The sequence below is a fragment of the Homarus americanus genome, unplaced genomic scaffold (assembly GCF_018991925.1).
Source record: "Homarus americanus isolate GMGI-L3 unplaced genomic scaffold, GMGI_Hamer_2.0 scaffold38393, whole genome shotgun sequence".
Lineage (NCBI taxonomy): Eukaryota > Metazoa > Arthropoda > Malacostraca > Decapoda > Nephropidae > Homarus > Homarus americanus.
Window position 1 is genome coordinate 1 of NW_024719307.1, and position 537,500 is coordinate 537,500.

General features: G+C 38.3%; 4 protein-coding genes and 1 long non-coding RNA gene across 35 annotated transcripts; 2 read left to right on the top strand and 3 right to left on the bottom strand.

Annotated features, from left to right (window-relative positions):
• Positions 1-3,056: 3,056 nt before the first annotated feature.
• On the bottom strand, positions 3,057-384,129 carry LOC121859966 (calcium-dependent secretion activator-like). Of its 24 annotated transcripts, none has more exons than XM_042356923.1 (45): positions 383,893-384,129; positions 290,977-291,205; positions 289,368-289,382; positions 282,860-282,886; positions 270,011-270,149; positions 258,451-258,618; positions 256,180-256,355; positions 255,024-255,103; positions 254,534-254,679; positions 253,613-253,693; positions 245,533-245,562; positions 244,062-244,231; positions 234,867-234,947; positions 181,283-181,379; positions 174,273-174,394; positions 171,061-171,205; positions 170,449-170,555; positions 168,057-168,232; positions 164,555-164,575; positions 161,159-161,347; positions 159,521-159,657; positions 157,726-157,913; positions 150,297-150,311; positions 141,183-141,212; positions 139,130-139,180; positions 136,515-136,616; positions 136,304-136,367; positions 130,971-131,094; positions 110,242-110,262; positions 106,741-106,853; positions 105,153-105,164; positions 103,977-103,982; positions 94,014-94,170; positions 88,670-88,811; positions 67,550-67,667; positions 61,223-61,414; positions 59,158-59,316; positions 57,587-57,712; positions 54,830-54,934; positions 53,951-54,076; positions 29,843-29,982; positions 25,846-25,854; positions 20,025-20,048; positions 13,634-13,742; positions 3,057-10,432 (listed from the first exon to the last, which is right to left on the bottom strand). In XM_042356923.1, exons 2-45 carry the CDS (start codon positions 291,153-291,155, stop codon positions 10,322-10,324), a joined length of 4,530 nt encoding a protein of 1,509 aa, XP_042212857.1. In that variant the 5' UTR covers positions 291,156-291,205; positions 383,893-384,129; the 3' UTR covers positions 3,057-10,321. The 24 variants fall into 24 exon arrangements, 23 of the variants coding, with proteins under 23 accessions (XP_042212857.1, XP_042212859.1, XP_042212856.1 ...); XM_042356925.1 differs by having other exon boundaries at positions 88,685-88,811; positions 282,848-282,886; XM_042356922.1 differs by having other exon boundaries at positions 57,587-57,703; positions 282,848-282,886.
• A 22,847-nt stretch (positions 384,130-406,976) lies between these two features.
• LOC121859970 lies at positions 406,977-411,194 on the top strand. Its single transcript, XR_006087794.1, has 2 exons — positions 406,977-407,471; positions 410,551-411,194. It is a non-coding gene; the product is annotated as an uncharacterized LOC121859970 (long non-coding RNA).
• Positions 411,195-414,154: 2,960 nt separating this feature from the next.
• On the bottom strand, positions 414,155-513,412 carry LOC121859968 (CCR4-NOT transcription complex subunit 3-like). 6 transcript variants are annotated; one of them, XM_042356944.1, is made up of 15 exons: positions 513,238-513,409; positions 504,349-504,732; positions 500,880-501,112; positions 485,116-485,271; positions 475,541-475,723; positions 468,751-468,888; positions 456,437-456,610; positions 454,235-454,430; positions 453,901-453,993; positions 452,832-453,142; positions 451,011-451,095; positions 447,674-447,996; positions 436,523-436,732; positions 429,034-429,114; positions 414,155-416,640 (listed from the first exon to the last, which is right to left on the bottom strand). In XM_042356944.1, the coding sequence occupies exons 2-15, from the start codon at positions 504,365-504,367 to the stop codon at positions 416,542-416,544; spliced, it is 2,301 nt and encodes a 766-aa protein (XP_042212878.1). In that variant the 5' UTR covers positions 504,368-504,732; positions 513,238-513,409; the 3' UTR covers positions 414,155-416,541. The 6 variants fall into 6 exon arrangements, with proteins under 6 accessions (XP_042212878.1, XP_042212877.1, XP_042212879.1 ...); XM_042356943.1 differs by lacking the exon at positions 504,349-504,732 and having other exon boundaries at positions 513,238-513,412; XM_042356945.1 differs by lacking the exon at positions 504,349-504,732 and having other exon boundaries at positions 468,760-468,888; positions 513,238-513,411.
• Positions 513,413-513,680: 268 nt separating this feature from the next.
• On the top strand, positions 513,681-533,711 carry LOC121859971 (N-acetylglucosamine-1-phosphotransferase subunit gamma-like). Of its 3 annotated transcripts, none has more exons than XM_042356952.1 (8): positions 513,681-513,730; positions 524,206-524,331; positions 526,897-526,980; positions 527,782-527,878; positions 530,937-530,998; positions 532,226-532,361; positions 533,151-533,234; positions 533,551-533,711. In XM_042356952.1, the coding sequence occupies exons 1-8, from the start codon at positions 513,696-513,698 to the stop codon at positions 533,680-533,682; spliced, it is 756 nt and encodes a 251-aa protein (XP_042212886.1). In that variant the 5' UTR covers positions 513,681-513,695; the 3' UTR covers positions 533,683-533,711. The 3 variants fall into 3 exon arrangements, with proteins under 3 accessions (XP_042212886.1, XP_042212884.1, XP_042212883.1); XM_042356950.1 differs by lacking the exon at positions 513,681-513,730 and adding an exon at positions 513,740-513,833; XM_042356949.1 differs by lacking the exon at positions 513,681-513,730 and adding an exon at positions 523,240-523,405.
• LOC121859972 (39S ribosomal protein L40, mitochondrial-like) lies at positions 517,888-522,980 on the bottom strand. Its single transcript, XM_042356953.1, has 5 exons — positions 522,858-522,980; positions 520,820-520,903; positions 519,807-519,977; positions 518,728-518,881; positions 517,888-518,191 (listed from the first exon to the last, which is right to left on the bottom strand). Exons 1-5 carry the CDS (start codon positions 522,893-522,895, stop codon positions 518,033-518,035), a joined length of 606 nt encoding a protein of 201 aa, XP_042212887.1. The 5' UTR covers positions 522,896-522,980; the 3' UTR covers positions 517,888-518,032.
• Positions 533,712-537,500: the final 3,789 nt, after the last annotated feature.

The following is a 537,500-nucleotide window of genomic DNA, read 5'->3' on the forward strand; positions in this document are numbered from 1 at the left end:
AAAGGCAAGTGCTCAGTCACACTGTATCCATTCATCATTATTTATTACTTTTACTGTACTGTATCCATTCCTCATTATTTATTTCATTGTAGATTTTCTATTTATTTTTTTTTTGTAAATTCTGAAAAAAAAATTTTTTAATTTTTATTTATTTATTTTATTTTTTATCTATGTCGGACTTACGACCATTCAGACTTACGACCTGGATTTGGGTCTCAGAGACCATCACCAACCCTCCAGCTGACAACAAATTCGCTGCCCTACAGGATGCTCTGAAGATGCGATACCAGCGGCCCCACACCAGTTTCCTGCAAGACCTAACCTGTCTCTCCCTCGGCAACTCAATGCCTGCACGCCTCTGGGACGAGATGCGTAGACTAAACTCCCGCCACACAGACAGGCTTCCTGACACTATCCTGCGCCAGCTTCACACTCAGAAGCTCCCTGCAGAAGTTCGTCTTGTCCTCTCAATATTGGACTATTCTACTACCTCGGCGACCTATGCAGCCACGGCAGACAAAGTATTCCACGAATACACTGCTGTGCGCCATGCTTCCGCGAACAATTCAGCGGCCACACTCTCACTTTCCTTCAGTCTCGTCAACCTGATCAGCGCTCCCCAGACAACCAACACCTCACAAGACATGAGGGACCTGCTACTGTCCCTACACCGAAGGTTGGACACCCTTGAGCAGCTCTGCTCCTCCAAGCCTGCAGCTGCTCCTGTTCCTGCCCCACGCACTACGTCCTACCGACCCCAACACACCCGTCCTGCCTCAGACCCAGCCCCCAGCACAGTGTATCTACCCCCTGTTGGTACCATCAATATTTTGGTGCTAATGCTAGACGCTGTGAGGTTCCCTGCAATCACACGACGAAGCGACATCGACGGAGACTGGTAGGCGTCATAACCTCCGACACTATCAAGCAGCACATCACACGCCTTGCTTCTGACCTTGACCACTTCACTCCTGCTGCCCGTCACAACCTACTACAAACACTACGACAGGCAGTAGTTACATTCAAGGCTACTGCCCCATGCCAGCCTCCCCATCGCCCTGAACACATTCATCCCACACCTCTGCCGCCAGTTTGCCCACCATTGCCACTTACAGCACAACCTCGCCCACAACATTTCTGGGTACCCTCTTTTCATCCTCAGGTACCTACTGCTCCTGCAGCCGGCCCTATGGACCCAGACACCCCACCCGGCGCCCCTGCGCACTGTGCACCTGCCGCGAGAAAAGCACCACATTCCTCGCCAGTACAAACTTCTCTTATCCACAACCCTCCTTCTCCCACAGATTGCGTGTCTCTAGACAGAGTTGTCTCCCGTAACGGCCGGCTCATCCACACATCTGCTTGTTATGTCTCACTTGTGGGATACAACCCTGCCGACAACAAGTCTCCTGCTGTGCCCGGAGGGGAGGGGGAGTATTGTAGCGGATACTCTTCTCTACAACTACAACTGCCATTTGTCGCTGACCAGCCGATCCCTTGTCAAGTTTCCCAGCCAAAGCCTCTTGGTCTTACAGAGCGGGATCGGGTACTAGCAACGTCTACCTCCTCCTATATAAAGTTCCCAGCCACGCCGTGACAACCCTTCTACCTGAGCCCCGCAACACCCTCTCGCTACTCCACGCTCCCGAACCAACAAGACCTCTCAACAGGCTCCTCACCAGCCAGCTCCCTCAGCAAGCTCCTAACCACGCAACAACTTCCCAGCACCAAACTGCACTGTACATTCAAAAGATTTATACACTGATCCCTCGGTTAACGAGTTACCTTCCATAAGATTCTTAACTTCGGTTAACGAGCAATCCCTCGATTAACGAGTTTTTTAAGAGCCAACCTCAACATGTTTTCGCTTGCATTTGGCGGTCCACCAGCTGTAGTATTAGTCCGCCATTACAGTAATCGGTTTTAGGGCTTAAATTCCTTACTATTTTAGTAAATATCAAGAAGTTTATACTAATCAATAATTTTAAAAGTTTTATATAAAATTTTTTTAGTCATTTTAACAATTATATATTGAACATAATTGAGGTAGAAAAAGCTAGTTTTTTGCGCGCCAATCAGCCTGTCGACACACCATACAGGCGTCAGTCTTTCTGTGTTTTCAGTAGAGGTAACATCTTGCTTCAGACTCTCTTCAACTAAATGCTTTTTTTCTGTGTTTCCAAGCAAATTATTGGTCGTTTGAAAATTATTTTACATGTTGACAATATATAATGCAGTGCGGTGTTGATTTAAAGAAAATAATCTTGAATTACACCAAGAGAACTAAAATTTTATGGGTGAAATGACACCATGGGGTGACTTTTCTTCCACCCCAATGCCTTCTCTTCTCCCTTCTCCTCCACCACCATTCTAATTCCCATCATCATCATCATCATCCAGGAGCCTTCTACATACACACCTCAAAGTAAGTGTACTTTACTACCTTTTTTGTTGATGTTAGGCAATTTTCGGTGAGCTGGAACCAATTACCCAAAAACCCATTGAAACAATGGTTTCGGTTAACGAGCAACCTTCTAGAACGAATTGTGCCCGTTAACCGAGGGACCACTGTATAAGAAAACCACCATAAAGAGTTTCCTTTCTCCAACCCATCCTGAGTGTGAGACAACATCATGAAACCCAACACACTCAGCATGTAAACTTTGTGATAAACCTTTAAAGCATACACTTGAACATTATATTATTGAATGTGGCACTGTCAAAGAATTCAGGCCACCTGGCTTATTGTATCATGAACTTTGTAATTACTACATTGAATCGGGGGTGCTTGAGGACCAACACTGGAGCAGGTTCAGGTACATTCAGGAGCCGATGCATGCCCAGTACTCAGTGCATAACAGAGACGTGACCGATCGCCCAAACGGCTAACAAGCCGATCATTTGGTGAAGAGGATAAAAGTAAAAAAAAATTATCCCAAATTTGCTGACACGACAACCCCCGTGTATTCTGCTTGTAGACTGCCATGGGTAGAAATGGCTAGAATGACCAGTCTGTTACATGAAGTTTAAAATTTAGATGTAAAGAAAGATAGCCATGGACTTGTTTTGTTTATTATTTCTATAGTCAACATTTAAAATAATTTCACAATAACACAAATACTAAAACAATGCTATCTCATAGTTATGTACTTATTGCAATAACAGGTTCAAAGAAGACTGTTGCAAGAGATCCTGGAAATTGTATATAATCACAGACTTTAAGGTTTTTGCTGTATCCCAACAAGGATCAGTTTTCATTTTGATACAGTGGTAAAATGAGCCTTGTTGAACTTAAAGTCTCTGATCAAGTTACAAGTACAACTGTGAACAGATATATTTCCTTTGTCACTTACTTAACAACAATGAAAGATTCTCAGCGCATGTTGAATGTTGAACATTATACTGTATATGAAAATGATGATTCACTTTCATTATGGTAATATGAACAGCCTTGAATTATCACTGAGGATAACATGTAGGATTTGTATAGTAAATAATGAAGAACTTTGCCAAGAGCTAGACAGAAATTTTTTTTAAGGCATCATACATATGTAAAATAGAGGAAGTAAAGGCTTTTTTCATTCATTATGCACTTTGCATTTGTCATGTGGCATAATCTTGTCAATTTTAATTAATATGGCACTAAGTAACTTCAGTACTTAGGTTAGTTTACAAAACAGACTTAATAATTATGCATTCCCTTGTATAAATTTTTTTTCTTCAAATTTTCAGTTTCTTTTTTAATTTACTGTAATTCAATATAAAAACTACTAAAGAACAATAAATGTGTTAAAAAATATGTTGATGTGTAACATGTTTGATCATCCTATGTTATTAACCATTACGGCATCTGTCAAAGTAACTGCACATACTGTAGTATCCTTAACCATTGCAGTATCTGTCAAAGTAACTGCATATACAGTAGTATCATTTAAATTTGACTCTTATATTCATAAATATAAGAGAAATGTAACTGAACACATATTGATCAAACTCCTAAAATGGGTTATTGACAAAACTTTAAGTTAGTAACAAACTTTAAGTTATTGAATCAGCTCTGGAATAATTGTAAAATGTCATAAAAAATATTTTCAGTTGCCTATATTGTCATTTTTAACAACAGAAGGACAAGAGCTTCCTTATACAGTAGTACAGGGAATTAAGTAATATTGTACTTATCATTACTTTAGTTATTAATTAGGAGTTATTTCACAGTATAGGTTATGATTTCTATCAAACTTAAAATTTGATACAGTATAGGAGAATATTATGAATGGAAAGTTGAAGAATTACTTCATAGTACAGTACACAGGTATTAGTTTTATTGTTAAAGTGTGTACAATACAAAACACACCACACAACTTAATTTTGCCATGAATATTTAGAAAATTATGATCTTTACATGCTTCAAAAATATTTTGTTCATCACTCACATAAATTTTACATCTAACCAATAAATTAAAATTTAAACTTTATATATTTTTATACCAAGAAACTTTTTTTTATCCAAATATTAAAGAAATTTTTTACCAAACTAGTTTACCAATATTTTTTTGAGTTTCTACACCTAATAATAATAGAACTCATCCCTCTGTCAGTGAAGCTAACCCAAACTCTTGTAGAGGACGCTCATAATAACAATTATTTTATTATTTGTCTTTCCACCTTTTACTTGACAAGGTCTGCCTGTAAGGATTTTGGAATACATGATGCTTTGCACTTAAAGATAATGGTTGAACAAGTGGGGGATAGCTTACCAATGTTTCATAGGATAAAAATGTCTTTATAAAATACAGTATCAGTATGAGCATATACATAAAATTTATATAAAACTCAGATTACTGTAGTACAAACCATGATAACTGATTATTGTACTGGAAGGACTTGATGTATATAACCATATGAGATATAAGCCAGCAGTTTCCAGTAATGGCTACCAATTTCACACATAGTAAAACTTCTTAGTTTTTTTCATTTATACCTTAAGTAAGAAAATAAAAAGGTATATTTACCAGAGGAATACATTTATCTACCTCCCTTCTCTTTGAGTTTTGTAGATTAAGGACAACAAATTAAGGTAAGACATGGAGTGAGAAGGCAATGGCTGTGGCATCAAGAAGTTTATGTTGTAACAATGTCCTAATAGAATATTAACTTCCCATAGTTTCACTCTGAGTAACTTACTACATACAGAATCGTATGCAGTACCATTTAATCCAAGTTAGCATATGTTTAGAAGTCAACAATTATTCCTTATGATTTAGTAGAAGAATTCTTAATACAGCACATTAAAGACAAAGTCTGAGAAATTGTTCTCTTAAATACCAATCTCTGACACACAAGATTCAGGTTGCATATAATGATGTCATTCCTTGGCACACCTCTCTATCATGATGTTAGACCTTGATACACCTCTCTATCATGATGTGTTTCAAGGTTAACTTCTGGGCAGCAGAAACTGGTGATTTGTGTTAGTGTGTTAGCAGGTAAGCACCAAGCAGCCAGCATTATGAAAGTTAAATTGTATTGAAAAACAGTAACATTGTTAAGGAACAGTACTATAGTGATATATGAAGTGTTCAGTAAATATAATTTTCACTTTGAGGGGGCATAAAAATCCAGTTGTTTCATGTAATAACTCCACTGTTTAGAAACTGTAAATAACAAGATGGAGAAGGTTCACATAATTAAAACATCTGATAATTTCATGCATTTTCTTGCTAGTCAAGCTTATAATCATATGCTTAAAGCAAAATTTAAAATGGAGTAAGCACAGAGTTTAATGTCAGGATGCTGAAGCTCTCCAGGAGGAAAACTATACTGTATATTGTGTTCAACTTAGAATCACACATTTCCTCCTGCCAGTTACTGTGTGTTTGTTTAAAAGTAAATTAAATTTGTTCATACTTGGTATACAGTATATCTAAATTTACTTCCTGATATATTATCAGCTTATTTTTGTTATTTTATGACTTTTGAAAAGCACCTGATGGATTATTATATTCTTGGAGAAAAACAATAAAAAAGACATTATCTTGTAAAAGTGAAGTAGAGGTAAAAATGTTCTCTAACAAAACTTTGTCTCAGTAGTATTAAGAGGATTACGTGATTTTGCACAAGATCATACAGTGATCTATACACATGAATGTCCTCCTCAGTTGCTTTAAGTATGATACAATGTGTTAGCTATTAGGTATTCAGCTTCCAAAATATTTGTCATTTTCCACACGCTTAGTTATATTGAAAGATATTTGTGTATGGTTTAGTGGTTACTTTAAGATATGAATTAGATATACAGTATAGATAATAAATAGATATACATAGATAATAAAAAATGCTTTATGCTAAGTAATAGGTTTCATATGATTTATAGCGGATGAAGAAGTGCATTAGAAGGATGAAGAGGACATCAACAGTAGGTGGGTGGACATTCCAGTGTCCAGCTGTGTTAATACTGATGACACTTTTCACTTTCACTCATGGCAAGTTTCACACATCATTGTAATTAGAATTTCAAATTTAGGAGCAGATGAGGTTATTTTGTCAAGTTGTAGCATAAGCCCTTGCAATCCAAATATCATTACAATTTATACATAGTCAATCTCAAAACAAAGTCACCCCAGCTAATAAATATAATAATATTTAAGAACCTTTCATTCATATGTCATAACAGAACAGTGTTTGTAAGTAAAATTATTTAACCTGACATTACACAGTTCAATGGTCCACATAGTAAGTTAAACTTTGCATTCATAAATACTTCTTTTTCCTTGAGAAATTATAAAATTGAGAGAATAATCCTGAAATCTTATAACCGAACCTGGACTCAGAGGCTTGTGTACAGTTTTAATAACCAAAGTCTATGGGTTGGAAACTTAGGTACCTTGGAATAATTAGTTATATATCTTCCAATACAACCATTGCTCTTAAAGATGGGGGTAATAAAAGTGACAACTTCCATTGAAGGATGGAAAGTATTACATCACACTAGCCAGGTACTTCATGATTCCAAATTGGCTTGGTTACAAATCACCATAATCAGGTAAATTCCTCAGTCCCAACCTACCTCACAGCCACCCTCCCTATGAGAGAAGTGAGGGTAACTTTTGCCATTCAATCTTGCAATTATAAAATGGAATACCAGGATCAATCCTTCATTTATAACCTAATGCATAGCTCAGCCAAGTACAGTAATGTATTTTGAAGCCAGCTAGATATGGGAAAGAAGAAGGTTAGTGCAACTACACAATCCAGAAGTGGGGTAACTCTAATGATAAAAGGAACTATCTTTCCCTAGTTCCCTGTATCACACAGCTGTTAACCAGGCAGTAACTAATATGAGACATCATCAATGCTTGGGTTCCCCTGAAGATAAATGAAAAAAGTAGTTCTATTTACTTCACACTCTGATCAATGGTTAAAAAAACATTGATTAATAAATCTGTAGATCCCAGGTCAAAATAACTAAACTTGAGACTGAGAATATGATGAAAGCCATTCCCAGTTTCCCAACCAAGGAAACAATCCTGTGAGCTCAATAAACTACAAGTACTTGTTATATGCAGAGACAAGAATCTGTTCTAAACTCATACTTGACACTTGAGAGAAGACTCGGGAGACAACACAATTGTCCTTTCATATATCATGAGACTGAGTTCTTCACACTGACCACATTGAACCTTACAAGAAGAAAAGTCTCCTGGGGTATTGAAACAGAATGTAGTGAGCCAACTTAAGTCTGAAAGCAAAACAACTTGCTTGTGGAAACTCATATGAGATTCATAGGAAATTGGCTCATGTATTCAACTAAAAGCTAGAAACAAACCAGAGAAAGGAGAAGTCTAGATGATGGGAGGAAAAAACTATCCTACCTAAAAGCGTAAAATATTCACCATTCTTGACACATTCTGCCGGAGTGAAACAAGTTTTAACTGACGGGGGTTACCATCAGGTGCTGCTGTGTAGAAAATAGAGATATCCATTTTGAGGATATTTAAATTAAAATAGACTACATCCAGGCAGTTGGCAAGCCTGAATCCAACTGTTCCAATGATATAGTGCAGGGTTGTGTTGGTCCCACAGACAAATATATCAGCTTATTTTCAACTGGAACAATATAAAATTTAAACACTCAGATGGCATTCAGTTGTCAAAAGCGATACAGACAAGCAAGGAGGATCCTATCATGCAGTTTGAAAAAAAAATTATACATGTTGATAATGATTTGTGACTAAGCCAAATGAGTCACAGAGTTGCCTTTCATACTACATTTCTAATGGCGATGGCTGTAACAAGAAGGGTTTTAATAAATTCTTATGTCAGTTACAACGATCAAAGTCACATGTTTTGAGTTTTCAACCAGTAAATTTTGGGAATATGAAGTAATTTGATAGAGCCAAGCATTGGTTATAGCATTTAATAATAAAAAATAACATACCACACAACCCTAATACTTGTAACTGAACTAAAACTAGTGGACCTCAATGAACTGTGTTAATTGTGACATGATACTGTAAAGTTACACTAAAAAAAATATAACTTGCAGCTCTTTATGAACACTGCTACAGTTGCCTTAACCGTGTGTATTTAACAATGTTTTTCCATCTTGATTCATAATAATATTACCTGGAGCTGTACTTATCATTGTCACTAACTCTGAACTTTCACAGCATGGAAAATAAACTTTATATATATTTTCAATCTCAATGTATATTTTTAAATCTACGTTACAAAAAAAAAATATCTGATTTATAACAACCAACTAAAAAATGTCAATGACTTCCATATTCCTCTCCATACCCACTCACATTTCTCACATATTTCGTTTTAGAATCAATCAAGTTTTAGACATTTTCTTTTGTAATAACAGTACTATAGATCTATTTTACATTACTATAAAACAGTTTTGAAAATTTAGCATCTGTTAATAAAGCTTTTAAACTTAAGAGGGTGGTATATAAACAATGACTACATATCTCAATTACTGTAAATACATTCTCACACCAGTTCCATATGAAAGAAATTCAGTGTAAATACAATATTTCTACTTACTTTTTTTTCCAATTAGAAATTCATGGACTATTTCTAGGAGAGATTGTGTGATTGCTGGAGGAAGAAAACAGAAATGAGAAGCCACATTAGCTGGCTCTTACTGAACTGTTTGTTGTGAATTTTTTTATATTTATTTCTTCCATTACTAATTGGCCAAAAATAAAATCATTTATTGGTGTAAAAAGAATAATATGAAATATTTAATACATTCAATGTATATTTTAAGTACTGTACCTACTATAAATTTTTAAAGCTTAAAATTGAGTGGTTATCTGAGTGCAAACAAAAGAACAATGCCATGTGCACCATAAAAAGTACCAATTTACATAACAATCATACTTTACAATCTTTATTGTCATATCTTTGTCAGCTGTCAATGTCTTTAATTCTTAACCTTGAATTACTAAGCATTGACAATATTTATTTGAACTAGCTCAATAGGATTAATTATCAATATGAAAAAATGACCTAGCACCTTGAAGCCTACACAAAAATTTGCCTTTTAGGACCATTAAAATGAATAAAATTCTCCTTGTAATAGCACAATAGCTGTAACTTTCGGTAGGACATCTTTAAACTTCGATCTAGCATACAGTACTGAAAGCCCAACGGTACCATGGCATTGTTACACTGTTTTATCAATGTGTCATGAACTGTAGGTTCATCAGATGAAAGTGTATTATCTAAGTACAGCTCACAGTTTATGGATGAGTATGCCATATAGTTCCTTCATATTAATTAATTGTTAATATTGTACACCCAGTTAAAAATTTCTTTATAAAGTACCCATTACAGTGTATAAATATTAATTTTTTTTACTTAAGTGAACAAAAATATCATAAGCTGAAGTGGCAACATATTGGCTTACAAGCACTTGTGTTATAATTGGTTTGTATTTTGATCTGTTTCAGATATGTTATTTTGGATGTATTATGCATCAAACTTTATACAGTATTTCTTCTCTATGAATTATTGTATCCACCCACACAACTTCCTTTCCAAAACCACTATTCAGAGAGTTTCCTCTATAACAATCACTATACAAGATAGAGAGTTTCCTTATGCTTATGAAATGCCATATCTGTATTTCATTTTTGTATTGTTTCTATGCAAGATTTTCTAAATAACCCCCAGGTAAAGCCTTTTGAAGAAAGAAGGAATCAGTCGAGAAAATCTTTCAATTTAAATTAGTATGCAGTGAATCACTTTAACATACAGAGTTTTCTTACTGAGTTCAAACAATCCATTGTAGAAGAAGTCATCAACATGTTTAAAAAAATCCTCCACCTCCAAATTTTCCAGTAATCCCTCCAATACCTTTACTAAGACCACCAAACACATTGCCCACCTTCCCTGCAACATTTCCAGCAACATTTGAAACCTGAAATGAGAAAAAATGGATATACAGTAGTTCAATTGTTACATTAATGTCAGAAATGAGGACATGAAATTCCATGAAAAAAAATCAGTGCTATCTGATATATGTTACTTAAATAATAGAGGTAAGTTGTACCTGTATTAAAAAAACAAAAACATTATTTGATGTTACCACCATCCATGCAAACTTATAGTGTGCATTATGGATTAAATTCATTAGGCCTTATGTCGGCAAGGGTATGATTTTAGCATGTATAATGCAACATATAAAGTAAAAGCATTATGATACTTGTTTTTATGAATCTTAATTGAAAAATAATATGAAATATCATATCAACATTCATAAACCGAGTCCAAACCCCCCTTGCATGATAAAACTGGACACTTGTGGTGGTGGTAAGGTGATGGTGGTAAGGTAGTGTTGAGATGGGTTGGAGTGTGGGAGGCATACTGGTGCTGGGGAAAAACGGGGAGGGGTTATGTCTAATGTCATGTATGGTTGCCCCCTGTAATTAGTAGTTTGTTTTAGATTGATACACATATTGTCACAAATGATTCATGTCAATCGCCATTCTTAGAGGAATATACCATAATTATATATTATGGATGTGCTAATTAAAAAAAATATTGCAAATGTACCTGCTATGTGCTAGCTGGCACATCAATGCACACATACCTGTACTACATTTTCGTAAATGCTACCAAACATTATATCAATCTGGCTGTAGGACATGTGACTGTAATATAGTTCTACTGTATCAATCTGTGAATAATATGTAGAGAAGCCCATAAATAACACATAGACATTGTGATATTGTGTTGGCAACAATATTCTATAGGAAGTTGCCAACAACCTATCCCTATATCTCACGTACAGTATAATAAGAGCTCAGTTTGTGTGAAATGTCGGTTCTTTTATTCTCATTAAATTACACATACAATGTCATCACAGCTCAAGTCATGTCTTCGCTTACTATCACCAAATATATTTGACCTGATGATTCCTAATCATGACGGCACAACAGTCATGCCCGACTTAGCTTTTACCCACACAGTTACCCAGCACTTGAAGACCATCTGTCTCTGTAGCATATTACTATTGCAGTGTCAAATTGCATCAGCTCTTACAATTACACTATTGTTTATACATTTAATATGACCAACCATATTGTGCTGACATAAAACACACACTTACTGTATAAAGAAAAGTTATCCCCATAAAAAGGCTCTCACTCCACCAAGTTTTAATGGAAATAGAGTGTGATGCCCTGCTGTATACTGTGTAGCTACAAAATCCGTAAGAACAAGGCTAGAATTATGACCTTAGTGACAAGTGTACAGTATATACTGATGCTAGTAACAAAAAATATACATCCATATGCTGTACTATTTACACATTTCAAATTTTTGTACCATTCTGAATAGAGTACAGGTTGTACCTCTCTAGTCCAGCAACCTCGGGACCTGACCGGTGCTGGACCATGGAAAATCACCCTTTTCCTGGATAGATAGTGACTTGTGCTTATGCTTGGAAGCACTAGCACCACTTTCTCTGCATCATGGTCTCTTTGAAGACATATTGAAGGGTTAAATGTCGTATAGTAGCTTCTCAAATTTCGCGAGTTTTTAATTCTTAACGTATTTTATTGGAACACAAAAAAATAAATAAATAAAAATTTTGACGGCGGAAACTTGTATTTCGACGGGTTTGAACGGCCCGCCAACGTGCAGACGACGTGCATAATCGTGTAAACAGCGTCATTTCTCTTATGTACAAAAGATTCATTATTGTTTATTACTGAATGTCTTTTTTATTGAATTAATGTTTATGTGTGCAAAATGAACAATACAATTTATTAATAATACGTAGAATATTAAAACACACGAGGAAATGACACAGCATTGTTTTCGTTGATTACAAAACCAGTGACTGACTGGTTTTACATATAAAACTGAGGAAAATAAGACCTTGGTTGTAGCTGTAGTAAAACTAATATGTTGTTTTAAGTAATGTTCTTTAATGTTAATAAATGGAACAATAGAAGTAGCTAACGATAATGGTAAAGAAAAAAAGAGAGATCGCGTATGTAAGTGAGCATGCGCACACGTGAAAACATATCGTCGTTACTTTACATAAGAATATGAAAGCAACACTTATTTACTGCTCATATATATTGAAGGGTTAAATGTTGTACTCTGTAGAGAGAGAGAGAGAGAGAGAGAGAGAGAGAGAGCAGCCGAACTGCCGGATGTAAACAAACCTTAATTTCCCGCGGCTTTGTTTTTTTTTTTTTAAGGGGATTAGCCCACCCGGGCATAGGTCACTGACCCACATTGGGGCCTGAGGAGCAAAAATTTAATACTCCTGTATTAATAATAATAATTCAGATAAGTTTAAAAAAAGAAAAAAGAAAAAAAAGCTGCCTATCTACCAATTGGACAAACTAAAATCGTTCCGGACCACGGGAGTTTCCAGACCACAGAATGCTGGACTAGAGAGGTACAACCTGTACTATCATTTTCCTGCTAAGTGTAATTTTTTTTTTTATTTTAGCCCATGAAAGTTTTGCAAAAATCAGGAATTAATACAACATTCAGTCTCTAGTGCAGCGATTTTCAACCAATGTGACGCGGCATATTAGTGTGCCGCGAAGCATCCGTAGGTGTGCCACGGGAGTTTAAATAGCATTTGGATAGCATTTAAAAAAATAGCATTTAGATACGTTTTGACATTACTGGTACTTTTATGGAGTGCATTAAACTCCTTTTTTTCAATGATGCAATAAATAAACATATGTGTTGTTCATTAAAAGCCCAAATGGCAGTTTCAAATTCTCTCATTAATTCCATAGTGTAGATCCGCCAATCAAATCTATCCTTAAATACTGATAGTGTGCCTCAGCCATTTTAGTGCCTGGCTCACTGTGCCGTGAGATGTAAAAGGTTGAAAATCACTGCTCTAGTGTATGTAGAACTCAGAGGTTACACTGTATGTTGACACATAAAGCAGCCAGTACAGTATGTGGTATTGCTAATGTATTTGTGTGAATTTATTTATGTTAGCTGCATACAGAGCAAAGTTATAATAACATCAAGTACTGTATATGTTCTATGATCAAAATATCATTACACAATATACATGAGTTGCACTACTTCAGAAATAAAATTAAGATAAATATGAATGTAAAGAAAATAAGCAAGTTACCTTGGTCACATAGTTGGCAGGATCATCACCCAAGGTCTGGCTAAGTTGAGCTGTAACCTTTGGCTTCTTCTCTGCCATATCATCTTCAATGCCTGTCTCTGGGTAGTCCCTAAAATTGTAGTTATGAATTAGTATTTAAAAACCAAAACTTAAGTAAACAATAAACTGTTATCTAAGAAATACATAAAAAAACAAAACATGTACAGTATAAGTAGAATAATAAGAAAAACAACAAAAATATATCAGAAATCATCAGTGAAGATCTTGGTTACTTCATATTTTTTTCTCTTTACATCGTAACAAAATGACATTCTGTCCGACAGACATGACTTTTATAGATGACTGTTACATAAATTCTTCACAATATTTTATCGTGACAACACAAATAGAGCCAATTTAAATGGGTAACTTACTGCATTGATCTTGAGGCTAACTGTTGCATATTACCTGCTGTGGTATACAATATTGTCATAAATTTATGTATTGTACACTTGCCACAAAAAGTTCTTGAACTGCTGGGCACAACAGATTTCAGAATAAGCACTATGGCTCGTATTATCTCAGAATGGTTGGTATACCTGGTTGCAAAGTGACTCTCAATAATTTGTAATAATATATGTGGCTCATCTTTATAGTACAGGTATTTACAGATGAAAAAAAGTAATTTAATTTCTAATAAAACTTCCTTGGAGCAAAGTTCTGATTTTTCGTTCATTTTGTCATATTGTATGATTCTTAGAGCGTTCGAGAACTTTTTGTGGCGAGTGTAAAACAAAAGACAGTGTTTTGGAAATCATGGAGCAAAAATAATTAAGTATTAACAACTTTTAACAACACTTATTTTCTGATAATATTCTATATAAAAAAGTTACAGTAGTGTGCTTATTATGATCATTATATATACTGTACTGTACTACTTAATAAATTATAAATACCATTTCTTCCATTTAACTTGGTTTTAGGGAACTTGACTCTAAAAATGCCATTTTTTTTTCTAAAAACCAGTTTTTGTGATAAAGGCCAGAATGTAATGTCTAGCTTTGTACCTGCATATGTATATACCCTGAAGAATCCTCAAAGCCAAGTTAAATGGAAGTGTTTACAACCTAGCAGCTCTCATGAGTCCCAAGACTTTGCAATATAGTAGAGTATTGTCTATATATACAAGGGTTCCCCAACTTACGAACACTCACCGATACAAATGGGGTAAAACTTTAAATTTACATTATTTTATTTACCTGATGACTTATTTTTTACTTTCATTTCTTCTTTTCTCTAAAATTAAGTGATTTTTGATGTACCCCTGTACAGTATATAAGGACTTAGGCCATGATATAATGGGATTTTAAACATTGCTCTTTAAGTACGGTTTGCACATACAGTGATCCCTCGATTAACGAAATTTCGGTTAACGAATTACCTTCCATAAGAATATTCAATTCGGTTAACGAAAAAAATTTGGTTAACGAATTCCTTACGAATTTTTCCCAACATGTTTTCGCCTGCTCACCAGCTGTAGTATTAGTCCGCCAATACAGTAATCGGTTATAGGGCTTAAATTCGTTACCATGTGAGTAAATATCAAGAAGGTTGTACTATTCAATAATTTTCCAAGTCTTATACTGTATTAAAATTTTTAGTAATTTTAACAATTATTTAACATAATTGAAGTACTACAGGGAACTAGTTTTTAGCGTGCCAAACAGCCACTTGACTTACCCAGAATGGCGTCAGTTTGTGTCTGCTCAGTGGAGGAAGCATCTTGCTTGAGACTCTCTTGAACATAAACTATTTTTACGTTTTTACAGTATAATTATGGGTCATTCTGAAATTTATTTTACATATTGACAATATATAATGCAGTGCAGTGTTGATTTAACGAACATAATTTTAAATTACACCAAGTGAACTTAAAATTTTATGGGTGAAATGGCGGCATGAAGCATGGGGTGACTTCTCTTCCATCCCACTGCCTTCTCTTCTCCCTTCTCCTCCACCCCCACTTCTAATTCCCATCATCATCATCATCATCAACCAGGAGCCTTCTACATGCACACCTCAAAGTAAGTGTACTTTACTGCATTTATTTTTAGTTTGTATGTAATTTTCGGTGAGCTGGAACCAATTACCCAAAATCCCATTGAAACAATGGTTTCGGTTAACAAAATTTTCAGTTAACGAACGACCTTCTGGAACGAATTGTGTACGTTAACTGAGGGACCACTGTAGCATGTGTTCCGACTTACGTACAATTCCAACTTAAGAATGTCCTCAGGAACAGTACCCGTTCGTAACCCGGGGACTATATATATATATATATATAGTATATATATATATATATATATATATATATATATATATATATATATATATATATATATATATATATATATATATATATATATATATATATATATATATATATATATCAGAAGGCAATATCAGATTCATCATAGTTTAAATAGATACAGTACAGTAAAGTACAGGTATAAAAATTTTAGTATTACACCAAAAAAATTATAAGGTATTTAATAAGAAAATCAAGTAAGTTTATTACAACTGCACAGCCCATGCATGGTCTCTTACCACCTGTACTACACAACTAATACTGTACAGTAAAAAAAAATCATGATCCTTATTAAACATACAGTAAAGTGTATAACAGGAGGAAGAATATAATATCTATACAATAATTCATAAAAAATCTCATGTATTTAAAAGGGCAAAGCTATTACAGGCTAGTGTATTAATTATCCGTATCTTTGTCTCTTAAATTTTAAAAATCTCCAAACTTTGGCTATTTTTAACTGAGTAGTTCAAATGCAACCCATTTGTTTTAAAGGAATGTGCCTGATTAGTTTGTGGACAGGTTGTGTTAGTGGGAACCCACAACAAACCAGTTTGTTAATAGCTGCCATTCTTCTCCAGCCTTCTACATTTAATATTCTTTTTCAGAAGTCAGTACAGTATCTTACTAGTATGATACAAGAATATACAGTATTACCTCTTTACACTGAACTTCTGTATACCGTACTGAAATTCGCTATACAGTAAACTGTACAGTATATGAAACCACTCCTCAGATTTCTGTATACTTTTCTATTCTGAACAAATTCACTATACAGTACCTGTACAGTATACCAAACTCTCTTCTGAACCTCTCCTCAAATATCTCAAATACTCATATATAATGCTGTAATACAGTACTGTACAATGCTCTAATGTGATTAAGAAACAAATAAAATATAATATAAAAGTATAAAATAAGAAAAATGAGGAGTGGAACATTAATTGCGTGTGAACCTTCACTGGTTATATGGAAAGCCTTTAAAGGTTGCCAGCAATTTCATATGGTTTATGGGATACAAATATCAGATTTTTTTTCCTGTATTTGTGAATGAGAAATTTTTATACCTGTATAACAATATATTTTAAATTTTTTTGTATAAATTATTTTTTCAAGTATCATTATTCATAGAATAAAGGTATGTACTGTACTATACATATCAATAGCATTAGTTAATAAATCTCGGTACAGTAATACTGTACACTGCTTTAACTGACTAATTACTGCATTGGTTGGCACAGAACACCATAAATTCTGGTACAGTATATTGAAATTTTACCACGGCAGTACATTATCCCCCTCTTACCCAAAAAATGATGGCGCTTTCATCAATGCCAGTTGGAGGGCTGGAAGTTCATTTATTATAACTCAGACTAATGGCATCGGACTAAAGAATGGTCTTAGACTTAATGACTAAGCATTTACTCCACAAGCAGACCTGTATATGTACAAACATACCCCTTAAAATGTGGTCTCATTATAAATGTTCATCCTTCTGGAGAAAATTTCTGATACAGTACCTGTATAAAACAATTGAACAGTTCTGCATCACACCACACAACAAATAACACTCTTATTTGAAGCACTCTGATGACTGCTCAGTACAGTATATCAATGCAGCAGCATGAACACTTCTCACAGATTTTTTTTTTTCCACAGTGGTACTAACTCTTTATTAACTTATTTTTACCCATAGTGTCAAGAAAAAGGCTTAGAAGTGATAATACTGGTAATGATGCCAAGCAGTAAAGGAAAAGTATCAGTATGGATGTAAAACTGCAGGTTATAAGGTATGTGGAGGCAAGTGAGTGTCAGGTTGATATTGGTATTTGCATTTTACTGAATATGAGGTAGAGTCTGTTGGGGATGCGGCTGAAGATCAGTGTGTGTTACGAGAGACAGCAGACAGTGGTCAATCTTACACATGACTCAACTGAATATGCTGGGAGTTGGTAAATTATTGCCTATTGCATCAAAAGCTTGACTTCTTTTTTCTTTTCCTTTTTTCATTACTCTACTGTCTTCTCTAACTTTGAAAAATGTCAATAAAGTACTCTTTCACCTCAAAACTTTTGTCTAAATCAAATATCATATAATACTATGTGCATTACAACCTTACTCTGAAATACAAGAAAAGCTATACGTAATGTAGTTTTCTTCTCAACAATATTTGTTTTTTGTTTTTTTTATCTTATGGCATTTCACTATAGTACCCTCCAAAAAAATGGTTCACAATCACAACAAAACTCTCATAAAAGATCTAATATCCATTCTACTGTAATCTTACAAAGATTTCAATATCAGAGAAAAAGACCATGAACAATCTACCAACACATTCACTGATGTGATGATGTGGCCCAACTATTGTAGTAACCAAGACATTTGTCTGGGCTATTACTGTTATAAAAGACAGACACAAGTGGGCAGACCTTAGTCAACAGATCAGTTGCTGCACAGAGCACACACAACTTGGCTACCCTCTTCACTTGCATTTCAAAAATTTTCTTAAGCCTGTGATCTTCCTCCTTTACAATGGGAAGATAGAAACCCTTGGCTTACACCTACCTAGCTGAAATATATTGCACTTGAGGCACACATTCCTCTACTAAGATTCTGAATCTGTTCTTGGTATGTGTATGTAAATGTCAGTAAGTATCTGTGCATGTATGTATGTGTGTGTGTGTGTGTGTGTGTGTGTGTGTGTGTGTGTGTGTGTGTGTATGTATGTATGTATGTACAGTAAGTATGTATGTATGTATGTATGTATGTATGTATGTATGTATGTATGTATGTATGTATGTATGCATGCATGCATGCATGTATGCATGGGGGATATGCTTAAGTATACATACTGTACAGTATATTGCATGCTAATGTAATGATTAACAAAATTGCAAGCCAGAGGCTTCAGATTCAATCCCAAGGCAGGGTGAAAATACAAGTACATTTTTTCACACCATTTGGGTTTCTATACCCAACAATAACTGGGAACTTGAAAGTAAATTGGCAATTGGTGAATTGTATGACCTTCCTATGTCATTCCTTAATTAGGACCAACTGTCCTTGAATCTAAGAGGCATTGTATATGAAGGGATTCTGTCTCATGGTAGCAAAGATGTTCAAATACTAAGTACCTGTATAGCACTGTACTGTACTAAGCTTCAGGATAGTTGATACCCCAAGTTTAATATTTGTTAGCCATAACACTAGCTCCTTTCATCTCATTACCAAAATAAGACAGTGGTAAAAAATGAAGCATGAAAGACTTGTATATGTAGAGAAGACATGCTTGTATAATCATTTAATACACTACCCTGTAATGTACGATGTTTCTGCACACCTTTTTGGTTTACAGTTAACATTACACACATTTTTTCTTTTAAAAATATTGAACTGTCTAGGCAAGACTAGTATGTTTTGTGTACTATATTTATAATACTATCTTAAATAAGATCTGATGATAAACATAGTTACCATTAAATATAAACAAACAGAAATCAATATCTCCACAAGTTTCATAAACCGGTGACATGCCAGTGCAACTCAGGAAATTGTGTGGCTTATGGAAACAATATTTCTTTAAAAAAGAATTTAAGTTTACTGAATGCAATAAAATATTTTAACATTTAAATTTAACTTTAAATGTCACTATAAAATTCCAGGAAAAAAGTAGAATTATTGAATCTTAACGGAGTGTATGTGACAACAGGTGGGTAGTCCACATGCACAACACTTCTAAAAGTTAAACAAATCCAAAGATTTTGAAACACTGAGTTAGAAACTCCACTGAAGACTTGTCTCCAATGTACTGTACCACATGTAATCATAATGCATGGCTTCATGTTACCTACACATCATCTCCCAAAGTTGCACTTTTGAAACTTCCAAAATTGTGCAACTTAGAGAGTAAGTTACTAATGGAGTAATTACTATGTTGGTAAGTAAATAAAAGCATTCTATATACAATACAACTATAATATAAGAGAAGAAATATGCCTTCATGCAAAGAAGCATTCAAGCATTCACCATATAAACATTACTTACTCTCCTTCGGCCCCCTCAGGAAGACTGGGGTGGTGAGTGGAAGGGAAAAAATAGGGTCAATGAGGACAAGAATAGGAATAATAATCAAGAGTGAAAAGGGTTTGTATAGAAGTTTTAAGGGAGAGATAGTTGTTTGTTCACAATCTAAAGAAAGGTGTTCAAGCTAAGGAGATTCTAATATTAATCTGTGGCCATCAGACTTTATTTACATTTGCATTTTTTTCAATCCTTTGTTTTTCTTTCAAAACAATACTACACTGAAGTGTGATGAAACATTGCTAATATTCTTTAAGTTTGCATTGTTAAGAAGGAATAATCGTGTTATTATAAGAGAATTTTGCATGCTTTAAATGTTTTAAGTATTCTAATGGAAAATTATGAGTTAATTTTCATTCTATAAATTAAATCTTAATTGTTTTGAAAAATCCTTTTACACCTAGAAACGAGAACATCAGGATGATATTTAACATTATTACTTCGAGTATCAGCTATTGGATTTGACATCATTTCTTAATTGAAATTATAATACCAATGCCAATTTTTTTGTGTTATTTTTGGCAATTTCCATAAAACTGATTGATACAAAAGTAGCTTAGTTATAGCACAAATAATGTTTTAAAAATAAAAGGCCAGAAAAATAACACCATGGACAAAAATAAATCAAGCTACTGTGTAGGCTTATTATTGTACTGTCACATATACATCCTCAGCATCTAAGCACAGTCCCCATTACTGTACTTCCCAAGTTCACAGTTCATACTCATGTAGGGGTGGTCAGATGCCTGATTTTCATAATTTATATCTGATAGAAAAAAAATTAATAGTTACTATGATATGTAAACAAAAATTCACATGTGATTACCTGGATTTGAACCAGGAGCACCGAGGTTTGCAATTGAACAACCATCCACTGGACCATCCATGATGGCTGTCTGACTGCAAACCTTGGTGGTCAGGGTTTGAATCCAGGTAATCACATGTAAAAAAATTTTACATTGATTTACTTGGTGTACATTTGAAGTTCTGATATATTTACTAAATATGTTAACACTAGTAAATAGTTCTTCATTTGGACAATTCTATTATGAATGGTTATAATGATTGGATCAACAAATCATAAAATAAACAAACATATTGTGGCATTCATATCTTTGCAGCATCTTCCCTGCTAATTCCTGATGTAACATGAAAGATATGTTGATGGAGTCAGATGCTTGATCCAGTTTCTGTTTTCCCATTAAATTTTGAAAAAGGGTTTGTATAATCCCTTTATTTAAAAAAAAAACTATGTCCAGGAGTCTGGGTGTCCTTTAAAGAGGTAATATTTCATTGCAGATGTCCCTTAGACATAATGAACATTTTTAGTGATATACGGTACTGCACTTAATAATTTATTTCTTGCCTTAAACACACTCTCCTGAAATATAAATTTTTCATTCTCCCAGAATCAAAGATGAGAAGTTCAGGCATAAATTTCCAGACTGTGAACTGTGTCTAAAAAGGGGCAAATTTCCTATAGAAAGAGAAATGATGGCAACAGACTTTATAAGTGTATATATTACTTTATGCAATCTACTTGTATATAAAATGTGTTAGTTAACAATGAACAACAAACTTAGGGTTATATACTACAGGATCTACATCTGTATACAGGGTATAGGGTGAGCAATCTAATACAATACATCGTAAATTTGACTCTTGCATAGTGGACCAACCTTATTTAAAAATTCAATTTAAGTACAATATTATAATGAACAAAATTATAAATTTATAATAAATACACAACCTATCAAGCATGCAGAATTTCATTTTTATTAACAATTAGAAGAAATTCACAATGTTCTGAGTTATCACCTGTAAGTAAAGAAAATATATGGTTATAAAAAGCTGTCTCATCTGAAATCTTTATGATGTTTTCTAATATACTGTACAGGTACTGTACTCCTTCCCCATTTCCATAAAACCAGATAGTACCCATGCTGTCAACTCAGATCTGTATAACTACAATATCTATCTCTCTATAGCAAATTCTCAAATGATGGCAGTGTTTATAGATTGTGTTTACATAGTGGTCCAGTAGGCAAGTTTTTATGTACAGTACTGTATTGTTTTTTTATGTAGTATGCCAATAAGCAAGTATTTACGTATTATGCATTGATATAGTGGTCCAGGAAGCAAGTACGTATTGTGTGTTTACATAGTGGTCCAGTAAGCAAATGTTTATGCAATTCTATACATGCAATAACTTATCCCAGAACTCATCCTTCACTTAGCCCAACTTGTGAGGTGTACAGTACAGTATACAGAAAAAAACCCATTCATCAGATCCTTTCTTACGAGCAGCTTCAGGACCATAATGTTTGCACTCACCCTTTTCACCTCAAAAAAAGATGATTTTAGACAGCAATCACCATTTACATGAGAAGTCAATTAATAAATCATCAAATTGAAAAAAATAAATCTGATTTCTGCAGGAAAGGTATGAAAATTTATACTGTATATGTAAAACAGAAGTTAAAACATAACATTGGAAGGACATGGAGTGTTGGTGGTACAGCAGTAATGCACATATTTTTCACTATTACGTTATGGGTTCGATTCCCAACCCAGGGCTGATGTGAAAAAGGTGCTGTTATCGAGCATGACCCTACCAAACTTCACAGGTTTTCTCTAAGTACTATATTTTGGTTTCCTCCTGTATTTCCACTAAAGAAAGAAGGACAAACTCGTGAAGGATGTTGGTGGTACAGCATATCTCTCACCAATATGTCAAGGGTTCGAATCCTGCTTGGCCCGGATACACATTAGAAGGGTGTTATCCAATGTGACCCAACCAAACATCACAGGTTTCCTTGATTCCGGTTTCCTCCTGTACTAACACTGGATAGACTAACCGCCCGAATGGCTAGTATGCTAATAAGTGGTGAATATGATAATAAATGAGGAACAATGGGGAGATTAATTAAGACCCTGGGGTTCTTTTCCCCATCAAAGCAATAAATTAAAAAAAAAAATACTGCCCTCCTCTTGGTAACACAAATAATGTGTCAACCACAGATTAGGCTCAACACCTAGAAACTCTACAGTAGTGTGGTTGGAACTAATCTTATGATCAGTCCATAACCCTGTCAAAAAGTGGGTCTTAAAATACCACACATCAAGTCCTCCCAAAATACAGAAAACATAAAGGCTTGCAAGTCAGGATGTTACACTGGCATATGACTCACCAAGGCCAAAGAGTCAGCCACATTAGATGAATTCTTGGATCATCTGCTCAGTTTCACCTATACCACCACCTGCACAGCTGTTACCTGCTTCACTCTGCTTCCTTGTGGAGCTAAATGCATTCTCCTTCACAGTGTTAGTACTGGGTTAAATGTTGCACAGCTCTTATTGTTAGCACTGGGTTAAATGTTGCACAGCTTATTGTTAGCACTGTGTTAGATGTTGCACAGCTCTTATTGTTAGCACAGTCCTTATTATTAGCAGAGTTTTGGAATTCAATTTTGTTCTTACAGATGCAGATCAACTTTCTCATCCAGTCTGTTTTTCCTTGGCCTTCTTCCTAAGTACAGTATGTACATACAATCCTTGCCTGGGGTGCAGGGCATCAATTAGACAGATTTACACAGTGCTTGGTGCAGCATATTGAGACAGTGTAGCATAATGGAGTAGTTTGCCTTGTCACCTTGCAGTACTGTGACACAGTAATACTTGGAGGACTCTTTGACCACCTCCTCTTATCTTCTTGCCTGCTTCAGATGCTTGAGTTACCACAGTTTGGTGACAGAGATCGTATAAGAATTTGTCCCAAACACAATATCAGAGAGACATAAACAAAATAAAAGTCACTCAATTTCCTCACCATGCTAAGATGTATAAATATCGTATATAAAATCCTCGTTGCACTTAGTATTTCAGCTATTACAACACAAATTCGCAGAGCCTTCTTTGTGTGTCTGATTCGCCAGGCAAGAAGATGAAGGTGGCAGTGCGTGTGATGGAGGGTGCGGGAGGGGGTTTTGAGAATTGCAATTAAATGCCAGGTAGCAACGTGTCCTCCTAATATTACTTATTTAGTAATTATTAGACGTTTTAATTGCCTGTATGTTGGCCTGGCGCAATGGCTAGAAATTAACATACCTAGGTAGCATTTGCTGACGTTGCATTCAGAGCTTGAACAAATATATATATATATATGCAAGTAAATCACTGTGGGTGCGCGTGATCCAGGTATATGCTGATAACCACAAGGAAAGAAGAAAACACTTAGTTCCCAAGTGCTTACATGTAATTCACATCTTCAGGGGTGAGTACAGACTAAGGAGAAGTACAAAACAAGGTATATATATATATATACAGAGGAGGGTGAGATTAAGTCCACAATGGTCAGGCATGAGGTAATGACCCTACTAATCTTTTTGAAGCGCTTGGAAAACTTCTTGTTTTCTTCTTTCCTTGTGGTTATCAGCATATATTGTACCTGGATCACACGCACCCACAGTGATTTACTTGTATATATATATATATATATATATATATATATATATATATATATATATATATATATATATATATATATATATATATATATATATATATATATATATATATATATATATATATATATATACAGTGAACCTCACTTTACGCGGTCAATTGAACCCACGGCGGCCCGCGTAAAGTGAGAAACGCGTAAAGTGAACAACATAACATATGGGATTAATTGAAATAGAGACCGGGCAGACCCCGAACTCCACTTTCAGACACAATACCTATGTTGTAGTAAAAATAACTTCTTAATTTTATGATGGTATGCACACACAATTAATAATTAAGAGAAATATCAATAATATTAGGTTTTTTAACACTTACATTAGTAGAAAAGATGGCTGGGCACACGGGGATGGGGGGTTGGTTCCGAGGCAGAGGGCAGATTATTGGCCCTCACCTGTATCACTTGTATCAATTGTATCACTATCCACCACAGAGGCTTGCAGGGCCTCTTTGTCAAACCCCTCAAAGTCCATATAAGTCCATATCCTCACTATCATTATCACTATCACTGACTTGGGCCGGCTGTGGTGGGTGGCGGGTGAAGAACTCGGTAATGTTTTGATGACTGGGCGACCTTGTGCGCACCCTGCTCGCGCCCTCTCCGCGTAAAAGGGTACACACACCGGAAAGTGAGCATTCCGTGTTCAGCAGGGTACCGCGTAAACGTGGAAACGTAAAGTGGGACCGCGTAAAGCGAGGGTTGACTGTGTGTATATATATATATATATATATATATATATATATATATATATATATATATATATATATATATATATATATATATATATATATATATATATATATATTACAGATGAATTACAGGTGAATTACAGATGAAAATTTTGTGTGCGTACTGAATTTGGGACTCGAATTGTCAGAATTTGTTTTTCATATTACTGATGTGTCACTATTTTTTTAAATTTCATTAACTGGGTATAACACAAAATAAGGTCACCCTGAAAGTCCAACAATGCAATATTTGGCTAAAGTTAATCATATTATTGTAAATCAAAGACCTTGGGGGGACCTTATGTCACGGCAACTTTGTTGGTGGGTATATAGTACTTACAGAGTACGTAAATAAAATGTCTACATTTACACTAACAGTTTGAGAACCTTTGGTTTTTAAGACTCATGTTCTTGTTGCACAAGAATAATCATTACAGATCTTACAAAAAGAATCTGTTTTACTACCAACACTACATTATCAACAGCATGCAATAATAATATAAAATGCAGTCAACAACTGTGGATGGATACATACGATTGATTACTGTGCATAGCATGCAAGGATGGGAAGAAAAGGGGGCCACATTAGCAAGTAATATTTTATCATCATGGTGTGAACTTAGAATTATTAAAATTACTTCTAAATAATACAGTTAAAGCTGAAGAAGCCAATACAGTACAAGATTAATGGCATATTTATAAATATAACAAACCTTATACATAAACAGTAATTTAGAAATCTTAATAATACACTTATACAGTAATACACATTTTACGTAAATAGCTGATAAAATTTGGATAAGTTTCTTGCATCCCAAAATTTTAAATTCATTAGTTTTGAGCTGCAGATGAATTTTCATAGAATTACTATAGTTACAGTATATAAAACCTTTAATGTAAACCTATTATAAAGAACAGCTTTATATTCATTATATATCAGCATTCAAATTGAATATAAAGTACATACTGTAAATTGTACTTAATTATACAATTACAGGTAGAAATTGATTTAGGGAAGGGTAACGTTCCTGAAAAAAGTGTGTAAATGAAGAAGGTTTTCCCATTGATTACCATTATAAAATGAGAGAAAAGTTGCCATGAAAAATTGTATACAGTTAACCCTCACTTTACGCGGTTAATGTAACCCGGAGGGTCCCGCGTAAAGTGAGAAACGCGTAAAGTGAATAACATAACATATGGGATTAATTGAAATGGAGTCCGGGCCGACCCCCAAACTCCACTTTTTGACGACACACAACTATGTTGTAGTAAAAATATTATCTTAACTTTATGATGGTATGCACACACAATTAATAATTAAGAGAAATATCAATAATATTAGGTTTTTTAACACTTACATTAGTAGAAAAAATGGCTGGGCACACGGGGATGGGCGGTTGGTTCCGAGGCAGAGGGCAGATTATTGGCCCTCACCTGTGTCACTTGTATCAATTGTATCACTATCCACCACAGAGGCTTGCAGGGCCTCTTTGTCAAACTCCCCAAAGTCCATATAAGTCCATATCCTCACCATAATTATCACTATCACTGACTTGGGCCGGCTGTGGTGGGTGGCGGGTGAAGAACTGGTAATGTTTTGATGACTGGGCGACCTTGTGCGCACCATGTTCGCGCCGCTTACACAACATGGCGGATGGCGGGAGGTTTGGATCCAAAAATGGCGCGGCTCGCCAGCCGCTCTCCGCGTAAAGGGGTACACGCACCGCGGAATGTGAGCATCCTGGGTTCCGGCAGGGCACCGCGTAAACGTGGAAACGCGGAATGTGGGACCGCGTAAAGTGAGGGTTAACTGTGTGTGTATATATATATATATATATATATATATATATATATATATATATATATATATATATATATATATATATATATATATATATATATATATATATATATATATATATATATATATATATATATATTTCTGACAAGTAATAAAATGATACTAAACATATTTTAAGAACTTTTTAAGGAAAACAATAATGTTAAACAATAATAATAATCACAACAGTACAGCACATGCAATATTAATGAGTTTAATCCAAATTATGTTTCTACTTACGAGAAACTGTGGTGGTTGGTGCTCAGGGTGGTTGTGGTGTAACAGTATGGTGGTATGGTGGTGCATGTGAAGTTATTGGGAAGGTGAAGGTTGGGCAGAAGGAAAAAATCATATTTACCCAATTACTGTACTCTCTTTATAGATACACTTGATCCTCCCTTTATGCAAGCATCACAAAAATTGTAACCAAGTCCCAGGTTGCTGATCTGACTTTCTGCCTCATTTACGCACAATTGCAGGGTCTCAATTGTTTCTCTCACTATTGACAACACAACATACATATACAGTACTTCATCGTTTCTCACTATTGATTTATTTTTTATTTTTTCTATTTATTTATGGTTATTATTATTATAATTTTATTTCTTTATTTATTTTTGTTAAATTTTATTATTTACAGTGTACTGTAGTCTCGTTTTAAGCGGTCAATTATACCCATGGAGGTCCGCGTATAACGTTAAACGCGTAAACGAAATAACAGAACATATGGGATTAAATGAAATAGAGACTGGGCCGTCTCCCAGACTACCCTTTTCCCGACACAATACGTACTTTGTAGTAAAAATAACATCTTAATTTTATGATGGTCTGCACACACAATTAATATATAAGAGAAATATCAATAATATTAAGTTTTTTAACACTTACATTAGTAGAAGAGATGGCTGGGCACACGGGGATGGGGGGTTGGTTCCGAGGCAGAGGGCAGATTATTGGCCCTCACCTGTATCACTATCCACCACAGAGGCTAGCAGGGCCTCCTTGTCAAACCCCTCAAAGTCCATATCCTCACTATCACTATCACAAAAAACAAAACAGGTTCCAGGGCACGTGGGAATATACGCAGAGACGGGAGACAATGGGATCGACGCAGTCAAGGTCATCGACTCATCGCCCCTGGTGGCAGGGCAAGCAAAGTTAAATAGACCAATCACAGCTCGAGGCGGAGGGGGTGAGTGGGTGGTAAGGATACGGGGCCCAATCACAGTCCGCGACGTCATCGGCACGAGTCTGACATCAGCGACCAGCAGCTTGCCCGCCACTTCCCGCGTAAATTCAGGAATGTACCGCGTAACTAATAATTGGCGCATCTGGACAGGTGCTGCGTAAATGACCAACCGCGTAAGGAAAATCTGCGTAAACCGAGACTATACTGTACTATTATTATTATATTTTCAACCCCCCAGGCCCTGATGTGGGTCAGTGAACGGTGCTCGGGTGGGCTAATCCCAGTAAAAAAAAAAGATAAAAAAAAGTGACTCGTGGCTCATGGCAACTGTTACTTTACCGTTAAGTTCCCCATTCTGAACAATAAGTTGATATTTTCACTCAATTTCAGCCTTAATGTGGCACTAATAAGAGTACTTTCTTCTCAAAGGTAACCTTGGTGACTATGTGAGTTCACTACCCAGTTCACAGAGTTTAGCATTTGGAATGTCTTGAATGTGATTTTTTTTTACGGAGCCAAGCAGCTGCACGTTGACACTTCTAACTGTATGTGCATCATATAGTGTTCAGGTAAGTCTACTTAAATCTGTTAATAATTATGGCTGATGTACAAATGCTTGCAACCTATCAACAAATGTTATGGTGTATATTGTATAACATGTACTGTAGGCAGCATCATGCCAAGTGATTCCAAGTCCACTCATTCCAGCTAGTGTTTACTATCCATGTACAAACTGCAACACAGTGTAAGTACACAGGTAAACTGTTCCATATGAAAGTACTTAATCTTCCAAGGTGAGTTTAATTTATCCCTATGAACTTCACCTGACTATGAGTCTGGGGAGTAGTGGCAGAGTTACTTGAAACAATATTCCGAGATATGCGAGGATAGGAGGGTATGGGAGGGACCACACTGCTGAGTGGATATAGAATGATTTATGAATTAATAAAAATAAACATGTGTCACTTTAGGTATTCTTATTCTGAAATTAAACCATCATAACTATTTTGAGAAAGTAAATTACATTTACATTAACTTATAAAATGGGAAATAAAATTACCTTTCTCTGTGATATTGGGATAATTCACAGTTTTTCGTAAACATACAGGGTGAAATTCAGCTAGAGAAGCTAAAGGAATCATAACAAAAGCATGCAATTATGCAGAGAATAATAAAAAAAGAAAATATTTTGATTGATGTTGGAGAAAATCACATACTGAAATGTTTTACAATTTCTGAAAACACAGACTAGCAAACAGGTTAAGTTAGTGTCATAAGATTTTCCTGGCATGAACATCAGCAATGAAACCCAAAGACACATTTAATGTTACTCACATGAAATAACATAAACAACTCATTTCACCAAATTCTTCAAAACTAATATAAATTTTGGTGAGATTTGAGATGTTTAACTCACTACTGTACAAGAGTTCTTCCCTCTAGCTGGAGCAGATGCTTCTTGGAAGTTTACATGCAACTAATATACTAGTAAGAAACACTCACTCATCATCAGCTTGTCTACTTCCTTCAAGGAGTGCACAGGCAGCTTCCTCAGTGGTCATTCGCTGACTGATTGTTTGATAAGTTTTGGTGTTTAGCTTTTCCTCCATTATTCCTTGTAGCTCGAAGTCCGTATAAATTTTCTGTTGTGGGGGAAATATTGAATATTATTGCAGATATTTCAAAGGTATATTGTATTTCATTAGTTATTCTGAAGACAGCTACTTCTGATAGTACACTAACTACAGTATACAGTATTAAAAAAAAAAAAAAATGGAAAAGATGCTTTCAATACTTGGGATATGAATAAGCAAGAAACTAGTGACACTCTTAGAGGATGACCGTTATCTATATATATATATATATATATATATATATATATATATATATATATATATATATATATATATATATATATATATATATATATATATATATATATATATATATATATATATATATATAAAACAGACCTTGTTAGGTTTATCTCAAAAGAGATATGATTCTACCAGATGAAGTGTTGTATAGTGGCCTGTATAGTGGACCACACTTATCTGCATTAATATCAAATTCACCCACTAGGTAGCAAACCCAGGGGGATTGTGGGGGGATCACCTGAATATATGTGCCCCCCATGACCATGGGACATATAAATAAATACTATTAACAGTATCTGAATGGCTCAGAGCCTGTTTTTAACTTTCTGAGTAATGAATATTTTTAAGGCAAGACATCCCTAAACCTATAGATTGCACCAAAAAGTATGACCATCATTAATTACTATGCAAATCACTGAACTCCATCAAGTAATTATTAGATGTTTTAATTGCCTTTATGTTGGCCTGGCGAGTTATTGCTAGGCATTAACATACCTAGGTTAAAGGCTAGGTGTCGCATTCTGAGGTTTGAACAAAAAAAAAATTTAAAAGTATTATTTAATAAGCCTGTTGAAAAACATTCATCAAAAACTTATTTTAATTCCAAAGAATGCAACACCTTTATTAAGTACACACACTTTTCTTTATAAACATTACAATTAAAAACATCCATGCTGATGGCTTAAATAAAACATCCATGCTGATGGCTTAAATAAAACACCCATGCTAATGTATTTAAATAAAACACCCATGAAAAGTCACATTGTAAATTAGTCATTTACATCAACATTAAAACACAGTACATCTTACAGACCAATCAGAATACACCTAAGGAATATAATTATATGATGCATATGTTAGCAATACTGTACAAGTAAAAACTAAAATGTATGAGTATTTTTCTAATGAACTGTGTATTTATACTGCAGCATGTTATCTAGAACCTTACTGCAATGTGTTATGTAAAACTTATACTGTGTTAAGCAGCAATTATACTGTACTTTGTCAGAATTTTTACTGACAAGTACTGTGTTATATAGAACTTACACTGTACTGTTTTATGATTCTGAACAGAACTGTGTTATGTGGAAGTTGTACTGCACTGTAATATGTATAGTGAAAGTTACGCTTTATTGTGTTATGTTCAAGTTTCCCCATAATGTATTATGTGGGAGATACTGTATACTGTATTATATTGTGTAATGTAGAAATACTAATGTACTGTTTTAACTGGAAATTGAACTTCATTGTATCATGATCAAGTTCTACTGTAATGTGTTCCGCACAACTTAACCTTCGTATTCTGTGTTATGTAGAAATTATACCACACTGTACTGCATTAGATGTAATAAAGAGAGCACAATACTGAGTCATGTGGTAGATAAGCTGTAGTGTGCTATGTTGTATTGGTCCACCACCAATTTTCTGGGAACGGATGGTCCGGCACCTCTTTCAATCCGGACAAAATTACAAAAGGGCACTTAACTTCCCTCCCCCCAGCCTGGGTGAAGGTAGTTTTAGGCATAAAGTTTTTATCTTATAAAGTGTAGCTGACTAAACTTAGCAGAATATAACTTGCATTGCTGGAATCATTGTAAGATAGTAATTAATTTGAGTATAAACATCACATAGTTTGCACAAGAGATAAAACTTTTAGTCTACTGTAGTACATTTGAGTACAAAATGTGTAGAGTAAAGTTGCTCAAAATTATGGCTTTTCACATTTAATTTACATTTATTATTTGTTTAATTTAAGTTTCTAGCAGTCCATGGTGCTTTAGAGACATAGGAGGTGTATAAATACATGTAGTGGGTCAGAGGTGTATTGTTGAATTATTATTACCTGACCTCGGTTGGTCTGGCAAAACGGATAATCTGGCAAGGCTTTAGAACCATGGGTGCCGGAAAATCGGTGGTGGACCTGTACTGCATTAAACTGAATTTAAACTATACAGTACGGTGTTATGCTGAAGTTACATTAGTGTTACATTTAAAGTTAATGCATTATGCAGAACTTGCCATGTACAGTACTAAGTTACATGTTAGTCATACCATCCAGTTATGCAGAATTTTTTTTACTATGCCATGTTATGTTGGAGTTATAATTTCCTGTGTTATGTTGAAGTTATAATGCAGTGTTATATAAATATTAAAATTTACAGTCAATTACAGTATTAAAGTTCATTCACCTCTCCAACTGAACCAAGAACCCGGAGATTCAGACCCGTGAACCCAAAGCAGTAGACAGATACATTATTCTGTCCATAAATAAGTCGGATTCAAGAGTCTGAATCTCGGGGTTCGTGGTCCAGGGGGGAGAGGTGAGCGGACTTTAGTAGTCGACTGTATTGAGTTATATTGAAGTTATAATGTTTTGTGTTATGTTGAGTTTATAATGTACAGTGTTACATATAAGTTATAATGTGTTATGTGGAAATTATAATGCACTGTGTGCTATGTAGAATCAGATTAGCAAATATTTATCTGCAAAAAAAGCTCTATCACCAACATAATGTTCCAGTTATTACATAATTATATATATTGTATATATATATAGGTATATATTGCATAAGCACCAAGAAATAAAAATCAATAACAAATTACCCAGTAGTTCATGCTCATTTTCAAGTTCAAGTCGAACCTTTGTAGGAAACTGTGGACTTCTCAACTTAGGAAGACTAGTTCTGATTTTGATACTTAAGAAAATTTCATTATCAGTGTATGTCTGAGTACTGTACTCTCCTCTTACTGAAAGATCATACTTCAACAAAAAAATTTATAAATCCCTTCATACACTGAACAATACCATACTGTATTTGCTACTTTCACACTAAAAATACAATAACCCAATTATTAAACACTTCTTGGAGCGCAGGTGAGAAACTGAGAAGAGACACAATGTAATATCCTAAACTTATAAACCTGTTTTGAGTTATTATCAGCATTTATCTATAATGGTAATAAATCTAGTTCAACATGACATACAAATTAAAAAAAAAAATTACAGGTAAAACTTAAAAATCAATTATAGTTAAAGATATTTTTAATTTGGTGTAGATACTATATGTACAGTAGCTAAAACAACTATCTGTGCAGGTGGGGGTCAATATACTCCGAAATTTTACGTGTGACTAGTGACAGCCCTCATATACCAATATTTATCGTCCATGGTCTCACATTGTTTCCCCACAAAGTATGCACAGATAGTTGTTTTAGCTACTGTGCATTATTTACAAAAGTTATATTCGCATACAGTACAGGTAATGTACTTATTTTTCTCTATACTGGATGAATTCCTTAAGAGCAGAAGTGCACTGATAAATACAGGTCAACAGTACTTCAGGTTCTTCAGGTTATAAACTGTCAAGAAGGAAAACCTCACAAGGAACAACAGAGAATTTAACAAGTCACAGGGTTCCTTTATCCATTACAGTATAGTAGTAAAGAAATATAACGAAAGCAATTCAAGAAACAAGGATATACTGCTATGATATACGGTTTCATCTATTAAAAAAAAATCATTTAATTTAATGCAATACCCAGAAATTTCAGTACGGTAGTTTATGTGGACAAATGAAAACTAATATCTAAATTTGTTGTAAATATAATATGTAATATACCCCATTGCCAATTCAACTTTTTTATATAAAAATATGACTGAACAGCATTTCGTATTATATATACTACACAGTATACAGTAATATCGATTTAGAATATCTATACAGGTAGCCCTCAACTTTTATTGATTTGACTTCCATGTTTCAACTTTTCAGTGATGTAAAATATGTACGGTGCCAATTTAACATTTGCGGAGGGGATTTCAACAGCTCAACCATGGCAAGGTGATTCCTAGGCAAAGACCTATAACTGCCATATAAAGACACAAAGCTTTAAATATTTTAATGTATGATAAACAGAACCTTGGAAACAAAACAACACCTAAAAATAAGAACAAAAGAAGTCACAACTTTTTACTTTTACTTTCATATTTTCTAGCTATCTTCAATGGTGACAAAGTCAGTGCTGGAGCTTTGAGGAAGCATCCATTATCTATGGATTATTCAAATTGTGGCAGGAAAAATCAGAGCCATGATTGTGGCTAGCAGCTATGTGCCAAAGCATGCCACAACTGTAGCTTAGAGCAATGGCAGGACTTATCAGCTGGCCATCCTGTGTCAAAGAATGCTTTCTGCCTCATACACGGGATATTTTTACAGTTAGCATAATTTTACTTAGATAAGCTTCAATACTTTAGGTTCCCTGTAGCATTTGGTATGATCTACTGACATAGCACTGTAGCTGAAATATTGAGTAAATTTTGACAGACTTTCTCCCAAATTTACCAGTATCTCATCACTGGTAAAATCAATGAGATATTTTTTTTTTTATATACAGTACAATACAGTACAGTATTTACACTAAATTTTCCTATAATGCATGTTTGGATAACACAATGAATGTACGGGTACACTACCGATTTTCCGGGAACTGATGGTCCGGCACCTCCTTTAGTCCAGACAAAATTATGAGAGGGCACTTAGCTTCCCTCCCAGCCTGGGTGAAGGTAGTTTTAGGCTTAAAGTTTTTATCTTATAAAATGTAGCCGACTAAACTTAGCAGAATATAAATTGCATTGCTGGAATCCTTGTAAGATGATGATTAAATTTTAGTATAAACATCAAATACTGTAGTTTGCACAAAAGATTAATTTTTTTAGTCTAGTGTAGTACATGGAGTACAAAGTGTGTACAGTATGTTGCTCAAAATTACGGCTTTTTCACGTTTAATTTACTGTACAATTAATATTTGCTTAATTTAAGTTTCTAGCAGTCCATGGTGCTTTAGCGACACAGGGGGTGTATAATTAGTGGGTTAGAGGTGTATTGTTGAATAATTATTACCTGACCTCGTTTGGTCCAGCAAAACGGATAATCCGGCAAGGCTTTGGAACCAAGGGTGCCAGAAAATAGGTGGTGGACATGTATGAGGGAACACATTTTTTACAATGCAGATGCGAAGTAGATATAACTCAATTGAGTAAACATACTGTGTCACTCAAGTAGGAATAAGAGGTTACGTGTAAAAACAAACAAGGCGGGATGTTGCCCACGCTGTCCACACACTGTCACTTCAGTCTTTGCTTAATTTCCATATGCATAACACATGTCATCACAGACTGTGCTTTACCTTAGTATCAATTTTATTGCTATTAATTATAATGAGTGGCAAGGGTGTGAAGCATTCAAGTAGTCAAGACAGTTGAAGTGAAGTGAAAAAACAAAAGATATTACTCTTGAACAAAAATACTGTCATCACATTGATTTCACCTCTTCCACCATTTGTCTCAAGCAGCCATCTTCTCTTCTTGTGGCGAGTGTTTAAGCATTTCTATAAATTTATTTATTTATTTATTTTATCATTTTCATTCTTCACCCTCCATGGTTATGTTTTCTATCACTTAGCAATGCAGTTAAACACACTGTAACACACTACCCACTAAGATTACCAAGTAAAATCTAGCTTATGTACAAATCTTGTTACATAACAATTCCAGGAAAGTCTGCATCTCTTTACTGTCTTTCATTTTATTCTGAATAATTAATTCTCAAATTTCCCTTACATCACCATTGGTAGTGTCCCTAATCCCATTTTTCCCATGAGGTTTAAATATTAATATTCATGGTTTTGACTCGTGATACTTTCAAGAAACATAACCACCATGAATGCTGAGGTCCACCTGTATAGAGTAATAGATTTTAAAGAGCATATACAGTATAAACACAATGTCAGCTGAATTGACTTGTTATAAATGTTTTACGAAGAGTGATTTTGAAGATTGTGGTACCAGAAGAATATTTATTATGGTAGTACGTATGTAATGAACCACATTACAGGTTGACCCCTCTTATCTGGCAACCTTGGGACCTGGGCTGTGCCAGATGATAAAATTCCTTGCTAAATAAAAGGCTGATGCATTAGCCTAATAAAGCAATGGATGTCTTTGTATACAAATTTAAAATTTCAAAGTGAATAAATTTAATAAAAAAACAAGTTATGTGAACACATTATTTACTACAGTGTACAGTACTGTATAATAAATGTGTAAGAAATTATATAATAAAATAATGAAGTCATTTTTTCTAAAAGCTTGCAGGCCCACAGGGTGGATATCCCAACACCTCCCAACCACCAAAATTGAGGTGAGAATGAGAAGACAATGGTGCACATTTTGAAATGTGAACCATGAAAATCAAGGGATAAATAGATACCTGTATATGGCGAGTTTTTTAAGTCGATGATGGTATTTTCGTTATCGGAATGCTAACAGGAATTTTTTTTATAAAATATTCGTTATCAGCCCGCCACAGTGTCAAGTACTGTAACAGTAATCCTTCTCAATCCTGTTTTGATTGCTCATGATGGCTTTGAGTAAATCTAAAAAGATGGTACCCACTGCTGCCACAAACACAACCCTTCACTCACACCACATTCCATGCTACAGGTCTACTTCTATCCTCATTTATATGTGATAAGGGTGCCATCCAGTGTGACCCTAAAAAATATGACAAGTTTTCTCTGGGTATTCCGGTTTCCATCTGTATAGTGCTAGTAGTGTAAAATAAGGTTCATAACAAAGAACAGACTGACTTTTGATCAGCTAGTGAGCTGATAAATGGTGGAAATAGATAAATTAGAAAATAAATGTCTACCGATCAACTGTGGTACAATACCACTGTCGTGTCTGGCAGCACCATGCTACAGCTGTAAGATGTCACCTATATGGGCATCTTTATGTAAATTTGAAGTGTGTTTTCATCCTTGTTTTGCTGAAAATACTGTACTGTACTCTGAATAATTATTTTATTTGGAGAGTATTATAAAAACAAGTCATTTGTATACAGTTCTGTACTGTATATGAGTTTAAACAACTCTTTTCAGCTTCAAGACCACATGTCTGCCAGTACAGTGTAAGAGCTTCTAATTCAGCTCAAATAGATGGAGTGCACCACTGAAATTCAGTATTCTATTTGATATTTTATTGTATTTTTATGATTATTATTTTGTTTTATGGAGTGATTAATGTTTGAATGCTGTGAAGTACTTTGTACTGATAGAAATGAGTCCATGGCCAACTGGACAACAACATGGTGGTTGAATATGCTGTGAATTTGGAGGTTTGTCAGATAATGTTTTTCTACAACAGTGTTGTTAATTGGGAGTTGTCAGCTGATTGAATGCCAGATAAGAGAGGGTAACCTGTACATTGGATGGCAGACACTATAACAAAACGAAATAAGAAATAGCTGATGTGTTTATAAAAAGCTAAAATGAAGCTAAAAAACTAGTGATATACTTCATGCAAAACCTATTTCATTACCATGCAATCTGATCATAGGAACTATACATCCTTAGCCAACAGATTTCTGCATTAACAAATAATCACTAAGAACAAATACATTATCAAAATTTTTTAATATGATTAATAAAATCATGCACGACATAAATGACTTAGCGTTTGAGGTCAATAACATAGGACGAATTATAGGAATTTTGTTTAGCAGAGGAATACAAAGGTTATTATATCAGTCATGGTGGAAAATGATCACTGGAAGAGGAGAAAAAATTACTAGACTGATTTCACTTACTTATTAAATTCACCTGCATATGTAAACAGGGCAAGTTTAAGTGTGTTCTTGAGATAACCGTATGGTTCTTTTAGGTCATTGGCTGCTCTGTCATATGGTCTTCTAAACTTGACACATCCTATTTTCAGTCATGTAGCAACTATAACTTATACGGTATATATATATATATATATATATATATATATATATATATATATATATATATATATATATATATATATATATATATATATATATATATATATATATATATATATATATATATATATATATATATATATATATATATATATATATATATATATATATATATATATATATATATATATATATATATATCTCATGTAGATCCACAATGAAAACATGGATAAGATAAATCTTGATAAAATCACACGGGAAAAGGGAAACAACGGAGCACCTTAGCTTTCGTCTTTATTCAAGACATCTTCAGAGGCAACTGGATTACATGGACAGAGAGAGGCTTAAATATAATACAGGGTGACCTTATAAAACATGAGGTCAGGTCATAATGATCTGACCTCATGTTTTATAAAACGAAATCTATATATATATATATATATATATATATATATATATATATATATATATATATATATATATATATATATATATATATATATATATATATATATACTGTATATATATATAAATAAATAAATAAAATAAATATATATATATATATATATATATATATATATATATATATATATATATATATATATATATATATATATATATATATATATATATATATATATATATATATATATACCCTGTATATAAGTAGTCATAAAAACAGATGAAATATTCCTTAAGCTTAAAACATGTAAGTGACAACTAAATACAATATTGCATTTAGATAAATTTCATGGTTTCAGTTTTGAAATGGGTACAGAGAATTTTGAGATCAAACAAACCTTTGACTTGCATCTATGTCATTTAATTGTTACCAGAAAACTTATAAAAAGATTGATATACTGTACTGTAGCTAGAGCTATAGGAGAGGGATTAAAATTTTATTTCCTGATAATATTTAGTACATACAGAAATCAAGGAAGTAACAATTGAAGAAAATAATGAAGAGCTTATGACATACATGTAACTATTTCTGGATTGTTAATTTACTAAAAATACAGGTTTTATCCTGATACAGTACTTCCATTTCTAGCTGACTCAAAGCTAGGCAGCTCTCATTTGTGCACTTGCCATTTGAAGGGTTTAGCAGCTGGGGGGCTAGATTATAAAACAACCTTTCCCTTCCTTTTGAAAATTACCTCCCTCAAAAAGCATGGAATAGTGATACCAGTTGCTTTCTTCTGACAGGTACTGTCCTGTATAATCAGTCATATCTGCCTAGTCAGCACACACACACAGTGTCACAACTATGACTCAATCTGACATTTTGGATCAGTTACCCCTAAATATCCATGAACCCAGGAGAGGAGGGAGGATATCCAAGCTGCTTGGTTAAGGAGTTAGCTATAAAGAGATTTCTATTAATCCTCCATTTTTAGCAAGAAGTCTTCCCCCCAGGCAGCTCTCATTAATAGAAGGCAGCAAAAAAGTAGAGAAAGGTGATACTATGAAGGATCCCATGACATGTAAGCATGCACCCCACACAAGAGTTACCTCACCTACATTAGGGAGGAGATTATACAAGGTACCAACATATACTGATTTTTTAACTTTCCTGTATCATACACTTCTTCAATGTTATCCTGGAACCTCAGGGCAAAGATTGAGTCATCAGTATAAAAAGCCTCGTAGAACAGTAGATGCTATGCATCCTCTTTGAGAGTCCAAATAAAATTATCTCTAAAAATATTTGAGCTCATATCATGTAGGGGAATGCACAAGAGAAAAATTTCTAAAACCTCTAAGTTGAGACCAAGTTGGGTGCCAGTCCCCTGTCAAAACTAGGGAAAACTCAAGGATTAACTCTGAGAACAAATCCAAGAGGACTCGCTATCCGCTATCTAGCATTCAGTTAGAAGGTACTGTACCACGATATTCTTGGACAATTCATCGTCTTTAACAATTAACCTCCCAACAATATGTAATACACTGACTGAACAGAACAGGAAAGGTTTGATGCAACATAGAACACGCCTTAAAAAAAACAAAAACAGAAAAGGTCTAAATAGACCCTGTTTGTTTCTTTTTTGACTGGTTACAGTAGATGTGTTTTTGATAAATAAAATATTTTTCCCCTAGAGATTTTCCCTGTCTAAGAAAGTAAAAGAATAAAACACCCATTCAAGGTTTGATGCACAAACTGCAGATGACAAACAACTTATGCACCATTTCAAGATTGAATAGAGTCTACCCAGGAAAAGCACAACTGTATTTCCACTACTGTATACTTGTATATGTTTTGTACATATACTTGTATTTGGACATGAACAGTGTTTATATTTACACCTGTACTTATACAATGAAACCCCTACTTAACGGACTACATGAAAAGGAAAATCTGCTATATTGAGGGTCCGTTAGATGTGAAACCTCCATCTAACGGATTATATGGAGAGACGAGTCTGTTATATGGAGGCATGTGTCTGTCTATGTGTGCCTGTACCAGTACCTGTATATGGCAGCTACTTGTCTTAGAACTGTGCCTGTACTCATATTTGTACCTGTACATTATTATTTTTTCTGCTTGTATCCATACTAGTGTTTGTACCTGTGCTCACATACAGTATGTACCTATAAATGTATTTGTACCTCTACTTGTATATGTACCTGAACTTGTATTTGTACTTGTACTATTACAGTGTTTGTATTTGTGCCTGTATCTGTACATATTGTATTTGTGCTAATACCTGTACTTAAATTTGTACCAAAGCTTGGGTCTTGTCCAACTAGACCTGACAATGGGAGTCAAAGGTGAACCCATGGGAGTGCCAGAACTCTCCACCAATCAAACTAAACAAAATCAAGACCTGACATATTTTAAGTACCACACTGCTCACACACAATGAAATACTTGATTATAATTAAAATGAAAAAAAAAATCCACCAGAGTTGTCCTTCACACCTTGAGGAATAATGACAAACTGTAACATTGTTATTGCAGTGACCAGGTCACATAATATAAAATCATAAGGTTAAACCAGCCAACCCATGCTTTTACTCCCTGAAAGCAGCCTTTAATACGGAGACATAAACTGCGTGTACTCAGAGGTATGTATGTAACAGAGTTACAAATTTGAATCTAAATTTCACATTGGAATCAATAGTTAATTCAATAATGGAGAATGTATCTCAGACTTGTAAGAAATACATGAGGAGATCATTGGACAACATTGTGGAAATTTCAGTCACTGAACCAACTCAACCTATCAAAACCAGCAATCATGCCCCTGAGTGGTCTGTTTATGATTCATTCTAAAAATCACAAACAAGCACACAAATTGTCCCAGGAAACAATGGGGCAGAGATTATTATATGCAATCCAGCAAATCTATTGATCTGCCTAAAATATAACCAATTTACACACAGTTTTCCTGAAACCACATGCCAGTTCACCCCGCAGTTAACGTGCATGGGAGCTAGGCACAACTGTGACTATTATGTATGTGAGAGTGTGGGCAGGGTACATATCTGCCACCAACCTGAAGGAATTTTCCTGAGCATGTTCTTGAACCAGCCTCAGAAAAGTGAGAAATGCATGTAAACAACACTTGTAAAATATTTAGAGTAGAGGTAAATTCTACTCTTACTTTATGTTAATATCTAACCACTACAATACTGTACAGTTGTCCCCTCCACCACTCAACTGGAGAAAGGTATTACTCTTAGTGGATCAATTTTAGGGGGTCACCCTGAAAAGATGATGATATAATATACCTGTAGTGTAAAGATTTTTAGTAGCTAGGTAAACACAATTTTAACTAAGCCTACATCTAAAGGGGAACCTTTGTTTCTAATCCATCCTTTTTAAGCCACATTATTATGAAGGGGAGGAATATGGTGAAGGGTATCTCGCCAAAAATCTATATACAGTATAGTGTGGATTTACGCGGTTTTTGTTTACGCGTTTGGTCATTTACGCGGTGCCTTGCCAGAATGAAATGTTTTAATTACGCGGTAAATTTCATCATTTACGCAGCGAGCGGCTGAAGAGGTCCAGACCGCCACGCTATTTTTTACTCACACGGTCCATTCTTGACCATACGTGGGAAGCGGCGCGGTGAGTGGTGCGCATTAGGCCACTTTTACGTTATCGCTGATGTCATATGACGTATTGGACTGTGATTGGGCCACGCATCCTTACCACCCACTCATTCCCTCCTCCACTAGCTGTGATTGGTCTAATGTAACATGACGTGCCCTGCCACCAGAGGGTAGAAGTCGCTGACCTAGCCGGGCCTGCCTCATTGTTCTCAGTCCACTTATACAGTTTTCTCTTGTGCCTGCTATTCCCCTCACAATGGCTTCCGCTGGACCCCCACCACCCGAATAAGACCTTGAATTACCTGGACCAAGCCATGATTGTGTGAAGGAAATCATCGAGTTGGGGGAGAAAATTAAGCTCATCCTTGACAACGACCCAGACAAGCATCGGTATGAGGTGTCTAATAACCTTCTGTCAAAAGTTATGGAGCTGTATATCCAGATCTATCTCAACAACATCAATGCTAGTCGTCAAAGTAGTATTGAGGACTACCTCGCCCGCAACCCACCACAACTACAGCCAGCCCAAGTCAGTGATAGTGACAGTGAGGATACGGACTTTGAGGGGTTTGTCTGGGAGGCCCTGCAAACCTCTGCGAGTAGTGAAAGTGATTCACTGGAGGGCAACTAATCTGCCCTCTGCCTCGGAACCAGCCGCCATCCACGTGAGCCGACCCAGCTTTTCTACTAACGTAAGTGTTAAAAAAACCTAATATTATTAAATGTCTCTTAATTATTAATTATGTGTGCATACCATCATAAAATTAATATGTTATTTTTACTACAACGTACGCATTGTGTCGGAAAAAGTGGAGTTTGGGGGTCGGCCCAGTCTCTATTTCAATTAATCCTACATGTTGTTATTTTGTTTACGCGTTTCTTGTTTTACGCAGACCTCCACAGGTTCAATTGACCGCTTAAATGCAGACTATACTGTATTATAAAATACTGGTAATAAAATAGGTAACAGCATATATGTTGATATAAAAAAATTACTTGCAAGCTTTTAATAATAATTTAAAAAAAATTTCACTTTTCATGATATGACATCCTGGGAATATAATATCCTGTATCCAGTACTGTAGTGCTGTATTGCAAGCTACTTATTTACACCATACTGTACTTCTAATTTCATACATTTAAGGTAAAGATGATGATGTACAGATTCATTTTAATATATACTTACTGTACACTCATAGCTTACTGAAAGCCTGTGAAAGTTAGGCTTGAAATTTTTTTCCAAAATCCGGACAGGGATAAAATAAAAACATGAAAATTACCGATAGCTCAAAACGTCAAATTGGCACTTATACCTCTGCTTTAGGCATATATATATATATATATATATATATATATATATATATATATATATATATATATATATATATATATATATATATATATATATATATATATATATATATATATATATATATATATATATATATATATATATATATATATATATATATATATAATTGAGTTTAACAAACAAATTTCAAAATATTTCCTAAAAATTATACATGGTAGTGAGAACTTATGTTAATGAAACGCATGCTGCCTTCTTACATTACGAAAATGAATAAATGAATTGTATGTACACAGGTGAGGCAATGAACACACTTATGGAAATATGAGATGATGATGATAAGCATCATCAGCTAAAGGAATGGTTATTTAAGATTAAACTGACAGACTGCTATATGAGGCAGCAGTGTGAAGATGACTTAAGCTAGATAAGGAATGACATTTTGTTGCTGGAATCTCTGGCAGTCAATTGCTTCCATGGGTGATGAAAACTAACCAATATGCTACATATATATTTTTTTTTGTATTATTACAGGTATTCATATTTGTATGAAATGTGTTTTACAATGTCAATACAGTATACTATATTTACATTTTCATTCAAATGTTTGCTTTATTATTTTCATATTTAATTATTGTCCTCCTTCCATTTTCTTGTTTTCTAATTTGGTGATGGAGATGCCAGTGATATAAATAATGAACGTTTACCATTTTAGGCTATATTTGGTGACTACAATATATGGATATTGGGAACCCTAATGATGATAATATATGCATAAAATATCAATAGTTCATAACAAAGAGAACACAAATAAGTAGAATTAAGCAAAACTAAATTACGAGAGAAAACTAAAAATTTTAAATAAAAAGATTTTTTAAATTTTCTTTAAGAACCAGCTGTCAGTGTTTATATCATGGATAAAATTTGAAGCTGGCAGTTATGTTAAATTTAATTGGCTGGGAATCAGGAGCTGGCAGATCAGTATCCCAAAATGACATAATTCATTCTAAAACATCTTAAAGGTTATACAGATGCTCCCGACTTACGACAGGGTTAGGGACCGACATCCAGGTCGTAAGTCGAAATGGTCGTGTCGGAAATGCTTAAATAATACATAGAAAATAAAAAATGGGGGTCTCTTTTTCTTCTCAGCACCACCAAACACTCACTTTTAAGCTTGCCAGCCATTTTAAAGTGAATTACAGATGAAAATTTTGTCTGTGTACTGACTTTGGGACTTGAAAATACGTAATTTGACCAAATTTTGGTACGGCTGAGGCAGGTTGTAAGTACGGGTGGACGTAAGTCGGGGAGGAGCTGTACTGTATGAGAAAGTTCCACCACCACATTCTCACATGTAAACACCTAAGAATAAGTTCCAGTGCTGACAATTTTTTTTTAAATTTTCCAAATTTACTTAAGTTCACTTTGGCAGTTGATATCAGGCCTCTATGTCCAGATATCTACCTGTTTATATAACACTAATCAGAAATAAAATAACTGAATTAGTGATTCTACAGCACATATTTAGTTATTTGTAATCATCTATGGCACCTGGATCAGCCCAAAACTTGTTAAGTCTTCTTAAAGTCAACAGTTCTACAGAACTGACCACTTGCTTAAACAAGCAATTCCCTGCATTCATATTAATCAATCACCTGTAAAGGGAGTTCCTCTTAGACCGAATTCTTCTGGAAATTTTTCTTTTATTTAAATCTAGGAAATCTTTATCTTTAGATAAAGATTTCCTAGATTTAAATAAAAGAAAAATTTCCAAAAGAACTTGCTCATTTCTAGCTCCTAGAAAACATCACAAAATTGCTTCCTTTATTACTCTCTTAAGCTTCATGGAAGCATCCTCCCACCATTTTATCTGTATATCAATAAGTGGCACAAGTGTACAAGCACAGCAGCAAACAGTCGGACCCATATATCATCTCAGACTATGCTAAAGTTTGTGATTGTTCACACATGCATGCATATACATACTCACATATACTACATTTTACTCATACATATATGGTGTGACATATAATATTTATACACATTTGCTAGCCATACTTTTGACTGGATTTGTCTTACTTTTGGCATGTGGCAAGCTAAATAGCTTGGGGCTCTCAATATTCTTGTTTATCTGTGCTTTTAGTTAGCTTTAATTCATCCTTTAATATATGTACAGTATAGTCTTAGAGGGACCAGCAAGTGGTGAAAATGATGGTAATACTAAGTAATCCTCAACAAGCTTAAAAAAAATATCAATATAAACCCTCAGTCATCTGGTTTAGTTGGGGGATGGGGGTGCCTGGATTAACCGAAAGTCCACAATATCCTAAATAAAGAAAAGAATGCTTGTCATATGTAATGAAGCATGACATATGACATCATTACAGTTTAGGTAAATGTCCAACTGAATAATGGATATAGTACAGTATTTGTCCTTCTGAAAAACAATGCATTTAAATATTTTAATTTAACAAAGGTATTAATTAGGACTACTGTATTCCTAAAGAAGTTTTTGATGAAGGTAATTAAGTTGTATTTTTTGTTTTTAGCTTTGACTACATTACTGCATGTGTATGTACAGTATGAAAAACGCACGCACGCACGCACGCACCTCCTGCTCCGCTTAAACAAATCTGTAGGTTCGTTCCTGCAATTCTTTGCTTGGACAACACTATCGACACCCCCGCTTGATAAAGCTCAATTGGAGATATTTTTTTTCCCTCTAATTATGGTAATCATATCAATAAATGAGTTAAATAAACAAACAAATCATATCAATAAATGAGTTAAATAAACAAACAAATCATATCAATAAATGAATTAAATAAACAAACAAATCATATCAATAAATGAGTTGAGTAAACAAACAACAAATCATTTTCAAATTATTAAACTGTATTCTAATGAGAAGTTAATGGTAAAAACTCTTGACAAACAAAGGGTGACTTAACAGAAGACTATGAGCACCTCAGGCCCCAGTCCCTCATATGGGCCATTGACCTGTGCCCAGGTGGGCTAATCCCGTAACAAAAAAAAAGGAACTAACGGATGCTTGCTCCACTAGAGGTCACAGCCTCAGGTTAAAAAAGCCACAAATTCAGAAAATTGTCAGGAAATTTGTTTTTTGGAGTTAAGAGTTGTGAACTCTTGGAACAATCTGCCAGAGAGTGTTGTGACAGCACTGAGGGTGAGCTCATTCAAGACCAAACTTGACCAACAATAGCACAGGTACAGATACATTATGGAGCCAGTAAATACCCAGTACTCGTCAATAGCGCATAACAAAGATATGATCAACCTCTCACCAAAGTGGCTAACAGGCTGATAACTGGCAAAGAGGATAGTGTAAATATATTGCTGGATGCAACAATAGAGACTTTTTAAAATTAATGAAACCTACAATAAGAAAAATGTCTTTATTCCGTGTCGGTTTCATCCCTTGGCTGCTGGAGGTTACCCTAAGTTAAATAAAATGGTAAGTGTGGGACTCGCTGAGAAACCCTCAATTTCCTCAGCCTAAAAGTTAATGATTTCAATATACACTACACTGTACAGTACAGTACTATGATGGACCAACTTAAACTAAAATTAAAAATTCCATGACACCATTCGCTATATGGCCAGTGCCCGCTAACATATGTACAATGTATGTACCGCTAACATATGTACAATGTATGTACATCTGCAGATAAGTACATTTGCACCTGTACACATCTGCAACTGGTGGTACTAAGAAGAAAAGTTACAGATTACTTTTGATGAAAACATTGAAATAATAGAGAAAGTTGAGAAGGGTGAGACTATGGTGACTACGAATAGGTCAATAATAAATACCATGGTGAAAGGGGCAAAGAACAAGCTCTGAAACATGTGAAGAGTGGCATAGGTAGTCAGCAAATTACTCTAACCCCTGCAGGTTGTGGTATAATGAAAGTGATAGAAAGGCTTCTGAAATTGTGGATGGATGATCAATTTCAGTATCATGTGCCTCTTAGCCTTTCCATAATTCAGGAAACATGAAGAGGCATATATGAAGATCTGAAAACTCATAAGGCAAAAGATGACAATTGTAGTGATTTTGACACTATAAAGCAAATTGAGGGCAGTTTTGCAGTATTAATATACAAGCTGGTTTGTAAAAATCACAAAAGTCAACAGCCACTAGACATCCAACCCTGTGAGCCACCCCTCTACCTTATACAGTACGGGTACCAATAATATACCTTCTCTCCTCCAATTACATCCCCTGAGAGCCAGAGCCACCCCTCTACCTGGAAGCAATAATTTATCCCTTGAAGTCTCTCTCAGGTTTCTTTTGTTGTTGCTTTTTAATGTTTTGGGACATATCTCATTTTAATACTGTACAGTACAGTACATGGGTTTCTATAGGAAAATGTATGGTGGGCATTGACTGGACCAAGGATGATGTAGGGCTACGAACAAAAAAAAAAAAATAGTGCAATATGTATCAGTAATTGTGTGTGTGTGTGTGTGTGTGTGTGTGTGTGTGTGTGTGTGTGTGTGTGTGTGTGTGTGTGTGTGTGTGTGTGTGTGTGCATGTGTGTGTGTGTGTGTGTGTGTGCGTGTGCATGTGTGTGCATGTGTGTGTGTGTGTATGTGTGTGTGTGTGTGTGTGTGTGTGTGTGTGTGAAAAGGTGCAAGGTGGATAATGTCTCCATCTTAAGAGGTGAAATTGTCAAGTTATCTAATGAAGCTGGATATGAAGAGGTAGACAATGTTGAATTTGTGGATGCACTTGGGTCACACCAAGAATTAACCAATGCAGAATTGATCCAGCCAGATGAAAAGACTGCTATTAAAGATGACATGCTGATTTACTTGTTTGCATGTTGACTTCCAAAAGAAAGTCAAAAGCATTAAGTGTTGCTGAGTACATGTATTGTACTAGCAATCTTCGATGAAGATTATCCTGATAGACTACGCAGCTTTTAGGCGTCAAGAGCTGTAATTGATACTTTCAGTTGTGATCATCAGTTTTATAAAGAAAAACTGTCCATCAAAACAACTGTTACACCACACTTTATTGAAAAAAATATGAAAACACTTCTACATGTGCTATTGCCCATGTGCAGGCCGTCAACCTCAAAAGAGGGTGTAAAATTCTCCAGCCACTGTCATCAACACCGCCAATTCCTCCTCAGTAAACAACACGCTCTATCCCCACCACCTACAATTCTCTGCCATGCTGACATCAACCACCACAAAGGTACTGTATTTTATGGCATATAAGATGCACAGGCACATAAGATGCACTCATATTTCAGCAGGAAATATTTAGGAAAAACTTTTGAGTGTATTTTTTTTTCCTGTAGCCATAGTTTTCTTAAAATGAGGGTAAAATTAAATTCAAAGTGTTAGTATTAAGCAGTCCAAAAACATGAAATGACAACTGAATACAAGTCTTTGGTGCACGCTGGTAGATGACATTACGCACTAGTGAGACACTACAAACGTGTGGTGATGGCTGTCGGCAATATCCACCGTTATCATAATTTTAAGTTCCTTTCAAAAGCGAAAGGCTGTTTCCTAATAAAAATAATAAGATAAATGTTGCAAGTATGGTCATTAATAGATAGTAATGCTTGTAAAGGTTCAGAAAAGATTATTGCTTAGCTCTGAAGAGATGGGTGCCATGCGGATGCTAATCATCTTGGGTAATCATCATCAGTAGTTTTTATATTTACAATAATACCTTTTCTAATGAATTAAAAGTATTAAAAATGTGTTTAAGTAAGCAAGAGCATATTCTTAATTTTAGAGTTGTAATAGGTAGAATTTAGCCTTCCGGATACAGCAACTGGAGGATTCATTACCCTATAGGAGACCGCAATTTCACATATAGGATGCCGGGTCATTTTTTTCACCCATTTAAAAAAAAGTGCGTCTTATATGCCATTAAATTGGGTAATTAAAACTTATTTGCATAAATACTATTTATGTATTATACTCGACTTATATTGTAGCAGTGCCGACCTGACTGTACTAAACGCAACACAGTTAACCTTGTTAATCATCAAGTTTCTGCTCTCTTGTACCTTCGCTTTTACCCTCCAACATGCATCTCTTACCATTTACATGGCTTTAAATGTTTTTTTAAAATTCATTTAGCATGAAATTATAAAGCACGATACTTTTTATAGATCCATCTCCCGTATTAAGTGTGGACTACCTGTACTGTACTAACATAATACTACAGTTCGAGTACATTATAGCTACCGGTACACAATAATATAAAACAAACTTTTGTGTCAGGTATTTCAAGTACTGTACTGTACTGTATAAGATGAAAAGAAAATGAAAAGTATATAATCAATTTCATAAATGAGAAAACAGTAAGTAAATCTAGTCCACTGTTGTCTAAAAAAGGAATGGAAAATGGTGGTGGATTCTAAAACTGCTAAAAATCAGCAAATAGATATTCTAGTACAGTACAAAGTAAATAAAAAATTTACAAATTTACAGGTACCCCATCGATTTTCCGGCACCCTTGGTTCCAAAGCCTTGCCAGATTATCCGTTTTGCCAGACCAACCGAGGTCGGGTAATAATAATTCATGAAAACACCTCTGACCCCCTAATTATACCTGTACGCCATGGACTGCTAGAAACTTAAATTAAAAATTCTTTAAATGTAAATTAAATGTGAAAAAGCCATAATTTTCAGCAACATATTACTGTACACACTTTGTATACTCAAATGTACTACAATAAAGAACTAAAAACTTAATTTCTTGTGCAAACTATATGATGTTTATACTCAAATTAATCACTATCTTACAAGAATTCCAGCAATGCAAGTTATATTCTGCTAAGTCTAGTCAGCAACATTTTAGAAGATAAAAACTTTAAGCCCAAGACTACCCTCATCATGGCTAGGAGAGAGGGGAGTTGTTGACACAGCAGGCGGTGAAGGTTGCCTAGTGTGTATTTATCAGTCATATAGAGGGAGTAGGTTTTTCACTTATAAAATGTCATGGAATTGACTTGGCAGAATATAACTTACATTGCTGGAATTCTTGTAGGATAGTAATTAATTTGAGTACAAGCATCCCATAGTTTGCACTAGACATAAAATTTCTAGTAATTTACTTAGTACATTTGAGTACAGGTTTGCCCTTAGGACAATTATTTCTTTTAATTTTGTTCACAATATGTATTTAGGATGGTGTGTGCATGTAAATGAGAAAACACAAATAAAGAAAATTATGTATATCCACCCAAAAAAACGAGTTGAAAGACTTGTACTCAAATGTATTACACTAAAGGACTAAAATTTTTATCTCTTGTGCAAACTGTGCTGTTTTTACTCTAATTAATCACTATTTTACAAGGATTCCCATCATACAAGTTATATTCTGCTAAGTTTAGTCTGTTACATTTTATAAGATAAAAACTTTAAGCCTAAAACTGCCTTCACCCTGGCTGGGAGGGAGGGAGGAAAGTTAAGTGCCCTCTCGTAATTTTGTCCGGACTAAAGGAGGTGCCGGACCATCAGTTCCCGGAAAATCGGTGGTGTATTGTACCTGTATACAGTAATATAATTTTTGTGGATATTTCCATACTGCTGACTAACAAGCCTACATATAGGTTAGTAAAAATAAATTACAAAATTACCCCCCCCTTACTTCAGGGGGTAGACTTCACCTCACTCAATTCATTGTTTTGCTTTGCTGGAACACTGTCGGATATATTGCAGGTTTCTTTGTGCTGAATTAAAATTTTACCCATGAAGTTTTGCCTTGTGTATGGGAAAAAATAAAATGGTAGTGATGACAACCCCAAACTATTATTTTCTGCATGGGTGTTACTAATTCTTTTTAGGATATATTAGTAATTCGTATTTTACTTCTAGGACAAATACTTTCCATAATTTGTGGTACAACTTCTTACATCTGAATTTCTATAACACAGTATTTTCCTGATTATTTGCGCATAGAATGACCACTGGAAACTATGACAACAGTTAAAAGTGAATGAAGAGGAACAGTTGTGAGTGATTACAGTGCTGTTTCAAGATTTCTGGCCAGTTTTATCTTTTATCAAAGTTTTCACTGGCTGTTCCATTAGGCTAAATATTCTCAATCATACTATTTCAGTTATAATAGTTTGTACAGTATTGTGCTACATGCTTTAAGAAAAAAGAAAAAAAAAGACAAAAAGCACAACATGAGGACCCAATAAATCATAGAATTAATTTATAAATTCTCATGACTTATAAGCACATTGCTATTGAGCGAGAATATCTTCCTTGTCTTCCTCAGCATTGTTTTTAACTGAGCAGAAGTCAGAACAGAAAACCAAATTTTCATACACTGTAAAATGAAAAGTAACGACCGAGAGAGAGCCTAAATTGAGGCAGTGTGTGGTGGTGGGACATTGTGTGCCTTAACTGGCTCAACCAGGTGAGGTAGCTTAGCCAAAATAGCTTACTGGTTTTCACACCAATGGTATATAAAATGTGCTGAGGAAAGGGATTCCCTCCTCCATCTCCAAAGACATCTTTATGCTTTCAGCTTGATGTAACAGCACACACAGAAAAATACATATACGTGAACATACAGTATAGCTACGGTAAACAACAAGTGTAAAAGCAACAGACTTTAACACTAAGCTGATGGCTATGTATGGCCAAAACATGGTCCCAAGATTCTGGCTGCAATGGCAGAATTTTTTGGTCAAATTTTCATTCTCACTCTGAAATACTGTACACATAATTTGCAAAAAAATATTTTAGCTTAAAATCTTTACTATAAAGGAACAAATAGGGTTTTTTTTATCAAAATTAATGGACTGTTGGATGACATAAAAGGCCCATTAGTTATTCAATATTAGCAGATTCTATATGTGTTAGAACTTTTTGGCACATAATCTCTGTGGAAATTTAGGGTCTACCATTTGTGTATGTGTGTGTGCATATGTGTGTGTGTGTGTGTGTGTGTGTGTGTGTATACAAGTTAAAAATTTATGTCCACATTTGCATCTTTCTTCAATAATATCCCCATCATTAGTTAATAAATATAATGTACTACACCACGTTCTGTATTGTAAATGGAAGCTTTAATCTGATTTCCTTCAAATTATTGCCCTTTACAAAAAGAAAGGAAGAACCTTGTATAAATAAATGAGGCCAAATTTTCATTTTTTATTAAACAGAAAGAGAAAATAAGGAAGGGTTAAGAACAGCCTGAAGGTTGTAGTGTGGAGCTATCAGAGGGTAGCTCTTCCTGGGAAGAGGGTTTTACAACTAAACTAAAAGTTGAAAAGAGAGAAATGAAAAACTTAAATTATAGATCAATAGATTAAACATTAACTAAGGAATAATATGTAAATGTAAAAATTTTCTTAATCTTGATAGTTATCCTAATCAGCAAGATTAACTCACTGGTACTTTGGAAGAACCTTGATGTGAACATCACATACTAAATGTTGTGTATCTTTCCATGTGGTGGTGTGGGCAATGTTGGAATACTGTACTGGTCTTTTTTGTAATTATTAGCAAGATAATTTAACCGCTGTCTCATTATATCATTTAACACACTGTGGGATGCTTAAGTAAGAACAGAGCACTATCAGGTTTTATAAAGAAGTATTAATAGAGCACAACAACCTCATCACGGGAAGTACGATAATAGGAATATCCTATACATGCCATTTTTTTGTCAAGAGAGAATGTGAAGTAAGGCATTGGTTGTGTTATAACCCCTTTTCTTCATGTCATAAAAATTGTGTAATGTGGCTGAATTTATATATTCTGAAGTTTTCAAAAAATAAATATAAAATTTTGTCTCAAGTTGAACATTGCCTTGCATGCTACAGAAATAGAGGCAGTTAATGAGCATTCATGAAATGATTGCTTATATGTTACTCAAGTTTGATAATTATCTTAATTTTGGATGTTTAAGGAGGATAAGTACGGTACATAAAAAAAAATGTCCTTTTTCTGATTTCCGATTCTCTAGCTGAGCTGCAATCTTGAGGGAAACAATATGCATTATAATAATGACCAAGTTCATATAAACTAATCTTGAGTTAAACTTCAAGATTGTAGCCCAAATTGGAGGACAGCGCAGCAAAATATAAACATCAAAACTGTGGTAGAGTTAAGCTTCTAGAAGATGTCATTACACATGTAAAGTAGGTCGTCAGCGGCCACCTTCTCCACAGTAGTTCGAGCGACTTCCAGGGGCCAAAGGGAAGTCATAGTCTGTGTTCAGGTAGAGTGTTTAAACTGCTGTTAATACTTGAACCTCTTCTATAACATTTTCTTTGCATCTTTTTATCAAATATCTGATGCTTTTACCAAGACTTCTTTATGAAGAAAATCTTAGATAAAGTTGAAGTTAATTTACTGGATTACATTTTTATGTATACTTTTGTCTTTCAGTCTAAAATATCACTTTTATCAATCTTTGAGGTAGAAGTCCATTTATTCTATATACATTATCAGTTTTTCTCAAAACTTAACAGATATTTAAACACTCATCCTGCCATAAAAAGAGCCAAAGCCTAAGACAACAACACGGGACACGTTTTTGACGGTGGGAAGGGATGACTTATTCCTTGAGTTTGCCGCCTCGTACGAGTCGCTGATGTTCTGCCTCCACTCGCTGACTCACCACTACGTAGGCCTGTACCCCAGTCTGTTCGTGACCTAGCCCATACGCTGTGAAATCTGAGAATATGAGCTGAAAAAAAGCAAATAAACGGGGCCTCAGGTTGAATGGTGGCTGGTGCAAGTGAGAGATGAAGACCAGACAGATAGAAGTAGACATCTGGTCAATGTGAAAACAAATGTTATTATACCTCAATCTATAAATCATAAGTGAAAAAAAAATTAAGCTATGTTTATGTCATTTAGTAGCACTGTCTAATGAAATGATGACCAGTCTAATTCCATCTTCTGGATAGGAAGCAGAGGGGTGGACAGAAGCAGCAAGGGGTTGGAGATGTATGACCACAGAGGAGAAGGATGGTAAGGCTAAAAGAAAAGAAACGATAAACTGCATTGCACTGTTTTCAAGGGAAAAATGAAGCACTGTCTTAAATTTTTTTCTTATTATTCATGCATTTATTTTATACATTCTGCAGTTTTTAAAATAATAAGAAATTTTTTTCCAAAACAGGTATTTTTCCCAAGAAAATAAAACTTGTTAACATGAGACATACTAAGAGGGTAACTTATGAACTAGCTAGTGCAAATCCATTTCCAAGTTAATTACAGTAAAAACTTTATATTACACCCTGCAACAATTTTTCTACTTAACAAAACATAATTAAAGTAACTAAATGAAACTCAAATTGTCTGTGCAATCAACCTCAGTCAACATAGCAATAGGAAGTGTCAAAAGATGCAAAATAAATACTAGGGAACACTTACAAAGAATAAAATATACTCACTGTTCCTGCAAGCCCATCCTCTGCCAGATCATCTAACTCACCTTAACAATATGGGCGAGACAAGTACATTGGTATGGATGGAGGTTATGATCTAGTCTTTCGCTCAGCCATGTACATAACATTGTCACCTGTGCGGCATACCACTGCTGCAGAGGCAAGAATTCAAGTTTCAATAATTCATTCTATTTAAATGAAATTGTTTTTATAATTTTTTATTATACACTGTATTTAAATAATACTCATATGATTGTATCCACTGGGAAAAGATGTTAAATGTTAATAATAATGCAGTAATAATCTAATCAACAACAATATCCTCATTATTTTACAACATTACAGCTTGATTCATGATAAAACAATGAGCCATGGCATTATCACTTCAAGTAATAACTTAACCACATTATGTGGTATATATGGTGGTGTTGGAATCAAAATTCATCTTTGCTGTATGGCTTTACTCATTCTACTTTTAATAAGAAAAAAGGAGATCATGGTGGAGTCCTGTCCAATAGTTATATGTGTCACAAGATACAGACAATTTCATAAACTGTCACTTATTGTCCAGTCAAAAGACTTGTCTATGTACCCACCCACAGTACACATAAGTTGCTTATTCCCTTTCTCACACAAAGCCTGTAGCCAGGTGGGTTCTTGTCATACAAGCTGCCAGTTGGGATGTTCACTTTCCTCGCACAAACCTCACCTTCTTGTCACATCCATTGGGACAAATTGTGGAAATTAGGTACAACAGTTTTTCTCTAAATAGGAGGACTTCTATTAAAGGTGTCTATCAAATCTGCACACTCTGAGTTAAAAGATAAGGATTCACTATCTTTCTTCAGGTCAATCTATAATCTTTGAATCATTTCCGAGACAACTACACCACAACACCCACGGAGGGAGGGCGTCCAAACTTATCAGCTGCATGCTCTGCCAGAAAGAGGGATTTCAGAATAAATCCTGTGTTTCAGTGTTATTCCCATCACTAAGCAATTTCTTATAATCCAAGGTCAGGTAAGAGGGAGGAATAGGAACCACAAAGAGCTCCAGGATCTGTAAAACTAAACCCCCTTGAAAAGTTTATCCTTTCTTTTTACTTGCCATCAATAAAGGCCAGGGAGGAATATTGACTCCCTAAATTCAACGTATACAGTAGTACTGCACTTGATGTTATCTTAGAACTTTACATCATAAAAAAATAGCTGAGATTTAGCTAATCGTGATGTATGAACTTATGTCTCTCTCTCTCTGTATGCATGTATCTATGTTATGGCGACCTGTGGTGTAATGGTCAGCATGTTCGCCTCGCAAGCGAGTGGTCCTATGTTCAATCCCCGGGCAGGGTGAAACTATGGGCAAGTTTCTTTACACCATTTGCTTCTGTCTACCCAGCAGTAACTGGGAACCTGGATGTTAATCGATTTGCGGATTGTGTTCCGGGGTAATGATTAGCCAGTGCTGTTGCCGAGTTGTCCGGTCTTCTCGGACTATTACTTGACACTGGGTCACACAACTTGTTAACTTAGGGTGTGGTTGTGTTGGTGACAGCTTCTACACCTTAAACAAATTCACTTCTAGGTAGCCCTTGGGCCGGCCATCCTCGTTACACGAGGGGCAACCATTATGAACACCTACACAGATGCGTATACACACTTCGGCCTTGAGGTGAATGTACGTAGGACTCAGATTCTCTTTCGCCTGCCCCTGGTTCAGCCACACCTCCACCATTCATCCAGTTTAATGGCACTACCCTCACTAATGTTACCCACTTTCGGTATCTCGGCTCCCACCTCTCCACCACCACGGACATCGATGAAGAGATTCGGCATCGGATCAGATGTGCATCTCAAGCCTTTGGCAGACTCCGAGACCGTGTCTTCAGCTGTAGGGAGCTGAAATTATCTACAAAGTTGCAAGTACTGTATATAGAGCAGTGGTCTTCCCCACCCTACTAAATGACAGCGGGATATGGGTCACATACAGGAGGCACATCAAGGCACTTGAAAACTTTCACCTCGTAGTCTACGTTCTATCCTCCGAGTTCACTGGGAAGACAAGAGAACAAATGCCAGTATTCTTGCTGACACCAACTGTAGAAGCATTGAGGCTACCATTATCCACGAACAATTACGCTGGACTGGCCATGTTACCCGCATGGACGACAGTAGACAGCCAAAGCAGCTACTTTACAGTCATCTAACGAATAATAAACGTAATGCTGGCGGGCAACTGAAGAGGTATAAGGATAGTCTTAAGACAAAGTCTTAAGACAAACCTGAAAAAGTGCCAATCAGCCCCCCTCACATGGACGACGATTACTCTACACCGTAGCGCTTGTAGGAGCACCACACGAGAAGGTGTCAATACTTTCGAGTTAGCCCAACTGCATAACGAGGCAGACAAGTGCCAAAGGCGGAAAGATGCTGCCATCGCCCCTCCCGCACTAGATGTAGCCCCCCACATATGCAACTTCTGTGATCGGCCCTGCCAGTCCTGTATCAGCCTCTTTCGTCACCTCAGAACTCACCAACCTAAGTGACATCCTTAATAACTCATATCATTATATCACAGCTGGATGATCGTCATACTCGATTCCGAGTGACAGCAAAGTAGTACCGGTATGTATGTATGTATGTGCTTTTTGGTATATTTATTTACACTACTGTATATAAAAGTATTTTTAATTACGATATTGAGACCAAAAATTCTTATCATTCTATGGTTTTGTTTTTAAGACAGTTGCACAAAATTTCCACGATTCTCACGTCAATAACATTTATGACAACTACTGTACTTACCTCAAATAAGTTGAGAATCCAGAGTTCATCATTAACCTTTTGCCTGATTTGGTCCATGGAGTTTCTGGCAAAGTTGATATATGCTTTTCCTAGCTCCTTTCCTGATCCACTCACATTCTGCTGATACTGCAAGATAGCACACGGACAGCCCAATAATACACACCAACAACACACACACACACAAAAATAATATTACTATATCATTTGAGGATAGTTTAATAAATCTTATGTATTGTACAAAGGAAGTAGCCAAAATAAGATTAAAGCCAGGCTGAGAAAATTTGCATAGCCTGGCAGCCCGGATATATCACCGGGCAAGTTGACAAGATTTTTTTTTAACCCTGCACTCATACAGTCACCACTGCTGTGAGGTGATAGGTATAGTGTATCTAAACTTGCCAAACTATCTATGATTCTTTTTCAATTTCATCAGATATTTATTAGCCTACCTCCTTAACAAATAAGTTGTAAAAATAGTAAAATTTTTGTTAAGTATGAGAGAAAATAAAATAAATAGTTTCCTAGTTTCATACACAAACAGTTGTCAAATGAGAGAGGGAGGAATAGTGGCATACGGTATACTGTACTGTACTTGTTTGTATGCGACCATTTCTACAGTAAAACCCTCTTAATCCAGACTAATTACTATACAGTACAAGGAAATACAGTCCATATTAAGCAAATTTCCCGATAAAGCAATTTCCAGAGGGGAATTATTTAATCAGGAAAAAGTCTGAATTAACCGAGAAAAATACGGTTGGCAATTTGGATTGCCGTCTGTGTGTAGATACACACACAAAACACATACAAATAAATGATAATGGGAAAATCCTCTCACAAATAATCAGAAACAAGTGTATTAAAAGTGTGAAGAGTCTACCCCCAAGAAACTTCCCACTTTTAATAAATTTGTTTCTGATTATTTGTGAGAGGATTTTCCCATTATCATTTATTTGTATGTGTTTTGTGTGTGTGATATAAACACACATATACAATACAGGCAAAAGAAATAATTGTCCTAAGGGGAAACACACAAAGGGAATATACATTTATTTGCACACGAGTAAAAATGTACTCCCCGGTCAGCAAATGTTATTCGCAGATTTGGTTATTTGTGGCCATTTTAAGAACCTAACCCCTGCGAATTTTAAGGGGATGCTGTACCTGGAGAAAACCTGTGACATTTGGTAGGTGAACACTGGATAACACCCTTCTCACTCACATCCATTTGACCAGGGGATCAAACCCAAGATGCAGTAGTGAGAGGCAAGTACCCTACCATTGCACCACTAATATTATTGGTACTTTTTCCTGTAGAGATTCTGAATAAGTAGGATGATGAAATAAAAAGTGTACATAATCCCCAATGCAACCTCCTTAGGACTGAGTATTGCTTCAATCCAGATGTTTTATTTAGTTTGATGTATGGTTTTATACAGTAAAGCCTGAGTTACGAAAGAGTGTTTTTGTCAATAAGTTGAATTGTTGTATCTTGGATCTCTATTATTCATTCACTTAAAGCAACAAAAAATATTAAAATTTTCTCCAAAAATACTAATAACTGCACCTACCGTGAATGAAAGAATTGACCCGATGAAGCTTCCCTCATCATATCTACTTAGTTTAGAGATGACAGACTCCAGTACTGATATTAGCTTAGCCACCATTCCTTGGGTCATAGAGCTACTCGTTCTCTCAATCAGGTCATCAATCTTGGTGTGGTACTGATGCTAGAAAATGTATGAAACAATTAATCATATACTCCAGCAAAAATTTAACAAATATACAGACACCTCCTGGGTTCTGTTCCTGGAGGCAATCTGTAAGCTAAATTTTCCATAAGCCATTATTGATCCTACCATTGGTAATCATTGAACACACATAGTACACATAATGTATATATAACTACTAGACAGGTATGGAACCATTAATTTGACATGCTTAAGACCTGGAATGCCAGGCCTAAAATGTAAAGTAAACTCTGCGACTGGCTATGAAGCTTCTGTTCTTTGGACTTTTGTTTTTGCCTTCACTATGATGATGTCCCATGCCCATAAACTTTTTCTATATGGTTACCGGAGAAATACAACCATCTGTTGACACCTGTGTTTGGGAAATAACAAACTGCAATGGAATACGTAGCCCTAACTTAGCCATTAATATCTAGAAATATTTATCTAAAGCAATTGTGACTTCCTTGTCACTGCTATCAAATTTGTACTGAATGAATAGAATTTAATACTCACCAGGAATGGCAGAGTAAATGTTTTTTACATGAAATTGTGTCAGGTGATATCTTGTAACAGAAACTAGTCTTTGCTTATTTCAACATTTTTCTGTTTTATTATGTTCACTTGACTGCTTTATTCTCATTCATATACTTATGACTATTATAATTCACAAATTGATAGCATAGAAAAATGCATAATCTACAAAACATAGAAAATAATATATATATACAGTGGTCCCTCAATTAACGAACACAAGTGGTTCCACAGAGTCGTTCGTTAACGGAAAATTTCGTTGACTGAATCTATTATTTCAATGGGATATTGGGTAATTGGTTCCAACTCACAGAAAAAGTATACATACCGGTAATAGAACTAACAAAATATTAAATTTAAACTAAATACAGTACTGTACTGTACAGTATACTGTAAAATAATAAATAAAAAACAATAGAATACTGTACTGTATTTTAACTTATTTTGAGGTGTGTGTATGTCGTATTCCCGGCAGCTTTGTTTACATATCAAACAGCTGATTGTAGAGGCAGTCGATGATGACATGCCATGTTCTTTACAGAATGCATTGGTTCTAATGCCTTCTTCGTGTTTCATAATAATTTCTGCACTGTATATTATCAATATGTTAACTAGATTTCAGAATGACCAATAATTTGAATGTAAAAATGCAAAAATATTCAAGACACCAACAAAATCGATGTTTACTCCACTGTAAACAAAGTTAAACTGAGAAGCGTTGGTGGGTGATTTAATCAGCTGATGGGGACACAAAAACTGTTCCCTGTACTATATATATAATCAATATATTAACTAAATTTTCGAATGACTAATAATTTTAAAATAAAAAATGCAAAAAATATTAAAGAGCACAACCTTTCTTGATATTTACTCCACTGGAAACGAATGTAAACATAGAACCGATTACTGTATTGGCGGACTAGCCGATCAGTTGATGCACACAACAAAATGTGTTTTCTTGTAAAGCTGTCGTTAATCAAAGTTTTGTTTGTTAATCGAACTGAAAATCCTTATGGGAGCTAATTTGTTAACCGAAATTTCGTTAATCGAGGGACCACTGTATAAAAATTTCAACAATAATAGAGTATACAGGACAGTATATTCATTTTAGATAAAAAATAATGCATGAAAATTAATTACAAAAAGACCTGCCAGTGTTTTACTAAAAACACCTTCATCAAGAAGCAGACCTATAAAATGTAAATTCATAAAATTTTCTAATTAAAACTTACAAATATTATTTCACTCATTACATACCAACTACGTGTACTACAACATCTAATATTAACAAATTAATGAAATAAAATAAATATCCATGCAAATTACCTGACTCGTCCAAAATGTTTATCAATTTGGGGGGTAAAATACTAACCACATCAACTCCATCTACTGCACAAAGTTTGAAAGACTGATTCTTGGCATCAAGAATAACATTGACCATTGCACACATCTCAGATGGCAGTACATAGTCTGTAGAAACAAAGCCAGTTCCTTTCTTTAGCCACTGTTGGAATGCTTGGTCTGTTCGGGTAATACATGACTCAATCATGTCACACGCCATCAACTGAGGAGTAAAAACAAAGACACTTACAATAATATCTAAATGCTGTTTTAACAAGGAAATATTTTAGCATTAAAAAATAATTTTCATTAAATTTCTAAGGTAAACATTTGTCTGCAAATAACAGATAATCATTTATATATTCATTAATGTTACTTGTCAAGGTCTCTCACTTGAAGATCTAAAGGGCAGGCTTTTTCTTCTTTTTATGCATCCACTACATAAACAAATAAGGGATGATGTGTGTGCCTTACGTGCAAGGAAAGAACTTACTTCAAATTACATGAACAATGTTTTAACTTACAAGTCTGATGCATAGATCAGCAAATCTGTTTCAAAATGTAAACAAACACAGGAGCCATCATGACAAAATATAGCCAGTATTCATAAGCCAATAAGCTATAACAAAGATATAACGGGAGCATTACTTATGTTCACTGTATTAATTCTCTCCTTTGTTAACACAAACTGTAGACTCGTACTATGATCCTTCAGGTCTGAGTAAGACATGATCGTAGTTTAACCATTTTTAACTTATTCTTATAACCCCTAAGAAAACTGTAGGCTTGATCTTACGAGCCCATTTTATAAAAGAGCATTGAAGAACAATTTAACCATGTCACTAAAGTCAGTTCTTCATAAGAATTAATCAGCACTCAAAACACTAAAAAGTTAAAAACCTGAGAATATAAAAGAAAAATACACACACACACACACACAAAAGTGACAGTTCTACATGTATCATTCATATACTCTTATGTTGTAACACTTCCTACACCCCGTATTTCTCCATCACTGTACCCTCTTCAGGATCTTAAGCTTTCAAGAAAAGAAAAGTCTTAAGTTGTTTCTTAAAGACCTCCACAGAAGTCAGCTGGTTCTTGGATGCAGGCAAACAATTGTACAATCTGGGTGCTGTATAGGAAAAGGATCAGGTAGTAAAAGAACATTCCCATACTGCTCTAGGCTCCTCAAGGCATGAAGGATCATCACTATGCACTATGCAAAATCATTTTCGAACATGTAGTCAATTAGGCAGAGTTTGAACTGCATTGTAGCTTTAATTGAAAGCCAATGCAATTCAATTAAGAATAGGGATAGTGAGAGTCCTTGATGAGAGCACAATTAAGCCTGGCAACCCTGTTCAACACTGTCTGAACTTTCTTTAGTAAATAATTAGGTAGGCAGACACATAAAGAGTTATAACAGTTAACCCGAGACAAAATACATGAACATAATAGTATCACAAGACACTCTATCCAAAATCTGATTCACAGCATATTGTATAGATTTCGAATATGAAAGTTGCAACTCTTAACTACTGGATTTATTTGCTCATTAAATTCAGTTTTGAGTCAAAGTACAATCCAAGATTATGAGCAGAATCGATGGGCTGAGTTGTACTTCCCCAAAGTTTAAAAGAGCCAAAATCATATGTGCCGTCTCCCCTACTATTTTCTTGGATGACGATAATCTCAGTTTTGCTGTCATTCAGGTCAAGTTTTCTCCTAGCTGTCCAAATCTTAATATCAGACATCAAGGATTTCATTATCTCCTCAACATCCTTGACATTTACTATTTTCACATAAAGCTGTGCATCATCAGCATAAAATAGTAGGCAACACCATGAGTACTCAGTAAAGGTGCAAGACTACTGTAAACAGAAGTGGTCCCAAAACTGATCCTTATGATACTCCAAGCTACAAAGAGAATCGGGTCTGAAATGGTTTCACCAATCATCATACTTTGAGATCGCTCTGACAATTAAGACTCAAGCAGTGAGTGAGCATCATCACAGACACCAGACAACCAAAGATCCTGAAGCAACAAATGATGATCCACTGTGTTAAAAGCTGCAGTGAGATCCAGCAAGACCAGGAGGGAGGACCTTCCAGTGCAAGTGTTTATTACCAAATGGTTCTGAATTTTACATAAGGCAGTTTCAGTTGAATGATGCTTCCTATAAGCTGATTGGACAAGAGGGATCACTCCATTTCTCTCTAACGAAAGAAATAACTGATTCAACATGAGAGATTGGAGACATATTTTCAGTAACAAGACACAATAAAGCCGTTTCTCAGATAGCAAAAAAATTACCCTCTGCAAAGCATTTATTTATGATCTTACAAATAAAGTCTGGAGCATGTTCATAAGCAAGTGGTACCTTAGATACAAGTATCCAACAACCTATGATCTCCCTATCTATGACATTCTGCTTTAACAATGGTGATGTATCAAGACCACCCTCCTATTTACTATGTAAACAATCTGCATGAACGATGGTCATCATCTGGCCAACACGGACACATCTCCCGGTTCACTTGCCAGCTATGGTCTACCTGAGCGCCACCACGCAGCCATCTGGTGCACTAGAGTACCAAGCTTTGTTCCATAAGGATCACACATGGTCGTGATCATGTAGGTCAACGATTATCGGTCAGTATCGGTGTTGTTAATTATCAAAAGTGGTTTTTTTACCTTATAATGAAGACATCACTATTGTTCACATTGTACTCTGTTTTGGTAACTGTGAAGTGATTTTTTTATGGGTTTTTTTTTGTAACTGTAAGTAATTTTTTTTTTGTTTTTTTTTGTGACTGTAAAGTGTTTTTTTTTTGTGACTCTAAAGTGAATTTGTCTCTGTACAGGGTATTTGTGTACATGATGTGAGCAATAACGTTATCATCGTTTGCTCTGTTTTTGTGACTGTGAAATGAATAGTGTAACTTTGAAATTGTCTGGGAAGGCCAAAGAACCTAAGGAAAACCATGTCTCTGGAGGTGAAGCTTGACATTGTGAAGCCTCTCCAGACTCACCAGAGGCTGTGCATGAGTCAAAGTGATGTCTCCACTCCATATTGAAGAATCCCAATTGCCTTAAAGGGGACATGTAGTGTGTGTTGCTTAATAGGATCACGACTACAAAAATAGTTTTCTTCAAATCTTTGATATAGTGCAGAATGTTGTTCACCTCTATAGGACCAAACAATGGAAGAGTGATGTCTTAGGCGTAATTCTGTTGAAATACGACAGAAAATTCCTCATTTAAAGAAACACCATCAAGATCATTTCTTATAAGTGATATCCTTATCATAAAAAAAAACAAGGAAAGATATGAGGCACGCTGAACATCTGAAGTGGAAGGCATACTAGTTCCAGGCCTCAGGTCAAACAGCCCATTCATAACTGCTTAAATTTTTCTGAGCACTGTACAAGAGACTATTTGACTTCTGTAGTATTCAACCTTGCATGCCCTCACTGAACATCCAACAGCCCTACAATCAGTCATATACTCTGATCTAGTATGGTCTGTTCACTGTCTGCACCACTCTAGTTCAGCAGTTTTATAATCCTTTGAAAAGAATTTATAGATGAGTCTACCATGGAGTCATCTCATACTGTAATTCTCTTCATGACCTCTGGACAATAATGGTCTGCAATGGACTGGAAGACATCATATGTAATTTAACCATCTCCTCAGAGTCAACCCAGTGAAAAGAATGACTTTCTAATCAATCAGGGTCTGGTCAATGTTTCTATAACTCCTGAAGGAAATTGTTTTACTGTAAGAAAGGGGTTTTAGGGCATTAAAACCAAAAGTGACCAAAGCATGGACAGAGACTGCTGGAACAATCAGGTCAACTGCAAAAATCAACAGGAGAAAAAACTAGGTCTAGAGTGTGCCCAGAAAGATGTGTTGGGCATGGCACATGATTAACAAAAATATTTAGACAGAGAATTTCCAAGAACTCAGATGAAAAAGGATTCAGAGATGAGTTGTCAACCCATTAATTCAAGTCACCACAGATCAACCATCGCCCATTCTTTCTCGAGAAAGTAACAAGAGACAAGCCAAATTCATCTATAAATGCCTATAATACTTCCATAAATTCAATTAAGGAAAAACCAGAGTCACTACTAATCAGTCTATTGAGCAGGGACACACAATAAATCAGTGCCACTCTGTTGCAGCAGGTCTGTGAACATGAACAAGAGAATGTGTCTTGGAAAGAGCATCAGGAATAATGTTGATGTCAGATTCGTAAAACCACATTTCAGTTACGCAGAGGATATCCAAGTTGAATTCCCTCACAAACTCATTAACGTGACACAGTTTGTTTCAGATTGCATACGCATTAAGCAGACCTCTAATTTTAATAGGTTCAAAGAGGGCAGTATGTATTTTTTGAACAAGTAAAGTCGGTGTTCTCAATTACTTTTTTATGTTGGGAAGTCATCATAGGACAATCTTTATTGGATTTAAAATGACTGACTGACTCAGGTGGTACTGCAAGAGTGGAAAAATTTACATAACAGGGTGAGGTCTTATTTGAGCATGTCCTAGACTCATGACTACCTGCACAGAAGACACAAACTGGAGAGCCAGGCTTCCTGTAACAGCCTGAAGCAAAGTGTCCAAAATTTTGGCAGTGAAAACATAGTGACCCATAACCTGTCATATGCTTTGCATCTATTCAGTCCAACATGAATGTATCCTTGAAATTTCTCTATGGAATTTCATACTTCAGTAGACATCTTCATGACTGCGAATATACTACAAGTACACTACCGATATTCCGGCACCCTTGGTTCCAAGGCCTTGCCAGATTATCCGTTTTGCCGGACCAACCGAGGTCAGGTAATAATAATTCAACAATACACCTCTGATCCACTAATTATACACCTCCCATGTCTCTAAAGCACCATGGACTGCTAGAAACTTAAATTAAACAAATGTTAAATGTAAATTAAATGTAAAAAAGCCATAATTTTGAGCAACATATTACTGTACACACTTTGTACTCAAATGTACTAGTACTGTACACTAAAGGACTAACATTTTTTATCTCTTGTGCAAACTATGTTGTGTTTACACTCAAATTAATCACTATCTTAAAAGGATTTCAGCAATGCAAGTTATATTCTGCTAAGTTTAGTCTGATACATTTTATAAGATAAAAACTTTAAGCCTAAAACTACCTTCACCCAGGCTGGGAGGGAGGGAAGTTAAGTGCCCTCTCGTAATTTTGTCCGGACTAAAGGAGGTGCCGGACCATCAGTTCCCGGAAAATCGGTGGTGTACCTGTATCTCCTTATATCTTTGTGACAACAGGGATAACTTGCAGCCTTTATTCAGCAGCTCTTGAATTTTGTTATTTTTCTCAGCAATGCCTGGGACTATTTTGAAATCAGGAAGTGTAGTAGGAGTACAGTAAAACCTCGATAAATTGGACATCAATATAAAGGAATTCCCTTTTTTTTTTTTTTATCTCTGAGGCGACTCTGGTCTGCCCCTCATTTTTCCAGAAATGTTAAAAAGAAGTCCGGAAAATTGTGCATCAGTCCAGATGGTTTGTGTGTAAACATCCTTATAAATGGGGATCAGTTATGTGGAATCAGAATATATAGTCTGTAATAACACACCTCCTGGTCTGCCTGTTTAGCTGATCTTGCACTATAAACTTATGATTAAAAATGCTTGATCACTCACCTTAGTGTGCCTTTACATCTCGGGTATCTAACTGAGATGCTTAGTGTGTATCAAAGCCCAGGACTGAAAACACTATAAAATAAATCTAATTCATACTATTCATTCTTCATTATATAATACTGACACCAGAAGCTGGAGAATGAGGGTGAGCTCTAAATCCAGCGGTTGGCAGGTAACTATAAACAAAGTGATCTATGAACTATTATTATAAAGACTTACGATAACCTTTAAGTGTGTGAGCCAATCAATTCAAGTCAACATTGCAGATTCAGTGGACCTAAAATTCTTACTTGACCACAAATCAACCACTGGTTTAAATGGAATATGACAACCTTGAATAATTTAGCAAAACAATATCTGGCCACAAAGTAGCTTAGATTGTGTACTAGCAATTAGATTATATATTGTATTCTGTAAGGACAGAGAGAGAGCATTTAGCAGACAATGATTTCTTATGGGTCATTCACATAAATCTACAGGTTATAAAAATGGGCTTCTATTTATATACAGTACTGTATTTATAGAAGAAATTCTAAAAAAAAAAAAAAAAAAAATCGAAGTTACACAAACTAATATACAATATTTCATAATTAATAAAATAAAACTAAAACAAAAAATAATTTAGAAAATATGAAGATTATCTCATACCTTTAATCTTTGCTCTAGATGTTTTGCAAAGTCATGGTCAGGCCAGTGAAGGTCCCGAATAAAAGACTGTAAGGCATCCAGTTTCCAGAAGAGATCTTCTGATGTTGCACAGCCATTTCTGTCAGGTAACAGTACAATAAGATACCTTATCAAATTATCATATTCATATATACCACAGAGAGTTCAGACTTAAACACCACAAGCAAACATTTGGGATTATAGTTACCAGTCAGCTGCAACAATTAACACATTTGGGTTGGCAAAGCTCTTACATTTTCCCTTTCCATTTATATCAGCCCAGTATAATAGTTCCACAAATTATGCAACATTATCATAAAATTTGAGACCTTAAAACACTTCTTTCATATAAGATCAAATTTCAAGTTGCACTTAAATCTACACAGTAACTGTTTCTTTAGTACATATAGAGAGATCTGTCTCATAATTCTTAATTGCTGAAGGACGAGTCTAATTCTTAACCTTGTTACATACTTAAAAACCTTAGCTGTTGAAGCGTAGTACAATAATACATTATAACGTCAACTTCAATTATTGAGTATTTAAGTACTGGGCTTCTATTAGTATGTTCTGTATCAGTCACTTCTGTTGAGAAAGAAGTTATGAAGTGAAGCTCTAAAAGTAGCTAGACAAAGTTTTCATATTCATTGTTTTAAATCACATAGGCACATTTCTCTTTTTTCCAAAATTATTTAAAATCGAAAATTAATAAAAATTTAAAGTATATTATAGCTCCAATTGATATTCAGTATAGGAAGGCTGGGAACCACCACACACATATAGGAGGGCCATTCATCTCTAACTGCCCTTTCAATTTCCAATTTATACAGAAAGTAAACCTCATTAAGTTTATGGTAATGGGAAACAAAGCCCTGTGAAAACGAGGAAGAGTTTATTCAATAATTCTTCCTTCTGTCTCAAAGATCCTCAGTATATTGGCAAAAAGAGTTCAACTTCGCAGAATTACTGAAAAATTATCAGGATTACTGACATACTCATGAGACCTATGAGCTAAAGCCTAAAAAGCAAAGTCTGTTTGCATATCATACAGAGCACTCCATCCTTGAGAGAAGGCCGACAAGATAAGAGAGGATGGCAACCCATAATTTATATGTTCTACTAGGGTTCTCACTTTCCAAAACATGCCCTAACACATCTATCAGGTTTATCTTTGTCATTGCACAGAATGTAGCATCATGTATCACTAATACCATATGTACTTTCCTAAATGCTACTTAACACCATGCTTTCTAGTATTCTTACATATCACTGCTTCCTAAATGTCCACTCCCCCACATCTCTGATGCATCCTTCACCCCTCTTTAATTTCCTTCTCAGTTTTCTGCTCTTTACCCTACCATCCACCTCTGATTTACTGTACAGTATCTCAAAAAGTATCTGCCAGGATGGGACCAATGACTTTCAAAATGCTACATGCAATCTGTGATGTCCCGGGAGGGTTTATATGCATGGCTCTGTGGTATACGGATCCTACTACATTTGGTAACCGAACATCATATCAATTACACTGAAATAAATACACATTGCATTACTCATGTTAAACTATAATTATGCCAAAGTAAATGCATATCCTAATATCTATCATACGTGGTCTCATAAGGTTTCACACAGTGTATGGACAGTTATCTTTTTGTGATAATGTACATAAATTGTTTTGTTTTTAACTGATTTTTCACTTCCTATTTTTTAACTGATTTTTCACTTCCCATTATCTCGATACTCATACCAATTTAGCAAACCCAGTCAGCTCACTGTCTAATTCTTCTTTCACTTCCACATATCCTTGATACAGGTCTGTCTCTCCATATACAGTATATATCTCTGTGCATCAATTACTTTCTCTCCACTTCTTGTAAAAATTGAACAATCAATTAATTTTGGGCTACAGGTACTATTTTCATACAGTTGTGAACCTTTGAACCAATTCTGCTGAAGAAAACAAATACCTCAATATTTAACTAAGTACCATAACGCTTAAGATACAACCCGACACATTTCAGCTAAGAAGAGCAGTACTGTAAGGAAATGTTCTTTTGCTGCCCGATCCTCTTCCTATACAACACCCAGAGTGAATAATCCGTTGCCTAAATCCATGAAGCAACCGACTTCTATGGATGCCTTTAAGAAACAACTTGAGCCATTTCTTTTTTTGAAAGCTTATGAGCCTGAACGGGGATGGAGAATTAAAGGATTTAGGAAGGATTAAAACTTAGGTTATATGAATGACAGAATACAAACTGTCTTTGACTCTGTAGTGTTTCGAGTGCCAGTGAATTCTTTAAAAGAACCGGTGCTTTTGAAAAACTAAAGACCAGCTATTATTATTATTACCCTATATAAAGAAACATATGTACAATAGTATATGAAAGATGGGATAATGTCAGTTACCCTGATAAATGCCATATTGACTTGCCAAATTTGATGGCCATACAAAAACTGGCAAGGCAGTTGGGACATGGGTTTACTGCTATTAATACATGTATGTTGGCTCCCATAATTTCTTATGCCATATTAAAAGGACGCCTGTATTTCATTTTCATTATATTCTTATCATAAAATGATATACCATGTGAGTCATTTGTAAAAAAAAAAAACAATAAAAAAAATAAAGGAGTTAAGCTTGAAGTCCCATTTTATAGCTAAGGATTGAGGTGAGTTAGTGAGTGCCTGCTGAGATACCAGCACTAATCATCCCAGAGTAGAGCCCATCAATTGCCATGGAGCAGAATAGTTAAACAGGACACATTATTCAAGTTAATGTTGTATTTGCTGCCTAAGAAGCACTCTGCCCGGACACAGCCTGACCCTTTTACGATATCTAAAAGTGGTTATCTACATGAGCAGTTATGATACTCAGTCACCAGTTAGACTTTCAATAATCCCTGTACCTTAAGATAAAAATTCAGGAAGGAGGGATCCCAATTACTCACATTGGTTCTAATACATAAAATGAAATGTCATGCTTCAATACTTAACTTATAGCTCGTGTTCCTTGGTGGGTGACCACCGAGACTAGAATCAGCTCAGATAATGAAGTTGGAGTTCATTTGTCAAGAAGATCATTGAATGCTACTCAATTGTAAAGTCTGTCAGAACCTGCTATGCCTTATAAAACTTTGAGGATTAACCCTAGTGGCACACATTCTGGATGGGTGATAATTTTCTGAAGGTATTTTGAGATACAGTTCTAACTGAGACCCATGTGCCTCTTTCCACAATGGACTTGAACATCCGTTGCAGAAGGTCACAGTAGAGATCAAACCTCATAAAAAACCTTGCTGTGCAGTTTGTTTGGCTGAGTGACTCTATTTAGTAATGAATTTAAAAATGTATATTTCAATTTATCATTTCACGTCATGTCAGCTTACTTAATACGACTGGGTTAGTCTGAAAATGGCCTAACTTAAAGAATGACCAAAGTTAATGAATTATGATACCATCTTTGAAGTTACTGCCAAGAGGATTACCCTTTTATGCAGATTAATTTTAAGATAGGACACTACAAAAGTGTCTATTAATGATAGAAGATTCAGAATGGGTTACAAGGAGCATGTGGGATACAGATTTTGTTACAGACTTAGGAAAAAACTTACCAGAGAGATCATTAAAGACTTGTGGAAAGTTTAACTAAAAATTTGTCTCTAAGTACAGTAGACTTGCTGAATGCATTTACAAAATCCTGAAGTGTTAACAGATACCCGGTAATTCTTTAAGCTGAAAGAACCAAAAGAAAATCCATCAACAGTAAAATTATAAATTGAATTTGTTTTTATGTAGATTTATACTACACTGACTAACTGAAGATTCACAGATTTACTAAAATAATGAACAGTTTCAGGATTTTATGAAGAAAAAAAATTAAATAAATAAATACTTCTAGAAAATAAACATTAATTTTGTAAAACTGTGAATGTTGACAAAATACTAGAAACATACCTATTGTCTGAAGTAAAACTGGAAAAAGAATCTGATCAGGAGTTGAAGGGCACTGAAGGAAGATGGAAAAACACTGTGAAGGGAAACTACCAGGATTGTAATTGTATCCCACAAAAGCAGTCAAGTTTCTAAAGCACTTGGTATTTGTGATGGTATGGAGAAAACAATGTACAGTATATTTGTTCCTATTTACTTTAATACACAAAAAAGCACCAACCTCAAATTACTCCTCTGAGGGTTTATATGTGAAATGGGGAAGCTTGTGATTGTCTTGCAATGCAGAAATAAAGGATTGATCCTGAAATCCCATTTTATGCTTGAGCCCATATCTAATTCGTTCATGTAATACAATCACTAAGCCATTGGTCTAAACCAGGGAGACCTGACATTTGTAGCCGAGTCTAGTCTTATAACCAGTCTTTCATCCCCGTCATCCCTATTACAGCTGTCACCCTAAAAAGGAGAGAAGAAGCAAATAATTCCTCCCTAGTAAGCTAGAGAGAGGAGGATCAATGAGGATGTGATGCCTTATCAGCAAGTGCATACCTTGCTCTTCTTCTTCTTGAACTCTACCACAATGTCTTCTAGACATCAACACCATTCATTCTTGGTAGACTTTCACAGGAAAGATTTCAGCAAGTAAAAAATTTGGGATAAAAGCAGATTTGAGATTCTGCTGAAAGGATGGATTTCCATGCTGAAAACCAGTCTGGAAAAGCTACCTCCCATTAAACCTGAGACCAAAACCCTTCCTAACCAACAAAGGCTGATACTTTAAGACAGCTAATCACCACTGAGAAAGAATCCGTCAGAAAAGGCATCATAAATTTCTGTCTCAAAAAGGAGGATGGGGGAACTAGACAAGCCTAAAAACCTGCCTAGTACCTGATGGACCAAATTTTTTTTCTGTAACTCCTTTACACAATGAATTAAAAGCATTTCCTAATTGTGATACATCTAGTCACTGTAGAAAGAAGCTGAGGTGATAGATTATATGAAATTTAGAAAACTCCACATCCTGATACCTCTCAGAATTCTTCCTTCCTCCACATCCTCTGAGAGAAGAAATTTGAACACCATTAATGCTTGGGGCTCCTGTAAGTTGAATCAATCTTACTTCACCCATCACAGGCACAGAAAGATGATCAGTAGTACCAAACATTTAAATAAGAGAAAGTACAGGAGATAGAACACTTGTACCTTCATCTCAAGCCACACAAAGCACCAGCATCTGAGCAATTAGCTCCAATATAGCCCCCAAAGACTGGGACACCTAAAGAGTTCCTCTGTCCTTCTAAACATCTCTTATCTGCTTCTGACACTCGAGTTATAACCTCAGAAGGAGCACCTCCCTCCTCCTCCTAGATAATCAGAGCAAAATAGAAATTCTATACAGTAGTACCCCGTTTTACGTGGTCAATTGAACCCACAGGGTACCGCGGAAAGTGAAAACCGCATAAAGTGAACAACAGAACATATGGGATTAATTCCAATAGAGACTGGCCCGACCCCCAAACTCTACTTTTTCCGACACAATACCTATGTTGTAGTAAAAATAACATCTAAATTTTATGATGGTATGCTCACACAATTAATATTTAAGAGAAATACAGTCGCCAGGTTAATGTCCATTCAAATAATGGACTCAAATCCCCCCCCCCCTCTTCCCAGCTCACTAGCTCCTACCTCTCTGATTAATGTTTGGGTGAAAACTCTAGATTTTAACGTTTAGTAATAAATAATACCTCAGACTAAAGTTAGGATAATATAATTGACATTTCTGGATTCCTTGCAGGTCAGGGAATATTTTGAATGTAAACTTCATATATTTTGCACAAAAGATAAAATATTTGCTTTGTGTAAACCAAATTATTACTTTAGATCTAAAATTTGTATGTCTAATGCAAAATCCATGATGTTTATATTCAAAATGATCATCATATTGTAAGAATTCCAGCAATGTAAATTACATTCTGGCCAGGTAATTTGTATGAATTTTATGAGCTAAATAAAAAAAAATTATACTTCACCGCGTATATGAGTAGATGCACCGCGGAAAGTGAAAGTCTGGTTCTGGCAAGGTACCGCGTAAATGAGAAATCGCAGAAAGTGAAACCGTGTAAAGCGGGGTAATACTGTATCCTCAAATAATTTTTAGAGCAAATACTGCAGACAACCTCTCCCTGCTGTTTATTTAGCTCCCAAATACTTGCACTCAAGAAATGAGACAGGCTTCTAATGATGATAAGGGCTGCAGTACATAGTCCCTTGTACTGTATAGCACTTTCAATTATTCTGTTGAGGAAAACATAGACAAGTTCACAAGTGTCTCTTTAGATCTGTCAACAAGAATTTTATCATCTCATAATTATTTGGTGATTTTGGGGGGAATCTAATCTAGACTTATCCCAGAATATCATGAAACCCATTTTGTAAGTTTAAATGAGCTCAAAATTAAATAATCATCAAAATAAACCAAGTTAAAAATAACTATTCATCTAGTTCTTCATCTGCTCCTCTGACATTATCAATGCCATAACAACATGTGTCAGAGCTTATACTTAAGGACTTTGGGAAGGCTTTCTATTTGCCACAATTTAATCCTTTCACCAAGGTGTTACCATATTTAATATTTCATTTGGTTAACACCAGACAATTTTATTCAGCAGGGAGGGGACCCTATACACAAGTGGTTAAGAAAGGATGACTCCAAGTACAGTATATTCCTTCCCTAAACAATGTTAAAATTTATCAATTTAACTTCCCTAGTGCCTAAGTCCCAGAGACCCAAGTGATTACACAACTGAAATTTGACAGATTTTAAAAAGGATTCCTCAACAGAAAGAAGCAGGCAATATTTGTGGGTACATTACCAGTTCACAGACCTGGGGTAATATGTACAGTAACTGAGTCATCACTTTCCTCCTCCTTAAAGAGGATCAGATTCCTGTACATGATCTAAACTGTTCATCCTGTCTACCATGACTTTTGAGTCAAATACATATACTGTATATCAAGCTCAGTCATGGAGAAGAAGAGAAATCATTTGCTGAAAGTAACTGATTAAGTATTTTATGAATGCTACAGAACAAAAATTCACACACACACTCATATATATACACAAATTAATAATAAAAAACAGCTCTATAAAACTCTTATGTCACTTTTACACCACTGGATATCTGGGTGACAAGCTGCTTTGGCAGCAAATACAGGTATCCCCCAATTTACAATCTCCCTATCTATGATATTCCGCAGGAACAATGGTCATTGTCTGGCCAAACCACTTTAGAGTCACAAAAGACATAGCAAAAATCACCTCACAGTCACCAAAACAGAGTACAATGTGAACATTAGTGATGTCCTCTCACTGTAAGGCAAAGAAAAAACACTGACGATAAGTAACAATGTCGATCGCAGCCATGTGGGTTCATCATAGAATATAGCTTGGTATTGTAGTGCACCAGGTGGCAAACCACATATTTGTTGTTACTATAAAGTTCTATCATTATTTTACTTTATCATCATTTTGCTCAGTTTTTGTGACAAGTGCTTTCGCTCTGTTTTTTGGGAATGTCAAGTTAGCAGTGTTCTTAATGATGTGGCGAGTATTGTTTAATTGTTTTATGTATATTATTAGTGTTGGACTGGCTGGGAACGTATCCCATTGAGCCCAACCTACGATATTTTACGTAGTGATGGGTTTTTCAGGAACCTAACCCCATCAAAAATAGGGTGATACCTGTATGTTAGCTATTGAATAACATGTCCTGCAGTTGCCAATAATAATTGGTGGTCTCTGCCATGAGGTATTTTATTGGCTGGATTCTTAGATCTCTGTACTCACTCACATGGGCCTTAATTTTTTTATCATTTTATATATATATATATATATATATATATATATATATATATATATATATATATATATATATATATATATATATATATATATATATATATATATATATATATATATATATATATATATATAACAATGAGGATATATTAATAGAATGATAAGCAGTTTGATCAGCTATATAATCCCATTCCTTGAAATAATTAGAGATTAAATATGTCTCAAGTGCTAAGACTTATTAAATACTGTACAATGTTCAATGAAGTTCAATTGTTGCTTGTTATTTAATTGTACTAAAATTTACAAATATATATATTATTAGTCTGAACAGTCTATGATAAATGAATTAAATTAGATAAGAAAATACTGTATATGAAATCTATACAACTTTTTCCTTATGACAATTACTTTTACATGAGAGTTTTTACAAAAAATTTGCTTGATTTGCAGATTCAAAGCTGAAAGAATAATTAAAATATTTATAATATAGAAATATATTAATCATTATAACTTAGCCTGCTGTGATGATATAGTAAGTATAGGATGTACAGACCTTTAAGAGAAACAGAGATAGAGGATAGCAAGATTGTAAAGGTTTAGAAACAGTAAGGATTTCCTATAACTCAAATCTTAAACAAAGTAGTACTGTACTTATTAATCTCTTTAACATTTTTGTACCTGATAAACTTTACATCAAAGAACTACGTACTGGAGGCCGTTTTCCTACATGTCCTGAGTATGCAATTCTATGTAAAACAAAAATGCTAAAATTTGCCATTCTATGTGCATTCTTATTTAAAATATACACTCTAATAGTGTATGCAACAAGCAACTAGAAGTAGACTTCTACCCATATCTAAAAAAAAAAAAAAGTAATAATAATAGCAAGCACATATTAAATGTCAACATGTGAAGGTGTAGGTTCACCAGTTCCTGACTTCAAACAAGTTGCATTTCTAGCAAGTTTTCCATAACCTGAGAGAACAGTTCTTGTTTAAAATCCTGAAACTGGTACATTACATTAAATATACCATATGGGATCACTGGAAATTCTTGGTGATCCTTGCTGCTCTAATGTAGGAAATGGTTAGTATCAGCTACCTTCCTAGAAAATATAAGGAGATAACATTCCAGTACCGTGCATCTAAGGAGGCCTGTCATCAATAGTATATGGCCTTTACTTGGTTTGCACTGAGTCACCTCAATTCAACTAGTCCAAATTTCCAATGGTTGTTAAAGATAAAAATAAGAATGGGATCTCTTTTTTCTTTGCATGCTTATTTTAATTCAATCAGTTTGATTATAGGTACTTATTCTTCATCTTTATTTATATACTGAAGTTCATATTTGTTTTAATTGATGATATTATTGAACATCTTAAATTTAATATGAAAAGTTTCATACTTTCTGAAGATTTATATTTTCTAGAAACCTTTCAATTACCAATGAGTAATTGTGTACAGCACTTGTAAGATTATTATTGTATTAAGTTACAAATGGAAATCTGTCCCATATAAAATGAGGCAATACAGTTTACTTTCTGAGGCTTGACTGTAAATTATATTGTCATAGATATGCTTTAAAGAAAGTGAAGTAACTGATTTCCACATTTAAAGCATATACATACTCTCAATAAAGTAGTTTAGAATTTACTTCTGATGTAATGGCCAATGTTGTTTTCTGCAAGACATAATTTGTGATAGGACAAAAATTTTCTGTATACAGTATATAAATATATACTGTATATATATATATATATATATATATATATATATATATATATATATATATATATATATATATATATATATATATATATATATATATATATATATATATATATATATATATATATATATATATATATATATATATATATATATATATATATATATACATATATATATATATATATATATATATATATATATATATATATATATATATATATATATATATATATATATATATATATATATATATATATATATATAATTATTGATATTCATACAGCCACTATATCTGAATTTGTAAATGCTAAAAATATTTGTCAAGCGACAGAAAGATGGAATCTATATATAGAGTCTGTGAGCAATTCCTTCTCAGATAAAGGATTGTTCTGATGAGGTCTCATAAATTTCCTTCTAGTTTCAGGCCATTCCTTCTGACAGGCTTCCGGAGGCTACCTGGCGAGGGCCACTGGATCCACTTTTTTGGGGGGTTCCGAGTCCGATGGAGATGGAGGTTTCCTTTAGGGAGATGGTAGAGAGATGCAGGTTTCATTTAAGAGGAAAGATATAGTATGAGGGGAGGTGCCCTTCAGGGATTAAAAATGTGGCTTTTCACCCTGAAGGTTCAGGTAACTACAGTACCTGACACTTTGATATTGACAGAGATGCCTTAACAACGTGTATACACAAGACTTGAACTTGAAGATGTGGATAACAAAATAAGACAAACTACATTCATGGTGAAGATAAAATTACTACAACAATAAAACTTGGTTAACCGAGAAACAAATAAATAAAGTTGCGTGTACCATAAGGAAAAACATAAAAAAATGGTGCATCAACTTGAGTAATAAAGAAGAAATATTATTACAAAGATATAACTACAGAAATATTATCAAATATTTAATCATGCATTGTGATAAATAAAAATATGCATTAACATAAACATTTTGTAGCTAAGTTCACTGCATCCTTTTATCATAGAGAAATTACACACTGATTTTAACAATTTGTAAATACTGTGATTAATTATATCTTGATCAGTTTTATCTGTAACTTTCTTGATATTTATTTATGTGATTTTGTAAGTACTGTACTAATAATACTGAAAAATAATTACAATTATCAGTGAGAAAATAATTACAGCATTTATTATGGAAGATAGTCTCTCCCTGTCACCATCTACAGTATAATCAAACCAAATTTGTCTTTTAGCTTACTCTTAACATTCATCATATAGTATTGATCATGCACACTAACAAAATACTCATTCTTACCATGAAATTATTCTGCATCTTTATTTTTTTCTACCTTATAGATGTCTGATTTATACTAAATTTCGATCAGTATTGTATTACATCTCCAACTGAATCACAGCAGCTTTCTCATTATTCCTGTACAACATCTCACTTGCATAAATACTGAAGTCACATCGAAGACAAATTTCTTTCATTACACAAATAATTTAAACTTGAAGAAGTTTCTTTGATGTTTCGAAAGCTTAAATGTAAAAGGTTAAAATTTTATTCACCATACATTAAATATCTCCAATAAAAGATCCATAAATGAACAGTAATAAAAACAATCCCTTAACCCCTTCACTACAGGGACGTCACTTTTAGTATTCCATTTGGCTAACGGCAGACAATTTATTCAGCACAGTGGCAACCCCATACACAAGGGTTAAGTAAACTATCTTCACAACCCCTTCACTAAGGGAACACCACTTATAATATTTTATTTGACATATGCCAGATGATTTATTCAGCACAGAGGTGACTCCATACACAAAGTGTTAATACACCTACGGTTAAATATATGTCCTTTATGATCAAGCCAAGACCATACAACTCCAGCTACAGTCTCAAAACTCAGAAGCAGAGGAGACACGCAGGAGGTCCACTTTACTGTGATATATCACCACCAACCTGCCTTCCAGCAACAAGGTCAGTCACTACAGTCCAGTCTCTCATTTTTAAGTAGAATAAAGTAATGTGTCATAGGTAAGGAATGATCACCATTCGGGTCTAGTTGTAATTTTGGGAAGACTGTTTATTTAATGCTGCTGCTCAGAAAAGACACTAACACATGTTCTGGTACAATTTAGAGATCATTGATACACAGTAATTGCCAACACTGTGTAACAACAATGTAACAGAGACATGACCTGTCACTCATACAGCTATCAGTCTGATTAGTGGTGAAGAGGATACGATATGATACAAATGTAATACCCAGAAATGTCTTATACATCAATATGAAGGAAACCCTATACCTTGCTGACTGGTACTGTATTCTCTTGTATGAATATTCATCATTTTCTTACTATAGTATGTGAAAGCTATTCGCGAGAGTCAGCTGGGGCAGTTAGGTAGTTTTTTTCTCAGGAACTGAACAATAAAAAACCTACCTAACTGCTTTTACAAATTTTCTATTCTTACAACTCTTTCTTATTATATGAATGCTATATTCGCTTAAACAAATTTGATTCATTAAGGTAATGTCCAAAATTTATATATTATTAAATTATAGTAGAAAGTTAAATTTGTTGTTGTTTGTGAACCTGTTGAATTTATTTAGATATGACACTGGAGTTTTCTTGGAGTTGGTTAATAAATTACAGTACTGTAGTTAGGTATTTTCTTAAAATCATTTCACCACTTATCAGCTCACTAGCCATTCAAGCTATCCAGTGTTAGTAAAGGAGAATCCAGAAGTTGGGAAACCTGTACAAGGGTCACACAGGATAACACCCTTCTCACATATGTCTGGGCCAAGCAGGACTCAAACCCTTGACATATTTTTAGTTATGATATTGGGGTTTTCTTGTAATTGGGGAACCAAACCTTATTTTTCCCATATGTTATGTTATTCGCGACACAATAATGAACCTAACATATGGTTTTCAAGGAACCTACCCCATTCATAAATTGAAGGATATCTGTACAGTAATACCTCGGTTATTGTAAAGGATGTGTTCCTAAGTCATTGAAAATACCGAATTTGCAAATATTGAGGCAATTTTCCCCATACGAATTAATGTTAATCGGGGTTGATGCTTTCCCAGCCGACAACTTTCACCACATATTTTTAGATATACCTTCCTCATTATCCACGGATATTAGGGACCAGGGTTGCATGTAGACTGTAGTAAAAATAAATGTGAGGAATTAATATAAAGTATAATAATAAATATAATAAGAGAAGAAACACTGCATTGTCAATAGTTACACTACACACGGGAGACCGGAGTGGCCGAGATCTCCAACACTACTCCCTCCTCCCACAATCCGTGCGCTAACTACGAACATGTAAGAAATGTTTATTCCCTATGTTTTTGACTAAATGATAATATTTTTTTATTTTTTTGCATATTCTGTATGAATGAGTATGTGTGCATGTAACAGAGTAAAAAATAAAAGAAAAAAATAACATGTATCTACCCAAACATGCAAGTTGAAAAATAACAATAATGAATCCCACACCACCCAACACCACACTCCCATCACCACCACTATCTCACACCACCACACTCCCATTACCACCACTGCCTCACACCACCATCCAGATGCTGCACCCCCTTTCCCCTCCCATAATCGCACACTAACTACCACAGATGGAAGAAATGTTTATTCTCTTTATGTTTATGACCTTATGATAATCATTCCTTTTATTTTATATTTTTGCACATTCTGTATGAATGATTGTGTGTGCATGTAACAAAGAAAAATAATCAATCAAATTACGTATATGTAGCCGGAAATATTAATTGAAATATAAAAATAACACGGCTTAGCCTGGCAGGGAGACATAGCTACATGGACAATCTAATTTGGCAACATGCTAAGTCCACACATACGTTCACTTCACACACAAATACACTCATGCTTCATTCATATTTCTTATTTAATAGCAACATATTTTTTATATACAGGTACACTCCATATACGGGGTGATGATATAAGTTAGCTACAATACAATAAAAACAAAATAAAGGCAATAAATATACTCTTTTCGTCTGTAATTACTCCTCTTAACTAGTATGCAAGTGGACACAATAACTCAAGGTAAAAAAACCAAGACTTTATCACATTATTATTACAGTACAGCAGAAATCATTATATCTGAAAATTCGCTTAACATGGACTGAATTTTCCCCAATTACTCCAGATTAAGAGACTTTTACTTATATATATATATATATATATATATATATATATATATATATATATATATATATATATATATATATATATATATATATATATATATATATATATATATATATATATATATATATATACACACATACACACACACACACACACACACAGGCATCCCCCGCGTTACGGAAGCCCGGGTTACGGAATTTCGCTCTTACGGAATTTGTAAATTATGACCAATAATTTCGCGTTACGGCCCGTAAATCCGCCCTTACGGAAATTGGGGTAAATTTTAACAAACACAAGGCCTCACACATCCCATTCAGACTGACAGACTTGGCAAGTTTTACCAACCATAAAGACAATTGAAGCTTTAAACATCACTCACAATGGATCTTGAATATTCCAACTGTAATCAGACATACCTAAGTTGCCTCAACAATTGCAACCCCAGTTGCAATATCAAATTCTGTGTCACTACTAAAAAATAATAGTCTCTGGTGCACTCTTAAGATTAAGAGAAAACGGACGACTGAGGAGTGCTAAAGTGAGAGAAAACTGACTCCTATGATGGGGCACTCAAATAAACATACACATAGCTGTAAAATGCAATATTATGCAATATTAACCCCTAAATTGGTGTTTTAAGAAGGTATATCATAAATTATTTTATGTAATGTATTGTATGTGTTTATAAATGTTTATTTTCATTAATAAAAGTGCTTGAATTACTTTTTAGGGGCCAAAAAAATTCCTTAGGAAGCATCTCCAGTTTTATAATGGAAGTCAATGGGAAAATAGGTTTCGCGTTATGGAATTTCGCGATACGGTCAATTTTCCGGGAATGGAACCCTTCCGTAACACGGGGGATGCCTTATATATATATATTTATATTTATATAGTCCATATTAAGCGAATTTTCAGATAAAACGATTTCAGCTGTACTGTAATAATAATGCGAAAAACTCTTGGTTTTTACCTTGAGTTATTGTGTCCACTTGCATACTGGTTAAAAGGAGTAATTGCAGATGAAAAGAGCATATTTTTGTTGAACCCAGAATGCAACGTCTAGCTTTATACCTATGTATGTAAATGCTTAGCATTAACTCGCCAGGCCAACATACAGGCAATTTTAAAGTGCTGTTCCTTTATTGATGGCAAGAGGACCTTCCCTCAACATGAAAAGAAAGATGTATACAACTGGCATGAGAAGTGTAATGTTGTATGGCAGTGAAACATGGGTAGGTAAAAAGGATGACATATATAGAGATGAACAAGCTGAAATGAGAATGATGAGCTGGATGTGTAATGTGACACTGAAAGACAAGAGGCCCTGTTCAGAAGTAAGAGGGCGGCTGGGTATTGAGAGTATTGGCAAAGTCCCCTGTAGAGACAGGCTGACATGGTTTGGGCATGTGGAGAAAATGGATGAGACTATTTATTGCATAATATTTTGTGGTGGCACCGTTGCTAGGGGTACGCAGAGGCAACATATCTGTACATATTTCTAAGGTGAGCGTCGAAGGCAAGCAGTCAATGTTCCCAAGACTGTGATGCAGTGTGTATACGGTTATTAATTTTTTCATTTTTTATGCTTTCATTATTGCTTTTTATGTCCCTACAATTTAAGTGTTGATATTACAGTTACAGCTACTTTTAGGGGTGAATCTAGTGAAATTTAAAAATAGGAGTTGGTAAATGGTAGGAACGCAGTTTCAGAAATGGCAACTCTTTATAGGGTCAACTGTGGTGGTGGTGATCAAGGTCAAGATGTGTTGGTGAGAATCTGGGCCGGTATACATAAAGCCTTGTAGAGATTAAAGTTACTTCTAATGTTGATGTTTTGTTTCTAACAGTTAAAACCTCACTAAAAGTTATTCATACTAGATTTTACATCTTAAAAGCACTTTTAAGATTCGAAGTGGTGAGAGAGGACAAGATGGCTGAACAACAACAATGTTGGTGGCAAACCTTACAAGAAAGAAGAGATGTTCTAAATGAGTATGGTGACTCTGAGTTAATCAAGATACAGCTTAGACCATGCAGGCATCCTGGCAGTAATTGATTTAATTAAGGGTACTTTGCAGTCAAACTTGACACTATTTACATCCAAGACCTCGGACAGTACTTGTATGCAGTTCACCACATGGTTAATACAGTATATATTCCCTCAAAGTTAATATTTTTCATCTACAGGCATTCAGACTTTTGTTAGTCATAATGTTGTAATATAAAGAGGGTCTACTTTACCCATTCAGAGTTGGTTGGACTCGCAGTACTCTGGGTGCAAACCAACAATCCTTAAAGGCAAGTTATTACTGTATAGATTCAGCCACTGCACCTCATGTACATATATACAGTACTGTAATATAGAGTTCTATGAATATCAGAAAAATTATGCATGCAAACATCATAAGTGTTAATTTAGCTGAATGTTATATATGATGTCTTCCTAATTAAATCGTGATGCAACGACATCAAAAAATATATATATACAGTATTATGAAAGTGAAATATTTACTTTAAACTTGAATACCTTTCTACATCATGATGTTAAAATTTCCCCTCGGCAAAACATTTTAAAAACTACTTTATGGGATGTTTTGGGTAATTTTCAGTATATCAGGATTTTGTACAATGGTAGAGGTAAGTAATGCAAGGATTAAACATATTTGTACTAAAGTTCAGCAGAATGTAAATTGCCAAAAATGTACATACTGTAGGTTGGCAAATCATGAATATGAAATTGGTGGATTAGGTGGTACAGTATTTACAGTACAGGTTGATTGAGCATATTAAAAGTGCACCAGATTGATTATGTTCTTATTGGTAGAATCAAAATAAGATCAAAAGTAATAAATTTTGAAGGAAATAAGTAAGAATTATCAGGTAAAAACAAAAAGATGTAAAAGGATACTTCAGCGCATTGCAATTAGAATGCTAAATGTTTCAGAAAACTATCACAATCATAGAGGATGTACAGTACATAAATCAGATGTATGTGAAGTAAGCAGAAGTATGTGGGAAAAGTAAAGTAACAGAAATATTCACCAGTAAATATATAGGGATCATCAATTATTTAGTGAAATGCAGTACTAAAGCTCTGGAAATTTTCGAGTTTCTCCCATTCTGTGATCAAAGGAAAACTTGCTAATATATTACCTATTTTGATGAGCATGTAAAATTATCTGTAATTACTTCTGAGATGGTTCATGTCATCAATGCACTACTTATATATTGATTGGCTGAACGATAAATTAATAGGTAAACATGCAATGTATCATCAGACAAAATAAAAGCTTTAACACCAATATCTTGTACTGGATATACTTGGGTAACATTCTGCCATAGATTATTTTTAATGTTTAGCTTATATGGCACAGTCAAGCCAAGAGCATCCAATACGAATGATGTGTGAAGCTGGCAATCAGTTACTTAGAACACATTATGAACAATATCAATATGATCACTGTGTATTAAGCTGTTGTTATTGAAAAAATACTGTAAAAACAAAATCCACGCTCAATATGTATACGATACAGATGACTGTAAGGTGTACAGAATACAGTACAGCAAAAAACCCATGGTAATTTGAAATAATAGTTGCTCTGGCCCTTACGAAATATGAGGGACACTTCTCAGGAGGGAAAAACAACAATGGTTCTTTTATGTCATGTGCCCAAATCAAAATTGAAACATTTCTAAGTACTACTGTAGAGTAACAAGATTTAGGTGCTTGGTCCAGGGCTTTCAGATATAATGGCTCAAACTCTGAGCAATGACGGAAAAACATGTGGGGGGGGGGGAGTTTGCAAGGTAGAACATTGATGTACACTCCAAGACTGACCAACGTAAAACTGACTGTGACCGACACGCAGGCAGGCGGTCGGTGGTCGAATCCCAATGTGACATGTGCATCATATACTGTATATTCAAAAAAGTCTCTCATATTTGAAAATTTTACCAAATATTACAAAAAAGTAATATACAGTACAGTACAGTATATCATAATATTTAGATATGCCTCTCATATTTTGAAGTTGTACCAAATACTAAAAAAAAATTAATATATATTTTGTAACAGCAAAACATTACGAATTGTGGGTGATTTTGAATTTAGACGGGTACAAATTATGTTTTTTTTACTGTATTGTATGCTGTTTCTCATAGTATTTAAAACAGGGTGGCACCTTCACCATCTTCTGCAAGCACTTTGATGGTGGTTTTTCCAAATGACTAGAATCAAAGAACACAACACAAATAACTACCAATATTTAATTCAACACACGGTCTGACTGTCTTCAAAATGAGGCAAGCTTTTATTGCTAGCACTATGAAAATCAGAATACTGTGTGTGGTGATAAAAAAAAATGTCAATACAAACTTATTATTTCATGAACTGTCTATACTAGATTGTTTAAGTAGGCATCCTATGGCCTTTTTTGTACTTGCCCCGGTTATCGCAAAGGATGCGTTCCTAAAAGTCACTGCGAATAATTAATTAGCGAATTAATGTAAATAAGTGGCGATTTATTCCAGCCGGCATCTTTCACCACATATTTTTTAATACACTCCTCATTATCCGAGGCTGTTAGGGACCAGGGTCACATGTACTGTACTGTAGTCACAGTAAATGCAAGGAATAAATAAAAATTATATTAATAAATAAAATAATAGAAAAAATAATGAAGTGCCAGTTGGCAATAGTTTTAACTACATGCTGGGAGACTGGAAAAGCTGAGGCTTTCCAACACTACACTAGCTCATAGCTTAGCTGGTAGTGGGAGGCCGAGATACCTGATGCTGCACACCCCTCCCACGATAACACACCAACTACCGTGGATGGAAGAAATGTTTGTTCTCTATGTTTTTGACCTTATGATAATAATTTATTTTATTTTTATTATTATTTTTTTGCACATTATGTATATCTACCCAAAAATACCAATTGAAAAATAAAAATAACAGAGCTTGGCCTAGTAGAGGGACAGTCCTTGGCAACATACCTAGTCCACACATATGTTTATTTTACACACATACACACCCATACTCTTTATATTTCTTATTTTATATTAACATATCTTTTTTATATACTGTACAGGTACACTTCATATGATGCAATAAAATAACTACTGTACAATACCATAAAAACAATGCAAAAAACACTGAGTGAGTAAGTGAGTAAACATATAAACTAGAATTTAACTTTGCCATATAAAAAATTCTCAAATGCTACATTTTATTTTCCACACTGTGGTTTGGAATTACATGTACGTATAGGCATAGGGCGAGTGTCCCTCACGTGTGAATTTTACCACACATGCTCCGTGTGAATGGTCCTTTTGAACTTTATTAATTTCTAAACCACGCAGGTCCTCACTCGGAAAAAAAAACACTCATAAGAAACGGGCCTTACAGCGGAATATGAGAGCTGTGGCTAGCCCGCGCAGTTTGAAATATTACTGTAGGGTTCCATACTTTCTCTTTGCAAATAAGCTGGGTATGCTTTCAAAATATCAGAGGGGTGTTAAAAGTAAATTGCAGATAAGTGAGGTTGCGAATAGTGAGATATTTCTGTACTAACCAGACTCAATGAAAATTTTGTATTTATTAAAGCAGTTTTGGAACAGTTTTTGCATATTTATTGGCCTCTGGAACCAAACTAATTACAGTATTTCCATTTAATTCAATTAAACTATATTTCACGATTTGATAATTTATGATATTTTGAGGTATCTAACTCACAAATTATCATGACTCCACTGTACAAACAAAGTATATCCTTCCCACTTAACTCATAAGTTAAATATGTCCATTCATCCTTTCAATAAACCAAGAGCACATGATATCGAGGATTTCATTTCTATGTGGCATGTCAATAGAATCAACTTTTATTTCTAAAGAACAAGGAGACTGATGTGTGAAATTAGGAAGCAGGAAAGGCACATCCTGTTCTTCATTTTGAGGAAATATTTCCTTTGGTGCACTTTCATTACTTCTAAATACAGAGTTCTTCTAGTTTAGAGTCATACATACCATTCATAATGGCCCAGAGATCATAAATTAAGGATTTTGAGAGTGGAAACTCATTTTTTGTCCAAGAAGAGGAACCAAGGACCTGGAAACCTTCTTACTTCTCTCTGTAGAGTTATAAATTGGCAGGAAGAGGTAAGTGTGAAATTCTTATATGAAAAAGTCGGTCTTGCAGGTCAGTCACTTCCTCAACTCATTCATAAAATTAAATCTATTACTTCAATCTTTCATTATAATTAACAAATGGCCCTCTGATATCAGAATGAAAAAAAAAAGAAAGAGAGGAGATATTAAGAGACTCTTGTGTTGGAAATACTCTGCACCATTTAACATTCTATGGTGACAACAGGAACAACATTTTTCCACAGTACCAAAGAATGGCAATCTTTCCCGCCTGAAGGGTGAATCATAGTGCACTCTTGTGGATGAAGCTTTAAACTTGGGAAAATATTAGACTAACTTCATACTTAAATGAATTCCTGCATCAAGCATCCTGCCTTAAATCTATAAAACAACTCTACAATATACAATTTAAGAAATAAAGTACTGCCATTGGGATTTTTATTTTTAATTCTTTTATAGATTATTTTCCTAAAATAGCGAATATGACGAATGTATAAATATCGGTAAGATCTTTTTTACTTATGCATATATGTAAATTTAGTAACATGAAAGACAAGTAAATTATTGATTAAAATATTTTAGAGGATAGTACTACATCAGTTTTAAATTTATTTACACCTAGTGACATTGATATTGCCATATTCTACACATTCAGAAAATGAAGTTCTACGGTCTGATTGCCAACTAATGACCAGAAATTCTGAAACAGCAATTGCATATACTTGCCAAATAAAATTCTAATGTGTAGAAACTTTCCCTGAACTTAGGAACCCACTGACCAAAAACTACTCATTTCCCAGAATGCCTTTTTTAAGTACACAGACAAACAATAATTACAAAACTCTTAATCTACATTGTCTTTAATGAATATTATTTACTTTGGAAACTAAATAATAATCATAAAGTAGTAAATCAAATTATATATTACTGTAATCAATAATTCCAAGTCTTAAATTCTTTCTACAATAATGAAACTCATTTGATTTTCATCTCTTGTTCATATTCATAAATTGTATTGTCTATGTACCTGAAAAACTATAATATTTTACATATGTACTTCATTCATTATATGTATCTGCCTTCAACAAATTTCTACTAAAATGCTGTTTCAGAATGAGTGATGCAAAACTGAGAGTGGTGCAAGAAAAAGCAACAGAGTTAGTGTCACAAGTGTGTTAGGCACTTGTCTTATTTCCTGGTTTTGTGTGTTTGGTCTACTAACGGCCTCCATACTAACCCCTTATTCTCCCACCGTTCCTTCTCGAAGCCCTTGTGAATGGACTGAGCTATCGAGGATTCCATCAGGTCCACGTATCGAACTACCATCGGTGCAAACGTCTCTCTGAGATGTTGGTGAAATCGTCCATTTTTTAGGTTGTCTGTATAAAGAAAAAATAATAAGAACTGAAGATTAATCGAGGCTACTGTATAGCCAACTACCTGAAACTCTATCAACACTTTTCACAAAAAAAAATCATTAAATTCCTATTCCTACCTGATGCTGCATCCATTTGATTTTTTTTATATGACTGACTCTAGGCAAAGAATATGAGGTGGTAAATGAGATTTGACAAAAAAGTTCTGAATGTGGTTTTGTGTGCTGTATAAGATAGAGAGTTGGAATGGAATGAAACAGCTTTGTGGAATAAGGATGTGGCAAAAAAATTTGACAAGAGTCAAACAAGTGCATTCAAGTTGATACGGTCCAATAAATTTGCATAATCTGTATTATCATCCACAAATATACCTGTACTGTACTGGCAGTAAAGGTTGCTCTGCCATCTTGAGGGATAAGCCTCATAGTAGACCAATATACAGTACAGTATATGGCAACAAATAATAGATTGACAAGTCGAACGCTTACCACAAATATTTCGATAAAGCATCTCGTGCAGGAATTTTAAACGAGAAACTGTATACAGGTACTGTATACCTCTGGCAACAAAGCCTCTGGAAATGAAGCATCTTTATTATGAGGTTCATTTCCCCCCTCCTATTTGCTTATAATTAAAAAAAAAAAAACTAATGGGAATTCAACAAAAATGCATCGCCACGGTTGTTTGTTTTGATTTCAGGCCAATCAGAACTAAGTGCACAACTTAAAACATAACACACATCGGCAGTCAGATTACTGGTAATGAACTTATAAAAGTTGTGTAAAAATTATTTTAATACCCCCTGTACTCTAATGTGACTTAGAAATAAAGATAATGTACTGTAATATGAAACAATAAAATGACAAAAAATTAGGAGTATGGGTGTGTATTGTGTGTGGGTGGTGAACGTATGTTTAGAGGTCGTGGGTGGTTTGTCAATAGTGCATCAGGTAACTCAAGCTGGTTAGGCCTATTTCAATCTAAACAAGTACAGCTCGCAATCATCTCTACTGTAAGTTTACTTTATCTTGTTCCCACTAATTGTCAAGTTAGATTTAGTTACATTTAAACTAAGCTTAAAATAATTATTTTCCCTTATAAAACCTGGGTCTAGATCACACACACACACACACACACACACAGAGTACTGTACAGTACAGTGCAGTGCAGTACAGCAATCACACACACTCTCAGCTTCATATCACCCAGAGGATAGAAGGAGCTATTTCTTGTACATAAAATGTATACTGTACTCTTGTATCTTATGATGTTCCTACTAATTTCATTGCCTGATTCACCTTCTTCTCACTTAAGTTCATTGTCGACATCCACACCCAGGTCCTTTACACATTCGGTTTCAATTAATGCAGTCTCTTCATCCTGTTGGGACCTGTGATTTGTCTCCTTACTGTTGGTGCAACCCAGGTGCATCCTTTTGCACTTCGTGACATTGAATCTTAGCAGCCATTTCTCTGACCATTCTTTAAGCTCATAGAGATCTTTCTGTAGCTCTTCACAGTCTGCTTGGTTGTCAATTTCCCTAAATAACTTGGCATCGTCCTCAAACATTTGTTTGGAGGAGTGTGTAGCTTCTGGCATATCATTTATGAAGCAAACAAACAACAACGAGCCCAATACACTGCCTTGTGGTACCCCGTTTGTCACGGGTACATATGATGATTTCGTACCATTTATCACCACACACCGTTTGGGGTCATGCAGAAAGTCTCCAATCCACACTAGGGCACTTCCCCAAATCTTGTACCCTTCCAGTTTAATTTTCAGCTTTTCATAGGGTATGCTGTCAAAGCCTTGGCAAAATCTAGGTATATATTGTCGATATTTCCGCCTTGTTCTAGAATTTGAGTCCAAACATCCAGTACCTTGAGTAATTGTGTTAAGCAGGATTGTCCTGGCATAAAACCGTGTTGGCAGTGCTTTACAATGTTGTTTCGTAGTATATGTACCATCATGGCATCTCTTACGATGCTCTCTAGTACTTTGCAGACTATGCTAGTCAGGGTCACTGGTCTATAATTATTCATGGAGGGACGATCACCCTTCCTGAATATATGACTCACATAAGCCATTTTCCAGTCATCGAGGACCTTTTGCTCATCCAGGCATTTGCAAAACATGATTTTAAGGGGGTCCGCAAGCTCATTACACAGTTCTCTCAACACTTTGGGGTGTACCCTATCAGGGCGAGGACTCTTGTGAATCTTTAGCTTTGACAGTTTGTTTCTTATAACCTCATCCGAAAACACAATGTGGGTCAGCACTGTGTCAAACCGTTTGGTTGACATTTTGTGGCAAAGTGAACATCCAAAAATGGATGTGACTAAGTTCTACCTATCACAATTCCAGAAAGATAAAACACAAAAAATATCTATGTGCTGTACACATACATACAGTATGTATCACCAACAAATGTGGAAAATTTTAAATCATTCAAGTGAATATGAAATTAGCTGATTATACAAAACTAGCGGCTTTGATGTGTGAAAGAAAAACAAGTAAAACTATATAAAGGTGACTAGTTACCACTAAGAACATAAACGTACAGAAGGGAAATGCAGAGAGGAAGAAGTCGTATAACTTATGGGTATTTATAGGCAGTGCAGCAAGTGTGTGCATACCAAGCATACTCATGTAGCTATTTATGAGCTTCTACAGACTTTGAATTTATTCAAGGGACTCTAGCGTGTGCAATGTACAGTACGGACCTCAGTGGTAAGGTACAGATGCAATAAATTTCCTGAAAGAAAACACAAACAATCTGCCCCTGCAGCACAACTGTGACCACATCATAATTGTTGGTGACTTGAACCTGCACCTCATTAAATGGGGTTTCAATAAGCTCCTCTAGTTTTAACCTAAAAGAATTTCACAGATTTCTTGCCCACATCTTCAGGTCTTCCTTTCACAATGTTGTGACTGAGGCTATTGTTAGATGTAAACCTCTTGGGTACAAGGGATCATCACACCAAAAGCTTATCCTTACAAACCTTGACATCTCAACAGGGCCAGTGGAGGAATTTATTTGTATTTTGTGGCTGTGGGATAGGATTGACTAACACTTACTTTGATCAAAGCTTACTGCCAGTAACTGGCATACTAACTCGATAGTGTTCAGTAATCAAGTGAGAGCCTTCACCAATTGCTTCCTGGATCTTCAGCTCGCAGATATTCTACATCAGCAGTATAGTATTTGATTAAACTACAATTTTAATCGACAAAGTAACTAACGTGAAACAATGACAATGGAGTGGAAATTACATGTAACTCTTGTTCATAATCTACATAAACGATCTAGATACTGGGATCAGCAGTGACATAAGCAAGTTTGCGAATGACACCAAAATAGGGCGGCAGATTGAATTAACGTTTATATATGGAAAATGAATAATACGTACAATTCATTAATGCCTGTACTATGTAGATTATTAAAACACACAAGAGGATAAGAGACGGCATTGTTGTCAGTGTTTACATCCATAATGTCAGTTATCCACCTGAAACTGAAGAAAATAAGACCCTGGTTGTTATTGTAATTAAATTAATGTAAAAAATATGTATGTTTTAATTAATGTTATTTAATGTACACTAGAAGTAATCACTGATATTAAAGAAAAAGTGAGACTGGTAGTGGAACGCCAATGTATACGTGCATACTCAAGGAAACATAGTCATTTATCTTAAGAATATGTACAAAAGATTCATTATTGTTTATTATTGAATATGTATTTGATTGAATTAATGTTTATATATGTGAAATAAACAATGCAATTCATCAATAATATGTAGAATATTAAAACACAACGAGGCGACAAGATGGCATTGTTTTCGTGAGTGACGATGGTTCTACATAAGAAACTGAAGAAAATAAGACCCTGGTTGTAGCTGCAGTGAACTTAATTTAAAAAACTGAATATCTGTATGTATGTTTTAAGTACAGTAATGTTATTTAATGTTAATAAATGGAACACTAGAAGTAACTAACCACTAATGGTAAAGAAATAAAGCGAGACGATTGGGAACGCCAACGTATGAACAGTAAGTGCGTACACGTGAAAACATCGTCATTTCTTAACATATGAATGTGAAAGCAACACTTATTTACTGTTCATATATGTTTTAAATAATATTTACGAAAGTAAAACTAAAATTCTATTCACCAATGGCGGTAAAGTCTAAAACATAAGGACAACCAATGAATATTGTGCGAGTTGTACTCAGATGAAATCATCCGGTTCAACTCTGGCTGAAGCTGTTACTGAACTTGAAGTTGATGTTGAGGCTGCTTATGATGCTGAATTTGATGGTGTAGCTGAAGTTGATGGTTTAGGCCTTCGAATAATAAAGCTATCGAAAGAACCTTGCACAGCTGCTTTCTTTTCTCATTACAGTATACATCTTTATATAGAGGTCATTTGCATTTATTTAAATTTTAATGCTTTGTTCTGTTAATGCATCCACTTCAGAAAATATGTTCATTGCTTGCTCCATATAATATCCACAGACCTCCCACTTTTTTCATATCGTTTTAACACATCTAGTTTCTCGGCTAAGCTTATACACTTTCTATTAGCTTTTGAAACAACACTATCATCACTTGCTCTCTTGCTCATTTTGAATAGGGATGCAAAAATGCTGTAAGAAACCTGAGAAAGTCTTTCTCCTGTTCCGTTTCCAGACACGTGAAAACAAAAGGCCCGCCAAGCTCCGATTGTTGTTTACAAGTCATTAGCAAGGCAGCTTCTTTGCGCAAGGCGCTCTTCATTTTTACATTAATTTTTTTTATAATACATATTGGGATTTAGCTATTATTTATATGAAAATGTAAATTTATTTTATTTTCATTATATTTTGGTCGTAAATACACACACACACACACACACACACACACACACATATATATATATATATATATATATATATATATATATATATATATATATATATATATATATATATATATATATATATATATATATATATATATATATATATATATATATATATATAAGTACATATATGTGTGTGTGTGTGTGTGTTTGCTTGTTTGTTTTGTTTTTGTATGTGTGCTTGTGTGTGCAAGTGAAATGGAAGTATTCTTCCATTCAAACATTCCTGTTTATGTCTCATCAGGTAGCAATATGAAGAAACATTAATAACTTCTAGGAGTCTATTAAATATACTTGCCATCTGTTCTTAGGTAGTCATTGAGTATCTGGAAGAGCGGGAAGGAGTCCCAGGTATCGGGTGGTTGTTCAGCCAAAACTTGATCCATATCTACAGCAAACAGGGACCAGAAGATCTCTGCATGTTCCACCAACAGGTCGCTGAACCATGCAAATGCCTGAAAACAATTTGCCCAGGCATTAAGTTTATGGGAGGTAGTTGAGAATAAAGATGTCAATAATTGGTGGTGAAACAGAGAAGTTGGTAAGACTAACAAGATTCATATCTGCAGATCAAAAAGTAAAAAAATATATAATAATTTTACATTTGTAGATATAACAATTTCAGATGTCAAGTTAAGAGAAAAGTTGTAATATATACAATCACTGACATGTTCAGATATGAATAAACGTAACATTACATTACAAAATGCAAAGGAGTGCTGCACAAAAGGGTAACAGTGATACAGCTATAACGTTTAAATGCTAACAAAAACCTTGTATAACAAATGCTTCTATAGTTTAAAGGTCAAACAAAACTCTTTTTCTCTGACCTAGTCTTAGTTAGTAGAGTAAAAGAAACACTAAATAAACCAGGGATCATAAATGTAAATGTGTACCAATAACAGTGATTTAAAACAAGGCATATCAAGATAGGTAACAATATACTGTGCCATATCACAGTACAGTATACTTGTGACTTCTGTTCAAGTAAATGATTACTATAAAGGAAGGAACACTGCCATGTAAATTCCTTTGGTGAAACTTGAAACAAACACCTCTCTCTCTTTCACTAATTGGTCTACTTTTCTTGTTCAACTATAATATCAATGACAAAATGAACGAATGAGGGTACAGTACAGTATATGGATAGAAGTGTTTCGACTTGTGAAGACCCATTTCTATACATACTGTATTTATAAACAATATTTTTAATTATTACTCATTTTCAATACCAACGGAAGGAACACGAAGCAATGTAAAATTTATTACCTGTATTTATATGTTGTGTCATACAAGTGGAAGTGCTAATACTGGTTACAATTTTACATAGTATTAAAAACCTGGGGTCATGATTCACAAGATTTCCATTTAGTACATATATCCACAAATGAAAGATTTTTCATATAGTGTAGTAGGAGTTCTTGAACTTTTATATAAACATTTGGCTTTCAAGAAAAAACAGTAAGTTTAGGAGCAAACTGATAAACTACCCTGTAGTCTTGTTATTGAGGAATCCAGTTGTGAAAATCTAGCAACTAAGACAAAGATGTAGTGCAGTACAGTATACAAGCACTCCTCAATTTAAGAAAGGGCTCTGTTCCTGAAAAAACATTTGTAAAACAATAATTTGTAAATAAAATGCGATTTTTCCATGAAGTTCCATCTATAATTGTAGATACAGTACCAGTATACAGTTTAAGAAAAAATCCACCCCAAAACTTACTTATGACAGCTAAGACCAATTTAAGGGAAACTAAAATTTGTATAGACATATCCCAATTTACAAGATGGTTATGTTCTTAAAAAAATTCCAGTAAATAAATTTTTCATTAAAAAAAATTTGATCCTCAACTGATCAGCTACTGCATCATCCTTTGTTTATATGACAAATGCTGCGGTCACAGATGCTTGAGGTATGACTGATGCCCCAGGGAGTCTTGGCTCCTGCCAGATGTGCTCAGTACTCTCTGTTTAATATTGATTTAATTTTGCTTCCACAGTTTCCTCAAAAAACACAAAAGGGATATAACTGAGTTAAACACTGGTAGAAGTTTATGAAAAGTGCTAAGCGTAGAGAAAGGGTGGGTGGGGGATTTTGCAAAAACATGGATCAAGGACAGTCTATGAACATAGTGCCTAGATAAAGTGCTATACAAATGGTTCAAGCAACGAAATGTGAGTAAATAGGCACATTTTGTTATGTATGTTAGTTAGCACTTGCACCAGTTAGCAAGCTAGGCTTCGGACTCATCTCAGCTGAGTGAGCTGACACTTCATTCCTTGTGCATTGCCAGCATTCTCCACACCTCCAAACATTTTTTCACCTCAAAACTCTCTTATAACTCTACTCCTTTAATATACAGTGATCCCTCGGTTAATGAGATGTCGGTTAACAATTTACCTTCCATAAGATTCTTAACTTCGGGTAACGAGCATTCCCCCGATTAACGAGCCGACTTCAACATGTTTTCGCTTGCATTTGGCGGTCCACCAGCTGTAGTATTAGTCCGCCAATACAGTAATCGGTTTTAGGGCTTAAATTCCTTACTATTTTAGGAAATATCAAGAAGTTTATACTATTCAATAATATTAAAAGTTTAATATTAACGTTTTTGGTCATTTTAACAATTATTGAACATAATTGAAGGTAAAGAAACTAGTTTCTGGCATGCCATCCAGCCTGTTAACACACCAGACAGGCGTTAGTCTCTCTCCGTTTTCAGTGGAGGTAACATCTTGCTTGAGACTCTCTTCAACTAAATGCTTTTTTTCTGTGTTTCCAAGCAAATTATTGGTCATTTTGAAATTTCTTTTACATATTGACAATATATAATGCAGTGCAGTGTTGATTTAAAGAAAATAATCTTGAATTACACCAAGAGAACTAAAATTTTATGGGTGAAATGGTGCCATGGGGTGACTTCTCTTCCACCCCAATGCCTTCTCTTCTCCCTTCTCCTCCACCCCCATTCTAATTCCCATCATCATCATCATCCAGGAGCCTTCTACATACACACCTCAAAATAAGTGTACTTTTCTACCTTTTTTGTTGAATTTAGGCAGTTTTCGGTGAGCTGGAACCAATTACCCAAAAACCCATTGAAACAATGGTTTCGGTTAACGAGTTTTTCGGTTAACGAGCAACCTGCTGGAACGGATTGTGCTCGTTAACCAAGAGACCACTGTATAGTAAATGACTTTACCTAAAATTAAAGAAAATGATAAGTGAAGGATGCTGTGATGACATATTCTCTCCAATCTGTCTAAAATTGTATTTATATAGCAGAGTATGGTTGTGTTTAGTAAAATATTAAAGGTTCTCTACAATCATAATATATTTCCTATTTCAAAATTTCTGCATTAAGATAAATAAATCAATTCATGTGCACTCAATTAGAACCTTCTAGATGTGTAGACACGCTTGTTGTTTACATACATTCCTGTATTTATGAAAATTATTTCTTTAAACATCACCCCAAATCATGAGTCATGTGTCTAAAAAAGACTTGCCAGCGCTTCATCATGCACACCCTTCATCAAGAAACGGCAAAAGAGTGTACATTAATTTTATGGTGAAATTAGAGAATATTAAATTACATGAGCATCAACTTCTTCTGTGAGGAGAATATGATGGATATACTTCTCAATAAATCATTCATTGCCACATCTTGTATACAGGTATTTCATTTATGCCATAAGGTTAGTAAATTTTAGTGTAAATATATGAATGTGCTGGCTAGCTGATGTGGGGTGGTAGAGGTGGGTAGTCAGGTGATGAACAGCCACGAGATTGAAGTTAAGCACACGCAGTAATGGTAATTCAATCGCTGCAAGCTGTTTAACACTCTTACGGTTTTCATACGCAGAATTGTGTAGATATAAATTATTGCTTTAGGGTTTTCAGATGCAAATTTGCTCATGAAGTTAAAAATTTAAATAAAATAATTTAACGTTTACATCTGAATACTAGACACGCAAGATGCACATTTGGCAATGTCAGCGTGATCTGGCAACTATGTAGACTACACTCCAAGGTCACCACACCAGTCACCCTTTTGTGTTTAAAGGACCCAGGATATAACGCTGACTTACATTTCTCTTGCATTTTCATAACAGTATTGTGAGAGTATTGAACCACGCCTCATGTTGCTGGCGAGGGTGCTGGTGTGGGAAGATGTAAAAAGTGCAAGGAGATTGCACCATATGGTGATAGTACAGTGCCTCTTGATGCCTCTCCTGAGTGAAATATTTATGTTTTCACAACTTTTCTTCTTCAACCATTTTATTCTAAATATGTACGCTTTATAACAAGATTAGGTTCACATTGCCAACACATGAAATATCGAAGGTATAAAGTGATGGAAAACATATTCATTAAGCTTAAACAGAATGTGTTCTACTCGCGTTTATGTAAAGAACTATGTCTTTTATCGTGATAACTTATATAAAAGTGTTTGTAGATAATTTATTTACAATGTTAATGCAACAAATCCCACCTTTTTATCTCAAATATCAAGCTTGCTATGAATCATTACGTAGAATTATCTCTCGTGAGGCGCAGAGTGGGCTAGATGAGGAAGAGGTCATGTTCAAGGATGAGATGGTGTATATAATCAGAGCTGGGTTAAAGGGGGATGTACACACTGAGGATTATGAAGAAATGCGTAGTGGAAAAGGAAGGGGAAAGAATACTTGAGCTTGGGGATAATGTGCACTGATTATGGTTGTATGCAACACACTGTTTAAGAAGAGGACAAGTAAGCTGATTACACTTGAGTCAGGTGGCAGAAAAATCCAGATTGACTACCTACACAGAGAGTTCCATCTCTCATAATTTTTAACTTTTTGTGGACTTGCATCATTAGTAACCTAGTTATGCACTAAAAGACCTAAGGTGTTGAAGTGCATTAATAAAATTATAATGTTGGACACTTGTTTGGAAATCAGATAGGAAGTTTGTTGGGGATGTGAAGGTTATAAGAATGTGCCTTATATAATACTGCTTGTGACATGTTACTTAAAAGGTTCTGGGAAATAAAGACAGTATGTGTTCCAAGAAGGAGAGTTTAGAAATTGAAGGAGTAATACATAAGAGAAGCCTTTTATGTTGACTTAAGAATATTGGAATCAGCCTGCAGCGTGAGGGGTAGTGTATTGAGAAGCTGGGCCAAAATAAAGGATGTTTTGCTAAGTGCAGCTGACAATATGTGTGGATGGACAAAAGGCCCAGCCAGGCAAGCAGTAATATGGTGGTGGAATGATGACGTGGACTGAAAGATAAAGGAGAAAAGGTTGTTTGAGGTCTGGAAGATGGGTGGTGACAAGGAGGAGTACCTGGAAGCCAAGTGCAGGGATAGAAGAGAGATTTACAGGGCTAAAAAGCATGAACAGGACACATTCATAGATACGCTGAACAGTACCTGTACAGATACAAGAGACAAGGTACTCAGAATAGCAGTGCAACTAATGGGTAGACACATGGGCATTGTTCGTAAAGAGTTCTTGTGAAATGACTATGGTAATATGGTTATTGATAATGAGGAAATCAAGGATGCCTGGAGAAAATACTAAAGTCGACGACTGAAAGAGGAGAACAAATGGAAAAGGGTCAGCCTAGGAGCAGTAAAGCCAGTGCAGGGACCATGACCAAGGATTGAAAGAGAATGGGTGAAGAAAGCAACTGACATAATTAATGAAAAGGCAGCTGGAAGCTCGGGAATAGTTGCAAAAATGCTGAAAGCCTCAGACAACATAGGTGTGTAAATAGTGAGCAAGTTGTTTAATCAGGGGCAGATCAAGGAAGTTTTTTAGAATGTTTAAAAACAAATTATTTTCTGCAATAGTACTTGAGTATCTACAACACTTTCTAAGTCCTTTATTTAAATTTTAATAATCAAAGTTAATTACACTTCATATACAAAAGTATTTCTAGTTATAGTTAAGAAATACTAGCATAAAACTATTAAGCTGCATAACATGCATCACGGTTACTTCTTAATAAATAATTTTACTGTACAGTATAACCATATCTGTGTTAAGTACCATAGTTAACAATCTACACAATGCACTGCCACATGAGTTTTAGCTCCGTATTAGTCTAGATGATTGACTAGTGAGGAGAATCGTTAGGAAAAACGAAAATTCTGAAAATTTGTTTCTTACCTCTCAAACATCAAAAAAGGTTCCAGGAATTACTATGTTCCTAATTTTGCTTTCCCATTTTTTTATTCCATCTTGAACATGAACCAAAGTCAATTGGCTATCTCCAGCTGCAAATATCAGTTGTTTACATAAGCGACTGTAAGGCGAATGTCTCACTGACATTAACACTTCTGTCTATATATAGGTTATATAGGTATCCTTCATTTGACATTCATTCACTTGGCGATATACAATTCTTAACACCTTTTTTGTTTAACAATTGGTCAAAATTTGGTTTAGCAATGTTCGACTTACAGTACTGGGAAAAATTTGTGAGAAAAGTCAGAAAAACTGGAGATTCTGTGCTTCAAGTGCATATCATTACAATACTCTAAGGTAGCTTAGAAATAAATAAAATATAATATAAAACTACAAAATATTAAAAATGAAGAGCATGGTGGTGTACATGTGGGAAGTGAATTTGTGTACAGTATTGAGGCAGTGAGATGTAACTGTAACCAGCCGCACTCTCCCTCCCCCTATATGATGTCACGGCATATAAGAAACAGCTACAAGTTTCTTCAGCTTGGTGACTGCCTGGCTTATCTGTATCACGTGTATACTGTACCAGTAAATGTGAGGAATAAATAAAATAATTATAAATCAAATAAAAGAAAAATTACTGTGATGGCATTTGGCAATTACTTCATGGGACATGAGACAGAGAACAGCCGAGAGATCCCTTATGCCTCTCTTCACTCCTCCCCTCTGTCTCTGTCACAAATGGCACACTTACCCCCATGGACATAATTTTTTTTTTACTATCTTTATGTTTTTGACCCTATGATAATCTTTTTTTTCTGCATATTCTGTATGAAAAATTGTGTATGCATGTAACATAGTAAAAGAAAATAAATAAAGATATATATATCAACTCAAAATTATGAGTTGAAAAATAAAAATGACAAAGCTCCCACCACCACCACCACCACTACTACCCCCCCACCACCACCCTGACGCTGCACCTCCCTCCCTCTCCACTCCTATGATTCCTGGGGACATAATTAATTTTCATTACCGGGATAGGCTGTTGTTAAATAACACTTTACCAGGGTTGTTATTGTTGTTAAGTAACACCTTGCCAGGGTTGTTGTTGTTAAATAACACTTGACCAGAATTGTTAAATAACACAAGTGTTTTGAAAAATAGGTGAACAGATCACCCAGTCAGTAAACACACATAGGGAGCAGTAAAGGAAGATTAATCCAGTCTGCTGTGAACGGCAAGTAAGAGGAGCAAATATACTGTATACGTATAGCTAAAAGAACTCTCCCAAGGGCATTGTACAAGCAAAGGCTCGAATGGAAATACCAGAAGCTAATTAACTCATACACTGGAACTCTACCCTGAAAATTTCAAACCTGCACAATATACAGTACCTGTAAATATAGCTCATTGCAAAAAAATTCTTCATAGAGTGAGATTCAGACCACAGGAAAGTAAGACCCTAGGGCATATAATCCTACCAAGATCCCCCTCCATATGTCAACTGAATGGCTGGAGGAGAGAGGATCTGATCATACCAGTGCCTGAATCTAACACTCTTTCCATGATACCCTGGAGTTTATCATGTATATAGTTTCAAAACAATCTTCCACAAAATGAGTAATTACTTCAAAGAGTTTCATAATGCCTCTCTTAGGGCAAATGAAGGTAAGAATGTTTCCGATCTCTTCAACATACTTCTACAACCTTATCCTAAGCACAACCTTCCCCACAGCAATATCTGCTGGAAGGAAACAGTCACAAGTGGCAAACCTCAGAACACCTTGGTTGGGAACTAGCTTAAAAAGTACCAACAGACAGGCTTGTCACCCCTCCAAATAGCAACACTCCATGGGCAGATGAAGACAAGTTATGGCATGCATTAAGGGCAAAGCAATTCAAACAACAACAAACTCAGATCCCTACCCTTGACACAGTAATGTGGAGAGCTGACTTATGCCCTGGGGTGACATAGGTCTTACCCAATTGAATTATATGAAAAATATGTAGTTTAGTCATAATCTTAACGATCAAATTCCACATCAGCAGAAATGTATATCCTGCTCAAGATGTCCACTCTTACTCATAATGTAGTGAATTATGCAATGTCACACAATCATGAGGGCGAAGAAATGGGTGGCATGGGTGGGGGGGTTGCACCCCCCCCCCAAGCTTCCCAAGGGAAGGCTTCCAAATATGTCCGCATTAATCTTCATATACACGATAAAAACTGTTGCAAACTATAAATGATAAAAATAATTTAATAAGTTTTGAGCTAGTTTCTGATATATAATTATATCCCTATATTGTCATGAAGTATCATAATCGTATTTTAGCATAAACGGGTTACTGAGTGAGGAGGACGTGGTCCAGATGCGAACTTTACTCCCCTCAAGGAAAAAGAAATGATTCCCCTGCAAAGAAAACAGGCAATATGACCCTAGTGATCCTAAGTGCATTATCTGTAATAGTGGTGCCTTAGAGTAAGCCTGCTGTGCATGAGAGTGGCACTGTAAATGAAGAACTATAACTCAGACTTAATAGGTAACAAGATAACAAGCCCAATGACTTTCACTGAATGACCCAATCCAGCATCAGTCAGCTGCCAGGCCCCCTGAAAAGTTCCTCTGTTTCTTCATATAAAACACTAAACAGTAAATGATTACCTCACAAAATAGAATATAAATGAAGTCTTGATTCCTACCAAGGCAGCCAGTGTACCAACATCCAAATGGAATATTATTTTTTTTATTTTGGACCACACCAGAGTACAGTATCCCCTGCTGGGCTTAGAAATGACAACCTCATATGAAATGATTAGGGCTGAGATACACACTGTTAAGTAGGAATATCCCTGGATTGGGTGACTTGGTGCTGGATTGTGTGGTCCTACATGCCAACATGCCAGCTCAACTCAAACTGAGTCACTAGACAATTGCAAAAACTCTTCTAACATGATAATACAGCATCTCTGGCTAATACTAATACTTAGGATTGTGTGACTACTATATCTAAATCTTGCACAAAGTGCTTAACCCTTAAAGGGCGGGTATATTTATGTGCTGTCAAGCCCAGCATGGGTTATATTTCACTACATAGAAAATGGAGCAAATCGCTTGAGATTATGTTGTTCAAATGCACGTACAATGTGCCCTAATTGAGATTTTTTTTTTGCATCATTTGAAAGTTCAATCTTTTTTATACAAATTCACATTTAGTCAATAAATACAAGAAACAATAATTTCTTGGGGAAATCGCAAGCTGAACTGGGAGTACATGTTTATCCAGCTCTGGAACGAGCCGCCAGTGTCGTCATAGTAACCAGACAACACCACAATCATGAGTGCACCCAAACAACGGCACAGAAAACCTAAACATCATATGATGTCTGCCGCCCTTTATGCGTTTTCCTCTCAAACAACATATGATGTCCGCCACCCTTTAAGGGTTAAAGGGATGAGGGGTTGCACTTAATTCTTAACCGAGATGAAAGTGATCAGGAAGACACTCGTTAGGTTTGCACAAGTACTGTACCTGGAACTGAGGGTTGACCTGATGAAATAGCAGTTTTTAACCAAGCCAATGTGGGTTGTGGGGCACACAAGTAGTGTGGCAGCAAGCATCATTACCCTTTAGACTTAAATGGCAGCTGACATCTTGATGACCCATTTTGTAAGGTTTAGGGTTGTGATGGGAAGGTTTGAACTAGTCAATTAGTTCCATCACCATTATCAAGAGATGGTAGTTTACAACCCATAGACTATGACTGGTAATACAGTACAACAGTTCCCTGAGCCAGGCTTTAGGTTATAAATTCATGTTTTTTGTTAGGTTATAATTTTTTTTTTTTCCACAGAACACTATACGTTGATAAGCCATGGTGTTTTTGATGATGCCAGCTGACTACCAGCATGCATCTGTCATCCAGGTGTTTGTCCGATATACTCGCTAGAATGGCATTTTATTCACATCTTTAGAAAATATCACAACGACAGAAAATAGTGCATTCCAGCTTAATCATGCAGTCCAAGAAAGCTACATAAAAAAACCAGACAGAAGCCAAACATTTACTTACTTTATCCTGTGAACACACAAAAGAGAGAGGAGAGAGACACATGTTAGAAGGCACGAAGAGGAAGCTAGAACTGAGGCACATAGATTTACTGATGCTCACCTCAAGACAATGCACGGAAGCCCAACACAAGACACTTGCTCTCACACTGATATTAATGAGATCAAATAATGATTCAAATTGTATCTTTGTTTAATATAATAAGTAAATTAATTCATTTACTAACTTTTGGTAAAAGGGAATTGTCTTATATACTGCATTATTTTCTACAATATATTCTACATTGGCAATCACATATACTGTAATAATATATCAAATCCTATAAGCATTATCAGTAATGCACAGAAATTAAAAGAATATGCAAAGTGCATCATAAATATGTACAAAATTTTGCTATATATAAAAAAAAATGTGTTGAAGCCTCCATAAGTTATCAATGACATTGCTTAAAAATTAAAAAGATCATTACTTAATTAACAGCTTCCTTGTTTGGGTAACTGAAAGTGATTTTAATGAGTACTGTGATATAATATTATCTTAGGATTTATTTTCTTCTAAATATTAGAGTACTTAAAATGATACTATATACTGAACAATAGTTGTCTACACACTATGAAAATTTACTCTATTGAGAGTGCATCTGTGCATCTTCCTGATTGATATTAAATCAGAAAGATTAAAAGATCTATTTAACATAAGCAACTATTTTAATAATTAATGTAGTAAACAAAATCTATGAAAACATTTCGTGCCAAAATTGCAAAAAATTGCAAGCAAATAAAAGGAATAATTTAAGTTTTTAAAGTATATTAGCTTAATTACATAACTGAGAATTAAAAGTTAACCCTTAAACCAGTCTACAAAAATAAGTGCAACACAGAAAGCATAGTGCTAGCTTTATTAGATAAAAATCTTTAAGCCTTAGAAAAAATGTAGTTTACTTCAGTGCTTTTAAGCAAGCAAATAAAAACAAAAAATAATATATAAATAAAGAAACCAAAAAATAAATAATATTTGCACTTGGGTGGTTCAACGAGTGTATATGAAATATATCAAAATCAATATCTGGATGAATTGAATGAAATGGCTTTTAAGTGCACAACAAAGACATTAAAGGAACCTTGAAGTGAATCCACCACTGTGCTAAATAATTAATACCACTGCCTACTAAACACTCACCGATCTGAAAGCCTACAAACCAGAGAGAGAGCAGAGGAGGAGTACATTGAAACATTAGTACACATGAATACACATAACATACATATGCACAGGTACATGGCTGTAAACGTTATCCAAAACTGAGCTCGACACAACTTCTAGATAACATTCAGGTCAACATACCTTCAGTCGAACTAGAGACATACGAATATAGCCAGAATAAAAATAATGTACTGTTAATTGAGAGACTTCTGAGAATATATGTGTGAGTGTTTTTGTCCAATAAGGACATACAGTTGCTGCTGAGCTGTCAATGTGACTACAGTACTCTAGAATAAAAGAAACAATCCTCAAAACTTAATAATGATTCCCTTGCATCGAAAAGATACTTCTTTTAAAACAGAAAAGAGCTCTCACATAAAGAACATCTTTTCTAGCCTGCATAAATGACATGATTAAAAAGAAGTGAGATTAAAATAAGGATAAGAATAATATGATAAGTGTCCTACACAAAACCCAATAAATCACTGGCAACAGTAGAAGAAGAAACTAATTATTATCAAGGACTATCTAGCTGTCAGTAGTCATTGAAAATTGTGGCTGGTTACAAATTTTTTTTTTTTTTTTTTTTAATTTCTGATACCTGTAGTACATAGGTTTTCAGTTTGTATCGCCCAATAGAGATCTACATCCCGAGATTTTAATATTCTATGCAGTTTTCATGCAGAATAAAATAGCAATCCTCAGGCAAAATTAATGCCCTACAGACCTTACAATCTTTGTAACTAATTGAGCAAATATACTCAACAAATAATGCTATGTGCATAACTCTGTCCACAGCCAGATGAGGAATTAATAGCTTACTTTTCTGTAAAAATGTCTGAAACATTTAACCACAGAAACAACATAACCTGGCATCAAAGTTAACTTTTTAGTGGAGACAAACTTGGGGTCTCAGCTTTTTTATAATTCTCATATAGATGGTTGCTGTGCATTCTACTAGTCATTAAGTGACAAGTTCCTAAATGAGATGAAATTCATCCTTAGATTTGTAAGAACCAAATAAAATTGAAATAAAGACTTAATATGCTAATAATAAGTCAAGTTAATCCAGGGCATTAAATTTTTATAATAACTTTATCAAATCAAAATTTGCACTAGGTTAAGAGCATACATTATCAGTTAAAATGAACAGGAATCAGACATCAATGGTTATCATATACTTGTGTCTGAAGAAGCAATGATTAATGATTTAATCTATAAACAGAAATTTATGTTAAAGACTGAGTTTATCATGCCTTAATTTATTTTTTCTTCAAAATATGTCTAATGCCAATAGTTTATAAAAGAATAATTACTTAACATTAATGATACTTTCATATTCATATCATTGGTATCGTAAACAAAAAATCTTAAAAATGGAAATATCCAAAAAAATAAAAAATGCTTTACACACTACACTTCATCATAAACATACTGAAGAATATAATTCATCTGTTTTAAACTTCAATCCTATTCTCACAGAAATTTAAACACCAAAAATGAGGCAACTCATATTTGTCATAGTGAATGAGTCATATGAGGTATGTATGGAGGGATCACAACCTACCTCTGCATGGTGTTCCTCATTCTGCTGCAAGAGGTCAACACACAACTCAGCCAGGTGAATGAGGTCATCCAACTTCCTGCCAGCAGACACTGCATTCTCACCACTAAGGTCCTCTGTAGCCATAACAAATACTTGATAATGATCCAGGTTGGATCAGCATGTAGCCTGACCTAACAATATTCTAAATTTCTTTATGAAGATAAATTATTACTGAAGGAGAATCAGCTCAACTTATAATGTCATTTATAAATTATTCAAGATTAATTTGAAATACAGACACCATGTACAAGTACTGTACTATATTTCTTTAAAATTTATTATTCAACAATCTCAATTTATTAACATTTTATGACAAAACATACATTAAAGGATAGCAAAACTTATCATTACGGTAAATACATTTCATGTTTTCTACTTCTGTATTACAAAGGACGTCTGTTTACCAAAACCATGAAAGGACTTTTTCAAAATGCAAAGGTACATAACAATAGCACTGTACGACAATTAGAATCCAAGGAAAAGATTAATTATAATGACTTGGGGTCGCACTGGATACACAACATCACTAGATGGGAGTGCACTGGAAAATACTTGGGAACTCGTGCTCTACGCACTTCAGTGTTAGTGGAAATGGTGGTCCTTCCACCCAACACTACCTTCATTTAACTGTACTGTACAGTAGTTCCCAATTAGTTTTACTCATACCCCAAAACAAATCTGACAGCAAAACTCATTACCCCGACTGAAAGTTTGTCAACTGTTTATTTCTATACTATTTTTGGTGTAGTGTTCAGCACATGAACCAGATGCGGTTCCGCGCGGGAGGAGTTAGGCAAGAGGTACCAACCCTGCTGTGTCCAGGACATGTCCGACACATGAATGACCAGTGGTTGTGTATGGAATTAACCCCAACATCCCGGTTGACATTCCGGAATGTCCATCTAGGGCACCCGGTTGACGTTCCGGAACGAGCTTTCAGCGCCATTGTTTGAATGCCCAGCGCGGGTTATAAGGTTCCAGCATGACTATTTGGTGGTCACGTCACATGCAGGGTAGCTGCGGTTAGTATGCATTAGCCCGTTGCTAGAGAGTTGTCTCTCAACCTCTCACGCTAAAAGTAGTGTACAGTAGTTGTGTTGTAGTGTAATATTACTGGAAAATAATGCTATAATTATGTTATAAATGTATTTATTTGTGGAATTATTATTCCGATAATTATTTATATGCATTACTTGCTCTCCCAAACACAAAGACAGCCTGACAGACTGCGTGTGTGTAGCCGAGCACTTTTTATGAATTATTTATATGAAATAAGTATTATGATCAGTAAATATACAGTATGCATTACTGGCCATCCCAAACACAAAGGCATGCAGAAAACGGCCGCTAAGTGCGTAGTGACCACGAGACTAATCTCCCTCAGCATTGCAGCCCCAGAGAAGTTTCTAGAGGGTCAATATATATATACAGTCGAGTCTGGATTTATGCGGTTTTGGTCACGTTTTGTCATTTACGCGGTGCCTTGCCAGAATTGCAATGGTTGATTTACGCCAAATTTGGTCATTTACGCGGGAAGCGGCGCGGGCAGGGTGCTACAAAGTCCACAAGTCATCAAAACATTACCGAGTTCTTCACCCACCACAGCCAGCCCAAGTCAGTGATAGTGATAGTGAGGATATGGACTTTGAGGGGTTTGACAAAGAGGCCCTGCAACCTCTGTGGTGGATAGTGATAAAATTGATACAAGTGATACAGGTGAGGGCCAATAATCTGCCCTCTGCCTCGGAACCAACCCCCCATCCCCGTGTGCCCAGCCATCTTTTCTACTAATGTAAGTGTTAAAAACCCTAATATTATTGATATTTCTCTTAATTATTAATTGTGTGCATACCATCATAAAATTAAGATGTTATTTTGACTACAAGGACGCTTTGTGTCGGAAAAAGTGGAGTTTTGGGAGTCGGCCCAGTCTCTATTTCAATTAATCCCATATGTTCTGTTATTTCAATTACGCTGCTTTCGTTTATGAAGTTCACGGGTTCAACTGACCGCATAAATGAAGACCCCAACTGTATATATATATTTTTTTATTGTTTTATCATTTAAAACGAATAAAAATCATTTTTGGAAAAGTTGATTTTTATTGATTTACCCCACGTGGGGGGTATTGCCAGCGGCACCCTAGTTAAGAAGCAGGAATAATCTGGCTATATCTCCTGGGCTATCGTTACCCTCAAAAATGTCAAATTACCACTTTGGGGATAATTTCACCCTAATTGGGAACCACTAATTTTTGTTCAATCCAGAAAGCGATGTCTAGCTTAATACCTAGGTATGTAAATGCCTAGTTACACTCGCCAGGCCAACATGCAAGCAATTATAACATCTAATAATTACTTAAATATGTAATATTAGGAGGACATGTCACTACCTGGCATTTAATTGCAATTCTCAAAACCCCCTCCCGCACCCTCCATCACACACATTGCTACCGTCATCTTCTTGCCTGGCGAATCAGCTGTAAATACGCGCAAGGAAAGCTCCGCTAATTTGTGTTGTAATAGCTGAAATATTATGTGCCACGAGGATTTTATTTTTGGTATTTATACATCTTAGCATAGTCAGGAAATCGATTGACTTTTATTTTGATTATGTCTCTCAGATACTGTATTGTGTTTGGGGCAATTTTTTTATACGGTCTGGTCAAGCATGTCGACCACAGCTCATCTTTTATCTCTAGGAAGACAGTCGATCTTTAGTGACTAATTTCCTCTGCTTTCAAGTCACTTTGTGAATGACGTTGTTTTATGCCCTTCTGGGCTCGTTTTCACTGAAAGAATGTATGTATAGATATGTATACTGTATAAAAAAAATTTCTTTGTCCAAATTATATGTGGCCATCCCTCTCCCTCTTCTCATTTTCTTTTGAAAAAACTTTTCGGGCTTCCACCCTGGGTTTTCTGATTACTCTCAGCATGCAGGCCAGAGTTAAGTCTTCATAGCTCTATTTTATTAATGTCCTCAGTAGCGGGTTTAGCCTATCCAGGCGAACTTTACCGAGCTGCTAGTCTTGGTGATCCTTCCGGACGCTGACCTTCCGGTCTTACTAGCAATCTAGAGTTATGTTGTACTCTTGGCATTCAGCACTAATATGCAGGAAATGGAACTGCTTGGAACCCAGCTCTATTAGAACATTATAATGAACGCTTAAAGCAGTTTTACACAACATTCTGTTATCATGGAATCCATATTCATAAACAAACATACAGAATGAGAAACAAATACAAACTTTTACAACATGCATAAAAGTATCCAAAGAAAAATATACACATAAAAATGCACAATTACGAAACTACCATAGTCTAAAACATTACAGCATTAAACAATATGGTCATAAAAGGCAGTACCCTGTACATCAATTTACTACATTAGTCAAATCTCAACTATCCATGCTTAATGGGTCACAAACATATCACTGTAACTAGACTACAATATGTTTACCTTGAAGGGTAGTTTCTCCACCTATGGATCAAAAACACGAAATTATTATTTTTTTCATTCAAAAGCTTTCATAAATTCTTATCATATACTAATTTCTTATGAGCATTAACAAAGATTGTGAATACAGTGATAGTGTACTAAGATTTATATTAAGCTCAGAAAATGACTCTCAAATTGACTTAATATCAAAACACCTTATTGTGATTTAATATGAGATGACGGGTAGTGCGTATGGTGGGGGGGTGAGGGAGGGTTCCAGAATTGCAATTAAATGCCAGGTAGCGACCTTCATGTAGCTTTCTCATGTATCACTTTCAAGAATCTTTACAAGTTAAAGGTTTGAAACAGACAAAATGATGACAATCTATATTCAATTTTGCAAGAGACAAAAATTTAATTTAATCCTAATCCAGTAAAAGTCCAAAAATCCGGATGCCAGAAATCCGGACTTTTCAAAAACGATTTTTTTTTAGCGCATTTGTGTGCATGTGCGCATGCGTGAGCGCCACAGCTGCACAGCGATTATCAAGCGACCACGTTGTCGCCACTTTAAAATGGGCAATCAAACTGTGACAACATACCGTATATACTCGCCTATAACCCTCCTCGTTATCAGTCGACCCTGATTTTTGACCAAGAAATCGTTAATTTGATATTCCTCGTTTATAGTTCCACCCACGTTTTGAGGGTAATGGAACAACAAAACCACTAAAAACACTCTACGCCCTATAAACTGAGGCTCGCTGCATGAAACACAAGTGCTGAAGGCAAATTGTTTACCATTTATTATTACAGACTCTTACACCTGAAACGCCGGTAGTTTCAACAAAAATATTGTATGTTTCCATTTAAGTATTTATTCAAGTCAATTAGAGGAATATTATTAATACAACAGTTTTAAACTAAACCATTCGAAGCTATTACGGTAACATCTTTTGAACGAAAAGAAAGCGAAAAGTCATTGTTTTCGCTCATGATTTTATCCCACTTTCCACTGTAATACATTATGTAATTTCAGGAAAAATATTACATTTCCGTGAATGTATTATATCAAGCACAGTATGAATAGAATATCATTGTAATATATCAGAATTTGAACTGAAAACTATTAAAAAACGAGTAACATCTCAAGAACATCGGAAGCTTAGGTAAAGTCTTTTGTTTTCGCTATGTATTTTATCCTATTTTACATTGAAATACGCCACGTTTCCACAAAACTACTATTTATCTCCGAGAATATATTCATTCAGGTGCAGTTTAGGTAAAATAGACGGAGTGATTAAAGCAGTTTTTAACTGAAAACGATTCGAAAAAACACACTGCCTCTAGCCCTGTTCAAAGAGATGGGAGAAGCTGTTTGGTGCTGCAGACGATGACAAGGAAAATGATTTTGATGGATTTTAATGAAAATATTCAGAAATATGGTATCGTAGTATTTATTCAAGTCAATAGGATAGAATATTATTGTAATACAACAGTTTTCGAACTGAAAACCATTCAAAAGCGACAGGTAACATCTTTTAACCAAAGAAAGCTAAAGTCATTGTTTTTACTATTTTATCCCACTTACTGTAATACGACGCTCAGCAAAAAATTACATTTCCGTGAATGCATTATATCAAGCACAGTATGAATAGAATACCATTGTAATATAACAATATTTTGAGTCCTACTCTTTCCATTTACAGAGTACTGCAAGCCCATAATAATGGCTCCTAAAGTAGATAAACTTCGCTTGTGAAGAGAAAGAAGAACACATTGAAATTGAGTGACAAACTTGAAATAATTAAGAACTAAGAACGTGGTGTGAATACTGTTCTAATGGAAACATACGACATTGTTAAGTCTACAATTTATGATATATAAAAGGCAAAGAATAAAATTTAGAATTCACAGCTTTTTCATTAAAACTGCTCGTTTTGATAAATGAAGCATGCTATATTTGCAAATGAATAAACTATCAAAATGTACCTGTTCATTTCTTCTTTATTCTTCATTAAATTTGAATTTTAAAAGTACTGCCTGAGAATCCGGAAAATCCGAAAATCCGGACCGACCCAATCCCCAAGCAGTCCGGATTTTTGGACTTCTACTGTATCATGATAATGAACTAATTCAGATGTGCAGTGCTAAAAGTCACAGTAAGCAACCATTCTCTAAATGGTTCGACAATTTTTCCTTTTCACTGAATAATTAGCAAACTGAATAGAAAATCTTATCAACATTACTGAATATCTGTAGATAACATAACTCTTCAGGTAGTGTATGACCTGTAGAGAACATAACTCTTCAGGCAGTGTATGACCTGTAGAGAACATAACTCTTCAGGTAGTGTATGACCTGTAGAGAACATAACTCTTCAGGTAGTGTATGACCTGTAGAGAACATAACTCTTCAGGTAGTGTATGACCTGTAGATAACATAACTCTTCTGGTAGTGTATTACCTGTAGATAACATAACTCTTCAGGTAGTGTATGACCTGTAGATAACATAACTCTTCAGGTAGTGTATGACCTGTAGATAACATAACTCTTCAGGTAGTGTATGACCTGTAGATAACATAACTCTTCAGGTAGTGTATGACCTGTAGATAACATAACTCTTCAGGTAGTGTATGACCTGTAGATAACAGAACTCTTCAGGTAGTGTATGACCTGTAGAGAACAGAACTCTTCAGGTAGTGTATGACCTGTAGATAACAGAACTCTTCAGGTAGTGTATTACCTGTAGATAACAGAACTCTTCAGGTAATGTATGACCTGTAGATAACATAACTCTTCAGGTAGTGTATGACCTGTAGATAACATAACTCTTCAGGTAGTGTATGACCTGTAGATAACATAACCTCCCCAAGTAGTGTGAGGGTGATTAATCATCAGTTTATGTACAGGAAAAAAATGCTAAAATTGCGATTGGTCTTGGTCTGGGCCTCAATCTCGTTTAACTTGTAAGTGTCTAAGTCCAGGATGATAGGTCCTGACCTCAGATAGTTGGTCTCAGTTTCAGTCTTGGTGGTCTAGGCTGTTACTGTTAGAAAGTTTGTGCACTAGCACTAACCAATCTAATTCTATGGAGAACCAAGAAAACCAAAATATCTGTTACATGTAGTGTTTATTGTTTTGGAAAAATTCATTACAATAAAATGTTTGAAATCTATAAAAAAATGTAAAAAGTTCCTCATAAGACCACAACATTCTTGCGTTTTCTCCAAGCTACAGGCTCAACGGATGAGAGTCTAGTACGAGGGTAAGACAAAAACCACCAAGGACAAAACCTCGACAAACTAAACCTAACCTAACCTAAGGGGATTTTGTCCGGACCCCGGTCTAGTACAGTACTGGATACAGATTACTGCTCAACCAATGTCTTCACATCTTTTCAGTTTAAAAAATTCTCTGCATATGTATGTGAGTACAGTACCTGCTGAGCAGTGTCACACATATGAAAGAATGTAATTATGGATTCCTCGAGGCCAAAATTGACATTTAATAATGTTGTATTTCATTCTGTTTCTGATTTTGGGACCCAAATATGGTAAAAAATAAGATTCAAATCATGCCACTCTTTCCTAAATATACAGTTATTCAAGATTATCATTGTACTCCTATGAAACAATAAGAAGCCTGTAGCTTCCACACCATCAGTGGTCAGGAAAATTGATTTAGTGTTTAATATGGTGTTTATAAATAGAAGCTTCCCAGTGACCATTCGATTGACAAGAACACCGCTAGCAATGGATACTTTACACGTACAGGTGTTGATTGTTGTATGATTGACTGATATATGATAGATCAGTTTTATGATAAGAAATTAACACCAAACACTGCTATCCGAAAACTAAGATCAGATTTATGACGGTCACTACCCGAATGCTTTTCCTGCATTGTCACTACTAAGAAGAAGTGACGTGCAATAACGCGCAATATTCTGAAATATGACGACACAAGTCCCTAACCCCATCATTTAATGGTCAACACCTGTATATAATTTATGAGGGAAGATGAACCAATGTAACCTTACTAACCTCAATTGATGTATTTTATTTTATTTAAATAGGTATGTTAGGTTTGTTCACCTTATGGCATATAACATTTGCTGGAAAGTGTTCGTGTGCATGAAATGGTTGCTGGAAGCATGTCTTTTTTATTTTTCATTTCACCATTTATCAGATTACTAGCCAATCAGGTGACTGGTTCTTTCTTTCTTCCTTTGTTATCAAAAAAAGCTGTCTTGTGTTAGTACATGAGGAAATTGGAAAATATGGAGGTAAAACCTGTGATGTTTGGTAGGATTACACTGGGTAATACCCTTCTCACACTTGCCCTGTGTATTGGGAGACATTTGCACTACCACTGTATTACCAACAAGCAAAATAGTAGCAGTAGGAAAATCGGAGTGGATATTGATTACAACTCTACCCCTCAAAGAAAAGGCAATAAGGTAGGGGCTTTAGGTGCACAAGCATTGGAAAGTATTACCAAACTAAATTATAATTATTGGGAGGAGAGGCATTATCTGAATCACTAACATTTGGGAATCAAAATTAGCAACAAAACTTAGATATAATACAATTAACCCTTAAATTGACCACATCCTCCCAGACCTCCCTACCTTGTATGCCTTCCCTGTGATGAGTGCATAGAAAATGTGGTAGCAAAAATCCTCAAACAGTGACCAACAGCCTTTCCTACCAATAAATCGCTATTCACTTGTTTCCAATGCTGCTGCATCAGACCCCAATACTTCTCCTCCATCTTCACTGCTCAAGATAATCTTTTGGTACATACTTGGGGCAAAAGCTAAAGACATTTCTGCTTCTTCCGAGGGCTCTGGAAGTAGGTGCTGGGTGGCATAGTGACCAGAGCGTAACTAAGCATGTGACATGAGTAAGTTCGTTAATCTTCCTGTGTTCAGATTCGACACCTATAGGTGGCCGGAGCAACCATATGTCATTCGCGGCCTTGAATGTCACGGAAAAGGCTCGTGGCAATTGATACCCAAAGCAGTCGTGATTAGAGGCACATCAATTTATGCATGGAGCAGTTCAAGGGTTGTTAAGTATCTATTTTGGCATTCTCTCTTCCGCCTCAGATCCGTGGATGAGCACTTTATCCCCTCACTTTTAGAATGGACTCGCCCATAATGCTCTACTGTGACTGGTTAGCTTTAAGTTCAACATATTCACCAACAAAAAATTGTAAGATTTTAGGTAAAACAATTCAAGCAATGAAGATGGTAATCCTCCCAGGAAGAAAGCAGAAGACGAGAGCGTATTGAATTGTCCAAATGTTTCTCTCTCATGCATGCACACGCGCGCACACACACACACACACACCTGCTGCAGTCCATCTCAGTCTTCATTATTTTGAAGTCAAATTACATACAGTATTTTATATATATATATATATATATATATATATATATATATATATATATATATATATATATATATATATATATATATATATATATATATATATATATACTGTATATATATATATATATATATATATATATATATATATATATATATATATATATATATATATATATATATATATATATATATATATATATACTGTATATATATATACTGTGTATATATATATACTGTGTATATATATATATATATATATATATATATATATATATATATATATATATATATATATATATATATATATATATATATATATATATATATATATATATATATATATATATATATATATATATATATATATATACTGATATATATTTTTTTCTATTACCAGTTTATAATATTTTATATTACTAATGATGAAACATACACCATAAGAGGCTGATCATACAAAAATATAATAACAAATAAAAAAAATCAAACTGGTGAACGAAGCGACAGCCAGTCCCCCCACCTCCAACACGTTCACACTTGTAGTGTCATCTCTCGTACCCATTACCTCTCGTTAGGCCAATATCAAATCTGATTAGACCACTGTACAGTATCCCCATTAAAGACATTACAGTAGTACCTGTACATACAGTACAGTATTTCAATAATAAATAAGGTAATACATCTTACAAAAAATATATTATATTTTAATGAATTGTACTTTTATATATTATAATGTATAAAGGAAAAACGTAAAAGAAAACACTCATGACATTTATTAAACATTAAAATGCAAGTTTAAGGGTCACCAGGGGCTAACGAGTAGCTGCTTAGTGTACAGAAGCCCACAGAACTCCCACCTGGTATAAGTCTGCACAATTGGTAAGTCCGGATCCCCTTTCCCCAAAAAATTTTCTGGACTTTCGATTCTTTACTGTACTGTACAGCACCATGGATGGTGCAGATTGTGAGGGGAAAATGGGTGAAGTCAGTGGAACACTCTCGGGTAGGGATGGTGACCCTATAGCTCGTATGTCTACGGCATTCTCAAGAAATTAGACTCACATCTTGGTAATCATGGTAATATATTTTTGGGTAGTTTTTACTTAATACCATTCATAAACACCCCAATGATAGGAAAAAACAATAACTCTTAAATCTGGATACATATTGTATACAGCAGAAACTTCCTTCATTTCAAAATTTATCAAAACTCATTGAAAAATAAAGGACTAACATATATAAAAGTATTATCTTAAGATAAAAAAATTTGGCTGATATGGGACACAAACTAAACCATCTGATCATTCCAATAATCACTCTTTACAGATAATTTGTGACTGACGAAAATTGTGTTAATATATTGCCATGACGTGGAAGTCTGCTATATTACTCCCAGAAAAATGAGCTTTAAAAACTCAATACAGTAATTTACGGCCGATTTGATAAAGTTACGAAATACAGTGGTTCCTCGGTTTACGAAATTGCAGTTAACGAATTAGCTCCCATAAGGATTTTCAGTCCGATTAACGAACAAAACTTTGATTAATGACAGCCTTACGAGAAACACATTTTGTTGTGCGCATCAGCTGATCAGCTAGTCTGCCAATACAGTAATTGGTTCTATGTTTACATTCATTTCCAGTTAAGTAAATATCAAGAAAGTTGTGCTCTTGAATATTTTTGCATTTTTACATTAAAATTATTGGTCATTCTGAAATTTAGTTAACATATTGATAATATACAGTGCAGAAATTATTATGAAACATGAAGAAGGCATTAGAACCAATACACTCTGTAAAGAATATGGCATGTCATCATCGACTGCCTCTACAATCAGCTGTTTATGTAAACAATGCTGCCGGGAATACGACATACATACCGCAAAGTAAGTTAAAATACAGTATTCTATTGTTTTTTATTTATTATTGTACAGTATACTGTACACTACAGTACTGTATTTAGTTTATATTAAATGTTTTGTTAATTCTATTACTGGTATACAGTACTTTGTATGTACTTTTTCTGTGAGTTGGAACCAATTACCCAATATCCCATTGTAATAAGATTCAGTTAACGAAATTTTCGGTTAATGAACGACTCTGTGGAATGAATTGTGTTCATTAACCGAGGGACTACAATATTACACTAAACTCATCTCTGTTTCATTTGACTACAATAATTATTCTTTTATGATTATTAACAATACAAAATAGACTACACACCAATATGAGGCCATACTTGGATAATTTACTATTTTTGTTGATTTTAACTTAATTATTCATATACTACAGGTACAGTATACAATTATAAATCATACTGTCTATGTATTAAAAAATACTTCATTAGTCATAAAACACACTAAAAAAAAATGAAAGTGGGTCCAATAGGCATGAGTCACTGACTGAAAGCAACAGATGCTAGCTTTCCTCACAGTGACTAATCCAATGGGTACAATGTATGCATAGCTTATATTAATGTACTGTGATCCAATCAGCATCTGTTTCCTTGTGTTTTGAATGCTGTCCAATGGCACTTCTTAATGTCACCTTAGACTCTCTTTCTTTCATATTTTCGTGTGTTTTGTGAGCAATTTATTCCCCACAATATCTGAAAAAACCCTGCATATATTAGTGCTGGATGTGGAAAATGTATCATCGATGTAGGTGTGAAAATGAGTGTTTCAAGGACGATCAAGGCTAGTAAGCATCAGGCAGATGTTGGCTGTGCATAAAGCTTGGCTCTGACAACCATTAAAATAGTTCTGAAGAATGCACAAGATGAAAGCCTCTGACCCGGACCACCGCTTTGTTAATTACACCAAAAGTTAACTCGTTCAAGGGAGAATTTGTTGAAGATAGAAATCCAGTTAAACATGTGGGTGGAAGATCAGACCCAGTGCCATAAGCCTTTAGGCCAATTAATTATCATGGAGAAGGCGAGGGGCATCTTTACCCACCTGCAAGAACAAGAAGGGGAGGGATCGACGACGGAGATGTTTTCGGCCGGTCGAGGATGGTTCAACAAGTTTATACACTGCAGTAACTTGCACGGCATTCGCATCAGTGGCGAAGCTTTGAGCGCAGACACCTAGGCAGCCCTTCAATTCCCAACACGCTCAAGTCTATCACTGAGATAGGGAACTAACCTCCCCAGCTTGTCTTCAGTGTAGACAAGACAGGCCTTTTTTGGAAGTGCAAGCCACCACGCACTTTCATCCCCTGAGAAGAGAGGCATGCATCAGGGCTCAAGACTGCCGTATGTTCCTGCTGGGTGGTAATGCATCAGGGCTCAAGACTGCCGTATGTTCCTGCTGGGTGGTAATGCATCAGGTGATTTAATGCTAAAACCTATGCTTGCCTACCAAGCAGAAACACCCCAAGAAATATTTTTCTTAAATTTATGCTTTTCTTTATGAGGTGTTGGTGGTGCAAAGGTAAAATGCGTATCTCTTACTGTATTCTGGGTTCAATCCCTGGCCCAGGACTGATGTGAGAAGGTGTTGTCTAATGTGACACTACCAAACATCGCAGGTTTTCTCTGGGTACTCCGGTTTCCTCCTGCACTAACGCTGAACAATAAAGATCATAACAGAGTGACAATGAACAAACCATCTGCTTAAATGGCTATTAAATTGATCAGTGGTGAATTGATTAAGAAAATATTACAAATAAATCAAATACTTATCACCTGCATTACTCATGTATCATTAATATATATAAAGAATAATGCTGTGGGATATGCATCTCTATATACCGTATATTGTTATAATGACCTTCATTAGCACTGATCCATTCAGTGTGAAACTTTCTTGGAGTGCATCCAGAGCACCAAGTGGGGTATGCCTGTACAGTGCACACTGCCTGTGACTGATTAGTAATAAAAGCCTAATAACTCACTGACCATGTATCCTCTATGAAGGTACATGGATCTAAAGTTCCTCACCGACTGGCTAAAAACAATTGTCGAGATGATCATCGGTAACAAACATGTCTAGGCTACAGCTTTGATTTACAAATTAAGGCTATTTTAGTGCATATTAGGTTATGTTGCAGGATTAAACATAATTAGCTTTTGAAAATAACACCTGTAGTGCATTCTTTGCCAGACCTATCATCAACTTGTGTGAAATGATAAATCAAATTAAAAATCATAACTAGTTTTTGATACAAAACAGTGAAAACGGCAAATTATATTTTGCAAATATGTATTGAGGAGTACATAAAGAAATCAATAGTGTACATTATGGCACTATAGTTCACCACCGACTGTACTCGACATATATTTGACCGGTATGCAGTGTCTCATACATTTTGTAAATGCACTAAAATCTTTATATTTCAGCATGCTAGAGGCTCTGGCCTTGGTGAAATACTGAATTTGCCAAATCTCCCTAAAGTATTGAATTTTCACATCCATTTTGGCATGATGCCAAAATTCCCCTCAATATGTTAGCATTATAGAGATAAGAGAAAGATATGAGGTGGCCAAGTACTGTATACAAAATAATAAAGTATAATAAATAAAAGGTATAAAAAGAATATTTAGACTCCTGAAGAATGAAGTGAAGAACATATACATATACGGATATATACCGGGTATTCATCATCATCATCATCATCATCAACAATGTTTTACAGCTATTTTGCACGCTTGCATGGGTTAGCTGCAATTATGTGATGGCAGCTCTCCATGCTGCAGGGTCTCTTGTAAGGTTATTAACACTTAATGTAATTTTTTACAACTTCTCCCCCTGTCATTCTTGGCCTGCCCCTGGCTCTCCTCTTTTCCACCCTTAGATTCATTCATCTCTTGACCCGGCTGGTCTCCTCTATTCTCCCCAGAAGCCCAAACCATCTCAGCCTACCTCTATGCAAAACTTTGCCAATACTCTCATTGCCCAGCTGTCCCCATCGCTCTGAACAGGGTTTCTTGTCATTCAGTGTCACATTACACATCCACCTCACCATTATCATTTCAGCTCACTCAAGCTTGCATATGTTATCCTCTTTAACTGCCCATGCTACACAGCCATACAACATCCCACTTCTTACGCCAGTTGTATACTTCTTTCCTTTCATGTGGAGGGAAAGTCCTCTTGCTATCAATAATGATAGCAGCTCCCTAAAATTCCTCCAACCACTTCTGACTCTTACAAGTGAGCAGACTTCAGCACCACCTCCAGCACTGATCATGTCACCCAGGTAACAGAACTAATCAACACATTCCAGGGACATATCCCCAATGTTGAGTTTCTTCAGTTACATGGTTACCTGTGTACAAAGAACACTTAAAGTCGGAAACATCCTGCAGTTTACTATCTACTTCACCGTACCTCTTGTGCATCCACCTAGCACACTTGCTGCACATTAATGAGTTGTTGACAACACCTTTCTTGCAGACAGCACATGGCCATTTTCCACTTTCCACCATGGGTCCCTCACCCAGGCCACTAACCAATAATTTTGTGTTTGCCGCATTCACTAACAGACCCCTCGACCCCTAACTTTTTCATTGTCCACTTTATTACTTCACATGTATCATGTTAAATGACTGCTCTAGGTCTTCAAATACAAAGTACAACTTTCTCCCTTTCCCTAGATATTTCTCTTGTGGCTGCCTGGTCATAAATATTCCCCATTTAGTTCCCTATTCGGCATGAACCCAAACTGCATTTCATATATAACTACTATTTGCCTTATAAATTTCGAAATTACTCTTTCCACAATTTTCATAACCTGATCTAGCAGCTTCAGTCTCCTGCAGTTCCCATATTAATATACTTTACCTCTACCCTTGTACAGTATGTATTCACAATCATACTACTGCCACTCTTCTAGAACAGTATATTCCTTTATGATTGCCTTAGTCAATTGGATCGCCATCAACACACCAATGTTGTCTGAAGCATTAGTATTTCTGAAACTAATGGAACTCTCAGCCACCTTTCCTTTCTTCGTTTTATCAACTGCTTTCTTCAATTTCTCTCTTTAAATCCTTGGCCATGGTCCCTGTACTGGTTCTGCTGCTCCTAAGCTGCCCCAATCCCATTTGTACTCCTCATTCAGTAGTTGCTTATAGTATTTTCTTCAGGCATCCTCGATTTCCTCATTATCAATAACCAAGTTACCATATTAATTTTTCAAGCACTGCTCACCAAAAAAAGGACCATTTTTACCCATTATTTGCCTGGTTATTCTGAATACGTACCTCTCTTCTTATATCTGCACTATATAAGATGTTCACAAATGTGCCCTTTTTGTGCTTCTTAGCATTGTAAACCTCATTTCTTGATCTGCATTTGGCTTGCAGGTACCCCTCCTTGTCACTACTCATCTTCCAGACCTTATAAATTCTTTCTTCTTTTCTCCTTTATCACTCTGTCCACTTCATTGTTCCACCACCATGTTACTGCATGGCTGGCTGGGCCATTTGTCCATCCACACATCTTGTCAGCTGCACTCAGAAGATCATCATCCTTTATTTGGGCCCAGCATCTCACAACACTACCCCCCTCACACTGTCACTAGGTGTTTCCAGTCTTCTCAACTCAGCATTAAATTTTTCTCTTTAATTTCCACACACTCCATACCTTTCAAGTATCATATCACACATAAGCAATCTGTGCTGCATTGTTCCCCTGCTATAACCTTTACATCCCAAATAAGCTTCATTGTCTGATTTCCTAACAAGAAAGTTGTCAATCTGATTTATATGACACTTAACTAGTACATAATCAGCCTACTCACCCTCTTCTCAAATAACATGTTGCATACAACCATTATCATTGTATCCCCCATACTCAAGTATTCTACCCCTTCCATGTTCCTTGTACCGTAGTCTTTTCCACCATGCACATCCTCCTAACAGGCACACCAACCTAACAAGACTGTTTGGGTCACTACCTCGTACAGTACTACAATTTCTCCCACACCCAGCTCCAACACTACACACATCAACTCATCCCTAAACACATACAGTACTTCACTTCCACACTTAACCCAATGGTTGGATGTATGCAGATAGGTTAGTTATCAGATCCTTGCCAACTAGTAACTTCAGAACTATAATTCTCGCATTCACCCTTTTCACCTCCAGCACTTACTCCACCATACACCACCTGTTCCAGATTCACTCGCCTTCCAGCGAGTGATCAGTCTTACTGAACCACCTTACCACCTAGTTGCTTGCTCACAGCAGAAATCATACTTTCTACAGCTCAATGTCTCCACAATCTCTTCCTCTCATCATATCTAGTTTCAAATTCAAAGCTCTGAACTAACTACCCCAGGTTCCTTCTCTTTGATCGTGGGCAGTTTCTTGCAACATTTATTCGTATGCAAGTGATTTTTGCGTGTCAGGTTTACATTTGTTCTTTGTAATATATGTCATGATTGGTAATATAGTTGGGTAACAACCAGAATGAGACGTTCCTCTTGCTCACCATATATTCCATGCACTGCTGTTACACACACAACCACATGGAGGGTGAATCAGTCCACAACCACACACACTTTAATGTATAGTAATAGATTACTTTATAAAGGTTGGCTTGGCAAATTAATATTAGTCACACACATCATTTTATCATCTATTAAGTTTTAAAATTTTTAATAGCACTATTTTATTGAGTTACTTGGTAGATATATTGTAACTTAAATAAAAATGTGGCAACTTTGCAATGAGTGGCTTTGCTTATATACATATATTTATGGTATTTTATGCAGCTTCTGATTTTTTATTTTAAGACATACAAGCATGAAACACTATATGTTTGTATTTATAATAAATGCTATATTTGTTAGCAAGGTAAATGGGCAGACACAACCCAACCACACAGCTCATGAACTTAGCCAGCCAAGACGTTAACACCCCCACTCCATACCTCTGACAGACAGACAGACATTTATTGAGTTACCTGTATATACCTGAAAGGTATTATAGTTAGACACTTAACAAGCAGGAATAGAATGATACTGGTGGTGATAAACAACCCTTGCATATAGTGGTGTTAGAAACTTTTATTAAAATTATTTTCTCCTGGGGGACCCCAACTGTGCTTATGGCTTAACCGTGCAAGTGAACCGCCCCTCAAGTACAGTAAAATGATTTCCTTCTGTATTCACTTAACAAATGGATTTGAAAGAACCTAACCCATTCATAGAGTGAGGGATACCTGTATAACTTGTTATACGACTTGAGAATAAAAGGATCAGTTGTAAGGGAAGCCATCACTCATGACCCTTCCATCCCCTACAAGACATTTCAAGCTAATAAACAATTTCAATAAGACAAAAATCATTTATTATGATGCAAAATAAAATAAAACAAGGTTTCAAGATAAAAATAATCAGTTTGTTAATAATTTTATATCTATATTACAATTATGGAGACTGCAACTTGATAGGGCTGGACTTACAAAAAATGTGGATTGAAGTCATGACAAGGCCGTCACTGCTTGTCACTGTCAAAATATTCTCGTATGATCAGCTTCTCAAGATGTATGTTTTATCATAAACAATATAACTTCTTCAATAATAGAAGAAAAAAAATTTACTTTGACCTAAGAATACAAGGATTAGTTGTATCAAAGGTGATGCATCACTTTTCCTCCCCCCGCCCCCCCGGGAAAATTTCAATAACACAGAAACCATTTATTGTGATGAAAATTAAAATAAAAAGATATCAAGATGAAAATAATTATTTATCTTTTTATTATTTTCATTTGATAATAATGGAAACTGAAACTTGATAGGGCTAGTCTTATGGGGAATTTGGATTTGAGTCGTGATAATGCCGTCGATACCTGTCCCAGTCCATGTACTTCCCAAACACAGGTATCCTCAGATAGTCGTATATCTTTCAGTAATCATAAAGAACAGGTTTATGGGCATGTGGCATCAACATGGTGAGGGCAAAAAACAAACTAAAGTTCATTTATAGTGGTGTTGGACCAACATTTTTCCATGATGATTTTGTGATACTTCAGTCTCTTGCCTATAAACATCCTGTGGATGTGTTGATGGTGCACACCTACCCAGTACACACGCAACACATGGGAAAGCACTTCTGCCTCACTTGCCTCGTCGCTTTCCTACTGGTTTCTAAGCACTTTTCCTACACTGATGATTACATAGTCTGCAAGTGAATCTACCAGCTTTTCAATCACTCTCCGATTCCCATAATATATAACTTATTTTTCTCGGGTGTCACTACTGCAGCAAGAGATCTTTCCGTGCAACCCATCACTGGAATTGTTAGATACTTCCTACATGATGACAAAAATTTTTACTGGTGAAGGGATGGATATGGGAAAGAACTAATATGGGGAAGGAAAAGTTACCACAAGGGCAGATCCAGGGGGGTCCTGGGGGTCCGAACCTCTCCCCGTTCATCAGAAAATGACAATACTTTTTCTTTAATGCAGTATTGTACGCAGGCATTTTTGTTTAGTAAAAAGTATTTACTATTGACTTCAGAATATCTCCTAATATCAAGTGTGCATGGCTTCAAAATGGCCTCAAAATGCCCATGATATTGGTCAAATTTCAAAAAAATTTCTGGGGAGGCTTGCAGCGCCCTCCTCAAAAATCCCCAGCTGGGTGGGCTTGCTGCACTCGCCATGTTCCCCCCCCCCTCCCCTCTTATGGTATTCCCAGATCTGCCCCTGCACCAAGAGTTGCAAAAAATCACCTGTGCAGAAATCAGGCATCAACCTTAAAAATTATAGCGAGGAAAAATATTGAGTATAAAGATAATCACTGTCGTTAGGCACAAACTGAGCTCATCAATCATCTATTATCACCATTTTTTTTAGGGTTCATGATGACATTTTGTTGGAATCAAACACATAGAACTAAATAACTAACATGACCTTGGGCTTTCTTTACATGTAAAAGCAATGTGAAATTGTATGATAACTTTGCTTAATACATATCTATCTAAATTAGTCCTCCTTTTTTTACACAAGTGTCATTTGAACCAGTTTGTTACCAGCACTGATGGCCCTGGGAAATCTTAACCCCTTCACTTCACAATGCAACAGTGTTATTCCAGATGTGTGGTCTAACCTTGGGCTTCCAGGAGGATACTGAGGCTCCCAGAGGAGAGAATCTGAGGCTCCCACAGGAGAGAATCTGGAGTCGAATTTTAGGAAATTTCCATCTTTGAGATGGATTCATTACACTGCCTGCAACTGTAGGGCAGGTAATTGTTTTTGAGAGTGTTTGTGTTCCCAAAATAACCCTATAATGGGTATGCATACATGCACCAAACTTGGTAGAAATGATCGTTATGGGAGAAGATCTAAATGAAAAACTTTTAGTGGAAATCCTACCTAAATTTACCAAGTGTTGCCCATGGTAATAGGTTTTTTTGGTAATAAAAAACCTGACGAGGTTATTTGGGGTTCAAGAAAATGATGGTGTGAGACAATCTTCAACAGTTACTAATGTATATTAATTAATATTAACAGAATTACTAATTTGATATTTACCCTTCCCTGTTAATGGTTTGTGGCCAAGGTTTGCATCCACTCGGATGAAGTTTTAATTTATCTATGATTTTATATGTATTAGTTATATCACCTTTAGGTTGATTAGATCTGCACATCATAATCTCGTGGCAGTGATTATTATGTGCTATTTATTTTCGGTTTGGGACATAGTGGAACCTCTCTGAGGATTACACAGTTAATTACTGTATATTGAACCAGTTCACTCAAAGGGCAAAAATAAACTAACACTAATATGATTCCTGTTAAGTCTGATTGTCCCATCATGATACAATGTCTTTAGTTTCATTGTGGGTTTACTACTACCCTGATGAGCACTTCAGAGAGGATTGTAAGGCTATATATTTCTCGCTTTCTGTAATTGCTCACATTTCACCTTAACCCTCTCACAGGCTGGGTATGCAGTGCAAATAATACCCCCTCAGAGGCCAATGACACAGTATGTGTCATGCAGATCTCAGCCCCTTCTAGGCAGATGAAACAATGTGTGTCAAGCATACTTCACCTCTTTGCTAGCTGATGACCTCAATTTGCATCACGCAAATTTTATTCCTCATAGCCCGATGACACAATATGCTTTACTTTACTTTATCCTCTTCACCATTGATCAGCTCATTAGGTGCTTGAGCAGTCGGTCATGTCTCTGTTCCACACTCTTAACAAGTACTGGCTTCAGAATCTATTGTATCTGTGCCAGTGTTGATCAAGTCTGGTCTTCAATGAGATTGCACTCAGTGCTGTCATAACACTCTCTGGAAGGTTATTCCAAGAGTTCACATCTCTCACTCCAAAAAAAGTTTGTCCTAGCACTTTTCTGAAATTGTGGCTTCTTCAGCTTTAAACTGTGACCCTTAGTGGGGTGGGTATCTACCAGCTCCAGGTATAAACACTCAACTGAGTAGCACCCTCTGAGATGTTTATAAACTTCTTTTAAGTCACTCTTTGCCTGCCTATTGCATAAGCCTGACAACTGCAGGCATTTTAATCACTCTGGGTACCTGAGGTGCTGTAGCACAAGTACCAGTCTGGTGGCCCTCCTTGAACACTTTTAATCAACTGATCTCACCTTTGAAGATCGTTATGAGGATCAGACCATCAAGGTATCCGATCACCCTTCTTATAAGACCCACTAGATTACTTGCTTGATTCACCTTCTTCTCACAATGGTCTGAGAACTTAGTTCATTGTCAACATAACACCCGGGTCCTTTTCACATTTGGTATCTGTTAATGTTGCTTCTTCATCCTGCTGGAACATGTGACATGCCTCCTTACTGTTGGTATGACCTAGGTGCAGCCTCTTGCATTTCATGACATGACATTGTAACTTAACAGCCATTCTTCTGACCAAACATGAACCTGACAGAGATCTTTCTTTAACTCTTCACAGTCTGTTTGGTTTTTAATTTTCCTGAATAACTTGGCATCGTCCATGAACATTTGTATGGAGGAGTGTATAACTTCTGCCATGTCATTTATGAAATAAACAAACTACAACAGGCTCAATACACTGCCCTGTGGTATCTCACTTGTCACAGATACAAATGACAATTTTGGGCAATTAATCATCACACACTGCTTGCTCGACTGCTGGTCAGTGACATTACCCATGGACTGTAATAAAATCGATCGTTGGCCCAACCAAAACATTTCTACCTGGCCACATTCAGCTGAATTTCCCCACGTTAGCCTGGCTCAACCCATGTTCGAGCATGTCATGCAATACTGGGTAGTAATAAAAAAACCACGCTCAAGTGAATCCACATTGAACAAATCCATGTTAAGTGAAAGGGGAGTTTACATACCCAAGACCAAACCTAATATGGCTCCAGGACACGTAAGTGACCATTGCATATGAAACATAACATACAGCAGTTGACAAAGTAAAAAAAATCTCAGAATTTCAAGAAATGGGTTGCAACAAATGATGAGCAGGACTGAATGTTCAGATACATTCTGGAACCAGTGCATGCCCAGTACAGTGACAACAGAGATGTGACTGGCCATTCAAGTGGCTAACAGATCGATCAATGGCAAAGAGGATAAAGTATTACATGCCTTTAATACACAATTATGACATATATGCAGGGGCATGCATATATTGTTTGGTAGTTATATTGTATTTATGTTAGTATTAAATAAAATAGTTCCAATGATATACATTTTCTTCCATCTGTAAGAAATACTTTGTTTCTAGTGGTCACTGAAGTGCAGCATACAGTCATATGTGATAATGTGCATATTAAAATAAGTTTTCATGGGGTGCCCGTTTTTATAGATCCCCCCTTATGCTTTAGCTGGATCTTCCACCGTCTATACCCTCTCCCGTTTTAATATTTTTGAATACATTATATGAAGTCTATAAATCAGAGAAAATATTCACTATGCCCTACATGTTTTTGTTGAAGTGCATTTTTTTCTGTCATGCCAATTTCAAAAGTAGTGCCGAAGCTGCTTTGGGCCACACCAAAACACTACAACCTGCGACACTCCACTAAATAGGGTTCAATGTGCAGGTACAGGTTGTACCTCTCTAGTCCGGCATTCTGTGGTCCGGAAACTCACATGGTCCGGAACGACTTTAGTTTGTCCAATAGGTAGATAGGCAGTTTTTTTTTTTTTTGAATTATTATTATTATTACAGGAGTATTAAATTTTTGCCCCTCAGGCCCCAATGTGGGTCAGTGACCTATGCCCGGGTGGGCTAATCCCCTTAAAAAAAAAAAAAAAAAAAGCCGCGGGAAATTAAGGTTTGTTTACATCCGGCAGTTCGGCTGCTCTCTCTCTCTCTGCTTGTCTATACAGAGTACAACATTTAACCCTTCAATATATATGAGCAGTAAATAAGTGTTGCTTTCATATTCTTATGTAGAGTAATGACGATATGTTTTCACATGTGCGCACTTACATACGCGCAGTCTCACTTTTTTTTTACCATTAATGGTTAGCTACTTATATTGTTCCATTTATTAACATTAAATAACATTACAGGTACTTCAAACAACCATATTAATTTTTTTACATTAATTTTACTACAGCTAAAATCAGGGTCTTATTTTCTTCAGTTTTATATGTAGAACCAATCAGTCACTGGTTTTGTAAGCTTTAACATAAACAATGCCGGCAGCCGTCTCGTCTCCTCTAATATTCCACGTATTATTAATAAATTGTATTGTTAATTTTGCACACACAAACATTAATTCAATAAAAACAAATTCAGAAACATTAATTAAAATATATATGAACAGTAAATAAGTGTTGCTTTCATATTCTTATGTAAAGTAATGACGATATGTTTTCACGTGTGCGCACATACATACGCGATCTCTCTTTTTTCTTTACCATTATCGTTAGCTACTTCTATTGTTCCATTTATTAACATTAAATAACATTACTTAAAACAACCATATTAATTTTACTACAGCTACAGCCAAGGTCTTATTTTCTTCAGTTTTATATGTAGAACCAGTCAGTCACTGGTTTTGTAATCAACGAAAACAATGCTGTGTCATTTCCTCGTGTGTTTTAATATTCTACGTATTATTAATGAATTGTATTGCTCATTTTGCACACATAAACATTAATTCAATAAAAAAGACATTCAGTAATAAACAATAATGAATCTTTTGTACATAAGAGAAATGACGCTGTTTACACGATTATGCACGTCGTCTGCACGTTGGCGGGCTGTTCAAACCCGTCGAAATTCAAGTTTCCGCCGTCAAAATTTTTATTTATTTATTTTTTTGTGTTCCAATAAAATACGTTAAGAATTAAAAACTCGCGAAATTTGAGAAGCTACTATACGACATTTAACCCTTCAATATGTCTTCAAAGAGACCATGATGCAGAGAAAGTGGTGCTAGTGCTTCCAAGCATAAGCACAAGTCACTATCTATCCAGGAAAAGGGTGAATTTCCATGGTCCGGCAATTTCCATGGTCCGGCACCGGTCAGGTCCCGAGGTTGCCGGACTAGAGAGGTACAACCTGTACTACTTTTTTTGTCAATCCAGGTCTTAAGGTCAGGGATCTGTCCTTCACATGGAGTGATTTCTGCTATTGGTAGGTTGCATAAATGAACATCTACTAACTTTTGTGTTGTGCAAGACTTCCACAGAATGCATCCCTTTCTTATAGCAAGGACTGTCTGTACTTTACAGATATAAAAAATTCTCTCAGCTATGACATTGACCTATACGAATTGAATATATCTTTAAATAATGGGTGAATTTATTATTCTTACCCTCATAAAAAAAAATGATAAGTCAGAATCTTCACAAGTTCAAAAACATGCTTGACTGGGTAACCATAGTGGCAATTATAGACAAAATCCCTAGGAATAAATGTATAAACTATTTGTCAGTGATCAGGTGTAGTGGAAAATGGTTTTCCTGGGAAAATAAACATGGTCTTGTAGTCTCTGCACTGGATATCAACATCTGTATCACTTGGAGACCATTTTATCTGTACTGTAGAGTTAATGGGACCAGCTATGTGTTGGCAAGATTGTTACATTGTAATACAGATGCAATGATCAGTACTGTACATGAAGAGCTGGTAATATCATGGATATGGCAAGCACACTTATAACGAGACTATCGTCACGATAATAGTCATAAACAAGTATTTATATTTTCTTTCTAATAATATATATTAGAGCAACCATCATGAATGATGAGGATGATGAACCATCAGTAAACAATCACAAATTCCAGAACACAAGTTGGGCATGACTTCCATGTTCAAGGGAATTTTAACTTTTTTACCTACAGGTGTCAATTAATGCAAATCTATATGATTTAGTTTCTAAATTTCAATTAATACAAAAGTATACATACACTTACCCTCAATTTTGGTTTCGGCAGAAAGACGAGTATAGTTGAGGAGAGCAGCATTTTCTAGGCACTTTTTGATCATGCCTCTCACCTCTTCGGGCGGCACGGGCGTCACTATATCCTTCATCAGCACCTATGACAAAATATTCAAATATTGATATTACAACAGTACGGAGTATAGAGGTCAGCACTTTCAACCACAGAAATGTCTGGACCAAAGGTCACCTGATGTCTGGTAAAAAAAATTTCTCTACTGTGCCGGCACTTGAAATACAAATACAGTACAGTATACTTGGGCAATTTTGCGACTTTATACTGTACTTTGATTTCTTTATTTCAAAATTAACTTAATTACTACCATTTTCCTAGATATCACAAGAAAAGCCAAGGTAGAAACATTTTAGGTAGAAACATTTTATATCAACCGCCCCACTAATAGAATTACAATACCTGTACAGTACCATACTCACTTTCCCTGTTACAGTCACAGTGTCATTCAGTCAAGGATACTTCCTCTTCCACAATTCCTCCTGAATTTATCACATGCACCACTTACCAACAGTTGCTTCTCATTTCAGTTCAAGTGAAAAATAGAAGAGGGCGATGTTTAATTTCGAACAGAAAGTTAAAATTTGGATGATCTTGGCCATGAAGTGCACCACTTCTGGTGTGATTTGTAGCCTGAAGACCATCAGATTATTTAGTCTTATTAAATGGAAACAAACATCAATAAAGCAGTAAAGAAAAAATTCTGTGAATACCAGTGCAGTAAAGGTATATGGTAATTATTCTGCATGATTATTAATAATTTCATTAGAAATTTTATTATTATTTACAAATTGAAAAACAAAACAAAACAATTTTTGCACATACAGTGATCACCAAATTTTTTCAAGGCCACAGTTTAAGGAGCAAAATATCAATGTTCCATAAAACATTATTTCTCTGAGTAGACAGAAAGAGTTTTCTTTCAGTAAAGAAAACAATGTAATAAAGATTTTATTCATCTTTAAATACCAGTAATAAACACTGTATTCATATTTACCATTAAGAAACAAAACATCAATGTTCCATGTACATTAAATGCAGGTACTCCTCGACTTAGACCGCCGCAGTCGTATAATATATTTTTCAAATTACGTATTTTGGAGTCCCGACGTTAGTGATCGCGCTGTGTACCGACAAAATTTTCGTTTGTAATTCCCTTCAAAATGGCTGGCAAGTGTAAGAGTTCTTGTGGTGCTGAGACAAAAAAGAGACACCCATTTTAGATTTTCTATGTACAGTACTATTTTCGAATTTTCGACTTACGACCTGGTCGTCGGTCCCTAACCCCGTCGTAAGTTGAGGACTGACTGTAAATGACAGTGAACCTGATTTTATCTCTGCAGGTAGGCAGTGTAAAAACCCGAGACTGTTTATACCACAACTACAAATAAATTACTTTTTACACTTACCGGATACTGTATTAATAAATCAACCTAACATTGTTTTTGGCCATTTACTTAACAGTGAATTTCCATCCAGGATTGGAACTAAAACCAAGAAAGGTACAGTACTGTAAATGCAAAATATTTGCTTTTACCTTCACCATCTGTTCATTGTTCTGTATACAGTTGGGTCTTCATTTACGCGGTCAATTGAACCCGCTGAGTACCGCGTAAAACGAGAAACGCGTAAATGAAATAACAGAACATATGGGATTACCGGGTAATTGAAATAGAGACTGGGCCAACCCCCAAACTCCACTTTTTCCGCCGACACAATACCTACGTTGTAGTAAAAATAACATCTTAATTTCATGATGGTATGCACACACAATTAATATTTAAGAGAAATACAGTCACTGGTTAATGTCCCTTCAAATAATGGGCCCAACTCCTCACGCTGGCTCCTCCCTCTCTGAGAAATGTTTGGGTGAAAACACTAGGCTTACATGTTTAGTAATAAATAATACCTCAGACTAAAGTTAGAATAATATAATTGACATTGCTGGATTCCTTGCAAGACCAGAAATATTTGGAATATAAACGTCATATATTTTGCACAAAAGATAAAATTTTGGCACTTTCTAATCAAAATTCTTACATTAAATCTAAAATTTGTATGTCTAATGCAAATTCCATGATGTTTATATTTAAAATAATCACAATCTTATAAGAATTCCAGCAATGTAAATTATATTCTGGCCGGGTAATTTGTATGAATTTTATGAACTAAAACAAATATCTTCAGTAAATAAACAAATTATACTTCACCCGCGTAAATGACCAAATTTACTGCGTAATTAAAGCATTTCATTCTAGCAAGGCACCGCGTAAATGACCAAACACGTAAACAAAAACCACGTAAGTCCAGACTCAACTGTACAGTACTGCATTCTTAAAGTGTCCTTTTCTTCACACATGGCTAATTTTTTAAGAGAGAACTACAGTACGTATAGGGAAACATGGCCTCCTTATATTGCACATATACCCTGTACAGGTATGTGGTTATAATTTAATTATTAGAATAAAAATATGTACAGAATTGTTGCACAGATGTATGAAATACTGTAGTATGAACCTACTTTGATAGGCTTAGCTCTTATGTTTACATTCTCTACCCATTAGTTTATTGTATCATGAAGAAAAAAAAGGGGAAATTAATTGATCACACACAGATATACGTATGAAAACGTTAAGGCATAAAAACTTCATGCACATTTGTGTTGTTAAGTGGAGTAGCAATTCCAAGGAAAGCATCAATGCCAGTGTCCAGAGGTACTGCTCCATAACACAGTTTTCCATAATTATTCCTAATACAGTACAGGCATCCTACGGAATTTGTAAATTATGACCAATAATTTCGCGTTACGGCCCGTAAATCCGCCCTTACGGAAATTGGGGTAAATTTTAACAAACACAAGGCCTCACACATGCCATTCAGACTGACATACTTGACAAATTTTACCAACCATAAAGACAGTTGAAGCTTTAAACATCACTCACAATGGATCTTGAATATTCCAACTGTAATCAGACATAACTAAGTTGACTCAACAATTGCAACCCCAGTTGCAATATCAAATTCTGTCACCACTTAAAAATAAAACAGTAGTCCCTGGTGCACTCTTAAGATTAAGAGAAACCGGACGGCTCAGGCGGCCTTGAAGTGAGAGAAAACGGACTCCTATGACGGGGCACTCAAATACAGTAGTACCCCGCTTAACGCGGTCAATTGAACCCACAGGGTACCGCGTTAAGTGAACAACAGAACATATGGGATTAATTCCAATAGAGACTGGCCCGACCCCCAAACTCCACTTTTTGACGACACACAACTATGTTGTAGTAAAAATTTTATCTTAACTTTATGATGGTATGCACACACAATTAATAATTAAGAGAAATATCAATAATATTAGGTTTTTTAACACTTGCATTAGTAGAAAAGATGGCTGGGCACACGGGGATGGGGGGTTGGTTCCGAGGCAGAGGGCAGATTATTGGCCCTCACCTGTATCACTTGTATCAATTGTATCACTATCCACCACAGAGGCTTGCAGGGCCTCTTTGTCAAACCCCTCAAAGGCCATATAAGTCCATATCCTCACAATAATTATCACTATCACTGACTTGGGCCGGCTGTGGTGGGTGGCGGGTGAAGAACTCGGTAATGTTTTGATGACTGGGCGACCTTGTGCGCATCGTGCCCGCGCCGCTTCCCGCGTATATGATGAAAAATTCCTCGTTAAGTGAAAGTTCAGCTCTCGCGAGGCACCGCGTATATGATAAAACGCGTTAAGTGAAACTGCGTTAGGCGGGGTAATACTGTATAGAGACATGGCTAGCACATGTTTTGTGGACTACCCACTATACAGTATCCTTTTCATCACTTTGTAATAATCCTCGTCATGCCTATGTGTGTTTCTGATAATTACCATAACATTATATATTTATATATTTAGCAGTTGTACAAACACAAGGTCTCACACATGCCATTCAGACTGACAAGTTTTACCCGCCATAAAGACAGTTGAAGCTTTAAACATCACTCACAATGGATCTTGAATATTCCAACTGTAATCAGACATAACTAAGTTGACTCAACAAATGCAACCCCAGTTGCAATATCAAATTCTGTCACCACTTAAAAATAAAACAGTAGTCCCTGGTGCACTCTTAAGATTAAGAGAAACTGGACGACTCAGGCGGCTTTGAAGTGAGAGATAACTGACTCCTATGACGGGGCACTCAAATAAACATACACATAGCTGTATAATGCAATATTATGCAATATTAACCCCTAAATTGGTGTTTTAAGAAGGTATATCATAAATTATTTAATGTATTGTATTGTATGTGTTTATAAATGTTTATTTTCATTAATAAAAGTGCTTGAATTACTTTTTGGGGGCCAAAAAAAAATCCTTAGGAATGCATCTCCAGTTTCATAATGGAAGTCAATGGGAAAATAGGTTTCGCGTTACGGAATTTCGCAATACGGTCAATTTTCCGGGAACGGAACCCTTCCGTAATGCGGGGGATGCCTGTACCTACTGTATAGCACAAACCCTTTAGGTATGCCTCTCAGGGGTTCACTTCCAAAGCCCATTATTTTCTATTAGACCCAGCCCTTGCTAACAATAGTTATGATATCCATGTTCACGGGAGAATTCCAGAATATATCATAAGAATGCTGCAGTTTACTTATGTAATGGAGAGAGAGACAGCGTACCTACACCACACAAGTAAAAATTGATACACACACAGTACTATATACAGAACAAAACAGATTGTGTCACCTGTGATTTATTAATTATCAATTCTTTTTAGAAGACTTCACATCCCCTCTCGCTAGAGGAGGGGAACTCCCCTCCCATATACTGTGCACCTTTCCTGTAACATTTCACACTTGAGGTGCATAGCAGTGTTTACTACCCTCCTTCCCCCACCCCCAAACCTTAATGTTGTATTCTTGGCCTTCCTGACTTACCTGGATTCTGATGATATTCCCCAAGTATTTAAAGAGTTTACTGACCAAGTTTTGAGACAGCTTAAGACATTTGATTAAATGAGAACAACTTCCATTGTAATCTTATTGGACACACAATCCCTCTCTCTTAACAAAGAAATTGTTACTGTCAGGATATATGACACGTTTTCTCTAATATTCCTCATTGAAGAATTGCCTACAGATTATATTTAAGGGTGCAGACAAATTCAACAACATATTTGACATCCTATAATTTATAATTAATAATAACATATAAATTCTCACCTCACCTTATCATTTTTATTCTCTCATTCTATATGATTAATTTTAAAAGCAAAAATACAGAATGTATATAGATATCTTACCCGCTCAAGTAAGGATAATGTGGCTTTAAGGGCACCTTCTGGTCGACCAAATGGGAAGCAATACCTGTTGATAAGGTAACATGTATGTATTAAAATAATACAAAATAAACACATAATGTCAACTTAAGAAGGAAATTAACAGTAAATGAAAGAGAAAAAAATTTGTCAGTAAAGATAGAGCAGCGAGGCTAGTTGTCATTATTCTACTTACATGAAATTTGTAATCTGGTGTTCTAGTAAGACTCTTAACCTCTCCTTAATAACCTGGAAGCGCTCCTTCTCTTCTGCCAGGACGGTACCCACGCCATCGGGTCTGTGTTAAAAGACTGTGTTATGGCATGTAAAGATGGGAGGGATTATCTGAGTGTTGTCGGCTGAGTTACTCTTTACAGTTTTGGATGATTATCAGTCAGTTTCTTTCAAATGTGAAGGTCATTTCATAAAATCCTTCAATATTAAAATGATGAAACCTTGTAAATATATTATAATTGGTTACAAATTGCACTACAGTATATATAAATATATATACTAAACAAGTCAAGATTATATCATAAATGGTACCAAAATATTCACTGGCTGACCCTGTGTAAATTTACAGCAGGGGATAAAAGCTCCCAAGCCTCCATATATCATTCTGATACCAGTCTTATAATTACAATGGAGTCAATAGAAGATTACTTCAAATTATAAACACAATGAGACTTATTTTCAAAAAGTATGTTAAAACAGCTCATATTTGATCAGCTCTTGTAAATCCTCTGAGTTTTATAAGTCAATAATGAATCATTTTGAGAACATATGTTAAACATGTAATATCATCTCTAAAGCAATCAACTACATACTGTAAACTCTACCATTATACAGTGCAGCTAATATACAGTACTGTACTGTTTGTGGACCAATCTATTTTTTCCTTCTTTTTAATACTTTGTAATTTATAACCTTAATCTAAGGTGTCATGAATATTAATGGTAAACAAAGATGCATCAAGCAAAAATTAATCAATGAAACAAAGTAGACATGATCGATGCACTTTTCATGAAACCTGCCATGCAGTTGTGATATTTTTGCCAAGCATCATTCTTGATGTTGATGAGTTTCTAATGCATCCAAGATGGTTTAAAATTACGTTGAAGCACATGGTCTGGTACAGGTTCCCAACCACATCAGCTGAATTAGTTACAAAAAGATATTCATCAGAGCATCATCTGCAAGCTAACATATCAACCCTGCCAGAGACCCTCAGTGTCCAAACTGTATAGTTATGAACTTTACTGAGCATCCCTGGTAGCAGTTATTTGCAAGATAATTATGGTATAGTGCCTCTGTGAGCGGGACTTAGTTTTTTTTTTCTTCTTCATAAGTTGTGGTTGTCCCCTGGGCATACCATCACTGCTTTATAGGTTAGGTGAGTGACCTTGTCTCTGAGGTGTTGACTCACCACCCATTATTGTTATGATAATCATAATCACAAGTGGCGCCGCCGCATAGTAGGGGCCACCCGAACCTCTGTCCACCGAGTCGGGGGAACGGCGACGCCAGGTCTAACAAGACCCGGCATGCCAGGGCCTGGGCTCACTCACGCACAAAAGAAATCATGGCACCTTGCATACATACACACACTCATGTAACATGGGTGACAAAAACCATCCAAACGCACAGGAATTATGCTAGTCTAATTGTGGCTCTGTGAAGATTTCTTTTGTGGTGTTGGAACATTGTGGTTCTGTTCATGCCTAGGAAAAGTAGGGGGGAAAGAAGGTTGGGGTGCACATATGTATGTGGCATAACTAAAGAACTAGTGACCCCAAAAAACTATATAAGTTTTGTTCTCCCCAATATGACACTTAGTGTACCTGGTCATATATTTAGGCATTTCTTTATAGAAGTTTCTTATCTTTAAGTTATACAACATTAAGTGGTTTAGTTAATAAAATTAAGTAAAACATACTGTAGTTTTCCTCACAAACAAAATGCAATAGTTATTACAATAAACACAACACAGTGTTCAGTCACTTATCAGACAAGTCATATTTTTATGTATATAAGGAAGGACAGTTAAGAACATAATTCAAGAAGACAAAAAGAAAAAAGTATCTCTAAACAAGTAAGAAAAGTGACATAATAGAGGTGTGAAAATAGTATGCACAAAAAATTGTCTCCACGTCTGTGAAACAACATTTGCAGAAGAAAAGGGTTGACTTTTTGTTTCAGTCTTAGTATGGAAATGAGAGAAACTGCAGATATAACATTGATCAAATCACTAGTTGTTTGGGGAGGATATAACACTACCATGCACACTCCCAAGATGCTTCACAGATGCCCAGTTGTTTTGAATTCAATAATAAGTAACTTGGAATGAAGACATTGTTTGCGACAACACAGTACGTACAGGTATTTCAAAACCACAAATCTGTAAGCTACAGCAATGTACTGTACTCTATAAACATTATAATACATATAATGCTATGTTAAAAAGTAAGGTATACAGAACACCTAAACTCACTCAAATAGTTTTCAAATATTTCTTCTTCTTTTTTTAATAAAAGACAATTGTGACATTTCAAGTTACTGGTGCACAATGCAAAAGTGACTAGTGAACAAGATGATTGAAAAATTGCAGTGAAATGCTTATCTGCAGTAAGCATGACAATTCCCATTGGTAATAAAAGAAATACCCAAAACACTGGCAGTCTAATTACCCATATGCCAATAAAAATATCCAAAATGTGTTGTGTATTTCTAGCATCTATATAAATGAGAAATTGTTCTAGATTAAGTTACCATAAAATTCAATGTTCTATACTACTTTATCATATAACAAACCTTGTTGGAAATGGTACGTTAGGGGCTATTTGGCCTTGAGTTTGTTCTTGGCTATGGATAGAAGATAGAATGATGTCAGATGAGAACTTATTGGTCACCATCATATGCTAACAACCTGTGACTTACGTTTATATTCTCATTTATTATACAGTCAATATTTAGTTTATTAACATTGAAAAAAATATGAAAATATTGTGCTGTTTTTCAACAGTCATTACAACAAGCTCCTTAGTCCTATTGGATTACAGAGGTAAGCGAAATGTAGCAGGTAGCAAATATAAAATTTTGGCAATTGTGGAAACATACATTCCACAAGTACAGCTCTCTCCAATAATTATTTAGCAAGCGTTACAGAATACAAATAAGCTTTTCAAACTATATTTATATAAGTAAACACTATCTATTGTCTTGAAAATTACATTCTCCTCATACCACGATAGAAAAATGAAGTGTAGCTTTTCATTATATATATATATATATATATATATATATATATATATATATATATATATATATATATATATATATATATATATATATATATATATATATATATATATATATATATATATATATATATATATGGCTACTCATATGACTGCATTCCTTAGGCATTTCATGGCTTAAATGCAGCTTTAATACGGTATGATGTAAGCTAAGTTCTGAAATTAAACCACTGACAACACCTATGAATAAGAACAACTGGACTTCTTACTTTGTCCACTCTCAGTTATAGTGCTACTGGCAATTAGTCTCATGATTCTATTGTACACTGAAATAAGTTTTCTACTCATTCAATAATATAATAGCAAGGTACATTTATTGCTGTTTTCTTAGGGCCTCTACCTGGTGGCACGTCCTGTTGGCCACGTATTGTACACATTATACAGTACTGTACAACACTGCATTACAGTCGTACATGACATAGTACACTTCCTGTCTACAGCCAATTAGTGTGCAAAATAGCAGGGATACACTAAGGATTATCACTGCAAATTGTTATCATCAGAGTGGTTTGTGACACAAAACATCTATTTGTGCATTTACTGTACTGTATTGTACTGTTGAAAGCATCAATCTAATGTCAAAGGACAGAGGTCAAATATCCAATATCTTATAAAATCTTAATTTGCATTAGTAATTCTGAGGATTAAGAAATCAATGCTTAAGGTGAAAAAAGCACATACATCTAAAATTCTTAATATAGATGATAAAATTGAGCCAATAATCAACACAGATTTTTCTCCAAATATTTAGGCAAATCTATCTGAGATTATCTTTAAATGAGAAAGATTAATTTTATTTTTCACCTTTTAACCTTTGACACAAAAAAAATACAAAACACCAAATATGAAGCACTACAGCTTAAACATATGAAATCACAAGATATTAGGTTTACCAAAACCACCGTGATAAAACAAAAAACCAACTTGAAACACGGGAGGCCAAAAGATAAGTACAGGTGACTTTCAATATTACACATCTATCATGCTTATCATTAGAAAATATGAGGACAAGTGAACACAACCAACTTTTGTTGAAAATGATCACAGAAAGTCTTAACACTCATATTATTAATACAATTTATTTCAGTAATTTTGAATGTCACTAGAATATAAAGTTAGGTCAGGTAAGGGAGGAATAGTGCAGGTCAGACAGCAAAGGAGTGAGAGTGGCTGCAACTTCCAAACAGCACAGAGTAGCCACTCCATCCAGGCTCCCACATGCATATTATCAGCCCCTCTATCAACTTTAATACTTTAAATAAAGTATTCAAAACTCTTAATAAGATAAATAATGTTAGAAGTACTGCACAAAGATGATTCTATGTTACCTAAGTGGCCCTGAGCCTTTCCAAATTTTACAGAATAATAATAAAAAAAAACTTCTTATTTAACCAAACTGATTAAATACAAATAGTTAATACACCTGTAGTTGGGTGACACAAATCTTAAATGGATGCTACATAGCAAATTGAACAAGAGGAGCTGTGATATGGTGATGGGTGAGGAGTGTGGATGGCAGGTGGGTGACGAGTGTGTGTGTAACTAACCCTACTGTCACCGTCCCATCTTCGGCGGGGCTGTGGGGGGCGACGCAGGGGAGGGGGGAGAATGGCTGTATTAGCAGTCACAACCCACAGATGTTATTCCTCAAAGTTATTTTGCAAATGTCACAAATGTATATTTTTGGAAAGGTACATGCAACACCAACACACCACTTCTTTTACTCAATGCCTCAAATTTGCATTCATCCAATCTATATCATCTACATCCTCTCACACTTTTTAACTCAAATTTTTTTTTTGCTTACTCTAGTACTTAACTACAGATTTTCTTTGTTTTCTTCTACACTACTAAATACTCTTTACAATTAATAATTATTAGTGTGTGGTTAGTGCTGTTCATTTTCTTAAATGTCTTTCATTCACATTTTTTTCCTTTACCCATTGTTTATACAGGTATTATCATTTCACTTTCTTACAATCTATTCTTAATATAATATATTTTCATATTTTACATACATACATACACACAACTACAGTATTATTTATATATATATATATATATATATATATAATATATATATATATATGCCACAGAAATCACTTTAGTGAGAACCTTTAAGTACAGTAATATATTTTTTCTCAGTAAGGTGAATTAAGTGCCACTCTGTATATGGTAAAACATTAGCAGTTTGGACATTAGTATCTTGGACTCCCCAAAATAGTTAGACCCTATCTGACCTCCTCAATAAATTTTCGTGCAAACTGGAAACTTTTAGGGTAATGTATTCCAACTTGTTTTTATGTTTAATTTCAATGTAATAATCACTTTGTTATAACCAAGTTGTTCATTAAGACCAGCTCATAGATAATCTAAGTGATTCGGCATAATTATCTGACAATCTGATGATTATACGTGTACCCACAGGCTCAGTGGCCATAAAGGAAACATCGAGTCAACTAAGAGGGTTGACATGTGGGTCATGTGATAGCATGGCACATCATTTGGGTAAATGAGAAATTGGGATGTGCTGTACTGATCTGCTGTGAAGGTAGGCATGTGCCCCAGCTTGAGTGAGTGAGCTCAAGATTAACAGTTTCTTCAAGGTGCCCCACCCCACCTTTAGTACGTCCATGCCAATGAATTCTAGCTAAAAAATTCTGAAGTTAAACATGCCAAGACATCTTTCAGTATTACTCAGAATAGCCATCCTAGCTCAAGGTTCACCCTGGCCATGGCAGAATACAGTACAGGTTCAGTCCACACAATAACAAAACAAGCTTAAATGATTACTGTCTTCATCACACATTTTCCCATATAATATTTTTTTTAGTTATTACTTTATTTGTGCAGTTTTACTGTAAAAAAAAAAAAAATAAAATAAATTATATACTGTGTGTATATATATATAATTTTTCTTATCATCTTGATTGCACATACCTGTACAGTATACTCTATTCAAGTCATAATGGTTAAGTGTACATCACAGTATTGTAACTACAGTACTGTATAATAAAAATCATCATACATCATATCTTTCGAACCTCTATATTTTCCCCAATGAGTCCGAATTATCAATGTTTTACTATATATATATATATATATATATATATATATATATATATATATATATATATATATATATATATATATATATATATATATATATATATATATATATATATATATATATATATATATATTCTTAATAAATACAGTAATTTCTTTTAATATTGTATATTTCAGTATACAGTATTAAAATTTTAATGGAAATTCAAACTACTATACTGTCCAGTATCTGTAGCAACAATCACAATTTATCTTGATCTTCACTTCCACTGATGATGCCAAACAAACAAGTTTAACACTTCTTATGTAAGCTAAATTAAGGCAATATTATATATAGTAGCCTTTACCATACAGTTTGTCACTGAAGTCATTATCATAAACTGTCAGCCGATGAGATTATCTAATTTTCACCAGAACTACATAAATTTTTCATACACTTATTACCAGTGAATTTGCAACTGTATAGGAGGAACTTATTCTCCAGTAACAGTTAAATTATTGTGAGTTTAGTTAATAAAGCATATCTCTAGTATGCTATCTTACATTTTATAAAGTAAACCTGATCTTACTTGGGTAAGGGAAAGCTAAAAGTTACTAGAGGCAACAATATTTTCAATGCACTAATTTCACTTAGGTTTCACATTATCAACAAAATACAGAAATCTTTCCTGGTAATATTTAGTGTTGATAAATGGAAGTATTTTCTTTTCTAAACAAATACGGCACAATGAAAAATCAACTTACATCTGCCGACACCCACGTCCTGTATTCAATTTATTCTCAAGTATAGTGTATAAGCTAGACGTCACATTCTGGATTGAACAAAAACGTTATGACAGGAGAAGAAGTTTTGTTCAGTTAGTACTGGTGCAATTAAAGTGTCAGGTGTATCAAGTTAACTATGTGATTGTTGCTCGCTGCTTCATACATAGTAGTTTAAAGGCTATTTTCATACAACTTACTAATATTCAATCTTATTTTAAGTAAGTAATCTGTTGAAAAATTAAAAGGGTGTGATAATTAGAGCATGAAAAAGGTGGATACCCAGACCTTTTACCCCTAACTTACACCTGTAAGGTCATGTGTCTATAGCAAAACACATATATTTATGCTTTCATATTAGAAAGCAGCCACTGGCTAAGGAAACTTTTTTTCTCTAATATGTTAAAGGAATTTGTTTTTTGTTTTTTAGTAAATAATAAACATTTCCTCACCTTCAGTTCTCATAAAACACTAACTTCATAGTACCTCATCATAATCACACAGTTTTTCTAATAACCATATTGACACACAGATGAGTAAGGGAATTAAAGATACTGTACTGGGATTTCATTGATTTCTGTACCAATTTTTATGTCGAGTTTAATTTTTCAACAGGATAGCTACCAAGGATAATAAAGAATAATAACAGAATTATACAAAGATAACCATCAAATTTCCATAAAAAGCTTTAATATGGCTTTTAATAATACCAAGGAAACTCATAATCTTATAAGTCTACAGGTTGTAACCAAAGTAGTTAACACATGACAATAATGGCTGGCACCAATGTAAACAATTAGTGTAACTCTGGATTTCTATCACTAGGCTGCAGTCCATCCAACTCCTCACTTCAAGGAGACAGATCACTAAACAACTCAACCTCTTAACATATCTTTGTTGTGCTTAAACACCAAGTTATCACTTTGGGATAGAGAGATCCATACCATACAACTCCTGCATTATTTGTACAGTAAGGTGAATTCTTGGATATATGTTTATTTTACATTGCAGCAGTTATTTCAATTATAGTGATGATCTGAACTTTGTTTTTTTGTTGTTGTTAACGATGGTTATTTGTGATGCCAACTTGGCCACTCACTCATGACTAAAGGTAGAACTTGGACTCGCAGTGGAAGTAACTTTGCCAATGCCTTAGGATACTATTTTGTCTAACAGTGTAGTGTCTCGTCCATGGGGTAACAATTCCTGGTTTAAAGCTAAATATGTTTTTTAGGAAGCCCTATCATGGATGCTCATGGTAAGGACGACTGGGATTCTTCTCATGGGGGAATGAGTCTGCACATAATATTTGTCATACAACAGATTTTGTGTATGTTTCTATACTTCATATGTGTTTGACTGGAGAGGACTGAATATTCTTAATAAAAACAATAAGGTTTTGACCGACTGCAGATAAAAGTGCTATTACCCATCCGACATCACTACTCAGTACCTGTAACATTTATGGAAGGACTAAAGTTCTCTATGTCAACCTAAACCAAAGGACTGAGTAATGTCATCCAACAAAAATGTTTTACCCGGCAGGTCTATAACACCTGGAGTTCACTGTAAGACCCTTTTATTAAGGGCATACCAGAGAAATCTTTTGAGTTAGAATACTCTAACACAAGCTGTTTTCAATTTAATACCTTTTTTTCATTAACCCTATTTTCTAATGGGATTTTTAAACCTATTATGAGATTTTAAATTAGGTCTAAATTGATTTTAGTATATTTTTCAGATAATTCCAAGGATTCAAGGAGTGTAGCATAGGAGCGTAATAGACTATAAGAAGGTCTGAAGAACCACTAGTGTATAATATGTCCAGCTCATGTTACAAGCAGTCGAGATATGGAAGCTTCATTATGGAATTTGCATTAACGGAATCTGAAAAGAAATGCCAGGTAGCGACGTGTCCTCCTAATACAGTCAGTTCTGCTATAACGCGATAGCTGTGTTCTTGTAAAACATCGTGCTATAGAAATTCGCGTAATAGAAATAACAGGGCTTATGGAGAAAATAGGGTTAGGTGCAGATTACTACTCGAAATCAAAAAAAATTTAGTAGTTAGCCTAACACAAAGGATAGCATAGTCTAAATAAATGTTACATTCATATCTAATAATGAAATCATACAGTAAATGTAACACTTTACCTTGAAAAAATATGAATATAACTTGATGGGGGAGAAGGGTGATTTTGAGGTAGATAACATCGAGCTTCTCTTCAAGGGCTATAGCCTTTCTTTTACGATCATCACCAGGAATGCGATCACCAGAAAGCTTCTTGGAGAAATTCTTCTTTACCATATTCACAGTTAATACCACAAAATTGGAGAAATAGTAAGCAAAAATCGCGTTACAGCAAACAAGCGTTCGCGTTATACAAATATCGTTCCTCTATTCATAAATCGCGTTAGAGCCAATTCGCGTTGTCAAAACACGTGTTATAGCAGAACTCACTGTATTACTTATTAAGTAATTATTAGATGTTTTAATTGCCTGTATGTTAGCCTGGCGAGTTATTGCTAGGCATTAACATACCTAGGTATAAGCTAGGCGTCGCATTCTGGATTGAACAAAAAAATTAATTCCAGAGTTAATAAAAATTTTTTTAACAAAATTGAAAACTATTGCTAGCCTCTGATATTTTACAAAACAAAAAAAATATAAAAAGACATTCAAACTACTGTACCTTTAAATTAAAAGGACATACAGTTTTAAAAGTATTATAGCCATCTTGGCTGACAGGCATGGTACATTACATCACCTGAAGTGCCATTCTGCACAGTTTCCAAAAGCAAACATCTTCAAAAATCTAATTGAGGTGATTAAACTTACACATCAGGCCTACAGGCCAGAAGCAAAATTTAATGATGGGGGATTTACAACTTTGTTAGCCTTTTAGAGAGGAACATTTTAGAAGTCAATTCTTCAAGAGTGCCAGTTCTTTGGAAACAACCTTTATTAGGCACCACCTGGCCAAGGAGATAAGGCAGGATGTTGTGAGGCAGTGGATAGTTTGCAAGGATAGTTTGATAATTCTGCACAATAACTTTCAATTGCTTCTAACATGAGGTGAAGATCCTCTGTAACACTGTAGTTAATTTTGCAGTCTCCTTCTTTTATCCAGCTGGCTGATGACTCAAGTCTCCTTGGCTCAATGTAAAACTTAGAAGTCAAAGATTAATTGTGAAAATCCTATTTTATGAATGTGTTGGACCAAGAAGTTTTGGAACCCTCTCTCCCCCAAGGTTTTGTTATGGTGATTAGCTGGACTGAGACCTGGTGCTGGAAATCCAAACTTTTGTAACACTAAAACACAATTAGCTTTCAAGCCTTAAGTGATAAACTTCTGCCTCGAGACTTCTCTTTCAAGGTAGGAATAGTTGTCCAAGTTATTGCAGCCAGTTACAGTCAGGGATTATCCTAAATTACAACCTGTAGACTGAAGAATAAGATCACAAGTCTCATGACATAAATGCAGCCATAAAATGGGATTTCCAATATCAATTATTCATATCTAAATTAATGTATCTAATCTAATATTTCACCTTTATAGCATCATAGACACACACACATACAATCATAATATTAATATATATATATATATATATATATATATATATATATATATATATATATATATATATATATATATATATATATATATATATATATATATATATATATATATATATATATATATATACTGTACACACAAATAGTCTAAAAAATTTAATTTTGCTCAAGAAACATACTCAGTAAGCAGTGAAGTACAAAGGACATTTCTCTTAATAAACTGCCATAAAAGAACAAATATAAATTACTGCATCCTATACCAACCATTTCTTTTGAAATCTGCACAATAAAGGAATGATTGACCTTGAAATCCTTTTTTCTTTTTTTTTATTGAACCCTGAACTAGGCAGTTCAAGTAAAAAGCACTCACTAAGCCATTGGTCTGCATCTAAGAGACTTATCATCACTGACAAAGAATAAACTAAAAAAATCAATTAAGAGTGGGTTCCATTTGTACCATTAGGAGCAGTGTAAATACAGCACACTGTATGCTAAGTATTCTTTACAAAAGGAGGCAGTATGGTCGGCATTATACTTGCCCACATTCACTTCCTTAACTGCAAAGTTGGTACCCATTTACAACTGAAAGAAGTGATGATGCCCTGGATGTGAATCACTGACCTTAAAACAGGAGATAAGAGCTGTATCCATTCTGTTGCTATAAACATTAAACAAATAGTAAACCTCCCCTGCAACAACTGCAGTACTGTATAGCCTCAAAAAAAATAATACAGTAAACAAAAACCGAGACTTTTTGCTCACTGACAGTAGGGGGATGAAGCTCAATAAGCACATGACATCACAGAGGCAAATATCCCTGAGAAAGTGCTCTTAAGTGCTACCAGGTTATAAAGTCTTAGAATCTTGATTATAGGAAATGCAGACTGTGTAACATCCATGTTTAGATTAATTATCAAGAAAACTTGTCTGTTCATTAGTCTATTCCATAATAATATCCATCATCCATTGGCTAAACCGAGAGTATAAATCCTTCAGTCTACACTCGAAGTCTCATTCATCAATGAGAAAATAAGACGTGGCCTGAGGCTTGCCCAACTGACAAGCAGGTCAGTGGTGAAGAGGATAAAAGTAAAAAGTAAATAAAAATTCGCTTCCACGAAAGATCATATTGTCTACAAGAAGAATTCCTGAGGAATTCTACCAGGAATATTTTAAAATCAAAACTGTAAAAAAAGTAAGTCTCCCATTGGTCTGACTGCCCATTAGGGACAGTGTGGGTACCACACAGTCATCATCATACTCTCAGTGCTGTAAAGCAGACACAAGACTTCTGAACTTTTAATCTTGTTTCCAAACACTCACTAATAAAAAATAAATAAATAAAAAATGGACATTGTAAGAGAAACAAGCTGCATGTTTTCAAGAAATAAAACAGTAAAAATAAATAAAAAATAAATAAATAAATAAAGCATGTACAGTATTAGGAACTGGTCATTTCTTATGATTGTCCATAATGTGGAACAAACTGTCACACACCAAGAATACACAGGGCATAAAATTTTAATTCATCTGAAAAAAAGAAAAACCTCAAGAGAGTTAAAATCAAATCTATATCTATGTAATATCATGTTACAAGTGTAACAAGACAACAATGTATTATAACATCAATAAAAGTAATTAAAATAATGAGGATTAATCAGCCTTATCATTTCATCCCTGGTATGAAAGACACGAGATCAAAGTGTTGAAACTACTTTTTCTATAGGAGTCCCACCCAGTGGAACCACATGTATGGAGGGGCAAATCCAGATTTGGGGAAAATGACAAATTCACACTGAATAATTCAACCCAATGAGAGATCTCCCAAGGTGGTTCCTTTAAGTTCCTGTATGGAACATGACACAGACCCCTATATCCTCTCAAACAGAAAATAGTACATACAGATCTGTTAAATCTTGAAGTGGAAAGCTTAGTGAAACTCCTAAACCACTTGTATAACAAATATTTCAATACTGCAATTTTATTTTGGCATAAGCAAGAAAATTCACTTCTGTTTGCAGGTTGGTCAATAAAAACAAACCTTCAAAAGAAAGACTGGATTTGCTCATTGTGAGATAAACTGGTAACTTGTCACATAATGGTGATGCCTGTTCAGAGTAGGATGAATAGTAGCACTGTACCTCAAAATGGATCTTCAACAAACTGTAAAACACATTTTTAACATGAAATAACTAAACTTTACCTAATACTGAGGTCTGTGTGGCTCTTCCAGAACAACTTATAAATGTAAGTTAGTCCCATTGGCCTAATAACCCATTGGGGATGATGTAAATCGAGCACATTGAAAAGCCTTGGTACACAAGGGGACAGTGTGGCCAGTATTTGAACTTAACCAAATTCACTCCTCTTAAACAAAGTCAGGTACCCATTCAAAACTAGTCAATTGGGGGTATCCTATGAATGAATCAGTGACTCTTAGGAAAGGAAGCAAGGGCCATTTCCTTTTGATCATTGCCCTATAAAAGAAAATAATCAGAGACAAAACACTTGTCTACAAAGTTGTGCGTAGAGTAAACAGGGCAGCCAACTTTTCAATAAGAAATATGTGAGAATGGTGTGATGTGTGACATCTCATGCTCATTTGACTTCCTCTCTATATTGCAATACTGTACTTACACTATAGGATGTTTACAAATTAATTAGATTAGTTCCAGTCACTAATGTCACATCTCCTAGATTCAGACCAAAGGCTTATAGTGAAGGGCAGCTGGCCAAATATGGTGCTGTGTTTGAAGTCTTTCGGCCATTTAATTTCTCTAACTAAATCTAAGAAGGCCTGATGGCACCTTATCTATTTACCCAAAAATCACTCCCATGCCAAAGACTAAAGATAAACATCATAAATATTTAAACATTATATTTACTGTATCTTTTATTTTTATTTTTGAGATACTAGAGAAAATTATCTTTAACTTGAAACCAATATATTTGGTTCACTAATCGAATAAACTACGGGTATTGAAATATTTAATATAAATTCAAATTTGCAGGCATTAAAGTGGTTAACTGGGACTGAGAATACCAGAAGTTTGCTGATGCTTTATATATATATATATATATATATATATATATATATATATATATATATATATATATATATATATATATATATATATATATATATATATATATATATATATATATATATATATATATATATATATATATATACTGTATATATATATACTGTATATATACTGTATATATAAAATTACTTCTTCAGACATACCTTACAGTTTGATGACTGCCATAGAGAAACACACAAATTTTCATCAGTTAGGGAATATGGAAAAATAAGACTATCGTACGCATAGTATACACTCCTTACAATTATTTGGTGAATATACAGTATTCATATATATGTACGTACACACACACACACACACACACATACAAAAACAGTGGTTAATTTGTATAAAAATAGTGGAAAGCACAAAACTATGTGAAATACAAAACTTATGATTTTGGTACATTGAAGTATTTGAAGTATTTCTCACAAATTAACCACTATATATATATATATATATATATATATATATATATATATATATATATATATATATATATATATATATATATATATATATATATATATATTTATTTATATATATACAGAGACAGACAGAGAGAGAGAGAGAGAGAAAGAGAGAGAGAGAGAGAGAGAGAGAGTTAATTAGTCACATATATATGAAGGTTTGATAAGAAGAAAATCTACTTAAATATAACATGTTGTTGGAAAGACTGTACTGTACCACATATGGTTGTAATTTACTAACAGAACAGTATCCATACACTGGTGAGAAAACACTACTGTATTCTGTCGAAATATACAGACAACAACAAAAAAATTCAAACACTAAATGGAGAAACATGACTTTTTTATATGGATAAGAAAGTTGTTAGTAACAGTACAGTGAGCTAGAACAGTGCTAGATCCCCCATGGCTGCCTATGAATCTTTATTCTTATTTTCCTAAGCCAATAATTATCTCCATACATGCAATTCTCTAAAAGACTCGGCAAAATTTTTTTAATATCTATGTTAGAATTTTTTATAAAATGAATAAAGAATTTCCTAAAATACCTCAGCATAAATTAATACATGAAAGTATAAATAAATACGAGAAATGTTTCCCCATAGTAAATACTTGACAAAATCTTGATTCTTGATGCAGTATGCCAACAGTTCTGACAGAGATCTAACCCAATCAGCTGTGAGAATTTAAAAATAATTAGTTTATAACTGTGGACACAGGCAACTTACACAACACAAGAGAATAATCAAGATTTGGCATATTCAAATACTTTGCGATGTAATACATAGAATAAAAAATAATAGAGAAAGAGTAAGAGTATGTAAGAAGAGGGGAAAAGAAGCATAAAAAAAACAAAATACAAAAACAAGAATAGATTATACAAAGAAGAGAAATTATACAAATTAACTGCACATGAGTGTAGACATGTTTCCCTCTTGCAGGGTCCTTCCTGCTACACTGCCATAATCCAAACAAAACATCATAACTTCACCTTCAATGTGCCACCAGATGAGCTCTCATACAATGTCCCCCCAAAAATATGATCCACATTATGTAATTAGAAGCATCTCTATGCTAAAAATAGAACCCAGTTACAGCCTGCTGAAATGAATTAGGCATGAAATTTGCCATCTGCCAACTCAATGGTGCCTCAGGCCTCATGTACAAGAATCCTGCATGGCCAATGTTTAGCTGTATCCTGGGTGGTTGCATCAGTTTTTGATGACAGAAAACAGGTAAACTTCAAGATACTAGCCCAATTTTTGCTTTCAGAACAGTGACCATGAGTCTCTCAGACCAGCGACCATGAGTCTCTTAAAACAGTGACCATGAGTCTCTCAGACCAGTGACCATGGGTTTTTAAAAACAGTGACCATGAGTCTCTAAGAACATGTCAGGTGAGGAACAGGCTGGCATCCTTGCCCTGCTGGATGAAAAAGCTCCTCTGAAGGAAATTCAGGATGAGGAATAGCACCAATTAAAACTGAAGTGCTATGCACACAATTTTCCTGTCGATTCTGTTCCACCTCAGAAATTGTCTCCTGTGAGGCCAAGTAAGGACTCCATGTTGAGTATTTTCAAGGGTTCAATATCCTCTCATCCCCTGTAACTGAATTAAGCCTCTTCTATGTACAGTACCTGTACAGTACTTTTATTACTAAACATGTTGGACTTGTGCTGTCAAAGTTTGCAGGCTCCAACCTGCACGAAGGGCAGAAATGGAGCAAATTGTCTATTTCTAGATAGTTCTCAATAAGTGTCACTCTAATGCAGCTAAGTTAGCATGTAAGTTAACATCCCTTTAGACAAAGCACAATAAAGCAGATCTCATTAAAACATTCACAATCCTAAAAGGGATGGAAAACGTGAACCCGGGACATTTATGTGTGGTGTCACGCACCACCAACATGAGAGAACATGACTACAAGCTCACCAAGTTATCATGCAGAAGAAAGGTAAGAAAATACTTTTTCACACAGAGGTCGGTGGACCTATGGAATGATCTGCCAGCCCAAGTTGTGGAATCAAAACCAGTACTGGGCTTCAAAATAGCCCTTGACAAACCTATCAAGAACAATGGAGGGATCCTACACAGGTCACTGGTCTCCTTCCCTCGGCATGGCCACCTCTACTGGGTGGCCATTAGGTAAAGTTAACTTTGTCTTGTTCAACAAATTCAGGATGAATTGAAAAATGAAGAGGAGATTAACATACACTCAATTTTATTACTAGCTCTTATTAATGATGAATCAAGATAATGAAAATGCTATCATAAGCTATGAAGCATGAGAAAATTTTGGGTCCTAAGGAACCAGCTATCACACATAATTGCCCCAGGGCAACTGAATACGTAGTAGTTAACCTTCTTCTTCCTCAATACAAGTGGAATTATCATCTAGTGCTGCCAAAAGTAAATACAAGAACAGGACTGGATTGAAAATGTAGCTGGGAAAATGAAGCTGTTTATCATACAAAGTACTGTATAGTACGGCAACATTCTGACCATTTCATAGGACACATATTTTTTCAATCACAGCAGAGTTAGATGTACAGTTTACAAGTTTTATCAACAGCACTCAGATGCCAGTTTTATTATTATAAAATAATATTTGATAGAATGAAGATTTATAAATAAAATATGGAATAAAAATGTTCAATAAATAAATGCCAATAAATCAGTAAACAAGTTTCTACAAGCATCAACAACTCATAACTTTAGTTGCTAATTAACAAATACTGTACATGTACACCAACATCTATCAACACCTCTCCCACTAAACTATACCAGCTACTAATACACACTTAAATAAAAAAGAAAGCAAACAGAATATAAAATAAATGGGCAAAAAAGTTTGGAAGTAAAGGTTAGTCCATGTTATAATATACCCAGTGACCTTAGCTTATATTATCAGCTGGCAGGTAATGGTACTACGAGAAAGATTATTATCTACACATCTACAACTTGGAGAGAACGGAAGGCACATACTATACTCACATAATACTAAATGGGAAGTATGTTTCTTTTAATTTATTTTCTTCATTCATTTTTACTTATCCTTATTGCCACTATCAGCTGACATACTTATGTTTTTAATACTTTCTAAATCATATACAGTATTACAAAACATCACCATTTTTTGCAATTGTGTGCTTGCCTACATTGTTTTTGTACATGTTAAACCAGATCCAGATTTCTGATTTGCCCCATGAGGGGGCTAGCTTATTGGGCACCCCCTTGCATCCTGCGCAAGGCGAAGCGCATAAGCATTTACAGCACCCAAAAGGAAAGCATGCGGAATTCATGCTTGCAAAATTGCATGATAAATTCTACTGATTCTACCTACTGTATTTATATCTCCCACCACAACCACCACTACTGTTGCTATGTTAATGTGCAAGTTGAGGGAGCTGCTCCAGAATCCAAACCTCCTGAGAATGAAAACAAACCATCGCTCAACGGTTCAGTTCTGCTAATATCAGAAATAGTTCAGTGATGGTTTGTTTTTATTTGCAGGAACCGTGGAACTGTAAATTGTAGAGTAGCTCCCTCAACATGCCACAGTGACACAGCAAAAGGTTGGGAAATATAGATAGATAAAGTATAATGGTGAGTTATGTTATGACGCAGGCCTTTTGCCTCAATCTTTTTGGTTCTATGGATTTAAATACATACACATATCTTTTTGACAGTGCTAGATTATTTCTGGGTATGATTACTGTAATCGTATTTGCCAAGATTTCTTAGATTGGGTTTAGATTGGAGATGAGTTACAGTAGAACTTAAAATTACCTGACAATTGCATGTCTGGAATGCTGTACTATCTGACTGGAAATACTTTGGTAACCACATTTCAATTAATGTAAATCATTAGCATAATAACAACAATGGAGCCTATATTCTGTAAGCTCAGTAATGAGACTGTTGTCACAGTGAGGCATGATGAGATACAGTGCAATGTTTCAGGATAACAAATGTTCAGTTGAGTGACAGTCAATTAAAATGATTCTCCAAAAAATTATACTGTATATATTAGTAGGTATTATTCAGGATCAACAAATCGACTTGCCAGATTAAAATAGAATCGATGTAAACTGTGAAAAAAGTGAGAATGGTCAAAACTACTTGGTTTGCCAATTTCATCTTATTTTTCGGCTAGGCCATTTTCCACAATATACTATTTTCATAGTTGATTTGTTGTTTAGAAATAATAATGAATAATATTTGCAATATCAGTATAGTACTAAAGTTCCATTTAACTGAAATTTACCAATACACTAAACATCTACCAATCTTGAATACACTGCGCTGATGAGTGTTTGCCTCACAGGCAGAGGCAGTCTGCCATACAGTTGCCTGTTTGGTGAAAGGTGGTTGACTTTTCAGTGTATCTACAACATTTGGTTTTCTTTTAACTTACTTGGTCCTTTAATCATATTTTTTTTTTTTTTACCTTTTTGTGATGTTTTACTCAAAACAATAACACATAGACAAATAACACAACTGCTCTATAGAAGCAGGTACACACTGCCATTTTTCCTAACAAACATATCTGATTTTTAGCCATTTTTCAGACAAAAAAGTGCATCTTATATGCCGTAAAATACAGTAACTGAGTTTGTGAATGGCCACTTCACAAAAGGTCAGTCTCAAGATAAAGAAGCTACCATACAGAAAGATGTGAAAGCTAACTTCTTTGGAGTAAGAGTTGCAAACTATTGGAATAACCTGCCAGGGAGTACGATGAGAACACTGAGTGTGAGCTACTTTTATGTCTAGGCTAGACAAACACTGGAGCTAGTTCAGGTGTATTTAAGAGCCCGTACATACCCAGTACTGTACTTTCTATCCATGCATAACAGAGAATTGACCGACCACCCAAGCAGCTTGTAAGTTGACACATGATGAAGAGGATAAAGTAAAGTCAATAACTAAGCCTATGGTTTTTCATCATTCACATCATCTTGTACCTTTCATGGCAGGACCTTAAGGTAAATGGTAAAAAGTAAGCAAAATTTTTTGGATTTTTGTACAGATAAATAGACTGAATTTCATAAGCCTGTACATTTATGTAGCTATTGTGGATTAACACAGTTGTAAATAGGAAATAATGTACATAGGGGCATTGTACTCTTACTTTGCTCTAGACTGGCCAACTGAAATCATACCCGATGTCTGTCTTGGTCATTGTCTAAGGATCAAATATTATAGAACAAGTTGAATAAGGACAACTTTAGAATCTGTGGTTCTCCTTATACTGTACCTTATATACAGTACAAGGAAACATTTAGCTACATTCCTGAATGATACATCTTAAAGGAGCTACAAGGTAATCAAAGAGTTTCAGGAAGCTATATAGGTTGAATTTTCTGGTCAGTCATTATGAAAAATCTAGAGGATACTTACCCAATTAGTTACATACAGTACAGGTAAGTTAAATTAAGTGATAACAATATATTACGACAAAAAATATATACTATCTTTCACGAGGTAATAAGTGATAATTTTTATTCCGAAACTCTATAGGACCCTTCATGTTTGATGTCTGTAAAATGAATAAATAATTCAAGGACCAAGTAATGCGAAGAAAAACGAATGTCACAAGTACATTAACAGGTTGACGCAATTACAAAATTCAGTTTAGTGTTGTGCAGATTTAAGAATTTTTTTTTTTATTCAAATCACAAGTGTACAGTATTTGTTGTTACTGCATTTAGAAAAATATTTACCTTACCAGAATAATAGAGAAAGAGTAAACACTTATAAAATAAAGTAGAAAAAGTGGAAACTTCTAAAACTAATGTGAATCAAACATAAGTGCAAGAATTCTATAAAGAAGTTAACTGAAAACCATTTATGATTAAAATAGAGCAACTAACAACCAAATCAAACCTATTTTAATTAAAGAGTGTAAGATCAATAAAACATATAATTTGGTTGGTTCATTTTGTCTGTTGTAATACAGTACATGGTAATGGTAGGGCAGGGGGTGTGGGGAAGGAAGCTGTTCTTTGCCACCCCACTGCTAGCTCCAAGCAGCAGAACACTCCACATTCTGAGATCACATTTTTAAAGACGTTTTTGCTATTCTACAACTTTGTGACATAACCTTTTTTTAATCCATTAGTAACCTTATCCAGTTTCTGTCTTGCAATAGGTAGTGTGTGTGTGTGTGTGTGTGTGTGTGTGTGTAAGCACACTACCACGGTGTGTCACCATCCTGGCATCGCACAGTCTTACATTTGCTTATCTACATATTACTGGAACTTTCCATACTGTAAGATATCATCCACTGCACATACACCAACTGGCTCCTTCCTAATATGTATAGTTGTGAGCAAAAGCTCACCCCTCTTGGTCAGATTGGGTCACAGAAACGAGTCTCCGAATTGACTTACCATGATTGTAGTCTGGTGCAGGTGTGCTGCTTTATCTCATTGGGGGTTGATACTGCTACAGTTTGGGAGGCCCAGGGAGGGGGCAAACTTTTGTTTGCAACTGTACATATCAAGTGGGGTCATGTGACCAACCCCACCCTCTAAGACCAAGGAGCCGGGAGAAGTGCAGATGTGTTTGTTTGTGTGTGTGTGTGTGTGTGTGTGTGTGTGTGTGTGTGTGTGTGTGTTTGTTTGTTTCAAATAAGTTCTCAAATATATAACTGTACATAGAGACCCAAATATCATCCTTTGTGAACATCATTTACAGTTAAAACATTAGCAAACAGACTCTTAACAATATATTTCTTAGCTATCTGTATCCGTAATGAATTCATCTTACTGAATGTGAACAAATCCCTGATAAACCAAATCTTAATACTGTAGTTAAATCCATTCACTTCAAGACAACCACATACTAAAACACAGCATCAATAAATAGGTTAATATGGGTAACATTAATTTCAGTTATTCAACCAACATTTTCAAATTTTCTTAGTCAAGTAATGGTACTGTAATTATATAATGAAATTCACCAGTATTTTTCATAAATTTCAAACATTGTCATTTATACCTATGAATAGAATTGATATAACTAGTTAAAAAATCACTCCCTAATAAAAACCTTGACCAACATTAATAGGTCATTAATTTTCATGCCATAAATTTACAACCAAAACAGATTACTTGCCTGTTTCCATGAACGTGGGAGGCACAGAAGGCAAAGGAGTAGTGGATGAGAGTTGGGTCAATCATCTGGCCCTTCTCTGCTCGGTCTAGGAGGTCTTCCAAATAACAAAGATGTCTATAACAGCCGCGTACACCATACCGAGCCTGGTACTCATCTAATACAAAAATTTGACCAGGACTGAACCATCCCTAAGGGTAGAAATAAGAAGCTTTAACCAGACACATATGTATATGTAAATAAACATTAAAATATATTACAAAAACATACAAAAGGTACTCATGCACTTAAACTTTTATCAGGATCTTAACATCCTCAAGAAGTTCACAGTATAAAGTCCACTTTATGAGAGAGAATATGTAATTTAGTGTGTAATAAGATACAGTACTAAGTTGCCTAAAAATATCTTGATATGAATAGCCATCTTACCCAGTTATTTCTTTATCTTGCTACACAAAGTGAAGAACCTCATCCACTGTGTATGCCACTTTAAATCTACAAACATCTGTTATAAATGAAGATTTACGAATAAATTCATTTTTGTTTGTGTCTATTAACATCGATGTTGGCAATGTTGCCAAGTTAGACTTACCACTGTAGACACATCTCCCTACCCCTCTGCTCAGCGTGCTAACTTGCATACTAAGAAATATATATTCCCTTTATATTTTGACCTTGTGTTAATTTTTTTTGCCTTTTGTATATGTAGGATTGTGTGTGCATATGACTTCGTAGGAAAAAAAAAGGAAAAAGTGAAGAAGGTTTGTATATCTACCTGAAATTATGAATTGAAAAATATCATAACAGCCTGGTAGGAAGAGGTCTAAGGGGATATGGTCACACTGATGAGTCTAACATGGTAAGAATGCCACCAGCAATGTTAACAGATGCCAGGCCAGAGAAATTCAATCTGTACTTGCAAGTGACATTCATTCACAAAATCATTCTCCTCTTCAAATTATCTGGGCATGATTAGTTTAATGGAAGGTTATCCTATTCTTCCCAAGAAGGCAAAGGGTCAGGGATCAACTCACTTGAAGGTGAGGGATCAGGGATCAACTCATTGGAAGGTGAGGGGTCAGGGATCAACTCATTGGAAGGTGAGGGGTCAGGGATCAACTCATTGGAAGGTGAGGGTCAGGGATCAACTCATTGGAAGGTGAGGGGTCAGGGATCAACTCATTGGAAGGTGAGGGGTCAGGGATCAACTCATTGGAAGGTGAGGGTCAGGGATCAACTCATTGGAAGGTGAGGGTCAGGGATCAACTCATTGGAAGGTGAGGGGTCAGGGATCAACTCATTGGAAGGTGAGGGGTCAGGAGTCAACTTGAGGACAAGGAAGAAAAAGTTTAAGAATGACTGGCTCAGAGCATGAAACTAATGGATAATTTGTCATTTGCTTTCTTGATGTTGTTTCTTGTTTGAAATTTTCAGCTGAATTCATGCATAGACACAGGAAACAGCTTTAGTCAAATGAAATAATGTGGCTACAGAAAAGATATACAGTACTGTATACAGTAAACTGGGGAAGGCAGAGTAATTTAAACTCATGGCTGTGTCTGTATGGACAACCAGAGCCAGATGGTCTACCTTTACAATTTATTAATTTGTAAAGCAGTCAAATTTATACTCTGCAAGATCACAGTTCAATAATTTCCATATTTGTACATAACTCTGTTATGGCCTGAGAAAAGTATACCTTACAGTCTATCATCCGAGGACCAATATAACGGAGAAATTAGGGAGAAAATGAGTCCATATTTTCCTTGGCCAATCTGTATAAATGCTTTGAACTTACCAGAGAACAGTAGGGATCAACAAGACGGTATTCAAGTGTTTGAGCTTGTAGTACTCTATAAAGGTTGTGGTGATCAAATCTAACGGGATCGGCACTAATATATTCATCCATACCATGTTTCTTCGCTTTGTCTGCGTCTGCAAAAAAATAAAATAAAAATAATATTGTAAAAGTCGTATCATTAAGAATATGGTTGTCAAGGGCTGTTGATCAGTACCTGGGAGCTGTACCATCTGTAGTTAACAGTACTCATGAAAAGACATTCAAACATTTTTAATTTTTTTTATTAACTTGGGATATTCTTATTAGATTTTTGTTTAATTTCATTCAACTGGTGACTATAATGTGTATCACTTAACAAAGAATAGCAGCAAAAACAGTATAATGAAATATACTGAGGTTTCTGCATCAGATCTCTTACATTGATAAATTACTACAATACAGACAGTCCCTAATTTATAAAAGGGTTTCATTCCTTAAATATATTTTGTAAATTCGATCTCATTTTCCCATAGACTCTCAAAATAAAAGCGGAGATCCATTACCATGAAAAAAATCCTCAAAATGTCTTATACTGCTACAAAACAAGTTTCAAATGGAATTTTTGGTAAATTATACATAACGATTATAAGCCAATAACAAACATATCAAGTGAAATGGATGTTGCGCAGTAATAATTTTATGCTTAAGAGCTTTCATAGTGCTTGAAAGTTACAGAGAAACTGTACCACTAATTGAGAGGCAGTGCAAAGCTGCGAGGCTTAACCAAGAAATATGATATTAAATTTGTAGTGACACACCAAGAGTAAGTCTACTGCACTATATGTACAGTACGGGTATATACCTTTTGAGATGTTTTGCATGAGTTTAAATATGGAGGGGAGAAAGGCCAGGGGAAGGCCAAGAATGACATGGGGAAAGCTGGAAAGAAATGACATTAGAATTAAGAACCTGACAAGATAGGGTGAAAAGAGACTGTGCAGCATGACGAGCTACCATCAAGTAACTCACACATGTGGAAAATGACCATAAAATATTGATGATGATGATATAAATTATGTATCCTTTATTTTTGTTCAATCCAGAATGTGACGTCTAGCTTTATACCTAGATATGTAAATGCCTAGCATTAACTCGCCAGGCCAACATACAGGCAATTAAAACATCAAATAATTACTGCTATCATTTAACATTTACAGTCTTACATCGACAAGAGTGTGTGGTCCCCGAAGCTTACCCGGTACCTAAGATGGTGATGTGACCCACCAGACAAAATAACTGCCCACCCCTGAAATAGACCATCTGTTTGTTTGAAGATAAAAAAATAGCTGAATAGGGATTGAATCCTGGAAAACCATCAAGGGTGACCTAAACAGGGCAGTGAAGTGTACATTGGTTAATGTGAAGTCATGTATGTACTCACTCAGGCCTCCTCCCCTTAATTTCCACAAAAGGAGACTTTGTTTATACTCTCACTTAGAGATATGGGATGATTGTAAGGTAAGCCCCAGCCACCTTTATCAAGTTTTATGGATTGAAAACAGACTTAATGTTGCATTTAAACTCATGTCACCTGGTGAAAGATTGCTGGCCTTACACTAACTTATACAATAACAGAAAACAATATCTTGCTCTTACCTCCCTGTATTTTGGATAACGTGGAATTTTTTCCTTGAGGCATTACTGGTGGAGTTGGTTTGTGAGCTTGACCTGTAGCCCGATAAAGTGCAGTCACCCATTGATGAGACTCATTCTCATCTTCAGTGGCATACAATATGGACTCACCCTCTCTTACGGCATTAAAGAAAAATCTTCCACCTTCCAGATCTGTTATAGAAAAGAAAATGAACATTATTACATGCACGCACATGCACAAAGCACGCACACACATGCACACATGTGCATGCACACACACACACACACAAAAACACTGTAGTGATAATTCTCTCAATTTCTAAAGTTATGGACAATTCAAACTGGTCTGTACATAGAATCATGTTTATAATCATATTGCCAATTAGATATAAGTAGCATTATTACTAAACAAACAAACAAGCTAACCAAATCAGCCCTGACCTTACCAAAATGATGCTCCTGTCCAGTCAATGGTCCTGCCATAGTAATTGTTTCCTTTGTGGCTCCCTTTCCACACTTAACTTTTAGTTTATTTTAGTATTGCTAGCCCTACATAATGTCTCTTAAACATGCAGCAAGTAACAGTGTAATGTCTAGAGTCAAGAAAATTAGGAAAACACATTACTTAGGGTGTAAAATTGACTCTCTTATTTCAATTCAATACTGGTGGAAAACTAGTGAAAATTTGTGTTGCTGTGTGGCTCACTCTGACTCCTGGGAGGACCATTTGTGGTAATTCTAAGAATATAATATTTAGTGCCATGTGTTACAATCATTATTCATGGGCATTAAACTGTTTGTTTCCACTTCTTATAAATGCCTAGATAAAGAGATTGAATTTTATCTGGTGAAAAAATTTCCCACAATTCCCCCAATATTTACATTTCTGTAATTCTTATGAGAGATTTTTTACTCATTTAACATTATTTAGCTCAAAGTCACATTTCCCAGGAACACTTTCCTGATGTTAAGCAGGGAGTACTGTACAGTATTATACAAAATAATCATAAAGTATATTCAGTAAACACTGACCAGTACTTTATTTTATTCAGGAAACTTTATCACATACGGCCTCCATGACAACAAAAACACTACTGGTGTGGGGAGGGATGGGGGACGGACCAATGAGGGGAAGGAAAAGTTGCTAAGAGACACAATAATGCACTCTAGCAGAAATCAGACACCAAACTTAAAAATTATGGTGCACAAAAATTCTGATTTTATATTTGATCCTTATTACTGTGACACAGAAAGCCCTCATCATCTATTTAAGATCACCGTTGTTTAAAGGTTAACCATATCAATGGTATGATTTTCTCTGTATTGAATTACTTAGGCTCTGTTAGGGGTGTTGGTGGTACAGCAGTAAAGCACATATTTCTCATCAATATGTCAAGGGTTCAAGTCCTGCCTAACCCGGACACATGTAAGAAGGGCGTTGTGACCCTACAAAACATCTAAGGTTTCTCCGACTCTGGTTTCCTCCTGCACTAACACTGAATAGACCAACCACCCGAACAGCTAGGAAGCTTTTAAGTGGTGAAAAAAGAAAGGAAAAAATGTGAGGTAGGTTGGAAGCCATGATAGAGGAAGGCTGTCTCCTCCCTCCATTAGTGTGCCTAACCTTACACATATACACTCAAGAAGGAAGAAATTGTAGTACAATATTTATTTTATCACTGTATCATAATGTCATAGAATAATATAAAGTACTTGTGGGGATGTACTGAACATAATAAAACTTTATTTATGTCATTGAAAGTAAAGAATGTAGAGCACAGTAACTTGACTGCCTCAGAGGACCACAACCTCATGTATGCAGAAACGATGAATTTTTAAATCTTAGTTCAATGGGAAAAAGGAGGGAAGGATAGATTCCTGGTATGACTGATTATAAGGACAAGATGGTAAATGTTGAGAATAATGACTACAATAAACACAGTACCGTACCTGTAAATAATAACAACAATTTACAGAAATTCATATGTTTTCCTTAAATGTGATGATGATACTGATGATTTCAGGTGTTTTGTGTGAGTGACAAGTGATAAAATTTACATTTCAAAAAGAGTGAGTCAGTTTTAAAATCAAACAGCCATCCATTATGATCTACAAAACATTATTATTATTTTCATCTTTTTCCACAATTCCAAACACGATTTGCTTGACACATTAGGCAGCAAATCACTTAAAAAAAAAAGCTCTTTAGGAATGTAAATAATGCATTGGAGAAGCATCACAACTATCACATATGTAACACAGACTGAGTGGGAACCAGCTTAATCTGGCTGTAAACTCATTGCTCACGCTGATCCAGATCCAAGCAATATTTTTTTTTTCTGTAATCAACATACATTTTCTACATTACAAGCTAAGATTCCATGCAGGCTGACATAGCACTAAGACTTTTTCTTAAATGTTGTATGCTAAGCCATTTTCATTATGTTACAGGATACTTCTCATATTCTACAAGCATGTTTTTACCTAGGATACAGTAACCATTTAATGATTTATTTCATTCAGTACTTTATATTCAAATTATTATTTGTTTTATATTCATACCGAACATGTGTTGACCATTATATGATAGGGTTAGTGGCTTCAAAAAGCCATTGTAAGGTGATCGATTGAATACTGTATCGACATTAATAACCTATGGGGAAAAAATAGGTACTCAAGAGAGGTTATTTTCAACTAAAAATTTTGGGTAAACAAATATTTTTTCTTTTTACTCTGTTACATGTACACATAATCTTTTGTACAAAATGTGCAAAAAAAAAAATAATAAGATAAAAAACCACACAGGAGTAAACTCGCCAGGCCAACATACAGGCAATTAAAACATCTAATAATTACTTAAATATGTAATATTAGGAGACGTCGCTACCTGGCATTTAATTGCAATTCTCAAAACCCCCTCCCGCACCCTCCATCACACACAATGCTACCGTCATCTTCTTGCCTGGCGAATCAGCTGTAAACACACACAAAGAAAGCTCCGCTAATTTGTGTTGTAATAGATGAAATAATAAGTGCCACGAGGATTTTATTTTTGGTATTTATACATCTTAGCATATATATATATATATATATATATATATATATATATATATATATATATATATATATATATATATATATATATATATATATATATATATATATATATATATATATATATATATATATATATATATATATATATATATATATATATATATATATATATATATATATATATATATATATATATATATATATATATATATATATATATATATACACAGTATATATAGGGCACAAATTTATCATCACTACAATTGCTTAATACTTATTGACCATGTCATTTACTATTACCTGTATGACTAACATGGTTTTAATAAAAAACACATTACTTACCCATTCCAACCATAAGCTGAGCTGTAAATGAGTTCATATATTAGCATTATCATGATATAATAAGGAAAAATAAATTTTGAGTTCTTTACAATAATGTTTGGAAAACATCACTCCAAAAAGGTAAAGTCCTAAAAATTTATAAGTTAAAATATTCATCTAAATATATAAGACAAGTGTCTGTATGCTTCTTTGTTTGTCTGTTTGCACATCGACTACAGTTTTAAAGATAAGAGTGCTGAAGTCTGGGTTGGAGGTGTACATTTTTCCCACAAGTGTTCTGAAGGTAGAGTATTTAGGTCGGCCCCCACTCCAAATTGTGGAACGTCCTCATAAAAGACACTTCTAAATTGGAAAGGGGGGGGGGGGATTAGCTGGATCCCCATGGACCAACTCCCCCACCCAAAATTGATAATGTAGTTGATGTAGTGTATATGTTAGTGTACAAGGGGACAATCACCACCTTAAAAGTCAGTCATAGTGTAATTGCAGTAGTATAGAGGATGTGTAGAGTATAAGAAAGATTAATGGATGTAGTGTAGTGAATTATGTAGATTGTGTAGTGATGTAGTGCAGCTGATCGTTATGGGCTGTCCCTTAAAAACAAACCTGGGCAATACTGTCTTCCCTATCTAGTACTAATAAACACAACTTTAGTACAAATTCATAATTCAAAATCCACCTAAACCCAACGCTAGAATAAAACATTAAACAACGGTCACAAATCTTTTATAAAAATTAATGTAAATCTAATGCATGGTCTCCTCAACAACATTTGTATTAAAGAGAAAATAAATATAAAATCAAAGGATTGAAAATTTAAATCAAATTTTATGGGAAGACACAAGTGACCCACAAGATCACCCGTCAATACACCCCTAGGCAGAACTTGAACTTGCCCAGCGGGTTATATGCATTATGAGGCTGGGTCAGTTTTTTATATATCTGAGTAAGCTGCTGCATAAATAGATGCTGCTTGTTTGGTCGAACCAGTGTTTATGAGTCAACACATACACTGACACAGACTTTGAACTAGTGTGATTTACTTGAATCCCTCAGTCATAAACCAGTATCATAAACATTTAGGTTAGGTTAGGTTAGGTTAGGTTAGGTTAGGTTAGGTTAGGTTAGGTTAGGTTAGGTTAGGTTAGACCAGTTAGTAAGTGTGTTACTAACAATAGAGCCTCCTGATGAATGCAAAAAAATTTCAGAATTCTAATATCTCTATCATTTGTCTACATTTGAAAGGCAAGATATCTATGTACCTGTTGAACATTTATTAAAAAAGACCAAGGAATTAGGCCTAAATGCTGAGGACACCCATAAACTAATCGACGACAATGTTTCACGAGATGAACGTACAGTACTGCTGAATATGAGTTGAAGAAATTGGAATTGTAAAGTAAAGGAGCCAAGAGACAACACAAACATGAACTTAATCATGCCTAAATCAAGTCACAATTCAGTAACAACACAATTAAACGATCACACTTGTCACTACCAAAGTTTGATAAGAGATCCCAAGCAATGAATGGGGTTCTAGGCTCAGTTCAGTTGTCAGGTGCATGATGACATGAGGTTATCTGACAAACAAAAATAACTTAGCCTGTACAGATTTTTGACAGGTGAATTGAGTAAACTAGCTGAAGATCCCACAATTGAATCACATGGTTACCAATCAACTATAAATCTTCAAAAAACATATGAAAGTAAATGCTGAAACAAGAATGCATATATAATAAGCCTGACTGATTTGATAACTCCTCGTCATGAAATGAAGGAATTCAAAGAATTCTATGCATTGTCTGAATGTACTGTAAAATCTCGGGAGATGTTAACTGTGACAAGAGATGAAATGATTGTGACAATCATGATGAACAAATTATGAAAAGTGGGATAAAGGATCAGGAATTGGATTTGAAAAAGTTCACTTAATTTTCCTGCCAGAAATGTTTGATTTAGAGGGAGCCAATTGTAAAACAGTAGGAACAACTGTTATACTTGGTGTAGCACAGAATCAGAAAGATCAAAAGGAGAAATACAACCTTAATTTATGTGGAAATGAAAACCAGACACAATGACCAGAAAATACAGAGTCAAACAGTTAAAACTTTGTATTGGATGTGTGTCTAAGGATCACAGTGGCAAAGGTTGTACCAACCAACACCTTTACAAATCAAACTACAAATATAAGAAGTGTAGTGATAAATTTTGGGGGTCATATGTCCAAAGGAAGCAAAGAGTGATGTAAAGATGAAACAATATAACACAACTCAGGCAATGCAGGTTTTGTTCAAATAAATCTAAGAAATGGGGCAAAGTATAAATACACTTGTGTTCTATCTGACCATTCCCAACCTATGTTTTGGTCGTCTCTACTATTTGCAACGGGAAGATAAATTCTACAGCTCCAATGGTTTACTGTTGTACAGGAATCCACGGAACATTGGATAGTATCACTTAGACAAATACTGTATAGAAACAGACATATATAGAAGTATCACTAATATTAAACCTATTGTATGGCATAAATGTGGATTAGCCTTTATCTGATATTGAAATACAAAGATGTTTATTCCATACATATCCACAATAATCCACTGAATATCCAAAAATTAGGAAAACGAGTTATAGTTCTCGATGTGGCTACTCTGTTTAATGCTGTGGTTATACATACTACAACTCCGACACTGTTTACAGTTCCTGAAACGATGCTGATAAAGTACGTCTCCACTTATTTCGGCAACAAATTCGATTTTTTTTTGCACTTAGTGATGAATATAACATTGTTAATACTGAGTATGCAACTCCATCATCCACGGTATTGTCTTACTTTCATCTTTGCCGTTTACTTTAAAAGGGGAGGCATGAAAGTATCAATGAAAATATGAAAGTAAATGCTTAAATTAGGTAAGGATGTTTGTAATGGTGCTGATATAGGTTGTCCATGATAAAGTCCTTTATAACTGCAAAGCCAGGAGTTCTAGGTTAATGTTTTTTTAAATGTAATGTGAAAGGAGAATAGCAGAGATGCCTGATCATGTTTGGTACACCCATGTACAGTATAGAGAGACAGGAGGTAATTAAACAAATGAATTGGAAGACAGAACAGGTCACTAAAATACCAAAAACATCCCCTGACCAGGCAGAGACTTCCATGGTTGTAATTCACAGGGTGGATCGGGCCTAAGTGCCTTAACGTAAGGGAAAAATTACTTGGGATACAAGTCACAGACTTGCAATCTGTTTCTTTTCAATCTCAAATTGTATTTACAATTTACTACTGTCTGTTCTTGAATACCGAACAAAAGTTAAATGAATCTAGAGACAAATTACTTAAAAGGTAAACATTGTTTAATAAACAGTATCATATGCGCTGTCTTGATAACTGTACAGTATTCTTTATTCATTATATTAAATAATTTTTTTAGGAGCATTTGAGTATTGTACTTCTTAAAAACAATAAGATGCTTTTTTTCATTACTTAATAAAATCATTGCATTACCTGACACAGGTTCAATATAGTCAACGGTGTAACCATCTAGCTGCATCATCTCCGTTGGTTCGCTTTTTTTCTCTCTGTAGCTACACATAGCAAATGTGTATTGTGATACTTGGACTAGACAGAAATACCGTTTTTTCCACTTCTTCCAACAGCTTTTTCCTAGAGCATACAGATAACTGTGAAAAAGAAATGGAGATAATCATTAATACCCTCCCCGTGGTTCAGAATGAAAGAGGAAAAATACTGTAGAAAATAACCGTGGTAAGAAAAGATATGGGGGAGAAATTTTTGAAAAACTGCTCAATGTAACAGATGAGAGAAAGGTAGAATTATTGGGTTGAAAACTTAATGGTATGAAACAAGTAAAAGAAAACATGAAAACTGTAAGGCAAGACCAGTTGTAAGTAACCTACAGAATGGTAAGATACAAGGAGTGAATGAAATTACCATTGAAATGTTAAGGATGAGAGGTAAAATAGAGAGAATGGATGACAAGATGGTAAAGTTTATGTATGATATAAAGAAAGATACCACAAAAATGACTTAGCGTGCGTGTAGAAGGAATATAAACCAATGATTTTGCCAACCCTGGAGTATAGAGAGAATCCCAGAGATGTGTTCAGAAGTCCTGCAACTTGAAAGCCTTGGTCTGCTATATCCTAACATTTTTCAACTCATGAAGAACCTATGCACCCTCCCAGTTACATCAGCATCAGCTGCCTGAGAAGGCTAAAAACCTACTTTAAATCAATAATGAACCAAGAAAGATTATCCGGTCTTACACTTGTGAATATCCACAAGAATAAAATGCCCAGAGAAGTACCACATGATGTTGTCATTATAATGTTATTACTGTGCTTCAACAACGAAGGTCTTTAAGCATGTAACAAGGTTAGTAATACACTGATCCAACAACAGTAAAAAATTATGAGAGACAGAACTCTCTGAGAAGCAGCAATCATTGCCGAGTTAGCTTCAAAACTGTGGGTCAGGAGAATGTGCAGCAACATCTAAACTGGCAGCCCAATCCAGTTTAGACAAATAAATATTTGATAAATGGTACTTATGATATATTTATAGGCTAATATTGTATTAGCCTGCAGTAAGATTTGGGTATTGAGGATTCAATTTGAGTATTGCTATTTGCTATTCAAAATTTATAATACCCCTGTATTGTGACGTGTACAATATATAAAAGTTTTACCTGATTGTTGATAACTCATTACAAAAAAGTTTAAGGTGAGGTGATACAGTTTAACTGTTCATTATGTTTTGGTTCAAAAATTGGGTTATTTGTTTTATTTCAGCTTTAAAATATTAACATATGAACAAATTAGCACAACTATTTTGACACAAATGTTATTAATTTAAGAAATATCAATAAAAGAGTCATAATTATGCGAGATATCTCTGGCATAAAATGAATAATGAACAGAAAAAACACCCTTTCTCATTTAAATATCATAAAATTTTGGTTCAGTGGTCTTCGACTCACTAGGAAAAATGCGCTACGTATTTAAGTAATTACGTATTAGATGTTTTAATTGCCTACCTTATTCATTAAAATATATACTGTATCATCTTTAATAGGGATACTGTACAGTGGTCTAATCAGATTTGATGTAGGACTAACGAGAGCTATTATGTACGAAAGATAACACTTGTGTAAATGTGCTGGAGGTGAGGTGGGGGGGGCTGGCCTTGGCTCGTATACTAGTTTTTAATTTATTCATTATTATATTCTCGTATGATCAGCCTCTTATGGTGTATGTTTCATCATTAATAATATAAAACATTAAATAATAGAAAATATGATTTATAATTTGTAATTTAACTTCAAAATAATGAAGACAGATGAACTGTGCCAGGTATATGTATATGTGTGCATTTGACATATGGACGATACAATACACGCTTGTCTTCTGCTCTTCCCGGGAGGATTATGTCACCGATGTTTGAAACATTTTACCTAAAATCTTACCACTTTTCTGTGGCTGAATGTGTATTGAACTTATAGCCCACCAATCACTGTGCAATATTATGGGTGAGTCCATTCTAAAGTGGTAGAATAAACAAACTGCTAAGGGATTGATTCTAGTGATCCTTAGAATTGCAAACATGTTGACACACCATCAGATCATGGCTGAGGTTTAGCCCTTATTAACCAGTGTTCCGACCATGGTGTAGCTGGTCATTTACTACAATGATTCCGCATTAGAAAACAGTCAGCACCCTGGTCAAGGTCTGTAAGGGAGATCACCCTGGTCAAGGTCTGTAGTGGAATTTAATACAGTCAGCACCCTGGCAAGGATCTGCAAGGGAGGTTCTGTCAAAGTGAATCTTGTAAATCATTTAAGAGATAACACAGAAGCCATAAAAGTGTTATACTCACCCACAGTGTTTAAGATTCTGTGGTTTATCCATTCTAACTGTAATCTTAATTCTAAGGTTATTTTCTGAAGAATTTTTTGGTACTTGCATCTTGTACCATTCAGGTATCTGTAAATGAAAAAAAACAAAAAAATAAATCTTATCTTCACATATAAATTAAATGGAACATTTACATAATCACATTACAGTATATAAACCCAATACCCATACCACTATAATATTCTTGAAAAAATCATCTTATGCTATTACTGTATCCTAGGGAAGCAATTTCCTCTTCTTATGACTGACAACAAATTTTTGCTCTACCAAATATTTTAAATTTTGCCTGCTTAAAGAAGGTTAACCTAACCTAACCTGCCATAACTTTAGCCTTTCTATCTCTAACACAGATCTGTCTAGTACAGAATAATGACTAAAAATGTTCTTCAAAATTTAATGGGCTCCATTTCTTACCTAAAAATGTCAAAACATGAGTTCAATTTTTTTATTAATTCCTTCTTGAGCATACAAGAGAATGGCAGCAAGCAGATACTGTATTTATGATTATAATTCATGAAACATGAGGCCTTCCATTTTTTAAGGAACAATGAGCACTTAGTAATGTGTCACTAACCTTAGGTGAAAGCGCTGTGGGATGTAAAACAACCTTGCCCAACTCCTTGTCATCAAGAGAGAGCACAGAGGCTGATTCTGTGTAGAGCTTAATTTTAACAGCAGGCAACGGGTGTGTTGTGGTGAAGTCACCTTGTGTGTCCCACCTGAAGCAACAGTGTTGAAGGTGAAGCTTTAAAATAATGTTAAGCATTTTACAATAATATTGGTAATATTTATAAATGGAAGATTGACTGAAATACAACTTTAGCCCACAATAAATAAGCTTTGTGGCCTAAATCTATACTGCTCTGAGGGAGGGAAATGATAAGTGTATTCAAACAAGTGAAGTGAATACATGGCAACCTCTAAATTAAAAAGACTGGGTATTCTTGTCAGCAGATTCATATAAAAGTCAAATCAACTGTTCAAGAATTTAATGCGACCAACTTTTGATTACAGAAGCTATGCGGTGCACATTCTATTTGTATCCCTGCACGTCTTCACTTATTGACCTCTGGAACTCATGGTAGAGATGGAAAACAGGGAGAGAAGCTGGTGGAGTGGTGCCTTACAAGCTCACAATATTACAAATATTGACATCGTACGGGTGTTGACCATTATACGATGGGGTTAGGGACAGTGAAAAGCCATCGAAAGGTGATCAATCGTATATTGATCTTATTAACTTATAGGTTCCATTTCTGAGACCCTGAATAGCCAGAGTTATTACTCAGAGCGGTTATTTTTTAACTTGTAATTTTTGGTAGACATATGTAATTTTCTTCTTCCTTTTTTATGCTATTACATGCACACACTATTTCATACAGAATGTGCAAAAAATAAAATTATTTATTATAAGGTTTAGATGCATAAATACCAAATATAAAATCCTCGTGGCACTTAGTGTTTCAGCTATTACAACACAAATTAGTGGAGCTTTCCTTGTGCGTATTTACAGCTGATTCGCCAGGCAAGATGATGACGGTAGCAATGCGTGTGATGGAGGGTGCGGGAGGGGGTTTTGAGAATTGCAATTAAATGCCAGGTAGCAACGTGTCCTCCTAATATTACATATTTAAGTAATTATTAGATGTTTTAATTGTATGGTCAATACCTGTACTCTATATGCTTATTACTGTATGTTGTATAACCAATTATTAATAGTCATATATGCAGGTGGTGTAAGAGCTTGGTGAAGATGCTAGTGCAAGAGTGCAGTCATGATTAGGAATCATCATATGAAACCTTTCTGGAGCTTGTATGCTAAGACACGGTATACTGTATATTTGCATTATGATAACATTTTATGAATAATTTTACGAGATAGATAAAACTGACATCTCTTACTTAGTGAGCACGAGCTCCCTACTATTATACACAAGTTGATGTGGGGCAGAATTTTAGCAACTGATAGAATATAATACTGCCAATTTGATATCACAATGTCTGTGTTCTATTTATTGGGTCGTTTACATATACTCGGTTGCATAGCATTTACAGATTGATACAGCAGGCCTTAATAGACCATAATAATTCAAAGGACTATCTTATTGTCACAAGCCATACAATCAGGTTGGTATCATGTTTGATAGCACTTAACGACAGAAAAGTTCAGCATATATAGTGATGTGCCACCTAGCACACAGCAGCCTAAGTTTCTTAATAATTAACACATCCATAATGCTTACAAAATAATCACAAATAAATATTAAAGGAAATGTAATAATTTGTGGTTACTGTACCTTTGTATCGTGCTAAAACAATCTTGTTATTGCACAGCGTAACCCTTATGACCCAGTGGACCTTCCCTTACCCTCTCCAGGTGCAAGTATTTATCTCCCATACTCCAAACCTTCTTCCCTACAGGTTCCTATCATATTCGTGCAAGATTGCTGCCCCATCCATATGGCCAGAACAGTCAGGGAGTGGTTCAAAGGTCAGGAGAACCTGCAGCTACTGGACTGGCTTAGCAAGGACTGTAAGTGTAATTCCATAGAAAATATTTGGGAAAATATGGTTAACACGTGGGAGACAGCCCGGGATGGCATAAGACCACACCTTGTGAAAATCGATGGACAGGCTCTAGGAGGTCAATGAATAAAACATGCATAGTCCATGCTATATTATCATCCTATAATCATGACCACCTATTGTGTGGGGCACGTCAGGAACATGGGCCCCTCAGTTTGCAAAGTGTGAAGAATATATCAACTGTCATCACCCAGTTTTATCTCTTACAGTATCAAATAATTATGGCATCTCTTCCTTCATTGATGTACAGTATGACAATATATAATATTTTTTTTTTTTTTTGTATTAGTATCAACCAGAACCAGCGGCAAATCTAGAAAAAATATCTGGGGTGGGGGGGGGGGCACTCTGATGTGTTTGCTGTGGGGTTGAGAGGGGTGCTGTAAGCCTCCCCTCCTGATAATTTTTTTTAAATCTGACCAATTTCAGGGATATTTTGAGGCCATATGACCAAGATACTATTATTATATTATTGTTCTTTAACCTTGAAGATTCATTGGCATTGACAAGGGAAGCAATGCCAAAATTCATTATCTTGAGTTTCAGAACATAAGGTGCAGTGAGTGTAACACCACCTCACCATACCTTCACATGTCAACTCACATTTTACTCGGCAAAAACACACCTATAATATACATCACTATACAGGGCCTACTGTTTGTAAATATTGAATATAAACTTACTTACTACATTTAACTAGCTATAGCTTATAAAAATTATATTCTGTTGTTTGATCATGATACAAGGGGCTGGCCTGCAGCTTACCTCACATTCAACATTCCCCGACAGTTAGTGGCTATGTATGTTGCCTGTACAGTACAGTCCATTAATGAAGGATTAGATTGTAATACAATAACAACCATAATGTTTGGTATATTAGGAGGTAACTATTGATGCATGAATGCCTCTCACTATGGGTCTGTTAAGTGAGTTTTTGGTGTGAAAATCTTGGTAGATGCTAAACAAAAAGATTCTTTATTAGTTAGCTACACTGTTATCAATTATATATCGTTACAATATGTGCATCAATGAAGGTTCCTTGTACCTTAATTTCTATATCTGAATGGAAAGACAAACAATTAAGAACCTTCTGGAGAGTTAACTATGCCACTATCATGGTCATGGCCTTCTGTGTACATAAGCAATATGTAACTTTCCATTTGTAATAAAAAATTTAAACTATTGCAGTACAGTACTTACATTGGTTTTGATGCCTCTGCTTGGTCTGTCTGCAACTTCTCACCTCCCTCCACCTCCATGGTACAATACACAATTCTGTTGGCCGGTAAGTGCTTGATTTCTCGAACCTCCATGACCAATACCTGCCCAAGACCATATCAAGTGGAAATTGCTAACAAAATAAACATACAGCAAGACATCCCAAAAAATATTTAGATTGGAATATTTAATTATAAAAATATAAATAAAAAGAATAAGTAAATAATTTTGATTTTCACTAACCAATGAACCCAGTCACTGTGAGTCTCAAATACTAGAGCCGACCAAGTTAAGTGGCCTTGGTCAGTTAATTAACACTCAAAAGCTACTGTTGCCATATATATATATATATATATATATATATATATATATATATATATATATATATATATATATATATATATATATATATATATATATATATATATATATATATATATATATATATATATACAGTATATATATATATATATATACAGTATATATATATATATATATACGGGTAATTTTATTTATTTGTTTATTTTTTAGAACGTCGATATAACACAAGATATGTTCCAAGAGAGGTCGCTTTAAACCGAATTCACACTAAATTGAAGTGTTGTTTAACTGAAATAATTTAGTTTGGTACTTGAGAGAAACACAAAATACTAAAAAGACTGAGATTCTACCCAGATGCACCTCAACCCATCTTCTAGAATAAACAAAACCTTGTTTTTTTTTGTAGTATTATGTTAAAACACACACTCATAAATCAACACAGTTAAAATTATGGGACGTGAAATGGTCTGTTTACTAGCGATCAGCTGATGGGAAGATGGGGGGGAAGGTGAGGTGATATGTTTGACAGTTGTTGCCAAGGTCTAGTGCTTATTTATTTATCTGTCCTTAAGAGTGACTAAGTTTTTCTCTTATAAAATGTCACTGAACTGACATGTTCTAATTAATTTTATTACAAATGGCTAAAATTTTTATCTCTTGAGCAAAATATATGACGTTTATATTCAAATTATTCTTTGTCTTGCAAGGATTCTAGCAATGCAAATTATATTCTCCTAACTTTAGTCTGTGATATTATATAAGATAAAAACTGTAAGCCTATGACCACCCAACCCTGGCTGGGAAGAGGGGGGGGGGTTGGAGGTGACAGTGACACGTTTTGGCAGTTGGCGTTGAAGGTCTAGTGAAGTATTTATTTGTTTATTCATGCCCTTTAGATTGAGTTTTTCTTTTTTGTTTATTTGTTTATAAAATGTCGCAGAAGTGACCAGGGAGAATATAATTTACATTGCTGGAATTCTTATAAGATAATAATTAATTTGAATATACAGCTCCTCCCTGACTTACGACGGGGTTTGGGACCCAAATCCAGATCGTAAATCGAAATGGTCATAAGTCGAAAATGCTTAAATAATACATAGAAAATCTAAAATGAGTGTCTATTTTTCTTCTCAGCACCACAAAAATCTCTCACCTTTAAGCTTGCCAGCCATTTTAAAGTGAATTACAAACGAAAATTTTGTCTGTACTGACGTTGGAACTCTAAAATACGTAATTTGACAAAATTTTGGTACGATTGAGGCAGGTCGTAAGTGCGGGTGGTCCTAAGTCGAGTAGGTCATAAGTCGGGGAGGAGCTGTAAACATGCTATAGTTTGCACTAGACAAAAATTTTAGTAATCATTTAGTATATTATTTTGAGTACTTGTACAGTACAGCTTTGCCCTTAGGACAGTGTAGCATAACCAGAGAAACAAAATTTTTAAATGTGACATATGACCAAAGATTGCACCAGCTAGGTATATTTCACTGTTTCTGACATGCAGTTCAGCAAGTTGCTGATTGATGTAAGTACCATTTACTGTACATTGCTTTTTCTTGGAACATATCCAACATAAACTGGCAACTTGCTGTATTGAACACCAGTAAAAGATAAAAAATTAATTTGTTGCTCTTAGTACACTTCACCCTCGTTAATTCGGATTTTAGCTTAATTCGTTATGTTTTTCCCAACATGAATTAAACAATATGAATTCGGAATGAGTCTGAAACAGTTGTGAAGTTCCCAAAAGTTTATTATTAATATAGGAATATCTTATGAAATAGATTAAGTTGAATGAATTAAGACAAAACTACATTTGGGTGCATAGCCAGTGAGTGGTGACGGGAGAGGGAGGGAGGACAACTCACCACCACCTGCTCGGCAGCCCGTGATCCCTTAATAATGACAGCCTGCACTTTCACCACAATTCCCATATTATTTAGGTTCATTTGGTGCCACATTAATAAAAAATTATAAAAAGTAATTAATTTTCCAAAAATATCCCACTCTCAATCCTAGAAGAGCTATTGTGCCATAGTATATTCCCAGGCCTTTGTTTACAGAGCATTAACAGCTGATTGGTTCCAGTCTCCCTAAAAATTTTGCCAGCACTCACCAACCCTCAAATACAGGATTTTTTGGTAATTCAAGTGACCCAGAACCCCTATTTTGTCGAATTAACAAGGGTATAGTGTATGTTGGTGTTTATGGGCCAAAAATTTCACTACATAAATAGCCAGTTAAAAGAAAATCAATAAGCATACATAAGGAGTCTACGAACTCAATTAAATACGAGTGAAAAGTGAAAGTGGGTCCTACAGGCATGACTGCCCATTAGGGACAGTGTGGATACAACACACTGTATACTAAGTCTTCAGTACACGTGGGGGCAGTATGGCTGGTACTGCACTTGACTGCATTCACTTCCCCAAATTGCAAACTTGGCTACCCATTTACAGCTGGGTGAAATGGAACGGGAGGCAAGCACTGCATGTACTCGGCCACCACACACACAAAATCAAAGAAACAACAATAAAATATCACACAAAGTTTTATAAAAATATTTACAAGGTCATGAAACTGAATGGAATTTTCCAACTGTACACACTTCAGGAAGTCTTTACTAATGGTATTTATATTTAACGAAGTTTACAAGATCTGGAAACTTTCAGATAAACAACTTATATTCACATCTATTAAGTTTGTTATTATGAACCAAGAGCAGTAATGACCTGAATCACGATGATCTAATATGCAATGACTCACATGCGAAGTGTTTCATGTGACAGTGATTAAAAGTGCCAAATTTAAGTTTTGAGAAAATGTGGATCAAAGTTTAAAAAAATGTCAAGACCACTGTTTGCAGAATATCTTCACTTATATGGTAAATCCAATATCACAGACTTTATTAAATCCACAGTGCATTTCCTTTTACCCAAATTCCAATTATCTGAATCTTCCGGTTATCAGAACGTTGTCCCCTTTGATCCTGTTCAGTAAAGATTCTAATTTAGTCCAACAATATGAACACAACTGAAGTCAGTCATTCACATGTCTGCCACCAGTAGTGCTATAGCCACTTTGGCCAAAAAAATTGCTATAATAAACAATACAATTGATACACAGCACATTAGAGTACAATACAGTGTTCCCTCGATTAACGGACGGTTCAATTAACAAAATTTTGGTTAACGAATTAGCTCCCTTTAGGATTTTCAGTTCCATTAATGAACAAAACTTTGATTAACGACAGCCTTACGAGAAACATGCTTAGCTGATCGGCTAGTCTGCCAATACAGTAATTGGTTCTATGTTTACATTCGTTTCCGGTGCAGTAAATATCAAGAAAGTTGTGCTCTTGAATATTTTTGCATTTTTTATATTAAAATTATTGGTCATTCTGAAATTTAGTTAACATATTGATAATATAGAAAGTACAGGGAACAGTTTTTGTGAACCCATCATCACCCACCAAAGCTTCTCAGTTTAACTTTGTTTACAGTGGAGTGAACATTGAATTTGTTGGTCTCTTGAATAATTTTTCATTTTTACATTAAAATTATTGGTCATTCTGAAATTTAGTTAGCATATTGATAATATACAGTGCAGAAATTATTATGAAACATAAAGAAGGCATTAGAACCAATGCACTCTGTAAAGAATATGGCATGTCATCATCGACTGCCTCTACAATCAGCTGTTTGATATGTAAACAAAGCTGCCGGGAATACGACATACACACCTCAAAATATTGTTTTCTATTTATTATTGTACAGTATACTGTACAGTACAGTACTGTATTTAATTTATATTTAATGTTTTGTTAATTCTATTACTGGTATACAGTACTTTGTATGTACTTTTTCTGTGAGTTGGAACCAATTACCCAATATCCCATTGTAATAATAGATTCAGTTTATGAAATTTTCAGTTAACAACCGATTCTGTGGAACCAATTGTGTTCGTTAATCGAGGGACCGCTGTACTGTAATTTTTACTCTTTAGCCATGTATTAAATAAAGCGATTTTACTCGGGTAGACTATAATATCCTAAGTGATGCAAGTTTTCTGCTTATTTACATATTCAGACATCAATTATATGTAGAGGAAACAATAATTTTTGTTAAAATTTATTAATTTGTATTACAAAAACTCACTCCATATAAGAATCAACACCATCTCTGAAACATTTATAAATTCTAACCCAAAATATTGTGACAAAAATTCTAATCTTGATAGCCATGGTACCATACCCTATTTTTTCCATAAGGTATTAAATTCAATACTTGCGAATTCACGATTCGCGACCATTCCAAGAACGAGATGCGAAAATTCACCTAACGATCTTTTTTGGGGCAGAGATGTTGAAACTGGAAGAGGAAAACACAATAGAATTTCCATTAAGAGTACATCAGATGGCATGAAGAAAAGGGAAACTACCAAATGTGTTGAAGGGAGGGATGCCATCAGCTATGGAAGAGTCAGTCTAACGAGTATACAATACATACCTGTGAAAGTGTTTACAAAGATGTTTACAGGGTGAAGAAAATAAGAGAAAATAAGACAAGAGAAGAACATGGAGGATTACGAGAATGTACGGTAGTTGTTGTATGAACCAAAGAGGTTTCAGAAAAAGTCTTGCAAAGTACATTAGAGAAAATAGGAAAGTATATTAAGCATTTACTGATCTGGAGAAGTAACCATAAGTGATGCTGTGGATGAAAGGGTGGTGTAACAGGCGAAGAAGATTTATGGAGTAAAGCAGCTTGGTGTAGTTATGTCATGCATGAGAGTAATTGGAACACTATAAGAGATCTGAAGTGGAACTAGGAATGAGCAGGGGATGTGTGATATGCTTAAGGTTGTTTAATATACAGTACTGAAATATTTTCATATCTAAACTTGAGAGAGAGAGAGAGAGTAAAATATATAGGCCAGATGCAGACGTACATCACACGTCTATGATGAAGAAAACACTGGTTATCAATATACTGTATACCTGTACGGGTTTGCGATTCGCGATTTCGACGATTCGCGGTAAGCAGATAGTGGCTATGGTGGCTAGCTTGCAAGCTTTTTCCTGCAGCACAACGAGTCACCCCACGCAGCATCTCGTGTTGTACTCTCAAAACTTAAGTGTTTGTGTGAAATGGCCCCGAAAAGACTGCCTAGTGTCAGTGCTAGTGATACTAGTGGAGTGAAATGTGAAAGGCAGAAGTCAGTGATGACCCTGACAAAGAAAGTTGAGCTATTAGACAAGTTAAAGGAGAGGATGAGTGCTGCCGCGTCTGGTTAGTTGTTTGGCATAGGTATACAGTAGCGCACTAAGGTAGTATAAGTTGCTATCCGCAGTTTTGCCTATTCGCGCTTATCCTTGGAACCTATCCCTTGCGAATAACAAGGTTTACTGTATAATAAAAAATGGTAATAGCTGGTGGGCTTGTATTGAAATTAGTAACTTGTGAAATAAATTACTAGTTTTTTATAAAATGTAATTGAAGGGAAGATTAGTGTGCACTGTACATAAGCCTGGTGCCATATTAGAAGGGTTCGGCCTGTATTTATAACAAACTATTCACAATGCCAAAATAATGTACTGTAGTATAACTGAGAATTGAAATTTAAGGTAAAACTACCATAACTAAAAGTTCTTCAGTACTGTAAACAAGATGAGCTTAAACAGTTTATAATGAAAAGACAACATAAAACCAGCCATACCATAGTAAATAATATTTGTAAGATCATTTTGACAAATAAGATTTAGGTTAGTTGATTCACTTTGTCTGCTGTATAAATGGGGTATACTCACCTTGTTTACACGACTATGACACTTTAAACTATGCCTATTTCACCTTCTTTTATAACCTTTCAATCCTTCTACTGTACACTGTTCTGACAAGATGAAGTTTCTCCAAGAAAAAAAAAAATTTTCAGCAAATTTTGTAAGGAGATGCTGATCAATAGTGCACTTCTAATCTGATCGTAAATTATCTCAAGAATTAAACAAGGAAATGCTTTATGGTTTGAAGGTGGAGCGCGTATTGCCAGAATGAGTTTTAGAAAAGCAGACCATTCACAAATCCAGCAGGCTCTCAACCCCATCAGTGCCACAATTCTGAGGTTTAACTACTGAGGGAATTTTTTTTATTGTAATGAAATGAATGTTGATATAATTTATACATAACAAATACTTTTGGTATGTTCTTAAAGAAACCTTCATCATGAATCTTTTTTTATTTAGAAAGGAATTTACTTGTTAACTTTAATATATGAATGATTTAAAAAAAAATTAGTTATATGTATAAATGAATGAAGTCCAATTACACAGTGTCCACTTTAATAAAAAAAAACACTTGCATGATTTGTAATGTTACTACAGTATATCTTTAATATAGAACTTGCTCTATGGCTTAATAAATGGCATAAACACTGAAATCTTCTCTTATCAGACAAATGTAACATATGACGTGAAAAATACTTTGTGAACAAAAATACTCTTACCTGGGCATGGTCATAAAACTCTGAAACACAAATACTTTATTTAGTTGATAAGCAAAAGCTATATCTAATACAGTGAGTAAACTTGTGCTTTACAGATCACAGGTGATCCATCACACATCCAAACTTCTTTGTCTTCTGGTGCAATACTGGGACTTTTGTATTAACCTTACCTCTAATACAAATGACAGGACAACATCCATCTTGGATAGCGTGACCTCGTTGTCCATACTGTCACTATCTCGACCACTTAACGAGCTCTGAGACCTGCTGTTCACAGGATCAGGAATAAGTATTAGCAACAAGTTTTCATAAATGTTAATAATTTGGGAGGGGGAAGGGAGTTGATCTGGGTATTGCATATTATTCTTGAAATCAATATTCATGAATTATATAAAAGTGAATGAAATGTGAATCATTATATATATATATATATATATATATATATATATATATATATATATATATATATATATATATATATATATATATATATATATATATATATATATATATATATATATATATATATATATATTGTAACAAGTTCATGTATTGTACATGTAAAGTAGTAGTATATGTATATAACTAAAGTGCATGTTTCTGGGTACTGGTGTGTGTGTGTGTAAGTATATACTGCATGTGTAAATTAAAGAATAATATGAACATAACAGAATCAGCAATAAATATGTATTATTTTTAAATACATCAGATTAAACATTTGATCATACATACTCTGACATACATACGCTTCATTAAAGAAATCATTAATATCTTTCCAGTTCATGAAATTAAAAAAAAATGGTGTTAAAATAATGAAAAACTGACAGAAGTCAATGACTTATTGTAAGAAAAACACCTTTAGAAATATATCTGACTAGAGTAGCTCAATCATATAGAAAATCCCCATCAAATATATCTCTAGGCTAGACTCCTCAATTAAAATAGCCAAAATTTCCTTGAAGACTAAATATGTTAAGAAAAGAGGAGGAAGAGAAGGGGAAAATGACAGGAACCTAAAGATGAAGATGAGGAGGGAGGTTAGAGAAAGAAGGAATTGAAGGAGAAACTGAAGAAAAGGATAATAAAAGATATGTTCAATGTGAAAAAGGAGGTAGAGTAGAAGATTTTTTTTAATGTTTGGAAGGCTGTTTAAAGAAATGGTTTATCTTTCCTAACCATGACAGTTATGTCTTGACAATACAGCATAAACATAATAAGTACAGTAATACAAAGGTGCAGTCTGAAGACAACACAGCTTACTCATTGATGTTACATTTCAAATACAAAAATTAACTGGTGTTAAGTTTATCGAAATATAACCAATTAAAAAACCTACATGTAAAGTATTAACCTCTGTTAACACTGAAAATGCCAACACCAAAAGCTAAGACAATAATGATGGAGTTACAGTACAGCATAAGCTCTTCTGCACTTGTACAGCCATGCTCATTAAAGCAAGTCACTTGATATAGAAATAAATGAGACAGTCATTAACCCTTTCAGTGCATCACCACCATCACAAGCAATCCCCACTGACCAAGTTTCCCCCAAATCCAAAGTGGCAGGATAAATAAAACTGTGAGAGCACTAAAAGGGTTTACTGCACTTTTGTAGAAGTTGTAACTAAAATATATTTTAATTTCTGAATTTAGCCATGCATTTTTTCACTCATAGGATTTAAATGTTTGGTTAAATACAATAAAAAGTTTTTCACACCTCTAAGTACTGTACAGTATCTTCCCGTACCCTCCCAAACCAAGAGGTGCAGCTACACCTTAAGTATCATGTCTTCTCATACCCTCAAGAGCCACCCATGTCATGTAAAACATTTTATGCAATAATCTTATTATATATATACAGGTATGGGACCATTTATACAGCGTCATGGTATCCGGAACTCTCCAAAATCCGGATATGTTCTGGAACAAATTATAGTAATGTACTGAAAATGAGCCCCAAGTAATTTCCAGGCTGAGCAGGAAATTCTCAATCATATCCCATCTGTGAGCTGTATTTTATGTAATGTATATTTTCTAACACGTAATTTGGGTAAATATATGTAATGTAATATTTTCTTTTAATAAACTGTACTTACAGGTATATTACTTTTGGTACATAAGTAATACACTGAAGTACAGGTAATTAAAAAATAATTACTTTTATAAAAGATATTACCACATTTATTATTAAAATATATACTGTGTCTTTAATGGGGATACTGTACAGTGGTCTAATCAGATTTGATATTGGCCTAAAGAGAGCTAATAGATACAAGAGATGACACCATGTGTAAACGTGCTGGAGGTGGGGGAGGGAGGAGACTGATTGTTGCAGCGTTCACCAGTTCGTTTTTATTTATTCTTTATTATGTTCTCATATGATCAGTCTATTATGGTGTACATTTCATCATAAATAGTATAACATACAGTATTAAATACAGTAATAGCAAAAATATGATATACCCCTGTATGTATACAGTACAGGGTAATAGAAAACAAATACGATATAGTATATGCATAGTAATTTGATTTTAAAATAAAAGGATAAACCAACAGAATGAGAAGGTAATCTCTTTCCTGATGACTGATCCCTCCCTCTGCAAAAGGGGGAGGGGGGGGGGACTGCCTGCTTTCTCACTCACCAGTTTTGTTTTTGTTTTTTAATTTATTCATTACAGTACTGATACATTATACAAATAAGTGCGCCAATCATAATACATATACAATGAGAAGAAAGTTATTGGAGCAACAGAGGATTCCACTTCAAAACACCACATGCTGTAGGAGATGGGAGACGAGAAGAGTGAATTTGAGGTAGTGGAAGGAAGCGTTAGTAGTTTGGTGGAACCAGAGCAGACCGAGGGAAGCATGACTCGGTAACAGGCGATGCAAGTTCTCAGTAAAGTTAAAAAACTCAAGTAAGCTTTAACGAGTGCTGAACCTAGCCTGCAACGCAGTGATAAACTTAGCGCACTGTCAGACAATTTGGTGGAACCCTACAGGTAACGTTACCAGGAGTTTATTAAACGCCACCGCCAATCTCTCATCACCGCCTATTTTCCACCTTAACAATGCGAGGAAGACCAAGTTGAATTAAGTGACAATGGCCCCCCTGCCCCTCTGGAGATTGGTGATGAAGCTAAAGTCACTTTACAAGTGTCTGCAGTTGATTTTGAAGGCTTTGAATTTGACGAGGCCTCAGACCCCATTGTCTCCCAGAGCTTTACTAACCTCCACTATTCAGTGAAGTATCGCATAATTAACTTCTTCGGCTTTCATAAAATATCTATTTAATAATGTAAATGCAGTTTATATGACATTGTGTCATTTTTGTTAAGTTAAGTTGGTTACCCAATGTAATTCAAGAGTAAAAGTCTGGCGAGTCCAGTACAATATAGCAATTTTAACATGTGTTAAAGGGCATCATGTGCGTGGATTTCTGATGTGTGGACACTTACCAGTATGATATACCCACACAAAATGAGACCCCACTGTACTATAGGTGGGCAAGGGATGACTTAATTGAAGTTTATAAACATCTTATAGGGGTCACAGCTCAAAATTGAAGAATCCACAAGTTCAGAAAATTCTAAGGGCATACTTTTTTGGAGTGAGGGTTGTGAACTCTTGGAAAAATCTGCCAGTGTGTGTTGTGACGCCACTGAGTGTGAGCTCATTGAAGACCAGACTTGACCAACACTGGTGCAGGTACAGATACATTCTGGAGCCCAGTACTTGGCAACAGTGCTTAACAGAGACCTGGCCGATCGCCCAAGTGGCTAAAGAGCTGATCAGTGGTGAAGAGGATAAAAGTGTAAAATAAAAAGAGAAAAGGGAAAACAATAAGACCTTAATCATAGGAGCCTATGAAGCTGCACTTGATGTGGACATAGTTAACAGCATAAAGGTCACCACAGAAGCCAGCTGCTTCATGGATTCAGACAACCGATTGTACAGGTTGTACCTCTCTAGTCCGGCATTCTGTGGTCCAGAAACTCCCGTGGTCCGGAAAGATTTTAGTTTGTCCAATAGGTAGATAGGCAGCTCTTTTTTTTTTTTTTTTTTTTTTTATCTGAATTATTATTATTATTATTACAGGATTATTAATTTTTTGCCTCTCAGGCCCCAATGTGGGTCAGTGACCAATGCCCGGGTGGGCTAATCCCCTAAAAAAAACAAAAAAAACAAAGCCGCAGGAAATTAAGGTTTGTTTACATCCGGCAGTTCGGCTCTCTCTCTCTCTGTTTGTCTATACAGAGTACAACATTTAACCCTTCAATATATATGAGCAGTAAGTAAGTGTTGCTTTCATATTCTTATGTAGAGTAATGATGATATGTTTTCACGTGCGCACTTATATACGCGCAGTCTCACTTTTTTTTTACCATTAATGGTTAGCTACTTATATTGTTCCATTTATTAACATTAAATAACATTACAGGTACTTCAAACAACCATATTAATTTTTTTACATTAATTTTACTACAGCTAAAATCAGGGTCTTATTTTCTTCAGTTTTATATGTAGAACCAATCAGTCACTGGTTTCGTAAGCTTTAACATAAACAATGCCGGCAGCCGTCTCGTCTCCTCTAATATTCCACGTATTATTAATAAATTGTATTGTTAATTTTGCACACACATACATTAATTCAATAAAAACAAATTCAGAAACATTAATTAAAATATATATGAACAGTAAATAAGTGTTGCTTTCATATTCTTATGTAAAGTAATGACGATATGTTTTCACGTGTGCGCATGCGCACTTACATACGCGATCTCTCTTTTTTCTTTACCATTATCGTTAGCTACTTCTATTGTTCCATTTATTAGCATTAAATAACATTACTTAAAACAACCATATTAATTTTACTACAGCTACAACCAAGGTCTTATTTTCTTCAGTTTTATATGTAGAACCAGTCAGTCACTGGTTTTGTAAACAACGAAAACAATGCTGTGTCATTTCCTCGTGTGTTTTAATATTCTACGTATTATTAATGAATTGTATTGCTCATTTTGCACACATAAACATTAATTCAATAAAAAAGACATTCAGTAATAAACAATAATGAATCTTTTGTACATAAGAGAAACGACGCAGTTTACACGATTATGCACGTCGTCTGCACGTTGGCGGGCCGTTCAAACCCATCGAAATTCAAGTTTCCGCCGTCAAAATTTGTATTTATTTATTTTTTTGTGTGTTCCAATAAAATACGTTAAGAATTAAAAACTCGCAAAATTTGATAAGCTACTATACGACATTTAACCCTTCAATATGTCTTCAAAGAAACCATGATGCAGAGAAAGTGGTGCTAGTGCTTCCAGGCATAAGCACTAGTCACTATCTATCCAGGAAAAGAGTGAATTTCCATGGTCCGGCACCGGTCAGGTCCCGAGGTTGCCGGACTAGAGAGGTACAACCTGTACAAGGAAAAGGATCAGGTAGCAAAGGATCATCCCATACTGCTCTAGGCTCCTCAAGGAGTGAAGGATCATATTACTATGCAAAATCATTTCATAATGTGTAGTCAGAGGAATTAGTAGGTTGGCCAAATACTTAGGCTCACCAAACATTAGTGTCTTAAGAGTTTGAACTTTATCCTAGCTTTAACTGGAAGCCAATGTGATTCAATCAAGAATAGGGTAGAGAGAGTTCTCGGTGGAAGAGCAAAAATACGCCTGGAAACCGTGTTCAACATTGTTTGAACTTTCTTCAGTAGATAATTAGGTAGGCAGACCCATAAAGAGTCACAATAGTCAACCAGAGACAAAATAAGGTAAGTGAATGTAATAGTGTCACAAGACCGTGTATATCCAAAAACTGTTTAACAGCATATAGATTTTTATATGAAAGTTGTAACTCTTAAATACTGTACTGGATTTATATGCTCTTTAAAATTCAATTTTAGTCAAAGTACATTCCAAAGTTTCGAACAGAATTGACAGGACAAAGGTGTACTTCCCCACTAGTTTGAAAAGACAAAATCACCTGCAGTATCTCCACTCCTCTGGATGATGATAACCTCGGTTTTGCCATCATTCAGCTAAAGTTTTCTCCTAGCCATCCAAATCATAATGTCAGGCATCAAGGATTTCATTATCTCATCATTATCCAAAATATTTATTATTTTCACATAAAGCTGTGTATCATCAGCATAGAAATGGTAGGCAACACCATGCATGAGCATCCAGCAGAGATGCAAGACTAATGGTATAAAATGTAAACTGAAGTGGCCCCAAAACTGATCCCTATGGGACTTCAAACTGCAAATGGACCAGCTCTGAAATGGTTCCACCGACCATCACATACTGAGATCACTCAGATAAATAAGACTCAAGCAGTGAGTGAGCATCATCACAGACACCAGACAACCAAAGATCCTGAAGCAACAAATGATGATCCACTGTGTTAAAAGCTGCAGTGAGATCCAGCAAGACCAGGAGGGAGGACCTTCCTGCGTAAGTGTTTATTACCATATCATTATGAATTTTACATAAGGCAGTTTCAGTTGAATGATGCTTCCTATAGGTTGAGTGGACCATTTCTCTCTAACAGACAAAGTTACTGATCCAGCATCGCATGCTCTATGATCTTTGATAAAAATGGGAGACCGGATGATAATTTGACATAATATGATAAGCTACTGTCAATACTCTCCCTTCACAATTAACCTTTTGGGTGCATTGGTTACATTAGTGCTACCTCAGCAACTTTACCCTTAAGTGTGTCAGTCACAGTAATGCCATGGCCATCAAAAAATGTTTCCCCTCACATTCAACCTACAATTTTCTATTAATAAAAAACTAGACAATATTATTGAATACATTATAATCTATGACAATATAGAATAAAAATACATTCTAAATTAGTTTTGTCTCATTAGAAACAGTATAGGTTGACGTATCTTAGCATTTTTTTAAATAACGTCTTTTTTAAATTTTCACAAGAAAATGTGATTTCCAACAAATTTTAATGCCAGATATGGAAATTTCATGCTATTTCAATATATACAGTAAGCCCTCGAAGATCTGGACCCGAGAAATCCGGATTTTGGAAGATCCGGACAAAAAATTTGGGGATTCTGGGCTAAGAAGCATTCCCAAACCACACCAAAAACATTTTAGGCCCATGGGCGCTGCTTGACCCGTCAGTTGCTTGGACACAGGTGCCCGAGGAGGTGGGAAACATAAACAGAGTTGACAATTGTTGTTTGTGGGAATAGTATTTCATTCACCCTAGTAATGATACAATGTTTCTTATTATGTTATAATAGCTAAGTGCATTGGTTTATATATGGTTATTTGTTTATCACTACTTTAATACTGTATTTTTGGTGTTTCTTATATCATTTATTATTCGCCGGAAAATCCAGACAATCGGCTTTTCCGGACAGGTGATCCCACTTTTAGTCCGGATCTTCGAGGGTTCACTGTACATGTCAAGTAAAAAAAATTCAAATTATTAAATTCATTTTTTCATTGCAACTTTAAAGAACGTTATGGAAATCTTATGATGCACTTTAAGACTTAACAATGATAAATTCAAAGGTTTTAAGAAACCAGAATGTCATATACAGCTGTGCATTGATTGTATGGATTAGAGTTTACTCTTTATATGAGTTAATGATTATTCTGAACAGTACACCACAATTCACTGGAGTCACAAAAGTTTGACAAAGTTTAGAAGCCTATTACTGTTTTATTGGAGATGAATTTACAGGTAATATGTAGGAAACACACATGGTATAGAAAACACACAGTAATTACAAGAATGTCATCATGTTTCAAGTAAAAATACAAGTTTTGTATTCTTGTTTTAACACTACAGTATACAGTTGGCCTGGTTAACAAATCTCATATCGAAATGATTTTATATATGATGATAACTTAAATTAGTTTTGTTACAATCATTCTACTTCTCACTTGATTTCAAAAGTCTAGCCTAATTCAGGTCAAGTTTTAATACGTATACTGTATTTATACAGTATTGTAGAATCACAACTTAAGGGAACATTTATCACAAGCATTCTCAAGCATTGCTGGAGGCAATATCATGGGACTTTAGATCTGGCCTGCCCTGGGAGTTGTTGTATGCTGATAGCAGTATTAAAGAGGCTGTGTAAGAATTTAAGAAATACAATAGAATTATGGAATAGAGTCTAAGGGCCTGAGAGTGAATATGGCAAAAAAGTATTGATTAGTGGTGCGGGTAAGGGACTTGTGGTGGAAAGTAAAAATTACCATGTGATATTTGTAAGAATGGTGTTGGTAGCAATTCAATAATATGCAATGAGTGCAGAAGGTGGATACACAAGAGGTGCAATGGAGTAGATGGCAGACTGAAGGATGTTACTGACTTTAAGTGTTATTGATGTACAGGTTACCATGTGCCCACAGCAAGGCTGGAGAAACTCAACATTGGGGATTATGTCTCTGGACTGTGCTGGTGAGTTCTGTTACCTGGGTGACATTATAAGTGCTGGTAGGGGTGCAGAAGCCTACAAATCTGCAAGAGTCAGAAGTGGCTGAAGAAGTTTAGAGAGATGTTGCCTCTTTTGACAGCAAGAGGACCTTCCCTCCATGTGAAAGGAAGAATGTATGCTGCCAGTATGTAAGGTGTGATGTTGTATGGCAGAGAAATTTGGACTGTTAATGAGGATGACATAAGCAGGCTTGAGTGGGCTAAAATGAAAATTGTGAGGTGGATGTGTAAAGTGACACAGAAAGACCAGAGGCCCTGTTCAGAGCTAAGAGGGTGGCTGGGTATTGAAAGTACTGAATTGGTGAAGTTCTACAGTGAGGCAGACAGATGATTTGGGAATATGAAGATAATGGATGAGACCAATTGGGTCAAAAGGTGCAGAAGTCTAAATATGGAAGGGAGAGGTTGTAAGAAATAACATTAGAGTTAAGAACCTGACAAGAGATATTGCAAGAAACAACATAGCAAGGAGAATTGCCATAAAACGTTGATGATGACGATTCCCAGTTAAAATCAAAGAAGTTTAGTTTAACATGTATGGTTCATAAAAGAGTAATCCCACATTATCTGCACAGTTATGTTTTTGGACAATGTTGTAGATAGGAAATCCAACGAAATAGAAAAATAATTCATAGAACAAATGTAATGTCCCCTGGGTAGCATACTGAAGTATAGCTGGACTCTTGACAACTTCTTAGGATTGCCATCAAAATTAATTAGGTGTTTACATGGTTCAATGAGCTATGACACCACTGATTCAATCACCAGGATGGGTGTGCTCTATACATACTTTGTTTAATACTGTACTGGTTTTCTTTTGCTTACACAATACAGTTCCCTCCAATATAAAAAAAAAATTATAGAACCGAGATTAACAGTGATAAAAGGAAACTACAGTTAGTGCAAAGTAAAAATAAAAATATTATAAAAAATTCGACCAAGGAAAGTCTACAAGGAAATGAAAATTCCACCACACTGTAATTTCACCAAGGGGTGACTTCAAATACAGTAGTACCGTATATTTAAAAAGTGGTGCCACTGGAGAAAAAAAATTCAGCAAACAAAAAGCTACAAGATGTTCATACACTACACCAGCTACCACCAACCAGCTTCTCAGCAAGCATTATTTTAGCATACTGTATTTTCATTATCACTTATGAAAAAATATGAAAATAACACTTGTCCCTATGAGTGGCAGTGACCAAGAAAGATGTGAACAAATCCTCTCCTGTTTACTTACATGTTGTTGCAGAGAAGCAGGAATAATTTAGTAAAACTTGGAGATGTAAGGTGACAAAAACAGCAGACAGGGAGAGAAAGGGAATTGCTAAAGATCTTTGCAGATGTCCTTGAGTTTGATACTCTGTAGATATCAGACTCAATAAGAAGACTAACAGAGGCAATCACTTGGTTGGCATATAAAAGTTGTGACCATTCTAGCTGAGGATACTGAAAAACTCATACCAGTGAGAAGTGATTATAGAATAGTGGCAACAATGGATGTCAGTTTCTTTTTCCAAGATGGATATGGAAATGAAACAAAAATTGAGGATGAAGGACCCGAGGCCAGAATTTACAGGACTGGTACGTGGCACAGTTAATAAGACAAAGGGGACAGAGATTAACCAATACCAGGGTGCTCATAAAAGATAATTGTAAATTTTGAAGTTCCATCTTTTGCTTGTGTGTCAGGTGCCAAAAGTCATATTATTTTTAAGGAAAATGCACCAGATTAAAGATGCTATACTAATGTATCTGAGAAGAAAACTCATGCTACTGTCTTGAAATCCTATTTCAGTTGCTGGTATACAAATGCTTATAAAAGAATAGATATTTCACATTCTCTATTCAAAGACCCTGACAGCTCTAATAGATAAAGGTAGTGTATCAATTAATTATCAGTGTCTCCAACTTTGGCAAACCCCAAATTCTGGCTATTTTTACAAGAGTAATTCAAACTTGTCCAGATTATTTGGGTGGAATGTGCATGATTAGTTCCTGGATGTTCAGATAGATGGTGCGAGTGGAAACCAGCAACTAGCGCCTTCTACAGGAAGAGGTACACTAACTTTGCACCAGCGACAATCTTATAGTGTACTGTACCTCACTCATACTGTAAACTAGCCTTCATATTTTAGGAGCTGCTTACTCAATCTCTTCCAGTGTATTGCCACCATGAAAAAGAAGACGTCATGTTTTAGTGAGAAAGCTTTATTTTCTAGGTCCTTGCTAAAGTATTGTTACCAGGTGCCATTTTATCAACCTCAAGTTCAAATTGAGTTGGTATAACTCTCCCAACAGAAGGTGGTGCCCACAACACACCAATGGCTGCTGCTGCTTCCCTTCAGCCCAATCACTCTAATTTTAATTTTCTCTTTTCAGAAACAAATGAATGTTTCTTAATAACATGATATAAGAATACACAGTAGTAAGATATGTTACAGGTAGGTAGCATAGTGGAGAGCATTATTTATAAAAGTCGGGAAATAGCTGAAGCCAAGCACTGAGTGGGTTGGGCTATGGTGATATCCATGCCTATGGGTTCAAATTACTGTAAGACTAGTAATGTTTTATAAATACAGCAAGTCGCCGATTTACATCATGGATGTGTTCCTCAAAACTACACGTTATCCTAACCTATGATAACCGGACACAATTTTCCCACAGATTCTAATATACTGTATTATAATAGGGGGATGCACTCCCAGGGCAAATATTTAGTTACTATAACCTAATTTAAACTTCATTTAACAACTAAGTAGAGGTAAAAATTAAACAATCAATACAGAACACTGGTTGAATACAAAAATGCTCAATTTAATCAACACATTTACAGGGGTACTCACCAAAATGTAGGGGCGAGATTGCTTGTCCAGGACGGGAGAGATGCGGGTGGGGAGTGGAGGGACTACAGGGGAGAGGCAGGACTGCTTGCCTAATAATATCCAATTTCATGTCCAAAGTGATGGCTTGACAGGATTTCTTGGCTAGAGCAGTTGTAGGAGAACTTACAATATGTTTTCCACTCATGGTTAAGGGTTTCTTGAAAGTTGGGTGTAAAAATACTGTACAGTAAATACATGAAAAAGCCCTCAACTTTGACCACAAGGCAAAGCAGGTGAGACTGGGATAAGTCTGAGAGACAGAACAATGCCATGCATCATTTTCAATGATCATGGGCAATGTTGTTGCTTCTACATTGGTAGGCAGGTGAGCAATGCTACATTGTCGGTTCTACACTGACAGATAGGTGAGCAAAGTTGGCACTACACTGGTGCACTCAGAGCATGATTTAAAACATCACATTAGTCTAAAGCGACTTGTATAAACAAGTGTTCCCTAAATAGAGACGTTCTATCAAAATGATGCACATAAACTCAATGTACTGTAAATTGGCGACTTGCTGAACAACTTTTATATAAACAAATATTTCGATGGTTTTCTTTAATTAACAATAAATAATCATACTTTTGGGGGAAAAATATCTTGTATATACAGCACTGTACTCCTCACCTACAATAAGGGTCATGTTCTAGAATTCTTCCATGGTTGGCAAAATGGCAAAACCAAGGCTAGCAACGGCTGGGTCTAATGGGAAGGCGGGGTCTGAGGAAGTGACCCCCCCAGAGACCTACCATACCTAATGTTCTATAATGAACAACTCAAAGTTAACAAAAAAAAAACAGAATGTATGCTGTACAGTACAGGTACTTACAAAATATGTATTTCTGTAAAATTGATAGAAATATTATACTACACTATGTACGTACAGTACAATGATATCCCCATTAGCCGGAACAATAGGTGCAGAGCACTTCCGGGAATGATAGATTTCCGGGTAACGAGACGACTCCCTCAATGCCGGAAAAAATCCCTCATCCCCGGAATTTTCCGGGTAACGGAAAAATGTTCTCGAAAGTTCCAGAAATTGACCATTACATTATCTCTCGAACCCGGAGAAATATCCCTCATCCCCGGAATTTTCCGGGTATCAGAAAAATTTTCTTGTATTTTTCCGGAAAATGTGCCCCTTGAAAAATCGTTCCCAAAGCCGGAGTTTTCCAGAAAATTCCAGCTTTGGGAATGATTTTCCAAGAAGATTTCAATTCCGACTATCGGAGAGTTCCGGATTTGAAGGATTCTGGCTAACGGATATATTACTGCATATTTTTCAATAAAAAACAGTGTAAAGGAGCAGTCCGAAACCACATGCCTGGCCTTGCTCTCCCCAGCAACACAATTATGTAAGTGAAGTTCTTATTCCCTAATAGGCTTTTGTGTGCAAATGTCTGTACTGTATTAAAAAAATAAAAGTCATGAGATCATACACATATGAGCAGAGATCAAACACATATGAGCTTGGCCTATCAGAGTAGGTTGAAATATGCTTCATACATCTGGCAGCAACATTTCTCAGCCATCCTAAAGCAGCACACATGACAGTGTAACATGTGTTTATGTCTCCCAGTTTTTGGGTTCTACTTTGTTGTATCAAACTGATTTATTTTCATACTTTTACAGTATTTATACTTATTTAAAATCTTCAATGTGTAGAATGCAATTTATCAAAATTATTCAAATAAATAATAATTTTACAAAACAATACAACATGCTCTAAATTAATTAAATCCACCAGTTTGGTTAAAAAACAAAAAGTTTCTCAATTATTTTGAATATATTTTATCAATAAGGTACTGTAATATGAAGGATGAAATAAACAAATTGATTTTAGGAGGTTAGAGAAAGAAGAGAACTTGGGCACTGTCAATGATAAATTGTCATTTGAGGAACATATATTTTATTTTACTTTGTTTTATTCTCTCTGCTACTGATTGGCCCGGTAGCCAAATCTCTCTGTTATGCACTGGCTACAGAACCTACACCAGTGTTGGTCAAGTCTATGCTGCCACAACACTCTCACAAAAGCGTGTCCTGATAACTTTCTGAACTTGTGGCTGTGAAAGTTTTGGATGCATGGACAGAGGTCACAAACAAATGGGAATTAGATATGACAATCCCTTCACTACAGGGATGCCTCTTTTAATATTTTATTTAGTTAATGCCAGATGATTTTATTCAGCCCAGAGTGGAGCCCATACACAAGGGGTTAAAATGGATGCATGAAGGCATTCAGTAAAGTTCGACTATATTATCTGCATAGTATGCTCAACAGTTTTGATATTATTGGAGAAAAACAATGGTTAATTTCATCCTTTGAATGTTATGAAGCAGAATCATAAAAACAAAGTCTGATTTGAGTAGGCTGTAGTGTTAAATGGGATCCCATTAGCGAGTGTGTTCTGGCTGACACCCTAAGTCATGTATATCAAAGAAATTCTTGACTGTGTGTGTCCTGTAAAATACACTTAATTTTTTATATGAAGAAATTTGGACATATTTGGTCTCAACAAGACCAGAAATAGCTCCAAAAGGACCAAGGCAACCTCCAGAAATGTTGGACACATGATTAATCGGATTTCATCATGATAAAGGAAGGGTGATGACCACAGAACTGATAAGACAATGGTAGGACAAGAGCAATAAAACTTAACACACACATAGCTAAAATGAGTGACAGAGGACAAAGAAAGCGAGGAACCTAGCAGTAGGTGACAATATATTGATGTCTGAATCTCATATATACAATAAACTTCAGTAAGGTGACCCACAAGATTGGTCTCATCCAAAAACCATTTTCCCATTTAGATGCAGAAAAATTATTGCCCTTGTGCAAGATATCTGTGCAATAAGAAAATTTAGAGACACGTGACAAAATGATAACCTAACTAAAATATAGACTTATGACTGAAGGCCCTATGAGGGACCTGGAGATCCTACCATTGCATACTATAGGATATATGGAGATATGACCGAGACCTTCAAAATAATGCAATGGTTAGATCATCAAGAGGTCATGATCTTAAACTGCTCAAGACGTTTACCCACCAAGATGTGAAAAAACGACTGCACACAGTGGATATATGGCACATGTTCCCAAAAGAAATGTGATCACATCTTTAAGTATAATGACCTTCAAGAAAAAACTGGCCAGTTTTAATTGATCTGAATACAGCTCCTCCCTGACTTACGACCTACTCGACTTACGACCTGCCTCAGTCGTACCAAAATTTTGTCAAAGTACGTATTTTCGAGTTCCCAAGTCAATACACAGACAAAATTTTCGTATGTAATTCACTTTAAAATGGCTGGCAAGCTTAAAAGTGAGAGTTTTGTGGTGCTGAGAAGAAAAAGGGACACCCATTTTAGATTTTCTATGTATTATTTATGCATTTTCGACTTACGACCATTTCAACTTACAACCTGGATTTGGGTCCCTAACCCTGTCGTAAGTCAGGGAGGAGCTGTACTATACTAGAGGCAAGCATCAGGCATGTGTACCCAGATCTTAATTTACAAGACTTTGTGATTATACAACCCCTTTAAGGATGTAACTAAAAAAAATTAAAGTTTAGTTTACCAAATTTCACAGAATTCCATTTCAATATAAGATATCACATATGTAGTATCAGTCATGCACCTGCACAGACAAAAAAAAGTGCTTGTATAGGTTAGCTGGAATTACCATATGGCAGCTCTCCTTGCTGCACAGTCTCGTGTAGCCTAACTCATCAGGATTTTAACTCTGATGTCACTTCTTACATCTCTCCCCATGTCATTCTTGGCCTGCCTCTACATTTAAGATTCATGGAGCTTTTAACCCGAGTGGTCTGATCCATTCTTTCCATATGCCCAAATCATCTCAGCCTAACTTTATGCAAAAATTTAACCAATAGCCAGCCACCCTATTATCTCTGGACAGTTTCCTATCTTCCAGTGTCACATTGCACACCCGCTTAACCATTCTCACTTCAGTTTACTCAAGCCTGTGTATGCCATCCTCTTTTATCATCCATGTTTCACTGCCATACTTTGAAGTGCTAGAATGTTGTTAAAAGTTACTTTATTAACTGTTGATACTTTGTTCCTGTCCACAACTACCTAAAAGGCAGTTCAGTACATGCTGGCCTATTTCTTATAGCACTCCTAGGCCAGACCCCAGGCCAGTCTGGAAACAATGAACCATTTTGTAAAACAGACTTGATTACTCGTCAACAAAATCTTATTTCTCTTTGACCCAGAGTAGGTCATGTCAGCCCCCCCCCCCACAAATAGACTGACTGGATCCTATTTAAGTTTAGAGCAAACTTATACAACTTTTGCAGCATGATGTAAACAAAGGCAAAAGCTTTAAACAAGCTCATAAACACTAAACATTGTGTGAATCAGCCTCGCCTTCAACAGTGCTCAGACAACACACATAAGACAGACCCAGCTACCAGGTAGCCAACTGGACAACATATAATCCAGACTGGGACAAACTCTTATGCCTGACAACCCATTAATGTTATGAAGGTTGAAGTGCTTGTCTACGGATGTGTTTTATGACTCATTGCTTCCTATTTTTAACAAGGAACTGCTGTTTCTACAGATTCCTTTTGGGCTTGATTGATAAGGGGAAATGCAATTAATTCATGAATTAGTTCCAATTTATGAAATCTGTGGATTAAACAGATTAACAATTCAGGACTCATCGCTGACATCCACAAGTTGAATAATAAAACACATCAGCCATACACTGAGACAATGGAAATACAATTGTTTAAGACTAACTGTATTAAAATAAACATCAAACCCATAATCCCTTCATGCACGTATGTCAGGAACCAACAATCTTCATACCTTGAAATTTCAGAAAAATTGAAAAGCCTGATTTTGAAAATCCAAACTTTGAAACCTTTTATGCCTCCCTCCTCATAAAAAAAGAAGAAAGTAAGTACAGTAGATTCAAAAGAGTATTTCCTTATATGTATGCATACTTTAGGTACCAGTGACCTTCAATCTTCACAACGCTTCCTCCTAATTATTACCATATTACAGAAGAATCCCAGTTATCTGGCACCTACGGGGATTGAGAGATGCAGAATACTGTAGTGTGTTTTTCTGGTTAGTTGAAATTCACTTTTAGGATCCCCCAATAAATCCTACAATGCACAGTGCTACAGGCTTACCTCACAAATTCGTGTCTCAGAAAAACTTATTTCTTTAACACTTATTCCACTCTACTATATAAATCATGTGGCTTAGAAATAAAAAAAATTATTATAAAACAATAAAATATGAAAAATGAAGGGCATGGGTGTGTATATGTGTGAGAAATGAATGCGTGTAGAGGTGGTAGGCTATAACCAAGGCCTTGGCTATAACTACGTCACTGACTAGCCAGCCCAGCCTCCTCATATATTGTTACATGTAATGTAAGTATAAAAGTTGTGGAAAAATTATTACCAGACTCTAATATAGTTTTGAAATAAAAAAATATAATACAAAACTATAAAATAAGAAAAATGAAGAGAATCGGGGCGTATAATGTGGGAAGTGAATGTGTGTTGAGGTAGTGGGTTACTGGGCTATAACTGCGTGGCTGCGCTCCCTCCCGACGTAACGTCACGGCACACACACACAGCCAGCGTGTCAGCCACACGTCTGCAAGTCAGCTGGTTGACTACCTGGCTGAACTGTGTCACATCACCCAGAGGATGGTTTGAGTGTGGGAGCTATTTTTTCTAAATAAAATATGTGCTATTGTATTTTATGATATGCTATGTATCGGTTTTAATGTTTTTCATAGCAATAAATATGGCAGCTCATCCCCATTGCATGTGGTATTTAATTTTACGATTCTAGCAAATTTTTAAGAAAATTTTTATTGTTATTATTAAAGTATTATTTCATTTTGGTGCTGGTTAGTTGAATCTTCTGGTTGCCCGGATAACTGAGATTCTACTGTATAAAGAGACCGATACAGTACTGTCTAATACTGTATACTAATATGATCTACCATTTTGTGTTATGAACAGTGAAGATTATATTTAAATATTGTTTGTGGCATTCCAAATGAATTACAGAAAACATTTAATGTGCTTTACTAGCGATTTATTATTATTTTTAATTATTTTAAAAAAAATTTCCTAAATATCAACTGTCATTACAAAGTTTAATTAGTCTTGAATTTTTCAATAATTCATAGAGTTTCTATTAACTTTTAGATCATTCTATTTCCATGTACAGTTCTTTACTCCTTTCATAAGTACTGTACAAATATATCCCTTTGTTCATCTCCTATCTTATTCTCATACATACAACTTATTTTATCCAATCACTTTCATTCACAATACTGTACAGTACTCATCTTATTATCCATATTTCATCTTGCTACAAATATGTGTTGACAGGCACAGCCATATAGACATGTAAGTTATAATCAGTGATAAAAGTATTAACATTACTGCATATCTAAAGACAAAAATAAAGAGCCAGTTATACCACACAACAGCTGCAGTACTTCAACAAAGATTTAAAGAGTGGATAATGTGTAGTGATGTACAAAGTGTAATTAAGTTGAGTTTATAAGTTACACTAATTTTGTGAGTCAGAATGTGGTTACAAATTCTTATAAGTTGTGACAATATAATTCAAAATTTTGCATAACTGTACTGTATTCTAATTACTGTATACATTAATATTTACAAACAAATGATACCTATCTACATACATGATGCTAAATAAGAATATGAGACGTCCCTAGAAATGCTGAAATTCTAAAAATCATTATCATTATAACTGCTAATCAAGCAACAGAAATTATCAATATAATATGACAACTGTCACAAAGAACATAAATAAAGAACCTCTGCTATTTGCTAATTCAAATAATACAGTTTATAATACTGTAAGAACATATTTGAGTTCACAAATGCAAAAGTAATTTGGCAGTATAGTCTCTAAATCCTACTGAGATTTCAATATGCAACAACAAACTTGGTCCAATAGCTGACGTGCTAATTACAGGGTTTCTCACATGGGAACTGATGACAAGTGAAGAAGGAAGGGTTTGTATAGGAAAAGGTCATGATTTTTTTATTTGCATAAATTATTAGATGCAATACACTTCTAAAATTAAAATGACTAATAAGCAAGAGTCTCCAGCTACTGCTGGTCCTTCCTATCCACTAATAACTGGTCGTGCGATGCAGACTAAACAACTGTAATCATAACTTCTATTTAATTTAATATAAAATACAAATGCTACAAAGATATCAACTGATACTACATAATGTTTAAATTCCTTTTACATATATAGTATATGTTTACATTAGCTAGGTTCAGCTAAAGTGACTACAAAATTTAACTACATAGAGAAGAAACTGCATTGATTAAAAACTATATTTCCCCTCAAGACATACACACACACTAATTTGTTAGGTTTTATTACTGGATAGATTTAGGGGTAAGTTAAAATGAAAAGTATTAAGCACTTATGTATTTCTTGTAGGGAAAACAAGACTAACTGTCCTTCTTCTCCATAAACTTGCATGTCGAGTGTGAGTGTCCTGTGACTCTGTGTGACGGAACCGAGACATTGCAGAGAAAATAGCAAACATTAAGGGAATTAAAACAGAATGCTTGAAGTTTACTATTAAAAATATGTTATAAGTCTGAGGGAATGAAATGTAGGACAGGTTGCTATGAAACTGCAAGATTTTCAAATATTCCACAGATAAAGTAATTGCAGAGTTTCAATGACCATATTTTCTCCTGTAAGTTGTATCATAACGATCATCAAGTACCTCAGATTTATTTTATACATAATTCAGCTTAGACTGATAACCACATGAATCACTACACTTGCAAGCCATCAGACAAATTATACAATTGTAGAGACAAGTAACATGCCTTCCTATTGACATGATTGACATTCTAACTCATGTTAACCATAACAACATCTAAAATAATGACTGTAGTAATTGGTTTTAGTCTTTTAAATTCAGGGTTTACTGCCATTTTAAAACTGTATGAGTATATAAGCCTAATTTCAACAGTACAGTAGTCCCTTATTTTCTGTGTTATTTATTTTCCTTTAGCTAAAACTTCTAACTAGTTGTTTAACCTATAATTTTTATCTAAACATTTTACTCCTTAAAGTGATACAGATTTACTCCAACAAACACAATGCTCAATCACACATGCCATGCATTGTGAACCCAGAAGAACTCCTGGGTATACTGAACTGTACATCAAATACACCAAACCAAATTTTGAGCCAGCCACTAGTAAGGCCATTTTACCTGCAAGATGAGTCAGCACCAAGACCACACATAATGGAGTAAGGAAAGACTCCACGGCATGCAGAAAATACAAGAGCATCGCACATGTAGATTTACAGTCCCCTTCTACGAATAAAGCAAACCCATTCTGATGTGAGTAGTGGCAGTACACTGCTTTATTCACACTTAAACAATCATTGGATCTCAAGTGATATTACAGTGTTGCTATAACGGTGCCAAGGAGGATAAATGTTCGAGACTGAAAAATACGCACCGAGTACGACACAGAGCTTGTGCATTCACCATTACTATAAGTAGGAGCTATCACCTTAGAATTGATAAATTAATTTAAACTAGAACAAAATATATATATTTATATTAGTAAAATGTATTCATAGTTTAATCTATGCAGGTACAAGTACACTTTATGTATTAAGTGTTGTTACACACATCAGTCTAAATATATAATTTCAGGGCAAAACTGTCCTTGTAAATTCCACTACAATGTCATATAAAATTACTCACTGAAAAAAAAAACAATATATATATATATATATATATATATATATATATATATATATATATATATATATATATATATATATATATATATATATATATATATATATATATATATATATATATATATATTATATATATATATATATATATATATATATATACTGAGTTTGTTAGTTGTTAGTTCAGGAAGACAGACGAATGTAACCCATGAGAGACTGTCCTCACTCTATGTCACCTGTATAGTCTAATACCATTATAACAATAAATCTTGCCATTCACAGTAATTGCAGCAACACTGGTTGACTGAAGGCATTGCATTTTACCAGCTACATTTTGAATATTGTGCACTGACAGAAACGCTTTGCAAATCCCATTTTATGTTGCAATACTGGTAACCTCCTAAGCTGTAGTCAATAAGTTACAAACTAAGTTTTTCAATCATATTCCTTCCGCTTACCAAAAATCTCAGGGAACTGATATCTACATATATTTTGGTAATTCTGTCACAATTCTTCTTCTGCCACACAGCAATTCTAAAATAGTCTTTACTCAAACAGTAAAGTCAGATGTAATAATTGTTTTAAAATAAAAAGTTCACAAAACTCCCACAGTTTCAGTGGCTAAGAACAATCTCAATACATACTGTTTATTTACCTAAATATCTGCACCAGAATTACTGAAGAGGGCTCCATAAAGTATTTACTGGTCACTTCTGAGGAGAGTCATGGCAACTTCTACTTGGATAGCCAATGAGCCACATGTTTGTGGCATTGTGGCATCAAATTATTGTGCTTCAACTAGAGAGGAATCTCCTATATATGAGTCACACAGGCATGTAGGACACTTAATACATTCACTGTTGTTCAAAATGTTCATACGCAACAGTTCAGCAGCACAGAGACTTACCAGAGACAAGTAGGATAAAGTAAGTAAAGTGTTTAAATATGTATTTTTTATTTGAAAACTTTGTGTACAAAGTTTTATGAATTTTTATAACAAGACTCCTCTGCTGTGTGCACTTGGAGAGACTGGGGGGGTTAAATAAATTAAGGTAGTCTAGAAAATGGTTTCATCCATTCTCTGCCATTAGAGAATATGGGACTTCACAAACTCAGTCCATCTTCAACTCTTCTGTTTTCACAGAAAACCAAGAGCTACTGTCACCACCATGTTGCTGTTATATATATATATATATATATATATATATATATATATATATATATATATATATATATATATATATATATATATATATATATATATATATATATATATATATATATATATATATATAGTATACTGTATATAATGTATATATATATGCAAAGCTTTAATGCCCAAATTTTCTGGGTAATGGAAAAATGTTTTCGGAAGTTCCAGAAATTGCACATTACTCCATCTCTCGAACCCAGAAAAATATTCCCCATCCCCAGAATTTTCTGGATACCAGAAAATTTTTCTCATAATTTTTGGAAAATGCACCTGATTTTCATCTCTCAAACCCAGAAAAACTCTCATCCCTAGAATTTTCCAGGTAACGCACTTGGAAAATTTTCAAAATTTTCCAGAAAATGTGCCCCTCAGAAAATCGTTCCCAAAGCCAGAATTTTTTCATTAAATTCCAGCTTAGGGGACGATTTTCTAAGAAAATTTCAAGTTCCGGCTATCAGAGAGTTCCGGTTAAGAGGGATTCCGGTTAATGGATATAGTGACTATCCTACTTTCTTTAGTAACATGTATTGTAGACAACTGAAGGAGTGGAGTGGACAAACAGGTCTGCTATGATCCAACAGGTAGGTTATCCATCATTGCATTGACACTATACTAGTATGAGGAATTTAAGCAAATTTATTTTTAGTGTATCATACCAACGATTGATATCATCCATCAATCATACCAATGACTTCATTTCAGCACAATTTATCAAGCAATAATTTTTCTGACAGCCGATAGAGTTATCAGAAAGTGATTTATGCATTAATATGCAGAAATTAGCGAGGCCTTTAAGGGTGAAGAGATAAGATTTGTCGTCTGGTCATACAGTAGCAGGTTGACAACCCTCATGTCTTACTGCTTACTGACTTTTACTGTATATCTATAATATTCTTCTCTCTATTAAAGTGAGAGATAATGCAAAGGTGCTGCTTTTAGAATAATATTGATTCACCAGATAATACCAAAAATAAGATTAGGAAAGAGATAACTAGTGAAATAATGAAACCAGCGACAAAATATAAGAGCAACAGATGGAAAACTTCACACAGCATGGCAGTGCCACTGCTGACTTGAGCAAGCGTAAATGGCGTCAGGCCAAGCAACCCTCAATGCTCGGTCAAAGTAAAAATGCATCTGGGATTAAATGAACTCAATCCATTTGTCCCAGGTTTATAGGTTAATCCAACCTTGTAATAAAAATACCCTTCATTTTATATTCTTTTTTTATGTAATAAAAAGATAATAAACCTTAAATACAGAAAAACTGGTTACTGGTAAATCACATGGAGTAATTATTAAATACAGTAGTCACTGCATTATCAGCCTTGAAAAAAGAAGAGATGATTGTATCGATATACAGGTAATAAATTGGTAAAACAGAATCAGCCAAATGATGTGTGCAGTGATCAGGAAAATTAATGGCATTATAACACTATAATACAGTACTTATGTTATATAAAATGTGGACTGCAAGCTTCAATACTATTCTACCTATTGATGCTCTTATTTCCATATAAGATATATTATAAAATATCTTTTGGTATATTCCAATATATCACACCATTGAAAGTGTGGAACCAACAGGCTTATGCATATTTTGTGAGTGGGCGAGTGAGTTTAGGACAGCAGAATACTTGGAAGGCACTGCTGCAGTAAAAGATGTAAACACTCATTAGCTGGGTTTATTTGAGGTAGTGTTTGTTCTATAGTTTTATTTACTTGTACTGTACAGTACTATGTAAAAATATCAAATAAGGTGGGAGGGGGTGGGGGATTAGTACTTGTACCTTTTTCTATAAAAAATCTATTATTAATAATTATATACTGTACATACATAGAAATGTGGATTATATGGTATAAAGTTAAAAGTATCCACAGGTTTCCACAGTAAATCCGTGTGGAGGTCAGAGGGTCAGCGGCGTGGATTATATTTATTAGGGACACTGCTGCATTGCTAAGGCAAGTGTCAGTAGAGACTACAATGCAGTGTATGCACGAATTTGTATAATTTTTGGTCTTTTCATGCAGTCATTATTGCTATTTATATGCTTTTGTTATTGTTGTTTAAATGCCTACAATTTTAAGTTTTAATGTTACAGCGTACAGTTATAGCTACTTTTAGGGGTGAATCTAGTAATCTGAACAAAGGCTTCGCAAACAGTTACAGAAGTTTTACTGTATAGTTTGTACATTTTAGGCCTGGCACTCCAAATTCCAGGAAAACCCCTATCAGGTGACTCCCAGGTCACAAACATGCCAGATAAATTGTCACATACTGGAAGTCACCCAAAAAAGTAAGACTAATTATTTTTTTCAAATAGATCTTAAGTCTTTTCAATGAGTATTGGCTTGGAGACTGGTACACTTTCAAACTGTTTAAATTTTTATAAAGTGCAGTCTCCAAGTGATCTATGCTTACAAATAGCTTTTCTTTCTTCAACACTTTTATCAGAATATAATTAATGGAAAAATTTATTATTTATTCTTTCTGAGTCTTTATATTATACTGTAGATAGTTAATGAACATAAATCATATTATGTCGTCAAAACATTTTGCTTTTCATCATTTTCCAATACAGTATCTTACAAATATCTGCTTCACTTTACTTCTTTGCTGATAGATATCTCCACTGTTTTTTCCCTTCACAGGTGAAACCATCATTGTAATGTAAGATATATTGTATAGAATTTGAATCTTATGAGTGCAATTTTTTCAGATGGAATTTCACAAATGCTGGAGAAAATCTACAGGTTCTGTTTACAAATAGAGTAAACATTCACACCAAGTTAGAGTGTTCTGTGACATGCTGGAAACAAGCATTCAGGTTACAGTTTTGACTAGTCAAGGACGCTGGCAACAAGTGTTACTGCCACATTAGCATGCACAATCTGTGACCCTCATTTGGTTTAGCTTAAAAATTAATACAGTACTGTACATAAAAAATCCCAGGGCAACTTGAAGTTTCACCCAACCTATGTTACCCATTAATAGAAAAGAACAAATGAGTTACCTGATCCAAGTTTGGTTACTAATTACGAATTCAGAATTAATCATTCATCTGTAACCTAATGCCTGGCTCTGGTGAGTCACTCACTGAAACTAGCCAGATATTGGGAAGATGAAGGTAATAATAAGCTCCAAACACTACTTCAACAATCACCTCATTAGAGAAACAATCAAATTAAAGGGAAAGTACAGTACTGCACTATTGCCCTGTGTCACAGTCTTACAGCAGAGTTAATTCATACAGGCAAAGACTAACATAGGACCAAGGTCCCTTGTTGTAAAACTGACTGCACAGACATTCCCCAATGGAAAGACAACAGAGGTATGATGCCCAAGACCATTGGCTCTAAGAATACAAATCTCGAGTAGATAGCTGTATCCCCAGCGTGATGGAAAAGTTGAAAAATGGAAGTTGTAAAAAAGATATTTGACCTTCCAAAGTTGTCAGATGACAATAACTGACAGAGGAGATTATACACAAAAAGGTTATGATCTGACATTGTCATGGTCAGGTGGGATTACCTGAAGCAGGGTAGGGGAGTAGTGGTATTCAGATAATCTGGCTTGAATGCACATCTGATCTCAACCATGACTGAGAAGGCACTGGCAAGCCTAGAAATAATTTGAGGATCGTGGCCACCTCCCTACATGCCAACTGATCAAATGGAATGAATATATCTGGCAATTAGCTTCAAAGTAAGGGCGAAATTTTTTTACAGCATATAGTGCGCTGATCCAACTGGTGCTGTTTACTGTATATGGTGAGATAATTTCACTAATACAAAGGTTTCAGATGTGTAGCTATTGACACTCAAATCTATACAGAGCTAAACAGGCATGGGGTTGCACTCTGCTTCTGACATGAGACAGACAAACAGGGAGGTGACTGTTCAATCAGCACAATTGGCTGGAGCAGAGGTTGACCATGGAATATGATAGTTTGTAACAGAACCAAATGAGTCGAAGAATACACAAGCTAATGTGCCAGTAAGACTTACTGCCTTCAACTGTGAGTAGTAACTGTTGTAGGCGAAGATTTTTTTTTCAGATACTGTGCCTGGATATGAAAGGAAATGATGAATTGATTGATCAGCAGTTGCAATCAACAATGTCAAGGGTTTCTAGGTTTCAACTTACAGACTTGTTTGGTAAAACTCCAACCCCGAGTGTAGGTTATAAAATTGAGGTACAGGTATCAATATGTCAATGTAAATGTATGCCTTTTGATCAAAAGACCGATTCCACTTGCTTATTCTCCATTAAATAGTACACCATAATGACATCCCAAGGGTGTAACATCATATAGGCCATAGATGTGGATATAGAAATCCATGAAGTTGGGGATCATATGAGAGAGAGTGTAGGAGGGATGACCCCTCTCACTAAGGTGGTGCTGTATAGGGATTCTCTCCCAGAAAAAATTGAAATCTAAGCTTCATAAGTGAAATCTGGTGCAATTGAAAACAAAAGTTCAATTGTCACAAATTTATTAATTAGATATAATTACACAATTATTTACTGATATAATTACACAAATTTATTTACTGAAAAATACAAATCTATTTCATATGAAAGCTTATAAATATCTTCTGAAACACAAGGTTAATATGCCATGTCCTATTCTGAACAACTGTTGAAGGGAAAATTACTGGGATCAAGTTGGGACAGAGGAGCAGTGTCATTGCAAACAATTATTTTACTGTACTTCCTAACATGAGATTTTGCAGCACTACTGTATATGTCAAGGCAAATATTAGGAATATGTTAATAACTTAGGAAATGCCTCACTTCAGATCCTTCTGCATGAAGAACAGTCACAGTATAGTAAGTCAGCTCTCCCCCATCCTGCTCCGGTAATTTTATATTACAAAATTTCAGTGTGGAATTTTCCCTCTCCACCGTGACACCAGACACAGCCATCAGCCTGGAGATGGTAACAACTTGCCATTGTCACCATCATATTGGCTAAAAGGGTTTGAGAAGTTGATGACTTTTCTGTCAATATTAGTCATGCTGTCTTCCATCTCTTGAGCTCACATAATGACATGTTACCACAATAGCACTCCTATAACTTCACCTCTGTTGCCTTAGTCATCCAGGCCAAGCTGTTAAGAATACACACAAGGCCTATGACAGTTGTCTAGCAGACTTGTGGACACCTGCCTGTTATTTTGCTTGCCATGTTGTCCATGAAACTGTCAAAAAATTACTTTTAGAAATAGACTTTTGCTATCCAGGTTGACACATGATGAGGTGTTAAGGTCTGTCTTCCATAAGTACAGGAGAGCCTCTCTTGTTCTCCAATCGAAAATTCAGGAAACAGCTTACTTCACATCAACTTCATTTACTATCCAATCCATGTAAGTTTTCCCCAAAAATACAATAGTCTGCATTTTGCAACAAAATTATATAAAAAATTTAAAAAAATACTTTATATATACAGTATATAAAGAAAAAACTTATTACATCAACTGTATAGGAAACATTCACGATGCTGCATGATGGCTTCCCTGAGAATGCTTTTGATACTGCGAATGGCATGGCACTCCATGCAGGCAGTGTTTTAATTTATCTAAGTCTAGATTAACGCACTATACGATACAGGGTGTATATTAAAAATTATCTTACAGGTAAAATTTCACAAGAAAAATTTATCATGCTCCTGTTCACATATAACAAAGAAGGCATTGTATCATTTGATGGCAATTTTTGGACTGTGTTTTTTAATGCTAATGTTAGTTCACTGTGTCAGGCAATGGTCCAGGGTGACATTCGCAATCATTACTAGGTTTATTAGAGGTGTATGAAAGTTAAGATATTAATGGGCATAATGTACAGTACATCACACACCGAGTCTTGTTTGACCATCTTGAAAAAGATTCTGGGTCACAAAGAAGATTAAGAGTTCGATGATGGTGTGACTAACAAGGAAAGGAATATTTTTCTCATGTGATGTTCCCAATATTCGGGAAGTTTATAAAGCATTTGTTCAGTGTGCTCAATGGACTGAAAACCATGACAGGGTTTCACAATGCAAACAGCTTCTTCTTTATCTGTGACTGACATGGTGACAAAATGCCAAATACAGGTTGTACCTCTCTAGTCCGGCAACCTCGGGACCTGACCGGTGCCGGACCATGGAAATTCACCCTTTTCCTGGATAGATAGTGACTTGTGCTTATGCCTGGAAGCACTAGCACCACTTTCTCTGCATCATGGAGTCTTTGAAGACATACTGAAGGGTTAAATGTCGTATAGTAGCGTCTCAAATTTCGCGAGTTTTTAATTCTTAACGTATTTTATTGGAACACACAAAAAAATAAATAAATAAAAATTTTGACGGCGGAAACTTGAATTTTGACGGGTTTGAACGGCCCGCCAACGTGCAGACGACGTGCATAATCGTGTAAACAGCGTCATTTCTCTTATGTACAAAAGATTCATTATTGTTTATTACTGAATGTCTTTTTTATTGAATTAATGTTTGTGTGTGCAAAATGAGCAATACAATTCATTAATAATACGTAGAATATTAAAACACACGAGGAAATGACACAGCATTGTATTCGTTGATTACAAAACCAGTGACTGACTGGTTCTACATATAAAACTGAAGAAAATAAGACCTTGGTTGTAGCTGTAGTAAAATTAATATGGTTGTTTTAAGTAATGTTATTTAATGTTAATAAATGGAACAATAGAAGTAGCTAACGATAATGGTAAAGAAAAAGAGAGATCGCATATGTAAGTGCGCATGCGCACACGTGAAAACATATCATCATTACTTTACATAAGAATATGAAAGCAACACTTATTTACTGTTCATATATATTTTAATTAATGTTTCTGAATTTGTTTTTATTGAATTAATGTACGTGTGTGCAAAATTAACAATACAATTTATTAATAATACGTGGAATATTAGAGGAGACGAGACGGCTGCCGGCATTGTTTATGTTAAAGCTTACGAAACCAGTGACTGATTGGTTCTACATATAAAACTGAAGAAAATAAGACCCTGAGTTTAGCTGTAGTAAAATTAATGTAAAAAATGAATATGGTTGCTTGAAGTACCTGTAATGTTATTTAATGTTAATAAATGGAACAATATAAGTAGCTAACCATTAATGGTAAAAAAAAAAGTGAGACTGCTCGTATGTAAGTGCGCACATGTGAAAATATATCGTCATTACTCTACATAAGAATATGAAAGCAACACTTATTTACTGCTCATATATATTGAAGGGTTAAATGTTGTACTCTGTATAGACAAGCAGAGAGAGAGAGAGAGAGCAGCCGAACTGCCGGATGTAAACAAACCTTAATTTCCTGCGGCTTTTTTTTTTTTTTTAAGGGGATTAGCCCACCCGGGAATAGGTCACTGACCCACATTAGGGCCTGAGGGGCAAAAATTTAATACTCCTGTAATAATAATAATAATTCAGATAAGTAAAAAAAAAAAAAAAAAAAAGTTGCCTATCTACCTATTGGACAAACTAAAATCGTTCCGGACCACGGGAGTTTCCGGACCACAGAATGCCGGACTACAGAGGTACAACCTGTAACAGGGAAAAATCAACCCCAATTCCCGCGAGACTGAATCTAACACAGATTGTTTACTCCTCATCTTTGTACTGTACTATAAACTCCCTAATCCCTTCAGCATCAAAACAATTTCCACCATATGTGTTCTCACCTGCCATCATCATCTTCCTTTTATGAATGATGAATTTAGACTGGGCAGAATTAGATTCAATGACTTATTCAATGACTTATATGAAGGGATTAAGAGTATGTGATTAAGTCAGTGTACATACTGTATATAACTAGAAAAAGTGGTATTATATGCTAAGTTTCACTCATGCCTCATAAATTGGCAAAAATGGAATTTAAATTAAGCCAACACTCTGCCATCTTTAAGTGAGGTGTATAAACATCTCAAAGGGCACTACTCAGTTGAGTGTCCATACCTGGAGCAGGCAGAAGCCCAACTCACAAAGGGTCACAGCTCTAAGGTTGAAGAAGCCACAAGTCCAGAAAACTATGAGGGAAAACTTTTTCGAAGTGAGAGTTGTGAACTCATGGAACAACTTGCCAGAGTGTGTTGTGACGGCACCGAGTGTAAGCTCTTTCAAGACCAGACTTGACCAACACTGGAAGAGGTTCAGATACAATTTTTTTTCCCCCACACCTTTCTGAGACTTCCGAGAGACTTTTGACATGATGTCTAAGCACAGTAGTTAGTTGACCGAGATGTAGACTGAGAGGTAGCAGTGAACAACACACACGGCGGCGGCAGGATACAAATCCCAAGCCCCAATCAGTGGGCGCAGAATTTAATGGAATCACGCTTGATTTAGCGAACTAAACCAAGAAATTTTAAAAAATTTTGCCATGTTAATTTTTTCAGTCCATTTAGAGAGAGAGAGAGAGAGAGAGAGACCAGTCAAAACAAGGCATCAGTATGGATGTAAAAATACATATTGTATGACATGTGGCAGGTGACCATCATGTTGATAGAAGTACGTAGTAGATTGGGCTTGTTTATACCAACCATTTGAACCATTCTAAGACCAGATAAGGGTTTCAGTCCACTCCAGTACTTTGTTAACAGCAACCATGAATAACTGTTCAAGGAGCATTTTAGGACAATATGGAAAGTCAGTTGGACTGTGTGCAGAATTTGGATGGTGGTAGTGGAGACAGCGGATGGTGGTCAATCATACACAAGCTCCGACAAAATACAATACATGAGTGAATACACAACTCAAATTTTTGGGGGGTATCCAATATCCTTAAAGAATATTATTTCTATTTATGAAATATTTAAATACATTCACTATGCAAACAAAACAGTGTGACTATTAGTGCTATCACCAATACCAAACGAGGCTCTCGTATATCACTAAGAAACAACGCTGCCACAAATGCATCTCTATTGGAACCTTGTTATAATAATCTACTATAAAGCTGTTTCTTATAGTGCTCCATTCTCCAGGAACACAACTAGAGAACTATAAGAGGTATGCCTGTGTGAAAACTTGATCCTAACAACATGATGGTACTGTATAGCAGTACTGTACCTCTCACTACTGTCCTGGGTTTAATCCTCAGACTGGGACAGGTGTTATCTAGTGTGGCCCTACCAAACACCACAGGTTTTCTCTGGGTGTTCCAGTTTCCTCCTGTACTAACACTAGACAATAAGGTCATAACAAAATAACAATGAACAGACTAATTGCATGAATGGATTGTTAGCTAATAAATGGTGAAATGATAAATAAATAAATATATACAACTACTGTACCTATTGAAATTTATGGAGTCTTATTATGTATGAGAAAAGAGGAAATGAAATATACCTTGTGTCCCAGGAGTTACAGTACATCAACCCAGTTAGCAAAAAATACGCAATGGAGGTTTTCACAGTGCTAGACTCGAGGTATCTTACATGGGCTATATTGAAGGTGGGAACTCTCATTCTCCAAGTAGTATGAGATAGCTTAGGAATTGAACTTAGGGTGCTACATACAGTAAAACCTCTCTCAGGAACAGCAACTAATAAGCAAGGCTTTACAAGAATGTGAGGTTTAGTTCTGAGAAGCCTATTTTTGCCCCATATACTGATTTACTCAATTAAAATAAGGTATAATTAATGTAGAGTATAAATAATGTATAGTTTAATTAATGCAAAATATTTTTAATGCTGATCTGGAACTATAAACTACAGTACTTGTACTTGGATTTCAAGCATAAGTATTACTTAACATTTAAATTAAAAAATGTAAAATAATATACAGTGTACTACTGTATAACCCTTATACTGTACTCACCAGAAGTTGTAGATCTGCAGGCAGTTGTAGGTGTATCAGGCACTCATTGTAGCAAGCAGTGCTACTTATAGCATGACACATGTGTTGCTTCTCCATGTGTCATGCAAGATAAGGCGAGGCTTGTCAAAATCTTCCTAAGCTTCTGGCCTTTCACCCAGAATATTTCTTAATATGCTTCAGTACGGTAAATGCGTACACCCAATAGTATCACACAACTATAGTACAGTACGTCGCTACAAGGCACAGTCTTATCACAGAAAATTCAGTGTTGTGCAGTTGTCAGCACATGTAATCACAGCACAGTCAGTGTAGCCTAGGCACAATGCAGTTAACAGTTACACTATGATTAGTTACAGTACAGTACACTACTAAAACAATTAAAGGTACAAAGATATAATAATGTCCATAGGTGCATAATACTTCCATATAGAGTATTAACAAAAGTTTGTGTTATCTAACAAATTTTCACAAGAAATGAGCAGACTGTTGCTCTGATGCAATCAGCAAGATAGTAAATGTGGTCAGGGTGGGAGTATTACCCAAGTGGAGCTGCAACCAAGCCACAAAATCTCACATGGCCACAACATGGGTCTCGTTCCTTTCTCAAAGCGACAACCTGAAAGAATTTGCACCTCATAGAAATGAGGAACTAATCCTGAAATCCCATTCAATAAACAAGCATGGGTCACACAACTACTGAGTCAACTTACAGTATTTGAGGGTTTGACCCCTGGGTTCCTTGGAACCCTCCACTTGTGTGACTGGGACCACAATCCAGAAATCAAGTTTAAAAAAAAAAAAAAAAAAAAATAGACAACTATAAAGAGTATCTTTCCTGACTTAAAACAGACCCTAAAAAGGGGGGGTAGCACTGACAAGTCAGTCACCAAGGCCATGAGCTAAGAGTCTGCTGTCATGTTACTGCAGATGCACTCGGTGATAAAGTAGACTAGAAAATAGCATGTTCACCTCAGCTCCAATCTCACTTCAGCATCCAAAAGTAAGAGGAAGGAATCTGAATTGCCTGATCCATGCGTGATTATAATACAGGTTTTTGGGATGGCTCTCTCCCTTTTAAAGGCTGCAGTGGATCAGGTAACTCCTATACCCTAAGCCAGATATATACTGTAAAGAGGAGGAAATGAGGAATGGAGTTTTACAGTACTGTGACTCACCCACAGGCTTCCGGAGCACTAAACACTCCAACAGTGTGACAGATTCATTCTGACATCTAATGTCCATACTCCAATTTGGAGGACTGACTTCTGTGAAAAACCCTGTGTGAAGGTAAAGAGGACAAAGTTCCCATTGATCACATGCTAAAGGGATACAACCCAGTTGAGTGAAATTAATGGCTTTTATATCCTAAGTCACATAATTTCCACACTGAAAAATAGATCTGTACAGGCATGACACAAGGAGTTTGCATGTTGACAAAACTTAAAAGTTAATTAGAGATTGACTCTTGACAATGAAAGATCAAGAGAAACAACTCCTTACCTTCCCACAAGGCAAGAACCTTTAAAACACTGCTGTACAAATAGATGCCAAAGATAATATAAAAAAATGCTCCCAAAAAAGCATGCTCTACATCCTGCTCAACAAAAGATCACATGTTGTTCATTAATCAGTTCTGGCTTGAGAAACTAATGTACCTTTCCCAAATAAAAGGAACATTAAAAAAGTAGAACCTAAGCAAGTAAAGAAATGCCTACTACAAAAGGTCCCATCAATAAGGCCTCCTGAAAGGACATTCGATTTTTTTTAAAATGATAAAGAATTAACAAAGATCCAGTGTTTTGAAGATTTCCAATTAAATATTCTTACAATAATAACTCAACCAAAACTGGATTTACCATTCTTAGATCAATGGAAATGTTTCCATATTACCCATATGTAATCACTTGAGTCCCCACTAGGCCAATTAATTGGCATTTCCCGAAAAGGTGAAGACCTCTGTTCCTTACCTAGAGGAGAGCCAAACCTTCACCTATAATGTGACACTCCAGAGAAAAAAAATCTTCAAATTTCCACTGGAATTAAAGGAGCTAACCACTCCTGCATAAAAAAGCAGTTTATCCTGTAATTAGCACCCTAAATTAAACAAACTGGTAAGAAGTAGGTAGGTGCCAAAACATGGGAGACAGTCAAACTACAATAAAAAAGCTGTAGGTGTCACTGAGAACTGAAAATTTGAACCAGTAACACAACAGCAAATTCTCAGCTCTTGGTCTCTGACAACTGCAACATAAGTGCTACCCACATTGGGTAAAACTAACTTAATTTAAACCTTCAATCCATCTTAATCCATTGCTTTGTATTGCTCATTAATAATGAGCAATACAAAGCAATGCACATGTTTCTAAAATGGCTAATGTAAATATAAGATCATTTGCAGTACAACTTTATGCATGAGCAGATTATGTAACCTCAAGACCCAGATGATACACACAATTGGATGCAAGTATGAGCATGTTGAATGGTTTAAAGGTCTCCAATTTATTTTATATTTGTTTAAGCCACTGCAACAGTAATTGACGAGCATTTCACACATTTCCAGTATTATTATCCTATATACAGTACAGTACGTGGTAAGGGTAAACTAACAACCGATTCTAACAAGATTGGACATAATGAACATGCGTCTTTAAAACGGATGCAATTTCTTGATTTTTTGCTATAATCTATATATGCATGACAGTATTTTTTATGTACGGTATCATTACATGGCTTTATGTACAGAATGAGGGTGTGAATTTTATTTTTTTTAGATTAAGAGAAATTTAGATTTTCTGAGTTTTAATTCTACAAACTTTCCAAATTGCACTGTAGCCCCGTATTTTCAGTACTATATTGAAGTCTAAGTTATAATTAACAATGAATTCCCCCCTCCCATGCCCCTTCTATTTCTTAATAATAATTATAAAACAAAAGTTAAGTTCAATACAAAGACTGTGACCATAATCTGGCTATAGTGGAATGGGGTCGGAATCCTCCACTGACACCATTAGTTTAACAATGAAGATTATCTCCATACATTTGATGAAAAGTTCTCCATATGTCTTTACAGGGCTTAATCACTCAATAATTGATCAACATTCACAGTATAGAAGAAAGATACACTCCATAAACATAGGCCATGAAAAAATTAATCCTATCCTATGTCTCTGGTCTCTGAAGAGGAAGTCAGATCAGTTTATCAGAGAAAGGTGTTAACTAGGCGCTGTAGGTCATGATGATGCGTCAGTGTCCACAATTAGTGCACGTAACATTACAGTATTAATACCTAAAAACCATTGGCAGTTTGGCATCCTGGTGCCACAGTTCCAATCTAGCCTTAGCAAATAAACTGCCATGGCAGTCGGAATTATCTCTCATATATATATATATATATATATATATATATATATATATATATATATATATATATATATATATATATATATATATATATATATATATATATATATATATATATATATATATATATATATATATATATATATATATATATATATATATATATATAGATCCTGCATGATTAAAAAAAAAAGTATTAATTAAAATAATACAGTACTGTATCTGATACCATTATTATGGCTAATGAGGTTGAAAGTCCAAACAGGAATTCACAAACTTACTTCCAATTGCCTGCTGAGAGGAATGAATCTTCATTGCTCTACTTTCAACCAGTGGATTATCTTAACCTGCATTTGTTTGACTAGCTTGGGATGTAAACATTCTCCATCACAATAAGTTGATGACTATACAGGTGACATAAGGACAATCTCTCATGGGTCAGATCTGGTGTTCCATACCAACTCAACCACACACATACAAATAAGTACATAAACATATATATATATATATATATATATATATATATATATATATATATATATATATATATATATATATATATATATATATATATATATATATATATATATATATATATATATATATATATATATATATATATATATATATATATATATATATATATATATATATATATATATATATATATATATATATATATATATATATATATATATATATATATATATATATATATATATATATATATATATATATATATATATATATATATATATATATATATATATATATATATATAAATATATATATATATATATATATATATATATATATATATATATATATATATATATATATATATATATATATATGTATATATATATATATATATATATATACACACACACTGTACGGTATACATAAAACCTGTTGTTGTTGTCTGGAAGGCGTTTATCATTCTTAAATCTACAGCTCTATAGGTGGTACAAAAGAATACAGTACAGTATTTTGGTATGATTTGAATGCCCCAATAATGTCTATCTATAAAACAAGACTAAAAACACATTAAATTTACTCATCATATGCACTAAATTTTTTCTTTTTTGTATCATCTTATTTTCAAACAATTTCAGTTCATTACCAGTGCAATAGCATCAATACTCATGAGAATGAGTGCACAAGCTGTGTGTCGGACCCTGCACGAATGTTCCCCTCCCGCACATTTACCTGAGAGAGCCATAAACTTGCAAATAGTGTGCCAAAAAGGGAGTCAGTCCGAGCGAGCGAGATACAACTGACATGCACTCAGCTACCTGCCTTAAGACTGAGCTGCGTCTCCGGCTTATTTGAGGGAAGAAGCCACACAAAGAGGGAGAGGAACTACGTTAGTCACGGACCTCGGCCGAACAGGCTAGTTTATAACAAGGTAGAGAAACTTTGCTTTTCTCTGTGTTCTCTACCACTTCTTAGTCTTTATAAGTTCTTCTTCTCTTACATTTACATGTCTGAGGTCATAGTTCATCATTGACAAGCAATAGTAAAGAAAAAACATGAATGGAATATCTGGTATAATAATCATGTGAAGGGAACTGGCTACTGTATTAATGAAAGAATGAATGACAAATAAATATGAAATATAAAAGAGAGAGCATACAGCAATGACAACTAAAGGGAGGATCAGAAAAATATAAAAGAAAAGAAAAGACAGGATTGTAATATAAAAAAAATAAGAAAAAAATATATACAAAATACAATACTGTACATTGAGAACTGAGATTGATTGAACAAATAAAGAATATAACAGGCAGACTATGTGAGGGAGGCTGAAAATTGGATCTATAAAATGGAGCACAGAAATGAAGGAATACTTAAGAAGAGAAGAAAAAAGACAGAGAACACAAGATTAAAAAAGGAAAATACCTGTACACCAAGTCCAGATATGGGAGTCAACTTTTACAAAAATCAAAGACTAAGAAGGTAGAGTGAGAAGCAGATGCAGGTTAAGAATAATGAATGATAATACAGCAGTACAGCATGGAGTAAAGATGGTTAAGAATAATGAATGATAATACAGCAGTACAGCATGGAGTAAAGATGGTTAAGAATAATGAATGATAATACAGCAGTACAGCATGGAGTAAAGATGGTTAAGAATAATGAATGATAATACAGCAGTACAGCATGGAGTAAAGATGGTTAAGAATAATGAATGATAATACAGCAGTACAGCATGGAGTATAGATGATTAAGAATAATGAAAGATAATACAGCAGTACAGCATGGAGTAAAGTTGGTTAAGAATAATGAATGATAATACAGCAGTACAGCATGGAGTATAGATGGTTAAGAATAATGAATGATAATACAGCAGTACAGCATGGAGTAAAGACAAGGGCTAGTACAAGCAGAATGACCAGGACATAGTAGAAGGTATCAGTTATAGGTACAGTACAAGGACTGAAAAGTTCCTGTCTATGAAAGGTGATGAGGGGATTAAAAGGGGATAATGAACGAGAATCATGAGACAAGGCAACATAATTCTGGTGTAAAGATAAAGAAGTAATTGCAAAGGGAACATAATAATGAAGAGAATGTAAAAGTTAAATACATTTATCATATTAAGACTAAATGAACTAGCCAATATGCACGTTCCTATTCTGAAAAGATACACACTTTCAACTGTGAAATATAGTACAGGATTAAACTTAAAATACTATTTGCTAATGCTGTTCAATATCAAAATATGAAATTGAATATTATGAAATAAATGAGATTCACATATGTATGTCACAAATCAAAAGGCCAAGGTTGCCTACTCAAATACTGTATAATAACAAAGATAATGTTGTGTCTCCCATCGATGATTCCTTACCACATTTGATCAGTATCATACATTATTATGTTCCATACTAACCTTCAAGCATTCTTGTTTCTCAATTTTTTATTTATATTTTGTCCTGACTTATCAAAATGTTCCCTTAACTTTTCTGCTTCTATTCTTTTACTTTCATCCTCATGTATAATTCTGAGCCAATTATTTTTCACAATCTTATTTCTCAGAACAAGAATTTGTTTTTTGAGAATATTTAGCTTTTAATATTTAAAAATGTGGAATCATTAATAGTTAAAGTACTGGAAGAAGACACTACCTGCTGCACCACACCTCATCTGAACATGGCAAGATGCAACATAATATGGAGATAAAACTATTCATACACTCAGGAGGACAAGAGGCGAACTGGTCAAGGATGATACTTATGAAGAACGGATAAAAAGAACTCTACACAAAAATACGAGACTATAAAGTGTTGTTGTTGAAATAAAAAGTATACATACAGGTAATTTATTGACGATTTTCTCCAAAACCAAGAACAGAAAATAATTAAATTTTAAAATGCAAGAAGAAGAATACATTTTCAAGACTAAGATAAAATAAAGAAGACAGAGATCCAGGTACAGTACAGGTCAAAAATTAAAAGGTCATTACTGATTGGCCTTGGTAACCCGTGGCAACAAGACTAGCAGAAGTAAAAATTCTATCCGATGAATGATGCAACTTTACAGGGCAAGATTATAACTATTTGACACATTCATACTTTAGCCTCCTTTAGCAGCTTCTCACACTTATTTAAAAACCATAATATTCAAAGGAAAAAATCAAATGTAGTTTCTCAATTCTTTCATTCATCTAATCTACCTGTATTCAACTGTGGTACACTGTAGGTCATCTCTATGTATTACTCCTGTAAATCCCACCTGATGTGTAGTGTCAAGGTACAACAGTCCACAGGGAGTGAGTGTAAATACTGTAGTGAAACCACCATGTAATCCGTTAGATGGGGGAAGGAGAGGGCTCACATCTAAATGACCCTTGATGTAACAGACTTTCATATCTGTACAGTTCGTTAGATGGAGGTTTCACATTTAACAGAACCTCGATATATTGACTTTCCTCTCCATATACTGTACTCCATTTATTAGAGGTTTCACTCTACAGGTATCCCAAATTTCAACTACTGTATAGGTAGAGTACACATCGTAGATGGGAAATAGAATGTTACCTGTGAGGTCCTAAAATAATGTAATACCCTCAACTCACTCAATGTCCTAAAGTTCATTATTCTTTCCATTTGATACCCTACGCGAGTCTATAAAAATATTCAATTAGAAAATATTGTAAAAAAATTCATACTCTATATACCCGTATAACCATATGGGTGTTATGCCATTAAGCATCCTCCCCAACCCCTTCTGAGCAATGTTGATCTCAGCCTTTCCTGGGTGAACTGGAGAGAAAGAGAGAGAAAGAAAAAGAGAGAGAGAGAGAGAGTTGAAAGATAAAATTAAAATGTTGAGTTAGCTTAAGTAGCTTATTTGTTCCTTTAAATTTTGTCTTTGTTCAACGTTATATAAAATAATTGAAACTTCACAATACTGAATGAGGAGTAATGGTAAACTTTTACAATTAAGGGAAGCTATGATCAGTATGGTACACACTAATAATGTACAGTACTGTATATATACCTGTTATGTGTGTGAGGGGTAGAGGTGTGGCTGAGGTGAATCACTGGTTACCCCCTACTAACAAATAAAATTTTTGAAATTTTTTATTCTCTTATTTTCTGTGTTGATTTATCAATTAGATAATGCACATTAACCCTTAAACTGCGACATCCTTCATATGACAACAGCTTTTTCTTTTTTTTTAAACTTGCATGCCAATTTTAACATTCCTTGAAGCACACCACAGAACAGAATAAACTTTGTTATGTGCACCAATATCAAGGTAATATACAAATGTGCACCATTGATACAAAAAAATAATAATAATAATCTTTACAGTAAGTAATAATTTATGTTGAAGTTACCATAGATGTGCAAGTAGAAAGAATATAAAAACTATTAATAATTAACAAGGTGAGCTGCTTAAAATGTTTACTTGGTAAGAAAATCACATCACCGTCGCTGATGATATTTGTGGCTGGAAAAATTAAATGCATGGCATTTAATTGACTGTTGCATAGTCATGCAGGCACACAGCTTAGGGGAACATTGAGACTCATGTGTCCCAGTAGACCTCCCCACACTACCTACACCTCAATAGGGTTCTCAGCTGCCAGTATCACTGTGGAAGGCATGCATGCACCACTGTCAGTTGCAGTCTGCCCCCTGCCACCACCAGCTCCTCCCTCCAAGTAGCTCAGCCCCACACATCACTTAAAACACTCCATCATGGCTCTAACAAGTGTAAAGAAAATATTTTTGTATTTTCATTTGTAAGAGGTTCTCTTCCATAGCCACAGTCTAAGGGTCAAGCACAGAAAATGTATGCTGTAGGGTAGATGATTCCCTATACAATGCATGCAAGGATGAGGAGTTTTACTGTTGGTGTTGTAACAATATACTGTACAGTACTTCATTTCAGTATGGTTTTATTTATTACAGTACATACCGTTATAATTTCCCCCGATAATATATTAGAAAATTGTTTTAATATTTCCCAATGTATCATACCATGGAAGATGCAGATCTGAGCAGATTATGCTTTGATAGTATACCACAGTTCAATGAGTCATATATATATATATATATATATATATATATATATATATATATATATATATATATATATATATATATATATATATATATATATATATATATATATATATATATACTGTATAACTCTTTTCAGTAATGTTTCATATGATGATGATATTAAGCAGTTGCTTCACAAGTACTGTAATAGCCAAATCAATGACCAGAATTTATTGCCAATGTTTCAAAAACTCCCTAAATTTTTAATTCATCAACATTTGCTGTGTGCATGTTAGCCAATGACTCAGGAGGAAACTGTAACTAAAATAGTCTTGTTACAATGGTCCAAAGATACTGAAATGTGTGACACTTAATGATGGATTGATCATGAATTCCTCTTTTATTGTTGAGCTTATAAGTAAAGGACTCATAGTAGTGAGGCTTGTGTTGCAGGCTTAACACTTACAGGTATATTTCATAGATTGGACCTAATTCATTAATTATTTAGGCTTCTCCACACCATAATAATCGCATCCTGAATTACTTATGCTTATCTATCATAACAACTCCAAAAAGGGATCATTACAAGAATGAGTTCACCATTTCAATTAGGGAGCAACAAGTCACGCACGCACGCACGCACGCACGCACGCACACTTAGATCATCATCATCAGGCTCATCCATAGTCATAATGTAAAGTTCATTCATTCGCAGGTTACTTTTCATTCAGCCAAATAGGAAGAAGAATTGTATTTGAGTCAAAGATACCCTTAGGAAATACAGTTTAGTAATTGCAGGGTTTGACAATGGAAGCAACATGAGCGGCTCCTACAAAGATGCTCAAGCTCATACTCGGAAAGACAACCCACTTGCCACATACTCGCCTTATGCTTGTCACAGCTTAAATCTAAGGGATGCTCATGCTGCTGAAAGTTGTCCAAAAATGATTACATTCTATAGATTTGTTCAGTACTCTATAACGTGTTCAGCTCTAGCCCACAAAGATGGGAAACGTTGTGGAATATGTTGACTGCACTCTGCACTGCACATCAGGCACACGTTGGTCTGCCCGGGTGGACATAGCTAAGACTTTTACAACTCATCTTCCAGGAATAAAAAGCTATTGAAATTGTACAGGATTTGAATCTAACAGGCAGAGACTAAATCAGGTCTAAATGGCATTCAGACGTACGTTAATTCATTAAAGTACTTTCTCGTGGCATCCACCTGGCTTAAAGTCCTTACAGCAATCAACTTCAGGAGCACAGTTCTGCAAGTCAGAGATGTGATGTTGGATGTAGAGGTTGAGATGAAAAGCCTGGCCGAGGTTCATAGACATGTGAGAGAGATTTGGGATGAAAGTTTTGGCTGAGAATAAGCTTGTTGCTGGGAACCTTGGTATGGCAACCTCAAGATGTTGCTCGAGTTGATGCAAAGGGAGGAAGAAGTCCACAGACAAGATCATTTAGTGAAGAGGTAAAAGACTCCAATTCAGAAGATTGTTTCAATTGTCAAGTTTTTTTATGTTCAACTGGACTGCATCCTCAGAAATATGGTGGGGCATTATGAGGCTGCAAGGGAGCTAGAGGTGACATTTGGCATCATGTCGAAATACCCAAACATAACCAAAAAGACGAGAGCAAACAAGCCAGATATTTTGTAAGAATTACAGTGTTGACGTACCTGAGATCACTTATTGGTGATATTTTCAGCCAATCTGAGACAAACCCCTTTATCATCACCACAACTGTTCAACAGTCCCAGGAGTTAAAACTCAATGGCTTATTGTGCTCTATTTTCCTATCTTATCCTCTCTATACCTTTGCTTTAAGAGGGTGGAATCCCAGTCCCAGTCACTTGCCTTGGCTTCAATCCTTCATTTAAGGCCAACATACCTTGAGGGAAAATCAAGCTCTACAACCAACAAAGAAATAAGAAGTGAAGGGCATTAGTTAACTCACAGGAATTTTAACTTTGCCTTAAGTAGTCAAGTTACAAATATTAGTGGTTCACAAACTAATGTAAAACCCTCATGTTAGTTTGTAACTAATATTAAGATACAATATAATAGTAAGAATTGGGTGAAGTGATAAATTCTGTACCTCTTTTTTTTTTGTATTGTGTTTTCTGCCCAAGTTGAAAAGTCAATGCATTTACGGTAGGTCCTAAATGATGAATCTTGTTTTCAATTAGGATTGTAACTTACAATCATAAAATGATCCAACCAAGAAAATGAAATCAACTCAAACTGTGGAGTCAATTTCCTAGGTCCTCCATAAAGTATAGGTCTCATTTTACAAAATCTAATGCATTCATTAAGTAACTCGTGAAACACAGCCCAGATCTAACCTTTATACATCAAATATTAAGACAATTTCATGAATTAGTTACACTTCTGCATTACAGCCAAGTCCCAGAGGGATTTCTAGAAGCAATAGTTCACCATTAAAAGTAGAAGTAATGCGTCAGGTCAGCTCTCTTTAGCATTTGCAACTGAACCTTCATATTCCTCAGCCACAGTCAAATTCTCATGTGTCAATCTCTTTACACCTTAGTCTAGATTTCATGTTATACTTGGAAGGCTGCCCAGTAGCCAAATTACTCTCCCCCTAATTGGGACACAGAGATAAGTAATTTTACCTTTACTTGAAGAACAAGTGAAGTCTTGGCTTATCAACATTTATGTCTCAATTTTCATTGGTTAATGTAAGGTCTTTGCCTTTGTTTACATCAAGTTGCAAGGGTTATATAATTTCCTAATGATCTAACTAGGACGTAAACAATGTGTCAGTTTAGGGGAACAACCATCATTCATGCTGGGTCGAGGAGAAACTGATTTTGCTGGTAAATAATTTAGTCCATTTTTTTTTAAATAGTTTATTATTTCTGGGCTGGTTGAGGGTGAGGGTTTTAAAAGGATTTCACAGGTGTGATGATAACAGTACAAGAAGTTGCCACTTCAGAGTAGGATGGGGTAGGCATTGTGTTTATTACCCCAGGTTAAACTATATTCCTGCAATATGTTTCCTTTTGAAGGATTATTGTGTATGTTCCATTGTTTTAAATTTGAACATGAGATTCCATCAGCAAGTCTCCTGACTGGCTGGGTCAGTTGCTGCATGCCAATTCAGCTGATCCACTAAGAGGTGTAGGGCTGCTAAGGTTGTCAAAGTTTCAGATAGATACAGTAATAAATACAAGGTGCAGGTCTAGTCACTTAGTTTCACCATGCTTAGGACACTGTTACTTTGGTTATTTGAATAAACTATGACAATTAAGAGAATTCAGGCATACCCTTAAGCTTAAAGAAAAGCTTGGCCCATAATGGAAGTACGGTACAGGAGACGTTTTTTTTTAACAGCTTTCCTTTTAAATGTGATACCAAAGCAGCTGAACTGTTATACTATTGTATCAGAGATTAATGCAATGTATGAATTTTATGCAAGAATATCATACCCAGGCAATAAGGAATTTGGCGATCCTGTAGAAATTTGGTTTTCAGAGCTTACAAAATGTGCATTTAGGGTACAGGTTGACCTTCTCTTATCTGGCATTCCATTGATGGCAACTCCCAAAGAATGTTCAACCACCATGTAGATGTCCAGTTGGCCACAGACCCAGTTCTACCAGTACTTCAAAACATTCAAACAATAATCACTCCATAAAACAAAAACAATATAATCATAAAATAAGAATACTGTACAATCAAACGAAATTTCAAATACATTACTGAAATTCAGTGGCAGCTCATCTATTTAGGCTGAAGCTCTCACACTGTACTGGCAGACATTAGATCCTGAAGCTGAAAATAGTTGCATCAATTCATATACCACATACAAGTTACAGCACAATACAGTATTTTCAATTAAAAAGATGAAAACATGTAAAGATGCCCATATAGGCGACACCTTACAGCTGCAGCACGTGTTGGCAGACAGAGCAACGATATCGTACCGCGGTTGACAGCTAAACATTTAGTTTCTAATTCATTATTTCCACGACTTATCATCTTACTAGCCACTCAGGTGGTCGGTTTATTCTTTGTTATAACTTTCAATGTCCAGTGTTCGTACAGGAGGAAACCAGAGTACCCAGAGAAAACCTGCCATGCTGATGTGAGAGCTTTCTTGATTCACTGTGAGGACAATGAATGTTAAGGCAGATGCTCTGAGGAACAAGGTAATACTAAGGGTGCTACATCTCCCATCAATCTCTTACAATGTAAGATAAGCAGCAGATTTGTATTTCTAATTTCACCTATTCCTCACGAAGGCCCAGTTGCAGCCGATGACTTTTCCTACTGTTCATCGAGTGTTAACGGCACTTTAAAAAAATATAAAAATTGGAATATAATTACTATTGTGGACCCTTTCTGGCATTACAGTACACTGCAGTATATATTTCCCCCTCCTTGTGGAGTTATGTTAATGTCTTCAATGATCTTGTGTTAATAAGTTGGGAGAATGAAGATAATGTGTCCTGTCCGTTAGTTTAATAAGACTAATATACAGCCTGGGAGCAGCATTTGGACTGCTTACAACCACCACTTCCTATTGTATACAGTAAACCCTTGCTATTCACGGGTTTGCGATTCGCAATTTCGACTACAGTGTATTTGCAGTAAGCAGATGGTGGCTAGCTTACGAGCCTCTCCCACAGCGCAACAAGTCACCCCCACTCACCCGCAGCGTCTCCTCTCCCATATCATCCTTTGTTTGCGCTAAATCATTGCCTGCAATGCAGCACCTCGTGTTGTATGCAAAACTTTATTATTTGTGTGAAATGGCCCCCAAAAGACTGCCTAGTGTCAGTGCTAGTGATGCTAGTGGGGTGAAACATTTAGAGACCTCAAAGCCAAGAGGAAACAACTACCAATCATATTGTTTTCAAGAAAGAACCAGCCACTTTCCAGCTCATTCGTCTTTCTCACCTACTCAGTCAGCTGCTGCCGCCGCTCCACCAACCACTACTGCATCACCCTCTTCCAACAGTAATGCTCATGATCTTCCCATACTTCAGTAACCAGATTTCATCCTTCTGTACAGTACACTTCATCAAGCTCCAAACTTCCACATACTGAGGAAAGTAGTATTGGTAACTTTAGTTTCTCATACACAGTATAGGTGTACAGTAGTGCACTAAGGTAGTATAAGTTGCTATTTGCAGTTTTGCCAATTTGTGCCATTCCTTGGAACTTAACCCCTGTGAAAAGCAAGGGTTTACTGTACTTGGACTGAGATTTCAGGAGTGGCCTAATCAAGGTTGTTGACCATAAAGGAGATAATTTTATGACCGAGCCTCAAACTATGCGACTCAAATGGAGTAGTGTGGGAGTCAACTAATACTGTAGAGCATGATGCTTGACATCCCTCAGCTGGATGGAAGTCAAGTTGCTTGTCTGATAATGTGGCTCTCCTGATTTACAAATATACTTGTAGTTCACACTCTCTCTAAACTATGGTGTTTCCTTTCTATAAATCCCAAATATATCCACCTGGCTTACCTCTCCCATATTGTACCAGAAAAGGGGCAATCATAATCTGTATTCATAATTGACTCAACTGTTCAAGTAATCAACTAAATTCTTTTATTTTTGCATTATAATCATAAAATTTATCATAATCATACCATTATGTATATCTAACATGAAAATGTCACACATTACAAGGGAGGATCCCATGGAGTACTCTTAGGGTGCCCATGAACACCCACACTACCACCACCAACTAAAAAGTAAGTGACCCCCATGTTAGGTATTTGAGTGGAAGTGACCTGAAGAGGTCAGAAAGGAAGGGTGAGGGAGGATGGAAGTCAGGTACCTGACCTCAGTCACCTCAGGTGGCTAACAGGAATAATACCAAGATTGTCAGTGTATCAGGATTAGGGACCTATGAGCCAGGAGGAGGTAATGAGTTATCTATCAGCCAGGAGGAGGTAATGAGTTATCTATCAGCCAGGAGGAGGTAATGAGTTATCTATCAGCCAGGAGGAGGTAATGAGTTATCTATCAGCCAGGAGGAGGTAATGAGTTATCTATCAGCCAGGAGGAGGTAATGAGTTATCTATGAGCCAGGAGGAGGTAATGAGTTATCTATCAGCCAGGAGGAGGTAATGAGTTATCTATCAGCCAGGAGGTAATGAGTTATCTATCAGCCAGGAGGAGGTAATGAGTTATCAGCCACTATCAGCCATCAGGAGGTAATGAGTTATCTATAGCCAGTTATCTATGAGCCAGGAGGAGGTAATGAGTTATCTATCAGGAGGAGGTAATGAGTTATCTATCAGCCAGGAGGAGGTAATGAGTTATCTATCAGCCAGGAGGAGGTAATGAGTTATCTATCAGCCAGGAGGAGGTAATGAGTCTATCAGCCAGGAGGAGGTAATGAGTTATCTATCAGCCAGGAGGAGGTAATGAGTTATCTATAATGGTATGAGTTATGAGTTATCAGCCAGGAGGAGGTAATGAGTTATCTATCAGCCAGGAGGAGGTAATGAGTTATCTATCAGCCAGGAGGAGGTAATGAGTTATCTATCAGCCAGGAGGAGGTAATGAGTTATCTATCAGCCAGGAGGAGGTAATGAGTTATCTATCAGCCAGGAGGAGGTAATGAGTTATCTATCAGCCAGGAGGAGGTAATGAGTTATCTATCAGCCAGGAGGAGGTAATGAGTTATCTATCAGCCAGGAGGAGGTAATGAGTTATCTATCAGCCAGGAGGAGGTAATGAGTTATCTATCAGCCAGGAGGAGGTAATGAGTTATCTATCAGCCAGGAGGAGGTAATGAGTTATCTATCAGCCAGGAGGAGGTAATGAGTTATCTATCAGCCAGAGGAGGTAATGAGAGGAGGAGGTAATGAGTTATCTATCAGCCAGGAGGAGGTAATGAGTTATCTATCAGCCAGGAGGAGGTATCTATCAGCCAGGAGGAGGTAATGAGTTATCTATCAGCCAGGAGGAGGTAATGAGTTATCTATCAGCCAGGAGGAGGTAATGAGTTATCTATCAGCCAGGAGGAGGTAATGAGTTATCTATCAGCCAGGAGGAGGTAATGAGTTATCTATCAGCCAGGAGGAGGTAATGAGTTATCTATCAGCCAGGAGGAGGTAATGAGTTATCTATCAGCCAGGAGGAGGTAATGAGTTATCTATCAGCCAGGAGGAGGTAATCTACCCTGGTTACTACATTAAGCTGGGACAATACTGAAAAAATACAAGTAAGCTCGTCTATCTACAGCAGCCAGCAGGACAAGAGCAAAAAGTTCTATCGCACTGATGAAGGAATTCTTAGTATTACAACCTTGGGGAAAATATTGTCACCACATCACACGTAAGGCATCACTCAAATTCCAAACTTACAATTGGCGAAGAGAATAAAAAGTATGTAATCGTCTTTGTTATTGATAAAACTAACAAATTTTTTTGTAATATTAATGATAATCAAAAGTGTGTTAGGTACGGTAATTATAACAAATTACAATAACCATGAACTGCATATATTGTACGTACATCCGAACATCACATACCGTACTAGCAGCGAGTCTAATCCCACGTAACACACAAAATCATGCCATCTGGAGTTCTCCCTCTCTCGGTCTCTTTTAACGTGCATCTCTGAACGATATACTGTGGTCATTTCACTACTCTTCCACCTTCCTTTCTCTCTGTACATCCCTACCACCAGAGCTTACCCTGGTCAGCCATCTGTCCAACACTCCTTTCATTTCTGTGAGTCCTTCCACAGCATCCTTGTTTCTTATCGTTTACATCCTACTCACTCCACATACAATAAAATCTCTCTCGAGACACAACAACTGATGTGCGGGGTATTATGGCTATGCGAGGTGTTACAGATACCTGTTTGTTATACAGGAGTGTTTTTTCCCAAAGGGGTTTATTTTTCCCCCATACACTGGTTTAGACCACATCTAATCAGCATCAATACTGTTAAGTTTTCTGTTGTTGAAGCTGTATTGATCTGAAAACATGGCCTTCAAATACGATCTATTCATCTATCAACATAAGCAAATAAAAATTATTTTGAAATAAACACATAAACAATGATTATACTGTACTCACCAGAAGTTGTAGATCTGTAGGAAGTTGTAGGTGTATCAGGCACTCATTGTAGCAAGCAGTGCTACTTATAGCATAACACATGTGTTGCTTCTCCATGTGTCATGCAAGATAAGGCGTGGCTTCTGGCCTTTGCACCCAGAATATTTCTTAATACTTTTGGGAACAGTGAACATGCCAAACATTACTCAGTACAATAACAGTACTGTAAGTAATTACAGTACTGTATTGTTACAAAAAATATTACTGTATATAACTACAGTATTGTTATAGAACATATATTACTGTAGCGCAACAACAGTACAGCATTCTTACAGAATACTGTACTCACATTACATTAGTCAAAGCATGTAATCACAACAAAGTTACTATGCGGCTACTCCAGCACAATGCAATTAACAAATTTCCACATACTGTACTGTAATGCAATAACAATTTAGTACTGATACAGCTACAATTGTGTAATTATTCCTAATTTGCTTAACCTTGCAAAAGAATTAAAGTTTATGTTCGTTGGCACAGTTATCATGAAACTAAGCATAATGACAGTTAAGTCACTATGCAGCTGCCCTAGAAGTTATAAACCATTTAATCAAGACATTCTATTAATAGTAACAATTGTATAACAATATCCTTTAGGCTCAATCACCATAAGAACCGAGAGCACTCGCCATTTCAATACAAGCCATGAACCACGAGATATTATACGTGGCAAGGGAGATTTAGGTGTGATACCCACAACACAAATTTGCAACACCTCATATAGCCACAACACCAGTAATGTTCCTTTCTCTAAGCCACACCTTATAGAAATTGTGCTTTTAAGAGATTGTGAGCTAGAGAGGTTCACCAGTATTACCCTCCAGCACATCAATTCTATCGTTTCCAATTTGCTTTCTCTTCTTACACCCATAGTCCATGCTTCACATCCAATTAACAGCGCAGGCTCAACTTTTTCTTTGTGTCACTCCTTCTGTGTTACCTTTATAAATGTCTCAATGCACATCTTTCCCACAGCTGCTCTTCATTTCTTTCCACCTTCCACTGAGCCTTTGTGTGATGTATCCACCCCCAAAAAATCTCATACACCCAACCTCCATTCAGTCACTTATGAAAAGTTATTTAATTTTCTCCCTTTCTTCCTTTTGTTCTCACTTACTTTCATCACTTTATTTATGTTCACAATCACTAGAAACTTCCCCCAATATTACAACTGTCTAAGCTTCTTTACTAATACTTGTAACTTCGGAGTTAATTTACACACTAGAGAGTGTTATCTGTAGAACATCCGAGTGACCTACCACTTTTGTACGCCACCTCTCTATCCAAATGATTAAACTATAGAACATCTATGTTTTCTTGTTTCTATGTGGTTGTCAGCATATACATGGATCACATGCACCTACAGTGATTTATTTGCACACACACACACACACATTTAATTCTCAGCAGAGAACAAATTCCAGTTTCATAGAATCTTGTTTGTGAGTGAAATGTTTCCTATCAAAATTAAAATAGTGTTGCATTTCTGGAGCCCCCCAAATCTTCCAAGTCTTTACATAGGTTTAAAACTCATTAATGATTATCTTATACTTTTACTGCCCACACAAGTAGGCAATATCCCTCCAACACCACTAAGAGGAACCTTTGTATAACATTCACTAAGCTTGTCATACAGTCGTCAATAACCTCAATTTGTAGCTCAAAAGTATAAATTAATACCTGTACTATTTTCAGTTCTTTCATTACCTTACAGCACTTATTCTTCAGTGGATGTCCCTTATTCTTCTGTGCATGTCCCTTATTCTTCAGTGTATGTCCCTTATTCTTCAGTGTATGTCCCTTATTCTTCAGTGCATGTCCCTTATTCTTCAGTGTATGTCCCTTATTCTTCAGTGTATGTCCCTTATTCTTCAGTGTATGTCCCTTATTCTTCAGTGTATGTCCCTTATTCTTCAGTGTATGTCCCATATTCTTCAGTGTATGTCCCTTATTCTTCAGTGTATGTCCCTTATTCTTCAGTGTATGTCCCTTATTCTTCAGTGTATGTCCCTTATTCTTCAGTATGTCCCTTATTCTTCAGTGTATGTCCCTTATTCTTCAGTGTATGTCCCTTATTCTTCTGTGCATGTCCCTTATTCTTCAGTGTATGTCCCTTATTCTTCAGTGTATGTCCCTTATTCTTCTGTGCATGTCCCTTATTCTTCAGTGTATGTCCCTTATTCTTCTGTGCATGTCCCTTATTCTTCAGTGTATGTCCCTTATTCTTCAGAGTGTATGTCCCTTATTCTTCAGTGTATGTCCCTTATTCTTCAGTGTATGTCCCTTATTCTTCAGAGTGTATGTCCCTTATTCTTCAGTGTATGTCCCTTATTCTTCTGTGTATGTCCCTTATTCTTCAGAGTGTATGTCCCTTATTCTTCAGTGTATGTCCCTTATTCTTCTGTGTGGGGCAGCGGATGTACCTTATCCTTCAGTGTATGTCCCTTATCCTTCAGTACATGTCCCTTATTCTTCAGTGTATATCTCTCTTTTCTGTATGTATGTATGTATGTATGTATGTATGTATGTATGTATGTATGTATGTATGTATGTATGTATGTATGTATGTATGTATGTATGCATGTATGTACATATGTATGCATGTGTGTGTAGTAGTCACAGCAGTACAGTACTAATGACTGCTTTATTCATATACAGTCAACCCTCACTTTAAGCGGTTAATTCAACCCACAGGGTACCGCGGAAAGTGAGAAAGGCGTAAAGTGAACAACATAACATATGGGATTAATTGAAATAGAGACCGGGCCGACCCCCAAACTCCACTTTTTCAGACACAATACCTACGTTGTAGTAAAAATAACTTCTAAATTTTATGATGGTATGCACACACAATTAATAATTAAGAGAAATATCAATAATATTAGGTTTTTTAACACTTACATTAGTAGAAAAGATGGCTGGGCACGGGGATGGGGGGTTGGTTCGAGGCAGAGGGCAGATTATTGGCCCTCACCTGTATCATTTGTATCAATTGTATCACTATCCACCACAGAGGCTTGCAGGGCCTCTTTGTCAAACCCCTCAAAGTCCATATAAGTCCATATCCTCACTATAATTATCACTGTCACTGACTTGGGCCGGCTGTGGTGGGTGGCGGGTGAAGAACTCGGTAATGTTTTGATGACTGGGCGACCTTGTGCGCACCCTGCTCGCGCCGCTTACACAACATGGCGGAAGGTTTGGATCCAAAAATGGCGCGGCTCGCCAGCTGCTCTCCGCGTAAAGGGGTACACGCACCTCGAAATGTGAGCATTCCGGTTTCGGCAGGGTACCGCGTAAACGTGGAAACGCGGAATGTGGGACCGCGTAAAGCGAGGGTTGACTGTACTGTATAGTAGTTTCTCCTGTGCCTCAAGGAATGCAAAGCCAAAGACAATTAATATTTAACAAAATTATACCTGTAGTAAAGATGCAACATAACCATAATATATCTCACTTTAAATACGAAAGAAAAACAAAATTATTGCACGCTGTCTAGAACAAAATAAACCTAAGATGAAGAGGTAGTCTAAAAAAAATGCTATGTTCCTTTAACCTCTCCTGATATTGTACCATCTACAAGTAAATTTTACACACTGGGAGAAATAATAAAGAAATTATCAGTTTAACACCGCAGTAAAAGGATAAAAATATGAGAGGAAGAGATAATTTGGTCACGTCAAATACTACAACTGCTAATTGTTTCACTGAAAATTCAAATATTCTGAAGGATATGTTTCACAAGTTTGTTCCATACCTTTAAATATTTCCATTTATACATGCATTAAACCATTCATTTTTGCATTAATGAGTTTTAAAAGACCTGGACACCTGTGAGAAAAATTTCCCAAGTCTTTTTCACTGAATTTTGTCTCTTAAAAGTATGTAAGATTTCATATAAATAAAATAACTTGTTATACAAAAGACAACTAAGTTTGGGCATTCTAAGTATTGTAAAAAATATTTTTCTTCTAAATAAAGGAATGTAATAAATCTATCCTTCTATGTTCAATCACCATCACAAAAACCTTTTTCATATTCAAACTAAAATGGTTGAATTTGAGCAACTGCCAAAAATATTATGGTTCTAAATATCTACAAACTTTTTGGTACTTAAAACTAAGTGGACTCTCAAAATATTTGCTGAGTTAGTGTATAAGCTGGTTCTGCTTTCACATAATGAACCATTTGCCACTTAATGTGTGTTGTCTTTCTCACATACTACTTCTTTACCTCTTGTTAAACATTCTATCACATACAGTACAATACTACACTTTAGTTTAAAAAGATCTAAAAAACAAAATCATTAACCATGCAGTCAGTTCAGAGTAAGCCCATTCCAAGCTGTCTATAAACCAACTCCAAATACAGGAGCCAGTTACTCACATTGTACATTACAGGGACGCAATACAGTAAATAATCTTTTGCACAAAAATACTAGCCATCTACAAGGCTCACACAAATGGCACCCCAAAAAGCAATAAGGGATGTTGATGCTGGTTCTCTCCTCCCAAGACACATAAAAAGCGGACTTAAAACTGTGGCGACTGTTACACCGGTTGCTGCTGATGACGAATCTACATTAAGAGGGAGCTGGCGTACTGGTCAAAATGGCTGATGGCACGCAGCAATGTAAGAACATAATCCTCATTACTGTTCAGTCACTGAGTATTCAACAATGGATAAAAAAAAATACTTCACATCGCAATTCTAAACAACTTCAAACTTGTATTGTCCATTCGCTTGAATTATTGTGGTACATGACCTGCAGACAGCTGATTGTGTAAAACAGTTTTATACAACTGTGCACACTTTATCATATAAGTCATACACTTCCATGTACATTTTTAATGAAAAATAATTGCAAGTCTGTAACTGCAAACACATTCCCGTAAAAATCTCCCTCAATTGCAGTTATCTTTCCATCCATCAATCTCTATTCTGCCCTAAAAACTGATGGCATTATCAGTGTCCATTAGTCAAGTCTTGGTAAAACAGTAGCTCATTTTCTGCCAGTATGCCAACAAGCATTACGGAAGGTGAGACAAGGGCAGCTACGCAGTGGGTTAAATTTGGGCAGCAATAGGCAACTATGCATATTACCCACCTGGGTGCACTGTAGGTGGAGGTACCTGTATGAATTGTTTGAATCAAACTGGTCTGTATAAATGCTTTCTCACAACTGTTTCTTCTAAAATTTATCAAAACCTACTGAAATATCTAATAAACTAAAATCATCTACAGTATTTGATCATAATGTACTACTGGGATCACTAGTATTTACCTTCTAATTAAATAACTCTTTAGGTTTCACAGTTATAATTATTTTATGTATATAAAACATGGACACTGTACTAAAACAAAAACTTAAATTTCATTATTTTAAGAGTACATTTCAAAATAAGAAATGAAAGCACAAAAAATACTATACAGTATACTGTAACTACAATCAAGAATCTGTTTCAAACAATTCAAGCTAGTTCTCCTCCTAACTGATTGCACCCTTCCTTAACCCTCTCAAACTCACCTTAGTTTTGGGGACAGGTACTCGAAAACTTTGTATCTTTTACGTCTACTAAGAGATAGATTTTCCATGCTCCCATCTGACCTGCGGAAAATTATCTGCTCATTGAAACAGAAGTTAGGTGGATTCCATAAGAAACTGGAAAACCTCTCGGTTATTATTCCAATACCTTTGGCCATTAAAAAAGTAGAAGAATTCACTCTCTTTAGTAAGACAAGAAGATGTAGATGAATAATAAAGAATAAATGCAACAAGTTGGACTGACTATCAGTTCCCATGCACAGTATTTGCAAACTGTCATTTATGTGAGGAAATTTACACTTTGGAGATGTAGGAATTACCATTGGGCTTAAATAGACTTCAGGAGGCAGGTTGAGAAATCAATAAATGGAATGAACAAAGAAAGTATAAAGATAAGTCCTTCAATTAATTTAAAAGATCATTTAATACACAAAATGAAATTATGGCAACAACTACTGCCAATGATGAAGATCTATAATATCTAGGATTGTTTTAAAATACAATATTTTCAAATACTTTTTACAGTCTACATGTCATCAATGAGTGACCACGATACCTTTCCTGGGGCACCTCCTGACCAGGATACATTGCCCAAAAGCATCAGCATAGGTGCTGTATTAAATTCTTATACAATACACCATATTAGAAGCAATGCTTCAAAACCGCAGAATGGTGGTTGCTCTATGAGCCAGTAACACTTCAAGATCACCAAGTCAAAGCCCTAAGATAGGTCCCTTCTTGCCTTGAACCATTCATTTATATGTTACATGCATAGTGTGGTAGAAAGATTTCCTTGCCCAGTCCTGTACAAACAAAAGGTTATCCAAAGATCAGTGAGGGAAGCAAGAGTGGTGAACCACCACGATGTAATTGGTAAGTGTGCTGCTTAGCAAGACAAAGGTCTTGAGGTAAAGTTCCAAGCAATTCAAACACCCTTTTGTTTCTTGCCTGGTTACATAGTTCCATCTCTTCACAGTTAATGTATCACTAAGAAACTGTCAAATCTTCTTATCATCTAGACAGAATTCTTGTTGATGCTGTCTGGAAAATTGAATGTTAATTTTCATTGAGGGTTATTGTCTCCCCATGCTATCATTTATTTATTCTATACAGAGTTCTGTATGGTTACTTCATAATTTTTGACATGATTAACTTTGCATGTCTGTGTTTGATTCTTGTGAATGCTTGATGATGAGCTAATGGGTTGGGCTAGCTAATTCTAGCTATTGTCCTTATTCAGTGTACTGTATCAACTTTATTAGTTCTTTAACTGACATCAAAGTTCTGTTCACCTTAAGTTAACAGGTACAGTAATGCCTCGCAAAAGCCATCCTTTGTAATATAGTATTTCCAGGTAAAGTTATTTCCTTTTTAACACCTAAATTTCACAAATATCATGGATGGTTCACACTTGATTGATTACTGCCCCCCCCCCAAAAAAAAAGAAAAAAAAGAGGAAACTGCATAGAATCAAGACGGTGCATTTGTGTGCATGCCATACTTCAGCTACAACACACTAGATATTACGGGCAAAATCAATGCTGAACCCGACAGAAGTGCCCACAATGGCACTCCAAAAGAATTAGACTGGCACATCTTATTAATATTGGCACATCTTAGTAATATTGATAGCAATGTCTCTTAAAGCAGTTTTGTTCACATAGCATTTTGAAACACCTCTAGTTATAGCAGGTAAAACTTCCAACTCTGGTAAGCATTGTACTGTAAATGACAGTACAGATTAAAATTCTCCAATGCAGCCACCTTGGGACCTGAGCTGACCTGGATTATAATTTTTTTTCATTTCATGGGAGTTTTTATTTCAGCTAAAGGGTACAAATTACTTTGACAACCATGACCCAGTATGTACCACTGTTTGTTACCATCTCAATACAGGTATTGCAATAGAGGAGTCACAGACTGAAAAATTAATACAATATTTCTAAAGAATTGTATGACGAGTCTCAAAAGAAGTGAACACAGTGCCATTGAGTGTTGCCACTGTGATACACCATTGTTTTATTATAACATCATAAAGGCAGGCAGTTTGGTATGAGGTGTTACATATTCTATTAAAATTTCATATTAGCTTTGAGATATTTTTCATCAAGTCTCTCTTATCCAAGGGAAAGGTGGTTTAAGCCCCACTGGTAATGGAAGTTTATTAACAGGTATGTGACCCTGCCTTGCCAGCTAAATGGGCACTTGGAAGTCCTACATATACGTACTGTAATATCCAGTTCCTGCTCTGTAAAAGTGGGTTTGTAATAGGATGGGCATCCAGCTGTAAATCTTGCTTCAAATTTGTCTAATGGCAACTGAGACACCATGCCATCAGGTATTCATGGCTAACCCATACAATCAAGAAAAATAACCATATAGCAGTGATAATGATAAAGTGTGCCAGTCAAATTTTTTATAATTTACAAAATTTTCAGAATGACTCATTTGCACAAAAAATTTCTAAAGCTACTACAGTACTGCATTCATGTAATGGCAACACATTCCAGAAGAAAAAGCGATGAACATAATACAGTACAGGTATATAACTTTTTTTCATAAGACCACAAACTGGAAGGATGGACCAACTTCTAACAGACAAGACAGCTCCACCAGTGAAGTGATTCTTGTGAACCACACAAACCTGAAAATGACTAATTTTAGTCAATTTATTTTATGGCTCGGTGAATACACATTCTTGAGCCATTTTACGAAGGGCAGCTGGCCAAAAATAATTTCTGTGCGCCTTGTCTATAAAAAGAAGCACTAATTTCTACTCCGCGTCTTTCAACTTTATCAAAGAACAAGGGTAATTTATCCAGCCAGGATGCTAGCTCAACACAGGCACAGTCTTACATAATGGGGTTAATTAAATAACTTCTCTTTGTTCTTAATAATTCACCATGATCTAGATAAGTGTCAAAAACTTGGGAGCTACTATGAGTTATTGCTGTCTCAATGAAAAACTAGCCATGACTGAATCAAGCTAACTAAAAAGGAATTGGCAGAGACCTCATTTCAAGAATCATGTACAACCAGTAGTAAAACCCATGTGTAACCATCAATGTCTGGGGACCTTTCTGTATTGGCAGGCAACCCAAATTTCCTTCACGAACCTTTTCTTTTAGAAACGTGGGGTCTAGATATGTAGTGGAGGGAAGGGATTAGTTATTTTTATGGTCTCAAACACTATGAGGTAGACACTGTGGGGCTAGTAAATATTACATTACAGGATCATTCTCCAAGGCTCTAATAAAATAAGTCGGTCACACTTATTAACCATCACAGGAATTCACTAGGGTTATACAAACAAATACAGTAAACAGTCTCTCTTCCTGCTAATCTTCACTGCATTAAAATTACATCCCTGTGACTAACTTGTTTCTTCCCTCAGGTGAAGCTTACAAATACATTAATAACCAGTAATTTCTGGGAGGTTAATATAATTATTATAAGTGATGGTTTAGCATTCCATATTATTCACTTTCTTTTCAAACTTGACTGGTTTCTCATAAGTCCAAAATTATTCCTGTACTCTACTGTACTGTATTTCACTTAGATTTATTATTGTCTTGTAATCATCATGTACACCTACCCAAAAAAATTAATAATAATTAAAAAAAATTTTTTAGCATTTTGTGGAATCTTAAGATGTTTTAGGGATTTTTTTCATGGGAATGTCTTTCAGTTTTTATAATCAGAGCCTATGGGAAAATGTGCTTTCATTTAAGAAACACTTATTTTTAAAGTTTTTTCAGGAACAGGCCCCTTTTGTAAATTAGAGCATGCCTATATATGAACACTTATCCTTCTTAAGAAAAATCAGTGTATCTTAGTTAGGCCAACTGGAGGGAACAGGCATGTTGTCTACCTGGAATCTGGCAGGAATATGAACTTCCTTTTATGGTTGACCAGGGTTTCAAAATAACAAAATTAATTAATAATCCTGAGTTAATTCTTTCAACTTAATGGGTGTATTTGTACTTTTTTCTACCTGTATTATGGTATTTACCATAAAATGACTTCATGGCATTCTCATGGGTCACTTTCAAATGATTCATAGGTAGCAAAAAATGATAAATTTAAACCTTTTCTGAGTCGTCAAAATTTATAAAAATACCATTCTACTTTTCAACCTTTCCCATTTCAAACCAAGCAGTTGGTCCTGTGGATCGTTTATATATTCATACAAACACACTCATGCTTGCAGTTACACATATACACACACATGGCACATATAGATCATATATGCATACATCAGTTACATGCCCTTCTTATTGGTAAAGCACACGTGACTAAACAGTAAAGGTCATCAAGTAATAAAGAACAGACCAACTGCCTGTGACAACCAAACTGATAAATGGCGAAATGTAAAAAAAAAAAACCAAGCCCTGAATTTCTGCCCCCAACCTCAATAAACTTATCAATAAAAAATAACTAACCAAAATTAGTCTGCATTTTGAGTTTCCATCCTAAATATAAAATACCGAGGAGCAGGAGCAAAGAAAAATGGGAAAAAACCCCGGTACCTTTGACAGAGCCAGACGAACCCACCACAGGTAAGAGCAAGTGTTATCTGAAGAGTCGGCCTTACTGTGCTTACATCATTCTCATCCACTGCAATTTTACACATACCTATACAGTAGTATATTCCCGAGTTCATGCTTTAACAACATTCTATTTTCATTCTTCTTAGTTTGTTCATATTCTTGGTCATTTTCTTATATTTTTATCAATTTTCTTTTTCATAGTCTACATATTTTCTCATATTTTAATGTTTGACTACATTAATAAAAAATAACTTCTAATGACACCACTGACATGTACCATATCAAGTGAGGTGAGAGGCATCAGGTCATGGTATTATCAATAGTCCTCACACTTTTACTCGGCTTGTTTCTTTTCCTTCTTCTTCCTAATTTCCTTCTAATCTGAGCTATTCCTAACTTAATGCTGAGTGGCCTGAATCACTACCCCACACACACACACACACACACACACACACACACACATTCTCCCTAATTATTTAGCGATAAATAATTTTTCTTTCTTCTTCTAAAATTCTCTTTGTTTTATTGGGAACAATTTTCAAAGGTTACATTATACAGGTACTCCTCGACTTACGACCTACTCGACTTACGACCACCCGGACATACGCCCGCCGCAGTCGTATAAATATTTTTCAAATTACGTATTTTCGAGTCCCGACGTTAGTGATCGCGCCGTATACTGAAATTTTTTTTTTTTTTGTAATTCCCTTTAAAATGGCTGGCAAGCGTAAAATTGAGAGTTCTCGTGGTACTGAGAAGAAAAAGAGATACCCATTTTAGATTTTCTATGTATTCTTTTCGCATTTTCGACTTACGACCTGGTCGTCGGTCCCTAACCCCGTCGTAGGTCAAGGACTGACTGTACTGTATATTTTGCGTTAAGTCCAAAAAATTCCCTTACAAATTCTTGCCCTCATTACAAATAAATTCAGTTGGAACCCAAAAATATACAAGGCATTCTAAGCAAGAAATGAAGGTAACTGCAATGCTCAGCAAGTGTTGTGGTGTACCTAAACCTAAGACCATTTGTATGTTGTCTGTCCAACAGTGACCAGTCATACGATACAGTATTGTGTCCTGGGTATTCCAGTCAGTTTTAATTTTCATTAACTCTTAAAGAATGGGGAATGTATACCCAGTATATGCACATGTGTACAAAGGTCCATGTGTTGAGTGAAGAAAACACAAGCAACTATTGTTATTACTGTGTTATGAGATAAAAAGGCTGTTAAGCTCAATTAGTTGAGTCACCATAAAATGATAAATGTTAGATACTGATTCTTTGGCATCTGTTTTCTTAATATTTCTTATTCATTTTCTCCAACAGATTTATAAGGTCTAATGTGTGTTACATTTTTTCTTTTAAAGTCGTGGCTATTTCAAATGCAAATAAAATTATCGGCACAGAGTTATATAATTTGCCCATATATACTGACATCATCCATGGTATGGCAAAGCAGGCAGTGCAGAAATGGAAATTATGGTCTAAATTGGTTCAACGTGGCATATCAAAATCACAGACTTGGAGACATAATAAATGGAGGGTTTGCTGTACAGTATTTAAGAACAGCGCCAGAATTATCAGAGACAACTTTTGTTTCCAGCATCAAAGACTTATGTTTTTTTATAGTTATTTTTTTATATTTCAAAGCTCAAATACTATATCCAGTAATAAACTCCCACCCTGATATAATCAAATGTGTTTCAACCATAAGATTAACAATATAGCACGAACAGGAGGCCTCAGCACGAGAAATATATCACAGCTCAAAAAATTAAATGCCCTATACAGTATGTAGTTGCAAATATTAGTGTTTTGACTTTTGATTCATTATCAGTTAGCCAATTTTATAACCCTGAGTCATGAAAACAAAAAATTTGTGTATTAATTTACCCAAGAAACAAACTCTAATAAATTTCCCAATGACTGAATTAGGACTCTCCTGCTCTGAAGATTATGTATAACTGCTCAACCCTGCCACATTTTACTGGGCCATGATATCACAAAACAAGTGAAAATGTCAACATACTATGCTTACTCTACTCTGGGAAGAAAATCAGCTAATAATGATTATGTTATACTAAGCTTTAGTTCTGTATAATTTAGTTTTACTGTGAACTATCTACCGAACAAATAAAATTGCATTTATTTATCAAGGAAATAGATTCTTGAATAAAGCCAAAATATTTTTTCATTATCAAATAATCAAGATACACAGAAGTCAAGCATTTCACACAACAAAAAAATTATACACATCAAAAGCAATCTATAATACTAATAACGGATTTCATAACTGTGAAATCACAGAACCTGCTTCTGACGATACTCAATAAAGAGCTTAACTCATGCACTTGGCAACTCATAATAAAGTTCTAGAGGAAAGGTTGCAAAGAAGTGAAAAATAATACAGTATACTGTATTGTGTTTGTCGTATAGTTATTGTTTAAAAAATCTAGAGTGCTGTCTGTGATAATACATGGAAAAATTTCTAAGTTAAAATAGACTGTGTAGATTTGCAAAAAGACCGAACCCATTTATGCATGACCAAAATTATCAACTTGAACATCCAAGTACAGTATAAATTAAAGCGAAAAATAGCCGGATATTAAAAATTTCCGAAAAGACGGCAACAATAAATCATAAAGAAATTAATTAACTATAAAAATACAAAGAACCTACTGATAATAATGGTATGTTATGTGTATTGGTTATCAAAGCAAATTGTAACTATAAAATTCAGGTGTAAACACTCTTGATATTAATATTTAATAAGGTCCTTAGACTGAGTCTTTTACTCTGGGTTAATTCATTCTTGACATATTTAGGGTTGAAACAAATTCAGCTAAAATAAGTCGATACAGTATGCACGTCAGACCCTACTGTGGAGGTAGCAACTCAAGCCTGGAATCCTTAAAGATAAAACTGACAAGAGAGATTATATGGTAAGGAAAGACAGACAAAACCCTGAAGAAATTACAAGGAAAACCTTGTACGTATAATCAATAAATCCATGCAAAAATATAAACGGCAAAATCCTGCATTAACAATATCAAATCTAAATTAATAACATCTATAGTACGTTAGGAAATGGGCAATCATAATAATGGTGATTATAATATTAATAATAACAATAATAAAAACAATAATACTTTAGTAATACTGTAATTATAATAAATAAAAAATAATAATGATAAATATAGATATAACAATAATAATACAATAATAAAATGACTAATAATAGTAGTAAATAATAATAATTATAAGAACTCCAGCCATACGGAAAACGACACAACTGGACTGAAAAGGGTATTAAAACATGGACTAGAAATTTTTTAAAATATACCAAAAGGCTGCTACGTTTGCAATAAGGGAGGGGCAGCCTATCGTGGCGAAGATCCCTACAAGAAACTCTAGCACGGGGGGCAGAATTTTGGGAGCCCATCTGAAAATGAAAAGTCGGAACAAAAGCAACCTGTTGACTCCCAAAAAGAATCGCCAAAAACATTATTTTTGGTGCATGATTTTTTCTCAAAAAATTTTGTTACAGTTGAAGGTAATCTATAAACACATTTATACTTAGAACATTGTATATTTTCTATATTACAGTACTTTAAAACTGTTCATATGGCACTACCAAGAGAAAGCATGTCTTGGCATATAACACCCAATTAAGTCAACCGACACTTCTATTTACGAAAACGACGAGGATGAGTAATTAAAAAAAAAAAAACTGAGAGCGGCTAAGATACTGTAGTTGCAAGCTAATAAATCTCTTTACCACTAAAAATCAACTGGTCGGATTTATGTTAAAAGATAAAAACAATCGCCCGGAGCCTTAAAAAAGTTTCTGCATGGAAAATATCTAAAAAAATAATTCATACTCTTCAGTTCATTTAAAAAATATATAACTTTATTGAAAACATTGTTTGACACAGATGATCAGAGCACTGTCATCCAGCCATTCATTGGAAGTAAAAACAAAATAAAGTAAAGTAACGATAAATGTGTAAATGCAAAAAATCTGAAACATGCAACTGTCAGCTACATAAAAATACTTCTGTAATATGAAGAAAAAAAATAGACAAAAGACTTACAAAAATTATATACACAGAGAATTAAGAGAAGGATACAGTATAGGGAGATGAAAGCTAAAAGACAAGACTAAAAAAAAATACAGAACAGTACACACACAAAAGTAAAGAAGATGTAAGTGAAGATACTGTAAATAAATGATAACAGCTAAACATTAAAATAGTCAAGAAAAAAAGAAGAGAAGGTGAAGAAGAAGAGGAAGAAGAAATAAAAACAAAGTACAATATAGTACAGTGTATATCTCTCTAAGCACAAAAAGAGGAAAATAAAGAAAATGCATGATTAAATAAAAATAACATGAAATGAATGATAGAGAAAGAGTAGACAGGTTAAGACATACTTTACTGTACAGACAAATGATGAGGTGGTGGGGGGAGAGGTACAGCATATCGGAGGCAGACGGAAATATAGGAGACAAATAAGTATAAGTAACAAGGCTCGAGTTATACACCAAAACTGCAATTAAGAAATCGCCCCTCCCTCCAAAAAAAAAAAAATCATTAAATTAAAGTTTGATATTGGTTAAAGACTTACCTGTGATTGTACTTTTTAAGCTTTTGTAAACCATATTTGCCCTCCTGTGAACCTTTCGACACAGGGAGACTTTCTAGATTGGCCATCAACAGGTTAATAGACGTCTTGAGTTCCTCTAAGTAAAGGGACTCCATCTCCTTCACCACAAACTTGGGCATCAGCTTACGGTTCTGGGGGGGGGGGTTATTCACTTTAGTTACGCTAATCTTCAAAGAGCATATTTATTATGTTAAAAAGAATTGATATATCATGTACATTATGTATATTTAAATCTATATTATTTTCCTTCATTCCTTAGTGATAATAAATCAAAGGAAAGACACTACTTTTATAATAATGAAAAAGAAGTTAAAAGTAGATACAGTGTCTTAAACTGCAATGGTACAAATGCACACACAGTTTTCAGCAAGTTTTTCAAGCTCACACAGTACAGTACATATGACAGATAAATGAAAAATCTTACTACTGTACAGTACTTCTGAACAGAGTGGTTTAAAGATGCAGTTAAGAAACATACAGTACATTAAATGAATTAAAATTTGTCAAAAAGAGAGGTTTTTATAATTAAGAGACTGTACTGTATACATTTTTCAGTGAAGAATTAAATGAATGCAAATATCTTTATTCAATTTTAGATTGTGAATGCATTAAATTTGAAAGTACAGTATTTCTGAGTCTTAGGTTGCATAACAATATCAAAATAATTAACTAGAGTTGCAAGTTTTAAATACAAGAACTAATAAATGTAAATGAAGCGAGACAAGCATCAGAAACCGTGCTGGGTAGCACGAGGTCAAATGCTTTCTTTCAATCTACTAGTCATACTTCTGCAGTTACACAGCACGGGAAGAATAAAGTATTCTAAGGAATGAACAATATTTGTAAAGATTGTAAAGGTATAATTTGAAATAACTAAATATTAAAGTGATAAAAGCATAAAAGAACCAATAATTAAAATCAAACAACAGGCCAAAATTCAACATTTACAGTATGGCCCACACTAAGAGCAAACTACAAAAATTTAAGGATTATATTAATGGTAGAATTTTTTACATGGTCATCATTCTCTCTCATGTCCATTTCAAGAACCTAAATGTAAATGCATTTCAATTTGCCCAACATTTTACTAGTGGGATTGTAGAAATTATAATTTGTGCAAAGAATCAGTAGTTTTGGCACATAATATAATAATGACATGTAAATATATATTCCATTCGGTTACCTTAAGTTGAGAACAGATCATCTGGCACAGAATTCACTACAGATTTTGACTATAATAAAAAAAGTGAAAAATCTGGGTAACACATAAGGAATACACTTCACATATCCATCATATATTACCCGAAATGTATGGCATACCCATAATGTACTCACAGCCTTTCATTCCTTATCTAACTGCTACATCTACAGAGATAAATGCATACCTATGGCTTACTGAGGCCTCTAGGAATATCTCCATAACAAAACTTACTTCCGGATCTCTCTTAAGACCTTCTAACTCCTTTTTTAAGACGTGGAAGTAAAAAAAAAAATAATAAGAGGATGTGGTGGTACTGTAGAAATGGCATAGATCAAAACAAAATAAAATAAGGAGGAATTCTCAAGGGGTAATAAGGTTATTTTGCTAGGAGAAAGAAGAGTCTCACAACAATTAATCTTATGGTCAAACCCACCCTCAGATTAATGTTATGTCTAAGAAGTGATCATTCTGCATTATATTCTGCATATCCTCCATATCTCTCTATGACCTAGAAGGAGTTTGAGATAATGGTTTGGAGGCAGGGACCCAAGTTCCAATACATAACATTCACACTGCAGATACTGTACAGTACATCTAGTCTTCAATGTGGGTATTGTCCAACACACACCTGCAGTGAGTCCTTATAAATTTAATAAGTCCTAGATAAGTGTGACAGAATATTATCTTGACTGACAAGATATTTAAAAAAAAAATTCTTTATAAGTAATCAACATCAAAAATTTTCAGATTCTGCTCAAACTGAACAAGACCTTCAAATCACGTGTCGGTAACCTGTACAGTACTGTACTAATATTTTTTAAAAATCGAGAGCAAAGTTCTCATTTACGTTACAGTATATGATTTAACATACCCTGTACCATAAATTTGCTTGCATGTTAGATATACTGTACTGTACTGTTCAAGCTTTTATGTACAGTATACGGTACACTGCTGGCACCAAGTATTACCCAAAAATATATTTGTAATAACGTACAGTACTTTATTTCTCTGTCAAAATTTGATCTGTGCAACACAAACTCCAAAATTATAAGGCTTAAACAGATCCACAATATTTACTGACAATCTGCTAATTGACCAAACTCAACAATGTCAATCACACCTTTCTATTACATTGCTTGTTAAGAAAAATTTGGTTGACACACGATGTAGACCTTGTAATGAAACTACGCAGTAAGTGTCCACTCCATAAATCAGTCAGGGCAAACAATTTCCTTGTGTGAATATACTGTATTAGTTTGGTCATCACAAACTTAGCTTGCATGGTAAGTTCTTAAATGATGTCAGTGTTTATGTGCAGTTTGTTTGCAGTGGGTTCAGTAGGCAAGGCTCTTTATATCAATGCATCATTACAAACTTCTAAAAAAAAATTGGTTTAAGGTGAAAAAAAATTGTGAAAGCATTCAAAAAATGAAAGGACAGACACAAACAGAAACGTTGTCTGGTAACATAGATGATTAGAAAAGATCTTAAGGTAAACTATACAAGGAAAACTATTCATTTCCCCAAAACACATAAGAGCAGGTTCAGAAAAAAAATCAACATCATTTAGCTGCATAAAAAACTATAAAATTTTCAGATGAAAAATAACTGAAAACATTGTAAAGGAAGAAAACAACCTGTAGTATTTGGAAGATGAAAAATAAAACCGATATCCTACAAAAATTATGTACTTTGCACCAGTGCTCATAAAAAAGATGAAATAACATACCAGTGCCAAGGAGACTAACAGTATAGCTCATCAAAATTACCCACGGATTGAAAATGAATTAGGAGACTTATCAATCATAAGAAATCATCAAGAAAAGATAACCAGCCTGAAGAGGTAGCTCATGAGGTATGCTTTTCTGAAATCCTGGTTAAGAGGAATGAGCCAAGACAGTGGAAATCAGTCAATGTCACCCAAATATACTGTACAAGAAAGCTATTACGAGGACAGCAGAAAACTGTAAGCTATTCAGCCTAACATTAAATATCTGCAAATCCTTTGAGAAAATTTTAATAAATACAGTAAGTACTACCATCCAGTACTAACAAAACACAATCCTATCAATGCATTATAGGAAGTAGAACCATGTTGGAAAAGCCGCTTCATGTCCGATCAGTGAAATTAAGTAACACTATGTCTGGTTACTACTTGGATGGGTGACCGCCTGGCCTTGAGAAAACCAGATGCTGCTGGCATAAGGACTCTACTGGAAACAAGCCTCTCATGGCTTTGTTAGCTGTCCTTGGTCAAACTAACTGAATATCAATTATTATCATGGGTTCACGATGAGGAAATCTTGTTTTATAAATCTACTCGAATTCCTGCAAATGATAAGACTATGGACACCAAGGTTTACCAGTGGATGTGTTGTATGTAGATTTCTTAAAGGCTTTTGACCAGTTTCCACATGCGTGGCTGTACAGTACTCAAAAAACCAGGTACAAGGCATTAGAGGCAAAATATTGAAGATTAAAGACAGGCTCAAACACATGTATCAACGATTGGTTAAAACGAGAGTAGATTCAGATTAGAAAGAAATTCACAGTGGAGTACAAGAAGGGTTCATTGTGTAGTATATGGAAATATGTGGAGCCACATAATCAAGTTTTCAGATGATTTAAATATGTATGAAAAGGTTGCATATCAGAAAGACATTGTTTCCAAGCAATATGAATTGCATCAACTTTTCAAATGGTTGCAAAATTTGAAATGCTTTTTTAGTGAAGCAAAGTACAAAGCCCTTCATGCAAGACATAATGACCCAAAACAAAGCTACTCTATGGATAATACATTCCTGGCACCATAAGATAAGGAAAACCACCAAGACATCAAGATACATCAATCACTGAAGGCAGTGCAGCCAATGGGAGCAATAGTGAAGAGATTTATGATGTGCACTTGAGTAAGAATGTTTGTTTATAGGAATTTGTGTGTAGTGCACTGTGTGTCCATACAGTACTGTGTATTTTTGAGCTGTAGAGTACTGTACTGTACAAGGTTTACTGTAGATTAGGGTGTAGCTAATATATGAGAGATGTTGACCACCAAGCAGCCTTGGGATGTGCCACACACTTCCCCACATCATCTTACGCCTGGCTACTTTAGTAGTGAATCACACCTATAGATGTCACACATAATTTTTACAATTATATAAGTTATATAGTTAATAAATACAGCACAGTATTAAGTATTATATTACTTCTATATGGTGTTTGACTATTTATAGCATAGTATAATAAAAATATCTTCTCATGTTCAAACATGATACAACAAACCAAATAATAACAAATCACATCAAACATCCTTCCTGCAAGTACCGACACCTAAAACCTCACACACAGGCCACTAATTCTCAATTTTACAGTCATACATAAACAGGTGTAGTAAACTGTATATGATTTAGTGTCAATTGGGTTTTAATTAAAAATGGGTTACACGAGCCCCACCCCCATGGGACCACTATGGAAGATTTTGACTCTTGAAAACTCATCTATGTGGAGAGATCCATATGTGGAGATGGGAAAATTCCTACACTACTTGTTTGTCACACTTAAGTCAATCATGTTACATCAAACTATAAAATAATGAGCGTTTACTGTGTGAGCAATTGTTTACAGTCGCTCACAGTAAACTACACAAACCTACATGAATCACTGGACTTATCTCTTTTTAACACTAACATTATGCAGGACTGTGGATACTGTATGATCATATTTTCATATAAACTCCTGTGGTGATAAGTAGAGGTAATGAAGAACAACTCAAAGTAAATAATAAGTTCAGCTAAAGTACCTGAACATAGTGTGGCTTTTTTCTACAACTTTTCAACCAAGTTTGTCTGTGATTAATGTGCATTACCTAATCAACAACTACTATAAGAAAAACTAAATAAATAAATTAATTAATTAATTAATAAATAAATAAAAAGCAAAGGTAAATATTTCATCTATGACTTGTCAAAGGGAACTAACCAACTGATTACCTCCATCGTCACTATAGCCCCTTTCCCCTTCCCTTCCATAGATTTAATGTATAGTTAATGCCAGTGGTTTCACTTGTAAATTTTCCCATTAATTTGTATCAAATTTTTGTAACAACTGATTGTTATTTTTTTTTAATGGAAAACCCTGAGACAGCAGTAGAAGAAAATCGAGAAAGTGAAGGAATAAGACCAGATGGATGAATCGCAAATCCAGGAAGGTAATAAAAATTAAATACCACCTTTGAAGTTAAAAAAGTAGGCAGAGTACAGACCAAAGTGATAAAGGAGACAGCAAATTAGATTTGCACTCCACTTGTGCATTTTCCTCCAACCTCTGTCCTCTAACCTCAGATCAGATTTGCTCTGTCTCCAAAAATGGACTATCACCCACACACCTCATGTACTGTATGTTTATTTCCAACCTCGAACTATAAGGACAAACATGGCGGAACTTTTATGGATAACAGGCTACTCAAGAGGGAATGCTGTAACAACAGTTTCATGAAAAAGTGCAAAATGGGAAAAATGTTGATGGAGGCCTCACTCTTGAAGATCATTACAAGGGACAGACCATCTAGATATCTCAACAACTTTCTTATAAGACCTACTAGTTTAGTTGCTTGATTCACCTTCTTCTCACATGTTATGTCATGTTCCATTAAAACAAGAGGAAACAACTTCAAAGATCATCAAGGTGTCATACAGAACGAAAAGAAGGAAATACTTCACACAATGGGTGGTAGGCCGAGGGAACAGTCTACCAGTACAAGCTGTGGAAGTGAGAACAGTATTGGGCTTTAAATAGCCATGGACAAGACTATCAAGAACAATGGAGGGATCCTACACAGGCCTCCTTCCCTTTGCATGGTCACCTCTAGTTAGTGGCCATTCACTAAATTAGGTAAACATATAAAGCAAAGCAGAAAGTTAACCCCTTCACTATGGGGATGCCACTTTTAATATTTTATTTGGCTAATGCACGCAATTTTATTCAGCAGGGATGGAAGCCCAGAACACAAGTGGTTAGCAGACTATCTCCCTTAACTCCTTCACTTTGGGGATGCCACTTTTAATACTCTATTTTGTTTGGCTAATGCCAAACACTTTTATTCAGCAGGGAGGGGACCCCATACACACATGGTTAAGGAACAAATAAATCAGCACTTACAACAATACACTTTACTAACTCTCCTCTCCTTCCCAAACTGAGAAGGACAACCTCATCCTCTTGCTCTCTTCTCTCCTTATACTCTGGGAGAAGGAAGCAAGGAAAAGAAGAAAGAGGAGAAAAGAATGGAAGAGAGGTAATGAAAGAAGAGATAGAGTCTGTCTGTATTTCTCTCTTCCCCTGGGAAAAGTGTAATGATGTTATGAGTAATACAGTACACAGATAAAAATGACAACTCAACTGATCAAACCACAGAAGGGTGGAGTCAGGGGGGCTTCTTGAAATGGTGGCAAGTAATAAAATGATAAGAAAGAGAGATATACAAAGAAATACAGGAGTCTAAATATGGAGGAGAGCTGGGGGTAGACCAAGAATTACATGGGGAGAAATTGTAAGACATGGCATTTGAGTTAAGAACCTGACAACAGAGACTGCAAGAGACTGTGCAGCATGGAGAGCTGCCATCAGATAATCCTGGTTATCCCACATAAGAGTGGAAAATGGCCATAAAATTTTGATGATGTGAATATTTACAATCATTAGACTGCCAGAAACTAACCCTGTGAATTATGAGAGAATTATTGTATCTCTTCTTACAGTCCTAACCTAAATAGCTGAGGTTGGGAGGCAGTGTACAGTAAATTCATTGTTTTGCAGAGAAATTAGAGAAAGTTCTTCAAGATCAGACAGTTTATAGACTGAACTAATGAAGGGCGAGTGTAGGACTCGGGGAATAATTTTTTTTTTACAATCAATTCACAAATTGAATCAAATCACGAGTTGACAGTACCGAGTGATATAAATTATAGGCTATATAGACCAAATTACATTTAAATCAAGAGAAAATTGCTAATTTATTTATGCCGAGTGCTTCTACACACAATTAGTAAGGAGTTAATATTTCTTTACAAAATACAAAGTAAATCTTCCTAATAAACAAAAGACAAAGTACCTGTATGTTGGCCTGGCGAGTTATTGCTAGGCATTAACATACCTAGGTTAAAGCTAGGCGTCGCATTCTGGGTTGAACAAAAATAATGGAACAAAATTATTCATAGAAGTAATACTCGAAGTTCCAATACATACAGTGGATAGAATTAAAAGTAATAATAAATAATTTAACACAATAGTAATGATCATTAAAGTTAATGTCAATGAGAAAAAAGCATAAAGAAACTCTTAGGAAAAATACAACATAATGTACTTGAAAACCAGGAAGAAGAGTTTCATGCTGTGAGATAAGACTGTGAGAAGTTATACTGGAAGTAATGTAGATGTAATACTGTAATACCAAATTGGAGTCTGAGCTGCCGTCAAATTGAGTTTTCAATCCCCATTCAAAATCAAACTGAATTGCAAAGCTCTGCAGGTCCCAGGGTGAGTGTGTGTTATGAGTGCCACCACCAAAAGCACACACGGTAGTTTTGTTGCCACACCCCCAAAATGGTCTGCGAGACATTGGCATGACCCTGTGTGTTTCTGCACTGTTGCTAATACTGTAAGGATGTATATCGGCCATACATGCCCCAAATTTGACCAAACATTATGGATAAACTAAATTAAGAATACAGGAAACACTAAACTTTAAGGGGGAGGTCAAGGTCAAATGCCATGGTCATTGAAAGTTTCAAAAATGCATTTTCCTGTAACTTTAAAAATAAATATTGTACAGTTCAAGGATGGCACTAGCACAAAATTGGTTGAAAAAAGGCACAACAAAAATGCTATGGATATTTCCCTCTACACCACCACCTTTCTCCAAAAAATGATATACGTAACAGACCAATATTTTTGAGAAAGGTACAGGGATGTCAAAAAACATGTTTACTTGAAAAACAAATCAATTCTGCTCTAAGAATTAAATGTGGAGACCCCTTGGTGTGCCACATAAAAAAACTGGCCTTGATAAATCAAAAGTCAAGGTCACAGACAAAAAAAAACAAAAAATTCTTATATCCAAATACTGTATCATAAACTTTCAGATAAAACCTCTCAAATGTTGTATGCAGACTCTTTGTAGGATCCTTCATTAGTTCCTAATATAAAGATGAAAGTGAACAAGGAAATTACAACGCAAGGAACATGGCTGGGGCGACGTATGCCATCTCTGACTGCCTTGTTTTACATTGTAAAGTCATATCAAGTGACTGAGCTTGTTTATCCAAGCCATTCACAGATTATTCCTGTTATTCCTTATTTATGATAATTCTATTTACAATACAATACAGTATTCCAATTTATGATAGAAACTACTGGTAATTAACAACTATACAGTAGTATTTGATTTTGTAATATGTTTTTTCAGTTCTACAAAAAAATTTAATTGGAGTACACCTGTATATTAATTTTTCCTGTAGTGAAATACAGTACATGCTATTATCCATTACAGAATACCTCATATGCCCCAGGCCGTTTGACTGGTTACAGCACGTAACAAAATTGTTTACAAGCCAACTGCATCTTTAAAATCTAGCTCCATACTTTGATAGATTTCTCCACCAACTTTTGCATTTTCCAAGAGATTTACTTCATTTACAGCAGCAATACCCCTAGTAGTAAGAAACCACTCAAAGCCATCACTCTAGATGCTAGTTGGAGGTAATATGGCTCACCCTAAAGGATGAAGTTTGTGAAGTCACAGCAGAGATCAAGTTAGATTAGTATCGGTACATGCCTGAGGCTGACTGCAGAAGTTCATGATAACCTGATGCATAGTGAATTTGACCATGCATTTTGATATGTGTATCATGGCAGTGAGTTGAGGAATTCCTTAGAACCTCAATACATGGGAACAAAATTGGAGGCCTTCAGATGCATCAAAACAGACCTAAAATTTCAAAAATTTTCAAGAGAACAAAAACTGACACCCTTTGAAAATGTCTTCTCCGCAGCAAAACATTATGTGCTTGGTCAGTAGAGCTCTATTTCAACTAGATGTCTGACCCATATTATACATTCATATCCACCCATTAGCCTAACACAGAAAAAAGTTTGAGAACCACTGTTGTATAAAATCATTCACATATTGCCTCAATCACTGAATCACCTTTAGCATGAATACAACATACACCAATTCACAAATTCTTTGACAACATAGCTGAAAATATGTGGCAGCCAAGTTGTCTCTCACTTCAACTGTCTGAAAAACACTTACCCGTTCTAATTCTGCAACCTTCTGCATACGACCATCCAGTTCTCTACGGATGGCAGCTGCTTGTTCATCCTGACTGTCCAGCTATTGAAAAATAAATAAAAATAAACACATCGGTCTATTTTACTCTTACAAGGAAGCTTACTAAATTTACCACTGTTCAGGCAATGTAATGACTTAGTTTTAACACCAATAAGATACAAGTACGGTGCTACATTAACAAAGGGATATGGTGAGTAAGAGGATAAAGATTTTGGAGGCCATTACAAATATACTGTACAAACATAGTCAGAAAATATTAAATAATTAAATGATCTACTTGAAGAGAAAATGCTGTGCTTACAATCAATTATGTCATGTTACAATTTGTGTTTAGGACACCAGACCCAAGTTCAACATGTTTGATAGATCACACAATGTTCATCTTTCTACTGTTTCAGTACAATAAATTAATTGTCAACAAAAAATTTACTTTATAAAAGATTTGACCATTTTAAATACTGTACTGTAAAACATCCATTTAACAGACAGCAATCTAACTGGTATTGTCCAAAATATAGAGGTTTCATATCAAATTGACCTCAATATAATGGACTATACTCTCCCATATACTGTTACCTGGAGGTTTCACATATAACGAACTTCGATATAATGGTCTACACTCTCCCACATAATCCGTTAAATAAAGGCTCTCACTGTATGAAATCTAAGACTGAAGAATAATATCCACATATGGTATAGTTACTGATAACTTACTCTACATCAAAACTTCTCCATTTTTTTTTCTAATACCAACACACGTTAATACAGGGGGTCCCCAACTTACAAACATTCAACTTATGAATGCCCGCTGATACGAATGGGGTTAAACTTTAAATTTACATGCAAAGTTTCCCACTAAGTATAAGCAGTACAGTACTGTACCTGTAATGCATTAAACAGAAGCTGATGCTCAAATTTCTTGATGCCAAGGATCTGCTGGAACATATCAAAGAGCTGTTCTTTAGGCATGATGAGTTCACTGTTGAGGGTCTGCTGCATCCTGCCAGGTCGTTTACTGTCCTCTTCACCTGCAGGGAGAAGAAATGTTGCATCAATATTACGCGTTGTCTAATGATTAAGGGCAGTCACCTAATTCTCAGGTGTAAAAAACTGAGGAACTTACACCATTATCATGATTACCTGACGACTGAGGAAGGTCATTATAAAGTGCAGTGGTGTTGTGGGGCAAAACAGCATTCCACTACCTTTTTAATATTTATCATATACTGTAGTTCAGATTCCAGATCCTGTATGAGCACTTATTACTACCAGTAAAACAACACAAAAGCAGACAAATGACCAATAACGTTTTGAACATCTGATGTACTGTAGACTAAGGTGTTCAAAGAGTGTTGTTAGGAGTGATGCTTACCTTTGATGATCATATCAAACTTGGCCATCCAGGATGTGAGAACGGTCTCTTTGCTCAGCCCATCTATTTCCGGTAAGGATCTGCCAGGGAGGACATGACGTTGTTACACCAAACTCTTCCACGTACATATTCAGTAACAGTTTTTATTTTTCATACACCTACACCTAGTACCACACACTCACAATATGTATGTGTGTGTGTGTGTGTGTGTGTGTGTGTGTGTGTGTGTGTGTGTGTGTGTGTGTGTGTGTGTGTGTGTGTGTGTGTGTGTGTAATAATAATAATAATAATAATTAACGGTTTATTGAAAGAGCTTGGCAGCCAGAAGGCTGAAAATATACAGTTACATATTTGGGGAATGGGTTTCAAATTACAAATAATATACAAGTAACATAAGTGATACAAATAAGATATATAATAACTAGATGGGGAAAAGCTCAAACTACAGTGCATTTCAACATAGTGACAGTAAGAAGAGAGAGAGTGTGTGTGTGTGTGTGTGTGTGTGTGTGTGTGTGTGTGTGTGTGTTGTGTGAGAGAGTGTGTGTGTGTGTGTGTGTCTGTGTGTGTGTCTGTGTGTGTGTGTGTGTGTGTGTGTGTGTGTTGTGTGTTGTGTGTTGTGTGTGTGTGTGTTGTGTGTGTGTGTGTGTGTGTGTGTGTGTGTGTGTGTGTGTGTGTGTGTGTGTGTGTGTGTGTGTGTGTGTGTGTGTGTGTGTGTGTGTGTGTGTGTGTGTGTGTGTGTGTGTGTGTGTGTGTCACTTGACTCATTCGTGATCAGCCTACTCATCCCATTCACAAACAGAAAACTATATATTCAGTGTACAGTATCCCCAAACTCAAGTATTCTTTCACCTTCAGTATTCCCCATTCCAAAGCTTTTTTCACCATGGCAGGACCAGGTACACAAAACATGCCTGCGTCTACAATGTGATCACTACAGTGTGGTAAAGCTATTGGGGAAATTCTATTAGATTGTACTGGTAGAGTCCCTACACCTTTACATAACCTTTATTAGCCTTGAACAGACAGTTGTCTATCACTTACTTTTCACTACATTTCCGAAACTGAATTTGTCTTGAATAAGTCCTCTCTGCACTAATAATAGTTCACTAATTTTGGAGTGAGTGCTATTCACACACAACACAGTGGCTCTTACCTGACTCTCTTCTCTACGTTATGCTTGAACACCTCCCGTAAGTCATGTTGGGAGCAGGCGCCCGACAACACCATGGATGCCAGCCGTTCATTTTTTAGGAAAACTTCATGGTAGCTCTGTACTGCGTTAGTGAAGGCCTCGTCTGCCGCAATTTGTAGCTCTCCCTTCAGAAAACTCTGTGGGGGGATAAGACATGATCATTAATTTTCTAAATTTTCACTAAATTTATCAGAGTACTGTATACAGTGATGAGAACAGCGAGCTGATACGGTGAATAATTAAAACAACAGTAAACGTTAAAATCTTTCGGGAAAACTAAGAATTTATAAAAATAAATAAATGAAATAAATAAATAAATAAAATAAAGGAAATACAGGGTTTAACTTTCATAAATCAAACAATTTCCACCAGACTCATTGAGGTGGTTCACATTAATCAAACATTTGCATATTGACTAATATGTTGTGTGCACTAGCAGCGCGAGTGTACGTCCTTAATTAATTTCATTGGAAGAAATAGTCTCCATGTATTTAATGTGAATTAATAAATGCCAATTCATTACTGTACTTTCATTGGTTTTATTGTTAAATTTTATCAGAATTTATATAAGCTAAATGTATATATTGGTTCCTCCCAGTATGAACCTTGGCAACTTATCTATATAAAAACACTTTATTTAAGGACACTGATGGAAAATAATTTACAGAGATTTTAGTAAATACGTGAATACAGTGTTTGTGGAAAATAAGTCGCTCCTATTTTAAATAAGAAATGAATCATTTACACTTTCTGGTAACATGATCCAGGAACATTGTCTAGTGCATCACAATTTTTCCCTTTTATCACAGTACAGTATATTAACACTGAAAGTTTTTACTGTACAGTACAGGTACACAAATACTGTTATTGCATTGACTGGTAATGAATTGGTACTAGGACCAGTTCTGTCAAAATAGACATATCTTATCTTATCCCAGCCAGACTACTGAGAAAGTTTTATCATTACTTCAAGTGTTCTGGATATTGAGGTGCAAGGAAGACCTGTGATTCACCTTCCTTCCTCCTCAAACAATCAGCAAGAGTAATATTGTTAGGCTTACATGATTCTCAAATGTCAAGTCACGTAACAATTTCATGTGAAACTCCTATCGAAGGAAATTGACTTGTTAGTGGTTTCTGATAGCGACTCCGGTAACATGTGTCCCAAGTCAATGAAGGTTGGGGTTGGCGACAAAGGCTGGCCGCCAGTCAACAAATATCTCCCACCCACCACCACCATCTTCCCCATCAGTACTTCTCAACTCTATGGAAGTCTTTATAAACAAGTTACTGAAATGCACGTTGATGTAACAGGAACCCCAAGTGAAGTCTACCCAAGCAAGATATGAATATGTGAAATTAATCATTGACCAATATGCAGTGGTGTAGTATTATGACCAGCTGGGCCCCGAGGCAACAAGGCTTCAAGGCCCCTCTCAGCCTTAAAGTAATAAAACAAACCCGTTTTTTTAGTATTATACTATTGTTGTTTTCTAGAGACCCCAGAAGGTGTTAGTCCACCACTCTATGCAACACATCACCTCACTGGAGCTAATTACTGGAACAAGGAAAGGATCGGTATGGGCAAAGCTTCACTTGTAAGATGATGATGTGTTTTTGTACCCAAGTTAACCATTGGACAGTGTGGCTATAGCATATGTTAATAATAATTATTATTATTATTAATATTATGTGTTACTATTATTATTAGATAATGGCAAAGTCTTTACGTAAACAATCATCCACATTAAAGTTCTCCATTAAAGTTCTCCAGAGGCTGTAAGGTTTTCATCTTGTAAGGTAAATATTCACTGTCGTGTGTCCCCATCTGAATAGGGGAAACAAGATTGGTTGATTTAAAAAACATAAAGCTTTTAAAGAAATTGGATGAGGATGAGGAGTTTTTGTTGTATGTATAAAACCTCAGAATCAAGGACCATCTGCATCCCCTTTAATAGTATCTAACCTTTTTCTTCTTCATTTCTTTATAGTTTAAAGCCTCAATTAATCCATTACAGGGACATGGTCTGCCCTACAGTCTGTCACATGCTACTTCATAGTTTAGGTTACAGAGTTCATATGCTTTCTATAACATCGTGTCACAATAAGATACAATACAACACATACTGTAAGATCGTGTTTTAACAAATATTGGAAACAAACCATACATAAAATCATACAGTATATCCTAACATGGTCTAGTCTTTCATAGAGGAACTAGCTAGGACGTACCTGGAAGCGGCCCTGAATGGTGTCTAGCTGGTGTTTGCTGACTTTAATCTGTCTCTTGGTCATGTCGGTGGGCTGCTTGGCGTTGAAAGGGTAAGAGATGCACCGCAGGATGAACACGTACAACTGTAGCCTCTTTTTACGCTCCTCCTCCTCCCGTTCTTGTTTCTCCTGCAACACAAACACATAAACACACATAAAACACAGTAGATACACATGTTTGGTTATGTAAACAAATGTGCAAAGTAGAATATTAATTTCCAAACTAGCAATACAGACCATAATCTACTTTGCCATAAAGATTTAAGTTCTAATCTGACCCAACATTTTTATAAGTGCTTTACAATAACAGATCATTAAGCAACTTTAAATACAAATGAATTATAGATACAATAATTAACATATTGTACTAGCTTTGCTTGCATAAATCCACAAATAAAAAAATACTTAACCCATAACACAATACAGGGTATTTTTATTCAGTGAATTTTGTTTGGAAATCAGACTCCGAGTGCCCTCCCATACAGTACAGCATAGTACATGGTGGTCCAACAAGACCTACAATATTTTGATGTCTAATGATTTTACAAATTCTTTTGCATGGTCTTTTATCTGAAGATATTAAATTTAGACAAATAAATTTTTATTAGCAATATACTGTAGTTCTTCCTGCCTGGTCAGCTCACACTGCAGCAGCAAGTGAAGATACAGTAGTAGAAGGACATTATGTATACCCATGAACTCTTTGGTACAGGTTCAATGCACTTTCAGGTGAGAATATCATGTTGCCAGAAGACCGATCAACACTATTATAAGGTAATAGACACATGGAACACAAGACCATAGTAGGCAACCAAGACTATCTAGCTTATACATCCCAGTCGAGTGTCCACACCTAGCGCTGGCGAACGCTTGCCCCACAAGGGGGTCACAACTCAAGATTGAAGAAGCTGCAAGTCCAGAAAAATGTGAGGGCAAACTTTTTTGGTGTGAGAATTGTGAACTCTTGGAACAACCTGCCAAAGAGTGTTGTGATGGCACCGAGTGTGAGCTCTTTCAAGACCAGACTTGACCAGCACTGGAGCAGGTTCAGATACATTCAGGAGCAGGTGCATGCCCAGTACGTGCCAACAGTGTGTAACAGAGACGTGACCGACTGCCCAAGCGGCTAATGGGAGGATAAAGGTAAAAGTATCAGAAGGAGAAATACATTGATGGGGTCAGACAAGTCTCAGACACTCTCCACAGAAACCAAGGAGCATTTATCAAGAGTGCTGGGAACCCACGTACAAGTGTAACAAGAATAATGCATCGACATGAAACTATTTACAGTTTATACAAGTGCAGATATTCTAGAAGTAAACCCAACAAAACAGAGATACGAAACTGAGATTTGGCAGAGAAATAACAATGAGGAAGTTAACTGATGGAACAATCCTGGATAATGCCGTGTTTAGTGATAAGGTCCATATTAGTGGACTTGTTAACGGACAAAACACAAAGTTTTAGGTCAGCGAAACACTCAAGTACCCACAGAGAAACTACTGGGTGCACAGACAATTACAGTGTGGTGAACTTTGGGCAAAAAAGGGCACCATACAACCCTTCTTGCACAAAGATGAACATGGAAACTCTCTCATGTCAATTCTGAACGCAGCCACAATCTCATCCGAGGTAAGTTCTTGTCAGCACCGAAGAGAAGCAGAAGGGAGCGAATGAGGCAGGCGGTGGTCCAGTAAGGAGCACCAGCCCTAACATCAAATGTTACACGAGAATATCTACAAGGTGTCTTCCTCGGTTGTCGTCTCATTCTAAACAGGACCCCAGCCGCTGCACTAGCCAGATATGAACCAATGTGACTACTTTCTCAGGGGTTATATCAAGGATCACGTGTACCAACCCAACACTGGAGACCACAAACATATCATTATCCAATATATCATCCAGATCCCACATGACATGTTAGAGCGTGGTGTTAATAACCTTAATCTCCGTGTACAGTCAGGACATAACTGGAGAGCAAGGATCCAACTTATCATTAAATAACTTAAGTATTTAGCCAATGTCTAGACAATATTATGTTGTCCACTTTTCAAAAGTTTCATCCTTACCAAACACATTCTGATAAAAGCATCAGTGTTTCATTTCAGTAAGGTTTATAACACAACGATTCCTGTGTTTAAAAGCGTGACCCTGAAACACTGTAACGAGCTTTAAGGCGGTGATAAATATTATATATTCTTCAAGCAACTTGAATATACAAATCTTCATGATTGTTTCAAGTAATACGAACAATCAATATTCGGATCAGAGAAAAGAATACAACATAATTTATTAATATTATTAGATTTAATACAAGTGTTCATAAAACAAGGGCAGCAGCTAGTGCAAGAATGTGACGAAACATGTACTGTACTGTACAATATACCTGTGTGTGTGTGTGTGTGTGTGTGTGTGTGTGTGTTAGGCAAATCAGATGACTTGCATATGAGACGGGAAACAAGAGAGATAAGTGAGGATTAAATCACAATATAAGATTGTAAAAAAACAAGTACCCCGGTACAGTAATGGAAAATGATAAAGGAGAAGGTAAGAGAGAGACAAAGAAGGGGGGAAACGAAAAGAAAAAGTCGAGGTGAGAAAACAGGGAATAATTATATATATGAAAGATGAAGACAAAGACGAGAGGTAGTCTTGATAAATGTGTATGAGACGTGAAAGTTGGGATTAATGTGGTGATGGTGGCTGGTCTGACCTGACCTTGTCCTCACGCACATTGTTAGCGACAACACACACAAACCAGGTACAATGCCATACACACAATAGCAACAGCACGTACGGTACCCTGCATTGCCTTACAATACATTACAATGAGTGTCCTTCCATTTTCAATTTTTCATATACCAGACGTTAAGACTCCACTATATGAGAGAGCTTTTGTAGGCGAGCAGCAGCAGTCTGTCGAGAGCTTTGACGAGTTCCATGGGACAATGGGATAGAGAGCGTCGCTGTCAGCACTCGTCAACAACTTCACCTTTCTACAGCTTTTACATTTACTTAACATAAAGACAGCTGGCGAGGAAGTACTCACAACTATTCTCTACTTACAAGACTCACTTTTAAGAGCTGGACCCTTCCTTCGGTCACTTATCTGGACCTCTGAGGTACTTCCATGATTTGCCTCGTCGAGTGATTTAAACCCAGTATAAATATCTACCCAAGACAAGTCAGACATGTTCTAATGACGTGTACACACACACACATGACGTGTACACTCGCTTGACACACACAATGCTCTACAGTACAGCAGTAGCAGTGGTAAGTACAGTGTCGTTCGGATATTAAGTATTCGCATTAATACAACATTAAGTCCACCTTACATGAGCTGAGACAAGAGAAGTTCTATGGACGTGTAAATGTGATGTTTAATTCCTTATTATTATCAACAAATCTATTTTGGCAATTATTTGCAACTTTCAGACAAACATATATCACTACAGTTGAATATGAACAAACACTGCGAGACATTCATATATTCATTACCAATTCCACTCTAATATTAAAAGGCATAAATCACAACAAAGACAAAGGAGGACTTGTGGCAGGTGTGGGGTGGGCGGTACTAATTTTAGACAGTTGTTTTGTCGGAAGAAGGGAGGCGGGGGGGCCTTTGAGTGTCCAACTCCATTGAAACATTGAGCAGGAAACCAGGAGAGTGGCGTCGAGTTGTTGTTTTTTGTGCGGTAACAAAGACGACCACTCTGACGGTCCATCAGTTTAATTGTCTGTGAGAATATTTGTTTCCTCCTCCGCTGTCCTACACAACGACACGCAGGAAACACCAAAACTCTCCTCCCTATTTCAAGGCTCCGGGGCAATTTTTATTGAAACCAAACTGGCGCGAATGTTGTTTGCTGAAAATGTATGTGACGGGATAAAGAATCTGGCCCTCGGACACCGCGAAAAATACGTTTACAGGTGAATCCATTATATTAGGACAGTGGTTCTCAACCTTTTTCACTCCATTCCCCCCTTGAGGAATTTTCAACATCCTCGTGGCCTCCTTCATTTTTATCCCAGAACAGACAAACAGACAAGTGATAAAGACTAAAGAATGATAAAGAAGGACAGGTAAATAGGACAAGAGTTAGAATGACAAACACATTCACATACATAACACGCCCATGCACTCACACATTAAGCATACATAGTCATACACAAACATGCACACAGGTAAACATTCAAGCTAGCAAGCTGAAGTGTACTTCCTGTAAGCAAGAACACGCCTCCTTTGACAAGCACTGCCCAACTTGGAAGAATGAGAAGAATAGTGAGTTATACCAATTTAGCACTAAAAATGGTAGGATTATATAAGTAAAGAATGAGTATGAACAACAATGGCACCAATAATTAAGGAAATAAGTAATAAAGGAAGTGTACAAATATTTCACCCACGTAACGCAGCGACCACATGAATTATGAAACAAAATATGTAACACCAATTACGGAGTATATTATGCTTGAGTCAAGCTCAAACACAATATATGGTTCAGAGACAATACACTCCACTGTTTTCGTGATGGTATCCCAGGCCAGACTAAGATCATTCGGTCCTATCACCACTTGCAAAGGGATGACACACGGACACGTACTGAACAAGGCAGTTCAGCAGCTAGGTCCAGCGCCTATCACAGACAGGGACTGGACCTGTGAAATCTTAAATAATCCGTAAAAATAAATAGCACCACAGTATGTAAATATTAAAATTGTATTGTCGTTATGATTAAACAAAATGACAAAAAATTAATGAAAATTCTCTTCTGCCAAGTCAAAATAAGTAATACACGTTTTGTTTAATTCAGATTCCCAACATTATTTGGAAACGTACAATTTATAACAGCTCGCCGTGGCTCCCCTAAATTCTTGCCGTCGCTCACTAGCAGGTGTGATTATTAACAGGTACATGCTGTGGTAAAGGAACCAGGTGAATGATGCTTGTTTATTAATTACACTCCCTTACAACCTGTGTAAGATGAAGTGTACAGTAAGAGCATCACAGCAGCTATCAGTCGTCCTGGGAGTTGTGTGCAGTATATCGTGGCACTAATAACTGTTGTTGCCACTAATAACTTATTGTCACTATCAATTGTTACTGACAATATTAATTTCTGCGGGTACAAAGTGTTGCTGGTACCAATACACATATTATTTTATCCTTGGCATTAATAACCACACTCACCCTGACAAGATAGCCGATATATTAAGACTGTGTCCACATTATGCACCAAGCAGCAGCTACCAAGAAGAAAGACAGACTCCACAGTATAGCCTCCACGCTCATCCTATGTCTGCCAATACCATCATCCTATCGCTCTTCTTCCTCGCCCTCACATCACCCTTATCTCCCATGCCTATCACCGTGCGACACTCACTCCCCTTCTCACCAAAAATTGATATATTCTCGCGGTTCTCTGTGTTATTTCTCCTTTAGCATCATATTTTTCTTCCATCGCTTCCTACATAACCTCAACAATCATCACATAACTCTCTCTCTCTCTCTCTCTCTCTCTCTCTCTCTTCTTGTTGTTTAATCCTTTCCGAGCTCACGGCAGTTTAGTATTTTTTCCGACTACTGCCAACACATCACCCTCCACCAACACATTCACCCTCCTCCACCAACACATCTACCCTCCACCAACACATTCACCTCCACCAACACATCACCCTCCACCACCAACACATCCACCTCCCTCCACCAACACACCACCCTCCACCAACACATCACCCTCCACCAACACATCTCCACCACCAACACATCCACCTCCACCAACACATCCACCCTCCACCAACACATTCCACCTCCACCAACACATTCACCTCCACCACCAACACATTCCACCTCCACCAACACATCCACCCTCCTCCACCAACACATTCACCCTCCTCCACCAACACATCTACCCTCCACCACCAACACATTCACCCTCCTCCACCAACACACATCACCCTCCTCCACCAACACATTCACCCTCCTCCACCAACACATTCACCCTCCTCCACCAACACATTCACCCTCCTCCACCAACACATCCACCCTCCCCCTATGTCATGTTCCTCTCACTCTGCCGTCAACTTACAACAGGAAAACATCACCCCAACATCACTGTAAACACTGAACCGAGACTCATAAGGGTAACGGGACACACACGGGGCTACACATCCAATGTCTCATAATATTGGAATTCCTGGCGGCAAGATATTATATAGAAATTCTTGTGTTTTTCCGAACTACATTTCATATTATTTAAATATAGTTGAGACTAATAGTGAGGAGTTGTTTTAGGTAACGAAAGAATTAACTAACGAAAATAAAGAGTTTGTTTAGAAGACTGACGTGTGTAATGACAGGGCGAGGTGTAGTTAATACTGTAAGTCCCGGCGTATCATCACGCACTACATGATGCTAATGTTGTAGTCTTGAGACAACATATTTACGGTAAAAGAAAATTCAGATATAAATTCCTTAGGTCAACTTTCAGGAGAGACAAATTTTAAGGTGTGTGTGAGTTGCTCGAGTACTAATACTGTACTACAAATTCTGTGACGTACAGCCATGATTAAGAAGACAGAACTGGTTGATTTTATAGTAAAAAAACTGGTTACACCTTACTAAGTCACTTTAAGACTAGACTGAGTATAATGATTATACCAGTATGGTGATATCTATCTCAGCCTGTTATTTCTTATACAGGGTGGTCCAAAAGTCACTGTCTACTGTGTTAGAAAAAACAGTCAGTCATTCATTCAGAAGAACAAGTAATGTCATATACCCTTGTACAATCATTATCGAGCTCAGGTCTAAGGTTCACCATCAGCGTCTCCGCAAATATTTATCGTTACAGAAGATGCAGTAACTGGGGTCAGTTTATCTTGATACGGTTCAGCTTGTTCCGAGAGCCTCCTCACCTTGGATCAGATAACATCCTTAACACTGTCGCCTTGCCACAAAATGGAGCTCCACGTCACTAGCTGTATAAACATCGTTCACACTTACCGTGATGAGCTCTGGCCAAATTGCTATATTGGACATGGTGGAGGGTCGCCCCGGGCTGCACCACCTACACGTTTCATACAAAAAAAAAAAATTCTTTCTGTGCAGGAGCAGTGTGTACAGTTTGAGGTTTACACAACAATGATCACAGACTTCAGAGAACTATAGACCCTTACTGTTACAATAGTTGCTAAAATAACCCCAGTGATGTCTGAGAATGGGTGTTGTAATAACAGGACACCCACCGATGATGCTTACGTCGAAATAGTATGTCCAAGGTCGATAATAAATATGTATTGATTATATAATTACATTCTTCATCCTGAATGAACTTTTTATCTCACCAAAGAAACAGGAACTTTTGGACGACCAGAACAGTATACTTCACAGGAGAGCATTTACGTGTTGTAATATTATTGGACGACAAGGAATAAGGGTCAATTAATCAATGCCTTCCTATACACCCTTGAGGACAACCCATCCACACTTCAGGAACAACAACACTGTATAAACCTAACAGGGTGTTGATACAGGGTGTTGATACAGGGTGTTGATACAGGGTGTTGATACAGGGTGTTGATACAGGGTGTTGATACAGGGTGTTGATACAGGGTGTTGATACAGGGCGTTGATACAGGGTGTTGATACAGGGTGTTGATACAGGGTGTTGATACAGGGTGTTGATACAGGGTGTTGATACAGGGTGTTGATACAGGGTGTTGATACAGGGTGTTGATACAGGGTGTTGATACAGGGTGTTGATACAGGGTGTTGATACAGGGTGTTGATACAGGGTGTTCTATTCAAGTGGAAATGTGAGGCAGAGAGCTGTCGTCATAAATGAAGATTCTTATCAAATTAGAGATAAATTATTGTCATCAACAGTTCACCAAAATTGGGTTAGAATAATAATGACAATACTATAGTTATCCCAAACGTAAAGAACTACAACTACACAATAAAATGACCACATATCTGGCCTCCGTGTGTGTCTCCCTCCCTCCCTGTGTGTGTGTGTGTGTGTGTGTGTGTGTCTGTGTGTGTGTCTGTGTGTGTGAGAGATGATCGATAGGCTCATTATATACAAGGCCGTTTCTTTCGTCTTCTTGAAAAGTTTTATATTGGTACCGTAATTAATAATGTCACACACACCTGAAAAATGTCGCCTCGCCTTTTATGCGATATTAATAGACGAGTTGCCAATAAGAAAGTTCACCTGTGAGGCTGTTCTGAGTCTGTTCTGAGAGTCTGTAAGGCTGTTCTGAGTCTATGAGGCTGTTCTGAGTCTGTGTGGCTGTTCTGAGTGTGTGAGGCTGTTCTGAGTGTCTGTGAGGCTGTTCTGAGGTTCAGAGTCTGTGAGGCTGCCTTGAGTGTCTGTGAGGCAGTTCCCTGAGTCTGTGAGGCTGTTCCAAGTGTGAGGTTGTTCTGAGAGTGTGTAAGGCTGTTCTGAGTCTGTGAGGCTGTTTTTGAGTCTGTGAGGCTGTTCTGAGTGTCTGTGAGGCTGCTCTGGAGTGTCTTTGAGTCTGTGAGGCTGTTCTGAGTCTGTGAGGCTGTTCTGAGAGTCTGCTCCAAGTCTGTGAGGCTGTTCTAAGTCTGTGAGGCCGCTCGAGTCTGTGAGGCTGTTCTGAGTCTGTGAGGCTGTTCTGAGAGTCTGTTCTAAGTCTGTGAGGTTGTTCTAAGTCTGTGATCTGGAGTCTGTGAGGCTGTTCTGAGTCTATGAGGCTGTTCTGAGTATCTATGAGGCTGTTCTGAGACTCTATGAAGCTGTTCTGAGTCTACGAGGCTCTCCAGATACATCCTGAGAGAGCCTTTCCTTTACAGAGTTATGCAACACCTTCATACACACACTCACCAAACACACACACACTCTCACACCAACACACTCACCAAACACACTCAAACCAGATACACTTTCATCAAACACACTTTAACTAAACACACTTTCACCAAACACTCTCAAAAACACTTTCACCAAACACACTCATCAAACTCCTAACACCAGAGAGAGAGAGAGAGAGAGTGAAGTGTCCCGGGATAGAACCAGCGAACCTTAGGACAAGAGGTAAGCACTGTATCCATTCAGCCACTACACCCCCAAGCATACAGTCTATTTACTACACCTCACTGCCATAACCCTGGAGACAAGAGGCAGGTGTACGGTAGGTCCTCTGGTCATTATCTCAAGACACCTAGACGACACGGGGGATGGACTGATACACAACCTAGTTACCAGCGAACGGACAGATGGACTGATACACAACCTAGTTACCAGCGAACGGACAGATGGACTGATACACAACCTAGTTACCAGCGAACGGACAGATGGACTGATACACAACCTAGTTACCCGCGAACGGACAGGCGGACGCATACGCAGATGTAGTCACCAACGAACACACGGACACATATCATATACAACACTGAAGTAGTTGTTGATATAATGTTATTAATGAGCTACAACAACAAAGGTCATTAAGCGAGTAACAAGGGAAAAGGTAATACGCTGATCCAACAACAATTAATGAGATAGAACTCAGTGTAGCGATGTGTAACGGGGAAGAGAACTCCACTATTACCGGGTCAACGGGGAAGAGAACTCCACTATTACCGGGTCAACAGGGAAGAGAACTCCACTATTCCCGGGTCAACGGGGAAGAGAACTCCACTATTACCGGGGAAGAGAACTCCACTATTACCGGGGAAGAGAACTCCACTATTACCGGGTCAACAGGGAAGAGAACTCCACTATTCCCGGGTCAACAGGGAAGAGAACGCCACTATTACCGGGGAAGAGAACCCCTATTACCGGGAAGAGAACTCCACTATTACCGGGGGAAGAGAACTCACTATTACCACCCACTATTAGGGAAGAGAACTCCACTATTACCGGGGAGAACTCAATATTACCGGGGGAAGAGAACGCCACTATTACCGCAGTCAACAGGGAAGAGAACGCCACTATTACCGGGGCAACACACTCAAAATTCTTTCCTCCGTGTAATTAGGAACTATTTGAGAGAGAGAGAGAGAGAGAGAGAGAGAGAGAGAGAGAGAGAGACAGAGACAGAGAGAGAGAGAGAGAGAGAGAGAGAGAGAGAGAGAGAGAGACCAACCTATATCTCACCAAAATTTTCAACACATACAGTAATAACACCGCAGCTTCCCTCACAGTCCACTGCACACCAACACCTCGCATAAATCCTAGTAAAGCGCATCCAACCGCTGCCCTCCGATACACCACCAGAATCTATACAAAACTTCTATATTTTGTTTCCTGCACATTGTAAACAACTTTCTCTTGTTAGTCTATTCTCACACCTGTTGTTACTTGTGAAACAGTAACATGGACATGAAACTATCAGACGTGAACGCTAAACTTGCCAGAAAATCAAGTATGAACGCAACAAGAGCTTATGAGGTTTTAATCATCCATTAAGACTTCAACAACTTTAAACACCTTATTATACTCTATTGTCAGTCTCTTGTTCCCTTCTTCTGTCAACAAGAGATTAATGAAAGAGTACGTCTCCCTGAGCTACCACACTGACAATAGCAGCATCCTCGCCCCACAACAGAGGAACGATAACAAGAGCAGATATGACACTACGATCAGGTGAAATATATCCCTATGTTACTGTAGTGGGATATAGTATATTTCTGGAGGGTTTTGATACTTGAGATTAAAACAGTAAACAAAAGTAATTCAAAACATACATATACTTCAAGACGACTGTGTGTTCTACCCTAATAGTTCTACTTATCTCTGACGCTGCCTGGACTTGGCATGCTACTTTTCACTTCAGTCACTTGATTCATGAGTACATTAGTTGCTATACACTTCCCAGTATAGCAGAAAAACAAAGATCACACGACAGTACTGCAAATCAGGTGAAACAGCCTGTACAGGACGACAAGGGGGCACCCCAGGTCACAGTTCCTGAGTGGATTCACCCGAGCTCGCTAGTGGGTCTTGCACTCCTACACTGGTCACCTCAACACTACACTGTAACTGCCTCCCACTGACAGCCCTACATTCCTTCCCCTTTAAAACACCAACACCCTAATTAAAACCTACTAGTAATTAAAACTGTGCACCAATATATATGGAAATAGATCACGCATAAAACCCTAATACCAGCGATATTAAACATTACTGTACCTCAATAGGATGAGGTAAACCTGATCACACCAGTCCATGTATTCAGGTCCGTCCAGCTGGACCCAACGTCGATGCCTCACTACACCACGTGGCCCCCTCCCGGAACTTCGCCTCGTACTCTGAACCTCTAATTCTCACGCCTGGGTACACAGGAGCCTGCTGCTAGCTCAACGTACAGACGGAATGACAATTATTGACGAATCTGTATGAAACTATTCGACCACAGCTACCGACGCACAACTGTGAACAACAACCGGCCGACCCAAGGAGGTTAATAAAACAGACGAGAGCCACTACAACAGACCTGGACCAGTAAAAGAACACAAGGAAGGCAACACACTTGAGGTACTTACCGCAGGGTCTTCCTGCGTCATTGTCTTGTCGCTCATCACGGAGGGCGAGGGAGAGGTCGGCCTTGGGAGTGAGTTGGCCCTCGATCCCCCGCCAACACTCAGCGTGTCCACACTGAGAGTACTTGATGGTGAATTACTTCTGAAGGGCGGAGGTGTGGAGTACGTGTGTGGGGCGGCAGGTGGTGGCGGCAGGTAGTCGTCATCAGGCATCAGAGAAGGAAGAAAGAAAAAACATGTTAGTCTCCTGAGGAGTAACAACACTTTCTCACTACACACTTTTTTTTTGTCTTATAGAACTTGTCAACAAACCCAAAACTTTGGAAAAGTCTACACGAGAACACAAATTAAATAGGTTTCAAATCTGTGTAATTATATATAATATATATATATATATATATATATATATATATATATATATATATATATATATATATATATATATATATATATATATATATATATATATATATATATATATTAAAGTGATTGAAAAATTTTCCGAAAATCTAAGGATGCAAGTAAAAAATAAAGAAAATCAATGGTGTACGCTGGTTACATTTAATAAAGTTCTGGTCACCAACTGGTAGGGGGCAGGGAGGAGCGGAGGCACTATAGGTCGTTAACACAGCAACAGTTCAGAACTAATTAACATGGCAACAGTTCAGAAAAACAAAATGTGTTCGACGTTTATTTTTGCTACATTTTGAGACCGAGAACATCAGACGGTGAACGGGTGAGGGAGTCGTTTACCCACAATCCCAGCGAAATCGGACAGAGGTGCAGACAAAGAATTATTAACACTTCATCCAACAGTTCAGAAAATTCAGCAGAGGAGATCCATACAATCCCCTTTCTTCCTCAGTTTCCCATTGGATTTTTTTCCTACGGTGTTACGAGAAGGAAAAAGTGCACCCAGGCTTACGACACTACAATACGTGAGTGAGGGGAGCAACACACCAGATACGAGACAAATAACGAGTAATAACGAGTTTGTGACACCTGAGGCCTTCTGGGACACTCAATCACCTCACTTATAAAAATTCTGAAAAAAAAATGAAAGTAAAAAATATGGTCTAACTTTGTATAATTATCTTGTAAACACTTTGATGATCGGCTGTGGTCAACCTTACAGAATGGTGGTGTCAGGTGTGGTGGAGGCTGGAGTGAACAGTGTCAGGTGTGGTGGAGGCTGGAGTGAACAGTGTCAGGTGTGGTGGAGGCTGGAGTGAACAGTGTCAGGTGTGGTGGAGGCTGGAGTGAACAGTGTCAGGTGTGGTGGAGGCTGGAGTGAACAGTGTCAGGTGTGGTGGAGGCTGGAGTGAACAGTGTCAGGTGTGGTGGAGGGTGGAGTGAACAGTGTCAGGTGTGGTGGAGGCTGGAGTGAACAGTGTCAGGTGTGATGAAGGACCCCGACAACAACACGGTCTTCAACCTCAACTTTGTACCACAGTGACACCTCTTGCCACAGTGCCGACACCACACGTCACAACTCACGATAAAACCAAGTGGGAATATTTATTAATAGTTATTATTATACGTCAGGCAGTTCGAACACAACAGTATTGGCTCTTAAACTGATAACATTGTACATTTCGTCAACCTTTGATGTCAACAGCTAAACGTTGTCAGTAATAAACTAAAAAACATGGATTTACTGCACCTGTTTACACGACTCTGCTGCTACTGTACATAACTTGTTTTTAATAACTGTGTAAGTTAATACAATGTTGACAAGATAACACCCACAATATATACTACAGTTAGACGTGGTCACCATAACAACACAACACGTACAGTAAGTCAGTAGTCTTAACACCAGTGTGGATTAAGGTGCTATTTAACATTACTAAGTGTGACCTCCACGACCGGACTACGTGGGCAGTGTCACGTGGATAATCATATAAGCAGTATTACGGGAACAATCCCTAGGAAGAATTCAGAGGAGAATGACAAGACTAATCCCGGGCATTAGGAACTTTGAGTACAGAGACAGGTTAAAGCATCTTAATCTGCACTCCCTCGAGAGACGATAGAGAGGCGATATAATCGAGGTGTATAAATGGAAGTCAGGGCAAAAATCGTAGCAATGGTTTTAAATTAGACAAATTTAGATTTAGGCGCGAGATAGGTAAACACTGGTTTGGAAATATAGTGAGTGAGTGGAACAAGTTACCAAACATCATCATTAACTGGAATACGCTGGATGGCTTCAAACATAGGTTGGGTGGATATATGAGCGATAGGGGTTGGGTGTAAATGGGACTGCCTAGTATGACCCGCTGCAGTTTCCTCCATCCTTATGTCTATACTTGTTGACACTGTACTGGGAGGACAGCAGCAGTGAACACAGTGAGGGTGTCCAGGTGCGGGGGTGTCAGGGCAGGGGGTGTCCATGTGCAGGGTGTCGGGGGCAGGGGTGTCAGGGGCAGAGGGTGTACAGGGCAGGGGTGTCCAGGTGCAGGGGGTGTCAGGTGCAGGGGTGTCCAGGTGCAGGGGTGTCCAGGTGGGGGTGTCCAGGTGCAGGGGTGTCCAGGTGCAGGGGTGTCCAGGTGCAGGGGTGTCCAGGTGCAGGGGTATCCAGGTGCAGGGGTGTCAGGTGGGGGTGTCAGGTGCCAGGGGGTGTCAGGTGCAGGGGTGTCCAGGTGCAGGGTGTCAGGTGCAGGGTGTCCAGGTGCAGGGGAGTGTCCAGGTGCAGGGGTGTCCAGGTGCAGGGGGTGTCCAGGTGCAGGGTGTCAGGGCAGGAGTGTCATCCCAGGGCAGGGGTGTCAGGGCAGGGGTGTCACATATATGTGAAGCGTCTTGTTAAATAACTACTTGAGGCAAATTTGCGTTCCTCACACAGGTTAACACCTCAATAAATTCCTGTGAAGGTAACGTGACCTTGTACCAATACTAGACACGCTCACCGGCGGACAGGCTGTCTCCAATAAGTCTGAACGTGTGCTCGACAGTGGCTCCTAGAGACAGTGGTGGTAAACATTGCTTTTATACATGAGTAACTGTGGTCGGTAGGATTGGGCGGTGGTGGTCAGGAGTGGGCGGTGGTGGGCGAGGAGGTGCGGGGGGGGAGAGCAGCCAGGTAGACGGACATAGTTGTAATAGGAAGTATCGAAGATGAGAAAAAAAAATAACACACCGCCACCAACACGCGCTGTGGTGGTGAGAACTGTTGTGTGGTGGACGAGCCACTTTGTGAATAATGTAGACCGATGGTGTGAGGCGCCGCTGTCTGCACCAACACCTGGAGATGATACAAGTAGCAACAACACCTTGTCGCCTCTCAGTGTAGGGAGGAAACTGGTGGAGGTAAGATGCGTCACAACTCTCCGCTCAATCTAAATTCTATGGCAGGGACCACTGTACACTATGGCAGGGACCACTGTACACTATGGCAGGGACCACTGTACACTATGGCAGGGACCACTGTACACTATGACAGGGACCACTGTACACTGACAGGGACCACTGTACACTATGGCAGGGACCACTGTACTATGGCAGGGACCACTGTACTGGCAGGGACCACTGTACACTATGACAGGGACCACTGTACACTATGGCAGGGACCACTGTACACTGGCAGGGACCACTGTACACTATGTGGGACCACTGCACACTGTACACTATACCACTGTACATGGCAGGGACCACTGTACTATGGCAGGGACCACTGTACACTATGGCAGGGACCACTGTACACTACAGGGACCACTGACACCACTGTGGACAGGGACCACTGCACATGACAGGGACCACTGTACACTATGTCAGGGACCACTGTACTGTACCACTATGGCAGGGACCACTGGGCAGGGACCACTGTACACTGGCAGGGACCACTGGCGGCAGGGACCACTGTACTATGGCAGGGGACCACTGTACTATGGCAGGGACCACTGTACACTGGGCAGGGACCACTGTACACTATGGCAGGGACCACTGTACTATGGCAGGGACCACTGTACACTATGGCAGGGACCACTGTACACTATGGCAGGGACCACTGTACACTATGGCAGGGTCCACTGTACACTATGGCAGGGTCCACTGTACACTATGGCAGGGTACAGGGTCCACTGTACACTATGGCAGGGACCACTGACAGTGACCACTGTACACTATGGCAGGGACCACTGTACAGCATGGCAGGGACCACTGTACACTATGGCAGGGACCACTGTACACTATGGCAGGGACCACTGTACACTGTGGACCACTGCGCAGGGACACTGTACTATGGCAGGGACCACTGTACACTATGGCAGGGACCACTGTACACTTGGCAGGGTCCACTGGCAGTACCTGGGCAGGGTCCACTGTACCACTGTACACTATGGCAGGTGCACTGTACACTCAGGGACCACTGTACACTGGCAGGGACCACTGTACACTGGCAGGGACCATACACTATGGCAGGGACCACTGTACACTATGGCAGGGACCACTGTACACTATGGCAGGGACCACAGTACACTGGCAGGGACCACTGTACACTGGCAGGGACCACTGTACACTATGGCAGGGACCACTGGCAGGGACCACTGTACACTATGGCAGGACCACTGTACACTATGGCAGGGACCACTGCACACTATGGCAGGGTCCACTGTACACTATGGCAGGGACCACTATACACTATGGCAGGGACCACTGTACACTATGGCAGGGACCACTGCGGCAGGACCACTGTACACTATGACAGGGACCACTGTACACACACTGGGCAGGGACCACTGTACACTATGGCAGGGACCACTGTACACTATGGGGACCACTGTACACTATGGCAGGGACCACTGTACACACTGGGCAGGGACCACTGTACACTATGGCAGGGACCACTGTACACTATGGCAGGGACCACTGCACCATGGCAGGGACCACTGCTGACAGGACCACTGTACACTATGGCAGGGACCACTGTACACTATGGCAGGGACCACTGTACACTATGGCAGGGGTCCACTGTACACTATGGGGGACCACTGTACACTATGGCAGGGACCACTGTACACTATGGCAGGGACCACTGTACACTATGGCAGGGACCACTGTACACTATGGCAGGACCACTGTACGGCAGGGACTATGTACACTATGACACCACTGTACACTGGGGACCACTGTACATATTATATGGGCAGGGGACCACTGTACACTATGGCAGGGACCACTGTACACTATGGCAGGGACCACTGTACACTATGGCAGGGACCACTGTACACTATGGCAGGGACCACTGTACACTATGGCAGGGACCACTGTACACCACCACATTGGTGTTTACAAAATATATTATTTATCAAAGCGATAAACATTAAAAAATAAGAGAACCATTTAATGCTCCTCTATTTATAACTAAGTTTTATTTTACGTTAGGAAAGGTTAGGTTAGGTGAGCACTACAGTATGCCGTCAGCAAGCGGGCCCTGCTAGTGTTAACTGAACCATTATTGTCAAATTATTTTGTAACCAGTATATGTTTTACAATTATTCGTATTATTAATTAAATATAAACTATATCAATAATGTTTTATACAATTAATAATAAGTATAGCAGCTGTGTCTTTAATTCTCACCTCCTCACTATTCTTCTCCCGCCAAGTTTACTTTATACCTGTACTGTATCTGCGCTGACCTGGCCGAGTACCCCGAGGTTAGGTTAGGTTATGTTGTTAATATTTCAGTATCGTATGAAAAGGTTACCGAGAAGCATGACGTTGCCTACCAAATGGGTCTTTAGTTATATAAAAACTTAAGAAAAAATATGAAGTGCAATTCCTCCACCTGATTTGGTTTATTCGTAAGATAAAAAATAAGTTTTCTTCCTTAGATATTTTTTTGTTAATATATAAAAATTAAATACAAAGAGATTGATAGAAATCTTCATTCAGTAAAATTGTCATGAGTCTCTCGGGAACCTGTACATAACCTTCCCCATTATCCGGCGGTTGGATCATCCCCAGGCTACACGACAAACCACATCTCGACCTAACACACACACAGAGGGACGCTACAAAACCAGTCTCTCGCAGTCAACGTTTGTTACTGTGGTTACTGGTGACTGAGCGAGGATCAAAAACATAAGAAAAACGTACACTCATGTTAGTAATTTCCGATTATTTACTCTACGGAATCTTTACCCAAGTTAGTTTACAACTATTCTAACAAAACCTTCAGATTTTTTTTTTAAGGGATTAACCCACCAGGGCATAAGTCAATGACTCCTATCAGGGCCTAGGGGTGAAAAAATGATAATAATAATAATAATAATAATAATAATAATAATAATAATAATAATAATAATAATAATAATAATAATAACCAAAAATAATAATAATAATTAATAAAAAATATAGAATAAATAAAAAATAAAAGATATATAATAATAATGATAATAATAATAATAATAATAATAATAATAATAATAATAATAATAATAATAATAATAATAATAATAATAACACCATAAATAAAAAAAAAATAAAAAAAGATCAATAGTGAGAAACAATATACATGTATGTATGTTGTGTTGTCAAAGTAAGAGAAACAATTGAAACACTGCGGTTGTGTGTAAATGAGGCAGAAAGATGAGCAACCTGGGACTTGGTCACGTTTTTTGTGATGCCATATGGAATATTTGGTGAAATATGCAAATTTCCTTGGCCTGAACGGTTTGAAATAATTCGACATTATTCTCATACACCAGGAAATGTGCCGAGGCTGTCAGCTTTCAAAATTCCAGAATGACGAACCAAAATTTATCTTATTCCCCAGGATGGAAGGTCTGCACCAGTTAATTGAATTGGAATTGACTACTTCCCAGCTGGGCAGACTGGAGACTAGGTAGCCGGGATGTTAAGTTAGGTTGGAAAAATTATGTATCCTGATAGGTGAGAGTCGTTAGGTTTGTCTCGGGTTCTTTTGGTTTATATTTTTGGGTTAAGTTAGGTTTGGTAAACATTAATTCCTCCACATTTTGGAGGATGTTTTAGAGAAAAGGAAGAAGTTTTCTTTTATTGAAAAATTTCTTAGTGTTGCTCATTATCCCGCGCACCTACACTCAAATATTATTTAGTATATTATCAGAGTCTTTAGTAATAGGTTAGGATAACAACAGGTTCTACTTATGTATTAAATAATTCTGAATCGATTTCCTCTGATATTTCCTGTGCAAACTGATATTAAGGGAGACTTAAGCATCCCAATAGTCGTAAACACCGTCCCTTCTCACACGTTGGTAGCCCTGGAACAAGGCGCACATTGTGAGAGATCTAAACTAAGCACAACACCGACAGTATAGGCCTTCTCTACAGCCGTGATTCACTATAGGGGCACCCTACCCTCCTAGATCTTGAATATAGTGAAAGCATAAGAACATGTAGTTCTTCAGTCTGTTAATGACACCAACACTTAACAAAACATCTTGTTTATCGTATGGCGACAGTTTCGGACCAGTCTATCTCCATCACCAGACAAACTACAAAACATAACTCAAAGATGCTGGATAGCTTCAAACATAATAGGTTAGATGGATATATGAGCAATAGGAGTTGGGTGTAAATGGGGCTACCCAGTATGGGCCAATAAGCCCGCTGCAGTTTCCTCCATTCTTATGAAGTAACAACTCACCTATACAGTAAACTTAACATTAAATAAACCACCAAGCGTAAGGACTAAACTGTGTGACCCAGTAAACAAGATATATGATAAAATACGAGATTCGGACATGACGAAAACTATGTGATATGATCTATCAGGACTAAAGGAACTTACTTTACACACACACACAAGAGTAACGTAATATCCTGAACGACCAACAGCATCAAACAATAATATGAGGTCAAGACGACGGCGTCATGTGCCAGGCGGTGGAACCATAAAATCAACAACTACAAATATATCAACCGAATCAACAACTCACTACTACACTGAAAAATATTAATGAAAATTACTTACATACATAGTTACATCCATACATATATATTTTTTAATATACAAATTATATACATCATCATAAACTACGCATATATTTACAAACTCATAACCACGAGTTTAGGAGAGGTGTTGTCCCCTTTAAATTCAGCCGAGGGTAATATTAGACACGTACAGCTTGAGTTGGAAGAGCTGCAAGAAGCAATTTCGGGTTAATATCGCGATTCTATTACTGGTGGATGAGTGTCGACGACTTTACAAACCCTCTCCAGATACGCCGTCGCCGTCGCTCTCTCTTTCTCTCGCTCTCTCTCTCTCTCTCTCTCTCTCTCTCTCTCTCTCTCTCTCTCTCTCTCTCTCTCTCTCTCTCTCTCTCTCTCTCTCTCTCTCTCTCTCTCTCTCTCTCTCTCTCCCTCCCTCTCCCTCTCTCTCTCCCTCTCTCTCTCTCTCTCTCTCTCTCTCAAAATCCCTCCTTTCCTCTCCCTCATCCTGCCTCCCTCCCACTTAAAACCGTCGGGAGCTACCAGGAGACAGGTGAGGGCGGGGGGAGGGTACAGTATATCCTCGAGGGGTATCGCCTGCCACCAGCTTCGACCTCTCGCAAACTGCCAATAATTTTTACCTCACTGTTTGTTGTACCTCACTGTGTTTGATGAGCTGTATCTCCAATTCGTTACGCGTGTGGCCGTCTACTGTAGTTTAATAAGTCACCTCCAAGACACACCCAAACACAGGAAATGTCAAGATATCGTTTTATTTACATCCAAGTTATGCACCAGCCTCACACCGGGTCCTCCCCACACCTTTACGGAAGACGTATTAACAGGGAAGACTTCAGTGACGATGACTAATACCATCTTGTGATATAGGCGAGGTAGCAAGAGATAAACTCGGTGTTCAAGAGGCCAAACTTCATACCTGGCCGTGGTGAAGTGAGGGTGATGACATGTAACTAGTAATCAGGCGTCTGTGTTTGATCACCACCTCAACCTCTCTATAATGCCAGCCTCGTCTAGACCCCGACATGTTACTCATCACTTCTCTACATTTCACTCGTCGCCTCCAACATGTCAACAGGGCCGAGGACACTTTACCCCGTTAGCGAGAATTTAACTACTGCTTTGGCGACCCGGTTTCACCTTTGCTGTAATATCAAGTTGCTCTCCTCGTACCCGGCGGGCTCGAGACGTCAGTAATATGGGACACAGGATATTATGACAGTGTTAATTTCAAGTTATATGGAAATAAGTTATTCTCATATTATCAAGGGTGAGTAAGCGAGTAATTTTAAGTTTAAGGTGAGTGAACGTCTCTCTCTCTCTCTCTCTGTCTCCTACTTTTAATGTTTACCACGCTGAGTTATGTGACAGGTGAGTAAGCGCCCCCGTGTTGCAGCCTGAGTCCCCCACACAGCTGCTTGTCTCCTTTAACTTCTCACACCTGTCATCAGCGGTCCGTGTGACAGTCCTATACTCCTGTACCAATATTCAGTTATATTAAAAAAAAAAATGCTAACCTCGACACATAACCCGTGCTCAGTAGGTGTGTGTTTATGAGCGATACAGCATAATGTAATCTGTACTTCAGCACACAGCCAGCGCCACAAACAAACACTTACCCAACTCCGTGTCATTCACCCATCTTCCTTCCCCCTCCTCTGCTTTGTTGTCCCTATCTCTACCTCCCTCTCTCCCCCTTCCCTCATCCTCACCTGGTTTCATCACCACCTCCAGGCGAGACACGTCGTGGGCGGGCGGAGCACTATCTTGGTAGCGCGTCACCATCTGCTGGGTGAGTGGCAGCGTGCCTTATCTGGCCGCCCGAAACCCGCCGCCCCCCTCACCACCACACCTCACCGTAATTGACAATAAATGTGAACAATTTTTGTTCTTTCGGTTATATAACTGCGAGAACAACAGCAGCGCTATGTGTTTGTCTAATACCACTGGCTGGGTGACGAGATACTATTATCACCCTTACCATAATAATATTACACTCCGTATTGTTATTTTAACCGTCAACACGTCACGTCAACACAAATTCATTAAATACAAACGTTGGCGAGTATATTTATTTATTTATTTTTATTTATTTATTTATTTACTGTATTTTCATAACACCTGAAGGTTCGCCCCCAGCCCAAGTAGGTTAAGGAAGATGTACCTTTCCGGGACCAGCACCACTACAGGCATTCCTACTGATACTAAAACTGGTGTTGGTGATGATGATCTGGCTGTCTGTCTGTCTGTCTGTCACATTATCTCTCACTTTTTTTACCACTGTGTTTTAACCGAGAGAAAAATAAATACAATAGGTGAGGTCAAGTATCTGTGTGTAAGGTCAAGTATCAGTTGATGGGGTCAAGTATCCGCGGGTGGGGTCAAGTATCCGCGGGTGGGGTCAAGTATTTGTGGGTGAGGTCAAGTATCTGCAGGTGGGGTCAAGTATCCGTTGATGGGGTCAAGTATCAGAAGGTGGGGTCAAGTATCCGCGGGTGGGGTCGAGTATCGGCGGGTGGAGTCGAGTATCCCCGAGTGGGGTAGAGTATCTGCGGGTGGGGTCAAGTTTCCGCAGGTGAGGTCAAGTATCCGCAGGTGAGGTCAGGTATCTATGGGTGACGTCAAGTATCCGCAGGTGAGGTCATGTTTCCGCGGGTGAGGTCAAGTATCCACAGGTGAGGTCAGGTATCCGCGGGTGGGGTCAAGTATCTGCGAGTGGGGTCAAGTTTCGCAGGTGGGGTAAAGTATCCGCAGATGAGGTCAAGTATCCGCGAGTGGGGTCAAGTATCCGCGAGTGGGGGTCAAGTATCTATGTGTGAGGTCAAGTATCCGCAGGTGAAGTCAAGTGTCCGTGAGGGAGGTGCTAAGAATCAGTGAGAGGGACTATGGAGGTAGTGAGAGGGACTATGGAGGTAAACAAAGGGAAACTACAGGAGGTAAATGGGGCGAGATGAACGGGGGAGAGAGAGAGAGAGTAATACGAAGAGAACACAAAGAGAGAGATAAAGAGAAAGAGAAATTAGTGGCATGTTAGAACAAGAGAAACCATACGTAAGTAAAATAATGGGAGAGGAGTAAATAAGAGGAAGGTGAGTAAAGTTAGGAGGAGCAGCAGCAACAATGGTGTGAGGGAGGAGATGGAAGACCCGCCAGAGCTTGTGAGTGCCAGAGCGAGAAACAAAAGAGGGAAGTGGTTGGCGAGACTCCCAGACAGGATGGCACTGAGGAGATGGCACTGTTTGTTATGGTAGGAGGGAGGGCCAAGAGGTATAACGAGAGGGGGTGGTTATGGCGATGGCGCTTTTAGGCACCCAAGACCGCAGTAACTAAGTGAGGGAAGGATGTGGTGAAGGAGGGAAGGATGTGGTGAAGGAGGGTAGGAGGTCTTGAAGGAGAGAAGGATGCAGAGACGCACTTAGTTTCTCCCGTCGCCGCCATGATAAATCCTTAACCCTGGAAACGATTACTTTACCCACAATGGACGTAGATGGGGGCTGTTTACACGCTAACACCACCTCGCTGCCCCTCAACACCGCCTCACCGCTCCTCAACACCGCCTCACTGCCCCTCAACACCGCCTCACCGCTCCTCATCGTCCCTCAACACAGCCTCACCGCCCCTCAACACCACCTCACTGTCCCTCAACACCGCTCCACACCACCGCCTCACTACCCCTCACCACCGCCTCAACACCCCTCAACACCGCCTCACCACCCCTCAACACCACCTCACCACCCCTCAACACCACCTCATTAATACCCCGGTAAACTCCGGTTGTAAAATGGCGTCACCGTCACCTCTCCCACAACAGCTTCCAGTCTCGGTCTTCCTCCATCCGCCATAACTATCCACCATGTGTGATTTGGTGAGGAAACTGGCTGGCATCCCTTCACCGCCAGCAGGAGTGAAGGAGGTCCTCACTATTCATTAGGGTTAAGTTATTCACTTACAACAGGTAAAATGTCTTCAAACACACACAGTGCAAAATAATGTTACTTACCTGCCGACGACACGAGAGTTATGGTATGGTGTGTGTGTGTGTGTGTGATCTTATATTTGTACAACTATAGTCTTTCCATCACCATAACTCACAATAAAAGTTTTAATGCTTTGTGCTGTCATATATGGTGCTGTAGCTGTACAATAATAAAGCAAAACACACATATAAACTTTGCCTAATATGTATAACTACTGTAGAGGCGGCAACACTTACAACAGGAAGGTCTTCATACTGACTAAGAGGAAAAACTACGTCACATTACTAAAACCTCCTTCAAGACTAAAAGATTCCTAAGAGGCGCCGGGAAGAGTAAAACAAAAGCAGGTTATTTACACACAGGATACACTACCACACGTCACTGAAGAGCGAGCGAGTGAGTGAGTGAAGGGAGGCATAGGACGGACAGTGTACACGTATATAGTGAAGATGTAGTGGCAGTAGAGGGTAGACACACTGAACTACAGCCTTCACACAACAGAGGCGCCACCCGCCACACCTCCCCACCACCAGTACTAACGAGAGCGCGAAAAATATAAAAATTAAAAAAACAAATCTTTACCAGATATTTATACAATTTATGAATTTCTTTATAAGTATTATTTATTATTCAAGACTTTATTAAGTGATTGCAATACTTTAACACAAAAGTATAATGAATGAAGAGAAAAGCTGTTATTTTAAGTTAATTTAATTAGAACTTTTTGGTCTATATTAAATATGTATAGTTCTAAATTTTCTCAAAGGATTTCTTGTATTTTAAAGCAAGATCACGTTTAATTATTAATATGGATTATTTTATTCATTTAATTATTGATGCCATTATCTACTGTAGGTGGTGGTGGTGCAGGAGGGAGGCAGATGGTCGCCCGGCACACCAGTATAAAAATAATGGAGTTGAACAAACCTAGTGTCATACCCTTGTCCCGCCCTTATGCTGGCTCGCCTGAGGAGGGAAACTTGTGTTACCATCTACAACACGACACACTCATCTACGGTACACTAACAAGGTCAATTACAGCTATGGTATCCAAAAACTGTCAAGAACTTCTAATTGCTACTTATATATCTAATCAAGGGGGAAATTTAATTATATCTTTGAAGAGAGATAATACTGTATCAGGCTAAAACTCTCTAGGAAGCTAAGTTAAAGCTAATTATCAATGGTAATTAGTGGTTTATAACACTACAATTATTTCTAAATAATTTACTGAAAATCTAAAATGCAATTTTTTTTAATTAATCATCTATGGGAGAGGTTATTAGGTGGGTCTGGTCAGTAGCACAAAATACAGGACTGTTGATTACCTGAAGAAAACAATATTAATTTACTAACTATACAGTATATATATATATATATATATATATATATATATATATATATATATATATATAATATATATATATATATATATATATATATATATATATATATATATATATATATATATATATTATTATTTTTTTTTTTTGAGTATGTGTCAGTAAACGAGAATAAGACGTTAGTGTGATGTTACACTACTTTTTACGAAGAAAAAAATTGGTCAAATTGTGTTTGATCATTTACAGTAAGTAGTTAACATTTAGTGAGAAACACGTGACACAGCAGTGACCCGGCCGAGGGCTGGGTGCAGTGTAACTAATTAGTGGTGTTTATGTTAATCATTTACATATTGTTTATGGTGGCATCACAGCTACTTATTGTGAGCCATTCAGTCAGGATTACTTTAGGGCAACAGTTTAATTCTCTCTTAATTCTTTCTCAAAAGTATTTAAATACTGTATTTTTATTGCTGTATTTCAGTAAATAATTATTTTCCTTGTAAATATTAATTGTTATATTGACTTTCCAAATATTACAGAGCCAATCAAACCATCTTAATGTTTGTTGTCTATTATTGTATAGCGTGACACACACACAGACACGCACGCACACGCGCGCATGCACACGCGCACACACACGCGCGCGCGCGCGCGCACAACACACACACACACACACACACGTGACCAGCAGGGGTCAAAGATGTTTTCATAGCAAGCATGTAGCTTGGTCAAACGCAGCTGGCCTAGTGACGTACGATGGTCTGGCAGCAGTGAGTCGACCAGAGATGTCTCAATATGATGATATCACATTTAAAGCTCATTACTTATATCACTAATGACTCTTACTTGATGACTAGATGCATCACTTAATAATTGTAACTCCCAATTATTTAGTGTAAATTATTAATTACCTTTGTTAGATATTTGCAACGTCAATTGAGGATGATTCATGGCTCAACGAGATCATTTTCCTGACAGCTATTTCAGTAACGCTGCTGACACTGATCTCAGGTGTTCATACCAAGGCGTCGACACATAGCAACCCTTCCTTCTGAGAGAAGCTTCTAGAAGCTTGAACCCATGCATCATACTTCATGACGTCATTGTTATTTAGCCCCAAGGTGGTCTCGCCCTGGAGAGCTAGGCAGTCTGTGGCTGGACTCCAAACATTACTGAACTATCACTGAGCAGTTGAGAGACCACTTCAGTCCTAGAAGATCCGAGTCTACCTCAGAACTAGAATCTCTAACACTGCTCTCGCCTCAGTATTAGATCAAGTGGCAATCCTCCTCTGTAGATACAAGTGTACTATATATATATATATATATATATATATATATATATATATATATATATATATATATATATATATATATATATATATATATATATATATATATATATATACATATATCGACTTGTATCCGCCCACCCATCTCAGTGAAGTGAACTAAGATAGACTTTTATAAACGATTTTGTATAACTTCCATACATAAGTGTGAGCCTTCAAGAGAAGTTTTCACGAACACACACACAGTAGGCAGTTTACACTTCATTATCTCATAAGGTCATATAAATGATTTTCATTTCACAATAGTTCCTGGCATAATCAAATTAACACACCCATTTATTCTATGCATTAACAAATAAATGGACTCGTAATTACTGATAATTACTAACAAATGGGTCCATTTACTGCTTCACGCTACCAGCTGTGTGTGTGTACTGTACCAGCAGCATCAACACGAGGACAACATCAACGGAGGCAACAGCAGAATCAACAGGGGCGGGAGCAGCAGGAGTAACGGGGGCAACAGGGGTAGAAGAAGCAACAGCGGTAACAATCACAGCAGCAGTAAGGACAACAGCAGTGACAGGAACAACAGCAGTAAGGACAACAGCAGTAAGGACAACAGCAGTAAGGACAGCAGCAGTAAGGACAGCAGCAATAAGGACAGCAGCAGTAAAGACAACAGCAGTAACAGGAACAGCAGCAGTAAGGACAACAGCAGTGACAGGAACAGCAGCAGTAAGGACAGCAGCAATAAGGACAGCAGCAGGGACAACAGCAGTAATAGCAACAGCAGCATGACAACAGCAGTAACAGGAACAGCAGCAGTAAGGACAACAGCAGGGAACAGCAGCAATAAGGACAGCAGCAGTAAGGACAACAGCAGTAACAGGAACAGCAGCAGTAAGGACAGCAGCAATAAGGACAGCAGCAGTAAGGACAACAGCAGTGACAGGAACAGCAGCAACAGTGACAGGAACAGCAGCAGCAGCAATAAGGACAGCAGTAAGGACAACAGCAGTAATAGCAACAGCAGCAGTAAGGACAACAGCAGTAACAGGAACAGCAGCAGTAAGGACAACAGCAGTAACAGGAACAGCAGCACAGCAGCAGTAAGGACAACAGCAGTAACAGGAACAGCAGCAGTACAGCAGCAATAAGGACAGCAGTAAGGACAACAGCAGTGACAGGAACAGCAGCAGTAAGGACAACAGCAGTAATAGCAACAGCAGCAGTAAGGACAGCAGCAGTAACAGCAGTAACAGGAACAGCAGCAGTAACAGGAACAGCAGCAAGGGACAGCAGCAGGGACAACAGCAGTAACAGGAACAGCAGCAGTAAGGACAGCAGCAATAAGGACAGCAGCAAGGACAACAGCAGTGACAGGAACAGCAGCAAGGGACAACAGCAGTAACAACAGCAGCAGTAACAGGAACAGCAGCAGTAAGGACAGCAAGTAACAGGAACAGCAGCAGTAACAGGAACAGCAGCAGTAACAGCAGAACAGGAACAGCTAAGTAGGACAGCAGCAAGGACAACAGCAATAAGGACAGCAGTAAGGACAGCAGCAGTAACAAGAACAGCAGCAGTAACAGGAACAGCAGCAGTAACAGAACAGCAGCAGTAACAAGAACAGCAGCAGTAACAGGAACAGCAGCAGTAACAGGAACAGCAGCAGTAAGGACAGCAGCAGTTACAAGCAGCAGCAGCAGCAGTAACAGGAACAGCAGCGGTAAGGACAGCAGCAGTAAGGACGGCAGCAGTAACAAGAACAGCAGCAAGGACAGCAGCAATAAGGACAGCAGCAGTAAGGACAACAGCAGCAGCCAGGATAGCAGCAGTAACAGGGACAGCAGCAGCAAGGATAGCAGCAGTAACCAGGGACAGCAGCAGGGACAGCAGCAGTAGCAGGGACAGCAGCAGCAACAGTAGGGGCAGCAACAGCAGGGGCGGCAACAGAGGCGTGGACCAACAGGTGGGATTAATGCGTTAATGGCGTCTAGATCCGCCGTGAAGCTCTACAATAACATTAACACAGCCCGGCTACCTCACTGATGGCTCCGAGGTCCTCTATAGTGCCCTCTCCTGTGTTAGTGTGTGCCCGCCTCACTCACTCACACACACACACACACACACACACACACATAAGTCTTCAGCCCTCATGGGACGAGGACGCAATTTGTACTCTGTGCCGGCCTGTCGCCTAACCTACCCCCCTCCCCCCCCGGCTAGGATTTATCAGCATCCTCCCACCAACAACACAATGCAAAGGCTGACGATCACTGATATACAAAAATAATTATTTAAACTCGAAAGGAATAGAAACAAGTGTTGTAGAGTGTGACAAGTCAATAGTGTTCCGCGGTCGGAGCATATCAGGACCAGGTGAAGGGTGTGGTTAACAGGTGCAGCTTGTATCAGCCGGAGGGAGTGTATGGTCATAACTATCCTCAGTGAAACCTTCTGTACCGTGGGAAGGATCTCGTTAGTGTCACTATCAACTCACAAGGCAGTTGACAAGAGCGGCTCCCTTATAGCCACTGAGAATATTACCAGATCTATTGCTAATTTATATATTCACTTCATGTTTCTTCTCTGTTTACTACTGAAAGCCTGTGTCAAGCAAGTGACCCGCTCTCCAAATTCACCATATGTAACTTTCATCGTCTTTATTATATATTATCAGCCTTTTGCCTCCATGCTCTTTCACCAAACATTACCTCACTCGTTTTCAACACTTGCTAAACCGGGATTTTTTTATTTTTTCTTAATATGACCAATCTCAGAGACATTGTGATGCCATATGCACGGGATATTAGGACAAATTCTAAGGTTGAAAATGCAATATTTCCACCATCATAAGTGCGATGATCTGGAGAGGCTTGTACCAAACTCTCCTGGTCCAAACATTAGGAGGAGTCTCAAAATCTCCAAGGGCCCATTATTTTATGTACTTAAAATATGGCTGACATTGTATCTACTATTTGTTAGGATTATAAAAGTTCTGGGGCGTGATTTTTTTTTTTAGGGTCTTAAATTTAAACGGGAACACAGCGGTTGTGCTCAGTGGGGTCATTTAGCTGAACCACCACTGCCTCACCGATCATTCCAAAGTACTTTAAACTCTGCTAGTGGGGGACACGTGACACGGGGATCCTCTGCGGTGACACACAGTACTGGGGCACTGGGGGGGGGGGGGACATCATGTGAAACGCATTACAAACTTATTTTACCTAGACTAGTTTACAGTTTGTACAAATTGGTACGAAATAAGTGAGTTGTTCTTGTGTCGTGTTTAGGCGTCTTCATAAATCAGAATGTGATATACATTTCAAAATACAGCTGTAGTGAAGCCGTACCCCCACACACCTTTATTATAAAATAGCCTCTTAATCACCAACGTATCTTTTGTTAAGCCTTAAATATATATACACTCATTAATGTTTTAAACTGTTGCATATAAAGCCCACGTTATCTTGAGTCTGCCAAGGGCTGTAGGGTAAACAATATTCCAAAAAATGTGATAAAATGAGTTATCCTTTTTTATGAGACGAAACAAAACATTTCTAAAATATTCAACAAAAGCGAAGAACAAAAAGCGTTGTAATTCTAATGCTGTTTGAGGGTGAGTGTTAGGCAATAAGACAACGGAAGAAAAATTTTGATAACCCTACCGAGACAACGGGAGTCACAGAGTTCATTAGGAAATTCATCGGACGCACCGTAAAGATACTTTTTTTTAATGTGTACTGTACATTACTGCTGTGTCCGACATTACCCAGGCTGATACAACGATTTTTTTTTGTGTGTGATAATTTAACAGGAAAAGATGTTAAAACCACAGAGGAGATGAACTTACCTTCTCCAGACAGTATTGTGTTGTGTTGGTGGTTATTACTGAGAAGTTTATAGGTCGTCATTCCGTATATTTTAAAACTTGCCATTTTACATGCAGAAACACCTGAACTAATCCTACTTCAAATGCACACAAGCCTTCTGCATTCATGGGCATATGTAGAGCAAGTTCTCATACAATACCCTCAAGTTACGTGCACGCTTGATCAACAATAACACGGTACTGGCGAGTACTTGTCCAGCCAAAACACAAGGTCTTTGGCTGTATAAATCCACATTACAATACAGTAAGTGAGGATGGAAAGCCTCACATTAAGAGGTCGTTTATACAACCTCTCCAAACAAACTTTTATGGGACTTTGAGTTTCAGTAGTGAGGCATTTACTCACTTCAATGTAAATTTGGCATCGGCCGTGTAGTAACTCCAAGCCAGAATAATAAACGAACAGAAAACGGTAACAAGATGCACTGCTCTATCACACACTGTTGACGCTGTTCAGGTCAGCTCTAGTAACAGGCTCTGTATATTGTGTCGAGTTCAAGATTCCTACAACCTCCATGCATATGCAATTAGGTCTGCCGAGAAGACCCTAAAAATAGGTTATGATCATGCAGAATACTGAACAATACTGAACAATACTGAGCAATACTGAACATACAGCCCGAACTTCTAGGTGAAAATCAGATCAAGACTTGGTAACTATTAAACCAAATTATTTCTTAATAATCCTTAAATCATATGATGTAATAATTATGTGTTGAGGATGTTGTGTAACATGGCAGCGTGCTGTTCCCCCACCAACTGGGGGCGGATGATGCGTGACAAACTGGCAGTCTGTCTGGAGAACTGCAGCAGCCAAGCCATGCACGAAATTGATGAAATGAAGTTGCAAGTTTGGACGAGGCTGTATGGGCTGCAACTGTGCAAGAGGCAATATGTCAATATACTGAACTTTACCTTTGTCCGTGTTTACTGTAAGTAAGTTAATAGTATGATTATTTTTGTCCAAATATTGTATTAATGAATTTTATTACAGCTATACATAAGATACATGTTCTTGTTACGGTACACTCAGCATTATAACAACACTGTACTGTAGTGTTGGTGAGCATCTACAACGCCATCGGTCTGCTGAACAGTTTAACAGCACAGCACAACACAAGTTCACAATTTACCACTTTGTAACCATCGTCATCGATGTGTAACACTGTCTCCTTGCACACGTTACTCTGTCATCCGGCACTCTGCCACACGTTACTCTGTCATCCGGCACTCTGCCACACGTTACTCTGCCATCCGGCAACTCTGCCATCCGGCACCGTGCCACCCGTTAACCTGCCATCCGACACTCTGCCACACGTAATTCTGCATCCGGCACTGTGCCACCCGTTAATCTGCCATCCGACACTGCCACAAGTTACTCTGCCATCCGGTACTGTGTCACCCGTTAATCTGCCATCCGACACTGCCACACGTTACTCTGCCATCCGGCACTGTGCCACCCGTCATCCGGCCACTCGTCACGTTGCCATCCATCACTGCCACCCGGCACTAGTCGGTATATTAACACCGTGGAGAAGTGTTCAGGTACTCTACAACATTGATTATTTTGGGAGTCAATAAGCCGGTCACCTCACTCAGTGTGTCATCACCACTTCTTCTCCGTCTCATATATAACAGTACTCGTCTTCTTTATAAAACTGTATTTTTGTTTCCAGCTCAGCTTACCAGCTAAAGAATGCCCATCACCTTTTGCTATGATGTAGTACATTACGTACAATAACCTTACAGGAGACGTGCCGGTGTACACTCCCACACGACAAGTGGCCGGTGTACACTCCCACACAACAGATGTTCAGTGTACACTGACACAAATGGCTGGTGTACAACACTAGGCCTACATGGCTAATATACACCATGACAGGTCTACATGGTTAGTACACACCGCAAGAGGCAAATGGCGTGTATACACAAGTTGATTATGGCTCGTGTACACCACAAGTTGTACTGTATATGGCTCGTGTACACCACAAGTTGTACTGTATATGGCTCGTGTACACCACAAGTTGTATACGGCTCGTGTACACCACAAGTTGTATATGGCTCGTGTACACCACAAGTTGTATATGGCTACCTTATGACTTCTCTTCACGCTCCGGATTATACTCGTAGTAGACTCGTATGTCTCATGATACGTGGAGTACTCCAGTGTCCCACCACACCCGGATACACTTAACAACACTTGTCATGTACGTGTATTGGTCACAACCTTTACGTTACAGCATCATAACTTTACTTCATGAGTGTTGAATGAGTACAGTACATCCTGGATAACAAGCTCATCCAGTATTTATCATCATTAGTGTTACTTGGCAGAAGAAATGTGCGAGGTATCAAACACCCCTTAATAAGTCTGTGTGGACCAGGTGTGTAGACCAGGTGTGTAGAGACAGGTGTGTAGAGACAGGTTACAAGTTAAGGATAGGTGTTACGGTGAGGTAAAAGAACATTATACCATATGGGCCAAGTTAGTGTAGGGGGTGGAGAGGGAGAGGGTAAGACTCACCTGGGGAGGGAGGTGGGTACTCCAGGAACCTGCAGGGAAGGAGCAGTGCTTGTCGCGCCATCGGGAACGTGTGTATCGTGACTGCTAGCACCATCGGAACGGGAAGAGTGGCCACGTCCGACGGGTTTCTCCTGCACCCCATCGTCAGATTCCTCCTCTGAACTGCTCGGTTCCAGCATAATGGTGACGGTGTGTGTCCCGGCACTACCTTCAGCAGTTGACCCGCGTCCTGCAAACAACACAACAGTAATATTAGTGATGATCTTCTCTCAGTGGTCAAGGTCCCCCCCCATAACACCTTACAGTTTATGGTCCTAAGGTAGTTAATGTTTAGTTTAGTTCACATCTTTTATAATACTCCTTAAGCTAAAAACCACTGAATTTCCTCAAAGTTAATGATGGATAATGTTAATACTGTAAGACGCGCCAGATGCCTCTCATTACCCTTAGTGGATAATGTGTTTAATGATCCGTCTATCAGGTTACAGTACACACACACACACACACACACACACACACACACGAAATAACGTAAATATCACGACATTCGGTTCAGTCTTGCAGGAGAACTTGATACCGGAGTTTAATTTATGAAAGACTACGAGATGTCCTCAGTGTGTCAACAACATCCTATACTATGTGGTGATGGTACGAGGTCTTGTCACCATACACTATGTGGTAATGGTACGAGGTCTTGTCACCATACACTATGTGGTGATGGTACGAGGTCTTGTCACCATACACTGTGGTAATGGTACGAGGTCTTGTCACCATACACTATGTGGTGATGGTACGAGGTCTTGTCACCATACACTATGTGGTGATGGTACGAGGTCTTGTCACCATACACTGTGGTAATGGTACGAGGTCTTGTCACCATACACTGTGGTAATGGTGCGAAGAGGTCTTGTCACCATACACTATGTGGTGATGGTACGAGGTCTTGTCACCATACACTATGTGTTGATGGTACGAGGTCTTGTCACCATACACTATGTGTTGATGGTACGAGGTCTTGTCACCATACACTATGTGGTGATGGTACAAGGTCTTGTTACCATACACTATGTGGTGATGGTACGAGGTCTTGTCACCATACACTATGTGGTGATGATACTAGGTCTTGTCACCATACACTATGTGGTGATGGTACAAGGTCTTGTTACCATACACTATGTGGTGATGGTACGAGGTCTTGTCACCATACACTATGTGGTGATGATACTAGGTCTTGTCACCATACACTATGTAGTAATGGTACAAGGTCTTGTCACCATACACTATGTGGTGATGGTACAAGGTCTTGTTACCATACACTATGTGGTGATGATACTAGGTCTTGTCACCATACACTATGTAGTGATGGTACGAGGTCTTGTCACCATACACTATGTGGTGATGGTACGAGGTCTTGTCACCATACACTATGTGGTGATGGTACGAGGTCTTGTCACCATACACTATGTGGTAATGGTACGAGTTCTTGTCACCATACACTATGTGGTGATGGTACGAGGTCTTGTCACCATACACTATGTGGTGATGGTACTAGGTCTTGTCACCATACACTATGTGGTGATGATACTAGGTCTTGTCACCATACACTATGTAGTAATGGTACAAGGTCTTGTCACCATACACTATGTGGTGATGGTACGAGGTCTTGTCACCATACACTATGTGGTGATGATACTAGGTCTTGTCACCATACACTATGTAGTGATGGTACTAGGACTTGTCACCATACACTATGTGGTGATGATACTAGGTCTTGTCACCATACACTATGTAGTGATGGTACTAGGTCTTGTCACCATACACTATGTAGTGATGGTACTAGGTCTTGTCACCATACACTATGTAGTGATGGTACTAGGTCTTGTCACCATACACTATGTAGTGATGGTACTAGGTCTTGTCACCATACACTATGTAGTGATGGTACTAGGTCTTGTCACCATACACTATGTAGTGATGGTACTAGGTCTTGTCACCATACACTATGTAGTGATGGTACTAGGACTTGTTACCATACAATATGTGGCTCGTGGTGTGGCCTTAACCTCTGAGACAGGGGTGTGACTTGTTATGACACCACACGTCACCACAACATATTATGCAAATTCGGAGATGATGGCCACGGGTAGGTAGTAAATATTGGCTTTATCAATATTATTCACCTTCACTAGAGAGCAGCCAGGTCGTACACAAGGCAGGTAACGAGGAAACTACATTTTGGAATTTAGGGCCACAAACACTGGTGTTATCCCTAAAACGCTTTTTTATACAGTGATTCAGGCTATGGATGGTCCCCAGGGGCTGGTACCCAGGGAGTAAATGCCTTTACTGTATAGAGTTTCCTTAAAATAAAATAAAAATATGCGGAAAAAAATATACATTTCCATCTAAAATTGCGTTTTTCTCAAAATAATAATTCATAGAATAGAAATTTGTGGCTCAGAATGCAAATGAAAGAGCGCGTCTGAAACTAGTGGAAATGAATGAGTAGAAAAGCTACTTTTTTATTTCTTGATACTAAAAAAATCAACAAAATTCATATATTTTCTCAAAAACCCTTGTCTAGTGATGACTACCTGGGGATCCTCGCATTGCCCGGGTTTGTTTTTGAAGGACAGCTCATAACCTACACTGCCCTTATGACCACACTATCATCTACACAATACACTTCCAACAAAATATCCAGTACATTATACTTGGCCAAAATGTGAAGAGACCTGCCGCGATACACCAGACACAAATCTTGCCGGAATACTGTAGGGACAAATAGGCCCGCTGCAGTTTCCTCCATTTTATGAGACGATCGCTGATTGGTTTAGACTCTTAGAGGATGTAAACATTAAAGATGGCGTGTTTGATTTTTTCCTGAATGAGATTATAATTACTACAACACAGTATTTATTAAATGAATATGTTTTTCATGTCCGCTCAAACGAAAATCCACTGGCCGAGGCTCCATTAAAAGTTACTGGTATTCACACACTACAGATGCCCTAGAAAGATGGAATTTATTTTCTCATAGTTAAGAGAAAAGCTAAACGTTATATATATATAGTGTGTTGACAGTGAACCAAGACAAAAGAGGGACGGGAGGCGGCTAATGGCTTCCCCCGTAATATTCTCTTGTTGACATTAGCGAGGACGTGCGGCACACACTGCTGCTCCCCCCGCCACGCCGCCATTTACTGAGTAATAACTTCACCTGCCATGACTTTCAGACTTGTCCACAACTGATATGGGCTCTCGCTGACGTCATCACGAATACAATAACAAATATGTTTTCCAATGATCAGATACCCACTTCCCTCTCACTTCACCACCTCACTCACCCTTCCCTCTCACTTCACCACCTCACTCACCCTTCCCTCTCACTTCACCACCTCACTCACCCTTCCCTCTCACTTCACCACCTCACTCACCCTTCCCTCTCACCTCACCCACCCTTCCCTCTCACTTTCACCACCTCACTCACCCTTCCCTCTCCACTTCACCACCTCACTCCACCCTTCCCTCTCACTTCCTACCTCACTCAACCTTCCCTCACTTCACCACCTCCTCACCCCTTCCCTCTCACTTCACCACCTCACTCACCCTTCCTCTCCTTCACCTCACTCACCCCTTCCCTCTCACTTCACCTCACTCACCTTCCCTCTCACCTCTCCACCTCACTCACCCTTCCCTCTCACTTCACCTCCTCACCCTTCCCTCTCCTTCACCCACCTCACTCACACCCCTTCCTCTCCTCACCACCTCACTCACCCTTCCCTCTCACCTCCTCACCTTCCTCTCACCTCACCACCTCACTCACCCTTCCTCTCCACCTCACCACCTCACTCACCCCTTCCCTCCTCACACCTCACTCACCTTCCTCTCACCTCACTCACCCTTCCCTCTCACTTCACCCACCTCACTCACCTTCCCTCTCCTTCCTCTCCTCACCCTTCCCCTCTCACTTCACCCTCACTCACCCTTCCTCTCACCCTCACCCTCACTCACCCCTCCTCACCACCTCTCACCTTCCCTCTCCACACACCACCTCACTCACCCTTCCCTCTCACCCACCTCCTCACCCCTTCCCTCTCACCTCACTCACCCTTCCCTCTCACCACCTCCTCACCCTTCCCTCTCACTTCACCACCTCACTCACCCTTCCTCTCACCACCTCACTTACCCTTCCCTCTCACTTCACCACCTCACTCACCGCTTCCCTCTCACCACCACCTCACTCACCTTCCTCTCACCACCTCCCTCACCTTCCCTCTCACCACCTCACTCACCCTTCCCTCTCACTTCACCACCTCACTCACCCTTCCCTCTCACCTCACCCACCCTTCCCTCTCACTTCACCACCTCACTCACCCTTCCCTCTCACTTCACCACCTCACTCACCCTTCCCTCTCACCACACCACCTCACTCACCCCTCCCTCTCACCTCACAGATTGCTCGGTGGTGATACGTCGTCTTGGTAACAAACTGGAAAAAAAATTCTGATTCCTATTTTAGATTTTTATTTTTTCCCCCAAAGATTTGTTATTTCACTTTCTCAATCTTCCTCTTCCTTATGTTTTTAATTCTTTAGATCATAACCGAGCCAATTTTACTTCGTTTCTGTCCACAATTTTCACAGGAAGCAACAAAAACAAATTATTATCGTGTAAAATATTTATTCGCCATTATAAGTGATTTTTTTATTCGCCATTATAAGTGACTATTTTGTATTCATTCGCCATTATAACTGTTTTTTTTATTGCCATTATAGCTGACATTTTTTTATTCGCCATTATAAGTGACTTTTTTATTCGCCATTATAAGTGACATTTTTTATTTATTCGCCATTATAACTGAATTTTTTATTATTCGCCATTATAATTGAATTTATTTTTTAATCTTTCTGCCCACTTATGATGAGCAATGTGGGATTATCTTCACTTTAATTTGATAACCAGCTTCATTAACGTCGCCACCTGTCTACTTTAATACACGAGGCAGACCATCTCTTTATCACTCCCCAGGGTCACATTGTGGAAGACCCAGTAGTTATTTCTCCCTTCTTGCTGCAGTCATCGAATCCTTTCACCACCTCTACTGCTTCCTTATGTACAGCTATAGTCCCCCCCTCTCCTGACCCCCCCGACACACCCGTTTCCAATATATATCTCACCCTCTCTACCCTCCCCCCTCTCTCCTTTTCAGCCTCTCTTTCTTCATCTACTTAGTAATTCTAGACACTGTTGAACCACCAGACAGAGCGTGAGGTGAGGCGGGTCTGTGGGGTGGGGCGGGTCTGTGGGGTGGGGAGGTCTGTGGGGGTGGGGCGAGATGGGATTGACCCTCTGCACGTCTTTCAACACCCCCACTACACCCCCTAGGGCCACTATTGTTGAAGGGTATTGTGATCACCCGAGCTGTAAGTGAGTGTGTGGGTGTTATCGTCTCCCTGGGTGTGAGAACGTCGACTTCCTCCCTCCCAACAGTCTTAAATCTTTATATTGCCTCAGTCTGACGATCACTGAACCTTATCGTCTTCTTGGAGGCCACAGGGTGAAAGGTCAAAGTCACATCCATACAAAATGGCTCAGAGGTCTTAAGAGTAAGAGGGGTGACCAGCGCTGTTGTGACCCAAACTTTTACAGTGCATCTTTTCGTGGTCACTCTGTGTGCTATATTCTATACGGTTCTTTAATGTGACAAATATTATTCTATCTTGATATTGTCATCATTGTGTGGTTACTTAACGCTATGTAACTTTCTTATCATCTTGGAGTTCCTCAGCGTTGGTCCTGTTATCGCTACTTGATACTAGAGGTCACCTATGAATCTTTGTGCTGCTTATTTCCATCACCAAGGCTAAGAATGTTAGGTTAATGTCAAAACTGTCAGGGAAGATAACCCGCTCGGCTCTGGTGACGGTAAACTGTCAACAACACTCCTTTGTTTAGTTTATAAATTTCTCCAAGCGACCACTCCCTTCCCTTCCCAGCAAACTTTACTGAAATTGATTTTGTGAAACGATCAAACTTTTACTTACCAGATCCTTCTATATTCTGCAGTGAAGGATACTGTATTGTGTAGTGGTTTATACAATGTAGTGGAGGACACTGTACAGTATTATATTTCACTTATGTGTGCCCCCCCCCCCCGCCAAATAGATCGTCGTAGGAGGCAGTTTTATGAGTCCGTGTGGGGATGACATAACCCCCGCAGCGGCGAGTTATATAACGGAGGCTCGTAACTCCCGTAACATCAGTGGAGCGAGGCGAGGCTTCCCCTGCACATGACACATTGCTCCCCCATATGAAACCAGCCGCACCAGGCACAATCATATTTAATTAATAACTGAAGGACAAATTTATTTTATAATATTATGATTATAGAAACACATACAGTACTGTACACACACGTCTTGACCACCATGGATTGAGGACGTGTCCTTAGCACTCTCGTAGCTGCCAGGGGTCGTCTGTTGACCCTGTCCCACCTTCCTCCCCTCAACTCTCCACCAGAAAACACCAATAAAATCTCACCAAGAAACCGGTACAAAGACCGATGATCAACCTATGACCGATGAAAATAGTGTTGTACAGTTTTAACACCTCCCAAGCCAGTGTTGAGTATTAACACCTGCCAAGCCAGTGTTGAGTATTAACACCTGCCAAACCAGTGTTGAGTCGTAACAGCTGAGGGTCGCGGCCAGTGTCGACCTTCACATCCACTACTGAGACCCCAGGACGCCACGTGGAAGACAACAACTCTACCAAACACCACATATGAGCCGAGAACTCCCACCATCACCCTGTTTAAACTGACTCTGGTCGACATTGTAGCACCACCTCTCACCTCCCTCTGTTCACCACCATCACACCTTCATCTGGGACAGCTGCTGCACCATCCTCGCTCACACCTCATCCTCGGGTTACTGTTCCATATCACAGCAGCATCAGGGCTACACCAACAGTCCCTCCCCAACCAATGTAAAGACCACCAGATTTATAGTTAACTTTTGCTGAAAATTTACTAATAACCTTTTTAAGAGCCACTTGTGCCTATTCCTCATGTCCACCGACTGTGGGAAATTTTAACCTTAACTGTTGAGCATCGTGAAGGAGGTAACTATACAACACCTAGCCTCCTGACACACACACACACACACACACACACACACTAAGGGAGAGTAAAGAATAAGCCGGTGAACTGTTAATTACGGCAATATACTGTGTGGAGAATATATCAAAGAGATGTTATAACGAGGAAGCCCGCATCTTGCACCCCAGCCGGCCCTTGATGATCCACCGAGGAGCAGCAGCTGGGTTTTAAGAGCCTCCTGGCAACTGCTTGTTACACCTCGTCGCTTAACTACTCGTAAACTTAACGACCCGTAAAATCTTGTCCGTCTAAAGCAAAAATTAATGACCGTGTTAAGGATGTAGGAGGGTGTGTGTCTGTGTGTGTGTGTGTGTAGTGAGACCTCCAATCTGCTCCCTCTCTGGCCCGTGTGGCATAATACATGTAAAATAATGTACCGGTAGTGTATGGACAGCAGTTGTCTCGGTATTTCTTAAAAGTTTTTCTTCTCGTCTCTTGTGTTTCTACTTCAGGTCATTGAGGAAGAAACGTAAAACCAGATATACGAACACCTGGTGAGCCGAGGCAAAGGGGGGGGGAGTTTGCTTCTATTCTCGAACATCAACGATAGATGTTAACGGTGACGTGACCACACACACACACTTCATATTTCGTCTTTAAAAAAATGCCCTAAGGAGCATCATCCCAGTCAAGTCAAAATATTATCACAATCAATCATTCAGACTTAACTATAAAAAACATGAAACTGTGACGTAGGGAAGAGAGAGAGAGAGAGAGAGAGAGAGAGAGAGAGAGAGAGAGAGAGAGAGAGAGAGAGAGAGAGAGAGAGGGTGTGTGTAAAAAAAAACCTTCCTTCCCTCGAGATATGCAGAAGAGGAAGGCCCCATGTTAGTATAAAACCCGCCCTTATATTTACATAATGACCGCCAGACTGGAAAAACAAAACATTAGGTATTCAAATGATAGAAATCAATCTAATTTAGCTGAACCTTACGCCACCGCCTCCTCCGCCACACCGCACCCACTTGCCCCGAGTCTCTTCACGCTCTAAATCCCTCACTACACACAAACCAATTTTTTTCCGCATCTTTAAATCCATATGATATAAGCAGGTCTGGTGTGTGTGTAAGGTGCCTTAAGATAATATTATAGGCCTATAGCACCTGTCACCTCACACCCAGACACAAGAACAAACTAATATTATAGGTGGGGCGGGGCGGGCTCTCTCTCTCTCTCTCTCTCTCAACAATATACAGAAGCGATGCAACAAATAAACCATTTCTTACCAACTCCCACATGACCCGTCGCCATCTTTTCTTGCCATGTTGGATCTAACCTTTACATGTACTATACTTGTGGACAACACGATTTGAAAGTGAAATAAACGAGCATGTTTCTACAACTTGAATCTGGACGGATATGAAAAAATGTTCTGGACGGATTTGAAAATGTATAAAATGCAAATTGTCCGCCTCTTGGAGTTGGTTCAGAGGGGCCCAGGTACACTACAATGGTGGTTTTTTTTTTTTAGTTTTTGTGTATACATTTCCGCGGCATTTAACGTTGTCTGGAGAATTTGTATCTCCTCGTTGGGATGAAAACTGTGAGCGAAGCAGGAGGGGGAGATCGGCCATGGTCCCTGATCCTGCCTCCACACACACTGTTACCTTGTTATGCTTCACCCAATTATTCTTCTAGGTTATTTTTTTTAGGCCCTGACGAGAGAGAGAGAGAGAGAGAGAGCCACCGCCACCTCCAACACGATACCTAATTATTTACAACCTATCCAGTGATGACGTCTGTTAATCCTCCGAGACTAACGCCAATGAGAGCTTCACCATCGATTACTGATGGTGATAATACCTCTCCCGTCTGCCACACTCTGCACTATTGTTGTCTTGTCAGGGACCTGTTTCTGGGTGTATGAGGAGAAGCAAGCACCACCTACCAATACCACCCCGACTCACTACATATACACGATACAACATCTATACACCGGTCCACACACACACACACACGTTGCTATGTTGTGTGTGTGTGTGTGTGTATGTATTCAAGAGGTGAAGCCATCGTACTCAAGGGGTTAAGGGACTTTCTTATACATTAAGTTAAGCAGTAGAGGACGACCACATACTACTGATGATGATGATGATGATGATGATGATGATACACAATGTGACGGGGAAGGTGAGGAAGGTGGAAGAAGAGCCGAGGTAAGATAGTCTGAGGAGAAAGCTAAAGAGGAGGAGGAGGAGGAAGTGGCAGAGTTGAGTAGACATACCTCTTGGTCAATGGAGAGTAATGAATGGGGGGTCATGCAGGTGGTGGTGGCAGTGAGGGGCAGTCCTGCAGGTGGTGGTGGCAGTGAGGGGCAGTCCTGCAGGTGGTGGTGGCAGTGAGGGGCAGTCCTGCAGGTGGTGGTGGCAGTGAGGGGCAGTCCTGCAGGTGTGGTGGCAGTGAGGGGCAGTCCTGCAGGTGGTGTGGCAGTGAGGGGCAGTCCGCAGGTGGTGGTGGCAGTGAAGGGCGGTCCTGCAGGTGGTGGTGGCAGTGAGGGGCAGTCATGCAGGTGGTGGTGGCAGGAGGGGCAGTCCTGGGTGGTGGTGGCAGTGAGGGGCGGCTCATGCAGGTGGTGGTGGCAGTGAGAGCAGTCCTGCAGGTGGTGGTGGCAGTGAGGCAGTCCTGCAGGTGGTGGTGGCAGTGAAGGGCGGTCCTGCAGGTGGTGGTGGCAGTGAGGGGCAGTCCTGCAGGTGGTGGTGGCAGTGAAGGGCGGTCCTGCAGGTGGTGGTGGCAGTGAGGGCAGTCCCGCAGGTGGTGGTGGCAGGAAGGGCGGTCCTGCAGGTGGTGGTGGCAGTGAGGGGCAACAAGCAGGTGGTGGTGGCAGTGAGGGGCAGTCCTGCAGGTGGTGGTGGCAGTGAGGGCGGTCATGCAGGTGGTGGTGGTGGCAGTGAGGAGCAGTCCTGCAGGTGGTGGTGGCAGGAGGGGCAGTCCTGCAGGTGGTGGTGGCAGTGAAGGGCATTCCTGCAGGTGGTGGTGGCAGTGAGGGGCAGTCATCATGCAGGTGGTGGTGGCAGTGAGGGGCAGTCCTGCAGGTGGTGGTGGCAGTGAGGGGCGGTCATGCAGGTGGTGGTGGCAGTGAGGGGCAGTCATGCAGGTGGTGGTGGCAGTGAGGGGCAGTCATGCAGGTGGTGGTGGCAGTGAGGGGCAGTCCTGCAGGTGGTGGTGGCAGTGAGGGGCAGTCAAGCAGGTGGTGGTGGCAGTGGCTGGGCAGTCCTGCAGGTGGTGGTGGTGGCAGTGAAGGGCAGTCCTGCAGGTGGTGGTGGCAATCATACAGGTGGTGGTGGCAGTCATACAGGTGGTGGTGGCAGTCATACAGGTGGTGGTGGTGGTAGTGGGCCACCATTGGGCTAGATGATGCTGGGGATTTTCCAGTCATTTTATATTTTTGCGTCGTGTGATGGAAGGCGACCCAGTTTTTTGCTTTTCTTTGTGTGAATAATTTTGTCTTCTTTTTTTTGGCTTAATAGTTTTGTCAGGAATAAACAAAATAAAAAAATATCTTCCACTTATAAACCAGAGCTGAACGAGTCATGTTAAATACCGACGGAGACGGGACTAACATGATAAACTGTGGGGGGGTAAAGGGAGAGGAAGGGGGTAAGGGAGAGGAAGGGGGTAAAGGGGAGAGGGGGTAAAGGGGAGAGGGGTATGGGGAGTGATGATGTGGGTCAAGAGGTGAGAACCATCACATGTGGGGAGGGCCGGATCTGTCGCACGAGGTCGATGCTGGCCGCCGGGATGCTGCCTGGCCACCTCCACTGCCACCTCCGTGCTATACTGCCCTGGCCACCTCTATACTATACTGCCCTGGCCACCTCTATACTATACTGCCCTGGCCACCTCTACACTGGCCTGGCCACCTCCACTGCCCTATTACCTCCGTACTATACTGCCTACCTCCACACTATACTGCCCTGGCCACCTCCACTGCCCTGGCCACCTCTATACTATACTGCCTGCCACCTCTACACTATACTGCCCTAGCCACCTCCACCCACCTCCTGCCCTAGCCCCTCCACATGCTGCCTGGCCACCTCCCACACCCCCACACTATACTGCCCCACCTTATGCCCTGCCTCCACCTTACACCTCCACACTATACTGCCTGCCTCCACCTCCACTATGCTGCCTGGCCACCTCCATACTATACTGCCCTGGCCACCTCCACTATACTGCCCTGGCCACCTCCACACTATACTGCCCTGGCCACCTCCACACTATGCTGCCCTGCCACCTCCACACTGCCCTGGCCACCTCCCACACTATACCTCCACACCTCCACACTATACTGCCCTGACCCACCTCCACACTATACTGCCCTGTATACCCCACCTGCCCTGCCACTCCCACACTATACTGCCCTGTACCTCCCACCTGCCACCTCCACACTATACTGCCCTGTACCTCCACACTATGCTGCCCTGCTGCCCTGCCACCACCCACCTATACCTATACCCCACCTGGCCACCTCCACACCACTATACTGCCACCTCCACACTCTGCCTGGCCACACACACTATACTGCCTGGCCACCTCCACACTATACTGCCCTGGCCACCTCCACACACTATACTACACTATACTGCCCTGGCACCTCCACACTATACTGCCCTGGCCACCTCCACTATACTGCCCCTGGCCACCTCCACACTATGCTGCCTGGCCCCCACACGCCTGTACCTCCACACTATACTGGCTCCACACCACACCATCCACACTACTGCCCTGCCTCCACACTATACTGCCACCACTACCTGCCCCGGCCACCTCCACACTATACTGCCTGTACCTCCACACTATACTGCCACACCTCCACACTATACTGCCCTGGCCACCTCCACACTATGCCCCATACCTCCCACACTATACTGCCTGGCCACCTCCACACTATACTGCCCTGGCCACCTCCACTATGCCCTGGCCACCTCCACACTATGCCCGGCCACCTCCACACTATACTGCCCTGGCCACCTCCACACTGCCCCCATACCTGCCCTGGCCACCTCCACACTATACTGCCCACCTCCACACTATACTGCCTGGCCTCCACCTCCACACTATACTGCCCTGCCCTGGCCACCTCCACACTATGCCCTGGCCACACTCTGCCCCACACCTCCACACTATACTGCCCACACTGCCACCTCCACACTATACTGCCCTGTGCCTCCACACTATACTGCCCTGGCCCCACACCTCCACACACTACTACTGCCCTGGCCACCTCCCACTATACCTGCCCTGGCCACCTCCACACTATACTGCCCCCAGTCTACACACCCCCCACAACCGCTGGACACTGTAGCAGTAAGATATCTCTCTCTCTCTCTCTCTCTCTCTCTCACACAAAATGGTCGACAGTCTTGCCTTTAAACCAATTAACAGATCGACAGTCTAACTACCCTGTCAACACACTCCGAGGACACAGTCTAGGCCTGTTAACAAGTTTCAACATCATTACAGACAATTATGTAAGGCTTTGTCTACACTCACACCAACCAATCATAGCCCATCAACAGTTGTAAGGCTTGGTTACCCACATCTTGTGATAAGTTACCACCATCACCAGTTGTAAGGCTTGGTTACCACACCATCACCAGTTGTAACCATCACCAGTTGTAAGGCTTGGTTACCACACCATCTCCAGTGTGTAAGGCTTGGTTACCACACCATCACCAGTTGTACGGCTTGGTTTACCACACCATCACCAGTTGTACCAGGCGGCTTGGTTACCACACCATCACCAGTTGTAGGCTTGGTACCACATCACCAGTTGTAAGGCTTGGTTACCACACCATCACCAGTTGTAGTAAATCACCAGTTGTAAGGCTTGGTTACCACGCCATCACCAGTTGTAAGGCTTGGTTACCACGCCATCACCAGTTGTAAGGCTTGGTTACCACGCCATCACCAGTTGTAAGGCTTGGTTACCACGCCATCACCAGTTGTAAGGCTTGGTTACCACGCCATCACCAGTTGTAAGGCTTGGTTACCACACCATCACCAGTTGTAAGGCTTGGTTCACAGTTGTAAGGCTTGGTTACCACCATCACCAGTTGTAAGGCTTGGTTACCACGCCATCACCAGTTGTAAGGCTTGGTTACCACACCATCACCAGTTGTAAGGCTTGGTTACCACACCATCACCAGTTGTAAGGCTAGGCTTGGTTACCACACCATCACCAGTTGTAAGGCTTGGTTACCACACCATCACCAGTTGTAAGGCTTGGTTACCACACCATCACCAGTTGTAGGGCTTGGTTACCACGCCATCACCAGTTGTAGGGCTTGGTTACCACACCATCACCAGTTGTAAGGCTTGGTTACCACACCATCACCAGTTGTAAGGCTTGGTTACCACACCATCACCAGTTGTAAGGCTTGGTTACCACACCATCCTCAGGTAGTCATAACGATCCACCTCAGCCAACACATCTCCAGGTGTTTTAACCAATCCACCCAATCACTGTATCCAACACCATATCCACACTGCCTTGACTTTTATTTTTATTTTATTATTAACCTAACCTAACCTAACCTAAACCAACCCAACTTACCGTAACCCACCCAACCCAACCTAACCTACAGCATTAACTATGAGCCAAAACACTTAAAACAATAAGTAATGAATCAACTGTAAACACAACTATTGAAAACTTACAATCCAGTTACCATTTTGTTTTGTTATTTGAAATTATTTGTGCAACTTAATAATTACACGAGACATTAATAGAACAACTCAATAAAGAAACAGAAATACGTTGAATAATACCCGCTGAGAGAGAGAGAGAGAGAGAGAGAGAGAGAGAGAGAGAGTTCTGAGCCGTCACACACCGTCACCTACCACGACCTCATCTGGTATTATTCTCTTCCTCCCTCGTGTCACCTCACGTCACCATCACTCACCTGTAAAGAAAGAAAGACAAAATAACTAAGTTACTCCTGGAAGATAAATAAGTTTCCGTCAGGGAATTACGGGTAGTTATTATTATGTATAGTGAAGATTAAAAAAAAGGGGAGAACTAATGTATACTTTTATTAAGACACGGGATACAATATTTTATTTTACGTCAGATCCCTACACGTAGCTAATACCGTGGGCTGCTCTCTCACACACACACACACACACACACACACACCGCTACCTCTCAGCCAAAGAATGAAATAAAATCTTCTTTGCCAATAACCTCTCAAGTTCCTCACCACACACACACACACACAGTCTAAACTCATTAAGTAAACAGAGAAATCCTACAAGCAATTAAGAGAGTCAACCCAATTCCCAATCACCAGGTCTATTGCAAAGCTAACTGGAGGGAGAGGACGATTGGCGTGACTAATTGTGAAGGGATTATGTTTGACAGGAGTTATATAAACACAAGACCAAATGTTTGTGTCATCTTGTGAGAACGTGTGTGTGTGTTATGGGCGTGGGTGGGCAGTTATGGGCGTGGAGTTGGCAATTATGGGCGTGGGTGGGCAGTTATGGGTGTGTAGGCAGCCCCTTATGTCAGATCACCGCTACTAACTACCACCACCATCACCGCCACTACCACCATCACCGCCACCACCACTACCCCATCACCACCAGCAGCAGTAGTAATAGTAGTAGTGGTGGTGCCCCCTCCCCAGACGTCTGCCAGGCGAGAAGTACACATCAGTTACCTCCATAATGGTGCCTGGATGTAAATTATTCGGCCAGGAGGAAGACCAGAGCCAGTAGAGACCTCTGTATGTGACGACCAGGTGGGAGGAAGGGGGGGGAGTGATTAGTGATGAGACGATATTTAACTAGTCTCTCTCTCTCTCTCTTTCTCTCTCTCCACTAAACAGTAATACAACTAAGTTTCCTTTAATTGAACGTATCCGAACCTAACCTAACCTCTCTCCAACCAGGAACGAACTCTTACCAATGGTTTTAAATTAGACAAATTTTGATTTAAGCGCGAGATAGGTAAACACTGGTTAGGAAATAGAATAGTGAATGAATGGAACAAGTTACCGAACATCATCATTAATTCGAATACGCTGGATAGCTTCAAACATAGGTTGGGTGGATATATGAGCGATAGGGGTTGGGTGCAAACGGAACTTACCCAGTATAACCCGCTGCAGTTTCCTCCATTCTTATGTAGACCTAACCAGACCTAACTAGACTACATAGACCTAACCAGACCTAACTAGACTACATAGACCTAACCAGACCTAACTAGACTACATAGACCTAACCAGACCTAACTAGACTACACAGACCTAAGCTATCATCACCCGACAACTATTCGCATGTAAAGCGTGGCAGCAGGCAAACTAACCCGCCCATCACACTCAGATGAAGGCAGCGGGGGAACTAGCCTTACTCGCCACGTCCTCCTTTAGGTAAAATAAAACAGGTATGCATAAAACATTAGCGAGACGTCAAGTAGATCCGCTGAGGAGGGGAGGAGGGGATAAGTGGTTGGGGAGGAGGAAAGGTGGGAGGGGTGAGGGGAATAAGAGGGGGAGGTGGAGGAGGAGGGAAGCAGAGCAATGTGTGCAAGGACAACAAGAACCTTAACAAGGGGATCAAGTTGCGACAAGAGGATTCTCAACAAGTCTGGAGCTCACGACATGTTGAAATACTTGCCGATATATATTTTTTTTCTTCTTTTCAATTGTATAACTCGTAGAGGATTTACAAGTTGTGTGTTACTGTGTGGAGCAGAGGAGGGTGGCGGGGAAGGCTATGTGGTTGTGTTGGTTAGGTTAGGTTAGGCTGGACGAGGCAGTAACACACACCTCACGTCACAAATGGTGTAGTACTGTCTCTCTCCCCAGGTTGTGAGGCGGCGGCTTCTCGTAAACACACACTCTCTCTCTCTCTCTCTCTCTCTCTCTCTCTCTCTCTCTCTCTCTCTCTCTCTCTCTCTCTCTCTCTCTCTCTCTCTCTCTCTCTCTAATCCCATCAAACATGAAAACATTCCTTACCCTCCACAACGTTTATACATGTACAACCTCACATACACTACATAACTTCACATACTGTACACATAACCTCACATACACTACACATAACTTCACATACAGTACACATAACCTCGCATACAGTACACATAACTTCACATACTGTACACATAACATCACATACAGTACACATAACTTCACATACTGTACACATAACTTCACATACTATACACATAACTTCACATACAATACACATAACCTCACATACAATACACATAACCTCACATACAGTACACATAACCTCACATACAGTACACATAACTTCACATACAATACACATAACTTCACATACAATACACATAACTTCACATACAGTACACATAACATCACATACTATACACATAACTTCACATACAATACACACAACTTCACATACAGTACACATAACTTCACATACAATACACACAACTTCACATACAATACACACAACTTCACATACAGTACACATAACTTCACATACAATACACACAACTTCACATACAATACACACAACTTCACATACAGTACACATAACATCACATACAATACACACAACTTCACATACTGTACACATAACTTCACATACAATACACATAACTTCTCAAAGACTCAGATATAAATGGTTATTATATTTCCTAAACTAATAACAAACTCTTTTGACTCCTCTATGATCCATCACTCAAGACATTAACCTGATACCTTCTGAACTGGACTAGTCACGTCAATCACTCACTCTCATTTCTAAACTAGTTCGGCCAGCGTTCCAACACCACAGATATCCACCTTCCGTAACACAAAAGGCAAAACACACATTGGAACACAAACACAAGAGTATGAATGAGTTATAATGCTCGTAATACCTGTAGTCATTATGAACCAAGCACAACTGGTGGGTTAGGTTAGGTTTAGTTAGGTTAGGTTAGTCCATAATTGAGTTTGGGTAGACAAGAGGTTCTCCAAGATGGAACGTCAACAAAAGCCACTGGCCCTCGCAGATACCTTCGTTGGGCCGACTGAAGAAGGTGCGTGGTGGTGACGCTAATGAGTGTAGCTCGTCACCACGTCTTCAACGGGCAAAGTGATGAGGTTGTCCTGGCAGTGTGTGTAAAGCTGGAGAGTTTTCTGGTAGAGGCAATACAGGTCTACTTCAGGTCACACTACAACAGGTCTACTTCAGGTCACACTACTACAGGTCTACTTCAGGTCACACTACTACAGGTCTACTTCAGGTCACACTGCAACAGGTCTACTTCAGGTCACACTACAACAGGTCTACTTCAGGTCACACTACTACAGGACTACTTCAGGTCACACTACAACAGGTCTACTTCAGGTCACACTACAACAGGTCTACTTCAGGTCACACTACCACAGGTCTACTTCAGGTCACACTACCACAGGACTACTTCAGGTCACACTACAACAGGACTACTTCAGGTCACACTACAACAGGTCTACTTCAGGTCACACACTAGCCAACACAGGTCTACTCAGGCCTGGCTGACCACAACAGGCTCTCATCAGGTCACACTACAACAGATCTTCTTCTTCAGGTCACACTCATACCAGATCTTCTTCAGGTCACACTACAACAGATCTTCTTCAGGTCACACTACAACAGACCTTCTTCAGGTCACACTCACAACAGATCTTCTAGGTCACACCACAACAGACTTTCTCTTCAGGTCACACTACAACAGATCTTCTTCAGGGTCACACTCACAAACAGATCTTCTTCTAGGTCACATCACAACAGATCTTCTTCAGGGTCACACTACAACAGAGATCTTCAGGTCACACTACAACAGGTCTTCTTCAGGTCACACTACAACAGGTCTTCTTCAGGTCACACTACAACAGGTCTACTTCAGGTCACACTACCACAGGTCTACTTCAGGTCACACTACAACAGGTCTTCTTCAGGTCACACTACAACAGGTCTACTTCAAGTCACACTAAATCAGGTCTTCATCAGGTCACACTACAACAGGTCTACTTCAGGTCACACTACAACAGATCTTCAGGTCACACTACAACAGATCTTCTTCAGGTCACACTACAACAGATCTTCTTCAGGTCACACCATTACACCAGCGTGAAAAAGACAGAGGCGACACTTGAAATGGGCAGCGCAAGACGACCTGAGAGAGAGAGCTGTTGAGACAAGTGGGTGTGTAATGTGTTCCCAGGGAGACTCCCCACCCACCCCCACCCACCCCACCTCTCTTTCTTCACCCCATCAACTCCTGTCTTCTTCACCCCCCCACCCCCCTCTCTCTCTCTCCCCCACCCCTCCACCACCCCCTCCTTCAAGACGCTTCTGGTCCTCTTTCCTAGTCTTGGCCTCGACTCTTCACAGGCGCCAACCTTATATCTTATCGACTCTTACTGTTTACATTCTGCTGCAGTTTTGTCATGTGTATTTGACAAGACACATTTACTTTCATCCACTGGTTTTATAATCATGATTCAGTGTGGCTTAAAATTACAGTATAATTAACGTAAAATACCAGTCTGGTAAAATTAGTGATTTAATTGATATTGATTTAGTTGATAGAAACACACTGAATCACCTTTACATAACCCTGATCATCATGAAAATTGTTTCCGCCTCAAATCAAAAAGTAAACCATACGGGAAGGGTCACGTGTGTTTTGTATTGTGTAAATTATTAAACTATACCGTATGATCTTTTCTGACGACAACATCCTACTTCTGACGACAACATCCTTCTTCTCGCGACAGCATCCTTCTTCTGGCGACAACATCCTTCTTCTCGCGACAACATCCTTCTTCTGACGACAATATCCTTCTTCTGACGACAACATCCTTCTTCTGACGACAACATCCTTCTTCTGGCGACAACATCCTTCTTCTGACGACAACATCCTTCTTCTGACGACAACATCCTACTTCTGGCGACAACCTCCTTTCTTCTGACGACAAATCCTTCTTCTGACGACAACCTCCTTCTTCTGACGACAACACCTCTTCTGACGACAACATCCTCTTCTGGCGAGACAACATCCTTCTTCTGACGACAACATCCTTCTTCTGACAACATCCTCTTCTGACGACAACATCCAACTTCTGGCGACAACATCCTTCTTCTGACGACAACATCCTTCTTCTGACGACAACATCCTTCTTCTCGCGACAACATCCTTCTTCTGACGACAACATCCTTCTTCTGACGACAACATCCTTCAGAGGTCTTTCCGTCGTCGCAGTGTGAAGACATGAACCGTTACTCCCTCCCTTAGGCGGTCTTCACTTGGTGCCCCTCAAGGCTCTCCTACTCGAGGTGCTTCACACATCCTTCCGGTCCACGCTCCAGCACCCACCAACAGAGGAGCCTCTCCCCACTGCTATCTTCCGCCCACACTCGCACCCTACCACCTCGCCCCCACACTCTTTACTGGGTCTATCCATTCGCTTGAGTGTCTAATCTAACATCTCACAGCCGGACACTCGGGTGATGTTTAGACATTTTTTCAACTGTACATAATCTTGTGGTTAACCTACATGATCACTGGTGCGCAAGAATAACGCCTCATATTGTATTATAAGTAAGGTAACTCTCCTTTACAACAAGCTGCTGTAAAACGCCTTTCAGTTAAGAGAACCATTCCACCCTCCCCCACTGGTGTTAAAGTCAAACAACTTCAAAAACGAGGTGAAGAAGTCTTGTTGTGTATGAGTAAACCAACACTATTTATAGCTCTATGTTGTCTACGTCTTGTTTACTCCTGTTAGCGAGAGGAGGTGTGGTGGACTGATGAACGGACAGCCACAAGTCAATAATTATTATCTTCCCTTAAATACAGTGACGATATAAACACTAGGTAGATATGTCGCCGTGGTAGGTGAAAACAAGAGCCTCTGGAGATCACTTTTTGTGTAAACTTTAACAAACAGCGTCAAAACAAAGGCTGGATAACAATTTAATACCAAGCTCCTCTTTTTTTTTTTACTTCCCCACACCACGGCCAGGTGAATCTTGACCCTCACACTGGCTCCAGGTAAGAGAAACTTAAACATTTACCCCCAGCCTCAGCACCACGCCCGAGAGCATCACCCGGGATATAAACAAACTCCGCAAGAATTCCCTCCGTGTTGGTGGTCAGACGTTACACCTGTCTCAGTATAAGTAAGAATTATGAATAGTCCATATGAGAGTTTTAAAGGTACTACCATCTCTTAATGTAAATAATTACACTAAAATTATCACCATTTTTTAGTGAGATTGACGCCATTAACACGGGTGGTATTTAATAAAGGTGGAAATTACCGTCTTCGAGAATTATCGCCAGAACACCAGCGTGAGGAGAGGAGGGTGAGGTGGAGTGTAACCTTTCATTACCGTATATACAGTTCCTTAACTCCTGTCTATGGTATAAACTTTGTCGTGGTGGTGGAGGCTATCACTGTCACTATCATCACTACCACAATCACCACCACCTGCACTACTACATTAACACCACCACCACCGGTTGGTTCACAGTGGTGACCCCGCCTGATAAATGGCTTAGCGACACCACAATTTTTTTTTTCTCTCTCTCTCTCTCTCTCTCTCTCTCTCTCTCTCTCTCTCCAGTAACACAATAGAGCGATACATTTATCAGATTTACAGTATAGGAGACTGTACTTGTGAAACGCTGTACACACAACACTGGCAGTATGCTGGAGACGTGACTCTTATGGCTGAAGCCATCAGCCACATTGCCATCAGGTACACTGCCACCATGGTGATGCCATCAGCCACATTGCCATCTTGGTGATGCCATCAGGCGCACTGCCATCATGGTAATGCTGGGCTCGACCAAAGCTGACATAAAACTCAAGTCACGCAGGAAAATAGAGATGGATTTTACCTCTCGGGCAGTACACATTTTTCCTCTATTTTTTCCGAGGATGATCACACCGAGGCGTCCCGTGCAGGTCTGTGGCTCATAGTGGTGGTGTTGTTATCATCACCAACCGGGGTTAAGAGACGAGCTTGTCATTGACCCTGTGATGACGAGCCCAGCAAAATAACTGTACTATAGTGTAGGACTGACGATGATGGAGGTACTGTACTGCAGGAGTCGAACCCATAACCCTTAGTATGACACAGGTCGAGTCCTCCTGTAGGTACCAACACCCAGCAAGAACCTCAAACCTACAGTACCAAAAGCAGCTACAGTACCAAAAGCAGCTACAAAACCAACAGTTCTACAAAAAAATGCCAACAAGATGGTCAGGGAGTCAGTGAGGGAAGTGGATTGAGGGAGGGAGGGAGGGAGGGGAGGGAGGTGGGTGAGGGAGGGAGTGAGTGAGGGAAGTGGAGTGAGGGAGGGAGTGAGGGAGGGAGGAGGGAGGAAGGAGTGAGGGAAGGATTGAGGGAGGGAGGAGGAGGGAAGGAGGAGGGAGGAAGGAGGGAGGGAGGGGGATTGAGGGAGGAGGAGGAGGAGGGAGGGAGGGAAGTGGATTGAGGAGGAGGAGGGAGGAAGGAGGAGGAGGAAGGAGGAAGTGGATGAGGGAGGGAGGGAGGAGGAAGTGAGGAGGAGGGGAAGTGAGGGAGGGAGGAGGAGGGAGGAAGTGGAGGGAGGGAGGAGGGTGAGGGAGGGAAGTGGAGTGAGGGAGCAGCACCATTAACAGGCAGATGGTGTAGTGGAGGTAAGTGGCATCAGCTGTCAGGGCATAATGGTGAGCCAACACGAGGCAGCAGTGTGTCCTCTCCTCACCCATTATGTCTCTCTGACCTTTTATCCTTTTTTCTATATTCTTTCTCAGTTTAATCCTTTCCTAACTCTCTTAAATTCTCTTATTTATTGTTTCCCTTTTACTTTTCTATTCTTAAATCCCAATTCTTTTTCTTCTTCTTTGCCTCTTCACATCTTCCTCTTCACATTCCCTTCCTCTTCACATTCCCTTCCCTCTTCACATTCCTCCCTTCCACATTCTCCCTCTTCACATTCCCTTCCTCTTCACATTCCCTCTCCCTCTTCACATTCCCTCCTCTTCACATTCCCTTCCTCTTCACATTCTCCCTCCTCTTCACATTCCCTCCCTCTTCACATTCCCTCCCCTCTTCACATTCCCTTCCTCTTCACATTCCCTTCCTCTTCACATTTCCTCCTCTTCACATTCCCTCCCTTCACATTCCCTTCCTCTTCACATTCCCTCCTCTTCACATTCCCTCCCTCTTCACATTCCCTCCCTCTTCACATTCTCTCCTCTTCCCCACTCCCTCTTCCTCCACCGTGTGTCGGGCTCCTCCAGGTCAGGATGTGATCAATGTACGTAGTGTTTACCAGAGAATTTTATGCGCCCGCTGGCCAATTAATCCTGGGACCCTGACTGCTACTGCCTCCCTGCTACTACTACTACTACTACTACTATTACTACTACCCAGTCTACAGCCCTACCTACCTACCACCACTACTACTACCTCCTTACACCACCACTACCTCCTTACACCACCACTACCTCCTTACACCACCACTACCTCCCTCCCTCCACACCTCAACACACACACAAAGGTCAAAAGATCCTCACCATAACACCAAAGTCAATAACACCGACCACTCGTATACTGTGGACTCTCCTATATAACGACCACCTCCATTATACTACATCACTCAAGAGTTAACGATCATTACACTCCAACGAGCGGGGAACATTCAAGCAATAGTTCAGTCAGTTCAGTAAGGTAGACGGGCGTGTTGTCTATATTAAGACCTTAAGATAATTGTTATATAAAAGCTGTACTATGATGGAGGAGCCGGAGGAAATAGTTTGCACTTTCATTATAAATTCTAATCTATGTAAGCTGTTGCCTTAATATAATGAGTTAGGTGGAGGGAGCCAGAGGGAGCCAGGGGGAGCCACAGGGAGCCAGGAGCCAGGGAGCCAGGGAGCCAGGGAGCCAAACATGAGCTTACAGATAATCCTACACTTGATGTACTGTATATATATTATAATTCTGGCAAGGCGGAGCGGAGAGTTGCCGCTTATGACAACAAGATGGTGGGTAGAAACATCGATTCTCAAGAGGTTATATAAATAAATCATGAATCCAATAATTTATCCCATCACCAAATTCACAATATCACCAAACCTATCGACCTTGTGCGATTCATACGAGTGTTAGTTAGTCCGGTGTGCCTTTCTTGGTCACATTTACTGCTGGTGTTGTGGGGGGTGGTGGTGGTGGTGTAGTGGGGGGTGGTGATGGTGGTGTTGTGGGGGGTGGTGGTGTAGTGGGGGTGGTGGTGTAGTGGGGGGTGGTGGTGGTGGTGTAGTGGGGGTGGTGGTGGTGGTGTAGGGGGTGTGGTGGTGGGGGGGTGGTGGTGGTGTGGGGGGTGGTGGTGTGTAGTGGGGGTGGTGTAAGGTGGGGGTGGTGGTGTAAGGGGTGGGGGTGGTGGTGTAAGGGGTAGGGTGATATATAGTGGTGGTGTAAAGGGTGATATAAGGATGGTGGTGTAGTGGGGGTGGTGGTGGTGGTGTAGTGGGGGTGGTGGTGGTGGTGTAGTGGGGGTGTGGTGGTGGTGTAGTGGGGGTGGTGGTGGGTGGGTGGTGGTGGTGTGGGTGGTGGTGGTGTAGTGGGGGTGGTGGTAAGGATGGTGGTGGTGTAAAGGGGTAGTGGTGATATAAGGAGGTAGTAGTGGTGGTGTAGACGGAAGTTAATAATAAGGGAATATATTTAACAATGATAAATCCTACACCCTCGAGAACTGCCAGTCGTCTCGCTCTTAACGGCCGGACAGTTTCACAAGCTATTATACTTGGGTCATATAATTAAAATACTCAGCGAGGAGAAAAACTTATATATGTCAGGAAATGGCCTGATAAATACACAACACATTAAACTTTACTGACACTCGTAAACTGTGAGCCACTATCAATCACACTTAGCAGGACACACACACACACACACACACACACACACACACACACACACACACACCATACCTATTGCACCTTACTCTTCACATAACTTAAAAAATAAACAAAATAATACAAGCAAAACAAAACAAATACATTTAGTATTAACAAACAAAGGTATTTTTTTTTTTGATAAGTGGAATAATTTGTCATATACACTAATAAGGAATCTATCGTCACTATTTGTTAATATACTGTATGGTTTTAACCCCCAGCATTAAAGTCTACGGATATTGTGATGAAGATTTCACTATGTCACTATCCAATACTTTAACCCTTGAGTACAATGATTTAACCCTTGAGAACAATGATTTAACTCTGAGTACATGACTTAAACCCTCGATTACAATGCCTTAACCCCTTGTGTACAATGATGTAACCCCTCGAGTACAATGACAATCCCCATGTATAATGAGAATAATAACTTGAGTACGATGTCATAAACCTTTGAATATGATGACCTGTTCCTCGAGCATGATGACATTATACTCGAGGGATTAAGACATTGTACTCAAGGGGTTATAATGTTACAATATTTTCCTCTAACGCACCATATAATTTTCTCCAATATACCACTACAGTATAACCTAACACACCATAACCTTCTCCAATACACCACTACAATATAACCTAACACACCATAACCTTCTCCAATACACCACTACAATATAACCTAACACACCATAACCTTCTCCAATACACCACTACAATATAACCTAACACACCATAACCTTTCTCCAATATACCACTACAATATAACCTAACACCATAATCTTCTCCAATACACCACTACAATATAACCTAACACCATAACCTTCTCCAATACACCACTACAATATAACCTAACACACCATAACCTTCTCCAATACACCACTACAATATAACCTAACACACCATAACCTTCTCCAATACACCACTACAATATAACCTAACACACCATAACCTTCTCCAATATACCACTACAATATAACCTAACACCATAATCTTCTCCAATACACCACTACAATATAACCTAACACACCATAACCTTCTCCAATATACCACTACTAACACTAACCAACACCATAACCTTCTCCAATATACCACTACAATATAACCTAACACACCATAATATATGTGTCATTGTCTAACATAGTTTTTGTAAAGATAGTTTTTAAGCGACTGTGGATAAACTAAAAAATATAAAAAATAACTCCTTTATTTTTCAAAACAATCATAAAATTCTTCAAACAACTGCCAGACTCAGCGGCCACCAGGCGGCAGCACCCTTGATGGAGGTCCTTCCAGCTGTCAATACTCCCGGGCTTTATCAATCAGTACCAGTTACGTTTCAGCCTCGTATAACCCCATGTTCCTAAATCAAATAAGAGAGTTGGACATAAATTCCCCCCCAAGATGGACGATGACAGAACGTGTTGATGAGACTACAGTACAGTACACCGTCAAACTTTATATGCAGGTCATAACAAACAAGCCATTACCGCCACATGATAATTACCGTCAAAACATGTACTTAGCAACTTTATGTTCGCCCGACGAATAATTACACTCGTAACTACGGCTCTCACAGCTCCGGCACCAGAGTTTAGGGCCATTTTTCAGGGCCTTCGTTCATCTTGGGCTGGAAAATGTAAGTGGGCGTCCAGGTCTAAGTGGGCGTCCAGGTCTAAGTGCTCGTTAAATTTAAGTGAGTTTATGGGAGTTTATACACTGTGGGGACGAGGGGCTCCATCACCAGTGGGAGAATCTCTGGCTAGGCTACCCGGCCAAGAACTGTTTGGCCTTTTTACTTCCCAAACTCAATCTCTCAAATAAAATGTTATGGCTGTTCCTTGTGTTGACGGCTGGCGAGGCCTGTGTACACCATCTGTGCCAGTACACATAAAATGGTCGTACTCCACACACACACACACAAACGGAAACTATAGTGTAGTGAGAGACGGTCGAAGCAAACTCACTTTTACAGATTAAAGGAACCAAGGCAAGAAAATGTGAGAAAATTACCAAGACGGATCCTTTGAAGACGTGACGTGTGGGACGCATCTCAGCCGGAAACGAGCAGAAATAATGGGGGGTCCAATTTTCCGTTTAAACATCATCTAATACCTTCAACAGTATCAAATTCTCTTCCTAACACAGAGAAAACATCACCCACACACACTCGTCCATCACAGCCGGTAAATTAAACCCACAAACCTTCCTCTTATATCTTAAAACAACCACAAGTAATAAAACAACTGACGATAGACACGCAAGTAAACTTATCTCCAGGAACCTCCAGGAGTGGGATGCAATACGACTCGAAACCCTTTATTAATGACGTTAATATTCATCCAATCTCAACCTAACAATAAGCTAGCGCATTTTAAACTCAAAGAGCTTTAGAGTTTCCAATCCTGTTTAACAACCGGACCTTTATTCTGGGGGGGGGTCTTATACGTCGGCCACACAGCCTTCCCTCCAGCCGCTGTTTCCGCCCGATTACAGAGTGGTGTGGCGGTCACCTTACCACACTAGACTTCACGACCACGAGATTACATTAGGCTTCACGGCCACCAGACTACACTAGGCTTCACGGTCAGGCCCACGACCACCAGACCACATTAGGCTTCACGACCACCAGACCACATTAGGCTTCACGACCACCCACCCCCTCCCACACTAGGCTTCACGACCATTTCCCCCCCACACTAGGCTTCAATACCACCCGACACAGTCTATATGTGGGAATTATAAACCGCTGTAGATGCTCACACTCTTGTAGCCATGACACAATACGGCTAAACTCAGCGTTATAATGATCGACTCTTCAGAATATCTCTCCAGCAAAGAAAAGCTCAGAACTTCTTATACTTTCTAGCCAAAACTTAAGGCTACAAATATCCTCTCATATCTTATTACGGTTATATATATAAAGTTTGTCTACTTACTGTAAAGATCGTCACTGTATCGGGCTGCTGAAGGTTTACACGCAACAACATTTAAGAAATAAATTACTTATCATAATGAAGAGAAAGAGCCATCAGGGCGAGGGAGAGAGTCATCGGGGCGAGGGAGAGAGCCATCAGGGCGAGGAAGAGAGCCATCAGGGCGAGGGAAAGACGGTGAGGAGTACAGTAGAGGCAGGCGGTGGCGAGGGTCTACAGTATTATGCCAGAGTGATGCCCGCGGCTGCACGAGATAAAATGTCCAGCAGGAAAATTTGGTAAACATTATATAGTAAACAACATCGAGGACGGTGTATATAATATTCTTTTACATTCTTTAACAGGTGGCTGGTGACAACAGGGTTAGCACCTGGGAGGATCAGGCGGTGAGGGTGGGTGTCTAGGTGTGGGTAATGAACCACAGGTGACCAATTTAACATTCCATCACAACACCCGCATATAGCAGTGATCTTACCTGGCGATGGTGTACAACATTCACAGTGTACAACAACTGTGATCAATATTCAGATCAAGGTACACTTTTACTGTTCTTGTGACTATTGTTAACAGGTGGAAACTAAACAAAACAGGTGTAAAATAAGTGTATTGTATATAAAAAGTACATCTGGTGTACAACATCAGGTGTACAGGCTGGCAGTAATCAGAACAAATCAGACGGTGTGAGTCAGCAGGAAGGGAGTGACCAAGACGTGGCGAGAATTAATGTATTGGCCCCCAGGAGTCTCTCTCTCTCTCTCTCTCTCTCTCTCTCTCTCTCTCTCTCTCTCTCTCTCTCTCTCTCAAATATACAGACCCAAAACAATTCTCTCACAAAACAATATCCCCTCAGCGTGTTTCCTCCTCGACCTACCGCTGAGCTCCCATCCTTCCAGCTCCACCACCTGCTGCTGTACTGTGTATAATGTGAGTAGGATATAGTGTGTGTGTAGTGTGTGTAGTGTGTAGTGTGTAGTGTGTCAGCCACCCAACCAGTAGCTAGGTTAGGTTAGGTTAGGTGACGGTCACAACGAAATTATAAACAATTCCTGAACATTTTAGACAAGACATGAAATACGTAGTTAACACAGATTCCCTATAACAAACACAAACAATAGCCGAGAGCATTTTCATAACACAAACAGCGAGAACATTTTCATAAACAAACAATAGCCGAGAACATTTTCATAAACAAACAATAGCCGAGAACATTTTCATAAACAATAGCCGAGAACATTTTCATAAACAAACAATAGCCGAGAACATTTTCATAAACAAACAATAGCCGAGAACATTTTCATAAACAAACAATAGCCGAGAACATTTTCATAAACAAACAATAGCCGAGAACATTCATAAACAAACAATAGCCGAGAACATTTTCATAACACAAACAATAGCCGAGAACATTTTCATAAACAAACAATAGCCGAGAACATTTGCCCTCCTCTACCTATGGCACAACACAAACACCAGACCAACACAAACAGTAAAAAAAAATATAAACACGATGATAAAATTTAATTGGAGGTATTTACAAGCGGCGCTAATTGGACGCAGATAAATATTACATATTATGGAACAACACACCACGCATTACTGCCTTACATGTGTACCAGCCTGAAACATGTGTGTGTGTGTGTACTGCCTTACATGTGTACCAACCTGAAACATGTGTATGTGTGTGTGTGTGTGTGTGTGTGTGTGTGTAAAGGAAAAAAATATATGGAAAATAACTCGTGTAGAAGAAACGACCTGAAAAACGACACGACGCTCAGGGAAAAAAAACACGAGTACAAAATTATGGAAGTGGAGATGGAAAAAAATAAATAAATTACATCTTAGGAAAAAAACACAATAAAAAGTCAGAGTGGAAAGAAAACGGAAAATGTAATAATAAAAAAGGTGGTACTGTGGAAACAATGGAAATATCTCAAGTTCTCTCTCTCTCTCTCTCTCTCTCTCTCTCTCTCTCTCTCTCTCTCTCAAGTTCTCTATCTCTCTCCAAGTTCTCTCTATCTCTCTCAAGTTCTCTCTCTATCTCTCTCAAGTTCTCTCTCTTTCAAGTTCTCTCTCTTTCAAGTTCTCTCTCTTTCAAGTTCTCTCTCTTTCAGTTCTCTCTCTCTCAAGTTCTCTCTCTTTCAAGTTCTCTCTCTCTCAAGGTCTCTCTCTCTCAAGTCTCTCTCTCTCTCAAGTTCTCCGTTTGTTCTGTTTGTGTCTGGCAAGTTGTCGCTAAGGATGAGAGAGTGGGGGGAGAGGAGGGAAAAAGGAGAGGAGGGAAAAAGGAAGAGGAAGGAGGGAAGAAGAGAGGGAGAGGGAAAAGGAGAGGGAGGGAAAAAGGGAGGTGAGGGAAGAAAGGGAGAGTGAGGGAGAGGAGAGGGAGGGAAGAAAGGGAGAGTGAGGGAAGAAAGGAGAGTGAGGGAAGAAAGGGAGAGGGAGGGAAGAAAGGGAGAGTGAGGGAAGAAAGGAGAGGAGGGGAAGAAAGGGAGAGTGAGGGGAAGAAAGGGAGAGGAGGGAAGAAAGGAGGGAGGGAAGAAAGAGGGAGGGGGAAGAAAGGGAGAGGAGGAAGAAAGGAGAGGAGGAAGAAAGGGAGAGGAGGAAGAAAGGGAGAGGGGGAAGAAAGGAGGGGAAAGGGAGGGAGGAAGAAGGGAGGAGGGAAGAAAGGAGGGAGGAAGGGAGAGGAGGAAGAAAGGGAGGGAGGAAAAAGGGAGAGGGAGGGAAAGAGAGAGTGAGGGAAGACAAGTCGCATCACCACCACCATGAAGGCCGCTCACCATCCCAGCGAGGCGCTCACCGATTGATTACTTTTCCCATCCCAACCCCGCCCGTCCATCCGCCCCGCCCGCCCATCACCAAACCGCCCTGCGCTCCACACACAAAACTGTATATCCAGACATTGTTTGTGTACCTGCCAGACATTGTTTGTGTACCTGCCAGACATTGTTTGTGTACCCGCCAGACAATGTTTGTGTTACCCGCCAGACATTGTTTGTGTACCCGCCAGACATTGTTTGTGTAACTGCAGACATTGTTTGTGTACCCGCCAGACATTGTTTGTGTACCCGCCAGACATTGTTTGTGTACCCGCCAGACATTGTTTGTGTACCCAGACAATGTTTTTGTACCCGCAGACATTGTTTGTGTACCCGCCAGACATTGTTTGTGTACCCGCCAGACATTGTTTGTGTACCCGCCAACTTTTTTGTGACCCGCCAGACTTGTGTACCTGCCAGACATTGTTTGTGTACCCGCCAGACATTGTTTGTGTACCTGCCAGACATTGTTTGTGTACCCGCCAGATATTGTTTGTGTACCTGCCAGACATTGTTTGTGTACCCGCAGACTTGTTTGTGCCCGTCAGACATTGGCTGTGCCCGCCAGACATCGACTGTGTACCCGCCAGACATCGGCTGTGTACCGCCAGACATCGGCTGTGTACCCGCCAGACATCGGCTGTGTACCCGCCAGACATCGGCTGTGTACCCGCCAGACATCGGCTGTGTACCGCCAGACATTGTACCCGCCAGACATCGGCTGTGTACCCGCCAGACATTGGCTGTGTACCCGCCAGACATTGGCTGTTACCCGCCAGACATCGGCTGTGTACCCGCCAGACATCGGCTATTCCGCCAGACATCGGCGTGTGCCGCAGACATCGGCTGTGTACGCCAGACATCGGCTGTGTACCCGCCAGACTTGGCTGTGTACCCGCCAGACATCGGCTGTGTACCCGCCAGACATCGGCTGTGTACCCGCAGACATTGGCTGTATCCGCCAGACATCGACTGTGTACCCGCCAGACATTGGCTGTGTACCCGCCAGACATTGGCTGTGTACCGCCAGACATTGGCTGTGTACCCGCCAGACATTGGCTGTGTACCCGCCAGACATCGACTGTGACCCGCCAGACATTGGCTGTGTCCCGCCAGACTTGGCTGTGTACCCGCCAGACATTGGCTGTGTACCCGCCAGACATCGACTGTGCGCCAGACATTGGCTGTGTACCCGCCAGACATCGGCTGTGTACCCGGACATCGGCTGTGTACCCGCCAGACATTGGCTGTGCCCGCCAGACATCGACTGTGTACCCGCCAGACATTGGCTCTGTACCCGCCAGACATCGACTGTGTACCCGCCAGACATTGGCTGTGTACCCGCCAGACATTGGCTGTGTACCCGCCAGACATTGGATGTGCCCGCCAGACATCGACTGTGTACCCGCCAGACATTGGCTGTGTACCCGCCAGACTTGGCTGTGTACCCGCCAGACATTGGATGTGTACCCGCCAGACATCGAAAAATTTAAACCCGATTACTTTAACAGAGGACCTGAGGTGTGGCACGACCCGGTATTGGCTGACACGGAGGCTACACCCAGTGACACGGGAGGTAATGAAGCACCTAGTGACACGGAGTAATAAGCAGTGAGAGTGATGAAGCACCGAGCGCCACTATAAAGACGTGTTAAAGGCAGTGGGTCACACAACAGACCAAATTACACTTGGACCATCACTGAGATGTCCTCCTCAAGGGTCAAACTTCACAGGCGAGATAAGAAGTCAAAGCGTAGAAAAAGAGATGGTAGGGAGAAGTCAAAGTGTAGAGGAGAGATGGTAGGGAGAAGTCAGAGCGTAAAGGAGAGATGGTAGGGGAGTCAAAGCGTAGAGGAGAGATGGTAAGGAGAGTCAAAGCGTGAGGGAGATGGTAGGAGAAGTCAAAGCGTAGAGGAGAGATGGTAGGGAGAAGTCAAGCGGTAGAGGAGAGATGGTAGGAAGTCAAAGCGTGAGGAGAGATGGTAGGGAGAAGTCAAGCGTGAGGAAGATGGTAGAGAGGAGAAGTCAAAGCGTAGAGGAGAGATGGTAGGGAGTCAAAGAAAGCGTGAGGAGAGATGGTGGGAAGTCAAAGCGTAGAGGAGAGATGGTGAGGAGAAGTCAAAGGTAGAGGAGAGATGGTAGGGAGAAGTCAAAGCGTAGAGGAGAGATGGTAGGGAGAAGTCAAAGCGTAGAGGAGAGATGGTAGGGAGAAGTCAAAGCGTAGAGGAGAGATGGTGAAGTCAAAGCGTAGAGGAGAGATGGTGGGGAGAGTCAAAGCGTAGAGGAGAGATGGTAGGGAGAAGTCAAAGCGTAGAGGAGATGGTGAGGAGAAGTCAAAGCGTAGGAGAGATGGTGGGAAGTCAAAGCGTAGAGGAGAGATGGTAGGGAGAAGTCAAAGCGTAGAGGAGAGATGGTAGGGAAGTCAGCGTAGAGGAGAGATGGTAGGGAGAAGTCAAAGCGTAGAGGAGATGGTAGGGAAGTCAAAGCGTAGAGGAGATGGTAGGGAAGTCAGAGCAGAGATCATGGTCTCGTCAAAGCCTCAGGCAGACGAGCGGATACCTCTCCCTCCGGCCAGCACAGCAACAGTGAGCTGGGTCCTGGGGAAGTACTGTGAGGCGGGAGGAAAATCAAAGAGGATCAAACCAGAGTGAGGGCTTTGATGTCTTATGTCAGGTCCAACGGCGAGAGGTGGTGGTGACGGCGCTGTCTCCCGCTGTGAATGGTAAGGTCACGTTTCACGGTGTCCCCCTGTGTGTCTGTGACGGTCCCTGTCTCTGGTCCAGGAGCAGTGAGCAAGATTTATTCAGGATTTATAGGCTCGCTGACACAGGAATAGTTAATATTGTTTCTTTGGGTTGCTGGCCGTCAACTTTGGTCATTACGGCTGGTTGGGATAGATTAGGAAACTCTGAAAATGTTTAACATATGAAGGCAATATCAAAAACACTCCCTTAGCAGCCATCACAAGACATCCAGCGCACCCTAGCAACGGGTTAAACTTGTCATGACCGGCACCACACAACAGCCCTGACTGTTACAACACCAATTATATGATGACACCTTGCCCTTGACAACACTATGACCTCTCATGACCTAAGTCAATATAATAAATTGTAAACAATGACAGTTCTTAAAACAGTGAAAACCATTTTTTTAAGGTTGCTATATATGGGTACCTGTATCATCTGTACCACACATAAAGACGGCAGTAGCATCCATGTCTAGGGTTACTACAGCGAGAACAGCCTTGAGGGTCACGCCAGAGAAAAATTGTGTTACTGGGTCCAAGTTGATGGAAGGCCAGTCATCTCCCACAACCACTAAGAGGCCGCGGCGGCAGTTCCTTTGGGCAGGTGCCAATACTTGCTACCACGGCTCAACAGTCAACTAATGTGGGAACCATGTAAGGAGCCCCACCACCACACACAGTCCAGGCGTCATCTGAGACACTATGAATCTCTACCGACGTCAGCACGAGGAAGCTGACAACAGGATGATGCCATAGATGTAGCGACACCAAGATCCTTAATCACGCTATTTATACACTCGTGATTGTACCGGCGGAAACAACTACCCAGAACTAGGAACATCAGAGGTATGGGTTGTGTGTCCCTTATGTTATCTTGGCCAGGTTACCATCAGGACTGCCAGTGTTTCACGCCTTTACACACTACGACACTTTCTTACTTTACTCAAGGTGGCAAGATGCGAGGCCTGTTGGTGGACGACATATTTACACCATTAGAACAGCCTAAAGCCCCTCACCACACTCACGAATCACACCACATAATATATACACACCTCTCTTTTTAGCCTCAAGAAAACCCGTAAATTACTCTCCACACACAAGGGGAGTCAAATGAGAACCATTCCTCCCTTAACGGTTGCCTTAACATAACACACGAGGCAACCAGCACCACCAGGAGGCCAGAATAGAGTCAGCACTCACCTTCAGGAGGCCAAGATTTGTTCCAGAAAAACGACGGGTGTTGTGTTAGCGATGGGGTGTGCGCCATCGCCACAACACCCTGTAAGTGTATACCTACGCTCACACAACACCCTGTAAGTGTATGCCTGCGCTCACACAACACCCTGAAGTGCCTCGCTCACACAACACCCTGTAAGTGTATACCTACATCACACAACACCTGAAGTGTATACGCTCACACAACACCCTGTAAGTGTATACCTACGGTCACACACCCTGTAAGTGTATACCTACGGTCACACAACACCCTGTAAGTGTATACCTACGCTCACACAACACCCTGTAAGTGTATACCTACGCTCACAACACCCTGTAAGTGTATACCTACATCACACCACCCTGTAAGTGTATACCTACGCTCACACTACCTGTAAGTGTATACCTACGCTCACACAACACCCTGTAAAGTGTATACCACGGTCACACAACACCCTGTAAGTGTATACCTACGCTCACACAACACCCTGTAAGTGTATACCTACGCTCACACAACACCCTGTAGTGTATACCTACGCTCACACAACACCCTGTAAGTGTATACCTACACGCTCACAACACCCCTGTAAGTGTATACCTACGCTCACACAACACCTGTAAGTGTATACCTACCTCACACAACACCCTGTAAGTGTATACCTCGCTCACACAACACCCTGTAAGTGTATACCCCTACGCTCACACAACACCCTGTAAGTGTATACCTACGCTCACAACACCCTGTAAGTGTATACCTACGCTCACACAACACCCCACCAAGTGTATACCACCCACACACACCCACAAAGTGTACCTACGCTCACACAACACCCTGTAAGTGTATACCCTACACTCACACAACACCCTGTAAGTGTATACCTACGCTCACACAACACCCCTGTAAGTGTATACCTACGCTCACACACACCCTGTAAGTGTATACCTACACGCTCACACAACACCACAGTGTATACCTACGCTCACACAACACCTGTAAGTGCATACCTGCGCTCACACAACACCCTGTAAGTGTATACCTACGCTCACAACACCCTGTAAGTGTATACCTACGCTCACACAACACCCCTGTAAAGTGTATACCTACGCTCACACAACACCCTGTAAGTGTATGCCTACGCTCACACAACAACCCTGTAAGTGTATACCTGCGCTCACACAACACCCTGTAAGTGTATACTACGCTCACACAACACCCTGTAAGTGTATACCTACGCTCACACAACACCCTGTAAGTGTATACCTACGCTCACACAACACCCTGTAAGTGTATACCTACGCTCACACAACACCCTGTAAGTGTATACCTACGCTCACACAACACCCTGTAAGTGTATACCTACGCTCACACAACACCCTGTAAGTGTATACCTACGCTCACACAACACCCTGTAAGTGTACTTGGGTTTATTAATACAGTAATCAACACACACATCGTCAGTTTCCTCAAGTCATGATTTAAAACCTTCATGTTCCTGTTAAGTTAGAATATAAAGTTAATCACCTAACCTACTCTAACCTAACCTAACCAAACCTGTAGTGGCTGTAGTGGTAGAAGCTGTGGTGAAGAGGTGAGGGCAACAGACACATCCTCACCACCATAATCCCAACACATGGACGACGGGAGATGTGGATTACGTCACTTTCAGGTGATGTGCTGCCACCTTCCTCAACACCTCCCTATACACCTGGGGCTAAATATGTATATGTATGCATCTTTATCAAAACACATTCCTGTTTTTCCCTTTTAACTCTCATATATACATGAGCTTATGTGCAGTATACATATATTCATACATCTATACATACAGGACTAAATTAGCATTAATATATTGATAGTAATTCAGTATATATACAAGTGTCAGTAACATCATCCACACATGCATGTCACTATCACCATCACCACACACCCACCAGTCACCACCATCACCACCACCGGTCGCCGCCGTCACCACTTGCTCACAGTCCTGCCACCACCACCAGTCTCCTGCATCCCCCACCCACAGTCACCACCATCCACCACACACTCCTGCAGTCACCACCATCACCACCAGTCACCCACCCACACCAGTCACCACCATCCACCCACCAGTCACCATCCACCAGTCACCACACTCTGCAATCACCACCATCCTGCCACCATCACCCACACCCACCACCATCACCCACACACACTCACCAGTCACACCTCACCTACACACTCCTGATCCACCACATCACCACACCTCACCAGTCACCACCATCCTGCCACACTCTTGATCACCCACCACCATCACCACACCCACCAGTCACCACCATCACCACCACACACTCACCACCATCACCACCACACACCCACCAGTCACCACCACCACCATCACCACACACCCACCAGTCACCACCACCATCACCACACACCCACCAGTTACAGTCAGCAGTTGTTTTCTCCAGAGTTTCCTTTAATATGTTTCCGTTAAGTTAATGTGGCTGTTATGGATAGGTCATTTATTATGATGCACACACACACACACACACACACACAGTTATTCAGGGTGTGTGTGTGTGTGTGTGTGTGTGTGTCAGCCTTGCCTTTCTTTACCTACCGACAATGGCCACCACAACACACCACTTATTCATACAGTATCTCTCTTATACATGTGTGTTATATACTATTGTTTGATATACTTGTTTACGCCGTTGTTTATCTTGTTTGTGCTTTGGTGTTTTGTTTATGTGGTGATGCGTGAGAGGAGATGGTGTTGTCCTGGTGTCTATATACTAACATTAAAGCTCACTATATATCATTAACTGGTATACCCACATGACGCATATATTAAAAACATCGCTTATATACACACATTAACTAAAATAACATCATTAACATTAAATTATACTTCAACAAATATATAATTATTATATATCTTCATTTCTCATAGCTATCGCATCCCACTCAAGTTAATAATTATTGAACTTTTACGAGAATCTCCCCACCAAGGAAAAACCAGCCACGATACGGAGCTGCAACGACTCATATACTACTTCACAAAATATACTGCGAAAAATTGTCTACGTAAAATTTCACGTCCGCCCCGATATCATAATTTCCTATAAATGTCGCGTGGTCGTATCTGTGAGAGGTGGCGGGCAACTGCGTATCAAATAACTGGTTAATGGATATTTGTATTCTGTCTCGTCTCGTCTTGTGCTGTTGCCTCCAATTCTGGCCTGGGAAATAGTCTTCTTGCGCCGCTGCCTCCAACTTTGGCCTGGGAAATACTCGTCTTGTCCTGCCTACAACTTTGGCCTGGGAAATACAAGTTATATTACCAGCCACCTCGTAAACCTTTTATGTTAAGGTATAAACAAGTATAAGGATGAGCACCAACACCCACAGCCCGCGCCTCACACCCGGCTTAATCCTCTTGTTTTCACATGCCGGGGAACATAACTCCTGAAGGTGTTACATCACCCTCTTCGCCTCTCACAGCAGTAAACACATTAAACTACGGTTGTGTTTCTTCCCTTAGTAACTCAAGGTGAAGCCATACGAGGGCTGTTCTCTCTCTCGCGCACACACACACACACATACATACATACATATAGTTGAGTGTGTGTCTGTGAGTGGTTATGTTCTCATCGCCCAGTACTGACTAAAGTATTATTTGTAAGTGCTAAATAAACTCCACTGGAAGTATGTTACAAGTCCACAATAATTGGTTAACTGAGTAATGTTCTGTATAATATAAATGAAAAAAAAATATAACCTCATCCATTTTACAGTTTTACAAAAAAGGTTAACTGATCCAACACCAAGAGAGACAAGTCCCCGAGATCACCTGAGAGAGAGAGAGAGCGAGGAGCCTTCACCCCCTGCAGACCACTTGTTGGACCTGCTGCCTACACCACCTTCACCCATCACCTGGCGCTATGGATGGTGACCCGTGTATATATACAAGGGTTCAAGACACACTATATACACACCAGACCTTGTAAGGGAGAGGTAGGCCAGGGTATTCTCACTCATAGGGACACCAAGGGTTCCATATCATCTTTATACAGTATGAAGTCTCAATATAATACAGATAAAGCCTTGCAGATAGAAGGCTATATATTATCATTCTCAAAGCCTTTACTCTACACAAAGGGTATTTAAACAGCTTCCAAACCCTTAATGTCAGCTGTTTCATGACCTTAATTTAAAGTCCTCGTGAAGCAGAAGGGTACTATATCAAGGTAGAGGAGAAGCACTAGGAAAATAACTCGGCACTGACCTCATTTTAGCGTTTGTACACCGTTTATCTACTCCGCCTATTATAACTCAAAGGGGGTACTGGACAACCATCATCACCACACATCACTATAATCACCACACATCTATTTCATTATAGTCATCATCACCACACGTCCAATTCACCAACCATCACACATCCACTTCACCATCCATCACCACACATATCCACTTCACCATCCATCCATCACCACACGTCCAATTCACCAACCATCACACATCCACTTCACCATCCATCACCACACATATCCACTTCACCATCCATCCACCACACATATCCACTTCACCATCCACCACACATATCCACCTCACCCTACTCATCACAGGTACAATATATAGTTAACACAATATAGCAACACAAATGGTGCACATATTGGAAGGAAAACGCTGCAATATACCGTTCTCTTTTTACCGGTTCACTATAGGGGAAAAAAAACCCGGTAACATTGGAAGACCTTTACCAGTAAGAGCGTTGGTGGGTGGCAATAAACTCTCCCGGTATTAATAGTACTTTAATGTGGGAGACTTTTTGTTGGTGAAGAAAGTATTTACCACCTATACCACCACAATCACCACCATCACCACCGCTAGCCACCACAATATACTGTAGTTCTCACCACCACTAGCCACCACACTATAGTTCCCTCTTCCACCACCACACTATAGTTCCCTCTTCTACCACCACACTATAGTTCCCTCTTCCACCACCACACTATAGTTCCCTCTTCCACCACCACACTATAGTTCCCTCTTCCACCACCACACTATAGTTCCCTCTTCCACCACCACACTATAGTTCCCTCTTCCCACCACCACACTATAGTTCTCTCTTCCCACCACCACACTACTAGTTCTCTCTTCCCACCACCACACCATAGTTCTCTCTTCCACCCACCACACATAGTTCTCTCTTCCACACACACTATAGTTCTCTCTTCCCACCCACCACACTATAGTTCCCTCTTCCACCACCACACTATAGTTCTCTCTTCCACCACCACACTATAATTCTCCCTACCACCACACTATAGTTCCCTCTTCCACCACCACACTATAATTCTCCCTACCACCACATTAAGTCTCTCTCACCACCAGTATATATCTCATTATATTGTGTGGTAGTTTAGTCACGAGTCAGGGTAGTGTGGGGTGGTTCATGAGGGCATTGGTGCCGCCCATCCCTTGTGTGGGCGGCTTAACTGCATAGAAAGGGTGGCCAGGTGGCACGACTCAATTATTTCAACTATGGCCTTCACAACTACATCTATTATTATTATTATTATTATTATTATTATTATTATTATTATTATTATTATCAGTATTATTTTATTATCATTTATTATTATTATTATTATTATTATTACCAATCGTTTTATGTACCGATAAATGCGTTAAATATCACCCAATATTTACAAAAATAATTTAAACCTTAGCATGAACACATAACACTCAATCCCCCCCACAACCTCACTGCCTATTGTCAGCACCACTATTTATTACACACAACAACAGTGTGTGTCAAGAAATTATGAGACACTGAGTGATATACAACCCCCTCTACCATTAACACACGCACTAAAAACTTCCAATATGTTAAATTTGACAAGATTCATTACCACCGTCGCCGCCGCCTTTATTAATATACATACTAATGGCCCTCGGTATAAAGTGATGCAGTGTCAGGGAAATACACTTTTTTCTCGTGTGATGATGATGATGATAATGATAAATGATGATGATGATGATGATGATGATAAAATAATAATAATAATAATAATGTATCTACACACAACAAATCCTTCAGGTTAGGATGAAGTCAACTCACACCACTCATTCGATATAATCCTCTTCTGATACCAAGATCCACCACAACTAATTGATGGACACACACACACACACACACGCACACACACACACACACACACACACCTTAACGTTATGTGAGGGCGAACAGCACATCTGGGTCCATTAAGGTAAGTGGCTTCTATGGAACTTAGAGCCAACGATTAAAACCCACGTCCACCTGGATAACTCATGTGGCGGCCCCAAGGTTGTACAGCCCACCAGAGTTTGTACAGCCCACCAGAGGTTTTACAGCCCACCAGAGGTCACAAGGTTGTACAGCCCACCAGAGGTTGTACAACCCACCAGAGGTTGAACAGCCCAATAGTGGTTGTACAGCCCACCAGAGGTCACAAGGTTGTATAGCCCACCAGAGGTTGAACAGCCCACCAGAGGTCACAAGGTTGTACAGCCCACCAGAGGTCACAAGGTTGTACAGCCCACCAGAGGTTGTACAACCCACCAGAGGTTGAACAGCCCAATAGAGGTTGTACAGCCCACCAGAGGTCACAAGGTTGTACAGCCCACCAGAGGTTGTACAAACCCACCAGAGGTTGAACAGCCCATAGAGGTTGTACAGCCCACCAGAGGTCACAAGGTTGTATAGCCCACCAGAGGTTGAACAGCCCCAGAGGTTGTACAACCCACCAGAGGTTGAACAGCCCAATAGAGGTTGTACAGCCCACCAGAGGTCTACAAGGTTGTATAGCCCACCAGAGGTTGTACAACCCACCAGAGGTTGAACAGCCCAATAGAGGTTGTACAGCCCACCAGAGACCTCCAAGGTTGTGTACAGCCCACCAAAGGTCACAACAAGGGTCTATCTATCTATACAGTCATATCAAAACAAGAGTTAAAGTCAAAATCCTCAAGAGAAAATAAATCTAATTGGTTACATCTGCCCCCTTCCCCTTACATCACCTAGAACCATGCTAACACAGGTTATGACAGCACTTAAGTAATGTTCTATTTAAACAAGATTCAACCCTATTAAGAGGTGTGTACACAAGTGGGCGCTGTAGAGTTAGTGTCGGGGAGGAGGGAGGGAGGGGGGGGAGGGAGGGGGGGGAGGAAGGGGGGGGGTTGTTTACGAATATCATACAATAATTACATGAACCTGATACCTATAATGATAATACTGAAGAAGACAACAAATATGTGTATCAAACGTCACACACAAAGCTCTACACTGTGTACTACGATGACCACTACAACACCTTAACCAAAACAATGATCTACAGGAATTAATAGTTACACACACAAGTAAGGACAACAATTCTTACTCAATGATACCTGCACAACACACCTGGACCACTGCAGGGACAATACATACCTGGCGGGTCGTGAGGGTGTGGGTAGATACAGCCCACCGCATAGTAAGTCTTTGGTATTGAGGGCCACCCTTCCCCACTCGACCTCCCTCTCCCCACTCGGCCTCCCTCTCCCCACTCGGCCGCCCCTTCCCCCCTTAACCCCACAAGAGGATGGCCGGGACAAGAGCGTCAGTACGTCACGAGGAGGCCATCGCTGACGTAAATATACTGAAGAGTGAGGAGGCGCGACCTTCAGGAGTTGAGTCAGGCCAACACAGGTCCTCCCTGACCCGCCATCTTCACCCAACAGTGACCAATGACAGTGTACCTCTATAGTGGCGTACCTAAGTAAACCATCACCACACTATAAACACTGTACGACAAGGTTACACCCGCAATAATAATAATAATAATAATAATAATAATAATAATAATAATAATAATCAAAGAATAACAAAAACAACAATAAAAACAATGATGATAATAATAATAATAATAATAATAATAATAATAATAATAATAATAATAATAATAATAATAATAATAATAAAAACAACAATAATAATAATAATAATAATAAAAGAATAATAAAAACAACAATAAAAACAATACTACTACTAATAATAATAACAATAATAATAATAATATTTCCTCAATCTAACCAAACAGAGCCAATAAAGCCATACGAGTCTTATTTCCAGGCGGTCACCACACCAGTACTAACCCGAACCCATTGTAGCTTAAGAGAGGAGCGGTGTTTGGGTCGTGGTGGCTACACACAGGTGATACACAAGAGGTAATCACATACATCTACCACAAACGACTCCCCGCCTTACCCTACCCTGCACACAATGGCTGCCACGCCCTCATACAGCTATTTTCTACGTGATATGTTTTCCCTTGTGGCGATGCTGGTGGTGTGGTAGGGCCGGTGGTGGTGTGGTAGGGCCGGTGGTGGTATGGTGTTGGTGGTGTTGGTACGGCTAGTGGTGCTGATAGTGTGGGTCAGTACAGCCCCCTCCCCCCCCCAGCAGGGTGTGGTGGTTTATGGATGGCGTCATAAGAGATATTAAGGCTGGCTCCACTGTTTTTAATTTCCTCGCTCGTGTGTGTGTGTGTGTGTGTGTGTGTGTTATTCTGACTCACTTTGTTGATATGCAGTGTGGGAGTGGTAGTATAGTTACCACCATCAGACTAGCGCTAGTGTGGTGGTGGTGGTAGTGTGGTGGTGGTAGTGTGGTGGTAGTAGTGTGGTGGTAGTCACCATCAGTGTCACCCTACACTAGTCTCTCCTGGACCCTGGCCGTACAGGTCCAGGCGGGGCCAAGGCTTGATTAAACTTATTTTTGTGAGGGCCAAATGCCTTCGTTCATTATGGAGAACTTTATTATCACTCTGGGAGCTTCCCCTTATTGCCATTTCGCACATGACCATTTTTTAGTGGCAAGTGCGGGCTGGCGGGCTGGACGGCTGGCAGATTTTAGAAAATATTAGCCAATCTTTTTTTGTACAGTATTTATTTGTTTTGTTTAACAATTTACCCGAGCAGCAGCAGCAGGACCATCACCAGGTCACCGAGGGAAGGACCACACAATAGGGTAGCGACCACAGTCTTAGGATGTGCTTCATTGATCCCAGGGCAACCTCACGCCTTTAAAGGACAATAACATTAGTTAAGGCGCGCCTGGTCCTGGTGGTGGACGAGAGCACCAACAACATCCACCACTAATTGTAACTGATACTGGCCGCCTTAAGTGGAGCATCAATACCTTGAGCAGTTCCGAGTATCTTGAAGGTCACCAGTAACTGTGGTGAGGGAGGGTCACCAGTAACTGTGGTGAGGGAGGGTCACCAGTAACTGTGGTGAGGGAGGGTCACCAGTAACTGTGGTGAGGGAGGGTCACCAGTAACTGTGGTGAGGGAGGGTCACCAGTAACTGTGGTGAGGGAAAAACAATAACACCAGCTATAATGTCTCACCAAATTTGGGGAACAGCAACACCAGATGGTCCATAAAGATCACATCACCAACTGAACAACTCGGCGACTTAACAGATGATACACCAGCTGGAGCATTTCTAGAGCTTGGGCAGGACAACACCACCAGCTGAGACACTCCTCTGGCCTCCGGGACACACAGCTGCTGCCTTGATCTCCATATATCAATACAGCAGTTGGTGACCGGAAGCTGGTGACAAAAAAATATCTGGAGAAACATTATTACAGAAATATGACTTTTGAAAGGATAGGATGTCATTTATTGTTTACCAGTCGGTGTAGCCACGGGAAGACCCTCGGGCCTCACGTTGGTAAATACTGTTGTGGCTCATTATGAGACACGATGGTTAAATAACTGTCCCTTGGGCCTCAAACGCCTATTCAATTCTCACTATATAGACGACACCTTCCTTAGTAGATCTCAAGTGCACAATAATAAATTCTTAAATTACCTAAATCCCAAACATCCTAACCTATTATTCACGTCTGAGCAGAAGACTAATGGTAAACTGCCCAGCCTTCATACATCACTTTGTCTCCTTCACTGCCCCAACTACCAAGTTTTCTTCATTTATCTCACACAGTTATAAGGGAAATCTTGATACAACTTCAATCACCAGAGACAATGAAATATGTTAGGTTAAGTTAGGTTAGGTTAGGTTAGGTTAGGTTAGGTTAGATCAGATCATGAGAAGAAAGGAGATTTAGTTTGTAAGTAACAGCATTAAGAAAATCCCGTGATAAACCAGGTATTACAGAGGGTATAAACACATTAACACTATGAGGTGTAATGGTGGTGTAGGTGTAGACGTAATCCTATTTAGTGTGTGTGTGTGTGTGTGTGTGTGTGTGGCCGACCTTGACCTTTAAGTGAGAGAACCTTCAGCTCCCTCACTGTATATACACATAAAGGGGATATATATATGTATATATATATATATATATATATATATATATATATATATATATATATATATATATATATATATATATACCTGCAGGAGTGCTAGGCTACAGCGTTCTTACCACCCGGGGTGACGACACACTAGGGGTGACTCGGTACAGTGGGTGACCCCTCAACACCTCTACAGGGGGAGGTGAGAAGTGGGGTGAGGTGAGAAGTGGGGTGAGGTGAGAAGTGAGGTGAGGTGAGGTGAGAAGTGGGGTGAGGTGAGAAGTGGGGTGAGGTGAGAAGTGAGGTGAGAAGTGAGGTGATGGGGAACAGTGGGAGACAATGTGAGAACAGATACATCAGGACACACTTCCCCGTCAGTACCACCATCTCCCAATCGTCACTTCCCCGCCAGTACTCTCTCTCTCCCACCAGCGTGTCACTTTCATAAATTAAGAAGCATTACCCAGGGACTGTCTTTATCGTCAAGGCGGTGAGTAGCTTTTAGGTGCGCGCGCGCTCTCTGGCTCAAACACTCTCTGGCTCAAACTCTGTGGCTCTCTCTGGCTCATAAAAGAACAAGAGGTGTAGCAGTGTTCCCAGGCCAGCACATAACATAAAATACACTTTGTGCTGACACATGAAATATTGGAAGCTGCAAAGTGGCGGAAAGTTTGCCAATAACATTACGGGTGGTGCCGCCGCTGCTGCTGCCTTAGTCACACTGTTTCTCTCTCTCTCTCTCTCTCTCTCTCTCTCTCATCATCTCATCAATGGCGTCTACCCTTGATATTATAAGTGGCGCCCCGTAGTGAAGGAGTTTTATATTATACTTTACGACTCTTTTATTATAGCCTGAGATCACCTGAAGATTATTACCTCCAGTTTATATCACCTCAAGATGAAACTCCCTAATGCTATGCTAACCTAACCCAGCATAACCTAACCTAACCCAACCTAACCCATCCTAACCTAACCTAACCTAACCTCACCTAGCATAACCTAACCTACAGCCACGAGTTCCTTATAGTGAGGACCTCATGTTACGCTCCCCCTCACACTGGCACCACTCTTCACTATCCCCACACTATATATATAAGCGAGCCTTCACCATCATTACACCATAACCCTATATACAGGTAAAGAAGTGGTTACTAAACATACAGTATCGGACAATTACAGCTTATAAATACAGTTTGTTTCAGGTGTATCGACAGGTCAGTTCACACACACACACACACACACACACACACACACACACACACTTAATATTAAACTGTCGGATGTATGTGTGTGTGTGTGTGTGTGTGTGTGTGTGTGTGTGTGTGTGTGTGTGTGTGTGTGTGTGCGCGAGAGAGAGAGAGATAGATCGACAATAAACCAAACCACTTTAAATGAATGTTGTATAATAAAGCACTAAATAAATCGTGGGTGATTCACATGCCACCATAACGCTGGTCCGTGTGTTGATGGTCTCACTGTATCACCCAAATAAATTTATCACCTCTTTCATACAACTCAGAAACATGGCGGCTTAAGTCCCCCCACAGACATGTCAACACAGACACTGGGGCGTCCTGGTGTCTCAAAGGTGATGTACAGTCATAAAAGTTTTCGCCCAGTTCGTCTAAATGTTAAGTCAATGGTGGATGACGACACTGGTAACAACACGACACACACACACACACACACACACACACACACACACACACACACACACACACACACACACACACACACACACACACACACCCCTCACCTGAGCACCGACATTGGTAGGAGTGTCTGCAACTCTGCCTGTGGTGCTCAACATACCTGTAAGCAACAAACACAAACTATTAGTAAACATTCACTAAACATATTGTATTAAAACACAAACAACAACAATACAAAACGTGACATAATATTGTAAATACAAAGACTAACAACTTAGTCTTAGCTAAATAATCTTAACACACTCCTACATCAGTCATTAGTGGTCTCGTGTGAGGGAAGTAGACCAACGGCTAATGAGGCTCAGTGAGTGTCATCACCCTGGGAGGACACAGCGTGACGTCAACAATCACAGAGACAGTGTAATGGATGACACCAAATAAAGAAACCGTTTTACTCTTTGTTTCCGGCAACCTTTATTATAGCGGGAGAGGACTGACTGACTGACTGACTGATTGTGGGTAATAACATCCCTCCCTGGCGACTCACCTAGCGGGAGAGGACGAGCAAGACTGACTCCACATATGAAGTTCAGTACAATATTACTAGTAGGTGGCTCCCCCGGCGACAATCCCACCAAGGCCAATATGCACCCCCAAAAAATTTACGTGACAAATAAATAGCAAGAGAGAAATATTAGGCTGTTGTCGCCGTCCTCAGACATTGGCTGGGAGACTCACGAGGCTCACCTGAGAAATTTATGCGTCACAATTCTATGAAAATGTCTGAATGGCCTGCAGGTGAAATGGTGGTGGTGTTACTGTGGCGGTGGTGGTGTAGCCGGTGTGTTACTGCGACGGTGTAGCCTGTGTGTTACTGTGGCGGTGGTGGTGGTGTAGCCTGTGTGTTACTGCGACGGTGTAGCCTGTGTGTTACTGTGGCGGTGGTGGTGTAGCGGTGCTAGCCTGTGTGTTACTGTGGCGGTGGTGTGTGCTACTGTGGCGGTGGTGGTGGTACGGTGTGTTACTGCGACGGTGTAGCCTGTGTGTTAGTGGCGGTGTAGCCTGTGTGCTACCGCGACGGTGTAGCCTGTGTTACTGCGACGGTGTAGCCTGTGTGTTACTGTGGCGGTAGCCTGTGTGCTACTGCGACGGTGTAGCCTGTGTGTTACTGCGACGGTGTAGCCTGTGTGTTACTGTGGCGGTGTAGCCTGTGTACTGTGGCGGTGTAGCCTGTGTGTTACTGCGACGGTGTAGCCTGTGTTACTGTGGCGGTGTAGCCTGTGTGCTACTGCGACGGTGTAGCCTGTGTGTTACTGTGGCGGTGTAGCCTGTGTGCTACTGCGACGGTGTAGCCCGTGTGTTACTGTAACGGTGTAGCCTGTGTGTTACTGTAACGGTGTAGCCTGTGTGTTACTGCGACGGTGTAGCCTTCCATATATCTCATGTTGTAAAGACTCACACGTACATTTGCTGTGGGTGACAACAACACGAGGTGCCAACTGTGGGTGATGACAACACGAAGTGCCAACTGTGGGTGATGACAACATCAAGTGCCAACTGTGGGTGATGACAACATCAAGTGCCAACTGTGGGTGATGACAACATCAAGTGCCAACTGTGGGTGATGACAACATCAAGTGCCAACTGTGGGTGACAATAACACAAAATGCCAACTGTGGGTGACAACAACACGAGGTGCCAACTGTGGGTGATGACAACACGAAGTGCCAACTGTGGGTGATGACAACATCAAGTGCCAACTGTGGGTGATGACAACATCAAGTGCCAACTGTGGGTGACAATAACACAAAATGCCAACTGTGGGTGACAACAACATCAAGTGCCAACTGTGGGTGACAACAACATCAAGTGGCAGCTGTGGGTGATTACAACATCAAGTGGCAGCTCTTAACAGCACCGTCTCGAGGAACACTCCGCCGCCGGCCAGCTCTCCCCGCCCTGGTGACTGCAACTCCGGGCTGGTGGGTGGGTGGGGTCTATTGATCTTAAACCAGAGGAGGACTGAGGGGTGGGGAGGCTCAGATACAAGAGCCGAGCATCTGGTGGAGGAGGAACTTGCTTGGCCTCCACGATCGAAAAACAATGACACAAGAGAGAAGCCAGATGATTGAACTTGGTCTCCTAGGGTCACGGAGGACGAGACTTTTGTGAACATGAAACATTGGGAAGTGAAGCTTGAGCCAAAGAGGATTAACCCAGGCGCTGTGGCACCAGACAGCAGCTGTGGCACCAGACACCAGCTGTGGCACCAGACACCAGCTGTGGCACCAGACACCCATCAGCGGTGGCACTGGTGATCAATAGGAACACGAGAAGCCTCATTAGTTTTAATTACTCGACCATCTTCACCTCGTTACGTAATTCTACCGTAGCTCAGAGGCTTAATTAACCCTGGGAGTAACATCAGCTGGTAACTTCCTGGTAACAGATGGTCTGTACACACACACACGACGAGAGAGAGAGAGAGAGAGAGAGAGAGAGACTTTCCTAAACACGGGTTAACAGCGCCATCAAGAGTCGTAATATTTCAGATGGTCGCTGGTGCAGAAGTTCTTGATAAACTCAGAACTTTGACGTATTAAATTTTTTTTTTTATTAATTTTGTGAAAGAGTTAATGGGGCTGAGATTGATGGCTGTGACGCGGGTGCTGAACCAAACTTCTCTCCGGGTGGTGGAAGAGGAGGGAGGAGGGGGGGCTGATAAGGGAGGGGGGAGGTAGGGGAAGTGAAGGAGGAGGTGGTGAAGGAGGGGAGGAGTAGGAGGAGGTGCTGAAGGGGGGCGCGGATGAGGAGGTGAAAGGGGAAGAAGTGAAGAAGTCGAAAGAGGAAGGAGAAGAGGCAGGTATTCAAGTGAGAATATGATGAACCACTACGAGGTAACCAACACGCGTCAATAACCAGCCACTATAAAAACAACACCATCATTGAAGGAGACCAAACCGTCACACCAACACACTGTAAAACTTATGGTGAACAAAAAATATTAATTACTAAATCATTAAGTCATGCGAGTTTAGGAATGGTGTTCATACTGTACACTGACCAGGAGCCATCACTACTGACACACTCTACACTGACACACTCTACACTGACACACACGCTACACTGAAACACACGCTACACTGACACAAACGCTACACTGACACTCTACACGGAGCCATGAGCACTGACACATTCTACACTGACACACACACTCTACACTGACACACACACTCTACACTGACACACACACTCTACACTGACACACACACTCTACACTGACACACACACTCTACACTGACACACACATTCTACACTGACACACACACACTTCACACTGACACACACACTCTACACTGACACTCTACACTGACACACACACACTCTACACTGACACACACACCCCACACTGACACACACACTCTACACACTGACACACACACTCTACACTGGACACGACACACTCTACACTGACACACTCTACACTGACACACACACACTGAAACACACGCTACACTGACACAAACGCTACACTGACACTCTACACGGAGCCATGAGCACTGACACATTCTACACTGACACACACACTCTACACTGACACACACACTCTACACTGACACACACACTCTACACTGACACACACACTCTACACTGACACACACACTCTACACTGACACACACTACAGCTTTACAGCCTCTTGGGGGATGTTGTAATAATGAAGGTTACCGCGAGGACTACCACTAAGATAATTTAGGCCTAACAACACTAGCCGACCACACGCCACACCACCACACGCCACCATTACACACCACACGCCACTACACACCACCACAACACACCACCATCACACACCACAACACCAGCCACCACACCATCACACAACACGCCACCATACAATCGACCTCAACAGTCAGTAGATCGTTGGAATATTATCATCTTACCCTTTGACCCAGTGCCCCTTTGACCCAGTGACCCTTTGACCCAATGCCCCTTTGACCCAGTGCCCCATTAACCCAGTGACCCAATGCCCAGTTGACCCAATGCCCCAATGACTTAGTGCCCCAGTGGCCTAGTGCCCCCCACCCAATGCCCCCAGTGACCTAGTGTCCCATGACCCCGTGCCTCCTAGATCAAAACAACCTTACCTGAGCAGTATAGAAGGTCATCATGGGTCAGGTATAGAAAGAATGACCTTAGTGACGCTTTTGCTCATAGATAATACGAAAAAAACATTACCATAACTCAACAATCACCTAACCTAACCTAACCTAATCTAATCTAATCTAACCTAACCTAACCTAACCTAACCTAACCTAACCTCACCTCACCTCACCTCACCGCACCTAACCTAACCTAACTCATTTAATACAGTATGACGTCACAACATTAAATAAATGGTGACGTTATTAAAATGTTATAAATGATGAGCGAGTCTCCTAGGCACTTATCTCCCATGGTGAGACAGTTAACACAGTCTCCAGGCCACTTAACAATCCCCAAGCCACTTATCTCCTACGGTGGCACACTTTACACAATTTCCATGCCACTTAAGACTTCCATGACAAAGTTTGGCTCTTCACCGGATACACGAAGTAAGTTTATTCTTGTTTATTTACATAATTCATTCATTATTTATTCACCGAGTCTCTGGGTTAACCTTATTCGGTATGTAACCTGAACTGTCTCTCTAAAACAACCATCTTGTACGTGGTTACTTTACACAGGGATGAAAGTAGTGATACAATTATTAGGTGGGAGGGTTAGTGACACACACACACACACACACACACACACACTACACTGATGGCTCTCTTAACACTGTCTGTGGAAGGGCTGGCATTGTGATTCAGCCTAATGGTAATGTAATAAAGGAACCAGAATTACTGAATGGGCATCCACTCTACACACTAAACTATTTGCCATACTCACAGCCCTGAAACTTGTTGAAGACATTGCCACTGACAGTCTCATCATCACTGACTCCTATCCTCACTACTTCCTCTTGTACTACTCTCAACTCAGATTGTTACCCGCTTGTCTCTGAAGCCAAACACAAGCATATGTGTCTTGATGACGGGGGTATCAGGATCAAGCTGTTATGGACCCCCTCTCACTTAAGCATTAGTAAGCATGATAAGAGTTGATACCTTAGTAAACCCGCGTTCAACAATCTAGAACTGTCAAAAAAAAAAACCTTAAAAACTGTAAACAGGAAAGAGTTTGCTGATGAATTTGAAGAAAACAAACAAACAAGTGCAAACAATCACTGATCAATCCATTGTTTACCATGATGAGATGTATCGAGACAGAGTAACGTATCAGTCTACTGCTTCGGGTTCATGAGTCTGAATCTCGGGGGTTCGTGGTCCAGGGGGAGAAGTTAGGTTAGTAGTCGACTCTTTATAATCATCAAACGGAGCCAGATATACTCAACCAAGAGCCACCGGATATACTCACAAGCAAGAGCCAGATTTACTCACAAACAAGACCCACCGGATATACTCACAAACAAGAGCCGTATATACTCACAACCAAGAGCCGGATATACTCACAACCAAGAGCCGGATATACTCACAACCAAGAGCCGGATATGCTCACAACCAAGAGCCGGATATACTCACAACCAAGAGCCGGATATACTCAAAACCAAGAGCCGGATACACCAAAAAGGTTACCAAACTTATATTAAAATCCCAACTTTTGTCTATGATGGCTGTGACACCTCCCTCCCTCCACACATTCTTGCATACTTCTCACTCCATGCTTCTCGTGACACACACACACACACACACACACACACACCAAGCGGCTAGCACTGGCAGCCTGGAGTAGCCAGTAATCAATATCACACGTCACTTCCACAGTTCCGCCGGCACCCGCTGCTGCTGCTGTGGCACTCCCTGGCACTCCCAAGACTCACTGGCACTGTTACTATGAGTCACCTGGCACCAACAAACCCTGGCACTGTAACTTTGAGTCACCCGGGCACTGTTACTATGAGTTGCCTGGCACTGTTACTATGAGTCACCCTGGTACTCCTACTGGGTCACCCTGGTACTCCTACTGGGTCACCCTGGTACTCCTACTGGGTCACCCTGGTACTCCTACTGGGTCACCCTGGTACTACTACTGAGTTTCCCTGGTACTCCTACTGAGTCACCCTGGTGCTTCAGCATTCTTCAGAAGGCCACTTCCTACTGGAGTCACCTGAGCTCTACTGGGTCACCCTGGTACTTCTTTGAGTCACCCTGGTACTTCTACTGAAATTCTCCCTGGTACTTCAACTGGTGCCCTGGTACTCTACTGGAGTCACCCTGGTACTCCTACTGAGTCACCTGAGCCACTACTACTGGGTCACCCTGGTGCTTCTACTGTTTGGTACCTGGTACTACTACTGAGTCACCCTGGTACTTCTACTGAGTCACCCTGGTACTACTACTGAGTCACCCTGGTACTACTACTGAGTCACCCTGGTACTTCTACTGAGTCACCCTGGTCTTATTATTAGGATTCAGACTGGCACTATGAGTCACCTTGACATTTAACTATGAATACACCGAACTTTGGCACCGTACCCTGGTCAACCCCGGCACTGTACTCTCATCAGCCGCAGCAAAAATCCTTTGAAATAAAAGTTTGAGAGAAATAAGAAAGAAGAATAGAAACACCCCCCCTCCCTCAGACACTCGGCAGCACAGATATCCTGAAGAATATTGGTTGAAGAGGTTGTTAAAGGTGGACAACCTTATTTTCTGCTTAGGTGGTAATGCTTCTTTTGTTCTCTGAGGGCTAAGTTAGAGATGCTCAAGCAGCGCACGACCCCTCCACTATTACCTCCATTTCGACACCCCCCCTCCTCCCCTAAAGCCCACCCTTCCCCTCCCCCCAGGCCGAGATGCTCAAATAACGCCCCCCCCTCTCACCCCTAAATAAATAATTAAAACAAGGTGTGTTTTCCGCCCCTGCCTGATGGGATTTGGAGTTTGCACCAAGTACAGTGTGACGTCCGTGATGCTGAGGTCTCTTGTTTGTTTTACTGCTTCCTGGTTAAATTGGAAATGGTTACGCAACGTCCGTAAATCTGTGGAAGGGTTGTGTAACGTCCGTAAATCTGTGGAAGGGTTGTGTAACGTCCGTAAATCTGTGGAAGGGTTGTGTAAGGTCCGTAAATCTGTGGAAGGGTTGTGTAACGTCCGTAAATCTGTGGAAGGGTTGTGTGACGTCCGTAAATCTGAGGAATATTGTGTAACGTCCGTAAATCTGAGGAGGTGTTGTGGAACTTTTTTTTTTCATCTGTTTTCCCTCCCTGAGCCACCGGTCTTTTTTTTTTGGCCTCAATCACTAACTCGCTCACTGACGGAGAAAAAAAACCCCAGATGATTTATATGACGGGACAGAGTACGAGAACCTGCCTGGTCTCTTCTCCTGCGTGGGGAAGGTTAGGTTAGGGTGAAGTTGGGGAAGGTTAGGTTAGGGTGAAGTTGGGGAAGGTTAGGTTAGGGTGAAGTTAGGTTAGGTTAGGGTGAAGTTAGGTTAGGTTAGGTTAGGCAAGTTAAGTTGGGTCAATCTAGAACTCATTTATTTTCTCTATATTCCACAATTACAAGCATTATTAACACCTAAGTGGTTATCTAAAATGATATCAAAACCCGGGAACGTACAAATTCACGAGTGGAACGTACTGATAACGTAGATATCTTAAAGTGAAGAAGAAAATGCAAAAAAAAACGATCATCGGCGTTGGCTCTTGTTTTCACCATCAGCACTGAGCATTATTCCCCCCAGCGCGGCGTGACCAATCGGGGCCTTACCTCTGATTTGGCCCAGTTGCAAGCTTTGGCGTGAAGAGTGTGTTAGCATTGTACCACTTCGATATTCATGACCAGCGTAAAAAGTAAGTTAAAGGCGACAGTGAGTAGCTAAACTGACTAATACTGCCACCACTACAGTACCTGGTAAACGCTGCCACCACTACAGTACCTGGTAAACGCTGCCACCACTACAGTACCTGGTAAACGCATCAGCCACAGGTTAAAACAATCTATGATCAAGGTCACACCTCCTGGTCACAGTCACTTGTCACGCCCCCTGGTCACAGTCACTTGTCACACGCCTCCTGGTCACAGTCACTTGTCACGCCCCTGGTCACAGTCCTTGTCACGCCCCTGGTCACAGTCCTTGTCACGCCCCTGGTCACAGTCACTTGTCACGCCCCTGGTCCACAGTCCTTGTCACGCCCCTGGTCTGATCCGCCTGTCCACTTGCCCCTGGTCTGATCACTTGTCACACCCCTGGTGATCCTTGTCACACCCCCTGGTCACAGTCACTTGTCACCCCTGGTCACAGTCACTTGTCGCCTCCTGGTCACAGTCACTTGTCACGCCCCTGGTCACAGTCACTTGTCACGCCTCCTGGTCACAGTCACTTGTCACGCCCCCTGGTCACAGTCACTTGTCACGCCTCCTGGTCACAGTCACTTGTCACGCCCCCTGGTCACAGTCACTTGTCACGCCTCCTGGTCACGGTGGATGAAGACAGGTGGTGGTGGGTTGAGTGATGAATGTGAAGAAATTATCCAACATATGAAGATAATTAAAAGTGTTGTCTTCAGTGGAGTTGTGGTGAGCTAACCAGCCTCCTCAACCAAGGTAATTAAGTTTCTGGCCCCAATATAATCCAGCCATCACGTTAGGGTACTGCTTTAACCTGGATGGCCCACGAACTAACCACCTTCAAAACACCGGGATTAACTCCACTACCGCTACCACTAATACCACCACCACTACCAGCACTAGCCCACCACCGCTACAACCACCACTGCAACCACCACTAATACCACATCGCTTCTAACTTCTACCACTATAACTACCTCTACCACCGCTACAACCACCACTGCAACCACCACTAATACCATCGCTACAACTTCTACCACTATAACTACCTCTACCACCTCCACCACTAATACCACCGCTACAACCACCACTAATACCATCGCTACAACTTCTACCACTATAACTACCGCTACCACCTCCACCACTACAACCACCACTAATACCATCGCTACAACTTCTACCACTATAACTACCGCTACCACCTCCACCACTAATACCACCATCACTATATATGTCCCAGAGCCTCACAGGTAACTTAGGTGTTTCATCAAGTTGGATAAAGTTTGGAAAAAAGGACAAAGTTTAAATTACAATTGTTGTGAAGAAGTTTAAAATACTGGCAAAAATGGATCAGTTTAAGACGTGTCCTTGATGTTTAATACAGTGTAAGACGTCGTCCTTGATGTTTAATACAGTGTAAGACGTCGTCCTTGATGTTTAATACAGTGTAAGACGTCGTCCTTGATGTTTAATACAGTGTAAGACGTCGTCCTTGATGTTTAATACAGTGTAAGACGTCGTCCTTGATGTTTAATAGTGTAAGACGTCGTCCTTGATGTTTAATAGTGTAAGACGTCGTCCTTTGATGTTAACAGTGTAAGACGTCGTCCTTGATGTTTAATGCAATGTAAAGACGTCGTCCTTGATGTTTAATGCAGTGTAAGACGTCGTCATGATGTTTAATAGTGTAAGACGTCGTCCTTGATGTTTAATAGTGTAAGACGTCGTCCTTGATGTTTAACAGTGTAGACGTCGTCGCCAGTATTTAATGCAATGTAAAGACGTCGTCGCCGATGTTTAATAATTGTAAGACGTACGTCCTTGATGTTTAATGCAATAAAGACGTCGTCCTTGATGTTTAATGCAATGTAAGACGTCGTCCTTGATGTTAATAGTGTAAGACGTCGTCCTTGATGTTTAATACAGTGTAAGACACGTCGTCCTTGATGTTTAATGCGATATAGACGTCGTCCTTGATGTTTAATGCAATATAGGAACGTCGTCGCCAGTGTTTAATAGTGTAAGACGTCGTCCTTGATGTTTAAGTACAGAAATGCGCCATAGACGTCGTCCTTGATGTTTAATGCAATGTAAGACGTCGTCCTTGATGTTTAATAGTGTAAGACGTCGTCCTTGATGTTTAATGCAATGTAAGACGTCGTCCTTGATGTTTAATGCAATGTAAGACGTCGTCCTTGATGTTTAATAGTGTAAGACGTCGTCCTTGATGTTTAATGCAATGTAAGACGTCGTCCTTGATGTTTAATGCAATGTAAGACGTCGTCCTTGATGTTTAATAGTGTAAGACGTCGTCCTTGATGTTTAATGCAATGTAAGACGTCGTCCTTGATGTTTAATGCAATGTAAGACGTCGTCCTTGATGTTTAATAGTGTAAGACGTCGTCCTTGATGTTTAATGCAATGTAAGACGTCGTCCTTGATGTTTAATGCAATGTAAGACGTCGTCGCTTGATGTTGTGAGTGTAAGACGTCGTCGCCCGATGTTTAATGAGCAGACGTCGTCGCCCGATGTTTAATGGTGTAAGACGTCGTCCTTGATGTTTAATACAGTGTAAGACGTCGTCCTTGATGTTTAATGCAATGTAAGACGTTGTCCTTGATGTTTAATGCAATGTAAGACGTCGTCCTTGATGTTTAATAGTGTAAGACATCGTCCTTGATGTTTAATAGTGTAAGACGTCGTCCTTGATGTTTAATGCAATGTAAGACGTCGTCCTTGATGTTTAATAGTGTAAGACGTCGTCCTTGATGTTTAATACAGTGTAAGACGTCGTCCTTGATGTTTAATACAGTGTAAGACGTCGTCCTTGATGTTTAATGCAATGTAAGACGTCGTCCTTGATGTTTAATAGTGTAAGACGTCGTCCTTGATGTTTAATAAAGACGTCGTCCTTGATGTTTAATGCAATGTAAGACGTCGTCCTTGATGTTTACATGACGTCGTCCTGATGTTTAATACATGTAAGACGTCGTCCTTGATGTTTAATACAATGTAAGACGTCGTCCTTGATGTTTAATAGTGTAAGACGTCGTCCTTGATGTTTAATAGTGTAAGACGTCGTCCTTGATGTTTAATACAGTGTACAATATAGCCCACACCTTCACCTGCACGTACAATATAGCCCACACCTGCGCCCCATACTCAAGCTGAAAAGAATATCTAAAAGTTTTCATTTCAGGAATAAAATAGACATACGGAGGCTGGCTCTTGCACGCTCTCACGCCACCGAGAAATCTCTAGCTCAGCAAACAATTGGAAAAAGCCACTGTCTTCACCACATTCTGCTCAACCACAGCCCCACCCCACCCCGCCCCGCCCCACCCTCTTTCACCGTCCCATAGCCGCTAGGCCTAAGGTGACAACAGAAGCCGAGCAAATTCTACACCTACACCCTCCTCCTCCACCTACCTGGGCTCTACACCTACACCCTCCTCCTCCTCCACCTACCTGGCCAGCTCTACCTACACCCTCCTCCTCCCACCTACCTGGCCAGCTCTACACCTACCTCCTCTCCTCCTCCACCTACCTGGCAGCTCCCCACACCTACCCCTCCTCCTCCTCCACCTACCTGGCCAGCTCTACACCTACACCTCCTCCTCCACCTACCTGGCCAGCTCTACACCTCCTCCCTCCCACCTACCTGGCCAGCTCTACACCTACCTCCTCCTCCCACCTACCTGGCCAGCTCTACACCCCACCCCTCCTCCTCCCACCTACCTGGCCAGCTCTACACCTACACCCCTCCCTCCTCCCACCTACCTGGCCAGCTCTCCACCTACACCCTCCTCCTCCACCCTACCTGGCCAGCTCTACCTCCTCCCTCCCACCTACCTGGCCAGCTCTACACCCACCCTCCCTCCTCCCTACCTGGACTCTACCTACCCCTCCTCCTCCACCTACCTGGCCAGCTCTACACCTACACCCTCCTCCTCCACCTACCTGGCTCCCTACACCCCTACACCCCTCCTCCCTCCACCTACCTGGCCAGCTCTACACTCCCTCACCTCCTCCTCCTCCACCTACCTGGCCAGCTCTACACCTACACCCTCCTCCTCCACCTACCTGGCCAGCTCTACACCTACACCTCCTCCACCTACCACCGGCCAGCTCTACCCCTACAACCCCCCACCTCCATCTGCTCTACAACAAAGAACAGGAAACAATTTTTTGGCTACCTAGGAGAAAAACACTTTTAATTTACAGATGGAAACTAAGTTTGGCACTGTATTGCCCCGACGAGCCACTGTACTGCTCAGAAGGATCCGCATAAAAGGGGTTAGTTGTCAAAATCGGTGCGTCATAGTAAAAACAAAAAAATAATCGGCGCGTTATGGTAAACAAATCGGCGCGTCATAGCCAAAAACGGCGCGTCATAGCCAAAATCGGCGTCATAGAAAAAATCCGTCGTAAAAAAGGTCGTCTAGTAAAAAATAATCGGCGTTATGTAAACAAATCGGCGCGTCATAGCCTCGCGTCATAGCCAAAATCGGTGCGTCATAGTAAAAAAATCGGTGCGTCATAGTAAAAAAAATCGGTCAAGTCATGAACGGTGAGTCAGGAATCAAATCAGTGCGGAATAAAATGCACGAGTAAAAAAAGTGCAGCATATATAAAATAGCATGATAAAAACACTTATTTTTCGCATTGATAAGAATAAATAAATTATTACTTCAAACATAACAAGTCTACTAACGCTATACCACAGTGCAGTACCCTGAACACTTGCTCATGTTCCGCGCCATTTTCCCCTCATTACCTAACTCCAGCTCCTACGTCCACTGCCAAACCCGCCACTTGGTTAAGTCTAATCAAGTGTTTCCTATCAGCACGCACGCACGCACAGTGTTTATGGGTGACGTCAGCTGTAACTGTGATCATGATATGCTCATTTAAAAGCAAGTGTGAATGTGTGGTGATGTAGTGTGTGGTGAATGTGGAATGTGTAGTCAAGCCTGTGACGCACCACTGCTGATGTGTCCTTGACCCAGTGTACAGCTGTGACGCACCACTGCTGATGTGTCCTTGACCCAGTGTAGCTGTGACGCACCACTGCTGATGTGTCCTGACCCAGTGTCAGCGTGACGCACCACTGCTGATGTGTCCTGACCCAGTGTACAGCTGTGACGCTCCACTGCTGATGTGTCCTGACCCAGTGTACAGCTGTGACGCACCACTGCTGATGTGTCCTGACCCAGTGTACAGCTGTGACGCATCACTGCTGATGTCCTGACCCAGTGTACAGCTGTGACGCACCACTGCTGATGTGTCTGACCCAGATACAGCTGTGACGCTCCTGCTGATGCGTCCTGACCCAGTGTACGCTGTGACGCACCACTGCTGATGTGTCCCAGTGTACAGCTGGCGCACCACTGCTGATGTGTCCTTGACCCAGTGTACAGCTGTGACGCACCACTGGTGTCCCGACCCAGTGTACAGCTGTGACGCACCACTGCTGATGTGTCCTTGACCCAGTGTACAGCTGTGACGCACCACTGCTGATGTGTCCTTGACCCAGTGTACAGCTGTGACGCACCACTGGTGGTGTCCCGACCCAGTGTACAGCTGTGACGCACCACTGCTGATGTGTCCCGACCCAGTGTACAGCTGTGACGCACCACTGCTGATGTCCTTGACCCAGTGTACAGCTGTGACGCACCACTGGTGGTGTCCTTGACCCAGTGTACAGCTGTGACGCATCACTGGTGATGTGTCACCCAGTGACAGCTGTGACGCACCACTGGTGGTGTCCTTGACCCAGTGTACAGCTGTGACGCACCACTGGTGGTGTCCGACCCAGTGTACAGCTGTGACGCATCACTGGTGGTGTCCTGACCCAGTGTACAGCTGTGACGCACCACTGCTGATGTGTCCTGACCCAGTGTACAGCGTGACGCACCACTGTGATGTGTCCTGACAGTGTACAGCTGTGACGCACCACTGCTGATGTGTCCTTGACCCAGTGTACAGCTGTGACGCACCACTGGTGGTGTCCTTGACCCAGTGTACAGCTGTGACGCACCACTGGTGGTGTCCTTGACCCAGTGTACAGCTGTGACGCACCACTCTCCGTTACATGAATAAATTATAATAGTCCTCACAAACTCTAGTTCAGGCGGTGAAGTCTAACGTCAGAAATGCGGGTTTTATCCTCAAGTTAATTTTCATTGATTCCGTCAACCCAACTCTGCGAGGTAGCGTGACGGTCACTAATATGAGTTGTAAATGTCAGTAATAACCTTTCAGCCAGATATATTTTTAGCTTATTAATTTATAATAACACCAGGAAGGGGGGGGGTGCACCAGAGAAGACAAGTGAGCCTCACTCCGCCTGTACGGTAAACACACCCCGCACCACCACATAAGTTAACTCCTCCAGCCTAAAGACGGACACACGCTACATGAACCATCTTCTACAACACATGTACTAACTCTCGTGAAATACCTATGAAAACTAACGGGTGAGTTTCTTGTTCAAAATAATGGTAATTGGTAAACAAACTGTACATACAACAATATTCCTCCAACAACAACAACAACAACGTACCTGAAAATAACAAAAAATACGTTAATAAACAACAATGGTGGGCCATCACTCCCACAAGGACACACATGGCACCAATTTATAGTTTTAAGTGAGACGGACCACACACACACACACACACACACACACACACACACACACACACACACACACACACACATATATATATATATATATATATCAAGAAGCTTCTTTTGCCCAGCCAGCTGAACTCACACACAGGTGTGTACCAGTAATGTGTACTGTACCACAGTGATGTGCATCATAATGAGGTCTGTATTACATCTCTACAGGTACTTGTATCTGTGTAAAACGGTGCTTAGTAAGAGACACACTTGTACTGCAGTGCCAGGGTAGTGAGCGTTGGTACAGCATATATTGGCACTCTCAAGAATGTTTACATCAATACGTGCTGGAAATAGTGAGGCCAGAGGTCACGCCTATGTGCCGCACTTGCCAATCATAGATCATAAGGTGGGCTGCCTCGTGGTCTGGTGCAGGAAGGCGCACACACACTTACACTTCTGGGAAATTCACTTTCTTGTACCGTTATCATAGTGATTCACACAGGGGAGTGATTCATACAGTGTAATGAATCATACACAGTGGAGTGAATCATACACAGTGATGATTTATATACACTGCAGTGTATAACATAGTACAATAAATTATACAGTAGTGTATGAATCATACACAATGTAGTGAATCATACAGTAGAATGAATTATACAGAAGTGTAGTGAATCACACATAGTTTAAATCAAGCGGGCCCCATACACACAACAGATATCACTGGAGCAACATGGTCTTGGCTGGCCTCCTGCACCACCTCACCACCAAAGCTTCACCACAGGTCACCAAACTGGATACATTTAAGGTGGTTTAATCCCCCGTGACATAAACGTTTTAATATTTTATTTCAGGTCAAACTTTAAAGCTACACTTATGGTTGAATGTTTTAGGACTGATAAGAGCCATAAAGCCAGATGTTTGAGTGAATGTTTAGCAAGAGGGAAGTTTTATACAGTCTAAACTATATCTATACTTGGGGTGGTCGATGGATGACAGAATGAACACTGCGACTCCTGTTGTCTCGGTAGGGTTGTCAAAATCCTTCGTCCTTTGTGTCATATTTTCTCAACTTAATTTGGTATAGTTTTTTGAGTGACTGTACATTATTTTAACCGGGTAATGATAAGAGGAAATGAGTAACCTTAATTCATAATTGGGTAAACATAGTGCAAGGAAACTATCTCTCACCTCTTTGAAGGTCATGTCGTTAGAAGGTCAATTGGTACTGTTATCTAACCGTTTGTGTTAACCAGCAGTATAGGTCACCTGGGCCAGTTAACAGTTATGTCTAGCATGACCTATAAGTGCTCTCTCCTTCACCAGTCAGTACTTAAGCCTCTCTTACACAACTATACCCGTTTAATTAAGCATTGGAAGTTGATTTTTTTTATTTACTCTCCTCTGAATAATACCAGGTACCACGACACTTATTAACACCAGGTACCACGACACTTATTAACACCAGGTACCACGACACTTATTAACACCAGGTACCACGACACTTATTAACACCAGGTACCACGACACTTATTAACACCAGGTACCACGACATTTATTAACACAGGTACCCGACACTTATTAACACCAGGTACCGACACTTATTAACACCAGGTACCACGACACTTATTAACACCAGGTACCACGACCTTATTAACACAGGTACCAAGACACTTAATCAGGTCAGGTAAGGTAGGTAGGCAGGTTGGTAGGGAAGGTATAGATAAGCAGGTATAAAAACAAACACTATATAAACATTAATAATACCTAGAGTGAAATAATTTAGTACAATGAAAAACAAAAGGTGTGTCCAGAAACCACCCCGATAGCTTGAAACTCCCATATTGACACAGCACTCTAGCCTCGACGCTCCTGGCTACACTGTGGGTTCAGGCTGATTAAACACTTTCCTCCACACAACACGACTACTCACGTGTACACCAGACAAATGTGGCCGAGCATGTTATTAATACGGTCAATTTAGGTGTGTGTGTGTGTGTGTGTGTGGGAGGAGGAGGAAGAACAGGGGAGGAGGGGAGGAGAGGGGAAAGCGAGAAAGGAGGAGGAAAGCAGAGTAGGAGGAGAAGAGGGGAAGAGAAGGGGAAAGGGGGGAGGGGAAAGAGGAGGGGAGAGAGGAATGAGGAGGGGGGGAGGGAAGGGAAGGAGGGAGGGTCAAGCCACACACACACACACCTAAGGCCACCCTTGATAACCTACCGAGATACACCAACAAGACTCGACAAGATACAACACAAACATACAATTGCAGTCTGTAATGTCAACACACCCTGACAGGTATGCTCCAGTCCCAGGTGAGGTCCTGAGTCAGTCCCAGGTGAGGTCCTGAGTCAGTTCCCAGGTGAGGTCCTGAGTCAGTCCCCAGGTGAGGTCCTGAGTCAGTCCCCAGGTGAGGTCTTGAGTCAGTCCCAGGTGAGTCCTGAGTCAGTCCCCAGGTGAGGTCCTGAGTCAGTCCCCAGGTGAGGTCTGGAGTCAGTCCCAGGTGAGGTCCTGAGTCAGTCCCAGGTGAGGTCCTGAGTCAGTCCCCAGGTGAGGTCCTGAGTCAGTCCCAGGTGAGGTCTGAGTCAGTCTGGTGAGTCTGGAGTCAGTCCCAGGTGAGGTCCTGATTGATCCCAGGTGAGGTCATGAGTCCCCAGGTGAGGTCCTGAGTCAGTCCCCAGGTGAGGTCCTGAGTCAGTCCCCAGGTGAGGTCCTGGGTCAGTCCCCAGGTGAGGTCCTGAGTCATTCCCCAGGTGAGGTCCTGGAGTCAGTCCCCAGGTGAGGTTCTGAGTCAGTCCCAAGGTGAGGTCCTGGAGTCAGTCCCCAGGTGAGGTCCTGGGGTGGGAGTCCCAGGTGGTCTGGAAGTCAGTCCCCAGGTGAGGTCCTGGAGTCCAGTCCCCAGGTGAGTCCTGGAGTCAGTCCCCAGGTGAGGTCTGGAGTCAGTCCCCAGGTGAGGTCTGGAGTCAGTCCCCAGGTGAGTCTGGAGTCAGTCCCCAGGTGAGGTACTGAGTCAGTCCCCAGGTGAGGTCCTGAGTCAGTCCCCAGGTGAGGTCCTGAGTCAGTCCCCAGGTGAGGTCCTGAGTCAGTCCCCAGGTGAGGTCCTGAGTCAGTCCCCAGGTGAGGTCCTGAGTCAGTCCCCAGGTGAGGTCCTCAGTCACCGTCACGCCATCTATCACGTTTTGGTTTCCGTCACATTACGGTTTAGTTATGTCAGGTGATGCAGTTTGATGTGAGTTAACACAAGGCTTTAGAGGAAACAGTTCACTTATGCTCGAATAAACGTGGGTGGAGGAGCAGTTAAGGTTAGGTTAGGTTAGGTTAGGGTGAGATGGTGTAATGTGGGAGTGGAATAGTATAGGATGTTTGGTTTGGGTCAGGGTGGTTAGGACCTAATCTAGCCTAACACAAGTGTATAATCTAACCGAATCGAAAACAATTTAACCTAGCCTAACCTAACACATCTTAACCTAACACAACCTAACCTAACACAACCTAACCCAACCTAACCTAACCTAACACAACCTAACCTAACACAACCTAACAACAACCTAACCCAACCTATCACTATAGAAGGGTCAGGAGGAGGTCACGGAGAGTATATGAACCAATCAGCAACCAGCCCCTCCCTACCATGCCCACAACAACGTGCATTCTGCTGCTATAGGACCCATCGGCTTGCACAGTGGCGAGAGGGAACGAGGATAAAGGGAGAGGGGTGAGAGGGAACAAGGATAGAGATAAAGGGAGAGGGATGAGAGATAAGGGAGAGGGAGGAGGTAAGAAAGGAGAGAAGTGAGAAGGCAAGAAGGAAGGGAGAGCAACGGAAGAGACGAAGGAGAAACTATGAAAGGATGAAGAGAGAAGAGGATAAAGGAAGAGAGACGAGGAATGAGAGAGACAGAAGTAGAGGATAAAGATGGGAATAAGAGACACTCGTTAAAACTGGATAAAAACTGTTGATGTTTGTGATGATGATATGAGGCGTATAACAAGGACATTACGTCAACAACAGGCAATAACAACTCCAAACAACAATAATAACAGACAATAACAACTCCAGACAACAATAATAACAGGCAATAACAACTCCAGACAACAATAATAACAGACAATAACAACTCCAGACAACAATAATAACAGACAATAACAACTCCAGACAACAATAATAACAGACAATAACAACTCCAGACAACAATAATAACAGACAATAACAACTTCAGACAACATTAATAACGAAATAATAACAACTCCAGACAACAATAATAACAGGCAATAACAACTCAGACAGCAATAACAGACAACAACTTCAGACAACAATAATAACAGACAATAACAACTCCAGACAACAATAATAACAGGTAATAACAACTCCAGACAACAATAATAACAGACAATAACAACTCCAGACAACAATAATAACAGACAATAACAACTCCAGACGAACCGTAATAACAGACAATAACAACTCCAAACAACAATAATAACAGGCAATAACAACTCCAAACAACAATAATAACAGACAATAACAACTCCAGACAACAATAATAACAGGCAATAACAACTCCAGACAACAATAATAACAGACAATAACAACTCCAGACAACAATAATAACAGACAATAACAACTCCAGACAACAATAATAACAGACAATAACAACTCCAGACAACAATAATAACAGACAATAACAACTTCAGACAACATTAATAACAACAACAGACAATTACAACAAATAATAACCCACAATAACACGTGTTCTTCCAGAGTATAACATTAATAATACGTACATCAGTGAATACCAACAACAACTTGACCAACACTAATAAATTAAGACTCGGACAACACTGCCAACACTTTTATATAATATTAACAACACTCAGACGACAGTGGCAACAATTTCCAACGTCACAACATCGCTGAGAGTGGAATATTAATTATTTATCCTCCTTCAACAATGACATTACCAGAGTTAAATTGGCTGGCTGGGGTAAAACTGGCCATTAGTCGAGCCTAACCTAGTTTGAGTAACAACACATCGCCTGGGACACACACACACACACACACATTGCTCTATGCAGCAGTTCAACAGCGTTTATTTTAACACAGCGGAACACAGTGAGCCTGAACTGCGGGACGGACCATTAGTTACAATTCCATTCCTGAGCACCGTTTTCCGTGTAGTGTTGTGTGGTGGTCAATACAGTGTGGTGGTCAATACAGTGTGGTGGTCAATACAGTGTGGTGGTCAATACAGTGTGGTGGTCAATACAGTGAGATGATCAATACAGTGTGATGGTCAATACAGTGTGATGGTCAATACAGTGTGGTAGTCAATACAGTGTGATGGTCAATACAGTGTGATGGTCAATACAGTGTGATGGTCAACACTGTGTGATGGTCAATACAGTGTGGTGGTCAATACAGTGTGATGGTCAATACAGTGTGATGGTCAATACAGTGTGATGGTCAATACAGTGTGATGGTCAATACAGTGTGATGGTCAATACAGTGTGATGGTCAATACAGTGTGATGGTCAACATTGTGTGATGGTCAACACTGTGTGATGGTCAATACAGTGTGATGGTCAATACAGTGTGATGGTCAACACAGTGTGATTGTCAATATTCTTTTACAGTACAGTACAGTAGTAGTATGTGAGCCTCCGACAAATACAGTGGTGTAGTATAATTTGTTGCCAGGGTTCATTAATCTAGTTTTGTTGGCCGCCGAGTCTATTAATCAAAGGCAGTTGGCTGGGGCCGTCGTGATGCCCGGCTCAGCTCGTCCTAGGAGGCCATTACTCAAGCCTGTTTCCTCCAGCCGGGCGGTTCACGAGATTTAGTCAGCCAGGTTACACCAGCTCCTGGATAACTGAGGCTCCTGCTGGCGGTACTGAAGCAAGGTAGTGAATCGTGTGTGTTGACAGTCATAAACTCTTACAGAACTCCTAACACCTCGGCCTAATGCTGTACAGTACATGGTATCAATGTTTACAAAAATACACTGGTAGACACATTTAAATTTCCGACAAGAAGAACACCGACGTACTTGTATGTGTGTGTCATACTGAGTGTTGTGGTGTACGAAGGTGATCATTACGGAACACTGCTACTAAGAAGTGTGTGAGGAGGGTACTAAGAACAAGTAGTGGGACGTTCAAGGTACAGTAGATGGCCCGCACTTCAGGAAGGAGAGAGAGAGAGAGAGAGAGAGAGTCAAAATTCAGCTTCTTGGCTCAAACAGTGCCCGAGATGCCACCAGTACAACCAATCAAAACGTGATGACAAACACACGCATCAACCACTGAGTACCCTGGAGGCTCTTGTGGCTCCTGCAGGCGGGATGGAGGAGGGTGTGTCTCATCACTGAACATAGTGTGTCTCATCAGTGGCGTCGGTCATGAGAGAGAGACACTTGCAGTAACTAGCATACAGTGTTGAGCTGGCAGGTACATTCTACTGTACATTAACTTGTACACAAAGATAAAGTGGAATGGCTTTCATTATTTTGAGACTTTCCCATACGATGTTGTACATGTAGTTAACAGCGCCACTAGACATACATGGAGACCAAACTACCATACTTACTATAAATACAACATACATCACCAATACATCAATGGTGGATATATATAATAATGGTTGCCCCTGGTGTAACGAGGATGGCCGGCCCTAGGGCCACCTAGGTGTGAATTTGTTTAAGATGAAGAAGCTGTCGCCAACACAACAACCACACCCTGAGTTAACGAAATTGCATGACCCAGTGTCAAGGAATAGTCCGAGAAGATCGGACAACTCGCCAACTGCACTGGCTAACCATTACCCCGGAACACGATCCGCAAATCGATTAACATTCAGGTTCCCAATTACTGCTGGGTAGACAGACACACACACACACACACACACACACACACACTATCATATAGAGTATGTTGTTGTAGTGGTGGTGGTTGTAGTAGTAGTAGTGGTGGTGGTGGTGGTTGTTGTCGAGGTAGTGGTTATGGTGGTGGTGTCAAGGAAAACACATACACGTAACAGAGATAAGGCGGGGATGGTGGTGGCCAGGCCAGACATAAGGTGCCAAAACGTATTTATCCATTTATTTGATATTATATTAACTTCCCAGTCCTACAAATTTATTATGCATTACTTACTTTATTAACACGGTGACGATAGTGATGGTGTATGCACGTTATGACAGCTATCGACACAGTACAGGTTTATGCCTCCTTTATTAGTTTATCATCTCACCACGTATCAGCTTACTGGACGTTCGGGCGGTTGTTCTTGTTCGTTGTTGTTTTGTTATGACCTTCGCTGTCCAGTGTTAGTACAGGAGGCTACAGAAGTGCCCGGAGAAAACCCGCCATGTTTGGTTACGGGTCACACTGAATAACACCCTTGTACAATAGAGGACAAAAGTTCGCTCCCTGTTGTGAAACGGAGTCACGGGAATGAGTCTCCGAACTGACATACCCTGACTGTTTCAACTCATTTCGGGTCGATGCTGCTTCATTTTGGGCGGGAGCGAACTTTTGACCTCGACTGTACGTGTGTCTCGGGCCAGGACTTAACCCAGGACAGTGGTTTATGTCATCAAGTTATTGGAAGCTCCAACAACTCCCTGAATACGAATTCACATCTTTCGACTTACAACAGGTACCTACTTTACTGCTAGGTGAACAGGGACTAATGGGGGCTAGGAAGAGTGTCCAAACAACTTCCACCGGCCCGGGAATCGAACCCGTGACATCTCGCTTGCGAGGCAAGAACGGTACCGCTTCTACCACCGGTCCCTACACCCTTGACTCTTCAGGCTTCTACGCCCTTAACTCGTGAGACATAAAGGCAAGCATGAACTTAGCATGCTTCCCTGTTGGGCGCTGTAAACGCTTCTGCGCTTCACCTTACACAAGGATGTAGGAGAGTGCCCAATAAAAAAAACAATAAAAAAAAGGACACAATGGTGAGATATAGAGCGCTAGTTACCGCCGTTACCACTTCTCGTCTCATCACCTGGGAATTGGTCGACACTCACCCACACTGTCAGCTGCTGAAGTCAAGTGAAATGTATGATTACTTAAAGAGTTATTATTGATACATTCAGGACGAAGATGAGTGTGGCCTCAGCTTCAACTGTTCCTGAGAAGGGTGTCCAGTGTTAGGACACGGGGACACCCAAGTACCCACATCAAACGTGTCATATGTGGCGGGGTCAATGGGACAACACCCTTCTCTCATCCCACCCAAGTGAGAACAGAGCCGGGACGCAGTGGTGAGTGGCACGCGCTCTAACACTGTCCTCACTGTTTTTTGAAGATAATAATGATGCGAATGTTGTGAGGCTGCGGTAGTGTTCCTCACCACACACGCCATTACCTCGTGTTGAGAGATACATAACTTCACTCTTTTATTATTTGTCTCATCATATTATTCTATTGATAATCTTATGTAAACTGGTGCTATTGTTGTAAAATGGGGGCTGAAACACACACACACACACACACACACACACACACACACACACACACACACACACACACACACACACACACACACACACCATAATGAGCCTACGCGCCGCTTATCAAACAGCATAATAATAAGTAAATTTTGTGGGGACGACAAACATTTCAGGTGAGGTGATGTTCTGTAGGTGTTGACGGAGAGGGTAACGACGCCCTTACCCTCTCCTGCAGTGTCAAAAACTCCGGCGTCCATACCAGGTAAAATGTTATAGATGAGTGACCCAGGACAATGGCGGTCCATCCTTCGTACATAAGGTGAATAATGCCATACAATAACAAGTAGGTGTGGTGGTGCAGTGGGAAGGTGTGGTGTTAAGGGAGGTGTGGTGTTACAGCAGGGAGGTGTGGTGTTACAGCAGGGAGGTGTGGTGTTACAGCAGGAAGGTGTGATGTTACAGCAGGGAGGTGTGGTGTTACAGCAGGGATGTGTACAGCAGGGATGTGTGTGTGTTACAGCAGGGAGGTGTGGTGTTACAGCAGGGGAGGTGTGGTGTTACAGCAGGGAGGTGTGGTGTTACAGCAGGGAGGTGTGGTGTTACAGCAGGGAGGTGTGGTGTTACAGCAGGGAGGTGTGGTGTTACAGCAGGGAGGTGTGGTGTTACAGCAGGGAGTGTGTGAGTGTTACAGCAGGAGGTGTGGTGTTACAGCAGGAGGTGTGGTGTTACAGCAGGGAGGTGTGGTGTTACAGCAGGAGGTGTAGTGTTACAGCAGGGAGGTGTGGTGTACAGCAGCAGGGAGGTGTGGTGTTACAGCAGGGAGGTGTGGTGTTACAGCAGGGAGGTGTGGTGTTACAGCAGGGGAGGTGTGGTGTTACAGCAGGGAGGTGTGGTGTTACAGCAGGGAGGTGTGGTGTTACAGCAGCAGGGAGGTGTGGTGTTACAGCAGGGGAGGTGTGGTGTTACAGCAGGAGGTGTGGTGGTACAGCAGTGTGGTGTTACAGCAGGAAGGTGTGGTGTTACAGCAGGAAGGTGTGGTGTTACAGCAGGAAGGTGTGGTGTTACAGCAGGGAGGTGTGGTGTTACAGCAAGAATCTACCACCGTCTTATCCTAATCATTATCAATCCCAAACATCAGTAATTCCAAGAGGTAAACATGTACACAACCATCCCGTGTATCAGTCGTAAATACTCCTATGTTAACTAAGACTCAGGCATTCTCAGGCCAAACACCCGCCCTCGTTACTGCGACCACTTAACTAAAACAGCCGCACCTGCCCACACGTGTAGAGCCATGGCAGTATGTCGTGTAGGCCGAGGTCAAGGTGAATCATCAATAACCATTTACCTCCCTGGGCGAGTTACGGACCAACACTGGCTGTCTCTCGCCACATTTTATGGATTTCCAGGAAGGCAGCGGGCGTACACACACACACACACACACACACACACTATTCTCCTAATTTTCGTTCTGTTTTTCCCTGTTTATGTCGACACCTGCGTAATGTCGTTACTTTAGGCTGCGATAAAAAAAAATAACCATTAATTTAACGACAAGGGAAAGGAAGGGAAGGAACCTGTGAATTAGTCAGCCCAAGATAGACGTTATGAAGGCGGAGGAAGCATTGTGGTGTGGTGTGAAGGCAGGGTGTAGTGGCAGGGTGTGGAGGCAGGGTGTGGAGGCAGGGTGTGGTTTATTACAACAGGGTGCTAGGGGGACAACACTGAACAAGATCTTCCCTCTGACAACATCACACGGTCCTCTGGGGAAAAGTAACCCGCGGGAGTAAGTCATCAGGTGTTAATTTAATATAAACCTCATTAGCCGGGTATACAAGTAGGACTCGAGTGGAGGTCCAGAGGTGTATGATACAACCCCCTCCCCCCACCACCACCACGAGGCACTACACCCCCTCCCCCACCACGAGGCACTATACCCCCTCCACAATGCTCCAGCACCTGAGATATACGAACAATGGCCTTTATAAACTACAATAACTGGTCCTTCCCCCAGCGTTAACCTCCTCCCCCACCACCACTATCAGGGTGGCACAACACCCCTACCACCACCAGCACGAAACAACACCCCTACCACCAGCACGAAACAACACCCCTGCCACCCACCAACACGAAACAACACCCCTGCCACCCACCTACCACCACCAGCACCATGAAGGGTGGTAAACTATTTTTTCTTCACGGTAAACTTGAAGAATGTTCATTAAAGTGGTTATTAATTTCTGGATGTTTCTTCGGTGTTTGAGGAGCTCTTGGTCGTCTTGTTCGCCTCTTTATCATTTTTCAAAGTCAAACAAAATTGTTTTTGTATTTTTCTCTGTTCCTACAATTATTAGTACGTTCTCTTTATTCTGCTTTCAAGAAACTATTATTTTCATGCGCACACACACACACACACATACACATACACACACACACGATCAATACAGTGATGGTGAGAGCTGCGGTGAGGCAGGAAGGAGACTTGGCTTTCTCCTTTATCGTCCGTACACAAGTGGCTTCCGGGAGGCTCACCCACACCACCACGCTTCATAAATTCCTCACCGCGAAATTTCTGGCCGTGCGAGTCCAGCCCAATGTTCACCTTGCTGACCTAACTGATAGATAACTACGATATTTCTACTGGCTGTGTGAGGGATAACTTGCCCCATAGTGTCCTTGGTTCGGTCATAAAACTCATGACTCTCCCAGGCAGCCCAAAGAGAATTTTCCCCAGACCTGAGGTAGTTTTTGTGTAAGGTGGCACCTCTCAATGGAGTCTGGGTCCACCCTGCCGTGCCTCGGAGTATCTGTGACGGCACTGTGAGAGAGGGGAAAAACTGGTTCCATTTTTAACTCCGGGTTTTTTCCCGGTTGAGCTATCTGCTTGCTATTTCCCTTACATGATGACAATGTTTCCTGGTCCCTAAATTTTTACACATTCATTTTATGTCTGGACGGAACCCAGGCGAGAAGAGTTCAAGCAGATAATTTGCAGAGATAGTAAAGAATCCGTCACGAATCAGTGGAGTGTATACTCTACAATGGTTTATCAAGGAATCATAATGACACCACTCACAGACAGACACACAAACAATAACAAACACACTAATAATGATAAACACCTGAGAGTTGTTATTGTTTATGTGACAAATACAATGATTGAGAAACAAGAAGTGTGTGCTTCCGCATTTAATAACTCTCGATAACTAAAATCAACAACAACAAACTTTCTATCATTATCAATAACCGGAGATATTTGTGTTGGGTAAAAATACAGTCCCTTTGTTAGCTATTTACTCTCAGGACGCTATTATCATGTTCAGCATATTGTGAAGCGTAACACTGACCTCACTCACTCGTAATGTTTACCACTTGATGCACCTCCTCGAGTCTTGCCGTGGAGGACAGACTGGGTGATGAATGAAACAAAGATGTGTAGACAAGAGTGAGAAAAACTAAATGAATTTGTGGAGAGAGAGAGAGAGAGAGAGAGAGAGAGAGAGAGAGAGAGAGAGAGACCCACACTCTCCCTCAACCTATGGAAAACTGACCAGCCAGACAAGAGTACCTCAACACTCGCTAAAGGTCATCATATTTGACAACTATCATCAACACGGTGACCTGAGATGACACAAGGACCACTACACTCAGTAAAGGGTAAAAGGAGAGTGGTGGTCTGGTAGCGGCCACAACTGTGTATCATCCCTCCACCACTACGGTTACCAGCCTTAACTAACTACGAGGCGATATAACCCACACCAGGGGAGGAGGATGACCCGACACATCAAACTTGTGTTACTCACTAATAAAACACTCACAAGAATGTTGCATCATAAAGGAATAAAAGCGTAAAGGGACGCTCCAGCACCTGACGTACTGTAGTGTACCTTCAGGGAAAGAAGACACAGTCAGGTACTCATTTACATCCTAGTGACTTGTGGTGCTCTGGGTTTGAACCGGCGGCCCTTTGGGTAGGAAGCGAGAACTGTATCCACTCAGCCGCTACAGCTATGAAGCCCCTTAACCACATTTATTACCGACCAGTACAGTACAGTAACAGAGGTCATGCTTACAGCAGTGACCATAAACCAAGAGCGTGTGTGTGACGCTGCCAAGTTGTTAATATTTGATGATGTTAACACGTGATGTCATTAACAACATCAAGTATTAACACCGGATGTTACTTCACTTTACTGTGGGGGCCAGGTGGTGTGTGTGAGAGACACTACACTAAGAAGGTAAAGTCTGGTCAAGTCTTTTGTTGGATGATTTTTCCTTTTAGCAAAATTCATCGTTAGAGCAGACACTTGGCAGCACCTTAGAGAAACAGTGAACGTGCAGTCAGCTCCTCCCTCCACTCACATGACTGCTGATTTAAGAGACTGTCTCAATGAACACACTTGTACAAATATATAAATATATATAAAATATTTTCATTAAGAAGCCTCAGCAATATCCATGCCTCACTAACTATCACTGAGCCATATATAAACATACCAAAGTTTACCTACTGGCCACCCCAACTAGAGACGGGTGGCCAGCGTAGGATCTCACCAATGTTCTCAACAGTCTGGTCCAGGACTAATTTGAAGCTTAATAACTTTGTATTTTCACCACTCAATGTCCTGGACTGAACTATTTATATCACCTAAAACACACAATCACCTCAACATTAAAACAGTCATAACACACACACATCCAACCATTTCAAAACAGAATTCACAGGAGATTAGCACAGGTCCGCTACAATACACAGGATAAACCAATGCTTATTTTGCAATTAAACTTATCAATAGCAACAGAGACACAGCCCGGTGCACACAGTATGGGTTATCTGGCGACACACACAGTTCACTACCACCAACAACCTACAGTCAGGCAGGTTGGTCAAGGGGGCACTGTGAGGTGGTGAGCAGCCGTGACTGTGAGGTGGTGAGCAGCCGTGACTGAGGTGGTGAGCAGCCGTGACTGTGAGGTGGTGAGCAGCCGTGACTGTGAGGTGGTGAGCAGCCGTGACTGTGAGGTGGTGAGCAGCCGTGACTGTGAGGTGGTGAGCAGCCGTGACTGTGAGGTGGTGAGCAGCCGTGACTGTGAGGTGGTGAGCAGCCGTGAGTGTGTTCGTCAACAACTTCAACTACTAAATATATAATGTACTCAGCCACTTTTATTTCCCCCAGTAATTGTGTGTACTGTTGTGTCGTGTAAACTGTGTTGTGTGTTCTCTAAATAACTGACTGACGCCATAACACAAAAGTTATCACCAGCAAGGCATGGATCACAAGGCTATTTGAGGCATTCTATTATAGTGTGTAATAATGAACTAACATTTCATAAAATATTTCCCGACAGTACTACAGACAACAGCAGTAGACCGGTACTACAGACCACAACAGTAGACCGCTACTACAGACCACAACAGTAGACCGGTACTACAGACCGCAACAGTAGACCGGTACTACAGACCACAACAGTAGACCGGTACTACAGACCACAACAGTAGACCGGTACTACAGACCACAACAGTAGACCGGTATGTGTACATCATGTTTATAGCCTGATTAATTCTCCTGAAACAGTTGCCTGCGTGTTGGATAGTGTAGTGAGTTCACAGAGTGTTAGTGTAACACAGCCTTATGGACCCACTGCAGGTGTGTTGCAGTAGTGTATTGACTACACCAAGCGGTAGTGTAACACACCCAGAGCCTCAAAGACACTGCAGTCCCAACCATCTGGGCGGGTAATATGCACACTGACAACCCTGCAGAAGGTCTCTCGTTAAGTATTCATTTACCAGTATCATCATTTACCCCGGGGTGTTGGTTCACGGCCCTCACGCCATCGATAACCACTTAATATTTTATTGCCACTACCCGCCTAGTAAAACACGCCCACATCTTGCACCACTACCCGACCTAGTAAAACACGCCCACATCTTGCACCACTACCCGCCTAGTAAAACACGCCCACATCTTGCACCACTACCCGCCTAGTAAAACACGCCCACATCTTGCACACCCACATCTTGCACCACACCCGCCTAGTAAAACACGCCCACATCTTGCACCACTACCCGCCTGGTAAAACACACCCACATCTTGCACCACTACCCGCCTAGTAAAACACGCCCACATCTTGCACCACTACCCGCCTAGTAAAACACGCCCATCCTTGCACCACTACCCGCCGGTAAAACACGCCCACATCTTGCACCACTACCCGCCTAGTAAAACACGCCCACATCTTGCACCACTACCCGCCTAGTAAAACACGCCCACATCTTGCACCACTACCCGCCTAGTAAAACACGCCCACGTCTTGCACCACTACCCGCCTAGTAAACACGCCCACGTCTTGCACCACTACCCGCCTAGTAAAACACGCCCACATCTTACCACTACCCGCCTTGTAAACACGCCCACATCTTGCCACTACCCGCCTAGTAAACACGCCCATCTTGCACCACTACCCGCCTAGTAAAACACGCCCACATCTTGCACCACTACCCGCCTTGTAAAACACGCCCACATCTTGCACCACTACCCGCCGTAAAACACGCCCACATCTTGCACCACTAAAACACATCCACATCTTGGTCCGCACTGTGTCACTATATCCTCCTTCCCGTGTCACATCCTCCTCCCGTGTCACTATATCCTCCTTCCGTGTCACTACATCCTCCTCTCCCGTGTCATCCTTCCGTGTCACTATATCCTCCTTCCCGTGTCACTATCACTCCTCCCTCACTATATCCTCCTCCCGTGACACTATATCCTCCTATATCCTTCCCGTGTCACTACATCCTCCTCCCGTGTCACTATATCCTCCTCCCCGTGACACTATATCCTGTCACTATATCCTCCTTCCCGTGTCACTATATCCTCCTTCCCGTGTCACTACATCCTCCTCCCGTGTCACTACATCCTCCTCCCCGTGTCACTATATCCTCCTTCCCGTGTCACTATATCCTCCTCCTCGTGTCACTATATCCCCCTTCCTCACTATTCCTCCCGTGTCACTATCCTCCTTCCCGTGTCACTATATCCTCCTTCCCGTGTCACACACTATATCCTCCTCCCGTGTCACTATATCCTCCTCCCCGTGTCACTATATCCTCCTCCCCGTGTCACTAATCCTCCTCCCCGTGTCCTCCCCGTGTCACTATATCCTCCTCCCCGTGTCACTATACGTGTCACTATATCTCCTCCCGTGTCACTATATCCTCCCCGTGTCACTATATCCTTGTCACTATATCCTCCTCCCGTGTCACTATATCCTCCCCCGTGTCACTATATCCTCCTCCCCGTGTCACTATATCCTCCTCCCCGTGTCATATCCTCCTCCCCGTGTCACTATATCCTCCTCCCCGTGTCACTATATCCTCCTCCCCGTGTCACTATATCCTCCTCCCCGTGTCACTATATCCTCCTCCCGTGTCACTATCCTCCTTCCGTGTCACTCATATCCTCCTCCCCGTGTCACTACATCCTCCTCCCTCCCTCTCCCGTGTCACTACATCCTCCTCCCCGTGTCACTATATCCTCCTCCCGTGTCACTATATCCTCCTTCCCGTGTCACTATATCCTCCTCCCGTGTCACTACATCCTCCTCCCGTGTCACTACATCCTCCCCCCGTGTCACTACATCCTCCTCCCCGCGTCACTATATCCTGCTTCCCCTTGTGTCACCATCGTCCTCCCTGTGTTACCTATATATGTCACTAAACAACATTACAAGATACGCTATTTATAACTCCTTCATTAGCTGTGTCTGGAGTCGCCTGAGTTACCTTGGTGTCTACAGTAATTACAGGTGTTGCAGATAATAACATAGAGCAAGAAATGGCTCACACTTATTAGACCATAATTTACATTCTTTACCAAATAAAAATTTTATAGAGTTTGATTATAATTTTAATGTATCGTGGGGAAATTCACTTACAAAATAGGATTGACACAATAGGCCATTTTGTTATGATTATAATAATATTAATGGTTGCCCCTCGTGTAACGAGGATGGCCGACCCTAGGATAACCTGGTGTAGAAGCTGTCGCCAACACAACACCCACACCCTGAGTTAACGAGTTGCATGACCCAGTGTCAAGGAATAGTCCGAGAAGACCGGACAACTCGCTAACTGCACTGGCTAACCATTACCCCGGAATACGATCCACAAATCGATTAACATCCAGGTTCCCAATTACTGCTGGGTAGACAGAGGCAAATGGCGTAAAGAAACTTGCCCATAGTTTCACCCTGCTCGGGGATCGAACCCGGGTCCGCTCGCTTAAGAGGCGAGAATGCTGACCATTACACTACAGGTATCCAGGTAACACAAAGTGGTCTAAACTTGGATTGGCTAGGTTGGATTAGGTTAGGAGGTCTAGAGTTGGTTATTAATCTCAGGATAATTTCTACAGAGTAGTCCATTGTAAGATGATACACACAAGGTACTACAGTCACCCATTCATTCTCCTGGTCGCCTCTCCTCCTGAACCACGAACCCCGGAGATTCAAGACTCGTGAACCCAAAGCAGTAGACACTAATGCTTCAGATTCAAGAGTCTGATGAATCTCGGGGGTTCGGTGGTTCAGGAGCGACGACAAGACTTTTGTGGGTAATTGTATTGCATTTTCTACCATTACATATCATTTAGTAAAGAATCAAGCAGACCATCACAATCAACTCACTCCAGTGTTGTAGAATCTGAAATGCATCCCTTGAGTACGGAGACAGAGTACTATTAGTCGTATTTAATGCATCCGATGCTGTATTTAATTTTATTTGCTATACTGAGGTTTTTAATATCGAGGCTGTTATGTGTTTTAGGTCTGATGATGACGGGGGATGACAGTGTGTGTGTGTGTGTGTGTGTGTGTGTAAGTGTGTGTGTGTGTGTGTGTGTGAGTGTCAACCATCATTTCCACCAAACCACAACACAACACACGGTGGTCACGAAGCTTTACCTGACGACCATTTTCAAGGCAATTAATTTTAATCCTATGATCATCTTTACACAGTGGACCAAACAACCATTAATATAACGATACCATTATTGTCTTGTCTCAGTCATCAACAAGGTGAAGGTTTAGCACGAGTTTCTACTGGTGTCTTTTAACTCTCCACAGTGACCATGTGTCTATTAGCGTCTTCCTGTGTTCAGTTCACTAGTTACCACAAACTACCATTAACTAACTAAACAATTTACCCTCACCCGACTCCCCTCCTCCTTACACAGCACCAACAACAACAACAACAACAACAACAACAAATAAGTAGAATAACAACACAAGCAGCATTCGTAACAAGTACAGTAGCAGAAACAACAACACAACAATAACATGACAACCAGTGAGTCAACCAGTGAGAGGAACAAAGAAACGGGTAGGAACAAACAAGAAATAAACAGGGACTAAAAAGAAGGCAAGTTTGTCACGCAAGGAGAACAACACGACGCACTGAAACACCGCACCAGTACCCACCCTCACTCCCTCCCTCCCTCGCCAGTTTCATACACTAACATGATGATAAAGTCTTAAGAGTACTCAGGGACAACACAACACAACACAACACTCGCCTCTCTCTCTCTCTTTCCTAACACTCACCTCTCTCTCTCTCTCTCTCTCTTTCCTAATACTCACCTCTCTCTCCTACTTCAAACTATGGAGGACGACTTGAGCCTATGGAGCGTGACCCTTGAGGAGGAGGATGAGGAGCAGACAGCTGGGGAGTCTTATAAACAACCTGATCCTCTAAACGACCTGATCCTCACACTCTAATGACCGTCTATATTATTTCCTCCTCACTTGAGTTCGTTCTCCTCAACCCGTCCTCGATAGCGGTGTGTTCCTAAGACGGTCAGATTGTCTTGTGTAAAGTTTTTATTTCAGCTGACGTGCAACCAAGTAACACACCTTCTACTGAGTGTACAGTCAAGTAACACACCTGCTACTGAGTGTACAGTCAAGTAACACACCTGCTACTGAGTGCAGAGAGAGAAAGAGTTAAATGCATGGCAAGAATTGAGCGCAGGTGGCTGGCAGGGCGTCCACTCCCTAAGGCTCTCCCTCCCTCCCGCTATCGATCCCCAGAGTCATGGCTACGAGTGCATGGCGTGAGGCTTGTCTTACACTGATCTGCCCTGCTGCTGCTGCCCCTACTGCTGTTAATCCTACAACCGAGTTTCTTAAATATACAGTTGCTGTTCCCGACGTAGCTGCTGTTACGCTGTGGCTGCTGTTATACGTGCTGGGTTACCTGAACTCTGGAAGCACATAAGATCTATGAGGGTCGCCCACGCGAGCCTCTCCTACCTCGACCCTCCCCCCCCTAAAACATTCAGCAGGGGGAGAGGAGCCCCCGGGGGGGTCTTGAAGGTGTAGGCTACGTCTGATGGAGATGTATAGATAAAAAAGAATATCCAGAATTATAGATAAAGTGTGGCAGACCAACAGAGGCGCCACTTAAGAGAACAGCACACCTCCTCCTGCCAAGATGCGAGTCAAACTGAGTTAACTGACGATCCACAGTTAACATAGTGTGCACTCGTCAACCCTGAGAGAGAGAGAGAGAGAGAGAGAGAGAGAGAGAGAGAGTACACGTTCTTCCATCATCAACTACCGCACATCGATATCCAATGACAACACATCACCAGATAATCAGCTCACCTTCACGACAACCCGTGGCTATCATCCTCTTAACCCCTCGAGTACGATGATTTAACCACTCGAGTACGATGATTTAACCCCTTGAGTACGATGATTTAAGCACTCGAGTACGATGATTTAACCCCTTGAGTACGATGATTTAACCACTCGAGTACGATGATTTAACCCCTTGAGTAAGAAATAACATACAAAACCAAGCGAGAAAAAAACGAGAAAAAACAAAACCATGTAAGAAAAACAAAACCAAGTAAGACAAAATAAAAACAAAACAATATAAGAAAAACAAACAAAATCAAGTAAGAAAAACAAAACCAAGTAAGACAAAACAAAAACAAAACTGAGTAAAAACAAAAAAACAACATTGAGAAAACCAAAAGAAAAACGAGAAAAAAATAATGAAAAACATACAAAAATCTAATGAAAAACAATATAAATGTCAGAATGTGGAAATTGAAAAAGCCTATAAGAGGTTTTCACGCGGGAGCCAGAACAGGTGGGAGGAAATGGAAGGAGAATGAGATTGTCCCAAGTTTAATTAAAGTTATTATACCCGACAGTTGCCTACTACACCAATGTCCTCTCCCCCAACACCGTCCTTCCTCCAACACCGTCCTCCCCAACACCGTCCTCTCCCCAACACCGTCCTTCTCCCCCAACACCGTCCTTCCCAACACCGTCCTCTCTCCCCAACACCGTCCTCTCCCCCAACACTGTCCTCTCCTCCAACACCGTCCTCCTCCAACACCGTCCTTCAACACCGTCCTCTCCCAACACCGTCCTCTCCTCCAACACCGTCCTCTCCCCCAACATCGTCCTCTCTCAACACCGTCCCTCTCCCCCAACACCGTCCTCTCCCCAACACCGTCCTCTCCTCCAACACCGTCCTCTCCCCAACACCGTCCTTCTCACTGTTTCGTCCTTCCTCCAACACCGTCCTCTCCCCAACACCGTCCTTCCCCCAACACCGTCCTCCCCAACACCGTCCTCTCCCCAACACCGTCCTTCCCCAACACCGTCCTCCAACACCGTCCTCTCCAACACCGTCCTCTCCCCAACACCGTCCCTTCCAACACCGTCCTCTCCCCCAACACCGTCCTTCTCAACATCGTCCTTCCCCAACACCGTCCTTTCCCTGTCAGGCTGTCCTTCCCCAACACGTCCTTCCCCAACACGTCCTCTCCCCCCACGTCCTCTCCCCCAACACCGTCCTCTCTCCCCAACACCGTCCTCTCCCCCCCAACACCGTCCCTTCCCCAACACCGTCCTCTCCCCCCAACACAGTCCTTCCAACATTCCACTAGTCGAAAACATTTCATTGGACACTCTCCCTTCCGTCCCCATCACCTCCACTCCTCCTCTCACATCACCCCCCACCCCTTCCTCAGATCACCCCCACCCTTCTCAGAGACACCCCACCCTTCCCAGATCATTCCCCACCTCCTCAGATCACCCCCACCCTCCTGACGCTCCACCTCCTCTGTTCTCCTCCCTCTCCACCCCCCACCCTCTTCCACCCCCTCCTCCTCTAGTATCTTCAAGTGTCGCGCGAATCTCAAGGCTTTACCACTGTTTTTATTTTGTTTTTTGTCCTGTAATATTAAGGGGTGCTCTGGGCAGAAAATGTTGTGTGTTCATACATGTCGGGGGGTGGGGGGGAAGTGTCTGGGGAGGGAGGATGTACTGGGGAGGGAGGAGGATGTGCTGGGGGTGGAGGAAGGAAGGGGAGGGAGGGATGTACTGGGGGGAGGGAGGGAGGGATGTGCTGGAGGGGGAGGGGGGAGTTATGGGCACTACACACATCTTCACGCGTTATTAAGCTCTAACCTGATTCTTCACAACGCAGGTAGGTGAGGTACAAAGTGTATAGCGGCCGTCAGTGTGTTTGTCAGTATAAAGGTGTGAGTGAGGCTGAGGCTTCTTTTATGAAGTGAATGAGGCTTCCTTTATAAAGTGAATGAGGCTTCCTTTATAAAGTGAATGAGGCTTCCTTTATTAAATGAATGAGGCTTCCTTTATAAAATGAATGAGGCTTCCTTTATAAAGTGAATGAGGCTTCCTTTATAAATTTAATGAGGCTTCCTTTATAAAATGAATGAGGCTTCCTTTATAAAATGAATGAGGCTTCCTTTATAAGTGAATGAGGCTTCCTTTATAAAGTGAATGAGGCTTCCTTTATAAAGTGAATGAGGCTTCCTTTATCAAATGAATGAGGCTTCCTTTATTAAATGAATGAGGCTTCCTTTATTAAATGAATGAGGCTTCCTTTATAAAATGAATGAGGCTTCCTTTATAAAGTGAATGAGGCTTCCTTTATCAAATGAATGAGGCTTCCTTTATAAAGTGAATGAGGCTTCCTTTATAAAGTGAATGAGGCTTCCTTTATATATTGAATGAGGCTTCCTTTGTCAAATGAATGAGGCTTCCTTTATAAAGTGAATGAGGCCTTTATAAAGTGAATGAGGCTTCTTTATCAATGAATGAGGCTTTATAAAGAGAGAATGAGGCTTTTTATAAATGAATGAGGCTTCTCAAAGTGAATGGGGAGGTTTTTATAAAGTGAACGAGGCTTCCTTTTATAAAGTGAATGAGGCTTCTTTATAAAAGTGAATGAGGCTTCTTTATCAAACAATGGGGCTTCTCCATTATAAAGTGAATGAGGCTTTTTATAAAAATGAATTAGAGGCTTCCTTTATAAAAAAATGAATGAGGCTTCTTTTTTTAGTAGTGAATGAGGCTTCTTATAAATGAATGAGGCTTCCTTTTATAAAGTGAATGAGGCTTCCTTTATAGAACAATGAGGCTTTTATAGTAATGAGGCTTCCTTTATAAAATGAATGAGGCTTCTTTATAAAGTGAATGAGGCTTCTCCCTTTATAAAGTGAATGAGGCTTCCTTTATAGAACGAGGCTTCTTTTATGAAGTGAATGAGGCTTCCTTTATAAAGTGAATGAGGCTTCCTTTATAAAGTGAATGAGGCTTCCTTTATTAAATGAATGAGGCTTCCTTTATAAAATGAATGAGGCTTCCTTTATAAAGTGAATGAGGCTTCCTTTATAAATTTAATGAGGCTTCCTTTATAAAATGAATGAGGCTTCCTTTATAAAATGAATGAGGCTTCCTTTATAAGTGAATGAGGCTTCCTTTATAAAGTGAATGAGGCTTCCTTTATAAAATGAATGAGGCTTCCTTTATAAAGTGAATGAGGCTTCCTTTATAAAATGAATGAGGCTTCCTTTATAAAGTGAATGAGGCTTCCTTTATAAAGTGAATGAGGCTTCCTTTATAAAGTGAATGAGGCTTCCTTTATCAAATGAATGAGGCTTCTTGTATAAAGTGAACGAGTCTTCCCTTAAGGAGATTGGTGCCCCCCCCCCCAACTTCTCAAAGAGTGATCCTTGGCCGGAGTAATACCCGACCAGGTCAAACTTGTTTAACAACTCAGCCAGGCAGCACAAGTTTACCCTCAGCCCCTCTACTTAAAACCACAGACTTCCTTACAACCACCAGTCTGTTACGAGTCTTTAGCTGTCAGTCTAATAGTCTCATATATATATATATATATATATATATATATATATATATATATATATATATATATATATATATATATATATATATATATATATATATATATATATATATATATATATATATATATACACAGTCTCCTATAAATCTATAGAAACAGTAGTCTCCTATACATACAGTCTTCCCAATAATATTTTATACTCTTGTATACACAGTCTCCCTGACACACACACACACGACAACAGTGAAAAAATAATAATTACCATAATAATGAACTAAAATACTTACACCGAGACTTGAAGGTTATTACAGAAAAGCTAAACAAACTTTTACGGGTACAGTATTTTTTGAACATTTTATGAAGAGAAGACTACAGCACACACACACACACACACACACACACACACACACACACACAATAAGTTTATACAAGAATAGAGGTGGAGGAGGAGGAGGGGAGGAGGAGGAGAGGGAAGGAGAAGAGGGAGAAGGGGAGGGGAGGAAGGGAGGGGCGGAAGGGGAGGGGCGGAAGGGGGAGGGGGGAGGGGAAGGGGGAGGAAGGGAGGGGAGGAAGTGGGAGGGGGGGAGGAAGGGGAGGGGGAGGAAGGAGGGGAGGAAGGGGAGGGGAGGAAGGGGAGGGGTGAAGGGGAGGAGGGGAGGGGAGGAGGGGGGGGAGGAAGGGGAGGGGAGGAAGGGGAGGAGAGAAGGGGAGGGAAGTTGAGGAAGGGGGAGGGGGAGAGGAAGGGGAACGAGAAGGGAGGAAGGAGGGAAGGAGAAAGAAGAAAAAAGAGGAAGAAAAAAAGAGGAAGAAGAAGAAGAAAAAAGAGGAAGAAGAAGTAGAAGAAAAAGAGGAAGAAGAGGAAGAAGAAAAAAGAGGAAGAAAAAAAAAAGAGGAAGAAAAAAAAAAAAGGAAGAAAAAAGAGGAAGAAAAAAGAGGAAGAAGAAGAAAAAGAAGAAAGAAGAAAGAGGAAGAAGAAAGAAGAAAGAGGAAGAAGAAAGAAGAAAGAGGAAGAAGAAAGAAGAGGAAGAAGAAGAACGAAGAGGAAGAAGAGGAAGAAAGAGAAGAAGAGCACCACCTCAGGACATCTTCAAATGACACTCGAGGTTATAATGTGTACAAACAAGACGACACACACACAATCATGAAGTTTTATACCACTTATATAACACATACTATGGACACTGTTGCCTTCGTCTGGCTGATGAGGACTCCACGATACAGAAGCAGGTATAATAATGGTTGCCCCTCGTGTAACGAGGATGGCCGGCCCTAGGGCCACCTAGGTGTGAATTTGTTTAAGATGTAGAAGCTGTCGCCAACACAACAACCACACCCTAAGTTAACGAGTTGCATGACCCAGTGTCAAGGAATAGTCAGAGAAGACCGGACAACTCGCCAACTGCACTGGCTAACCATTACCCCGGAACACGATCCGCAAATCGATTAACATCCAAGTTCCCAATTTCTGCTGGGTAGACAGAGGCAAATGGCGTAAAGAAACTTGCCCATATTTTCACCCTGCCAGTGATTGAACTCGGGTCCATTCGCTTGCGAGGCGAGCATGCTGACCATTACATCACAGGTCGCCATATATACAGTATGTATGTATGTATGTATGTATGTATGTATGTATGTATGCACACTCTTGTAAGAAGGGGAAGTGTGTGTGTGTGTGTCCCCTTCAGAGCCAAATTACGACAGTGGAAGGAATGCCAAGAGTGGACTGGGACATTTAAACCAGAGACGGGGCAAGAAAATTACAAGGTGGACGGCAGGCTGTAAGTCCTCTGTCCGGGCCAGGTGTGGGAGCCAATTACCTCGCTGTAGAGTGACAGCGGGCCACGGCCACCTAGTGTGTGTTATCATGGGGGGGGCGTCATTAACACCAGTGAGAGAGAGAGAGAGAGAGAGAGAGAGAGATATTAACAAACAAGGTACTAGGTTAATGGTGTGTATAAATACTCGCTATATGCTAAGGAATACACTCTTGTTAACACAGTCTGGAGGAGGGAAGGAGGGAAGGAAGGAAGGAAGGAAGGAAGGAAGGAAGGAAGGAAGGAAGGAAGGAAGGAAGGAAGGAAGGAAGGAAGGAAGGAAGGAAGGAAGGAAGGAAGGAAGGAAGGAAGGAAGGAAAAGGTATAGAGAGAGGGAGTGAAGGTTGGAGGGGATGGGAGAGGGAGGGGAGGAAGGGAGGGAAGGAGGGGAAGGGAGGGTGAAGGGAGGGGAAGGGAGGGAGTGAAGGGAAGGACAACACGCACTAATACACCCCCCCCCCTTGAGAGGAAAGTTAAGTCGAGTGGTACAAGTGTATGCAAATAGGGCGGTGTATGTAAATGAGGCGCTGTGTGTGTGTGTGTGTGCGTGTGGAACTGATAGTGGCACTCTGGCAGCCATCACCCGCACACTACTGCTCCACTAACTGCTCACTGCCTCCGCTCCACCATTACCGCCAACATGTTCTTTCTGCCTCCTCCTATGCACATTAATTCTCTCTCTCTCTCTCTCTCTGGCTTCGTTCATTACTTGGAATTTTTTCTTATCAAGTTTTAATTGATAAGAGGTCAGCTATCCATCTCTTCCTGCTCCCCTCACCATCACCCCCATCCCCCCCTGCCCCATCACCCTCACCCCCCCCTCACCATCAGATTCCTGGCCACAGACACAGAGAAAAAGTTCCCCCTCTGTCAATAACGTCACCTCCCTTGATGTCCAATAAAGCGCATTTTATCTCACTTCTCCTCCAGGGCTCTTCTCTTGATGCCAGATACATGAAACTCACTCACTCACTATCTTTTTCTCACTTTCTCTGTCTTATCTCACTCTCTTTTATTTACCTCACTCTCTCTCTCACTCACTCACTCAGCATCTGTCTCTCACTCAGCATCTCTCTCTCAGCATCTCTCTCTCAGCATCTCTCTCACTCAGCATCTCTCTCTCTCAGCATCTCTCTCACTCAGCATCTCTCTCAGCATCTCTTACTCAGCCTTTCTCTCACTCAGCATCTCTCTCTCATCTTTCCCTCACTCTCTCTCTAAAGCACACACACACACACACACACACACACACACACACACACACTATAATATAGTCCCCTCGCGTCACACAACAAACAATGCCCTCTGGAGCCGACGTTCACCACAGTCTCCTAAGTAATATATTAAAATTCCAGTAAAACCAGTTTATTAAAGGGTGTCTGGGTTCATCTTGTGACAGTGGATAACAAAAACACAATATTGTTCCAGTGTTGCCCTCGAACCTAACCTAACCTAACCCTCTAACCTAACCAAACCCTCTAACCTAACCTAACCTAACCTAACCAAACCCTCTAACCTAAACTTCTAACCTTACCTCTTATATAACCTAACCCCTTAACCTAACCTAAATTGTGTAGAAGCCGTGGCCGAGTGGATAGAATGCCCATTCCTCATAACCCTGTCTTAAGGATCAATAATTCGTGTTCAGGTCAACCCCCAAGTCGACCCAGCTGAGAAAAGTTACGTCACTAGATCGGAATTGTAATGGTAGTCAAGAGTTGTGCCAGTCAATCTGCCACCAAGTCTTCCCGCACCATCACACCTGGTTCACTATATCAAGTCTTCCCGCACCGCCACGCCTGGTCCAGTACACTAAGTCTCCCCGCACCGTCACATCTTGTCCACCATACTATGTCTCCCCGCACCGTTACATCTGTCCAGTACACCAAGTCTTCCCGCACCGTCACACCTGGTTCACTACAAGTCTTCCCGCACCGTCACACACCTGATCCAGTAACACAATAACAGGTTAAGGCACAGTCAACGTAGCGACGAACTTGTCAACAACACCAGAGTTGTATTAGGACCAGACAGGTCCCCCGCAGGCGTCCTGTGCTGCCTTTCATTGTGTGAATTTAAGTGAAATTGGGTACTACAGGCATGATGGATACAACACACTGTATACGAAGTCTCCACTACACAAAGAGGCAGCGTGGCCGACACTGCACACAAATGTCTTCACTCTCCCAACAGTGAAGTTAGGCACCCATTCACAGTTGACTAGACTGGGCTGGTTGACGGCTCACCAGCTGCAACCCACCAAATACTATATATTATTTCTGGAGGTGATAAGTATTACCACATGAACATTCACTGTATTATTGTTACAGGATCCTGGTGGTGTCTTCAGCAAGATACATCAACCAATACCCAAAATTGACCGAAATATTTAATATGACCAATTTCCAAAAGGCAGTTGACAGTTACCTGGTGTGACGAGAAGAAACTGTGTGTTTAAATGATAACGTCCATAAGATTAGTAACTTTTCATCCTCTTCTGCATTCTTTCTAGGGAATCGATATCCGTTCTATATAGTACGGCGACCATAACTGAACCGCATAATCCAAGTGTGGTCCCACGTATGTAGAGGACACGGTATAGCTTCCGTTTCCTAGCCTTGGAAATTTACATTATTCCACATTAAATTGCATCCGCCATTTTCTTCGGCCAACCACTTAGAAGTGATTAAGTCTTCCCGTAATTTCTCGGAGTCCTCATCAGATTTAATTGTAATTGTATGCCCTATTTTTTGTGTCGTCAGCAAATTTAATTATGTTGATGTCAACCCCTAAGTCGTTGGTATATATAATAAATAGTAATGGTCCAACTATACCGAGCCTTGGGGTACACCACTCGTCACATCACCAGTCAGACTGTACCATTAATGCCCACGGTTTCCTGGCCGTTAACCACGACCTAATCCAATTTAGAATTTCCTCTCCAATGCCACGAGCCTCCACTCTCCACACAAATCTTTCGCGCGGGATCCTAACAAAGTGTTTGCTAAAGAATCAAGGATCGGCGGTAGCAACCATCCCCACTCCGAGACCTGGAGAGATGCCTACTCCTCAGGCCCCCTACACTACCATACTCGACCAGCAAGTGTTTAACAGTCAGGTGGACCAGACCAGGCTGGGGTTCTCGGGCCATCTAGTGACCATGTTATCAGCCTATAGAGTGGGCCAATGCGAAGCCTGGCCATGGTAGTCTCCCACCTTCTTGGCATTCGGGAATAACACACTTTAATACTGTCATATAGTTCAAGGAATATGGTGCCGGGGTGGTCATGAGGTCTTCTACACTTTATGTGGGACGCTGAACACCTAATTTGTTCCCTCTAAGAAGTATTTCAGTCAGACCAGAATCACTATCTTCTGAGGCTGTGGAGAGATCAAGAGGGAGTGAACCCACCACACCAGACATTGGGAGAAGCTTCACTCACAGTAATTCACCAACAGAGCGACACAATACTGAATTCCCAAGATAAAAATCGAGGTTATATGGAAAATTCTTAAAACTCAAGTTGATGGAGGTAAAAAGATGAAAGGGCAATGCTTGTGTAGAGGAATCGGTCAACGCAAGATGGGATGGTGCCAGTGGCTGCTGATATGACGTGAACAGGTCTAGTACGTCGTTTTGTGTTGGCGTCTGCACTGTGATGACTGCGGCCGACTCTCCATTGTACAGAGGACAAGAGAAGCACGGCATGGAATACTACTCTGGGGAATTAGCCGCCAAAGAGTGAAACGTGTGGGCCAGGTCGTCGGAATAACACGTGTGGTCCAGGTCGCCGGGAGTGACCTGACCTGACCTGACCTGACCTGACCTAACCAAACCTTCATGGTGAGGGGCTCAATAATACCCAGCCTCAGATTTTATGGTGCTGGTGTACAATTTATTCTCTACTGGTGATGTGACAACGAACCAACACGGCACCACCATGGCCCTGAGACCATACCCAGATGATGGCCAACACGGTACCAACATGGCCCTGAAACCATACCCTGATGATGGCCAACACGGCACCACCATGGCCCTGAAGTTCGTCTCATTACATATATTCTGTATTTTGAATATGTGGGGCAGGGGTAGAGGTGGGTGGGGGGAGGAAGAGTGTGAGGAAGGTAGGGGTGATGGAGGGAAGGTAGGGGTGATGGAGGTGGGGTGATGGAGGTAGGGAGTGATGGAGGTAGGTGGAGGTAGGGGTGATGGAGGCAAGGTAGGGGTGATGGAGAAACGTAGGGATGATGGAGGTGGGGTGATGGAGGAAGGTGGGGTGATGGAGGTGGGGTGATGGAGGTGGGAGGTGGAGAGTGAAGTGGAGGTAGGGGAGGTGTGGAGGGAAGGTAGGGGGGTGATGGAGGTGAAAAATTGATGGAGGAAGGTGGGGTGATGGAGGAAGGGTAGGGGTGATGGAGGGCAGTAGGGATGGAGGAAGGTAGGGGTGATGGAGGTGAGGTGATGGAGGGGTGATGGAAGGTAGGGGTGATGGAGGTGGGGGTGATGGAGGTGAGGGGTGATGGAGGTGGGGGTGATGGAGGGAAGGTGAGAGTGGAGGAAGGTGAGGGGTGATGGAGGAAGGTGGGGGGGTGCAGTGGAGGAAGGTAGGGGTGATGGAGGTGAGGTGTTGATGGAGGAAGGTGAGGTGATGGAGGTAGGGGTGATGGAGGTGGGGGTGATGGAGGTGGGGTGATGGAGAGGTAGGGGGTGGAGGGGGGGAAGGTGGGGTGATGGAGGGAAGGTGGGGTGATGGAGGTAGGGAGGAACGTAGGGGTGATGGAGGGAAGAAAGGCTGGGGATAGAGGGTAATTGAGAGAAGTTGGTAGGGAGAAGACTAGGTGTAAGGGGAGATGAGGGGACCAACTGACCACCGCCACCAGACAACAACATAACTAACAACAATGAACGATATAAGACCTCAGCCAGACAGACATGGCAGCCATATTGTTACAGAAACATGAACATTGTGTGTGTGTGTGTTCACTTAAAAGCTTCATTACGACATATTCAATATAGTTATAAGCCAATAATTCAATACTAATTAAATAGTTGGTGATAATATAAGGCAACTGACCACACCTCCATGTTGCAGAAATTTTTGATGTGAAAGTGTAAAGAATATGGAGGAAAATACAGGTGTGTCTGTGTGTGTGTGTGTTTGTGTGTGTGTTACTAATAATACCCACAACACCAAACACATTTCCAACATACAACACACTTCACCTATGACGTTGCACCACACTTAACCACGCATTCATCTTCCACACCTTATATATATATATATATATATATATATATATATATATATATATATATATATATATATATATATATATATATACCAGAGTTCATTTATTAATAACATGACATATAGAGGGCGCGACGTACGTTATATATATATATATTGGGCTATCTCGCCTTCCTTATCAGCGAGGTGTGAAGGGTGTTTACCTTTGAAGTGATAAGGGTGAAGGGTTAGTCTGATAGATAGATAGATGTATGTTCCTCCATGTTTGGCCACATTTTAGGACCACCGTGTTTCTTCTCCCCCCCCCTTTTTTTTAAGGTTAAGGTGGGGAAAGGATGGAAGGCATGCTGGGGCTCAAGGCACAGCCAGACATGAGGGATGGAGAAGTCACAACATATAGTCGTGGGGGGAAAGGTTGGAAAAGAAGTTTAATGAGTTAAACAGAGGGGGACGACACCCCTTGTTTTACATATTACAGAGTTTGTTGGCTAACTAAGCTAACCTAGGATTTAGAATGAGGTTGCACAATGGTTACTTTGATAGACAATGACTAGATTGATTTTACAATTATAAGTTTATTAAAAATCTTATACTGTATTACGTTATGGACTCTAGATTGTGACTTGTGTGAACTTATATCATCTAAGTTTTAATGTAAGGTGGATCACTGTGGCGGACATAGATGGGTCGCTGGTTGGGTTGTTGTAGTGCGGGCAGACTCCGGGGCCACCAGGCGTGGGGTCTCCCTCCGTTGATGTCTTCCCCGCGTAGGTGGTCTGGGCTGTGAGGGTCGTCCAGGAGCTTGTCCCAAACCTTCTTCCCTAGGCGATGGAACCTGACGTTGAGTGCCTCTGTTTTATTTCTTAGGTGGATGGTTTACACTGTCTCCTGGTAGGGTGACGCTTGGCCACTGGCTGACCTCAAACACTTGTTTTGGAAACTCTGTAGTTGTTATAGTCCTCCCTCCCTCACCACCCTCTTCCTCCCTCCCTCCTCCATCTGACTGACATACATTTCCCTAATACTTTTATCTTCAATTTTTACAACCCAGCCCCCCCTCCTCCAAATCACTGCCTCTCCCTCCAAATCCCAACCCCCTTTCCTCCTCCCTCCAAATCCCCGCCCCCTTTCCTCTTCCTCCTCCAAATCCCCGCCTCTCCTTCCTCCAAAACCCCGCCCCCTCCAAATCACCGACTCTCCTCAAATCCCGCCCTTTCTCCTCCTCCAAAACACCCCTGGCTCTCCTGCACTCACTCCCAATCCACTTCCCCCCTCCTCAAATCCTGCCTCCCTCCTCCTCCAAGCTTCCTTCCCCCTCCTCCTCAACACAGCTCTCCCCTACTCCTCCCAAATCCCCGCCCTTCTCTTCCTCCAAAATCCCTCCTTGACCCTCTACCCGGAACCTCGCCGAGATGTGACAACCTTTTAACACGCACTTGGCGATTGTCAGTTCGATAAAGACAGACAAGAGACAGACAGACAGACAGACAGGTATTACTTAGGCTACCTACCTCAATAATAGCTTCCTAGTCAAGGCTCCTCGGTGTTTGCGGTATAATACTTCCTCCCTCCCTTCTTCCTTCCTCACTGTCTTCTTCCCTCCTTCTTTCCTCACTGTCTTCCTCCCTCCTTCCTTCCTCCCTCTTCCCCCATCCTCGCTGTCTTCCTCCCCCCCCCCCCCTCACTATCAGGAAATAAATGTGTTGCCGGGTGTACACAACAACATGCATTAATATTCGCGTTACTTGTATTGATTCATAGACATAATTTTACCGTTACAAGTACCGTCGTTGGACGATGTAATCACTGTAATGTGTTAATAAGGCACCTCCAAAAAACAAGTTTATAATCAATAAAAACAAGAAATGTGTTTAACCACAAGATGCACAAGTCTTCCGTACACTCTGAACTGAAGTGAAATACAACTGTTATATTAACTCAACATCACAACAAAACTTAATAACTGAACAATTGTGTGTGGCAATTACTGTCGCTAGTTTCCTTTTTTCCATCGACACACTCTTAACACTGAAATATCTTTAACATGAGGAATAACTACATACAACTCTATATATATATATATATATATATATATATATATATATATATATATATATATATATATATATATATATCAAAAGGAGAGAAAATGTGGAAGACGTGGAAGCGAGACGCACCTGGTGTTGGTAGAGGCAGACCCAAGGGCCCCAAAATGCCTTATTATGATCAATAAACAAGTAGGCTGGTGACTACCACAGCCCTGGTCCGGCACCAACGTCCTCCAAAATGATCTTTATACGTTAACAATACTGCACCGCATAACACAGGGATACCACTTTGTTTACCGGATGTGTTTACCTTTAATCTTGACGCGTACTGTAATGTTCCTCAGTTCAGTAAAGAGAGAACTTTACTTCAGCCTGAGAGGACAACTAGGTGTTGCGTGGTGCCTGGCAGCCACCACACCAGTGATTCACGCTGTACAAACGTAATAATGTATATTAAGAGTTGAGAAAACAATGTTTGTGTTATAGGGGTACACAGGGCGAGGCGGAGTGTGGTGGTGCGGATGTTAAGTTATCACAGGAAGTTCGCACAATAGTAACTGATACTGATGTCCACACACACACACACTACCACAGCCTCTTCACGCCGCACCCTGCTTAATGAACCTCTTCTCGTTTACGTCGACCTGTAAGACTCTATCGCCTACACTGGGTCATTCAAGATGTGCGAAGCGCCTACTAACCCACTCACTCTACCTACCTCTTTAATAAATGTCCTTTACGCTGGCTGGTGTTGATATAAATCCCCCAGAGAACACTAATGAATCAAGATAAGACATCCCAGCAAATAAGGTGCCGCTGATAAAGTGGTATCCCGTGGAGCAGACATGAACCCAAGTGTCAAAATGTCACTTCTTACCTTATTTTTCCGCGTAGTTTGCAGTTAGCAGACGACCAACTTTTTCTTCGAATTACACATCCAATTCACACTCTCAGGGGCTTGTGTACACCGTTCTCAGCCAACACAGGGAAAGAATACACTCGACACAGCGGAATACCGACACCGCTGACAACCGCTCACTACCGCACACTCTGAAGTAATGCACAGATATTCACTCGCACCACAATATGGCGGGAGCTCCAGTTTGCTATCGATTTAGTCCGTTCCGCTGGACCCGTTTTCTATAGTTAATGTCGCTTCTAGAAAATTATTCTGACTATTCTTTTCAGTTCTTCTCACATTTATTTGGTCCATTCACTTCTATGAGTAATTAATTTACTGTGTCTCATTTATCCAATTATTAGTGTCTAAGGCTTTTTTGTATTCTCTTGAGAGATTAATTCATAATATAGCTAGCTAGCTATGGCAACTTTCTGCCAGTTCATTCCAGATTTCACTGTTCAGTCTTTACTTGCCGCTTTTCGTGCAAGTTACTCCACTATCCTTAGTCACGTGACAATAAATACGAAAGATTCTAATTCTTCTATGTCTCTATTGATTTAGATGAAAGAACTTTGATACAGTCTCCTCTCTTACTGCACCTTCAGGTAAGAGGTGACCTTACTACGTGTTATGACCTGGCCTGAGGTACAGTACACCAGCGGGTACTTGAGTTTCAGGATGATATTCAGTTTCAGGAATTAATATTTCTCAACAACTCGATCAAAAATTTTAATTTAACTGAAATTATCAAGATATGATTACTGATTTTAATAACTTAGATATAACTTAAAATATTTAATACGTTTGTACATTATTTCAGTCCTGTTTTCCCACTGAAATGGTTGGCGACCAAGTAAGAGGCTGCAGTGAGCAGCTCCCCCGCGCTGCTGCACTGCTACAGTCGTCCACAGGTGCCACCAGCCCCGCTTTCCGCAAGTGTTCAAAACAGCTGTGAACCTCCGCCGACTAACACCTCTATCAGGTTTGTATGTATTTATATATAAATTATATAAGATTGTATTTTTTGTGATTCACTCTAACAACACCCTCTCAGCTAGCGCAGGGTGGCAGGTCATTATTCACACGAATTTTTCCGCTGTCGTTCGCTGTCTGCCTCACCAGTCATGTTCTGCTCAAGTGATCCCGGTCACTGTGATCTAATTTCCTCCTCTGTACACACACAAGCACCACGTCTATCCCAGCACCACATCTACCACAGCACCACATCTACCACAGCACCACATCTACCACAACACCACATCTACCACAACACCACATCTACCACAGCACCACATCTACCACATCTACCACATCTACCACATCTACCACAACACCACATCTACCACAACACCACATCTACCACAACACCACATCTACCACAGCACCACATCTACCACAGCACCACATCTACCACAGCACCACATCTACCACAACACACATCTACCACAGCACCACATCTACCACAGCACCACATCTACCACAACACCACATCTACCACAGCACCACATCTACCACAACACATCTACCACAACACCACATCTACCACAGCACCACACCGCAACACCACACCCACCACATCTACCACATCTACCACAACACCACATCTACCACAGCACCACATCTACCGCAACACCACATCTACCACAGCACCACATCTACCGCAACACCACATCTACCACATCTACCACAACACCACATCTACCGCAACACCACATCTACCACATCTACCACAACACCACATCTACCACAGCACCACATATACCGCAACACCACATCTACCACAGCACCACATCTACCGCAACACCACATCTACCACATCTACCACAACACCACATCTACCACAACGCCACCCTACCACAACGCCACCTCTACCACAACGCCACCTCTACCACAACACCACACCTACCACAACACCACATCTACCACAACACCACATCTACCACAACACCACACCTACCACAACACCACTCCACACCATGCGCCCTATAGTTAGTCATTCACCTGTACCCAATGTCGTCTTCTCTCCACCTCCCTCTCATCATCTCACCTGTGTGGTCTGTCCCTGCCTCCTCTACACCCTCTACCTGTGAACCATACACCCCCTACACCCTCTACCAGAACCATACACCCCCTACACCCTCTACCTGTGAACCATACACCCCTACACCCTCTACCTGTAACCATACACCCCAACACCTCCCTGGAACCATACACCCCTACCTTACTGAACCATACACCCCCTACACCCTCTACACTACCCTTTATACTCCTATTCTCAGCGTAAACTTCCTTGTATAATACCAAAACAAAACACATCATAGGTGACAACAATACTGGCTAAGGGTCAATCTGTAAGAGTCCTCGTGATTGGCTGTCCTGGCTGGATCTTGTCCACTTGCAGAGAGAGAGAGAGAGAAAGAGAAAGAGAGAGAGAGAGAGAGAGAGAGAGAGAGAGAGATGTGATAGACTCAAACATTATTACCAATCAAAATTAATTTTACAGTCGAATTTATACCTAACTCTTGGATGCGTTAAAACCCATTTCGATATAATTTGATAAACTATGTCAATGTATTATGATTTATTGTTTATTATTATTTATGGGTCATAGTGACTAGTGAGGCAGGGGGGGTGAGGCGTATACATGGCAAATAACTACGGAAGTGAACAGCAGCCAGGGGAGGGGTGTGTAAACTAGGTCCCGCGCTCCAATACAATACTACATAGCATTTAACACACACACACACACACATACATACGCTACTGAACACGGTTATACCACCACTAGTGAACACCTCTAGACCACCACTATTGAACACCGCTCTACCACCACTATTGAACACCTCTATACCATCACTATTGAACATCGCTCTACCACCACTATTGAACATCGCTCTACCACCACTATTGAACACCTCTATACCACCACTATTGAACATCGCTCTACCACCACTATTGAACACCGCTATACCACCACTATTGAACATCGCTTACCACCACTATTGAACACCGCTCTACCACCACTATTGAACATCGCTCTACCACCACTATTGAACATCGCTCTACCACCACTATTGAACACCGCTCTACCACCACTATTGAACATCTGTCTACCAACACACAACACTAATGTTTATAACACAAACACCAAGGGACTCTATAAACACAAACACCAAGGGACTCTATAAACACAAACACCAAGGGACTCTATAAACACAAACACCAACGACTCTATAAACACAAACACCAAGGGACTCTATAAACACAAACACCAACGACTCTATAAACACAAACACCAAGGGACTCTATAAACACAAACACCAAGGGAACTCTATAAACACAAACACCAACGAACTCTATAAACACAAACACCAACGAACTCTATAAACACAAACACCAAGGGACTCTATAAACACAAACACCAACGGACTCTATAAACACAAACACCAAGGGACTCTATAAACACTCTATAAACACAAACACAAGGGACTCTATACAAACAAACACAAGGGACTCTATAAACACAAACACGGACTCTATAAACACAAACACCAAGGGACTCTATAACACAAACACCAAGGGACTCTATAAACACAAACACCAAGGGACTCTATAAACACAAACACCAAGGGACTCTATAAACACAAACACCAAGGGACTCTATAAACACAAACACCAAGGGACTCTATAAACACACACACCAAGGGACTCTATAAACACACACACCAAGGGACTCTATAAACACACACACCAAGGGACTCTATAAACACACACACCAAGGGACTCTATAAACACAAACACCAAGGGACTCTACAAACACAAACACCAAGGGACTCTATAAACACAAACACTAAGGGACTCTATAAACACAAACACCAAGGGACTCTGTAAACACAAACACCAAGGGACTCTATAAACACAAACACCAAGGGACTCTATAAACACAAACACCAGGGGACTCTATAAACATCGTGAGGAACTTAACATACAGTGCTCAGACCTGCAACAATTACCGTAGTGCACACTCGCTTTCCCTGATTTACTGACGATGGTAGAACACATTACGAGGCTTCTAACTTGTGTGTGTGTCTGTGTGAGAAAGGTTTGTTTGTGTGGAAGAGACAGAGAGATGGTGTTTTTTGTGTGTATGTGTGAAAGAGAGAAAATTTGTTTGTGTGAGATAGAGAGAGAGAGAGAGAGAGAGAGAGAGAGAGAGAGAGAGAAATTGTGTGTTTATGTGAAAGTGAGAAAGAGAGAAGGTATTTTTGTATATCTGAGAGTGAAAGTGCTCGTTTGTTTGTGTGTGTGTGTGTGTGTGTGTGTGTGTGTGTGTGTGTGCACTTAAAACTACCCGCGACTTACGATTCACCACTTTCACAATACAGCATTCATAGATCAGTAAATATAATAAGTCTTCTCGTGTTGCATCTCCATCAACTGTGTGTGCGTGTGTGTGTGTGTGTATGAGTGTGTATGAGTGTGTGTGTGAGTCTGTGTGTGTGTGTGAGTCTGTGTGTGTGTGTGTGTGTCTTTAAACTGTTCGACTCCTATTACTGGAGTTATTGGACAGCCGGGAGTCAAAGGTTCGCTCCCTCCCGCAGTGAAGCAGCTTCGAACCCTAACGATATGAAACAGTTAGGGTAAGTAAGTAAGTAGGTAAGTAATTAAGTAGGTAGGTAGGTAAGTAAGTCAGTGGGTAAGTAAATAGGTAAGTAAGAAAGTAGGTCTGAAAGTAAGTAGGTAAGCAAGTACACAGACCAAGTAATACCTTCCACACTGAGTTATGTTCACTGTGTATTCATGCCTTGTTGGTCCATATCCTTAATCCTCACTAAGTTTGTCGTAAGGTAACCTGGACATCAAGCTTTCAATATTTATAAAACACACACACACACACACTTGGTATTTAATCATCTTTATCTAACTGGTTGGAAAGTTACTCAGATCATTTTCCCCAAAAATATTTCACCTACCACCCTCTCTCTCTCTCTCTGTCTCTCTCTCTCTCTCTCTTCCACACTTCTTATCTCTTCTTTTTCATTTCCCGTCATCTTTCCCCTGCCTCTACCTTCCCCCTCCCTGCTTCTCTCATCCTCGCCACCTCCTCCTTCTTTCCTTTCGTTATCTCTTCTGTTGATGATTGTTCTTTAAAATATTAATACATGTATAAAAAGAATAACAAAAACAAGTACCATAAAACAGGCCTGTCAATCAGTTCCTCAGCCACACACCCCCCCCCTCCCCCATATCATGACAAACAAAATATGTAAAATGCGCACATATATTTTTTTTTTAAGATATTTTCATTAAGTTCAGCTTCGTAGGTCAAAATTCGCCTGAGTTATATCCCCCGGAAAAATAAAAAGCAGCAGCCACAGAGAGCCCCATTACGCCCTTGACGCGGGACCTGGAGAGCGGGGCGGTGTAGAATAATATGAATAATAAATTACAGTAACTAATTTATCACTTTCAGAGGAGTGAAGCTTCATAGAAATACAACTGGTGGCAGAGTGGCACCAGTGTCCAGTAACTTGGTATTAACTGTATAGCTTAACAGTATTGTGGTAGTGACAACAGTGACCACAAGACAGCAGTGTTGAGGTAGTTACTGAGTAGTGGCCAGTCATCATAAACTACGATACTATTCTTTAAGTTTAAAAGTTTCCATTTACACATAAAACGATCCTATAAGCGTCTTGTTCTGTATTGTAAAATTACAAAATAAAAATTGTGATAGAGTGTTTGTACCGACGCGATATAACACCTCCTGTTTTTTAGGTACAGTATTGGCAACATACTGTATATGACTCCAAAAATCTCGTCGGTATAACCAGTTTTCTGAACCTTCTCTTATAGAGTGTTTCTTTTACGGTGTGACGACACTCGACTATTCCTGACACGGTGCACCACCACCCAGCGGGGCTGCAAATGTCAAGTGGTGACGGGTGCCAGGTGGTGGCCTCTTGAGGGTGTGTGACCCGCGGGGGCTGGCACCTGTACCATACAGGGTGTAACCATCTCATCTGCAATAATCAGCTGCTCTTTACACGGACACACTGAACATATTGTGACGTCACAACTAAGCTGATCACTGACTTTTTTGTTGAACACAATGACCTGAGCTGCTAAGAAAGCCCTAAAGCTGCAGTGACTCGGTGGGACTGTTCTATTACGTATGGCCTGACAGGCTGACCCATGACGCTAAAATAAACATCATTATTGTGTCAGCCCGTGTGACCAAAAGAGGTTGACGCCAACGTCACTAGCTGTCACATCTCAGAGGAGGAGATTGATGATAACCCGAGTTGACAAGTGTTGCTGACACGCAAGAAGGCTGACTTTAGCTGACCTCACTATTAGGATTAAAACTAACATTGAACATTGACCTAAAACTCTCTCTCACTCAGAATGATTCTTAAACTGCAAAACAGAAAATTATAAAAATGAGCAAATTCTTCATAATTTGGGAAGTTTTCATTTTCTTAAAAATTACGTGTAATACAAGGGGGGTGTATCTCCCCCATGTAAGGTACTGTATATAAGTGAAGGTGTTCAAAAGTTTCGTGTAGCCTTGAAAAGCGTTGGCTTCGAGTTCAGCTTCATGACTTTTTAAAAGACTGGCTTCTGTTTTGTGTTCTTCCAGTAGCTTCAGCTTCAAGTCTGGTCAGAGGATAGAATGTTGTTGCGAGGCAGCAGAGTTGTGTGCTGGGTGAGGGTACACCACCACGTATCACCTATACTGAGCGTAACACACATAACACACCTAGGCAGATCTTGTGTTAAACTTATCATGTTAACAATCAGTTGACGGCACAACTCGCCCCAGCTGGAACAGGCACAACCCCTGCACGCTTGTGACGTCATTTCACTGTTCCCTCGGGTATATATTTTATGAACCGATGAAGCTCCTACAAAAAGTCTCCATCACACATTTGAAGAGTTTCCATCCAGCACTTTCCGAGATATGATGGTGTAAATAAAAACAATAATTTATCTACACTGTGACCTTAACTTTTGACATATCAGGGTATCTATCTATCTATTTTTGCGGCACCTCAAGGGGTTTCCATAATTATCTCGACATTGCTGTAATTTGTGCCGAGAAATTTTCATCTTCGGCGCCATTTTCTGGAGCCACATGACGTCATAGACACGTTAAATGTGCCTTAGGTCGAGGAACTAATGCATCAAGTCACGTTCTTTTACGACGCTTCTTTACACCAGTTATCGTGAAGTGATTTTTGAACTTTCAATGACCATGACCTTCACATCTGACCCTAACCTGTCAAAAAGTTCCGTGATTATTGTATACACAACATAGGTTTGATGCGCACACACACACACACATGGCCATTCCAATACGTAATTTTAACAAGTCCCTTCGAGGGTAAGGTAAGGTAAGGTAAGGTAAGGTAAGGTAAGGTAAGGTAAGATTAGCCAAGCCAAGGTAAGGTAAGGTAAGGTTTGCTAAGGTAAGGTAAGGTAAGGTTTGCCAGTCTAACTCAACATAAGTAACATGAACCAAATTATTACAGTACAGAATATATTGTTATATTAAAGTTGATAGTATGAAGATGTTCTCAAAGTGTGGTAGTGTGTGTTTACCCCCCACATAGTCTAGTGCTGTCATAGTGTGGTAGAGAGCGTTCACCCCCACATACTCTGTTGTTCATAGTGTGGCAGACAGCATCACACAGTATGGCGCGAACCTGCCGCCCTCACTGGGGGTAAAATGCTCATAGCCCTCTAACTTTTGTTCAATAAATCAGTAGTGTTTTTTTTTCAATCAGTGTTTACGTGTATTTCGCCTCGTGTGTTTCTGAAAGTTAGCTCACTACACACCCTCTTTTTCACACCCACTGAGGTAAGGTAAGGTCAGGTCAGGTCATGTTATATAAACGATGTCATGAGGTGAGATTAGTAAGAGTATTAAAAGTTTTTTTTTTAATTTTCACTCACAACTCACCCACCCACCTGTCCAGTCACCCACCCACCTCACAACCCACCCACCCACCCACAGTACCTCACAACCCACCCACCCACCTGTCCAGTACCTCACAACCCACCCACCCACCTGTCCAGTACCTCACAACCCACCCACCCACCTGTCCAGTACCTCACAACCCACCCACCCACCCACCTGTCCCACCCTCACAACCCACCCACCCCACCCCACCTGTCTAGTGCATCATAACCCACCCATACTCTCCATCATGAAACACAACACCAACACAACACCAACAACACCAACATAAACACAAACACCACACCAACACAACACCACAACACAAACATAACACAACACCAACACAACACCACAACACAAACACCACACCAACACAACACAACACAACACCAACACAAACACCACACCACACCAACACAACACGAACACAATCACAACATCAACACAACACCAACATAACACAACACCAACACAAACACAACACAAACACAACACAAACACAACACCACCTCCTACAAGCGTTAAAAAAAAAGAGTCCAACTGGGGAAAAAACTTCTATTAACAAAGTAGCGATCCTGTGAAACTAACATTTAGCTATATATTTTTTTTGTAAACAAGTTAACAACATTAATTTAACTTCTCCCCCTCTCTCCCTTTCGCATAGGTACAGTAAGTTACAGTGGGGTGTTCTCTTTCACTAGAACCTCCCCTTCCCCTACCACCACACTGTAATCTCCTCCTCCTCCAACGCTGTAATCTTGTAACACAGGTGAGGGCGAGTGAGAGCGTGGGTGTCGTGTTTTACCTGGTCTGGTGGGTCTCTGTATCCCACTTGTCTATTTTTTTTATCATTTGGCGACCATAAGAGGAGAGGGAGGGAGGGGAGAAAGGGAGGGGATTTGGAACCTCCCCTTCCCCTACCACCACACTGTAATCTCCTCCTCCTCCAACGCTGTAATCTTGTAACACAGGTGAGGGCGAGTGAGAGCGTGGGTGTCGTGTTTTACCTGGTCTGGTGGGTCTCTGTATCCCACTTGTCTATTTTTTTTATCATTTGGCGACCATAAGAGGAGAGGGAGGGAGGGGAGAAAGGGAGGGGAAAGGGGGGGAAGGGGGGGAGGGAGGGAGAGTTTTTTTATCATTTGGCGCCCACAACAGAGAGAGAGAGAGAGAGAGAGGAGACCTTTCAAGTGCCTCAATTTCATTTGTCAGTGCACAGACTCCTGCAGTCATCGCTTGGCTGTCTGCTGCCGGGGATTTACCAGCCTGAATAAATAAATTGACAGCGAAGATTTCTTTTTTCCTGTAGACTGCCGGCATAGAGGTGTGTCTGTGTGTGTGTGTGTGTGTGTGTGTGTAGTAGAGGTGATGGCAGCAGGTAGAGGTGGTGGCAGCAGGTGAAGGTGATGGCAGCAGGTGAAGGTGATGGCAGCAGGTGGAGGTGGTGACAGCAGGTGGAGGTGGTGACAGCAGGTGGAGGTTGACAGGGCCCGGTCGAGTCAATTAAGGTTTCTAGACCTTGATAGAGGGACAGAGAAGAGATGAGAGGCGAGAGATAGGAGGCTACAGGACCGAACACGTGTTGCTGCCACAGTCTAGCTGGTCGTCGACACTGGAGGTCGTTGTGTACGTTATGTGAGGACGACCAGCTGAGAGGGCTGACTCCTGGCCCACCTCCAGCTGAGAGGGCTGACTCCTGACCCACCTCTAGTTGAGAGGGCTGACTCCTGGCCCACCTCTAGTTGAGAGGGCTGACTCTTGACCCACCTCTAGTTGAGAGGGCTGACTCCTGGCCCACCTCTAGTTGAGAGGGCTGACTCCTGGCCCACCTCTAGTTGAGAGGGCTGACTCCTGGTCCACCTCTAGTTGAGAGGGCTGACTCCTGGCCCACCTCCAGCTGGTGGTGACCCATATGAAAAATCTAACAGCTGGAATAACTGAGAGAGGTGGAAGTGGTTAAAGAGTTATACGGGTCAGGTGTGTGGAGCAGTTGTATAAGAGACAGGTGTGTGGTGAGGAATTATAGAGTTCAGGTGTGTAGTGGAGGATTATACGAACCTGGTGAGACGAATGATACAAGTCAGGTATTTAGTGATGTGTATAACGGGTCAGGTGTGAGGTGAAGTAGGAGCTGTGCGAGGAGTTTCATATGTTATGTAGTAATGTGTAAACCTGTCAACCGCAAACAATGTACAGAACTGCCTTACACAACCTCCTGATGGCGTCTTACACAACCTCCTGATGGCGTCTTACACAACCTCCTGATGGCGTCTTACACAACTTGCTGCCGCCGATGAATTTAGATATTATTCATCTGAGTGTCTGTGTGAATGTTAATTGTGTATGACTGTCATGAAGATGCTAATATATAATATGCAAGAACTCGTGTCCTGACACAGACTAAAGTTACTTCTGCTCTGGTTGTTGCCAGAGGAAGAAGAATTAGATAGAGGAAGAAGCGGGAGCTTTACGTCGCAATGCAGTAGAATGGTCACACGTCCGGGGCTCCAGACAATCTCTCTCTCTCACTCTCCCTCCGTCAGAGTAGGTGCAAAATATCAACAAATATTAAGGAAAATGTCATGTGACGCGGTAAGGATTCGAACCCACAGTATTGGAGGTGAGAATCCACACAACCACAGAGAGTTGGGCGGGTGTGACGCAGTGCTCTTAACTTAAGCGGGGTTTTGTTTGTTGCCACGACTGAACCCTCAAGTTAGTGGCTCCACAACTTATGTATGACGTCACACCCAACACTCACTGATGTTACAGAATTGTTTATTTATTCTAGACATACTGTATATGCAGATTAAGTAATAACGTCACTACACACACACATGCTGTAGTTATTTTATTACGGAGATGCAGGAAGTCGTTCCCTGGATTCAGACTGGTGAAACAAGACAATTACACACACAACAACTCAAACATTTTAGTGCAACAATTACTCTGCCATGATATTGTACTCCCAATGGTTACCGTTGTGTGGTTACTGTTATGACACTGTTGAATGGTTACTATTGTGAAAGTTAAATGGTTACCGTTGTGTGGTTACTGTTATGACACTGTTGAAAGGTTACTGTTATGACACTTGAATGGTTACTGTTATGACACTGTTGAAAGGTTACTGTTATGACACTGTTGAAAGGTTACTGTTATGACACTTGAATGGTTACTGTTATGACACTGTTGAATGGTTACTGTTATGACACTGTTGAAAGGTTACTGTTATGACACTTGAATGGTTACTGTTATGACACTGTTGAAAGGTTACTGTTATGACACTTGAATGGTTACTGTTATGACACTGTTGAAAGGTTACTGTTATGACACTGTTGAAAGGTTACTGTTATGACACTGTTGAAAGGTTACTGTTATGACACTGTTGAAAGGTTACTGTTATGACACTTGAATGGTTACTGTTATGACACTGTTGAAAGGTTACTGTTATGACACTGTTGAAAGGTTACTGTTATGACACTTGAATGGTTACTGTTATGACACTGTTGAAAGGTTACTGTTATGACACTGTTGAAAGGTTACTGTTATGACACTTGAATGGTTACTGTTATGACACTGTTGAAAGGTTACTGTTTGTGTAATGAGACGGTCGTGTAAACAAACCCGGGGCAGCAGATCCTCCACACATTGCTGGTGAGGAATGAACAACAGGTCGTATCGTGGCTTCTTCACTAATGTTAAACCCTCACACACACACACACGGTCAAGATTTAAACACTAATAACATTACGGTGGTCGTGTTAACATTTCTGGTAACATAAATTACACCGAGTCAGTAAAGTATAGTGTAGTGTAGGACCGTCCACAACACACCTCACGTTACTGGTTCATGTTTTATCATTAAATTATCGCAGGAGAAGATTTTAGGTCAGTATAATGTTCTTGAAAAATATCAGGTAAGAACTAGTCCCGTTTGACCTTTACCTCCAACACTGCCGCTTTAGATGCAGTGGTGGTGGAGGAAGAGGGGGGACAGGTGGTGGTGGTGGTGGAGGACAGGTGCTGGTGGAGGACAGGTGCTGGTGGAGGATAAGTGGTGAAGGACAAACTGTGGAGAAATACGGGTTATGGAAAAGAACAGGTGATCGAGGAGAACAGGTAATAATATAGTACAGGTAATGATGGACAACAGGTGAGGGTGTTTGAGACTCCCCCTCCCTGTAATCAAGGTTCAGTTCAGGTGCTGGATGATGGTGGTGTTTAAAAGGCTGCTGCACATTTTAAGTTTTTGAAAGTGCTCCTAAAAGTGTCCACGAAAATCCCTGTACACTACTAACACTTGGTATCATAGGATCAAGGAAGGATGCCATACAATGAAGGTGATTAGGGGAGGGAGGGGGGCGGTAGAGGAGGCCAAAGAAGCTCTCGGTCACAGGTATCTACTACACCTGAACCATTTACCAAAACACACACTATACGTCTAACACCACTTACCTCACTCGTGGTTCTCAGTTGTGATGGTTCTCTCCCTGGTTGACACTGTACGTCATTATACTGCACTATACTTGTCTGTCACTATACTTCACACTCAAGAGCCCAAAAAAGAAGACATCAACATAGCGTAATTAACTAAAGATGAATATTCTTAAAAAAATTCGGCTTCTTCACACTTCGCTGTACAAGTTTTATGATGAGAGCGTCGTCACCAGGCCGGCAGGCCGGGCCAACTCCCCCAGAAGAGTTGGGTAATAACTTCCTTGTTCAGCAGTCTGGACAAGTTTTTATACAGAAAGTTTGATTTGGAAAATTCAATAATAACTTGATCGTGATCTCTTGCGTGTTTGTGATAAGTTGAGTGTCTGTCTGAGTGTGTGTGGCTCAGCTGAACGAGTGGAGTATGACGACAGTTGTGAAGGCTCCAGGAAGGGTTAGTCTCCATTACTTATAAAGGGAACACATCACGTCAGGTTTGGTCCACACTATAATAATATTAAGTTAACCATCCAACACAAAATTTATTATACAAGAAGTCTACTTTGAAGTTCCGTGTAAACACATATGATGATGATCTTATTCAATTATACATCAAATGACAAAGTGGGTTAACAGTTTATTAACCCCTTGTGTACGGGGTCTATCTCTGCTGATAAAATCGTCTGGCTTTAACCAAATAAAATATTATAATCGGCGTCCAGTAGTTAAGGGATTAGTTTCATTAGTATGAGAGCCTGGTCACGTTGGCAACACTACCAAGTGTACTACAAGTCACAACACACTGTGACCCCTGACAGGCTCAGACCCTTTATATACGACCCACGGTTCGTTACTCTGCCTCGCTCTTTAAAAGATAAATAGGGACACGTTGGACACAGGCACCTAACAGTGTACATATATAGCTGAACAAATTACCCCAGAAGGGATGTACAGCCCCCACAAGGCTCCAGCATTTCTTACACTTGGGCACGACACGCAGCGTTTGGTTCTCATACAGCGGTTAAGGATTTCTCATGTAAGAGTACAAGTCTGTAATAATACTGTATAAGGTAACATTCACACTTAATTTTAAAATGTATATGAATAATATCTAAATCAGAAAAGCCCATTCAATACATTCTCTAAATGGCTACCTTCAAAATACCTTAGTTTCCCTATACTGTATATAGAAACTTGGTGATTTTTTATTTCGTTATGTTCGAGGAATTTGGCGGCTCCTTTACAACAAAACATCAGCGTGGGTGGTCCCGGGTTATTGCGTCAGGGGCAAGTGTCAATATTATTGATGCTCTCAGGCTGACAAGAAGGATATCGAACACCCCCGTGTTGGTGCCCGCGTGGCTGGCAGCAGTGGGCGTGCACGCTCACTGCTGCCCCTAACAGTGACAGTAAGCTAAGCTGCCTTGGTAGGATTATTAGTTCCTGGGGCCTAAGGTGCCTGACCCAGACTCTTAACCAACACATGGATGAAAGTTTTATTAATTCTTCCTATGTGACACAGCTGAAGTTTCTCTTTATGAATCTCAACATGTTCATTGTTTTGCTTGTGGCTCTCGTACACCAACACCCGATACAGAATATACCCAAAATAAGGTCGGTGTTGTATAAATAGTGCGAGGCGGTAAAGAAAAAAGTGGGTCACGATATTTGATTGGGTAAAACAAGTCGGCTGTCTCCTCAACCCTAAAGTGCTTATTTGGCCCAGAATAAATAATAAACGCTAAAATCAAATTCTTAAAACACATCTCTCAGAAGAAAGGGGGATACAGTGGCGGTCGTCTCCTGTCCTAAGAGTCGCTAGTTCACTCTCAGAGTGCCTCATATCCAGCCAGCAATAAAACGGTATCTATCTTTACTCTTGAGAAAGTGGAGATGATCAAGTGCAGTACCAGACACACAGCCCCCTCGTGTACTGAAAGTTTAGTTGTCAGTATCCAAGCCGAGTGACCAAAGAAATAGTCTTAGTGGCAGTTAAACCACGAAAAAAATGGTGTTTTAATTCCAATTTTTAGTCATTAGGAGTAGCATTTTTGACGGTCTTAGTCTTCTTTAATCTCTGAAATCTGGCAAACTTGACCGAGTGTTTGTTGGAGGCAGATAAAAACATCCCGGCAGCAGTTCCTTAAGTGCTGACGGAGGCAACTTGTCTGACGAGGAGCTAATTACCTAAACTTGTGATATCATTAAGACAGTTAATACGATGACATGCATTTATATTATACTGTACTGTACTCTAAATGTTCTATAAGGCGCACACACACACCTTATCAAATTTATGAAACACTGAGCAGAATGTTCCTCCGCAGGCAGGACAACACCCGCCGTCACTAGAGTATGCTAAGACAACTCACAAGATGAAGAGCTTAAGGAAAATAACAAATTGCAACAGAGCGAAGGCGTTCAGTGATGAGTATTTAGGCTAAGAATCTTCCCAGTAAACTGCGTGAGACTCCCCCTGTTGGTAACTCCGTCCTAGAGAAGGGTGTGTACGTGACTTGACGTCACATATCATCTAACGATTTACATTAACAAACATATCTACATTATTATCATTGTTAGACAAAGTATTGGTAAAAGTAATTACTGAAAAAATAATAATAATATGGTAATTTTAGGTTATTGTGAGAACGTTTAGAGTGGAGGACTGTGGTCGCCAGCCCACATATATATGGACGGTACTGATTCACTGATTGATGCCTGGAAATTACCATGGAAACGCGGTGTATATACTGTAGTCTATTTCATCGTGTTTCAGACGAATTTGACTTTATTTCCGGCGGAAATGAGTAGTTATGGAGACATGACCACCAACTTACCAACAATGTTGGTTGCACAAAGTGGGCAGGGCTTTGAAGTAAGAGAGAAATTGTAGGGTAAAAACACATAAAATTGACGAAACGAAAATTTCTAACCGGAGAGCCAGAAGGACCTGACCTAACCTCTTAGCCAGGGGGGGGGGGGGTGTAAAAAGCTTACCTCCCTCATTCCATGCTGTGAAAATGTATGAAGTTACGGTATTACTTAAGCTTCCTATAAAACTACCTGTTCTAAGTTGACCACAACTGCTACTTATCGCAAGCCATCTGACACGGAAGGCTCGAGTGTTCCGCGATACATGCAGCCAAAACTAGGAAGATAGTTGTCACTCACTGTACAGTGCCTAACAAGCTAATAATTATTATCCCCGTTACAATATCTCACAATGTTATGTAACTGCTAAGTGTTGTTGTAACATATTTGTGAGAAAAGTGTGACGCAGCTCCGTGGCTCCCGTGAAGGACCTGCCCTCTCCGCCGCCTCCCATGTAAACGTCACATTTGTTGTCACCCACAAAAGCTGAGCCTTCGAACAACACCCGCCTGTCCGCCCTCTGGCTACGAGTCTTTAAACTAAAACCTCACAGGCAGGAACAAAGCCTGGCATGACCACACACACAACAATAATGGTATGAATTAGAAGATAACAATTACATAAACATTTAAGCAGTGAGCGACCTACAAATACAGGTAAAGGACTTGTCACCCATATTGCTGCTGCTGTCAGCCTGGTACTTCCTCCTGCCGCCCCCCCCCCCTTCACCACCTCCTCCTCTTCCTCCCTTCCACTTGACCGTTTCTTCCAACTTACAAACTTTCCATGATATTTATTTATATTACAGGAATAAAGTCAAGGATGAGTTTACTCACCACTTCAGAGTAAACTGCCACCAGCGTAGATCAGGGCAGCACAGGCTCAGCACCAACACACACAGTAGATCAAGTCTCAGCACCAACACACACACACATAGATCAAGTCTCAGCACCAACACACACAGTAGACTCAAGTCTCAGCACCACACACATCAGTCTACACACACACAAGTCAGGTAGATCAAGTCTCTCAGCACCAACACACACACACAGTAGATCAACACACAACACACACACACAGTAGATCAAGTCTCAGCACCAACACACACACACAGTAGATCAAGTCTCAGCACTCAACCAACACACACACACACACACAGTAGATCAAGTCTCAGCACCAAACACACACACACAGTAGATCAAGTCTCAGCACCAACACACACACACACACACAGTAGATCAAGTCTCAGCACCAACACACACAGTAGATCAAGTCTCAGCACCAACACACACAGTAGATCAAGTCTCAGCACCAACACACACAGTAGATCAAGTCTCAGCACCAACACACACAGTAGATCAAGTCTCAGCACCAACACACACACACACACAGTAGATCAACAGCTCAACAACAGACACAGAGAGGAAAGATAAAGGACTCATAACTAACGTCCATATTCTGGTGATGTAGTGTGTGAGCTGAACCATAGATGGCGGTATGACACTGGTCGACCCAGTGACGTATACAGTAGAGTGGGTAACGCTAAACATTAATACTTTGTCTGGTTACCTTGTGTATGTAACGTATATTATTAACAGTATATCATAGAAACTTAATGTTATATACTACATCTTTCTAATTATCATATTTACCCTTCAATAAGTTTCAATGACGTCACCAGAATGTCGTGACGTCAGAGAAAGCAATAGTTTACACTGTTAAAACAAAATACGTTGAGTCATGTTGAACATAAACAATGGCTACTGAGTTATTATAATGTTTATGTTAAGGTAAGAACAACGCAGCTGCCTTGCCTTATATCTCACCATATAGCCTAACACATCTTTTTCCCCCCGTGTCATATAACCCAACACAGCTTCTTCCCTTATACCTTATATCTCAGTGTCAGGTCTCAGTGTTCACAGGTTCTGAGCACAAGTGTCAAGGACTGCCGGTAGTAAAGTTACCAGACAAAGCCAAAGGAACGACGTGTATGGGTACAAGAAGCCGCCTGACATATGCATGCACTCTGTTGTAAAGCTACCTGATAGGAAAGCCAACTAGTGTATCCCAGTAAGGCTACACGGTGTGGCTTTTTAGGGTGACTCTTACAAGGTGGGTTTATTACAGGTGTGTTCCTTAGACCTGCTGCACACAGGTAACATACGGACGTTCAAGTGTTAATTCCGATCACCTGAAGACTCTCCACCCCAGCTTATTTCACCTTTACAAATTAACCACCCTAACACTAATCTAACCTAACATAACCTAACCAGCTTATTTCACCTTTACAGATTAATTATCCTAACCTAATCTAGCCTCATCCCCCATAATACCGTTAAGGTGGTTAATGTTCAGGTGAAATAAGCTTACGGTGGAAATTCTTCAGGTGATCCATAAATTCTTTCCAGGTGTTGAGTAAACACTAGATCTCGTTAACACTAGGAAGACAAGACATATCTTTGGTAGGTGAGTCAAGGTGTGTCCGCCACGAGATTACATTTGTTCTACCATCTCATCTGGAATATTTTTTACAGGTTTGAGTATTAACTAATTGAAGATATGTAAGTAGCAAGACCTTACACCAAGAAGGAGGGAGTGTGTCGCAATATAGTTAGTGTACAGGAATAGTTTACTTCTCAACGTAGAATAATACAAACACGACCACAAAAAAACAATCATTTGCTCTTGCCAATTTTACAAGCTGTCGAAAGTCAGTCAGGCTTATTATACAGTACACAGCTCATCGCCCACTTGAACATCGGTCAAATTTTCGAGGATTCTGGCGTTTATGCTACGGTAATAGATCCACATTGTTCACATTATACACTCATGATTTTTTAAATGATAATTATTAAAAATACACAAATATATCACGAGAGGAAACGCATAGTAAGAACCCAAATCTCCGGCGGATCAGAAATCCATGAGTCGTGGACAGTGACCCGCCACCAGTCCGCCACGAACACTGTCCTCCACTCTCAGATCAATAAACGAGTCGGGAACCTTGATGCCCTCCTCCCACCCTCACCAGATGGAGTACCCAACCCTGAAGGCCATGAGAGAGCCGGGAACGATGATCACCACGAGGCAGACGTACGAGAGAGTGAAGGAAAAAGTGGAGGAGGGGGGGGGGTGGAAATAAAGAGAATAGGAAATGGAAAGAAAAAGGTGGAGGAGAAACAGAGATGAGGGAAGTGTGCGTGTGTGTAGGTTGTAATTTATATAATTGAATCATAGGTCAGTTATCGTTAAGGTTACCGCTGAATTAGTTTATATTTTAGTAGAGTAACACGATAATCCATGTTTTTGTTTATAGAGCCACAGTAAATAAACACCTTATACCACACATACTAAACACTGAATAAAACCCAACTTGTGTTCATAGGTATAGATGAGACAAGAAATTTAATGGTAATAACTTAACTTTATATTATAGCAGCCACATTGGATAGAAAAGGACGGCCATCTTGAAACTTGTCTTAATTTAAGTTTCTAAGGTGGATTTTATTGGCTACACATCTACACTACAGAGGGGGTGAATGAGTTTGATGGTCAGTCTATAATTTCTTAATACAGTACAGCAGTTCTTGGTCAGACTCCCCATTACTCGAGTAATGAGCCAAGGGCACTGAAGCACCCTCCCTCCCCCCTCCCTCACCCGATACTCCACATGGCCAGGAATAGGACGGTAGCCTTTGATCTATATTCCGGGAACCATCTACGATATTGGTGATACATACATTACATTATAATTGGTAACTGTGAACTGGTATTGACTAAGCTGTATTACAATAAGTGTTTTAAATAGTGAACTATCGTGGTTTAATAAAGATAAGACCATTGGTCTGGTTTTCCCTGAGCTGAATAAAATCATCTCGTGCTTGCCGGAGTAAAATCCTTAAGTGTGAAGAGCGCTGATGCCACTGAACGGGTTAAAGGTGCCACCTGGCGGAAATTATCACTACAGTACCAGTATTAAATTGCGGAATATATCGTCACAAAACATAAATTACAATAATATAGTTAAGGTATTATATTTATCTTATCCATGTTTTCATTGTGGATCTACATGAAATATATAAATATATATATATATATATATATATATATATATATATATATATATATATATATATATATATATATATATATATATATATATATATATATATATATATATATATATATATATATATATATATATATATATTTCATGTAGATCCACAATGAAAACATGGATAAGATAAATCTTGATGAAATCACACGGGGATAAGGGAAACAATGGAGCACCTTAGCTTTTGTCTTTTTTCAAGACATCTTCAGAGGCAACTGAAATACATGGACAGATAGAGGCTTAAGTACACAGGGTGACCTTACTAAACATGAGGTCAGGTCATAAACATGACATCCAATAATCCGCACACCAACACCACCACACACGCAGAGGAGCTTAAGAGAAAGGGCGACGTGACTAGTCAAGTTAAATCTGGTTAAAAATATAGGACCCACGAATCAGCTATCCTACATCTAACTCCAATGCTTTAAAAGCATTTTTAACCTTGGGCCACTGAAAATAAATTTGCGTAGCATATTATCAGTTTTGTACAGACCATCACTAAGGTTTATAGTAGTCTACTTAAAAACACCATTAATATTTAATAATTTAAGGGACTGAACTAACAGGATAAATTCATTGCGATAAGGCAGAGTAAAAATATTATTAAGTGTAGGAATTTGCCTGGTTCGACTAGAATGAAAGGATTTATTAGCCCTTTTAAAACAATGATCAACAAACAATGAAGCGTACCCAAGTTTTTGTGCAATGGACTGAATGTGTTTCGGTTCTTCATCAATAAATTCAGCGTCACAAATACGCAAGCATCTCAAAAACAGAGCAGAAAAAAAGATATTTTTTATACGGGGATTACCCCACCCGGGCACAGGTAATGACCCACATCAGGGCCTGGGGGGCGAAAATATAATAATAATAATAATAATAATAATAATAATAATAATAATAATAATAATAATAATAATAATAATAATAATAATAATAATAATAATAATAATATCTATTATTATTATTATTACAACAATTAATAAAATTAATAGCAAATTAATAACAATAAAATAATAAAAATAAAAATAACCATAAATAAATACAAAATCGAAAAAATAAATCAAGACCGAGAACTTACAGTATATACATTATATATGTTGTGTTGTCCAAGTAAGAGAAACAATTGAGACCCTGCAATTGTGTGTAAATGAGGCAGAAAGACAGATCAGTAACCTGGGACTTGGTCACAATTTTCGTGATGCCATATGGCAGCAGAGTCTCCCATTAGACAACACATTATGCTTCCAATATCTTCCCAGGCAGTAGTACCTTCCTGTTTGGTAGCTGCCTATCTACCTACTACCTGTAGATTCCAGGTGACTCGATAAAAATGTCTGAAACTGTCTACCTGTGTAGGCTTTCTGTACACCTTAAATTTATAGTTATGACCATTTCTAATGCTAAGCTTATCAAGAAATGGAAGGGATCCATTTATTCTATAAATGTCATATCTCCCAGAAACAAGTGTAGCAGCTTTGACATAATATTCTTTACCGTATTACTAAAATATTTTAGTTGAATAATCATTTAAAGAAAGATAGTGCGCCTTTGCTCTCACACCAGCTATTGTATATACTGTAATTACAGTGTTGAAGCTGCAATACACAGACAGATTAAAGGTCCACTTCAAGGTGAGAGGCTCAACTTGCAGTGTGTCGTCACTCACTGATGTTCAGTTTAAACATTCTTTGTTTCTTCAACTGAATATAAGATATTTTATAACTGACTCATCACATGTTATTAAAACTCAGCTTATATCCTGTTGCCTATAAGCGAATGGGTTAAAAGTCTTCCATTGACAGTAATTTGTCAGCTGTAACATTACATATTATTTAATATATACGAGTCAAATGATCTGATACTTGCTGTTTCTCAATATTGACCTTTTCTGTAATATAAGGAATTCAATATTGTCTTTTAGGATTAAAGAGCTTTTGAGAGCGGCTGTTTTGATGAAAAATGTTTCACGATCAACTTATCATTATTGAATTATATAATTAACTTTTGAGCACTATTTCTGAAACATTAGTATATTTTAATGAAATATGATTTGTTTAGTAAATTACCGATTCTGCTGATACAAGACAATCTCGACAAATTAATAAGATAAAACTACAGGAACTGTTGATTGTAGCGTTTGTCTACTTCTTCCTCATTAAGATGCAGACCCCAAGAACGAAATCCACTGACTATATTATTAAGTGTTGAACGAAAGAATGGGACAGCTTGAGGAGGGTGGGTGTCCCAGACGGTTATGGCGTCATAGCAGGTCTCGCCGCCTTGTAACGAGACTGCGTGGGAGACCTCGAATGCAACAGTATCTTCGCTAAAAGAGCATATCATGTTTTGCAGTAAGGTCGAGTGTAAGTTGGGCTTGAACTAGATTTTCCACCAAGTTACAGACCAACAGCGGGAGCGGTGTGAGCGAAAAAAAGACTATACGGTAAACAAAGGTTGTTAGAGGACGTGTGATGCTCTCCCAGTAATATCCTGTTACTTTTTATTTAAGAAAATATTCTAGGAACATTTACGGCGCAAGTAGCTCCCAAGATGGTTTTCATAATCAGATAATGTTCACAATATAATCTTCAATTTTATTTCATTAAGCAAATTTTTTTCATGTAGATTATTAGATTATTCACATCATAAACCCTTTGGACATGACGTCACGCATCTTTATGATCAGCTCTTGAGGAACATAACATAACATAACCCGGTAAAACTAGTTTTGTTAATGATAGGGTTTTGAGGTTTTAAGTTCCTCTAATTGTTAAGAAAAAACAGTATTACTCTTTACCGCACACCTGCTGTTATTACTTACTGTGACGAAAAGATTTTGAGCCAGAAATTACGAGAAAAGTGATTGGCCAAAATTAGAAAAGCAGACCTTAAACCAGCTGTCATCCTATTACTTTGATATATCAGTGGAGAGTGAATTCTGCTTTAAGTCAGGGGTGAGTTTGCTCTTATTTTCCCTAAAAATCAAGTAACGTATTCAGTTCTGTTTTAGTTTAGTTTCATTCATTTAACATTCAATTCTACATACAATCTAAAAACATTTGAACAAACAAACTCAACTATATTTAAGTAAACCTCAATATTTTGACTTTGATTAAACCCTAAACAACTTAACTTTACTAAATAAGCAAAGAATATGCTTTCATCAGTATTAACATAAGTTAAGGAAAGTAGTTTTTAGCTATGACCTAAAATGGTGACATTCAAGGATACAAACAGACACGAATTTGTTGTTAGCCATGCCTTTTGTTTGATCATAATCTCCATACGAAGTTACATTGAACTTACTAAAATGAAAACAATTTAAGAACAAAATGTTCACCATAAATCATTGCTCGAGATATTGATCTTGATTCTTGAGACAAAGTATTCCAGTCTCCTTTTCTAACAGCAGTGATCCAAGTAACGCGTCACTTTTCAATCGGAGATTTACCTTTTGGCATCCGATAAAATGGCAATGGTTTGTGTTGTCCAATTTTTCTATTCGTGCAGCCTAACGGCTCAGCAACTGTGAGGCTTCTAGCATATTTAATTTTAAATCGTCAAAAACTACAATAACTTGCATATAAACTTTGGCGGAAGCATTTATCAACTTAATATTGAAAACAAAAGTTTCCTTAAAAATTCTTTGTTATTTGCTTTTCTCTGCAATTTGTTCGATCATGTGTAACCAACCAGTACCTACCTCATTATCGAATTAATGGATATTTTTACACCCAAGAGGCGTAGGGAATGTTATGTCCACACATGTAGTACATATATTTTTTATAAACATGTGCATGTTGGTGGAGGATGGCGTGAGAATGACATCATTTTAACCACTCCCATACCTTTTAATCTACACTAGCCAGTCTCAGCCTAGCAGACGACACCCTCCACTTGTTTTCTCGAAGACTGGGGAGTGGGATGCAGTAGTATACAATATCCGTTTAAACATCACCAGTTAGATATACAGTACAGTGAGTACGTCCTACGCTCTCGTCTGCACATACACCGTTTTTAACAGTTCCAGCAACAACAATGACTACCAACAACAATAATAGTACCAACAATAACAGTACCAACAGTAATAATAGTACCAAGAATAACAGTACCCGCAACAACAATAGCAGTACCAAGAATAACAGTAACAGTATCAGCAAGGTAAAGAACAGCAGTAGCAATAAGAAAAGCAGCTTCAGGTATTGTGAGGTGATAAACGCGTTGGTGTGTTATTTAAGACAGGATGATCCCAGGAGCCAATACACTGCTCCAATCATAGTTGCCAGGCCGTATTGGGGGGGGGGGGGAGGTATTATTGCATTTTCACACCCCACATTCCTACCCCTAATCTATTATCATATTCGAATAATACTTTTAATTATAAGATAATTTTCTTCTATTACATCACCGTTGCAAATGTATAATAACGGAGATAGCGTATCCCAAATTTTCTCTATTTCTTCCATTAGTCTTCCGCCATTGTCGCCTACCTCACCTCCCACAATGCGTGTCTCCATCATAAATGATCACGCGCATTCGTTCCCGTACAAGTCATGCGGCCAATCAAAAGCGATTTTTGGGGGGCAACCAATTAAAATGATTTGAAATCGATTTTTAGTTTGGGTCTCATATTTCCAAATTCAATTTCATTTCTGACCATGGAAGTCTGCGATGGGTATCACTTCAATTACAGTATATGGAGCTGATTGCGAGTTTTTGGGAAGAAACGAAGAAACTATGGTAAATTTGCATAAGCGCACCCCACTTTGTTAGAAAGTAAAAAATATATTTTTCTAGTGTATTTGTGTGTGTTTAGACCGAATACGACCTTCATTTCTGTCGGAAATTGGCGTTTTTTTTATTGATTTTTTTTGTGGGACGTTTTCCGAAAAAATAATGGCTAAGCGAATACAAAATACACCAAAAAACACTAGAAAAACATAAACCAAACCTAACCTAACCTAACTGACTCTCACCATATGATGGAATCACCTATTTCTTACCTTGTTGGTCTGGTTCTTGTTCGTCGTTGGATTCTGAGATTCTTACAGGTTACTAACGCTGATTCTCGCTTAACGGGGGTATAGGTGGGCAGCTATAGTTTCTTTGTTTTTTTCCCAAAAACTCTCAATCAGCTTCATATAATTTAAGTAACACCCATCACAGACTTCCATGGTCGGAAATGAATATGAATTTGGAAATATGAGACCCAAACTAAAAATCGAATTTGATTGGGCCAAAAATACCGCAAATTAAACCAAAAATCATTTTTAGTTTTGTGAGTGCTGAGTTATGAAGGAGACACGCAGTGTGGGAGGTGAGGTAGGCGATAATGGCGGAAGATTAATCAAAGAAAATATTGTTGCAAGAGTTCACAACTCTCTCTCCGAAAATGTTTGCCCGGAGTTTTGAAACTTGTGGCTTCTTAAACCTTAAGCTATGACCCGTAGTGAGTTGGGCATCCACCAGCTCTAGGTATGAACACTCAACTGAGTAGTGCTCTCCAAGATGTTTATCAACTTCAATTAAGTCACCTCTTGCCCACCTATAGTATAAGCTAGGCAACAGCAGACATTTGGAGGAGTGTATTGCTTTTGATATATCATTTATAAAACAAACAAACAACAATGGGCCCAGTACACTACCCTGTGTTACCCAGCTTGCCATGAGTACACATGATGATTTTGTGCCATTACAGAATAATTAATACACACCACTTGTCATGAAGAAAACCTCCAATACCCACTTGGATGCTCCCAAGAATTCTGTACCCTTCCAGTTTACTGTACATACACTGGTCCCCTATGTTACGTTATGGATGTGTTCTTGAAAAAGTGGCCATATTGTGACTTTCCTTAACACGAACCATTTTTTCTTATATACGAGGTGCAATCAAAAAGTTCTCGAACTGTACCGACAAAATAATGTAGCAGTTCTAATCGTTGCTGTCCCCTTCAAAGTAGTCCCCTTGGGAGTTAATGCAGTGGGCCCACCGTCTTTCACACAGCTGAAAGCACCTCTGGAACTCTATTTTGGGGATGTTATTCAGCACCTCCTGCCTGAATCTCCATGATGTCGTCAAATTGTCGCCCCCTCAGCCAGATCTTCATCTTTGAGAGCAGCAAGAAGTCACAGTGGGCTAGGTCAGAGGACCATTGCCATATTGTTTTGGGCCAAAAACTGCTGCGCAGATAGAGAGGTGTGGGCTGGCACATTGTCAGGATGCAGCTGCCATTTCTGTGTTCGCCACTTATCTGGAGGTTTCCTTCTCACATCCTCCCTAAAACGCCTCAGGACCTCAATGTAAAAGTGGTGATTTATTGTCGAGCCTACAGGAACGAACTCTTCATGAACATTTCCCTCCATGTCGAAGAAATATATCAGGAAGCTCTTGACCTGCCTTGCTTTCTTCGGTCGTGGTGAATTAGGAATTTTCCTCTGGGATGACTGTTGCTTGGTTTCTGGGTCGTAGACATAAACCCAGCTTTCATCACCAGTAATGACCTTGAAAAGGAAGTTTCGATCGTTTCTAACATGTTCCTGGAGGACCATGCACACAGTGAGTGGGTGTTGCCTCTGGTCCTGGGTCAGCAAGCAGAGCATGAATTTGGCAGCAATCCGCCTCATGTTGAGTTCCTCCATGAGAATGCGTTGGCATGAACCAAATGATAGGCCAATGATGCTGCAGATGTTGTTAATCTTTTGCCGATGGTCCTCGTGGATGCCCTGATACACTTTTTCAACATTTTGGTTGGTTCTGCTGTTTGAGGGCCGACAAGAACATTTGGGATCCTTAACCAACGTTTAGGGTGGCCATTTCCAAATTTTCAAAAGGGAGGAAATTTTTTTTTAATTTTTATGACACTTATTTTTAACCTAAATGAAACATGTTTAATGATGAGTTGAAATATAAAAAGTTGTATAAAATATACAAAAATACTTAGAAGTGTTGATTTGTCAAATATCACTATAATGTAATGAAGGCTATTTTGTGGTTTTTCTAAAATTTCAATTTTTTTAAATGCACTGTATATGTTACATACATGATACATGCATTCATACAGTAATAATAAAGAACTGAAAGAAATGAATATTCATTTTTACCCCTGCTGGAACAACATACTGTATGCTAACCAAATTAACTTACTTCACAAACTAAAGGAAGTAGCCTACTTACCAATGTGGCCTTCAGTTCCCACTGTTTTAGTATACGTAAGGTGATTTATATAATTCTTTTTAGACAGGCCCAAAAGAGAAGGACAAATTAATGTCCTGCTTGAGGTGGCGCAGGACGGAGGACAGAGTGCTCAAAAGCAGGACGTCTGGCCAGCCTACCGACGTTTGCCTATGTTTGAACTGTGAGAACCACTCAAAAGTCTGGCTTCTGCCCATGGTGTCATCACCGAATGTTTGTTTAAGCATTTCGTGAGTCTCCGAAGCGGTTTTGCCGAGTTTGAAGCAAAAATTGATGCACACGCGTTGCTCCTTTAAGTCTGCCAATTTGTCTTCTCACAAAAATCGCTGAACACCTCTAAGACTAACGCACAAAAACGCTTGTGAAAAAAAGCGTGCATGTATCACCGTGTCACTCGGCACACTGCTTCACGATAAAACTGTTGTGTGATGTCTGCTAGGTCTTCGTATGTGAGTGTGTGTGTATAAATATTGTTCCAGTATAGTGCTGCCCTCTTATGGTCTGTATGTGAATGAGTTGTGAATGAGAAAGTCTCATGCTTCATTGTACTATAGTGAATGAGACAGTTTCCATTCCTTATATATATTGTAGTACTGTAGTTGACTTGTTTGTTAAATAATATACAGTAGTCATTCTGAATCCTGCCGTCACCTGTACAAGTTCCTCAACAAAGCAATTCTTCAAGTACCCGTACCGTGTTTACTTACCCCACCATGAGCAAAGAGAAACCAAACAGGTCTGGACTACAACCTGTTAGCACTCCATGCGGCCAGTCCAGGAACTTTTGGATCACACTTCATACTCCCATGTTAAAAGTTGAAGATGCGTTCACACGGAAATTTTTTCAGTCAACACAAGTAATATAAATAACCTGTAAATGGAGACAGAATACATTTATAACACATTAATTATACAGTTCAGATATTTTATATTTTTATTTACCACAAGGCAGTCTTCTACTTAGGAACACAATTGGCTCTGGAGGTCTATTCGTAAGTCCAAAGTCACCTCTATTGCTTGCAAACAATGTGTTAAATATGAAATATACCTTATGAACAGCACAGTACTCATAATTTACTGTATGACTTACCTGAGATATACAGCCACAAACATAAAAGTTTTTCCATCTCATTGTGCAGTTTTCCTCTTTTCTTACTTATGATAGTTGATTGCATAGGCAAAGAACGTTTTACATGTTCCATATTTCTTTCTTTGAAATCAAGGTTGATCATAAGGGAGCGCAGCTCCAAGAAGGTTAAGAACTGTTGTATATTATTTTCCATATAAATTTTCAGAATATATAAAAAGTTAACGCTACTGAAAAAATTAAAACCGATGAAATACATATAATCATCACACAGTTGAAGTTCCAATGCTTACATGAACAGACAAAGCAAGTGTATCATACTGTCCATTTTTCAATCGTCTATGTCAGAATAAATACAAATTTAATAAATAATTTTTTTTTTATAACTTTAATAAGTATGAACTGTATTCTCCATCTTATTATAAATATACTGCCATTTGTAGTGGCACTCACATCCCACACAAGTGACGATCGCAGGCCACTTGATGTCAAAGTAAAAAGTGATCAATTTTATTAAATGTCTATACATGGGTTCCTGGAGTAGATATGTCAACTTTCCAAAAGTATCTAAACTTCTGATAGTCAATGTAATTAGTCTATTTTTCAGATTTTTTTTAAAGACCTTCCAGTACCACTTGTTCATGGTTTTCCTACATCTTATTTAATTTCTAATATATTTAGTTGATAAAACTCTATAAAAATTAATTGTCAGCACAAATGAAGTAATACAGTACTTTGGACCGAAGGAATATGTAAAAGATATGAAGCTAACTGCTTAATAAGAGACTCCTTTCCTTCTATTTTAGGGATTTTTGTAAAAACTTGTGGATGCTGATCATAATAAGACTTAACAGTGCTTACAAAAGAATATTTCCCATTTTATGACAATCTCTTCACGCTAAACCAAATTAATAACATCAAAATTATACTAAGACTTACTTACTCTTAAATTGGTGTGCTGCTCTCTATCTGGGGTGACTCTTCTGTCCAACTGTTAGATAGTGTGGAATCAAAGTCATTTCATTTTATTAACTCTCCTTCTTAAGTTGATAATCTCTCTTCCCTTTCTCTTCGCCGCAATGTTGCTTCACTCTCTCTCTTTTACAGATACTTTAACGGCAATGTTCGGTGGATTTGGCATCCTGTGTACCGCTGGCAAGGCTGTGGGCTTGTCACACTCGTATTGCCTGCGGTTCCCACCTTTTCTGTGTGGATGTCAGTTACATTAAAGTAACCCATTTTATACATCCTTCTTTCCTCGCACAGCCAAACTGTGGAATGCTCTGCCTTCTTCTGTGTTTTCATACTCATACAATGTCTCATTTCAAAAAGCTGGTTTTCCGGCATCTTCGTGGTGTAAATTAAGTCTATTTTTAATTTCTTTTTGCTATTATTTTTTTCGGCCCCCAGGCTCCGTTGTGGGTTGATGACCTGTGCCCGGGTGGGCTATTCCCCCCAAAAAATATTAAGTAAATTCACTTACCACCAGTTAAGAGACAATTACCTAAATTTGCCTACAGGCACAGGTACTGTATTACTTTGTGTCAAAAGTGTCAAGAATTTTTCAATCATGGAATGTAACCCAGAGTTTACATAGGATTAAGGTCTGTGAGTGACTCCGTTGGCTATATTGCTGCAGCTATCAGAACACATTACAGTGATGTAATTTAAATGGGGTTACAAGTACAATACATGTATTTGTACAGATTTGTAAGGCATTCACTCCTCAGATTGATAGCATAATGGTAGTTTCCAGCCAAGCCAATGTATATGGTGGGGTTTGAGTTCCAACTGTAATATGTAGTTCCAAAATTTGCATTGTATACAGCAGAGGTTGTGTATTTCAAATTCTTGGCCAAAAGTATGATGTGTTACAGAGAATTCACAGAAATTAAAATTGCATAAATAAAAAGAATTCAATGTATTATGCTGAATCTACCTTTAACTTTGCCTCTAAGAAGCTAATTTGTCTTATGTTTCTAAGAGCTCAAGTGGCAACAATCAATAAGAATATTCAATATAAACAGAAGTTAATGCTTTTCAATTTATGACGATGTCCTTGCCAGAGACAACCAATATTTGGTTGGTGACAACAATTCTCTGTAATCTTTGAAAACGGATAAAATATTGTATAAATGCTAAGGGAGACACCGAGATTTGTCATTTAGTTCATAAGGTCCACCACATGTCACGGGTATACAAAAGCATTGGCATTAATATCTTACCTGATATTATTTCAACAAAATTAAGAATGCAAGATTTCTCTAAAGCACTGCAGCATACAGTATTGGATTCTTCCTAACTGAAAAAAAGATTTACCCAGCTACTTAATCTTCGAACTTGCACACTTGAAAATTTTGTCAGTCAATTAAACGACTTGCAGAAACAGTGTTAATGAGAACATTGGCACCGCAAATGTCAAAACTATGAATATGAAACACTTCAAATCCCCAGTTAACCCCTCAAGAATTTTAGAAAGGGCCAACACAAGTTAAAAAAAAAGCCTGTAGACTCCAGGTGGTGTTTTCTTCAAGGGATACAAAGGAGAGAGAAACTTTACCATTCCACAGGAAATAGAGTGTATTTTATATCACTTTTATATAAACACCTTTGTCCTCTACTCTTAAACCAATGTGTTGTTTGTCCCATTATCTCATGACACCACAACCACTGCTCAAATGCCATGATTAACAGACTGTATCAATAAAAGAAAAGACTGCTCAATGTGAAAATAAATCTGCAAAACCTAAAAGGATTTATGAAAAGTATTTTGAAAGTGATAATGGATTTAAAAACTTAAGTTGTCTTTGCCAGAAGCCAACCTGGACAAATAATTATGCAAATTTTGTAGGCAAAAAAATCAATGAATACTGCCCTCTCACAGCTTTCAATGAGGCACAATTTCTCAAGTAGTTTGTGTATGAAAATTAGGCTTTCTGAAACTGATACAGTGGCACATTATCCATTGATATTATTGCATACACTTGTTAAAACTGCTGAATACTTCAGCAGCAAACCTGCTAGTCCTTAAATCCAACATGATGTTCCAAATCAACCAAGAAAAGTGGTCAGTTTCCAGCTACACTGCATACCTCTGTAGGGATGTCAAGGACAGTATAAAAATATCATTTACACTGTATAAAAAGTCTACAACGACTGTACACTATCTACATGATCCTACTCCTTTAGCTGGACACCTAGATGTCTGAGGGCTTCCATAAGTCTGTCAGTTGCATCTTTGCCTTGAGCAAACGACCGACTTTCTGTACACAAAAATTCCCTATTTCAATGCTGGACTTACACAGGAAACCAAAACTAAGTTCAAGCAAAATATATTTAAGGAATGAATTTCACGTATACTATCTTCTTATAAAAAGAATTTCATATTATATCAGTTTGAATGGCAGTCTCTGTTCTAATAATGTTCAAATATAATTTTCAATTATAATTTTTACTATTACAGTTAACTGTGTCTACTTGGACTTGCAGTATAAATTTTTAAAATATTATTTTTTTCTAAACTGATAAAAATTTTCTATAAAACTAATATACAATCTAGACAGGATCATCAGAGTCAATCAGATACTATCAACAAGTATGAATGGAAGCTAATAAAAACAAACCAAAAATAGTATTGCACGGGCATTCTTAATACCAACATAATAAATATGGATTCAACAGATTCAGTACTTTACCACCCATGTATAACCAAGAAAAAAAAAATACAAGTCACAGCTTGTGATCAGAAGTATTAAACCTTTAAGATGTTAATTTATTAAAATTTTGTTCCAAAGTGAGTCTTGATACACATGGTGAAACTCTAGGGTGGTGTCTGAACCTTCCAACCTGAGTGATAATGAACTGAAGAAGACCAACTAACAACTTATGCATTCAGGCCACCAGACTTCCTCACCATTTTCATTTTGGTAGCAGTGCTTCACATAACACATACCTCAACACCAGTGAACCATAACTTATCTATGGAAACTTGTATGTTAAAGTAAACTATAAAAAAAAAAGTAGTTTTTGAATTGGAAAATTTGAATTAAACCCCCACTTTAGTTTTTGACTACATAAACAAATTAAAAGAAAGTATACTGTATGCACCATTACCACTGTAAGGAATAAAGTATAAAGCCAGGTCTGTATTAATGATCCCCAGGTGTGATTCGGTACTGCCATCAGTCCATCATTTCTGGTTGTAATGGAACATCCCTTTATTAGGCAAGTTCAGCTCAGCTGTGACAAAAGAATGGCTGGCAGGCAACAGCATCACAGATCTTTGGCATTCCACATTTGTGTAATCTCCTTCAAAACCAGTCCTAAACATTAATACTGGTTCGCAGCAAAATATTATCTGCACAAAATGCTGCATCCAGAAATTTGAGCAATAATGCATAATGCACTAAACTTACAAATCTAAACTCTTGCCTCTTTCAAGGACGAGATCAAAAAGTGGTGTTCAGGCAATAGTACTCTTAGACTGGAGTACAACATACAAACTCAACCATACAGACCTCATGGACAACTTTTGTGAACACAAGTCTGGGGCATGTGCAAAAGAGGAAACTATCCTCTAAAAATAGACATTCTATTTTTTGAAAAAAAAAAAAAGGAAAAAAAGAAGAAAAAAGGAAAATAAAGAGGAATAGATACAACACTATCACATATCATGGTGTGACAGTGGTTGTGGCAGTCATGACACTGACTTGACTGGGAAGCATTGAACAACAACAAAGATAGTGGCTGGGCTGGGCCGAGGTCTGGTCTGAAACAGGAAAAATGTTCTCCCATCCAACCTTCCTTGGTCCCCCCCATTTCCCCTCCACCACCTTCCTCTCCTTTTGCTTGCCATATGGATAATTATCACTCAAGTGTAGCACAACCACCCTCAGTGTGGAAAATGTGCCGAGGGAAGTGTGTGCGAGATCTGGATATTTGCGGACGTCTTAGTTCAGATCCCGGTCTTCCAAGAACCGGTACTCAAAGGTGAAATTTTCCTTCTTCCGCTGGCCCCAGTTCTCATAGTCGAAGTAGATGTATGTGCCCTGTAAATAAACAGAAAATGAAAATGAATGAACACAATAAAACATTAATACTGTAATAGTAACATCCACTTTAACATTGGTTACCAAGGAAGTACAGGTAGTTTCCTTTCCTATGATATATCCGTACGATCTCCTCCAGAGCAGCAGCTCTGGAACCTCATCACTCATAAATTAACCTTTTCTTTCAATACATTAGGAACTGTCACTCTTCATTTTTCATGTATATATTTACCCCCATCATCTTATCAAAACTGTATGTAATGAATGAGAAACACTAAGCAAGTGACAATATGCCTTTGGTAAGAATAAAACAAGGAAAAGTGTTAATCTAGATTCTAGAGGTTAAATCAGATGTTTTAAGGCGCTATGATGTTGGTGACTGAGCTGTTGACATCACCAGTACAGTACTCTTTTTAACCAGTGACATTAATTGCTACAAGAGGTTGTACAAAGAGAAGAAGAAAGCTGTCCAACCGGCTTCTATACATACTATAGTTTCCCCAACCAGAAGATACCTCAATTTAGCAGAGATTTCAACCCCCTTGAAAATTCACAAATACTACTATGTCATGAATTTTTAAGTTTTAGCACTAAATATTCAGGTTTCTTTAAGTAATTAGTAAAAATGGTTTTACTTAGAAAAAATGCACCAAGTAATGTAAAGTGTTAAATATGCCTCTGAACATAATAATGAAAAGTATTGTTTCATAAAATATAAGATTTTTTTTTTTTCAGAATTAGCCTGATTGTTTCTAACCATAGGATCTCTACTCTGAAGTCTTCCAATGAAGTAAATCCACAAGTTCACAGTATGATATGACGCCAAAAACTGAAGCGACTTACTGGGACTGGCCTATTACATATGACCTGACAGGCTGCTCCATGATATCAACAACAATATCATGTCAGCAATTGTTACCAGAAGCAGGTTAACCCTAATCACATTGTCAGGGGATGTTGGCATGACTGTGTAGGTCTCTTATTATGACCTAAATGACAAGTGTCCTTAATACACACAATCCTAGAAGTTAACCTAACCTAAAATAATTTTTACGTTGGAAATTTTGGCAACAATGTACTCAAAGCTGAAGTACAATATTTTCTCTTAACATGTACAGTACTGTACTTAGTTTGAGTAAAAGTGTTCCAAATAAATGTAATTTCTAGAAAGTCGATCCTGATAAATGTTACTTTAGTCCAGAAACTTAAGTACAGTATAGTTACTCCACAACTGCATAACTCTGTATATTGTATATATGTTGGGCTCAGAAATCGAAAAGCAACCACAACGCGTTGTGGTTGTTTTCAAAATAACCAGAAAGCGAAATTTTGCATTTGGATTTTACCCTAACCTAACCTAACCTATAGCAAAATCTCGCTTCTAGTTATTTTCCAAACAACCACAACGCTTTGTGGCCTCTTTTCGGTTTCTAAGCCCAACATATACACAAAACTATCAGTATTAGTGTTTCTTCAGATCAAGAAGGTTATCGTCCACCAGTGTGCACAATTTGAATTTAAATTTCTTACATATTTCAAAATATGAAAAACATGTACTGTAACCTGTACAGTATATTTTTCTGGGTGACCTTCAATAATTTAAATCAAAACAAACTATTTCTCATCAAAGGTCAATAATCATTAAACTAATTATCATTTACAAGTGAAGTGAAATTTTCCACTCCCAAATAAACTATCTGTGGATGGCTGATACACTTTGACAATAATTGTACACAAGTTTCTGAACATTTTGATTATCTTCAGTAATCATTTTGAGAAGTACACAATGTCTATTGTGAACTCTCTCATCTTTTGTGTTTCTCAAAGGCAGTCATAAGATAGCAGACCCTACATACCCCCATCAACTTAACTACCTCACAAAAATAGTCTTTACAGTCCATCTTGTGATGAAACATAATTAGTAACAGGTTAAATGGGATTGCCTTGAGAATGAAGATTGAAGTTTCCAACTCCTATATGAAACTCAAATGTTTTATCCACAAAATTATTTTGAGAGGCTAACCTGAGGTAATTTGAGAGAGTGGAGAATGACGCAAGTAGAAGGTGAAAGGCTGGCTCATAACACCTGGCAACAACATATCGTCCTGACCTTGACACTGGCTTCGATGCATGTTCTCTATAAGAAACATGTGCCAAGTTATTCAAATCCTGTTTGGATTTGAACCACAGAACACTTTGTCTTAAATGATTTACTTAGCTGTTTTCATCATTGACTACCGGTAGTTTATTTGTTTCCCGAATTAATGTAAATTTCAAATGAATCACTTGTTTGTGTTCATGATGTAATTCTCGTCTGGTGAAACAATTGAAGCTTTTCTACTATTGTCAACATAGAGGATGTAATGAAGTTTAGATTCTGATACATTAAATTAATTATCATGAGTCCTCCATTAACTGAACTGCTATTAACCAGAAATTTACAGTAACCAGATGTTCTTTCATTTACATTTATTTGTGAAAGGATTTAGTTACCCATGCTGTGCCTACTGCCATCCAGATAGCTTACACTTACTGGTGGACCCTAATTTATGAACCTTCAGTTTGCAAAAATTAAAAGTTACAATTTATTTAGCCCCATGCTTTGGTGTACAAACAAAATCCCAGTACAGGTGCTCCTCTACTTAAGAATGTTCAACTTACAAACTTTCAGAGATACAAACATCATCACTGAGGGGGGGGGGGGTTACCTGCCAGAAGAGTTGTTTAATGTGGATGAGACTGGATTATTTTGAAGAAAATTCCAGATAGAACAAACATTACCTAAGAGAAGAATGAGCCAAGTTTTGAGGCTGTATGAAAGGGTATAGCTGTACTAAATATCCATAATCTTTTCATTTTTTACAATATGTTTGGTATCTACAAGAGTAAAGTTGGACTTACAAACAAGCCTCAGGAACGTAACTCGTTCGTAAGTAGAGGAGCACCTGTAGTTATGATTTTTTTCTAACGATAAAAATCAAGTCTTACTAATGATGAAAACATTGAGGATGATAATGAAAATTAAACTGCCAGTGAATGGATGATAGGACCGACTCAAGACAGTTCATGAATAAAACTTAATGTTGGTCACTCTGAACATATTGATAGTGACTGTAATGCTGATAAGGGTTAAGATCTTCAAGTACTGTACTGTGTGTAACCATTGGAGACTTAACCAGGTAGTGCCTTGGCAAGACTAAACACAAGTGGAAGTACTTATAAATATAGAAACACAACAATAAAACTAAACAGGTAAGACTTGAGTTTACCCTCCTTTAAATGGTGATACAACACTTTCTTTATGTGCTTATCTAAACCATTTTCTCTGGTTTCTCATAAGTATAAAATTGCTACAGTACTGTACTGTATAGCATGTACACTAGAACCCCACTAATTTGTATATTTTTCTCTTGGGTAAAATATCCTAAAACCTATAAAAAAAACTTTCAGTCAATTTTAAGAATTATTCAAACTTTGCATGAAATCTACCCACGAGATCCATGTGGTCAGCAGGTTGGAACAGGCAGTTCCCTTTTGTGTGGGTCTACTAGGGTATCAGTTGATATATTTTGATCTTAAGTCTTTCTCTTTGTTAATGTTAACTCCACCCCATGACTCCATGTCTAGAGGTTTCATTACAGTATTGTTAAAAAGGATTGCAATTTTAACAAATATAACTTGCCAATTATTAGTGGTGGCACAGCACATTACTGTACCATACATTTCCATGATACATCCAACATAGCAACAAGATGGTAACACACCTGAACATACTGTACACTATATAAATATTATTAGTGTTAACATAACTTCACATACACCAGTTGTATATGATACAATTAATGTTTCATTAGGGCTTACAAAGCAAAGTCTTTCCTTTTCCAACATGTCATGAGCTAACAAAGTGACATGACAAAATCTAGTTCAATATATAAATACTGTAGTATTATAGTGTTAGCATCACTTTACATGTATTAATTGTATGTTATGTTAAGATTTTAATAAAGTCTCATTAATACTGACTGTAATGGCTATTTGACCTAATGTTAGCTCATAAATTATGCAAGACACAAAGAGGGTAACTGGCTGCCCCCAGCAATCATTAATGATACAAAAATATAAATGTTACAGTGAATATAATCCACAATTAATCCACACTATACTACATATTTTGGTACCTCCCAATAAAACTTGTACTATACAGTATTCCAGAAAAACAAGAAACCTTATGACAATTCCATTATAAAATATTATTATGGAGTGTAAATATTTACCCTCTATTAACTACTTAAAAGTTTGCCACCTACAAAACCCGGAGGCATGGTGTTCAAAACCCAAAGTCCCACTGAGAGTGTTGCCAGGTGAACAAATTTCCCCCCAAATTTTGTATTTGGCAAAAAAAAAAAAAAACGAGACTAATTATGTAATATTAGTTTAATATGGCACCTGACTTGGTAGGTTTTAGATCATAGGTAAAAGACTTGTATAGTTTTCTGAAGGGGAGATGAACAGTATTACTCTACTTTTATTGTGTGTTAAATATATGACCCCCTGGTTTCAAAGTTTGCACAGTAGTATATCGGTATGTTAAGGCCAGTGTTATAGTACCTCAAGGTTTTCATTTACAAGTACAGGTAATCCTCGACATATGACCGCCGCAGTCGTATAAAATATTTTTCAAATTACGTATTTTCGAGTCCCGACGTAAGTGATCGCGCTGTGTACTGACCAAATTTTCGTTTGTAATTCCATTTAAAATGGCTGGCAAACATAAAAATGAGAGTTCTCGTGGTGCTGAGAAGAAAAAGAGACACCCATTTTAGATTTTCTATGTATTATTTTCGCCTATTTGACTTACGACCTGGTCGTCGGTCCGGAACCCCGTTGTAAGTCGAGGAGAGACTGAAGTGTTTAATTTAGAGTATTGTGATCTTACACATCTTCTAACAAGTGTCTGTCCTTAACCTTGATTATGGGGATTTATACCGTACTGGGAGGGTGTGAGGCAGTGCACCGCTGGGACTAGAGTTTTTTTCTATAGGAATTCCGAGTGTTCCGGACTGGCCTATGCTTCAATTACTCCCATAAGGCGAGTACTATTGTAGATCATGTTACAAGACGATTTACGGCTGTATTCAGAGTCCTTCGCATCTGTCATCACCACGATGTAAATACTACAGTATCATCGCAATGGTATAAAACAATTGTAAGGGTGGTATTCATAGTCAGCCATCAAATGGGTATGACTCTCTTAAGTATTTTTTAGTTTTATAAAAGGAATAATTTGTTTCATGGTTGTAGTAGGGTTTGTTACATTCAGCATTTTTCTTTTCTATTTCAGTTATAATGTTGTTGGGGCCTGTAATCAGGTTGACACACTTGTGAAGTATATTTTCCTCTATAATAAAAAACATTCTCAGGATTCAAGCATAAAGTGATAAAATAAGTACTGAAGAAAAAACAGAATTGCATATTTTAATTTTTATACTGTATTTCATAAATTTCTAGTGGTTGTAGATTTAAGCATAATTTTGTCTGTTGTAAGAATATTCTCAGGTCTCAAGCATAGTTGTATTCCAGGGTATCTACTGGCCAGACAAAACAAAATTCCCTGGCTTTTCCAGGTATAAACTTGAAAAATTCCAGGTACATTAATTCGGTATTTATTACGACAGAATAACAAAACTAAACTTTTCAATAAAATGGGAAATTCAAAGATGATATAAATGATATTAATTAACCCTTAAGCCCTGGACGTTCCACAATGTCCGCTAATTCCCGCCCATTATTTTTATTTATTATTATTATTATTATTATTATTATTTATTTATTTATTTTTTTTTTTTTTTTAAAGTTTATTTTTTCACGACCCACCCCAAGCCTAGTGATGAACATCGGCAAAGACCTTGACACCCCTCCCTCCATATTTTTCTCCTCGGATTTGTGATTCATGTGGGTCGACCTGGATGTTCCAAAAAAGCTGTAAATCCGGCAAAAATAAAAAAGAATCACACTCCTGATCCACCTATAAGACTCTTGATTAATATATGGAATAATCCGCTGAAATAAAGTCACTTAATTAAAATAACAATTCATCTCTGACAATACTCAAGGTAGAATTAGTAGGTATAACCTGTAATAATCGGTTATTTGATCGCTAACATGAAATATGGCAGGTACGGTACACAAACATTTCAGATATTTGAGTGGACTATTTACCGGAATTTGTTCCTAGAAATTTAATTATATACAGTACCTATTTTATAGTACATTATTAATTTAGGGTATGATTGCTGTAAAAAAAACAACAACAATATTTTGAAGTTGAACCAAATTCACACAAAATTCCTGGTTTATTTGTAAAATTCCCTGGCTTTTCCAGGTTTTCCAGGCCAAAATAAAATTACATGCCTTTTGCAGGTTTTCCAGTCCAGTAGACACCCTGTATTCATAGAGAATTGTATAATAGAGCCAGAGAAAATCCCCCACCCCCAGAATTTTCAGTAATTTTCTGGGAATGGAAAATTGTTCTCGGAAGTTCCAGAAATTGCCTGTTACATTATCTCTAAAACCCGGAAAAATGTCTCCCATCCCCAGAATTTTCTGTAATTTTCCGGGTACCAGAATTTGTTTTTCTCGGAATTTCTGTAATCATATCTCAAACCCAGAAGAGAGAGAGAAAAAAAAAAACCCAGGTATCTGGAAAATTTTCTGGAAATTATCCTTCTTCAAAAATCGTTCCCAAAGCTGTAATTTTCTAGAAAATTCCAGCTTCGGGAACGATTTTCTGAGAAAATTTAAATTCCGGCTATCGGAGAGTTCCGGGTTTGAGGGATTCTGGCTAACAGAGATATTACTTCTGTTTGCCAAATACATAAAGATCGTAGACATATGGTTTATCGTTTTCATTCACAACTTTTATGAGAATTATTGATTTACTCTAGATAAAGTAAGTAAACTTACAATTGAGGTATATTACTGGTAACTCATGGATGATTCAACTCACTCCCTCATGGAAGAAAACATCTAAGACAAATCTAACATGTATTTACAATAAAACACATAAACAGGCAATTCCCGATTTAAAACATACATACATACATACAGTAAAGCCTCGGATAACAACGATTCGCCCAACAACTTTTTGTATTTGAAACCCTAGATAATTTAGGACCCAATTCATTTTACATTCTTATTTCATTCGTATTTATGACCAAAATATAATAAAAATAAAATAAAATTACATTTTCATATAAATAATAACTAAATCCTGATATGTATTACATATAAAAAAAATACTGTAAAAAAGATGAAGAGCGCCTTGCACAAAGAAGCTGCCTTGCTAATGAGTGGTAAACAACACTCTGAGCATGGCGGGCCTTTTGTTTTCATGCATCTGGAACAGGAACAGGAGAAAAACTTTCTCAGGTTTCTTACAGCATTTTTGCATCCCTATTCAACATGAGCAAGAGACCAAGTGATTGTAGTGTTGTTTCAAAAGCTAATAGAAAGTGTCTAAGCTTAGCCGAGAAACTAGATGTGTTAAAACAATATGAAAAAGGTGAGAGGTCTGTGGATATTACATGGAGCAAGCAATGAAAATATTTTCTGAAGTGGATGCATTAACAGAACAACGCCTTAAAATTTAAATAAACGCAAATGATCTCTACATATAGATGTACTGTATAATGAGAAAAGAAAGCAGCTGTGCAAGGTTTTTTCGAGAGATTTATTATTCGAAGGCCTAAACCATCAACTTCAGCTACACCATCAAATTCAGCATCATAAGCAGCTTCAACATCAACTTCAGGTTCAGTAAATTTCAGCAACAGCTTCAGCCAGAGTTGAACCTGATGATTTTGTCATCTGAGTAAAACTTGCACAATATTCATTGGTTGTCCTTATTTTTTAGACTTTACCGCCATTGGTGAATAGAATTTTAGTTTTACATTCGTAAATATTATTTAAAACATATATGAACAGTAAATAAATGTTGCTTTCACATTCATATGTTGAGAAATGACGATGTTTTCACATGAACGCACTTACTGTTCATACTTTTGCGTTCCCAATCGTCTCGCCTTATTTCTTTACCATTAGTGGTTAGCTACTTCTAGTGTTCCATTTATTAACATTAAATAGCATTACTTAAAACACACATACAGGTATTAAATTTTTTAAAATTAAGTTCACTACAGCTACAACCAGGGTCTTATGTAGAGCCATCGTCACTCATGAAAACTATGCCGTCTTGTCTCGGTGTGTGTTTTAATATTCCATGTATTATTAATGAATTGCATTGTTCATTTCACATATATAAAACATTAATTCAATCAAATACATATTCAGTAATAAACAACAATGAATCTTTTGTACATATTCTTAAGATAAATGACTATGTTTCCTTGAGTGCACACGTATACATTGGGTGTAAACACTGACAACAATGTCATCTCTTATCCTCTTGTGTGTTTTAATGATCTACGTATTAATTAATTATATTGTTCATTTCGCATACACTGTAGTACAGTTAACCCTCACTTTACGCGGTTAATGTAACCCGGAGGGTCCCGCGTAAAGTGAGAAACGCGTAAAGTGAATAACATAACATATGGGATTAATTGAAATGGAGTCCGGGCTGATCCCCAAACTCCACTTTTTGACGACACACAACTATGTTGTAGTAAAAATATTATCTTAACTTTATGATGGTATGCACACACAATTAATAATTAAGAGAAATATCAATAATATTAGGTTTTTTAACACTTACATTAGTAGAAAAAATGGCTGGGCACACGGGGATGGGCGGTTGGTTCCGAGGCAGAGGGCAGATTATTGGCCCTCACCTGTGTCACTTGTATCAATTGTATCACTATCCACCACAGAGGCTTGCAGGGCCTCTTTGTCAAACTCCCCAAAGTCCATATAAGTCCATATCCTCACCATAATTATCACTATCACTGACTTGGGCCGGCTGTGGTGGGTGGCGGGTGAAGAACTGGTAATGTTTTGATGACTGGGCGACCTCGTGCGCACCATGTTCGCGCAGCTTACACAACATGGCGGATGGCAGGAGGTTTGGATCCAAAAATGGCGCGGCTCGCCAGCCGCTCTCCGCGTAAAGGGGTACACGCACCGCGGAATGTGAGCATCCTGGGTTCCGGCAGGGCACCGCGTAAACGTGGAAACGCGGAATGCGGGACCGTGTAAAGTGAGGGTTAACTGTATAAAGATTAATTCAATCAAATACATATTCAGTCATAAACAATAATGAATCGTTTGTACATACTGTATTCTTAAGATAAATGATGCGGTATCCTTAAATGCGCACGTATATGTTGGCGTTCTCAATCCATCTCTTTTTTTTTTTTTGCCATTAGTGGTTAGCTACTTCTATTGTTCCATTTATTAACACTGAACAATGTTACTTAAAATATATATATATATATATATATATATATATATATATATATATATATATATATATATATATATATATATATATATATATATATATATATATATATATATATATATATATATATATATATATATATATATATATATATATATATATATATATATATATATATATATATTAATTTTTTTACATTAAATTTACTAAAGCTACAACCAGGGTCTTATCTTCTCCATTTTCTCGTGTAGAACTATTGTCCCGGACTCCCGGCTGTAAACACAAAAGAAAACAATGGCGTCCCATATCCTCTTGTGACCATATTATTATTATTCATTTATATTGTATAAGGTGCATTCAGAAACATTATTTAAAGAATATAGTTTGCACTTTTCATTAATTGTATTGTTTTGGGGGGGAAAAGAGGGTAAAAAGCCACACAAAAGATATGAAAAGGTCACACTTGGGAACACATCTCATTATTATTGCTTTATTTTAATGGTAAGTAATGAGTCGCGATACAATGATTCACCTTACACTGCAATATTGGAGGACACATTACCGTCGTTATTCGAAGCTTTATATATATATATATATATATATATATATATATATATATATATATATATATATATATATATATATATATATATATATATATATATATATATATATATATATATATATATATATATATATAATTTCTCCTTTTTTCTTCTTTACTCAACTAGATGTGTACACAATCCTACACACATATTGTGCAAAAATAAAATAAAATAAATTTAAAATAAAAAATAATATTCATAAGGTCAAACACAAAGTGTAAGGAATAATAATATCTTTGCGCAAGAGAGTGGGGGAGAGAGAGGAAGGAGCAGTGTGGGGGAGGCAGTTGCTAGGGAGTTGGCAGAGGCAGCTGGGCTGCATTTGCTCAGCAAGTGTTGAGGCCAAGCAGCAGCATCTACGCAAATGGCAATTGTGTTAAACTTTCATTGAGCTTTTCTTTAATGGTTTTAGCTCTATTTTTTCTTCAAGGTTATATACAAATGTTGTTTGAAGTAGTACAATTATTCAAAAACATAAGAAAGGTATGTAGTATGGTTTATGAATGCTGGGAAAGGAGGTACAGGAAGTTGTGAGTTTGCTTCTGTCTTTTGACCTGCCATGTAGGCCATTACTTTACATGTGTGAAAATATTTTATATTTTTTTTATATATTTGCATTTTTCAGTATTTAATATTAGTTTTGTTTTTGTAATGGTAACACAAGACTTGTCACTAGTCACATCCCCCTAGCCCTCTCCCTACCACTCCAGGGCAAGCTGTCAGTTTTGATTATTTTTCAACTCATAATTTCGTGGAAGGTATACAAAACTTTTTATTATCTTAGGGTCAAAAACATAAGTGACCAAACTTTCTTTGTGTATTAAGAGTTCACACCGAATGGGGGCGGGGGACTGAAGGATCGTAGCTGTTCCGATCTGCCTCCTGAGTGTCGTGAAACAATCAACATATATCATCGTCCAACAGCCAAATGACAATACTGTACAGCATTTTTTTTCTATTTTATTTATTGGTATTTTTATTTATTCCTCACATGATGAAAATTTACTGGTATATTATATTATTTTATCTTATTCTCATAGGAGTTGGTAACTGGCAAGAATTCAATTTCAGAGTTGGTAACACTATTCATAGCGTCAGCTGTTGTGGTGGTCTCGGCCCGGACGCATTGGTGTGAATCTGGTGTCTTACTACAAATTATGTCTAGGATTATACCTAGTATTTCTCAAAAGCTAGGGTCTAATTATACAAGAGATATATAAAAACTGAAGCTTTTTTACCCAAATAACATGGGTCAAGCTATATATGAGTACAGTATATACGGTATGTTAAACAATATAGTGATGTAAAAAATGGGATTTTAGTTACAACCCTTCCCATATAAAACAACAAACTCCCATACCTAACATGTACAGTAAGTCCTCACTTAAAGTTGTTTCATTTTTATAAAGATACTATTTCTATACCAAGACTCCACATAACGTTGTGTAAAATCGTTATTATGTTGTCGGTCAGATGGTACTACTTTACTCCCCACGACACATTCCCTCACCCACCTAGTGATGCTATATTATGTCACCAATGACCATCAGCCTCAGTTACTCCTCTGCCGAGTATGGATGCTGTTGTGAGTTCTGTGTTTTATTTTGTTTTGCTCTACTTTGCCTATTGCTATGGCTTCAAAATGACCAGCAAGTGATTCAGCCAGTACTGCTAGCTGCACGAAGCAATGGAGAAGCATCAGTCTTGCAGTGAAGATGGATGTTTTATGTCGCTTTGAAGCTAAGGAACGTGCTGTGAATATAAGGGTAGCATTGGGTTTATTCACTACCACGGTGCATACTATTCGTGCTAGTGCTGAGAAAATTAAGACCAGTGTTGGAAGTGCTTTGTCTTTGAAGGTTACTAAGACAAGTAACACTCATAGTGGAGTGATGAGGGCAGTGGGAGAAAGAAGAGGACCCTCTGGGTCTCAGTGACCCCCACCACCCTCCCATCTTTCGCTCACTTCACCTTAGACCATCAGTGAGTACATTAAACATAATTATACTTAAAATCTATATGTATTTACAGTGCAAATATACAAACATTTACAATCGTGTTTATATTGTATTCATTGTGATGCATGTTATGGGGGTGAAGGGAGGTTGGCAATATAACCTACTTATTTCTTTAAGTTTCAGATGATGTTGCAGTTTACAAGAGTGTAAACATGACACTAACTGAGCACTTACTGCACAGGTAAAGTAAGTAGAGTGATATTAAACAATATTAAGTAGTGTAAAAATTGAATTTTAGTTATAACACTGCCCATACAATACAACAATAATATCCCACACATAACAAATAAAGTAAATACTATAAAGTGATGTTAAACAATATAAGTAATGTAAAAAATGGGATTTTAGTTACAGATTTTTGCGATGAATATATTGGGATCCCATTCGTAAGTGTGGGTGTTCGTAAGTCGGGTGTTCGTAACTCGGGGACTGCCTGTAGCCACGTTTTGATGACAATATAATAAAAAAGTAACATTACTTGACAGTTTTCAAACTAAAATTAAATATATCATGTAGAAGAACAAGAACAAAAATTGTAACTGTACAATAAATTGGTTTATAGTGATATTAAGCATGATATTATAAAGAATAAGGGTGAAACTTCACAACACGAATTATACTGACATTGGGCCAATGGTGTCAGTAGATAAGGTGGCTGAGTTAAGTTAGATTGGGTAAAGTTTGGGAGAATTAACAATATACCGATATATATACATATTTTTGAGAATTGCAATTAAATGCCAGGTAGCGACGTATCCTACTAATATTATGTATTTAAGTAATTATTAGATGTTATAATTGACTGTAAGTTGGCCTGGCGAGTTAATGCTAGGCATTAACATACGCAGGTATACAGCTAGACGCCACATTCTGGACTCTATGTACTGCAACCAAATATGCCCCATGGCAAAATAGCACCTACGAGGATTGAGGGGTGCCGCATAGAGAGATTTTCCAGTTAGTTGAATCTCACTCTTAAGATTCCCCAATACATCCTACGATGCACAGTGCTACAGGCTGACCTCGCAAATTTGTCTCAGAAAAACGGACTTCTTTAACACTTATTCCACTCTATATAAATGATGTGGCTTAGAAATAAAGAATATGTAATATAAAACTATAAAATACAATAAGAGAAATTAAGTGAATGGGTGTGGAGGCAGTGCGCTATAGCTGTGTTGCCAACTCGCCAGGCAAGGCGTCTCGTATATTGTTACAAGTAATGAAACTATATTATGTTGTGAAAAAATAATTACAATACTCTAATGTGACTTAAAAATAAAGAGAATACAATATAAAACTATAAAATAAGAAAAGCCTGGGTGTGTATGTGTGGCCACACATCTTCCTGATGTGACGTCATAGCATACACAGAGCACAGTGCAGCAGCCACACTGTGACACTTAGAAGTGCCATTAAAGAGGTGTAGGCTTCTTTATCCTGAGCACCTTCAAAACCTAGCAGACAGTGTTCCTTGAAGGCTTAAGAACTACCTGAAGTGTAAGGGAATGCAACAAAATACTAATTGATGGCGTAAGAGCTACCGGGGTATTTTCCTTCATTTATATAACCAAACCATAAAAAATGCTTTTTTTCTTTCAGTTCATTGGCCCCCTCATGTCTCAACTTTCCACACAGACTGTACAGTGGTGGGGACTTTATGCTTTCACCCTGACTGGAAAATGACACATATCTCCAAGTACGTACCTCGATTTTTCAGGAGCTACAACTGCACTGAAAATATATACCAACTGCTTGGAACTTTTCCAGTTACAAGTGACAGACGTCCTGGGAACCATGGGCCAGTATATGCAAAACTTTTCTGCTAATGACAAAATAGTTCTGTTAACTAGCAGTAAAATGTAAAAGTGTATACACAAAGCTTAACTCGCAAATTTTTACCGCACAAATAGTTGTTTGTTAAGTACCGCTAAACAGCGCGAAGGGTAGCAGGAGTTCATCATATAAAATGATCTTATGGCTGAATAACCTCAATAAGATTATGAAGATTAATTTCAATATTTATATTTATATACATTTTGATCATTAAAATAAAAAGAAAATCTAATCTATGCAGTTTGACGGAAGATATATTAACCAAGGATAGTGATCGGTGGCTTGGCCTTACTGTGCTGTTTGTAAACAAACCCTCACACACGCGTTATTGAGGAGCGGACAAGATGAACATCACGGAAATGGAAGCTTCAACCCCAAAAAAGAAAAGGAAGCCCAACTGGACAGCATACCAGACTTTATTATTGGTAGTTGCCATTGAAGAGAAAAAGTTAATATTGAATGGCAGCTTGAAGGCTTTCCTGAATAATAAAGACAAGAAGAGGGTATGGCTGGAAATCAACAAGAGAGTCAATGTTGCTTTCTTTGAATTTCTCTCTGGGTGAGTGAGAACTTTACAAACTGACAAAAAATGTTTGGTTAAGTTAGTGCATTCAGTGTCCGAGTTATAGTACGGCTGAACGGTTCTTAAATCATCACTGCTACACAGTTGCATTCTTCCAGTCGCTAAATAATGCAAGGTTATGATCACTTTCATCTCTGGGGTTAGAGCCCTATTCCTCCCAATTCTACTTTGTAGTGTTTCCCTCACTAAATCAGTCACTGCCATGATACCTGCACGGTCCAGTCGGTATCGCACGATGGGTTCAGAAACACTGTATTCATTAATACACCTCTCCTTTTCTGATAAATGCGTTGCCGCCGCTGATGATGTTGGTTCGTCTTGGTATCAACAAACAGACAACTATTACGGGACTTAAAAGTGCTCCCGAGGTCTTTTACCTTCACAGAACTATGAATGCCCTAAAAGTTTTGTATATGTACTATTAGTGTTTAAAAGGAAAATGTCAGCCTTAACAACTGTTTGTTAGCACTTAAAAGTTTTGTGTATACCGGCCCTGGTTACCAAACTACTGTACTATGGTAACTTAACTACTTTGCATAAGTTACACAAATCACCAAAGATGAAAAAACACACAAAGTAGAAAGCTCTAACATGAGAGTTGTCAAGACAACTACAGGGGTGGATAGCTGGACACTGAATGATTAAACTACACAACTCATATTTACTAGTAGATTTGCAAAATTATAAGCCACCCACCCAAGGGAGGGAGGGGGGCAAGTTGAGATGTAGCTTAATATAGATTACCAAGCTTGGGTTGGTGGTGTTGAAGTTTAGGGTCAGAAGAATCAACCCTCCCCATTTACTGGTACTGAAATTAATTCGCTGTAAATATTATTCTTTCAAAATGGTATTAAGATTAAAGAAGCAAACAGTTATAGGCTTTTACCATCAGTCTAATAATTTTATGTAACTGGAGAATAATCCATACCATATTTGGTGAATATACAGGACTACTTTAATATTCACTCTTGTTATATACTGTACGAAACAAATATCAATACGGTAGAAAAGGAAATATATTCCTGTGAATGCCAGAGCAGTACAGTATATATGGCAATCATCAGTAATAAATATTCACAACTGACATTAGAAAACAAAACATCAACATTCCAATATATATATAAATGTTTCTTTGAGTATACAATAAATGTTTTCTCCGGCCAGTATAAAAAACAAAACGTACAGTACCATAAAGGTTTTACTCTTCTTTAAATTAGCCGTAATAAATATTCACAATTACAGTTATGAAAAAACATCAATGTTCCACATAAATATAAAGGACAGTAAAACTGATCTTATCAGCATGAGTCAGGATGCCTTCACCAGACAACTACAGATAATTTACTTTTTGAGGTTATTATTAAATTTATTTATGGATTATTAATAGTACTGGATAATGATATGATAATTGACCAATAAAATTAAAAGGATAAATATTACACCAAAATATGAATGCAAAACAAATAATGGACAGTAAGCTTGTGGCAAGAAGTAAAAGGCTAAAACTAGCATTTATGGCTCACAGGTGAGTGGCCACAAGTAACACTACAGATGACCGAGTCTTTCTTACTTGTCTCGGAGAGTCCTCACTGACCAATATGTTCTTATTCACTGGCTTTATCCACCACAATACAATTATTATATTTTTACAAAGTAAAAAATTCTCTTATTAACACTGTAGATATACCCAAATTTTATAGGTGACCATGAAATATTTCTTTGGTACAATAAGAGTTAAAAGTCTTGACCTCCAGTTCATGGTGGCATGGCCGGGAAATTAGGGAAAAAAAATAAATTTCTCTTCATTTTGCTGTGGTCAAGTGTTGAAGTGAGTGTCTTTAGATAGCCCAGTCAAGGGCCGATGATTGTAAGAGGGAGCACTGGCAACATATTCTGCATTATCTTGAAAAGTTTTTATTTACTGTACTGTACTTGTATTTTTTTGTGTCTACAGTGGTAAAATAATTTTTCCAAAGCCTTGGCCAAAGGGTTAAAGTGATGGTTGGAATCGAAAACTCACCCTGTGGATTAGAACTGAGGGCAGCTTATAACTGTGCACATACAGGGTATAGTACAAATAGTATCACTGAGGAGCTTGGTATAAGAAGGAATGCATCTCAAGGTATTGACCTGGTGATCATGAAACCTTACTGGTTCTTGTAGCAACCACTGTACTAGGGAGACTCAAACATTGCTCTGACACTAGTTTACTGGTTGAGGCACTATTTACAGCACTGACAGATACAATGGACAGCATAACCTGGCTTGTGAAAATATTCTAGCAGAAGTGTCAAATCTCACAAGTTGATAACCCTTAACTATGTGGTACATGCTGTGCAGCATAGTGGTTTTTGCTCTGAAAATTGTCTTATCAAAATGGATCACAGTGTAAAATATTCTGATGAGCAATCAACAGTAAAATTTTTTTAAACATCATCTAGCTTCTTGGGTCCTGGTTATCCATGTTAACCCAGAAATATCAGTTGACTACATTAAGTTATGTTTACACACACTGTGTATGTCACACAAACAAACTCACTAGAATGTTTGTTTTACTTCTTAAATAACAAAATTATCAAAATATTATTGAATACATATTATAAATAAACTAGAATATTAAATATAGTCTACTTAAAAGTTGACAGTTCCCTAAAGCTAGGTACATGAGTCTGTTGAAGTTCCAGAAGCTTCTATTAAGTTGCCACATTTGCCAGAAGTGGAGAGTTCATAAGCATTTATTGTCTAATTTAATAAACAGCCCAATATGTACCTTGATTATATTTATATTTATTTGTACAGTACTAATAATACATTGTTATTGTTCTTTCCACATAGTTTATGAAATTAATATTGAACAAGTTAAACCAAAGATTTGAGGTAACTTATGCCTGATGTTGCCAGTTCTCTCAAGGCCCATATCTCTGTATCTTTACCTTTGTTTGTGTATCTTTATATCTATCTTTACTGTACATCATTTACACACACACACATTCAGTCATCAAACTGTGGACTCTCTTTACTCTCACATGTCTCAACAGAATCCAGCCTCATTATTCACACAGTCTTTGTTATTCACTCACAGACACAGGACTAACTCACACCAATCAATAAGAGGAGAACATCTCAACCAATCAAGGTGTCATGTGTGAGTGCTGGTGGCTCTGGTCCCCCCCCACCCAAAACATATTTTCTAGGTTGTCTCTACCAGTCATCCCAGATTTTGTATCTCCTGGGATAAACTTTCTAAATTTGTTAGTGTGCATTGTTGGAGAATGTCAAGAAAGCAAGGAATAATGAATGTTAGCTTGAATGTATACAGAATGGAGAAAATGAAAGTGGATGTGTCATGCAAATACAACAATGAGTGATGAACTGAACAATGGAGGGACAGAGGAAAAGAAAGTACAGGTCCACAATCCCTTATCCGAAACCCTTGAGTCCAGATGTGCTTCGGTATTCAGAATGGTAGTACGGTACATATACCGTAAACAGGCTGTATTATGGTAGCACCCTAGCAGGGTCTATTGCAGTACCCCGCAAACAAACACATTAATATTTCTGCAACGAACCTTATGAATATTCACACGGTGGGATAAATAAAGACTATAAATAGTACAGTATTACAGGTTATTTGTACAGTACAGTAAAGTCACTAATGGCAAAGAAAAAAAGCAAAATGGATTGGGAATGCCAAAGTATATGTGTGCACTCAAGGAAACAGTGTCATTTATTTTATTAAGAATATGTACAAAAGATTCATTATTGTTTATTACTGAATATGTATTGTATTTGATTTAATTAATCTTTATATATACGAAATGAACAATACAATTCATCAATACTACGCAGAATATTAAAACATACAAGAGGAGACGAGACGGCATTGTTTTTGTTAGTGTTTACACCCGCGACGATGGTTCTACATAAGAAACAGAAGAAAATAAGACCCTGGTTGTAGCTGTAGTAAAATTAATGTAAAAAATTAATATATATGTTTTAAGTAATGTTATTTAATATTAATAAATGGAACAATAGAAGTAGCTAACCACTACAGGTAATGGTAAAGAAAAAAAAAAAGCGAGACGGATTGGGAACGCCAACGTATGTAATTGCGTACATGTGAAAACATAGTCATTTCTCTACATAAGAAAACGAAAGCAACACTTTTTACTGCTCATAAATGTTTTAAATAATACTTACGAATGTAAAACAAAAATTCTACTCACCAATGGTGGTAAAGTATAAAACGTAAGGACAGCCAATGAATGTTGTGAGAGTTTTTACTCAGATGACGAAGTCATCAAGTTCAACTCTGGCTGAAGCTGTAGGTTCAACTCTGGCTGAAGCTGTAGCAATGTTTTCCTATTTTTCATTAGTTTATGGTCATCACTGTCAGTGTAAAACTTCAACAACTTGTCTTTCTGTTTCTTTAAGTCATATACAGTGGTAGTTCCCACACCATAACTTTAGTAAAATGCCGCACAGGCACACCATGATCAAGCTTCTGTGATATCTCCACTTTCTGTGCTATCGATAATGAGAGATGTTTCCTTTTCTTCTCACTGTTACCTGTAGGGGTATCTGAAGCTCTTTTGGGCATTTTTGCAGTGAAATTAAACAAAATTGCAAAAAAATATCAGAGAGCAGCAGGTGCAGGTGTGACTAGTAGCAGCACTGAGACACAACTGATGCCTCACACTCGCCGTCTGGCGTGGGTCAAGTGCCGGTAGCATCAGGTCATGTTCGGCGTCACTCGGGGTATGTCGTGCGCACGAGTGATGCTCCATGAAAAAACTTTCGGTGTTCAGAGGTTTTCGGTTTTCGGAATTGTGGATAACAGATTGTCAACCTGTATTGTAATAGGCACTCTGATAAAAGGAATTAAATTAATGGATATAAAGGGCATTTGTGGAGTTGATACTATAATATAGATGTACTTTACTGTAATGTATCTGGAGAGAAGAGGAAGAAACAAATTAAAAAGGTCATAAATGGTACACACACCAGTCACCCTGCATTATAGAAGGAAATGCACTACAGAGAAGAAAACCTCAGGATCTTTAGCCTATCAACAAAAGCAAGGAATAAGTTCAAATGTCCACAAATACAAACTGGTACACACATCCTTTCTATTTTGTTTATTTTTATGCTCTCAGTCATATTCTCTTGAAATATGATATTTATTCTGGGAAAAATAATCAGACAGTTTTGCAGTCACACAATAGATGTAGTAATTATGTAGTATACTGTACAATGGTTATATTTACTCAAAATCACATCAAACCCCTTTTTTTTACCCCCCCCCCCTCCAGAAAACACATTATTATAGTTTTAACAGACATCACCAACACTGTACAAGTATAAAGTGTATTAGAAACTTCTAAGATCTATATTGTGAATGAGAAAAAACAAATAAACTGACCTGCTCATATTCATCTGTGATTGCCTTTGGCTCTTCATGCCGCTGGAACCACATCATGTATTTTGTATGGAATCTCCAAGACTGTTTCTTTAGAGCTTTAGCAGCCAGGTACTGGGCTTTGGTGCCTTCCATATAATAGAAGATAAAGAAGAGAGTTTCTGTTGACAGTCGCTGGAAGAAATCAACTGTATCTGACATTGGAGGTGAGACCTGTGGAAAGAGATGAAGAACATAAGTCTCCTTGCATTATCCAAATGTCTCTTGTTCAGATTAGTAGAGTAATAATTCTTTAAATTACATTCAATACTTATTTAATATACAATACCGTAATACCATAAATTATAATAAATTTCATCCCTTCAGTATTCTATATTTTGGAGAATAAGACAACTCATCTTACTTCGTTTCTGACTAATTAATGAACTAGTGGATTGATCCTATAATCCCAATTTGTAAGCCACCTTGGGTCAGATGACAATGCCCATTGGTACTAACCCAAGGACCAGTGAAACTTCACTGTTGATCCCATTACCCTGTAAAGGCCTCTTTGAATGGAAAGGTCACCATTAAAAGTAGTAGGTTAGAGTTGTGACACCACAATAACAGAGTGTCTTCTCTGTCTACTGGAGGTTCAGTCTCAGTAACCAGCAATACTAGGCTAAAATACTGTAAATTGACTACCAGGAGAAGGGGATATTGTCGAGTCATCTGATTCAGTCATGTTCATGAAACAGGATTTCTACATTAGTCCTTTATTTATGATCTAATGCTTGGCTCAGACAACTTGTGCAACTAAAACCAAACGAAAAAAAAAAGGAAAAGTGAAAAAGAGCTCCAACTGCTAGAGTGGTTCAGTATGCCACTACTACAGGCAGGGCCAAAGGATCTAGTTCCCAAGCCTTGCAAACTCCATGAGTTCCAAACAGCCCCCAGGAGATAGTGTAGGCAACAGGAGTAACCAATCAAAAAAAATGCTTAGTTCCTCTTGAACCACGATGATATCATTAATCTCATGGTAAATTTATGCAGATCAAGCTTAAATGCAGTACGCATCCTTTCCGCACCTTACAGAAACAAAGTTTAAATGTCCAGAGCCAAAACAACATACAGTACTGCACCAAAATATAACAAACCTACACTAAGTATAACCCAGTACATCTGTCATTATTCTCACTATAACTTTCATGGAATTTACAATAAAAAAAATATCAAGTGTGGTGAGTAGCCTTCTCTCCACAGGTCATAATGTGTTGGGGAGAAAGAGACTATGTTGTACAGTAGCAAGTGTCCTAGTTTGTCTCATAATAATACTGTAGTTCTTGCACGAGTCCCTCCAAATGTGTGTAATTCTCCCATATATTTACCTCCCCATATTGTATCGCCAAGTTTCACCAATGTTTAGTAATGTAGTCAATACTTTATGCTAAACGTGGAGAGCCTAAAACGTCTTACATATCGACCTCTTCTCCCCACCATGTCCCCCCCACCTGGCTAACCTCCCCGTCTCCTGCTATCAGCCATTCTCCCAATTTCCCTAACTTCTCCTAGCCCGGGGTCTTCCCTCAGTCACACGGTCAGCGTAGAGGATGACCTATGTCTCTCCACCCTCACACTCTACCAGCCTCCCTTTAGCATTAACTCTCTCTCTATCCCTCCACCAAATTCTTCATCCCTAAAGACCAAGTTAAGATCTGTTACTGTGTCATGGTAAATATAGTGACATTAAATTTAAAGTAAAACTCACGAGTGAAGCTGGAATTACGTTTAGGAAATAAATAATAGAGAAAGTATATATACACGTCCAAGTTAATGAAAAGAAACAAAGAATTAAGAGGTTGGCTAATTAATAAAGAATCTATATGAAACACTGAGAATATAAAGAAACAGAAATAAAAGAAGCTGGTAGAATACTGACTTGAGACCCGACACTCACAAAATAAACATATACAAAAATCGAGAAGAAATAAATTCCTGTACTGTATATAAAGAGCTGAGAAATGAAGACTTGGGAAGACTATAAAATGGAGTTGCGATAATTAGTGAAATACAAATTCAAGTTCTTATATTCGCGAGTACCTCTATTACTACACTTTTGTTTCTTTAGCTTTACAGTCAGATATTCATAATTTGCAGCTCAATGTTTATTTACATAAGAAACCACAAAAGTTGTAGAAATATCATTTCAATGCTCTAATGTGACAAAAATAAAGAAAATATAATATTGTAAAAAACTAAAAATAAGAAAAATTTAGAGGAGGAAGTGAACTGTGTGAGTTAGAGATGGGAGGTAGGGCAGTTGAAGTGTCTGGACTTGGCAGAAATTCCCCTTTTCACTGCTGAAGGCTCGGTCACTCCAGCGGCCCCGTTAAAATTACAGTACAGTACAGTACCCTGTATTCAATTTCACCACACTTCCTATATTATTTTGGTTCATTTGATACCGGGTTAAATAAACAGTATAATAAAACAATCAATATTTTGTTGTCCAGCAGCCAAATGGCATTACTATACAGTATTTCTGTCTTTTATTTTATTTATTGATATTATTAATATTTATTCCTCATATACTGGTATGTAATATTTATCTTATTCTTAAAACATTTTTATTAGATCTGCCATAATGTAAATCATTAGACTACAGGATGTACCAGTAATAAAAATATTAACAATTTTGTGATTTTATTAAAATTTATTAATACAATAATAATATCCTTTGAAATTAACAGCATCCCAGCTGCCACTCTGTCTCCCTTAGCAATGGTTGTTGCTATGGCGATCGTCGAGCATGGGGTTAGCGTCCCTGAGACTGGGACACAGTGTGTACACTAACTGTGAATCTTTTTTATTTTATTTTTTATACTTTCATTATTGCTATTTATATGATTTCGTTATTACTGTTTATATGCCTACAATTTGAAGTTTTGATGTTACAGTGTGCCATTAAAGCTATTTTTAGGGGTGAATCTAGTGAAATTTATAAATAGGAGTTGGTAACTGGTGGAAATTCAGTTTCAGGTGTTGGTAACACTGTTCATCATGTCAGCTGTTGTGGTGGTGATCAAGGTTCTAAGCACATTGGTGTGAATCTTGTCTAGGTACAAAATATGTCTAGGATTATACCCAGTACTGCATTTCTTAAAAGCTAGTGTCAAATTATACAAGTGGTATATGAAAAACTTAGACTTTTTTTGCCAAAAAGTCAGGGGTCGAACTATACACAAGAATGGCTTATACTGTACAGTACATGATTATTTGCAGTATACAGTAATAGTGAAAATATGCTGAAAAAGTTTTTCTTTATTTTTTACTGTCAATATTCTTACTTATTCCATTAACTTATTTCATTATTCTTTTAACACCCACAAAATTATTGAGTCTACAAATAAGCTGTGTCATTATTCTCTTACAGACACCATATAACTTCTTCCTCAAACTCACTGAGGACAAGTAGATGTGTCTCAACCAACAGCAGTCACTCAACCAGTTGCCTGAATGTTCAGTTTCTCCTCATGTGGTCTCATGTACTGCAGTATGTAGAAATTAATTAAAACAAAATTATTCTGTATTATTAAATACTCTATACTAATTACATAAGAACCTCTATACACCGGAATTCACTTTTTTCAGACTCTCTGAGGTGCTACGGATCACCCCACAATTCACCAGAAATATTGTCAAAAGTTCATAAAATTCAACAACAGTCCAGACAGTGGGTGTTTTCATATGGCAGTTGGACATTTGTACATGGGTGTCGCGTGGCACATGCCTCAGTCTGCGTCCCAGGCATGGGGACAAAGTCAAGTCCTCTGGCTTCAAAGCCAAAGCCATTGGATGTCACAAAGCTGAAGCAAAAGCCAGACATTAAAAAGTCATGAAGCCAAAGCTGAAGCCAGTGCTGTGCACTGTTAACATAGTGAGCGAGGGCTAGGACGATCAGCTGTTCACGCTACGTAGACAAAAGACCAGGAAATGAATACAATGCAATAACTCATCTGGGGTTGAGTGGGATTCTTTTTTCAGAAAGTTTATTTTATGATAATGTCTCATTAACCTAGCACCAAATGAACCTTAAAACAATCAGGAAATTACGGTGAAATTGTATAAAGACGTGTTAAAGGGGTCCTGGTGTATCAAGGTACTGTACTACATGTATTGTATGTACAATAAAGGGGTAGAGCTTTAGAGTGTGTGGAATCTGTAAATTAAGAATAGTTTGGGAGCGTGGATATTGTCAGCAATGCTTGAGAGAGTGCAAGTGTAGTGTCAACTGATTGATGACATTATAAAATGGAAAGCATGTATTATACAATTACCCTCCCAATAAAGGACTAATTCATGCAAGCCTTGTCTGTAATTGGAAGGATTCTGTTAATGTGAGGGGCTCCCCCCCCCCAAACCCGACCATCAAAACACACATCTTGTATGGTAATGAATACTGTACAGTACGTATATATAAATTATACTTACCTGGGTTATTTCCTCTAAGCACATTTCATTAATAAAAATATTACAGGGAAATACATATTTCATAAATCACTATTTTCAATTGTGTCATTTCAAATTACTGTCGTTTTTTAATAACCCCAAATTTGTACACCGCCGTCACTATTTTCAGAAGCCTCTATAAAAAATTTTCTCCACCATATCAGGAGTGAGTTAAATTCTGTTTTCTTGGTATACAGTACATATTACCAAGCATAAATAAGACTTTGTTCAACTTGCTTTGTTATTTAATAGAAAAATAATGCAGTAAATAAGACTTCTCCATGGGTCTGTCTACAAGGTTGCTGTGACCACCTGCTTAACTGGTTAGTTTTTTGTATTTTCTTGACATAATGTTGTCAGCCTTTGTTTCCTTTGATAAATGTGTAACAATTCAACAATGTTTACAGAAATGTTTAGATTCCTCATTAACAGTACTGTATATAAGATGCACCATTGTGGAAGATGCGCCGCCAAGCATAGCAGGGAATATCTTGAGGGGATATAAGCAGCTTCAGCTTCCATGTCAGTACTATTGAATCTTACTCAGCCTTATATCTTAAATTATCTTATAGTAACAGTTCCTTTACGGTTTTTCTTCCCTGGGGAATAATTATCACCGGAGTGGACATTTTCATCTAGTTCGGTTGGGGTTTCATGAAGTTACACAGTAGATGTAAAACTCTCAAATTATAAGACACAATGACAACATGTAAACTTTGTTTATGCAGTACATATCAATGACAACTGATTTGTACTTGTTCAAGCAGTACGGCTGCAACTACAGCATTAAAACATCAAGCTTCAAAATGTGGAACACATTATTCATCACATTTGTTCAAATATAAATACAATATTCATTTCACAAAATATATAACATTCTAGGTTACCAGTAAATTTACACAATTACCATTACTGTACAAAACAATGTTCCATAGTCTGGGTGTACAGCTGAAACACAGTTTAAATCTCTCATTTCTAATTAAGTAACAAAACAAGTTCAATAAAGCCATAATATTTGAACATATAAACCATTATCGTTTGTTTTTCCATTTAATTGTTATTAAAGCAGATAATATCTTTGGTGTAATACTTTGTACAGGAACCCTCACTATCACTATCTTATAAGGTGGCTGAGGCAGAACTGTAGCTGGGATGTATCAATACTTTGTCCAAAACACATCCACAGCACATTGGTCTATTGATCGCATTGAACAAGAAAGAGTTGTATTTTGTATAAATTGGCCTTAATACAGTAGGCATTTAGATATTCTAGGGCATTTTGCAGTACAGTACACCATATACTGTACATGCAAGGCAATATTTTTTTTCCCTTAATATTCTTATGCTATTTTCAGAATAGTTATATGATACAAGCACATCACAACCATAACTAGTTCTGACACATCAAGGGTTTAGAATGTACTGGCAGGGAAATAGCAAAAATCCTTAGTAAACAAATATTTGAGTTTCATTATACTGTACGGTACTGTATTTAGGTTACATCTACTGTACCGTCCACCAAACATAAGTTGCATAACACGAGAAAAGAACTGTCGCAACATCAAAGAAAATTGTTACAAATAGACAGTTAAGCATACTGTACTTTGTCCTAAAAGATCTGGCAGCACTGTGGTTAAGGACCAGAGTTGCCAGTCACCTGGCTCTGTGTCAGCCTTCTGGGATCATCCTTGCCAGCACATTTTAGCTTACAGGTAGTTTATACTAAATATACAGTATTATGTGTTTTATTTTGTGAATAGTGTAATATTGGAGGGTGTTATGATATATAGTTTATCCCCATTTTGTTAACTCCAGAATTTTTTTTTTTTTGTATCTCAAAATCAATTACATATTTTTTTATTCCATTAGTGCAAATTTCTGGAACTCGAGCTTTGGTAACTTGAGGAATACCTGTTACACAGAATAAAACCTGCTTAGAGTGGGAAGAATGTAGTACAAAGGCTTGGTGCTGAAAATCCACTATGGCCAATGATGACTAAGGAAAGTTGCTTTCACAACAAGACTTATTCAGCTCTCAGTCTTAACTGGTAAACTTCTGCCTCCCTGACGGTTTGGGGTTACAATGGGAGAGAGATACTAAATTATTCAATTTGTACCAGTCTTCAATGGTGAGGGTTATCCTCAGTTTCAACCCAAAATCCTAACAGGTAAATAAGTGAGTCTCCTTGTATCCTGCCAGGCTATAAAATACTATTCTTACACATCTGCAAAACACTTATCTTACTTGCTTGTAAGTTTCTGTACATTGCATAACTACAACAAACCTCATTATACCGGTCTTGCTGAGGACTTGAAAAATATGCCTACCTTTTACATCTCTTCTATTAACTCTCATTTTGACTTACTTACTGAACAATATATAATAAGTGAAAGTGGGTCCCATTGGGATGATGTATTGTTAAGGGCAATGTTACAGCACACTTTATTCTACACCTTAGTACCATCACTCCCCTAACAGAAGGTCAGGTACTCACTCCAAACTGGGTAAATCAGGTAACCTTAAGACTTGCTACAATACATTATATTTATCCATTAAGATTAAGTCTCCTGCTGCAGGCATTTTAATCTGCACAGGCAATGGCAGGCTTTATCTGTGAGGCAATTAGCAGTGGGACATCTAGGAGTTTCCTTAGCCCATAAACAAATGCAGGACACAAGATAAACAAAGTAAAACTTTTTATATTTGGGTTAAACTTTTACCCCTGAAAATTAGCATAAAGATAAAATGGAGAGTGAATTAACAGAAGAGTAATAAAAGCCTGGCATATTTATTGAATTCTTAGCCAGACATATATAATGAGGTTTCCTGTAGTGATGTGTAAGAATTATGAATTGTACGTGTGTAAAAATGGAGTTTTATGGGTGTGTGTGAAAGTGTATTAACAAAGTTTATAATGCAATGTAAAGTAGTTCAGATAATTTTGATTAGAAAATAATATATATAAGACTGAAATGTCAGATCAGAGGAAATTAAATTACATGGTGTTACAAAAGAAATGATATACGGTACTGAGATGAAAGATGCAATAAAAAGTTGGGCTACAAAGAAAAAATTAACAGTTATATAGAGTATGGGAGGTATGTCAGTCAAAGTGGAAGATTGGATTATGTATATGTGGAGAACTGAGTGATATATACTTTTTTGTAAGTGGAACAGAATCATCATCACAATTTTACAGTGATTTTCATCTATCGCGTAGTTTGTCGTGTTCACCTGATGCCAGAGAGAGAGAGAGTGTACAAGTGAAAGAACTGAGAGACCTATACTGTATGTACAAGTGAAAGAATAAAAGGGGATATGTTTTAGAAATCTTCAGTGGTTGGCAAGGGCTGGGGGAAAGTGACCCCTGAGAGCCACACTGTACCTAAAGTCCTATAATGTACAATTCAAGGTTAAATGTACAGGGTGTTGGCTATAACATAAAAAACGTTTACCAAAGAGAAATATCTCAAGTTACAGAAGCCCGAATTTTGAACATCTGGATATATGAATGATCTCCTTATGGTTTAATATTTTATTGTTCCCAATTAATAAATGTTCAGCCCACAACTACAAACCAAATATCAATCTCAGGAATTGGTTTGTGCGGTGAGGCCACCCCCCCCCCACTCTCTCACTTTTTATTCTTCTCTATTCCTTTGATTTCATTAGTGTACTATAGTTCATGAGTTCATGCAACAATATACAGTAGTGGCTTGTGAGTGAAAAGGAGTGCAACAGGACTTATTCATATCCACTTATATGGACAGGTATGGGACAAGGTTTACTGTACTCTTTTATTATAGATTTTTGTCTGACCTTTGCAATTATTTTTTAAGAACTTTGAGAGGAAATAAATTTAAATTTTTTTCAGGAGGCTAAATAAATCCTATAAAGGTAAAAGAAAAAAAGAAAAAGAAAAAAAAAACCAGTGTAATGGAGTAGTCCCCCTTGATGCCCAGTGTCTGGCCTTTATACCTCTCTTGCAATGCTGCTTCGTGTTGATGCTGACTCACCCACAGTTTTCACACTGTACCAGTTAACCCCCCCCCCCAACCTCTGATGGCTTGGAAGCTGGTAGGACTTCACAAATTACAGTCGTCGAAATAAATAATGTCACTATTTCCAGACAGTTTCAATCAAAAAGTAGCATCTGGCAACTACCAGACTCGCTTTATTTTTGCTTTTATTTTTTTTGAAGTGGAACACAATTCTGTGAAATAGTAACATAAATTCATTAATAAATGCAAAAGCAGTTTTTCCCAAGAATTTTGTAAGAACAAATCATGTTGTTAAAATTTCATTATAGTTTGAAACAAAATAATATGACATATGAGATTATCGCTCACGGACGTTCAGGAATAACTTGTGGAGTTCTAATTAAACGTTAAAATGAAAACGTATATATTAACTGTGTTAAGTTTAAATGAATAGCGAATAAAAAATATGAATTGAAATACCCGTAATGCTCATAGTTTATGCCATGTCTTTAATGAATATGTAAACAAATATACTTTGTATTCACCACCTAGATGGACGAGGACATAAAGCAGGAAACATTCTCAAAACAGTTTTGAGCTTTATACAAACTACAGTATGTTTAAAGAAACATTTCTTGAGGACATTTCCTCAAGCAATTATAAGAAACGTAATTGTCATCTATACTCTGAAGGTAATGCATTATTTAACGCCCAAGAATAAAATATAAAACTTTAAAGTTTTCCGTTCGATGGTCACTCGTTACTGATGAAAAAAGTAAAACTTGGTTAAATTATTAACTTCTATGAAACTTTATTAAACTAATAATAATTTTATTGTAACAAATGCCTTTCATATTGTTCTAAAAATAAAACAACTTCTACAGTAGACAAGGAAATAAGCCAGATGCAGAATATTCTACACTAGAAGTGTTTACAGGCTTGTGTTGCTGTATCATCTCGGACTGGCTGTCCTTTTTTTTCCTGCACACATTTTCTTCATCTTTTAAGCAGGTGATTGGGATATAGTTCTTTTACCAGCAAAAATATGAGGGAATGCCAGAAAAGGTTAGGTAGCAAAAAAATTTGGCTCAGGAGTTTAGGGTATATACCATCTTACAATGACAATGTCCAGCCCACTGGTCAGTGGTCAGTCTTTCCCTTGGCTCCCGCCAAGTTGCCAGATACCGTTGTTTGAAGTAATTATACTGTAAACCGTGATGTCATCTCGTTGGACGACTGTACCGGCTATACTGCTCAATGTATCCATAAGACGGCTATGAATATGCCTCATTTTCTCTCAGATCATGTTGCTACTCGGTCGCTTTTCCTCATATCTTTGATCCACAGAGAGTGCTTTCTCTTCTTTATTTAAGAAATGATCACGGAGCATATAAGTGACTCAAGTGCTCTCTGGTGCCCTTCCCACCAACATTAGCCTTAATGCCACCTTCACTAATCTTTGTAATTCTTATAGTCGACTCATTAAACATGAAAATGCCTCCTGACACACACTACAGTTTCACCACGTACAGACGATTATGCACTTTCACTTTCTGTTCTAATGATATTTCATTCCTCACCCTCTTTGGAGTAGCACCACTCACATCACCAGAGTTACACTTCAAGGCCAGAAACAATATTTTTTTTCTGATATTATGAGTTTGTGGTAACTGCAGATACTTAAATTGGATAAAGTGGTTGGTAAATCAGACTATAATATATAAAACCCTTCCCACACTTAATTAGAGAAAAAAAAAAAAAAAATCATATTAAATTCTGGAAAACTGTTGTTCTAAGGTTCATGCACCTGGAAGAGATTACTGAAATAACAAGCCAAAGGGATCAAAGGTCATCTGGTTGGGTTGATAGATAAACCTATTGCTATAAGAGTGAGATTTGATTGAGGTTTCAAATAGAGATTTATCCCTGGATAAGTTAGATCCCTCAAGGCTTCTTGTGTTAGGTCATGATCAGTCAAAGGTTAAGGTCAGAGGGTCAGATGTCATTCAGGGGATGTCTGTTCCCTGTTATTTAATGCAACTCTGATAAATTATGCATTACTGCAACTTCTTGTGTTTACAACTGTACTGTAATGGTTTCACAGTTCATGTGGTCATCAACCTTACAATATACAGAACTCAAAACTGTGGATAGTAAACCCCTGGTTGGAGAGGGATTAATATATGTGTAGGATTGCATAGACTGATTGAGGTACATGTGTAGAATTGGAAGAAATATATATGTGCATAAAAGAAAGATTTGGGTGACATGTAAGTGTGAGTGAAAAATATGTAATGTAAAAGAGCCGAGTCAAATGTAGGTGTAGAAGTGAGAGAACTAAGTGAAATATATGTGTGTGTGTGTGTGTGTGTGTGTAAAAGGTCATTAGTATTAAGATCAGAAGTTGTGTATCTATCATATAGTTTCCTATAAGCTCTGCAGCAACCATCTATTGTTCACAAAGAAGTGTTGTGAGGAATATGACACTTAGGATACACACACACAATCATTCTTGTACTGAAGACAACAAACAGCCTCACAAAAATATACAGTAAGTCATCCAACTGTTACTTTCTTACTATCTGATACATAATGTTCTTGATCTTATGCTAAGTATGATAATTAACTGTCATATTAACTATTAAACTTTCTGAGACAACAAAATAAAATCTCATTTATGCGTACCGGTAGGTCCAAGCCGCTCACCTGTGGATAGTATAGCGGCGTCTGGCACGGTTGGCGGGGCAAGTGTATTCTCAATCTCTCCGAATCGGACGGGTGAGGCATATGGAAAAAGGCCGCCTGTAGCATTTTAAACTGTAGCTCATGCTCAACTGTTAACTGGGCTGGGCCTAGAGGAGCTACTCCTAATAGTGGAGGAATGTGGGCTTCACAAGTCCCCGTGCTTTTCCCCGAACTATTAGTGCAGGTTGAGTTATTGTTACTATTTGTATTAGTGCTGGTAGTCGTACTGCTACTGCTTACAACACAACTGCTGCCATCCAACACTGTAAGTATCAGAATATTAAAAAATGAATGATGTAAATTTTATATTATAGTAAAATGAATGTTAAAGATTACAATTAAATGCAAAAGAGAATCTAATCTAACAATAAAGAATATTTTGAGAACTCGGGAAGTGTATGGAAAAACAATACTAAAAAAAAGGGGGGGGTTTAATTTTAAAATCCCTTTTTTACAATTGAGATGAAGGACCATGTGACCTGTTAACCCTTAAGCCATGGGTTAGGGTGCTGCTGGCAATACCCCCCGCGCGGGGTTAAATCGAGAAAATAAATCAACATTTCTAAAAATAATAAAAAAAATAAAAAAAATTAAAATAATAAAAATAAATGGCGGGAAAATAGGCGGACGTTTTGGAACGTCACCCGGGGCCTAAGGGTTAAGACACTTTGTCAGGATTCAACCTGGCAAAGCCTGCCCTGGCCACTGGTCTGTCTGTTGTGTTCTGTGAAAAGGAACAGTGTCCTATAAAGACCAATTAATGGTTGTTTGATAACACAGCCACTTGCCAAGTAACCCAATAATACACAAGGGTGACAGGTTAACCACTATCCAGCTTTTGCTTTGAAAAATCAAGCTAGTCGAACAGTTACCATAGGAATACAGTACTTTGCTATATCACATAACTTGAACCACTTAAGTTATAAAATGGGTCACTGACATACTTCCCTTTAAATAATGTGTCAATAAGATACAGTAACTCACTAAAGTTGGAGAGAAAGAGAACCTCCAGCCAACCCAGCAGTAAATGTACCTAAATTAACAGCTGGGTATAAAGGCAGTTGAGTGTGATGTGCCTCTTGTGTACTGAAAGCTTAGCTATTAATATTCACCTTCACTTACTATAGCCTACGAGTCATTTATCAAGTGCATGCATAGGTTCCAAACTGGAGTGACATTGCATAAAATATTGTATCACCTCTCTAGCTCAAACTTTCTACACAAGTGAACTTCTATTGGTCAGTGTGAAGAAATTTTAACTGAAGTTCTGAAGTAATATATACTTTGGACATAATCTAAGCATAAATGACTTTGGTAAACAGTGCAGGACCAGCCATAACCTGAGCTGTATTCCAGTTCCTTTCAGCAGTATAGTACCACTGTCAACACTGGAGCCCATCCTAAGGTGACACTTGTTGTAGTAATGCGCATTTTGAGAAGCCACATGTCTGAATGTAGTCATAACTAGATGTAATTAAACTCTCTCAGTTGCTCATTCCTTCTCTCTCTTGTTTATTATCTCTCGCTCACTCACTTGCTTTTTCTTTTTTTGCTAGATACACTCATCATCAAATACGAGGTTTGAAAGTTTCCTTCTATTCAACTTGAAAGTCAAAGTTGGAGAGAGGGAAGAAGCTAACACACAAAACTGGGACAAAACTACACTAATTTGATCCATATGTCCAATTGGTCATAGAGAATAATATGGAGGAAACACACTAACACACAAAACAGAGAGGGGAGGGGAGGGAAGTTCCCCACACTACTGCCGCATTTCTCTCTTCTATAAAACCAGGTACCCAGAGAGATGAGGCAACTATGTGTGACCTGGGTATGATATAGCCACCCTTGTGACAGGATATGAATACAGTACTAATAAGCCCCATCACCTAATTGTTTTAAGATGAGCAACAAGAGAAGCACCCGTATGTGCACCATTACAAAATAATAACCTGCAATTACTGTTTCTGCCAATAAATGCTGTAGCCATCTAGTCATCACAAAATGATATCGACACAGGTTGTTGTATTATCATCAGCTAGAACCAAAAGGAACCCTCAGCGATAGATCCAAAAACATGACTCATCAGCACCCCATTTATGGTGTCACACCTCATCCCTTTAACACACCTGCTGCAAAGTGCTTGGTCAGTAATGCATAAATTTAAACAGCAGTTGGTACTTAAGAGAAAGGGATTGAAATAATCCCTGTTAAAAACATGTGATGCCCAGCACATGGGCATAAGCTTTATATCTAAGAAATAACATAATTTACCAAAGAAGAATGAGCAAAACACTGTCTGAAGGTTGATAAAAGATATACTGAAAGGTTGCGAGTGAACCACAACAGAAGACTACCCCTAGTTCAAACCTCTGACAAGGTAACACCTAAATATTCCCAACTCTTTAAGAACTTTGGCCACTAAAAACAAGTTCAAAAGGGACTAGACATCCTGAAGGACAAAATCAAGAGCCACACAATAACTATTAATCACATTTGTACAAGCAGGAAGTCCTCACTATACACACTCCTACTACATGTACATGAAACTTATAAATTAGTGAACACTTTTCATTATCCACAATGTATTTTTACTGACAGAGGTTGTATATTGATTATCCAGCAAACTTAAGACAAGAAACAAATCAGATTTGTGAGTTTTCCATCATTTTGGGAAAAAGGGCCTAGAATATACACAAAATACATGACAAAATTTAGAGAATATAGCCCTGCTTACTGGAATTTCTTAGTATTGTACAGATTACACATGCTGAAAATTGCCACACCGATTTCCTTTATGGGCGAAGGAGGCTCCACATACTATACATGACTGAGTTTTTAATTCTTGACCTAACGTCTCACTGGTCTTCAACTCAGCCAGCCACCTGATCAACAGTCCAAAACCTTAATTTGATAAGTATGAAGAGCTGCTTGTAATACTGCCTAAACATCCTTCATGTGGATAGTGTTTTCTGCCACTAAACAATATGAGCCTACTGACAGAGGTAGGCTCTACCAAATGCTGATGGCTTAAGGGTCTACTGAGGACCCATAAGCCATAAGAAAGGAAAAAGTAATAATACCAATAAGGTAGGTGATCAAGATAGAAGTGTAAATAAAGACGAGTTGGGAAAAATGTGCCAATCTGTGAGGGGGTGAATGTAATAAGCTACATAAAGTGACAAGAAACAAGCTAGAAAAGATATAAATGCAATGCAAATGTTGAAATACTGTATTAGATATCTGTTACAGTATTACAGAACTGTATCACACTAACCTGAGGGTGGTATCGATGTGGAATTAACCTCATTAACTTTCTTCTGAGCTATCGCTTTTAACGATACCGCTGTATCAGCAGCATTCTGAAATAGTTGTGACATTTGTTTATTTGCTTTTACAGTACAGTATATAACACAATTCACTGCACAAACACAAAAAAATTTAAGTATAAGCACCATATATTTGTGTTACTATAAGAAACAGTGCACATAATCCTTGAAGAGAGCTCTTTGATGTACAGTAACATAAAGTACTACAGTATAAGCAACAGTTGGAGGTCACCTTACAGCTGTTCATCTCTCCACTCCTTCACTCTATCACCTCCATCCTTATTTCCTCTTGTCACCTTAATTACTATCAAACATTTCACTCCAAGACAATATTCATATTTTTCAGTTCAATGATTTTCAAGCAACAATTTATTTTGAGAAGCTATTTGCTGGTTTAGTTAACAAAAAAATTATTTTAAGGTTTTCAGTTCCTCAAGCATTTAATGCATTTTCAAGAAGATGAAGTGTACTGATGATTGGTATTAAATTCTTTGTTGTTTGGGTCATATTGAACAAAATATCAACCATGAATTAAGGTTTCCAAAACCAGGTTTTAAAAGACTGATATTTCTTTTACATATACAAATTTGCCTGATGGCAACTGGGACACCATGCCATCAGGTAATCACAGCTAATCCGTGCAAGTGTGGAAAATGGTCATTAACCCCTTCACTTTTGAAATTTCATTTGGCTAACACCAGACAATTTCATTCAACAGAGACGAGTCCCATATACAAGTGGTTAAACACTAATTATGATGATTATACCCACTAAACCTTACTTAACTATGAACGACACAAAGTCCCATTTTCCAAGTGAGGAGACAAATAATGGAAGTACAGCTTAAAAAAAATAAATAAATAAAAAAACACCTAGTGCCAGGGGCCAGAGCTTCTAACACTGCCCAAGAACTGTGCATTGCTCTACAGTCAGCCATACAAGCCATTTGGACAATACCTGGCAATGTTTTGGTACTATACAAGCAAGATACCTGCAGCCTAGTGCATCTGAAATTAACCCCTTCACTACAGGGATTCCACTTTAAATATTTAATTTAGCTAATATGCCATACGATTTAATTCAGCACAAAGAGACCCTTGTACACAAGGGATTAAATCCACATTCAAATAGCATTGAATACCAAAGAGAAACCGCATTTTCAGAATCTTAAGTCTGCTACACAAGCTTAAACTTTTGCTAAGACTTTTCTGCACAAACAAAATTAAATGTGCACAGGGAAGGATTGTGGAGTGCAAAAACTGTTTGTGGTTTGTACACTATAAAGCACAGCCAGAAGAGATGTCTGCACAAACAAAATAAAGTGTGTGTAGGCTAGTTCATACCAGTTGCTCAGTTTTCAGCAGTAGCATCAACATTGTTTGACAATGTTTCACAATCATTCCAAATGATTCATGATAAAGTTAATCAAGATCTACCACAAAGTGAGAGAGTGGAGGGAAAATTTTCTGCTGAGTCCAGCCACCCCATCTCTCCCAAACCAAATTTCTCTCTCACTCCTCATTTTTCTTATTTTATAGTTTTGTATTTATTTTCATTATTTCTAAGTCGCATTAGAACATTGAAATTATATTAGGCCAGGAAATTTGAAAAAAAAAAAATATATATATAGTTGTAATAGAGGAAGGAATCCACAAATTTAGGAATCTGAAATTGTATTTCATGAATTATCGTGACTTCACTGTACTACAGTATAACAAACAAAAGACTGAGACAGGTGAGAATTGGTGATGATACGAAAGATTACATACCATAGTTGGCGTGTGCACTTGATGTGTTGATGGGGTTGATGGCGTTGGTAATGCTGGAGTAGTGGTGGCACTACCAGCTAGACTGCCCTGTGGAGAAGTAACGCTCACACTGCTGCTCACTCCACTGCTGAGACCATTACTGCTGCTGCTGCTACTGCTGCTGCTACTCCCACTACTGTTTGATACGGAGTTCCCACTGCTGCTACTGCTGTTGCTGCAACTGCTACTACTGCTGCTGCTGCTGCCACTCCCACTATTACTATTCACGATACCACTGTTTATCAGTCCACTTGGTTCTGGTGAATGTCTTCCTGTAACATAAGAAATTCAACAAATACTTTTTAAAAAAAATTTTCACAACAAAATAAGAACAGATCTTCATAACCCAAATCTATGGATGAACCTGGAACTGGGCAACTTGTGAATTACAGTCATAAGATAAGGATGGAAGACCCAGATTAATCCATTAAGCATGAAAGATGTAAACTAATTTGCTATTATTTACAGTTCCCCATCAAAACCTAGCTTCAAAAGGTAGTAGGTAGTAGGCAGCTATCAAACAGGGAGGTACTACCACCTGGGAAGATATTGGAAGCATAATGTGTTGTCTAATGGTAGACCCTGCTGCCATATGGCATCACAAAAATTGTGACCAAGTCCCAGGTTGTTAATCTGACTTTCTGCCTCATTTACACAAAATTGCAGGGTTTCAAATGTTTCTCTTACTTTGACAACACAACATAGATATAATTTCTCAAAACTGATCTATTTTTTATTTTTATTTATGGTCCTTTATTGTGTCCTTCCCCCCCAAATTTCTAGTAATGCACATTTGCAGGACTACAAGTGGGTAAATTTTACAACTTTGGTGTAATTCATACATTTGGATCTCTGTCAAAAAATTGCTGAGAAATTTGACATCTACAAAAATGTCCAAAACGTTGTGAAATCCGAATTAGAGGGATTAAAGTGTAATCGAGTGTATGGGCCTATGGATACTTGTCAAGAACCCAATCCGCATGAAAGTCTCTTATGCTTCATTCTTCAAAACTATTAATCTATGACTTACCTGTACTGTTGTGTTGTGAGGCTGAGGTGATAAGGTGGTTGGAAGTTCCCGAACTTGTGCTGCTGTTGTTTGGAGTAGTTTGAGAAGTTGAACCTGTTAAAAGTGGAGAAATGAAATGTGACATCCTGTCCAAGAAGGAATGAGAAATCTGTGAGGCCACCCAACTTGCAGCAAAGCCTGACACTGCCCAGATGATATGCAATGTTTTAGAACAAAATATAACACATACTGTACATCAAGAGTTTGAGACAATTCAATGCAGCTTTGTTACAGACATATACAGCCATCATGAAGACCTTGTACATATTCTCATTAACATATTGAGAAGACTAACCTGATACAGGCTTTGTGGGGGTGGATGGAGGTGGTGTGGCCTTGGATGATGAATTAGAGTTGACCACAACAATGGAGGCAGTGGACACAGAGCTGCTGTTATTGGTATTACTGCTACTATTACTACTCAGGTTACTGTTGCTTGTGATGCTGTTGGTCGTTGGTCTTACTACCAATGGTTTTACTGGCTGGCTTGTCTGTCAATGATTATCCATATTATTCCTTACATTCCAAATTCAATATTCAATGTTAACTTTTCAAATATTGCTTACAACATGAAAGAAGTTTGATGTAACAATTCAAACAATACTCATACCCTGTGTCCTTCCATAGAAAATTGTAGCATTTGTTACTTCAATTTGGAGAGGGACTGTATGGATGGACACATGAGATGGGCAACACTATGAGCCCCCATGTGTGAAGGCATAAAAAAAAAAGACCCTAGAGGCTTTGTGTACCAACTTTATTTGAACAACTATAAACCCTAACCCTAACAATGCCTTTTACTTAGTTTCACTGAATATGGCCCTGTGGTCATTGAAATTGGTTGTTTTAAGAAAAAGTTGAAGCACAATGGGTGAATTGACAGACAGACAGATACCCCTCAGGCCTAGCAAGATAAAAAAAAAATTGCAGCTCACAATATATGAACACCTAGGAGCTATTACTCACTCATTTTCACAATGAATTACTTGGGGCAAATATATAAATGAAATTCCATAAAAATTAAGTAATAAATTTCATTGATCTTAATAAGTTTTGTGCCAATCACCACAGGTTATAAGGCTCAGCAAGCTGGGTGAACACAGGTGCATTAGTAGATGTGGGGAGTACTAAAGCTTCTCTATACAGTTCTGTACAACACAGTCTTACCATTCCATGTTTCTGTGGGTTTCAATCATTATCTTGTATCTTATTTTGTTTTATTTTATAAAAAAAATTCTGAACTGTATATTCTGTTACGTTTGATTTTGGTGCATTTTTTTTTGCACACGTGTTTCTTTATAGACAATAACTCCTTTATATAAATGATGTAAAACAAATATAAAATGAACTTTAATGTAATCGCACAAAAGTTATGTTTTGTCTTCAACTTATGATTTTGTGAAGAAATTGCTATTGAGTTTTCATATACAGTATAGTATAGTGAAAACAATATTGAGATAAATGTTTAAAGATTTTTTTGTTGTGAGGGGAGTGAAAAAATGGTACAGTAGTCCTAACTGAATTAGAATGTAGTAATCTCTGGCTAAAAGTAAAAATAAATTTTACAGATCACTAAGCACGCTCAGACCCTCAGTGTCAGACCAGTAATTGGTGGGTGGCTGATGGCTGGTTGGCTGGAGAATAATGCATCAATATGGATAACAAAAACAAATAATTGAAGACATTTTTAGTACAGTATACAGTGAAACTTCTGTATAACGGACTCCTCCCTCCATATACAGGTACTGTAATCCGTTAGATGGGGTTTTCACATCAAACAGACCCTCAATATAACTAACTTTTCATCTTTATATACAGTACTAGTTCCTTAGATGGAGGTTTCACATATAATGGACTCTCAATATAATGGAATTTCCTCTCCATATAGGTTGTTAAATAGAGGTTTCACTGTACTGTAGTTACACACTTTGGAAGCAAAACAAGGAACCTGTCCAGATCAAACCTTGATTCTCTCTACTGAACCACAAAGAAAGCATGGGAAATTGGAAAAGTTGGTTCTATTTAAGGAATGAAACTTTGATGAACAAGCTTAAGCACCACTTAATCTGATCCACCAACTTTTGCAAGAGAACTATTTACAATGCTTATAAATCACACAAAATTTATAACACTGCTGGAATCACAAATGTTAGGACATCTGCCCCAAAATATATTTGTTCCTCAAAGCCAAGGCTGATATTAAAGCAAAGGGAACTTCCTGAGTGATCATATCTTCTGTCTATAATGGATACAAGTTACCTGGGCCAGAGACTTTTTTGCTGGGGCTCAACTATAACAAGAGCTGGAGGATACTAATGTTTTAAAGGCATTCCTAATTCACCTTGTATGTAATGTAGGGAATGTCTACCCAACAGTGTAAGGGTTATTGAGAAAACCTCAGGAATGGAAGGAGAGCAGATTAATAGAGATATCAACTTGGTACCATTATGTCATGAGAGAAAAAAAAAAATCCTGAGCCAACAATGGTTATACTTACTGAACTGACTGATCTGGACTCTTCATTTTTACTACTTCTCTTCTTATCGTGAGGTGTGGTGGGTGCGTCATGGTCGTTGGAATGGTTGGTGGCAGGTGACGGGGCAGGTGAAGACCCACACACCGATGATGGTGTTGACCCGTCTGTGCTGTCATGACTCCCGCCCAGCACATGCTTATATGGGATGAGACGGAGAACACAATATTAATGACAATTTGTTAAGAACTGCTAAATGAACCTTATGTCCCTTTTATGCCATGATGTACACTCTCACCAAAAACTTCTCCAACGCTTTAAGCACTATGCAATCTGTAAATGAACAAAGAATCTGAAGCCATTCCAAGATGTTGCGCCTCATTCTGCTCATTCTCAAATCCATTGTGTCCAGGGGTTCAAGACATTTTTGTGGAGTGTGTACATCCCATACATGGGCTGCAACATTCCTGACATAGGTAAAAGTGGCATGTAAAGGTCCAAGTCAAAACAGAATAAAAATGTAGTACATGTACAATATTCATCTTGTCCATTGCATATATGACCTTTGGTTCAAGGTCACTGGTTACTGGTGATCAGCTTAAAAAAAAGTGATTCCCCTCCAGCATGACACAGGCATCTCCATAACAATATCCCCTGATACTGTACTGATTGGGATATACAAATTACTGAGGGATAACAATAGTAAAGAATAGTATTCATTGTTATTAATTCACTATGGGAAGCTGATACTGAATTCCCATTTTATGGCCAAGATAGAGATAACCAATTCACACAATACACTATACCAGGACAGTACAGTACTGTATCTCAAGTACTGTATCCCCTAAAAGTATCTGTACATGCTCTGTGTGAACCAGTATGAGACCACGGATAATGGTTTTTGGGATATGCGTGTCCCTGCTTCACGATGCAATGTGTATTTATTTTGGCGTAATAAATGTGATGTTTGGTTATACTACAGAGCCATGCATACCAACCCTCCGAAGACATTAAGAGTCGCATGTAACATTTTGGAAGTCATCGGACCCATCCTGGCAGATAATCTTTTGAGATACTTTACATTAAAGTCTACACAATAAAAAAAAAAAAATAAAATTCAGCTTTCAATTAACATCCAATAAACTAATAATAAAATATGAGGCTTATGTAATCTGAAGTTCTTCACCCAGGTAAAGGTACTGTTCACGTAGGACTACGGTCCACAGTAATCACTAGCCAATTGGATTAGTCAACCAAGATGTTCAACTTGCCCTCAGAAACTTCTATTAGCCTAAGGCTAGCAGGCGACCATTAATTTTAACCCCGGTATTACTGATATTTATATCCTTTCATTATTGCTGTTTATATGCCTACAAATTTATGTTCTTATGTTATAGTGTGCAGTCAAAGCTAATTTTAGGGGTGAATCTAACAAAATTTATAAATGGGGGTTGGTAACTATGGTGGGACTTCAGTTTCAGAATTGGTAACACTGTTTGTAGCATCAGCTGTTGTAGTGATGATCAAGGTCAAGACAGGTTGGTGAGAATCTGGTGTCTTGTTATAAAATATGTCTAGGATTATACCTAGGATTTCTTACACACATGACGGTGCTCCCGATTGGCCAGGTGGTTTAATGACTGTGAATACAGCCAATAGTCAATGAAATTAGCAGTGAAAACATAACTTCCACTCCACCATAGGTGGTGTAGATTGTGAGTGTCTTGCAGGACAATCACTTCCTGCCTCATTCGCCTCGTCACCTCAATACTCAACTGCCTCATGATAAGTGAATAATTAATAAGTAACATGTGCTTCTATTTTTAATCAATAGGTATGCTGTATTACACTGTAGTGCAGTAATAATGTATTCCATATGAAACTCTCTTCTATTTTGTACGATTCTCTTATCACTTTCCCATTATATTAGGCCGCGGTCCCGAGCGAAACTATTTACAGCGAGCAAAAAAGTGTATAAACTTTTATCCATGGCATCTGTTGTAATGTGTAGGAAAGAGGAATTTGGTACTGTAATGGTCCTGAATAAATTCTCTACAAGACTGTTTCAATAAAAGATCCTCAAACAAAATATTATGACTTGATATAATAATGGAAATTCATTTCCTTTATCCAAAAACAGTAGCTGATTTTTTGCATCTCAAATTGAAAAATTTAAGGGAAAAATAGAGTTCAGTTCTCCAATGACAAAAATACTGTACCCCAATATCATACAGTACTATACCCCCAAAACATAAAATCAGTTCACAAACAAGAACAAAACCTACCAAACTACCGTAATGATAAAATAGTACACAACTACTTTACTGTACTCCAAAACACATGAAAAAAAATAATAATATACTGTTTAACTTTGGCACATTACCTTATACCTTATAGGAGGGAGTAACACATGTGATCTGTGTGGGATGCGTAGGAGGGTCTGCCAGTCCCCGGTGATTGCCAGGCTAAGCACTTGAACGTGTCATGTCGCCCATAGGATGGTTTGCATGTGGAAGAACTTACTCTTTGTACATAAAATAATATATACTGTACCAGTAAATGTGAGGAATAAATAAAAATAAATAGAAAAAAAAAAACTGAGTTGCCAAGTGGCAATCTTGTCACTAGCACCTGACAGTAGAGATGTGAGAGAACACCACTTCCTCCCTCAGTCTCTTGTGCTTGGTCCCCAACACCCAAAAATACAAGTTGAAAAATAACAATAACGTTGCTCACAGCTTGGTTGAGATCCCGATGTCTTACCCTCCACTCACTCCAACAATCCACACTAGCTCCGGGATGTAAAATTTTTTATTCTCTTTATGTTTCTGACCTTATTGTATTGTAATCATTTCTTTAATTTTGGGGGACACATTCTGCATGAAAGATTAAGTGTGCATTATAACAGTAAAAAGAAAAAATACTGAATATTTCATGTCTACCCTGCTGTGATAAGTCCTGCACACTTAAGATATGTTTACTCTCGTTATGTTCTTGACCTTATGATAATTATTATTATTTTGTATTTCTTTTTGCACATTCTGTATGTAGGATTGTGTGTGCATGTAACTGAATGAAAAGAACAAATTGAAGGCAATTATGTTTATCTACCTGAAATTATGAGTTGAAAAATAATGATAAAATAACTCCAACCTCAGCCTGGTACGGAGAACATTAGGGGGATGCGACTGCCCTAGCCAACTCTCGGGGGAGAGGGTTTGAATTTTTGCCAGTGTACTCAAATTTGTATGAGTTGGTGAGTTACTGGACCACTTGACTTGAGACAAAGATTACATGCAAGTTGAGTTGCCAAGTAAATAAAGAATCCATACAAAGTATTTTATCCTGCCTGGACATTCAAAATATACTAAGAACGTAGAGGAACGTCACCCAAGCTTTAGGGTTAATACTGCCTGTACTGTACAGTACCGTATATCATTAAATAAGTTTCTAAAGGTTCAACAAATAAATACCAAATGAAGACAGTTGATCAGCTATTGAAAACTAATGAAAAAGTAGTTTTCCCCACCCCGAGCAGATAACAGCATACACAGGCACCACATCTGCCAGCATATATTTCAAAATCCTGTACAGTATTAACCCTTTGAGCACTTAACTCGACAAAAGTCGCATCTAAAGGTATCTGGTAGGGGAACTTAAATTGACTTTTGTCCACATCCATATAAAAAATTTTCACTGTTAAGAATTAATTTGACTATCATTGAAGAGTTTTGAACTGCACGTTCAGCTTCATGTAATTTGTTGGTGGGAGCTCAGAAACCCAAAAAAATTTTGACATCAATTTGGCTTGTGTCAGCTGATACTCACCAACACTATCAGTTCTCAGTTTATATGCCTTGACAACATTACTACTGAACCCTGAACAGACGGACAATACTGCAGAATGACATATAAAGAAATTAATTATTTTAATATAAAATAAGAGAAATGATCATGTGTTTATGCACCACAGTTTGTTGATGCCTGGACAGCTCATCAGTTGATTACTACTAACCACATATTTCAGCTAATCTGTATACAATACTGAAAATAGGTTGGGATGATTCATGAGTGGATTTATGACAGTCATGTAATGGTCAGCATGCTCGCCTCGCAAGCGAATAGACCCGGGTTCGATCCCCGGCCAGGGTGAAACTATGGGCAAGTTTCTTTACACCATTTGCCTCTGTATACCCAGCAGTAATTGGGGACCTGGATGTTAATCGATTTGCGGATCGTGTTCCGGAGTAATGGTTAGCCAGTGCAGTTGGCGAGTTGTCCGGTCTTCTCGGACTATTCCTTGACACTGGGTCATGCAATTCACTAACTTAGGGTGTGGTTGTAGTGTTGGCGAAAGCTTCTACACTGTAAACAAATTCACGCCTAAGTGGCCCTAGGGCTGGCCATCATCATTACATGAGGAGCAACCATTATTATTATAATCTATTATAAGAAACATTAGGTTAATAGTGCATACAGTATTTATCAGTAGTGATCAGTAAACAACATGCAGTCGTCTGCCAAAGCTCAGTAGGCCTACCAGTACGGTACACAGGAGCATCAACTGTAATGGGTGACAGCAGAGTTATTTATAGTGGAATCTCAGTATTATTAACAATCTTAGTTATTACAGGAGCTCCTCAGGTTATGTATGTATGACTTACGGACATCTGCCGATATGAAAGGAGTCTCCATAAAGTATATTATTTTAAGAATCCGACATAAGTACAACCATTCATAGTAATGTTTGAGAACTAGTTTGCATGGCGGAATGGCAGGTGAGGAGTGGAGAGTCAATACACCTTACGCTCATCTCAGTAACATGTCCCAAGTGCAAAGTTTTTTTTTAACACTATTTTTCTGCCCTCAACATGGCTCGCAGATGCAAATTGAATGCAAATGATAGTATTGCATCCAAGAAAAGGAAAACAATTACAATGGAAGTGAAAGTTGATGTAATTAAACGTTCTGAAAGAGGTGAAACACCGTCAGTCCTTGGTAGAGCATTGGGTTTCAGTCGGTCAACGATCAGAACAATTCTGAAAGACAAAGACATAATTCTTGAACCTGTAAAAGGATCTACACCAATGCTGTCAATTGTGAAAACAAAACAAAGAGGTGCATATGGATGGAAGATCAAAATCAGCGGCGTATGCCTGTAAGCCTAGCCTTGATTCAGGAAAAAGCGAGAAGCCAGTCCCAGGTTCCAATGTAAGTGTTAAACTTTAAATTTACAGTATTCTATTTACCAGATGACTTAATTTTTACTTTCATTTACTGTATTTTGTCATTCTATTTCTTCTTTTATCTTAAATTAAACGATTCTAGATGTATATAAGGACTTAGGCTATGATATAGTGGGATTTTAAACAATGATCTGTAAGTACAATATGCACATAGGGTATGTGGTTCAACCTAAGTACAATTTCGATTCAAGAACGTCCATAGGAACAGAACTCATATGTAACACGGGGACTGCCTGTACTTTAGTATATTTAGTCAGTATGTTTATTTTTATTATGCTTCCCAGTTCCAAGAACGTGAAAGTGATATACACTACAGGTGTACCCCGAAAATTTACGTCCCATTAAACGCCGCTTCGCATAACCGACGAGTAGATAAGAACATAAGAATGAAGGAGACTGCAGCAGGCCTATTGGCCCATACTAGGCAGTCCCGTTTACACCCAACCCCTATCGTTCATGTAACCGTCCAACCTATATTTGAAGGTACTCAGTGTGTTCGAGTTAATAATGATGTTTGGCAACTTGTTCCACTCATCCACTCCACTACTCTTTTTCCAAACCAGTGCTTACCTATCTTGCACCTAAATCTAAATTTGTCTAATTTAAAACCATTGCTTGTTTGTTCCTGGTCGGATATTTTAAGTACCTTTGTTATATCATCTGTTCTACCCGATTTCCATTTATACACCTCAATCATATCGCCCCTCACACTACGTCTCTCAAGGGACTGCAAATTCAGAATGTTTATCTGTCCCTATACTTAAGGTTCCTAATGCCAGGGATTAGTCTAGTCATCTGCCAGAGATCCAACGACTGGGAGAGGAGCGGCAGAGCTGTTCTGAATTTGGCGGGCGGTGGCGTGGTATGAACACTTGCCAAGAGAGGGCTCTGAGCACTGCCCTGACTCATTCCCGTCATCTTTGCTCTTGTTTTCACTTACTGTGTGCCTCTGACTTCGTGTTTTTCGTTATTTCCGACTTATGAGTGTTTCTCAATCATGCCTAAACACCCCACTGATAGTTCCTCTTGTGCGGGGCAACTGATGTGATGTATTAAGGCCTAATAAGAGTGGTGATGGACCAGCAAAGAGTGGTAGAGACTTGAACTTGCCACCCGAGACCATCTTAATCATCCTCAACGCAGGTAAATAAGTCTCAATTTATGCTTTACATTCCCAATTTAAGGGTTATTATGCTTGCTTTATGTCTGCTTCATTTGTTGCCAGAGAGTGTGCATGACAGATATATCAAGGATAGATGGGAGTTTTTGGAGGGTGGCCGGTTCCTAACCCCCTGAATTTGTTTTGTTCTTATGAGATTAATTGCTTTGATAACTGTTGACTCGCTAACCAATGACTTTTCCTGGTCCCTATATGCATCAGTTATTGGGGTACACCTGTATTACCTTTTTATACCCAACTCCTATACAAGTACAGTACTGTAATACAGTAGAATCCCAGTTATTTGGAGTCTGGGTAACCGGCAGACTCAACTCACCGGCATCAAAATTAAATAATAATATTAATAACAATTCCTCCAAAATCAGCTATAATCGTAAGTTTGAATACCACGCACAACAGGGATGAGCTGCCATATTTGTTGCTATGATAAACAATAAAATTGATACATAACATTTTATCAAAAAATACAATAGCACATATTAAAAAAATCATAATAAATAAATAAATAAATATAAAAACAAAAAAACAAAAACACCAGAGTTCCTTCCACACTCCAACCATCCTTTGGGAGACTTGACACAGTTCAGCCAGGAAGTCAACCAGCTGACTCACAGACGAGTGGGTGGCGCCGCGCTGGTTGTGTGTATGCCATGAGGCCCATGAGGCCACATGAGGAAGGCATGTGGCCAACGCAGTTATAGCCCATCGCCTCTACACACATTCACTTCCCAATCATACACACCCATGGTTTTCATTTTTCTTATTTATAGTTTTATATTATACTGTACTGTACTGTTCTTTATTTTTTGCCCATATTAAAGTATTGTAATGATTTTTCCTCACCAAGGTCATAGACACCATGGATGTAGGGGACTTATGTGAACGCCAGCCACAACAGTATGCTTGGAGTGACTGCACTAATTTTACACCCGAAATACCAGTTTTTTATCGAAGTATGCCCGCGTACTGGGTCTAGTGAGACTTACATTGCCCGGGGCATAAGGGTTAATGTAAAATATATCATTATTAGGAATGTATTTTGAATTTATAGAATAGTGAGTAATAAAATCTCTCATACTTCAAAATCTCTGGTATTTTGAGCCCCCTTTCCCTCTTTAGTTTGAAATAATGAGGCTCTACAGTAATGTTGTTTTGAATCTCGCATGCGCCAATGTCGCCAGGCGTGGCAGTATCACTGTGTGTAGAGGTAGAGATGTAGTGTCACCCGCCCACCTCATTCACATATTTCCAATTTCCTGCCAAAATTCAGTCTCACACGTTCTGCCTTACTGATGACAACTAGTGCTGCTCCATGGATTATTTTTGAGCCCAACATTCAAGAAACCCATCACCATATCTGGAAAATGTCCTGTAAGAAATCCTGCTGGTATTCCAGCCAACAAACAAGTACCTGATAGAGCTTCAGCAGCAGTGAGCACTTGAGTGTAAAGAAGCTGAAAAAGTACCACCTCCAATAAAGCTGAACTTATGTAAATTCATAGATGGTAAAGCTGCCACTAAGGTGAGTGAGTGCTAAATTGGGCAGTAGTGACCCTAAAAAGACCTTTGGGACAACTCCTGTATCATATCCCCTCATTTGAGGCCAACTGCACAGGAGATAAGGAAGGGTGTTTAGTTTATCTGAAAGGATTAACAGATTAACCCAGGCTGATGTTGGGTGTCCACTTCCAATGAACTTGAGGAGCTCTTAGTAATTCACTATGCATGACCAGATTGATCCTAGAAATCCCATTTTACATCAGTTGGGACAAGGAGATCTGTGGCATGGTTAAGGGAAGACTTGCGACACAGTTTATGAATGATAAACTTGATGAACATTTTAAAAAATAATGGCGAGGAAGATGATAACTTATTTACTATTCATTATATTACCCTTTACTCAACACAGCTTCTCCTTCACTTATTAGGATACACATTTTTTCAGAGGCTAAGAGGCAAAGTTTTATTATATATACTGTACCAGTCAGCATCCAAAGCTGGAATAGATGAAGTGCCATAAGTAGTGCTTACCCTGTGTCTCATAAGCTCAATGTCAAGACTTGCAATTAAACTAATTTTACAGAAGTATGTAACTTACCCTTGTGGCTTGAATTTACAGTCATGCCAACCCAGATAGTACCTTTTCTTAATTAATCTATGAACTCCTGAAGGACTTCTCGATGCTCTACTATGAAACATACAAAAGCACATAATGCTAACAGAGTAGCAAATATTACATGCAGGCAACTCTCCCAAAAATAAGAAGCTTTTAATAAAGATGGCAGGAATGAAGTTGGTATTGAAAATCCCAGGTAACTGAAGAAAGACCAGAAAAAGTACATGCACATGTGATTGTAATAGCAAATCCCACTTACCTTTGAGTCTTCCAGGGTAACTTTTGCTTTTAATTCCCTATTTTAAGAGTGAAGGTTGTTCTACACACTGTATATTTATGTCAGCAGTCAGTGGTGAAGTTTGAATCCAAGGTTGAAAATTAACAGCCATGGACTTGATAACACACTATACACAGGTCTCCTTGGACTGACACCAAGATACAATTTTTGGGGGGCAAAATGACATTTCACACCAAAATATATAAGAAAATAAAATCAACTATACTACAGTATTCTGTCTACTAATTGTCTACTATATATGTATATTTATATAATGACTGAATCTTTTATATAATAAATTTGTTAGTATTATTAGTGCTATATCAAACTACAACATAAAGAAAAGAGGAATGGCTCAAAATTTCAACAAAGTTTAAGATTAACTCAAATAACTTGTTGCTTATACTGCCATCCACACAGTGCACGCTCATGTGTATCTTCTCTCGTTCATCAGTTGAAGATGAAGCACTTATGAAATCTTATTTTGTAGCTGAGTTTGAGTCAGGTGGCCCTCATAATACAGGCTGGATCAAGTTCTCCTTAATATTCCCATAATGTAAACCAGTCTTCTTTTAGCTATTGATTTTCTTATTACAAGGAACCACTTGGTAACAATCCCTAGAACAAGACATGAAAATAATGGCAAAAATACTTTTAAATGTTTCACATCTCTCCCTATCATGTCTAACCAATCAGCAAATATGTCATCAAGACTACTATTCACCACATAAAATTTCAAGGTCAATCAACCATCTTGAAATTCAGTTTCAGCTGACTAAACCAAGAACCTAAATGAGATGGGAAGGTATCTGAGCCACCTGAATATGAACTCTGATAGAAATGATGGAATTGAAATTGTTCACCTCCACTACTGAACAGAAGTCAGCAAGCCTAGAGGGTTAAATACCCAGCCCCAAACCCCAATTCTTGGCTGGAATACAAAAACTGAGTAAATGAGTAAATTAAAAAAAAAAATAAATAAATATGTCTTCAACCTTTATAATGAAACAGGGTCCCACATGGCTAATGGCCCACTAGGCTCAGTGCAAACACAGCACAATGTACACTAGGCCTGTTTTTTTTCCTTTTAAACAAAGCAGCAGTGTGGCAAGCACTGCACTCAAATACCCTCACTCACCCAATTGAAAAGTTAATTTTTGCTGCCTACCATAAACAGGCACTCCCTTAGTTGCAAACATCCAGTTTACAATCGTTTTTTTTTTGGGGGGGGGATGCTGAGGTGCTGACACAAACATCTCACTGTTTGTGGAAATGGTCTTCCTTCCACCCAACACAACCTTCACCCTTTAGCTGATGAACCAGGGCACCATAGCTATCATTAAAGCTTATTACCTGAGCCCCACATTCAAGCACCTGGTGGACTTTATGGACAGCCAAAATCAGTCAATCGGGGATTGTTGGAAGTCCTACAACATAATGAAGGCAATTAAAAACATCAGTGCTTTGTGGAAAAAAGTCACCAGCAGCTGCATGAGCAGTGTGTGGTGCAGGGTTTGGCCAGATGCTGGTCATGACTCCTGTGGGTTTGAGGATGTTGCACCTGCCATTACAAGTGACATTGTTCAGCTGGCCAACCAAATTGGACTTGATGAAGTTGACACAGATTCACAGACAATGTGAAGAAGCTGCTGTATTCTCATGGAGAGACCCTAACTAATGAAGAGCTAGAGTAACTATAAAAAAATGCTATGGAAGAGAAGGATGATGATGCTGAGGAAGTCCCATTAAGGAACTTGATACCATCCCTGTTGTCAGAGGCCATCGCCAATATCGATGAAGACCTTCAAATGTTTTCAAACAATGATCATGAAACGGCATGAAGCAGTGCTGCGAGGAGAAGTGTTCTGGCAGAGTGACAAGTATCTCTTACTACAAGGAACTGCTCTGAGAGAAGTAACGGCAGGCAAGGCAGTCTACCTTATATGCCTACTTCAAGAAGCCACAACCAAGCTCATCTTCCCAGCAGTAGCTCCACCCATTTTGTTTCCCACTGGTGCCATGTAGAGGTGGGAGTGACAGCAGATGGCGGTAAATACATACAAACTCCAACCAAATGCACTTGCTCAAGAGACCAATGTACAGTCAAAGTAAAACATTGTTACATCCCCCTAAGTGATGATGAAGAATTTGGATAAAATGACAGCAAAGCTTCGAGGTTTGAGTTTGAACGGGGAATTTTGCTAATGTTCTTCGTCATGGGTTTCAGACCATAAGGCACGGTAGGTGTAATGTGACTTTTTTCTTTGAATGTACCTCCATACTCCGAGACGTTTAAGAAAAAATTACTGAAAATTTTTATAAATGCATTTGAGGTAAAGTCAAAAGCAAATGCCTCTCAAAAAAGACAGGCATATGTAAATTAATTAAACACTTAAGTGCTAGCAGTAAGACCCTGGTTTTTGAAATTCCACATAAAACAAAAATGATTCATCAATTACTGCAAAGGTGAACTTTGATTTAACCAGTAAATGAACCCACTTCTGTAGACTTGTATTACTCTACTGGAAAACTTGCCTCACCCATATTTCAAGAACATTCTGAGGGAAAAAACACTTCTATTCTCCATTACTAGATCTGAAGAAGCTGTACTACTACCCCGTGGCTCATCATCTTCATTATCATGTCTGCCCCCCTTGGGAGCTATAAAACCTCTCAGATTTGCTAATCAAATTGGTTTGGTACAACACAATTAATTACACATTGCATGTTTTCATCACCCCCCCCAAGATGAACAAGCAATATACTGTACTGTGTACCAAAACATCTTCATCAGTCTGAAGACTTCTTTCACTTGCACATTCCAGTTGTTGCACCAAGTTATGATACCATTCATAAATATTTCAGAGAATAAAATGGCTGTCAAGATGGTAATTGCAATTGGTTTGTAACGAATATGATACAGAGCTCTCAGGGGGATCCTTTTCCCAGAAAAAGTTATAAGAAAATCCATATACCCCTTTTAGAGTTGCCATATCTATTGATTAGACACAGATGTGCAGAGGCATGTATAACTCAGCATTATTTTATCCATTTGTTTGGGATATAATTAAGTACATCATGTAATATGTACACCTAAACCATGAGCAATTGTGTAAGAGCCATTCCCCTTTAACATTCAGGGGCTCCACTACTGTAAGAAAATGAGAGGAGAGAGAGAGAGAGAAAGAAAACCAAATATACAAGAAGTTTTAAACCAAGCAATAACAAAATTTACATTTCCCTGCAAACATATGCAACTAAAATGAAAGACCTACAGAAGCATCGGGGGTTTCTTCTTAGAGTATTTTCAAAGGAATTTAACCCTTTATCATTACTGTAACATTTTTCAACATACACCCAAAGTAAAAACAATGGGATGAGCTTCAAGTAGTGACTCCCCCCACATTCCTAAGAAGTAACCCCCTCTTCCTACCTTTGATGGAACCCCTGACCATGCATCTAATTTGTCTGATGAGATCAAAGGCAGGAAGTGTTAGTATGGTTACGTACTTCACTTACTTTGCCTACAGTTATTTCAGGAGTTGGATAATCCAGGTCATCCATGTCAATGTCGTCGTAAAGCCCAACATTTTCACTGAAGTCGGGGTCTTGCGAGGACTCGATGTAGTATTCGACATCTTCTTTGATCATTTTAATCTGTAAAAATAAAACAAAATGAAATGTATTACAGTACTTCAAAGTACCACATAATTTTCATCAATAACCTTTACAATTTGGGTGCACATTTCACTATACAGAAATAGATTAAACAAATAACACACAGAAAGGAGATGGTCAATGAAGTTATCAATTTTATGGATATTATGTGAAATCCGTTGTTTGTCATTCATTCACCTTGGACAGTTGCTTACAGCTTCCTCATACAACTGACTACCCAGTACATGAACACATCCAGCTGCACATGACATGACTGCCACGTGTGCAGTTCTTGGCGATGAGTTCTTTTAATACCTGTATAGCATTACTCATATACTGTGTGTGTCTACCAACATCATCTCAGGGCCAATAAAAACATCCAGATCCATTTGACCCACACATAACCTCACCTCCAGACCCATATATAACCTTACCTCCAGACCCACACACAACCTCACCTCCAGACCCAGATATAACCTTAACTCCAGACCCACACATAACCTCACCTCCAGACCCACATATAACCTTAACTCCAGACCCACACATAACCTCACCTCCAGACCCACATATAACCTTAACTCCAGACCCACATATAACCTCACCTCCAGACCCACATATAACCTTACCTCCAGACCCACATACAGTATAACTTCACAAAACAGAAGACATATTACATGACTATCTCCATGCAATAAACTTCCAACTACCCAACCCACATTTAAGCTGGAGCACACTGGATAATTTAAAACCATTTGGATAATACTGTAATGCTATTAAAGTGAACTTGACTCACTCCACATAAAAAACTATGACACTTTTAATAACTATCATGAGTAGCTTCAATGCTGCAGTAAATTCAAAGCATTTATACAAATTTCCTATACTTTTATATGTACAGTACAGTCATCCCTTGTTTAACACGGTAGATGCATTCCAGAAAAGCACCAATACTCCAACAGAATGCCTGTACATACTTTGCAGCACAGAGAACTAGAAATGATAAATAGGCTCCTCCCACTTTATAAGAATTTTTTTATGAAAAATCAGTTAAAAAATTTTTTGGTCCCATGTTTTGATTTATAAACAAAAACACAAAATTTTTATTTAAAGAATAATAATTTGTAATAACATAAATATGCAAATAATATATTTTTAACTGTCAATACGCTTACTTATTCCAATAACTTATTTCTTTATTTTCTAACACCCACAATGTTATTAGTCTACAAACAAGCTGTGTCATTATTCTCCTACAGACACCATGTACTGTAACTTGCTCTTCAAACTCATGTGAAGACAAGTGGCTGCTCACTCACACAGTCACTAACCCAGTTTTAAGACAAAGTGTGGAATTTGGAAGTGAAGAAATGTTTGGAGGTGTGGAAATTGTCAGCAACATATAAGGCAAGTTGAGCTGAGTTTCTCCAATGACTTTTAAGTCACTCCTTTTATAACATTTGAATTCAGCCCACGATAAAATTGGTGCTGTGCAATTTTCAGCTCCTAACAGACTGTCCTTAATACAGTATTTTGTGGAATTTCCACTTTATTTTTCCTTACACGGCATTTAATGTGTCCTTTTAGAACTGCCAAGCACAGTTCTATTTGGTGTTTGTTTCAGGATAGTGTGAAAGCAAAATAAAATCAATAGTAAGTTTTCTATTTTTTTTGGGGTGAATTTAAGGGGGCTGCAATCCCTAACTCTTTATTTTGTATTGAATGACACCTTTTTTTTTATTGCGATTTTCCACTTCATTAACGTAATCATCTTTAAGGGGTTAATCCCTTTGAAAAATAATTACCTTCCCTTCCCCTTTTAGACTGTCATCCTCAAACGTGGGAGACATGACTGAAGGTCTACTTACGGCTGGACCATCTACGGTCTCCATCGAGTCCAACTCTGTTTGAACAAATGTAGGCAAACCCGGGTGTAGTCGAATGGCCATGTTTTAGTTGACTTGTCACAATGCCATGGAGAGAAAAATTCAAATCACCTCACTGAGAGTTCTTCTAGGGGGAAAAAAAATCTGAATCAATCTTCCATTTCCTGCTGCCACACTTAGCCAGAATTGTCCCATGGTTGGCGAGGTCAGGGTCTAATGGTAAATAAGGGAAGTGACCCCAAAGAGACACACCGTAATCCCTATAAAATACGTCTCACACACAAAAGGTATCAGGTTAAGATCTGTGATGGCTGGTTGGCTGGCTGTATAAGCACATATACTGAAGGTAACCTCGGCCATCAGAAACATGTTTAGTCCTTTAGGCCTTAGTCTACCATGGAAAGATTTTATGGTTACCTACATAATTCAGGTTTATTTAGTTGTATGAAAACCTCTAATTTGTCTTTATAATATAAAATATATTCATATTACAATGGATTAAACAAACGAATAAGAATATATTGGCCTACAGCACATGTTCTCTCTGAGAGAGTCAGGAAGTGCCTGTATCTCCAGCCATAGATACTACAGTACATAGTTTTAGCCTCTCACTTCTAGCCACAAGCTCACTGACTACTATTTATGTTTTATATTCATAATTTGGTATAATAACTATCCTTTTAATCTTGTGACTCAATTACTGTATCTTACTATTCTTACCCATTAGCATCAATTGATTAATAATTCATAATATACTGTATATAAATGAGTACACGCACACACAAGCTGAACTCCTGATGAGTTATTGTGACTTTCTAAATTCCAACTTTGTTACATGGCACAAATGCTGTTGTCACACACACACACCTGGAGCTGTGACCAACACTGGTTCAAGCATCATAACCAGTTTGCTCTGTACCATTTAATACTTGTAATCTATTTTTCATAAATCGCATCACAACTTCCCCCAAACAACATAAAATGACAAGAAAAACATGTCTTTAATGACAATTTTTAATGTACAGAATGATTATAAGCCAATAGTAAACATGCAGTATTGTAGAGTAATAATTTTATACCTGTACTTATGAGACACCAGGGCAAGGTTTGAAACAATGTGAACAGTATGGAATAATAAGCCAACTAATAAATATAATACTGAAGTAATACACTGATTTCCATTGCATGAAAATTGAAAGTGGGTCCCATAGGCATGATTGCCTGTAAGGGATAGTGTGGCTACAACACACTGTATACGAAGCCTTCGGTACACAAGGAGGCAGCATGGCTGGTACTGCTCCCAACTGCATTCACTTCCCCAAGTTGAAAATTTAGGTACCCATTTACAGCTGGGTGAACTGGGAGTGCTCGGGGATCAAACCACCGACCCACGGAACAGGAGGCGAGCGCTGTATCCACTCGACTGCTGCACTCTTTTCATTCTATAATTGGAGATAAATTCTCTTGAAAAAAAAAAGAAAAGAAAACTAAGCTTCACCCCTGATGAGTTATTTTATCCTACATCCCCGGTGTTTTTTTTTTTTAATGACACGAACGCTGCCATCAGTCAGCTGACACTACACTAACTCTCTCTCGGGTGTTGCCTACAATTTCCACATCTCATTTGTCCACTTCCAAATTCCACATTTTCTCTTATAACTTTACACCTTTCTTGTACATAATTAACATGAAATTTAATAATAGAGAATAATTTTCTTTTAATTTTTCACATATTACATTAGATTAAATGAGGAGAAATTGTCTAATGAGGCAACTGTCTGAGCGACTGTGCTGGTGGTGGAGACAAGTTTACTTGTCCCCTGTGGGCTTAAGCAGTAAGTTATATGGTGTCTGTAGGAGAATGATGACACACTGAAAGCTTATTTGTAAACTTAATAACATTGTGGGTGTTAGAGAATAATGGAATAGGTAAGCATATTGGTAATAATAATAAAAATATTTTAGCATATTTTTATTATTACCGTACCTTAGAAAAAAATAAAAAATGGTGAAATATGTTTTTGTAACCAGATATTTTCTTTGTAAACTGATTTATGGAACAATTTTTCTTTTTGTTGCACTGGAATTTCATACACTGAACTTAATGTATTGGGAGGCTGCCTGTATTCTCACTATTTCATTTTCTTTTTCTCCTACATTAAGGGTTTCACTCGTAAATCAAAGCATGAGACAAGATAAATCAAACCCCAGTAAATCAGGTTTGCCTGTATTATTATTATTATTATTATTATTATTATTATTATTATTATATTATTATTATAATAATAATAATAATAATAATAATAATAATAATAATAATAATAAAATAATTGTGGCATAAAAAAAATGTAGTCTGTTCACTTGAAGCTTGCAACTGAGGCAGCTAATTGGCTGGCAGATGGACACCTGAAGAGTCACTACAAATCAATATTTAATCTATCACATTTATATTGTAATATTTTAAGGGATAATAAACCTTCCTACGTTGACCTCTGAATATTACCACATTTGGGGAAGCAAGAATTAGCATGTGAATTGCATAGTGACAGCAACTGAAAGTAGCTCAGAGTCTTGGGCAGAAAGACTGTGACATTATGTTGGAGCCATTCAATTTGAGAGATATTAAGGTCTTCTATGTAAATAGAAGAGGATTTTTAACAAAACTTAAAATGGCTGCCATTTCAGGATGTAAACAATCAAAATATCATCATCAATGTCTGGATTCTGGTCCATGATAAAGATGCAATATATAAAATGTTTGCCACAAGCCTTAACTACAACCACTTTGTAACTGCCACATTCATACTTTGGATGGGGATAAACTGTTATAAAAACAGATAGTGCCTGATCCATTGAAATGGCCCTGCAATGAAGGTTTCTTGAAGCAGAGGATCAACAGCTTGAGACTCACCACAAATGAGATACAAGGATCTTCTAACACACAATTTCATCAAAGACACACGAGGCAACAATTAATTCACTAAATCTCCATAAGGTCCAAATTTGGGTATCAATTCCTATAAAAAAAAGGGAAGAGGCAGATATTTTCTGTGAGGTCCAGGAGGATAATTCAGGTGTAATACAATGTATAGTACTGTACTGCCGAGAGGTATAAACGATTGGAGTGGGGGAGTTTCCAAGAAAATAACTTTTTGTCTTTTATATGCTATGAGTTTCAAGCACCTGTAACATAAAGAGAGTATAAGGTTATTAATATTATGAAGGCAAATAAATTTAGAAGAATACGGGAAAAGAATATGTGACATTAACTTGTAATTTTATCTTATTTAGTTAAATTTACAACAGGGAATTAGAGACTTTAGCTTAACACTGAATGAGAATGTCTTCATGAATATGCAGACAATGGCCTCAGGGAAATCACTGTTTAACTACAATCCACATACTGTACTGTTTTGTACATTATAAGATACAAGACGAAAAACAAAAACACTCCATTTGCCAAACCTCGCCAGTGAAAAACAATAACCAAATGGTGTCCTATAACTTGCCTAAGACTATGCAATGAGTAACTACTGACTGGGCTATGAACTCCTCTGCAGCATTTGCCCAGCAAGGCGCTCTAGGTGCACGTGGCAAACCACCAGATTATTAAGTCTTGTGTGTTTCATAAACATCTCTCTCTCTTTACCAATGTAAACAAGACTGTTTATACCAAGGAGATACTGCTATTGATTCTATATAGAGGTTATAATAACACAGTTACTGCTCAATGGATACCATCATTTGTTAACATTAGTTCACTTAAATGTAACCTTATTGTTCAGCTTTATTCCATCTCTGATGAAAATGCAATGATGTATTTTGCAAATGGAACTGAAAAGAGAGGAGATGAGAGATTGGTTTTCCTTCATACTAAGAATATAAAATAGGAGGAAGAAAAAATATGCAAGACTGATTATAAGGCATAAATGGAAGGTATGGAAGAAAGGTGGGACTGATTGACTGATATGGCATACAGCTCAAGAGTATATGTTGTTTAACAGTGAAATGTGGGATTGTGGAGTGTCATCCCACACATGAGAGTAATATTCCAAATGATGACACATTGCTGCTGATAAGAATAAGAAGCTGAGCAAAAATAAAGCATGAGTGAGCTTTGAAAAGAAATCTTAGTTTGATGTACAGTAGGCCATTTCTCAGGCACAAGGAGACAACAACAACTCTCTCTACACACGATTAGGACGGAGAACGATCTGCTCGACTCTTTTACCACTGTATGACAACGACACAGAGTAATACTGTAGTGTGTTAAAATCACTTGCCTACCATAGTTCAATCTTAAGGCATTTAAAACTCTTGGGAGTGTTCTTGGGTGATTCCTCATATGACTGGGATGCGAGTTTCTTGACCTCAGTGGCAGGCACATCAACAGGTTCTAAAAATTCTTTAAATTATTTGTTTTTTGACAACAAATAAAATTCTCTTCCCAAAACATGCATTAATTTAGTCCCTAATAAGCTTTTTAACCTTTCACTGTTTCACGTTCCCATTTTCTAATTTCTACCACATCTAATCTGATAATTTTTTCCTTATCCTAAAATGTTCTCAAACTTGTCACACCATCAATTGTTACACCTTCACTTTCTTGGTACTTCCTTCTATCATGCCAGCAGCCATTTCCCACTTCAGAAAATTTTTAAATATTCACCTTCATAAGACCATCACCATTACAATCATCAATAGCATTCAACACACACAAAATAAAAACACTAAAACCTCCAGAAATTATAAAAGTAAATTATATTGACCTGATCACAGTCTATAGATTGGTTGTCAAGCATTCTCATTAGGATCTCCAACTTCTTAATGTGGTACTGATGTCTGTCTATATACTCCTTCAGGTCCTCTATCCGGTCAGACTTATCTTTATCCATCTTCTTCTTCTTTTGCGTTGCCAATAAAGACTCAATTTCAGATTCAAATTGGTCCATCTGTAAATGAATAAAATATATATATGAATAAATCAATATTTCAATAACCATAAGCCATACATAAGAAAACTGCACACAATAACACACCCATTATAACTCACTGATTATATGTTTAAATCTCTTATAACTTCCATACTCGCTTTTACTCTTTTTTTCTCCTTTACTTTCTTTATGCTTTCCCCCATTATTTCCCTACTCCACTGCATTTATATTTCCACCAGCACAAGCCACAGGTTACAACTTCAATTCAGTAACACCAAACCATAAAATTAACTAAAACCTGTATGTAAAAACTGAACGTGAAATCTGTCCCGACCTACACAAAGAACCACCTCACGGACGAGCGTACACACACACTCAGAGCTGATGGATGTGTGACAATAAGATCTTCACTCTCACACACACACTCAGATTGTTCAAGATGGAATTACTCAAAAGAGGTGCATAAACTGCAAGACAATTGGCACTCTCGCTGCCCTCCACAACATCTAGACCCTCAACCCAGGCAGGGGTTTCAAGAAGCACTAATGTTAAGAGAGAGCTCCCTAGGGACAACCCCTGGCCCTGGTCCATCCTCCCCACCATAGCTCAAAGACCATCACCAGCAGTCAATGGCAGATCAACATGGAGCAACATAGATGCACTGATATAACAAGAAGTTACCAACACACCCAGTGAACACATGAAAATGAAGAGATCACAGACATGAAAAATGAAATAAAACAACTCAAAACTCAGCATAAAGTTCAACATATGTTTAAAAGCCTCTGCAATACAATACAGAAATTGAACACCAACATAAAGCAATAATGGAAAAAGTGCAAACAAATAGAAGAAATTCAAATAACAGTACCGTACTAGATGTGGAAAATCAACAATCATCAGGAGCTCATGTCCAAACAGATGAAAATAATGATGCTGGGAGCAGTGTTCTTGTGTGCAAAGACAGTGAGGATGAATAAATAAAACATAAAATGGTGATGATGCATATCATGACAAAAGTGCATTCATGTATTCCACTGAAGTACAACCGTTATCTAATACATCCTCCGGAAATGTTTCTAGACACCTAGGGAGCCTCCTGTCTGCCAAATGGACAGGAAGCAAAGAAAAAGGTAATATTCTTAAAGAGTCTTCAACTTCTTCTTAGTGTAGTAAATAATAGCCAGTGTGAATACCAGACAGACATATAAAGAGGTGAAGGTGATGAGATAGAACATCTCATCCCTCAAAAAATGAAACCCAGACCTCTACCACATAGTGACCAAGGACATTGATACTGTGTATCTGTAGGGGTGTCTCACACCTACTGGTAAGTCTCTGCCAGGACTGCCCAACTACAGTATGTCTATTATGATCCTAATTCTATTCACACATGTCTGTGTATAAAAAAAAAATCACGACCACATGTACCTTTCATACTCAAAATGACTACCAACTTTCAATATCATGGATTCACAATAAACCTGAGTTCCTCAATACTCAATGTGCTAAATGCCTATGCTCCCTCAGATCAATTTCACTTTATAGATCTTCCACATACTGAATCCACCATCCTGATTGGTGACCTGAACAATGGACACAAGAAACTGAGTGATCCCATCACTAACACCAATGCCAGGAGACTAATCTTACTACTAAGTACATAATTATGATGATAAAATCACTGGTAATACTGAACCAACACACATCTATGGTGGGGTTCTATACAAGAGTGTTGGATTCAATTTATCAAACACAACTCATAGCTCTGATGTAGTCACCAACCTTATGTTTAATCACACACCAATCCAATCTAGCATACATGAAGCCAATATATTTCCCCTGGTGGTAAACTTAACAGATGTAGACTCACAATCAAGCAAGGACAGGAAAGCCAGTTCATTGACTTCATCTCTGACTGGTAGCTGCAAGGATTACAAGCCTGACAATTACCAATGTCTCCCTGACAATCTTAAAAGCCATAACTTATGCTTTCTTCACTAACAACACCTCTGCTAGAAAAGAGAATGAAGCATGCTCAGCATAATAGAAACAAACAACAGCAGTGTTATGATGAGCCCAAACTGAAAAAAAAAAACTTAAGGCTATAGATGGAAGGGAAGGTAAGGGTTACAAACAAGTTAGAACACCTGAAATGCTAAAAATAAATAAAATAAAATAAAAAATAAAAAAATTCTCCCTTGCTGTTGTCCAGGAAAGCACAGATGAACATTAACAAAATGCATGGAAAACATGTCATCAGCCTGAATGAACATACTCCCCTTAGCAAAACCTGGAAAGACAAACACAGTCAGAAGTAAAAACAATAGGCATGTCTCCCATCCAGACCCACTGCAAAAAGCAAACAAGTTAATAACAAAGTGGGGTCATATCTCTTAGCTATATGTTACCAAGTAGGAACTGAGAATGCTTTGATGAGAAATTTCTTGAAAAAGTAACCTCTTTTACTTCATGCTGGGCAAACAAAATAAGAGTGATGTTCCACACACAATGTACTGAGTAGGAATTGGACACTGCCCTCTTCAGGGATAGATCCTGGTGAGGATGGAATCACCTACAGTATTGTCAGACTACTAGGGCGTGTGCCAGATAATCCATTATTGGCATTAAACAATATGAGTCATGCTATAGGCTAACTATCCACATCATGGATTAACAGTATTATTATACCAATACCAAAGCTGGGACCAGCCTGACGCCTTTCCTCTCGTAACAATGACTAGCTGCCTGTGTAAAACCCTTGAGAGGATGGTTCTAGATAAACTCTTATATAGAATCAGAGAACACATATCCCAGAATGTAAATGGTTTCACTCATAGTAAAAGTGTACATAATTGCATCAATGCAATCTTGAATATGCATGGGGATGAGAGGCACAGACATACAACATTTCTTGACCTAGCTGCATTTGATATTGTTAATTGGTAACTTATATTGTATGAACTCGCCAAAATGGATAAGTAGGTTGTCTGATACATTGGATAAGTGGCTACCTTACTGTTTCAGAGTTACACAAATAAAATCAAAGATATGCAACTTGGCACCCCCAAGGTGGAGTGCTTTGCCCCACTCTGTTCAATGTACCCATGCATGTATTATTAAAGTCAACTCCAGAGAGCCCCAACAATATCACTATCAGTTATGCAGATGACATTCTCCCACATATAAAACTCAATGTGAAATGCAAACTACCTTAAACCAAGTACAGGCAGTCTGTGAGAACCTTGGTTTCACCACCTCCACTGAGAAAACTAAAGTATTCACTTGACAAGCTGATAACCAAAAGTTTAAGATAGATAACAATACCACTGACTATGTCTCCTACTTTTAAATATCTTGGTGTCTCTAACCCATGTAAAGAAGTGTAGCAGCTTGGAACCCAAACTATGATGCTAATAGTAGAATTCTTAAAATAATGTACCAAGGCTCTATACTGTAAGATCTCAGATATTATCACGCACCATCCCTGGTCCTTCGTTTTGGGAAAGGCATTAACAAAGATAAAATGCAAAATAAAGCCCTTAGAATTATCTTAGGCTGTCCTATGAGCACTGAAGTACTCTATACGTGGAAGGAACTCGGAATAGCCAGTGTCAAAGATAGAATAATAGAACTCAACCTCATGATAGCCCTGAAGCTTTTGCATGGAGGTCCAGATATATTGTGTCCATAAAACGGCTAGAATATATGAGTCATGGAGCTGGTGAATCTAAATGGATCCAAATTACAGCTACACATATATGGACTAGACCCCCTGTAAAAAGTTGAGACACAAGAGCACTGACCATCTACTATACTGATGGCTCTCTCAACACTGCCTGCTAGAGGACTGGAAGTGCTGTCATTGTGACTCAACCTAACAGTAATACAATAGAGAAAGGTGTTAGAATCAATAACTAAGCATCCACTCTATAAACTGAACTATGTGCCATACTCACAGCCATAAAACTTGTTGAAGTCACTATCACAGACAGTCTCATCGTCAATGACTCCCTATCCACACTACTTGTGCTTAACACCCTCAATTTAAGGAGTCACGTACAGTATTTGTGTTTCAACCAGACACAAATATGTGTGCTTTGTTGATACAGGTGTTATATAAAATGGCTATGGATCCCTTTTCACATAGGCCTCAGTGAATGACTGAGTTGATGCCTTTACCAAACTCATGTAAAAAAGGAACCCTAAAACTGTAATCAGAAAAGAGCTTGCTGATGAATTTCAAGCAAGCAGACATATGAAAACAGGCTCTCGTCAATCCGTTGTCTACAATTATAAGATGTATCAAGTAAAAATATATATTGGGCAGGTAACAAGATAAGTAGATCACTAGATGATGTAACCATTAGACTAAAGTTAGGATATAAGTGCCTCTGGCAGTCTGCCCCTCAAGCAGATGTGAACAAAACTAAATGTAAAGTGTGTGACCAGACATGTGGTCACACACACACACATACACGATGAACTAGACTACAAGAAAATAGAACCTTTTAGGGGCAGGTCCATGTACACTGTGTGTAAAATGGCACTGCACTCTACCTGTGACAGGAAGAGAGCTGTTATAATAAGATTGTATTCACTTTTTGCACCTAGTAGCCAAATCAATTCCTTTGTCCAGAACTAAAAACAGAATGAAGCTACTTGAATGCCTCTCCTACACCCGTGAATAACGTTAAATGTACAGTGTGCCACCAAACATATGGCCTCACACTAGCAGTATGCCCCTCTACCGGGTGTCAATAAGTCAACTCCCATGTATAGAAAAAAATATATATATTCTGAAGCATTTAATACCACAATACCCTGACCACTAGAATCTGTTCTGTGACATCTACTCTGTAAACATCTTTGCACTACTGTTCATAAGATGAGTATGGAATGCACAATAAACTCGCCGGACTGCAGCAAAACTACCCCCCCCCACACACACACACACGAGCAACATGCTTTCTGGTCATTTAAGCACACTGTTTACTGGATGTCCAGCCTTCCCCCTCACATCATCATCTTGGTCATCTTTTTCTCTCTCCAACCATCAACCTCTGAATTTTACTGTACTGTACTGTACTGTACACTCTTTTTACCAACTTTTCATTTCCAATTACAGTACTGTATCTCAACACTGCATATCAATACCACCGAAGCAGACCCTGATCTTTCTGGTCAACACTTCTACACATCCTTATAATACAGTACTACTACTACTACTACTACTAATAATAATAATAATAATAAAATACTGTACAGGTATTAGAAATAATATTAATAAAAATAAACCTCTGGCTCTACAGTTCTGGAGATCCAACACATCAAAAATATAAAACAAAATCTGCCAAAATTTGATTTCAGCAAATATTTCCTTCAAATACATTCGAGTACTTCAGCTAAAAAGGTCTTCATTCCTCCCAGCTTCTGAAACTTGGCCAAATGACAAAAAATATTTCCCCAAAATTAAATAAAGTCACCACTTCTTTACTTACGGGTACAATCGCACATAAGAAGCTATGGTTTATGAAAAATTATAAGAAAAAAAAAAGAAAAAAGTCCCACGCTTTGGTTTACGAAGAAATTCCCCAAAGTTACGAGAAAAAAATAATTATTCGAGTAAATAAAAACAGTTCTACTTATGGCAAAAACGTTGGGGAAGATGATGAGGATTAATGAGACAATGAATGATGGGTGACAGGAACCACCCAGAACACCCCACTACTAGAGCCTAATGTTGGTCCACAAGAACACAGTGAAAGTGTCTGGAGCAGTGATTTTCTTCAGTACTGTAAGAAAGGACATTAAAGTCAGGGAGCTAACAAGAGAGACTACAAGAGACCGTGCTGCATGAAGAGCTTCCATCAGGTTACCGTGGCTAACATACGCAAGCGTGGAAAATGGCCGTAAAACGGTGATGATGATGATGATGACTTGTGTAACCGGGGGAGATCCATCCAGGTAGTGCCTCAAGAAAAGTCTCAAAGACTAAACACAAGTGGAAGTAAAACATAAATACGATACAAGCACAACAAAAGGACCATAAAGGGAAGAGTTTAGGGTGCTACTATACTATGCAGTCTACGAAGATATCTTTAACCTAACCTTACATAACTTAACCTTACCTTATGTAACCTTACCTTAGGTAGCCTAACCTTACCTTACGTAATATACCTAACCTAACCTTACATAACTTAACCTTACCTTAGGAAGCCTAACCTTACCTTGCATAATATACCTAACCTAACCTTACCTTACTTTACCTAACCTAACCTAAATATATTGTAGACCACATGCTATAGTAGCACAGAGTTGAGTTTACCCTGCTGTGAATGGCAGTTAACATTTTCTTTAAGTGCCAGTCTGAACCATTTTCTTTTGGTGTTTGGTATGTACAGGTATCATACACATACACAGTATTTTATACTTTGTTTGCATGTTCTAGGACTATGTATTTTTCTAATCATTATATATTACTTGGGTAATATAATTATTACAAAAGTTGCCTTAGCCATTCATACTGTTCACTTTGTTTTCAGTATCGTCCAGTTTCTCATAAGTACCTTGTATAAAATCAATACTGTACAGTATTGAACTGCATGTATTTCACTAATTGTTTATAATTGGCTTATAATCATTGCATACAGTACAAAAAAATTTTAATTAAAAATGTTTTGTAACACTTCATTTTAATGTTTATTTTTCCTCCATAAGAATATCTCCCCCCAGCTTTTATAATGGGAGACTATGGGAAAATGTACCACCCTGTATAGCACTTCAATTTACAAAATATCAATGAACAGAACCCATTCATAAACCAGGATATGCCTGTATACACTTGTCAGGAAATCAGACAAGAAGCTTGTGCATATAAAGTTGATAACAGGGGAAGAAAGTACCTTGGAGCACAGACAGCTAGTGTAGAGATTTTGCTTCAAGTTTAATATATATAAAAAAAACGACAATAGATCAGCTGATGAAAAAGTAAAGTTCTCGCACCATCTACTAGCTCTGACCAACCACTAGACACTTCACTCATGAAATCCCAGATAAACAAAACAAAATCCATCTTTAGTACTATTGGTTCATCAATCACACCTAAGTCACCTGCAGTCCAAGAAGTTGCTGTTTGTACTCAAGGTAAATCATATGAAAGAATTTTTTTGAAATGATGATATAAGTGTTGAGATGAGAAAAGGTGGTGTCTTAAAGGAGCTGTTCACAGTATTTTATCCTCTTTGCCTCTGGTTGGCTCCCTAACAAGTCAGGCTTTTTATGTAAATACTGTATATTTAATGTTTAATGTCTTAGAGAATAATTCAATATTTTCAATACAGTATAGCATATGTACGGTGTATTTCATTAATACTGTATGGTCTTAACCCTCGAAGGGAGTGGACATCATAAATTATGGTGTCTGAGAGGAAAACATGTAAATGACAGTGGACATCACAGTCATGATGTTTAGGTTTTGGCGCCATTGTTTGGCTGTGTTGTTGTCTGATTACTATGATGATGCTGCGGCTCTCTTAAGAGATGCAAAAACATGTACTCCCAGTTCAACTTGTGATTTGTCCAAGAAATTATTATTTCTTGTATTTGTTGACTAAATGTGAATTACCGGGGGTAGTAGAAAAAAAGATTCAGCTTTCTAATGGTACAAAAATAATTTAAATATGTTAATGTTAATTAGGGTGCATTCTACATGCATTTGAATAAGATTATCTTCGGCGACTTGCTCAGTTTTCTATGTAGCGAAATATACCCCTACCCTTGGAGGACAGCGTAAGTAAATATACCAGCCCTATAAGAGTTAAAAGTTGAATATTAAACTAAGACAAATGATTCACTGATGAATACTGTACCTGACTGGCTACTATACAGCAGATCACACATGGTTCACAACAGCCAGAGTACTATTCTTCCATTAGTTACTTTTAGTCTGAACAATTACAGTCCAGGAGGCAGTTGTTCAGACACAAAGCAAGTTATAGTGTTACTTTGTTAAAATTGTTTCAATATATTGTAATAGAATTACAGTAGTGTAGAAGTGAGAAAACTGGTCTTTTAAGAGTTTTGTGGTGTATGTTTGAGTTTGTGACTCCCTACCCTGTATTTCCCACTGGAATACAGTACATTAAGTGATTTAACATGGTTCAATTTTAAAAATAATTTCTTGGTCCCACTCTCGTGATAAATTGGAGATCTACTGTAATTTCATTTGATTACTTTCCTGGTGTTCCAGATACAAGTACAAGCAGTCCCTGATTTACAGATTTGCTTTATAAATTCTGAAATTACAGTATACAGTAGTATAAAAAAAAAATGCCATTTGGATTTACAGAAGAGTATAGTACTTGCAAAAATTCCTGTTATTTTATTTTGTAATTTTTTTCACAGCACAAAAAGATGCAGCGGTGCACGGGCATCTCCAGGCTTCCCAGTTTATAAAGAAATTAAACAAAAATAAGCACACAGTACTGTACAGTACTATATTGGGTGATTAACTGAGTAAAAAATAAAATCATGTAGTGATTCGGTTTACAGAAACATTATGTGAAGCAGTGGATTCAAGATATTTCCACTGTGGGACCGCTGATGTGTTTAATATTCCAGAGTTTAATCTGAAGTCAATAGATATTAAATGGATAAGTTTAGTATTTCTTCCTCACATAAAACCTCACTGAAAGTAAAATCCAGTGAAAGCAAAACATCTCAAATATGTACAATACTGTACAGTCCAGTGCTGTACTGTACTGTATATGTCAAGAGCAATAGACTTAGTGTTGGTACTGTATGTCACTGCAAAATAAAAGTTCTATTTCTTGGCTAGACCTCACAGTCTCACACTGCATCAAAACCAGAGGTATATACAGTACAGTACTACAGTTTCTCATTAATTTCCGTGTCCTCCACTGTATTTCACTTATGTTTATCATTGGCTTATAATCATTGCGTACACCAAAATTGTTCATTAAAACATATTTTGTAGCATTTCATTATATTTTGGTGATTTTTCTTTTCAAAGCAATGTACAATATCTCGGCTTTTATGATGGTATTTTTTGGGGAACGTGCGATCCATTTTTATTTAAAAGAAAAATCCTTTGAAAGAATTAAAAGAATTATCAGGTCCTGATCCATACCACCTGATAGGGGAGGACACACGCACAACTTATCCAAAAAATTTAACAACTGATCTTTATGGTATACTTGTGCCCATTACTGTCCATCATTACCAGTTGTCCCTTAATAACGTACAATACTGTACAGCACTATACAGTACTTTACTGTATACAGTACACTATTAATATTCATAGTAAGAGAAAATTTTGTGAATTTGTCAGGGCTTCCAGATAATAAAAAAAAAAAAAATCAAAATTTTAAATGCAGTAACGAACTCACCTGTATATTTAAGGTATCTATCGAGGAACTAAGCCAATTGTTGACTTCTTCTCTTTCCCGTTGCGCTGGGTCCTTGTTTTGTGCTGCCCCTAGCCCCTCCTTACTGTATGCTTTGGTCTTCGTTTCTCTTTCTACCACCTTAAATCTCTCCATTTGCTGTGGAAAAAGGGAGAGGAGTTAATGTAGATTATTCCTACAACAATACATTCTGATCTAGATATGTTAAAAAAAATAAACGAGTCAAATCACCTGAACTACAGTTATGTAATTTATAAAAATTCATGGTGACAGTAGCTAACTCTTCCTCCAGTGTATGCCTTAATATATGACTAATTTATTAAAATGAACTAAATTATATGGTTAAGGATCACAAGAAATAGCGTAATGTATTAAGGACTGTATAGGGGGTCCCCTCCATACATCATCATGCTATACGTCATTTCGGATTGACGTCACCGACTAATTGACTTGGAATAAACAACGCAGGAACTTGAACCTCCTTTGCTGCACCTCCATCTTGCATCGTATACCAGCATCCTTCTTGACGACTCTCGGTTCCATTGTATTTTATCTTACTGTGAGTAGTGGTTGAGCTTCACACTCAGCATCAACTATACAGGGTATCTAGATTTATCCTTGCAATAATTCAATAATGGGTGACAGGCACAATGCATATGTAGGTGGTTAAGGGAAGAAAAAGTATATGGGTATTACACTGGATATTAAGTTGACAATTATAAAGCACAGTTAAGGTGAACTCATTCACACCTCAAGGTAAGATAAAAAAAATTGTAGGTTCGAGTGCAGTTAGGTTAACGTTAAATCTATTTCAAATGACTTAAAATTAACAGACTATTTTTTAACACGGAAATGCTTTTTTGTTTAAGTCATTACTTAATAATATCATAAATACTTTTCTATTCTGTAAGTAGAAAACAACTTAATAATCAGGTCCCTATTTGTACCTTATTACATCATTTTGCTTTCCTGGTGTACTGTATATTGGGGACCCTTTGTACTGAACTCTTGTGCATCATTTATTGTTTTCATACCTGTACAGTACAGCTACTTTATCTTTGTCTCCTTTAAACTGAAATTTTGTTTCGAATGTTGACGCTTAGTTTGGGTTATGCTAAGCTAAGATAAACAGCATAAGTAAACAAATACCCTATACTGTAAATGCATCAAGCGATAAATGACTAAAGGATTTTATTATCTTTTCACAGGTGCAGCTACATCAGGTGTCTTAATGAACAAATCTATGTAAAATAAAGCAAAACTTAGGTCCGGAGTTCAAGCGACCAATGGTGCAGTATACAGGAAAAAGTAGAAGAAGGAAAAGAAGACAAGGAGGAGAAGGAAGACAGTAAGGACAAGAAATATACAGCAAGAAGAAAACAAATCTGGACAAGTTGTGTACAAGCACTGGTTACCAATTTGTAGTGTACAGCACAGTTTAGCACCAGCAACAGTGTGTTCTTCAGCTTTGTTCTTTAAGCGTTGTCACAAAGATTTTTGTTAATTTTATCTGCAATATCTGTTGTTATATTATCATCTTTATGCCAAGTTAGCTTTAATCCCTTTACTACAGAGATGCCAATTTTAATATTTTATTTGTCTAATGCCAGATGATTTTATTTAGCACAGAGAGACCCTTGTACAAAAGGTATTAAGAAGTGCAAGAACAGACCTGCATTTAAGCTATTTTGAATTTTTATATACTGTACAGGCAAACCCCAATTCATATGGATTTGACTCACAAAATTCAGTAAAAAAAAAATATAATAATAATAATAATAATAATAATTTGTTACATGCTTAAATGTATGGGCAAAAACCTCAAAATAAAAATAATAAATAAATAAAATAATTAGTTAGACAGCTGAAATAGGTCACATCCTGGGGAAGGATCCAATGCCACAACATCTGAGTGACACCACCCAATGTGGGTATAAACCCAAAGTAAATGTTAAAATGAAAGTATGCTAAAAGAATGCAGTTCTTTTTTACTAACAGTTTGCTTACTTATTCCACCAACTTATTTCATTATTCTCTAAAAACAATGTTATTAAGTTAACAAATAAGCTTTCAGTCTCCTACAATCACCAAATAACTTACTCCCCACTCACGCGAAGACAGGTGACTCCACATTTAGGCTACTCTCGTAATATGTGGAAAATTTAATACTGTGTTGAAAAATAGTCTATTCAAGTGCAGTTCAGTATTCTTAAGCATCATATGGTAATTACGGTACTAATACTGTGTATACAATAAAGATGTAGATTTGTAAAAGTGTGGAATTTGGATGTGAAGAAATATTTGGAGGAGTGAAGAATGCCAGCAACACACGAAGAGTTGTGTGTCTGATGAGACAAGTCAGACGCCTAGCCTGCTGGCTAGTGGGAGGGTGGGAATGGCCAAGCAGGAGTGCTGGCTGGTGTATGTACTGTACCATTTTGTTGGTTGAACCATTCATGTAGCACTTTCTCTAGACAGACACTTTGTTCATAGGCTGTCCTTGGTCCAGTCTTTACAAAATTTACACTTTTTTCTCTACACTTTGCACTTTATATTTCCTTTTAACTTTGTTAAGCTCAGTTCTTTCACTTTTGTGTTGTTTGAGGTTAGTGTGAAAGAAAATAAAATCAATATTGAGCAAAGAATACAGAGCACACCTTGCAGAAGCCAAGGTTCCTTGGAGCATCGGTCACAGCTGTGACCACAGTGTCTTGCCCCATGTAAACAAAGGATGATCATCAGGGGTCAAGACAGGTTCTTTCTTTATAGAGAACATGTCTCTAATTATATGATGGGAATCATACGAAAAATATACACTGTTTTATGAAATACTGTATCTACTGTATTCAAGCATTTTCAGGAACTTAACCCTCTCATAAATTGGGGTCTGCATGCATATTGTACAGTATTTTATTAAACAGTGATGGGCAACTTTTATAGCGACAGAAATTCACAAATAAAATAAAATATGAAAACACAGAAGATACCAATGTTTAAAAAAAACATGACATGTCAAGTAGGTACTGTACATACCTGTACTGTACAGGCATCCCTCATTTACCATTAATTCACTCAGCAATAATTCGTTTAACGATTAAAAAATTTTGACACCCTTTGTCTCTTAATGTTAAATCAAAATTCGGTTTAGCAATACAGTAACTTGACTCACTGGGAAGGGAAAAAAGTGAGGATGTGGTGGCATGTGAGATGGCATGTTGCCATTGTTACTTGCAATGAAACAATGAAACACACACACACACACACACACACACACATATTTACAATACAGGTAAAGGAAATTACTGTCTCTAGAACAAATGGCTCCCTGTCCCAACTGCAAAAATGCTGGCAACTTTAAAACTACCCACAGACATTCTTGGGTACACCCAGAGCGTCATCCGCGAATAATAGAGGATCGCAAAATAAAAATCCGCAAATTTGGGGAGCCCCCTGTACTGCATTAATGATGTTGGCATAATGTATAAAACTGTCCGCTTTGTTAAACAAAGTGTACAGTAAGAGATTAGAAAGAAACTTTGTTTCTAATCTCACCCAGTTACTCATATGTATAAATTGTTACTGTGGTATCTTAAGACATAATGGGGATTTGTTGTTATTGTTGCAATGTACAGTACCTGCTTATATAATGGGTGTCTGTAGAGAAATGTGCTTCAATTTACAAAATACAGGTACAGTCAACCTTCGCTTTAAGCGGTCCCACTTTACGCGTTCCCACGTTTACGAGGTACCCTGCCGAACACGGAATGCTCACTTTCCGCGGTGTGTGTACCCTTTTACGCGGAGAGCGGCGCGAGCAGGGTGCGCACAAGGTCGCCCAGTCATCAAAACATTACCGAGTTCTTCACCCGCCACCCACCACAGCCGGCCCAAGTCAGTGATAGTGATAATGATAGTGAGGATATGGACTTACATGGACTTTGAGGGGTTTGACAAAGAGGCCCTGCAAGCCTCTGTGGTGGATAGTGATACAATTGATACAAGTGATACAGGTGAGGGCCAATAATCTGCCCTCTGCCTCGGAACCAACCCCCCATCCCCGTGTGCCCAGCCATCTTTTCTACTTATGTAAGTGTTAAAAAACCTAATATTATTGATATTTCTCTTAATTATTAATTGTGTGTGCATACCATCATAAAATTAAGAAGTTATTTTTACTATAACGTAGGTATTGTGTCTGAAAAAGTGGAGTTTGGGGGTCGGCCTGGTCTCTATTTCAATTAATCCCATATGTTATGTTGTTCACTTTACGAGTTTCTCACTTTACGCGGGCCGCCGTGGGTTCAATTGACCGCGTAAAGTGAGGGTTCACTGTACAGTACTGATTTACCAATTTTTTTTTCAGGGATGTAACAATAATATGCCACACTTATGGTTACAATGATTATTATATTTTTTTATGTAATCAATTAAAAATCATGATCACATGACATTAGTACTGTACAGGTACAGTATAATTACAATTACTGTACGTACAATTATGATTATTTCTATAAAAATCCAATGTAATCCAACACACACAGTACTCCAACATACAGTTCTCAAAACAAACTCAGTATTAAATCATACACAGTACTCCATCACATGCAGTACAGTACTCAAATACAAACACAGTACTGTACTCCAACACACATAGTACTCCAATATACAGGGTATTTCACAAATAAATAAAATACAGTTTACAGTATATCATATACATTACAGTACAGTGATCCCTCGGTTAACGAGCGCCTCGGTCAACAAAATTTCGGTTAACGAATTACCTTCCATAAGATTCTTCACTTCAGTTAACGAGCAAACCCTCGGTTAACGAATTCCTTACGAATTTTTCCCAACATGTTTTCGCCTGCATTTGGCTGCCCACCAGCTGTAGTATTAGTCCGCAAATACAGTAATCGGTTTTAGGGCTTAAATTCCTTACCATATTCGTAAATATCAAGAAGGTTGTACTATTCAATAATTTTAAAAGTTTTATATTAATTGTTTTAGTCATTTTAACAATTATTGAACATAATTGAAGTACAGAAAGCTAGTTTTTTGCGCGCCAAACAGCCACAACACACCGAGCTTGGCGTCAGTTTGTTTACCAGCTCAGAAGAAGGAACATCATGTTTGAGACTCTTCAACATAAATGCTTTTTTCTGTGTTTCCAGTCAAATTATTGGTCATTTTGAAATATATTTTACATATTGACAATATATAATGCAGTGCAGTGTTGATTTAAAGAAATTAATCTTGAATTACACCAAGTGAACTAACATTTTATGGGTGAAATGGTGGCATGAAGCATGGGGTGACTTCTCTTCCACCCCCAATGCCTTCTCTTCTCCCTTCTCCTCCACCCCCATTCTAATTCCCATCATCATCATCATCATCATCATCATCATCAACCAGGAGCCTTCTACATGCACACCTCAAAGTAAGTGTACTTTATTGCATTTATTTTTAGTTTGTATGTAATTTTCGGTGAGCTGGAACCAATTACCCAAAAACCCAGTGAAACAATGGTTTCGGTTAACGAGCACCCTTCTGGAACGAATTGTGCTCGTTAACCGAGGGACCACTGTACTATATATTGTTTTACATAGTCAGTAGGTATCTGCAGTCTTGTTACATAAGGATTTGTTTTCAATTCAATATAAACTGATTAAGGTAAACTGTAATGATAATGTACCTACGACAAGAAGGTTAACACAATTGAGTTGTGTTCCTCAACTTACCAGTAGAGTATAACATTGTGTCTCCCAACCAGATGGCAGATGTTGTCAGTAAATGAAATAAGTCACTGGTGATAATGACAATCAGTCCTTCCTCAGTGACCTCACCATCACATTACTACTTGATGTCCTATACATGCTCACCTTCTCCCACCCTCCCTCACCTGGATGATTACTTCTGACCGCGACTGCAAGAGCTCGTTCGCTCCCTCACTGCTGTTTTCACATATGAGCTGTGTAATGCAGTACTGCACCAGCATATTATCAACCAAGAATACCATTAATGCAGTGATAAGATGTAAAAAGTGATTAGTTATGTATACTGTACTGAACGTTCAGTAAGTGTGAAGTACCATATGTACAGTACTGGACATAGCACAGTGGACAATGTATGCCTACTGTAGGCTAGCATATAGAGGGTATATGAACAGTACTGTATACAGTGCGTGTACAACCCCTCCTTCATGGAGGGAGAGGAGAGTGACAGTAGCAACACATGCTACAGTAGATAGTACAAGACAAAGGCAGGCCATCCTGTATCATATTACCATTTGGCCTGTCTGGATCACAAGCTCAAGATGACAGCATCTGCAGGTGAGTACTGTACTACATGTACTGTATATAGTACAGTATAGGGCATACAGTAGTATATTTTGTTTATTTACAATACTGTACATTGTACTTGTACAGTGATGTTTACATAAATAAATACAGTTCTGTGTCTGTCTGTGCAAGATGTGTAGTTTAGACTACTGGTAATGAAAAACTTTCACTAGCACCGGAAAAAGTTCTGAGGATGTGCAATTTTTTCCGGGGATGAGAATACGTATTCGTCTCCATACCCACAAATCCCTCAATCCCGGAACCGCTGTGCACCAATTATTCAGGCTACAACGCCAGCATTATTCCAACAACATTTACATTAAATCCGCATAATTCAAAAGGATAAATATTTGGTCAAAATTTCCCGTAATGCAATACTGTACAGTATAGAATACATAATGCATAATATAAATATGGAACCTTTTCTAATTTTAAGTTAATTTGAAAGTGGTACAGTATGTAGAATGTGAATGTGGTCTTATGCTTAATGTACTGTTAAACTAATGAAATTTCATGGGTTATGATGTTTCACCCCAAAGATGAATATTTCAACCCCTTGAAAAAAATTTAACATTAAGAGGTAGGGGGACACTAATGGTCAATAGGTATACCTGTACGTACATTACTAAATTACAAATAATGAAATTCATAAATCCAGAAACTGCGAATACTGAGGGTTACTGTAAAACAAATATATTTTCAATATACAGTAAAAGATGAAAAAATATTAAACTTATCACACACAGATGCCCATTTAGGAGACATCTTACTGTTAGTGACACAGTGCTGCCAGACACAGAAACAGTATTGGACCTCAGTTGAAATCTAGATATTGACATGGGTGTTTGTGTTTCTCCTGTTCACCCAGTGATTTATATTTACATTATTTATAGACCTTAACCCTTTGAATGTGAAGATCAAAATATCTCACTCTGAGCTTCACCCCCTTGAGAGCAACAGTCGGGAACAATGAGGACCTCAGTCACTCCCACTCTCTCAAGAGACTGCCATATGCCACCAATAAATCTTCTTCTCTGCATTTTCACCATAATTCAGAAAAAGATATGGACATTATAACATCATGTTATGATTTCTGAGTGTGGACTGTATGTGTTATAATAATACTCTATATATAAAAATATAAACGATTTACCGTGTTTTGACAACAGATAAAGTCAGGAGATAAATTGAGCATCAAATCTGCTGGCAAGTGTGAGCACTTGTGTCCCTTTAAATTGTTCTCATTTTCCTTACAGAGCATTATGAGTAAGAAGGGAAGAAAAGACTTTCAAAAACAAAATTCAAGCGGAGTTGTGGGCCCCTTGACTCTGAGAACAAGGTAGGTGATTGGAATACAGTATTTAGCTGAGGTCTATAATGTGTTTTGCATATACAGTACAGTGACCCCTCCGTTAACGAGCTCAATCCGTTCCAGAAGATCGTTCGTTAACCGAAACCATTGTTTCAATGGGTTTTGGGTAATTGGTTCCAACTCACCGAAAATTTCCTAAATTCAACAAAAATGGTAGAAAAGTTCACTTACTTTGAGGTGTGTATGTAGAAGGCTCCTGGATGATGATGATGATGATGGGATTTAGAATGGGGGTGGAGGAGAAGGAAGAAGAGAAGGCATTGGGGTGGAAGAGAAGTCACCCCATGGCGCCATTTCACCCATAAAATTTTAGCTCTCTTGGTGTAATTCAAGATTATTTTCTTTAAATCAACACTGCACTGCATTATATATTGTCAATATGTAAAATATATTTCAAAATGACCAATAATTTGCTTGGAAACACAGAAAAAAAGCGTTTAGTTGAAGAGAGTCTCAAGCAAGATGTTACCTCCAGTGAAAACAGAGAGAGACTAACTCCTGTTTGCTGTGTTAAGAGGCTGGATGCCGCGCATTAAACTAGTCACTTTACCTTCAATTATGTTCAATAATTGTTAAAATGACTAAAAAATTGAATATTAAACTTTTAAAATTATTGAATAGTATAAACTTCTTGATATTTACTAAAATAGTAAGGAATTTAAGCCCTAGAACCGATTAATGTATTGGCGGACTGATACTAAAGCTGGTTGCCCGGTCAAGCGAAAACATGTTGAGGTCGGTTCGTAAGAACTTCGTTAACAGAATTTTTTTTCGTTAACCGAATTGAAGATCCTTATGGAAGGCAGTTCGTTAATCGAAATTACGTTAACCGAGGTGTTCGTTAAACGAGGGGTCACTGTACTGTACTGTACAGTATTTATAAGTCATGTATATAACTGTACAGTATTTACCTTGTATACCGTACTAATTTTCACAAAAATAAAATCGTAAAGTAGCTATTGTTTTCTTTACCCAGCAGCTTTGTAAATTTTTATCTAAAATTGAGTAACATTAATGACAATATTTTGAGTTATGAATTATTTTATAATTTATCATACACTGCCCCTCAGTAAAATGGCTGGACAGATACAATACAGTACTGTACATTTCCATATTGAAGGTGATTTCTAAATTAAATTTGTGTGAAAAATTTGCTAATTCTAATATTTAGAGTTATACTATAATTTATTTATTTATTATATACCATTCATGTTTCTGGGTTAGTTCTGGTCCCTCCGTAATAGCTGGACTAGTATCACCAGTATGAACTCCTGTACTTTACACAAAATCTATTTTTCCATTTATTTAAACCCAAATTTTCACAATATAATTGGAGTTATGGGGAATTCAAAAGCCAGATATGGAAGCTTTATGGTTTTCCCATGATGAGAGTGCAATCAAAATTTTTAATGAGTACAGTAAATGCATTTTTGGGTAGAGATATTGCACTTTCAGATACAGTAATAGAATACTTACTGTACTGTACTCTTAAAATTTCATGATGCATTCAAAGGGTTAATGAAAAAGTTTTATTAAGTATGATACCCTGAAGACCCATTGTATAGATTTTATATTAAAGTAATCAGCAGTGTGCAAATGATCTACAGTCTAAGTACTGTATATTGTTAAGCGATGTAAACATTTACCAATTGTAATTTTCTGATTGTGAATCATCCACAACACCTCTAATTTGAATTATCATGAACCACCACTGGGAGAAATGCTTGTCACTGAGTATAAGGGGTGTTGGTGGGACAGTGGTAATTTTACTGCCTCTTACTGCTGTGTCCCAGGTTGGATGTGAGAAGTGTGTTATCCAGATTGTCCTCATCACATCACAGTACAGTATTAACACTGGACAATGAAGGTTGTAAAGTACAGTATACAAAGAACAGGCAAACCATCCAATCGGCTATTATGCTGATAAGTGATGAAAATTGTGAATACGTACTGTACAACAAGTAATGTTTCACTTTCATCTCATCCTACACTGTATTGTATACATGGGGTCCCCGACTTACGAATGTCCGACTTACAAATGCCCGCTGATATGAACGAGGTTAAACTTGAAATTTGCAACATTTTATTTACCTGATGACTTATTTTTCATTTCATTTACTGTATTTTGTCATTCTATTTCTTCCTTTGTCTTAAATTAAGTGATTATATATGTATATAAGGACTTAAGCTATGATACAGTGGGATTTTAAACATTGTTCTGTAAGTACGGTATGCACATAACATGTGCTCCGACTTACGTACAAATCCGACGTAAGAACGTCCTCAGGAACGGAATCTGTTCATAACCCGGGGACACCCTGTACATTATATTCTACTCAAAACAACCCCACCGAATAAGATAATACAATATAAAATTTACACACTCCAGTAGCTCCTGGTACTAGGAAACAGGATTTTTTTTTGTCAGATAAGTAATGTACAGTACAGTACAGGTTTAGCAGCAATGGAGATGAGGTAAGGAATACACATACTGTACAGGCAAACCTCTATTTACGATGTCCCCATCTACGATAATTCACGTCAACAATGCTGAGATGTTAAGACCACTCCCTTATTTGCAAGGTAAACAAACCCCTATTAACGATATTCATCAACCCACCTACTCGGAGTATGGAATGCATCACTCAAGTGATAAACACGAACCCACTACACATACACCATGCATCAAGGCGGAGGTTTTATCACTGTAGCACACTGTAGAATGCCTCATATAAAACATGCATACTCAATACCGTGTAAGGTACACCCTCAGTTGGCGAGGGATTACTGAAATTATCTAATAAAAGATAAGGTGCTCTACACACCAGGAAATATAGGTGGTGTTGACACTGAAGCACACTTTCTAACTAACCACCCATAAGGTATTTAAGCAGAGTAAAAATTACTGCAAATATTACATTAATAATGCTAGTCTGCATCTAACTATGCTGTGTACAGAGGTAAGTACTTGTAAAGTCTTATCTCTTGTTAATCATCAGCTATTTCTCCCTTGTTCTTAGTACTGTACTGGTAAACTTCAATAGATAATGAAATACAATCAACTGAAGGCACAGAAGGAAATATGTAGGAAATAAAAACAGGAATAAGCAAATTATAATTGAAAGAAACTTTGGCAGTGGATGGTATTAAGGCAAGTATGCTGAAACATGGGAAGGAATGATAGGCGTCCTGCTAAAAGTATGCTGGACAGATGGAAAACAGGGAAAATACCAGTTCAGGGTACTGCACTGTATAAAATAAGTACCTATGCAGTGTTTCATGTGCAGTGATCATACTGATAACACGCAGTAAAAAAATTCTACTTAAGTACTGATAAACCATGACCCAAGATTTATTACTTTTAGTCATCATTGCAGTGGCAACACCAAGATGAGGCAATAAATCGAAGTAAAATTCAATAATAAAAAAAAAAAATTTACGTTGAAACGATAATCTTATGGTTTCAGTACGATAATTCACATCTGAAAATCTGGAAACACTGCATCACAGGAGTGGCGGCCAGTGTAGCTGGTTGACAGGTCCAGTATGGGTGAGATGGCTTTTGCTGGGTGGGCCCACAGGAGGTTATTCTACTACTTTAGTACAAATTTTGTCCATGTTATACCTAACAAATATGTTCACTCTGATGTATATGATGTATAAATATAAGTAAGTAGAAAGCAATACATTAAGCTTATGAACTGAATGTCTGTGTTGGTGTTTAATCACTTTTTACTCGTTTCCTTTCTGCAAAGCTCAGTTCACAGTTCATGTGAACAATGTTTATGCTTAATTTTGGGGGGATAGGGAAACTGCAGCTGTCATAGAACCATGTGGTACTCATAGTCATGTTGTTATTGTATATCCTTTTACACATAAAGGCTTGTTGTGGACAGCTTTGGTGTTCCATGTGTACTGTACTGTGTAGCCTACAGAAAACCGTATTTTGTTTACATTCAGTCAGCTGTGTGTCAGGGGAATGTTGAAAGGAGACATGAGATCATGCACCCTCTCCTCTCTCCTTTTGATGTAATTTACTATCAATGATAACTCATTCACTTTCACTCAACAACTTACAATATCAGAATGTGCTATTATGTTGATAAGCTTAATATCAACTTTTGGGGGAGCGGCTATTTTTTTATCTGAATTTTATCAACTTTTACCTTATAAGAGTACATCCAAGGACACTCTTCAGTCATTTCTTAGTATTGTAGTACAGTATTGTTAGTACAGTAATCTGGTAACAGTCAGTATAGGGAGTACAGTACACCAGAGTGACCAGACAGGTTCATGTAACACAGTATCAGTATCCCTTCTATCCCCATGTAATCACTGGCAACGCCCCTGGTTTTGTAAACACATAATTGTGGTCATTTGTGCTTACCGGTAATTTGGATAATTTTTTTTATTCAGTTCAGAGAATGGTAAGAGGTACCACCAAGGAATGTCATTTATTTAACTCAGCAAAATGGAACAGTATTTCAGTTAAAATCCAGTTAAAACACTTCTGTATTATTACATTATGTACTAATTTTATTCAGTTTAAAAAATGATGGGGGTGACATCCAAGTTATAAATTTTGCTTAGCTCAGCAGTTTGGAACAGTTAGATAAATATACAGGCAATTATTCATTTAAAACCTCTCTGTATTGGTCAATTATGTACTGGTGTGTAATTAATTATGAGTACAGCCACTCCTCGACTTACGACCTACCCGACTTATGACCACCCGGACATATGGCTGCCCCAGACGTACCAAAAAATTTTCATATTACGTATTTTCGAGTCCCGACGTTAGTGATTGCGCTGTGTACTGACAAAATTTTCGTTTGTAATTCCATTTAAAATGGCTGGCATGCTTAAAAGTGTGAGTTTTGTGGTGCTGAGAAGAAAAAGAAAGACCCATTTTAGATTTTCTATGTACGTATTATTTTCGCATTTTCGACTTACGACCTGGAATTGGGTCCCTAACCCCGTCGTAAGTCGGGGAGAGACTGTATAGAAAATAAATCAATACTGTACACATTTTCACTAATTTAATCCCATAGGTTTTCTTTAACCTTTCTAAAAATCCAGTTTTGCTTCCTAAGTACTGTATTTCTGCTTCATCTCCTTCACACTCCTGGCGTTGCCACTGCATCACTGTGTCCCGAGTGAATATTATTTCTTCAGTCTGTGTTTAAAACAACTAGTTTTGTTATCTTTGTCATTTTTTTTTGTGATTGGTGAAAACTAAAGCCATGGCTTAAAAGAGTAAATTCACAGAGACTAATTCTGAAGGGAAGCAAAAACAAAAAGGCATTGTTGACTTTTTTAAGCAGATGCCACGCACAAATTGAAGACACTCCAAACAATGTATTGGTTTGGGTAAACTTCACAGATTTAAAACTACAGTATTTGATGTGCAGTGATCATTTTTTACCTTGTACCTGAAGAGTGATCAAAGAACAAAGTAACATCATTGTATAAGGGAAAAGGTAATGACAAAAAGTGTAAGAACCAAAGAGAGATAAGTCTACTAAGTAGCCATGGGAAAGAATGTTAACAGTTGCAATTGAGTGGATGAGTAAAATAACAGAATGTAGGAAGGGAACTGAGAGGCCAAGGATTTTGAAGAGGCAGGGGTTGTACAGTTTAGACTAAATATTAAAAAAAAAATACTTGCTGAAAAATATACTAATTGGGAAAATTGGAAACTGTAAACAACATTTATAGACACGGAGGAAGCATATGATAGGATGGATCAAGAGACAATGTGGGAGGGGGGGAAGATTTAAAAAGCACAGTATGAGGAAAGCTGCTGTAGTGAGCGCATGAACAAGAGTAAACAAATGACTAAAAGGGAGCTATGAGGTAAAAGCAAGCAAGAAGCAGGGATGTGTGATGTCCTCTTGGATGAGAAACTGTACATTTATTGACAGATTGGTAAGGAAGATAAGAGTGACTGCAGAAGGAGCTACACTGGAGCTAGCAGGTGAGACCTCACTGATAACATGTTTCTCTACACATAGAGCATTAATTTTTGTAGAGTGAACTACTGGAACTGTAAAAAGTGTAAAATAACTTTGATGTTGTATGTGAAAGGAAGCTCCGGGTAAATTCTAGGAAGAGTAAGGTAAATGTTCTGGAGAAAATGTTTCACTTAACAGATTCTGATAAACCAAACAGAATTAAAAAACCTAATGAATTGCAATAAAGTACAACTTTATGATGAATGAGATATAGGAGGGGCCAAAAAGATTCAAGTACAGTACAGTACAGTATCTGGAAGTTATGTTAAATAAGAAGGGTAAGAGTTAAAATAGGGAGAACATTACTGTACAGTACATGGAACAGACATGTGGTACAGTATTCAAAATTAAATAAAGTAAGTCCTCATTTAACGTTGCCCCAGACAACGTTGTTTTGTCATAACGTCGCTACTCTTTAGATACCCATGATTCAGACAACGTCCTGAACGATTCGGTATAACGTTGTCACAGACTACTTTGTACGGCGCATCACCCTCTCTCATCCTAGTGTGCTACGCTTTCTCGCAGAGCGTAACAGCGTCCCCAAGGGTCCCCAGTTTTTGTTTGGCTTCCACAGCATTCATGCGTGTTTAAATGTTTTTGCTCTAAATACTGTACTGTAACCATTTGAAATGGCTTCCAAGCACTAATGATGCTAGTGTTGTGAAGAAGCAACGTGAGTTCAATAGCCTTGCTACGAAAATGGAGGTTTTAAACCGTTTTGAGAAAAGTGAACATGCGGTGGACATTGGTGCTGCGCTTGGTCTAACCCCCACAACAGTGCGTACTATCTGCCCATCAGTGAATACAATACAAAATTATTTAGTTTGTATATCTTTTTGAATGTATAATATATACTATTTTCTATATAAATTCCATTGAATTTATGTACTGTATAAGTAATGTATTTTATGGGGCAAAGGGAGGCTGGGGAACATAACTCCCGTATTTTATCTATTTCTTATGGGAAAAATTTATTCTGTTAACGTCGCGGTTTTCAGGAACGGAACCGACGTTAAGCAAGGACTTACTGTATGGTATGGTATTGTATTAGTTAACAAGGCAATTGTGGTTGTTGTGTCCGGGTAATGGGGGGAGGGGGTGTAGGTAGGTCAGGGTGGAGGATCAATTCAAAGGAGGAAGTATGCAGGTTAATCCCCCTACCCCAACTCTTGCCATTGGTAGCTGATCACACCAAGGTCACGTAAGTTCTTCTTTCTGTTACTACATACACAGAGATCTCCTGGTGCTACTATAGCGCGCAGTCTACCAAGATATCTTAAATCTACCCTAACCAAACCTTATCTAAAAATACTAAAATACTAAAAATAATAAATCGCCAAGAAAATTCTGACAGTACACATTCTAAAGTACTGGACAAGTTGAAGACCGTAGTCTATAGTGTAAATATGTTGTAGACAGCATTATAGTAGCACCAATCTCCTTCCCCCATATCTTCACTGCCGAAGTGGTCCTGGTTTGACCCCTCTGCCTTGCTCACTGCCCCTCAAGGTGTTTTCCTACAAAAGTGACTCCTGTTCCCAGCTATACTCTCCTATAATCTACCATTAATAAGAGATTACTCACATGATATTTACGAATATGTATCCATGAATATCTACAAACATATTTGTATTCAAAAATTTAATTTTTTTCTTGTACAGTATTCATATATGAATACTGTACTGTACTGATGTCTTGTATTCGCCCATCCCTGACATGGAACAAGGGTGACTGGAGAACTGAGAATTATCATCAAGGGAAGGACTGTAAGCCTAAAGATGAAAAGAGAACTCAGACAAGAAAATGCTACCTTCTATAACTTATGGCAATGAAACATAAGTTGGAATGAACAAAAATACTCTAAAATTCAAACTACAGGGATGAGTTACCTGAGGGACCACACCCCAGTTCCCAAAATGAACATAGGATGTATGTCAAACACGGTAGCACAAGACAGTCATCTTATATTATAATAAGTAAAACTATTCCCTCTTTCTAATATCAGAATGAAAAACTTACCGTTTCTATCAATTTCCGGTTCTCAAGGAGTTGAGATTTGTCCTTTATTTCCCCCGAGGCTAACCAAGACTTGATTTGATCTCGTAATCTTTGAAGTTTTTTAATTTCCTTTTTAAGGTCTGCTTCATATTTTTCCTTTTGGTTACTATTAGTGGCATTATGTACTTTTTGCCAAATGTCTTCAAACTGTTCCACACCCTCTGCCACTTTTTTCAGGCATCGATCAATTTCACCTGCAGGAAGAAGAAACAGACATCAAGTTTTAAAATGATAAAAATCAGTAGACATAATAAAAATTAAGTTTATGACCTATGTAGCTACAGTACGAGCCATAAGGATAACACAGTACATTAAAGGTAGCAATGGTCATTAAAATAATACAAGTTTTACATAAGATTGTTACCTAAAATATTAAGTAATCAGAGTTGCATCAGTGTTTATGTTACTCATAGGGACTCGTCTAAAAACTAACCATCAAAGACATATCATAAAAAACAAAACAATCAAACTCTTTTTAACTTGCAAATCAAACCCTTGGACTATAATACTGTTGATATGCGACACGGGTACTATTGCAAAGATATGTTCTGGGGTGGCAGAGACCCAACTAATAGCTATAGGGCAAGGCAAAAGATCTGGTAACTGTGTGAAAATCTCACTTCCAAACGCACGATATACCCGTACCTGTCGCTCAAACAAGGCCTCCCCTACCACTCCTCGTCTCCCCTTACCTTTACAGTACATTATTACCAGATCGGCTGCCCTAACCTAAACTTATTGGGTCTCTGCAAACTTATTTGGCCGACTGTATGAATAAAACTTTTTTCTTATTCAATACTGTAATCACATTAATAATTAACTTTCTCAATGAAGTCCAACAAAATTATCAACTGTGACCTTTGAATTATATTATACATTTTATGTTTTCAATTCATCAGAATATTGCTACACATCCCTACATTGCTATAAAACAAGCACATCTGCAGACTGGATTGACCACTGGGTTTTCAAGGAAGGCATGAATTATTAATTTGGAATTTTTTTTGTATGTTTCAGTATGTACTGTATATATATTCTGCATTTAATGAACCAAGAATATATACAATAATGTACCGGTATGCCTTATAAAGTTTAAAGTAATTTGCAGTACTGAATTTAGTTATAGAACAATGAATTTTGTTTTTCATACAGTACTATATTTTTGCTACACTTATGGCTTTCAAGGAAGCCTTGAATAAAATTTGCCACCATGTTTTGTGCATCAGCACATCCTGTAAAACCAAGAATCAAGTAAATCGTTTCTTATAAATCATAATCCTGCCCCTAAGTTTGCATACATGTACATACTTATAATGTGAGGGAAAATAGTTTGTCATGTAAATTGAAGGTAACACAGATTTGCTTAAGTTATAGTACATATAAAAGGTTCAAAAATGTATAAAATTAAATAAGAACAATCACAATTCTACTGTAAAAAGATTATATACAATTCTAAAGATATTATTTCTTAATCATCAGATTTTCTAAAGATTTTTTGTAGTAAGTCTACAGATTTTTCTAATTCATAATGGCAACACTGACTAGGAGTGGCAAAAGTGTTTGACACACCTATAAAGGCTTTGGAATTGATTGTAACACCTCAAATGATTGATGAGATTATAGTGTACTGTACAGTATACAAATGCTAAGATCAAAAGAAAAATATACCAGTAGCCTTGAGAGATGAAGTGAGGAAAGATCTTTCACACATCAGACTCCTTGACAGTAGAAATTATAAGTGTTATTGGGCAAGTATAGGCACAAGAATTTTTTGGAAAAAACAATGATTACTGTATCAAGTTCTCTTTAGGGAATCTATTGGCCACCCAATATTTGGAGCAGTGATGTCTGCTAAGAGATTTGCATTCATTTATGCCTGCATTACCTTTGATAACCTTGACACTAGACACCAAAGGTGGATACACGATAGATTTGCTGCAGTAAAGGACCTTTTTGAACACTTCAACATACTCTGTAGTTCAGTTTTACAGCCTTATGATTACTTGACAATTGATGAAACTTTGTATGGATGTAAGGCCCAAATAGGATTCTGATAGTATAACAAGAGTAAGCCTGTCTGGTATAGCCTTCTGTATAAGTCTTTCAATGCTGTTAGGTACCCATTCACTTTCAGGACAATAGCTTATTCTGGTAAACCTATTGAGGAGCCTGGACTATATTACATACAGGGTACTATTCCTAATGTCAAAGCTCTTGAAAACCAGTTGAAAAGTTGTGTAGATCTAAGAGGTAGGGTTATTAGTCTGGATAAGTTGTATGCTAGTAGTGGAATTGTTTAAATGGCTCCTGTCAGAAGATATGATTGGCATAGGTATTATTGATGCTGGTAGGAGAGGAATACCCCTAGAGATACAAGCTACTACTGAAAGACAAGACTCATGAAGTTTAATGGGAAAACTGATGGTAAACTATTTGAAATCCAATGTAACACAGACCAGGAGAATGGCCATGAAAAACATTACAGTACAGTTTCTCTTCTCCTGGGTATTATCAAAGATGACCATCTATAAACTACTGTATATGACTTCACTATGGGAGGCACAGACGTTGCTGACCAAAGAACACATTCTTACACTGAGATCAATAAATCTCTGAAGTGGACTGTTTTTTGACTGAATACAAATATTACTCACAGAATATTAAATTCATTCACATGTGAATGGAAGTTGATAAAATCTCTGTGTAATCCACAAATGGAGCAAAGGAGATTGGTTGTTAATTTGCCATAGAGTAGCATGAGTACCTGCCCTTATGGTTGTGCCTCATGAACTTCATTCTTACAAGTCAGAAAGAGAGGTAGATGTACATGTTTAGAATCTATACATGGTGTTGGGTTTTCTGCTAAATATGCTAAAATGAACAAGTGCTGTAGTCAGTGTCAATTATGTCAAAGTGCAATGTGCAAAGATAATCTAATACAGTACATATCAGATGCTACGACAAGTTACACACTTAGCGAAATGCTAACAACAGGGTTCTCTCTCTTTTGTGTGTGTGTGTGTGTGTGTGTGTGTGCATTAATAGGTGACAAAGACAGTATGCCTGCAAATTTTTAGTTTAACTTTTTTTATTTGTATGTAATATGAAAATCTGGAAACTAGAAGTAACTTCCACTCATGAATTTGTAGATTTACTTTTTACATTTGGCAAGGGGACAAAGGCAATAGGCTATTCCCACAAATTTCAACAGCTTTTTTAATTAATGGAATATATATATATATATATATATATATATATATATATAAATACAGTAATCTGACAACTAGGTAGCACAGACTTTAGAAACACACACCCAACCCAACATGGACTGACTACATTGACGACATTGTTTCCCCATAGCACAGTGACACCCAGAACCCATCCTTCTTTCTGACACCTAACACCCAACTCTCACCCCCATCATACTAACTCTTCCTCATCCTGCTCATCTTGCCCCTCTGGAAGTTGAAAGCCCTCAACAGCGTTTTATGATGGGGGCTCTAGTACAACCAGGGTGTGTTTGCCATGTAGGTAGCCAGTGCGCGGCGTCCCTACTGAGTTCAACGCGAGATGTGCAGCCTCTCTCAAGTTGACGGGACGTCAACACGTGACCCCGGATAACCCTCCCAAATGTGGTGTCCTGGGTTTGGCCAATCTTCACGTAGGAAAGTGCCAGTGCTGCTGTGGTAGGCTCTGGGCTGAGGTCACAGGCGGACCTTGCTTGAGGGTCCAGCCAAACTGTTGCCGGCTCACACCCACTACCTCTTCAATCGCATTTCGTGGCAGTCCATCCTCACCCTACCCATCCTCACACCTGAAAACACAAACCAGTCAGTCGGCTATCTACGGGGTGAAGCCTTCTCGGTTTTTGAATGGGAATGGCTATCGATCCTTGATGCCTGATCCCTCCCGGAGGGCTGGGTTCCCCGACCGGGACATGTGATGAAACTCCACTTTGACTACTTATCTCTTTCACCCTCTGTCACCTCTGTCCTAAAAAAAAACTGGGAATCAGACAACAGGCTAGTTTGTCTGGTCCATGAGCAGTTTGTCCCTCATGTGGCATTCTTGAACGTAGTCCAAGATCAGGTGTCTCTGTTCTCAAGCCTAAGACTATAACCTTTCTCTTCTTCATGACTTGACCTTAGTCTGAATACCTGGGCAATCTGACATGCCCAAGATTCAAAACTCTTCAGGCATAGAGTGCAGTGTGGCAGCCCGGCAAGCAGGGTCCCTTTCCCCAAATAAGCCTGAGCGATCCCCTTTCCTGGCAGGGGTGAACCATCATTGGGCTACCTGGTTCACCAAGAGGTTGCCACCTCTGTCCTTTTTGGGCACACCATATCCTGGCCAGGAGGAGGGAGGTGTGTCTAAACACTTCAACTGAAGCCTTTTCACCCACCTTTACTCTACTTTTCTAAAATACCTCACACTGATCCCTTGTTCTTCACGTCTTGCCCATCTCCAGGCCAGAATACCTGGCTGCTGTCACATCAAGATTATAAAACTCTTCCTTTCTCTTCCTAGAAAATCCACTCGGTTGCCTGGCTTACTAGGAGGTTGCCACCTCTTCTGTCTCCCAGCCCCCCCATTTGTTTCTAGCCTGTGATACTTTATTACAAACATTTATGATGATACCCTCATTTCACAGTGCTTTAGAATACAGTACTGTACTTTGATTTCAACATACAAGATTCAAAATTCTTCATCCACTAATAATTCCATTTCATAACTTTGACATAAAAGCTCACAGCTAAAAACCATCTAATCTCTCAAACTATTACAATGCAATAAGCACATTTTTCCATAATGCAAATACTGTACTGTAATGTTTTCTGATATTTCAAAAATTAAAGATCATAAAACTTTCCATCCAATTTACTCTGTTCACTTTCTGATTTTCTTTATATCTGTACATATTCTGATAACCATATAACAGACTTCGACTCATACCTATGCTGTCAAAGGAATTTCCATTCACTAGTAACAAGTAGATGTATTATGGTGTATTTTTTCATATATAAAATGTGAGTGGTTTGCAGCCATAATACCTCCAACTTTGAGCGGATAGTACCTAAATTAATTCGGGGGGGGCAGTGGATGCAATCATGGAAATATTATTCTGAGAATAAAACAACGAACTTCCAGCAGAACTTATGTTTCCCGTTTTGTGTGTAAATTTAGACGTACAAACAACATTTACTAGTAACTCTTCATATAATTATCATGGTAAATTAATCAGAATAAAAAGAAACAAACAGATGTCAATAACTAATGAAAAAGGAAGGAAAGAAATAGCTACAGGTAAACAGGTATACTGTACAATATCGGTCGCCCCAGCCTAATACTCACTGCTCTATACACCTTCTTGATCAAATATTTAGTCAAACATATAGCTACGCTACATAATTTTATCCTTCATAATCTTGACAATTTTCCTTGTATTGTTCGTGTCACTATTATTTATGTACGTCAAATAACGAGGCGCTATAAGATCACGGGGTCGACAGCCCATTACCAACCCCACCTACCGATGTCGGAGATCTGCACTAGGTACATATTTATACAGTACCGTATATATTATGCATACATAAGTATCATACCAAACTCATTAGAATGTAAAGAAAAAAGTACAGTACGTGTAAATTATTTAGGACACAAGAAAAAGAATGAAAAATGGAAGCAAAACTGCACTAGATACAATGTCAAATAGGGTTAAGACCTTATGGATTCAATCTTTTTCCATAATTCAACTAACAACATTCATATGCTTTCTTGAGCTACAGTAACTGTAATAATGGACAATGGGATGGTTGCCAATACTGTACGTGTACAGTACAGTCTGAGACTAATATATATATATATATATATATATATATATATATATATATATATATATATATATATATATATATATATATATATATATATATATATATATATATATATATATATATATATATATATATATATATATATATATATATATATATATATATATATATATATATATATATATATTTAATATAGTATCACATTTTGCCATTGCTGAACTGTAACTGAAGTTCCTCATTTGACACAATGGTTCCCAAATTTAACCCAATATATATATTGTAATCAATCAGAGTACCATCCTCATATCTGAAGGTTGGCAATCACAGGACCACAGTACTCCACGCTGAAACATTCTTGGGTTGTTTTTACCAATCCTCTCGGGTTTTGTATCTCTCTGGGGACCCAATTTTTTATTTTATTCACCCAGCCTCCCCTGGCCCTCCTACCCTCAACTTTGCATGTCTCCTCTTGTAGTTGAATACCTAAGCCTTTGTTTAAAATACTGTTTTATTTAGTACTTTACTTCGTCAAGACTGTTCCAGTAGTTTGAATACATTATCATGAAATGGGTATGGGGCACTAGTGTATAGCTTAGTTGCAGAATGACTTACTGTTCTTTACATTTTAGTAGTTGCTTGTATTGTGCAATATTGTTTTTATTATTTTTTTCTAATGCAACCCTCGCATGATTGACAAACTCAATACAGTAATTTACTTATTACTTAGATCTTCACTGTTAAATTATGGGTGCATCTTACATAGTGGAAAATGCAGTACAGTACAGAAATGGAAATCAATGGGGTAAATCAGATATAAAAAAATATTAATTTCTAAATGGTTTTTCAGGAATGCAAGCCTTTCATATCTTAACTAATGAGTAAAGTCACATTCCAAGGTTTATCTGTAACTCATTATGAAACAAGGAGTGAATTATCATCCTGGGTTGGTCATAGAGTCTATATAGTAGCACATTACAAAACCAAACACATTATATACTACTTCATCCCATAAAATAACTAAGTATCAGACCATTTTGCTTATTCTTTTAGTAGCTAACACATCAACACACACACTTCTGATGTAGCCAGGTAAGGTGTTTTTCACCATACTATATTTATAATTTAATAACTCATCCAAACTAAACTTAAAGATTGAGATATAATGGGATTACGATAAAAAAAATTTCAAAGAATTATTTGGCACAAATAAATGAGAAAATATTATAACCCAACAGTTGAATTAGCTATAAGGGCAGTTTGCACGATCTACAATGAGTCAAACTTAGTTTCACAGCTGGTTGGTGACAGTGATATACTTTTTTCTTCCAATTACTGTACAAGTGTACAATTTTTTACTGAAATACCGACTATTCTCCTGTGTCTTCTAAAACTGCACTGTCCAGCAGTGATCCCCGGGAACACAAGTCATGTTGGTAATACTTAAAGATAATCCCCCAAATTATCAAGCTGCCCAACGAAAAATACCTTTACAGTATAGTACTGTATAAGAAAACGTATTTCTTACCTCAAGACAAAACAAAATTGGTAAAATAAATAGCACTTTTCCTATTCAGGGTTTTCTCGCTACAGTATTTTCCCATGAATGGCAGACACCACTGTCATACGCCCACTTCGACAAACACAATATACTGTACTGTACACACCAACCCATTGACAAACTTCCCCCATATGAAGTGTCTGACTGTCATTTGCCCACACATAAAACAGTAGTACCCTAAAATAATAATAATAATGTAATAATAATAAAATAAATATAATGATAAAATATAATATTAATGCCAGTAATAGTTAGGTCAGACAGTAAAACAACCTACAGTTGTGTACAGCCGAGTTATTTATTGTTTTTATTGATGATATACCTTACCCAACCTAACCTAACCAGGTGACCTGGTTCATTAGAGCTATTTTATCATCTGACCGAGCACACACTCACACGCGCACACACAGGTGAGCATCCCTCCCACACCTGTCCTTGAGGCATGACGTTAATTAAAATAAACTTCCATCCTAGGTCAGGTAAGTAGGCTGTTTTGTTGGTTTGAGTGCACTGTTCTGTACAGTATAACCGTATTACAGTACTGTATTTTTAATGTAAGAAAGAATAACTTATCCTCATTGTCCATATAATAATCATGTAAAGTTGCTGTTGTTGCTGCTGTTGCTTATTACTATTAATGAGTTTGAAACAGAGTAGCATTAGAGTCTACAACGTTTGAACAATGTCGACAACAACACATCCTGATGCTCGCATAAACAAAGACGGTGGTGGCAGGTTAATTTATTGAGGAGAAAACCTAGGGACAAAATTTTGAATAAGAAAGGTAGCCTAATTACCTGGACCATTATCCTTAAATAGTAAAGTCATACAGTAGCTATTTAAGATAACACATGTCATTCACACCAGTTAGCAGTTACTAAAAATAGGCATTCACATTTGATCTTTCAAAACTCTATAATAGCTATTCAGGAAGCTTTCTCTCCACTAACTTATTTCTTATTGATTTATTTTAAATATAGTATGCCAGTACAGTATTGGGTTATTTTGTATTTAATGTGAGTAAAATCACGAGCACCTTTATTGACATTCAGTGAGATTGGGAACTTTCTGAAATACAGTACCAGTACATTATATAACCTGCCATTCACCAAACTAAACTTCCTAACCTATTCTAATCTAAATCATATACAGTACTGTACTGTACTGCACAGTACAGTAATAATGTTTAGGTGAAGCTCAAGTTGAGGTAGGTAGGGTAGGTTAGGTTAGGTTAGGTTAGTTAGGTTTAGCTTGGTTCGTTTCATGAACGATAAATCATATACAGTGGGGTATGCTATAACGAACGGATCCTACTACGAATATTTCTATAACGAACGGTTTTACCTATAAAATTGAGAATGCTATAACAAACGAAACTCCTACAACGAACATTATTTAATTTTTTTTTTCTAATTTATTGTTTTTTTATTAAAAATATTAATGATATTCTTTATTTCAGGGGTTTAGATACATATTTATGCACTTTTTTAAAATTTTTACAATTTTATATTATATTTTTCAGTGTTAAGTGGTTGTATTCGGGGGCCTGGAACGGATTAATCCTATAACGAACGAATGCTATAACGAACAAGGTTCTAGAACCAATTAGATTTGTTATAGCATACCCCACTGTACTACAGTATATACTGCAGTAGTATCTGGTACTTCATAAAGTTCCTAGTCTCGCTAAATGTCAATAACGGAGATCTCTTGAATTCAACTTTAATGGCTGAAATTAGAGGTGCCAGCAACTGTGTTGCTTAACTGACTCAAAAATATTCCTGTGAAAACTCAATTTAACCTAACACTAGTTAAACAGTTGCTGGGTTTAGCAGCCATTTCCAACTACTATAATACCCATGGGTTAGGCTAACTTAGTACAGTACTGTAGTGTGAAGGATGAAATAGAGTCATATACAGCTCATGTCCAGTACAGTACAGTATTTAGATACCAGTACAGTACGTATTCAAAATACCATGATAATTATGGTAGGTAGTTCATATCATGACAGACTCCACCAGGATAAGATGCTTGATAAGAGATAATTAAATTAAAATCTAAAATATAATTTACCTACCATAACATAAATTAGTTTATATAATAGAAGTACAGTATACAATATACTGTGCCTAAAATAATGCTTATTTAGGTTATAATGGGTTACAATATTTTGGTACTGTATATTATTTAATTTTATAATCCAGTGTTAATGAAGCAAAGTGACTACTGTACATTAAATTTGGGTAGAAATTATATGACAACTGTGTTCAGTGTAGTACTGAGAGGTTGATAGCATTGTAGTACTGTATTAAGCTTTGTATTAAATTAAGAGACAAAGAAATGTAGTAACATTTCTGAGAGCACACTTAATGGCAAATGAAACGAACTAAACATCCATTAGATGGTACAGTACAGTGAGCTTCTAATATAACCTAACTTAGCAGGCATGAGGCCCAAAGTATAAAATTGCCAATATATTGTACTTCCGTAGTCCTGGAGCAGATGGATAACACCATAATGAAGTGTTTGATTTCATTCATTTTTTCTACAGATGTTCTTTGGATGATATTAAGTAATAAAAGGAATACTGTATGACAATGCACAGAATATAATAGAACCTGACCTAACCAACCAAAGAAATCTACCCAACCTTACCTAACTTCCTACCAAGGGGATGGACAGAAAATATTTATTTCAATATCTGGTACCAATATAAGCAACTTTCTTGAAGTAGCGTGGTGTAATATTACGTATTTCGTGTATGTGAGAGTACACCCAGACCGAGCGTAAACAAACAAAGAACAGACTTTTGGGCTGAATATTTATGGTAAATAGTTAATTTCTTCAAGAACAAAGATTGCAGACACATCATTTATGTGTCATATGATCATTTTTTTGCTATGTTTTACTCAGCAATATCCATCATCCTTCATACCCTGACCATTACAGATGATTTATGATTGTAGACAGAACTAAAACAATAAAAAATACCTACCTACCAGTACTTAAAATTAAAATAAATTGTTTTAGTATAATTTTTACTACTATATCATCCAAACAACATCTGTGGAAAAAATGAACAAAACCGAATAACTCATTCTGGTGTTAGCCATTTACGTACTCCAGTATTACCACTACTTAAGCTATACATATTCTAGTCATATTTATTTTGCAAAGCATGTTTATTTAACAACAGAAATTTAAGTCTTGCCCCGCTCCGCTCCCCACAGCAAGAAACACGAAGTTAAAGGTTAAGAATCATTTCAACATCCCTATCAGTTTATAAAGAAAGAGTTAATATTTTGCTAGCTGGACTTTAGATAAAGATTACACTACCCTTCAACATTCTTGGACAGTCATTATTTTGGAGGTAATGTCAAAAGTTGAATTATTTACCATAAATATTCCTCTGAAAATCTGCCAAGGCCCTTCATGTTGTTCGAGGGTACTCTCACATCCACAAAAAAATTTAAAATTAGGAAATTACACCATGTAGCTTCAACAATGCTGCTTTCATTAGTACCAGATATCACAATTGTATTTTCTGTTCAATATAGTGGGCCCGGCTAGGAAGTTAGGTAAGGTTAGGTAGGTTTCTTTGGTTGGTCTCTAACATTTTCTCATAAATGTGGATTTTCCAAAGAAAATGAAGGTCAGATTTAAACAAAGCACATCAACGTAAACAAAACATAATTATTTTCTCTGTAAAAAATGAAGGGGACGTTAAAATGAATCTCTATCAAGTTAAAGATACAATTGACAGAAAGCAATCTATAGTAATCTGCTGGCATCTCATAAGAGTGTCTTGTAATTACATAATTTCTCATAACTCATCCTTTCCATTAAAAATAAATAAAAAGTAATCAGTCATACAGTGTATTATATAATTTGCATTGTGTATAATATACACTAGGGCAAATTATATAATTACAGAACTCACAGGCCTTCTAATACATCTTAAACAATTTATTTGCAATTGCATTTGGTTGCATTTAATAGCATCAAACAAATTAGCAGCTACTGACAAAAGCTAAACATATCTCATAGTACAGTACTGCACACTATTGAATAAGTTTGTGGAGTCAGTTAGCTTTGTTGTTTATGCATATAATTTGTTCCATCTATATTAAAGCATGTAATCTCCCTCCGCATAATAGCCCAGACCACACATAACTTAAAGACAGGATGAATACAGTACATGATATAGACTATCACTGGAGGACACAAAAATTAATTCCTACAGCACACATAAAATATTTCCACGAATTCACTGTGTTCATGACTACATTATTTTGTCAAAGGCTATATTTTTTTTAAATGAATATAAACTGTACCATTACTCTCAAATAAACCACAATAATGTGTAAAGGACATATCTACATCCTCCATTACTCACTTTGAATTCTCATAACTCAACCTATATAAATTTTTTCCATTATTTTTCACTGATATTTTCAATATTAGCAAATAATTTATTTGAACCCTTTTCTTTTATTTCTCACTAAATCCCGAGTACCATACTGTAAGTAGAGTTTGGGAAGACAAATATTAAAAGGTGGGGGGGGATGTCTCAGTATAATAGGTACCACCAGTGGACACACGTATGTAACACTGTATATTTCACACAGTGCTGAGAATTAATGGTAAAAAACTACAGTAAAAGTTGAAACGAGCAGCGCTGGCCGTACACCACAGCCTCACACAATGTCACTTAAGCTTTACAAAGCTTCCCATATACTTTATAATATTCACAGTTCTTCCCGGGGTTAATCATCACCTATTAGGTACACCAATAATAATTTGGGTTTGTTCTGAGGCTGTATTGCTATGAATTTCACGATAAAGTTACCGTGTTTACACTTTGTAAACAGGCTTTCATTTCCTACCTTGTCTCATCAAACAGAACTTTAAGGCTCTTTCTCTTACCTTGTAATTTTCTAGATGCTGCCATTGCTATGAGGAGCGTCTACTGGGGGTTTTGTTCATACTTGTAGGCCAGAAGCCTCACAACATACACAATAAAATTCAAGAAAATCACTATTATTTTTACTGACACTATCGACACAATATGGCTACCATCTAAAAGCTTCCTCGTCTCGAACTCTTTCTCCAACATTGAACTTTACTAAAAACTACAACAAGATATAATCTTTATCGTTTCTGCTTTTTAATTTATAAAAACTAAAGTTTTAGAACTATCAATAAGATCCGTTAAATAAAACTAAACCGTCATGTATTGTACGGCACAATAAATATGAAAATACTACTTAGGAATATTGGAACTCTGTGTCTCGATCCCATTTTCAGTTGAGGACCAGACAGCAGACGGTGCGGACCTATGGCACCTTCTCCACCACCACCTTCTTTATTCATTGTTTTTAACAATGATATCCATCGCGTATTGTGGTTTTCAGCAAATGTAATGAAATTTGCGATCGTACAGAATAAGTTACCGTTATACACACGATGTTGCATCCAAGGAATTTTGTAATTTTGCCTAAACATATACGAAGTCGCTACAAGTTAGTACTCGAATGATGTCTTTGGTATACAACTTTACTAAATTGTATGCTTGTCAAATAGGTGGACGAGTTAGTTTAACTTGATATGTGAGTTGAAACGTCTTGTGTAGATACAAAATATGTAAGGCATTTTGAAACAAGTCATGCATGATTTTTTTTATTGATAAGTTAGTGAATATGAATGTAAGTAAACGAAACATTTATGATTATGCAGTATAATGTATATGAATGCATGAGTGCTAAATTTGCAGAAATAAACAATTAAATTCGAATTTCTTAGCTTTAGTTGTGCTCAAGAGCAGTGAATAAATATTAGTGTCATTTAGTGAACATCTTCGCTTTAGCATTTTTTTATAAAACTTGTATGCCTAACTTCATAACTTGTATCATTTGAATAGTATAATATATAAACATGGAGGTAGTGGAATGGTGTTTGTACCGTTGTACGTGTACTATGAGAAGTCAAACAGGAGTTGTAAACTGGTTCCCCTTCTGATGTAAACATGGAGCAGGTGCGTTTAGGAAGCGGCGGCTTATTAAAATACACCTTGCGATAGAAACTAATAAATTTATAAGCTTATATCACACTACAGCAGTGCTTGGAGTGTATAACACAACTCCAACATTCTGGTAGGGTGAAACATGAGGTGACCATCACTATAGGCCCCAAAATTAGCTAAAAGACGAAATTAAACACAGTCAAGTTTGCTAGATCATAAACATAATCGGAATCCCAGAAAATGAGGCAAATATAATTACCTATATTGGAGATCTAATTACTCATATGGGGAATTTTTGCCGAGATAAATAGAAATTAAGAAGGAAACATAACTAAAAAAAATAGCCCGTGGGCACCTTTTTCTTCCACTAAGGATCACACAAAAGACACCGTCTGAGTAGAGACGAGGCTATTGAGCTGGAGTTACTGTTACAGGCGTGAGCCTCTTCCAGACCATCTGTGAGTAGATGTCAATAGAACAGACACCCTACAATGTGACCCCCGTCTCCTCTCAATGATTACATTATATCATTACGTGGGGCTGGCGAGACAATATTTAGTACTGTATTGGTCTTGTATCAATCCTGTTCCCACGCCCCAACTAGAGTAGGTGCTAGACGGTACAGGTATACCAATTCATATTGCTCATAGAAATACTGTACTGAAATCTATTATATCTATAACTATAATAATGCTAAAAATAACATATTGGTGCTTTATACAGTATATATCGCAAGATCTAAAATGCAAAATACAAAATTGTATTTTTTTATCTGAGAATTTTGTTCTCGTGTATGGCACCACTGCATAATAAAGGGTACGATTACTGTATACTATTTTGATAATTTTTTTTACATTTCTGCCTTTCAAATTTTTCTGTATATTTTAAATAAAACTGGTACATTCCGGTACAATTTACTTAACATATGTAAAGGGAAAATTTATCCAAACACTATTGTTTTCAGCTGTGAGTGCTTAATTATATTCAAAAGTTAAGTTGACAAAAACCAAAACTGAAAAGTAGGCCGAAAACGAAATCAGTTAATGGTATTTCAAGAAATAAACAGGAAGATGGAAATACACCTTACTATAACTAGGACATACAAAACGAAAAAAAAAACGTATACCTGTAGTCGTCGTGATGTGCCGGTTACTAACCAAACAATTCATTCTTTAGGTGAAGAAACACAAATATATCCTGTTGCAAATACGTATTTTTATTGTCATCTTATATGACCAGTGTAAATTTTACTTTTGGCTGACTAACTAGCAAGTCTTTTGGTTTTTACCAAAATAAAAATCGGGTGTTAATTATTGCATTTGTAATTCATGTATCAGTAGGCCTATCACCATAACACAAGCGTTCATATTTATGTTTATGAACAAGTTTTTCGTTTCCTTAATGGAATCTGTTTAATCTGAGATATCGGAAGTTGAAAATCGTTAAACTATTAGAAAATTCTAAACGGTGGCGAGAAATGGTGGCTTTTTGTTTTATTTAATAAGATCTGACAAAAACAAGCCAATTTTCTTCTATGACACTTTTCTCGCATTTTACCCATAACCGAGATATCATGAGTTGAATATCAGAAAACTGTTGTACTAGACAAATTCTAAGCTATTTTTGCATTTGTTACCACCAACCGAATTTCAAGATTTTTTCTTTGTAAACAATAGTTTAGATGCTTCTAAAGCGATCCACACACGTTCAATAATATTGACTGTATATTGACAGCAATATTTTGTCAAAATCCGCCAACCACAAACAACTCAATAATATTGTGCAATGTTCAGTTGTGCTCTTGTCATCATCCTGTGAAGGTCCAGTTCACTGACCTTGAATATTGACAGTGATGCCTGTGTAGCTCTTGCTCTGGCAATTTCTCTGGGCAAGAAAAAGAAAACAAGGCACAAAAGGAAATGCTGGATGAAGAACTGGCTGAAGCGACATCACTACACAGAGAATCTCCTGTCGGAACTGCACTTAAGTGAGCCAAATGACTTCAAGAATTTTCTGAGAATGGATGGAGAATGTTTAGAGGACTTACTGAAGATGGTTACCCCACTCATTGATAAAAGAAATACGTACTGTGATGCGAGAAGCTGTTTCAGCACGTCAGCGGCTATCAATTACGTTACGATACTTGGCCACAGGGAACACATATGAGGACCTGAAATTCATAAGTGCTACATCACCATAATCAATAGGCCAAATTGTAATAGAAACCTGTGAAATATAATACTGTCTCAAAGATTATATACAGGTAAGGATACAAATATTGCTTAAATAAAAAAGTTATTTTAAGGATGCATACATTATGGAAATGTATAGGTGTTGCACACATCACATTAATAATTCACTAAGATAAATGACCAAGTAAATTTGTATAACAATGGGCATTGATAATAATGACATCTTCCACAGTGCAAGGAGTTCACAATAAAGCTGTACGTATACATTACAAGATGAACCTCCTGTCCTTTTTTGTGGAACCTAACATGAGAACCTGTCAATAAATATCAAACCAATTTTTATTTCCTCAATATATTGTGCAAACCTTCAATATCACCCATACACGATCAATAATATTGTCAATATCATATATCGAGTCAATATTATTGAATGTGTGTGTGGGCCGCTTGAGATAAATGCATCCAGTGGTGTCGGGAAGTTGGCCGATGTATGGTGGGCCAGTTCACTAGGGAAAGGTATACAGTACTGTCCAGAATTTTGGAGATCCTGTTATCTTCATTGATGACACTTACTATGTATTCCCTGAACCAGCACTATTCTGCTTAGTACAAGACAACAGTCCAATCTGCACACAGGAGGCAGTGTGTCAAGCACTGAACTCAACTGCCTTCACTTACTCAGCTGTAAAGTTTGGTATCTACAGGTATTTACAACTGGGTGGTCTGGGGTTACCCTGGGCACAAACCAGCAATTCGTCAGACAGGTGAATGCCACAATCATTTATTAATGAATTCTAAGTACAGTAACTAAATCCTGGTATTTCAATAATGGGATAAAAAAGTTTGCTTTTAAAGTGAGAAATTATTTCAGAGCAGAAACAGTTTAATACTGTTTGACCATTCATTCTTGTAGGTCAGCGAAGAACTGATGTTCGGTAATTTTGGTGTGTGAACCAGGTTTTGCATGCATTCATAGAACTTGGGAACATGCTATGTCATGGTGGTCACTGATTAGTCAGGCACCAATGGGCAGAGGGAGCCAGACTAAATAATTGGAAGGAAAGTTGGAACAATTCATTATGGAGAGAACAAGGAGATCAAAAGAAATAGAAAATGATAGTAAAGTGTGGAGGCTCTTCTATGGTGGCCATCCCTCAGAAGGAGCTCATTAGGGAAGTGAGGCAATACAAATAGTATATACATACAGTACACATCCTGGTTGTTTATTTAAATCCCAGTTCTTCATGACAACCATGATTTGGGATAATATCCCTACAGTTAGTAAACCCCAAATGAATAAAATCATTCCACTGGAATTGTGTTTGCTTAAATATTGTAATAACATGTAACAAAAACACAACAATTGTTCACTTTTTATTTTACATAATTTAACCCTGAAACATTAGTGAAAATTTAGTCTTATGTTCTCAATCCTCTCCTTCATCACTTGAAACTTAGGTTTTGCTACTTTTATTTAACAATATAAATACCTAACACCACAAAAGTATTAATCCCATTTAGTAGTCTTATCAATGTAATCTCCATCAGGGACATTATAATCCTTGATTGGAGGAGTTGCAACAGGTCCCTTCACTCTGAATGGAAGTAGCATCTGGTCAATCTGTATTGCCTCCAGCCATAAATCTTCAGACTCCTGCCGTAGTTCCTGTAAACACATAAATTATAGTGAAGGTATTGGGTTATTTTTTCAATCAGACAATAATTATTTACAAACTCTCTACTTCTTGCAATGTTCTTCAACTCAGGAGAAGCTTCTGGCATATAAACAAACCCATTTAACTCACTTTTATGGAAAACTCAACTTCTAAATACTGTACAGTAAGACTATTAAAAGTACTGCATGTACAGTATTTTACCTAAAGTGTGTATGCAATGACCTTTTCTTTATTTTGTTATTTAAGAAGTAAAACAAATGTTCAACCGAGTTTGTGTCAGTGTGGAAGCAAAATTTAATGTTACCAAGAAAATAATTTGACCTAGTCCAGGGAAGAAAATGACCAGTTTTTGAGAATCTCTGGTCTTCTGAAATCTGGTTTTGAGGATCTGTACAGTATCTTTAGTACAAATTCTCTTGGATGCATACAAAAAATAACAGTACTGTACTGTAATAATAAGTCACTGCTATGTTATAAAAATAATTTTTGTACAAAACATCTTGCTCACTTCTGAATTTTTACACACCTGTAGTGCTCGTTCCCTGGAAGCAATAATGCGCTCAATCAAGGTGACTTCTGCCAAATGTTGTTGATATTTGTAGTTGGACCATTCTTTTAATATTGAGGCTTGACTCTCTTCAGTTTCTTCAGTGATGGAGATTTCAGCTCTCTTACGAATACTATAAAAAAATGCAATTATACAATATACAATAAATAGTTTCTTTTATTTCTACTGCAAAATTTTTACGAGATTCTGCCTGTAAATATTAAATCATTGTTATGGAGTACATGAACCACTAATACTGAAAAAATTAATGACAGATTTCATTACTTGGATACCAAACAGGTAAAATCATCTATCTGTCATCCTCTGATAGACAGGGTCTCACCTTTATGGACATATCCCACACGTGTTGCAGAATAATTCTCGTGAGCCCAATATTAGTTTCCCAAGATTAGTTTTTATTACGCATTTTTGTGAAGCTATCTGGCAATTGCCTGCAGGCAGTGGAAACCTTGCACCCACACTTTTCTTAGTATTGGTTGAACAACAGTGGAGTCAAGATGTATCCTTTCCGCTCGTGCACTACACCCCACACAGGATGAAATTGAGGCCATTATTTCAGATTCAGGAGATAAGGATTATCTTCCCATGATTATGGAGACTCCTCAAAATTTGACCACTGAATCTAGTGAATCAAAGAAAAATTTGAGTGAGGAGGATGCAGTAGCTGGTGGGACGCATGAGCAGTCTCCATGAGCCACACGTCCACCAAACACATGGGTCCCAAGTTGGACTGCAGTGAATCTTTATTTATTCCATAACCCTTTAACTTTGATGGTGTAAATTCAGCCATTCAAGACAACAGTGGATTGATTGATGAATCATCAAATATGGATTTTTTTTTTTTTTATAACAGCCAATAGTTGTTGTTGTTTTTTTTAGCTGGCAGAGAAGTGGGAGGGGCGCCCCCTTCCAGTAGGTGTTTCATTACATGTACTGTACAAAGATGTTCATGCCAATGACATCCTGGGAATGAAATGGCATAATAAATGTATCAATCTACCCAAACCAAATAACCCAAGTAAAGTAAAAACACTAACTTCATCTCCTGAAGAATGGCTGGTGGGACTTCAAGTTCATCAACTGGTTTTAGCTGACCTGCATTCTTCTCTAAACGACGGATAGCCTTCTCAATTTTTCTTTTCCTACGTTCTTCCTTCTGACGAACCAGTTGTGGATCCAACTTCTTCTTTTTCTTTAAGGGCTCCGCTCTTAAAAACAAAAAAAAGTTAGATTTATAATACAGTCTCTATACTGTACCAATAAAAATTGGGGTACGTACTGTACTGTATAGTACAGTATAACAATCACAAATTAATGCACCTTATCATACTCTGTTACCTTCATAAGCACTCATTCACCATCAAGCATTGTAAAGTAATCAGCTGATGCTCCTCACAAGTACCTACCTGGCTTGTCAATCTCTACAGGTTTCTTCCTCCTTCAACTCGGTCAAACTCTTCTCTAGAGCACAGCTGATGTTGTCATTCTACCATTTTCATTGTTTACCTGTGTGTTTGGATCCTTCCAGTACAGTGTTCATGAATAAAACTTATTTGGGAGTCTTTCATCTTTTGTACTTCTGAGGTAACTTAAGGTATAGTCAAACTCAAGATAATTCTAGTTTAACATTGCTCGGAAAACTAACAAGCACTGAAGGGTTACCTCAAGACACCGCTTCCTGTAATATGGAGGTCAAATTCTAAGTCTTAGGTAACAGCAGTGCTGGTCCAAGAGTCTATTATCAATTAGTTTTTTACTTTCATTCAAAAGTACATCAATGAGATTATTCTCACTGACAAAGCTTTGCTCTTTATAGACAAAGCCACCGCCCATCCTAAAAAATGGCAGAAAGCATCCACAATTTCCCAGGCTTTGACAGTGTCCTCAGTATTATAAACTAAATTATTGAATTGGCAAAGAAAGTGCAAATTCACATTGTATGAGGAAATACTGTATACTATACATTTCTAAATGGAAGTTATCCAAAAAATTTCCTTAAATTTTCAGTCTTAGACATGTGATATTTACATATGATTTCATATCAACTTACCCTACTACTTGGGTGAGTTGGATGCACAGAGGTGCTACAGCTGTACTGATGTATCGCTGTCCACACTGTCTCGGTATGCAAATTCTGAAATATTTGAACACATTCACTTTATGCTCTAATATGCGATTAAAAAGTATTCGCCTCTGATTATATAATCTAAATACTATAATCAGAAAATACTGTACTTCCAACACTGGAATATAATCTAACGTTATGTAATAAATCAACCACAAGGTTTCTTAATTGTACAGTACAGTACTAGGAAGTAGGGTAAGGGTTAGGTAGGTCAGGTTCTACCTCTGGTTCTAATAAATGTCACCTCTTTTAAAATAGTTGGGTACTATAATGATAAGAACATGTGTGGAAAAATTTAAGGAAACCGAACAGCTCTTTCTGGTGGTAGAGTTGCTCTCAGAAATTACCACCGCTTCCTCCACAATTACCTTAAAAAGGGTAAAGATTCGTTTTATGCCATAACGATAAATTTAAAACAGAAATATAAACAATGACTAGAAGGTTGGTAGACTGTGACCAGCACCTTCTGTAAACAAAACAGGATTCCCTGATGTCTGAAATTTCAACTCGAAAAGTGCTGTATAAAAAAAGTAAAACAGTAAATTCTCACTTGCTGCCACCAAATGAGATCGAAGTTGAAACGATGTTTTTCTGTTGGTTTTGATATGATATGAATGAATTTAACCTTCATTCTGGCATAAATCAATAGTTTCTGAGACAAGTCCCACCCCCCCTCCCAGCTCTGAATCTAGAAATTTGCTATAAAAATGAAGGTAAACAGTGATCAAATCACGTCAAAAACTATCAAAAAACATAGTTTAGAAACTAATCTAACCTAACCAACCAAATATAACCGGGGCCTCCACAGTCATTCGATTTGCGCCATAAATTTTATTAAAGAAAGGGGTCAATTTGTAGTTTCGATCAACCACAGCTTTTGAGTTGAGCAATGTGTTTTTCCGATGGGTTACACTTTTCTTCTATAATGGTTCCTTGTAAATGACCTGACCTAACCTAACCTCTTAATCAGGGGGTTCCACCCCCCCCCCCTGGATCCCCCAGTATAAATATATCAATTGCCAGGGAAAAGTCATTGGAAAAAAAGTACGTATTGTAAAATTGTCAAACCATTGGAAAAATTCATTGCTCAACTCGAGAGCTGTGGTTGGACAAAACTACAAATTGACCAAGAAGTGTCTTAGAATTATCAAAATTACTGATGGCAAGTACAGTATAAAATTCTGGTAAAGGTTTAGTTTCGGTCATCCCCGTATTTAGATATCCAACCTAACCTAGGTAATTACTGACGACTTTCCTGCTGCTCACTTTTCATCAAAAACGAATTTAAAAGTTCATCTTTACCTAACCTAACCTTGACCGGCCAATATTGACGACGACTACTGCAAACATCAAAACAAATAATGCGTCGGCAATATAATCGTCAGTATTAGCCCCAAACCTAATGTAACCTAGCCACAGAACCCAGGGACCATATATAACAGACTCCCACTTTCTGGTGGGGGTTAAATTCCTAAGATTAACCAATGACCGAAACTAAAATGCAGGGTAATACAAAACTCGGGATAATTATTTAGTGGCAACAAGTTAAATAATATACCACTAAAGGTAAAATTATCGTTTCGGTCATCCACCTATTTGGAAGTAGGTCAGAATCATTCAAATCACATAAAAAAAAACCACACCAGAAAAACATAAGTTCAACCAAACCTAAACTTAAAATCCTAAAATTTGCTGGATGTCAAGTTATGCTAAGGTAGGTTAGGTTAGGTTATCTTTTTAATTTAGGTTAGGATAGGTTAACTTAACTTGAACTTTTAAATAAAAACTTTTTAACACATTTACCATAACTACGACAGTGTTCACTATAAAACAGTGAAATTGCGGCGTTTTTAAATTCGTTTTCTATGTAAAATCAACGGCTGTGAGGTCGTAAATAATTAACTAATACCACAGTAAAACCTTCAATATTAAAGCTAACAGAATTAAACATTAAACAACTGACCTGTGAAGAGAAGACAGGCCTTTGAGACAAGCCATCATCCCCGGCAACAACAGCAATGGTGGACCAGTTTTTGTAACTTAACTATTATATTAGGTATTACTTATATAATTTCAATATAATCACTAAAATGAATGAGTTTACCTGATATATTAAAACTAAAAATATTTAACTTTATATAACATTAAATGAAATATCACTCCTTTTCTTATATTCTTAATAAACCCGAAATAAATTTTACCCATTTATTCATTATACTCACTTTAATTTACCATTTCACCATTTATCAGCTTTAATAGCCGTTTGAGTGACTGGTTAATGACTTAGTTTTATGTGCTTAGACTAGGGGCTTAATATTAGTTCCATTTATAAATTACTAAAAGGATGTTATTGGGTCACAAGAGTTGGTGGCTGTATGAAGTATTGTTGACGTAAACCAAAATGTATACCTCAGTCATCTTATTTATCATGTGTCTCATTGTTTTGTCAAGTTCTCGAGCTGAAATGGTTAATCTAAAGGTCATAAATGAACTGCCCAGTAATGGATATAGGTGAGAATGATAACCAAGTAATTGTTATAACTGATGCTTCGGTCAATGGGTCTCGAGTATTGTTTTCCGATGGTATAGACAATTTTAAGACATTTCTTATATGACGTTTCCATCGTAAGTTATTTAAATATACCACGGGATCCGGTTAGGAGAGGTAATTTTAGGTCATTTGCGACAAAAACGTCATAGAAGAAAAGTTTGTTAAAATTGTCTAAACCACCAAAAAAAAACATTGGTCAATTACTAGGGCGTATTGTCCGAAACAGCAGTTTTACCAATTAATTAAATTAGTGAAACTAATAACACTGTACAGGGTATTAACATTTATCTGAAACATTGTACGGGGCTGCCTAGTTTTGGCCAATAAACCCGCAGCAGTTTCCTACATTCTTATATTCTTATGTACTATGCCGGTGGATGTAAATCTTGTTTATACATTAGATTTCTCTTGATGAAATTAAATCTGTCTGGACAAGAGAAAACTGTTAGAGCAGTGTTCATACATTTAAAGTGAAGTCCCTGCTCAGTCTTAGATCAGGTTTCCTTATGTACATGTCACCCTTGGAGAATGCCTAGATCCACCCCAGCTTGGTCATCCATGTATGAATATCAATCAAATCCCTCATTGAGGATACAGTGTGTCTCTCTAATTCTGGTAGTATTTGATGATTTATATTGTATATTACATATTTTAGAAGCTATCTCCTCATACTGTGTTATATTACTTATGGTATAAATGTTTTGCCATAAAAGTAGAAAGGTTAGTAAGTATTATGATTCTGTATTGTCTTTTTCAACAGTAACCTACAAAAGCTGGATTCAAAAGCAGAAGAGAAGCTACAACTAAGAATGAAGCCTGCCAACTTTACTGGCCCAGGGCATCTGAAGGACCTGGTTGGCAGATGCTTCAAACATCGAGATTTGAAGTTAGTCTTTAAAAGATTTTTTTTTCTACTGTTGTCAGCATGATCCAAGTGTAAAATATAATATACAGGGGATCCTTGATATATGTGGTTTCACATTTATGAGACCAAATTATTCTTGGACTATACAGGTACATAAAAAATTCCCACACTTATGAGGAATAATATCTGTGTAATGCAGAAGTCTCAACAGAGAATGATTCAAATTTCCTGCTATACTGACACACATCCCCCACCATAATTATTGCCTAACCTCCCACAGTTTTCTATTGTTTTTTGTGTGCATTCTTGAAAAATCATTGCTATTGTTTTAGCCATGAGTTCAAAGTGTAGTCATTGAGTAAGTGTCATTCCTAAAAGAAAGCATAGCAGCTATGGCTTGGACATGAAGTTAAATGTTATTTGTCAGAAGAAAATTGATGACTGTGATAGACATCTCACGTGCTCTTCAGATCCCCGAGTACAAATGATACCGTAAATGGTATAAAATAATCCTTTTGAGAGTCATTTAGTAATGCTCCCAATCAAACCCTATTCTCATTACTGTATATGTATTTCTTTTGGCCAGAAATTCCCTGTTGTAAGTGGATTTGCTTTATGTGGCGATTTTCTGGTCCCTATGAGCCATGGATGATGAGTACCTCCTATATAATGTGATTATTACTCCCTGTAGTACTCATAGTAATTCCATTTTTTCTTAAGAGCTTAATGACCAGTGTTTTGAAATATCCAGTTTATCCATCACCTTTACTTATTCATGTTGACAACTTAAACAGAAAAAAGTTTTTATATATATTTTGTTAACAAGTGTAAAGGGGAACTTACTGCATAAATTATTGGATTAAGCATTCATTGACTAACATAAGCCCTTACTTTATAATGTATGAATTGTTGTAATGAGATGTGAGAGAACCCAACCCTAAACACCCTCACTGTACCTGTTTTATACAGTCAATACTGTACTTTATTGGTAGGTATGCTTTCCATGCTACTAATGGCCTTTCTTACCCAATTGATTTAGGGTTCGGTAGATTCCATTTGAACCAGATATCAGCTTAAAAGTCCAATGAGGAATGTGCACTCATGAAGTCAGTGATGTTCACTTGGTTTACTTGTTCATGTGCAATGAACCGTCTTCACTCATATACTGTAGTTCACTTGTCTGCTTCCTCAGTATTAGAAGTTAATTACCACCTTACTGGTCATGCGTTAACCTCAGTAGTCACGAGGGCCCTGTTCTCTGGATAGTTGCCAGTTCAACCAGTAATGTTGCTACTTACTGAAGGGGAGTTGTGAACTTCATGCACACACACACACACACACACAGTGAGGTTCCCAGCCGTATTTATTATGTGCACTCTTTGCGTAATAATTTATACTGTATGACAAAATAATACCAGCCTTCAGCTATGGCTGTGAAAATTTAAATTGGGTCTCATAGGTAAGACTGTCCATTAGGGATGGTGTGGATATAGCACAGTTTATACACAAGGAAGCAATATGACCAGTACTGCACTTGACCTCATTCACTTCTCCAAGTTGTAAACTTAAGTACCCATTTACAGCTGGATGAACTAGGATCAAACCACCGACCCATGGAACAGGAGTGAGTGCAGTATCCACTTGACCACTGCACTTATAAATTAAATCATGAGACAATTTTTTTTTTAGCTAAAAATTTTCATAAATCGAAGATTACCTGTGCCCTGTAATTTTTTTTTTTAATAAATTGTGCTTATAGGAAATAATACCTGCAGTGTGTTTATCATTTTCTCACCTACATAAGCTCAATGTGATGTTTGGCTTCATGCTGTAAATATTGTCAGCTGTGCTGAGTCTAGTTGAGGTAAGCAAGGAAGCCTGAGGCAGCTAATCACAACCTCCATGGGCATGGCAGGCCAATAGGAACTGTGCATGAGTGGAGTACATGGTAAGGGAACACTACCCAGGCAGCATGAATACATATGTAACATGCCATGTGTTAAGAGAGACAGAATTGGAAAATACTTATGAAATCAACAGAGAGGTACTGTACCAGAAAATGAAAAATATTTCTGGGAAAGCACCAGAATGCATTTTCAATTTTGGTTATTAGAGATTTCCAGTACAGGTAGTCCCTGGGTTATGAACGGGTTCCGTTCCTGGGAACGTTCGTAAGTCTGATTTGTACGTAAGTCGGAACACATACTATGTGCATAACGTACTGTACTTACAAAACAATGTTTAAAATCCCACTACTGTATATCATAGCCTAAGTCCTCATATACATCTGAATTCACTTAATTTAAGACAAAAGAAGAAATAGAATGACAAAATACAGTAAATGAAAGTAAAAAATAAGTCATCAGGTAAATAAAATAAAATACAGTACTGCAAATTTAAAGTTTAACCTCATTTGTATCAGCAGGTGTTCATAAATTGGGGACCCCCTGTATCTAGAAGTCCTTTATTGAGAGATATTACTTAAGTTGTTTTTGTGTTGTGTGGGGACACTTTGGGTGGGGTCTGAATTTATATCTACCTGTATGTCATATGTCACTAATTATCAAAATCTTGTTATACCCACAGATACGAGTATGTGTTTTGCCCCTTCCAGAACCTAACCCAGGAAGACATCCAGACTTACTATGAGCCTTATAAAGGTGTTCTTGGGTATGTGGTTATTTTATATACTACTTAAGTATTTTCTTATTACTGTATCATATATGGCTTAAGCATTGTTGTCCTTCGTTTGCTGAATCATATACCAATGTTTTCTATAAATTTTATGTCACCTCTTCACACTGACATAACAGAGATTTTGTCTATGTGCATGTGTGCCAGAGGAACCACCTGCTTATCTCTGATCCCCTGACCATACACCATTTCCCCCCCTTTGCTCCCTCACAACAGATGCCCATGTCTGTGTGTATCCGAATATGATGCATAAATAGTGTTATATGCAAGTAATATAATGTAAAAATAGCCATAAATAATAAAAGTGGCCAATAACTGTAAGGTTTTTAACACACCAAAATATATCAGTCACCTCTCACACGACTGAGCACTAATGCCATTGTTATGTGTCAAGTAACCACAGAATACTGTATTGTGGAAAAGTCATATTAATGTATTAGTGTGACTTATGAATAAAGAAAATACTGTATACTGACACTGTACAGTAATATGAAAATATAAAATAAAAAGGATACGAGTGTAGGGCACTTGTTGGCTGTGAGAAGGACGTGCACGTGCCATAATTACATAAGAAACCATAAAATTAGTGGAAATTAATTTTACTGCTCTAATGTATCTCCATATCACATACTGTATTATATAGTACAGTATGTTATAATGAACTTTCAAGGGTACAGTATTAGCTTTGGACTAAGGAACACAATATCATGTCAAAAGGAATGTTTATTTTATCTACTTGCTGACTGGATAAGTTTTAGAGATGCTTATATTTGACAGGGTCTGGGCTGACTGGATAATTGAGGATGGTAAATTTAAGATGATGAACATGATCGAGGGGAGTCCTTGTGGCAATGGTATGCATCGCTCCACAAAGGTGAGTAAAATACACTACAGATTTTATTAAGGAGATAATCACCATAAAAACAATGCCATGAAAACTTAATCCACTTCTTGTGTTTCCTCTACAGTATAACCAAGTGTGTAGTACTGTACAAGATTTACCATTACCAAATGATATAAATTGGATTATTTTCTAGCTAATTGCCAGTCTAGGATAACTGTATGTAGTCACAAAGGGTTAAAAACAAGTTCCCAGGTACTCGGACATGTCATTGAAATCTAAAATTTGAACTACCTGTAACTTAAAAGTTAGAATGTCCTTTATCATCATACCAGATTCCAAAAAGGGGAACATTATTTGGTATGAAGCTTGCGTGAAAAGGCGATAAGACCACCAGTTTCCTTTCCCTACTCGTGTTGACATCCTGAAGTTAATTTCATTGGAGGGCTAAGTGATAGAACACTATACACTCTTGCAGTATTTTATTAGGCATCTAATAAATCACATCCATTGAATTGCATATCACAGTCAATATACAAATCCATCTGGTATCCGATTTTGTGTTACCTGGTCATGGTGTTGGGTCTTGAATGAACCACTACCACATACCTGGGATGGGTATAAAGTTACCATCTTGTAATCTTAAATGAGAAGGTTGGAAGTGGATAGTCACTAAGCATGCAAAATTACTTCTTCATAGGTAATGGGCTGGCTCTTTACTAGAGTAAGTATGAACAACCTTCTACACCCCATACTTCACTTCCAACTTGTTCTATTCTCTACTAATTCCAGAATCAGACATTGAGGCAATTGTGAACAAAATGAAGAATGATAAAAGCTTGTGGGGTTGATCAACTTCCAGCAGAATTTATAGAATAAATGTGCAAGAATGGGATCAAGTGTTTGATTAAACTATGTAATTATAAATCATTATACGTCAAGAATGTGTTCCAGAGTTGAGAACTGTGGTTGCCAGCTTTCATATATGAGTACGGTACTTTGATTGATTGATTGACAATGAAACCATATATCAATAATAAACAATGCAACTTTAATTATTAAAAAAGACAACAATTTGGATTGAATAACTCTCTGACTTTGTCACTTCCATAATCTATAAACAGTAACCTTCAGAAAAGTAAAAATGGTCAACTGAAGATACACACAATAAGAGAACAAAAAATAACCATGGTTAAGGTAAGGCAATGAACATACATCTGGGCCGAGAAAGCCAACCTTATACCTCTTCAATACACCATAAGTTAATAATTTATTTTGCTATGTTAGGCATCATGCATCAGTGATGTAAGTCTTGAGACCATTTTCCCAGGTCTGGGTTCTGGGCATCAGTGGTCTCGGATTTTTCCACTAGACCTTTCAAGACCACAAATTCATTTACGTATTAATTTCAGGTCCGTTGGTAGTTGTCAACTGATTAACTTTGGGTGCAGGTAGGGGAGATACCTCATCTCTCCTTAAGTCACTACCTAGACTGCTAATTCACCATAAATAGGGATTTCCTGGGTCATGGTAAATTTTCTTTGGTGTGACTCTAGTTTAGTTCTGGTAGCAGAACAAGGCCAAGTTTCTGTCACTGGTCAATCTGGCACTGATCATTGTAACTGCTCGGCTTCTACTACTCAAGTTGAGCATGTATTTCGCTGTGGGGGGATAATAATGAGGCTCCATAGATGCCAAACATCAGCAAATGTACTGAGTATGTTGAAGTTTCCCAAGTACAGTGCTGTTTTATGAACACTTTTCATGTTTTAGATAAATAGAAAAATAATATAGTCAGCAAAAAAGTATCTAGACTCCATGGTCCAGTGGAATAAAAAATGAGCAGTAACTTTAGTCGTGTTGATGTATTGGATTGGTTGGTGCCTCTGGCTATAGAAAATCCTTCTTCGTACAATGTTCTTTGATAGAAGCTTATCAAATAAAATCGCAAATAAGATTTTGAATGACATTAACACTGCATTGTTTTTAGAGTAGGTTTATCATATCTTGGGTCCAAGTTTTTCCTCCATAGGAATGTATTTACATTTACAGGTATATACCCAGCTCCTCCCCGACTTACGACGGGGTTAGGGACCCAAATCCGGGTCGTAAGTCGAAAATGCTTAAATAATACATAAAAAATCTAAAATGGGTGACTCTTTTTCTTCTCAGCACCACAAAATTCTCACTTTTAAGCTTACCAGCCATTTTAAAGTGAATTACAAACGAAAATTTTTAGTACACAGCGCAATCACTGACATTGGGACTCGAAAATACGTAATTTGACAAAATTTTGGTACGACTGAGGCGGTCGTAAGTCGAGTAGGTCATAAGTCGGGGAGGAGCTGTACTGTAATTTTGTGTAATGTGTATGGTAATACAGTATAGGTCTTTCTTTTTGCATAATAGTGAGACACAGAACTTTTTAATTATGCATCTGTTTCTGACAAGAGGGAAACTTATAATTATTTAAACAAGGAACTGGAATAAAAGAATTTTAGAAGAGGTCAGACATAATCAGAGAGAGAAATGTGGGATTATTAAATGTGTTTCTTTTGGTGTTGATTTTCACAGGATCTGCATTTTTTTATTTGCACACCATACATTTAAACTTCCCACTTTCCAAGTTATTCCCCCAGAAACTCTGAGGGCTTCCATATATCTACAGAACCCACATGGCCACAGTGTATGTTTGTTTTGAATATTTTATATTTCTTTACATTCTGTACTTTATTATTATTCAAATGTTATACAACTTATTTTATTTATTTTGTTCATGATTCTCTACCAACAATCAACCATAGTTTGTAGTTGAAAATGCACTAATTGAGGTTAGTAAGGTAATATTGTGCCAAAAATATTTGTTTCATTTGATATGGAAGTTATTATTATAGGTATACAGTATTATTTTTATCAACATTCCTGGAAATAGAACAATTCTTGCATCTGGGAGGATCCCCAGGGGACACACCTATTGAAGTCAAAGTGTTAAAGATATAGTATGACATTTATTCACTTTTTTATGTTAACAAAAACAGCTAATGTCTTTTGTTTGTGGTAACACTAAAGTTTTGATGTTATTCCACAACAGATAACTCTTCAGTGTGGACCATCATCTGAATTAGTGTCAGTCAGTGAACCAGATAAATGCAGGTGAGACATACACAGTATTATTTCCTTATTATTGTAGCTTTGATAAATAAATAAGAAATTAATTCACAGTAAATCCCACCAAATCCATGGTCCTGGATGCCAACAATCACCATAGGTTGTAAATACCTGTACATTAATCCTTCACAATTACTAACAGATGTGTTCCTAACACAATGTCAAACATGTTTTAGAGAGATTTGCCAAATGGCTGCTGTTTTAAATACTACCATCTGGTAAACATTTCCTCAAATCTTCTATTTAACTTGAGCCTCATGACAAGTTTTAGGGTAACTTCATGAGAAGTCTTAGGATAACCTCATGACAAGTTTTAGGGTAACCTCATGGCAAGTTTTAGGGTAACCTCATGACAAGTTTTAGGGTAACCTCATGGCAAGTTTTAGGGTAACCTCATGGCAAGTTTTAGGGTAACCTCATGACAAGTTTCTCCTTTGGAATCTGGTATGAAAGTGAAGAAGAGTGTTTTAATTTTGTCTGTTCTTACTGTAGATTCAAGGCAACAAACTGGATCTTAGAACCAGAGGGTTTCACACTTAGACTTGCCTAGTTATACAGTATAGGATTGGTCGATCCAGGCTCAGTTATGATTTCAGGATCAATCCTCTGTATCTAGCTGGCTTTATTTATGCAATTTGCCCAAGTAAGGCATTACAGTAGGTTATGAATTAAGGATTGACCCTTAAATCCTGTTTTATGACTAAGCCTGGATCGGGCATCTCAATGACTGTGTAACACTGATTGTGACCTATGACATGAAAGTTTTTAACTGAAGACAAATGAGGGTTGGTGAGTATGTATGTTAGTATTATGGTCAAATACTTGTCTTCATCTTTGATTAGTAAATGTTATATTCCAAGGTTTCTCTTCAGATACCAATACAGTACTCAGATATGATGGGAAGTATTAAACAAGTTAATTAATTAGTTCTTGGATTGACAAAATTGATAGCATGCGAATTGCCTAATCCATGTTCAGTCTTAAAGTAGGTTTCAGAATCACTCTTTCATACACCCTCTGTATCATAAGAAAACTATCTATTGAAGTTAAAACTGTTGTGTTGTTGTTAGTGATCCTAGTGTTCATGATTTTAACTAAGAAAAATAAGAAAATGGTATTTGAACTATCTTACAGTACTTAAAATGTTTAGCTGGATTATATACAATATTTTAAATTCAGCTTCCAACTTAAATTTTTTAATAATATTTCTAGGTACTTGGCAAAGTTTGAAACTCCTGATGTCTGTGGGGAGAATGCGTTGGTGGTGTATCCACGGCTCCCTGCTGAGCTTCGCCAACGGTGGGATGATGCAGAACAGGATCTACACACTGGTTTACTGACAAAAAAGGTTTAATGTAATGTAGATGTTCATTTTTTATCATGTGCTTGGAATGTTATACAGGATCTTTCATGATCACGAGGGAGGTCCCGTAGATGTCTCACAGTTGCCAAGCTCAATTAATGTGTATAACAGTCTCCCAATATCATGTATTGGATACAGTGGCTGGAGCTGCCAAAGCTCCTATCCCTCAGAAGACATATGGATATATCTTTTTGTAGAAAATAAAGATCTCCATGAGTCAGTCGACCATACCTCCATGGTAGTTTTCATTTACTACTTCAACTCTTCAGTCATCATAGAAAATAGAGATTACTCATATGCTGCTAAGCATAAACATGTTTGCTACCATCCACTTTTGTCAGATCCATATCTGGTGATGCTGTTGTATAGCACAGACTAACCTAACACTTGCTCCAATAATAGGGACAGCTAAGGGTTTTTTTTTTTAGGCACTTGTATGTGGTTTTAATTGCAACCACACAGGCTACATTGTATGACTTTATATCCCTCCACCCAACAACATAAAAAGAGTGAGTGAGTGTGATGCAGAATGTGCTGGGGACTGATCATTCCATATGAAAAGTAATCTTCTCTCCCCTGATCTCCCTTTAATAAGATTGGTGCCCCTGTGAATGGGTTGAATGTGTTTATAAAGATGCTTTCTCTTAAATGATCATTGGCAGCAGTGTTGCTATTTATTGTCTCAATAAGCCACAGTTGGGTGGAAAAGTCATCTTTAGAAGACTTCTGTCTACTACTGACAATGGTGTCAATAATTTGTCTCTGATGTTGCAGGGTTACCACAAAGAACTGGAGAGAATTTTCCTAGCTGCTAGTTATTACTTGTCACCTGATATGAAGTCATCACTTGTGCATAAGGTAGGTTGACATGTTGTTTGAGATTAATATAACTGTATGACTGGTGTGTATTGAAAGTTATCAGAAGTTTGTTTGAAATTTAAAACTACTGTATTGTTAATTTGCCTGTAGTTTTATTGTCATTGTTGTCCTTGAAAATTGAAAGTAATCAAAGTTGTGTGCAATTCTGATTTTCTTTTTAATTTTTGTTTTTTTACTTTGAGATGTTAACCGTCCTCCCTACTACAGTATTTCATGAACTGGAAAATTCACCATTGTGACAATTCATATGACAAGAGTTATGGATTACATCTCTTTTTTTTTTTACCTTCAACAGGCAGCAACAGAATCAAGCAAAACATGCAAAGTTGAATTAGAAGAAGCTCGGTTACGTATAACTGAACTTGAAGAAGAGTTGAGGTTGAAAGAGGAGATAATTCTCGAGTTAGGAGATGGAAAGAGAGAGTAATAAAATAGTTATTCACAATATTTGGATTATATGCATTTTTTATTTTTTTACTCCAGACTGGTACAGTATTCTTGCTTCTGGAATCTATGATTAAGTTGAATACAGGATCATGTGGAGGTAATAAAGGACCTGCAGTCATATTCTATACATAACAGGAATCCAGGTAGGACACTGAAATGCGAATGAGATTGATGATGGCAACAAATGATAAATACTCTATGTTGGATGTACAGTCACCCACAAAAGTCCTGTAGCGTCTCCTCCTGAACCACAAACCCCGAGATTCAGACTAGTAAACCCAAAGCATTAGACATTGATATATTATTTCTCCATAAATGATTTCAATTCATGGGTGACTGTACAGTAAACCCTTGTTATTCGTGGGTTTGCGATTCACAGTAAGCAGATGATGCCTGCGATGCAGCATCTATTGTGTTGTGCTCAAAACTTTAGTGTTTCTGTGTAAAATGGACCCTAAAAGACTGCCTAGTGTCAGTGATGCTAGTTTTATGTGAAAGGCAGAAGTTGGTGATGACCCTGACAAAGAAAGTTGAATTATTAGATAAGTTAAAAGAGGGAACGAGTGCTGCCGCGCCATTTACGAAGGTAAGTAATATTGCCGACTTAATTTTCTCATATGCAGTACAGTATAGGTATACTGTACAGTAAGTAGTGCACTAAGGTAGTATAAGTTGCTATTTGCGGCTTTGCCCAATTCCCTGGAACCTAACCCCCACAAATAGCAAAGGTTTACTGTACATTGAACTCACTAATTTGATACGTAACCTCTACGCCCCGGGCTAGGGTGCCGCTGGCTGTGTCCCCTACACGGGGTAAATCGAGAAAAATCAACTTTTCCAAAAATAATTTTTAACCTTTTTAAATGATGAAACAATAAAAAAGAAGTGAGAAAAACTATATATTGACCTTCTAGAAACTTCCCCTTATATATATATATATATATATACACACACACACACACACACACAGTTGTACCCCGCTTTACGCGGTCAATTGAACCCACAGGGTACCGCGTTAAGTGAAAACCACATTAAGTGAACAACAGAACATATGGGATTAATTCATAGAGACTGGCCCGACCCCCAAACTCCACTTTTTGACGACACACAACTATGTTGTAGTAAAAATTTTATCTTAACTTTATGATGGTATGAACAAACAAGTAATATAGAAGAGGTTAGGTTAGGAAAAATAAAGGTTAAGTAAGGAAAAATAAAGGTTAGGTTAGGAAAACTAAAAGTTAGGTGTAACACTTACGTTAGTAGAAGAGATGGGTCGGCATATGGGGATGGAGGCTGGTTCCGAGGCAGAGGGCAGTGTACTGGCCCTCAGGTGAATCACCATTACTAGGTGCATCACCATCACTATCAATTACAGTTGTCAGGGCTTCCCTGACAAATCCCTCAAAGTCACCTTCACTGTCACTATCACTGGCTCTGGCTGGCTGTGGTGGGTTGCAGGCGAAGAACTCGGTAATGCTTTTTTGACGGCTAGTGTTAATGTTGTCTTGATACACCTTGATGTACGGCTCCATAGCCTGCACCAGCCAGGTATGAAAGACTTCATAGCGGTCATCGTCATTGTCGCGGAAAAGGAAGGACTTCATTTTTTCTGCACACTCCATGGCACCCTTAATATCACTATGATTTAACTTGTGTTCTTCGGAGAATGACGCACCTTCTTCCTCTTCACTGACGTGATCATCTTCCAACATCTCGTCGGCAGTCACTTCAGGATCTCTGATCACATCCAGGATGTCTTCGTTGGTGGTCTCGGAGAAGCCTTCAGCTGTAATATTGTGCGCAGCTTCTCTGGCAAGGTCCACTGCTACTGCAACAGTCTGAACCTCACCAGTCACAGGTTGACTCCTCCTCTCAGCTGGTATGCCATGCAACACATGTCTCCATGCGTGACGAATCGTAGCAATAGACAGCTGATCCCATGCCTCCACCAAGAAGTCTACAGCTTGTTTGACGTTAAACTTCTTCCAAAACTGTTTGACGAGAACTTCTTGAGTCGCCACCTCTTGTTCCTTGTCCTCGTCGCTTTTACTCTCGCTGTCGGTGTCACCCAGCTTACGCAACTCATCCTTGGTGTTGGTAGAGTCGTTCAGGAGCTTGAACTTCTTTGCAGAGTATGCAGCTTTCACATTGCAGATCAACTCCTGGTCCATGGGCTGGATTAATGACGTAGTGTTGGGAGGAAGGAAGACCACTTTTACGTTGGGGTGACGATCCATAAGTAGGGGCGAGTGTCCAGGTGCGTTGTCAAGGAGCAACAAAATGTTGAATGGAACATTCTGTTGCTCGCAGAATTTCTTCACGTCGGGAACAAAACAGTCGTCAAACCAGAAGAGGGACAGAGAAGAGAACACCCACGCCTTACGTGCGGTTAGCCAGTGGACATTAAGCTTGTTCATGTCCATATTCTTGTAGGCGTGCGGCTTGTGGGCTATGTGAATCACCGATAACTTTGGTTTACAGGTACCGGAGGCATTGGTGGTAAAGAGGACGGTGATGCGTTCCTTCTGCAACTTCCGACCCCTTACCTTGCTGGCAGACTGGATAACGAAGGTCTTGGAAGGTAGCTTTTTCCAGAAAAGACCAGATTCGTCCATGTTAAACACCTGGTCGTCAGTGTACTGTCCTTCCTCCATAACCTCACGTAAGAATGGAGGAAAATCTCTAGCTGCCACACGGTCAGCACTCGCTTCCTCACCACCAATGTTGATGTTGGTGATCTTGTTCCTCTTCTTAAACCTATGCAGCCAACCAGAGGAAGCATTGAAGGGTTTGGGCTCTGCAATTCCCAGCTTACGTGACACTGCTGCATAAAGTTCACGTGCGTACTCCTGCACTGAGCGCGTGTCGACCGCCATGTTCTGTCTTGCCTGACGAATCAAGTAACTCACCAGCAAATTTTCCACCTTTGCCAGCACCCTGTTCTGGCAATACTTTATCATTAAAGCACCTGCAGACTTTGTGATTTTCATGTGTTCTTTAATCTTGGCTGCATCCTTCTTAATAGTACGAATCGTAGATTCGTTGACGCCATGTTGGCGCGCGAGATCAGCTTGACGTGTTCCTTTCTCCAAATCTTGAATGATCTGGTATTTCACTTCGTAGCTTAGGCCACGGCGTGTCTTCTTGGGCTTAGGGCGGCTGGGTCCAGGTAAGGAAAGGTTTCTCTGGTGGCGGTGGTGGTCCGGCGGAAGCCATTTCACAGAACAATGGATGCACGTATACACGGGGTGACCTGGAGGGATGAAACTAGCACGGCAGCGTCCTCTTTCCTCCCTCTCTCCCTCCCCGGGTGGACACATCATATTACTTTAAACCAATTACAGCTAGCAGCAGAGGGGGGTAGGGATGCATGGCCAATCACAGTCCGATATGTCATATGACGTCAGTGATAACGCAACAAAGACACACACTGCGCAACCTTACAGCGCGGCTTGCCCAGGCGGAGGCGGAAGGGGAGGGAGGAGGAGGGAGAGGCGAGGCAGGCGGCAGCGGGTGGCGCGAATCTAAAAATAGCGTCTCGAGCTGGACACTCTGCGCGTATATGGGTAGATGAACCGCGTTAAGTGAAAGTTCGGTTCTGGCGAGGCACCGCGTATATGAGAAATCGCGTTAAGTGAAACCGCGTAAAGCGGGGTACAACTGTATATATATAATCTTGATAAAATCACACGGGAAAAGGGAAACAACGGAGCACCTTAGCTTTCATCTTTATTCAAGACATCTTCAGGGGGCAACTGAAGATGTCTTGAATAAAGACGAAAGCTAAGGTGCTCC

What these genes read in the sequence shown, in the direction of transcription:
- LOC121859966 (XM_042356918.1), bottom strand. Translation starts at nt 291,155, where the DNA reads ATGCTGGAACCGAGCAGTTCAGAGGAGGAATCTGACGATGGGGTGCAG. An exon ending in CTATATTGAACCTGTGTCAG is followed by an intron (nt 164,576 to 168,056) that starts GTAATGCAATGA and finishes ACTCATTTACAG; the next exon opens with CTCAGCTTATGGTTGGAATG. An exon ending in TGACTACCTAAGAACAGATG is followed by an intron (nt 88,812 to 94,013) that starts GCAAGTATATTT and finishes TTCTTTATACAG; the next exon opens with ACAACCTAAAAAATGGACGA.
- LOC121859971 (XM_042356949.1), top strand. Translation starts at nt 523,296, where the DNA reads ATGTATACCTCAGTCATCTTATTTATCATGTGTCTCATTGTTTTGTCA. An exon ending in GTATGCATCGCTCCACAAAG is followed by an intron (nt 527,879 to 530,936) that starts GTGAGTAAAATA and finishes ATTCCACAACAG; the next exon opens with ATAACTCTTCAGTGTGGACC. An exon ending in CTGGTTTACTGACAAAAAAG is followed by an intron (nt 532,362 to 533,150) that starts GTTTAATGTAAT and finishes CTGATGTTGCAG; the next exon opens with GGTTACCACAAAGAACTGGA.
- LOC121859968 (XM_042356943.1), bottom strand. Translation starts at nt 513,262, where the DNA reads ATGGCAGCATCTAGAAAATTACAAG. An exon ending in AATCTATAGACTGTGATCAG is followed by an intron (nt 468,889 to 475,540) that starts GTCAATATAATT and finishes TTATTTTTACAG; the next exon opens with ATTAAAATGATCAAAGAAGA. An exon ending in CTCACAACACAACAGTACAG is followed by an intron (nt 453,143 to 453,900) that starts GTAAGTCATAGA and finishes CTTATGTTACAG; the next exon opens with GAAGACATTCACCAGAACCA.
- LOC121859972 (XM_042356953.1), bottom strand. Translation starts at nt 522,895, where the DNA reads ATGATGGCTTGTCTCAAAGGCCTGTCTTCTCTTCACAG. An exon ending in GGCCTGTCTTCTCTTCACAG is followed by an intron (nt 520,904 to 522,857) that starts GTCAGTTGTTTA and finishes CAAATATTTCAG; the next exon opens with AATTTGCATACCGAGACAGT. An exon ending in CAACTCACCCAAGTAGTAGG is followed by an intron (nt 519,978 to 520,819) that starts GTAAGTTGATAT and finishes TTTGTTTTTAAG; the next exon opens with AGCGGAGCCCTTAAAGAAAA.